The sequence below is a fragment of the Macrotis lagotis genome, chromosome 1 (genome assembly GCF_037893015.1).
Source record: "Macrotis lagotis isolate mMagLag1 chromosome 1, bilby.v1.9.chrom.fasta, whole genome shotgun sequence".
In the NCBI taxonomy this organism is placed as follows: Eukaryota; Metazoa; Chordata; class Mammalia; order Peramelemorphia; family Peramelidae; genus Macrotis; species Macrotis lagotis.
In genome coordinates, this window is record NC_133658.1 from 640,471,477 (window position 1) to 640,954,422 (window position 482,946).

Genomic DNA, 482,946 nt, shown 5'->3' on the forward strand with positions numbered 1-482,946 from the left:
TCCACTAGCACCACCTAGCTATCCCCATCGTCTCGATCATAGTCCTTCACAATTGGTCAATATTATAATATTGCTCCTAATGTTTACTTCATTTTGCATCAGTTAATATAAGTCTTCACAGGTTTTTCTGAAATCATTCCCTTTTTCCATTTCTTATAGCAATATAGTATTCCATCACAATCATATACTGCCATTTATTCAACCATTCTCCAGTTGATGAGCATCCCCTCAATTTCCAATTCTTTGCCAGCATAAAAAGTTACTATAAATATTTTTATACATATTGGTCCTTTTTTAGGCTATTGAATAGAGAGTATCTGTTTAATTTTAAAACTACTCTAAACACAGAAATTAGAAAATTCCCCTTTTGTGTTGCAACATTCTAGTGTCAGGAAATTCTTAAGCATGATTTAAATCCCACTTCAGTAATTTTTTCCATATCCTACATTTGTATAAAGATAAAGAGGAAACTGCTTCATACTGTGAAGCTGACAGATGACTAGGAAAGAAAAATAAGGTTTGCTTTCCACTATGTAGATTTCTAAATGCTTGTGAAAGACTTAGTTATTGTCCTCACAGCTATAAGAATATTCAGAGGGACCTATTGCAATAGCAATAAACCAGACTAGTTTATACAACTAATAGATGCTCTTTTTTATTTTATTATTTTGACTTGCCCAAGGTCACACAGCTAGGTAATTATTAAGTGTCTGAGGCCACATTTGAACTCCTGACTCCACGGTTGGTGCAGTATCAACTGCACCACCTAGCTGTCCCTTTAGTAGATGTTCTTAAAGGCTCCATCCTATGCTCATAATAACTCATACAGACAGGGTGGTATGGTAAATAGAGTTGAATTTGGAATATAGAAGATCTGGATTCAAATTCTGCCTCAGATAACTACTAGCTGGCTGACCTTGAGTAATTCACCTAGTCTTTCAATTTCCTCATTGGTAAAATGGGTACTATTGAACCAAAGTATCAAATAATAAATGTATTATTATTATTGTTGTTGTTGTTATTGTTATTATTAGTAGTAGTAGCACAGTGCCTTTTAATTTCATAAAATTCTTCAAAGGAATAAATTACTTTGAAAAGTAATATTCAAAAATCCTTCTTCCACATCCACCAGCCTTTACCTGTTGACCATTTTTGATGTTCTGTTTAAAATACCAGTAGTGTATAAGTCAGTATATTTGCCTCTGCAAAATATCTGTAAAACTACCTGAATTTCTTACACACAAAATGGTATAAAATTCCAGAGAACTTTGAAATAATTATAAAAATGCTATTATTATTATTATTAGAGTTGAAGATCTTGGGAGATTATAGTCTGGAACCAAGGAGAGAGCCTAAAGAAAGTTAGACCAGTTCTTAAGCTGTGTTTTACAATTCTTACCTTGCTAGTTAGGTTATTTAGCTGTCTACAATGGTAATTAATTTTTAGCATGACAAGTTTACACCCTTGCTGAGTATTATTGAGTTTATTTTACTAGAACCAGAAGCATGCTAAAAAAATTACTTAATGACAGCAGTAATTAACCTGACTTACATATCAGATAGCTCATGTTTTGACATCCCTGAAAAAGAAAAACTATTTAAAAAGATCAAACCTGTAGCAAATATGCCTAATTTATACAAAGCTTTTCCTTGAAAGTCCCCTTAGAACATGAATCTTAAGAAGGGAATTGTTTGTTTTTGTTTTATTTATGAATTAAATGTTTTCTCTTTTTAACATAAAGCTATGACTGTTTATGGGTTAATTACACTAACATATACATTTATTCATGAGCTAATAATCACATGTGTATATGTGCACATGTAATTAGTCCCTGAATATATATGTGTATAAATGCATACATAAATCTTAGGTCTTTTTTTTCTTCTTCCTTTGGTTTGTTTAACCCAAGCATCACTATCTTCTCCCTGACCAGCTGTCTCCCTCAGTCACTATCCATCCACCAGTAATTACAGCTACACAGTCTGTGCCCTGGAGCAATTGCTCCAATTCACTGTACCCTAGGGATGACTGTCTACAGGAAATACACATTTCAAGAAGAAAACTTTTCATGCGAGATTGTTTCCATTTGTGCAATAGTGATCTCTCTTCTGTGTGGTCCCCTTGGATACTGGTCATTGCCATTGCATTGAATCCTCTTCTGTATTCTCAAATGATTCCTAAGGAGTTTTATGTATTCAGTATTTTGCAGCTACTTAATAATTGCTTATTAGATTTTGTAGATGCATAGAAGAAAAAAGAAACAATTCTTCCATTCAAGATATTTGTCATTAGAAGACAAATAGGAATGGGGTGGGACAGGAAATAACATGTACATATATATAAGTTAAAACAATATATATGGAAAAATAACTGTTAGTAATTTTATAAAGAGTATAATAGTAAACGATGTAATATGTCATCCCCAAAGTCTTAGTGCACTGTGCACTATGATTTTTGGGAAGTGTGTGTGTGTGTGTGTGTGTGTAATGAGGGAAGTGTTTTGTTTTTAGTCTGACACTGATATGTAAGGTTGTATTGAAAAGAGGAAAGTTTCAAGGCTAGAAGAAAGACCAATAATCCAGGCATAAAGTTGATAAGGACCTTGATGATGTGGGGGTATGGAGGAAAGAAAACATCTGAGAGTCATTTTGAAAGAAAAATGAGTAGGGCTGACAACTGCTTAGATGTGGGAGGCAATGTACAAGAAGGAGTTACAGATTACTTCAAAGATCTAAGTCTGGGAAAATAGTGGTGTCATTTATACTAGTATTCAATGCAAAGGAGACAATATTTGGAAGCTGAGTGAAATATGTTGGGGGAGGGAATTTTTATAATAAAATATTTTCTCAAATTAGAGACTTTTAAAATAAAACATGGGAAGTCTGGGCTAAGTTACAATGGTGCTTAGGAATTATTCATAAGTTTTGTGCTTTTTTTAGAGCCAAGACTATCAAAAATACAGTCTCTGTGAACCTAGAACTAACTGCTGAAGAATGGAAAAAGAAGTATGAGAAAGAAAAAGACAAAAACAAGAGCTTGAAGAATGTTATCCAGCATCTGGAAATGGAACTGAACAGATGGAGAAATGGTAAGAACAGTAATCCAGCAGTTGATGATGCTGGAGGGTAGGGGGTGGGGGGGGGGAAGAGGGAGATCAGTGAGTCACTTACCTGTGAGCTTTGGCAACCTGAGAGATACCTGAACAAAGGAGTGGATGTACTTAGCTGAATCTGATAAAAAGTTAAACCATAAGAAGAATTTCCTGAATTTCCCCCTGTTCTCTTGGTAGGCCTATAATAATTAAGCATTAATAAGTGTTTATAATGTGCTAAGCACACTGTGTTAGGGACCAGGACTTCAAAGTTAAAACAAAATAATCCTTGCCTGCAAAAGAAGTTTACATTCTGCTGGTAGAAATAACATACATTCATATACGGAGATTTAAAAAAATCTAAACCAAACATAAATTAGGGTGTGATGGACAGGATGAGGAAGGGCCTCAAGTATGAAATGATGCTCAATTTGAGCTTTGAAGAAGGCTAGGGATTCTAAGAGGGAGAGGTGAAGAGGTTATGCATTCCCAGTAGAGGAAATAAACTATGGTAAGGGACTGCCTTTTATGTGGGAAGGACAACAAAGCTGACAATTTCATTTGATCATAGAGTGGATGAAGGATCCTGGTAGGATGAGATGGAGCCAGATCATATTGGACTTTGAATGGCTTATTTGTTTGTTTTTTGATCTCAGAAGCACCAGGATTAATGTACTTCTTGAACAGGTGAGGGGCATGGTTAAAATTTGTCCTCTAGGAATATCACTTTGGCAATTGAGTGGAATATAACCGCTGTGGAGAAAAGGGAGTGACTGGATGCAGAGAGAAATAATAGGGTACTCCTTCAAAAGTCCAGGTACTAATTGTTGAGGGACTGAACTAGTTTAGTGGTCAACTGTAGAAAACGTAATGGCTATAAGAGCTCTTTTGGAAGTAGGATTGCTAAATTTTGGCAGCTTCTTGGAGTTGGTAAGGTGGTGCAATAAATAGAGCTCTCGCCTTAGAATCAGGAAGACCTTAAGTTCAAATCCAACCCTAGACATTTACTATCTGAATGATCCTCACTTGATCTCTGTTTCCTCATCTATAAAATGGGAATAATAGCAGTACCTATTTCCCAGGGTGGTTGTGAGGATCAAATGAGATAATCATTGTAAATCACTTAATACAAATATTTGCTGCTATTATTATTATTATTATCATTATCATTATCATTATTATTATTTAGAGTGGTGAGGGAGAGAAAGACACTTGAACCCCGGATCTTCCCAATTTGGGATTATTGTATCTATTTCATCATAATCATACTTTATTCTCTATTTCTCAGAGAATTCAGAAAGCATGAGAATTGGAAAAGACCATTGTATTTAGCAATTAAGTGTTCACTGGAAACTTTGGTGAGAATTATTTAACCTTATCTTAAAATAATAACAATAAGAATAATGATGATGATGCTTATTATTATATTTATTATTCCTTAGCACTTTATTAAGTACCAGACACTGTGCTAAGCACTTTACACATATCTCATTTGATTCTGGGAGGAAAGTGCTATTATTAGCACCATATTACAGTTGAGAAAACTGAGGCTAATAGAGATTAAATGTCCAAAGTCACACAGCTAGGAAATATCTGAGACAGAATTTGACTTCAGGTTGAACTGACTCCAAGCCCAGCACTCCTCCTCTACCACCTTGCCATCTCAAGGTCCAGTCTGGAATTACTTTCTGTGAAGGCTTCTTCCATCATTCTCAGTTGATCCTGTACTTTCTTTCCCTCCTCACATATTACCAGAGCATCTTTTTTGGACCCCTTCTTTACCCTTCCTATCTCCTATTTGTCACATGTCACATCTTCCAGTAGAAAATAATCTCTTCGAGAAGAGGGACTTTTTTTCTTGATAACTTGATTTAAAAAAGTACAGAGCCATTTATATTATATTATCTTGTTATATCCTCACAATATGAGATACAAATTTTACCTCCATTTCAAAGATGTTGAGACTAAAACTTGGTGATTTTGCACATATTCACTTAGCTAATAAAAGAATGGGCAAATATTTTCAATGAATAAAGTGTTCTTGAATTAACACTGAAATTTTAGGAAAGTTTGATGGTATAGAGATTAGTAAGAAATGTCATGGCTACTTAAAAATAATTGTTCAGATACTACCAGATTAGAGTGTGGTTATAGTATTCATTGCCAATTTTAGCTAGCAGACTGAGAATAAATAAACTACTGTTTAATTGTGACAAACCAACACAGAAATAAAAACAAAAAAATGGTTCAAAAATGAAAGTAGCTCAAAATTTTCTAGATTACATAATTTATTGAAGCACAAATTTTCCTATTGGGGATCACCATCCTAGAATAATTGAGATAATACAACACCTGGGGTTAATGGATGATGATAAAAGTTGTCAGGAGTAGGAGGGAATAGGAAGACATTTGGCATGACCAACAAGAATTACACAATGCTTTATTTTAGTTCTGGAAACTAAGATGGTTTCAACACAGTAATTGAACTCTCTGTACACAACATTGATAGCATTTGGTTGTAGTTGTGGTAGTGTTGTAGTAGTAGTAATCTACTACTTTGATCCCACTATAAAGTAAGCTGTTTTGATAATTTCTTATCTTTTACTTCCTTCCTAGATTCTAATCTCATTATAAGCTTCTTTTTAAGCAGCTCCTTTGGATGACCCATTTTTTTGGACTAGTGTCTTCCCTGTTGTTTAGGCTCTCCTGGGGGTACTGGTGTGCCCAATCCAAGTGTAGTGTCCCCATATGTCAACTCTGGGTACCCAGAACTTGTTGCTCTATTGATATCCAGTCCCCTTTATAATGTCTATTCACCGTTATCCTTATGTTCTCTATAGTGCTCAGACTGTTGACTAGCATTGCCACATAGACAAAAAAGAAAGTAAAAGCCAAGTCCTTGCTCTCAAGCAACTCACATTTTGATGAGGGAGATAATATACAAACAGTTATATGCAGACAAGATGGAGATAATCCATAGAGGGAAGGGTTTAGCATTAATAAGGAAAATTAGAAGAGGCTTCCTGTTGCAGATGGTTTTATTCAAGACTTGAAAGAAGTCAGGGAAACTGAGAGGTTGAGATGAGGAAGGAGAGCAATCCATGCTTGGGGACAGCTAGTGAAAATGGCAGGAGATCACTTTTCCTGGATTGTAGAATATGCTAGGGAGATAGTATATGTAAAGTGCAAGAACACTAGAAAGGTAAAAAGAGGCCAAGTTATGGAGGACTGTAAATGCTAAATATAATTTTCTATTGGATCCTGAAGAGGGAGCCACCAGAGTTGATTGACTAGGGGCAATGACATGACTAGATGCACTTTGGAAAGATCAGTTGGGAGTGGAGGATGAGCTGGAGTGGGGAGAGACCTTGAAGAAGGAAGACCTCAGGTTCTCTACCTGCCAATGTGAAATTGCAGACTCCATAAACTAATCTGTGCAATTGGTGGCAATTAAAAGGAAGCTTCTAGACTCTCCTTCCTCCTAGGGTCATGTGTACAATTTTACAGGGGTTTTCTTAAGACAATGGTCCTGTCTTTGCTAACCAACCTAAATCCCAGTTTTTAATGATAGGCAAGATGGAATGGCAATACCTTGTCATCAAACTTAGGGTGGAAGGAAAAAGACATTTTTGGACAGGTGAAGTTTTCCAGTGTCCCTCAGTCACAAGAATTTGTTTAGTCTACTCAATATAGGCAACAAAATCAAATTTAAGATTTTTACTGAACAAAGATAAAACACCATAGCATTTCCAGAGATCTTAGCATAATCCCTTACAGATAGTAGATACTTAATAATTCCTTTTTGTTGAGAAGTGGAATTTTTTTTAACCATCTGTGTCAGTTGCTTTTTAAAAGACATTTTTTTAATAAAACATATCTTATGCATGAAATTGAACTGGACAAACCCAGGGAAGATGAACTATAGTTTCAAGCATAGAGGTTTTTGTTTGTTTTATTCAGTCATCAGAGCTTTAGAAAATGTTTAGGTATCAAGAAATCACTCTAAAATCCCTTTGGGCATAGTTTACAGTGATCTTTGGTTATAATTCCCTTGTAAATCTTCTAGTTGACTTATTTTCTTCAATGACTCTTTGTATCATGGATTAAAAAATAGTGTGCTAAGTAAAGCCAGAGACTTGGAATTTTTCTTTCTTTCTTTTTTATTTTTTGCCACCCCATTCACAGGCACTTGGGTCAAAATTTGTCAAGGACCTAGCAACCAGTGGGAAGGAGACACTGTGTAACAGACAGTGAATCTTCAGGGCCCTATAAATAATTCAAGTTTTATGTTGAGCAACAGGCCAGCCACAAATTTAGCCCCATCTGTTGCTGCCTTGCAAAGAAGTGATTCCATTACAAATGACAAAAGCCAGCAAAACCAGGAAGGTACTGGAGTAGGCTAATTATTGATTTTAGAAGTCATTTGAAAGCTGCTAGAACATAGGTGCTAGATAAATCCATTAGATGGTTTCAGATCTGGGGATTTGTAGATGTGCTGTCTTTCCTAATCCAAAAGAGGATTGCTATTTTAACATTAAACCCAGAGAGATTTGGTAGCTCTTCCTTCTGATTCATGCTGAGAAATGACACTGGGAAATTAGCATTGTAGTGGGTGATTGTTAGAATTTCAGGATCCCTTCCTGCTGTGCAGAGAATAGCTAAGAATGTGACATTCAGAATGGACATTTGGATAGCTATCCAGTCTTTTTAAAGAGGTTGGGAATTAAAAAAAAAGATGTTGTAATATAAAGTATGGTAATACCAGTTCATAAAAAAGTAATTTTAAAAAATTACAATTGACTTATTAGGTACAATAAGCACATTGGGGAAAAGATGATATATATGTGCAAAATGATTAGTATAAGGGAATAGATATTTTCATTTTCCATTTATGCATATAGTAACTCATAGAATAAATACTGTCTCATATGACTATATAGAGATTTCTTTTTCACTTCTTTGATGTGGAAATTGTGTGCCATTATTACTACCTTTGTGTCTATTTAATTGATATTAAGAGAAAATACTTAATTTGCCTGTTGTATTATGGTTTTTAGATTGAAATAATGAGATGACCAGTAAGTCTATCCTGCCTGAGTTGCAGAGGAGATGAAATTAGTATTCTACTTTCTCTAGTTCCCTAGGGATCAGGATCATGAAAGGGATGACTAGGTGGTTGCTATTTCATGTGTGAAATTTTAATGAATTACTGACAAGCTAATGATTTCTTTTTAAAAATATGTTTTAGAATTTTAATTAATATTTCTGTGAGAATTCCTGATTAGTCTCTCATTATTGTCTGCTGAAATGTATGGGATTTTTTTCCTATTTGTTCATAGAATTGTCATTTCTTCATTCTGGAATTTTAAATTTTATAATTAAAACCTCCCTGCAAACCTTATATGTGTGATTTAAGTGAATGCTCCAGTGTGTATACACACAGACAAAGACACAGACACAGACACAGACACAGACACAGACACAGACACAATCATAGAGGCACACATACAATTTTTTTAGCCCTTAAAAGGTAATTGCACCTGTCAACTGTAAAGCGCAGGATGCTTATTTAAAACAGTGAACATTTCCTATCAGGTGAAAGCCTCTCATTCTAGCCAGTTTAGATACTTATCAGTCTAACAGCTCTTTTCCCTATAGACAGCAGGTAGAAGGTCCTGGGGCATGAGAAACCTGCTTTTAAGGAGTGAGCAGGAAGTGCACATTTATCTTAATTTGATCCTCCTTTTTCCCTACTCCCCTACTCCACATCTTTCAATGCTTGTATTTCTCAGTCTGTTTGTAGCTGTCGTCTATGTTGCAATCAGTTATTCAGTAATCGCCTTGTGGGGCCTTCTCCAGAGACTCAGTCCACTGCAGTGCAGGGAATATTTCTCGATTAACGGGTGAGATTGCCATGGAGACAGATTGCCTGGTGTCAGCTCTTGCATAGTTCTGGGAATTTACAATCCCCAAATGTGTTTGTGAGCTGGACAGTTTATTTACCAAGGGTAGCTCTGGAAATCATTCCATGGCTCTTCTGGAGGGCAACTGGTCTCAGAATAGCCAGTCTCTTTGCTGATGTCTAGGCAATACGGCTAGGCTCTGGTCATCCTCTCTGTTGCTTTTGTTCCTATGGGACTTAGCTTTGTTCTTTCCTGTCTGATGGGGTACAACAAAGAATAATCCTGATTGTATGACCTTCTGAATAGTAGCGCCAAAGAACTCTTTATTAAAAGGTACCTTTGTGGGGGAGAAACTACTGTTTTGATTCAGAGGTAGTATTGTTTAAGACAAGCTAGAAAGTGACTGTACACCTCAAATTTTTATTTTTTATGGCACAAAAAATAGCTAAAAGGGGATTTAGTAATAATCCTGTATTCATTTAGTTACACAGTTCTGACCACAAAGATGTGATGCTCTGCCCTCTAAGCCCCCTGCCCAGAAATTAACTCTATAAATATGAAGAAATGGTCAGCATGTTATATAGTAGTAGTGTCAAACTCAATTTAAAAATGGACCACTAGATTACACATAGGGAATCCCTATAAATGCTTGCTTATTTACTTAGAAAACCACATATTAACATTATCTATATAGTATTATATTTTTATTTTGTTAAATTTTTCCCAATTACATTTTTCTTTAGGTTTTTGCAAGGCAAACAAGGTTAAGTGGCTTGCTCAAGGCCACACAGCTAGGTAATTATTAAGTGTCTGAGGCTGGATTTGAACTTAGGTACTCCTGACTCCAAGGCCAGTGCTCTATCCATTGTGCCACCTAGTCATCCCTCCCAATTACATTTTAAAACTTTGAGATGGTTGTGGGCTGCATGTGGCCTGCATTTGGTATTTGTGATGTAGGAGGGTAAAGAGCTGACCTTGAAACCATGAAGATCTGGGTTCAAATCCTATCTCTTTTTTTTTGTTTGTTTTTAGGTTTTTGCAAGGCAAATGGGGTTAAGTGGCTTGCCCAAGGCCACACAGCTAGGTAATTATTAAGTGTCTGAGACCAGATTTGAACCCAGGTACTCCTGACTCCAAGGCCGGTACTTTATCCACTACGCCACCTAGCCACCCCTCAAATCCTATCTCTGACATTTATTTACTGGCTGGAGAAGACACTTAATCATCAGTGCTCTGGGTCAAAGGAGTCAAACTAATCAGACCCCTTGCCTAGCAAAACTTCCACAGTTTTCTTGGAATCAGGTTGAAATGTAATTGGGAAATATTTAACAAAATAAATAAAAATACATTAAAATAAAGGTGTTAATTTGTGGCTTTCTAAGTCAAAATGTGGACAAAGGAGGATCTGTTTCTATTTGAGTTTGACACTACTGCAATTGCAGCAAAGATGTTGAATCTAACAAATAAGAGGAAATTTCTTTACTGGAGAGTTTTCTAAATGACGTGATTATTCAGCCTTACATAGAATACTACCTTTAGAACTATTTAGGATGAAAAGAAGCAGAGTTGCATGTTCCTTCCATATTTCTTGCCTGTATTGTCCATAGGGTTAAAGTGAACTGGCGCAGAATTGACTGAGTTCATTTTTTCTAGTTGTTTTATTCAGATGTGGAGATCAGTAGTCTTTTCTCAAACTAGAAATGAACATTGACCCTGAATGATATGGCACATTCATTAGCTAGAATAATAATCTGGGTTCCAGAAACTTGAATTGAAGGACTAGATTACTGTTTCACTGGTGCATGAGTGTGTCTGGCTCTAGAGAGATATTTTGAACAAAAGTATAGTTCTGTATCTCTTCTCTCTTACCTGGGTTATCTATTAGAAAGCAATCTCAGGGGACCAAACGTTATTCATCCCTCAGGACTGGAAATGGTGATTTATACAAAATTTAATTCTACTGTAGTGGAGAGGGTTCTGGGCTTGTTGGAAGATTTAGCTTCAGATATCCCTTCAGATACTTACCACCTATGTTATTATGGGAAAATTACTCAAACTCTCTGTGCCTTAATTTCCTCATCTGTAAAATTAGTAGGTTGAACTCTATGGCCTTTCTAGCTCCACATTTATATGAGCCTAATAAATAGTGGCTAAATGAAATGGGCAGGCTCACATCTGTGAACTGAGTTTGCTGGTGATTACTTTAAATTAAGCATTTGACCTAAATGAAATATTGATTCAGACCAGATTCAGTTTGAAAGACTTTTCTAGTTATAATGGGGTCAATAATTTGAGAAAATCTATATATGTTATAATTCAAGATGGCTCAGTAGATACTATTGAAAAAATGTTGTTTCAGTGTTAATTGTTCATTCTAGTTTGGGTTCAAACACTGAACTAAAAATGAAAGCCAACTCATTAAAAATTAAGTCATTATACTGATTTAAAAAAAAGAAAATGTGAATATTGGAAAGTCTCATTGACATTTAGTAATTATTGTACCATCTTGCAATTTAGCAAGGAAGAGAGAAATATTAAGCACCGAGGTCAAGTCATCATACTGTTTTGTGTATATTGACATGTATGAGTGCAGAATTCTAATGTTTTTTTCAAAGCATAAACAGTATTATTAATGAGATCTTGGGCTTGGGAAATCACTTATTCATTTTGTCTGAGAAATGCTTCCTGGAAGAGGGAGTACACCTTAGATTCTATAAATAGTTGCTTAAGTGGGTTTTGATATGGCACATTATGAAGGCATATGCATTTTATCAAAATGATAATTAATGGTTTAATGGTAAATAACAGAATGGAAATATCAGATATATGTGTCTGTGTATGTGTATTTGATTCTTTTTCAACCACTAGGAAAACATCTTTCAAAGACAAGTCTGGGCAAAGAGATTTAATTAGAGTTTCTTTTGTGTGTTCTTTACAATGTGTGACTGCTGTTAGCCATTGGACAAGTTGAGAATTCCACTTTTAATATTCTTCAATTTATATCTACCTTTGTGAAATCCCTAAGCAATTATCATTTTCTCTCTTCCTCAACCATAGCAACAAATATTCTTAGCATTCTGGGAAGCAGTACTAAAGCTCTGTCTACAATTAAACCACACATGTACACACATGTATAAATATTATTGGTTATTTTAAAAAATTATTTTTGTTGTAAAATTAAATATCAGATAAGATTGTCATTTCTATATACATAGATCTGAAAAGGGGTGAGAAAGGGAGAAGCATACATGAAGTTATTATTTATTATGTAAAGCTATCTTTCTCAGTCATTCACATACACACACAGAGTGTAACTTTCAAGCTATCCTTCTTGTTTGTGCTTTCTGGACTTTCTTTGCATTAAAAAAAGAAAAAAGAGGTCTCAATAACCTTCCTTACTTTTTCCCCTTCTTTCCTTCCTTTCTCTCTCTCCTCTCTCTCTCTCTCTCCTCTCTCTCTCTCTCTCTCTCTCTCTCTCTCTCTCTCTCTCCCTCCCTCCCTCCCTCCCTCCCTCCCTCCCTCATTCTTTTCCCTCTTATACCATAATTTGTTTATTGGTTGGTTCATTAATTCTTTATTTATAGGCAAATGTCATGCCTGAACTCTGTTTCTGCTGCAAGAAAAGCTACATTTCCTAAGGGTGGTGGGACATATTTGAGTATCAAGTGATGAATTGGCTATGGAGCATTTAGGGTCTGGAAGAAATGAAACTGCTCCAGACTTCAGGATAGTGAAAATCAGGAGGTTCACATTCTATAGTCTTCTGATAATCATAGATCTTCCTTGGTCCTTGATTTGGGTGTTTCTTTTAATGAAGAACTCACACAATTAGCAATTAGCATGCCTCCACAGTTTACTTTGAATCCTGCTATATACTGAGTAGAGAAATAGTGAGGTGTCTGTTGAAACTCTTTAAACAAGAAAAGATGTAGATAAAAAATTCACTTGTCAAATTGTCTAGGGATGAAGTGATCTATATATAGCAGGATTGATGTCATTTAGTCTTTTTGTCTCCAGACTTGTTTTGTACAATTAGCTGCATCCTCTCTAGCTAAATGGAAAAAATTATAAATAACTCATTGAAACCAGGAACTGTTTAATTTTTGTGGTGTATCCTTACAGCCAAAGCAATGCCAAGCACTTAATAGGAGTGTAATATTGAAGCTGACTGATTGATAATGTTCTTAATTAAATGATAATTTTTGGGAATTGATGTTTGTTACCTTGTCCTCATCCTCTACCCTAAATGACAATTTTCAAAACCAGATTTTACATTTTAACCTTGAGTGCCAAGTTTCCTTTAACACACTATAATCCTTTGTGCTGTGGTTTTGGATTTCTTTCTTAAACAGGGGAAGCTGTGCCTGAAGATGAACAGATCAGCGCTAAGGACCAGAAAAATCTGGAACCCTGTGACAATACACCCATCATAGATAACATGGCCCCTGTTGTCTCTAGCATCTCCACAGAGGAGAAACAGAAGTATGATGAGGAGATAACCTGCTTGTACAGACAGTTGGATGATAAGGTTTGGCCCTTTAAATTTCTTTGGGGAGGAGGTACATGTTTATAATTATGACAAGCAAGAAGTCGAGATCATTAGCATGCAAACATTTTCAATGGTTTCTCTGTTATACCAAAGAAACATATTATCTGGGGTTAATTCAGCTTAAAAAGCAGTCCTGGGGGGCGGCTAGGTGGTGTAGGGGTGGCTAGGTGGCATAGTGGATAGAGCACTGGCCCTGGAGTCAGGAGTACCTGAGTTCAAATCCAGCCTCAGACACTTAATAATTACCTAGCCGTATGGCCTTGGGCAAGCCACTTGACCCCATTGCCTTGCAAAAAAATCTAAAAAAAAGAAAAGCAGTCCTGGGGAGGGGGGCAGCTAAGTGGCTAAGTGGATAGAGCACTGGCCCTGGAGTCAGGTGTACTTGAGTTCAAATCTGGCCTCAGACACTTATAATAACCTGGCTGTGTGGCCTTGGGCAAGCCACTTAACCCCATTGCCCTGGAAAAAAAAATAAAAAAAAGTATTCCCTTCCTTTAGATATGAATAGGGTTTTCCAAAAGAATTCTTAGAAGTTGGTAAATGGATTTTAATGTCCATCTTGCCTCCCCGCCCCATCACTCTCAGTCTATAACTCTAGGAGATACAAAAATAATATCAGTGAATTTCTAAGCTGGAATGAAATTTAATTGAATTGTTAAGACTAACCAGTGTGATACTTGATGATTGTTTCATAAAGATAGAACAGGGAGAATTAGGGAAGGGAGCCAATGCACACTCCCACTAGACCTAATTTTGAGATAAAGAGTAACTTTTCCCAAAGGCAAAATGTGTTCTTGAATTCTGCAGGAAGTTGGCCATCCCACTTCATCTTTAGTTCCCCATCTAAAGGATATTTGACCATTTCATTTTGGGTATGCTAAAACTTGGGAAGCCCAAAATGTTTGGCACTTGGAAAACTGTTTTTTCAGTGCATGTAATATTGAAAGTATTTAAACATGTAGAGTTGGGAGACTTATATTTTAATGCCCATTCATATGATACATGTTTTGATGTACTTGCTGGAGAGAGAGTAGAAAAGACCTTGAAAAAAATGATGTCTATACATGCCCAATGAAGGAAAGGGTAGGGATCCTAAAAGTAATAGATATTATATGGATGATTTATACCATGCTGATATTTGTCTTTGGTATATTCTAAATTTTTTTCAGTTCACCTTTTAAAAGGTTACTTATATTTTTGGTGCAATTTAATTCTACTGAATCTCTTCCTAAATGGCTCTGGGGATTCCCGAGATTCACATTGAGCAATTTTGTAATGTGAATACAGCCATTTCCTACATGTCCTCTGATTGGAATAAATGCTCAGCATCCAATATCTGATTAGGGAGTTGTCTGCAGTCTGTTGTATTAAGGGATCTTTTTGTGTTCACTATTTCTGAATTTATTTTATACATCCAGTGGTTAAATTGGGGGTAATCTGGCCCTTATGAATTTGTCTGTAATGCACTTTCATTTCCATGAGAGCTTTGTTAATTGATCTTTTAACTACAAGAGATGGTATTGCTTTTTCTTTGCTATACAAAATTTTTGTGCAGAAACCATTTATGAAGAGTTGAAAGAATTGTTATCACATGTGAAAATGTCTTGATGTCCTCAAGGACATGGACATGACTCTTAAAATGTGTAATATTTCCTTGGTTTAGTATTTCTCTTTGATTCCAACAATAGCAGAGAGAGTTCATGAGATGCTTTGGTCAAAATCAGTGAGCAGGATGTTAACATTTTAGTGATAAACCTCTCTGACCATTTTTGGGTTAGTCCTCAGTAGGCCCATACTTAAAGACTTTCAGCCCTGTTAGATTCTTCCAAAGCTCTTCTTGGAGAGCCTTTGAGGCAGCCATGATGAGACATCAGAATAGGACTTGAATGAAAGACGATATTTTCTTTGCATATTAATAGGAAAGAAATTTTCAGGATTATAGGGCAGAGCTAATCTGAAATTGTTACTTGTGTTTCACTTCTTTTTTTGGAATTAATAATTGAATTTTCAGAAATCACAAAGATATGCAGCAAAATCACGTGTTTCGTAGTAAGTGGAATAGTTCTGGTTCTTTGACACTATGGTAAGAGAAAGAGCTGATTCCAACTTGATTTTGTCTTCACCTGTTACTCATCATGGTCACTTCTAGGTCCCAGGAGAAGAGTTGGCAATCACTGCGTAGTCTTCTCTTTTACTTTATTTGGATGTTTATGCAACACCTGCAGAGTGCCAAAGAACATTAACAAAAACATCCTCTTCTCCAGTTACCTACATTCTAAATTTAGAAAACAAGACACTGACAGTGCCAGATTCTTATAACAAAAGCACCATTTTGGGAGGTTTTCTTTTGGTACACTTACTCATGACAGAAATCTAATTTGGATTTGGAATTGGGTAATAGAACTCCTCTGTATAGTTTGTTCAATAATTGAAGATTTATTGGTATAAAAAAGCCTATAGAGAAATTATTTCAAAGGCAACCATACAAGAGAAAAGAGAAGTTAGAAATAATACTGTCGGCAGGGAATGGAAGGCATAGGTAGCCAAACACTGGCTTTAGAATATTATTTCTACATCAAAAGCTGTAGCTTGTTAGTTGACAGCTTTGAAGGTCAGTCTCTTAGAGGGAACCCCCCAGGAGAACAACAAGCCCCTTCTGCTTCATCCTATCCATTTTTAGAAAAAGGCTGCATGTTACTGCATGTCAAATTCCTAGCCCTCCTCTGTTGTAGATTGATATTAGATGACTGTTCAGTTAGGTACTAGAACTTTATTTTTATGTTCTTAACTCTTCCTTTTTCCCCAGAGAAAGACAATGTGTGAATAAGGATTGTTTTGTGTAGCATTTTGAAGTCTATACTTCCAAATTTTATTTGAAACGATGAAAATGATAGCGGAGCATGCAGAGTTAATCTTCTGCTGCTAGGCAGCTCATGCCTGCTGTTCCGCCCACATCTGGGGGTGGGTAGCTTATCAGGTGAAAGCCAAGGGAACAAATTTACACTCCAGTTACAAAGGGCTTAAAGAGCCAACATCCAGGCTTTGACAGCAGCAACATCTAGTGGCAGAAAATTAGAACGAAAAAGATGAATTTGCCCAGGAAGAAGATCCCTTACCACCGAATCAATAGTTGCCCCTTTCTCATCACTCTCCCCACCTCTTCAGCCAAGCATTAACTTCTGCTTTCCTGCTCCTTCAGAATTTTTTTTCCTTATTTACAAATGGAATTCATCTCTCTACTGGAATGTTTCATTGCCAAAGATAAATACTTTCCCATAACTATAAAATTGCTGCTATTTCTCATTTCTCAGCCAAAATACAAATCATATCTGTACGTTATTCATACCGGGTCAATTGAGACTTCTGTTTCTAGAGTTTTGCTGAGTTAGGCATTTTCTAAATTGACCAGTTTTTTCGACCCAAGTATCTCTTTTCCATGGTTCCTCCATCCCTCCCAGTTTCTGAAATAGTGAGTTTTCCAATCAACTGAAAAGTAAAGGGGTTTCAGCAGACATCCTGGTAGAACCGCTACAGATAATTTGTAGCAGCTCTTCCTATCTTTGAAATGTTCATAATTTGGGATCTTTGTAAAATAGACAAGATGGTCTAAGTACTTGTTTTTTCCTTTTACAATAAGTCATAGAAAAGGCATCACATGAAGGTCCCCCTAAGGTTACTTTCAGTTATACTGTCTTGGTATTTTTGTAATTTCCAGGTGAGTAGGATTAGGGTTGTGTAGCATATTACACCTCAGAGAACATTTAGCTGTTTATCCATTATGAAAAGTGGATTTATAGATATTTTATGTTAATCAGATAAAAACATGGAACCAATTATTTATCTTCTGAAATTAGTAGGAGAGAAGAGTTATAATTTTCTCTTTAATCAATTATTAAATTTATATCTGATGTCTTAGTGGCAATTTTCTGGAAACTTAGGTGCCAAAAGTGGAATCACTTGTAAAAAAAATTAAATGTGCTGTTTCATTTCAGGATGATGAAATTAACCAGCAGAGCCAGCTGGCTGAAAAATTAAAGCAGCAGATGCTGGATCAGGATGAGGTAAAGACACAAACAAAAAACACAGAATTATTGGAATTTCTGTTTAATTCTGCAAATTGCAACTTTTCCAAGAGATTTAAAAATCACCTTTGCTTAACCCCATGAAACTTTTTAGTTGAGTTTTCTGCTTGAGTGCAATTTATAAAATGAGGCATCACTCAGTCTATGACTTTCTTAGCACCTTGAGGATTTCCATCCAGTCTGCCTGCCTTCCTTCCCTCCTTCCCTCCTTCCTTCCTTCCTTCCTTCCTTCCTTCCTCCCTCCTTCATTTAGTGAGGTCTCCATTCATCTTGAGCTGTAAAATGTCTTAACTTTGTCTATCTCTTTGAGATGGAACATGAATTTGTCACTACTTTAACAATTCAATCTAATCTCTGCTCTTACTTCTGATTCCCTATTTATTAATGATTACCATATAACAATTTCCTTCCCCCAAATCAGTTTAACAGACATTTCTGTGTTCAAAGCACTTATTGAATATTTAGATAATAAATAGTCCCTGCCCCAGTGAAATTTGACTTAATCATCCCATCTGCAAAATGGGGATAATAGAATAATCTGCTTTGAAAGACTTCTGATTCCCTCTCTTGTATTTATTGTATTTATGTATTTTTGGCTTTCAGCACTCCACATTTTATGAAACTTATAAAAGTTTATTCAGTCTTCTGCAGTTGCATGAAGTTACTAATCACATACAATAAACATACAATTAAATGTAAAACAGTATTATTATTTCAATTCACTACTCCCATTAGTTTTGTTCTGTTTTGTAGCTTTGTCCTTACTTTGACTAAAACTTAAAAAAAAATTTTTTTAAAGCTTTTAGCATCCACACGAAGAGACTATGAGAAGATTCAGGAGGAGCTGACTCGTCTCCAGATTGAGAATGAGGCTGCCAAGGATGAGGTGAAAGAAGTTCTTCAGGCTCTGGAGGAGCTAGCTGTCAATTATGACCAGAAGTCACAGGAAGTAGAGGACAAGACCCGAGCCAATGAACAGCTGACTGATGAGCTAGCCCAGAAAACGGTTGGGACATTTTCTAATGAGGGTGGGGATGGGGGAGGTTCTCTAGTTTACTTATCTGTTTTGGTGTTCTTCTGCATTTCTACTAAAAGGTGTTAAATATTTTGGGGATTGATGTCACAATTGACAAAAAAGCATGGAATGGATTTCTTTGTTTTGAGAACAAGTTTTCCTGGTAGACATTTAAAACTACTCCCAAAGTTAGTTAGATGTTCCTCAGCTTGCTGAACCATTTCCTTGAAATATCTATTCTGGAATCTGGTGTCTCAGGATTAAACCCTGGAATATTGTGGGAGATCAACCTCCATTTTAGGTAGCTAGGTGGTATAGTGGATAGAGTGTCAGACCTAGAGTCAGGAAGATTCATCTTCCCATGTTCAAATCTGGCCTCAGACACAGTTGATCCTGACCAAGTCACTTAACTCTGTTTCTCTCAATTTCTCATCTGTAAAATGAGCGGGAGAGGGAAATGGCAAACCACCACTCCATTATCTTTTGCCAAGAAAACCCCAGATGGGATTATGAAGAGTTGGACAACTGAACTGAAAAACAATTGAACAACAAACATCCTCCATTTTATTCTGTGTAATGTCAGAATGGATCATGTCTTGACTAATTGTATATGGTAATGCAATTGGAGACATGAATGTATGGCTGAATAGTGGAATATTTTGATTCATTTCCTTAAGTTCTTTTCAATGAGGAAAATAACTTGTAGTTGTAACCTTATGAAACTTATAAAAGTTGCCCACACTTACAAGGTATGTAAGGTATTTCCTCACAAAATTTTGTAAGGTATTTCCTCACAGAAATCTAACAGATACAAAATTTTGAACTCTAATGACAGAGTTGAGAAGTTGTAGTTACTTTTATCTTCCAAGGTCTTTCTATTTCCTCAAACCTACTGCTCCCCACATCTTGCCTTATCCTTTATTTTGATTTCTCTAAGATTCTACTTAACTTGATTTGTCTTGTTTTAAACTGACCTTTCCATTGCCCCTCTACTTGGCCTCCCCCTGCCCCTGCCACCTTCTTATTACATCTTGGAAAAGGTGGTGTTGGTTCTATGTAATTTGTGATGAGGTCAGTCTACTCTAGGTTCCAACAAGGCTTAATAGTTAGCTGTCTGGGGAGTAAGTTGCTGCTTTTTGCCCTTTACCATTTGGCAAATGTGTTTGCAGGGGAGAGAAGGAAACAAGGTTCAGTAGTGGACTGCTTCTCTGGGAACCTCTGAATAATAGCTTGGCATCATGAGAATTTGTCCAGTCTGTGTTATGGAAGTCATCCAAACTGGATTGGCAAAGGGTGTTAGCAGATGGTGCTGTGAAACTTAATCTACTCACCATAGGGGATGCAAGAGATGTCATTGACTTCATAAACTCAGCTAGGTAGCAGAGACATTTCTAATAATTTCTCAAGATAGGGGAGATAAATTTTGGAAATTTTGAAATTAAAGAAGTATTGGAAATACTGTAAAGACATTCATGAATTCCTTTTTTAAGGAATCTTGTGTTTAAAGTCCTATTATGTTTTTAACTAGTGAGAAGTCATTGAGAATGCTTTTTTCCTACTCAGTATCAATGAGTGATTTTTTTTTTATAGTACAATTTTGTTCACTCCCTTATCACTCATATACTATGTGCTACTAGCTAGTTCTCAAGTCATTTTCATAGTCTAATCAGTAAAATGTGTTATATTGTAAGAGATATATTTGGAAGAATTATGTAAATTGCTTTGTATTAACTTATGTGTCTTTGTTGCTGGAAGGACTTGCTTTCTTTGTAGGTTCAGTTAACTAGAAAAATACCAAGAAATCAAAGATAACTATTTTGTTGTTTCATGGAGTTAGTTAATAAGAATTTAAAGCATCTACTATGTACCAGACACAGTGATAACTTATATATAAACATAAAAAATTGAGAAAATCGCTGCCCTCAAGAAGGAATTCTTTTTTTGATGATTAAATATTAGGAATGGATAAGAAACTGGTTTGTTTATTGCTTTGGTAAGAAAATTAAGCTTTTTAAAATAAAAAGAATCTCTCCCTTTGATTTTTTGTTTGTGACAAAGATGATCTGCATTCAATTTATTTTTCTAAATAGAAGAATAGAAAAAAATGGACAACTATTTTTAAATTGATTCTTCTCAGAATATTGTTTCTGTGGATTTATTACATGAGCAAAATGTTTTAGAAAAATTTAATAGTGATTATTGTTAAGAGACTTATCAATTCTATAAGTCCATCTTCCAAGTGAGGAAAAAATCTGAGAGAATGGATTCACTTAGAAGACAAAGGCTAGGGATGTGATTGGGCTCTTAATAGAATGTAGGGGGTGGCTAGGTGGTGCAGTCGATAGATAGAGCACCTGCCCTGGAGTCAGGAGTACCTGAGTTCAAATGTGACCTCAGACACTTAGCAATTACCTAGCTGTGTAGCCTTGGGCAAGCCACTTAACCCCATTGCCTTGCAAAAACTAAAAAAAAAAAAGTAGAATGTGGGTTGAAATAGAAATCACATTTATTGCATTTTTAACAATTGAAATGTTCTGAATCAAAACAATCTGAATTTAACCCCTTTCCTTCCCTTTCTACTTTTACTTCCTTTTTCTCTTCTATTTTTTCATTTTTCTCCTCTAATTCTTTTTTCTTTCTTCTCTGTTCTCTTCCTTCACAGAATAAGTTGAGAAATATATATTTATAACATAAATGATGCCAATATTTGGTTTTAAAAGTAGCAAACATCTTTCTGAATTTTTTATAACTAATACTAATAAAAGAACTCTTTTCTGGGTAATGCTTTATAATATTCCTTAAAGTCATGTACTTTATACATGAGGTCCTTTTTTTTTTAAAAAAAAATAATATACTATTGGTGAATTCTTTCTAGACTACCTTGACTACTACACAAAGAGAACTGAATCAGTTGCAGGAGTTGAGCAATCACCAGAAAAAACGAGCCACGGAGATACTGAATTTACTGCTGAAGGATCTGGGGGAGATTGGTGGAATTATTGGCACCAATGATGTGAAGACGGTAAGCCATCTCAAGCTTTATTTTGGTGTCCATTCTTATAAAGTCAGCACATCATAGGGAAAAGGACTTATTAATTTGTAATCAGAGATGTTGGATTCATATTCCAGCTCTGCCACTGACTATCTGTGTGATCTTAGACAATCATTTGGTTTTTTTGGCTTCATTTATCTTGGTAAAATGAATCAGTGAGGTTATATAGTTTATACACTAGATTTAGAGTTAGAGAAACTGAGTTTTAATCCCAGCTATGCTATTTATTATGTATTTGACACTGGAAATCCTCTTTGGTCCCCAGTTTCTTATCTTTGAAATGAAAGAGTTTGGATTAAGGGGGTTCTAATATACCTTTCAATCCTAAATCTTTGATTTAGTGATCCCCAAGATCCCTGCCAGGTTAAACAATCAATCCATTGATAGATAAGCACATTTGAAATGCCTGCCATAAGCCAAGCACTTTCTGAGTGCTGGGGATGCAAAAGACAAAAATGAAACAGTCCTTGCCCTCAAGGAGCTTACATGCTATGAAAGCTAATCCTGTGAAGTTGGGAATATGTTGGGAGAAGAAGGTGACATTTGATTTTCAATTCTAGGAACCAGTCAGTCAATAAATATTTATTGACCATTTCCTGTTTACTCGATAGCAGGCACTTTTTTTCAGCACTGGAAATATAAAGAGAGGCAAAAGACAGTATCTTTTTTCAGAGGGCTTACAATTTAATGGATTGTGCTCACATTCAGATCTTGATTAGGTGACATTTAGGGAGAATGTATAGGGAGTTAGGAAAAAAAAAACCTTGGTGGATATGAAAGTTAACAGTTATTTACAGAGGGATTTATTTTCCTTTCAAAATATGGTGGGATAAAATTTGTCTTACTGCTCTGTTGTGTATCTTTAACTTTTAAGAAATTATTCCAGGCATGGCAGCTAGGTTGTGAAGTGGTTAGAGCACTAGCCCTGGAGTCAGGAGAACCTGAGTTCAAATCCGGCCTCATATACTTACTAATTACCTAGCTGTGTGATCTTGGGCAAGTCACTTAACCGCATTGACTTACAAAAAGAAAAAAAAATTATTCTATACTTGACAAAGACCAACTAAATAGCAACATTTCTGTATGTTGCATATCTTTACAAATACAAAACTGAAAAAGGCACCATCAAATAATAGTGGCATTTAATTCTGCATTTAAATGCTGTTACTCTTGATTTTTCCCATTTTAGAGTGGTGATATGGTAAAGAAGTTTGTTTAACTTATTACATTGGAAATAATGCACATGTAGGGAAATGTCCAAAAGACCAACTATGGAGAATGGAATGGAGAGGGTTGGTTATTGACTTTCATTCTCAAAGAGGACTAAAATGTCATCACTACATTAGAGTCAAGTTACAGTGTGTCTGACTGATTGATCAGGTCACTACAAGCTTGGAATGCTCTACCACAGGTCTTCACAAGTAATCCATATGAACATTTGGGGTAGATTCTCTAAATTTGCATATCTCATGTTTCTTTTCAGCAACTGAAGGGGTGGGAGAGTAGAAGAAGACTGGAAGGTGGGGATCAGAAGAGGAAGATAAGCTAAGAAACAGTTTCAATAAAGGACTTTTCTTCTAATGTAAACTGTCTGAAGTAAAGTTGCATTTATAGACAAAGAACAGAGTACAGCTAACTAGCTTACATGAGGATATAGCAATACCATCTTTAACTTCAGCAACACTGTGTTGTAGAAGTCTGATCTAACCTAACAGCTCAAATAATTTTTAATTATGGAAATGGAGAATGATCATAGAATGAATAATGGAAGTGCAGAAATACTAATCTTCTCCCCTGTAAAACCTATTTCAAGAACTGGTGAGTGATAGATTTGAGCTATCCTTCATGACAAGCCTAGTTTTTAGGAGGCATGCTAACAAGTAACAAAATGTCATAACTTAGGCAAGGAGAAACAAGGAGGCTCTACAGATAATCAGCCTTCTAAGAATTAAGGGCTTAGAATTAACTATATTGCTATAGTTATATAGGAAAAATGTATCTCACTCTTGAATTCCAGACTTTTAAGAAAGAATCAGAGATTAAATTTTAAAAGGGAGATAGTTTTAAGACACAGAAGACATACATGAGACTTTTGTCTGCATAATATTCAAATAACTATTTGAAAAGTGAAAATTCACTGTTATTTGAGGTTGACCAATCCTTAAATCCAATCCCATCCCTTCCTCTCTCTCTTATCTATCTTTAATTTATTTATTGATTTATACCAATGTTTTTATGATTTTTTAAAAAATAAACACTATTTTTATGATACTTGCCTGCTTTTTAGGTAGACAGTTTATGAGTAAGGAATTGTATAGGTTGAGAAGGAAAGACCATTGGACTTGTAGTCAAAAGGGGGAGCTGAATCTGAGTTCTGGCTCTGCTATTTAGTTGTTGTATCTTTCAGTGATGAACTTTATGGATAGTGAGGAAAAATTCAATTTGAGTATTTTTAAAGCTTAGTTTTCTGGGAAAGGAGATGTTGAACTAGGTGACATATCTTCAACTCTGGTTTTTTTTTTATGGAATAAATGCTTGTGAATGATTCTGAAACCTTAATGCAGAGTATTCAGATATCATGGAGTTTAATTCCATTTCATTGGAGTTTGGTTATTTAAGGTTTGATTTAATTTTTGGAAGAACTTATTGGTTCAGACAAACAAAATCCTAACATTTTGCTGATTACCAAGGCCTTTTAAAATTAAAGGCAAAGTTGATTTATGGAATGTTGGCTCCTTTTTCTGTCAATGAAAAAGGACATTATGTTAAGCTACAAAATAGAGCTGATGTAAAATGCAAATGAAATCAAGGAGTGCCTGGGTGTTGGAGCATTAAAACACTGCCTTAGGGAATTTGAAGCAGGAATAAAATAATTTAAAATACTCAACTGGATACTATTAGGAAGTTGCTCTTTTCCCTCCCTCCACCCTACTTGCAATTAGTTGTCGATTTAGTTGCCACATTCTGCTGATTCTGTGTATATATTCCTTGTGTCTATCCCCTTCTTTCCTTCCTCATTGCTATTTGCTTACTTCATAATAGATTTGAAATTAATGTGCCTAAAATAATATGTCCATCCTATAGTTTTGCCATGATATTCTTCCTCATACCGAGTCAGATCTGAATCTATCATTTCTTTCTTCAAAAGCCCATATTTACTCCCCATTGCTTTTCTGATAGTCCAGGCTCCTTATCCTAACAATCAAAGTTGCCCTTCTAAATATAGTTCCCATCTAGTTTTTCTGTCTTCTCTGTTATCCTTGTTTTGTACTCTTAAGTTTCCAACCAAACTGATAGTCTCTATCCCTTTATGTTGTCTAGTTCTACCTAGAAAATTTGCCTCTTCTTCCCATCCCAGCTCTCTCTTTCTGCCTGTAGATATCATGATATTCCCATTTGGGGCACTTAATTAAAATGCAATCTACTCCATTAAGTTTTCCCTAATCTCTCCCTGACCCCATCCCAATATGCTCTACCCTTCCCTCTGAACCTCTAGTATCTCTGACATTGCACTTATCATATCTTATCTAATATTATAATTATGTGTTTGCTTGTCTTTACCCTCTGAAATAGCATAAACTCTTTGAGGGCAGAAATTATGTCTGATGTATATTTGAATCATACCCTGCATACTGACATAGTACAGATAAACATAGTATGTAAACATAGTTTGTGCCATTAGAATAGGATTCAAAGTAGATTCTAGGATTTTCAGCTTTAGTTTATTTCATTGACAAGCATTAATAATTTTAATTCTTAGTGACTGTGTTTTTTTAAAGAAGTAGTATTCCTTGGAGAGAAAGTTTATCATTTCTTCAGATTCACTTGCTGAGTAGAAACTTTTCTTATTTGATCAGGGATATTTGATTGGAGCAGGTAGGTGGCAGATAGAATGCAAAGCCTAGAACAAGAAGACTCATCTTCCTGAGTTCAAATCTGGCCTCATACACTTACGAACATTGAGACACTGGACAAACCCCTTAATTCTTTTTGCCTCAGTTCCTTGTTTGTAAAATGAGCTATAAAAGGAATGGCCAACTACTCCAGTAGTGACTTACTCCAGTCACTCACCATGACTAAACTGGATTGATGAGGCAGTACAATATGTAGATTTTTTTAAGCCAGAAGGTAATAGATTAGAGACTTTTTTCTGTGTCTTGTATTTCTGATATGCTACTCAAATCCAAGGCATCTGGTGAAGCTATGAGGAACAGTCTGTTACCAAACAAAAAGAAAACAAAAATGATGTGAGTTGGAATCTTCATTAAAAAAAAAGAGAAAAGACTGATTTTTCTCTAAAATCAGTGGTACCTACCTTGAAAATTATTTTGTCATCTACCAAAATTAAAAGGAAAATATTTCCAAGAAAAGTAAATCAAAAGAGTATAGAAACTTAGTTTTTCCTGCTTCTTGCCTTTTTTCTTTTTAATCCTGCCTTGATTTCTTTTAGGTTCTGAAACAGGGAATCCCCTATGCCATGTCTTCATTTTGGACTAGAAAAGGCAATAACTCATCTACTTTTAATTCCTTACAATTCTATACCTTTGGAAGGTGGCAGAGGGGAAAGGATGTTGGGGGCAGAATCTTGTCTTTCCTGTTTTCATGGTATCAGAGAGATAAGTCAAGTTGGAAAAGGCCATTTCCCCCAATTATTTCCCCACTTGCTGATGAATTTGAAAATGATGTAAGAATATAGTCAGTATATATTCTCTAACTTTTTCTCTGTGTTGGCCTTATGCTAGTAAACAAGAGATCTAATCTGATTGTAGATCCTTCTAGTTTCTTATTTAAGACAGACAGACAGTGTGGTGTGGAGGAAAAGCTCTGTCTTACCCAAGTTAATATCCAGAATGTGTTACTTGTTACTCATATGACTGTGGACAAATCACATGTTAGTAATAACACTTTTACTGCTTGCCTTGAAGGGTTATGATGAGAAAAGAGCTTTACTCAAGTATTATATCAATGTGAACTATTCTTACATTTAAAAGGAAGGACACTGTGAGGAATGTTTTATGGGCAAGGACACTTTAATCAGAAATGTAACTAGCTTAAGTAAAATGATCCATTACTCTGGGAGTCAGAAAGCTCTGGTCTATAGCTTTCAGCTTTGAAAATGGAATTCTAGGCAATGCTAAACACAGAGAAGATATGCAACTTAATATTTGCTAAATTCTGAAAGCTGGACTTTAGGTCATTCCTGATGATTAATTTACTTCATATTTGTTGCAGATCCTTCAGAGCTCATCTAACTCTACATTCTCAGTCCTAAAAGGTCACTTAAAAACCTGCCAATACAAAATGAATTATGATAGTAGCTACGATAAACTAACACACCTTATTCACAACTATTAGGAACTCTATAGTATTGAAAAACCAGGTTCTAGCCCAAATAGCAAATCTTAATCTGTATTCACATACTAGTGTAACCATAGCAATAAATGCCTATTTGCTGAAATGCTGTGATACCCTCTGGTGGTTGAACAAAAAATATAAATCACTTAACTAATATTTGTATAGTGAATTGTTTAATCTACTTATATAGTTAGTTCTTCGTGACTACGTTTACCTGGGGGATTGTGAACTTTTATTTTGTGTGCCTTGCTTTAACTTCTCTCTTGTCCAATAGGGATCTAAGTAAAGAGCTGAAATGCTAGACTGTAACTTGACTAAGAGATAACATGATAATTTTGGTTTGCTGTTAAATACTAGAACTTAACTGAAGGAGATGGTGGATCTTTAAAAACACAAAAGCTCTGAAGAATTTGCAAACCAATATGAAATAAATTACTCAAGAAGGACTTAAAAAAGACTCCTCTCCACTCCTCTCCAGGAGAACAGTTCAAACTAGGAATGAAGGGATATATAATACATTACATTAATAATCAGGAAAAATAACAAAACCATAAATCCTCTAGATACTAGGAGGCTATGGGAATCTTATGTTTTTAGTCATTGGATTCTCTTAACTACAAATAAAGAAGAAAATTCTTTTTTGTTTGACTTCTTACTTTTGGAAATTTTTTCAACATATATGATTCCATTATATTTTTTGGTTGTATTTTTCTTTTAGGGAAAAAGAACTCAAAAGAGAAACGATTTTAGTAAAAAAAAAAACCCAGTCTTAAATAGTACTTCTAGATCAGATTTACATGGGAGATTATAGACTTTTAAACTTAAGTCAACATAGCACAGAAAGTCCAATTCATTATCTCTTTTATGACTCAAGATTTTGCTAGTTTGAGGTCTTTGGATTCTACTTTTAGGACTTCAGGGAAATTTATTCAAAAGTCATTTTACAAATGAGATAACTGAGGATTGAACAGGGGAATAAACTTGCCCAAATTAGTAATAGGCAGAGCAAAATTCTTAGTCCAACAATTTTTCTTTGTTACCTTGTGAATGGCAATTATCATTTCAAAGGCTGTAAATAGAGAAGAATGAATTTAATGGGTGCTGACTGCAATGTATCTCTTGAAGGTGTCTCTGTGTGGTTGTTTCTTTTTTTACTAAAATAATTTCTTTTTTTGTGTTAACCTCTTTATCCTAAAAGAATAGAAAGGCCAAAAATCTTGTTAGGAGAGTTAAAGAAGTTCACTAGAGTTAACTAAGTGGCACAGTGGATAAAGATTTGATTTCTCCTAAAAAATATACATGAGATTCAATGTTCAAGTTCTTTATAAATAGGTATTATTATTATAATATTATTAATTAGCATATATAGCTTTGACTTTGAGAAGATAGCCAATGAATGTGGGGTAGGAGTTGCTGAGAAATGTCAAGCTAGGAAAGCCAAAACCTAATGCAGCTCCATTTCAAAATAATTTGGTCCTGTGATTTCAGAACTTTTCTAATTTCTTCTTAAACATGTCTCAGATTTTTTCTTGGCCCTAATAACTCTAGGTAATAACTATGGATGTTTTGTTTGAATATAGGGTTGTAGATGATTAAATGAATGACATTGGTAACTGACTCAGAAAGATCATTTCTTAATTTCAAAGTTCTCTTATCTCTTGACCCCTTGATCACTTGTCCCCTTGATCACCCACCTCCATGAAGTATTTGATTAAAATGCAAATTATCAACCTGATGAATGTCTTTATCAAAATTCTTCCTTAAAGTTTACAATAATGGAAACTTTTTAACACTGCTTTTGATGCCTAAGGGGATCCAGAGAGGAAGGGTCAATCTGAAGTTTTGATTTCTACCCAGTGGACCAAAAGTAAGTAGTGGCATCCTCTTATGTACTCAGTTAGCAGATGTGAATGGAGTGATTGAGGAAGAGTTTACTATGGCCCGGCTGTACATCAGTAAGATGAAGTCTGAGGTGAAGTCTCTGGTGAACCGGAGTAAACAGCTGGAAAGTGCACAGATTGATTCCAACCGGAAGATGAATGCCAGTGAGCGGGAGCTTGCAGCCTGCCAGCTGCTAATCTCACAGGTATGTCATTCTGTTCTTCCCCATCTGTTATCTTTTCCTTTTTGAAATAACTTTGTCCTTTGTGAAGCTAGTTAGGATGGTCAGATATAGTTAACATATTTGTTCACATTCCTATTTTACATAAGAATCACTTAGAATAACCATGGGCAATAGAAATTTCCTGTGAGACAAGATAGCTAGCACAAGTTTAAACTTGAAGTAAATTATTTTTATTTTTTGTCATTTGAACTTCCTGAATCATCTAGATTTCCTTGGTAAGAGTCTTATACTTAAGCTATTTTTTGATAAATGGAGAAATGCAACAAAATCTAGAATTTTTAAATAATTAATATGTTAGAAGAAAATCTGTTATTGCAGGATTCTTTTTGAAACTATCTTTTCAGTGGATATTCATTTTTTTCTCCTATGTGTTTAGTTTAATATAGGAAAATCAGAATTGCTCTTCCTAGGGCAATTACCAAGCCTCTCTATTAATTTCCCTGCCATCAAGTAAGGCTAACACTTTTTCTATTATAGGAAAAAAATTGAAAACACCACTCTTTGTTACATTGATATTTTCATTTGTTTTCTTATGAGTAATTCAATGTGTTTTTGAATAATTCATGTCATACATCTATAGCAATGAAATTGGTTAGATAGAAAAAATAAACTCATTTTTAGATAATAATTTGAAATGGAGGGGAAAACCATGTCCTGAAACATATTTTACTACCCTAATCCTAAAATATTAAAGAATATTTGGTGTTAGACACATATCTTGCCATAATTATTTTACCATCCTATTCCAGTAAACAGCATTGTACCTTGTGGCATAACAAAGTTGTTATTTGGATACCAGGGTTCATTTTCCTGAAGCAGTATTTTGAAAGAAAGGATTCCATAAAACTGACTCTTCTGTGTGGCAGGAGAATCTTCTTTGTAGTGTCTTCTTCTGAGCAGAAGCTGAAGGTTCATGAAACAGAATCTTCCAGATGTTTGGAAGGAACTGGAATGATGGATTAAGTCCATCATTCAAACATTGTTTTAAAAGAAAAAATTAAGAATTTAATTGAATTTTTCTTTTAAAATAGTTATTAAAGTAATAGCGGTCCCTTATTCATTTAATATTTTTTGTTAAGCATGAAGCAAAAATCAAGTCTCTGACAGATTACATGCAAAACATGGAGCAAAAGAGGAGACAGTTGGAAGAGTCCCAGGACTCACTGAGTGAAGAGCTGGCTAAACTCCGTGCTCAAGGTAACTTTTATAATTTTTCCTTATTGCTCTCTTGGTCAAATACACACACACACACACACACACACACACACACACACACAAAACATAGCCTTGCTACATGAACTATAACCTGAGATATTAATTTATGTTCCATTGATAACATTTCCCCTTTCCTTCATCTACTGCTGATCATTTATTGATGATTTGAATAATAATTAGGGAAATCTTAAGGTGGTAGTATGGGTGTGCTTTGGAAAGAGCATTCAGAATTATAAGACCTAGATTTGAATGCCTTTTTACTTACTAGTTTACAAGCCCTCATTGAGATTCTTTTTTCATATCTTTAAGAGGAGGACAGGCAGTGGTATATTGGAGATAGTTTCATAATTGGAGATTAGCCTTCCAAGAGCCAATTGTTAAATTTTTCAAGGTGAGCATCACATTTTGGAAAGTGGTGAGCATTACACACCAGGGTGGTTTATTGTTTTGATGATTGTCTAGATATAAGAAATTGGTGGAGAAAATGTCAATAATGCAGATTAAACTTAAAAGCATTTTCTGTGTATTTTATTTGAAGAGCCAATTATTAATTATTAAAGCCTTAAATATTATTATCCTATGAGGTATATAGAGGACTAGAAACATAGAAAATAATATAGAAAGGCTAGAATAAAGGTTAGTATGCTTAATTTATAAGAATGAATGGGTATCCATTATAATTTGAGAAAGAATAGCATTTTTCTTAGCTAGTGATAGGAATAAAAGGAGGAATAAAAGTGAAGATTGTAGTTCAGAAACAAAGAAAAATATGAAAGATTTTTTCTTAGAAATTTGAATCACTGAATTGTTAAAAATTAAATTATTTTAGAATCATTGAATATTAGTATTGGAAAAGATATTTGAGAATTATCATAAATAATCCAGCTTAATTTTTCAGCTGTGTAAATTGAGACTTAGAGAGATTAAGTGATTTGTCAAAATAGGGATAAAACTCAGGTCTTCTGATTCTTTGTCCAATGCTTTTCCTAGAACCCTAGGCTAAAGTTATTTCCTAGAATAACATGAGATAAATTAAAATCAAATGCTCCATTTCCTAACCCCAAGACAAAAAGAATCCCTTTATCTTTAATATGGCAAGAATTTTATTCTAAATTGCATCAAATTAGGTATTATTTTGAAGGCTATCTGATTTTTGTTGCTAAATTAGGAACTTGAGGAACAAGCAGATTACTTATGGAAGATAAAATTACTTTTTATGAAAGGCAAATTACCTTTTTCTAGACCCCATAATTGCAACCATGTGACTTAAAGAGTTGTTATCACCAAGGTGTTGCTTATTTCTAAAGATGTAGGAATGGACTATTAAGTCTCTGGTATAGTTGCTAACAGCTAATGTTGCTATGTTATTAATTTTTTTCTATATCCTACATTTTCTCTTTTGAATATGAATTAAATGGAAAACAGAAAAAATGCATGAAGTCAGCTTCCAGGATAAAGAAAAAGAACACTTGACCCGACTTCAGGATGCAGAGGAAATGAAGGTATAATCATTCTACCTACTGAAAGTCATGAAAAATTGGACTTAATTTCTTCTCTTTTCTTTTTCATGGTCTTCTGTCAGAGTCAGAGATGTATATTAGACTGTGGTATATGAAGTAGACAGACTGTTGTGATTTGAAAGTACATCTTAGCTAGAAAAGATCTGGCTGAATTTTGTTAAAAATATGAATCAAATGGATCTAGTGTATAGTACATAACAGAGAAGATAATGATTGTTGTCTTAGTATAATTTCTTCTTCATCTCAGATGAAGGGAGAAGATGTAAATAAAGTATCCCCTCAAGTCATTGCATCAGCAATTTTGTGGGTGCCTTCTGAAGTATTGCCATTGTGAGCTGATTTCTAGGGTTAGAGCTCTTTTTTCCCCCCTCCTTTCGTAAATTTGAATTTTTGTCTAAACAGAGTACTTTCATCTTGTCATATTTTACACAGAAAGTGTAGTAACTAATTTATTAGATAACATAAGGACCATATTTTTTTAACCAAGTTACACTTGAGTTCAAGAAATCCCACAAAAGAACCTTCTTGACCATAAGTAGTATATCGATGTTTCTCCTTGTTCCTGTCATGGGAAATTCTCAATAAATTTGATGATAATATAGAAGGTCAAATAAAATTGAAGTTCCCAATCTAAAAAACAAAAGATAAACAATTCACTCTCCCCAATTCTCTTTCACTTTGAAATAGTGCAGGGTTGGGCATGATGATGCTCACATGTAACCCCTGATGCTGGAAAACTTGAGAGTGGTAGATCTCTTGAGTTCTGAGCTGTAGTAGAGCTAAGGTCAATAGGGGATAGACACCATGTCTGGTAGCAGTATGGTGGGTCCTGGGCAGTTGAGCACTACCATTCAATGTCACCTATGGAAAGTGAGCCTGCCTAAATTGGACAATCAGAAGAGGTTAAAGCTTCTGATTGATGTTGAGATCAGACCTGTTGAGTGGTTACTGCATATCCAGCCTAGATAAGGCCAGGAGTTGCTGTTGAGGTGTGTTTGAGTCTTTATGACCCCACTTGAGTTTTTCCTTGGCAAAGATCCAGAAGTAATTTGTCATTTCTTTGTCCAGCTTGTGAGGCAAGCAAGATCAAGTGACCTGCTCAGGGTCTAGAAAATGTCTGAGACTGAATTTGAAATCAGGAAGATGAGTCTTTCTGACTTCAGGTCTGGCACTTTATGCATTGTGCCATATATTTGCCCAGGAGAAGGAGACTCATTCCCAAAAATTTTTTTTAAAAAAGAGAAGTTAAAAGGAAAAAGAACATGAGATTTTTTTCTAAACCAGTTGATAAAAAATATAATGGAATTGGGTGAACCACATAGAAGGTTCCCAGAATTTTAATAAAGGTTTAGTAATTTGTTATTTCCCTGGTGAGGTATGGTGAGAAAACCTCTTAAACATGATCAGAGAGAGTTAAAAATGCATCTATCTTTGTCTTTTCCTTCCTTTGAAGAAGGAAGACTCAAACCTAAGTTAAACATGGGGTAGTTAAGTGGAAAAATAAGAGATTTCTTGGAAATGAGTAGAGCATTCCTTGTTTTTGATTTGTTTGTTATAGGTTTGCTATTTGACCACAGTTTTCCTGTGCATACCTAAAAATAATAGTATATATATATATATATATATATATATATATATATATATATATATATAATTCTAAAACATTCCATTTTTCAATTTTTTAAACTTTCTAAAATAAGCACTATTAAAATCGTTTACAGATATGATAAATAAAACATACTTCCTATAGTAACATTTTGATTGTTTTAGGGCAGGAAAGGAAAAGATCAAAGAGGAGAAGTGAAAGAGCAAAAATAAAAGAGGGGGCAGGAGGATTCTGAAGACCTTTTTGTAACACAAAGTCAAGCATTGGGGCAAGGGGAAGATAAACAGTTTGCCACAGCTCTTGACCAGAAAAAAAAAATGGGAACTTAGAAATTAGTACTTCAGAAAGGGAATAAAACCTTAGTGAAGCTTATGTATCATGCTAATGAATTTCTCAGAGAAATAATTTGAGTAATCCACTAACTCTATAATTTGAGACTCTTTTTGCATAATTGGCTCCTCCAGTTCTGTTTATTCACTTTTGAGTTAACTTAATATAGGAGATAGGGACTGGGTCTGTTATTTCTTTGTGAATAGGAAGTGTTGGGTTGGAAAATTTCAATCAAAGCAATTAGGGACTTTCTTTGCAAGAGACACTGAGGGATTTGCATTGAGTCAGGAAACCAAAATGGGGCAGGGGTAGAACACTCCTATTATTTCTACACTGTGTTGCCCACTGGACTCCAGAATCAGAACACCAGATTTTCTAGACTTCCCTGCAAGATCTGAACCTTTAGATAAATTTCTTTCTACCAACTACACTACAGTACAAGAAATCCCATAAAAGAAGCCTTCTTGATCCTGGGTGGCATGCTGAGGTTTCTTCTTTTTCCTGTTTCATGTATTAAGCCCATGGGAAATATTAAATTGCTGATGATATAATGAAGGGCCTTAGTTTTCATATAACTTATATCCTACCTGCCTCATGAGATTGTTAGAATCAAATGGAATAATGGATGTAAATAAAATTTACAATAAAATTATTATTGTTTTTGCCTCTTGTGGAAAAACATGTGTGCACAGCTGTTAGGTAAGTGGATTAGCTAAACTGGGCTGACAGCTGCTAGTTCTGGTCAAATCAGGGCCTGATGTAGACAGATAAGTTTTTCTGGTAAGCTCTGTCCCCATTTGAACATGTTGTCAAGTTAATGAAGCTGTTGTATTTTGCTCATGAAACAGTCATGGCTGCTACATGCATTTGTACATGACTTTCTCAGAGCAACTTCACACATTTTATGTTATTTGACCTTTACAGTCACCTTGTGTAAGGCAAATAGGGTAGATTTCATTATTCCCATTTTACAAAAGAGGTAATTGAGCCTTCAGAGTTATGCAGTAAATAAAGTATGAAACCAGGACCAAAACTTGAGTTCTTTCTAATTATTGTGATAATGGTGGAATTTTTTATAGACTACACTGTGCTGTCTTTGTGTCCTTCTTTCACACTATGACTGTATAGGTAGTGAGCTACCATAGGTTGGTAAGCTTCAGGGAGATTCTAAAACCATAGATGTAGAGCTAGAAGAGACACACACACACACACACACACACACACACACACACAAATATAGTTTCTTCCAAAGGGGAAAACTGGTGCTTAGAAAATATGGTGACTTGTTTAGAGTCATATCTGGCAGCTAGGTGGTGCAGTGGATAAAGAGTCAGGTCTGATGTAAGAAAGATCTTCCTGAGTTCAAATCTAGCCTCAAACACTTACTAGATGTGTGACACTGGAGAAGTTACTTAACCTGTTTGCTTCAGTTTTCCCATCTGCAAGATAAGACAGAGAAGGGAAATGACAAACCACTCCAGTATATTTGCCAAGAAAACCCCAAGGGGATCAACAAAGAACCAGACACAATTTAAATAATTGAACAACAGCAATGATAGAGTCATACAAATAGTAGTAAAGGGTTCAAATCCAAGTCTTCTGATTCGCAATATTGTACATTTTCTGTGATGACACACAACTGTTCAAAGGGAAAACATTTTTATATTTATCAGTGAATGTTCCCTTCCCCCCACCTCAAGGGATGCATTATTTTCTGATCTATTCACACAATTCCATTACCAATAATTTGTGTTTGATGAGACCCAGAAGAAGGGAAAGAGGTTCTGGCAAATTAGATTTAGGCTTATGAAATACTTAAAAAATCTCAAAAATGTAAATTCATTTCTCTTTGTATGATCTACAGAAAGCATTGGAGCAACAGATGGAGAGCCATAGGGAAGCCCACCAGAAGCAGCTGTCCAGACTTCGAGATGAGATTGAAGAGAAGCAGAAAATCATTGATGAGATTCGGGAGTAAGTTGATTTGGTGGTTCCATGGAACTAGGGGTAGCCAAAATGTAGATACTTATTCTTCAGCCAGGAGGAAACCAAAGACATTTATTTTCCTTTGAATCCTTGCAGGATTTGTGCTCTTTTCTTGTTTTCTTTTTCCTGCTGTGATAACAAGGTAGAGTTATAGTTCTTTTTTTCAAGGTATGTTCTCCCACTGTGACTGCTATTCTCAAAGGCTCCAAGGAGAATAGTAGGGTGTAATCATAACAAACTGCCATTCTTAGTATCCACAGGGCAGGGTGGACATTGGAAACTTTGATGGACAGAAGCTCTAATCCAGCAATTTTGAATTCCAATAGTTATTCTTTGATTCTGAATGATGGGGTCCTATGAGGTAAATATGTTTGTGCAAATATTTTTGGGTGAATTTATGATAATCACTTATGTGAATAGCCCCTCTACTGTTACAGGCTGCAACCCACCTATATCTTTACATCCTGCTCAATTCTTGAGAATACTTATCCAGAAATCTTTCTCAGAGATCTACCCAATATATTGAAGTACTTCCTTTTATTCTTTGATTATTTCATGGGTACCACTGAAGTAATTTACTATCTGCTTGTTTTCCGTTGCTTCTAATTACATTCAGGGTCCCTCCTCTCATGGTCATAAATACCCTTGATGAAGTACAGTAATTTGCTATGGCCTACTTGCATTCACTATGCATTTTCCCTTTCTTTTCTTTTTCTTTTTTTTCTTTTTTTACTTTTGTTAGGTTTTTTTTGCAAGGCAAATTGGGTTAAGTGGCTTGACTTGCCCAAGGCCACACAGCTAGGCAATAAGTGTCTGAGGCCAGATTTGAACTCAGGTACTCCTGACTCCAGGGCCAGTGCTCTATCCACTGTGCCACCTAGCAGCCCTCCTTTCTTTTCTTTTTATTGTTTTATTGATTCTTTTTTTTATGTCACTAGCATTTCCTAGTTACCCACCTTCAATTTTCCCTTTCAGCCAAAAAAAAAATCCAATTAAGGCAGGGGAGAAAACGTTAACAGATTGGTCACACCTGAGAGCATATGCCTCATTCTACATTTGTAGTTCACCCTCCTTGGCAAAAAGTAAATGGGATTCATCATTAGATATGCTGGTCTACTCATTGATATGAATTATATTTTAGTACTGTTTTTCTTAATTTTTTTTGGTCATTGTGTTTGGTGCTTCCGTTTAGTGGACTATGAATTTAGTTGGAAGTAGATCTAAATTTCTTTAAATTCATAGCCATTATTTCATATGACATTATGTTCCATGATTTTCACTTAACAGAATTTTTTAGTCATTCTCCCATTGTCACCTACTTTGTATCTTTCTGCCACAAAAAAGATCATTTTATATATATTTTGTTACATATGGGGCATTTTTTTATGTCTTTGGATCTACTCAGATAAATGCCCAACAGTGTTTTTACTGGGACAATAGATATGAAGTGTTTAGAGATTTTTCTAGCATAGTTCCATATTGTTTTCTGGAATGCTTCGACCAATGCAACTCTACCAACATTGTTTTGTTATTTATCAAGCGTCTTTCCATAGTCTTTGAGCCACCTGAAATTTAGATTTTTCTATAGATTATGGTATTCCAGACTATTGGTATGGAAAGAATGTATCACATCTTTGAATCTGAAATTTCTCAAATGTGATGAAGCCTAACCTAATCCCCCATATAATTACTTACATAAAATAAATTCCTCTTGACTCAGGGCTTTTGATAATTTAATTCCAGAGAGTATATAGTATATATTCATTTCATGAATTCATGATTGATTTATATATTCACCCTTTTTCCATTAACACAGTAAAATGCTTCATGCTTAGAGACAGCACTGGATTTGAAATCAGGAAGCTCTGGGTTCAAATCCCAGCTCTGACACCAAGTAAATCACTTAAACTTTGTGTCTCAGATTTTTTTTTTTTAGGTTTTTGCAAGGCAAACAGGGTTAAGTGGCTTGCCCAAGGCCACACAGCTAGGTAATTATTAAATGTCTGAGACCAGATTTGAACCCAGGTACTCCTAACTCCAAGACCAGTGCTTTATCCACTATGCCACCTAGCCGCCCCTTCAGATATTTTCTTAAATCTTATCTACTAAGGCATAGATCTGTTTTAATTTTCTTGAGGAAGGAATTCCTATGCTGAAAGCTCCCTATACTGACAAGATCACAAACCCTTTAAATATTTATTATGTATGCTTCAGAGTTGTGCAGTTTTCCCAGGATCACTGTCTTACAGGAACATGAGGAAGGGATCTGATGAATTAATTACATTATCCTATAGGCAGTTGCTGTTTCTGTGACTTTTGCCAGAATTACAAAGTAAGAAATAGTAGGAATGTTTCATTCCTTATCATCTTTTCTTATTTTCCAGTTGTTTACTGATATTCCAATGGGTTTAAATGATCCTCCTAAAGTGTCACAGAAGTTTAAGGTAGAATTGAGACCAGGAAGTGGCAACAGTAGAAGTCTTGTCTCTTGATTCAATTTTCACTGTGCTTCACCACTTCAACCATCTGTTCCAGGTGGTTATTCACATTTTTAGAAATAATCTTGTTAGCCCAAATTGAATCTTATTAGAATAAATGGGATAAAAAGATATTTCCCTTTTGTTCTCCCACTGCAGGGCAGAAATCTGGGCTAGGGTGTTCCCCTAATACTTAACTCTCTTTTAGTGAAGGGAAGAAATCTTTCTTCCTCTCTGGTCTCTGAAAGGAAAGGGGCAAGACTGATTAGTACCTTTGCTAGATAGCCAAGCTAGTTTTTGTCTTTTTTTCTTCTTTCTCTCTAAGCCACATAGTAATCTGGAACCAGATCCTCACTACCCGATACTTAAGGAGAAGTCCTTATCTTCAGTGAAATGTTACAGGCATATCCAAAAAGAAATCTTCGAAATTTTTCCAAGGGATAAGTCCATACTATTCCCCTCAAAGGAGCAAAGTTTCTTAGAACTATGGACTAATTAGTTTTGAATAGAACATTTCCCTGATCAACCTTTTATATGAATTTTTTTTAAATTAGGGAATTATGTTTTATGTAATTGAGTTTAATTGATGATAAAACTTTTTTCAACTAATGGGAAATCTAAGAAGGGCTTTCCTTACAGCATTTACCCTTTAGGAGAAGAAAGTGAAACATAAAGAAGTGAGTGACAAATGACCTTGTGAGGTAGATCCAACACATGAAGAAAATGAGTCTCAGAAAGACTAAATTACTTGTCCCCAAAGCTAGTCAATGTTAGAGATAGGATTGTTAGTTGAAATTTGCCACATTTGATTCAGCTACTGTGCCTACTGTGTACAAGGTATTCAACTAGGTAATAATAAAACAAAGAGAATTGAAATAATGCTTGTTCTCAAGGAGCTTATATTTGAAATCTTGAATATTGGAAAGTGAGAAAAGGTATAGCAACAAAAGATGTAGGGTAGGAGTGGGGAACATCTGACCTAAAAGCCATACACAATCTACAAAATCAATTGGTCTGGCACTGCCACGGCAACTGCTGGTGAGGAGCATTTTAGGGGTGAATTAATTAAATATTTGATCAAGTATAATAGGCTTAATTTTTAAGTTGATAATTCTGTATGTCCTATGAATGATGTTATAAATATCCAAATGGCCCTTGGTAGGAAAAAAAGTTTCCCATTCCTGATTTGAAAATGATTGGAGAGTGTCCAGAATGGTTATATTAGATATTTTTTTGGAGATTTTTTTTTAGATTCAGTTAGGAACAGTTCTTCAGTCCCTGAAGATCAATTTTCTTTAGTGGCTTTTCAGAAATGTTTTTATGTGCTAGTGTATGTGATACATGAATTTACATTCCTTTGTATTTATATCATAAATATATTTGATTTATTAATGGGAAATATCCCCCCAACTAATTTAGAAGAAATCAGGAGTCCTGAATTTGGAGTCAGAAAATTTTGGGTGTGAATTCTGACTGCTTCTTTCTTACTCCCTTTGGTCCCACCAGTTTCATCTCCCAGCTCTATTCTAGCTCTGCCTATGATCTTGTAATTTTGATAATCTCTTAACTGTGCCTTAACTCTCAGTACAAAATAGCATTTAAAAAGGGTAATTGATTAGATAAAGTTGGCAATTCTTTGGTGACCAGACTGGACTCCAACTAATGAAGTACAGAGTTGAAATTCTCTGAGTACTTAGAATATAGAAAACATTTCTCAAAATAGAACCAGAAAATTAGATCAAGGAAAGAAAAATTATAGGAAAGAAAGGTTGGGAGCACTAACTATAGTTTCCTGAGCTAGGCTCAGGAAAGTGGAAGTGAAAAGAGGAAGGATTTTTTAAATATTCTTTTTCTATTTCAAAATATCACCTCATTAAAAATTTTTTTTTTGCCCCTTTCAGAACACAATGTTCTTTTCCTTCATTCTTTATCTGTCTCCTGACTTCATGCTTGTTGGAGCTTCTCAAGGTAGTTTTCACTTTGGCAAATGGGAGAGTCCTTCATTGCTATTTCATGATTCATACCAGATCTCAAAATTTTCAGTTCTCAAACCAAACATGTTTTTAGTTGACATGTTCACTATTCCTGATTAATTTGTTATCTGTTCCTAATGGAGATCAAGTATGGTAACAGAATGTTGTAATTATTCCCCATCAGGCCTTATATATTTCTTCTTTCCCCTAAGAATTTTTGTTTTTTTGGGTAAGGCAATGGGGTTAAGTGGCTTGCCCAAGGCCACACAGCTAGGTAATTATTAAATGTTTGAGGCTGGCTTTGAACTCAGGTCCTCCTGACTCCAGGGCCAGTGCTCTATCCACTGCACCACCTAGCTGCCCCTCCCCTGAGCATTTTTATAGAACTCTGTGCATGAAAATAAGTGCTTTGAAAGTCATTCTCTTATGGAATCACTCATGTCAGTTACTTGTATCAAACCATTAGAAATTATTTCCAATTGTAGTCAGAGATCAGACAGGATACTTACTGGTTGCAAATAGTTCCCCTTCACCTAATGGCCTAGAGGCAATATGGCAAGGGGATAGAGCACTGAACTTGGGGTCAGAAATACCTCTGCTCCTATCCCATCTCTTACTACTTATGAGACCCTGGGAAATTCACTTAATTTGTCTGAGTCTTTATTCCTCATCTATAATATGAGCAGGTTTGATTAAATGTCCCTTTAGGCTCATAAAACTCTACACCATGATCCTATGAAAAAGGATTGGTTCTGCTTCTCTACAAAAAGTCATGACCAATGCAAAGGGATAAGTTTTCTTGATTGAAGGGATAACAAAACCCAGAAACTTCATATATTGATTAGGTGTGATGTATTGTTTGGCAAAGATGAGTATGGCAGGTGTGAAGGAAGACTCTCCCAAGAAGTCAGTGCTGACCCCCTTCTACCATGGCCTGAAGATCAGCACATCCAAGGCTGTAGTGACTGACCCTTCTGATGACTCCTTTTGTCATCCTTTGCCCTGAGTCCATTGTTCTTCACTTATTTTTCCCTATGTACCCTGGGTATCATTCTAGGTCATGGCTGCAGTTAAGGTGTGCCATTAAAAACGTCTATTTTTTAAAGGTCTATTGTTTTATGCATTTCTGGCTTATTTGATTATTTATGAAAACTTTCTAGTCCTAAAGGCAACTAGGACAATTGTTTTTGTCTCTTATTCAGTTTGAATCAGAAGCTGCAACTGGAACAAGAGAAACTGAGTTGTGATTATGACAAACTGAAAATAGAGGACCAGGAGAGAGAGATGAAATTGGAAAAGTTAATGTAAGTTGATATTTATGAGCCATTAAACTTTGCTTCCCCCCACCTGTCCTTCATCTGAAAAGAGGTGTCCCTGATAGTTTTTCCAGAGTACTTTTGAGATTAGTGTAAGTTAAATATCCTTTGTTAAATTATGAAAACATATGAAAGTTCTTTGGTATTCTGAATTATATGGTTTTGGAAGACTTAGCTGTAAACAAAATAGTTCATTATTTGCTTGGGATTATTGAAAATTCTTGAATCTGTGACTCATTAACCCATTGTGTTTTGTTTTGTTTATTTTTAAAGACTGCTCAATGATAAAAGGGAACAAGCAAGAGAAGACCTTAAAGGACTAGAGGAAACTGTGGTATGTAAACAATAAATTTGCTTCTAAGCTCTTGTAATTCATTTTTAAAAATGAACATGTTGTAAATTCTTACTTTTTTACTGATATATATGTAAATCTATTTTTAGTGGCTTATTGCCTTGCAAAATTCATTTCATAAAGCATAGGAACATGAACTGAAAGGCACTTTAGAGACTACTGATACTAAATCCCTTATTTTATACAAGAGAATACTGGCTCAGAGAGGTAAGGTAATTTTCACAGATCCTCATTCCAAACTAATGGAAGAACCATGAATAAATTATTTGTTCATAGACTACTAATTTGATTTCATCAGGATTTTAATTTTGTATTTTCCAGATTTTTCTAGAATGCTCTGCTGCAAAGTGTTGACCCTCATTCTAGTTGCCTTATGGCCCTCTTTTAATTGTCACTTGTCCTGGCCATCATCCTGAGCCAAGGAAAAGTCTTCAGTGCTCCCAGGCACTCCTTGGATGTTCATGTGAAATCAGAATGTTGTTGGTTTATGTGTTTGATCCTTCAGTAACTTTTGTGGTTCATCTTTTCTTCATGCTATTCCCAGATAAGAAAATATATTTCCAGGATGTAGTCTAAGATATTGGAAGAGAGCATATCTGGGATGGATAGATAGTGCCAGAAGGCAAGCTAGGAGACTGCTTACTTCCAGGTAGTATTTTTTTAAAAGAAGGAAGAAAAGTAGAAAAGAGTGAGGGAAATGTGGAAGAAAAGAGTAAAGAAAACATTCAGGGAAGAATGATTTTAGAAGGTACTCATAGAGAAGGTAGAGGGAAAGTACATTTAAATGAGAAGTGTAAATATGAGTAAACAACTTTTAAGTTTAAAAAAAAACTTCCCAACATGGTCTGATATTTTCATTTCTCACAAATGTTCATTTTTTTTTGATAAGGGAGGCTAGCACCAAGCAAACAAGGCAAATTAAAGAAACCAATAGAAACAAGTCCCAGTAGAATTTTGTCCAATGTCAGGTCTAGTCAAAGTGTCTGGTTCTCACCAACACCCAAGGAAAGTTTTTACTCGATAGTTATTCATTTTCCCCTCCGTTAATCTGTTAGGTATGGATGTATCCTTCTGAGGGAAATTTCAACTGACTTTAAATTTTTCAAAGTAAATGAGAGGATTATCTAATCAAATAATATTCATTCAACATCAGGAAATTGAGCTGCTTTCTGAAAAGTGTGTTGTTTAGTGTGTGACTATCATATATTTAACTGGAAGTAAAAAAAACTGCATTGAAAGCATCTAGTTTAGAAGACATAAGCTTTGCATGTGAACTGTATGACATATTATTCTTAATAAGAGAATTCTGGCTGACTTCAAAAAAGCATTTAAACCCTATTAAGGAAGGATTTCACTTCAAGTTGAGTAAGGATATTTTACTCCTCACATTCCAATGGAGAACTAGCTCCAGCAAGAATACATTAATTTAATATAGCACCGTCTTCCAAATCACTGAGTGTTTTAGCAGTTCCCAGATTCCTTTGCTTCAAGAAGAGTGCAAAATTTATTGGTGTTATGCTCCTGAATCATCTGCATCTCCTATCTTGTTAAATTGGGTTTAGTCAACCCAGACAAATTGAAATTTGAGTAGGCAGTGTCTTCTTTCTCAGAGAACATTCTGCAAACTCTCTCCTGTGTCATGATGCATGTGGCATAATATATATTTTTGCCAAAAACTTGAACTGAAAGAAATAGGGAAAGGTTTTAATGTTGTGGCATTGCTCCAGTTCAGTAGCATTTGAAAATCTTTAAATTCTTTTCTGAATCAAATTAATTGATTCATTTGACAACTTTCTACATGTAAAGCATTGGACTATTTACTAGGACATTTACTTAGATAATTAAAAGAGTGTCCCTGCTTTTGTTGTGCATATAGTCCAATAAACTGTAAAATGCTAAATTTTTTGGTTCAATTTGCTTTGCTGAAAATATTAATATTTGACTTTGATTTGATCATTCACAAGATTAGTATTTTTTGACCTAGCCTTTAGCTCAAGATGATAGTTTCTTTATTTTGGAAAAAATCCTGAGTGTAAGTAGATGATGGACATTACTTAGTGAATAATATGTGACTGTTTTAGGCATGAACTCTGATCTCATTATTAACTGCTACTTCTGAACTCTGTGATTTTACATATATATATGCTCTCTCAGCCATCATGTACTCATCCATTAAAATATATATACTTATCAATGGGGGAATAATATTATGTATTCTTCCTATTTCATGAAGTTATAAAAATCACATCAAATTAATATGAAAATATTTTGTGATCTATAGAGTGCCTTGCCAAAATAAACTATTTATTAATAATTATGATGATTACTATTATTTCAGAGTTTAGCCACTTTGATAATGGAGTCTAAAATGTTTAAGAAATCCTTATTTTATTAATGATCCTTATTATTATTGTTATTATTATCAGTTCTTATTAGTATTAAGAAATTCAAATTTTCATCTTCATTCAAAATTCTAGACTTTTGACTCAATTTAGAATATCATAGCTTGCTTTTGTTAATAATTTTGGCTGGATAGGCATGCATTTTTCTTTACTCTTTGTTATCTTTTGATGGAGGCAGAGTAATAGATTAGAATTCAGGAGACCTGGATTTCAATCCCCTCTCTCCTTGTTGCCTCCAGGAAGTTCCTTCTCTCTGGGCATCATTTTCCTTGCCTTTAAAATAATATCTTGTCTCTAAGTTCTTTTCTAACTTTAAGCTTATGATTAATAGTTATATATGAGGAGTGTGCTAAAGGTGTCCCATATTTTGTGTATATTAATGCATTTTTCACAGATTTAACATGTTCATTTGATTTAGCTTTCAGTGTGATTTTCAAAATTTTATTTTCCAGTCCAGAGAATTACAGACTCTTCATAATCTTCGTAAACTCTTCGTCCAGGATCTCACCACAAGAGTTAAAAAAGTAAGCACTAGTATGCCTGTATCAGAGGTAAAGATGTAAGTGCATTTATAGATGCAGCATGGATTCAAGAACAGATTGTCATGTTTAAATATTTCAATTTTTGATGGTATTAACTAAAGTGGTAAGTCAAGCAATGTTGTTGCTCTTTTTAAAAAAAACTTATTTTTGAGCAAAGAAGTCAGGATAATTTCTTATTTTATGGAAAAGTAATAAAAGGACAATTCCTAGAATTCAGATTGAATGGTCAAATCCATTCAAATGATCAAATAAAGAATAGTTATTAAGGGTTCAAAAACCAATTTGGGAAAAGGGTACCCAGTGAGTAACTCAATGATATATGATTGAACCATGTGATGTTGATTTGGATAAAACTATATATTGCATGTTTATTAGACCTGGAAATGACTTAAAGCTAGAAGCTAGAAGTAAGACACTGAATGACAGAGATAAAATTATAGTATATTTTGACCAATGAAAGAGTTAATAAATTTATAGAGTGGGGGTATTTTTCTGAACCTGAGAGCCTTTAAAAATTTCTTCTAATTTTCATGGAATTGGGCATCATCTAGTTTTTAGAAAGCACTATTAATCTGTAAAAAGTTGTCCTTTTTTTTTAGTATCTCTAATTAAGATTACTATATTCATCTAAGTATTACTATAGTGGGTTCAATTTAGTCAGGCATATTTTTAGTTTGTGGATTCTGGAATGTACCATATAAAAAAGAATGTCTCCTTATATTTGTTTGAAAGGGGAGAGTTATTTTAGCCAAATTGATGTGATCTATGATTTTTATGACTGATTAAAATCATTACAAAAAACCCCTAAACTTCAATCTTAGCAAAACTGGGGAAACTGGTCAAAAGGCAGACTTAACATTTTAGTGTTTTTCTTATATTTGCAGATTAATCTATTTCGAGGGGAAGGGGATGGTACTGGTGGTAATTGTGTGTGTGTGTGTGTGTGTGTGTATAGAAATTTTTTTGGATAAAGTAGTTAGATATGTCCTTATTTCTCTGGTGAACAGTGGTATAAGAAAACTAGAATGAGTTGTTTATTTAAATAGACATTCTATTTTAAAACCCAACCCTATATTTCTGAATGTGGTATCAGAAGTTTCTCTAATTATCATCTGATATTTATTCAGAGTGTTGAATTGGACAGTGATGATGGAGGGGGAAGTGCTGCCCAGAAGCAGAAAATTTCCTTTCTTGAGAACAACTTGGAACAACTCACTAAGGTTCATAAACAGGTAGGACCCTTATCTCAACTTTCCCTTTCATCATTAACTCAAGATAGAGTCCCAGTTAAAATTAGAAGGAAGGTTTAGAAACAATTTTATCCTTCATTTTATAGATTTGAAACTGAGGTCCTAAGCCTAAAATGTCTTCATTCTAAGTAGAATTAGTAATAATTTAGATAAATACCCAGGCTAAAACAAGGTCCATGAAGTAACATGAAAAATATATAATAAAACCCAAAAGGTACTTTATAATGTCAGCTGGCACCTGAACAGTAAGGTTTGCAAAGCACTATACCTGGTGTCTTATTTCATCCTCACAACAATCCTGTGAAGTAACTATTATACTGATGCTCTCCTCCCATTCTCTTGTAATTCTTATAACTCTTTTCTTCTCTTCATTATTTGACATAATTCAATATAAATCATATTGGACTTATTTCAATGTATCAACTTGGCTGGCAAAATGATTGAAAGAATAAATATCATTTCCCTTTAGGTTACTAACATACTCAATTCATTATTGCCAGTGATCTTTCTCTTGTGAGAATGCGATAGATAAAACATGATTAAGGTTTTGTTAGTTTTTGTTCCTATAATTTTATCAATGTAAAGAATTCTAGATATAACAGCCCTTTCTCCAATGTAGACTGGCTTTTCTGTACACAAGTGAAAGCAAGAGGGTCACAAGGTTAAACTTAGTTCTATTTTGAAATAATATCTTTTTTATCTATATAATATCCTACTAACTTCACAAAATTTAAACTTTTGTCATTTTTTCTGAGTTTTATGGCAACCATAAAAAGGGAAGGTAGGTTTTTTCCTTTCCATTTTACAGAACTGAAAATGGAGAAGAGAGATTATGCTTTACTATAGGTAATACAAATAAGTCCTCTGACTTCTTGCCCATTGTGCAAAAATCACATTTTTGTGGGGTGGTGGAAATTTTAGGTCCTAGATATATAGTGGCAGCAAACAGTGGCCAAGTTTCATCATGACAATGAGAAGTCTATCTCACCATTTTCTCCTTGTTATCATTTAGATAATCTAAAAGAATTAATTGTAACTTAGAGACACAAAGACATTCATACCATAGTAAGCAAAGAGTTTAGGGTTAAGAAATATACAACTTTCCTTTCTGTGACCCATTTATTGTAGACCTATTCAAACAATTTTAATTCACTTTCAATTCCCAAGCAATGTATTTTACTTCCTGCAAAAGTTCCACAATTTTCTTTTCCAAAACAAGAGGCAAACTGTTAAGCACTTAAGGCCCAAAGAGAAAAGGGCAGGGGTTCAATTTCCACCCACATCCCATCACTGATTGAGAAACGCCATTTGAAAAATTTAACATTTCACCAAAAAATGAAAAGGGGAAAAAATCCTCAGTATTACCTCCAGGTATTGTACCTGGTTTAGGTTCCTGTTTTCAAAGTTTTTTTTTCTGATATATATTTTGGTTATATAATATGGAAAACATTTTTAAATTAGAAGAATGTGCCACAAAAGAAAATACATTAAATAGGAAGCACTCTCTTAACTCCCATTTTTCCCCAAACAAAATACCTCCTTACCCCTGGAAAGGAAAGATATGAACTTCAGCTCATGCTGAAGCTATAATATCTGTTACCTAATCTGAAGAGGCAGGAAACAGTGGGTCAGCACCTTGCGCATTGGATGATCATGCTACTTGGGTTGCCATTCTATTGGCAAATTGGTATGGATGGAATAATGCTTGCAAGAATTGATGAGACATGAAAACATAAAAGTCTAAATTTTGGTTCGAAAAAAAGTATCAATTATCTAACACAGTCTGGTCATATTAATACCCAAAAGTTTGACTGTAGCAAGAGGGGAAAGGCTCAATGTCTGCAAACCCTTGTGGGATGAGATGTGGCCCAGTAAGTAAGTCCTTAACTCCAGGGGAGCTTTTTCTTTTCTACGTTATTTTCTCCTCCACTTACCTTCAGGATTTGTATTCTTTTATATTTTTTTCTTATATAAGTTTATTCTGGAAATGTGACTATCTAATATCACTCTGGGTGATACAGACATGCATAGTTCCTTCTGGGAAAAGGAAGTTTGAAGACTTTTCTCCCAATAAACAAAATCACTTAATGCTTCTTAGGAAAGCATAGTATCTATATCTACTCAGACATAAGTCCCTTGCTTAAATTAGGGAATTGCCTAGAAAAGGTGATAAATTATAATTACTGCTGCACCCCAGGTAGCTATGCTATCCTGTATGCATGACATTTGAGTCTCAGATAACTTCAATATGGTAGATTAGTCTCCCTTCAAGATAGGATGTGATACATTTATGAGCAACCCAGAAAGATAATCTACCATGGTTATATTCCTATTTGTCTAGGTTAAGAGGAGAATACTTGCTGAATCATTTTACTAGCTCACCTGTTTCTCTGATTACTAACCTCAGCCTAAAGATACAAAAATCTTACTTCTGGGCAGATCCATATAGATGGAGGATAGGCTTCTACCATCAGATACCAAGAAGACCCTCCCACCCAATTTGAAGGGGGTATCTGACTTTTCCAAATGATGAAACTCACAACCTGATCAAATCCTTGAGGAGCCATTAGGCAGTGAAGACTTTTTTCTTTACACTTCCCAGAGGCATACTTGAGTAGGAGATAGCTCCTGTCCTTTGTACCAAGTAACAAAGCCTAAGTAATTCCAAGACTGCCTTCTCTCATCCTGCTGAAAATAATTTATTCAGCCCTATTCCTACAATTCATTTTGTTCCAAAAGCCTTAGGCAGGAGCTGAAATATTTTAGTGTTCGATGTAGCCCCATTTTACTCTCCAAAGTATGGTAAAGATGATTGAGTCCCCCTTTCCAGAAACCTACCTCATTCCTAGACAATCTTGGATCCTACCCTGAGTTCTCTATTTCACTAGACCAGGAAGTCTAAAAAAAAGTATTGGAGGCCATCCGCTTTGATTCTTTTCAAAGTCTCCTGATCATGGAAGTTCAAGAAAAGTCTTCCTGAGAAGAGAGTTATAGAACAATAGGTAAAATTTTATGGAGTTTCATGGGCTTTTCTTTTTCCAAATTCAGTCTTTACCAGAAACTGCTAATCAAATAAATTCCTTAAAGTAAGTATAATGATGACAACAGAAAAAAATGTTTTCTTTTAGAAGAGATGGTGGTGACAGACAAGTTATGCATTAATGAATGTTACAGCTAAGCAAAAAAGGCTAGGATATGTTCCACTGTGTTTTTTCAGTGTCCCTTGGAGATAACAGTATTTTTATTCCTTCCTAGCCTAAATAACATTTAGAGTGATTGTGACATTCGCAGACAGATTGCTTGCTAATTCTTACTGGAATAAAATAGCAAGAAGTATCCTAGCTAATCCTGTGTACTTTCTACTATGAACCAGATATAAAGTGGAGGAATTTTTTTTAAAAAGCAGCATTTCTAGAAGCTGAAGATATTTGTGACATGCTAGCCTTCTTATCCCCTCCTGATATATCATCTAAATCTTAAAATGTTCATAGAAGAGATTCTAGCAAATAGGTTCCCCTTTTAGATTGTTGGCAAAACTTGAAATTTTAGGGGTTGAGTGGGAAGAAGATAGAGACCCCAAGAAGTATTTGACATAGCCCAGCATTAGAACATGAGACAGATGAACTGATGAAAATAGATGATAGGAAGTATCAGTTAATTTTGTGGAAGAAATTATTTTTAAAAACATTATTTCAAATATTGACTACTTAAAAAAAATTACTATTTTTTTCCAAGTGTTGCTAATTTACCCTGAGGCATGAAAATTTAGAATTATTTTCCCTGGAGAAAAATAGCAATGTGCTACCTTTGTTTTTCATTTTTAATTCTTGCAAGGCAATGAGGTTAAGTGTCTTGTTCAAGATCACACATCTAGGTAATTATTAAATATCTAAAGACAAATTTAAATTCAGGCTCTTTTGGCTCCAGGGTTAGTACTATGTCCACTGTGTCACCTAGCTGCCCCCTCTACCTTTGTTTTTTTTTTTCATCTCTATATCCAGCCATTTTGCAGTGTCATTATTCCAATCAGATAGTTTTTAAGGAAGATTTTTTAGTAAGTGATTAGATGTTTCTGATGATTTTAGGTAGACAAAACCTACAATTGGAAAGATGCAGTGATGGTTTTCCTTTTTAATTTCTTTAGGTTGCAGTTGTAGTTTGATAAGTACCTCCAACATTTAAGTACATACACATGTGGAAATTCTGGGAAAACTAAAATTAAGTTAAAGGGATAGTCACTCTAAATATTTAAATAAACATACCAATACCACAAAAAAGGATAAACAGAGAAATTTCTGAAAAACATAGATTTAGATTTGTATTTGTCTTTAGATATTAATAATTACCTAGATGTGTGATCTTGAGTAAGACACTTAACCTCATTGCCTTGCAAAAAACAAAAATAAACAACAAAGTTAGCACATTGCTATTTTTCTCCAGGGAAAATAATTCTAAATTATCCATTTATGAAAGCAGCAAACTAATATAGAAAGTTCTAAACACAGTCTAAGGTAGAGCATTTAATGCTGCTAGAAATGGTATTTGGCTCCTTCCTCCCTTCAACCAGCCATCTGTGTTTAGCAAATCAGGGTCACATATCTTATGATTTTTATTCCCTTGGAGTCATTTAACAGGGTTTATGGTGATTTGGATTTTCAAAGAAGACAAAACAGGTGGCTAGTCAGCTACTGTCTGTTTCTAATGACCCTAATTTAAAAGTTCTTCTCTTCCACTGAATGGAATATTTCTCTATTAGATAAAATATTTCTGAAAGCTTTGCTTCCTTTCCAGTAACTCACAGCCTTTTTCCTTATCACCCTCCTCCACCCTAGCTGGTTCGTGATAATGCAGATCTTCGTTGTGAGCTTCCTAAGCTGGAGAAAAGACTTCGTGCTACAGCGGAGCGAGTCAAGGCACTGGAGAGTGCACTGAAGGAAGCTAAGGAGAATGCCATGCGTGATCGCAAACGGTACCAACAGGAAGTAGATCGCATCAAAGAGGCTGTGAGAGCCAAGAACATGGCAAGAAGGGCACATTCTGCTCAGATTGGTATGTATTCACGAAGGTTCAAATTCTATGACCTCTACCTTTGCATTTAGAGAAGGATGAAATCACCACAGAAAAGCAAAAAGTCCTGATGCTTCATCTTATTTTCTCCATGTAAGGGCAGGTGTTTTGTCACTGTACCTTAATAGAAATGTTCCTAAAAAGCTGTGTGTCAGTGGATTCATTCTTTAAATACAATAGCAGAGGACCCTACTACTTAAAGGATACCTAGAGGGAATCAAAGGAGAATCTTTTTGAAAAGTAGATATTTAGCCCTTGAACTTATTAATCTGAATTTTCTATGTAACTGGTTTGCTCACAAGTGTGGAATCCTATTGAAGGCTCTGCTAAATCAGAGCTTGTCTGGGCTGCATATTTCAATCTCTAGGTATTAATATGAGAATAACCCTTTCAACTAACATGTTTATATAACTATCTTGTACAGAAGTGCTGTATCCCTGGGTCAGGGGTTGACACCCAGCTTAGGTCCTATGTTCTAGGTGCTTGGAACTGATGTGATGAGGGGAAATGGGAACCCAAAATGTCAAGGCTCTCTCTTTTTTTTTTTTCATTCTTTTAAAAGGTCGTTGCTTACTTTTTTATGTTACAAATATGTTCTTTTCTCTTCCTTTACCCAGAGAACCATCCCTTATAGAAAAGAATTCTTTAAAAGGAAAAGAGAGAGAACATAGTTCAATGATACTATCCAAAATATCAACTGAGTCTGACAACATATACAATATTTATTATCCATAGTCCATATAATGAAAAGAGGGAAGTGCATTTTCTCATCTCATTTCTAGGACCAAGTTCAGTCTTCATACATACAGCAAGTTCATATTTTTTTAATTGTTTGTATCTGTATATGTGTGTGTGTGCTATGTATTATTTGTGTGTGTGTGTATGTGTGTGTGTGTGTGTGTGTGTGTGTGTGTGTGTGTGTGTGTGTGTGCTCCCTGTGGGTTACTCCCCCAACTTGTACTCACAATAGGGGTTTGAGTTCCAGACAACTGCTTCTTTGGAATTTAAGGATACCCTGTGGGTTACATATTTCTACTCAGAAACCATCTACCACTGAGCTTCCCTTTACTAATCAACTACTGGACACAATTAAATCAAGGGAAAGGTAGGAAATATTTATAATTTGTACAGTAAGAATGATAGCTTCAAAATATCCCTCCATAAAATTGTGGGCCCACCTTTCTTCACATAACACATTGTCTGGGAGAAGAGTAGATTCAAACTTAAAGTACAATGATATTATGGCACATATGAGTAACATAGCCAGGGCAACTCATGTCTCCTTTTGGAGTTATATAGTTCCCCTGTTTCTTCACTGAGTGGATTGTTAATTGAGTTCCCAGGTTCTGTTCTACATAGATTGATATTTGATTGCTAGAACTAGTTCTTCTTTGAAACCATGATCAGTTTTCATCTCTGCTTCCAGTGGTCATAGTTCTTTAAACTGCTTCTTCCTTATAGACACTACCTCTGTGGGTCAATGTTGGACTGGAGATTGTGTGCCTCTTTATCCTCCTTATTAACCAAACATATTCATTTTCTCCTACTGTGTCAGAAGCTCTGTTTTGTAAAACTATGACTGTGATGGGGGTGAAAAGAGAGGAAAAATCCACTTTTTTGTAGCTGCCCTCTAATGCAGGTGTATGCAGTAGATTATGTTTAATAAAGCTACTCCTTATTCTGGACTGGCTGAAGAACTATTAAACTCAGTATGCAATGACAGCATCCCTCTCAATTCAATTACACTTTAATACTTCATAAAATAAAAATGCTACAGGAACATTTCTACACTTAAGCACTTTATTATTTGGACATTTTGGTCTAGGGAAAGGGATTTTCAGAAGCTAATTCCTTCCCTTATGTTTGTTATTTGTTTCTTCCATTTACATTGTTATAGTCATTGTGTATATTATTTCTAGGGAAATACTTCATTCTGTATCAGTTCATATAATTCTTCCCATGTTTCTCTGTAATCTTTATATTGTTTCTAAGATACAGTATCATCATTTATTTACCATAATTTGTTTAGCCTATACTTTGTTTTTAGTTTTTTACTACCAGAAAAATGCTGCTATAAATATTTAGTGTATATAAGGTCTTTCTATTTTTGCCCTCCTTGGACTATATGCCTAACAGTGAAATCTTTGGGTCAAAAGGTATGGATATTTAGTTAATTTCTTAAGTATAATTTCAAATTGCTTTCCAGAATCACACACACACACATATACAAAGAAAACACATATATATCTTCTCTTTAAATAACATTTTTTATATAGCCACAATGTAATATGTCATACCAGATGTACTGATTAAGGTGATATTCCTTTCCTTTAAAACATGGTTATTTTTTATCTTTAGATGGAGACATTCCCCCCTTGTAACCACCTCCAGATTGAAGTCTTACTTTTTTACAAAGAACAACATTAAGCAAAACATCTGATTCAGAAAGCTTGTATAATTGGATATTCTTTTATAAACCCATTCAATATCATAAATTGATACCTTTAATTTTCTTTTACTTTTCTTTTGATATCCACATTTAAAGTCATATCTCACATTTTAATGGAAAATTCTTAGTTATTTCTTTGATATTTCATTTTACTTACAATTTACGTACAATTCTTAAATTAAACATTTCAGTTTACTACTAAAGTTCCTTTTAGCTTTTAGATTCTATAAGATAAATCTTTCACGTGATATATGAAGTATCCCACATCCATAAACATTTTGCAAATCAGAGAAATCTAACTTTACTATTTAGAAAAAAGGACCCTGGTGGTTGCTAGGCATGGTGATTGTCACTGGAAGCCATGCTTTCATTTTAACATTCATCAAAAAAGGCAGATTGGACTTGTTGTATAACATAATTTTGAGCATATCTTCCCCTCCTTTCCCTTTTCGTTTTATTTTTGTTCTTTGATATAGCCAAGCCAATCCGTCCAGGCCATTACCCTGCATCCTCTCCAACAGCTGTACATGCCATCCGAGGAGGAGGAGGATCTGCCTATTACCAGAAATAAATAAGAAGTAAGTCTCTACTAAGACTGATGGTTTACTGGCACAACTCTGGGTCATATTCCTTGGACAGGTCTAAATCCACTGTTCAAGGATCTGGATCTCTAACAGAAGAGGCCTAGAATGAAACCATATCATTATTTGAACTTCTTCCTGGAGATCATATCTGCTTTAGGCAGATATTAAAGATCCCAAGCTATCAGAATCCCTAGGCCATTCTCAACCACTTCTAAATCATGTGAATCTTCTGAACCTTGGGAATTATCAGACTTAGACTTAAATAATCTGAAGGAAAGGGTGGAAAGGGTATGGAGAACTATTTACCAGGTATTAACCTGGCTTCAGGATTCTCAGCAAAAGGATATTTCATGTTTTTAGATGGTTTTTGATGAGACTTGACTGGCTGCCTGATGTATACAAGATGGATGTGAAACAAAAAACCAAGCAAAAGAAGGCAAAGTTATATAATTATTATTAAGTCATCAGTTTAGGTTAAATGATTGTATATTATTTATTTAAAAGTCACTTTTTTTCCTTTGAGGTTGTAGTGTTTGTACATTTCTTAAGCTTACAAACCACATGTCTTAATTATCACCCTTATATTATAATTTTTCCTTCAGTGCTCTTTAGGAGAATAAAATTGAAATGAAAACTAAGGAAAGATGTTACAAACACAGAAAAGAAAATGGGAAAATTAGGGATCTAGCAACACTCTGATTTTTTCAGTGAATGAGTCCTCACTGTTTAAATATGAACGTGAGTTGGAAATTTACTGGTTTTGGTTTTTGTATGTTCTTATTGTGAAATACTTGCAGAGAAAGCAAACTTTTAAGGTGAGAAGAAAAGATAAATAAGTCAAAAAAAGGTACAGTACTTCCTTTGGGAAAATTAATTTCCTAACTTGCCCTTTTTACATTAAGTCAAAGGTTAAAATATATATGAGAATAAGGATATATCAAATGGAATTGGATAGAATTACTAATGTGTGAAGTGATGTGACTTAAACCTTTGGTCACTTTTAGAATGGCTACATGCAAGCAATATTCAGAGAAACTAACTTGTGCCATGGCGCAGGACATATGGAATGGACAAAATGAGAAGGAAAGTCAAAGCTCTTGAGGACAACTTATCCTCTTTTAGTTATTACTCTTCCCTAGTAGTTAGGCTGGGACATGACTTTGACTGTTTGAATTTAGCACTTCAATATCATATTGCTTTGAAGATCATAATCTCTTTAGTGGTAATCTAGCAACAAAGAAAATTATTATGTTTACTTGATTCATTGACCAATAGTTATTTATCTGGAATGTTGTAAGTAAAAGTTTGGTGCTCAATGGGTATAAATTTATTTTGCCAATCCTACCAAATAATTGTCTGATTCTTTTTTAGAATCAGGTTTCCTCTAAGTGATTTATTTATGACATTTTATTGTTGCTTGTCTTAAAAATTCCTAGCAATTATTTAATTTATATACCCAAAAAATATGGAGATCAGAGAACTACATAGAAACTTGGGGATCATCTCAATATCTTCCAAAGGAAGATTTTCATCTAGGCCAATGTGGCTTCTTAACTGAAAGTATTTTAATGAACAAGAGATTTGTTTCTTTTTAAATTTCCTTTTCTCTTCCTAGCAAACAATTCCCATATCTTATTACACTTAAAACCTCCTAAAACACTTGCATCCTAATTTGCAAAGAATACAAATACTCTGTTGCTTTGTGTTATATATCTTTAATTCTGTCCACATTAGCTTTGATTAGTTTAAGTTATGGGTTCCTAAAATTCAGGTTCAGTTTCTGACTTCCTTCTTTATTTTAGGTTCCTATGCAAAGAAAGGATTTTGAGAAACTCTTCCATTATTCTTGAGGACGAAAGAAACACTACCCTAGAGGAGTAGATGTGTGTTGCAAGGACATGTGATGAAAAGAGGATCCTTTTAAATAGAGCTGATGAAGTCAAGTTTTTGTTTTAAGGAATCTCATAGTGAGCATCATCTCTTGGTAGTTAAGAAGCTATTAGAATCTCAATCCAATTTCCAGTTTGTCATTTATCCTTTTCTCTTCTCTGTTCAAGACTTTAACCTAGGTATTATTGTGTCCATGGCACGTTTGTGCACATTAGCCTCCAGTCTCAGTTGCCACTTAATATCAGAGAGGGTAACAAAGGACACTATTATTGTTTAACACCAATTGGTGGCTCATTGACATGTTCTCATGAAATGCAATTCTGTTTTCTCTTTTTTTCTCCTTTCTTTCCTGTTCTTTCTCTACCTTATCCTTCCCCTTTTCCTTTTTCTATTTTTCTTTTTTCCTTCTTTTACTTAGCTTTGTCAGCATTATAAATACTATGTAGACTTAGACTGGATAATAAGAATTAAAAAGCTCACTGATTGATGATAAAATATTTATCTGGCAAGTAATATTTATTCCCCTAGTAAACTTTGAAGGCACAGACAAAACATTTGGTTGGAGAATATGGGAAAGCCATAGGACATTTGAAAAAATGCATCCATTCAATGCATAGTTTTTCCTTAGTTTTTATAGATTAAAAGTTATTTTGTTAGGTTGGGAGCATAAAAGTATGATATGAATATATTGGTTTGCTCAGAAATCGAGCACATTAAGCATATAAAGAATTAAGAGATGAAACAGAAACACTTTTTTGGGAGGGAGAAGGCAATAGGCTTTCTTTTGACTGAAAAAAAAATGTTCTGAGGGAGAAAAACTTCTAGCAAAAATCCTCCTACTCCCAATCCTTCTGAATTTTTCTATTTCTGGAGGATTTAGTTTTCAGCAAACTTTAGCATAATATTTGGCAAGAATATTAAACTGATTTAGGTATAATGGATAGTTGTCATAGAGACTGAAACTTTACTTCTCTCCACTTCCCTACCTATTGAGAATCCTAAACATTTTTTTCGATTTCCCTGATGATTTTTGCCTTGATAGAAAAATAACGGCTTGAGTGCATAGTTATATGCTTCCACTAGATGGAGCTGGTGGGATATTTCTGAAATCTTGTTTCTACAAAGGTTTGAAGGAATTTTGAGTGCAATTTGACTATATTAAAGTAACCTTTATTTGATCTCTCCTTCTAAGAACCCAAAAGAATTCTTGTCTCCCTAACTCTGTTGATACAGAATATTGGTCTGTATTTAATTAAGGGGGAATAGCCAATCTATACATTAGGCATAGTATTATTATCTGTGTAGAAACAGAGGACTGACTGAAGTATTCTCCCATCCATCTCAGCATTTAGCTAATTTCCTTTATTGGTAATGTTGAAATCATTCTTGACCAGGTCAATCAAATGTTATCCTCTACATTTGAATTCTTTGTTTCTATCCTATCACTTTGCCCAAACCTAACCTGAAATTATGATATACTGCTGAAATACTGCTTGAGAAATTCTTATAACCATGTCTTCTGAATATACTTTAAAATTTCTTAAATTTGTTTATTTGTATAACGGCATATAAAGAAAATTTTCAACAATAATTTTTTGTGAAGTTTTGAGTTCCACATTTTTCTCCCTTCCCCCTGAAAGAGCAATCATTTAATATAAAGTTAATGCTTATCTTTGTTAAATATATTTCCATATTAATCATGTGTGAAAAAAGAATAACAAAGGGGAAAGACATGAGAGAGAAAAGACTATAAAGCATAAAATAAATTTTAAAAGCTGAAAATAGTGATCTTTGGACTGCATTCAGCTTCCATAATTCCTTCTCTGGATGTGGATGGTATTTTCCATCACAAATCCTTTAGAATTCTCTTTGATTGATTGCTGAGATGACCAGGTTCATCTTAGCTGATCATCATCACACAATGTTTCTTTTAAATAACAATCTCCTGGGGCGGCTAGGTGGCATAGTGGATAAAGCACTGGCCCTGGAGTCAGGAGTACCTGGGTTCAAATCCGGTCTCAGACACTTAATAATTACCTAGCCGTGTGGCCTTGGGCAAGCCACTTAACCCTATTTGCCTTGCAAAAACCTAAAAAAAAAATAAATAGCAATCTCCTTTAACTAGGGTAGCATGAACCATGAACTAGGTTCTCTGTTATCTCAGTTCCAGTGGGTTGAATTATTATATTATGTAGATGATTTCCAAATAAACATCCAATCCTAACTCATTTTCTGAAGTTCAGAATTAAATGAAGGATGAATTACTTCTCTTGGGTATCTTATGGATTCTTCAGATATAACATATTAAAAGTAGAATTCAGTGGCTGCTTATTACCTCTAGAACAGAATACAGAATTCTCAATCATTTAAAGCCCTCAAAAAATCACATTCTCACCCTTATTTCTAGTGTTTGTCATATTTATCCCCCTTCACAGAATCTCTGTTCCAGTCACATTGATCTGCTTAATATTCCATCTTCTGCCTTTATGTCTTTGTAGAGATGTTCCTTTCTGTATAGAGTGCTCATTTACTCAGTTACATCTCTTAGTACACCTAGTTTTCTTTAAAGGACAATTCAGGTGCTTTCTCCTATGTGAGATATTTCTTGATCCACCCACATAGTAACCAATTGCAATCCCATTTGAAATTATTTTTTAATATCACTTTATACTGTAATATTGTATTAATACTAAATATTGCATTCTTGCTTTTTCTCCTCATCACCCTCCCCCCAATAAAATAAAAGTTGCTTGGGGGCAGAGGATTGTTTTTTTTATCTCTATCATCTAGCATAGGGTCTTTTTTGCATGTATTAAGAAATTTCTTTATTTTCCACATCATATATAGTTTTTAGCAATCATTTTTTGGTAAGATTTTTAGTTCACATTTTCTCTTTTCTCTCCTTCTCCCCTTCTCCTCTAATATAGGTTATATATAATCTAATATAGTTTATTTGATTCAGGTTAAACATATTTCCATATTAATCATGTTTTGAATTAAGAATCAGAACAAAAAGGAAATAGCATTGGGTCTTACATATAACTAGTACTTTTTGAATTAATTTTTTTAATTGCATCTGTATATTAAGTTTCTGGGTCAGCTCTTGCCTACTTTTGGTAGCTTTGACAGTCCATTTCAAGAATGGGAAACAGTATGATAAAAAGAACAAGGAAATTAGGGTTTAGAAAGAAAATATGGAATAGTAAATAGTCTGGTTTAGCTAGAGAGAGAGAGAGAGAGAGAGAGAGAGAGAGAGAGAGAGAGAGAGAGAGAGAAGACTAAGGAGAAAGTAGACCAGGGTAAGAAAAATGGAAGGAGGAGTTTTGGAAGATGGCCCAAATTTTTTCAGTAAAAGTAAATGTAAGACCAATTCTTGCAAGTAAGAAGAGAGCTTTCTTGGGGGCATGAGGATAAAAATAATTTATATGCATTCTCTAGGAATTGTGACAACCAATAAAAAATGAATAAAAAGCTAACTATACAGCAATGAAGGTCCATTTGAAATGATCATAAATTTGTAGTGTACTTCAAAAAGTATAAGTGAAGAGGAGATGATTGGAGTTATCAATAGTCAGAAGTAGGAACATTGTAAAGTCAAAGGAGCAAGAAATTAAAAGATGGATTAGAATATAATCATTAAAAAGGCCCATCAAGGGGCGGCTAGGTGGCGTAGTGGATAAAGCACCAGCCCTGGAGTCAGGAGTACCTGAGTTCAAATCTGGTCTCAGACACTTAATAATTACCTAGCTGTGTGGCCTTGGGCAAGCCACTTAACCCCATTTGCCTTGCAAAAACCTAAAAAAAGGCCCATCATCAGATTGGGATTGGATAAAAAGAAATAAATCTAGAATAGTAATAATAATTTATTCTTTGATCTGATGAACTAGGGAAGGATAACATAAAAGAAAATCATGATGAGAATGATAAACTGGTTTCAGAGAAATGAGAGAATGGAAAAAATGAAAGGCTATTTAGATAACTATGGCCAGTCTAGACAGGAATGGGGGTTGGGTAAGTAAGGACAGGGACTAGAGTTGGAAAAGGAACATCCAAGTCTGATTGAAGAAGCTGCTAGAGACATGCAATGTTTTGAAAAAAGAATAAAAGGAAGAAATTAAAGATGAAGCAGTGTTTGTAACCATGAAATAGAAGTTGCAAAAGGCTTAATGAAAAAAGCAGATAAAGATAAAATAAGTAGGAAGAGAGGGACCAGCAGAACATGGCTATATTAAAGCCCATTACTTTCATTTCCTTCTAATAAAAGTAATAGAAGTTTGTTCTTATGTGATGTAATGAAATGAAATGATACAACAAGAACAACATGGTATTGTCATGCTCCCTTTCCACTGCCATTATTAGAGTATAAGACTTCTTTCTTATTCTGTAATCATATTTCAGAGACTGAAATCTTTGGTTTTTATTTCTTCTATATCTTTGCCCAGTATTGAATTCACAGTCACATTGTATTTCCACCAGACAGAACACACAAAGTACTTTATTGCACTGTGCAATTTCTTGAGGCACACTTGTCATGTATAGATGAACACAATATAGAATAGTTGTGGAGATTAACCCCATTCATTTTAAGAACAAGTCTTTGATGATTTCTTCTTTGGTTCTGGATTTCTCTGTCTAGTTCTCTAAACTTAGTATTCCATTTCCCAAATTATTTCTTCATGGTTCCCTGAGAAGCATAGTTTTTAACCTCTACCTGAGAAAAGAGTTTCTCAGTTTCTATTTAGTTCTAGAGATCTTAAACTTAGTTTTAAATTAAATTTCAAACAAATTTGGTTTGGTGAGACAGTGAAAAAGCAAAATGTAAGTAAAGAATACTGTGGTAATAAGAAGACCTCCCGGCAGAAAGTAGTTGAGAGTAGTTGCTTTTTGTATTGTTGGAAATCTGGTTTCATTTCACATACATCACATACACAGAAAATATGATGCCATATAAGAACTGGGTGAAGAACCTGGAGATGTTTAGCTTGGAGAAAACTTAAGAGTGTATATGTTGGAGGTCTAAGTACTTGAAGGACTGTCATGTCAAAAAAAAAAAAGCATTAAATTTGTTTTACTTTGCCCCAGAGGGTAAAATTAGCAGTAATAGGTTTAGATTTTAGAGAGAGATTTTCCTTGACATAATGAAAACTTTTAAACAGAGCTATTCAAAAGCAAGGGTCCAAAAATCTTGCCTAAGGACCTAGAGATTTACCCAGTCCTGGAAGATCCTCATCTGGAGGTTGAATGATCACTTACTTTTTGAGGGGGAACTTATCAAGGGAACCTCTGCTTAGGGCTGTATTAGACTCTCTGAACTTCCTTCAAAGGATAGAATTCATTAAGACTGATCCAGATGGGTTCCCAATGCTGAAAAGAGAAAACCTTCAGAAAAAAAGGGAAGTCCCCTCCAGCTATTCCAGCATCTCATATGCTCAACTTCAATCTATAGTCCTTTATTATTCATCTGCTATTGTCTTTCTTCCTCTTTCCTTTATTTATCTTTCTCTCAAGGATATCTGGGTTCAAACTCTCTTTTACCTTTTGTACTTCATTCTGTGAGTTTGGTAGTTATAGGTTTTTCATCACAAACATTTAAAGTACCTTTATTTGCATAGAATATATACAATGTGACTTTTCTAAGTAGATTAATATAAACTTTCTGCAGTGTGGAAGGGGCTTAGAATGGATTAATATAAACTATTTCTGCAATGGGGAAGGTACTTTTATTCCAAGTACCACTTTCTATTCATGCATATGAGAAATTTAAAGATAATTCTTCTGTTTTATTTCATTAAATGACAAGGAACTAAGGATAATAGGGTTCAGGGGTAGAAGAGAATTTTATTTATTAGTTAGCACTTATATAGCACTTTAAGGTTTGCAAAGTACTTTACATATATTAATCATTTGATCTGCACAACAACCCCATGAGTTGTAGGTACTATTATTAGTTCCATTTTACAGTAGAGGAAACTAAGATTGAGAGGGGTTAAATGACCTCTCTGGGATCATACAGCTAGTCCATCAATCAGTCAAAAAGCATTTATTAAGTTCTTACTACTTGTCAGACATTGTGCCAAGGATTGGGGATACAAAGAAGGGCAAAAGACAGTTTGTGCCCTTGAGGAGCTCAAAATACAATGGGGGAGAAAACATGCAAATAGCTATGTACCAGTAAACTATATACAGAATAAATAGCAATAATCAGCAGAAGGAAGATTCTAAAATTAAGGGATTAGGAAAATCTTATAGGAGGTAAGATTTTTGCAGGGACTTTAAAGAGTAATCTGACACAGAATATGAAGCCAGGTCTTCCTGAAACCATGTCCAATACTGTATCTATTATGCTATCATACCTCCCTTTAGTTCTCTTAACTAGTTCATCTTTCAAACTTCTCATTTTACAGATAATGAAATTGAGGCCCAAAGTAGTTAGGTTACTTGTCTAAAGTCAGAGAGTGCTATGACTTAGCAGTGTCACGGTCTTTTAATTCTAAAAACAATGGTATTTCTGTTGGACTAGGCTATGTATAGTCAGTTCTATGTACAGTAAGTGCTAAATAAATACTTTTAATTTGTGATTTTAAAAAATAACCCTTCTGAAAGATTTTCAAATTTCCCCATATAGCCAATAATATTGACTTTTATGGAACTATTCAAAACCAGGAGGGAAGGGGCCTAGATGAAGTGAAGGAGTCTAGTCAAATTCAAACAGATATGCATTGAATTTAAGTTCATGGATCCCCAAGCTATAACAATCTCTGAAAAAATACATAGTGTTAATGTCTAGACCTATAAAGATTTTGAATAAACCAAAGTTTCAGAAATCAAAAAACTTAAAATGTAGTTGGGAAGAAAAACAGAAATAACTTTTATTAATCTGACAAAACAGGTCAAATATTATTTTAAAAACTTTGAAATATTCATACTGTACAGATAGTATTGCTGTAGGTCTTCCTAGGATGGAAAAGTGAATTAAGAAAATATTTCTATAGTGGAAGAAGGTTATGGGTAGATTCAGGGATCCGTTATATGTCTGGAAGGGACCTTGGAGAGGATATCTAGTCAGTGAAGCACATATCAAGAGATAGACTGAACCCCTAAGGCTATCTGTTCTCTTCTTATTGAATCTTTCTCTCTCTTTTGGTGACATTAATATTGCTCCCTTTCCCTCATCATTTTAGGGATGAGGAAACTGAGACCCAGGAAGCTTAATTGACCTATCCATGGTCACACAGGTAATATACATCAGAGATGAAATTTGGATCCAGGTTCTCCTACTTAAGAACTCCTTACACTTTACTGTATAATTTCTTCCAAATATAGAACTTCTTAAATAAGTATATAATTAAATAATTAATATTCAGTTCTCATGATCACTCTGAGAATATATACTATGTCAGAATATTTAAAATGATCATGTTACTGAAATTAATTTAAGATTTAGTGTTATATCAATTAAATTACAAAGGTTATACCTTACAGAGTGTAACAAAATAATGACAAAATTTATTTAGAGGACAGAAATGCTAAAACATCAAGGGAACAATAAAAAAGTAAGAATAAAGAGTGAATAGTACTTAGAGACCTCATAATGCATTATAAAGCAGCAATAAAGTGTTTGATCCTGGTTAAAAAATAGATAAGTTATCTCAGTGAAACAATCAACAAGAAAGAATTAGAAACTGTTGATTTCAAAAATTCTACAACACAAATTATCTAGGCAGAAAATGTCCAGTTTGACAAGAATTGCTGTTTAAACAGTAAAGCTATCTGACAAAAATGAAATTTAAAACAGTGGCTTGCATCAATCATCTACTATGGTAAAATCAAATGGATACCTGATTTGAATACTAAGGCCATACCATTAAAAATTACAGAAGAAAATTAAGTAAGTCAACCTTTATAACTATGACTAAGGAGTAAATTCTTAGCTAAACAAGGGGTAAATGTGATCATAAAAACATAAAATAGATGATTTCAGTGGCATAAAAAGATTTTGAATTAAATTAACATAATCATTTTATTTTTTAAATACTCTTTTTTATTATTATGAGATTGACAAACAATAACAAATATGCTCACTTCCATGTATGAAGAATAGGGGAAAAGGATTGTATATGAAACCACAAATCTTTGTTATATACAACTTAGAATTTTTAAAGTATGTAATGAATTTAACAGTGGTTCAAAAATTTTACTGCTTGTCAGTGTCTTTTCCGAATTTCCTTGTGTTCTCTTCTCACTGATTTTTTTTGATGAGATAATATTGCTCCCCTTCCCTCATATAAATGTCATCCCCTAAAATAAAAACCCTCTTGTATAACAAATAAGTTTAGACTAGAAAAACAATTCAACATATTGGGCCAAATCTGAAAACATATGTCTTGTTCTGCACCTCTAGACCTTAACCACTGTCAAGAGGTGGGAAGCATGATTCATCATCGGTCTTCTGGAGTCGTGGTCTACACCCTCAGTTTACAGATAAGGAAACTCAGGCCCAGAGAGGTTAAATGTCCATGGTCAAACAGGTAGTATCAGAGTGGGTATTTGAACCCAGGTTTGTCCTCTAGCCAGTGCTCTTTCCACTATACCATGCTGATTCTTTAAGGGAAGAAAGTTAATTCCTAACCTTGTCCACAGTGTGGTAGGCCAGTGCACTTCCATTTTAACATGTATTTATTTAGAAATTCTTCATGTTTCTCACAGTCATAAATATAAAATGAATAAAATTATTCCTCCAGAGAAGATAACCCTGACAGATGAGTTACAATTGCTCCAATGGGATAAATACCCTTAAATTCAACAGTGGGGGAAGTAAAACCCAATTGGTGACTCTTAAAAAGTGAGTAGTGCATTAGGGTGGAGTGAAAGAAAAGATAAAATTCATACTGTTTGTACTAAGATTAAATCTATAGTAAGTATAGAAACCAAAGTCTGGGTAAAATCTTTCACAAGTTTTTCTTGCATAACATGTATAAAATTACTGTCTTTCTTCACCTTTCCCACCATTTTAAAAGAAAAATCTTTTTCATCTCCTTTCAAATCTGTGACAATATCATCATGACATATTGTTCCATAAGGGCACGCTATGTATTGGCTGGGAATCAGAGAAATGAAGAGATGCTATAACAAATTCTCTAGTCCAGCTCCCTACCTCCAGGCAGATATTCTTTTGCTCTGGACTATGTAGGAAAGAGGAGGTATTGATCCTGTTTATAAAAATGTCTAGCAATAGAGATTGCAACATCTCTCTCTGTATCTTGTCCCAGTCCTGGTCAAAAATGGCTCTTAGTTTCCCTTCACAGAGGGCTTTTAAGATGGTTGATTAAGCAACTACCATACTTCAGGAATTTCAAGTTGGAAGGGTCCTTAGAAGTCATCTGATTCAATCCCTTATTTTACAGAGGAGGAAAAATGAGATTCAGTAATGTGCAGTGACTTCCCCAAGGTTACCCAGATAATAAGTGGTAAGGCTGGGATTTGAATCCAATTAACAGCTCTCCTAAAAGAATTGTAGAATTTTTACTTTTAGTCCCCTATCACAATTTGGGGTTCTCTTTTCTCCTCCCTCTCCCCAAGAGGACCCTGAACCCATTCACTAGTAGCCAGTTTAGATATCTGTTCCTCCTCTATGGTGCTTGGTTACAATTCCAAAAAAATAGCTAAAACTTGTTGAATCTTGCAGGTTGGTTTTCTTGGTATGGATAAGTGGGGAAGGAGTGGGGTAGAGAGGGATTCAAATGAAAGGACCTTCACAGTGAAAATAATGCCTCTTCATGGTCTGCTGAAGTTATTGAAGCAACTTGTATTGGGGTTGTGTGTCTAATACCTGCTGTGTAAACACAGGCTGGTCATGTATTATTGTGTGGGCCTGTAATCCTGAAATTTATGGTATGTTCCCAACACCTCCCCACCCTTAAGCAAGCAGGAAAATGGCTTTATTTAGCCAGTATGATGTAGAATTGATGGTGATAGTTTGATGGGAAGGATGAACTTGTAAAGAAAAGGAAAATAGGGGCCCAATTCAAAAATTCATTCTTGGTTCTATTGAGTCTCAGCTCAAAAAGGATGTTACATGATAACTATTGCCACTCTGCTCATCTTATTTGTTTGCTATTGTTTGACTGAATTTTGCTCTATAAGGAACAAGTTTTCCCAAAAATTATGCATTACAATCATCTATGAAAAAGACTGAATTCTGTTTTTTTGCATCAGGTCTTTGATTTCATCAGTTAAGATTTTTTTAATGCTGCCAGAGGCATTGCAATGTTAAGTGATATTTTTCAAAGTCATGCAGCCAGTTTGTGGGAGAGTAAAGACTTGAACCTAGGACTTCTTGATTACAGGACCAGTTGTTTTTCCATTATATAGTACTACCCATCTTGTTTTTTGCCTTTTTTTTCCCAGCAGTGTTCGATTTACAACCATGCAATGATCATGTCTTTAGAAAATGTTTTAAACCAAACAGTTATGTGGCTATGACATATCTGTACTATGTGAAAGAAAGTATGTAGCTACCAAAGAGAAAAGCAATTTTTTTTCATGATTTGGGAAGCTATGCTTATGTGGATGCTTCCTCTTATACATAAGTGTTAATAAACTGTTTTTTCCTCTCTCACAACCTTGGGTTTCTTGATAGTGAACTTTGTGATCTAGTATGCTAGTGTTATGGGCTGCATTGAATTATCTGGTTTTTGTAACTCTGAGGCATCTTGGATGAACAGGCATCCACCTGGGGAATTCTGTCAAGTTCTTTCAATTTCTTCTGGGACACAAATCTCATATCCTACTCAGGCATGGGAGATGATGGGGTGATTGAGGGCAGCTAACAGTCCTTTAATGGTTATTTACTTCTAGTACAAGTTATTTAGGCAAATTATTCAAAAGAAAGTTATAGCTAAAAAGCAAAAGCAAAAGAATTTTTAGGAAAAAGATGAGTCAAGTATTTTTTTCTGTCCCAGTTGTGTTGGAGGGTGGGAAAAGGTGCCTAAACATAAGATATAGAATTTAGAGGATTTAAAAAATATCTTCTTTCATCATGTTTACTTACTCCTCTTTTCTTTTTTGCTTCTTCCTTGCAGATGTGACTCTACTTAGCATGTCAAAGACTTCATTTATTCACCAATTCCTTTTTTTTCCTCCTACACAATCTCCATTTTCTTTTATATATACTTCCTCCAGCCATCTGCAGTACATCAGTTTCAGGTATTTTGAACTGTGTAGAATCTCCACGTGTACAGAAGTGTGTTTGGACTCACCCTTCCCTCAGAAACCTGAACAATGTATTTACCATCTCCACCTAGATGATGGCAGAAGGTTCACCATTTAGAATCTCTACCACTGACTCTTGGCACTGGCTACCTTATTATGGGCTTCTCCACTGGCACCAAGGCTTTCAGCAGTACTCTCATGCCTGTGAATCCCACTTCTCTGTATCTGAGGTAACACTGCAGTAGCCAAGCACCAGATAAGGCAGGTAATCATTTTCCATCATGACTCTCTGGTTTCCTGTATAATAAACATATTACTTTATATTTTTAGGGGATGAAAAATGTGCTGCTATATGGCTTAAAATTTTAATTCTGAACACTTTTCGGAAATGAATTTCCCCAAGAAGCATTTTTAATATCCCAGTGAAATCTTTGAATCTGTATAAATAAACCCTTTAGTATGCTACTTGTTAAAAGATGAAACCAATTTATTCAAAATCCAGAAAAATAACCATCTGTTAGTAGAAATCTAGATTTTGGTCACACAAACACATCTATATAAATTGAAGGTCATAGCATTCATGTCTGATCTGCTTGCAATTGTACCTGAAGAGATTGGTCCTCTAATGGGATGGCCAACTTGGTTCACCTGCCAGTCCATCAAAAGTATTTAAAATGCTACAAATCTAACCAATGGAAATGGAGAATTTTGTTCCCCAGCTCCTAGCCCTTTTCCTGCAATCTCTTCTGCTAGGAAGTGGATAAAAGATACCTGCTTTCTTTGAGGAAAATTTTGCGAAGATGTTCTTGGACAAATTCAGGAATATCCCAGAAGTTGGAAAGGAAGATTAAAATATAAAATTGTCATACCTGACTATAAATGTATAATTCTGTATAGGGATTCTGTTGTCCTAATTCATGTAATCCAGGACTCTTTTTTGTTGGTATTCTCTTTTGGCACCAGATAGATATGACACTCCTATTTTAGTAGGTGACAGTGGAAGGAATTGGAATAAATGGGGTTTAGAGAAGGCAAAGTGCTTGATACTGATTTGACTTCACACCCATAAATCCTTAACTCCAGATGTGTAGATTAAGATGTGACTTGTCAAAGTTTGATTAACTTGTTCTGCTCTTCCCCCTAACACACACACACACACACACACACACACACACACACACACACACACACACACACACACACACACTGACAAATTTCTTTTTCAAATTTGCAGTTTTCTTTGACAAATTTGCTACTTAAACTAACAATTAGTTGCTGAGTTTTGTATGTGGTCCATTTTAGGGCATGTCTCTACCAGCCAATAATGGTTCCAAATGGACCTGGAACAAGTATTGTATCTATGCTATCTGGCACAAGCTTGCAAATCAACCTTGTCATCTCTGGCTATGACCACCAATGGAATGAGGTTGATGCCAACAGTGCTGTTTTGTGTAGGCAAATGGTTAGGAATAGCTAGGCATGCATTTCTGCACATATCTACCTGTAGGCATTTGTGTATAACCATCTAAAGAGCAAGCTAAAAGACTGTTAATTGGTTTCAAATCTTGTATTTAAAACAAACAACTATTTAGCCTAGATCTACCTAGATTTTTTCCCTTAAAGACTGTATAACCTAGTAACTTCTATAACTTTTGGTTTATTGGCTAAATTGATTGCACATTTTTTATGGGGACAAAGGGAGTGAGAGGAGTGAGTGGGAGATAGATATTTCTGTTATTTATTTAATAAAGTTCATCACTTTGCATTGGTTCATTTCCCCCATTTCCTGTATGTGTTTATGAAGATATGCACTGCAGAAAAAAAGGAACTATCAGACAGACATTTACAGCCTGCTAAAGGGGCCAACCTTGGGTAAATGCTATTGCCTTATCACTTAATTGCATATGGCTGAAATGTGTATTAGCAACAATGCACCAAGTTGCCTCTGATTTTTCCCTTTAGGAACATCAGTTCTAGCGAAGAATGCCAATTAATGAATTGCCATATTATCATTGTACATGATGTAAGTTGTATTATTTTTAATGCACTAATTTTGTATAAATGGGCAGAGGTCAGTAATTTGCAGTTTCAGTTATTTATTGGTATACATTATTAATCAATTTAAAATTTTTTTCATTTGCAAAAATGCAGACCTAGGAAAGTGATGAATCTACTTCCATTTTAAAAAATGTTTCTTTCATTAATGCGAGTGAATGCAGTGATTGCTTGATATTAAAAGGTTACACACAGAGCTATTTTCCTCACAAGGAAAGTTAGTTTGGACATCTCATAAAGATAATCATGCTAGCTGCTGATCAGCCAGTCAGTTCACCTAGCTTACATTTTTATGGGCCCTCCAACCTAATTTTTATATTGTGATTGTAATGTAACTTTGTGTTTCTGAAATCCTTGAATGGTCACTTAAATTTCATATTTAAATCTAGGTCTTATACATTAAACTTCATTTTGTGTAATAAGTCATTTGTTGTCTTAGTGATATCCTGCAAAGTTTTATTTCCTTCTTATTGGAGGAAGCATCTTAATTTTAAATTTCAAAATTTGCTTGAATTGTTTGTATTTTGCTGCTTTAAATTTGTACACAAATGTAAACCATATCTAGGTTCTTTGGATTTTATAGTTGTATTTTGAATTTTTATACAGTTTTATGCTAATATGCTGCTCCTCCTCTTTCCTATGATAATTTTATAATTCATACCATTTCTTGAGAGTTTTTTGGTGTTGTAAGGGGATAGCCAGGTAGTTTAAATAAATGCAACCTACTTTCAAATGAAAAAAACTTTACAAGTACAGGAAGAATGTAGTTTTAGACTTCAAGATTTATTGTTGGGGGGAAGAAATCTTGATGATGCCAAATGTGTTTAGCTGCTCAGATACTGAAGAATTCTGTACAAATGTATTTCTTCAAATTACTATTTATTATTTTAGTTTTGCTGAATGAAGGAATGCTTAGTAGCCTGAGAAAAAAGGACTGTTAAAAGCTTCTAAAAGTAAATGTGTGTGTGTGTGTGTGTGTGTGTGTGTGTGTGTGTGTGTGTGTGTGTACATGTAGGGGGATCCACTAAAATTCATGGAAATTTTGGGGGGACAAGTGAAGAGATGAAGTTTCCTAGAATAGACTCAAGTGCTATTGGACTTTCTTCTCGTTCGAAAACCTAAAGATCACTGGATGTAGTCTCTGTCCAAGGATACAATAAAGAAAGATAGTATGGAGATGAGGATGTAACTCTTTTTTTGCTAGTAGGAAAATGAAAATAAATGAAAACTCAGATTGCTATCTTTGTATTCCATTTGTGTGAAGGGAATAGATATACAAAGGACTTGCTTCATGGCATTTTGGAAAGCTTTTTGATAGAAAGGGAGGTAAAGGATTACATTTTATATTCTTAATCTGAGCATTTCAATCATCCTGTGAAGAGTCTTTTTAATCTCCAATTACTTCTTGTAATGTAAACAATTTGGATTTTAACAATGTATTGGATAGGGACCAGTTCATCACAGAAGGTAACCACGCTCCGTGAAGTTTCTCTCTTACTCATGAAAAAATTGTGTATCAATTTTAAATACTTTTCAATGTGGGCAGATAAAAGGGGAATGTGGCATTCTGTAGAATTATACATGTCTAGTTTGTAAAGTGTGTAATGTGTACTGCAGATGTGTATTCTCTGGGCTCTATGTCTCTGTACAATAGCTTTCATTTTAGGGAAAAAAGTGTAGAAAGACTCTTTTTGGTAGTACAAGGGGGAAAATGATCATCTGCATCAAGTAATGATGCTCTAATGTATAAAATCTAACAGAAGATCAGAAAATAACCCTTCCCTGCCTTATGGATGAGTTTTGTTTATCTTTTAGGTCCTAAGATGTTATTTAAGATGTATGGATACACTGGCAGACTGCATGATGTATAATTTGAAAAATGTTAAAAGTGGAAAATAAAATTGAATTAAACTTTATCTTGTCTGATTCTCTAGATTTGTGTTATTTAAGGAGAGCTGTCACAAGATTTTAATGCTAGTGTTGTGTCTTTGTAATAGAAAAAATATTTTGCTATTATCAAATGAGCTCATTTTCTTGGAAATCCAGGACTGTATGACATCATCAATTTGATAGTGGTAGATAACAAAAATTTTAGAACACCTCCTTCTCCTCTCCCCATACTTCCAAACATCAGGTAATGCATGGCACCACAACATAGCAGAATAACCCATATATTCAGTATTCACTTATGTTATTGAAACAAAACACTTATGATCCCTTCAACTCTGAGCTCTGCTTGGGCTCTTTCTTGGAAGCAACACTCCAAAGTTAGAATACCCATAGGAAAAGTGGGACTGGACCAGTCATCAGCAAAGATAATTATGAGCGATGTTTGCATTGGCACTGGATAAGTGGCAGGTTTAATTCTATTATTCATGTCAGGTCAAGTCTTGCAATTTGTCTTATATATACCATAAATCACAGAGAAGTAGGATGTAGCGCCAGAGTGACACATCAGATTGAAATGTGCTCTACAAAGGCATCCTGAACCATGAGATTCTGACTTCCCTCTGGCACTTTCTTCTTCCTAAGATTTACAAAGAAGACTCTCTAATAGAAACAACTGACTTCCCACATTTTTCCTATGCTGAAAAGTTTGGTAGGGCCAGGACATAACCATTTACTTACAAAGGGTTCCTGATTTTTTCTTGATTGTAAGTTTTCTGTTAGGAATATTTCTCAGCAAGGTACCACACTCCCTGTCTCAATATTTAGACTGTCTTGGGGCAGCTAGGTGGCACAGTGGATAGAGCACGGGCCCTGGAGTCAGGAGGATCTGAGTTCAAATCTGGTCTCAGACAATTAATAATTACCTAGCTGTGTGTCCTTGGACAAGTCACTTAACCCCATTGCCTTGCAAAAAACTATTTAGACTGTCATCCATCGTCCATTTAAAAAAATATTCATGATGAATTCTACATCCTTTAGAATCTCTACCCTTCACCAGTAGGACAGTAGCATAGCTCCCCCCACCCCAGCTAGTTAGGAGATGACAAAAAGTAGGGGCAGCTAGGATGCTCAGGAGGTAGTGCCATTCTCCTGGAATCAGAAAGGCTCATCTTTCTTCAAGTCTCAGACATGTACGTGGGGTATGGGCAAGTCACTTGCCTCAATTTGTTTCTTTGTAAAATGAGCTGGAGAAGGAAATGGCAAACTACTTTTATGTTTCTGCCAAGAAAACTCCAAAGAGGGTCACAAAGAATTGGACACAACTGGAAACAACTGAACAATAACAAAAGGAGTTGGAAAGGTGGTAGAAGTAGATACATGTGGACTAGGCTGGTATGAGATGATATTCTAGTCCTTTAATATAAATATCACACAGTACCCTTAGTAAGTCATGACTTTTATTTAATATAATAATTTGAACATTTTAGTTTGGAAGAAGAATAAAACAAAAACATTAATAAGCATAAATATTTTACATTTTCCATTTTAGCCACTTTGAAAATTGTAAAAACAAAAAAAATAGATTTTCTACCTTTGTAACACAAACACAAATTATTGTAGGCACTTAATAATGTTCATTGAGTTGAGCTTTTTCCTTTTATTAGAACCAAATTTGTTGCTGGAATCAATTTAAAGCAATTAGGCAATAACCAAATGTAAGCAATATAGGAAAATTTATCTCATTGCAAAAAACCATGTTTATTAAAAGTGTGGCATTGACTCAAAAATAAGGTCCTTAATATTGTCTTGCTTTTCAAGGTATTTATGTTAATACGTGGTATGACTTTTTTCAGACATATGTCTGTGCAAATTTATTTATGCTCATATGAAGAATAGTAGAGTATATTGGTACACTGGTATAATGAATTGCAAGTGGATCTGAGAGTTAAGATCCACACTGGTTGTTTGACCTTGGGCAATAGTATTTCAGATAATTCTCTTAAGACTGAAAGCTGCAAAGAATTTCCTGTTTTGCATTGGTAGAAGGAATCTCCATACCAGAAGTTTTCTACACAGAGAAAATCATAAGACTGTGCATAAGTGTAACCTTAGATAAATTACCTGACTTCTGGGCTGACCTTAGTTGTTGATCTGTAAAATGAAGAAATTGAACTGAACGACATCTAATATCTTCCAGTTCTATTTTCTTATTTTAAAGTGGTCTAATAGACTTCCTTTCCGAACTTATTAAAAATTGTCACTTTCAGAGTTCCTCTGCTTTAAAGAAATCAATGTTTTTCTTAACTTTTGATCATAGGATCATAGATGAATGGTTTATTCTTTGTAGGGGTGTGGTGGTCTCAGAGGTCATCTTGTCCAAGCCCTTCATGTTGTCAATGGAAGAACCAACTGACTTGTTTCTTCCTCTGTCTATTATGCTACCCTGGGGTGAAAATGTCTTAGGAATAGAATAGACTGCAATATAAAAAAGTCTGAGATCCTGGGTACTAGTTTTTATTCATATGATTAGCTAATTATGAGACATGGGAAAAGTTTCTAGAGTTCTCTGATAATAGTCACCCCCATTTTCAACCTAATAACAATAACTGCTGCCTCCTGTCTAACCTCTTAGCTCTGACATGATGATGAATCCGATCACATCCCATTTTGCTTCTGACTTTTGGTAAAATAATCATACCAATCATATCACACACAAACACATTCAATTAAGAAAAAAAGACTGAAAGCCAATGATGAATTCCACCAGCCCGTTGTCCTACTTCAGGAATGAATATCTAGAGGATTTCTGAGAAGAGATAGAGAATCAATGAATACTGAGTTTATAGATTTCTGTAGGTGGCATTAGGTTGTCAGCTTCTATAGACAATATGAACATCAGCATCCATGTTTGTCTTCACAGTAGTGATCAGATACATGTTTAAGAAAACACTTTGGGGGAGATGGGGAGAGAATGCACCTGTGACATTTTTAGGTTATAGCTTAATTTTCATTATTAACCTTTTCTCTATCATTTTATATGTTTAGACAATGAACAAAACAATAAAGCATGCCCTGATTTGTATGTTTGTCAATTATCAAAGTATAACTGCGTACACTGAAAATTCTCATGAGGCAATTTGAACTGGATCCAGCTCACCTCTGTCTATACCCGTTCCTTGAGAAGTGTCTATGCCCACTCTCACCTTAGAACAGGACTTGCATGTGGGACTAACCAAGACACTGGACATGATGGCTCCACTTGTAATTTGCTGTATAGGCAACATGGCTGACTCCAAGAAAGATCTTAGTGAGTGGGACAGTGGGAAATGTTGGACTTGCAATCAGCAGATACCTCTGTTTGAATTCCTATTTTCTGATCCTTTACTACATAACAATGTGTTTAGACTCTTTGAGCTTCAGTTTCCTCCTCTGTAAACTTATTTTGATACTTGAACGGATCTGTGAAATAGGGATACTTTTATCTTCCCAGGGGCAGCTGGATGGTACAGTAGAAGGAGCGCTGGACCTGGAGTCAGGAAGACTCATCTTCCTGAGTTCAAATCTCTCCTCAGACAGTTATTAGCTGGGGGACCCTGGGCAAGTTGCTTACTTTATTTGTCTCAGTTCCTCATCTCTAAAATGGACAAAAGAAAGAATGGCAAATCCCTCCAGTATCTCTGCTAAGAAAAATCCCAAATGGGGTCCTAAAGAATGCTACACAATTGATATGATTGAATACCTGTCATAACTCATTGGGGTAGCTAGGTGGGGCAGTGGATAGAGTAGTGGTCCTGGAGTCAGGAGGGCTTGAACAAATTTGACCTCAGTTACTTATCAGTTGTGAGACCCTGGGCAAGTCACTTATCCTTGATTGCCTGAAAAGAAAAACATAACTTTTTGGGTTTTTGTAAGGATCAAATGAAGTTACTTAAGAAATGAACTTTGTAAATTTTTGAGTTTTATGTGTTTGGTTTTTTTTATCATTTTGGTTTTTAGTCATTAAATCAACAGGGCATTTATTAAAATTCCTACTATGTTCTAGATACTATCCTTAGGCTTGGGATTATAAAAACAAAATAGTCCTTATTCTCAGGCAGCTGTGTTCTACTGGGACATGAGGAATAGGGAATAATATGTCCAGCAAAGTAAATACAAAAATATATATACAAAGTAGAAATAATTTTGCTGGGAGGGTACTAACAATAGGGGATCATAATAGGCTTCCTATAGAAAGGAGGTTTTGAAAGACTCTAGGGAGTCTAAGAGGCAGAGAGGAAGAGAAAGATATTGTATTCTACATAGGGGTTTAACCTATGCAAAGGCATGGAGATAAGCCAGAGAGTATCCAGAGCAGAGCATCCAGGTTAGTGAAGGCCCTTGAGTCCACATCACATGAGGATCCATTGAAAAAAGTGGGCAGATTTAGCAAGGGACAATAATAGCTGTCTCCAAGTATTTGAAAAGTTATTATATGAAAGGATGATTCCCTGGTACTGCTGGACTTAAGTGTTAGAGGAGGAAACTGGACATGATACTTATCTTGAGGGCTTTCTGGAAGGTTAAGGAACCCCCTCCAGGGGTCCTGGGTTCTCAGGAGTCTTCAAGCAGAGGCTGAAAAACCATTGTCTGGCATGCTAGTGAGAAATTCTTTCATGTATGCATTAGACTATATGGCAGCCAAGGCTCCTTCCTGCTCTCAGATTTTTTTGTTTAGAGGAAGGCAAAAAAGCAAGTCAGGCAAGAATGTAGAATGTGTAATGAATAATTTGTGAATACCAATCCAGTAAAGTTTTTGTTTTATCCTAGAGGCAAGAGGAAAGCATTGGAGTATTTAAAAAAAAAACTTTTATTGGTGTCTCTTGTTCTTGCTATCAGTCATTTTTCATACCCATACTCTTCAGTTTGAACCTTTCTTGTGACAAAGACAATTAATGAAAAAGAGAATCCACTACAGAGATAGTATCTGAAAATGCATATAATATCTGGGCTATTATTCTCCCATTTCTCTGTAAGAAGGGTGTTTCAGTATTTTTTTAGAAATTTTTTTCATTGGTTTTTCTGTTAGTCAACTTTGTTTTTTCTTTATGGTGTGTACTATTTTATTTGGCCACTAGGTGGCACAGTGGTAGAGCAGACCTGGAATCAGAAAGCAACATCTTCCTGAGTTCAAATCCTGCCTCAGTTATTAGTTGTTGACCCTGAGAAAGTCACTTAATCCTGTTGGTTTCCATTTCCTCATCTGTAAAATGAATTGGAGAAGGACATGGCAAACCACTCCATTATTTTTGCTAAGAAAACCTTAAATGGGGTCACAATTTCAGATGTGAGTGAATAACATTCTTTTGGTTCTGATTATTTTACTCTTCTTCATACAAGTTTTCCCATTTATCTGTGAAATAAATGACAATCGTTACTCTTTCTGGAGTATTAATTATTGGCATTCCTCTGATACTTCTTGGACAAGAGAGGGAATGATAATAGACTAGGGGTTCTGGACTAATCTAAAATTTCTTTTTAATAATTATTTTGCAATAAAAAACTTTTACAGATTAAATTGGAGGTGTTGCATATGGCCACACCCTCAGAATCACTGTAGCAAAAAGAATTTCAAACTGATTTGCATATCTTGCCCATAATAGCCTCTTATTCTAATTTAAAGTTTACATTTAGCCTTCCTTTGGTGTGCTTTCAAAGTCCTGTGAGTATTTCATTATGTAAGATCAGTCATTTTCCCATATATGAAATCAGAGACACAATAATCACACTTAACGCTGAGAATAATTCCTAAAAGAAGTGTTATACCTGTTTAACAAGTTCCCAACACTAGGGCATAGTAAATCAGAGTCATTTAGCCATTTATGCCAAAAAAAAAAAAACCCCATTGCTTTTGGGGCAGCTAGGTGGGGCAGTGGATAGAGTATGGCCCTTGGAGTAGGGAGGATTTGAACTCGGACAATAATTACCTAGCTATGTGATCTTGGGCAAGTCACCTTACGCCACTACCTTGCAAAAACCTAAAAAAACTGCTTTGAATAATATTGGAAAGCAAAGTATATTCCCTTTTTCCTCAAGAGGCAAAAAGTGCTAAAAAACTTGATACTTTAACCTTTTAGTTTAAGAAAAGCAAAAAAGCACACATAATCAACTCTGTCCAAGTGGAAGTTGTGTATAGTACATGACATTCCCTAAATACATAGCAGGCAAGTAAATGTACAAGTTCCTCACCAAAGATTTATTTTAATGAAAACTTAAAAAGAAAAAAATATCAATCTACATTTCTTGGAAAACTGTCTTTTTGAATTTTTTGTTAAGCATCCAGAATGTGGAATCAAACTATCAAAGCTGGAAGACACCTTTTAAGGATTATCTAGTTCAGTCCCCTTCTTTTTAACAAAGAAGAAAACTGAGACCTGAAGAAGGGAAGTCATTTGTTCAAAGTAGCACAGTCAAAAAACTGATAGCAGAACTGAGATCTCCCAACTCTGTATAATTCATTTTTTTAGTATATTTGTATCTTTGTTGGAATTCAAATGACAAATCTTGTTATATCAAACATTATTAAAACCACTCTTTCAGAAAATATTTCCAAATGTTCATAGACCATCCATTTATTTCTAAAAATGCTTGACATAAAATCCTAGTACAAAAAAGGGGGTACCATTCCTTGAGGTTTACTTTTTTTTAGGTTTTTGCAAGGCAAATGGGGTTAAGTGGCTTGCTCAAGGCCACACAGCCAGGTAATTATTAAGTGTCTGAGACCAGATTTGAACCCAGGTATTCCTGACTCCAAGGCCAGTGCTTTATCCACTACACCACCTAGCTGCCCCAAGTTTCCTTGGGGTTTATTTAAAGAAGTTTATTCTATGAAAAGGGGAAATAGTAAATGAAATCTCTAAATAGTTGGAGTACCTTGTTGCAAATTCTACACAAGCAGAGAATGGTTACTATTTTCTTAAAGAAAACATTTTTTAAAAATAAAATAAAAATCCTTTAGTTCTTTTTTAGGCTCCACCTTAGGAAAAGTACTTTGGCAACTGTATGAAAGATGATATGCACATAAACAATTACCTACTGGTTTTCACTTGTTCTTCCTATGGAATGAGTTCACTTCCTTTTCTGGTCATTCATTTCTATGATGACATCTTTGATGCTGGTTTTCCTATATGATTCTTCAATAAAAATAGTTTGCATCCTACTCATATCTACCATTAACCTTATCATTGTCTTTTGAATAACTTGTAGCTTAAATTCTTCAGAAATTAAGATAGTATTCTTTGATTAGAAGTCATATAATATTATTTGAAAAATATTTTGATTAATATATGTAAACTAATTTTCATATTAGTCTAAGCAAAACACAAGGTAGTTGTTTCCTCAAAATAACTTAATGGTTCAATGTTTCCTCAAAATAATTCAGTGTAATCAAATACATGTGATTTTTTTTTTTTGGTGGTGTGGCGACCCAAATGACAGCTTCCATTTATTTGAGACTAATGAAGGCAGAAAGGGGGAAAAATTAAGGGTGCCAAAAGAAGATTTTGTAGTTTTGTAGGCAGAGGATTAATGCTGAATGAATAAAGTATAGTAATGAATAAAATGACTTCCTGGAATTAATGAATTTGCAAAATATCCTGGTGAAGCAGATCACTGTTTTCTATCAGGTCCTCCTTCCCACTCTTAGCTTGGCACTGTGTTTACAAACTTACTCAGTATATACCTAAAGAAGGAATCAGAAAAAAGATGGCAGAGTAAATAGTAAATCACCATTACTCTCCCATATTCACCTCCAACAACTATAAAATAGCTCTCCAAAACAAATTTTGGAGCATCAGAAGTAGCATAAGCTATCTCTTAACCCAAGAAACTTGGAAGATCAAGAAAGGTCTATCTCACTTGGGTAAAAGGAAAGCACAGTCTAAGACAGGAAGTGTCCAGCAAACTAGCAGCAAGCACCACCTCAGTAAACCAGGGGATACCCTGAGCCCCACTTTGATGGAGCAGGCAAACACCAATATTAGGCACCAGTATGTGCCTCAGTATAGCTAGGAGAATGGGCAAACTACAGTTCTGAGAAACACCACAACATAGCCCTGGACAAAGAGGCAGCTTCCAGTAGCCAGACCACTTCAGCGTGGCCCCCAGGAAATGCAGAAACACCCCACTGGCCTCAGCACATGTCAAACACAAGCACTAGGCCCCTAGCTCGGGGAATTTGACAGAGCCCCTCCAGCAGAGCCAGTAACTCCCCACCCCACCCCCTCAGCACAGTACCAGACACAAGGGTACCCATAGGTCTCAGAGTAACATCAGTGTTGCACAGATAAGACCTGAAACCCCAAACATAGAAGGCCTGAGATAGTTCGCTTTCCACCTAGGGAACTGAGTTCAAATTTAAAAGAAAGTTTAAAAAGTCAAAAAAAGATGAGCAAAAAAAAAAAAAACCCCAACCAACAAAAAAGAATCTGACCATAAAAGTTACTATGGTGACAGGGAAGATCAAGACACAAGCTCAGAAGAGGACAACAATGTCAAAATACCAAGAGGTGAAACACCAAAAATTGGGATGTTGTTTCAAGTCCAGAAAGAACTCATGGGTGAGCTCAAAAAGAAGTTTAAAAATCATACAAGAGAAGCAGAAGATAAATTGAGAAAAGAAATGAAAATGATGCAAGAGAATTATGGGGAAAAAGTCAACAGAGTAGGAAAAAGAAAACTACTTAAAAAGTAGACTTGACCAAATGGAATCGGAGATTCAAAAATTCGCTGAACAACTCCTTATAAAGTATAATTGATGCAGTGGATACAGGACCAGCCCTGGAGTCAGGAGTACCTGAGTTCAAAAGTGACCTCAGATAATAATTACCTAGTTGTGTGGCCTTGGGCAAGCCACTTAAATCCATTTGCCTTGCAAAAAACCCTAAAACAAAAGTACAATTGACCAAAGGTAAAAGGAGGTACAAAACCTGAGGAAAACAACTCCTTAAAAATTAGAATTAGACAAGTGAAAGCTAATAATAGCTAGAATCCATCAAAGAAATTTTTTTTTAAAAATGAAAAAATAAAAGAAAATGTAAAAAAAAAACCTCATTGGAAAAACAACTGACCTGGAAAACAGATCCAGAAGAGACAATGTCAGAATCATTGGACTACCTAAAAATCATAATCAAAAGGAAAACCTGGACAGCCTCCAAGGAAACCTGTCCCAATAATCTGGAACCAGAGGGAAAAGTAGGCATTGAAAGAATCCATAGATCACCTCAGGAAAGAGATCCCAAAATAAGAACTCCAAATGTAGCCAAATTACAGAATTATCAGATGAAAAAAAAATTATTGCAAGTGGCCAGGAAGAAACAATTCAAATAGCAGGGAGTCACAATCAGGATTATACAGGATTTAGTAGCTACAACATTAAATGACTGAAAGTCATGGAACATGGTATTACAGAAAACAAAAAAATTAGGAATATAATCAAGAAATTACTTGCCCAGTGAAATCAAGTATGATATTCCAAGTTAAAAAAAAGTCATTCAATGAAATAGAAGATTTCAACTTTTCAGAAGGAGAGTTGAATAAAAATTTGACCTCCAATATCAAGACAAAAGAGAAGCTTAAAAAAGGGAAAAAGAGAAAAGAAAACATAAGAAATTTAATGAATATGAACTATCTATATCCCTTCATGGAAAGATGATACTTGTAATTCTTTAAAATTGCACCACTAATAGTACAGCTAGAAGAAATATACATAGACAGAGGATATATGTATATGTGTGTGTGTGTATAAAGTAAATTTCAGGGAATGACATTAAAAATAATTAGGTGATGAGAAAGATGGGTACAGAAGGAAGAGAGAGGTAGAGGGGAAGCTAGGTGGCACAGTGAATAGAGCACTAGCCTTGGAGTCAGGAGTACCTGGGTTCAAATCCGACCTCAGACACTTAATAATTACCTAGCCGTGTTGCCTTGGGCAAGCCACTTAAGCCTATTACCTTGGAAAATCTAAAAAAAAAGAGAGAGAGGTAGAATGGGGTAAATTATTTCACACGATGAGACATGAAAAGCTTATCACAGCAGCATGAAAAATCAAAGGGTTGGTGATGGACATTGTTGAACTCTCATCAATATTAGCTCAAGGAAGGAATAATATACACAATAAATTGAATATAGAAATCTATCTTACCCAGAAGGGAAGTAGGAGGGTTATACATGTGCTATCATGGGCAGGGTAAGGACTGAGAGAAGAGCAGACAGATCACAGGAGGTGGTAGACAGAAACAAAATACTGTTGAGGATTAAAAGAGTAAAAGGAGAGAGAGAAACAAATAGGAAGAAAAATAGAATGAAGGGAAATATAAAGTTAATAATCATAACTAGAAATGTGAAGGGGATGACCTCTCCCACAATGAAAGATGATAGTAGAGTGGATCAAAACCCAGAATCCTACAACTTGATGTTTTCAAGAAACACACTTGAAACAGAGAGACAAATACAGAGTAAAGGTAAGGGACTGGAGCAGTATCCATTATGCCTCAAGTAAAAAAAACAAAGGGAGTAGCAATCTTAATCTCAGATAAAATAAAATTAAAAATAGACCCAATTAAAAAAAAGATAAGGAAGGAAATCACATCTTGTTAAAAGGTACCATAGACAATGAAGGAATATCAATGCAAAATATTTATATTTATATATATGCACCAAGAGGTATAACATTCAAATTCTTTTTTATTTTTAATATTTTTAAATTTGTTTAAGGCAATGGGGTTAAGTGAGTTGCTCAAAATCACACAGCTAGGCAATTATTAAGTGTCTGAGGACAGATTTGAACTCAGGTACACCTGACTCTAGGGCAGGTACTCTATCCACTGTACCACCTAGCTGCTCCAACATCCAAATTCTTAGAGAACTTAAGTGAGGTACAGGTTCATGAACAAACAAGAGATAGAGAGCATTACAAATTATAAAATAGATAATTTTACTTGTATTAAATTAAAAAAGCTTTTGCACAAACAAAACCAATGCAATCAAATTAGAAGAAAGCAGAAAGCTGGGAAATAAACTTTTATGTATTTAATTATTTTGTTTTATTTTCCCAGATTACATGCAAAAACAAGTTTCAAAATTTATTTTTAAAACCTTGAGTTCCAAATTCTTTCCCTTCCTCACATCCCAGTTCCCCTTATTGAGAAAACAAGTTATCTTATATAGAAATGTGTGGTCATGATAAAACATTACCATAACAGTCATGTTTCTTTTTTTAATGTTTAAAATAAATTTATTTACTTTTGAATTTTATAATTTTCCCCCAAATCTTGCTGCCCTCCTCCCACCCCCTACAGAAGGCAGTCTGTTAGTCTTTACATTGTTTCCATGCTATACATTGATCTAAATTGAATGTATTGAGAGAGAAATCATATCCTAAAGAAAAAATATGATTAATAACAGGGTTTTTTAAAAATTAAAGGTAATATAGTCTTTGTTCAAACTCCACAATTTTTTCTCTGGATACAGATATATATTCTCCATCTTCAATATCCCCAATTGTCCCTGATTGTTGCACTTATGAAATGAGCAAGTCCATTAAGGTTGATCATCAAGTCCATATTCTTCTAGTTCTATTCATCTTGCTCGGCATCAGTTCATGCAAATCCCTCCAGGCTTCTCTGAATTCCCATCCCTCCTGGTTTCTAATAAAACCATAGTGTTCCATGACATATACCACAATTTGTTCAGCCATTCCCCAGTTGATGGACATTCACTCAATTTCCAATTCTTTGATACCACAAATAGAGCTGCTATGAATATTTTTTGTACAAGTGATGTTTTTACCCTTTTTCATGATCTCTTCAAGGTATAGACCTGGTAGTGGTATTGCTGGATCAGAGGGTATGCACATTTTTATTGCCCTTTGGGCATAATTTCAAATTGGTCTCCAGAAAGGTTGGATGAGTTCACAGCTCCACCAGCAATGCATTAGTGTCCCAGATTTCCCACATCCCTTCCAACATTGATCATTGTCCTTTCTGGTCACATTGGCCAGTCTGAGATGTGTGAGGTGTTACCACAGAGATGCTTTAATTTGCATTTTTCTAATAAGTCATGATTTTTCATATGTCTATGGATAGCTTTTATTTCCTCATCTGTAAATTGCCTTTGCATATCCTTTGACAATTTGTCAAATAGTCATGTTTCAAGAGTAAACATAATCCCTTACCCCACCCCAAGAAAAGGGAAACCTCAAGAAAAATAAAAATAAAAAATATGTATCAATCTGTAGTCATACAACATCAGCTCATGTGTCCTTCAGAGTTGTCTTGGATCACAGCAATGCTGAGAAAAGGTAAATTATTTACAGCTACATCAAACATTGCTATTACTTTGGTTATAGTACATTTCCCATTTGCTCATGTAAGGTTTTCTTTTTTAATTGAGAGCATCCTGTTCATCATTTCTTATAACAGAACAACATTTCATCACAATCAAATAACTGGGAAAATTGGAAGACTAATGCACTTTTTGTGGAGTTGTGAACTGATCCAAACACTCTGGAGATCAATTTGGAACTATGGTCAAAGGACAATAAAACTGTGCATACCCTTTGATCCATTAATACCACTACTAGCTCTGTATCCCAAAGAGATCATAAAGAAGGGAAAGGACCAAAACAAAGAAAAATATGTATAGCAGCCCTTTTCATGGTGGCAAAATATCAGAAATTGAAGGAATTCCCATCAATTGGGGAATGGCTGAATACGCTGTGGTTTGTGAATATAATGGAAAACTATTGTTCAATAAGAAATGATGAACAGGCAGATTTCAGAAAAACCTGGAAAGACTTATATTGATACAAAGTGAAATGAGCAGAACTAGGAAAACCTTGTATCAGCAACATTTTGGACTGATGTAGTTCTCAGCAACACAATGATCCAAGACAAGTACAAAACATTCAAGAAGAAAAATGCTATCCACATCTAGATAAAGCACTGATGGATTCTGAATGAAGATTGAAGCATTCTTTTTTATTTCTTTCCATGTTTCCTCTTTTATAGGTGACTAACATGGAAATATGGCTTATATGATAGCACATGTATAATCTCTATCAAATTGCCTACTATTTTTCAGAAAGGGGAAGGGGAGTGAGAAAAATTTGGTTTTCAAAATCTTGTAAAAATGACTGCTAAAATTGTTTTGACATGCAATTGGGAAAAAAATAAAGTACTATTAAAAACAAAGAGAGAATCTCCAAGTGAAAAAAAAAAGAAGGAATCATATCTGAGAGGAAAGATCTAGATTTGAGATTCTGAGAGTTTCTTGTTGGGGATAAAGTAAAATGAAGAAACATGCCCAACCAAGGGCTGGGAGGAGAACTTGTGCAATCCTGACCAATTCTCAGTCCTATTTGGGTGGCATTCACACTTAGCAGGCACTTCCATTGCTGCCAAGATCATGGGCAGCAAAAAGATTGTCTCAGCACAAGCAGTTACAAGATTGTAAGTAAGTAACAGAAAGCAACAAATACTAAGGATGGGCTGATTCATTGCAAATGATCCCCTAAGTGCCTGCCCCGCATGTTGTTTTACCAATTGTTAGCAGTTTGCTATTTCTATTCCTTCTCTCTCTATTGCAATAATACAGCAGAGCAATTCACTTCTCAGGTTCTTTCCCATCTACCAGTCAGAGACCTGTCCAATGAAATCAGCAAGATGAGGCATACTAGGTGAATTGGGGGTAGCCCAATCTCATTTGGTTATACAGCCCATAAACAAAGGGCTTGAATTAAGGAGGCATAGGGAATATGTAGAATTGTGAAAAGAGCAGAGAATCAAGAGCGTGGACTTAATTGTATGACATTGGACAATCCCTAAATCTCTCTATTGTTGAGTCATTTCAGTGATACCCAACTCTTTGTGACCTAATTTGGGGTTTTCTTGGTAGAGATACCAGACTGGTTTGCAGTGTTAAGTGACTTGCTCAGGGTCACACAACTAGTAAGGATCTGATGCCAAATTTGAATTCAAAAAGATGAGTTTTCCTAATTTTTGATTTAATACTATATCCACTGTTGTCTTTTGATTTCTCTGTGTCTTGTTTATTAATCTCTACAATAACTGAATTATTGAATGGTAAACTTGAAATGTCCCTTAATTTATTAATATCTTTCTATTTTACTTAAAAGTTTCTCATTAGAATTGACTGAACTGTTTGTGAAAGTACACTGAAAAATTGAACATGTTATTTGAATGCAAGATACTGTTTTGGTGACAGGGATTAGTCTATATTTTCATACATAGATTAGTATGTTGTGTGAGGGTGAGGAATACTAAGGAAAGATAAAATTTGATCCTTGCCCTTGTTGCTCAGTTGTGTCTAACTCTTTCTAATCCCATATGGGGCTTTATTGGCAAAGATAAGGGACTGGTTTTCTTTCTCTAGTTCATTTTACAGATAAGGAAACTGAGGCAAACAGCATGAAGTGATTTGTCTAGGGTCCCACAGTTAGTAAATGTCTGAGATCACATTTCAAGTCAGGTCTTTCTGACTCCAGTCCCCCAGCTGCCTTCTGAGTTTAAAATCTAGGACTTTAAGTTAAAGGTTTAAAAACTTTAGTAAATGTCACTGGACTAAAGGAAGAAGGTGTGGTCTAATAGAAGAATTAGGAGTGAGCAAATCTAGATTACTCTGGAATTAAGTAGTTTTGCTAAATTTCCAGTAAAATGTAACTAGTTTAGAATGACAATAAATTCTAGGATTTGCTTTAACCCCCCCCCCCCCATTGACCTATGATTTCATTGGTAAAAGGAACTCTGAGAAAATTCCTTCAACAATGCAGTCATTTGTTCTGCAATTTATAATTTTAAAAGAATTGTCTGGGATATATAATTAAGAGGAAAGGGACTTGCCCAAGGTCACATAACTAATAGTATCAGAAGAAGAACTTGAATCCAGGTCTTTCCAATTCTTAGGACAGTTCTCTCCATCCAGCAGGCTATTTTAAAACATTTATACATTAAATTTATATGATGCTAAAAAAATTTACAGAGCACTGTTGACATATTATGTACATAACCTTAGAATATGAGTTCCTTGAAAGTTGGCGTTCTGGTTTTTTTTTTTTTTTGTTTGTTTCCCCCCAGGCTATTTTGCTGGTACACAGTAAGTGATTAATAAGTGGTTGCTGACTGACTGGATATATCTCACACCCGTCCTGTGCGATCCATTATAGGAGTGTGACTGTCTCCACTTCATAGGTGGAGAAAGGGAGACACAGAAAGTTAAGTCACTTGAACAAAGTCACAGACCGAGAGCTGGTCCCTGGGTCAAAACCCGGATTCAGGCTTCTAGGACTAAGAATCCACCAGCCCCACCTCTCACGTTCACGTACTGCCCTTGCAAAGGTCCGGGAAAGCACTCTTGGTCCCCGAATGCCCACGGAATTGAAAAATCTCAGGACTCAAAACGAAGACCTTCCCACTGGCTGTGCAGAGCCCACAGCCTCTCCGCCGCGGTTGCCCTTTGCCAAAGGGCAGCTCCAAGTGAGGAGCCAAAGGAGACGGATTCCCTTAGGGGCAGTTTGGGGTTTACCTGCCTCCGCCTCCTTCCTCTCGCCTTCCCGTCTCCTCCCTTACCCTCCCTGGGCTCCAGGCCCAGCCCGCCCCAGGTGAGGCAAGGTGCCCCCCAGCCCCGCCCCGCCTTGCCCTCCCCCTGCCCCGCCCGCCCCACTCTTGCTCTCTGCAGCCCAGACCGCGTCCTGTCCTGGGGCGCGCTGGGGAGCCCCGAGAGCGAGCTGGGAGCGGCCCGGAGGGGGCCCGAGGAGCCGCCGCGGGGGGCTCAGGTGAGCGACCCGGGGAGCTACAGGAGGTGGGGCTGCTCGGCTCGGGGAGCGAGGAAAGCGCCCCTTCTTTCGGGCCTCGCGGTCAGCCGCTGGTTCAGCTTCCTCCGGCCGGGCCCCGGCCCCGCGCTCCTCCACCCGCGCGCTCCGGGTCTGAGCCACCGGCTGTGGAGCAGACCAGGTTGGAAAGGTGTGCGGGGCTGTGCGGGCTCCCCGGGCTCCCCGGAGGCCCGGGCCGGCTGCCTGAAGGAAGACCCGGGCTGAGGCTGCGGAGGAGGCTCGGGCTGCACCGCCGGAGCCGGGCGCAGCGGGGACAGCGAGGCCGCTGTGGCTCGCCCCGGCAGGCGGGGCATGGCTGGCTGCGGGCTGGGCAGCACCAGTGGAGCCGAACCGAACTTTTGGAAAGGGATGGATGGACCCCCGGGGGTGGGGGTGGGGAAGAGGGACTCCCCGGCCGCGCCTCTGGAGGGTAGCGGAGGGTGGGGGGTGAGGGGAGATGGTTCTGAGTTGGAGCTGAGAGAGTTTCTGGAGCTCCTGCAGGGCCCTCTGTGAAATGTAAATTGGCCTCCCAGTGGGGTTTCATTCTTTGTGGTCCTTCACTTGCTTTGGTCATTTTATTGTAGATGGAGACTGTGGTAGAGCAAGTGATTACTTTAACATTTTTTTTAGATTAAATGTACTTTATAGCATAGAACTGAAGGACCCTTAAGATCATTCGAAATCTTGGGGGGGGGGGCGGGGAGGGCAACAGGTAGAGGGATCCCAGATTTCAAATCCTGACTTTTCCATTGTCTAATGACCTGGATAACCTTTGACAAATCGGTTAACCTTTCTGGGTCTCAGTTTCCTCTTATATAAAATCAGGGAGTTGAATTAAATGATTTCCGATTCAACAAACTATTAGTATTGTGCTTCCTTCTCTCCTAGACCCAGGCCCCGGGGGGTAAAATATCAACTCCAAATAAATGATCTTTTTATCTTAAATTCTTTGCCTGAAAATTGAAGGGGTTTTTTTTGTTTATTTTTTTGAGACTTGTGGTATTCTGGGAACACCATATTCATCAGTGATCCTCCATGACTAGTTCCTCATCCCCACCTGCCAATGCCCATATTGCTTGCTCAGGAAGGAAAAAAACCTGGGTGGTTGGGTGGGTGGTACAATTGGTAACTACTTTGGAAGGGCAGGTTTTTTTTTCTTTTGGGGGAAGATTTGAAGCCACTCCAGGGTATTAAAGGGCATGAATCTGGATGAAGGAGATAGATAAGTCTTTAAGTGCCTACTTTCCCCCCAAATCCTTGACCACCACCTTGCGACTCATAAGTAACATGAGATCAAAAAGTACTGTCATACTGTCTTTCTTGGACAAATGACTTTTTTTTTTGGCATTACTTTCATTGCTTGACCATGCAAAAGAAACACTTGATGTCAAGCTGCTGTTTGAAGGACTTCCATATCTAAAAAATACTATCAGGATAAAGACTGGACCGGTGTTTTTGTTTGAAAAGTGATTTCCTCTGTCATTGCAAGTTGGCATCTTTTTGTAACAGACCAGAGGTCCTTAATTTGATGTCTGTGAGCTAGTTTTGAAAAAAATTTTTAGTAACAATATTTCAATATTGTTGATATAACAATATTTCTTATGTGTATGTAATTTTTCCCATTTAAATACATTCTTCTCAGAAGGGGTTGCCTCAGAAGGAATCCATGACACAAAAGAGTTAAGAACCATTGACTAAGACAGTTGCCTAAAATAGGTTAAATGACTTACTCAGTGTCACACAACCAGATTGTGTCAGAGACAGGACTTGAACACATGTCTTCCTGATTTTGAGATCAACACTCTAATGAGTATCTCTTTACTACTAATGCCTCTCATCAGTTCATTAACAAGTGTTTATTTAAAGTTTATTAAAGTCCTGTCTCTGCCAACATTCACATCCTCACTTGATGCTTCCTTCTGGTATGGAGGTTCCTGAACTTGGATTTGCAGAGGCTGTGTCAGCAGAACACAAGCTCTGGCTGGTCCTATGAAGCTGGAAAGGCCTTGAGCAAAGTTCCTAGTGATGGACTGTGCATCTCTCATCTGAGGACAAGGCTAGTAGAGTGACTAATCACCAGAAGGTTAGCCATAGAGCAAAGGATTATTTCAAAATACCAGGACAACTAGTAAAGACTGGCTTGTCAGATGGTGGACTTATGCTACGGAGAGACTACCCATACTCACCAAATTACTGATCCTTTCAGTTGAATAAGGGAGTATTATATTCTTCTTGGCTGGGGAAAGTGGGAATAGTGGTTAAGTGCTTCTATGCCTTCACACACCCCCCTCCCCAAAGCCCAACATATACCTTATATACAAAGAACCTATAAACTATATATTTCAAGGCCGTGTTTTTTTATTTTTTGAATTCTTAATTTTTCTCAACCTGATAAGTAGGTCAAAGAATGGAAGGGTTAAATGACTTAATTTAACTAATATTTATTAAGCATTTACTATTTGCCAAGTATTGCTTTTGTGTGCCAGGAATTCAAAGACAAAAAATGAAGTCATTTCTGCCCTCAGAGAACTTATATTTTTTGGGGGGTATGGGAGAAAATACACAGATAGACATAGTATCTCTCTGTCTCTCTCTCTCTACAGATGATTCTCAGATCACTTTACCCATCCCTAATGTCTTGATTACCAATTCCAAATCTCCAATTGCCTCTTGGATATCTCAAACCTGGAATCCTGCGCACATCAGACACTCAGTATATCGAAACTAAACTCATCTTTTTCCCCCCAAGACTTGCCTTACAGTTGAGGACATTACTCTCCTCCTTGGTTCCATGCTTGAAATTTAAGTATTCTCTCTCTGTTGTCTGTCTCTGACTCTGTCTCTCTGTCTTTCTTTTAAACAGCTCCCCTCTGACATCTAATCAGTTGCCAAGTCATGATAATTCTAGGCAGGTAGCTGATTCAGTGAATAGAGCACAGAACCTAGAGGGAGAAAGACTTATCTTCTTGAGTTCAAATCTAGCCTCAGGAATATACTAGTTGTATGACCCTGGCTGAGTCATTTAACTTTACTTCAAGTCTTCATTTCTAAAATAAGCTAGAGAAGGAGAGGCAAACCACTCTACTATTCCTGCCAAGAAAATCCAGAATGGTATCATGAAGAATCAGACATGACTGAGCTATAACAGCAATTGATTCTACCTTCCAGATATCTTTTTTGTAAAAATCTTTTTCTTTCCTCTGACACTACCACCACTCTGATGAGGGTCCTTCTTATTACCTAGAATTGGGCTGGTCTCAATACCTCAATTCTCTCCCCATTTCAGTTCTTCTTTCATTTAGTTGTCAAATTGAGCTTCCCAAAGTTCATATCTGATCATCCCCCATTTCAAACAACTCCTGTGGCTCCCTATAATATTCAAGCTCAAGGGGCAGCAGGTGGCTCAGTGGATAGAGCACCAGCCCTGGAGTCAGGAGTACCTGAGTTCAAATCTGGCCTCAGACACTTAATAATTACCTATCTGTGTGGCCTTGGGCAAGCCACTTAACCCCATTTGCCTTGCAAAAACTTGAAAGAAAAAAAGAATATTCAAGCTCAAATATAAAATCCTCTTTTTTGGCTTTTAAAAAACCTTCATAATCTGCCTTTTTTCTACATTTCCAGTCTTTTTTTATACCTTTTTCTTCTCCTTATATCCTACAACCAGGGGAATTGACTTCCTATTGTTCCTCAAACACAAGAATAACACTCCACCTCTAGAATCCAGTAATTTTCAATGGCTGTTTCGCACATCTGGAATTTTTTCCCATTTAATTTCCATTTCTTAGCTTCTCTGGATTCCTTGTCTTCTTTCAAACAAGTCCCAGCTAAAGTCTTATCTCCTACAAGAAGTCTTTCTGAATCCCACTTCATTCTAGTGTCTTCCCTATATAGTGAGTCTACTGGGCCTAGAGTAAAGAAGACCTGAATTCAAATCCAGACTTCAGAAACTTCCTAGCTATATGATCTTGGTCAAGTCACTTAATTTTGGTGTTCCTCAGTTTCCTCAACTGTAAAATTTGGGCAGTACTTTGTAGGGTCTTATGTAAATGCTTCTTCTTCTTTCTCTTTCCTTCCTCCTATGTTTTCCTTTTATCTTTTATCTAATACATAACTTGTTCATTCATAGTTTTTTTTGCATGTTGTCCCCCATATTAGACTGTAAACTTCTTGTTTCTTATCTTTCTTTGTATCCCCAGTCCTTGGCACAGTGCCTGGTATATAGTAGATGCTTAATAAATTCTGAGGGATTAAAGTGAGAAAGGAATCTATAGGAGGTGCTTAAGAAATACTGGTTGATTTTCTGATGAATTGAAGTGAGAAAGGAGTATTTAGAAGATGCTTAATAAATACTGAGGGATTAAAGTGAGAAAGGAATATATATAGTAGGTACTTAGTAAACATTGGTTTTCTGGTGAATTGAAGTGAGAAAGGAGTGTATAGTGGGTGCTTAGTAAAGACTGGCTGGTTTTCTGCTAAATTGAAATGAGAAAGGAGTGTATAGTGGGTGCTTAGTAAACACTGGCTGTTTTTCTGATGAATTGAAGTCAGAAAGGTATGTAATCCATGTATTGGGGTGGGGAGGCAGAGTGTTCAAAGCCACAGATGTGAGACATGGAATGTCCTGTGTGAAGAACATCAAAAAAGCCAATTTAGCAGGGAGTGTGTTCAAGCCAGGATAATGGTAGATCTGTAATGACTTTCACCTCTGATATATAGAACATCTTCCCTTTGGGTCAGGTCTGACTCTGACACCATTATGGACCCTTTTGGCAAGGATGCTAGAGTGGCTTGTCATTTCCTTCTCCGGTATATTAAGGCAAAATAAATTAAGTGACTTGCCCAGGGTTACCCAGCTAGTAAGTGTCTGAAATCTGATTTGAACTCAGGTTATCTTTACTCCCAGTGATTTATTCACTGAGCTACCTAGCTGTCTCAAAGGAGAAGAAGAAAGAGAAAGGGGGACCTAGGTGTTGCAGTGGGTAGAGCAAAAGTCTTGGAGTCAGGAGGGACCTGAGTTCAAATCTGGATTCAGATATAATAGTTACTTGGCTCTTTGAACTTGGGTAAGTCACTTAACCCCATTGCCTTGCAAACAAAGAAAAAAAAAGAGATAGAATGAATAGCTTATTGAATGGACAAATGTCTTGGTCAATTTATTTGGAGCAGATCATCTAGAGGAATTTCCAATTTGATGCTTGATTCCTTTCTAGCTTTCCCCCAAGTTAAGCTGAACTATGTGATATGATCCATGGTCCTTTAATCTATTCCTCTAGAAGATGAGGGGATAAAGGATACATACAGTCTAATCTCTTCACTGGGTTTGTATTTGACCTTCTAAGATTACTCTGCCTTCCAGAAGGTTAAAAAAATTCTGTGTACATCTTTGATGTACTTCCATGTCCTGCATTTCTATGAAGTCTCCAGTGCATTGAGCTGTCATTGCAATAATCAGTGATTTAGTATAGTTCCTGAAGAATGTGATAAGGGGAGAGGTAAGTTGGCATAAGGTTCTAAATGACTTTAAATGCCAAACAGGATTTTGTATAGTGGCCATCAGGAGCCCATGGAGTTTTTTGAATACTGGAATGCATGCTAAGGCTTGTGTTTAAGGAATATCCCTCTGGCAGCTGGGGAGGGGATAGATTGGGGAAGGAAGAGATTGGAGAGAGTCAGGGAGACCCAGTTTCTATTGTTACTGTTTTTGCAAGAGATGATAACTTGAACTAGGCTGATAGTTCTGTGAGTGGAGAAGCAGAGGCAGACATAAGAAATATTGTGAAGAGAGAATCAGCATTACAACTGACTGTATATGGGGCTGGGTGATAGTGAAGCATCTAGTCTTAGATGACTGAGGGTTCCAACCTGGGTGACAGAAGGAATGGTTCTAAAAAAAAGTGCTCTTGAAAGAAATAGGAAATTAGATTTAAGTGTCCATCCACAAAGCATTCACTGGAAGAAATCAGTTCTTAGGCCTGGCTTCATACTAATAGCTTAGGTTTAATTTAGTGACAAAAATAAGTATCTTTAAGTTCCTTCCATATAAAAGACTCCTTGTTGACCTTTGCGCCAGAAGAGGACCAAATGACAGCATGATGTTAGGGTCAATGCACTGTGTGTCTGCCACTGAAGATATAGATGTATAAAATGATACAGAACCTTCTGTCAAGATGATAATGTTCTTTTGAGAGTAAGATAAAAATTTATGCAGATAAAATATAGGTAAAGAGTAATGAGCACAAAGGAAAGAGACAAAGGGAATGATAACTCAAAGATAGCAATGATGGCCATGAAAATGTAAGGCGAATACTTGCTCTCTGGGGGGGATCAAGGAAGTTATTAAGGAGGATGGAGTATCTGAACTTGGTCCTGAAGGGAGAGAAGAAGGTTTTTGAAAGTCTCAGATATAAGGAAGTGTGTTCCAGGTTTAGTCAATGGCTTGTGTGAATGTATGGGGCTGGAGACAGAATGCTGAGTTTGGGGAACAAGCCAGCAGTCCATTTGGCTGATCAGTAGAGTGTATCAAAGGGAGTGATATAAAATAAGGCCAGAAGGGCAAGTCTGAGCCCTTTCCAAACTCTCAAGATACATTTGGGAGGAGGAAAAATATAATCACCAGCTGCTAGCATTAAATAGGTCATCCTAAGGAATGTCTTTCTTTTAATGTGAATCTAGGATGGGAACTGGGCTCTGAGATTCTCTCTATCAGTTTATATTGGCACTTTTTATTCCTCTCATAATTTTAGAGAATTGTCTAGAGTTCTGAGAGGTTAGAGATTGAGTGACTCCCCAGTGACTCCAATAGTTGTCAGAGATGTAACTTGCTCCGCAGGATAGGGGTTAGGGATAGAATCAGAAATGAGTATGGTGTACAGATTAAAAAGCATCAATTTTGAAAAAAGACAAGAATAGTGTTCAGAAAGTTTATTTCATGTGGAATTTCTTTCAACTTCTTGTACCAAAGTTGATTAGAGGTGGAAAAGAATGCTTTAATTTTTTTTAAGTCCCCAGAAAAGAATTGAAGGAGATTTAGAAGAAAGAAATAGAGAAATGGAATAACTTTGGAACACTCATTCCATCATTTCTTTCCTAATAGATAGAGAGCTGCTATGGATATTTTCTTGTATTTGGGACCTTTCTTTTTCCCCTTTTTAAAAATCTCCTTGAAGTATATATCTAGCAAGATCTGAGTCATTTTAGTCACTTTTACTACAAATTCAAATTGCTTTTTTGAATAGTTTTATCTTCATAGCACCATCAAGAATATGTTGATTTGTCTACCTGATGATACTGGTAAAGCAACAGGTTACTCTTCTGCATTTATTCTCACTTTCCTATCTGTGATTTTCATTGTTTTCTATTTGTTCTTTTATATTTAATGTGCTCTCCATGAGCTCCAAATGTAGTCAAGATAGGATCACTAATGACTGTGTGTGGACCATCTGAAAATTTTTAAGATTCACCCTAAAATTCTTTAGCTGGGAATCAACATTTCTGTCACTAAGAATAATTTGGGTTCCTGAGATCCAAGAGGAACTTTATGTTGAAAGGAAGAGATATAGAAAGGAGAACCAATCCCAGTTACCACTGTAGGCTCTGGAACTATTTTCTTCTGCCTGTGGAGTATTTGAGGGACACAGAATAGCCACTGACTTAACTGTGAGATGAGGTCTCATTTACTGGGATTAATATTGAACGTGGAGTCAGAGATGTAAGTCTGAGTCCCAGCTCTTCCACTTAAGTGTGTGACTTTGGTAATTTATCCCACACTTCTGGACCTCAGTTTCTTCATCTGTAAAAATGGGTGGATTGGAATAGATGACCTCTAAGGTCTCTGACAGTTTTAAATCTTAAGAGATTTTTTCCTTGTACTTTCCTTCCCAGTGGATTTTTAAGAAGAGATTCTCTGTGGAATATGTATGGATCACAGGGAATCCAGGGGACAGGTATTTAGGATAACAAAACAATGACTTTAAAGTTCTAAGGAGGATTCTAATCACAAGTAAAAGTATGGGAAGAAGAAATAGGGGGAGAGAGAGAAAGAGAGAGAGAGAAGAAGAAGAAGAAGAAGAAGAAGAAGAAGAAGAAGAAGAAGAAGAAGAAGAAGAAGAAGAAGAAGAAGGAGGAGGAGGAGGAGGAGGAGGAGGAGGAGGAGGAGGAGGGGAGGAGGAGGAGGAAGAAGAAGAGGAGGTAGAGGAAAAGAGAGATAGTGACACAGAGAGGGAGAGGGAGAGGAATGACTCAAAGGAGAAATGGGTAAGGAAATTTCAAAGCATTTAAAAACTTTAAGCTTCTCTGTCTTGCTAATTGCATATTCTTTTCTTAAAATGTAACTTTTCTTATGGCTTGTGCAGTTAAATCTCTCAAGCTTCTGTGTAAAGGGAAACATCTTAGAACAAGGAATAAAAATGTACAGATGAAATATTTGGAGAATTTCAAGATTTTTTCTCTTTGTCTCTGTCTCCTCTCTCTGTCTACTCCTCTGTCTCCTACTCTGTCTGTCTCTCTCCCCACCTCTCCCTGTCTCTCTTCCCTCTGTCTTTGTGTTTCTGTTAGATTCTTCTCCCCAACCCCATCCCCACCTTCCAACCTTTCTTTGCCTGTTTCAGTCTGTGTGTCTGTCTTACTCAGTTACTGTCTGTCTATCTCTGTCTTTCTCTTCATGTTTCATTCTGAGAAAAGTTCAATAAGTTTACTGTCAAGGAGAGAGACAGACCCAGAACTTTGTTAATAGCAAGTATATTATTCAAGAGAGAAAGGAATGGATTCCTAAGAAGGGAGCAGATCGGTGATAACTTGACAGAGTAGAAAAGGCTGATTTAACAAGAGCAAGCAAACCTCTCCCAAGAGAGGCTGAGCTCTCAGAATCCAGCCACCAATCGACAGGCAGTTATTATTACCTTAACCTCAGTGACATCCCATTAAGGGTTCAGTACTCAGGCAGATCCAGGCAACTGTCAGCAAGCACATAATAAGCAACCAGGTATCCCATGCCAAGATGGGGAAAGGAGTAGGAATTACCAAGAGAGTGAATTGGGACTGTCTTGGTAAAAGTGCACCTCTCTGAGGGATGAAGGATGCTTGCTACAAGACCCTCCCTCCATCCACCTTTTTAAGTGAAAATAGGAAGCCCTACTCAGAAGGCTGAAGATGGTATCTACCCTATGTTTTTGATGCTCAATTAATTGCTGAATTTATTACCACCACAAAAGAATCAGTTAAGAAGTAGGTATATGAAAATCATAAGCTCACTGATTTAGAATTGGGAAGAACCTTACATACTATCTAATCCAATTCCTTCCTTTTTTAGATGGAGAACTCAGCCTCAGGGACATTACCAAAGTCACACAGGAGGTACTTCAAATTAGAGTCTGAAGTTGAACACAGACCTTTTGATTCCAAATATAATGATCTCATAGTACTAAATGAATGACTTCTGAATCTCTGGAAACCTTTCTCTTCTGATATGTTCATTATTATTAAATAATTAAGATTCTACCAGACAGGTGGCACAATGGACAAAGCACTGAGTCTGGAATCAAGAAGACCTGAGTTCAAATCTGGAAGCCTGGGCAAGTCACTTAACCCTGTTTGCTTTATTTTCCTCATCCGTAAAATCAACTGGAGAAGGAAATGGCAAACCACTGCAGTATCTCTGACAAAAAACTCCAAATGGGATCATAAAGACTGGATGTGATTGAAACTACTCAAGAAGATGATTCTGTCATTCAAAGCATTGGTTGCTGCACCTGATTTTCAATAATAGTATCCAATTTGCATATACAATTGGGAATATTCTATTACCCTTATAGCCTTTATACAGTTATAAGGAAAGGTCTTAAAATTGCTTCTTGTAACTTAGTGATTGAAGACTCATAGACCATTAGACCTGGAAGGAACCCTATATTCATTTACTATTTTATAGATGAAGTACTTGAGGTCTGTGGTCTCCCTCTTATCCCACCCCAATTATGGCAGTGGGGAGTTTAGAAACTAGAATTGCTCAGCTCTAGATCAGTGTTTCTACCTTTATTCCAAATTGGCTCCAATACTGGCCAACCTATATGTCCCAAGTTGCCCCAACTTTTGGGGAGTCCCTCTTAGTAAACTGATAGCCACATACTTCACTAATCAGTTCAGCAGACAGAAAAAGAGAAGTTAATTTTTTCTCAATCTAATCATTCATCATTAAATTTTACTTCTTTCCAAATTTTGACCTATTTTTGTATCCCCCAGAGCTTGACTACATCTCAAACTTCCCCACCTTTCTCCTGCACAGCATCTCTTACATCAGAAAAACAAATGGCCCCTGCAAGATTCCTTTTTTCCAATTCCTTGCATGCATAACTTCCTCTGAACTTGATCTTGGTTTGAAAATGTTGTTTATACCTCTATGTAATATCATTTTAGGAGATGCCAGCATTTGATTGCAGGAATCTGGAAAGGATTTTATAAATAGCTTACTGTGCACAAATACAGTGGGCACTTTCCTATTCCCCCTTTGATTGAATTGGCTGCAATATCATAAGCAGTAAACAGCTAAAAAAAAAATCTCTCTCCTTATCTCACCCACTCATACAAAAGGGAGAAATAGATTGTAATAAAAAAACAAATAAAAGGAAAATAGAACTTTGAATCTAAAGGTTAATTAAATTTGAGGGACTTGCAGAGACAGTTCACTTTCCTATAATAACATGTAAGATCATAAAGTTTGTTTTCTATGTTGCCAATAGAATCATAAAAAGTAATTTGATGTGATTTCTAATAATAATAAATAATATATAATAAAGCTGGCCTATACAAAGACCAGACTGAGTAGAACTAGTGAGTTACAAGCTCAATTGAGTTGAATTATTTTTTAGATTAACATGGATATTTTAAAAAGAAGGTATACATTTAAATGAATTTATCATTATTTTTATTACTATTATGAAAAGATTGCTTTAAAATAACCATGAAGTCATGACCTAAGTCCCATCCCACTTCATCTTGTGGAATTTTGGCAGGTATGAAATTGACACAGTAGCTGCTTTGCAGAGAAAATTAAATGTAAAATAAAACAGAAAGATAGGAAGTATTCCCAGAACCTTCTGGGTAACTTAGATTTGGAGTTGGATAACATTCCCTTCCCTGTCATGTTTATGTCATAAGCTTCTGTTTGGAGGAAAATACCATGCAGTCTATGCAACTGAGGAGTGGTAGGAACACTAGACAAGTCATATTCAAGATGAACATGGGGATGGGTGTTACATTACCCAAAGCAGACACAACAGATGGAACCAGAGAAGGGAATAATGTGAATAGTGTGCTGAGAGCAAGATTCATTGCCTGGGGGGAAAAAGAACCCAAACTAAAATCTAACAATATATTTCAGAAGAAGAAGGGAAGATTGATGATGGATTAGAAATTGAAGCCTGTACATGAGAAAATTCCCCATTCATCAAATTGAAGAGTTGGAAGAGATGGTCTTTAAAGTCCCTTCCAAAATGCTCTGATTTTAAGTCCTAAGGCATAGGAAGTTGAAGGAAGTTATCAGCATCCCAGATATTCTGGATTGCCATCTGTCCCTGGTTACTACTTCTTTCTGATTGCTCAACTTTTGCTCATGAGCTGATTTAACCTGTTCCTGCTTACATTGGCACTGATTTCTGAGTCCATTTCAATTTATAGGATCCTATATTTCTATGGTGTACCTCTTGGGGTATATACTATACAGGCAGATAGCAGAGAGTAGCTGCTTTAACTAAGATGATTTCACTTCAGTGAAATCAGCATCCTCAGTTGCTTTGAGAACTTTAGAGAAAAATACCAGACAGTGACTGTCAGTCAGTTAGTAAATATTTATTAAATTCCTGTCAAGTGCCAGAAGAGGCAAAAGATAATCCAAGTTCCCAAGGAGCTCATGTTTTAGTAAGGAAGACAATAAGCAAACAAATAAAAACAAACAAGTTATATTTGGAATAAACAGGAATTATATGAGAGGGAAAATACTAGAATTAAGAGAGATGGGAAAGATTTCCTAGAGAAGGTGGGATTTTAAATTGGTCTTGAAGCCAGGAAGGTAGTAGACAGAGTGGAGGAGGAAGAACATTCTATCACTACTGGGGAAAAACAAAGGAAAATGCCCAGAAATGAAAGATGGAATGTTTGTTCCAGGAACAGCATGGAGGTCAGTACTATGGAATGAAAGAATATGAGGTGTGGAGTAAGATGTAAGGAGATTAAAAGTGTGAGGGTGAGGACTAGGTTATGAAGAGTTTTGAATGTCAAGAGATTTTGTATTTGCCTCTGGAGGCAGTTATGGAGCCACTGGAATTTATTGAGTAGGGAGGTGACATAGCTGGATCTTCAATTTGGGAAAATCATTTTAGTGGCTGAATGGAGAATGGATTTGAGTAGGGAGAGTTCTGAGGTAGGCAGATTTAGCAGCATGGTATTGCAGTAGTCCAAGTGTGAGGTGATCAGGGCCCAACCTAGAGTGGTAGCAGTGTCAAAGGACAGAAGGGAGCATAATAGAAAGAAACTGGAAAGGTAAAATCAAGTTGGGAAGGAGGCAGTGAGAGATAGGGAAGAGCTGGGGATGACACTGGGTTGTGAGCCTGAGGGTTGGGGAGGATGATAATAAGGAAGGTAGGAGGAGGGGAGAATTTAGGGGGAAAGATAATTAGTTTGGTTTAGGACATTTTGGGTTTAAGGTGTATACTGAACATACAGTTTGAGATATCTGGTTATTGTCTTTTTTGGGGGGATTGCAAAACAATGGACTTAAGTGACTTATCCAAGGCCACACAGTTAAATAATTATTAAGTGTCTGAGGTTGGAGTTGAACTCAGGTCCTACTGACTCCAGGGCCAGTGTTCTATCCACTATGCCACCTGACTGCCCCTAGTTATTGTCTTTTGATTTTTTTTTGAGGTTTTTGCAAGGCAATGGGGTTAAGTGGCTAGCCCAAGGCCACCCAACTAGGTAATTATTAAGTGTCTGAGGCTGGATTTGAACTCAGGTATTCCTGACTCCAGGTCCAGTGCTCTATCCACTTCGCCACCTAGCCGGCCCCATCTTTTGATTTTTGAAGAGGAAAATGAAATCACTATGTTAGACTCTTGTTATTAGTATGTCTGACTATAGCTGATCAGCCCAATGTAAGCTCAGAACCCCTGAGAGTACAACTTCTTTGATGCAGACACACTATTCTGGATGTGATTTAGAGTATGACCAGGTAGAGATGGTGCTGGAGACAAATGCAGCTTGAAATGGAGGGAATGTGGTTGGATGACCAGATGAAAGGCCTCATTTCACGGTTCTTTTTCCCTCTCTTCCCTTTGAAGGATGTACATTAGAAAGGAAAGACCACCTCAGGAGATAGATGACCTACCTGCACAGAAAGTGCCATTCTCTACCCACTTTCTTTTTCCTCTTTCCTTAAGTGTCTAGCACAAGAGGTGCAAAGTCTGAGGTCAAAGGGTAAATCAGTCCTTTTTGCCCTGGAGGTTTACATCACAATTGAGAGATCAGGTTGACCCCATGAAGTGAGAGTTGCCTTGCGCCAAGACAGTATGACTTGGTCTGACTCTGTTGCCTCAGGGAACAGATGGGGAGCAAGAGGTGGATTGTGAATAGTCAGAGGAAGGTTTGGCTCCTCTTCTCATCTGAGACTGGAGATCATTCTCAACAGAAGTAGTAGACTTCCCCAGGGGAAAAATCTCTTTGGACCAGATGGAAGTTTCTTAGCCTGATCCCTTTTCCACCTTCTCTCAGGAGATACAAACAACAGGTGATGGAAAGAGTAGGATCAGAAGAAGGTCTGAATCCTTGTGGACTTTTGTATTGTTTAAATCAAAGTATCTGATGGTGGCACTGAAGAATATGCATCATGGAATAGAACATGCTCTCCCCATTCCCAGCCTGAGAATCTCATAGATTACAATTTGCTTCAGAGTGGTAAGGTTTACTTCTTCCAGAGTTTGGGTGTGGGCTATGTGAGATGTTAACCAGACCTTGCTGATACCTTGGTGAGGCTAGGGTAAGGAAATAAGGTAATGAGAGATGCAGTAGGTGATTCTAAAGGGTAAGAAAGACATTGTCATTTAAGTAGCAACTAGTGCACATGAATGGGCAGTCTTCTTTATCGAATCCCCTTAAAGGTTGTTCAGAATGACAGCACTTGCATATTACTTTTTCCTTTCCAAATATCAGTATAGAAAATTAAAAAGTAAAATGGCACCAAAATGAGTGGGAGATATGGTGATATTCATGCTGAAACATTGTTGAGATAAAATCTGATTTTTTACTAATTAATGTAAATTATCCACTCATGTAGGAAAAAACAGAAGCAGCTTATATCTCACATAGTCCATAGATATCATGCCATCCCCTTGGAAAGGAATCCTTCTCTCACCCATTCTTTATAGACTGCAACTTTTCACTTTTCTGGAATAAAGGAGAGGGAAGGTAGGGCATTTTGGAAGTTTGGCTCTGATCAGTGTGACACCTTCCCCAACTTAGTATTTTTCCCCAAACTACATGACTACTTATCATACCTACAATGCAAAGATCTCCCCTTTTTTCCACTGGTTGGTGTCTTAGGGCAATGGTATTTTCCATGCATATTTGGTTAGTGCAGTAACAGGAATTAATGAATATCAAGATGTTTGTCCTTTGTTATCAAAGCAGATCATGACCTCAGGGTGATGGCATGACATACATGTGAATTGGATTTGAGTGAGGGGGGGGCGCTGTGTTAAGTCACCAGCCTTATTTTCTCCTCTGGAGTCATCTGGATCCAGTGGCCAGATATGAATCAGGTTGACTGGAGATGGCCCTGGATAAGAGGCAACCAGGACTATGTGACTTGCCCAAGTTAATAAGTGTTTGAACTCAAATTTGAACTCAGATCCTCCTGACTTCATGGCCAGTGCTCTGCACACTGTACCATTGTGAATAATATAGGATAGAGATTGAAAGCGTTAAGGTAGTCATGTTAATCTCAAATAGAAAGGAGGGCCATTAAACCATAATAAGGATCCTTGGGGACCATTTGTCAACTTAGAAAAATCACATATTAACATCTAGGTTCTATTGTATTTTATTTATTTTGTTAAATATTTCTGCATTATATTTTAGTGTCATTTTGGCTGTACTTGCTCTGTTTTAAGAGACCTTAAAGATCATCATTCAAACCTTTCTTTTCATGATGAAGAAATTGAATTCCAGAGAGTATTTAAGTGATTTGAAATTAAGAAAGAAATGAGATTTATGTTTCTAATGTATTCATATACCATATACTTATTCCAACTTCCTCATCCAACTATAAACTCTTAAATAACTTATGAGAAGCAAGTCACCACCTAAGATCACATAGGTATTCAGAATTGAGCTAGAGTCTCTGAAGCAATTTTTTAATCAAATGAGGTCAAACTGTTAATAATAATAATAATAATAATAATAATAATAATATATGGGTTAAGTCTGGTGATCCCTCCAGACCAATCTTCAGAATCCATAAAATAAAATACAAAGGAAACCAATTATATTGAAATATAATGTTCATATATATATATATGTGTGTGTGTATATTTACATACATATATATATATATATATTTTAACAAATGCAAGTTCACTGACCCCAAGTTAAGAAAGAACTCCAATTCTATAGGAAGTTGTCTCAAGTCTTTACTTTCCTTCTGAGAAAACTAATACCAAAACAATTCCAGAAATAGACTTGCTTGTAAAAATCTACCCCAAGTATATGTCTTCCAAGTAAAGCCTCTTTTTTTTTTTAATTTTTGAAGGGGTTACTTTTAGAAACCAAAATTCAAAACCATCTCTTCAGGAATGGACATACTAAAATCAGAATGGAGCAACACAGTTTTCATCTTTAAAAAATTTTTTTTATTAAAGATATTATTTGAGTTTTACAATTTCCCCCCCAATCTTACTTCCCTCCCCCCCTCCCACAGAAAGCAATCTGTCAGTCTTTATTTTGTTTCCATGTTGTATATTGATCCAAATTGAGTGTGATGAGAGAGAAATCATATCCTTAAGGAAGAGACAAGAAGTCTAAGAGGTAACAAGGTCAGAAAATAAGATATCTGTTTTTTTCCCCTAAATTAAAGGGAATAGTCCTTGAACTTTGTTCAGACTCCACAGCTCCTTATCTGGATACAGATGGCACTCTCCTTTGCAGACAGCCCAAAATTGTTTCCAATTGTTGCACTGATGGAATGAGCGAGTCCTTCAAGGTTTAACATCATCCCCATGTTGCTGTTAGGGTGTACAGTGTTTTTCTGGTTCTGCTCATCTCACTCAGCATCAATTCATGCAAATCCCTCCAGGCTTCCCTCTAATCCCATCCCTCCTGGTTTCTAATAGAACAATAGTGTTCCATGACATACATATACCACAGTTTGCTAAACCATTCCCCAAATGAAGGACATTTACTTGATTTCCAATTCTTTGCCACCACAAACAGGGCTGCTATAAATATTTTTGTACAAGTGATGTTTTTACCCTTTTTCATCATCTCTTCAGGGTATAGACCCAGTATTGGTATTGCTGGGTCAAAGGGTATGCACATTTTTGTTGCCCTTTGGGTATAGTTCCAAATAACTCTCCAGAAAGGCTGGATGAGTTCACAGCTCCACCAAGAGTGTAATAGTGTCCCAGATTTCCCACAACCCTTCCAACAATGATCATTATCCTTTCTGGTCATATTGGCCAATTTGAGAGGTGTGAGGTGGTACCTCAGAGAAGCTTTAATTTGCATTTCTCTAATAATTAATGATTTAGAGCAATTTTTCATATGGCTATAGATTGCTTTGATCTCCTCATCTGTAAATTACCTTTGCATATCCTTTGACCATTTGTCAATTGGGGAATGGCTTTTTGTTTTAAAAATATGACTCAGTTCTCTGTATATTTTAGAAATGAGTCCTTTGTCAGAATCATTAGTTGTAAAGATTGTTTCCCAATTTACTACATTTAAAAGCTTTTTAATTTAATGTAATCGAAATCATCTAGTTGGTTTTTGGTGATGTTCTCCAACTCTTCCTTAGTCATAAACTGCTCCCCTTTCCATAGATCTGACAGGTAAACTAGTCCTTGATCTTCCAATTTGCTTATAGTACTGGTTTTATGTCTAAGTCCTGTAACCATTTGGATCTTATCTTGATAAAGGGTTGTTAGGTGTTGGTCTAATCTAAGTTTCTTCCATACTAACTTCCAATTATTCCAGAAGTTTTTTTTTTTTATCAAAGAGGGAGTTTTTATCCCAATAGCTGGACTCTTTGGGTTTTTCAAACAGCAGATTACTATAATCATCTCCTGCTTTTGCACCTAGTCTACTCCACTGGTCCACCACTCTATTTCTTAGCCAGTACCAAACCGTTTTGATGACTGATGCTTTATAATATAATTTTAGGTCAGGTAGGGCTAAGCCACCTTCTTTTGTACTTTTTTTCATTAAGCTCCTGGAAATTCTTGACTTTTTATTTCTCCATATGAATTTACTTACAATTTTTTCTAACCTATTAAAGTAATTTTTTTGTAATTTTGTTTGGTAGGGCACTAAACAGGTAGTTTAGTTTTGGTAGAATTGTCATTTTTATTATATTAGCTCTACCTATTCATGAGCAGTTGATATTTAAATCTGATTTAATTTGTGTGAGAAGTGTTTTATAATTGTTTTCAAAAAGTTTCTGAGTCTGTCTTGGCAAATAGACTCCCAGGTATTTTACATTGTCTGAGGATACTTTGAATGGGATTTCTCTTTCTAGCTCTTCCTGCTGTATCTTGCTAGACATATATAGAAAAGTTGAAGATTTATGAGGGTTTATTTTATAACGTGCAACTTTGCTAAAATTGCTAATTGTTTCCAGTAGTTTTTTTGGATGATTTCTTGGGATTCTCTCAGTAGACCATCATGTCATCTGCAAAGAGTGAAAGTTTTGTCTCTTCCTTCCCAATTCTAATTCCTTCAATTTCTTTTTCTTCTCTAATTGCTGAAGCTAACACTTCTAATACAATATTGAATAGTAGCGGTGATAATGGGCACCCTTCTTTCACCCCCGATCTTACTGGGAATGCCTCTAGCCTCTCCCCATTGAATATAATGCTTATTGATGGTTTCAGATAGATACTGCTAATTATTCTAAGGAACAGTCCATTTATTCCTACACTCTCTAGTGTTTTTAGTAGGAATGGATGCTGTATTTTGTCAAAAGCTTTTTCAGCATCTATTGATATGATCATATAATTTCTGATAGGTTTGTTGTTGATATGATTGAATATACTAACAGTTTTCCTAATATTGAACCAACCTTGAGTTCCTGGGATAAATCCTACTTGATCAGAATGTATTATTCTAGTGATAACTTGTTGTAATCATTTTGCTAAGATTTTATTTAAGATTTTTGCATCTATATTCATCAGGGAGATAGGTCTATAATTTTCTTTCTATGTTTTAACTCTTCCTGGTTTAGGTAACAGCACCATATTGGTTTCATAGAAAGAGTTAAGCAGGGTTCCATCTTTCCCTATTTTCCCAAAGAGTTTATATAGAATTGGAACCAATTGTTCCTTAAATGTTTGGTATAATTCACTTGTGAATCCATCAGGCCCTGGAGATTTTTTGAGGGGGGAGTTCAATGATGGCTTGTTGAATTTCTCTTTTTAAGATAGCATTTGTTTAGGTATTTAATCTCTTCTTCATTTAACCTGGGCAACTTATATTTTTGTAAATATTCATCCATTTCACTTAGATTATCAAATTTATTGGCATAGAGTTGGGCAAAATAATTTCAGATTATTAATTTAATTTCCTCCTCATTGGTGGTGAGTTCATTTTTTTCATTTATGATACTAGCAATTTGGTTTTCTTCTTTCTTTTTTTTTAATCAAATTGACCAGGGGTTTATCAATTTTATTGATTTTTTTCATAATACTAATTTTTGGCTTCATTTATTAATTCAATAGTTTTTTGCTTTTGCTTTTATTAATTTCTCCTTTAATTTTTAGAATTTCTAATTTGGTATTTGATTGGAGATTTTTAATTTGTTCTTTCTCTAATTTTTTTAGTTGTATGTTTAGTTCATTGATTTCCTCTTTCTCCAATTTATTCATGTAAGCATTTAAAGCTATAATATATCCCCTGAGAGCCGCTTTGAGTGAATCCCATAGGTTTTGGTATGTTGTTTCATTATTATCATTATCTAGGATAAAATGGTTAATTCTTTCTATAATTTGTTTTTTGGTCCCCTCATTCTTTAAAATGTGGTTATTCAGTTTCCAATTGGTTCTGGGTCTATATCTCCTTGGCCCAGTAATGCATATGACTTTTATTGCATTGTGATCTGAGAAAGATGTATTCACTATTTCTGCCTTTCTGCAGTTGATCATTAGGTTTTTATATCCTAGTACATGGCCAGTTTTTGTATAAGTTCCATGTACTGCAGAGAAAATGGTATATTTCTTTCTATCCCCATTCAGTTTCCTCCATAAGTCTACCATATCTAGTTTTTCTAACAATTTATTTACCTCCTTAACTTCTTTCTTGTTTGTAACACAGTTTTCTTAAGTCCAATACAGGACTGGAAAGTGACAAATCATAGATATTCAAATAAGAAGGAAAAATCATCAAGTTTCCTGCTTTAGGGTATAAATTTATGGCAAAATCTGTTGATGTTACTCAACCAAGGAGGGAGTGTCAGAGGAAAGCTTATTGTGATGGTTTTTGTTCCTGCCGTTTGACAGACCTTGAACTGATTCACATACAGCATGTTAAGAGCTGACAAGGACCTGAGAGGTGGTCTAGTCTTACTCTTTTGTGTTACAGATTTATTTCATAATTCAAGCAAAAAGCATTTTTAAAAGTACCTTCTTTGTTAAGGTACAGTATTAGGGAATACACATGAAGATCCTCAGATGGTTGGTCCATTGTTGCATAAACTATTTGTGAAGGAATATCAATCTAGTTCCTAGGAAGCAAGAGAGATGACATATAAGAAATAAACAGTCCCTCCACAGAGTTGAAGTCAAATGAGGGAAACAAAGCAAAGATGCCAAAATCTGACTTACACTCGAGTGCCAATTAATATACAAATATATGGGAAAACTACATGACATGTTTATGTGATATCAGAAAGGGAAATCATTATGAGAATGCTGAATTTAAATTTTAGCTCAGTTATTGAATAACAAATTATTATGCTTTACCCCATCCCATTTTAAAGTCATGGAGGGAAATATATTTATCAAGATGGTTGGCATAACACTGTCACCCAAGAAGTGATGGCCTCCCCCCCCAAAAATCATAATGTTCAGATAATGGTTAGTGACTCAACTACAATTAAGTTGTCAAAGCTGTTTTTCTGTACAGAGAGAGAGAGAGAGAGAGAGAGAGAGAGAGAGAGAGCGAGCTTATTATTTACAGAATTTAATACCTAACAAGGTAATGCTTGACTGAAGCAGCGATAGCTTAAGAGATTAAGGTTTTGATTTACCCAGCATCTTTTGGGGATCTTTTCCAAGACTCACAGTTTGATGCTGTAGGAGGACTGGGAATGAGAGTTAAGAGACCTAGGTTTGAAAGATGCTCAATTTGAATTGATTAGTTTGAGCAAATCATTTAACTTTTTTGAATCTCAAATTCTGCATCTGAAGCTGTTAGATTATGAGTTATTCGTTTATTTAATATTTTTGGTTTTTTCAAGTCAGTGGGTTTATGTGACTTGCCCAAGATCACATAGCTAGGTAATTATTAAGTGTCTGAGGCCAGATTTGACTTCAGGTCCTCCAGACTCCAGGGCTGGTGCTCTATCTACTCTACCACCTCATTGCCCCGATCATGAATTATTTAAGAGTCTATAGTAAGGATGAGAAAGTTGGAGTATGTATGTATTCAATGGATATGTCAAAAACTTGTGAGACTAATTTCTTTCTTAATATAATTAGATTTGGGTTTAGGCAACTAGGGGAATCAAGTGGACAGAGTTCTGGACTTATAGTTTAAATCCTGCCTCAAACCCTTTGTGACCTAGGGCAAGTCACTTAATCTTTTTTGATTTTGGTTTCATCATCTGTGGAATGAGGTAATTGAACATGATGGTCTCAGTATTCCCTTCCAGCTCCAAATATATGATCCTGTGATGTTGTACTTTTAAGAGGAAAAAAGGGGTCTAGTATTTCCTAATGTCTTGTGAGTCACTTTAACTTTAGGAAGGATGAATTTAAAAAGAACCTAACTGAAAGTGAATTTCATGTCATTCTTCTTGCTTCTTTGGAAGATATGGAGGTGGAAAAGTTCATTTCATTGATTAGAACTGAATAATTCATAAGTTTTTTTTTAAAGCACTGTTCTCATCTGTTTTGTAGATAGCAGTTGGCATTAACACTTATTTGAAGAAAAGAGGAAACATCATTCAGATCTTGGGATTTTCAAAATATGTCATCACTTATCTGTAAAAGGCTCCTCAGTGATATGTATACATTCATTTTTATCTTGATGTGAATCTTTGCAGTACCCATTACTATAGGTCTATATTATGCTACTTAGGCAAACATGTAATCTCATTATCTTGATTTTTATGAGCAAAGGAAATGGAGCCTCTGTGAGGTAAAATTCTTGGGGTCCCACAGCAAGGCTGAAGCAGGTGAGCTTTTGAACCTGTAGTTCCTGAATTTTTCTTCTGTTAATTATTTAGCCTACTCATTCTGCTGCTTCTGCCATCTAGGAATGGCCATGTTGGGAGATATTGGCAGATACAGGACTTGGCAACTAAGGGATTGGTGAGAATTTTGGAAGTACTTAACATAGTGATTAGTTAGATTTTCTTCTTGACAGATGTTGGAGACAGATGATTTTTAGGGCAGAAAGGAAATTGTCAGAGCAGGTGACCTGTAGTCTCTGCCTGGTGTGGTGAGGCGGGCGTGAGAGCCATTCTTTGGTGGAGGCTGACTCTTGGTGAGGATGGAAGGCTGTATATGAATGCTGAGTTTACTTCTTCAGCATCCAGTTCATACAATGATGAAGACAAGGGCAAGCAGGGTATATGATTGTGTGAATATAGCTATTTAAAGGCACAGATACTGACTGTTGGTGCCTAAGTGTTTGTTAGGGGCATCCAGGTAGCACATCCAGTGCTGGGTCTAGAGTCAGGAAGGTTCATCTGGCCTCACTCTTGCTGGCTGGGTGACCCTGGAAAAGCCACTTATCCCACCTTGCTCAGTTTCCTCATCTATAAAATTAATTGAGGAAGGAAATGACTAATCTCCAATATCTTTGCCAAGAAAACCCCAAATGGGATCAGGAAGAGTCAGATACAACTGATAAATGACTGAAAAAACAAGTTCTTGTTAAGGGAATAATAGAATGTGTACCCATCCCAGGGTATCTTGCCTAGAAAATTCAATTAATATTTATTAAAATATCAACTCTATGTAATATACTTTGCTCTCCTTGTTTTTCCATTGACAAACCCAGACTCTATAAATCACATAGTAGGGTTGGGAATTTCCTTTTTGTTTTTTGGGAGACAGTGGGGTTAAGTGACTTGCCCAAGGTCACACAACTAGGTAATTAAGTGTCTGGGGATGCATTTGAACTCAGGTCCTCCTGACTCCAGGACCAGTGCTTTAGTCACTATGTCACCTAGCTGCCCCTAGAGTTGGGAATTTGATGGATTGATGTTACTGACAATTGTCAAAAATTATTTCTTGAGAAATTCATATCTTGAATTAACCCATAAAACATGGTTCTGACCATATCACTTCTTTGCTCAAGAGCCTGCCTTAGCTACCTTAGGATAAAACTGTTTGCATTCTGGCTCTAGGCTACCTTTGCAGCTTTTTTATATATCAAACATTTTGACAAACTCTAATTTATAGCTAAACTGCTATTCTTTCTATCTTTGTGCTTGAGGTTTACCTTTTAGAAGACTTAGGTTTTCTTAAAGCTCAGCAAGTCCTACCTTTTACAAGTTGCTCCTCCTCATTTTTCTAAAGGCTAATGCCCTCTCCTCAAATTATATTTCTACACTTTGTACGTATTTCATTTTTGCTTTTCTTTATACATGTTGTTGCTCCCCAATAAAAATAAGGTACTTAGAAGGAAGGGACTGTTTGATGTTTGTTTTTATTTCCCAAGTATAGTGCCTTATACATAATAATTGTTTGATGAAGGCTTGTTTAATAAATATGCCAACCTGAAGCTAGAGGCATAGAGGGAACCACATTATTTACAGTAAAGGAATATGGCACGCAGGAACCCAAAGATATCTTCTTTTGATGCTATAGCAAGGTCAATAGGTCATGGAAGACTCATTGATCCACCTTAAAGCTGGTCCCTCTAATAGCATATGTGTTGGAGCCAAGAGGGGATTTAAGGATTATCTAATCCAATCCTCTCATTACAGTAGATCCATAATCTCCTTCGTGTGAGTACTCGCTTTGTCAGTATGTATTACAGCCTGTCCATGCCTTCCATTCTATGTAATACTCGACTATGTCCTACTCAATCTTCCAGAAAGGATCCGCCCAATGAGCTGGAGGCCTTTCTCTGGGTCTTGTATTAACGTTTTGTGGGTGCCAAGGCAGCATTTGGGAAACCATTATTCTCATTCCAAGACAGGCCTCCCTTCTCTTCTAATCATGGCTTTCTTATGCAATCATGTTTATACACTTCTTCCTCAAAAGGGAGCTCTTTGGGATAGTGAGGTGGTGCAGTGGGTAGAGCACTGACCCTGGAGTCAAGAGAACCTTAGTTCAAATTTGGCCTCAGATACTTAATAATTAGCTAGCTGTGTGACTTTGGGCAAGTCACTTAACCCCATTGCCTTAAAAAAAAGAAAAAGAAAAAGAAAGAAAATTAGAGCTACAAGTAGGGTGGATTGCTTAGGGCACCAGAAACTTACACTTCTTTTGAAGACTAGAAACAACATAATTTAGCACCTACTTATCAAGAAGGATTGGTTAAGAAGAAGGTACGTGATGTTTGTCTCCTCTCCTTCCCATCATACATGGCCCCCATGTTCAAAAATTGATTTGAATCATTTTGTCTATTTTACTCTTAGTACAATTTATGCACTTGCCTCATGGAAAAATATTTGATTAGAGCCCTGCCCAAAAGAAACGGAGAGATGAATGGTAAGCATAAATCAGCCATAGCATATCACCAATGACTAATGTAATAAGATATTAATAGGCATTAAATGATGAGAAAAGAGTTAGCATCTTTGGAGGTTTTTTTTAAGGAACCTGAAGTCTTTTCATTTACCCTCTTTCTCTTTTTTGTTTTGTTTTGATTTTTTACAAGGCAGTGAGGTTAAGTGACTTGCCCACGGTCACACAGCTAAGTAATTATTAAGTGTCTGAGGTCAAATTTGAACTCAGGTTCTCCTGGCTCCAGGGCCGGTACTTTATCCACTGCATCACCTAGCTGCCTCTACCCTCTTTCTCTTGACTGAAAGTCAGCTTCCATGACAGAAGTAGGTGGTTTAGTGAATAGAGCACTATGGTCAGGAGGACCTGAGTTCAGATATGGCCTCAGACACTTGATACTCGCCATGTGACCTTGGGCAAGTCATATAAACCTGATTACCTCTCATCCAGACCCATCTTCATTTGTCCTGATTCATATCTACCATTAGACTCAAATGGCCCTGGAGGAGAAAATGAGGCTGGTGACTTTGCCCCACACCCTCTCACTCAAATCCATATATGTCATGGCATCACCTCTCTGATGTCATGGTCATCTACAAGAGCGAAGGATAAAAAACAAAACAATTTAAGGATGATTACTTAGCAACTCTAGAATTTCAGAGCTAAAAGGGACCTCAGAGATCATTTCATTCACCTTCTTTCCTCCTCTTTTTCCATTTTACAGATGAGAAAACTGAGGTCCAGAGAGGTATATTAGCTTGTTCTAAGCCAATTGGTGACAGATATGGCTTCCTAGTCATATGTATTGTTTGGGAAGTAGTAAGAAACATGCTTCAGGGAAATTCAGTAGTGCCTTCTCCTTAATTGTCTTTATTTTGCAACTCCTTAATCTTCACTTTGATTCTTGGCCTTCCTCTTTATATTTTATATTGGTTCCTGTCTTTGAGTTGTTGTTTACATCTCCTTGTATTTCAAGTGATTGATTTTAGACTTATCTTCAATATTTTGTATCTCAAACAATGTTAATTTGCTTGCATAGTCAAGATATTTTATTTCCCCAAATTAAAATGAACAGATTTGCCAGCAGAGTATATTGTATTTTACATTTGTATCTTTTCTAATCAGAAACTATAAAGAGTTTTTAGATTGCTTTTCTTTTTTGCAGGTGCCTAGTTATTTTCTTAGCTTTATTTCATTGGATGCATTTTGAGAAGTTTGAGTAGAGATGTTTAGTAAAGTCCAAATTTAGATTCTTCTCAACTCCAAAAGAAATAGGAAAACCCTGATCAGTTTTTTGACAAGAAGAAATTTGGGGAGAGGGAAGGGCTGTGAATGTTATTCTTTGATCAAATTGCTCAATATTTTTCCATATGCTTGAGAAGGTCCAAGTTTTTCTATGATAGCTTCTCATCTTGCTCTTGTAGGATCATTTAAGGGACTTGTCTCTGAAAGACTGTTCTATGTATAAATCAGATAATCTGACTGAAATACTTATGCCCTGTAAATTTATAATGAACAAGAATATATTACTTTTGCCCTTTTCCCTCAACTCCCGATAAATACACCTCGGATCCCCCTCTGGACATTAATTCTGGATTTTTATCTGCTTTGGGAGAGATTCCTGGCTTTCAGTCTATTTTTATTAACTTCCTGACTACTAGAATACAGATCCTTGGCTTCTCCTGAACCTTTTGGACACTTTCTTGGCTTCCTACCCCTTTGTGGGGCAGATTTTAGACCTTCTCTGTTTCTTCCCTTCCATTTATTTTAGTGACGTATTCTTGGCTCCCCTGTCTATTCCTTGGAAATCTTCTTAACTTCTGTCCACATGGGGACAGTTTTCTTGATCTTCAGCTTTCCATGTTTTATTCATATATTCAGTAGCTTATATATAGTATATATATATATATATATATATATATTAAAACCTTTATTAAATCACCTGATAAAATAACAATAATCCAAGTTAAACAAACTGAGAGAAAGATATAGCATAAAGTGTGTCATGATAACCTTGTTGACAAGGTAAAACCCTAGACTCCTGTCTATGCCTGTCTTATTCTCAAACAACTCTATAAATAAGACATATACAGGAGATAATCAACAGAAGAGGGACTTTGAGAAGGACTTGAGAAAGTCTTCTTGAAGAAGATAGAATTTTAGCTGAGACTTGAAGGAAGGAAGCCAGGAACTTATAGAAGTTACTATTCTTAATTCCTATCATTTTATAATAATTCTTGTCATTGACTTCTAGACTTCATCCAGATCTACAGACCCTAATAATTCTAAAGTTTCTCCCTATTCTATAGACCCAGCCTCCCTACTCTACTTCCCCCCCACTTTATCATCATTGTCATCACCATTACCATCACCATAATCATAGCTATCTTCATTGTCGTTGTCGTCGTCATCATAATTGATGCTATTGTTTTATTCTTAAGAACAAATTGATAGGGTATAAGATGGTAAATCTAGATCATGATGCTTCTGCTATCTGCCATACCTTTATTTTGGCCTAAGATACAGGAATTGTACATAATGTGAAATATGTGAAGTGAAGTTGTGATTACAGTGTCAGTTCAGAAGGACTTTGTCCAGAAAGTCATAGTTCTAGAACATCAGTAACAGAAAGAACTTTGGAGATCATCTAATCCAGCTAGGTGAAACAGGAAATAGGGCACTGAACCTGGAATAGTCAGGAAAATCTGAATCCAAATACAACTTTAGACCCTTAATATGTGAATCCAGACAAATTAGTTATTCTCTATACGCCTCAGTTTTTTCAACTGTAGAATGGTGATAAAAATGGTACATACCTCCCTGAATTGCTGTCAGGCTCAAATTAGATAATATTTATGGAACACTACTGAATGTTTATTAAAGATCCTCATTTTTACATGGTGGGGAAACAAACAGTGCCACTAGTATGACTGACAGCTTGTGACACAGAGTCCTGATTTGTTAAAATTCTTCCTCTTGGAGAACAATTCCAATATCCTCAAAGTTCAAACCTCAGGATGAAAACACCCTCTCTGCCCTCACCTTACCATCACTCCATTGGAATTACTATTTTTGTCTTGCATGATATCCATGATGATAACCAAGATAAGTCTGATGCAGATGAAACTAATTGCAGTTCAGTCTAATTTGGGTGCTTGGTGAGCATTGAACTAGATGGTTTGTAATCTGGAAAAAAGTGTTTATATTGTGCATAGGACTTAAAAGGGATTGGTAGATACCAGATAATAAAATAACCAACCCTAAACCCCAATCATGTTCAAGATCCTATATGATAACTGATGATTTAAGCTGAGAAACTAGTTAGGCAAGAATGATGTCTGGGACATAATCTGAATTTGTGCATGACCAGTATGACAGTTAAATTATTAATCTTTAAAATGTTACAACATTTTTGTTGTTGCAATGTTTCTTTGGCAAATGGTATCATGTTGATATGTAATCCATCAGTATAATATTATAGTATAGTTCAACAGTAATCCTCACCATTAAATTATAAATTACACACAGTACACTGTGGGATCCTCAATGGAAACATTCAAAGAGAAATTTATACCATCAGCTTAAAAAATTTTCATTTTAGGAATATGAGTCCTCAGATTTCCCTTCATAAATTTCTTGTGTAATCATGGAAGTTTTGTTTGTTTGGTTGCTGTTTGCTTGGAAGATGGTTATACACGTTCTTGGGAAATTATCTATCAAGCATTTCTGAGCAAACAAAGGGTAACATGATGGTTTTTTTTTTTTTTTTTTTTTTTGCTTCCATGATGGGCAAAAGTCCTTAGAGGAGGAGGCCTTCTGACTTGCAATCAATAGTTGACTTCTCCCTAAAATTGACATTGCCCATTTGACTTTTCAATGGATGCTAAACTGACATGTTAGAGAAGTCTTTGATTTTTGAGGGGAATTGTTTGGCAGGCTTCATGGGCTGTATCTGTAGGAAATAAACTTTTGTCTATAGCTTGTAGAAAGATGTACATTCAAAGAATGTAGATTCAGAGTATTTCTTTCTGTACATTTTGACTGTTTCATGTACTTCCTAGAAGTTAACAGATGGTAACAGAGGCAGCTAGATTGATTTCTGGGAGGGCAGACTCTGAGCATATTTGATTTGATAGAGGTAAATGGTATCTTTGACACTGAAATTCCATTATCTTTTGTTCAAGGATAAGAGGTGTGTGACTTGCTTATCACTTAATCCCACAAATGGCATTAGCAGCACAAATTTTGAAGGGAATCTGATGAGTTGAGTTGGTATGTTGTTTTGTGAATGTATATGTTAAAGATGCGAGGATATTTAAATCCCAATTTTGCAGAATTGGCCCTGGATTTTGCTGAGCCCATGTTAGTGCCTAATTAACTGTGCAAACATTAGACCTGAGATAAGATTATAACTGTTGCCTCCGGAAAAATTCTTTGAGTCAATATTTGGTTTACCTTATTTTTTCTGGTATTATAAAAGTTCTGTTCAGCTACAGTACAGATCCTATTATGAATGTTCTATTTTAGGGATTTGTTCTGTTTAAACAATAGGTCCACCCTGGAGGGAGAAAGAGGTTATTGTAATTGCTCTTTCAAGATGTGGTTGGTGAAGAGTGCTTCTTTTGATTTTCTGCATAAATTGGTTTTTAAAAGTTTAAATCCTTTTGCTTGTCTCTGTCAACTTTGTGTACATTATCTGCCTTGCACTTAGCATTGTGCTAAATACTAAATAGAAAACAAAAGATATATAAAGGATGGTTTTTGTTCTCAAGGGAGTTACTTGGGACAGTCTTGCTTAGGGAACAATAAATGGGAAACAATAAAGACAAGACAGTGTATAATTGAGTATGCAAGTATATAAAATAAACTGCTGAAGGAGTTCAGAAAGAGAAATAGACACTCATTTGTTAAGTATCAACTATGTGCTAGGTATTCTAATGCTAGAAATACAAGCCAAAAGTGAGGACAGTCCCTGTCCTCAAAGAGCTTACATTCTTTTTTTTTTTTTGGAAATAAAACAAAAAGTTATTAAAAGAAGTTACAGCACATAAGAAAATGTAGGTAAAGAAAGACATAGAAAAAGCAGCAGTCAATCTGACTGGACCAGGGAGTCAGAGAAGCCTTGCTCAGAGAAGACTGGCCCTAAGCAGAGGTCCCACCCAGATTTTTATAGGCTTGTCCTTATCCTGAGGGTAAAAGATGAATTCCCTCCCCCTTACTGGATCTGGAATTAGGTAGAGGGTGAAGCCTAAGGAGATCAGGATACAAATTTTACATTAAACAGTGAATCATTGCTAGTCGATTTATATCAAGAATGGAGATGCCCATCCAATTTGACAAGATTAGCAGCCTTTAAGATTACAAATTTTGGTTCTGTCACAATCATAATTCTCTATATCTTTTCTGTGGTAGTCAATTTACATCTCTACCCAATTTCTATATTCATAATTTTCAACATCTTTTCTCTGCATCATTCCCCCCTTAAAATTATCTGGGACCCAGATTCTTCTGGGTCTTTCAGAGTCCAAATTGAGATGAATGCATTACAGCAAGGACTTCATGGAGGCAGGGTCCAGAGAATGTCTGGCTGTCACAACTGGTTGCCATAATGCAGAGGCTGGTCTTGGAGATATATGGCTAGAGAAACTAAACTCAAGGAAAAAAATTGAGCAAGTAAAAATCAGAGATATTGTAATAGAGAATGCTATTTAACAGTGGTCCAATAATTAGGGGGAAGAAACCTAGGTCGTCTATAAGGGGCAAGAATTATACTTTATGATCCTAAACTAGTATCAAAATGCCTTTTTATAAGAACGTGGGTTCCAATATAACACAGATTCATTGATGGATGCCACATAAATAATAAATAAAAGCTCAAAAATAGTATAAACAAATGTAATGAAAAAAAGCTGCTCATGTTCAAAAAGTAATTTGCAACAAAATTTTCAATTTTAGCTTTGGCCATGTTTAGAATGAACAAAATTCCAGTTGAAGAATGGATCTCTCTTTTAGCAGTTTTAAAAAATAGACCAATAAGGCATTATCCTGATATAAACAGCCATATTGATATTTCTTTTACTAAAGGGAACTTGTGGTTAAAAAAAACCCCAACAATACATCCTATGGTAAAAGACCAAGACAAAAATACTTGCCAATTATTTAAAATTTAGAAGATAGAGTTTCAGTGGCTTACTCTCACATTTAATTATGAACCACCTGGAATGATCATGGCAATTTGCTATTGCAGAACCAAGTGGGACATGAGGACATGTTCCCTTAGGAACATACAGACAGTCCTTTTCAATGAGCCAGGTGAGGGATTTCTTTAAGAGAATCCTACCCCAGTTGAGACTAGGGCCATTCTTTCAAAGGTCACTTACTCCATCTGTAGCATTTAACATCATACCCCATAGGGTTAAATTGTCTTTCTATTTTATTATACCTGATGTCAGGAAGATCAATTATCAATATGTTGCAATATAGCCATGACCTATAACCAGAGCTTCAGGTAGCTTGAATACTAAGGAGAACCAAGAATGTGCCAGGCTGTAATTGAGTAAGAGATCCAGGGAAAACATTATAATTCAATTGCTGCAAATGAAATGCAATAAACAGATTTATGCAATAATCCTAATTCATATTTTTATTATATCAACTTTTTTGCAATGAACTCATTTAGTTATTAACTATGTTTAAAATAACTAAACATTTCTTTCTAGCTAGAAGGCTGGCCATTAACTTCAGACTTTTCATATGACAATTAGCTAGAGATTGCCACAGAGAAATCTCAAATTATCAGCACTATTATATCTTCCTTATGTTATATAGGTGCTTTTCCTCAAAGCAAATAACCACAGTTTAATCCTAGTTTGCATATATAGCTAGAAACTTCTATACATAAACTTTTAACTACTAACAATCTTCAAAATACAAATTATTACTTTCAGAATTCTTTAAAAACCATTAGAACATCTTAGGTAACCTTAAATTTCTAATTCTAATTGATTCCAATGCAACAAAACAATAGTAAAAACAACCAAGTATTCAAGTCAATTAACACATTAATCATTAAATTTAAGAAAATAATATTTCCATCATTATACTATGCATGAATCCACAGATTTATCCCAGAAGGGGTTATAATTTGTGATATTTCCCCTACCATGCCTTCAAAGCAATCACAGTTAATTCCAGGCTTTAACATTACAGCATTCAAAGGTTTATATACTCACAAAAGATACCAAAGCAATGTTAATATGATTTCTTTGAAGTTACAAAAGAATATTATATAACTGATAAATATATTTTATTCATCAATAATTGCTATGTTCAGTCAGAGCTGCCTGCAGTTACCTTGAGAAAGTCCATATTCTTGACTTCTTTAAAAGTAAGCATACCTTATTAATTTTACATTGAACATAAGATTCTTATTTAAACATCTCATTCCCCTTAGAACCAAAGCAAAATACTATAATTGCTAGACAATGTTAATATAGTTTGTAATTTTCAAATAACAGATGTTAAGTAGATTTTACTTTTAGTCATATATATCTATATGTGTGTGTGTGTGTGTGTGTGTGTATACCCTTCCATAAACATGTGATAAGAGGCAAAGGCATTACAAACTTTCTTTTGTTACCAAAAGACCTTGTGAGATTGTTGACAATGCATTATCAGTATCAATTTAACATCAAAACAAATCAGATCACAAAATGTAGTACAATTTTTCTCTTTCCCAAAAGAAATCAGTAAATATATTATATATGATTCAGTATTCCCAAATTCCATGACATATAATTTATCCCAATTATATTTTTATTCTTAATAACACACACAAATTCTCAAGATGTGTTTACAGAACCTTCAAAGGGGAATAAATTACTCTCATTTAGCTCTTTAGGTAGTTTCTTTTTTAAACACAAAGTGGTGACCTTTTCCTTTCAAAGGCCTTCCCTCCCTTTTCAAAACCTCTTGAATACAGAAAACTTAAAAACTTTCAAATGGTCTAAGGGGATGGGCTTAGATCACAACTTCATTAATTACTTAATTTTAAATTAGACCTTTTTTAAGAGGTTAAATTCAAAACCCAAACTAAAAGGAGTAACATTTAATTCAGATAACTGTAACTATTTCAGATCTGAATTATACACACACAGACACAACTCTTTTATATAAAGATTTCAAATTTACTAAGGTGAGATTGAATACCCTGGCTGGCACCCAATCTCCAGGCCAGTGGAGTAATGTGAAAATGTCCCACTGAAGTTTACACACACACACACACACACACACACACACACATTTCTATCATATATTTTATTGAATGTACCAATTAAGACCAGTCAAAAATAATTTTTAGAATCAATCAGAATTTCTTGAGGAACCTCTTATATATTCATTAAGATTTTGAAATAGCCAATCAATAGTTAAAAAATGAATGCATTCTTAAGTAACTTTATAAAGTTCAAATCCAGTTACAGAGATATTAGTTATTAGTACAGGTTTAATTAAAAGATGAAATCTGAATTTCCTAGTCCCAGAAAAAGTTATCTTCCTCCTTTTTTTCTTTAACTAATTGACCATGAGGTTTCTCAATCAATCTACCTATTTCCCCTTCCCCCTCCCAATGGTGGAACTTTCTCAGCTCAGCTAATGTCTTTAGGGAATGTGACTTGCAATTGAAAACATTGTCATTGCCCAACACCCCCTCCCCAAACCAGGAATATGGCGTGGGTCCCCTATTCCAAAATAAGGTTTTTTGGGGGGTCTTACCCTTCCTGCAATGAAGCATGCATTGCATCTGAGACATAAGTTTGTTTCTAAGTTTTAAAAAAGAAGATGTCCTCCTCTTCCCCCCCCCCCACAGAGGGTTGGGGCTACAGAGAACGACAGAGAGCATTTCAAGGAGAAAGAGAGAAAGAGAATTCCCCCAAAGATAATTTCCAGGAGCTTAAGGTGTTTTGCTTTTGTCAAATCTAGTATCTTTCAAGGAACAAGCACACAGCTGGGTGGAGGGTCTTTGGTACCAAGTTTTCCCCGTGTTTTAATTCTTCATCACTTTATAGGTAGGCAAACATGTCAACTGGATATATGCCAAATGTCCTTGCTAACAACCCTCACTCTGCAAAGGGATATAAACTAAACACACCTTAGAACTGCCAAGACTGATCATTCTGAACAACAGGCCAGACCCACAAGGGCTACTTTGAAACACCACATGGGATCGATGTAGCTGACTCCTCCCAAAACTCAACCTTTTCTTGTTTTCTGGAAAAGAAAACATTGAAGGAGGCCTAGAGGTCCAGCTACTTGAGTCTGTTATGTCTATGAGGAATCATTATTCAGACTCGGGAAAGCAAGGTTGGAAAGAAAATAAAAATTTGTTAAAAGAAAGTTACAACCCTTAAGAAATTGATAGGTAAAGTTAAGAAGAGTTAAGGAAAATCCAGAGAGTGCAGGAGAGAGAGAGAGAGAGAGAGAGAGAGAGAGAGAGAGAGAGAGAGAGAGAGAGAGAGAGAGAGAGAGAGAGAAGGAGATAGAGAGGAGAAGAAGAAGAAGAAGAAGAAGAAGAAGAAGAAGAAGAAGAAGGAAAGAGCTTACATTCTAATGGAAGAGACAATATTCAAATAAACACACACATATGGGAGTGATGGGTGAAGAAGGGAGCTTTTGTCTGGCAAATAGAAATAATAAAAAGAACTGAATATTGTCCATTGTCCTGCTTTTTCTTGAGATAGTTCAAATTCAGGGCTTTGAATTCTTTATATAAAGGGGGCAGGAAATAGATGGGTAGCAGTGAGATAGCTGGAAAATTGTCCCACAGTGTCCAGGGACAGGGATTTGAATCATGGTCTGAAGCCAGCAAGGTATTGTACTTTGGGTGAACTGGTACTTACTCACTGGTCAATCAAACTTAACCTCAGGGGGAAACTTCAGTTTAGGTAAGTAGATTAATTTATCTAGATGTAGATGTGGTCTCTGTTCCAGATGGGACTATTCCAGGAGGGGTGACTGATAATGGCAAGGCAGATGACAAAATAAGTAAGTCTTAGCTTCATCAGAGATATCATTATAGAAGTGACATTTAGGCTTGTGTACCAAAAGATCATAAAATTAAAGAACTGTTGATTCGAAGCTGAAAATAATCCTAAGAGATGATGACTCTAATTTAGTCCTCTCACTTTACAGGTGAAGACAAAAGTTCCAGAGAGTTTGAAATGATTGGTCCATCATCACACTAGTGACTAATGACTGAGGTGGGATTTAAAACCAAGGCTTTTTTAAAATTCTAAATTCAGTTTTCTTTCTGCTGTACCACAGAAATAAGCATTTTAGGGGATAGGAAAAAATACAAGTGAAGAAATGCTTTTGAACCTGAGTTCAGATCTGATTTCAAGCACTTGACTAGTTGTGTGTTACTGAATGAATCACTTAATGTCTGATTGCCTCAGTTTTTTTTATCTGTAAAGTGGAGATAATAATATTGCTGAACTTCCAGGATTATTGTGAGAATAGAATATAATATCTGAAAGTGTTTCGCAAACTATAATACTTTGCATAAATGGTTGTGATGATGATGATGATGACGGAACAACATCTTGTTCTCTGAAGAGTCAAAATTATGAGTGATCCAAAATGTAATGCAGAGGCACATGGATTATTATATTACCAAGTGATTTGTCCAAAGGAAATGCATAAAATGTTATCCAGGGACTGCATGATTGGGAGGAAAAGACAAGGCAGGTATTATTAATAATAATGGAAAATCTGATTATATGATATCTATGAAATATTAAAATATCTATACTATCTTCTTCATCCTTATATGGTCTGGAATAATATGTGAGGCACTGGGAATAACATTTTCCACAATCCCTTGAGCCCTATCTTTCCTAGTTGTTCTTGAGTATGATGACTTCCACAAAAACAGGACAGACAGTAATGGTCCACCACCACTAAAGTAGTGCTGAGAATGGATTTGGAAATTGAGGGTATGACCATTGATTGGTAAATGGCTGATATATGAATATGATGAAATATATAAGAAATCATGAGCAGGCATATTTAAGAAAAACCTGGAAAGATTTGGATGAACTGATGCTGAGTGAAGTGAGTAGAACCAAGAGACATTGCACAAATTAGTGGTATTATTGTGTGATGATTAACTATGATAGAGTTAGCTCTTCTCAACAATACAGAGATTTAACACAATTCTTAAAGACTTGTGAAGGAAAATGTCATCCACATTCAGAAAAAGAACTAAAGTTTGAATGTAGACCAAAGCTTTTTTATTTTTTTAATTAATTTTTGTTTTTCTTTCTCATGATTTTCCCTTTTGTTCTGATTTTTCTTTTACACATGATTAATATATAAATATGTTTACTATGATTGCATATATATGTATCTGAATCCTTTTTGTCTTAGGCGGGGGAGGAAAAGGGGGAAGGAGAAAAATATGGAACTCAAAATCTTACAAAAATGAATGTTGAAAACTCCCTTTGCATGTAATTAAAAATAAAATACAAAAAAGAAATTAAAAAAATAAAGTCTTGCCTAGATAATATACTATCATCATTGAGAAATGGATCCATGCAGTGAACTTCCAGAAGCAGGCTTCCCAGGTTCTTGAGGAAATCTGTAAATTTGTCATTAAAAGAAATTGAAAACTCTAGATTTACTCATTTACAACAGTCTTACAAAATCTGTTTAGACTAAAGGAATAGCAATGTCTCATACCATATCTGGGTGAGTTTGTCCAAGAAATGGGTAATGATGAAGATTCACCAAACATGGTTATACATTGGTTACCTAATCTGCCACCCCTTTCAAAAACTCAAGGTAGATGAAAACAAAATTGAATTTCATTTATAAAATGTCTTAAGATGGCTTAAAATCTATAGTAAGACCTACTAAACATTGTAAAAATTCCCTATGAAATGTTTATGAGAAAACTTGAGCAAGAATGCATAAGTCATGACTGTGTTGTCATAGGCACCCTTTGAGATCATACCTGTTATTAAGATTGTAGAGCCATCAAAGTAATAATTTACTCAAGTTGGTATGGAAGTAGGCAGCTTGTAAGGATAGTTTTCAACAATAATTTTGTAAGGTTTTGAGTTTAACATTTTTCTCCTTTCTTCCTCCACCAACAAAGAATCTAATATAGTTTATACATGTATAACTATGTTAAACATATTTCCATATTAATCATGTTGTAAAAAAAGAATCAGAAAAAAGAAAAAAACATGAGAGGGAAAAACAATAAAACATAAAACACAGTTTAAAATATTAAGAAAACAGTAAACTTTTGGTTTACCTTTAGTCTCCATACTTCCTTCTCTGGATGTGGAGGGTATCTTTGGTTATTTTCCTGCTGATGTGAACAAGTCTATCACAGTTGATCATCACACAATGTTAATGCAGTTAATGTGTACAATATTCTTCTGGTTCTACTTACTTGACTCAACCTCAGTTCAAGCTTTTCTGAATTTCTTACAGAACAATAATACTCCATCATATTCATATACTATAATCTATTCAGTCATTCTCTGTTTGATGGGCATCCCCTCAATTTCCAGTTCCTTGCCACTACAAAAAGAGCTGCTGTAAATATTTTTGTATAATGGTATTGCTGGATCAAAAAATATACACAGTTTTTACCCTCCAGGGAGGTTGGATCAGTTCACAACTCCACCAACAATGCATTAGAGTCTCAGTTTTCCCACATCCCCTCCAACATTTGTCATTTTCTTTTTTTTTTGTCTTATTGGCTATTCAGAGTTCTTTTAATTTGCATTTCTCTAATCGCTAATGGTTTAGAGCAGTTTTTGTATGTGTACAGATAGCTTTAATTTATTCATCTGAGAACTGCCATTCATATTCTTTGATCATTTATCATTTGGAGCAGGACATATAGTCTTATAAATTTTACTCACTTCTCCATACATTTTAAAAATGAGTCCTTTATCAGAAATACTAGTTGTAAAAATTGTTTCCCAACTTACTGCATTCCTTTTCATCTTGATTGCATTAGTTTTATTTGTGCCAGATCTTTTTAATTTACTATATCAAAATTATACATTTTACATTTTATAATGTTCTCTATTATTTCTTTGGTCATATAATCCTCCTCTTTCCAAAGGTCTGACATAAACTAATCCCTGTTCTTCTTACTGGTTCACCTTTCATGAATCTTGTACCCATTTTGACCTTATCTTGGTATAGGGTATGAGACGTTGTTCCATGCCTAGATTATACTAAGCTATTTTCAGTTTTCCTAGCAGTTTTTGTTAAAGAGTGAGTTCCTATCCCAGAAGTTGAAATCTTTGGGTTTTTCAAAGTGCAGATTACTATAGTCATCTCTTACTGATTCTTTTGTACCTAATGACTTGTTATATTTCTGAATAAGGTATGTATAATCAGATCACTGACTATTTAGAGGGGAAAAAAACTACCAAATTAGAAGAAAAGATAAAGATGAGAAAAATATAGAGCCTGTAAGCCTAACAACTACACTGTGACCTATTTAAAAATTTGAGGAATCTGAGAAATGGAAGTGGATAAAATTAAAGATTTCTATTATCATCATTTCTTAGACAAGTTTAGCTAATGTCAAACAATCACTATAATGACGAGTGTGAAAGAGCCAAGAAAATACCATGCTTCTTGATGACCCAAGTGACAGAAAAGGGCAAAAGTACTTTAGAACATATGTTTATTTGCAAAACATTCAAAAAGTGGATGAGGAAAGATTAAAAGGTATTGCTTCATAAAACAGTGAAAAGCAGTGCAATGGTGAAGGATTCTGGGCTTGAGATCAACTAAGCCAGTTAATCTCAGAATTTAAAGATGAAAATGGAAGGAGGACAACAAATAAATGTGAAGCTGGTCTTTAATAGCTCAGTATCCTCTGAAATATGAGGAAAGAGAAATATTATTCATGAAAACAAGACTGGAAAAAACAGCTGAATCTGACTAAAAACAATCAGAGGAATTTGTATTGAAGGTAATACAATTTAAAAAACAAATTTGAATTCATTTTCAGGATATCCAAAAGAAAGGAAGATTACAAAAGAAGCATGGAAGGAAGGAAGCAAACATTTATTAAGCATTATTGTCTACCAGGAAAAAAAGCATTTCTTAAGCCCTTATTGTGTACCAAGACATAAGCACTTATTACATACCAGGCATAATAGTAATATGAGTATAAATACAGTAAAAAAGAATGGCATTCTTTTCTTTCAAGGAGCTTACTTTCTAATGGGAGAAGGCAGCACATACTAAGGAAGGAAAAAGACAGAGCCAGCCTGAGTCTGGAGCCAAAATGGAGGCTCCAGAGTGGAAGAAAGAAGCAGATCTTATAGTGAATGAGTGGGTTGTGGATGTGTTGGGTTGTTCCAGTGTGAATTGACCTCAGATGCTAAGGGACAATCTAGGAGGAGCCAGAAGGAGTGGGTCATGGTTTTGAATCCAGAGGACCTAAGATTATTATTACCAAGAAAATACAAATTAAACACATCAGTACTTACCCATTTGTCTACTTTCACCTCTTTATAAAGTCTTTTTAATCAAAATGACCCATTCATATATCAAGTGCATCCTTAATGAAAATATGAGAAATGAATAAGCTTTCATAGATGATTCTCCTTAGCAGACCAGTTCTTCCCAGTAACACAATTGATTAAGTTATTGAGAATATAAAATTCTTCTGGGTTCAGTGTTTATTTATTTTAAAAAAGCAATTGACTCAGAATTACAGAGGACAGTCTTTCAAAGATTTCATTCAATGGTATTGTCTCCCATGCTCACATGGAGTGATCATATAAGAGTTTCTAATACATACAATTATAGGGCTAACTCCTTAATAGTATTCTACTATTAATATTGATTAAGTTATAAAACTGGCAAACTAACCACATGGAGGATATGTGTCATGGAGGATATCCTGTACAAAATTCAAATGGAAGAGACGTTCCTATTACTTGTTGAGATTGCTGGAAAAAAATTTCTGGGTGATATCATGAAAATTACCCTGAGTCTGATAACAAAATAGGGCTCCTTGGATGAGGATCCAGGAAGATCTAATGCCACTCAAGAGAGATTTCCTAGTAATTCTTGGTGATCCTTAGTTCACTCAGCTAGAGACCTTTCAATATAGTCTCTTAATTTTACATGTAAGTAGCACCCAGGAAAGTTTAAGTGAATTGCCCAAGGTCATATAAAAATTAAAGAAAAATCAAGTGAATGATGGCTAACCTATTGAGTTAGAATTTCATGCATTTATTTATGACAGTAGAGATTGACAGTCAACTGAGCCCAGATTTGAATGAGAAGAAATTAGATTATATCACATTGGATAGTTGCCCAACACTTTGAATTATCCTTTATTTTCCTTCAAAGTCCGCTTTTTAATAGTATTGTTCTCCTAGGGATTCTATATGAGTGAAGATCATGGACCACAGCATCTTCAAAAAAATGAAAATTGTACATGACTCAAGGATCAGTTGAAAGATGGTTAGACAAAGAATATTGCTAACACTTTTGAGCAATTGTGTGAGCAAGAAGTAGCATAAAAGGTATCATCAAAGATAAAGGATTGGAAAAGATGAACTTACTATTAACTTTAGTAAGTTATTTAATAGAATGTTATCCCTGGTGTTAAACTTGTATTCACAAAATTTTACAAGACTCATTGGTTGCCCCTAGAGCTCTGTGACAGATTTATAAAAGATATGAGTAATATTTGAACAAAATCAGGCCTAAGTGAGTCTTGTCCAGTAACTCAGGCTTGTGGTTTAAAATGAAATAAGACAATTTTGCATCATTAGATGCAATGAGAATCAACTTTACTGATAAAATCTTGAAATAATAAAGCCTCTTAAAAATCAGAAGGATATAAAACTACTCCCTTATTCTTTTTGCACAATAACAGCTCAAAATAAATGAGGAAGACATTTCTCACAAGCAAATGGAGTCCAAGTGAAATCTCCAACAACCATTTCTCCTATGCTGAATGTTTTTATATTTCAAGGATCCTAAGTAACCAAATTTCCTTCAAGAACTTGCTGAGCCTGCATGCTACTGAAGCAAGTTACAAGTTTTTAGATCTTAGGGTAGTAAATCAAGGATAATGGGGAAGGGAAAACAGGGAGGAAAGGATGTAAGGAAAATGAGGAAGACTTCCAAACCTTGAATTTGTACTGGGCAACAATCCTACTAGCAGTCAGGTTGTTCTTCCCCAACTGTAGTCCCCAGCACCCCCCCACTCAAGGTCCAAACAAAGTCAGTTTATCTCCTATATTAAGGCAGAATAGTCATGTCTAGGGATTTCTGAGTCATAGAATCAGAGAACCTCAAAGCTATCTCAATGAGAAAGTAGCTCTTATGTAAGCAACAATCCCTTCAACATTGACATCATGGAGCCATCATAGTATTGGAGTAGGTGTTGAAGGTGGATCTGCAATTGTGTTGAATAGTTAGAGAAAGCTGATTTTAAGGTGAGAGATTACTAGCAATAGAATTTTTTGTTAATTGAAAGGCCCATTTCATGTTGCTTATTGGTGGTAGAGAGACTAAAAACAAATGGTGGCATCAACTCAAAGGGACAAAAGGGGCATGTTATAGGTGGGTGGTTGGGAGAGGAAGGTGTTTGACAATGTAGAATTTCCAGATTGGATATAAGGCTTAAAAAATAGGAGAGTTGAAGGTGATCATTGTTGGTTAGATAACATAACTAATGAGAGGATTAATTATATGGCGATTTTTGCTATCAAAATGAATTCGTGAACTCCTCAACAGTGCCATATCAGAAATGAAATATGATGATAGGAGGGGAAAAAACATTTTTATCCTAGAAAGAAGTAAGAAAACTTGTTAACTAGAATCATGGTTTATGACCATCCCAATACATTCATTGCATCTTTAATTTGTAGTTAGGATAATCTGTGCCACCAGCTGTAACCAATTCTCCCAACCACCATAATGCCTTTCCATGGCTGACTTAGTGATTAGTAGCCTGTAAAATTCTATGGAACAACCTAGCCTTTCATTTTATATCTTCAAAAACCAGTTAGCAACTTTGAAGAGATAAAATTGGAGTTAAATGAGTTATACATCTCTGCTGTAAGCAGGCAGGAGTAATTTCTTTGAAGGAAATTCTCAAGAGTTTAGGAAAAGATGATTTCTTGTGTTTTCAGAGTCCTTTAAATATGATGCCTTCAGGTTCTAACTTGGTTTAAGAACCTATCTTCATGAAATAAAGCTAAACCTGAAAATGGGGGCTCTTGTATATTTAAAACTTATTTTCATAGGAGCTAAATCTAACACATGGCAGTAGAAAGCAGCATAGCCTATAACAGAAAAATATTATTAAAGTCTACTAAGTTTCACTAGGATTCTTTAGTTGTGTAACTCTTCAAATAGTTTGAGTGCTTTTTAATGTTAATTTGAAGTTTGTGACTTTGAAGAGTTTTTCCTCCAAATTCTTCTGTTGTCAACTAGGTTTTTTTTTCCTCCCTCTTCCTTCATATTAATGGGTAAAGCCAGTCCAGATGAAACTAGATGCATTAACTCCATTCTCCCAAACTAACTTAGCAAACCCTTTAATGCTATATCTGCTTGCTTTCAGAATCTCAGTCCTTTATGGTCCAACATCTGTCTTAATCCATTCTAATACAGAACTTTTAATGGACAAGTTCTATATTAATAAATTAAAACAACTCGGGTTAGTCACATTGTTATCTGCATGGATTTTGAGTTGTCATTTAACTCATATGTTTCAGATGTCACTGAGAAAAAAGGCAAATATTAAATACTTTCTAGTCATAGAGTAACTTTGGGAAGTCAGATTGCTTTCCAGACATATATTTACGTATTTCAGGAAAGATAAGAAGCTATTTCTGAAGGCTCAGGCAGAGAAGTAGAAGGGGGGGGACTATTAGGAATTTTATTTCCATTCTCCCCTGCTTACCATATCTTCTAGTTTACTTGTGTTCAGAAGGTTGACCTCATAATGCTAAGTTAGGTCTTCTATGGGGGGAGCTTCTAGGCTAGGGATTATTGAAGTCCTTTGTTGAAAGCAGGACTGCACAGCAGTTTGTTGTTTTGTTCTTTTTTCATATATGTATAATCTACTTAGACCATCAATTTATCTGATTGACTTCTGGGTCTAAGCAGATTCCAGTTTGTGTTCATTTGGCCTTAAATGACCTATCATGTTCTTCTTTGGTTAGAGGATGTTATACCTAGATCCCAGGCAACACTCAGAATGTTGTAGATATTCTATATTTGCGTCTATGTTTATACATTAGATCATGAGCTTTTGGGGGCAGGGACTGCATTGTTCTTCTTTTTGTATTTCCGATACTTACTATGGTTCCTGGTTTATATAGCAGCCTCTTAATAAATGCTTATTAACGGTTAAGGACATATCCTTATGTAGAACCCCCCCCCCAAATTATTTTCCTGACTTCTACTTGCACTGGCATATTGGGTTCCTAGAGATAACTATTTCTTACATTATATTTTAGAGGGGTAACCATGAGAGAGTTTTCTAGTATACAGATTATATTCCCCATTGATCATCCAACTAATTATACTGGTCAACTAGAGTTAATTAGCTTTTAATTAGGCATATATTTTAAGGCAGAGATGGGATCATGAGAACAGTTGGCACAAAAGGCCAGATACATAAATATATAGAGTCCAAGGAAAGTCAGGTGCAAGCTTAAAGAACACAGATAGCAAAAGGCTTAACACAGCTCCTAGTTGAATGGAAATCTTTACTTTCCTTTGAAGAGTCCTTATGAAGTTTCTCTTGGAAAGTGTGGGATAAAAGAGGTATTAGACTGACTACCAAACAGTCTTTCTGCTGACTTCATTGCTGTAGGCCTGTGAAACCTGTACAGTCTACTGGCACCATGTCAGGACACTGAATCAATTCCATTTGTATTGTCTTAGGAAGATTCTAAAGATCACCTTCACCTGATAGAATAAGGTGTCAGACACAAAGAAGCTTTCTTGAGCTAAACTGCCAAGTATTCAAACTCTGCTGCAGAGAGCAAAACTAATGAACTGTGCTGTTTGCATGCCAAGTGTATATTTGCCTATATTCTATGGAGAATTCACCAAGGCAAACTGTTCATGATGAGATCAGAAGTAATTCAAAGACATCTTCAAGATTCCTCTAGGGGCAGTTAGGTGGTGCAGTGGCTAGAGCACTGGCCCTGGAGTCAGGAGTACCTGAGTTCAAATCCATCCTAAGACACTTAATAATTACCTAGCTGTGTGGCCTTGGGCAAGCCACTTAACCCCATTTGCTTTTCAAAAACCTAAAAAAAATTTAAAAAAGATTCCTCTAAAGAACTTTGGAATTAGTATGTGACAAGGGAGACACTGGCAGGGTGGAGTGTCCCTCCTTTGCTCTATCAGCAAAGCAGAACTGCAATAATTCAAAAGAAAATGTGAGGTGTGTAAATTTAGACATTCTCTCTCCAAATTATTGATCTGATCAACCACAGCTGTACACAATGAATCTTGGCTGACATGGTGATGTCATTTTGGCTTCTTTGGGAATGAAGGAAAACAACCTACTAAGCAACATTTCTGTTATCAACTCTTTATTACTCCATCTTGGCAAAGATCCTGGAGTTGTTTGCCTTTCCTTCTTCAACTCATTTTACAGATGAGGAAACTGAGGCAAACAGGGTGATGTGACTTACCCAGGATCACACAGCTAATAAGTGTCTGAGGTCATATTAGAACTCAGGTCTTCCTGATTGCAAGCCCAGTACCCTTTTAGCTTTCTGCTGAACTCTAAAGGTTGGTCCTTGTAAAGTCTTAAATACCACTCTTCCCTGCCCAGAAGAATTCATTTGCTCTGAAGCCTCCTTCCCTCAGTGGGTTTAAATTTGTTTTCTCTCTCAAGTCCCTGCGGAGTACCCTTAGAGAATCAGAGAGTGTATCACTAGTGTAGGTACAAGCAATTTGATTAACTCCAATTTCTGGTTCTTCATATCATATCATACACAGACCCAGAGGTGTGTCTAATTCTTTCAGCCAATCCCAATTCATTCTATTGTCTGGTTTCTTCCAACAGATCTTTCTTAACTTGATCAGCTAGGTAATTAGCACCCACTTTATACCATGCAAGGACTAATGCTATAGAGGTACCTCTATTATTTACTTATTAAATTATTTATATCTATTTTATACTTTTTATTAATTGATTCAGCATTTCAGTCAAGAAGTTATGAATAGCCTATTTTCTCAGTTACATTAATTAGAATTGGGGGTGGAATTTAAAACTTTTTGGCTTTTACTTTTTTTAAAAAATTTATTTATTTTCATCCATATGCATAGGTATATTTTTAAGTTACAAAATTTCCCTCAACCCTTTTTTCTCACTCCCCTCCCCTCAGTGTGGAACAGTCAGATTAGCATTATACATACGTATTTTGATAAATATATTTACAGAGTCGTAATTTTCAGTATTGAAGAATTAGGATTAAGGGAAAGAGATACATAAGAGATAATTTTTATATAGTGTTCATCAGATTCTGAAGGGTTGTGTGTGTGTGTGTGTGTGTGTGTTTGTGATTTGTTTTGTTTTGCTTTTCTTCCTCTGGATGGGGATAATATAGTCTATAGCCTGTTAAATAATGGTTATCCTAGCTCTCTGGACTGCTGAGAGGAGCTGCTTCCATCAAGGTTGTTCATTTTGTAATGTTGTTGTTGATGTGTGCATTGTTCTCTTGGTTCTACTCTCTTCACTCAGCATCCGATTCCCGGAAGTCATTCCATTCTTTTCTAGAGTCTGACCATTTATGGTTTCTTATAGACCAATAATATTCCATAGTATTCATGTACCATAGCTTGTTTAGCCATTCCCCAATTGATGGGCATCCCCTCAATTTCCAATTCTTTGCCACTTCAAAAAAGAGCTGCTATGAATATTTTAGAACATTATAGAATTTTCCCCTTTTTTAATAATGTCTTATGGATAAAGGCCTAGAATTGGAATTGCTGGGTCAAAGGGTATGAACAATTTTATTGCTCTTTGGGCACAGTTCCAGATTGCTCTCCAGAAAGGTTGGATCTGTTCACAACTCTACCAGCAATGAATCATTGCCTCAATCTTCCCATAACCTCTTCAACATTGATCATTTTCCCTTTTTTCTCATCTTGGTCAATCTGATAGGTTTTTTGTTTTAATTTGAATTTCTCTAATCATAGTGATTGGAGCTTTTTTATATGATTATATATAGCTTTAATTTCTTCATTTGAAAACTGTTTTCATATCTTCTGACCATTTATCAATTGGGGAATGACTTATGACCTTATGAATTTGATTCAATTCTCTATATATTTTAGAAAGGAGACCTTTATTAGAACTCCTAGTTGTGAAGATTGTTTCCCAGATTTCTGCTTTCCTTCTAATTTTGGCAGCATTGATTTTATTAGTGCAAAACCTTTTTAATTGAATATAGTCAAAATAATTCATTTTGTAGTTTATAATGTGCTCTAATTCTTGTTTGTTCATAAATTTATCCCTTTCCATAGTGTTTATAGTATAGTTATAGTATAGTATGTTATGGTATGGTATGGTATGGTATGGTATGGTATGATATAGTATAGTATAGTATAGTATAGTACAGTATAGTACAGTATAGTATAGTATAGTATAGTATAGTATAGTATAGTATAGTATAGTATAGTATAGTATAGTATAGTATAGTACAGTATATAGTATAGATGCTTTAGATCTGGTAGAATTAGGCCACATTCCTTTATACTTTCTCATCAGTTCTCTTGCTATTCTTGCCCTTTTGTTGCTCCAGATGAATTTTGTTACTATTTTTCTAGCTTAGTAAACTTTTCTTATTAGCTGACAGATCTTTAAACATTTGTAGTTTACAATACAGGACACATAACAGGGTCCCTCTTCTTCTCTAGATTATATTCTGATCATCAAATAGTGTTCTTCATGTATGAGTCATTAAATATTAGAGTTTTAAGGGACCGCAGAGGTCATTTAATACATGTACAAATGTTGAATCCCTTCTACAACATCACTGATAATCAAGAGACCACCCACTTCAATTTGGAGACTTCCAACAATAGGAATGTGCTACTTGGTGGTTCAGGAGATGGAATGCCAGTTGTGTAGTCAGGAAGACTCTTCTTTCTGAGTTCAAATTTGCCATAGATACTAGCTATGGGACCCTGGGCAAATCACTTAATTCTGCTTGCCTCAGTTTCCTCATTTATAAAATGAGCTGGAGAAAGAAATGACAAACCACTCTAATGTCTTTACCAAGAAAACCCCCATATGGGATCATAAAAAGTTGGAAACTACTGAAAATGACTAAAAGTAATAGGAGTCTTATTGCCTCCCCTTGAAGGAAATGCTTTCATTCTATTTTTGGAAAACTCAATTGTCAGGAAGGTTTCCACATGTTAAGATGAAATCTGTTTCCCCATAATTTTCACCCCAATACTCACTGCTAGTCCTGCCCTCCAGGGCCAAGTCAAACAAATCTAATCCCTCTTTCACATAATAACCTTTCAAACATTTGAAAAGATCTGTCATGTCTCTTTTAAATCTCTTTTCTCTGATCCTCACATGTCAGGACCATGAGTATCTTCATTATCCTGGTCCCTCTTCCCTGAATTTGCCTCATTTTATCAATACAGTTTCTAAAATATATCTCAAAAGTGGACATCATAAATCCAATGTCTCTTACTAGGGTAGAATATAGTAAAATACTGTTTTTTCACATTTTAAAATTTTTATTTATTTTTAATTTATGGAATAAAACAAACATTTTCATAATACAGTATAATAAAAAGGATGTTTGTACATGGAACTGAAAATATAATTTTCTATTTCTTTTAAATATATAATAAAGTTATCAGATACACTTTCTCCCTTTTTCCTATCCCCTTTTCACCTCAGAGATGGCTGCCATTAGATACAAATATGTATATATGTGTAAAATCGTTCTATACATACTTTCATTTATCAGTTCTTTCTCTTAATGCAGATCATATCTTTCATCTTATGTCTTTTGTGGTTGATTTGGGTATTCATACTATTCAGAATCACCCATTTGCTTATATATAGGGCATGTTTCTTCCCCCTCCTGCCCAGCATTGTTGGGGTCTTAGGAAAGACACAAAATCTCATTCATTCCCTCTTATGAACTAGTGCAGTTGACCAGGATTAGGGGTTAAAGTCTTCAATTGTGAAGTTAATTGGCCCAAAGATTGGACAGAACCAGTGACTAGATGTCACTAAGGCCATGATCTGATAACTGAGCAATAACTGAAGTTATTGTCTAAATAAAAATATACTTCAACCATACAGCAGATGCTTTTGTGCAGAATGGTGTTCATGCCACTCATAGAAGGAGAAGGCCTTCAGGTGGGAGGTAGCATTGATCCTGGACCCTGAGACATAGCAGTTAGTGATGATGGTGTTTAAAAAATAGAGGCATTCTTCAGAATGGAGGAAATAGACATAGCTATATGAACCAGCTAAGGAACCAAATCAGTGCTAAATAGCTATCCTTACTAATAGAGCATCTTTAGTATTCTAGATATTATTTCAGAGCCTTGCAGGTCTGAGAGTATTGAATACAATTCAAAAAATATTTATTATGTACATTTGAGTACCATGTACTATTGATGCTGAGAATCTAAAGGTTTTTTAATTGATATTTTATTTTTCAAATACATGTTATGAAAGGTTTTCAACATTCATCCATATGCATATGTATATTTTTAAGTTACAAAATTTCCTTCCTACCTTCCTTCCATTCCCATCCCCCCAGCAGCAAATAGTCAGGTTAATATTATATATATGCATTTGTGTTAACTATATTTACAGATTAGTCATTTTTGGTATGAGGAATTAGGATTAAGGGAAAGAAATACATCAGATTTTTTTTTAAAAAGTGAATAAAGTGTTCATCAGATTCTGAAGGTTTTTTTTATTTCATTTTATTTTGTTTTTCTTCCTGTGTATGGAGATGGCATTGTCCATAGCCACTCTTAATAGGGTTGTCCTACCTCTCTGAACTGCTGTATCCATTAAGGTTGATCATCCCAAAATGTTGCTGATGTGTACATTTTTTCTCTTGGTTCTGCTCCCTTCACTCAGCATTAGATCCTGTATTTAATCCCATGCTTCTCCAGAGTCTGACCATTTATGGTTTCATATAGAAAAGAATATTCTATAATATTCATATACTATAACTTGTTTAGCCATTCCCCAGTTGATGGGAATTCCCTCAACTTCCAATTCTTTGTCACTACAAAAAGAACTACAATTAATATTTTGGAACATGTGGAGACTTTTTCCATTTTTATGATTTCTTCTGGATATGGGTCTAGAATTGGATTTGCTGGGTCAAAGGGTATAAATAGTTTTGTTGCTTTTGGGGCATAGTTCCATATTGCTCTCCAGAGTGGTTGGATAAGTTCACAACTCCACTAGCAATGCATTAATGTCCTAATCCTCTCACAACCTCTCCAACGTTATTTTCCCTTTTAGTCATCCTAGCCAATCAGATAGATGTGAAGTGATACATCTCATATTTTTTGAATTTGCATTTCTTTAATCAATAATGATTTGGAGCATTTTTCCATATGATTATATATAGCTTTAATTTCTTCATTTGAAAACTGTCTATTCATATCTTGAATACAAAGATTAAAAAAAAGAAACATTTTACTGGTGAATGGGGATCATGTAGGCAGATAAAAATATCATAAATATACAAAGTAAATTTGGGGTGATGAAGAACATTAGCAAATGGGGAGATCCAGAGATCATGACCCCTCAAAAGTGACCGAGAAGTAGTATTTCTGTTGGAGACAAAGGAGAGAACAGAGTCACAAAACCCCAGAGAATCCAGGATAAGAATAGAGTCAAAGTGATTCCAGAGAGGTTAGTAAGGTGAATGTCTGAGAAAAAGTTATTGAATTGAACAAATAAGAAATTGTTGCTATCCCTGAGAAGAGCAATGGAGTAATGGAATTTGAAGCTAGATTGCAAAGGAGTATAGATAGATTTTTTTAAGAGTTTCATGCAGAGGGTTTGAAGATATTACTGAGTGAAGTGAAGAGTTTGCTTGTTTGTTTGCTTTTTAAGGATGGGGGGAGTCCTGGTTGTATTTGTAGGTGGCAAGATAATAGTCAGTAAAGAAATATTGACTATTGGGACTGAGAGAAGGGGTAAATTTCTGGAGTAGAGGTTAGGGGGATAGGATCAAAAGTAGTCTTGGAGAAGTCAATTATTTTTCTAAGACTGGAACACAAGAGATAATGAGGAATGAGACTGAAGGGGTTTGAGATGATAAATTGAAGAGGAAACTCAAGATAGATGACTTCAAGAGATAAGATCTTTTGCTGAGGGCAGGGGAAGGTGGAAATAGGTGGTTTGGGGAGAGAGAAAATTTGTAACAGATGCTAGAGGAAGTACAATAAAGTTAATTGGAGTAGAGTAAAAGTGATATTGCAATCATGAGAGACCCTAAGAGATGAAATAATGTATATTTGTAGAATGTAGCATGATTGTGTGACATCTTCCATTGACATTTAGCAGCATTTAAGTTAGAGTGAGTAGAGATGGAGACTAATAAATGGTGGTAATAATCCAGGTTTGGAGTGTGAAAAGGTAAGAGGGTCTATAGGTAAATGGGCACAGGATTAAAGGAGAGAGAACAGTAGAACTGAAGTGGCTAAGATTGCAAAGGGACAGAAATGAAACAAACATGGAGTGATGAACTATGAGAATAAGAAGGGGTGATGGAGTTACTGGAGATTGTGGTGAGACACAAAGAATTTCAGATTCTTGGACTACAGAGGTAGAATCTTTGTGAGTGATGGTAAGATCAACTTGTATGACTTTTTTGTGCATGTGACTAAGATGGGGGAAAAAGGATGTGGCTGTTGAGGATTGGAACTGGAATTAGAAGATCAGTTTGTTTGAGAAGCTATAAGCTTGTATATTGAGATCCTTAAATTGGAGATTGAGATGATGAGGAATAGAGTTAGGCAGGTACTGAACTCATGAGGCATATCTTGAGGCTGGTGTGTATCTTCAAGATCTATTTAAAGTAGTATAGTTGGATGGAATGAAGAAGCTGATGGATGATGAGTATGTGGCCTGGAAGTGATAATAAGGAGCATGCCTGCTTCTCCTTCTCACCTTTTGCCTGTATATGTGAGTTGGGGTAGGTGAAGAAGAGAGAAATTTTTTAGTGCTGGAAAAGAGTCCCCCTGGGGGGAGTCACATTTCCATGACCGCCAAAAGACAGAAAGTGTGCAAAATAATAAGGGCAGTTTATTAACAATAGAATGGAGTCCCAGAGAACATAATGGAAAGAGAGGGGACAGTGGGATAAGGGCAATGGGAGGAATGAAGCTGAAGTGAACAGGGATGATGGAGTAGGGAATGATAGCCAAATATGAAAGTTTTCCTCTAGTCAGTCTTTGACTCAATCACTGGGATTCAGAGAGGAAGAGGAGAATGTTTACTAGCCACATGACAGTAGTCTGTTACGCCCTTCCCTTTCTATTTAAGGAGGATGCTTTGTTCCAGAGACCAGTTCAGACATTCTGTTATCACCCCTGAGATGGGGCGGGAGCCATCTCTGTTGGGGTTCGTGACCGGTGGTCAGGTGGCAAGACATCTGTTACTATGGCAAGAGCCTTATATGTGGGCCTCAGGAGTTATGAAGGACTAAGGTTGGGGTAGAGGCTTTAATCACCATCCCAAGGCACCAAAGGCAGCCCTATTCTGTGCCCTTCTGCAAGAGTAGATTACTGGAGCATTTAGTTCTTAAGCAATCTATGCAGCATCTGTTATTTCCTTCAGTGTCATGACTCACAGAGTGAGGTAAGTTATGTAAGTTAGGTAAGCATCATAATCTTATATTATAAATATAAATTATTATCCTGATTGTTGTTTTTATATTTGGAAGAACCATAAATATCTAATATAAAACCATCATTTACAAATGAGAAAATGGGCTTAGCAAGAAGTAACAATCAGTAAGTGAGAAAACTTGGATTGAATCCACTCTCTTCTACTTCCATAGAATGCTGGACCTGGAGACAGGAAGTTGTGAGATCAAATTCAGCCTCAGACCCTACCTGTATGATCATTGACACATCACTCTACCCTGTATGCCTTAGTTTCTTCATCTGTAAAATGAACTGAAGAAAGAATAAGCTAACCACTCCAGGATCTTTGCTAAAGAAACCCCAAATTGGGTATGAAGAACTGGAGATGATGGAAAAATGACTGAATAATGATGCCAATTTCTCTTTAGAGTTATTTCTCATGGGCACTGAAGTTGTAACCTCTGAGCAAGGTTATTTTGAAAGGCAGTCACTTCTGAGAGCACAGGTTACATTCTTATCTTTCAGTAGAGTAAAGTTATGCTTTGTGTATCCTCATCAGTGCATCGAGTATAATGCAGTTTCTTGGTAGATTCAAGACCTTGAATCCCATGATTTGGTGGGAATTTTTATTATTAATTCATTGTTTGTGTTTTAGAATCACAGAATTGGAAGAGACTTAAAGAGATCAATTAACCCAACCCTCAGCCTTCAGGCAGAAACATCTCTAATCCTTTCTAGAAAGGTTCAAATCATCCTGAGAAGGAAGAGACCTTCTATTTATAATGATTAATCCCCCAAAACTTTCTCAACAATTTTCCATTTTTTTAAGAGCAGTGGAACAGGAATCAGGAGACCTATATTCCTGTCCTAGTTTTCTTGTTAATTATGTGATTACTGATTAGTCACAACTCTGGGCCTCAGTTTTATCATTTGTAAAATGGTCATAATAATTCTTTTCTATATTAAATAATATACATTTAAAAAGTAAGACAGTGAAGTGAAATCACTTAATAATGCTTCTTTATGAATTTTCAGGTTTGATTTTTTTCCCTTTGGAAAATTACATGAGAGAAAGAGAGACCCTGAAGATTTGTTTAGGGATCAGGCTCATTTCAAAAATGTTTTGTTTTGTTTTGATTTAAACAGCTCAACTTTAACTAGTGGAAAACTTTGTTCAGATCCTGGGGTCATTTATGTCTTAAGCATATAACATAAAGATTTCTATTTTCTTTTATAATTGTGATCATATGAATAGCCATTGTCAAACTATATAAAGTGTTAAGTCAATAAATGGATTCTGGGTATTTCTTAAAGATTTAAAAGATATTTGAGTATGAGTTGACTACAGTTGACTATGATATACAATAACAATTACAAATAATAAAGTCCACAATTTTACAGTACTTTGCTATAGCTCATTTGATTATTCCAACAATTCTTCTGAGGGAGGTAGGCTGAGATAAGAACTAAACCTGTATTTTTTTATTCAATAGGAATTGCCCAAGTGAGGAAAATCCCTTTACCAGGGTAGAGTTTTACCAGTTTTGGTCAGAGAATTTCCTCAAGCATGAATAGGTTAGGTGACTTGCCCAAAGCCATTTAACCATCAATGATAATGGAAATATAAGATATAATAGATCACTATTCATATATACTATATAGATGCATACACACACACACACACATATATATATGCATACACACAAACATACATATATATATTATATATATATATATATATAGAGAGAGAGAGAGAGAGAGAGAGAGAGAGAGAGAGAGATAGTCTTTCTTCAAAACTATGTGGCATTTCCTGTATGATACTTCATTTGATTCTTACAGCAATCTTGTTGTGAAGATACATTTTATTGGACAAATATTATTCTCATTTTATCCATAGGGAAACAGGTTCAAAAAACTCAAGTGTTCTTTGTCACTTAAAAATCAATGTATGTTCTTTTTTTGTTATTCATTACTATCAGTCCTGTCTGACTCTTTGTGATCCCATTTAGAATGTTCTTGGCAAGTTTACTAGAGTGGTTTATTATTTACAGATGAAGAAACTGAGGCAAACAGGGTTAAGAGACATGCCTAGGGTCACACACCTAAGTATTTGAAGCTGGATTCAAACTCTTCCTGATTCCAGACTCAAGACTGTATCCACTGTGCTACTTCAATGCATGTTCAACAGTTTCAGAAACTTACTTTATTTTTAATTTGCTTATATATTTATTTATAAGGTATGTTTTTTTATTTAAAAGGACTATTCCTAACTTATGTTACATATAGTGCTTGCAACATTGTTGACATTCCAATAGTATCTGCTAATTGTCTTGAGATCTTCATATGCCTTAAGTAGAATGTTTAATATTTAACACCATCATTTCTGAGGTTGCATAAAAAAAGTTGTAGGTCTCTTGGTGCAGAATTAGTAAAATGCTTCATTAATAAAAGAATAGCAGCTATCTATGTATAGCTATCTTAAATTCTGGGGTCACTTTCATAAATCTTTGCCATGCTTATAAATTAATGTATTCAAGCTGTAATTCAACTGGGATCTCTCAAAGCACTGAATGCCTGCCTAACGTGTTTAATTTATGAATGTCTTTTCTCCCTTTATGCCAGCCCCATGGGTTTTTTAGAGGCCTAAGTTGTTTTTTTTTTTTACTTAATAATTCTCTATAATAACTTTGAAGAGGGAAACATCTGGTTCTGTCTTTTTGAATTTTAACACATAAACAAAGTTTATGTGTTAAAAGAGAAAATGTGAGTGATGGGAAAATGGTAGATTAAGAATGCCCTAGGAGTAAAAACTGGTCAACCCTACACTTCATTTCTTTTTTTTGATGACTGTTTTAGACAATGTCAGGAAAAAAAACTGTGACCTGTGTTGTAGATATATTCCTTCATATCATAAGGACTAGGAATATTTCTCTGAGATAGACTTGGGGGTTATTTAGGAATAACAGTTTTTATACTGGGTATAACTGGATAAAAACATATGCATCATTTTTCTCCTTTAAAATTATTAACTTAAGCAGCTTCTATATGTAAATATGATTATAAGAAATAATTGGGGCAGCTAGGTGACGCAGTGGATAGAGCACTGGCCCTGGAGTCAGGAGTGCCTGAGTTCAAATCCGGTCTCAGACACTTAATAATTACCTAGCTGTGTGGCCACGGGCAAGCCACTTAACCCCATTTGCCTTGAAAAGAAAACCTAAAAAAAATATTTATAGTATAATTTATAAATATTATCTTAATTGATCATTACTGTGACCTGATGAGATAGATGCTATTATTCTTCCCATTTTATAGACTAATATTTAGAGCCTGTGTGTATGGATAAACATTTCAAAACATAAAGATTGGGCAGTTTTAGAAAATGAAATTACTTAAGACTCAAGAGAATTGAGGACGCTTTCAGTGGTACCAAGGGTCCTTTCTTCCAATGGAGAGACCAAATTGGGAAGTTATTCTCAAGTTAGTTAATAATCACCATGTAATCAGGCCATTGGAAAGCCTTGTCATATGAGTCAGGTTGGATGTGGCCATAATTCAGATCTAACTTTCCACCTCATTGCCCATAGGAAATAAGAGATTCAGTGTGCGGAACAGTCTCATACTTAACTGCTTGACTGTATTTAGAAGTGCTTCTGTGAAGAAATTGTTGAACTGGTGTGCAGAACAGATGCTGGTAGGTGCCAAGTAGCCAACTCTTAAGGTCTGGGAGGCAGCTTTAAAAAGACCAACCCTGTAAAGGAATCCCACAATCTACCTTCCATTTATTCAGAGTTTTATGGTTATGTTGTAAATTAAGATTATAGATTTAAAACTAGAAGAGACTTTAGAGGTTGTTATGTGAGACCTGAAAGGTTAAATGACTTGTCCAGGGTCATACATCTAAGAAATATCTGAGGGAAAATATGAACCTTAGTATTCCTGCACCAAGTCCAGTACTCTTGACCCTCACAATGACCTATGGAAAATATATGATGGATGATAGTTTTCTTAAATGACAGATGAAACAAAAATAGGATAGAGATAGAGGTTCAAAGCCTTGCCTTGTCTAGTGTTATATATGGTGAGAAGTATCATGAGAGCACTATACTATGGTTTTATTTTCCCCTGCAATTACATATACAAACAAATTTTTAACATTCACTTAAAAATTCTTGAGTTTCAAATTCTTTTCCTCCTTCCTTTCCCTTTCCTACAATAATAAGCAGTTTAATATAAGTTATTCATGTACAGTCATGGAAAACCTATTTCTATATTAGCCATATTGTGGAAAAACATAAAAAAATAAAGTAAAAAGTGGTATTCTTCAATATAAATTCAGACTTCATCAGTTCTTTCTCTGGATAGCATTTTTCATCATCAGTCCTTTGAAATCATCTTAAATCATTGTATTGCTGAGAATCACTTTGTCATTAACATTGATCATCATCCAAAATTGCCATGACAGTATACAATGTTCTCCTGGTTATGTTCATTTCACTTTTCATAAGTTCATTTAAATCTTTATGAAATCATCCTGTTTATCATTCCTTATAGTACAATAATATACTTTTACATTCATATACCATGACTTGTTCAGTCATTCTACAATTAATGGACATCCCCTCAATTTCCAATTCTCTGCAACTACAAAAAAAAAGTTGCTCTAAATTTTTTTTGAACAAATAGGTCCTTTCCCTGTTTTTGGATCTCTTTGGGATACAAACTGAATAATGATATTATTAGATCAAAGGATATACATTTTTTTTAGGTTTTTTTGCAAGGCAAATGGGGTTAAGTGGCTTGCCCAAGGCCACACGGCTAGGTAATTATTAAATGTCTGAGACTGTATTTGAACCCAGGTACTCCTGGCTCCAGGGCTGGTGCTTTATCCACTGAGCCACCTAGCCACCCCAGCATATACATATTTTTATAACTTTTTGTACATAGTTCAAAATTGTTCTCCATAGTTATGGATTAGTTCACAACTCCAACTGCAGTGCATTAGTGTTCCAATTTTCCCTTCCAACATTTATCATTTTCTTTTTGTGTAATAATATCCAGTCTGATAGATGTACAGTATTTGCTTAGAGTTGCTTAAATTTACCTTTCTCAAATCAATAGTGATTTAGATTTTTTACTTTAGAGAGTTTTGGTTAAGCAATGACTTGTATTCTTATAAATTCAGTATTCCATATATTTGAGAAATGAGGTCTTTATTAGAGATACTTGCTATTAATTTTTTCTACAGTTTTCTTCTTTTCTTCTAATTTTGGTTGCATTAGTTTGTTTTATGCAAAATCTCTTAAATTTAATATATCCCACATTATTATTTTATATCTTTTAATGTTTTTGAATTCTTCTTTGGTTATAAATTGTTCACTTATGCATAGATCTGACAGATAATCTATTCCAAATTCCCCTAATTTGATTGATATCACTCATTATTTCTAAATCATGTCCCTATTTTGACTTTATCTTGGTATATAGTTTAAGATGTTAGTTTATTATACTATACTTTCAAAAGTAACAGAAAGTAAGAAAGTTTTTGGTCACTAGGATAACATTCTATTTGGTAGCATTTTATTTTCTCAAGTTTGAGCCTATAAGAGAAATGTTCAGATTTACTAAAATCTTCCACTTTTTTTTTTTGCTGTTAACATATTCCTGCCTCCTTTGTTTTATCCTTATCCTGATTCTCTCCCACATCATCTGTTTATATTTGTTTTTGCTTTGTTTGGTCCTCCAGAGATCAACAAACCATTTCTTTGGCAACTAATAATGATATCTCTCTTGAAGAACAATAGCTAAGAGAGGTAAGGGATCCAAAATGAGAGGTCAGATGGAAACCAGGAGAGAAGAAACTAACACATCTATCCTAATCGGTCTTTCCATTGTGGTTCCCTAAGTATTTTGGGGTTTTGACACATAGTTTTTACACATATGTCTTGTAATTGACTCTTTTAGGGATTGGTAATAATTTTTCACTGGGGTAAAAAGGTTTAAGTAACTGAATCAATGTTTAGTTGTTTTTGTTTCCTTAAGAATTGGGGAGGGTGTGTGTGTGTGTGTTTGTGTGTGTGTGTGTGTGTTTGTGTGTGTGTGTTTGTGTGTGTGTGTTTGTGTAGAAATCAGGAATGATAATGACTGGAATTTGGGTCAGCTAACTGTTTAATCTGATTTATGTGTTAGTCTATTTGTTTAACCTGATGGGTGCTTCTAATGATGAAAGCACAATAATAACTTTTTTTTACAACCATGCTGTATGTTTATATACAAACACATATTTAAAATGGATCATGTGGAGACAAAATGGTTGTCCCCTTTAAGAACGAGGTTGGTTTGTTTTCAAGTAACACTTATTTTCATTCTTATTCCCCTATCTATTAAAAAAGAAAGAAAAACAGCAGCAATTGTAAAAAGCCTGTATCAAATATTTGCATAGTCAAGTAGAACAAATTCCGATTAGCCTTGTCCAAAAATGTATGTTCCAGTGCGCATATTGGTTCTCATGAAGAAATAAATACCAAGTTTCATTTCCTTCTTAAATTTTTCTATAATAGCTGAATTCTTTCAGTCTCTCTCTCTCTCTCTCTCTCTCTCTCTCTCTCTCTCTCTCTCTCTCTCTCTCTCTCTCTCTCTCTCTCTCTTTTGCTTTCCTTCATCTGACTCTCAGAATGGAACCAAGCTACCTCCAGGTCCTCAGATTTTCTTATTCAACTTCATCATAATCTTTGGTCACTTTGTAGTTGTGAAGGGATTTTTGTTTATTCTCCATTAGAATATTAGGACCATGTCATCATAAATTTACCTTTCTACGCTCCTCTTGGCTCTTATGTTGTCATTTCAAAGTTCCTTCTCAAATCTGAGCCTTTTTATCAGAAATATTTAGAAGTCCTCTATTTTAACTAAGGGTCCTTTATTTTTCCTTTACTGGGGAATTATAATTCAACTTGTGTAATTGTAAGTTATTCTTTGTTATAAACTTAAACCTTTTGCCTTTAGGAATACTGTTTTGAATCCTAAGTAGAATCTGTTAACTCTTTTATATGATCCTGATTGAAGTTTGTTAGCACTTTATGTGTTCTAGAGCTTTTGCAATATATTTGTTCTACTTGTGACTTGTGGATTTCAGTAACTCACTCTTTTGAGTCTCTTTTTTTGGGGTTTTTTTCAGATGAGATTTTTTTTATATCTTTATTTTGCTCCCTAGCATTGTGATTTTCATTGTGATTTTTTTGAAATATGTTGAAATATATTGAGGGTTTTTTTAATTTTGGTTTTTCAGTGAGTCTTATGTTTCTTAAATAATTGCTCTTTAATTTGTTTTCCAGGTCAGTTATCTTTTATATCTTATATCTTAGATTTTCTTTTTTCACTTGATTTTTTTAAAGAAATATATTTTGTGCTTTATTTTTCTATATATGGTTTTCTATATGATTTCTATATGGTCCATTATGTTTTTCAGAGAGTCTATTATTTAGGCAAGTTTTTCCTTTTCTTCTGAGATATTTATTCTCCTTAAAGTTCTTATCTCTAGAAATGTTCTTTAATTTTGAAACTTTCCTTTTCCTTTTCCTTAATATTTATGTACCATTTGTGGAAGATTCCCCCCTGCAAGCCTTTATCTCATTGTTATATTTACTCCTTTTTTTATAGATCTCTAGATCTATAATTTTTTTTAGTGGGTGGTGGTTTCTTTAATTTACTCATATCTCCAGCTTTAATTCCTGTATTTTTTGTATTGGGGCTTTGCCAGAGTTAAACTCTAGATCATACTCCTTAGTGAAGTTAGCCCTGTTTGGTCATACTACGGGTACCTTCAGGCTTCTAGGTTTCTTGGCTGCTACATCCTGTGGTTAGACATCCCTGGATCTTTGAGCTTCTGAGTACTAGATCTTCAGGACTGAGCATGGAATCTCAAGGCACAGTACCAGGGACTTTGGAATCCCCAGAAAGGCATCTCACTCTGAGATAGTGGTCTGTAGGGCTTGCAGTGTTCCTACTCAGAAGCTTTCTGACTTCTCTGGGGCTCTTTCTAAGGTGAAGGGAAGGGGTGGGAGGGCTTCTGTTAAATTTAGACAGAGCCTTGCAGGCTACAACATGTTGGTCTCATTGGGAGACTGGACTTATTTGCCTATTCTTGCCTTGACTTTGTTCTCAGCATCTTTTCCTTTTGTCTATGGTCTTTTGGCTGATGTTTTTGTATAGTTTTCTGTTATTTAGCAATTATTTTATTGATCTTTATTTAGTCTGATATGAATTTCAGGAATTTGGTGGTTGGAAGCTAGGTAGCCTACCCTTTGACTGGAAGTCTCCCGGATTCATTCTTTATAGGGACTGGGATAAAACGATAAGCTTAATCCATAATAGCAATATTTCTGTTTACCTTTGACACATTTTTTTTCGGAGAATTAGAATAAAGACTTCTGTGGAAAATATTCTTAACTCCATACAGTCTTTCCTTAATGTTCATTATTTTAAACCCAGTTCGTTTGGAGTTGTGATGGCATTGGAGAATTATTTATTAATATAAAAATTTCCCTTCTGTCACTTAGGTTTTCTGCCATCTTTAATCTCTCCATTTAGTTAAACAATCATTGTTTTATCTTCTTGACTTGGTTAATGCTGCCTAGGATAGATAATTATCAGAGTGGTGTAGGAGCCAAATATAAAATCCAAGTGATGCAAACAACGTCTTTACTCCTTCTTATGATGGCTCCTGCTCATCTAAGCAATATGAAAATACTCACATTGACCTGTGATTGTATATGAATGACTTCCCTACTAATATTTGTCTTCTTGTGTGATGGAATCTAAATGAAGTGATTTCCCTAAGCAGTCTGCCAACTCTGAATGTTATACATAAGAGCATATTATACCACTTAATTTGAACATTGGAGGTTTAGTAAATCTCTTGAGTAATGAAGGGATTAAGCAACAACAAACTAAAGTGCTATAGGGCTGTTAACCAAAAGAAGTCCCAGTCTTTGGGGTTTTCTAGCAGATTTTTGTAAGTAGTCACAAGTATCAGTTTTTATCTTATAAGCCTTGTGCATTCTTATTATTTGGTCTTTTCAGTTGTGTTGTGTTCTATTCTATGTGATCCCATTTAGTGTTTTCTTGGAAGTGATAATGAAGTAGTTTGCTATTCTCTTCTCCAGTTTATTTTACAGATGAGAAAACTGAGACAAACAGGATTAAGTGACTTGCCAGCCAATAAGTGTCTGAGACTGAATTTGAACTCAGGAAGATGAGTCTTCCTGACACTAGGCCCAGCATTCTCTTTAGTGCAACACTTAGCGGCCTCTTTGTGCATTCTAGACATTTAATAAATTGAATTGGAGATGAAAAATAGTTAAGTAAAGGAAATTCCCCAAACAGGCATTATTAGTGTTGAATTTAGGAGAATAAAATGACCAGTATGAAATGACACAGTTCTCATTTCTATAACATTTTATTTCTTTGGGGTAGATTGCTAAGCTGATCCCTTTTTTTTGTGTAATTTTTTTAAAATTTTAAACTTAAATACAACATGAGAAAAAAAATGCCACGTACAGCAGATCCTTGAGCTTCCAAGTACTAGATCTTCAGGACTGAGCATGGAATCTCAAGGCACAGTGTCAGGGACTTTGAAATCCCCAGAAAGAAATATCACTCTGAGATTGTGGTCTGTAGGGCTTGCAGTGTTCTTACTGTGAAACTTTCTGACTTCTCTGGGGCTCTTTCTAAGGTGAGGGGTGGGGTGGGGTTTTATTTATGTTAACTTAACAGAGAAGATTCTGTTTGAAACAATAAATTTCCTTTTAAAGAACGCATATAGATATTACATGTTGTTTTCAAAGTAGCCCAGGTTTTCTTAGCTTCCTTATTGGTTCTCTTTGCTCTCTGTTGTGCATGTTTTACTTTATTTCCCCTCCCTCCCTCTAGCACCCCAAAGAAGGTTACAGTTAAATGTGGCTACACATACACACACACACTTGTATATTCTGAAAGAATGCAAAGGGGTTCCAGTTTTAGAAAATAAAGAAAAAGATGGTAGAGTATTCAAACTATAGGCCAGTGAACTTAATTTGGATTCCTGGAAAATTTTAGAATACATTTTAAAGGGCAAGTCTTTAAAAAAGGCAAATCTGACTTTATCAAGAATTGTTTGATGTTGGGGGAAAAAACTCAAAAATCTTTTTTTTTAGATATCCCAGTATTTTAATTTGTTTTAAAGCTCAGAAAGCTTTTAAAGCTGTTGTAAAATAAAATGGGCAGCCTCAGGGTGATGGGTTTCCTATCTGGAAGTCTTCAAGCAGAGACTGAATGGTTACTTTGGGGCAATTTGGAGGAATGATTCCTATTCAATTGTATATTGGTTGGAACACAGACCTCCAACTTCCCTTCCAGGTGTGTGAAATTGTAATCATTAAACCAAATTGACTAGAGTAATCTTTTTAAAGTCGTCTAAAGGAAGATCATGCTAGCCACTTGTTAATTGTGAAAGAATATCCTGTTCCTTAACAGTGGATTTCTTAAAGGGGACCAGAGGATATAGCTGATAAAATGTTAATATCATAGCTTAAGTATTTTAAAAATTGGAGTGGAAGTAAAGAGAGCAATCTTTAAAATTCTGGTTTATATGGTGAATGGGAATCAGAAAACCCAGGTCCCTGTTCCTGATCTAACACTGGTTACTTCTGTGACACTGAATAGGTGATGTCATTGCTCTTCATTTCAGTTTCCTTATCTCTAAAATGAAGAGAATAGGGCAGCTAGGTGATACAGTGGATGGAGGGCCAGGTCTGAATTTAGGAAGATGAGGAAGACTCATCTTCATGGGTTTAAATTCAGTCTCAGACACTAATTAGCTATATGACCTTGGGAAAGTCACTTAACTTTGCCTCAGTTTTCTCCTCTATAAAATGGAGAAGGAAATGGCAAACAACTCCAATATCTTTGCCAAGAAAACCCAGAGTCTTGAAGAGTCAAATGTGACTGAAAAAAAAAAAACAAGGAACACTAATATCAACAAAATTAGGGATTGGATTATATGCTGTCTGGGGTCCATCTGAATCCTACGATTCATCCTCAGTTGAGATAGAAGTAGGGAATCTTCATCTTTGTTAGTTATGGGCAGTGATGTCCTTAACAGGTTGTGAAAGAATTAGAAAGGAAGAATACTAGTTTGAGGATTCGAAGTCTAAAATGGGTTAGGGTTGGGGAATGAAGCTGGATGGTGGAGGGGGTAGTGATGGCAAAGCCTAAGATAAGGAAATATCCCAGATAGGTCACTAAAGGTTGTATGTTCTAGGCCAAAGGAAACTCCACACAATTTTACAGAATTCAAGAGTTAGAAGGGACAATCTAGTCCTGATTTGATGCATCACATCTTAGCCAAGTGATTATCCAGCCTCTGCTTGAGTAGTGAGGGGGTAGCCACCATCTCGGGAGGAAGCCTAATTTACTTTTATTGTCTGTACAATGCTTTGAGGAGGGTGGCTCTACTGTGGGAGAAAAAGGAGTAGGATGGGTGAAAATCTTTTAGGACATACACCATCATGTGATTTCCTCAGTATACACGCAAGAATGCAACAGTAAGGGCGGCTAGGTGGCACGGTAGATCGAGCACCGGTCCTGGAGTCAGGGGTACCTGAGTTCATATCCACCTCAAACACTTAATAATTGCCTAGCTGTGTGACCTTGGGCAAGTCACTTAACCCCATTGCCTTGCAAAAAACAAACAAGCAAACAAAAAAGAATGCAACAGTAGCATAGAAAGAACATACCACATATATCTTTAATTTAAAAAGAGGCAATTTAGGAAACCAAGTCCCAAGATATCATTGTCTAGTTTAAGATTATTTTAGGAGTGTTTCTTTTCCCAAATGGAGAAAGGGAAATAAAAAGATATTACTTGATGATAAGAGAAAACCTCATTTCTTTTTCTTCCTTTGAGGATTCAAAACTTTACTTAAAAATTGTCTTTACTTGAAATTGGAAAAATAAATGACTATTTAAAAGGAAAAAAAAAACCAAGTTATTCTTTATCCCACTTCGCCTCAGAGAGGAGCATTAATTCCTAGAGGGCATTGACACTTTTCTGTGTTATTGGATCACTCAGATTCCAGCCCTCATATAGTCATGTGCACATAGGAAATTTATTGAATTGGAAGATCTGTTCTACTAGAATTTAGGGAGCATCAACTTTTCTCAGAGTACATCTGTGCCTGATGCTGGAGACAAGATTGCAATTTTAAGGAATGTACTTTTCTTGTCCTTAGCTTATAGAAGGGATATAGTTCAGATCCATATAAACAGTTTTCTGATGTCATCCAATTTAACAGAATTCAAAGACCAGTGAGATGTTTCATTACAATATTTTTGTGACTGTCCATTCTATACTTTTATTACCTCTCTCATGGACTGTTACAATAGCCTTCCCATTTCCAATTTCTCCCTCTTCCAATTCATCTTTCACAGTACAGCCAGTTTAATTATACTTCTTGTTGTTATTCAGTGGTGTCTTACTCTGTGACCTCATTTGAGGTTTTTTTGGCAAAGATGCTGGAGCGGTCTACTGTTTCCTTCTCTAGCTCATTTTAGAGGTGGGGAACTGAGACAAACAGTTAAATGACTTGCCCAAGGTGGCACACCTATTAAATGTCTGAGGCCAGATTGGAACTCAGGTTTTCCTGAATCCAGGCTAGGAGCTCTATCTGCCACACTGCCTAGCTGCCCCATACACAGATCTGTCTGTTCTCTGTTTGAAATCTTTCAATCTCTCAATGACTCTTTTTGGCTTTGCATTGCTTTGCAAAGAGTCAGTTAATAAGTATTTATTAAACTCTTACATGAGCCATGCTGATAATACAAAGATAAAAAAAAACAGTCAAGCAGTGGAGGCAACAACACAGAAACATCTGTGGACAAAAAAGATACATGGTCATCTGAAATAGGAAGGCATTAACATCTGGAAAGATTCAGGAAAACCCTCTTGTAGAAGGTGGAATTTGAGTTGAGTTCTGAAGGAAGCCAGGGAAAGCAAAAGACAGAGGGGAAGGGGCAGAGCTCCCCAGCAAAGAGAGTCAGACACAGAAATGATGATGATGATGATGATGTCTATGTTGTCTCTTCTAGACTCCAAGTCCAGTCCCTCTATCCATTACTACTTATTTCCCTTGGACTTGTGAGGTATATCCCCCTTTTCACTCTTTATACCTCTACCACACTGTCTAGAATTCTATCTCACATATTCATGCCTTAGCCTTGGTTTGTCTGTCCCCATATCTGGAATCCAAATCCTTTGATAACTCCCTTTCAACTTCAACCCAATATTAGCTCATGGAAAAACTGAGAGATGAAAAGATGGTAGGGCAGCCTGAGATTGGAAGGTAAAAATAAAATTAACTAGTTGGAAAGGCTATATCCCTAGAGGTCAGGGTCTGGTACAGAGTGTGTTGGTAAGGTTCATTTGGTGTTTTAAAAACTATGGAACTGGAAGCTCTAGGCCTCAGTTAAGTTTGTAGGGAGAATGAGTTAATGGGGTGGCTAGGTGGTGCAGTGAATAGAGCACTGGCCCTGGAGTGTCAGGAGTTCAAATCTGGCCTCAGACACTTAATAATTACCTAGCTGTGTGGCCTTGGGCAAGCCACTTAACCCCATTTGCCTTGCCAAAAAAACCCTAACAAAACCCCAACTCAGCTGGAGAAGACTGAGTTAACAGGGACAACTTTCAGTGGGAGAAAATTATGGTAACTTTAAGGAAGGGGGGATCATTTGAGATGAGACAGGGACCTGAACCTGATTTATTTTCATAGTCCATTATTATGCCTTAAGATGAATAGTAATCAATCAGTGGGCTCTTAAGCCCAAATGGACTCTGTCATGCATCAATATAAAGGCCTATTTCATTTGCTCCCATCTTTGTTGGGAATGAAGGATTGCTTGCCTGATTCTCTATAATAACTGAAACCTGAAAAATCTGTGATTTCACTGTTCTGAGTAAGGCCTTCATGGACTGTTGTGACTCCCCACCGTACCAAAATGACCACATCTGTAGCCAAATTTCTTATGACAGGCCTCTTACAATGAATCTTCTCATGAAGAGATAGATATTCAGGCAACAAAGAATCTATCATCAGGTCTATATTCAAAGAGGACATGTCACAATTTATACATCTTTGACCTAGCTTTTGAGAAGCACAGGAATAAGACTTTGGTGGGATGCCTCTATATAATATTTTAGCATACCCTAAGACTTTTATCAATGACTTTTAAAATTTATGCTCTGTAGGCAGATTATTCTCAGTTCTTATAATTTTGGCAATTTTTAATGCTTTATTCTAGTCATTTTAGTCAATAATTCTTATTTGTACTTTTCCCTAGAACCTCTTCTAAATTCATTCTAACTTATCTCCTGAAGTCTTGGGCAATGAAAAACAGTAATTCATTCATATAATCTTTAAGGTTTACTCAAAAGTACTTTTCTTCCAACAGGCTTGTGATGTAGGATCTTAGTCTAAATATTATTCCTGTTATACAGCAGAGGAAAATGAAGCTGAGAGTTATACAAGATCACAGAGCTCAGATCTTTCTTGGGTCCAAGGCCTATGGACTTTCTACTATACACTGTTGTATCACTTGGATATAGCAGGAAGGGAGTAGGATTTGTAGTCAGGGCAAAGAAGGAAGCTATTCTTTTGAACATTTCTCTATTTCATATTTCTATTTATGCATTTGGTTGCCATCTGTTGTCCTTTCAGAGCTCTTAACAGCTTGTGGTCCTCTGTGGTCTTTCAGAGTTTTCTTTTTCCCCCCCAGAGGAGAGTTTTGCTTATCTTATGATACTCTAGTTTATGTTTCATCTCCATGCATACTTTCTTGTTTTGGGCCTTGTTGAACTCGATTGTTTTCTTTTTTTTTTTTCTGTTTCTCCACTTTAGGAAAATCATTTTGCATTCCAAGGCCATTTCCTCGACATCAGCAATACTTAGATTGGTGTCATTTTACTAAACTGGTTTCCTTATCCTTCAGTGGATTCTACCACATTGAGGATTGATTGAATGCTTGTACTACAACAGCACCTTCATCACTCCATTTACTAAAAGAGTCAGGTTTTTCTTGATTGTTCTTTTGTTCTTTGTGTATTTTAATGGAGAATCAATTTGCTTCATCAGCCCAATGGTATTTCTCAAACCATTGTCAAATGATGTGAAGGTGTGCTATCTGAGAGACTCATATCTACAGAAAATAGGAAAATAATGATCTGCTTAATTTTAATAGTGACTTTTTTTGCCCTTGAAATATGCATATGAATGAGTAGACATAATGAATGGCGCAAAGAGCAAAGTGTGTTTTACTGCCTAACATGGATTGGAATGCCAGCCAGCATGTGTGCTTTTAATAAAAGAAAGCTGAGTTGGGTTTTGATATAGGGAATCAACTGGTTATGGTGCCCATAAGAAGAAATTGAATAGAGTCTTGTCATTGGACTCCTAGAATGCCAGAGAAATGATGTCATCCTTGAAAAATGTTTGCCTGTAAAGATTACAGATCCTAAATTCCTATTGAACTGACTGCAAAAGACTGGAAAGAGGACCACTTTGCTAGGCAAGTAGACTCCTTTTCCCTGTGGTTAACCACTTGGGGATTATGTGCTGCATTTGAGGCCTATTTACAGCCAGGGAACAATGAGTACATTTCACAATCGGGTTTAATTCCCATGAAATTGATATTTTTTCTGTGACTGTTCCTAGCTTTCAAAGGAGTGCTTAAGAGATGGAGGGATTGTATTAACCAAATATTCCAAAATAACTTATTGTAACAATAGGAACATAGTCACTTAATCTTCTCTTCTTATCCTGGTCTTTGCTGTGGGTTTTTCTTTTTAAATTTCCAAGTATATTTGTTTCAGGGGGTACTGACTTGGAGATCACAGCCAATGTGACAAAAAGAAAATGAAAGAAAAGAAAAGAAAGGAAAAGAAAAGAAAATGAAAGCACTGTACTTTTAAAATCATAGCCGACCGACCAGTATGACCAAGTAGGTTGAGATACATCTGGCTGGAGACTGACATTCTACTCACCAAAAACCAGGCATGATTCTTAGTGTTTTGATGTTACTGAGCTTACTTCTCTAGAGGAGTGTTTATTCTAGTACATAGTAGTTATCAGTGGTGATTTGTATAGATTTGGGTGGTCTTAATGGAAACTGTTTACTCAGCTGGCTAATTATTGTTCCACATTAAGTGGAATTTGGACTGGTTGGACTCTGCATGCATGTTCAGTGGGGTTGGGGAGTGAAGGACCACAAGGAGATCTAGGCCTTTTTGTGACCCCTCAGGTAGCCACCAGATTTTCTTGTTAAGGATACCATGCTACAGTTTGAAATTTTATCAGCTATTGGTTAATGAGTTGGAAAATCATTTGAGATACAGAGAGAAAATTTAGCCCCTTGGGTTAAATATTGCCTTGTTTCTAATTCAGGTCATGATTTTGAATCCTGAGCTAGAGTCCTGAGCTGCAGTAATCATTACTTAATATTAATATGGAAATGAGTTTGCCCTGTTACAAGTCCCAGAATCAATCAGTAAGTAATTATGATAATCAGTCCTAAAGATGCTTTGAAAGTATGGTACTTTCTAGGTGGTAATTAAACTTCCCAGTATCCCTGGGTGGTTGATTTGGGGCAAGGGGGTGGGCATGGTAAAAAAATATTTCCTTCTTCCATCTTTCAGGTGGCAAAATGCAGACAGCAAATCACTAACAAGGATTCTTTGGCAAAAGTAGAAATGGAGGGTGACTAGGTGGCACAGTGGATAAAGCACCAGCCCTGGAGTCAGGAGTACCTGGGTTCAAATCCGGTCTCAGACACTTAATAATGTCTTAGCTGTGTGGCCTTGGGCAAGCCACTTAACCCTGTTTGCCTTGCAAAAACCTAAAAAAAAAGTAGAAATGGAATCCAGAGGAACAAGTTTCCTTTCTGAAGTGGGGATGGCCAAGGTGAATATCTTTATGAAGAGGATGTCAAAAAAGAAAAGATATCTCAGTGACTCCTCTATTTTATTCCCAAAAAGAAATATATTTCCTATGAATTTTAATGGACCCCAAAGATTTGGGTGTGATGCAGTAAAGCCCAGGAGATCTGGGTTTTAAGTTCTGAGACTGAAACTTAATAGTTATTTGGCCTTTGAAAATCACTGAGCCTTAAAATCTCATCTGTAAAATGGGCTAATAATATGTGCAGTGACTACCCTATAATCTTGTGTGAGGAAAGCACTTTGTGAACTTTAATATTTTATGTATACATAAGCTATCATTAACCTTTCACAGGTGTCACTACTCTACAGCCTGAACAGGAAACAGCCATTCCTACATACCAGTTTCCATGATGCCAGTCTTTTTCAGGACATTTCCAGAAAGAGTTAGTTGGTTAGTTGTATAACATTAGGTAGTTAGTAGCTCCCTAGATAATAATCCCATTGCTCCAATCTTGTTGTGCTTCTATTTTTTTTTCTTAAAAGAGTGTCATTCAGTATTTAGGGCCAGAATAAAGGGAAAACTTCCAAGAGGGAAATTATTTCAACATGAGAAACTGGAGCATGTGGCCCTATGGAGTTTTTAATATATTTGATGAAGTTGAAGGCAATTTCTTTGATCACAGCATTGAAATTTACTCTGCGATTCCCAGCAGGATCATAAATGGACATTCTGGACCTTTAACTATATATTTTTCTTTTGGCAAAGGGATTCCTCTTTCTGACTACTGCAGTTATGGTCTCTCCTTCCTGATGTCATGGTCCTCTTTGAGAACAAAGCACCACCACCACCTACAATCCAGAAATATACTCCTTGCACATCACTTTGGCCAACTTCTTATCTGCTACTTTCGTCTTTGGAATCTCTCTCTTTGCACTCTATCCCCAACTGGCATGCTTCACTTTATACTCAAGTCATCCATCTTGTCTACTTCTTTGAGGATTCTCCCTACCCCCCCCCCAATTTTGAATGATTATCAATGAGTACTGTCATTGCTTTTCAAAAGAATATGACAGATATTCTCCTCTGGCACCACTCACCATCTCTGTGCCTTTCCAAACCAAAATTCAGTTATCTATGTTGTCTTCCCCATTAGAATATGTTTCTTTAGGGCAGGGTCTGTCCCACTTTTTATTTATATCCCCATCAGTTAAAACAGTACTAGACCACATAGTAAGTACTTATATACTTTTGAATTCACTCATTCATTCATTGGAAAGGATATCTCTTTATAATAATTTTCTAAGGATCCATTTCCTTTGTGGGTAGTTTGGAAACCAGTTAATTCAAAGTAAAAAGAATAATGTCATTCATTAGAGTAATTCAGCCATTCAGTTCAATGATGGTTTTATTTAAAGCACCAACTGCATGCAAAAGCATTGTGCTTATGTACTGGGGATAAGAAGAAAAAAAATAAGACTCAGAAGAATATGCCTTCAAATAGTTCCCTAATACTAAGTGTGTACTATATGTGCACGAGGGATAGTGAGGTGTGCAATGAATAAAGAGTCAAATCTGAGTTCAAATTTGACCTTAGTACTTAGTGGTTATTTGACTCTGGATAAGTCACTTAACCATGTTTGTCTTGGTTTCCTTATCTGTAAAATGAACTGAAGAAAGAAATGACCAACTACCCCAGTATCTCTGGCAAGAAAATCCCAAATGGGATCAATGGACATAACTGAAAAAAAAACATACACAGAAGTGATAAGGTCAGAGGAGAAGTCAGACAAAATGCTCAAGTAATTATTTGGAGACTTCAGAACTTAGAGAAGGTTTTATTCAGGAATTGGCATTTGAGATGAGCCTTTAAGGACAACAATAGAAGAAAGCATTGTGTCTGATACATATATATTTTTAATATGTTTGCTGATTGCTCTTTTGAAAAGTGAGGATGATGATGTACAATTTAGGTATGGGGGATAGCCAGTGCAGCTAAAGGAGGCAGAGTATTGCATATAAGGAGCAGCAAGATGGCCAGTTGATTTGGACTGTAGAGTAGACATTATCTAAGGCTAGGTATTTAGGAATGCAGTTTTTCTCCATCTATGGACCTGGATCCTCTGAGGTTAAGAAATACTGATGTAGGGTTTTCAAAATGCATGTTTGGCTTCTAGTATTTGTTTTCTCCCTGGTGAGATGAATTTCAGTGTGTGGTATGAGCAATGGTCTTTTAACCTGTTTCTCTGGAAGGTTAAGGAGAAAGGGTAGATACTGTGATTTCTTCAAGGGGATCTATATGTTATCTTTTGGAATTGCTCTGCTTTCCAGGGGGAGATTGAAAAAAATTACATGTGATTTAATTTGAATGCATTTCTGTGTCCTGGAATTTTTGTACAACCTTTTCCATTTAGTGAGCAATGATTAGTGGCTTAGAATTCTTCCAGAATCCCTAACCTTCTGCTAAAACAATTGTTAAAGTATGTTTCCTGTAGTATGACTGTTAACAGAACTGAGACTTTCAAGTTATGCTTTAATCTTATCTGAAATAATATAAATTACCTTCAGGAAATATAGTTTATAAATACAGCAATACAGGTTAACTCGAATCATAAAAGGAAAGGAAAACTAATAATAGTGGTAGTTTCCAACATCATTCCCTCTCTATCCATTAATTCATATATTTCTGCAGAGAAGACCTTTATACATCACACTGTTCTTATAGGAGATGAATGTAAAAGATGAAATTGGAATTCCAGGACCTGAGTCCGAATCTCCTTTCTCTTATAACCTATCTTGTTCTCAGTTTTCCTCATATATATAACAAAGACCTGGGACTAGCTGACTTCATGTTGTGGTTTAGTTGCTTTCCATTGTGTCTGACTCTGTGACCTCATTTGGAATATTCTTGGCAGAGATAACTGGAGTGATTTGCTGTTTCATTTCTCCAGTTCATTTTAGAAATGAGGAAGCTGAGGCAAACAGAATTAAGTGACTTGCCCAGTTGTGAGTGTGACATAGCAGGTAAGTGTCTGAGGCCAGATTTGAACTCAGGAAGATGATTTTTCTTTATTCCAGATGTATTACTCTATGCACCTTATTACTTAGTAGCCCTAGATGGCCTTCATAGATGTACTCAATTCATTCTTCATCATTCTTCATCAACTTCATCAAAGTTGTTCATTTTATAATATTGATATTAAAATATGAGAATGGAAAGAGAGGAGTTAAATTTAACTTCAAAAATTCAAGTGTGGTAAAGAGTTTGTTTTGAGATAGGTTGTATTTGAACTGTGAGTGGAGTGCTTTGTTACTGTACTGTCTTATTGACAACTAGAAATGTAGATCTGGAGTGTGGAAGAAATATCAGAGCTAGAGAAATAGATTTTGGAGTTATCTGCAGAAAATAGTGTAATTCAATTTATAAGACTTAAGAAACATCTGTTAAGTACCTGCTGTATGAAAGGACAGGCAGGTAGGTGGAACTGTTGATAGAGCACTTGGGAGGGGATCAGGAAGACTCCTCTTCTTCAGTTCAAATCTGATCTCAGACACTTATTAGCTCCAACGCTGGGCAAGTCAATTACCCCTACTTGCCTCATTTTCCTTATCTGCTAAATTAATTTGAGAAGAAAATGGCTAATCCCTCCAGATTTTTGACCCCAAATGGGGTCATGAAGAGTTAGACACAAATGAAAGAAGAATGACTGTATTCAAGGGTAGTATGCTAGCTCCCAGTGTGAAAAATACCAAAAAAAAAAAAAGGCAAGAGTTTCAATCTTTAAAGTGCTTGCATTCTCTTTGATGGATGGAGCATTTACACAGACAAGCAATTACATAGTGATTTTTGGAGAGGAAGTCAGGATCAGGGAAGAATGGGGAAGATGGGATAGTTGAGCTGAAGGAAGGACTGTGGAAAAATGAGAAATCTAGTGTCTTGGGTCATGAGAGTTCTCTTTAACTAGAGAGCACTAGAATTGATTGTGACCAGATTTCCTTTATACAAAAACCCAAAGAGGACATTGTTGTAATAGTCTTTTTTATATATGTTTCAGAACATAGGAGTCAACAAAATCACCAATCTTAACACTAATCTGTTTAAAGTAGGTCCCAGTGGGAATTAAGCATTGGAAACGTGACCAAACTTGAGTAAGCATGAATATTTGGCCAGTCACACCAGAGCAAACATGAAGTGGGTAGAAAGATTATCATTAATGTGAAATAGGGTTCCTTATCTATGATTGAAAGAAAGGAGGAGAAAAGGTTGGATGGTGTTAATGCTGGAATAGCTTGAAAATGGAAAAGGGCAAAGTTGAGGGGTGTCCAAGTTGAATGGTCAGTATCTTCTTGGCCATATATTAGTCTCAGTAAAGGGGGAGAAATAGAATAGTCATAAAATAGTCCCTATGGAGAATGAAATTAGCAGGTTGATAAGAAATTCCCCTTTTGCTTTCATCTTAGTCTCCTTTCTCCTTCTCTTTCCATACTTCTCTGTAGTCATCATAGTTATTATTTCCTACAGCACAATAACATTCCATTATGTTCATATACTACAATTTTTGTTAATAAAAAATGACAAGTAGTTAAATTTAAATTTTTGTTTTTAAAAGTTTGTCTTATAAATAAAATATCTCTATAATAAAAAGAGAAAAAAGTTTCTTTGTAGACTTTTTATTTAACTATTTAATATAATAAACTTTCCCCTCTTTTCATATTACAGATATGACAGATTTGCTTCACTTACTAGTAAAACAAAATAAGTTCAATTTCTGCCGTTCTTAATTCTGACCCCCTCCAGAAGATTTTTTGCAACATTAAAATAATGATAATAATAATGATGAAAAGCCCAATGATGTATAGCCACCTTCTCCCTTAAATGCTTTCTTGTCGATATTTTAATCTTGAGCAGGTCAGAACTATCTCCTCTGACAGTCAAAGCCCATTTAGTTAAACAATAGACCTTCTTGTGGTCAGCTCTGCTGCAGCTAATAATTTATCTTGGCCTGATGTTCATTAGTAGGAGCCTTTGGCAGAGGCATATCTCTGGTTGTGGTTAATTATCTAGTGGGTCAATAACAAGGCTGCATAAAGTCACCCTGTCATTCGAGGAAAGGTTTGTTTCTCCTGCAGTCAACTCTTGATTATCCCTGGTGGGAGGTGGAGTGAACAGGAAATGAATTGGTAAGCAAAATCAGCTGATCGTCTCTAACCCTCTAGAGAACCATTAACACCTTCGGTCCCCCAACCCCTCACCTCACTCACCCAAAGGAAGATATGCAATGGAGCAATGAAATAGCTAAAAGCCTGGGAACTGCAGGAAACATTGAATGACCTGGACTATCCAAAAAAAACCAAGCTATCCTTCCTTCATGGATTCATTATGTCATCATTGTTGGTATCCTTCCTACAGGTGCAGATAAAAATCCACCCTTTCTTGTTTCAGTCACATGTAAATCTCCTGTAGAGGACTGTCCTGATATGTGGAGACTGTTTTTCTTTCTCCTTTCCTTTTCATTCTCCTTTCATTTTTCTTCCTTTTCCCTTGTCCCCTTTTTCTTTTTTCCCCCCTTTTTCCTTTCCTTTTCCAAGGGATGCTGCCTTGCCATAGTGCAGAGTGAAGAGTCTATCGTGATGAGGAGCTGAGTCAAGATTCCCAACTCTCAGGATGACTTCATTATTTTTCTAGAGATTATATTCTGAGGATGTTAGCAGAGTTCAGAGATTCAAATGCAACAACAAAAGACCATTCCACAGTTAAAAGCAAAACAAACACAAACCAGCTTTTACCCAGCACAGATAAGGACCACACATTGATAGAATGAAGTTCCAGTTTTTAGGATTGTGGTTCCATCTGCATACCCTTCCATTTCAGCATGAGCCCCCATAATTCAAGAGATGTGTGGGAGGTGATACAAAAGGTCTGTGAGCTTCTCTTTCTCAGGAGAGAATAGAATGAATAAAAGCAGAGGAGAAAGAGCAATAGAGATTTGAAGGAGCATAATTTTTATCTCTACTACAAAGGCAATATAGGGACTTAAGTTACAATGGAAAAGTTTAGGTTTCAATGCCTTTCTATATAATGGAAGGAGTATGAAACTCAAACACTATTATTGTGAAGAACAAATGAGATAATATTCATAAAACACTTAGCACAATCTTGCCACAACCTAGATTTAATAAATACTTGTTTCCTTCTCCTTATTGCCTTACATGAAAATGAGCTGGGAGGACCCTATGAAGAAAAATTACTAACAGCTAGCATTTATGTAGTGCTCTACATTTCTAAGATCCTCACAACAACTTTGAGAGGCAGGTGATATTATTATCTACATTTTACAGATAGGGAACCTGAGGCAGACAGCCCTGAAGTGTTTTGCCCAGGACTATACAACTAGTAAGTGTCAGCATGTGTATTTGAATTTGTTTTCCTAACTCAAGGTCCAGTAGGTCCATTAGGTCACATCACTGCCTATTTCTTAATACTTTATTCTCCATCTAGTCTCTTTACAACTCTTTTATTCTCTTGGTGTGCTACATTTACACACGAATTGTCCTGACAATTTAATTTCATGGTATGTAGTAACTGCTTTTCTCCCTCTGTGTAGAAAGTGTATAATGTGATTATAAGATTTTGAACTAAATGGAACCTTTTAATATAATTTTGTAATTAATTGTAATTCTGTGTAATATATAATTTTACAGATGATACTTGTCCAGAAGTGGTTTGCTTAGGATTTTATATATACATATATATATATGTATGTAAGTAATATTTAGGATTTGAACCCAGCATCTCTGATTCCAAGTCCTGTGATCTTTCCATTTCATTGACATATTGTAGAAACAAGAGGCTATATGTGTTGGATGATAATGACATTATTTTTCAGACTTTCTCATACAAAATGATACTAGATGCTATGCAGGTCCCCTGTAGGCATGGTTCTGGTTGAGAATACAGCAATAAAAACATCAATGCAACCTAATGTTTATGCAAAGAAAAAAGTATCATCTGATATGATCTCAGAAATCTGCTGCCATGGGCTTTTGAAACAATTAGTTTAGACTATTTCACAGAGCATTAAGCTGAACAATGTCAGTCTGTTCCCAGGTGCTCTTCAAGCATATTTCTACAGTGAGGCCAAAATTTAAGCTGAAGAGAAAACAACATTCATTTCTCGCTTGGAAGGTTACAAAGAGAACACACTGACTTTTTTCCCCTAGATTCTCTTGATTCTGGTGCTTTCTCTCTAAAATTTCCTTTCATTTATCCTGTCGACATCTTGTTTGTTTAAAGTTGTTTTCCCAATAAAATGTGACTCCTTTAGGGAAAAGACCATTGACAATCTCCATGAGTTTTACCTTAAAATAATAATTAACTTACACATTTTAACCTTTAGAGTCTGTCCCAACAAGGAACAATCATTGAACACCAAAGTTTGACCTCAAGAGAGAGGAAAACAGAATTAGGTTGACATAAATATTTATTAATATTTCTCTAAGCTAGTTGATTATACAGGGGTACATGGAGGAATTGGCATCCCCAAAATGGAATTTTTCAAAAGGATCTTTATACGTTTTTCACTATCAGAAGGCAGGATCTGAAAAGCTATTTCTGGCATTGTCCGTTAAGGGAGTGGCCTTCAACTGAGGATGGAGCTGAATATCAGATACACCTCTTAGGAGGTATGTCCAGGAGGATATACCAAGGGGGATGATTCCTCCCAAACCCAGGTTCTTTTTGCTTCTCAGTTATACTAAGACTGGGCAGCCAGGTAGTACAGTGGATGGAGCACTGGCCTTGAAGTCAGGAGAATGAGAGTTTGAATCCGGTCTCAGACACCCGACACTAACTAACTGTGTGACCCTGGACAAGTCACTTAACCCAACTACCTCCCATCCAGGGTCATCCAATCGTCTTGATTCATATCTTGCCACTGGATTCAGATGACTGGAGGAGTAAGTGAGACTGGTGACTTAGCACAGCACCTCTCACTCAAATGCAATTCATATGCTTTTCATGGCATCACTTCCCTGATGTCATGGTCCTCTTCTAGAATGAAAGAAAAACATTTTTTATTAAAGATATTATTTGAGTTTTACAATTTTCCCCCCAATCTTACTTCCCCCCCCCAGAAAGCAATCTGTCAGTCTTTACTTTGTTTCCATGTTGTACATTGATCCAAATTGAGTGTGATGAGAGAGAAATCATATCCTTAAGGAAGAGACAAGAAGTCTAAGAGGTAACAAGATCAGACAATAAGATATCTGTTTTTTTCCCCCTAAATTAAAGGGAATAGTCCTTGAACTTTGTTCAAACCCCATGGCTCTTTATCTGGATACAGATGGCACTCTCCTTTGCAGACAGCCCAAAATTGTTCCCAATTGTTGCACTGATGGAATGAGCTGGTCCTTCCAGGTTGAACATCACCCCCATGTTGCTGTTAGGGTATACAGTGGAAAAACATTTTTTTAATACTAAGACCTCCACAAAACAAATGTGAGCTATGCTAAGGTCTCTGCAACATAATGTGAATTTTCCCACTTCAGGATGTTGGTATCACACAGTGACCATTACTGGGTATTAGAGATCCTCATCATGTTTTTGCCTTTGTTTATATGCCCTGCAATTAGTCTAATATCTGTAACATAGTAAGCACTTAAGGCTTTTTGAATTTTCAGCTATTACTAATGCTGGTTGTCTTCTTTTGGAATATTCCAGATAAATTTGATATCAATTTCACTTCCCACCTAATTGAAATATGAATTTTAAGATGAAAATAATTCAGAAAATTAGCATGTCTTCACTTAAGAATGTTAGGAAGTATTTATTTACTTAGAGACAAGTAACCTGCTGTACTCTCCTAAAACTGCCTGTTCCCCGCCCCCCCCGCCAAAGCTCTATCTGCATCAGAAAAGTACCTCACATCTTACTTTTATTAAGAAAACTGAGTTCATTCAACCTGTTTTCCTACCTCCCTTCTATAATTTTACATTTCTCTAATTTCTACTGTTTTTCCTTATTCCCTTGTGTCTTAGATGGTAGTCATATGCTTTTCCAAAAAGCAACTCCTCTGCCTTTGGACTTTTTTTTCCCCCAATTGTTATTTTATTTTATTTTTCCAATTACATGTTATGAAAGTTTTTCAAGAATCACCCATGTGTATATGCATTTTTCTAAGCTATATAATTTCCTTCCACCCTTCCTTCCCACCCTCCTCCCCTCAGTGGCAAACAATCTGGTGAACATTATACATAATACATTTTTCTGAATGAGGAATTAGGACTAACAGAAAAGTAAGAAAATATAAGTAGGAAGTAAAAAATAAGAGAAATTTTTAAAAGTGAACGTAAAGGTCCTTCAGAGTCTACAGTTATTATTTTATTTTGTTTTTCTTCCTCTGGACATGGAAAGCATTGTCCATAACAGGTCTCGCTGGGTTGTCCTAGATTTCTGAACTGTATCATCAAGGTTGATCAAAATCAATGTTGTTCTTAATGGGTACAATGTTCTCTTGGTTCTGCTCCCTTCCATTCAGCATTTGTGTAATTCTTTCCATGCATCTCAAAAGTCTGACCATTCATGGTTTCTTATAGATCAATAGTACTCTATAGCATGTATATACCATAACGTGTTCAACCAATCCCCAGTTGATGAGCATTCCCTCAATTTCCAATTCTTTGCCACTACAAAAAAGGGCTGCTATGAATATTTTGCAACATGTGGGACTTTACTCATTTTTTGTGATTTCTTCTGAATATAGACCTAGTATTGGTATTGCTGGATCACAGGGTATGATCAGTTTTATTGCTCTTTTGATAATAGTTCCATATTGCTCAAGGTTGGACAAATTCACAACTCCCTACAGTGTATTAATGTACCAACCTCTCCAACCTTGATCATTTTTCCCTTTTTGTCATTTTAACCAATCTGATAGGTATGAGGTAGTATCTCATAATTATTTTCAATTGTATTTCTCTAATCAGTAGTGATTTGGAACATGTTTTCAAATGATTATTTATAACTTTAATTTTTTCATTTGAAAACTGCCTATTCTTATCCTTTGACCATTTCTCAATTGGGGAATGACTTGTATTTATAAATTTGATTCAATTCTCTATATATTTTAAAAATGAGACCTTTATCAGAACCCTTGCTGTGAAAAAATTGTTTCCCAGCTTTCTGTTGTCCTTCTAATATTGGAAGCATTGGTTTTATTATTGCGAAATTTTTTAAATTTAATATAGTCAAAAATCATCTATTTTGCAGTTTATAATGTACTCTGTACTAAAATTTCTTGTTTGGTCATAAATTTCTCCCTTTTCCTTAGATCTGACAGATAGAGTATTTCTTGATCTGTTAACTGGTCTATGGTATTGACTTTCATATCTAAATTCTGTACCCATTTTGACATTACTTTGGTGTAGGGTATGAGATGTGAGTCTATGCCTAGTTTTTGCCATATTATTTTTCAGTTTTCCCAGTTTTTGCCAAATAGTGAGTTCTTATTCTAGAAACTAATATCTTTGGGTTTGTCAAACAGATTGCTGTAATCATTTACTACTGTTTGTTTTGAACCTATCCTAATCTATTGGTCCATTACTCTATTACTTAACCAGTACTAGGCAGTTTTGATGACTGCCACTTTATAGTACAATTTTAGATCTGTAGAGCAAGGCCACCTTCCTTATAATTTTTTTCATCAGTTCCCTTGATATTCTTAACCTTTCGTTGTTTCAGATATATTTTGTTACTATTCTTTCTGAATTACTGAGAATTTGTGAATTCTTATCATTTCACATACAGCTTCATCTCCAAATCTTCTTTACCCTCGTAAAAGCTCTCTGACCCACCAAAAACTCTATCTGCATCAGATAATAACCTCACATTTTACTTTTATTAAGAAAACTACATCCATTCAACCTGAGATTTTGTACCTCCCTTCTATAATTTTAGATTTCCCTGATTTCTACTGTTTTTTCTTATTCCCTTGTGTCATAGATGTGAATAATTTCCTTACTTCTTTTGTCTTCTCCAAAAAAACAATTCTTTCTACCTTTAGAATTTATCCTATTTTTTTCTTTTACCTATTCCTAGACTTTGATCCATGGGTATACCTTCTCTCACATCCTCAGACATACTGAGTCAGGAAGATTAGTTATAGTCTTTACTCATCACTATCCCTTGTAGAAGTGATACTTCTCTGATACTATCATTTCTCAATTTCTCCTCCTTTGTGGTGTTCTCCATCTGTCTTTATTACTCTACTGTAGAGTTCTTGACCTTTAGGAAGAAGTCTATGAACTTGGTGGGAAAAATATTTTAAATGGAAACCTTTTTGTTTTTGTTTTTGCAAGGCAATAGGGTTACACAGCTAGTTAATTATTAAGTGTCTGAATCTAGATTTGAACTCAGGTTCTCTTGTCTCCATGGCTGGTGCTCTATCCACTGCACCACTTAGCCACTCTCAGGAAAAAATATTTTAACCAGAAACTGAATTAAAAAAATAGTAATTCTTAGAAAGGATTCATAGGTTTCACTAGCCTGCCAGACAGGTCCATCCAAAAGAGATAAAGAATTCCTGTTCTAAGGAAATCTTCTTTACAATTATCTGCTGTTCTCCCTCCTCCATAATTTTTCTTTGTTTCTTGAAGGAATTCATACCTTGACCATGGTCTTCTCCATCCTAACTTTCATACTGCCACACTTCATATATTGTCTTCAGTATAAACATTGATGTATCCTCAGATATCTTCTTTTTTAGTTCATCATTCTCAATTCCCATGACCTAACCTCTTATTCTATGTAGATCCATTCTTAGGTGTGGTCATCACCTCATTATCTATAACTCTTTTACCTTCATGATCCTGATATTCCCCTTTCTGATTACAATTTCCTATCTTTCTATCTTTCCTTCTGCCTCATCTCTTAAATCTATTGTGTCTTTATCTCTGACTCCCAGTCATTCCACTCCAGATATACCTGTTCTAGTGTATCAACCTTGCTTTGGCCCTACTTTGCTTCCTTGGCAATCTTAACCCTATAGTTAATCAGTTTAATTGACTTTTAATGGCTTCTTTTAAGTGTCAACATAAACCCTACTTTCTGCAGAAAGTTTTTTTTGATTTCTGTTAATGCTAAGGCCTTTCCTCTAAGATTGTATATGGTATATGTATCTTGTTTATAGAGTTGTGTGTGTGTGTGTGTGTGTGTGTGTGTGTGTGTGTGTGTGTGTATGTGTGTGTATGTATTGTCTCTTCTATTAGGTTGTGAACTTCTTGAGGGCAGGGACTGATCTTGCATATTTTTTTGTATGACAAACACTTAGCACAAAGCTTGCATACAAAAAAAAATGCATGTTGGCATGGTTTGAATTTGCTCTTATCTTTGAAAAAGTGATGGCTGCTCTTGCCAAAGCCAATCCCTTTACTTGTGTCCTGAATGATATTTCCTCTGTTCTTTTCTAGGAACTTGACTCTCCAATTATCACCTTTCATCTTTCTCATGTATAATGAGAAGTCTTCCTTATCTTTAGGCTCCTCCCATGTTGCCTATAGTATACATTGTTCCTCCATCATTGAAAAGTCTCCATCTGACCTTGCCTCTCCTCAAGTTACTGTCCTAGATTTCTTTTCCCTTTAAACCCCGGGTGAGATTATAGCCTTCATTTCCTCAATTCCCACTAATTCCTGAGTAATTGCAATCCAATTTTCAAGCCTATTGTTTGACTGAAACTGCTATATATGCACAATTATCAATGATCTATTTGTTATTTATACCTTTTGAGTTGGTTAGTTGGTTACAATGTTTCCAAGTCCTGGAAATAGAAAGATCTGAGTTCAGATCTAGCCTCAGGCACTTACTAGTTATGTGAGCCCAGACAAATCACTTAACTTTTATCTGCCTCAGTTTCCTTAACTATACAATGGGGATAATAGCACCTACATCCCAGGGTTGTTGTGAAAATCAAGCAAGATAATAACTGTAAAATATATTAAACACTACATAAATGTCAGCTATTATTCTTAAAATTACATTAGCTGTGGTCTTTCTGATTCTAATCTTTTCTCTCTTCTACGCATCTTCTATGTAGCTGTCAAAATTATCTTCCCAAAGGCATTGATGTCTGATCACATCACTCTTGTTCATTCATCTTCAGTGGCTCCCTATTGCTTCTAAGAAAAAAGCAACCTGCTCAGTTTGGCATTTTTATCCTTTCCCAATCTGACTCCTTTACCTTTCCAGGGTTCCACATTACTTTCCAGACATATTGACTTACTTATCCTATGAACTGTTTTATATTTACCATCCATTTGTATACATTATCTTCAGTATTCAATTTGTACCTCCTCACCTCTTGTTGTCCTTAGTTCCATCAAGGCTCAGTTCAGGTTACAAATCAAAAAGTCTTTCCTGATTCCCCTAATTGTCAGAGTGCTCTTCTCACAATATCTTGTACTGTATTTACTAATGTGAATATATGTTATATTCTCCTTTCCTACTTAAGTAAATTGTAAGATTTTTGAAGGCAAGGTCTGTTCTTGGTTTTGCTGTTTTACCACAGTGTTTAATATAGTGCCTTGTCCATAAACCATGGAACTAATGTTACATTAAATTGAAATGACTTGAAGTGTAATCTCCAGTCTTTCTGTTTGATATCAAACCTGTTCATAAATGCTTCTTTTGTCTTTTAATTTTATCACCTTATTTTAGAAGTCTCTATATAATGAATAGTTGAACAGTATTTCTTAGGTCTATGACTTTATGGAAAAAAGGATAGGCTTAAGGGGAGAAAGACTTATATCTGAAATCATTTCAGTTGGGTTCACTAGAGTGATCCACATATATTCATTACATAAGATGTCATCACTACATAAGGAATCTAATAGAACTATTTGAATTTTTTAGTGCATATTTTTGTACCATTGTGGGAGTGGTGACCTCGTGTTTGTTTTGTTTGAAGGATTTAAGAAGGAATGTGAGCCATCCATCTGCTCAGTCATAATTCCATTGCTTTCTCTGAGGCAGTCAGATGAAGCAGAGGCCAAAAAGCAGTAAATTGGAAATGGTTTAAGGCCTTTGAGGATTATACCTGAGATTAGGTTAGATCCCTGACTAGTATTAGTGATTTACAAATTAAGTCTTTAGAGAAAATTGGAGCATACAGCTAAATTATTTTTTCTACCTCATGTTCCTGCTTCATGAATTCTTTAGAGGAAAACCTTGTCATTTTAAATAATGATTTCTTCTTAAAGCCAAATGAAATTTCATTTGGATTTGGGTATTCTGAGCTTTGACTTTGAATGCTTTTTAAAAAATGATTTGGGTTGGTTTATACTGTTGTGTTCAGTTATTACTGAAAAGAGAAAAGCCTCTGGTGAAGTTTTTCTTCTCATGTTTGGAAACTAAATCTCTACCCCATTGTAACTGAAAGGAGGAAATTGTGCTGGGAGCTTTAACACTGAACTCATAAATAGTGGCCTTATGTTAATATGGTGCTGTCAGCAGTCTGCAAATTAGAGCTTTGGATAATGTTGAAGGCTTAAACTTAACCTTTGACACCAGAGCAGTCCGTAGATTATCGTTCTGAGGGCTAATCTTTAGTGACAGATGCAGAGGGAGAAAAGTTTCTTAATGTAAGTAGCAAACTCCAAATGCTCTGTCAGGAGCCTTGGAGGTTTTTTCTTTTAGGTGTCAGACATGTAATAATGCCAGTAGCGCCTTCAAAGAAGGCTAATTTGAGCCTTATAAAGGGTTCTTTCTGTGGACAATTTATAGAGTGAGTCACAGTGATGGGCAAATACAGAATTACTAAAACAGTCTTAGAAGGTTATCTTGTTAAACCTGTTGCTCACCAAGATTCTTCAAATCCAACAGTTGGTCAACCAGGTTCTCCTTGAAGATTTACAGGGGAGGGAACCCTATTTTACTTCTGAAAAACTGTAAAAGAAGAAAGTTTTTCCTTTATTGATCCATATTGGTCCTTGCTACTTCCACCCATTGCTTCCTCTGGGGTCAAGCAAAAGAAATTTAATCTGTGGGTTTTTTTTTTTTTTTTTTTTGCAGATGCCCCTTCATATAGTAAGACTGGTATGTCTCCTTTGAGGATTCATTCCTCCTTGCAAAATGTCTAAATTCATTTATCAGATCTTCCCTTGATTCTTTTCTCAAAGTCTACAAACATGGAGTGGCCATTGGTTAGTATTCTTTTGGAGGGGAATCCTGGTCAGGTTGGACTGGTAAATCCTTGTGGTCCCTTCCAACTCTGAGATTGTATGAGCCTTGGGGTACAAGGATCAATGATATTTTTAAAATCATCTGATGCCAGGATGCTTTTGTACAAGGAGAATCAAACTGGGAGTCAGTAGTGTGACTTGGTAAATGAAGCCCTGGATTTGGAATCAGAGAACCTGAATTAGAATCCAGGATGAGCCTTGGGAAAGTCATTTTACCCCTCTCGTACTTTTACCTTAATTGTAAAATAAAGATGAATAAATTAGAGAAGGAAGTGTCATGGATCAGACAGTATACAGCAAGTAGTTATACATGGAATTGATTGAAAGGCAAGATTTTAAGGAAGTAATTTTTTTTAAAAAATAGGCTATTTTATAATATTACATATATGTAATATGCTATATCACATTATTATTATTTTGCTCATCACTTAGATGTCCCTATTTCACTCCTCCCTTCCCCCTGAAAATTATTTTTACCCAAAAATTTTTTTAAAAAGGAAAAAGGAACAAATCAGCAAAAATGACCAATATTTTCAAAAAAGTTTTACATTTATCATTTCATATCTATTGGCCTCCAATTTCCTCACTTCTGCAAAGGAGAGAAGGGAAGATTTTCCCCTCACTTCTTCTCTTTGGGATTTTTTGTTAATATAATTTTGCCTCATTTGCTTTTTTAATTTTTTGTTGTTTATTTTCTCCATTTAAGTTGTTGAAGTTGTGCCTATTATCTTCTCTTTGCATTAGTGTACTTGTATTTCCAGGCTTCTCAATAATCACCATCATATTAATTATTTCTTGCTTTATAGTAACAGTTGATTATATTAACATATCACAGTTTGTGTAGCCATTTCCCAGTGAATGGATAACTACTTTTTTCCATTTATTTGCACAAAAAAGTGCTGCTTATAAGTATATTGGTATATATGGAGTTTTATTTGTCATTTACCTTTTGGGATATTGGTCTAACAATAGGATCCCTGTGTAAAATTGTATGGACATTTTAGTTATTTTTTTCATAATTTCAAGTTTCTTTCCAGAATAATTGTGCTAATTTATATCCCCAATAACAGTGCATTAATGTGTCCTTCTTTCTACTACCCTACCATCTTCTTCCTAACTTTTGTCATTTTTGCCTAATTGTTGGATGAGGTGAAACCTCAGGATTGTTTTGATTTTCATTTTCACATCATTAGTGATTTGGAGCATTCTTTCATCTTATTGCTAACAGTTTACAGTTCTTCTTTTGGGAGCTATTTGTTCATATCACTTGTCTGTTGGAAAAGGATTTTGTATTACATATTTATGTTATCTATATTTCTTAGATACCAATCTCTTTTGCAGAGATATTTGAAATAAAGATTCCCCCCCCCCTCAGGCACTAGCTTACCTTTGTATTCTAGATGCATGAATTTTGTTTGTGCAAAAACTTTTCAATTTCTTATAATAAAATGTTTTTTCTTATCACCATTATTCCTTGTTTGGTGAAGAATTATCTCCTTACCTGCAGCTTTGTAAAGAACATGATCTGCTTTTCTTTTTCTTTTTAAATGGTGTGATCTTTAATATTCAGGTTAAGTAATACATTTTAAATTTCTTGTGGAATATGGTGAAAGATGTTAGTCTAAGATCAAATTTAGTTTTTACCAAATACAAAGTTCTTTTCTAAGAAATTTATGTTTTATGAATTTATTGAACTCTCTGGGGTATTGAGCTCCATTATTTCTCATTCTTTCTTATCCATTAATCTACTTTTCCTTCTTTTTTAACTAATACAAATTTTTTTTATAATGACTACTTTATAATACCATTTCTCCTTCATTCTTACCTTTTCATTATTTCTCTTGATATTTTGTTCTTTCAAATGAATTTTCTTGCTAGCTTACCCTTAAGGTAATTTGATTAGAATAACATTAAATACATTAAATTGCTTTGTTAGTATTTTCTTTTATTGGCATGGATCAGCCATGGCCACTGAATATTTGTAAGGAGTAGTCATTTTCAATCTCATTTGAGAAGGAAGTTGCTAATAAAGTGATCAAATAATTTGAGCTTGAGCCAATTCCATTCAGTATTTTTATTAATGACTTAAATAATGTATAGATGTCATTATTGAATAACAGATATTATTACAAAGCTAGGGGGATAAGCTAACACATCAGATGAAAGACATACAGCTCAAACACCATCATCTGAACCCCCAACAATTGATGTCATTTCTCCAAATTACTTTTATTTAACTACTTTGTATATATTTATTTTTATTCATTTTATTTTATGCTAAATATATTTACATATGTATTATGTTGTTACCTCCCCTTTCTTTAGAATTTATGCTTCATTTGAGAAGAGATTGTTTCAGTTGTTAGTTGTTATGCTTAAGACTGGACCTTTTTGGTCTCCTTGTTGTGGAGATTGATTTATGCCAGTTGAAGATTTTTTTCTCTGTCACAAGGGTTCACTATAATGGCAAGCAAAAGTATCAATAAAACTTTAAAAAATAAATTAAAAGATACTGGATTGTAAATTGAGAACTGGATCTTTTCATTTTTCAGATAAGGATAACCCCTAGAGTGGTTAGGTGATTTGGCCAGAACCTTGTGATTTGGTAGTGCCTGAGGCACAATGCGATCCTAGGTCCTCCTAACACTAAATCTCTTCTATGATATCTTGTGAATGATTCCATTCCTTCTGTTCACTCATCAGATCAAGATGTCAGGAAAGAGTTCTTCCCCCTTTCTAAAAATCTATCCCTATAAAAAGGAGTCTATAATCAGACTAAGGGTAATTTTTTTTTATTTTTAAATTGTTTTATGGGGTACTAAAGTAAAAGCATTCATCTCCCATTGGTCATTCTCACGGCAGCAATCTTCTTTGCATTTGGCAGGTTCTTGGAAAGCAGGACTGCACTCAAAGACTTTTTCAGATGGTAGAATTTGTGTTTCCCTGGCCTAGATTTCAAGAACTGAGGTTTTGTCTGTTCTTTAAGGAGACATCAGAATAGGACTTAGTGAACCAGGTATGACAGCAATTTATTCTGTGTCATAATTAAGAAGTATGGATAATATAGAGAGGCAGTCCAATGTAGTAGCTGCAAATGAGAAATGTTTAATAAATACAGATCCAGTATAACATAGAGAAAGCAGATTTATGATTTTTTAAATCAATATGTGGCATGCAAGAATTTATTTGTAATTGGATCACTGGTGTAGTTTATAGAGAGCTGATTTCAAAGTCAAGAAAAACTGGTTTCAAGTCTTACCTCAAATACCTATTGGTGTTAACTGATGAAAATAGTGGTTCATTCAGGTTGAATCATAGATAAAGAGTTGAAAGGGGACCTTACAAATAATCTTGTTGTAATATTACAAAGATCCCCTTCAGATCTTTAAAGTTTAAAACTGTAAATACCTTATAGATGATTGAATCCAACACCCTAATTTTATAGATGGAAGAAACTGAGGCCCAGAGGGGTTAAGTGACTTGGCCAGCATTGCACAGCTATCTGAAGTAAGATTTAAATCCATATCTTCTTAACTCTCAAGTCCAGCACTCTGTCCACTAATATGCTGCTTCCATCTCATTTTACAAATGTGGAAACTGAGGGCAAAAGTGATTATATGACTTTTCCAAGGTCATACAGCTTTTTTAAACATTGAAGCGAAAATTTGAACCCTTGGTCTTATAAGGATAGAATTTTTATCTATTCTGCCTTTTAGAATACTTTATCATTAATTCAAACCCTCTTTTTAAAATTATAATATATGTGTATGCATCTATATCTATATATGTTCTATCATAACCAGCAATATATCTGAATTAATATACTATTAAAGAAAATTATCACCCACTTTGCTATAGAATGAAATAAGCAATATTTCAAGATAATAGATATTCTGGACCAGTTGATGATTTAGATCAGGAAACTTTGCTGAAATGAACAATTTAGTAAGACATCAAGTCATCAGTTTAATTTTCGAGGATGAAAAAGTGTTTTCCCTCTAAAGATTTTTTGGTTTAAAGTGTTGAAATGGTATAACACTTGCCAGCAAAACCAGGACAGAACTTCTCTGGGAAATACAGCTTAAAGAAAATCAGAAAAACTTTACATGGGGTGGAGAAACTCATTTTCTCCTTAGATTTTCCCCCCTACCATTCTAACCTACATTTTATGGAGTTAGCACATTAAGGATGAACCAGAATGATGGTCTTGAGGTTGAAGGATGATAAGTAGACCTCATTACATTGCTTGGCATAGAGCCCATCGAAAGTGAGCAGCAACAGCCTTGATTTCATTTTAAAAGGAGTTGGAAGAATGTGAAGAAGGTCATTGCCATCAATCTGTTATTGCCCTGATAGATAGCATCTCTGTAAGGAGACATAGGAAATACTTTTTATTTTTTTAAAAATCAAATAAAGGCCCCCGAAGGAAGGTGTTCATCTTAACAGCTTTTTAATGAAAGTGTTAGGTTTCCATAATGGAGTTCATAAGCCTTTAGATGTATAAACTGTTTTAAGAAAATGCTTTTAGCATCAGGGTGTGCCAGCTGCATTCAACTCTGCTGGTACAGGTGATACTTTTGCCTTATATTTCCTTCTGAAAAGCTAGGAAGCCTAAAAATAGTTGATGATAATACTTTGTTATCACAAAACCATTGGGATAAACACTTTACATGATATTGTTGTATTAGTAGTTCAGTTTTGAGTCCATTTCATAGGTAAAGAAATGGAAACGGAGTCTGGATAGCTTGTTTGCACCTGCATTTTTAATAGATGGGGAAAAGTGAGGGGACTGGGAATGTATAGCTATTATTTACATAGAGCTTAATTATTTACAAACTTTGTAGATATTATATTATGTGATGATTGGAGAACCTTCTTCCTTGATCTGTGGCTGTTGTTTGTTTGTGATGTGTGTGTATGTGTGCATGCACATGTGTATTCTCTAAAAAGTCCAATTCTGATGCTTTGTCATGCAGTGCAAGTGTAGTACTCTGGCTTCTTGAAGATTCTGCCCGCAGCACATAACCCTGGCAGGTCCAAAGATTTGGGGTAATGAATTGCACCCCTGATTAGAGGACTAGTCTAACTAAGTTCAGAGAATCATTTCACCTGGTTCAGTGATGGATTTGGTGAGAAAAACGGAGAAATTCACCCATAAAAATCATTTTTTGAGTCATAGTGGAAATGTAGCCTGTCTGTGGAAAGAAGGCTCACAATAGCAAAATAATTAGCCAGAGGAACACCTTTGCCTACCCATGTGCATGGATGTATTGTTTTCAGTTACCATGTATATCTGTTATTGTTGTCACTCACCATGTACACCCATGTATTGTTGTCAATTATGTGATCATATGCAGACATTCATTATTAATAGTTATAAAATTGATCTTTTCTATTTTATTGCACATTTTGGAATTCTGAATCTATGCATAATGAATCCTGAATGTTCTCTGCCTTGCTTACTCACAAATGCTCTCTATGATGATTACCTCTGGGCTAAGAAGGAGACCACTTGGCTGTGCTGTGTACATGAATAGCAGAACAAGCCCTGACTTTTGAATCAGAAGTTCTGCTCTTTATTAGGTGTGTGACCATGAGCAAGTCTTGCTGAGTCCTAATTTTTACTTCTGTGAAATAGGAATAATATTTGAACTATATACATCAGAAGTAAGGTGTGTTGTTTTGAGATCCAGATGAAATAATGTATAAGAAAACATTTTTTAATCAATGAAGTCCTGGTTAAAAAGAGTTTTCTCAAACTTCATTCATTGTAGCTCTTAATTTTCTCTTATCTATGACCAGTGTCTGACTTGAGAATTCTGTCTTCTAAGAAGGAGTTCTTAACTTGGGATTCAAGGACCCTAAAGACAGATTTCAGAGCATTGGGAAACTGGATTAGGAAAAGTTACTTCTTTATTTTCCTAATATTTATTTTCTTTGTAATCCTACAAAGATTTATTTTTTGCTTTAAAAAAATTTTACAATGAGGAGGGTCCATGAAATTCATCAGATTACTAAAAGGCCTCATGATACCCAAAAAGCTAAGAACCCTTCTTAAGAGATGATGATGATAATGATGATAAATAACTGATCTGTTCTTTAAGAATTTCCATATACAAAGAAAACCTTTGACTTTGACAAGTAACATCTTCCCTTCTGTGTTATGAAGATAGATTTATATTAAGAGAACCAGAGGGACTTTACAGGAAAATTTTTGAGGATTGAATCTTTTTTGTTTGTTTTTTTTTTCTGGACATCTAGATTTGATAAGTTGTTGTTTGCCTTTTGTTCTCAAAGCAGACAATGACATCAGGGAGGTGATGCTATCAGATGCAAGTGAGTTGGATTTAAGTGAGGGGATGCAGTGTAAAGTCATCAACCTCATTTTCTCCTCCAGAACCAAGTGGGTCCAATGGCCAGTTATGGATCAGGATGACTAGGGATGGCTCTGGATGCAGAATAAGACATTGGGACTCTCAACAGGGAATTTCCTTCTGCCACTATAGATCAGCATCTGTTTTATAACCTGTGATCTTAGTGAGATGATTGGTTAAATGAATTATATAGCCAACACGAGTCAGAAGTGGAAACCTGATTCAGACTGGTCCAAGGACATGTGAGTCACCTCAGTTTTCACATGTAACTAGACTGTAAACCCCTTAAGGGTAGGGATCAATAAATTTCATATAGGATCTTGTAGATAGAAGGGAATGTTTGTGGAATTGGAGTGAATTCTTGGGCTCTGATGAAGTGGTGCTAAAAAGGGATTCTTGAAAGTTCCCTAAAAAGTCTTCATAAATGGAACCTGAAAATGAAATCTGAAAAGACTAAAAAACAGTTGGAAGAGCAGATATCATCACTTTACTAATTACAAAGTTCAATCTTGGTAGACAAAGGAGGGTGAGATTGTGACTGCTGCCGATAGAAACATTAAGGTGTGTTTTCCTAAGAGATATTGAAGAACTTGAGATTGCTTGCAATGCTCAGAGAATATTTTGCAGCCCTGCTCTACATCATTCAGATGAGTATCACATGAACAAACCTTTGAAAAGCAAAACAGAAATTTAAGGAGTAATGGTGCAAATAGATCAGAGCTATAAACTTTGAACAAACTTGTAATGTGAGTCTGATTCTCCTGATCCAAGGAACTAAGGAGCTTTTGAATTCTAATCACTGGACTGGAATGGTTTTCCTCAGAGACTGGATTACTTAAAGGGCATTTCTTTTATTTCTCTACCTTTATGTAACAATATGATGGGAGGTAGGTCCTGAAGGTCACTTGGCCTGGAAAGTCAGCAAGATAAACCACTGCTTATGCAACTGAGATTCCTCTACGCAGCCCCCTGGAAATATGGGAAGAAGGGAGTAGGGGTGTGGTGGGAAGTAAAGCACATTCTAGTTCACTGATCTAGAAGTTTTTGTCTCTCTGTGGGTGCCATTGCTGTACCTAGAAGGTGAAGCTGCTAATGGGAATGACCTTGTGGGGCATCATCATTCCCTCTCAGACTTCAAAACTTCAAACTTCTTCAGGAAGAAGTGGTTTGGATCACCTTTTGGTTTCTTTTCTGATATCCTCTTCTTTATGATATCTTTCTTCAATACTTTCTTCAATTCTTGAAGGTAACCAGTTGGTAGAGCTCTGGACTTGTACCTAAGAAGCCCTGAATTTGAATCTGGCTCAGATATTACTAGCTTTGTGAACCTGGGCAAGTCACTTACCTCCTCGCAACCTCAGCTTTCTTCTCTGTAAGATAGTGATGATAAATAACACCTAATGCAGAGGGTGACTGAAAGGATTGAGTCAACAAATGTAAATAAATATAACATATATGAAATTCTTTGTAAACTTTACATAGTTTGCTAATATTTTTATAATGATTGTATAATGATTTTATAATGGATACATTATAAAATCATGTATTTTTGAAGTACTGATTCATAGGGAGTCAGGAGATACATGAGAGGAAGGAATCAAAAGGGAAGAAGAATTTATGGTGTCTTGAATGATTTAGAAACAATTAGTAAATAAACAGATGTGGTAGGCCAATGAGATCAGACCAACATAAATGGTACACATTTGGATTCCTGTAAGAAAACACTCCCCTATTTTTCTTCATAGTCTAGGAACATGAGTCCCACACAATTGATTATTTTTTTCTTTTTCTTTTTTGTTGGACCTGTGGTTTATTTCATCAGTATAAGGAATCTCTGGTGAAGAACTTTCTTTTACCAATGCAGAGCTGAAAATTCTCTAAATTACAGTCTTAAGAGAAAGGCCTAAGTCACTAACCAGTGAGTGACTTGCTTTGTTTCTTACAAAAAAAGTCTGACAGAAGTGAAATTTGAACTCAAATTTTCCAGTTTTTAAGAACAGTATTCTACCACACAACATTGATATTCTTATTTAAATTAAGTGAATAGTGTTGATTTAGTAGACATATTAGTGAATGTGTCTTTTTGCCCTCTCCCATGCAAAAATGTGGATTCTTAACATAACACATTCTTGGGCGATACTAAGCCTTGGGCCTTCTCAGATTCATGATTGGTGGGAAACTACTCCATGATTATCAATGACAATTCCAAAAACCTTGCACATATACATTAAACATTAAATCAACTCCCATGTCAATCATATGCAGGTGAGAAAGCCAGAGAGTGAAATAATTACTATTGAATATGATGCAATTTTTCCTCCAGCAGGTGTTATAAAACCTAGTTATAAAAGCATTGGGATCACATGGTATCAGGAAAAACTGTTTGTGTATGAATTCATTCTCTCACTTAGGTAACATTTTATCCTTGACAACCTTTAGGAAGACAATCCCTTATATCACCTGGAGTAGCTAAGGGTTAAAGGGGGCCTCTATGATCTGCAACTTTTAATCTATGGAGTTGATTTGCTGATAATAGAGGTGAGTTAATGTATAAATAATCTCAAATAGGAGATAATGGAAAAATAATTTAGAATAGGATTGGTATATAAGTGTTATGTAATTTTCCCCCCTCTGTACATTTACCTAATTTTCTGGCTTAAAGTTACATTTTAATGAATTTGCCCTTCAGAAATCTAGCTACTATGCTGTTCTCTGCCTCCTTTCTCCTGTCATTCAGATCATTAACATGAAAAAGTTCCAGGAAGAAGTTCTAAGTTCCATTAAATTTTACTTGATTGCAGAAAACTTGTTTCTTGGATCCATATATATAGTCACAGGAGCATACCAAAGGCACCAGGAGAAAGGATCATTATTGTGATTTCTTCTAAGAAATAAGAGATGGAGAGCTGCAATAGACATTCAGTAAAAGGATGTATCCTGGGGAAGTTGTTTGTCTTGTTGACTCTTGTTATGATGTTTTAGACAAGTTATGTGGAGAAGTGAATGTGTGTTGTGTGCTTTCTTTGAAAATCATCACTTGATTTTCTATATTTGAATCTTTCCTGACTCTCTGTAACCTTTCCTTAATTGTGAACTAAAGTTGCAAAAGAGAAGTGGATAAAAGTTGTTAAACCTACAACAGTGAAGCAAATGTTAGCTGATCTTAGGAACTGTGAGCCTTCTTCCATGAAAAATAAATTCATGACTGGATGAAATAGAATGTTGATTCTGGCCTGTTTTGATTTGAGTGAATGGCAAATGGCATGCCTTCTGGGCAAGCAGATTTCTACTTGAAGTTGTTTAATCAGAGGAAATCTCAAACACAAATCAGAAATTTGTATCTGGAAGAAATTGAATCCTTTGAAAAGCAAAAATACTGAGGTTTGGGGAAGATCTAAATTAATAAATTCTCATCTCAACAGAAAGCTGAGGCAATATATTTATGCCATTTAAAATTATGTCAATTTCGTTTTTTTTTTACGTCACCTGCATTCCCAGAGGAGCCTTCCCTTGATGCTTCTACAAGATCTATTCTTATAAGAGGGATTCTTGACTTTTCTTGTATGCAGGGCCCCTTTGGCAATCTGGTGACACCTATGGATCTCATCTCAGAAATACATTTTTAAATGAATAAGATAAAATATTTAGGATTATGAAAGACTCAACTGTTAAAATAGTTATCCAAATAGTATTTTAAAAAAAGTTCATAGACCAACATTCAAAGAATAGAACAACTGCTGTAGAACAAAGAATAAAAAAGAAAAAAGAAAACAGTTGAGTAAAACTAAGGAAATGGCAAATCACTCCAGTACCCTTGCCAAGAATACCCCAAATGAGGTCACAAAGAGTCAGACAAGACTGTCAAGACTTCCTCACATTCTGTCACCATAGCACAAAGGCACCCAGAGTAACTATTGAGAGATAACTAGGGACTTGGAGCACATGAACTTGCTGCAGTCAGCCAGCTGTGTACAGGGTATATTCCTCATTGGTGCCAGAACATTTGTTCAATTTTTATTTCTCTTTTCTAATTTTTCAAACTCATTACTCCCACTACCTCACTTTCCTTTACTTTTCAAACATATCCCAGACTGCTCATATTATTGTTAAATTAATGTCTTTCCCAAGTTATGGAGTTAATTTCAACCCAGGGGATTCTCTTTATTAATCTGCATATGGGGGGGGGGGGTTGGCTAGGTGGTGCAGTGGATAGAGCACCGGCCCTGAGGTCAGGAGTACCTGAGTTCAAATCTGGCCTCAAACACTTAATTATTACCTAGCTGTGTGGCCTTGGGCAAGCCACTTAACCCCATTGCCTAGCAAAAAAAAAAACAACAAAAAAACTTAAAAAATCTGCATATCACAAACTTTAGGTGTTTTCTAGGAGATTAAAGATTTCCAAACATCTCATTCTCTCCAAAAGAAAGAGAAACTCATACTATCTATTCATAGGCTCCCTATAGGAAGAAGTCTGTGTGACAAATCCTTTAGAAAATCCATTTAGATGTTTTTAAAGATTACAAAACCTTTTAGGAAACATGCAGTGACTTTAATGTTCCTATTGAAACACAAGAATAGGATTCTGGCTATTTCCAAACCCCAGTAACAAATTACAAAAGGCATGACTGCCTACTTAATATAGTTTTTTAAATTAAAAATCATACTCATCCTCCTTTTTTGTCCTGCTTCTCTTCACCTTTTAGAATCGTGAGTTAACATTTAATAATTTACAAATCAAGAAAGCTGCATTTCTCTTACAATATTAATATACATTTTAAATAAATCACTGAAATCCTAAAGTAATTACATTAAAAAATTATGATATAAAAACCCAATCACAGTATCTTAAAAGACAAAAACTTATTTTTGCAGTTTATATATTGCCCTGATGACAGCTATGTTGGCAGAGTGGGGGATGGCAAAGACAGTTCTTTAGATTTAATTTAAACCTCATCTACAAACGTTAACTTTGAGATTGAGCCTGAATTCATCTAACTTTAGAGTGACCAAAAAATTGAGACTTTCTCTCCTCAGCTCTTGCTATCTGTGCACTGCTCAGGTTTAGATCTTTATCAGTATAAAACTACTGCTAAGGCTTCATCCAAAGGGGGAAAAAACAAAAACAAAAAAAGCTTAGCTTTTTTTTCCTCAAAGAGAAAAGATCCTTTCTTTGATTCCACTTCTGCAACTAACTCCTGCCATAGTCTTACCCTGCTTTTTCAGTTCCCTTAATGAGCTACTCTTAGAAAACTTCTCACCAATGGACACAGAGACAATTGGAACAGAGCTTTAGTGACCCACAAAGTGAAAAGTTGAGATTAAAACTACTTTCCTTGCTTTAATATCTCCCTTAGCTTACTCACTTTACCTGACAGCAAGAATCTTTTTGACACACCTTTGCCTGAAAAGGCTAACAATAGAACCTTTCAAGGCTCTCTTGGGCAGTTTTACATACTTTTATTTACTTCCCAGATTTATTTTATTTTATTTTTTGTCTAGGTACAAGAGGTCATTCTTTGCCTCATTTCTTACCTAGGCTTAATCAATGAATGAGCCTTTTATCAGTCAAACTGAGATGTGGGAGAGACTTTAACTTAAAAAGGTCAAAGTCTCCCATTGCATCCATGGCCATCTCCAGTTCTAATCCATATCTGGCCACTGGACCCAGAGAATGAGGCTGGTGACTTTGGAAAGTCCTCTCTCCCTTAACTATAATTCATTTGCAAGTCATGGCACTACCTTCCCAATGTGATAGTCTTTAAGAACAAAGGACAAACAACACCAACCTTTCATACTCACACACAAAACTTAATTTATATGTAACTCCAAAAACTTGAAAGCACAGATCATAGCTTTATAGATTCTCTCACAAGAGTATTGGCATGCTGGATCTCCCTTTTTGAAAGTATAGTCCTGCAAGAAATTCGGAATATATTGTGGATACTTGGGAGCTTGCCAAGCAATTGATTTCTAAAGTTGAATATCCATAATACTCTGAATTTCCCAAGTGGCCCTTTACTGTGTACATAGGTTTCCTCTCTCTCACCCCCTTATGGCTTACTTCAGAAGATCTTTTCCAAGTAGATGCATCTATCTGATTTTCTTGCTGTGAGAGTAAAAATTAGGGGATAAAACTGCAGCAGAAACACAGACATATAGACATGTATATGCTTATCCAAATAAAATTAACTTACTGATAAAAGGGAAAATCATATCACGGCCAGGATCTTAACAGAAAACTTTCCTTGTGGAGAAACTCTATATGGATTCTATTGTTGAGAATTTAGAGTGGAAAGGTAACTGTGACATTTAAAAAGGTTCAAGAGACATAGTTTCTGGTTATTTTAATCATTTTATGAATAATACTAGCAGGTTATTAATAAAAGGATGGTCATTTGACCATCTCTCTTTGGTCAAAGATAAATCAGGATGGTGGGCTCATAGTTTATATGCCCTTCCAAAAGGGGCTGATGTTATCCTTTGATAGAGAAAATATCTCTATCCCAGACTATTCCCAGACTTGAGATATCTAGACAGAATCATCTCTTGCTACCCAAACTTGAGTAGAGCTTAAAGGATTTTCTCACCTTAGATTAAATTCCTTGTAAGTTTGGGTAAAGTCTGACCAAGATCAAGGAGTCAATGCAATCCTTTCAGTAATCTTCTTTAAAAAAACAAAACTGAATTTAAAGGCAGTATTTTTTTTAATTTATTTAAGACAATGGGGTTAAGTGACTTGCCCAAGGTCACACAGCTAGGCAATTATTAGTGGCAGAGGCTAGATTTTAACTCAGGTCCTCCTGATTCCAGGGCCAATGCTGTAGCCATTGCACCACCTAACTGTCCCCTAAAGGCAGTATTTTGGAAGAAGTGGGGAAGGCATTTTGAATCTCCCCAAAATACTGTTTATTAGTAATCTTTCCTCACATTTGGGTTCCTTGGAACTTAAGATAAAGCTCCTTACTACTCAACCTAGGTCTAAACCTTTCTTTCCCTTTTGCCCTAACCAGGAGGCCACCAGACAAAGATCTTGGTCATATATATTTGATGTCATTCTTTTGCCTCTTTCACATTCCTCTTCCTCCCTAACAGAAATGGCAAATTTCTAGAAATCATGTGAGTGTATTGTTCTTCAAACAAGCTTCAGCATACTCTTTGAAGGCAAAGAAGAGGAAAGGGCTTTTTTCTAGTTTTAATTTTTGTCATTGGGGTGGTTTGACTTCTGTCCTATAGTCTTGTAGCTGTACTGTCATGAGTCTTTATTTAGGCAAATGTCCATGGAACAATTAATCAATTAGAGAAGAATGTTGGTCATTGATCTTAAGCATACTGGCAGGCTCTGTTTTTATGGAAAGGATTTTGCTAGCTTCAGATCATGAAATTCTAGATGCTTGTTCAAAAATTGATCTTAAACTCCATCTTCTCTCCCTACTCAGTTAAAGGGGAGTGGGGAGAAAAATGTTAGGTTTTGCCTTTATTTGGATTGGGATCTAATTCAAGTGATTACAAATGTCTGAGAGAGGGAAACTGCCCAAATTTTTGTCAGCTACTGTGTAGTTTCCTTTAACTCCATTCATAATGTCAACTGGACTGAAACAACCTCTAACCTGTAGGTTGGCTGGGGCTGAACAGAGCTGGTGAGAGATGGGAGAGTCAGGAATCAAGCAGAAGTTTAATTTCAAAGTGAAGTAAATGGCTTGCAAGCAAGGACTCATGTGCCAGGCTGTTGCCCTGACAATGAGACAAGTTTGATTCATACCAGGGCTTCATGACCATAGCATGGATACTTCATGGACTTGCCCAAGCTCAGAGAAAGGACTCTTATTATAGTGAGCCCAGGGCACAGCCTGGAAAATAGGATGCTTTCTAATATCTTGACATTACTAACTAGCTGTGTTATTGCTATCTTACTGATGATCTCCAAAGGCTGAGGAAGCCCAAACAGCTGTAGTTACCTGGATAGGGCATTTATTCTGGAAGTCAGAATTTCTGGATTCTATCCCTAGACTTTGCCACTAAGTATCTGTGTGATCTTTTTTGTTTCTTATCTTACCTACCTGTTAATGAGTTAAAGGTTCTACTCCAAAGACCTGTAATTCTAAATATATTCATTTATTTGCCCCTTTAGTGAACTTAATTGAACAAGAAAGCATAACATAGTTTTATTTTTTAGATCAGTGAATGAATATTTATTAAGCATCTACCTACCTTGCTTTTTGTTGTTGTTTAATCCTTTCAGTCATATCCAACTCTATGTCATTCTATTTTGAAGTTTTCTTGAATACTGGATACTTGAGTTCTATTTCTTTCACCAGCTCATTTTACAGATGAAGAAACTGAGGCAAGATGACTTGTCCAGGGTCATACAGATAGTATGTGTCAGAGGTCAGATTTGTGCTCAGGAAGATGAATTTTGCTGACTCTGGCAGCCCATACACTATGCTGCCATTGAACTGCCCAGTGTTCTAGGCATCCTCAGATAACTGGGGTTTGAGATTCTGGATTGGTACCAATTTTAAGAATTTTGTAAAGATGTGTTCCAATCATAGAACCATAAATTTAGAGTTGGAAATGACCTTAGAGGCCATTGATTCCAATCCTTTCATTTTACAGATAAGGAAAATGGAGATAAGGAAAGGCTAAGTGAGTTATTTGCCCAGGGTCATAAAACTACTATTTGAGGCAGGATTTGAACTCTGATCTTTTACATTCTAAGTTCAAGGTTCTTCTGTACTATTAGAATGAACACACACACACATACACATCTGGGGTATGGATATATAGATATATGCATATGTATATAATGATTATATATACATGGAATTGCTTTGGAAAAAGAAATCCTAGGTATAATAGTGTCAAAGCATGAAATGGTTATTTATTTACCTGTTAGGTGATGCAGAAGAAGGGTAGGGTCTCCGGTCTCAAATTCCATTTTTAAGAAATCTATTTAAAAATTCTGTTTTCCAATTAACTTTTTTTTCTTGTAGATTCAGTTTTTAGCCTAGGATGACAAGTCAGAGTACTAGATTTAGCTTCAAGAGGATTTGTATTCAAATTCCATTTCTGTTATTAAACCTGTTTGAATTATTTAGGGTGGTTATTTTATCTCTCTGAGTTTCTGTTTCCTTATTGGTTAGAAAAAATAAGGGACCTAGTCTCAACTTGGTGTCCTGAAAAGATGAGAAAAGTGAATCTTATCACAGCTTGTCTTAAAATCCCAGTATAATATGAAGTGTAATCTAATAATGCTGAGAATTGTATCTCCAAAACTTATGACACAAATTTGAGTTAGTTTTCATGAGATGATGACCCAGTTCTTTCTCTCTCTAGTCTACTAGAATTCAACCCATATAGGTTCACAACCCTCCACTCTTAGCTTAATCTTGGACATTTGTTAATTTTCCTTTTCTTAGTTTTTTGATTTGGGGATTGAACATTTCTAGGTGTTCAGAGTAGTCTGTGACTTAAAACTACATTGCAAATAAGGATAAAATATTACTAGTTCATTAATTTTTGTTTACATCATTCTATTTTTCCACTCCATTACAAATATTATATAGGAAGTAAAAATAAAAGCATAGTTTAATGTGGTTCTGGAGTTTATATGGGGGGAGGTTCCATTTTTTAGGAAAGATCAATATTTTGTTTATAACAGTAAGGATAACTATAGAAATAACTCTTTAGTTGGAAAGAAGATGGAGTCAATTTTAAAAATATATTCAGAGATCCTTAATGTATAAGTGTTAGAGACAGGAAGTGTGAATTCTTGTCTTTGGTCCATCATACTTTAAGTTAATGATCTTAAATTAATAAATGAATTTTTCTGGATCTCAATTTCTTTATCTTTAAAATTATGCAATTCCACCAGGAGTTTGTAACTCTTTATGTGTGCGTGTGTGTGTGTGTGTATCTGTGTCTGGGTATCTGGGTATCCTGAAGCCTGTGATTCCCTTTCTAGAATGTTTTTAAATGCATAAAGTAAAATATGATTACAAATAAAATTAATTACATTGAAATGCAGTTATCAAAATATTAAACAAAAAATTTCATTCCCCTCCCCCAGGTTAAGAATTTCCAAAATAGATAATTTCTAAGGTTGCTTTTGGTTTTAGTTGAGATGATAACCACTCCAATAGGAATTCAATAACTTGTTTGTGTGATTGACTATATAAACAAAAAGTTCAAGGATTGAATCCAGGAATTTCCCCAGGATTATTTCTGCCTCACTTGGAGGAGAGTAGTCCGTGGAAAGGATTACCTGTGGCCATAGTGTATCTTTTCTTTGGCTCATGAAGAACACTCTATCTGAAGAGCTACTTCAGACCTGCCCAGGCAGAAAATCCTTCACTTATCCTGAAGCCTTCCATCCTCAAAGTCTACTATGTCTGTTTTAATGATATGTTGCCATGTTGGTTTGTTTAGATATGCCACACTTCTGTCTGTCTTTGGCAACCATCCTGGACTAGCTTGCTTTTGTTAATCACATGGATGTATGGTATTATGTTCCCAAGTGGATGCAGAAAATATATTTTGATTGAAGTGCAAATCCTCAACCACATGAGTTACTTAGTTTTAACAAAGTGTATTAGACCATTGCAATTTGGAAAGTCCTAAATCTTAGGGTTCATTCTGCTTATTCCTTTTTTAAAATTCTCTAGTCCCTACCTTTTCTTAATTGTGTTGACTTTTATCAATATCTATTTCTTTGGATGTGATCTCAAATTGTGATCCTGAACTTGTGCCATCTTACATTTCTTTATATCTTCTTGTTGGAATTGAAAATGTTTCCACTTCTTTGGATGCTGGTATTGTCTGTAATGGCTGGAATGATGGATAGACAGAAATCCTAATCTCAGAGGTTTTGCTTTCTGAAAACTGCTAATAGAGCAGAAGACAGTCAGTATCATCATCATAAGAATTATCAATAAAACCAACATCCTCTTTATTTAAGAGTAAAAAAATCTTTACCAAACTTCACAAAATAGATAGAGCAGGTACTATTATTCCCGTTACATGAACAAGGAACCTAAGGCTCATAAAAGAGCCCAAATACACACAGCTAAGGAAATGTTAGAGCTAGGACTTGAACCCAGGTTTTCTGACTCAAAGAGTGGTACTTCTTCCACTATGCCTAGTTGCCTCTTAGAAATGTATAGTCTGAGAACTGCAAAGAATCTTAGAAGTTATCTAATCCTTCAGCCTTTCTTCTATAATATCCCTGGCAAGTGATCATTCAACTTCTGCCTCCAAGTGTGTAATGATAGGGAAATCTCTACTTAATGAAGCACTCATTTTTTTTTCAGCCAACTCTAATTTTGAGGAAACTCTTCATGATTTTGAGTGAATATTTGTTTCTATATAATGTTTATCCATTGGTTCTACCTTTAGATCCACAGAGTATAAATATACATTTCTTTCCAAACCTTTTTAATTGAATACTCCTTTAACTAAACCATTTTAATAACATATCCCCCATATACATATATATGTGTGTGCGACCTATACATTTATATATATGTATTTATGTGTATGTTTATATATGCATACACCTATGAGTGTAATATGTGCACACACATACAATTTATCACATATTTTATTATATACATGAATGTATGTGTATCACATGAATTATACATGAATTGCATGTGTGATGTATGGATATTTGTGTGCATGCATGTGTGTTGTATATATACATACCTATCATACCTGTGTGTGGACAGATAGTGCAGTATATAGGGCCCCAGTCCTGAAATCAGGAGGACCTGAGTTTGAAAATGGTCTCAGACATGTGACACTAGCTGTGTGACCTTGGGCAAGTCACTTAACCCTGATTGCTTTGCATACAGGTCCATCTCCAGTCATCCTGTTTCATATCTGGCCACTGGACCCAGATGACTCTGGAGGAAAAAAATAAGGCTGGAGACTTAGCACAGTTCCCTTTCATTCAAATTCAATTCATTTGCTTGTCATGGCATCACCTTCCTGATGTCTTATCTTCTTCGAGAAGGAAGGACAAACATCATCACCTGTGTGTACACATATCCACACCCACGTATGTGTATGGTGAATATAAACACACATGTATCTATATCCATGCAACATAGGTATGTGTAGGTATACATACATATATACATATATATATATAAATATATATAGTGACATTTGTGTAAGCTTATACAGATAAGTATAAACTTGTATAAGTATATATAGGTTTATATGTGTATGCATATATAAATATACATGTTATATTTGAATAAATATTTACACACATATACCTATACACATAATGAAGCTATTCCTAGATTTCTAATGCACTGGAAAAGGGAACTTTCTTTCTTCTTTCAAATGTGTTAGTCTTAGAAAGTCGCCTAGAGCACTGAAAGGTTCAGTGACTTGTCCAGAGTCATACAGCCAAAATGTGTCAGAGACTGCACTTGAGCCTGAGTCTTTCTAATTTTTAAGACCAGCCCTCCCTTCTCTGCCAGCAACATTACTATCACCTCTTCTCCCTCCTCTGTTAGCTTCAGTTTTCTTATCTATAAAATGGAGACAATAATTCCTCATAGGATAATTGTGAGCATCAAATGAAATAATATTTGAAAAATACTTTGCAAATTCCAAAGTACTCTATAAATATTGACTGTCCTTATTATTACTTCTATATCACATGCACCATCTTACTAATATATACATTGTAAAACTTGTACAAAAATAGAAATTAAAAGCATGAGCTAAAGATAAAGTTTGGAAAATCATATTTTATTAATGATACAGAATTTCCTTCCCTTGCTATTATTGTTAAGCATATTTTAGTGAGAGCTAGTGATCTAATTTGCTCCCTTATTTTTGAAAATATTGCTTCAATACTTTGTGATACAGCAATTCAAAGGTCTGGTTCCAAGTTCTGTTTATTTTGATCCTTGATTTTAATGGCTGTCAAAACTGAAATATATTTCTTACAAAGATCCATAAATCCAAATGGAAGAAGCATAGCATTAGTTGCACTTATAAATCTTGAAACTAATTTTTTGATTCCGTTCATCCATTATTGTGCTGAGCTTTCCTTACAAGCAAGCCTCAGTCAATTCTGGGATTTAGTGTTCCTGATGCTCTTTATAGCTCCATGCCATGATTTTGCATTCTCTCTTGTCTTTGCCCTTGCTTCCTTCCATATTTTGTATATATCTTTATTAAATCTAAGTTCCCTGAACACTAACATTGGCCTCTTCAGGCAATTCTTCTTTTCTTCCTATTCTTTGTAATTGTTTTTCTTTGTATTTCCTGAATTTCATTTTTGAGAGCCTCATATTCCTCCTGTGCTAACTTTCCCCTGTGGAAGAAAAATTCAATACTCTGCACAAGTCTGTCAGAAACAGATTTGTTAATTATCTAAATTCAAGCATCTCTGCTGAGAGAGAGAGAGAGAGAGAGAGAGAGAGAGAGAGAGAGAGAGAGAGAGAGAGAGAGAGAGAGAGAGAGATCCAAGGGGATAGGGCTTCATCCTGCTTTTGAAAATCTTTCTGACCCAAACCATTTCCTTCTGCTAATTCACAGAGTTCAAGAATAAAGACCAGATTTTACAGAAAGATTAGATTAGAGTACAAAGGTAAGGTAGTAGTTTTGGATTTGTCAAAACAAACAATGCTAACACTACCTGGAGAATTGTTTCCTTGAACTCATTCAGGGAAGGAGAGAAAAGAAGTATTGTTTTTAATTGAATTAATCAAAGGACCTCATGTTTTTGTCTACTCATCATCCTAATTCTAACATCACAGAATTATGATTTTTAGGCACTGGTTAGACTTTTGTTAAAAAGATTTAAGACTAGGACAATGATAAGGCCTGTTAAGGCCTATTTTATTCTGATTAGCCACAAAAAGATTTGAAATTGAAATAATTTTATTTGTAAATATTTTCCTATAGAGAGAATTAGAAGGTCTGGGGTGGGGGTGGGGGGAGATAGCAGACTTCTAAATATCATTCTTTTGTTCCAAGAACGAATTAAACAAAAACATAATCTATTTTTATTAATTCTAAATGACAATTAAAAATACTTTTTCTTTAGGCTCTATGTAATCAATATATATTCTGATATATATAATTAATGTTGTAGATGGTTTGTTGTAAATATAGAGCTCATTGCATTTTGCTTTATGAGAAGAACAGTAAGTTGAAGAGAAATATTATTCCATGTGATACAATAGTAATCAGAGTAAAGGCACTGCCTTGAATATCATAGGTTGCTTTGTTTGGGATATGAAAAGCTGTATAGGAGGTAGAGACAAAAGTCCAGGGGATCTTTGAGATGCCCAATTACAGAGAACTGAACCAAACTCTCAGCCACTAAGAGGGAAGGCCTGGGCCAGCTTGAGACTGGATTCTAAAGACTGATTCACTGCAGTGCCTGGAGTCAGACCACTGGATTTTCTGTATATTTTTTTTTTAGGTTTTTGCAAGGCAATGGGGTTAAGTGGCTTGCCCAAGGCCACACAGCTAAGTAATTATTAAGTGTCTGGGGTCAGATTTGAACTCAGCTACTCCTGACTCCAGGGCTGGTGCTTTATCCACTGTGCCACCTAGCCTAGTATTTTTAAGGCATGGTGTACCTTAGGGCCATCAGTTAAGTGCTTGAAAACCTCTATATTTCATAAGAAAAAGGATTACATATGGGTACCATGTAACTAATAGTTTGAGTATAATTTTGACCAATATAATTATTTTCAATAATAATTGTTAATAATCAATATAATTAAACTAAATAGTTTGAAAATAAGTAAATTCCAAAAGGACTCATGAATAAAAATGCTATCTGCTCCAGAGAGAGAACTGATCAACTCTGAGTTCAGATTGAAGCATGCTTTTTCCACTTTATTTTTCTTGATTTTTTTGCAACATAACTAATATGAAACCATATTTTGCATTTCTTTACACATATAATTAATATCATTTTGTTACCTCAATAGGTGAAGGAGAGTCTAAAGGGAAGAAGAGAATTAGGAACTCAAAAAATTTTAAATGAATATTGAATAAGGTGTAATTTATAGTTTCACTATCAGGATTTCTAGGTTTCCAGCAGCAGCTGGTGGATATAGTGAATAGAAATAATGGAGACAAAAAAAGACCAATTTCAGATCTGGCCTCAGATGACCAATGTTCTGGGCAAGTCACTTAACCTCTTTTTACCTCAGTTTTCTCTGCTGTAAAATGGAGATCATAGCACCTTCCTCAAAGGATCAGTTGAAGTAACATTTGCAGAAAGCACTTAGAACAGTACCAGCACACAATAGGTGCTCTATAAATGCTTATTCCCTTCCCTCCCTCCCCCTACCCGCAAGCTTGTTGGAAGTAGAGTGATCCCTTGTTATCTCCCCTTTGTAGAGGTATACACATGGAACGGCTTAACTTGTTGGTGTCAGGCTTGGAAGCTGAAACAGAAAGTGTTCCTGGACTTCTTTAGAGATCCTTAGAGAGGAGACTTACTGCTAATGATTCGGGACAACTCATTTTCCTCTTACAGATGTGCAGCTTGTTAACTGCACTTGGCCTTGCCCCATTAAATTAGCCTTCCATTCTCCCCAGCTTGTGAGAGAATTGCCAGTGCTCGGCTTCACTGCTCCTTGGCAGGACGTTTAGAAAAGAGTACTGTGGTAGTGAACTCCAAGACAGAATACCAGTGCTTATAATTAAGGTCTGCCAGCAGTTATCTGATCCTGGGCACCAAAGCTGTTTCTTTTTCATTTGGGTAAGATATAATACTGTTAAACCAATAGAAGTTATAGATCTGAAAGCCTGCTGTTTATTTATGTTTAACACATCTCTTTGTGTTGACTTGGACAATCAATACAGTAACACATGGGTCCTACTGATGTAAATTTCAAAGTACATATGCCTAGAAGGGAAACTCAAGATCATTTTTTCCTAAGATCCTAAGAGTTTTAGAATTAAAACCCTCTAGTTCAACCTCCCTCTCTCATATAGAAGAAGAAATAGAAGTCCATGAGGCTAAGTGGTTTGCCTAAGATCAGGTAAGTAATAATCAACAGTTATCATTTGAACCCAGATCCTCTGGAAATTGAAGTAAACATGGGATGAATTCATGTGTAAAATCTGACATCTAATTAAGGGTACATTAGAAACTAGATCTCTTGTTTTCTGAGGGCAAGCTAAGGCTACTTCCAAAGTACCATGCCTTGTCTACTGAGGAACGTTTCATGTCCCATATAAAGGTGTATTTCTGGCTAATTACAGTGAAATGCAAAATGATTGTGATCATTTGGAATTCTTCAAGGAGAAGATACATTTTCCTTTACAGAATCCATGTTATGGAATTCTGCTAGTCTTTTCAATTGGGAAGAGATTAGCTCCAAAGCTCCCTCTCCCAGGAATTTAGAATAGTGTAGATTGATAACAAGAGCAAGGGCAAAGATGAGGTGGTTAGGTTTTAAAAATTTTTTATTTTTAGGCCACTGAAATAATAGAGATTAAAATAGTCTCTCAGTAAAGTTGTGTGGTAATAAATGAGCTATTTCTGTAAAAATCCATGTGAGTAGATTTCTCCCCCTCAATATGAATTGGATAAAAATATCTTTTATTGTAACATTGAACAAAGTTCCATGTAATTGTGTTTATTGTGCACTACTATAGCTACAGATGCTTTGTCTTAAAAAAAAGATATAGTATCTGAGTCTGTTGGGTACAAGTTAATTGCTAAAGATTAATTACCACTTCTAAAGCAGATAGCCTAGATTTATGTTGACTAGGACTGAGTTACAGCCTCTACTTGCTCTGGAGGAAGTAGTTGGGCAGAATAGGGAATTTGGTAAGGATAATTTTTTTTAAGCTATAGAATTTTATTTTTTTCCAATTACATGCAAAGATAGATTAAACATTAATTTTTATAAGATTTTGAGTTCCAAATTTTACTCTCCCCTCCCCAAGACAGCAAGTAATTTGATTTAGGTTATATATGTACAACCATGTTAAACATATTTCCTTATTAGCCATGTTGTAAAAGAAGAATCAGAACAGAAAGGGAAAAAAACATGAGAAAGAAAAAAAAACCCTAAATTTTTTTTAGTTTTTTTTCAAAGCAGATGGGGTTAAGGGGCTTGCCCAAGGCCACACAGCTAGGTAATTATTAAGTGTCTGAGGTCTGATTTGAACTCAGGTACTCCTGACTCCAGGGCTGGTGCTCTATACATTGTGCCACCTAGCTGCCCCCCTAAATTTTAACAAATGAAAATAATATGATTTGGTCCTCATCCAGACTCCATTGTTCTTTCTCTGGATGTGGATGGCATTTTCCATCACTAGTCTTTTGGAATTGTCTTTGATTACTATATTACTGAAAAGAGCTGGGTTCATCAGAGTTGATCATCATACAATGTTACTTAGTGTTCTCCTGATTCTGCTCATTTTACTCAACATCAATTCATGTAAATGTATGGAGAATGTTCTTTTCAGCATATTACAATAAGTAGTAGGCCACATGTTGGGATTGGGGAAAGACTTCAGGGTTGAGTTAATAGATGATGACTAGTTATCTAATTAGTTGAGAAAATTGACTTACTTCCTTATTTCTTTTATAGATGCATGATCTTTTCTAATGTTATTCATTGAATACTGACATTTTTTGAAAGAGGAAAAAGGCACCAATTGTCAATACCCAAGTTTTCTTAGATATTTATAATCAGAAGAAGGAATTCAGAAGGGAACAGGTAGAAAGGAGAGAGTACATAACTGAAGACTAGAATTTTACCTAGAATTCTCACATTGGATAGTGTGATTTTGAAATAAAAGACTTTGTTGGAGATTAGATTTGAAACAGTGACATCTCTTGATATTGTCTCCATCCCTCCACTTCCTGAAATATTCAGAATATGTATGGAATGGACATGTCAAAAGTTGGTTTTGGGTATCAAATACGTTGACATCAGCCAGTTCTGGCAGTGGGTTCCATTACATGTGTGTCCCTTTATCTTACTCCAATAGTCAGCTTATTTATAGAGCCCTATTATGGGTTCTTCTCCAGAGATCAAAAGTTGTTCTTTAATTCTAGTGCCTTTGCTCTATTATTTTCATTATATCCTGTATACATCTTGATTGTTTACAGTTGTTTATCATGTTGCATCCCCCTTTAGATTGTGAGCTTCTTGAAGGCAGGGACTGTCTTTTACCTGTCTTTGTATCTCCAGTGCCTAACACATTACCTAATGCCTAGTGAGCAATTAGTAATTTTTTATGTATTAATAATTGAGTAGAGTCATTTTTTACCAGTATAATTGTTTTGAAGAAACGGGCTTTCTCATTTTTATCTTTGGGGCTTCAGACTTAATAAATGTTTATTAACTCCAGTTGATCTTTTAGTCATATCTTGTTATTTGATTACACTATTCAGGAAAAAGTTACACCTGCATCTTAATTTCTTTAAACCTAAGTTCCATTGACCATGGTCCTTGTTGGCATTCAAAATGGAGAAATTACATGACAAAAATGGATCTTATAATTAATAATGACATTTATCTAGTATGTTAAAATTTGAAATTCACTTTATAAATATGATCTCATTTTGACTTCACAACAATATAATGGGAATTAACAGGCATGATCATCCCTTTTTTACAAATTAGCACTACAGTCTGGAATCCTGTCCATGACCACATATTTAATAAGTGCCAAATTTGGGATTTGAATCCTAATCTTCCTGATCTGATGGGGCATCTAAGTGAAACAGTGAATAGAGCACTGGACTTGGAGTTAGGAATACTCATCTTTCTGAGTTAAGATCCAGCTATGGACACAAACTGGCTGTGTGACCCTGGACAAGTCACTTAATCCTATTTGCCTTAGTTAATCATCTATGAAAGGAGCTGAAGAAGGAATTGCAGAAATAAGTAGCTCTGCCTCAAAACCCCCAAAATAGGATCAAGAAGATTTAGACACTACTTAACATGACTCAGCAACTTTCTGATCTGTAATCCAACACTCTTCCCATGACTGTAGAATGAGGCAGAACAACTGCGCTCTTGATTTGTAAATTAGACACACTTGTGAGCTAGATTAACTCTTAAATGCCACTAGGTCACTATATAAGTTACTGCTGCACTTGCATGATGGACAGAGTTTCCCAGAGCCACTTTAACTTAAAACTGTAGAGAATCTTAGGCACAGAGGGATTCTGGGACATTAATAGTTTATTTGCTGATTAACTTTAAGAACATCACTTTTCCAGATGGAAATGATTACATGAGCTATCCCATTTTATGCTACTGGGCTTTATTTTCATTATTGCTGCTATCTAATAGATATTTTAATGAAAGATTTTATTGTGTTTGCAAGCCAGAACATTAAGTGAAGACTGAATTAGGGGGGAAAAAATCTGGTAGAAAACAAACACTGAGAAAGTAACAGTAAATTTTGAAATTGTTGCATGCCCAATTTTTTTTGAACTGAGCTCCTGGTTCCCTCTGGATTCTGTAAAACAAATTTTCCCCACCAGGCTTGAGAGCTTGATGAGAAAAACTTTTTTAAATAGGAATTGGAAATAAGACTGAGATAAAAATGGCTGAAAATAAACCAAGAGAGATCTCTTTATCTAACTCCTTTTGGTTCAAAAAAAGAGAAAGTCCAGTTATATGTGGACTGCTTCCCACATTGGAATATATGGGGTCTCTGAGAGAAGTACTGTTTGACGTAAATTTTTTTTTAAATTTTATTGATATATTTTGTTTTTTACATTGTAAACATTTACAGTTTATTCCCACTGTGAGAATTTTCTTTTAACAACAGTTAAGTAAAACTAATAATACAGTGACTTCCCCTGAAAGTATATGAAATATCTGTAGTAAACCCACAAACTCTATTTTAAAGAAATAACAGAAATGTATTTTTTCTACCTACTACCCCATCCTATTTTTAAAAAAGAGAGAAAAAAATAGATTTCTTTTCTCAAATATATATAATCAGGCAAACCAGATTCCCTCAGTTCCATGTACAGTACAAATATGTCTCAATCTGCACTCTGAACCCATCCCCACCCTACAATGAATAACCTGTTTTATCATTGCCCTTCTAAAATCATGAATGGTCGTATTTATTACTCATAGTTTTTATAGCATTTAAAGTCTTTTGTTTTTTATTTTATAGCATTTTTGTCATAAATTGTTCTCTTGGTTCTGCTCATTTCAGTCTTAATCAGTATATCAAAGTAATCAAAATTGCTCATTTTTATATTTTTTGTTAGTCCAAATTATTCTTCAGGTTCTGCTCAGTTCACTCTGATCAGTTCTTTTAAGTCTTTCCAAGTTTTTGTGAAATCATCCTTTTTGACCCTTCTTGAAGCATAATAATTCTCCATTACATTCGTATACCACAATTTATTCAACATTCCTTAATTCCTAGACTTCCTGATAGTTTCCAGTTTTTTTTGTCATCACAGAAAGAGCTTTGTTAAATGTTTTCCCCCAATCTCAATTGCTTAATACATTACCTATCACATAGTAAGCAAGTTTGTTGATTTGATTTGATGTGAACTGCTCATGACTTTTTGTTTTGTTCTTATTAAATAGTAAATCTTTTAAAGTCATCAAAATGATCATAAAGGAACAAAATATTACTTTGGCTACTCATCTTAGGAGAAAACAAATACACCTTATATTTTAAACCATTGGAAGTAAGTAGTGGATGGTCAAGTTTTCTGACAGGGGATCAAGAGACTTGGGTTCTAGATCCAGGTCCATGACTTTCTGCTGTTTCACTTTGGACAAGTCACTTAATCACCTTGATTCTGTTGCTTCATCTTTAAGGTCAAAATGTGGCTATTATTTAATGCTTTTCCTACCTACCCTGAGAGGACCGAAAAAGATTATTTGCATGAAAGTTAATTAGAAGTTAAAGAACACTTTAAATTATGAGTTATTAACCTTTGTTTGTACCATGGACCCCTTTGCCAATCTGGTGAAGTCCATTGGCATTTCTTTCTTAGAATATTTTTAAATGTATAAAATAAGTTGCATGCAATTACAAAGGAAATAAATTATATTGAAATATGATTATCAAGATATGTAATTTTTGAAAGTTCATGGATGCACCCCATGAACTTTCTATATATAAATATAAGGTACTGGTGTTTCCCTTAAATCTAGGTAGGATGTTCCTTCAGACACTAGGTTATTTTTTAACATTATTAGGAATACAATATGCAGATAGCTAGGAGGCATAATGGATTGAGTTCTGGACCTGGAGTTAGAAGACCTGAATTCCAATCTAGACTTAGACACCAGTTATCTACCAGGCAAGTCATTTGACCTAAGCCTGTCTCAGTTTCTCTATTTGTAAAATGAACATAGTAGTAACACCTACCTTCCAGGGTTGTTGTGAGGATAAAATTAGATAATACTTGCAAAGTGTTTTGCAAACCTTAAAATGTTAGCTGTTTTTAATATAGTGATTCTGAGACACTGATGTGTGCATCATGTATGATTAATTTCTTATTATACAGGATTGAATAATCACACAGAATTTTATTTTTAATTCATATTTGTGATGATATTTTTCACATTATAATAATTTCTTTTCATATGCTTGCTCTTCTTCTCTAACTCACAGCCCCAGATATTCCTTTGTAACAAAGAAAACAGCCTAGCAAAACTAACCAAGTATTTACATGTCTTTGTTCATGTTACTTAGGATTATAGTGGTCATTGCATTTATTCTGAATTCCAATGTCTTTATGAGTTGTTTTCATTTACATTCTTGTATTCCTTATTGAACAGGCTTCTTCTGATTTTTTGGATTTTTCCTGCTTCATGTTTTCTGTCTTCCACTAGACATTGATAAATGTTTCCCTCCCATTTACTTTATATTTGCATTTCTAATTTGTCATTTCTTATGGCACAGTTATATTCTGCTACATTCATAGACTACAATTTGTTCAACTATTCCACAACTGAAAGGTACCCACTTCATTCCAATGCTTTTTACTACCCTAAAATTGCTTCTATGAATATTTTTATACATATGCGGACTTTCTTTTTTGCATTCCATTTCCTTGGAGTGAGATGAGTTCAAAGGGGACAAACAGTTTAGAAACTTTTGTCTTACAATTCTAAAATATTCCAGAATGGTTGGGCCTATTCCCAGCTCTACTAACAGTGTAATATATTAGTCTCATTGGCTTCCCTGCAACCCTTTCAGCATTGACAGATTCTTTTCTTTATCATTTTTTGCCAATTTCTTTCAGAGTTGTTTTATTTTACTTTTCTTATTATTGATCAGTAGAATTTTTCTATATGGTGACATAGTTTGTATTTCTTTTGGAAATTTTGTTCATGTTTTTCATGGCATTTGGACATTTGATTTTAATTAATCAACAAACATTTAGGGAATGTTGTTTTGATTTGATGTGAATTGGTTTGGGCCTACTATTTTGTTTCAAAGAGTATATCTTTAAAGTCACCAAGAATGATCATAAATGAACAGAATATTACTTTGCCTACTCATCTTAGAAGGAAATAAATATGCTAATATTTTAAACTATTAGAGGTAAGTGTTCTAGGAACTGTGCTAGGAAACCAAAGACAAAAAATTCTCTGTCCTTAAGGAGCTTATATTGTATATGAGCAAATCACAAGTACAGGATGTAAATTCATGGTGATGAGTGGGTAGTGATAGCTCAGAGGTGGCTGAGGAAGAGGCAAAATTGAGGAGTAAATGTGCTCCAGGTATGTTCAACAGTAAGGAGCTGGAAATTGCAGTGTCATATGAGGAATAATAAGAGGGTCTATTTGCCTGAACTAAAGAATGCATGAAAAAAGAGTAATGAAGGTTGGATCAAGGTTTTCAAAGGACTTCGTATACCAAACAGAGACATTTACATTTGACTCTCAAGATACTTAGGAACCAGGGATGTCAAGCAGGAGAGTAGTCAAATCTGTACTTGAAGCATATCATTTTGGGAGTGTCTTAATGCAGGCTTAGGAAGGTTTGGAGTACTAAAGTCCCATACAAAGAACATGGAAAACACAAGACCCTAAAGCAAGACAACTTTATTGTTTCTATCAGTAAATCTTTATGGAGTGACTAGGGATACCAAAATAAAAACTCCCAAAACCCAAAGGATAGTTCTTTTCCTTATAGAATTTAAAATCAAATAAAGGAGATAGGCTTATTTGACTTAGTGACATTCAATCAAAATTCCATAAGTCGAAGGTGTGAACTCCTTTGGTTCTTCATCCAAGTAGGTAAGTACAATGTATGGGTCCTCTTGTACTTGTAGATGAATGTTCACCAGTAGGGTTAAATTGACCTAACCTGTCTTGTGATGTCTATTCTAGTTAGCTCTGCAACCATGTTTCCCAAAGCCTAAAGACTGGTTTCCCAGAAGCTGCCTGGTAGATCATGGGAATAACATTGCCAGTCATTTATGGTTGTAACTACGACTTCAGTGATATGGGAAAGACCACATCTAAAAGACCAGGGTCTCCAGACCAACACCAGGTGCTCTGTTTCTACTCTATCAGGCCATTGGGTTCAGATGGTTCTGGAAGAGATAGTGAGAATACAATTAAGAAGAGTTGGGAAAGGCTTTCTGTAAAAGTTGAAACTTTAGTTGGGACTTAAAGGACACCAAGGAATCCAGCAGGTGATAATGAGGAGGGAGAGCATTCCAGACAGGGGTCAATCAGAGAAAATGTCCACAGTTGAGATATGGAGAATTTTGTTTGTGGATTAGCATGGTGGCTAGTGTCACTGGATTGAAGAGTTCATGGAAAGGAGTAAAGTGTAAGAAGACAAACTTGAGGGAATCAACTTAGGGTATGTTGAACTTTCAGGAAAGATTTGGTCCATTAAAATCCTGGAGAAAATGAGGTACTCTCAGACCAGTGAAGTTTGGTGGTTTTATAGTGTTCCTATATGGATCTAGGTGGACATAGCATTGGGAGAAGTGAGGAGAATTATAGGGATGGGCCACTGGTGTTGATTCATGCTAGTGGAAGGGAAGGAAGACTCCTAGGTAATTGGAGGGGAGCTGATTCTTAAACTCCTTGCTGGAAGGAAAAGTGACTTTGTGATATTACCTTTACTTAACAAGGAGTTTTGAACTTTCCCAGGATTTCTTCTTTTAGAAGGTTGGGGAGGCTACTACTGTAGTTTTTTTTTACAGTGAGCTATATGGAAGATGGCTTGAAACAGGGAGTCCAATTAGGTAGATTTTACAACTCTAGGTGAAATTTGATGAGGGCCTGAACCTGTGTGATGGATGAATTCAGGAGATGCTGTGGAGGTGGAATCAATAAAACTTAGCAGCAACTGATTGGATATGCAGGATGAGAGAAAATGAAGAGTCAGCAATGACTAGAGAGTGGATAGTATCCTCAGAGGGAAAAAAAGGAGTCTAGAAGAGGGATGACTTTGAGGGGAAAGATAATAAGTTCAGTTTTTAAGTTTAGTTAAAGATGCTTATGTTAAAAACTGATGTGAGAGAGTAACTTGGCAGGAAGACTAGGGATTTAAAGATCTGGTAATTATTTGAATGGAAATGGTCATTAAAATTGTGAGGGCTGATGAAGTCATCAAGAAAGAATAAAGATAGAAGAGGACCCCAGCCAGAGCCTTGGGGTATTTACCACAATTCTTTTAACTCTGCTACTGAATACAGGCTGACAATTGTGAAAAGGACAAAATTCAGAATTTGTCAATATTGGAGGAACTATGAGAAGATAGGTATACTAACACATTATTGATAGAGCTGTGAATTGGTTTAACTGGCTGGGTGTTCAAGGAAGATAACAATGTTTAAGGAATAGTTTAAATCAAAAATGTTTAGACCAGTGACCTTGTCACAGAATTTATGGAATGCTTTCCAAAGGCAAAGATGAATAATTTGGGAATGATCTGCTATTTGGGATAGTCTGCCCTCCTCTTTGCTAAATAAAGGGAATGACTGAAACCTGACTAGATTCATAAATTTGTTCATATAGGATAAGAATGCTCATACTGGTGACTGTTTTTTGTCTGTAGGTGTGAATGGAAAGACTAACGTGTGACCAACTGCCCTGCCCCTGGTATCTCCATAAGGAATGTTGGCTGCTTAGTTTGTGAATTCTTCAACATCCTCTACCAAAAGCCTTTCCAGAAGCAAAAGTGTTCACCATTTTCGAAAGCTGCCACACTCTCTGGTAAGTGGCCTTGAATTCTCAAAGGAGAGAGAGAGAGAGAGAGAGAGAGAGAGAGAGAGAGAGAGAGAGAGAGAGAGAGAGAGAGAGAGAGAGGTGGCAGCTAAGCCATGGTGATCTGGTGATCTGCTCTCCCTTCCTTTGGATGATTGCCACTGGGAGTTAAGAGGTAGGCTTTTCCCATGGAATGTAACCAGTTTTATTCCTATGGGTTTTCTGTTGGGCTTATTAGCACTAGAAAGGAAGCAGCTCTCTTTCAGTCAGGTGCACACAAAGGCTGTAGTTGTCTGATGCAAAGAGAGGAAGGGTCAACTCTGTGCTTCTGTGCTGTACTAATTTTCAGATGGAGACCATCAGATGTAATCTTCCATCTCATTAAGGTGACCCAGGGCCCACCTCTTCTTGTAATAATGTTACAAGAACACTTGACAGACTGGTGACTGCTGTAAGAAGGGTAGCTGAAGAGATTCAGGCTAAGTGGGAACAGATGCCATAAAAAGCAAAAGTGCGTTGAGTGTGTGTATACACAAATACTCTGTTCAAAATGTAACACATGGAGGATACAGTAATCATGTACAAGGTAAAATAGCAGAGATACAGATCTCCCCACAATCTAATTGCTTTTATTTGTGATTTGAACTTAAGTTGCATCTTTTGAGATTAAATGGGAATTGAAATAAATTGGGCAGAATAGCAGAGACTAAAAGAATTAGGTTTATAAAGTGAGATCTTAAGACTTCAAGAGATATTCCATATGGATGATGGTGAGCCCCTGTTCTTTACTTCCAAAGAAATCGAGAAAATATTAAATGAGCTAAACTGCTTCAAAAGGAATTTAAAGGTAAACATTAAGGAGAACTGTCTGCTTGTAAGTAAAAGACTATCTGGGAAGGCTGTTACCTAGTCAATTCTAGTTTTGGGAGGAGTTTGTTTAAATAACCAGCAAGCATCTTTTTTAAAGTACTTTGCATGTGGCAGATACTGTCCTAGGTTCTTGGGGAATATAAAGTAAATGATTCCTGCCCTCAAAGATCTTGCATTCTATTGAGAGAGAGAGATAGTATTTATATATGTAAGTAAATACAAAATAGAATCTTTTAATAGAAAATCTAAGTCACTTTTTAGCTCCAAACCTGTGGCCTTCTTTTAAAAAAGTTTTATTGTTGCCATTTGTTTCAATATTACAATCTTGATTGGAAATACTCCTAAATCACTCTGTAGAACGAACCTTCATTCATAACAAAAAAGTAAAAAATATTCACTAATTGATAAACTTATACCTTACAGTAGTCTTTCTCTTCTCTGACATCAGAAGGAAGGTGTATTTAATCATCTAATCTCTGAGAACATTTTTGATTGTTTTTTTAATTATTCAGCATCCTACTCTTTTTTTGAATAATCTCTTTCCTTATATTGTAGTCACTTCTTATTTTCTGATTCTGCTTATCTTTGCAAAAATTCATAAAAATCATATTGCTCAGAATTTCTTATATTCATCATTATTTTATTTTATTATTTTTCCAACTACATGCAACAATAGTTTTCAAGTCATTTTTTTTTAATTTTGAGTTTCACATTTCTTTCCCTTCCTCCCCAGAAAGTAATATAATATGGTTATACATGTATAACCGTGATCATCATTTCTCATTGCAGAATAAAATTAAATTAAATTCCATGACCACAGTTATTTCGATACTCTCCAAATGATGGGCACTCACTTTATTTTAAATCATTTTTTGCTATCACAAAGAGCACTACTATATATATATATATATATATATATATATATATATATATATATATATATATATACATATATATATGTATATATATATATATATACATATATATATATATATATATATATATTATCTACTGGACCATTGTTTACTAGAGTTAAATGACCAATAGTGGGATGGATGCATCAAAGGGTATGAATAATTTAGTCTCTTTTCCTGCATGATTTCAAAATAATATACTGAAGAATTGGACTAGTTCACAGCTTTAACAGTATGTTAATGTGCCTATCTTGCTGCAGTCCCTCTAACACTGACTTTTTGCATTTTTTTTGGCTTTGACAATTTTCAGATATGAATTTTGTTGCTCCAAAATTTCTTGTATTTACTTTGTATATATTTCATATATGCTTGTAATAGATTGTTTTCCTCGAATGGAATATAAGCTATTGGAGTACATGGACTGTTTCATTTTTGGCTTTGTATTTCCAGTGCATGGCATAATTAAGCACTTAATAAAAGTTTGTTGATTTGGGGCTGAAATCTCAATTGTTGTAATTTGCATAGAGCAATCAGGTATGCAGTGGATATAGTGCCAGGCCATGTTCCTAAATTCAAATCTGACCTCAAACACTTACTAGCTCTGTGACCCTGGACAAGTCACTTAACCATGTTTGGTTAGTTTTCTCATATGTAAAATGAACTGGAGAAGGAAATAACAAACTATTCCAGTATCTTTTCCAAGAATGTCTAAAATGGGATCAAAAGAGTTGAACATGAATGAAAAATGACTGAACAACATAATTTGCATGTCACACACTATTTAAGATTTGAGGTTATGTTTTTATTTGGTTGTTTGAAATTTGTAATTGTTTCTATGAAAATGGCATATATCCTTTTATCATTTGTACATTTATCATTTGAGGAATGATTCTGTATTATATTTATGTTTTCTTTCTATAGATCTTAGATTTCAGCATTTTATTGTGGATATTTGATTCAAATATTTTTCCCATTATACTTTTTATGTTAGTCAATTATTTCCATTCATTTTGTTTATACAAATATGATTTTGTTGTATGTAATCAAAATTATTTCTTTTGTGTTTTATGATCACCTCTATCCTTTGAGGAGAAATTTTCCCTATAGCCCTACTTGTAAGGTTAAGTTGGTGGGGATTTCAAAGCAGGGTAGGTCTGGACTTAGTTCCTTCATCTTGCCCTGTGTGCTTAAGTACTAGCTCTTCAGGATCTTACATATTAATGTAAATAAATGTATACACCCAAATACTGGGTGCGTACAAGAAAAGTTTGTGTGTAGAGAATAGAAGAAAGGTTACCATAAGGTCAGCTTAAATAGTAAGACTTAAATCTGGGATGGGGAACCTTTTTTTCTGCTAAGAGCTTTTTGAATATTTATAACATCATTTGAGGGCCACACAAAATTATGAACTTTAAAATTAGCCTGCTATAAATTTGGTCAAACTTTCAATTAATTAACTCCTTAAAAAGCTCCTATTTATTGAATTTTGAGTTCCACCTGTGTTTCCTTTGGCAAATGAATGTAGTTGCTGTAGCAAACCAAATGATTTCAAAGACCTTATATGGCCCACAAGCCAGACATTTCCTGCCCATGTCTTAAATGGATGAGGGGACCAGAAGAGGCTTCTTGTAGTAGGTGAGTGCAGTGGATAGTTTGTGGTATATGTAGTCAGGAAGACTTGAGTTCAAATTTTTATACCCTTAGCACTATATATATATATATATATATATATATCCTTGCAAATCTTAAAGCACTTTAAAATAACTATTATTTTGGAAAAACTATCTCTTTTTTTCTCATTATCTCTATGTTGCCTCATAGAATAGGATTTTATCTTTTGTTATAGGGTGAGACATCAAGGGAACAAATTAGTTTTTTTTTGAACAAATTACTTTTATGAGGTCATAATAGATTAATGGTGAGCCAAGAATGAAATCTAGGACTCTCTCCTTTCTCTAATTAAAAATCTGCTTTTTTCTCTGGAAAAGAATGCTTCTCCATCTGCCCCATCTAGGATCATTAGCCATGTGTGAAGGATTGTTTTAAAGTGTAGGGATTTTTGTCTTTAAAAAAATCCTAGAGTGATCAAAATGAAAGAATAACCATATTGGAGGCCTCACTTTGGTGAAAGATATTTGAAGCTGGTTTGCAGTGTAAAGGAAGCAAGTTTCCACTTGGGCATGTTTGTGGTGACCCTGCTGTTTGTTTCCTAGCAGCTCTGACATGCAGCCAGATAAATACCCTCTTGAAAATCTTGTTAAACATTTCTGTTCCATTCACTGTGCAAATCTGCCAGCCATCATGCTTTGTAAATAAAGAATGTAAAGAGAGCAAGGAAAGGAATTTGGAATTTCTGCAGTTTATCAGGCCAGGGTAGGTCAAGGATGCCCAGCTAGCCATTCAACTTTCTCACTTTATGTCATCAAACAGAAATGTCAAAAGTGGAAACCCATAGGCAACACTCTTGAGATTAGCTGAATATAATTGGGAAATATGTATATTTTAAATACAACAAAACACTTAATAAGCAAATTCATCTTTATCAATTATGAAATTGTTATGGGGAGGGAGAAAGGCAGGAAATGGTGAGGGATAGAGAGAAACAATATCTCTACTATATAGGGAACCTTCATGGAAAGAGGGATCGAAGTTACAGGAATGGGGACAGGGTAGGAATAAGGACTTTATGATCCTGGGGGGGGGGGGACATCAGGAAATCAAGATTGAAAAAAGTTTTGGTTGTAAATTAAACCCCCCCTGTTGTTAGTAATTGGGTAATAATTAACAAAATAAATAAAAATACAACAAAACATTACTTTTAAAAATTGTCTGTGTGTGGCTCAGTTAACCTTACATATGGATTCATGACCCACTGTGGCGGAAGATATTCAGAATTAATCAATCACCAAGCATTTATTTATTAAATCCTTTTCATGGATCAAGTCAGTGGTAATACAAAGAAATGCAAAAATCTTAGAACAATTCCTATCTTCAGGGATCTTACATACTAATGGGGGTGATAGTGGATAATTACATACAGGATACAGACAGAGTAAAAGGGGGCTTAAACTTAGATGGAAAGACTCCAGTGGATGGAGGTAAGAGGGGCCAGAAAAGACTTCTTGCAGCATATTGTGCTTGAACTAAGACTTTTGAAGGATGTTAAGGCAGAGGTGCGAAAGTTCAGGATTCAATGTATCAAAGCAACCAGTATTAAGACAGTGTCATGTGGAAGATAATAAGCCATGGTCATTGGATTATAGAACGTGTGGAGGAGAATAAAGTTTAAGAAGACTGGAAAAGTAGGAATAGGCAAGGATATGAAAATCTTCATGTGACAAGCAAGATTTTATGTTTGAACATAAAGTTCATAGTTGATCTGCTATATTTTTTTAAGCAGACAGATGACATAATTGGACCTGTGCTTTAGGAAATCACTTTGACAGATACCACTTTTGGAGGATGGATTATAGTTGGAAGAGACTTGAAGTAGGGTGACCAGTTAGAAGGATATTGCAATTGTTCAGAAGAGAGGTGATAAAGACATGATTAGAGTTATGGCTGCATGAGTGTAGAGAAGGGGACATTTGGAGAGAAGTTGCAAAGTTGAAAACATAGGAAAGAGCAGGATTTGACCAGTGGTTGAATTGATAGAATGGGATGGTAGGTAGGGAGCTAAGTGTCAAGGATTACATCAAGACTATGATCTGTCAAGACAGTGAACCTAAGCATCTAAAAGGATGATAGTGCCCTTAATCATAAGAGGGAACTTTGGAGGGGGCAACAGAGGCAAGGAAAATGAATTCTGTTTTAGTTAAGGGAATTTTGAAAAGTCTATGGGGCATCCTATTAGCAATGTCCAATAGGCAGTTAGAGATACCAGATTGGAGTTCCAAAAAAGAATTATGTCTTGATATGTAGATCAGGGAGTCATTGGCATAGAAATCGTAATTTGAAAATAGTAGATTTCATTAGTCGATATTTTACTAGAATTTAAAATACCATACCCCTTCTTCCCCATAAAGAATATATCCACAATGAACAAATGACAAATTATAACTTCCTGTTGGCCTGGATTACATATTTTGTGCTTCCAAATAGAAAAGTACCTCTCATATGTATCATCAATCCTCTCTTCTTATTTGGTTTTAAAGATCCTCATACCCAAGACTAGGGCCCCATGTTTCTTATTCCCTTCAGAGATCTAATTGAGGTTTTGTCTTTTTTTTTTTAATAATGATCTCTGTATTCTTGCTTCCTTTTCCTCTTTCTTGTCCCTAGATAATTGTTTTCCTTCTTCAAGGTAAAATATACCCCTCCCCCCAAAAAAAGTAATTACTAATTACTCGTTTGCTTCTTCTGTGGACACTTCCAAGTCCCAGGAGAGCAGCAGCAACAAACTGTGTTAGACCTACTATAATGTTCTCATATTTGGGATTGAGCAAATGCTTGAAAATGACTGTGATGATTGCATTACTTAGTCCTTATTTTAAAATAGCTTCTGTTTTGAAACAGATTTTATGTGTAAATGGGCCTACAGAAGGAAGCAGTACAAGAATTAAGTGCTAAACTGCATTTTAGAAATGGCATGAAGAAAGGATCCCAAACTGCTTACTAGTACAGAGAACCATCTTTTCAATACAAATGTTCTTCTGATGGTGCCGGATGATTGAGAAACATGGAACTTCACAATTACCAAGGAGTTTCTGGTAACTGGAAGGGAGCAATATTGTGGGTAAAAATAGACTGGAGTACAGTTCTAGTGATTGTGCAAAGGATATACCAATAAGTAATAATAATAGAAAGCGTAAGAGTACTTTAAATAAATAGTACTTTAAGGTTTGTAAACTGCTTTACATATAGTATCTTATTTGATCTTTCCAAAAACTCAGGAAAGGAAAATAGAGCACAGGGCTGGGAATGAGCTAGACTCCTCTTCCTGAATTCAAATCCTACCACAGATACTTACTAGCTATGTGATCCTTGGCAAGTCATTTAACCTTGCTTACTTGAAATGGAAAAGGAAATAGCAAACCACTGTAATATCTCTGCAAAGAAAATCCCAGATGGGATCATGAAGAGTTGGATATGACTGAAAATAACTGAAATTATTATCCCCAGGAAACTGAATCAGAGAGATTAAATGACTTTCCTAGGATCAAATAGCTAGTAAGTCTCTGAGGCAGTACTCTGAACTCAGGTCCTCTTTTCACCAAGCCCAGCCCTATGCACTGTATTACCTAACTGGCCAGTTAAGGAATGAAGGGCTGGAAAAGGAAGTGGAGAAGTCAGCTAATAACAGCGTGGCTCGAAACACATAAACAGCAGAGTTCTCCACTGGTACTTGCAATATCCCTAACCCTATTGCAGTGCCTCCAGTGCTTTGTATAGATCCTCTGTGGAGCATCTATGAAAGAACATAGACAAGTATCAATAGTATAAGAAGCTGAGCAAGGGATGAAATCACAGATCTGTTGGAAAGTCTATAGGATCATGGATTTAGAACAGGAAGACTGTAAGCTCCTTGATTGCAGGCATTATTGACTGTTTGACTATATATATATATATATATATATATATATATATATATATATATATATGTATATAATCTTATTCTGTCATTTTACAATTGAGGAAACTAAGACACAGCAGAGAGTTGTGACTTGCTCCAGGTCATCTGGGTAGTACATGACTGAGATGGGTTTTGAACCACAGACTCAGTCCGATTGCAAACTGAATTGGTTTCTTTTCTTTTCATAAGAAACCCTTAGGTAGAAGGAGGAATCTAATATTAGTACATGAAGACTTACCTCTTGGTATTTGTTTTTGAATTGATTGGAGACAATATTTTTTGTAATGCCCTTTGATGGAAACTCACAGTATATTTCTGCTTCCTTTTGTATGAAATCCATAGAATCTGAGAACCAGGAGCTCATTTTCCAAAAACCAACCACTCGAAATAATTTGCTTGGTAGGATCTGAAGATTAAAAAGGTGAAAAAGGGGAGGGGGCTGCACTAGCCAAGGCTTGCTCATGTTGAGCTCCTTCCCAAGTGCTTTTTGTTTCATGTGGTCTTGGAGAACTAACATCAGAGGGAATTTGCTTTCTCTTAGAGAATCAAATTATTGTCTCAGTCCTTAGCTAGTCAAATGTGAAATGTCCTTTAATAATAAATGGTCCACAGGCTGTTGTACCCAGGACCAAGCAATTCATCTGTCTTCCTCCCACATGTTTAGCTTCTTAACTGCTGAGCCAAAGTACTTTCTTCATTCTGGTTCTTTAGATCAAGCATTTTCTTCTCATCAGTGAAACAGCAGCTGTTAGAAAGACTAAGTTTGCTGTTTAATCATCTAACACCTGAAACCTTCTCACTGATCTCAGCTACTTTCTCATCACCACTGCAATAAATTCTGCCATGGAATACCTTGTCCATTTTCCTAAAACAATGCTTTTATCTGTTCAATACTTTCTAAGGTTCCACACTGACTACAGGATAAAATCTGATCTTCTGATCTATCATTCAAATCCCTCCTCCCACCAACATTTCCTGAATATATTCTTAATTCTGATCACATACCTTTTGCTCACGGTATCCTCCCCTCCCCAGAATACTTCCTGTTCATTTATCTTACTCTTATCTAGTTTTATACCAGGTACAAATTATATTAAGGAACCCCCCTAAACTTTGCATGCTTTTTGACCCCCAAAAGTAAGTAATTCCCATGTCAAAGGAGCTTAAATTTTATAAGAAGGAAGTCCTGCTTGATCACTAATAATTTCTTTCTTCTTTGACTTTCAAAGTTTTATTTCACTTGGGGTTGAGGGACAGGTCAGGAGCCAGTGTAGGAATGAAGTCATGGGGAGAATTCAAGAATTTTATAGGGCTTTTGGGAATTTGGGCTTCCAGGTAAAAATTAAGACGTGAAGTCAAAAATGTAAGATTGTGGGCCATTACAATACCTTGTAAACAAAGTTGAAAGTTGAAAAGTTTTAAGCTGGTGCCTGTACTACTAATGTGGATAATGGATTGTAAACTGCATCTGCTGTTTGAAGGTGGTTTGTAAAGACAAGCTCCCTCTGGGAAACCAGGAGGACAAACCAATGGAAGATCAAAGTGGAGATTTCTAGGGTAAGATAGATAAGAAATAATTTTCTTTGACTGGAGCACAGCTGATCTTCATCTAGACTAGAGAGTGAGGGACTGGTGGGGCTTGCCATTCTTCCAAATACTTGCTAGCTATATGATCTCATTCACCTCTTATATTATGGGTTTATGACATTCAATTGGCCAATTATCACTTAAGACTTTTGACCTTATAATTAGGTATTTATTGTTCTTATCTCTAAGGCTAACTTTCAAACATTTTGAGGAAAGAAACTGTTTTACTTATTTCTTTTCTTATTATATAATAGTTTTCATATAGGTTTGTAGAGTGAATATTGAAAGTATTTAGGTAGTTAACTTTTCATATGCCTTATCTCCCAAACTGGATTGGGAACACTTTGAAGACACTACATGTCTTCATATCTCCTCATAGCACTTAGTGATATCTTGAACATTTTTGGTGCTAAATATATAAATTATATATAAATACATAATTTTGATGGAATCCTTTTGGTATGTGATATAAACAGAAACAAGTTGTAAGGATGAAAAGTGCTTGAAAAGAGCAACATAATTATAAAGTTTTTGGGAAAATATTTTAGCCCTTTAAAATAAATTTCTATTTCCACAAGGTGGAATAGGAGTACCAAGAAATTTGCAGTTTGAATTAGTACATTCTTGTAATTCTAAGGGGATATGCTTCTATACTTTTTTTCAAAGTTCTATCCAAACCTTTTGATTTTACACCATATTTTCTCATATAGAGCCTTACCTCCCCAATGTACTTTCCTTTGTAAATAAAGAAAAGTTAAGCAAAGTAAATTAACATAACAACCATATCTGACAACATCTGTAATATTCTGGATTTCTTTACAGAGAAGAGGGTTGTGTATTCTCATTATCTATTCTCCTGGACCAAGAATTATCATTGTAATTAATCAGAGTTGAGCTTATTTTCAGTTTTCATTTACATTCCTGTAGTGATTGCTTGTATTGTTCTGATTCTGATTACTCTTTACTAGTTCATACCATTTTTCTCTACTTCTCTTCATACATCATATTTTTTTATTTATTATGGTGTCTTATTCCATTCAGATACTATACTTTGTTCAGCAGTTCTCCAATTGATGGACAGTTACTTTTTTCTGATTCTTTTTTGCAACTAGAAAAATTCTTTCTATGGATATTAATAATAGCTAGCATTTATATTATTCTACATGCCTGTTCTAGGCTAGGCTCTGTAGTAAACACTTTACAAATATTATTTTATTAGGTCCTCACAATAACTCTGGGAAGTAGGGCTATTGTTATCCATATTTTGCTGTTGAGGAAACTGAATCAGATTAACTGATTTTTCCAGGGTCATACACATCTGTAGTCACACAGGTCTTTGACTTGATCAAGACATTTGTTTAGTAGTAGCATTGAAAAGAGACAAGTAAATTCAAATCACTTTTCAGAATGTTGGATCAACCTACAGCTCCATCAGTATTATAGCAAAGATGCCTTTCTTTTCTTTATTTCCTCCAATATTAACTACTTTGGTCATTTTTGCCATTTTGATAAGCATGAGGTTTTTATGTCAGAAATTGTATTTATTTTCCTTTTTCTTTTTAGTGATTTTTTTAATTCATCTCTTTTTGTGCTAAAGATATGAAATAACGTAAACATGTTTCCATATAAACAATTTAGGGATGTCGGTTTTGAAAACCAAAGGGAAACACTTTCAGAAATATAAAAATGTGTTTTGCAGAATCATTCAAAGGAAAATTATAGAAAAAGAAAAAAAGCAACTTCCTCACCCCCACCCCAGCATTTTCTAGACACTAAAGCCCAAGAATACCTCTATATGACATTTTTATTTTGATGCATGAGAGTCCAGAATGTTCATGAGATCCTCTAAATGCTACCCACAGAGTTTAATTGGTTTTTAAAATTGCAATTATTTTTAATGACATTAAAGGCAAAGAAATGAACAGCTGCACAAGAATTTTTAATACAGTTTTTGAAGTTACCCCCACTTCTGTTATTACTATAAATTTTCATGAGATAGCAATTTTATAGTATCCATTATTTTACCTTCTGTAATAGAGATTTTAAAAACTAACTTAGTATATCAAGACTAAGAGAGTATGAGATCTCTCTCTTAGGTTAGAACCCTAGAGCAAGTCACTCTTTGAGCCTCAGTTTCCTCATTTGTAAGATTACAAGTAATGTGAATTATTATTGTCACTATCCACTCGTCATTGTTATAAGGTTCATAGAAAATAATAGATAGATGTTTTGAAGCTTAAAGCTCAATATATAAGACCCAAAATTATTTAGCACTTTGAAGTTCACAGAACATTTCCCTCACAATAATCCTGTGAGATAGGTGATGTCAGTATTATTCTCTCCAATTTACAGATTGGAGAAAAAAACCAGAAAGTAGGAGAGGTGAATTTCTTTTCCAACATCATTCATCTAGAGAATTTCTTAGAAAGATTTGAATTCCTGACTATGTGTCCATAGTTCTGTTCACTGTTCCATGTTCCTTTTTTATAATATTGTAAAAAAATAGTGTTATTGCTGGGTCAAAAAGCATGCAAGGTTTAGAAACTTTTTAGATAAAATTCTTAGCTTTCTTCTTGAATAGCCATTCCAATTCATGGCTCCACCAGCAGTGCATTAAAATGCTTATTTTCCTGTAGTGACTCCTCTTTGTTAATTTCCTTTGTTTTTTCCTTTGGTCAGCTTTGCTAGTTTGATAGATATGAGGTGAAACTTCAAAGTTACTAAAATTTTTATGAATTGGAATTGTTTTTCCTATTGAGGGCTTGGATTTCTTCCTTTGAAAGTCAATTGTGTATCCTTTTATCATTTAACATTTATAGAATGGTTTTTAATCTTAAACATTTGAATCTATTCCCTATATATCTTGAATATTCTCCAAAGAGATCAAAGAAAGAAGAAAAGATTTTAATATGCATACATGCATAAAAATGCACATATATATCTGTAGTCACACATAAATGTGTTTATATATATGTCTATAGATATCGATATTTCTATAATTCTGTATCTTTATAGAACCATTCTGTTGTTTAGTCATTTTTAGTTGTGTCTGACTCTTCATGAGTCCATTTGGGGTTTTCTTGGCAGACATCCTGAAATGGTTTGCCATTCATTCTCCAACTCAGAAACTAAAGTAATGAGGGTTAATTTGACTTTCCCCAGGATCACACAGCTAGTAAGTGCCTGAGGCTAGATTTGAACTTATGAAGATGAGTCTTCTGATTCCAGGTCTGGCATTCTATTCACTATACCACCTAGGTGCCCCTGTAGAATTATAGATATAGATGTATAAAATATGGAGCTCTTTTTTGTGGTGAAAAAGAACTGGAAACAGAAAGGGTACTCCCCAATTGGGGAATGGTTGAACAACCTATGGTATATGAAAATGCTATTATGCCATAAGAAATGATGAAAAAGAATAATTTCAGAGAAACCTGGTGTGTTGAAATTGTATCTTGTAAATAACCTGTGTAAGGAAACAATTAATAATAAATAGGAACTAAGAGTATAAAGAGGAACATAGAAACCACTTGTCAAAACTGCCTCCTAAATTAATTGAGACCATATATGTACTAAATTAGGAGAAGCCAGCTAGGTTCCAGCAAAGGTCCTCTGTCTGCAAGTTACAAATAAACGCTAACCATATGCAGTAAAATTAGAGAAATATTAGGTTAATGAGTTGTAGGATATAAAATAAACTCAGATAAATCATGAACAATTCTATATATTACCAACAAGACACAGCAACAAGGTATAGAAAGAGAAATTCCATTTGAAGTAACTGTGGACAACATAAAATACTTGGGAGTCCACCTGCCAAGGCAAATTCAGAAATTATATGAAACTAATCATAAACACTTCTAACATAAATAAAATCAGGTCTAAATAACTGAACAAATGTCAATTGCTCATGGGTAGATTGAACTACAATTCTACCTAAATTAAATTATTTCTTCAGTGCCATACCACTCAAAAAATTACTTTGAACTAGAAAAAACATTTAACTAAATTCATATGGGGGAACAAAAGGTCAAGAATATCAACAGAATTATTTTAAAAAATGCAAAGGAAGTTGATCTAGCCATATCAGATCTAAAATTATATTGTAAAGTATGTCATCAAAACTTTGTTACTGGGAAAGAAATAGAGTAGTGTATTAGTGTAATAGATTAGGTACAAAAGAAGGAGTAAATGAGTATCATAATCTACTGTTTGATAAACCCCCAAATTCCGGGTTCAGGGATAAGAACTTATTCTTGAACAAAAATTGCTGGGAAAACTGGAAGACAGCATGGCAGAAACTAGGCATAGACCAATATCTCACACCCAATACCAAGATAAAGTGGTAATGGATGTAGGATTTAGGCATTAAAAAGTGATCCCATAAGCCAATTAGGAGAACAAGGGATAGTTCATCTGTCAGATTTATAAAAAGGGAAGCAGTTTATGACCAAAGAAAAAATAGAGAACATTATAAAATGCAAAACGGATACTTTTGATTACATTAAATTGAAATAAAATCAATAAACAAATAAAACCAATGCAGCCAAGATTAAAAGGAATGCAGTAGTTGAGAAACAGTTTTTATAACTATTATTCTGATAAAAGACCCATTTCTAAAATATATAGAAAACTGAATCAAATTTATAAGAATATAAATTATTCCTTGATTGATAAATGGTCAAAACATATACAGAGACAATTTTCAGATGAAGAAATTAAAACTATCTATAACCATATGAAAAAATACTCTAAATCATTATTGATTAGAGAAATAAATATTAAAACATTTCTGAGGCACCACCTTATACCTCTCAGATTGACCAATATGACTATGAAGGAAAATGATCGATGTTGGCGGCTTTGTGGGAATAGTGGGACACAAATGCATTGTTATTGCAGCTGTGAACTGATCCGACCTTTTTGGAGAGCAATTTGGAATTACACCCAAGGGCAATAAACCTGTACGATACCCTTTGATTCAGTAATACCACTACTAGGTCTGTATCCCAAAGAAATCATCAAAAAGGGTAAATACCCCACATACATAAAAACATTTATAGCAGCTCTTTTCTTGGTGGCAAAAAATTGGAAATTAAGAGAATACCCATCAATTGGGAATGGGTGAACAAATTGTGGTATATGAATGTGATAGGACACAATTGTTCCATAAGAAATCATGAAGAATGGATCTTCAGAAAAGCCTGGAAAGAATTGCATGAACTGATGCTGAAACAGAAGAGTAGTGTATACACTAACAGCAACATTGAGTGATGATCAATTATGATGGACTTGTTCATTTTAGCAGTATAATAATCAAAGACAATTCAAAAAGACTTTTGATGGAAAATACTACCAATATCCAGAGAAGGAACCATGGAGTTTAAATGCAGACCAAAGGTTACTATTTACATTTTTTAAAAGTTGTTTTACTCACAAATGTTTATTTTCCCATTTTGATTTGATTCTTCTTTCACAACATGATTAATATGGATTTATGTTTAACATAGTTATACATGTATAACCTATATTAGATTACTTTCTGTCAGGGGGAGGAAGGAGGAAGGAGAGGGAGGGGGAAAATGTGAAACTCAAAACCTTGCAAAAATGATTGTTGAAAACTAACTTTACATGTGGTTGGAAAAATAAATAAATAAAATATTGTTTAAAAAGAGACATGTTAATGAGGCTGCGAGAAGATGGCACTGATAACTTTGAGGTGACTAATATACTAATGAGTGAATCCTAAGGTCATACAGGTGCCACCATTTCTTTCCACACTGGACCTATATAAGGAAGGAAACCCTCCTCTTTGAGTACTTTTCCAGTTGCTCCAGGTCTATGCCACCTGAATGCTCCCAGCTCCAATCCATAACTACATAAATGATGCTTGGTGACTCTCTTCCCTCCTTTCCTGCTGTCTGTCTCATTCTCCAACTCCATCCCCCCCCATTGCCCACAGTCTCCCTCTGGATTCCCTGTATCTTATTAAAGTGTGTTTGATGAATATCAATTTGCTTCCAGTGTGATCTTTTCTGTTGCCTATCCAAAGATCTGGGCTTTTTCATCCTGACCCAACTGGGATCCCATTATGTCTTTTCTTTTAAAGGCCTAATTTGGATATCTGGACTGGGTAAGCATGCTACTGGTTAGAAAGTAAGGACTGATAAAGAAACCTACCCCTCTGGATGGGAACCTCCTGTGAGGTTGGGGTTAAAAGAACTTCTAGGAGAGTTCTGCTGCTTAGGAAAAAAAGTCTAATTCTTCTTCCATATGGTAAATATTTGAAGGTAGTGTCTCCTAAGTTTACATCCCCAGGATAAATATCTCCTTTCAAATAATCCTTAAATGCTTTGATTTTTAAAATGTCCTCACCAATTTACCTTTCTTTACATAAAGATAAACTCTAGAAATGGAAGTTAGACTAGAATTCATCTAGTCTAACTCTCATTTTACAGATGAGGAAACTGAGCCCCAGAGAGTTTAAACAAGTTGTCCAAGGTCACACAGATAAGTACTATCAAGGTTAAAACCAAAACTTAGGCCTTATGTTGAAGTCTTACTATACAGAATATAGCAAACCTGTCTCCCTAGAACTCAGTTTCTCATTAAGCTACTATACCAAAAAACTATAGAATCTAAATAACTGTCCAGAATGTGCTTTTGGGTATAAGGGCTCTTTGCCATCTGAGCCTCCCCATCTCCTGGTCACTAATAAGTTAATTAGCAGACATTTGTTGAACTCCTACTATGTCTGAGATACTATACAAGGTTAATTATTGCCTTGAAGAAACTTAGAATCTTTTCAAAGTTCAATATAATTTAACTATATTCAGACTGATGATGAAGGAGTAATAACTGACTAGTTAATAGATAGATGAAAAAACTGAGTTAAAGGGTTAAAGTAATTTGCCCAGACTTACAACTATTAAGAGACTGATCAGGATTTGAACTCAGGTCTTTCTGACTCTCTCTCACCCTCTTAACTATTGTGTTACCTAGCTGTCTCTAGGAAATAGAAGAATCAGGTTTTGTATTCTGGTCTTTTGGATCCTGAATCCAGCCTTTTCTTGAAGAGAGACATCTATAGGTGTATGTTTATTTATACTACATAATACTATAATATGTTGAATGTTATATTAATATATTATTATAAAATAATATATAATATGTAGATATATTATATAATATATAGATGTATTCAAGGTTTCTGCCTTAAAGGCATTCATAGTCTTTCAATATAATTCAACCAGGATAGGTACTAATGGCATAGATAAGTGTTGAATGCGGTTCTGATTGGATATTTAAAGGTAGAACTGTAGAGAGCAATAAGAATCTAAGATTAAAGTTCTGGAGGAGAATTTGGTGGTAGAAATAATATTTGACTGTGATCTGCATATAAGTGATCATTGAATTCATGAATTGAAAATAATATTAGAGAAGAGAGGAGAACTTTGGAAAATACCTAATTTAAAGGTCAGAGAAAAGAAGATATATAAGAAGAGTAGTTAGAGAGGGAAGAAGTGAACTGTGAGAGGGAAAAGTCTGAGAAGCTAAGAGAGAGGAGAGGTAATTAAGAAGGAAGGAGTTATCAGATGAAGCCCAGGAGTCTAGGAGAATGAAGATTTAGGGGGGGAAAAGTCTTTAATGACTTTAGATAGAATTTCTTTAGAAAAGAGGCTTGTAGCTAAGCAAGGACTTGAGCTAATACCTAATAAGAAAGTAGGAATAACAAATTCACAAACTATGTGATTTGACTCACAAGAGTCTCAGATTTAGAAGGAACCTCAGAGACCATTTAGTCCAACCCATACCTGAATAAGAACCTGTTAGACCACATACCCCAAAACTGGTTATCCAGCTTTTGCTTGAAGGCTTCCAATGAAAGGGAACCTCCCAGTGCTGTCAATTTTGGATCATGTTAATTGTTAGGAAGCTTTAGCTTATATTGAGCTTATATATGCCTCTCTGCAAGTTCCATCCATCAACCCTAGTTCTGCCTTCTGGAACCTAGGAGAATAAATTTCTACCCACTTACTTGGGAAAGCTATTCAAAATATTTGAAGACAGCTCTCATTCTTCTTAAAGTCTTTGTTTTTGTTTTCAAGCTAAAATGTCCCTCTTTGCATCAATGTTTCATTGTATTATATGAATTTAGGGGCACTGGTTGCCTTCTTTTGGATAGTCTTCTTCATACCATTGCCCTTCTTAAAGTCTAGATCTGAACACAACACTTATAAAGTGGTCCAGAAGTGTGTGAGTAAACAAGAAGAGAGACCAAAGGGAGAAGGAGGTGGGAGAGAGACAGGAAGAAAGAGATTGAGAATTAGAAAGAGACAGAGAATCTATGTTCTTCCCAAGGCAAAAATCCAAGATGTGAGAGATTCCTAAAACTAATCTAACTAGATAACTACTGTTTATTTGTTTTTTGGTGGACACAAATTGTAGTACTAGAAGAAACACAGAAAGTACTGTTAGATAAAGTCTTGAACAAGAAGCTAAAACATTAGGGCATAGGTGGTGCTTTCATTGTAGCTGACAAATTAAAGGGTTCAAAAGAAAAAAGACTGATTTGGAAATCGAAGAGCTGATTAAGAAGACAATGCCTAGGAATAAGATGTGGATTTTTGGATAATGGCATAATATGGAAATGACAGGTTCCTGGCTATCTATATGCTACATCTAGCAAAAGCTGATCAGAATGTAATCTGTTGTTTGTTGTTGTTCAATTACTCAATCATGTCTGACTTTTCATGATCCCATGGACCATAGCATGTTAAGTTCTACTCTCAAAGTCTATCCAAATCCATGTTTATTGTTTCTATGAATGCTTTGATCACAACACTTATTACTCTGATGTAAGGAAAGGTTGAAGGCAAGAGGAGAAAGGGATGTCAAAAGTTGAGATGGATAAAGTATCAGTTTTGGTACTTGACCTTCCAGTTAATAGCCTGAATTAATTTATTTAAATATTGATTGATTTGATCTTTTTGCTATTCAAGAGATTCTCAAAAGTCTGCTTTGGCACCACGATTTGAAAATATCAATTGTGCAGCACTCAGCTTTACTTTCACAGCCATAATTGCTACTGGAAAAATTATAGCTTTGACTATTCAAATCTTTGTTGGCGAGGTTATATCTCTGCTTTTAAGGATCCTGTCCAGATTTACCATAACTCCCCTTCCAAGGAGAAAGCATCTTTTAATTTCATCACTGGAGTCACCATCTGTAATGATCTTTGAGCCCAAGAATATAAAATTGAACACTGCTTTCATTTATTTTCCCTCTATTTTCCAGGAATTGATGAGATCAGTTGCTAAGATCTTATTTTTTTTTACATTTTTAAACTTCAAGCCAACATTGATACTCTTCTTTCAAGAGGCTTCTTAATTCATCTTCTCTTTGTGCCATGGAATAATATTGTCTACATATTTGAGATTGTTGATATTTCTCACAGTAACTTAAATTCCAACTTTGGATTCATTTGTCCTACCATTTGTCATGTTATATGCTGCATATAAGCATTCTTCCCCTGAAGTATATCTGACACTTTCTGAGCTGAGAGATTCAACTTCTTTTATTATCTCTTTATCATTTTAATACCATCCATGAGGCTTTCTCTGTAAAGATTTTGGAGTGTCATTTTTTTCCCCTAAAGTGGATCTCCTCTTGTCAGCACTCTCCATAAAGGACAGCCAGTCTTGGGTAACTCTGAACATCATAGCTCATAGCTTCATTGAGTTATGCAGGTATCTCTGCCATGACAAGTCAGTGATGCAGGAGGAGAAGATAGCCTAAAATCTTCCAGTTCAAACAGAAGGTTAATTGGAAAGGGGAAAACCACATAGTGGGTAGCTTCAATAGAAGAAGAATGGTAGTTGAAGCCCTGAGAAGATGTCAGAAGAGAAAAATCTAAGAAAGAAGTTAGCATATCTGGTTTCAGATGTGTGTCTGTCTGTCTGTCTCTCTATATATACATATGTATGAGATGTTTGGATAATTATCAAGATAAACTAAAGATCATGATGCAAAGATTCAAGTTTGACCTCACAGGACTGAGACAATGCAATGAGTCGCATGACTTCAATTTGACTTTGTAAGTAGACATCTTTATTCAAAAGAATCAGGGTAAATAATATGGCTTGATGCTGTAGAAATATAGCATTATATTCTATGATGTACTTATATTAAAAAATAATGAGGGGCATGTAAATAAAGATCATAGCAGGTGGAAACATAAGCATTTTTTGTTTGATTTTTTTTTCAGTCTACTTTAGACCAACCAGACAGAAAGGAGTTAGGAGATTGGGAAGCATATCACAAGCCTGGTACAGAGGTATGATATATTAATGATGGAAGCTTCTTGAGGTGAGGGACAGTTTTGCTTTTGTCTTTGAACTCAGTGTCTAGCCCAATGCCAGGATAGTTCTTAATAAATGGTTGTTGCTCTAAAATTCTAAAATTATAGATTTAGAAAAGGTAAAGGAACTTAATGCCATTTAATTAAATCTTTCTTTTTACAGATGATGAAGCTGAGGCCTGTAAAGGTTAAATATATGCTCAAGGTTACACTGGTAATAAGAGTCAGAGGTAGAATTGGAACTCTGATCTCTAATGATAACACAGAATATTTAAAGCACTGGAACTATTAAAATGATAAATGAAGCATTCAAGCTTTGGAAATCTTACTTGAATCTTTGCAAAGGCAAAGGAGTAAAAGTAGTTCTGAGTAGAGTTAATAGTCCTAATGATTTGGATGAACCTTAAGTAACTCTGAGTATGGGTAGGGCAGATTTGGCACTTGCATATTTATACATATGGACCAACCATGTACAATTAAATCAGGTTAGGTCTTGTTTAACCAGGGAGTCTGATGTACTCAAGATGATTGGCTGTTCTTTACACTCTGCCTTGTCTTCAGGGTGTTTCAATCTGGTCACAGAATGAATATCAAGATTCTACTTTGTTTTGTTTCTCTTAACTACAGTCCACAAGAGGAGTTTGAGTGAAATATCTAAGTTTGACAAGCAGTTGCATGTGAAGAACGAATTAATTCTGTTCTCCCTTAAGCATTCCTTTTAAGAACTTTCAAGTATCCCATCTCTTGTAATTCCAATTGGTGTCAAACCTTATGGCAGGAGAGGGATGAGGAACTCTTTTTTGGCTTTTGACAAATTAGAAGAATTTGGAGAAGAACCATAAAAATGATAAAAGGGCTGGAGGGCATGACTGAGAAATATAAGTAGTGAAATATGCATTTTTGTTAAATTTCAGATATAGGAGGGGCAAAGGATAAAACTTTTAGAAGATTATTAACTGTGGAGAAGGGAAGAGGAGCTGTTTCAAAATTATCCAAAGAACAAAGTATAGGAAATGGGAAAGATATTTAATATTTTTTAATATTTCCTGATATATTTAACAATATCCAGTTATCTAGGTCTGTGGAGGAAAGATTGGAAGGAGTCAGTTGGAGGGACTTGAAGGAAGCTATTAATTATCATTCAAAATCTCTACAGCCTAGCAAGTGATATGTATTAACATAATTTCATAATTTTCAAGTATTTCTTGTGTGTGTGTGTGTGTGTGTGTGTGTGTGTGTGTGTGTGTGTGTGTGTGTAGTGGGGAACTGTTTTACTTTCTTCTATCATACATACTTCTAATAGTATAACTATCCTCTCTCCCAGAATATTCTATAAGAGAATTTAACATCTTAGATCTGAGAGGGGAACCTTAGAGATAAACTAATCTATTCAAGAGCAGCTAAGTGGCATGGTAGATAGAGCATCTGACCTGGAGTCAGGAAGGCTCATCTTCCTGAATTCAAATTTCACCTCAGACTCTTTCTAGCTAGGCAAATCACTTAATCTTATTTGCCTCACTTCTTTTTCTGGAAAATGAGTTGGAGAAGGAAATAGCAAACCTCTCCTGTATCTTTGCCAAGAAAAACCCCAAGTAGAGTCACAAAGAGCAGGACAAGACTAAAATAAACAACACCCAACAAAATCTTACTGATTACCTCATTTTATGCTTTAGAGCTATTTGGCCAGGGAAGACTCCGGTTCAAGTCTTGTTTCTAACCTATTCCTTGCATGACTCTGATCTAATCCTAGTACTCTCTTAATGCTTCAAGTAAATGTTTTAAGATTATAAATTAAAGATTAGATACTTTTCTGAATTGGTGAAGAAAGTTTCTGCCCTGGGATTCCCATAACCAATAAAATCACAGGTCTGGTCAGAAAAAAATAAGATAAAAAGGTATCCTTTAGATTTCAAAGGAAAAGGGACCACAAGATCTAGAGGTAATATCATAATAGTTTGCTTAGTTCTTTTGGTCCTTGAGAACAAGACCTGATGAGTCAATATATCCAACCCCCATGGTTGACTACAGTAAAATTACAAGATATAGTTACTGCTTACAGTTCTTTGTGGTAATCCTATGGAGCAGTTTGACCAAATAGTATGTAATGAAGGCCTGAATACTTTAGTGTCCATTAAACAGTCAAGACAAGTTTAGGGTTTGGTTTATCCATTTTATTTTACTTTAGAAAACTAGAACTTTGAGGACCCGAAATTCTCCATGTTTGAGAATCAGAAACTCTCATGTGTCAAAACTGGGTTTATGTGGGGAAAGCAGGTTTTGGTGATTTTCTTCCTTTGATTCTCATTAAGATCAAATTACATTTTGGCTTGAGGCAAGCATCCCCTGAAAAATATGACTTTAACAACAGAACCCACTGATTTAGTGATATAGCACTGCAATTTCTAGCTTAAAAAATCATCCATTCCTTTCTTTCTTGCTTAGAAAACACTTTGTGTCTACCAGATCAGCAGGGGATGGAAGCTCATTCTGCCCTCTGGTAATGGGAATTGAATAAATTCAAGTACTGTTTTATCTAAATGGTTTGACAAGTTCCCATTTGCCAGGCTAATTACATCAGTCTGTTCTCTCTCTCTCTCTCTCTCTCTCTCTCTCTCTCTCTCTCTCTCTCTCTCTCTCTCTCAGCTCCCTCCACCTCCCAACATTGGGGACTTGGCAGGTGTTAGCATTCTGACGCTGCTGTAATACACAGTTGAACTATGAAGTCTATTACTGTAGACTGGATGAAGCCAAGAGAGGGAGGTATTTGCTGACCTAGGAGGTCCTCAGAGCTGTGTAACTTTTTTTTAGGTTTTTTTTTTCTTTTTGCAAGGCAAACAGGGTTAAGTGGCTTGCCCAGGGCCGCACGGCTAGGTAATTATTAAATGTCTGAGACCGAATTTGAACCCAGGTACTCCTGACTCCAGGGCCGGTGCTTTATCCACTACGCCACTATGCCACCCTGCCACCTAGTCGCCCCTTAACTTCTAATAAAATAAAAGAAATGTTCACATTTATTTCTAAGTAAATTCTTGTAACAGAATAACAAGGCTAGTGCAATTTTATTAAGAGTTCCAAATAAGAGCCTCCAGCTTTGGGGAGAAACTTTGAAGTGTTGGGAACTGGAAAGAGATTTCTTCCATGGTCTCTGGATATCTCCTATTTGATAGCTTCTCTTTTCAATACTCCACCTCAATATTTTCACTCTCCAAATACAGAGATACCCTTTTATAAACACAGTATCAACGAGACTTTAATCCTTGGCATATTTGAATACTTGCAATAATGAGCTATGTAAGCACAAGAGTCTTAAGAATTGATGTGTCTAAATACATTGAGGTATCCTAAACTGTGGAGGAAATGTTGGAACGAGTTAGATGGAGAGGCTTGAAGAAAACTGTATAATCCTCTTGCAAAACCTCTACAAACTAGTACTTGATTATATGTATTGGCATAGAATTGTCAAGTGTTTTCTGTGCATGTGTGTGTGTCTGTGTGTTTGTGTGTAGTAGAGAAATGTTTCGCTTTCTTCTATCGTACATACCTAGTCTTTTCATAAACCTACCCTCTACGCTAGAACAGAGTTTAACAACCTACATCTGAGAGGTCATCTTAGAGATCATCTAATATAATCAATTTTTGAGTAAAGGGAAATTTTTAAAAATTGTGAGTATATTTTAGAATGACTGTCTTGAAGCATCAGAGAAAATCCTGAAATGACAAACCACTTTCCACACAGTTTGTTTACCTGGACAGTAAATTTTAATGTTCAGGAGGGGAGGGAAGAGGTAGAGTTAAAAATACTAAAGTGTTTGATTCTCCACTGGTAATGGTAGAGATGAGAAAGAAAACACAGCCCTCTGTACCTCCAGGATCAAATATAAAATCCCATGTTTGGCTTTTACAGCTCATCACAAGGTCACCTCTTCCTACTGTTCTAGTCTTCTTATGTTTACTTCTCACATACTATACAGTCCAGTGACTTTGATCTATGACTCTTCCATCTCTCGACTCTAGCCTTTCACTGGCTATACCCCATGCCTGGAATGATGTCCCTTTTTACCTCTGTATCCTGACTACCCTGGCTTCCTCCAAGATGATTAAGATCCCATTTTCTACAAGAACTTCAAATTTATGATTAAAAGAAAGTCAGCATTGGAGAGAGCATGCTAAGTTAGAAAGGGCACAGAATTGAACAGTAGATTTAGAATGAAAGAATCTGGGTCAGATATCACGTCAGCCACTTGTTAGCTAGGTAGCCTCAGGCAGGTTCCTCGAACCTCATTAGACTTTATTTTCCTCATCAGTAAAATAGAGAGGTTGGCCTAGATGATGTATCTGTCATCATCCCATATGGATAAGCTGAATGATGGTGGTATTAAGCCAGTTATTATTGTTCTCCTCCTCCTTCTTTTCTTTTTCCTGCTTCTCCTTTCCTTTTATGCCAATCTCAGTACAGTTTGCTCACAACAAAATACTTTTGGTATTTGCTCTCTTTGGAGATGCTCTCTTTAGAGTGGAGGCTGCTTAAGATCTGGAAACTAAAAATCTGAATGATGCCTAAATCTTAACATTTCTAGATTGCTATGAATTCATCCTTGTCTTTGTAAGGGAAATTTCTATTATTGCTGTCCTCATAACAGATTCTGATAGTGCCATATCTTTCTGGCACAAAAATATTTAAATAATAAAATAACTTTGGAAAGTGGAGCAGGGCCTAATTCATCATATAATAGCTAATGAGAAGTAGTGGAAGCCTTTAGTATCAAAACTTTGGAGCATGCAGCTCAAAGCATAATGTATTTGACTTTCCTTAGATAACATCTTTGTGTCGACTCCCAAGAATGGTTAACTAAATTTTATTAACTGAAATACTAGGAACTTGTGGTATTAAATGTTCCCAAGAGGGAAATTTGTGTTCAACAAGTTTTCTGAATTCTTATGACTCTTAGATTTATTTGTAGTTTTCTTGTCAGTTTGCAGTTTTCCCATAATACCTCCAAGAAGTGAGTTGATAAATGTAAATGGTAAAATCAGGTGGTGCAGTATTCTTTCCTCTTGTATGAAGAGGAGAGCTGTCAAACTTTAATCCTAGAAACCTCATCCTAGCCATCTTCTGGGGAATGTGTTTTCCCATGGACAGTTATTTACATGCATTGTAAATTAAAAGTTGTAATGATCATGCAGTTGAGTGGAGTTAGTATCTTTTGAATAGATTTATCATTATAATTTATCTGTAAATCAGGAAAAAAAAATCAATGTCCTCCAGTGGGATGATCCCCTGCCCTTTTAATATCAGTAGCAACTCTTACAGAATCTAATTATTACTGGTGGCAGGGAACAAGAATGAGAGGGCTATACATTAGTGTAGGATTTGAGTCACAATCCAAGTAAAGTTGAGAAAATTTTCATCAGTGTTTACTGTTTACAATAGGTAAACATTTAATCTAACAACTTTAAATAAGAAGAGTTTTTATTTAGGTTTACTTTTCCCAGAACCTTAGAAGAAATCATCCCTGGATTCCAGAATCATAATAATCAATCATAAACCAAAAATATGACAAAGATTGTCATAATGGTTCATCCCTTTCTGAATTGCTTTTCTTATAATTCTTTATTTTTCTTCCTCATTATTTGTTCCCAAGTATGGGCTATATCATAATATCATAATATTTTTCTAAGACATGTTGGGTTCTTGGTTGCTCTCACCCACCCACCCCAACCAGTGATAACTTCATAGTCCCTCGAATCTGTATGTCAGTCTAGATATAATTATAACACCAGGACTATTAATAGTAAGTCCCTAGAACTATTAACACTAAAACTATTAATGGTGTGAAATCTGTTGAATATGCTGCATACAATCTTCCTAAATCTTAATAATTATAATTGCTTCTGAAGTTGTGAATATTGTAGAAATGTTGTATAATATAATAATATATCATTTATATATCTTATTATATTATAAAATAATAATATAATAATAAAAGTGGATAATAATATGGTATATGAGTTGGGTTTTTTTCCCCCAGGGAGTTTAATATTATAATGGGTAGTTATGACATTCATAACATTTTTAGGAAGTTGATTTGAATTATCAGTATATTGAGGAAGTTACCAAACTTCTGTCCATCATTTAGTAGTTGTTTGTGGACAAAGTCTCTGCAAACCTTAGTTTCTTCATCTGTGAAATGGAAATGATATTTTTGCTACTCTATAGGTTTGTCATGAGAATGAAATGAGATGGAAAATACTTTTCAAACATTAAAACACTATATAAAGGTGAATTATTATTGAATACCTTAAGGATAGCAATTGTGTTGTCATAACTTCAGTTAGTACATAACAACAGTTAGTACAAGTGCTGAGCATATTAGGAGAACTATTTAAATATAAATACTCACTGAATGATTTGAAATTGACTCCAGTGCTAAAAACTGGAAAACTTTAGAAATGTAAGAATGGACATTCTCATTTCTTTGCTCTTGAGCATAGAATGTCTTCCCCTTTTAGCTTTAAATCTTAGTACTGAGTACTTTTCATCCTGGGTTTCAATTCTAATAGGAGATACAGGTGAATGTTGTGACTTCTATCCAACTTCCCCCTCCTTTCCAGTCCCCACCCCCAAGCTTCATGGCTCATATTGCAACCCCAGGTTTGATTTTTATACTTTTTGATTGGGGTTGTTTCCAGATGTCAAGTGGAAGAGATGTACAATGTATTAAGTTATTATTCTGCCAGGATATGCTAGCATATAAATATAGAGAGTTCTGCCAGCAGCTTGGTATGTGAAAGTCTTTGTCCCTCCTGAAAATTCACCCACAACTAGGAGGTAGAAAATCGAGACATGGAGGATGAGAGAACGTGTTTGCATCATGTAATACCATTCTCCATTCTCAATTATATTAAACCCAGGTGTGTGTTAATAAAAGCCTTATTTATTAACTTACTGTTTCTTGTCTTCTAACATTAATGTTTCCAATGTGAGTTGGGTCCAGGGATTCTATCTATTTTATAGTGTTAAATCAATTACCTTGTAGCTGTTTTATTTTTACACCAAAGGTCTTGGAACCTTTCAGTTACCTGCCTTTTGTTCTAAGGCATTTAAGTGGTTTAAGGTATGTAATTTATCAAGTTCTTCCCTTATCTATTTTAATCTTTGATAGACTGGTTGCTTTGTGAGCAAACTTCTTCACTTTTCTTGGGAGTAAGTTAACAATTGCTCATTCTGAAGTGCTGACCTGCTACTCAGAAAACATGCTTTTTAATTGGGATTGAGTTATCTTGTGTAAGATTGTAAACTGTCTAGTATTGACCTAGACAGACTCAACATTTCACAATGACAAAAGATTTAATAAAGGTCAACTGAATGCAAGCCACTGAATAATAAAAATGAAAAAAAAATGACGTTTATAGCATGTATACAAATATGCATGGAATGATGGGGGTTATTAGGAGTCCAAAAAGAAAGAACAAAGTACTCAAGGGTATTTGAGCAAGTTCAAAGTACACTTTCAGCTTGGTAGATTATGGAAAAACTCTTATAGAAGTTGCCTTGAGTTGCCTTGAAGGAAAAAGAAGGATTTTCACAGGCTTGGATGGGAAAGAAATACATTTCTGGCACGAGGGATAAACTACATGAATATATAAAGCTAGGTGGATGTTTGTTTGTCTTGAGGAACAGTAGCCCTATTTGGCAGAAAGAGATTGTCAAATCAACAGTCATTTACTTGACCTGAATGTGTGAAAGGACATGATATATAAACTAACTCTGACAAGGTAGCTTGAAGCCAAATCATGGAAAGACCTTAGATGACAGCCTTGGAGTTTCATATAAATAAACAATTGGGAATCAAAAAATATTTTTGAACAGGAGAGTGGCATAGCCAGGTCAGTATATTAAAGTCTTCCACAAATTTGGGAAGTCATTTTTGGCTTCCATATGTATTTCTAAAGTATGTAAGTGCCTACCATGCACTAGGTGCTATGGAGGTATGAAGGTGAGACTATTTCTACTCTAAAAATTTTTACATTCAACTAGAAGTGTGGTTATGTAAATATTTAAGTAAATATGAGACACACATACACACACACACACACACACACACATATTTAAAATAGTAGTTTAGCAGGGACACTAACTAACTAACTTCTATGGGAAGGGTTCTAGGTAAATTTAATCCTGAAGGCTCTGGAGTCAGAAGGACCTGAGTTCAAATATAGCCTCAGACACTTAACATTTTACTATCTATATGACCCCGGTCAAGTCACTTATTCCTGATTGCCTTGAATCCTGGGCCATCTCCGGTCATCCTGATCCACATCTGGCCATTGGATTGGATGGATCTGGAGGATTCATTTGCTCCTTCCTTACTCAAATCCAATTTATTGCTTGCCTTGGCATCACCTCCTGATATCATGGTCTTCTTTGAAAACAACAACCACCTTAAAGGAAGTCAAGACTCCAAAAGACAGAGGTGAAAAGAAGAGTGTCTAGGTATGGGAGCTGGACAGTATGTACAAAGTCATGATGGAGGGTTATGGAATGTTTCATATAGAGAATGGCAAGTAAGTCAGTTTGCTTTGAATGACTAAGTAATTTTTATAAACAACCAAATTAGAGCATATTAAAAAAAACACTATTTGCATCCAGAGAAAGAACTGATAAATAGAAATATGTTTAGAATCATTTTACATCTATTTGCATATATATATACATATGTGTGTCCAGTGGTAGCCATCTCTGATGTGATGGGGGAAGGGGAAAAAGAAATTTACATGATAACTTTATTGCATATTTAAAAGTAATAGCAAGTACATAATAGAACTGTAGTTTCATATGCAATCATCTTTTTTTTATTATACTGTTATGGAAATGCTTGTTTTATTCCATAAATTAGAAATAAAATAAGTTTTAAAAAATTAGTCAGTTTGGTTGGAATATAGAATGGGTAGGGGAGGAATAATATATAATCAGCCTAGAAGGGTAGACTTGAACCATTTTTTAAAGGCTTTAAATCACAGGTTTCATTTTACCCTAGATGCAATAAGAAGTCACTTAAAGTTCTAAAGCAAAGGAGTAACAATAGGGAGGATATGGAGAGGTCAGAGGTACCATTTAGGAGACTGGTATAATATATAAGCCTCTGTTATAATAAAAAGAACATAATAGTCAGAATGCCTAGATTTGAATTCTGAAATTTCTTTTTATTATCTTGAGAAAATAATTTAACATTTCTGAGACCCAATTTCTTCATTTGTAAAGTGAGGTCATGGAATTTGATAACCCATGAGTTTGCCCATTTCTCATAAGTACTATGAGCATCTGTAATTGGATTTTGCTGACCTAGAACCTGTTAATGCACATGAGCAGCTGCCCTGCCAGTTTTGACATACTTTGTTTGGATGTTCCATTTCTTTGAGAATCCAAACAAAGATCAGAACAAGCTAGAAGTTCTCAGAAGGTCAAGAGATTTGTCTTTCTGTTTCTTACTAAAAATGTTTAAAGATGAAGTAAAATGTTGGTTTAGTCAGAAATGTTTTCAAAATAAATAGGATGCCTACTTTAAGATGAAATGGTTGGGGAGGCTAGGTGGCACAGTGGATAGAGCACTGGCCCTAGAGTCAGGAGTACCTGAGTTCAAATCCAGCCTCAGACACTTAATAATAATGACCTAGCTGTGTGGCCTTGGGCAAGCCACTTAACCCTATTTGCCTTGCAAAAAACAAAACAAAACAAAAAGATGAAATGGTTGACCCTCAATGACAGGAGAAAGAAAAGTATATTAAGTGGGGTACAGTTGTTAACTGTATTTTTAGCTTGCATATGTTCATAATTCTGTATTTATAATGTTATGTCATTTTGCATTTTGAACTCAAAACTATTTAGTGAATCAGAATGGTGATAGACTAAATATTATAAATCCCTTCAGGGCAGTGATTGTTTCATTTTTGGTCTGTGTCTCCAAAGTTCCTGGCCAATAGAAAGTGCTTAATAAATTCTTGTTTTAATTGAATTAATTTTTTAAAATCTGATTCCACTCAATCAAATTCAGAGAGCATTAAATTAAAATAGAATATATTCATTTCTTGTGATCTGACTTCCCTTAATTGAAATTATCCTCTCCAAGGTTAGCAGTGATTTAAGTTCTAGTTTCCATGTCCTTTTGTTAGTTATTTATCCTTCTTGGCCTCTCTGAAGTATTTGATCCTATTGTTCATCTGTCTCAGGAGACTCTTTTGGTATTAGGGAAACTTTTCTTCAGAGTATCTAGGTGGCACAGTGGATAAGGCCTTTTCACAGCATCTGTGGGCAACCTCATCAGTTTCAACCAGATTAATTTTTGTCTCTCTGCAGATGGCTTCCAGATCTAAAAATTCAGCGGTAATCTTTCTCCTTAACACGTGTCTTGTTCCATCAATTAGATGTTTTGATAGTAAGATATCTCAAACTTGAAATGTCTAAAATGAAATTTATCCTTAACTTCTCATTGACCATCTTGAACTGGATATTCCATAGATATCTTAAATTTGATATATCTTAAAATGAACTAATTATTTTTCTTCTTAAACCTTCTCCTCTTCCTACCTTCCTGTTACTTCATATTCTCAGTCTCCCAGACCTGCAAACCTAGGTAGATGCCATCCTGGACTATTCACCCTCACTCACTCCCATATTCAATGTTTCTAAGGTCTGTCATTGTTTCCTTTGAAATATCACTTTTACAGTCCTTTGCACTTCTGACACTACTAGTACCCTGATTTTGGCTCTCATCAGTGATGTTTGCATGATTATAGTAATCTTCTGTTTGGTCTTGTTCTCATTCCACCCCATCTTCTATTCAGCTATCAAAGTGGCCTTTCTAAAGAGCAAGCCTGACCAGGGTTCCCCATCCCCATTCCCCTATTCTATAAACTGCAGTGGTCAAGATTATATCCAGGAAAAGCTATAAAATCTTGCAGCATTTAGAACTTTTTTATGACCTGGTTCCTTACCTTTCCAAACTTTTCATCCACTATCCCCTTCCATGTTATCTATGATCTAGTGACACTGATCTCCATCTCACAGCTCTAATGAGTTTTATCTGTTGGCCTGCATGCCTGGAATTCTTTCAGCTTTTTTTCCCCTGGTTTTCTTATGGTCCTTCAAGTTCCAGCCAATCACTTTCAAGGTGTCTTTGCTGATCCTCCTAAAGGTCAGTGTTTTCCCTCTGAGATTCTTCGATTTATCCTCTATGTTCTTGGTATATAGCTCCTTGCATGTTGTTCTTCCCATCAGGCTGGGAACTCCTAAAGTAGGAAGTATTTTTTGTTTGTTTTTACCATTTTTTAAAAAATCTTCAGCCCTTAGCATCATGTATGGCACATGATAGATATTTAATAAATGTATATTGATTTGACTTGTTAAATTCACTTCCTCCTCCCTCCCCATTTCCTCTCCTCTCCTTCCTAATATTTTCTTTTCTATCAAGAACCCCTATCCTTCCATCCTCAAGAATGTCTTTAAATTCTCATGCTTTCACTAATAATAGTAATAACTATGAGGATGATGATTTATATAACATTTTTAAGATCTACAGAGTGCTATGATAATTGTAACAGCCTCTGCTTTTTAAAATCTTTAGTTTCCTTCAGAGTTCAGATCAAGTGCTACTGTCTAAAGGATATCTTGCTTATTTTATTCCATAAACTAAAAATATTTTTAAAAGAAGATCCTCCCTTTAGGTGCTAATGCCTTCCCTGAAATTATCTTTTTTTAAACTTTATTTTATTTTATTTATATGCATGCATGTTGTTTATCCCAAATAAAGTGCAAGCTTCCTGAGGGCAGGGACTATTTCATTTTTGTCTTTGTATCCCTATCACCTTTCACTGTGCCTAATACCTAATAGATATTTAATGCATACTTGTGGAATTATTGATTGAAGACCAAAGTAGAGATATGAAGATACATACTGTGCTATCAATAAATATTTTTGTTTCCACTTATTTTGCTTTTTTAAGAAGTTGCAGGCTACTTGTATTTGTCCATTCAATTAGTTAGTGGTATCTCTACTTTTTAGGTGAGAAAAGGAGTCACAGAGGATTAGTTTTTCTGCATTTAGTCTCTAGGACAGGAATTCTTAACTATTTTGATCAAGGAACCCCTTTGGTAGTTTGGTGAAGGCTGTAGACCCCTCAGATTTTTAAAAAAATTCATAATGGAAGGAAATGCTAAATTTTAGTGAAATAAAGATATAATTTTTCTCCCAACTGTTCATAGTTTCCTCTGAAATTTATGCATAGACCTCTGAAGAAGAACCTAGGTTAAGAATTCCTGTTCACTTAGAAATAAGATTAGTTGATAGGACTTTGATATGTGTATTTGATCATCCTGAGTTTGTGATTTTTTTTCTAAAGCCAGCAGAATCATTCCACATTTTGATTATACCTTTCCATCCAGCTCTCTGCCTTGTAAATAGACCCCCCCCCCCACTTTGAATCTGAGGGACCAGGGAACAAACAGCAAGAACAAATTATCTCATTGTGAATTGCTTAGGTAGGACCATGTCTAAGTTCCCATTCTCACTGAGCAGAATACATTTTTGGCAGTCAAATATTTGTTAATGATAATTATATGTCTCTAGTGCATTACAGAATTCATTAGAATGTCTGCTTAGATATTCTTCTCTCCCATTTAATAATGTCTTGCTGCAGACTTATTAAAAGGACTAGATCTCTTGCACTGATTAGGCTCAAGTGCATGGAGCAGTCGATTGGGATCTATTTCTTATCAGCAGATTTTTCCTTTTGACTTTTGCTTGGGCATTAGTGCCTTCACTTTAAGAATCCTGCTTGTAAGGAGTGTATTTCACCTGTAATGAGGTTTTTCTTAATAAGCAAAGAGAATATGAAGATCTGGAGAATAATTATCAAAAGAACCTTCGAGAATTTTAGGTAGTTTTCACAAGCAAAGAGATTTCATTTCTTTTTAGCCCCAGTGTGAGGCCTAGGAGGAATAAAATATTGCTGTTATTCATTGGTATTCAACTCAACCTGTACTTTTGTCCTTCCTCCCTCCATCTTTCCCTCACTACTTATCACCCTCCTGACTGATACTTTTATCATCACCTGAAATTGAATATCATCTCCTCTGTGGTGAGGTATTGTTTCTTAGTTTCTTATAGTTAGTGTGATAAGATGGCTTAAAGCAGTGTCACAAAAAAAACCATATTCTCTGAGTAGATATCCTTTGGCAGGTGGTAGTATCCTCTGAAATCCATCCATTTTGCTCATTCATTTAAAAAAAAATTAAAACACCTACTGTGTGCTAGGAGTGACATTAGACACTAGCAATACAAAGACAAAAATGAAACAGCATAGAAAAATGTTCTTTGAGGGCAGGAACTATTTCTTTTTACTTAATAAAAGTTTTTGGATTGATTGGGAAAATATTTGCACAAATAAATGTATACTAAGCAATTGGGACCAGGAGGGCAGGTACTAGCATATGGGGAGATAAGGAAAAAATCTAATTTAGGAAGTGATACTGAAGTCAAACTTTGAAGGAGTCTTAGGGATTATAGGAAACAGAAATGAAGAAGAATTATATTTCAGGAGTGGAGGGAGTGAAGTGGAGATGAAAGGTCCAAGATGGGGAACATTAAGCACTTCACAGAAAGCCAAATGTTATATACTTGAGACAGTAGGCTAGAATTTGATTTGGAATTATGTCCATAAAGTTACTAAATTGTGCATACCTTTTGAACCAGTGATATGATTGCTACAATTATTCCCCAAAAAGATCAAAGAAAAAGGACCAATAAATCCTAAAACATTTATATGATCTCCTTTAATAGCAGCAAAGAAATAGAAACTAAGTGGGTACCATTAACTGGGGAAATGGCTGAACAAGTGATAGTATATGAAAGTTACAAAATGCTATTTTGCTGAAAGAAATGATAAAGGAAATTTTTTTTCAAATAATTTCATTGCACATCCCTTATTGACATTTCTGGGAATTCTTTTAAATAACGGATAAAATATCCAAATCCTCATCCAATATAGTATGTTTAATGATGGGGAAAGAACATCTGAGCTCCACCTGATTCTTTCCTTCCTGCCATGATAGGAATTAACCCATATTCTACTTTGCTTTGTTTAATTCTTTGTAAGTTTTCCAACATTTTAATGCTTGAAGATATCAAATGATGTGAACAAAGTTTATATGATAGATTAAAAAACTCACTCTATTATTCATTTAACAAAAACTATTAAAATAGTTGCATTTTCCCTTCTATTTTTCTAGTCATTTGATGGAAAAATTAGGAAAGGTAGAAAATGTGTTTTGTAATAAAACATTCTTATCAGCTAAAAATGATGTGACTAATATGTCACATTATATATGTAAAATTTATCACATTATTTTCTGCCTTGGGGAGGGGGAAGGTAAGAGAATCAAGGAGAAAAAATGTGAAGCTCAAAATCTTTCAAAAATGAATATTGAAAGTTGTCTTTACATGTAATTGGAAAAAAATTAAATAAAAAATAAAAATGAAAATTTTGGTGAAGTGGAAGATTTCAGAGAAACCTAGGAGCATTTGTATGAACTTGTACAGCATGAAGTGAACAGAATCAGAACAATTTACATAATAACAACACTGTAAGGATTCAAACTCTAGGCACAGTATCTGCTGAGCCACTTACTAGCATACATTTTGTTTATGCCTGCTTATTTCCTCTAAGAATTTACATTTCTTGAAAAAAAGATGCTGTTTTGATTTTTTTCTTTGTAATACCAATCTTTGGTATAGTGCCAAGAATATAGCATCAAGTGAAAGGATATATTTAAATTGGTTTGTAAACCTTAAAGTACTATAAAAGAAAAATATTGCATAGTAATTGTAGTAGTGGTGGTGGTTGTGGTAGTATGTTAGCTTAAAAAAAGGCTTGTTGAATGAATGAATAAATCAGTACTCACTGAAGCCTTCCTCCAGATTCAAATTCAGTCAGTGCTGACATGATATAATCTTTTGATTTTGCATCAATAAATAAGTTTTTCACTTTATATATTGTATAAATAGAACAGTAAGCTCTGTGAAGTTGGGGATTTCATCTTTTTTATCCCTTACAATGCCTTGCATCTTGTAAGCAAAAAACAAAAACAAAAACAAAACAAAAAGCAGCTTAAATGATTGACTGAGTGAAGTTTCTCAGTCTTCTTTGGGTGTAACTCAGTCTCTTCCTCTCTTCAGCCCATTTTAAAAACAAATAACCTTTTAGAAACAAAGAGGTGAGATTGCTACATAGATATGTAGATTCTGGTTTCTTTTATATGGAAACTGGATGTGCTATGTGCAAAAGATTTGGGTAGTTTGTTTCATGTTGCTTTCCCTACAATGTAGCATCTATCAAAGCTTCCCTCTTGTTGATTTGATAACTTCCAGAGGAGTTAAGTGATTTTTCCCAAAGTAAGGTGGATTGGTCTCCAATTTGCATTCTGTGTGTGAGTCAATGGAAAGAACACTAATGTCAGAGGATCAAGTTTTGAGAACCTGCTCTGGTATACCCAGGCATCTGGGTATTTAATCACTCTGATCTTCAGTTCACTCAAATATAAATTGGGGGGAATATAAGTACTAACAACTTCATAAGGGGATTAATAAAACCCTTAGGATTTCTCAGATCTGACTCTTAAATTGTGGAGTTACTTTGTGGAACCTTATATTACCCAAATCTAATTATAACAATGTCCAGTTTAGAGCAGAGTCCTGATGTTTTTTTTTTGTCTTAGTTTCTAATCTGCTCCTGCATCTCTTACATGGTACTATACTGAAATAACTTAGAGTATGCCCACTGCCACATCTGAAGCAATTGACATTTGCCCAACAGGTGATATGATGCCTGGATCCCGTGAGGTGAGGCAGCTCATTCATTTTACACAACTCTTTATACCTGACTGATTATCCCTTCTGTGGGTCAAAATGAATAAAGTGGTGGATGACATTTTGTTTTTAACTTCCTCCTCACCCTCTGCCCCCATCTCCCAGGACCTCACATGGTGCAAATTTTTCAGTTCTCAACAATAGGAAATTGGTTAGGTTGGCCTTATTTTTTGCTTTTTTTTTCTATGTAGAAAGATGACTGCAGTGCCCTTGTTGGCTTCAGCAAAATGGGAGTAGAACTTGGCAGTACTTGGTGGCATTTGGCTAATCTTCAAACTTGAGCTGAGTCACTGAGTTTAAAAAAACTATATTATAAAATTCATTTCAATTCAATAAAGTTTTTTTAAGAGACTACTTTATGTAAAGTTTATGCTTGGTATTGTGATTACAAAGAGCAACTTCCCTCTCATTCCCAGGAAAGAATAAAAAAAAAGAAACCCCACAACCCCAGTAAAATAATAAAGCAATAAAAGCAAAAGAAGAACAACAAAAAGTGACAGGACTTTGCAAGTATGCAGTAAAGAGACTAGGGTTCAGTGAGTAAACAGGGAAAGTAAGATAAAACTGTTATTCTTTTATCACAGTGTATATAGTTTGAATTGTAAAATTTTCATTTTTGTTTATTTGCTTCTGTTTTTTGAGATTTTCATGAAGTTTATGGTAAACTTTTTTTAAAAAAACATTAATGGGGGCAGGTAGATAGCACAATGGATAAAGCACAGGTCCAGGAGTCAGGAGGACATGAGTTCAAATATGTCCTCAAAAAGTTGACATTCACTATCTGTGATCCTTGGCAAGTTCCTTAATCCCAATTGCCTTGGAAGGAAGGAAGGAAAGAAAGAAAGAAAGAAAGAAAGAAAGAAAGAAAGAAAGAAAGAAAGAAAGAAAGAAAGAAAACTGAAAGAACAAAACCCAAAACAAACAAAAGAATTAGTGGAAAGACTAGTATAATCTTGTACTTATTTAATACTCTTAATTTTCCAAGTGCTTTAATATTTATTATTTCATTTAATACTTTAAAAACTCCTGTGGAATAGACAGAGCAAAGATTATCAACATTTAACAGCTGAGGAAACTGGTGGGCACACAGTAATTTAGATCACATAGCTATATGAGGTCATATAGATAATATATGAAAGAACCAGGACTAGACACCCAAGTCTCCTTGTTTCCCCCCAGCCGGGTCTATGTCCATAAGATCACTCATTGTTGCTTTGATAAAAGAGGAATTTTCTTGTATACTTAACTCTAATGATAGGCGTTTATGAAAATCCTTTGGGCAATAATGTGGTGACTGGTTTGTTAGAAAAGGTCACTATAATACTAATACTAATTATAATTGATATAATGATTTAAGATTTGGAGAATATTTTAGATACATAATCACATTTGATCCTTATAACAGTTGTTCCAGGTATGTCACAAGGACATCCTTTATAGGTGAAGAGACTGAGGCACAACTGATGACCATTGTCCATGGTCATACTTATTAGATCCATTTTACATGAAAGAGAATGGGAATTGAGATCCAAGTTTTTTCTGACTCCAAGCCTAACCTTATCCTATGTTCCATTGTAGCCTTCTGCTTCTCAATTCAGGATCAAGTGCTTCTGTCTGGGATCTTCAGAACATTGTAGGAGATTCTCCTTCAACTTTGGGGATGATAGGGAAATTCAGGGTCGACCCATACTGATTGAGTTTCTTGTCATTTGCTAAGTGGGAGGAAGAGTTTATCTGGTCAGTGTTGAACAATGAAAATAATAATGTTCCAGTTTCAGATAGCCACTCATTCCTAATTTCAGGCAAGCAGACAACTGGTGTCAGTCCAAGAGGAAAGAATGTTGATTTCATATGGCTAATTGTCTATAAACTGCCCCTGGGCCAGGGTGAGGTGACAACTCTTTCTTTTTTTAAACCTTGTCTCAGTTCAGGACAATGCACATATAGTGTTTATCTCATCCAAGAAACATACTGTATATCATTGACATTCATGATCTCACACCCACAGCAGCTGTGATGCCTGTAGCATCATTTCTACTTCACTGATAGATTATGAGTTTGGAGATTAGTCCAAATGGAATTGGTCAGCTGCCTTGTCACTTAATCTGAGATTGCTTAGTGGAGTCATAAACCACTGGACCTGAATTCAGGAAGAAGTGAGTTGAAATTCATTCATACTCAGACATTTACTATGTTAACAAAGATAAGTCATTTAATCTCTGCCTATGTCACTTTCCTCATTTGAAAATGGAGATTTTATCCTCAAAATTGCTAAGACAATAAAATGAGAAAAATATTTGTAAAGTGCAATGTTAATCTCTCTGAGCCTTATTCTCCATATCTTTAAAATGAAGGTGTTACCTTAGGTATCAACCTTATAGGGTTGTTTTGAAGGAAAAATTCTTCTCAAACTTTAAAGGACCATATAGGGATAGAGACAGTCAGTCAATAAACATTTATTAAACCCCTACTATGATGACATTAATATAGGGAAATCCCTGTTGGAGAAACTCCCCTTCCAGTATAGGTTGGTACCTTGTTTACATCTGGTGCACCAATAGGTCAGGTCTCAGTGTCTCAGACGGGACTTGAACTTAGGTATTCTTGATTTTGACACTGGTTCTTTATCATTTCTGACACATGGTATCTAAAATACCTCATAAAGGTGATAAATGAATGTTGCTGTTATCTTTAGTGGGTGGTATGTAGTAGGGTTGGGCTATTGGCAGATTCATATTGAAGAGCCTGGGGCATATTTTGTCACAAGGTAGAAGTGTCTTCTCTATTCTTAAACTTTCATTTTTAAGCAGATTCATGATTTCATCAAATTTGGAAGCCCCAGATGAAGATCACTATGGATGGGCAATTTCTTTAAGCTTAGAATGTAGAGAGAAGCTAAGGGCATTGCCCAGGATTACACAGCTAGCAGGTAGCAGAAGTGAGACTCTTAGACCACACTGCCTCTTTCTTCAATAGTTGGAAAGTAGGGGATGGTGGGATGGAACTTGACTTCTGTTCCAATGCCAGCTGGGAATCAATCATCCTGCTTTTTCTTTTTCTTTTTCTTTTTCTTTCTCTTTCCCTTTTCTTTTTCATGCTCAATGGGTTTGGTTTCCTTCCCCCCAAAATTCATCATGCCTCCTTGTCCTGTTGCCTTCCACCTTTCCTTTTGTCCACTGCTCTGGATGCCAAGGCAGCTGCTGCCCTTTTAGTAGAGCTGTTTATGCTTTGGGGGCTCAAATTGTTGAACCATCTAAGTATCCTTTACATAGCCTTACCTCTCTATCACCAGTTGCCCTGAGCTGAAAAACAATTATTTAGGACTCCTACATCTAATCAGGAGTCAGAAGACATAAGGTGGCTGGAAGGCAGTGGCAGAGCTGAGTCTCTGACTTCCGTTGGCCTTCATTACTTAGTTCAACTTCTCCAACTTATTGACTTCTGGTTAAGTAGAGGAATTCATGAATTTAATTTTTTAAATAATTATCTTTCAATATTATTGTTTCCTTTTTACTCTATTTTTATTTTATATATTAAAACATTATTTTGAGAAAGGATCTGTATTGTGTTGCTTTGGTACAACCAAGGTTAGGAGTCTCTGAATTGAGAAGTATTTGCCCGCAGACAGGTTTCTGATTGCTTGGAGCAAAAGCTTTTTTCCTCAGAGCTGTGGGCAGCCATTTCACTCCACACCAGGGGAATCCATTTAAATACTGAAATTTGTACATTCTAGCCAGGTTCAAGGGTGGTAGAAGTCCTGCCTTCCTGCTCTAAGTCTCTTCATGTGTATAGATTTTCTTCTTTTCTTTCTCTCAACTGAGACAGCCATCTATCCCCTGGCATAGAAATTCAAACCTGATAGGCAAGTCTGAGGAGAGAGAACCAATGTTATCTTTGATTTGAACAGTGCTTTTACTGTTCCATTGTTGCCAATGAATCATTCAGCCTTCTTTATGACAGAATAACTGAGACCCGAGAGAGGGCAGGGAGTCTTTCTTTTATTTCAGATGGCCTTTGGGTTCCTCTTTTCCTGTTATAAACTTAATTGCTTCCTATGTTTATCTGGCAAATAAGACCTTGTTACCTTCCACCTGCTTCAATCCAGGACACAACTCCTTCAGTTTTGTTTTATAGACTAGAGGAAAGTTTTGATTGATATAGCTCATTTTTGCTTTTTATCTCTGGCTTCATCAGAAAAAGTATACATTGGACATGAAACTGGGAGGAAATTTGTGAAGAAGGAAAGGAACATGATGGGTTAAAACTGGACTTTTCAAAGGACTGAGGTACAACTGAATGTGCCTGGAAGTTTTCATTTATTAAGTGTTGTCTGGTGAACAGAAAGTTCTCATATGGCCCAAAGGGGGAGCACAGATTCATGGTCTTATCCCTAGGCTGTAAAATATAGGCCCAATGTTTTCATGACCTTTTCGCAATTTTAAAGGAACTAGTTCATCCTGGACTTGTTGCTTTGTATTGTGTTGCTTTTATCTTGTTACTTTAATAACCCAGGCTTCAGGAAGGCAGTAAATTGAGAGTTTATGAAAACCCCTCCCTGTTTTCAGACTATTGCTTAATGATGACTAGGATACTTTGCTTTGGGCTCTTTCTTGGCAAAGATGATCTGAACCTGGGAATGTTTTTTTAAATGATTAGAATATATATTTACTCACAGTATTTTTTAGAATTTGATCCTTTGGTGTGTGGCAACTTCAGAAACTTTGTGGTCTTGAGCCTTTTTTTAAAATTTAGATTACCTTTCAAAGGCCTCAAAGAGAAAAGAGTCATTTCTCTTTATGAGCTTAATAGCTGCTGTAAAGATGACTTCTAAAGCCTCACCTCAGACAATCAATAAACATTTTCAGGTTCCTACTGTGTGTTGGGAATATTGCTATGCTCTGAGAATGCAGGTGAAAATAAAATTGTCCTCACTTTCAAGAAGCTTGAATCTGACTGGGAAATAGAATGCACATAATAAAATATACAAGCCATACATGGAGAGGGATAGGGGCTGAATCGCTGATTTCATTAATGTAGGGAAAATCGCTCACTGTAGATCTGCACCTTGTCTGAAATTTAAGTATTAGTCATTTAGAGAACTGATTGGTTAAATGACTTGCCTAGGGTCACAAGATGCTATACAACAAAGGTGGATTTAAATAAAAGACTTTCTGAGTGCAATTTCTGTCTTTCTTTGTCTCTCTCCCTCCTCTGTTTCTGTTTCTCTCCTCCCTTTCTCTCTCTCTCTCTCTCTCTCTCTCTCTCTCTCTCTCTCTCTCTCTCTCAATCTCTCTCTCTCTCTCTCCCTCCCCCTCCCTCCCTCCCTTTTTTCCTCCTTTTCTCTGTCTCTGTTTCTCTTTTTGTCTCTTTTTCTTTCTGTCTGTCTCATCTCTGTCTCTCTCTCTCTCTCCCCCCCTCCCTCTGTGTGTGTGTCTATCTCTTTTCTTTCTCTATTCCTGTCTCTCTTTTTTTTTTAGGGATTTTTTTGCAATGCAAATGGGGTTAAGTGGCTTGCCCAAGGCCACGCAGCTAGGTAATTATTAAGTGTCTGAGGCTGGATTTGAACTCAGGTACTCCTGACTCCAGGGCTAGTGCTCTACCTACTTGGCCACCTAGCTGCCCTATTCCTATCTCTTTTACACACACACACACACACACACACACACACACACACACACACACAAACAATCTCTCTCTCTCTCTCTCTCTCTCTCTCTCTCTCTCTCTCTCTCTCTCTCTCTCTCTCTCTCTCTCTCACACACACACACACACACACACACACGCTGAGGAAATTATGAAAAGTTTAATATTGAAGGTGATACTTGAGCTAAATTTTGAAAGAAGCTACAGATCCTAAAAGGCAAGGGTGAAGAGGGAGTGCATTCCAGGAATCAGAGACAGCTTGTTACAAAGGCATGGAGATGGAAGATATGAGGTGTCTTGTGAGAGGAGCAAGAAGAGCAATGAAGTTATTTAAGCTGGACCAGAGGTGTCAAGCTCAAGGGCAGGAACCAGGTTAAAATATATTTGGGAAAAGTTTTAACAACATAAATAAATAACATAATACAACATTAATAATGTTAATTTGTGATTTTCTTAGTTAATTTGATATTTACAGGGATCCTTTCTGAGTTTAATACTAGGGCTAAACTATTGTCTATAGGAGATGTCTATAAGAATGGAATAGTAGGTTGGAGCTAGATTGTAGAGACCTTTCAACAGTGAAATTTCTACTTGATTCTAGAGGTAATAGCCATGGGATTTTATTGAAAGGGGAGTGACATTGTCAGATGTGATTTGGGGAGGAGGGTAGGAAATCCTCCACAGAAAGCCTTCATTGAAAACCTTCCCCTACATATAAATAAAAAATATTTTCATGAGTTTCTCATATTCATTGTCATCAATGGTACATCAAACCTCATGTTATTACATAGCATCTTGTGACCCTAGGCAAGTCATTTAACCAATCAGTTCTCTAAATTTGTCCATTCACAATTGTTACAATGCAGAAAGCACTGGGTTTGGAGTCAAAATCTCAACTGGATGAAATCCTCAGTCTCCTGCTTACTCCCTTTTGTATCCTCTTTGGGCCTTAGTCTCCTCATTTGTAAAATAAGTAAATTGGATTAAATAATCCTAAAGTTCATATCTTCTTTCTGTGTTCCCTTTATCATTATTGTTCTGTATAAATGTTAGCTCCTAGAGGGTCTGGAATATTACAAAGTATAGTATCCATCCTGAAGATGAACTTTGGTGATAGCCATAGCTACAACATGGATTTGAATCACAGCTTCCTATACTTCTATGGGTGTCTGATTTCATCAGTCTCCAACTCTGCCCTCTCATTTTGTGTGTTGTTTCTCCTTAATTCTCAAAGAGGACCCTGATATCAGGGAGATGGTGTCATGACATGCAAGTGAACTGGATTTCAGTGAAGGGGAGGGGGCTTTGCAATATCTTCAGACTCACTTTCTCCTCTGGAGCCATCTTGGTTCAGTGACCAGATATGGATAAGGATGACTGGAGATAGCCCTGGATGGTTGAACTTTTTAAGCTAGGATCTTTAACAGACTCTCTTCTGTGTCCTTCCATTAATCTGCCATAGAAGAGTCTATTGTGTAAGCTAGGATCTTTCTTCTGGATCCTTGATTATATCCTAGCTACCATTGCAACTTCCTTGATTGTCCTTCACTCTTGTTCCAGTGACTGGTAAGCTTCCTTTCCCATAATATTTCTCTTAGAAAGTATCTTTCATGTCATTTCTTGCACATCAGTTGCAGATTATTGTAATAATAAGAATAGACTGGGGGCAGCTAGGTGGTGTAGTGGATAAAGCACCGGCCTTGGAGTCAGGAGTACCTGGGTTCAAATCCGGTCTCAGACACTTACTAATTACCTAGCTGTGTGGCCTTGGGCAAGCCACTTAACCCCATTTGCCTTGCAAAAAAAACCTAAAAAAAATAAGAATAGACTGTATATTTTTTCATAATCACAAAGTACTTCTTAGGCATTTTCTCATTTGATCTTTATATAGACTCAGTGAGGTAGGTAGTGAAAATATAATTATCCCCATTTTTCAGATGAGATAACTGAGACTCAGAAAGGTTAAGTGATTTGCACAGTGTCCTATAGTTGGGATCTGATGACTTTTTCTGTGCTTAAACTCTTTTTTGATATAAGGATAAAAATGTGTTGCATTTGAATTTCCAGTGTGTTTTATACAACTATGGTCATATATTTTTATTTAAACTTACTTTGGTAAGTATATGTATACAACAGCAACAACATCTCCAACCCCTAAAGTTAGTTGTCTTCAAGCCTGAGGCCAACACAGTGTGCCTAGTGTGTGTGCCTTGCTTGCTAAGCTTTCTCTGTAAGGCCTGTATCTATAACTTTGTGTGTGTGTGTGTGTGTGTGTGTGTGTGTGTGTGAGAGAGAGAGAGAGAGAGAGACAGACAGACAGACAGACAGACAGACAGACAGACAGACAGACAGAGAAACAGAGACAGAGACAGAGACAGAGTGTGAGAGTGTAGGGCTGGTGGGGTTGCTTGACTTTTTTTGAAATTATCAGTGAGAGTTTAGGGCTTATCTCTAAGCTATTGTACTGGGGGGGGGGGCAGGGACAGTAAGCCATTTGGCAGATGATCTGAAATGTATCATAAAGCTGCCCAGCAGTGCAGGACTTGAGGTGATAGTTACCTACCTCTGAAGGAGGTCCTGTGAATGACTCATTTTAATACATTTAATTTAGCTAGTCTGTTAACACTTTAATTTGAGAACTTTTGGCAGCACCCAGACTCCTCTCATTTATGAGATGATGGGGTGATGTTTGGGTTTTGTTTTTTTTTTTGGTAGTCACCTACATCTAAAATTTACTCGGTCAGTCAGCAAGTATTTTATTAAGGGCTTATAATGTGCTAGGGACTCTGCTAAGTATAGGCAATACAGTGAAGGGTAAAGGAAGGGATTTTACTGATTGGTTACAGGGTTTAGAGCCCTTGTACAGAGGTGGACTGATATAATTGCAAAATTGGTGCTGAATTGTGAAATAGGCTTTTGCTCTAGGAATCCTAGGTTTGAGTGGTCCCAAAATTCTGTTATTATGCCTTCTTATAGAAGGGGACCCACATTATTACTGTCTTGTTCTAGGGTCCTATATGGTCTTAGTCTGACTAGAATTGGAAAGTTTCAGTGATTGAGCTATACCAAGGTACTGCCCTATAGGAGGAAATGTCTAGAAATAAGACAAGGGAAATACAGATTGTTGGAAAATCACTACAAAATTCTCCCCTACAGCAGGAATTTCCATATAAATATTCAAGCATCTCTTTTCAGGGATCATTTGCCTAAAGCAATATTTGACTAATATTGAAGTACATGGCCATAATTTGGATGGTTGCTATGACATTCTATTACTAATAAAGAAATTTAATAGGATGTATATGTTCAATGTCTTTAATAGGATATATAGTACATATATATATATGTATATACACACATGTATATATGAAACACAGATACTTATTAAATACAAGGCATTGGATATTTATAGAGAGATATGGCAGGCCCTGCCTGCAGTGAATTTACAGTTCAGTGGAGGAGGGAATCTCATTTACATAAATAACAATTCCAGGGTGGGAGGGAGTCTAGTCCATGAACCCAGAGAAATTTGCAGATTGGAAGATAAATTTCATTTGAATGAAAAAGGGTTCTTAAGTAGGAGTGGTACCTTGGACTTTAATGGAAGGGGAAGGTTTGCAACCCATGGAGCCCAGAGGAGGAACCCATTCCAGGCACAAGATCCCTTTATATCAAAAATGAGATTAGAGTATTGGATTTGGAGAATGAAAAGACATTATTCAGCAAAGACATCCTTAAAAATGGATTTTGAAGTGAAAAATCTATAAAATGGAAATTTTTAAAAAATTTCCAGTAGTGGAATTGATTCAGATGAAGAATGAATGATTTCAGTTCCCATGACCTTAACATAAACCACTATCTCTCACAGTTATTACCCACATTAGTCAATAATATTTATTTATCCAATTGACACTAAGATACTGGATTATGAAAGTGATGCTCAAAGTGAATGAAATAACAGATCAAAATTGAAAGAAGAAAGCCTCTTTATTCAATATTTATTGAACTCCTATATAGTATAATATAACCTCTTAAATCAAGTATTTCTTCTGTAAAATGTTCTTCTTAACTTAAAAGTGTATTTGGTTGCCAGAGGTGTAATAGCTACTCTTTGGTACTTAGGTGAGATTGGTAGCTAGGTGGAGCCCTAGGTTTAGAATCTCGGAGACCTGAGTTCAAATGTGACTCCAGACACTTAATAACTATGGTTCCATGAGCAAATCATTTATTCTTTTCCTGCCTCTATTTCCTCATTGGTAAAATGGCTATAATAACGACAATAGCACTTATCTCTCATCGTTGTTGTGAGGATAATATTTATAAAGCATTTTTTTTAGTTCTTAAAGTTCTACATAAAATGCTAGCTAATATTATTTTTAACCTCTTTTTTTCTAATACTTAACCTCAGACTATCTCTTTCATCACTACATCCAAAATGTATTGCTATCTCTATCTCTGTCTTCTTTGAAATGAAAGTTTGAACGCAACTTTAAATATAGGGTTTGGGGATGTTAGGCTGGAAAATAACAATGATTTATTTGTCTTGCTTTCTGCCAGCCTGAGAAACCTGTTTCATCAGGTAATGAACTACTATTCTCCTCACAACCAGTAACTTCCAGCTTGAGATTACTCATCCTATCATTAAAATTCCTGCACATCATCTCTTCTTCTTCACATTGGATTAAAGTTTATGTCTTTGACCAGTAGTCAGCCACTAAAGGTCAGAATTTTGGTTTGGTCATTTTTCTGTGAACATATTTTCCAGATTGCAAGTTTGCCTTTCTGATGTTAAGGATGGCTTATTCTGGGGACATTCTTTCTTTAAGAAGTTCAATTTGGGGGGGGGGACAGCTAGGTGGCACAATGGATAGAGCACCAGCCCTGGAATCAGGAGGACCTGAGTTCAAATCCATCCTCAGACATTTAATAATTACCTAGCTATTTGACTTTGGGTAGATCACCTATTGTCTTTCAATCCCCACCTCAGTTCAATTTTTCTATGTTAAATGAGGGCATTAGGTGGGACAATCTCTAGAGCTTTTCAGCTCTAAACTATGTATGATTCTAGTGTATGAATTTTTATCAGCTACCTCTATATGACATGTAGACAAAAGTAAGAAATTGGTTAAAGAATTTCTGAATAATTAGTCTGGCATGCTATATGACTAGGAAGGCTTCCAGTGCTGACTGGTATTGCATTATAGAGTATAACAATAGGTATTAAAATATATTGGGGCAGCTAAGTGGCACAGTGGATAGAGTGCTGTACCTGGAGTCAGGAAGATTCATTTTCCTGAGTTCAAATCTTACCTCAGATACTTATTAGTTATGTGACTTTGGGCAAGTCACTTAACCTTACTTGAATTGGTTTCCTCCTTTGTAAAATGAGCTGGAGAAAGAATTATCACACCACTTTAGCATCTTTGCCAAGAAAACCCCAAATGGGAATACTCTTTCACAAATATATACAACATTCATGGGAAAAATGAGCACAAATTTAAAAGTACACTGCTAGTGAGGCAGACATATAAAGTCACTAAAGAGACTCACACCTTCAAGCTTTAGGGCCCCTAGGCCCCCTGTCTTTTCATGGTGCCTCCCCTGTCTAGCTGCTTTTCCTAGTTGTCTTCACAACTTTTCCTAGTTTCCTTGTTTCATCACAACTGCCATTCCTAGTTATCTCTTGAATTCTTACACTACTCTCTTCTCTGTCTTCTGCTGAGTGACTCCACTGAGAGATTCCTATGATGTATGGGGGGAGGGAAGGGTACTGACCTCTGGTAAAGGCTCAGGGCCAACATTGAATTCCTGTTCTGAATGCTCTTTTGGGCTAGCTGGCTTAGTTTTCTTAAAGGCCATTAGGGAATGATCAATCTTTTGCTAGCCAATTGACCAATAGCCCTTCTAATTCTATTGAAAGAATTTCATATTTCATATAGCATGGCAAGCCTTTGCACACAATGCAAGTAAATTATCATCTAATTGTTAGAGTTTTCAGCGTGGACATTTATATTTCAGGAATCAGAAAATGCTATAAATCAGGACTTAATGTATTTTGTTTTTATTGTCTAGACTTAAGAAAGTATTGAAGAAATTGGGAATGGGGGGTGGCTAGGTGGTACAGTGGATAGAGCACCAGCCCTGAAGTCAGGAGGACCTAAGTTCAAATGAGGTCTCTGACACTAAATAATTACCTAGCTGTGTGGCCTTGTGCAAGCCACTTAACCCCATTGCTTTGCCAAAAAAAAAAAACCCTAAAAAAAAAGAAATTGGGATTTTTGCAGATTAAACTTAAAAGCATGTCAGAGTCAGTAGTTAAATGTTAACCTAGTACTTGATATCTTTAGAATGGTAACTATTGTTATTTTCTGTGATTCCAAGAGAGGAAGGAGAGAAAAGGATAGACTAATTCCCTTCCACTTCACGATTAACCATATCTACTGTTAAAAAAAAAAAACTTGATTCTATGTATTGACTTTGCTCCCTTTTCTTTATATATGGGAAGATTTGGGGAGTTTTTTTTGTGTATCTTCTTAGCTCTGTGTGTGAAAGGGTTAGTTGTATGAGTGAGGACATACATAGGAAATGAATAGATCTAGAAATCTCTAATTCTTTGTGGCTTACATGGCAGGTTCTTTCATCAATGACAGGATCCTTCCCTTAGGGAAAGGGAGTAGTCTTAGAAGACTAGATTAGTTGTGTAACAACAGTGAGAAACTAAACCCAAAATGCTACTGTCTAACATGCTATTAGTTCTAAGTACGGAGGCCTCTGGGGACTCTTTGTTGTGGACACAAACACATGAGACATAATTGGGGGACACTTATCTTTGTTTGAGGAGAGACCAAGAAAACAGAAAGACACAGGAGAAAAAGTTCTTGTGGAGTTCAGAATATGATGACTTTTCTGTCTCAATGTGGAAAAAGTTTGCTCTTTCTTTTTTACTTATTTATTCTGTGTTAGCACAATTATTATGAAGGAAAACACCAAGAAAACCCAGCCATTCCCAAGAGCTGAAGTACATGATTGATTATCCATGCACTTCCACTCCAGAGTCTCAGCTCTGCTGGTTTTTCTGAACTGATAACCATATCCTGGAGGCTGACTTTTAGGTTGTAAACTTCTTCAGGGCAAGGGGCATTTGTTCTGGGCTGCCCCAATCTAGGGGAAGGTAGTGCTGTACACAGAGCGCCTTAATAGATGCCCTTTGACTGACTTTATTTTTATGAGGTCCATGATTTCTGGATTGAAATATATGGGCTGCACGATAACAAATGCAGGAGAAACACACCAGGTCTTTAATCCTGGTCATGGCCGAGCCCAATAAGAAAGATGGTGCCTTCAACCTTAAGGCATTCAGATAGTATTTTTTTCTGATTTATTTTCTTTTTCACAACCAAGAAGCAAATAAAATATTTTATCACCTTTTGGGTAGACTTGGTGTCTTTTTCTTCATTTCATTGCTTTCTGGGTCTATAAAAACCCCTTCTCTTTCTGTTTTTAATAATTTAAGCATAGGCATCTGCTAGTTCTTTCACATTTAAACTCAGGTCTCTTTTTCATTCAAAGTATTTCAAGCTTCAGGAAAAACGGATCTTTTCTGTGTGCTGAAAATATGCACATGTCTGAGATGACATGCAACAGAGAGGGAGAGGCTTTGAATAATAACTATAAAAACATGTCTTTGTCATCCTTGGTGAAGCAAATATTTAAGAAGATGCTAGACTTCTAGGTATTGGGAAAGAAAAGGAGAGTAGCTTTTATGTATTGGTTTAGAGGAAAAAGGACTAATATAATAATAATTCACATTTATATAGTCCTTTAAAATCCATAAAGGGCTTTCGAACCATAAATCCATGAGATAGGTAATACAGGTTATTATTATCCTCATTTTCCAAATGAAGAAACTAAGGCCAAGAGAGGGGAGTGGGGTGACAGCAAAGTCACACCATTATTGTCAGGGCCAGGACTCAAAACCCAGAATCCCAAGACTCATGGTCTTTCTAATTTCACCATCTTTTTTTTACTGAAATGAGCTGAATGATTGATAGCAACCTATCATGAAGAACATTGTTTGTTGTGAGGGTTGTATTTAGAAATAAATTAGAAATCTCAAATCTTTGACTTAATTGATTCAAGAATTCTAAGAAATAGAGATAAGGAATGAGTACCTTTCAATGCATGCTAATATCTTTGTTTTAGCAGCTAGCTATATCTTGGAAAAAGAACTTACCCTTTGTTTTCAGTATCCTGGTGTGTAGTGAGTTATCAATAACAAAATGTTCTCAGGGTAATCATCCTTATTGCAACAATAACTACTTTTGTTGCACATATTAATAATAGAATATTAGTGAAATAGTAATGGTAGAAGTGTCTACTGGTAGGCAGCTGTGAGTGCATAGAGTACAGTTTTATTCAATACAGGAGAAAAACCTTTGTTGAATTTGTAGCTGAAAAAAATAGTAATTGCAGGCATTTTTGTGGAACTTTAAGGTTTTCAAAGCCCTTTGTGAATATTATCAGAACCTTATCATAGATAAGAAACTGAAAGGGACCTTATAAGAGGTCATCTAGTCTAACTCCTCCATTTTACAGTTTAAGAAACTGAGGCATCTAAATGGTTGCCCAAGATCAGATTGGTAGAAAACATCAGAGCTGAGATTTAGACCCCAGTCCTTCCTCAGTCTCCAAATGCAACAGTCTCTCCTGTAACACCTTGTTTCATTTGGTGATTCTCAGTACCCTTAGTAATTCTACCTAAAGCTCTACCCGTTCCTGCCCAGTTTCTTCTCTTGCTGTCCCCACCTGAACCATAGAACCTGAGAGTTGGATGATGGTGATCCAACAAATGATATTGAGAAGGGAAAATAGGTAGGAGAAGCACCAAGAGAGAGCAGTGTCAGTGAAACTCAGAAAGACAAGGACATCCAGAAGGCATGGATTGGTCAATAGGTCCGGAAAAAATCAAGAAGTCAATCTGTTCCATTTCTGGTCAAGTTCAGGTCTTAAGTGTTGCTTCTACCTATTGGTTTTCATTCTACTGCTAGGAAAGAAGAAATTTCTACTATTTTCATATGACAGTCTCAGATTTTTTTTGAAGATCATAGTCAAGTTCCTTCTAAGTTTCTTCTCCAAGAAAAATATTTTCAGTTACCTCAACTCTGTTCTATGATATAGTTCCCAGACTCTTCACCATTGTGGTAGTTGTTCTCAATAAACAGTTATTAATTGCAGTATCCTGGGACCACAGATATTAAAAAACAACACAGTCCCTGTCCTTAAGGGGAAACCCGCTCAGATATAGGTAAGTATGATAAAAAGTAGCATGCCATGAGAACAAAGGAGAGTAATCTAGGAACATTTGAGGAAAGGGAGTATGATTCTTCCTGGGAGAATCAGGAAAGAGAGGAAAAAGGAGGATCTTCAGGACTAAAGAGGAGGAAAGAAAATAGATATTTATATAGTACCTCATATCTGCCTGGTACTTAATAAATATCTCATTTGATCCTCATAACAATCTTGTGAGGGAGGAGCTATTTTACCTCCATTTTAAGTTTGTGGAAACTGAGGTAAGTTAACAGGTTAAGTGACTTGCCAGGACCACAAATCTCATGTCTGAGTCTGGATTTGAACTCAGGTCTTTGTGCCTCTATGTCCAGTATTCTATGTAATGCTTCACATAGTTACTTAGCAAAATAAGAATTCTTTTCCTTAGGTAGAGATGAGTAAGACATGAGGGTGATCTGTTCAAATGAAAGGAGGAAAGAGGTGACATCTGGGGTTCAAGCCAGTCCCAGATCAGTTTAGCTGAAATGTAGGCAAGCAGGCAGGAAAACAACCATCATTTATTAAACACTTGTCATATGCCAGACACTGGAGACATAAATACAAACAAAAAACAGAAAAAAAATGTAGAGCAAGGCTGAGAAAAAGTAGGTTAAAGTCAGATTGTCAAAGCTCTGAAAAGCCAGACTTTTGCTATGTGTTTTCCCATGTGCACCAAAAGTTTTTTGAGAAAGGGTCAAATATAGTTGTATTATGAACATATGCTGTCTGTCAGGAGGTGGGGGGGGAGAGAAAATGTGAAACTTAAAACCTCACAAAAATGATAGTTTGAAACTATCTTTGCATATTATTGGAAAATAAATAAAAATATTTTTAAAATAGAAAACAAATCTCAGTAAGCAGTAGTTAGTAGTAGTTAGAAGCCTGGTCACAAACTATTAATTAGAAAGATCAAGTCACTTTGAATTTAAGAAAATGGTTATATTAGTATATTAAGGGAAAAAATTTGGTATCTAGACAGATGGATTAAAGAAGCATGAGATCAGATTCAGGGAGACCAATTTGGGGGTAATTTGTAATGGTACAGGAGAGAGGTGACAGCTATTTGTATCAATACGGTAGCATTATTGGTGGAGAGCAGTTCACTGTCTTTATAATAACAAGCTCACAACTGGTCATAACACTTCAAACTTTTTCTGACCAGATTTATATTATGGCTGTTAAATTCCCTGTTCTGTATGCTACACTTCCAGTTATCTAGCCTAAAATAGCATGAATATTTTTAGTAGACATACCATTCCTTTGGTTCATATTCAGTTTGTGATCAAATAAACACCTGGTGGTATTTTCACCAGCAAGGTCACAGAATCAGTCTTAGAGCTGAAAGAGACCTAGAGGTTCTCCAACACCCTCATTTTATGGATGAGAAAACTCAGGCCAAGAGAAGTTAGGTGATTTGCCCAAGGCTACGTAGGCAATAAATGGAAATGTCAGATTTTGAATTTGGGTTCTCCAATTTCAAATATAGTTGCTCTTTTTGTTGTTCCCTTCAGTGCCATATTGACCCAGTTGATTTGGAAGAATCAAAATGTGTAACTTTAGGTCAGTCTTTGTTAAATGTACTCCCCCCTCCAGTTTACTGAGATGACCTTAGAACTTACTTAATCCATTTTTATCATATGGGGCATTAGTTTACTTCCCAGGTGACATTTGAATTTTTGATAAAATACACCATCTTTATCTTCAAACAAATCAAAGATAAAAAAATATTGAATGGAAGGGGGCTAAAAGCAAAGCAGTATGGCATCCCACTTAAAGACTTTCCTCTATCAACATACTTTGCATGTGCTGACCAACTAGCTCGGACACCCATTTTTGTATATATTCCAGTCCACATTTCTCTATTCTGTCCAGAAGAATTTCATGAGAAACTTAGTGTGAAATGCCATGCTAAAATAGATAAGTATCTGTGGCATTTCTCTTATCAGACCAGAGGAACAGAGAACTAAACCTGTGAATTCATTGATCTAGGGAACCTAAGGCAGGATTATACCTTCTCCAAGACTTTTGATCTTAGAGGGTTGCCTAAAACACTGAGAAGCTAAATAACTTGCCCACTGTCACACAGCCAATAGAGATAGAACTTCATGAAAATCAGATCTTCCTGATATCAAGACAAACTCTCTAACTACCATACAATATTGCCTCATATCTGACGATAACTCTATTTAAAGAGCAAATGAAGCTCACTGTGCATGACTCTTTCACACTCAACTTATATTGACTCTTCATAATCAACTGTCAAATGCTCCCAAGACATCTATGTAGTCATCTATTCCAGAATTTCTAGACATTAGTTTTCAAAAACTGTTTTGCTTCTGTTTTGAAACTGCCATTTGCATCACCTTTAAGTGTCATGATTTCTCAGAGATGATCAGCCATAATTCTTCAGTTGTGTCAGCAAGTTCTTTCAGTAGCTGGACTATGATTCATTTTAGGCTGGAGACGAGTTCATTTGAAGCAGAGAGACAGGTGCTCTATTATTAACTCCTTGACTGTCTTGGACTTCAATTAATGATGTGTCTTCTGTCCTTTTCAGCATGAACTCTTTTTGTTCCTTCAGATTTTACCTTGTTTCCATCCCCAGTCAATGTTGAGTTTTCCCTAGGTTTCCTTGAGCATTAAGGGAGCAGTTATTTTCACTGGCATCTCTAAATTCCTATTGGTTTAATTTGACTGAAAGGAATGCATTTTAGGAGATGCCAGAGCAGAGATTCTCAAACTGGATCCCTAGACAGCAAGGGGTGCATGGATTTCAAAGAGGAAAAAGTATACATCTTTATTTACACTGACCTCTAACTGAATCTGAACATTTTCTTTAATTATAAATGTAGGCAACAAACCACAGTAAGAGCTGGTAGTACTTGTGAAACTTTGTCTCCATTAGAAGTCATTGAAGTTTTCATATCACATTACAGTTTTTGCAGATACCCTGCAATATCATTCATTCTCATCACAACTTTGAAATTACTGTAGTTATTAGGGAGACCACAAATTTATTTTTGAAATACTGATAATTATTTTACTATACTTTTTTGTAATCCTATATATTTCATATTATGCATTTAAAAATATTCTAAGAAAGGACCAATAGACTTCACCAGACTCAAAGGGGTTTATGACACAAAAATGATTACAAATCCAACACTCAAGATGTTTTTTATAACTTAGTTTCTTAACATTTAACCCTGGCATTAATCTATATAAATAGTAACTATAAGAAGATACAAGTAACTTCAATTCTCTTACTCCATGAGCACAGAGTGTATCTATAGACACAGTTTTCCTTAAGTCAGATACCTCTTACACTCTAGTAATCCAGATGAAAAACAACATCATAGCCTTCATCAAAGGAATAGCTCATACAACCATATATGTATAATAGTAGAAGTCTTTTTCCCTCCAATAAAAACCTATTCTAATACCTGTCTATTGCTATTACATTAGAATTCAGATGATATTTTCTAAATTTATGGCTAAAACTTCACCCTTCTCTTTATCCTTACCTACCCCTCCCCCCCCAAAAAAATACCCTCCACAAAAAAAGCACAAAACACTTTGTGTTGAAATGTCTCATTTGTTTTCATCCTCGGTAGAATTATTTTTGAAGGTTTGAAGTGAATCAGTTCAGCTGTGTTTGTATTTTCTGGAGCATGAAAAATGGCGTTTCATTTATTAGTTGGGGAAGAGATGGGAACCAGATGCACAGTCTGGCTTTTCATAGTGCAGGTGGAGTTGGCAGCATTGGCAGTTAGAGAAATGATCCCTAAGCTTGTGAGCTGAGTAAATTGGATCAGCATTACAGAGAGGAGCAAACTTGGAATATGGTGGCACCATCTTTATGGTTGCATTTTTAATTGTCCTACATTTGTCAGAAAATGACTTTTTTCATTGTTGAACTTTTCCTCCCTTCTTCTTTTATTCAAGTTCTCTGCCAGTTGGCTGGGATGGGCAGGAACTCTTTAAACTGGTGGGTGTTCTGCCTTTAGTTTCATGGCAGGCAAGAGATGTATTTATGATATTTAGTCACCTTGCTCTTGCATTTTTCCATCTGGCTATTTCCTGCTGTCTCCTATTCCCCTTCACTTTGCTTCTTTGAGAGCCAGAGGTGTAATTTTTTTGGACAGGAAAATATATGTAAATTATTTTTAAGTGGCACTGAAACAACCCATGAATTGCTTTTTTGGCTTAAATCTGGGAGAACTTTCAAAGTTAGCAGTAGGACACTTTCCTCTGTAATGTCAAAGGGACTGGAATTACTAATAGCTGTGAACAAATTTTGTGCCTTTTGGGTATATCATTATCCATTTGCTGCACTGAATTGCATGAGTAGGCATATTTGTAAAGCCCTATTTAGAGAATTCATAGAATTTTATCCAGACCTACCAACTAAAAGATGATAAAGCAAAACAAGTAATTCTAGTGTTCTACTTTATTGCCCTATAGAATGGTTATGTTTTCATAATAAAGGATCAAATTTACTTTCTAGTTAAACTCAGCAGATACTAATATCACAGTATCATACATTTAGATCCCAAAGGGACTTTAGAAGTTTAGTAAGAATCATTTCATTTTATAAAAGAATAAACAGACCTGGTAATATGAAGTGATTTGCCCAAAGGCATTCAGGAAGTACGTTGCAGGGATGGAAATTGAGCTCAGATTCTCTACTCTCCAAATCCAACTGTCTTTCTACTGAACTGCATTGACTCCCCAAATACTGTCCCCATTTTAAAGATGGCAAACTGAGGCTCATAAAGATTAAATTCAGTTGCCTATGGCCATAAAAACAATAAATGTCAGAGGTGGGATTACAACCTTGATCTTCCAGATGCTAAATTCAGGAATGTTAAATCCATCTACCATACCACAGTGTCTTACTGGGTTTCCAAGATTATTTGTGCAAAATTTATTGTTTTATGTGTTATAGGATAAACAATTACTTTCTCAGGAACAATAAGAAATATTTTTGGTCCTAACATAACCTATACAATTTTTTTAAAAAAGGTTGATTGAAGTCTTTTTTAGTACTTCATTAAGTTTATTATTTGTACCTTCCTATCCCTCATAGAAGTCAGAACTTCAATATTCTTCATATTCTGGAAATAAAACATATTTCAAAGATGACTTCTTATTTATCAATCCTCATATTGCAGCATCTTTTTGCTGCCAATCAACAACTTAAAACATTCTCTCTTATTGGTACTTTTCAAAAGATTCAAAACACTGTATTCTCTTTATCACTCACAACTAATCAAAAGACAAATCAGAGGCAGAAAATTTTCAGGATGTTGGTTCCAAAGAAGAAAGGTTTAGAGTTAGAGGTCATGTGGGGTATATGCATAGAATTATAACCAGCAATAGGTCACTTTATTTTAAATACTTTTTTTAACTTGGGACATTTTTCCACTTGTACAAAAATACTACAGATAGAATCTTTGAAGCTGGAAGAATGTTTTCTGAGATATTAGGAACCAGCATACCTTCTTTTTCAACCTAGCAAATATTGTCCTAAATGCTGTTACTAGTGTGAACTGTCAAGGAGTTCATCAGTTGATAGACTTACCTTCCTGAAATGTGCTTTTAGTCTTCAGAAACAGGATGAAACCTATCTCCTTTAAAGCTGTATACAATAGGAATTGCTTTTTAACTAGTACATATATATATGACAGTACATCCTCTCAACTTTCATATCCTGACCTACCACAGTGACAAGGGGAGCAACATTTCTCATCATTTTTTTTTCATGACGCTATCCCCTTTAGCCCCTTTATCATTCTACAATTCTTTAACATTCCCTCAAGCTATGATTTTATGAAGTATTTAGAAGCTTGCTTTCCTTTCAGTTTTTGTATCTTCTCTAACCTCCAAGTGCTGGTTTTTCAGGAAATGGAGAAAGGAAAACTTATGCATTAGGTTACAAGAAAGGATTAGAGGAAGTCTCAATTTCTGGAAACATAATTATGGGTCTTCAGTAGGGATTAGTATGTTCTACAATTATGTCGATGTCTTTCCACAGCAATATAAGATACTTCTCTCAAGTGAAATCCATAGATATGTTCAATGTAGTACTGTCTGATGATGTTACTATGATTGCCAAAATTTGAAACTTTGGTCTGCAAATGAAAGATAAAAAGGCTTATTATAAAGGCATGTTAGATTGATATGGTTTAGCTGCTTCAATATAATCATAATCCCATATCTGTGCCTAGTACATCCTTAGTTGGAAGGTAAATGAATACTTACAAAGCATTACCCTGGAGTTCATCATGAAATTATGGGTAAGAGAAAGTTATAGGAACTATCAGTCTCCATAGAAGAGAAATTATATGATGGGAGTAAATAAAATGTGATATATTACTATTGGTTGGGAGAGGGGAGGAGTCAATCCTTCTGAATCAATCAGAGCATCACTGATCAACTGATTTTCCTCCTAGCCCAGTTTCAGACATCATAGAAGTAACCAATACACCAATAAATCAATATTTTACATCAGAGATTGCTAACTTTTTTATGTCAGAGACTTCTGTCAGTCTAGTGAAGCCCATGAAGCCCCTTCCCAGAATAATGGTTCATTACTTAAATTCATAATTGAGGAAAATAATAAAGTTCAGTTAGTAAAAATAAAAAAATATTTTTTTACCCATCTAAATGCTTCACCTAACACCTGTCCATAAATTTGGGTTAAGAACTCCTCTTGAATGTTTTTGCTCTTTAATAAGTGTGATGAAGTTTTTATTCAAGATTGAGGAAATTTGTCTTTGAAGTATCAGCACTATTCTTGATGGCCCTTTTAAAAAAAAGTTCACTCTAGTCAGGGAATCCTGGTTAATTAAAAAATTGAGGTAATTCCAAGGGATAAGACAGAGCTCTGTCAAAAAAAATAGAACTAGATTTAGAGAAGGGTCCAGCCCTTGAGAAGAGTTAGTTCCTATGGTTTAGATGAGGAGAGGATTTTCCTCTCCTTTCCCTCATCCATCATATCTTGAACTTGGTAATAGTTTTCTCCCATTACTATGCCAACTATATGTGTCATTTTTGGTCAAGTTGCTGTTTAACTACCTCTATGCCTCAGTTTATTCATCTGTAAAATGAAGAGATTGAACTAAATGATGTGTGTCAGTCTTTCTAGTTCCAGAATTTTGTGGTTCTAAAATTCTGGGGACAGTTTTGGCAAAATGCACAAAAAGGCAAACAGTTGAACACAGCACTTAACTAGTTGCAAAGTTAATAAAGCATACATTTATTGCAGCTCATGTCCCCAATCCAGCTAATCTATATATTAACCAGATGCCAATGTTAACTTTTGAAATAACATGTTCAGAGTATAGTGTTTAAAATTTCTCATTGCCTTTTTCCTTTTTCCTTTAGTATCATTTTTATACCTGCTTCTCTTCTTCCATTAAAATGCAAGTTCTTTGAAAGAAAGCATTCTTTGTTGCATTCATCTGTTGTATCCTAGCACCTGAACCTATAGAAGTAGGAACTTTGTATTTGTTGAATTGAAGTGGAGACAAATAAGCAACAGTATTTGCAATGAGTCAGATTTCCTTCTGAAACTGCTTTCCTGAAAAGCAGGTTGTGATGCACTAGTAAGGATGAAAAACCCAGCTTTGCATTGCTGTTTTCTATGTCACTGCTGCTTTCCCTAGTATTTCCATTTGGCCAAAAGGACCATCAAAAAGGTTTGGATATTCCAACAAAAGAGGTCTGGTTTTAGAGTCAGAAGTACTTGAGTTCAGATCTTATCTCACATACTACATGAATTCACCATATGTAATGGCTCAACTCTTTCAAACTTCAGTTTTCTTATCTCTCTAATGGAGATAATGACTACCTAATTCACAGTGCTTTTGTAATTCTTAAAGCCCCATATAGAGACAACTAGGTGGTGTATGGATAGAGCATTGGCCCCTGGAGTCAGGAGGACCTGAGTTCAAATTTGACTTCAGACACTTAATAATTGCCTGTATGACCTTGGGCAAGTCTTAATTCCTTTGCCTTAAATAAATAAAAAAAATTTAAAAGCCCTACATATCTGTTAGTTATTATATCAAGCAAGTTAATTCAGATTCCTAAGGAAAAATTTCTTTGAGAAAATATGCCCATAAGACATTATTACACTTTTATTAATGATGGTGAGAAAAGAATTCTAGAAACCTGGAGTTTCTGGATACTATCCCTTTTGTAACTTGCAAATAAGTGGATTTTGAGTTGCCTTACTTTGCTTTTGAAGATTTAATCAGCATTTTCTGTCAAACAAGAGAAATGCCCTAGTTTCTGAGAAGACACCTTGTCAGTCTTGATAAATACAGTTAAGGTGATGTTAGTCCCATATGAAGAAGTGAGGTGAATTTTTTTTTTTATGATTGGAATACAAAAAGACAGATTTACTCCAGGCTTTGCAGTTATTTTCCCTCCATGATTCAGCAAGGTATCATGGTCGTAGATACAGGGTTATATGCAGGTACACAAGGGAAACCAACCTGATTTAATGCCTCTTTGCTTCTGGGCAGTAATTCATCTGAAGCAGTCAGAGTTACCATTTTAAGAATGGAGAAAGTATAAACTTAAAATCCTTTCCTGCTTCCTTCTCTCCCAATATTTATGTATGCTTTCTCTTGGTTTTTTAATTCTACCTGAAAAAAAGATAAAAAAAACTATTTTCAGATTATCTCCTGATTGTTTAATATTTGGGGGGGGGGTCTACTTGGTTTAACCCCAAGGAATTCCAAATCTGAAGGCAGAAAGGCAACTAAAATTAAAAAAAATTATAATTGGGAGGATTTTGAGAAACAGATGAATCAGAGGAAAATATTATCTAACACTTACAGTTGTTAAGAAACTCCATATTTTTTTTCTTTCTTGGAATGAAGGTCAAAATTGTAAAGAGCCAGCACACTTTTTTCAATTTTTCAATTTCTTCTTAATTTATGGAATAAAATAAGCATTTCTATGTCATAGAAGAATAAAAAGGATGATTCTATATGAAACTGCAAATCTATTATGTAAATCTTGCCATTCCTTTTAGATATATAGTCAGGTTATCATGTAAATTTATTTTTCCCTTTTTGTCTTCCCTCTTCACCCTAAAGAAAGCTCTATTAGATATAAATATGTATATATGTAAAATTATTCTATACATACTTCTATTTATCAGTTCTTTCTCTGGATATAGATATATCCTTTGTAGTTAATTTGGGTATTTACAATAAGCAAAATAACTTAGTCACTCAGAGTTGTTCTTAAAACAGTATTGCTGTTACTGTATGCAGTGTTTTCTTGCTTCCACTCATTTTGCTTTTCTTTATTCCATGCAGGAATATCTGTTTTTTTAAATCATCAAGCTCTTAATTTCTTAGAGCACAGTAGTTTTTCATTACAATTATTTACTACAACTTGTTTAGCCATTCCCCAATTGATGAGCATTCCTACAATTTCCAGTTCTTTGCCACTACAAAGAAAGTTGCTATAAACACTTTAGATCATATCATTTAAGAAGCAATTGCCAAATGAATGCATTTTGAGTCTCTTTCAAAATGAAGCTATACTGATCAATTTAGCATACTGGTCTCAGGACCCATTTACATTATTATGAATCACTGGGGACCCCTAAAAGAGTTTTTGTGAGTAATATCTATTCCCATTTACCATATTAGAAATGAAGATATTTTAGTATATCCATGAAAATAGGTTTGACTTCATGGGTCCCAGAATGTATCTCAGAGACCTCTAATAGTATTTGGATCAAACTTTGAGAACTGCTTCCCTAGACAATACATAATGATAAACTGCTGTTCTGTTCTCTAAGTCTGGGGAGCTCTTGGAGGTTGGAGATTGCATCATATTTTGTAATCTCCACAATGTCTAGTAGTATGCTAACCCAACAATAGATCTTCAGTAAGTACTCTGATCTCTGATACCCTCTAAGCGACCCACTGTAATGATATTCCAGAAACAGAGAGAGTTTAATTATCAGGAGACAGTCCTAAATTCTGGCTCCCTACCAAAAGAAGATTAAAATTCTAGCTATTTCAAATGGTTATGGAACACCTTTGGAGACAAGGCAAATAGGTTCTTAGTTGTTATGCTCTTTTCCTAATGAATTCAAGGTCGAATTTGCTTCCAAGACAATTAGGCATAGCCTAGAAATCAATCCACAGAGCTAAAGTTAGGGGAAATGCATAGAGCAACCATACAAGTCAGGGTTAAGATTCATCCAAAGAGATAAAAAAATAATAGAAACTTCTTGTAGGAAACTCACAGTTGCTGCAGAAAGTGAGTCTACAATCATGAAGATTGTTGCTCCAAGTCACAAAATGCCCTTCAATGACAGGGATGATATATTTTAGGATTCCTTATGACTTTTCCATTATTTACTGAGGTACCAAGTGTGAGCAAAGCAACTTAGAACCTCTGTGCAGTGTATTCATTTATTCAATATAGCTAGCATTTATAAATCACTTTATGGTTTGCAAAAAACTGCATATTTTCTTATTTTATCCTCATAACAATTTTATGAAGTAGATACTATTATTATTAGTTTGCATATAAGGAAACTGAGGCAAAGAGAGGTTAAATGACTTGCCCTGGGTCACATGGTCTGAGGCTAGTTTTAAACTCAAGTCTTCTTGATTACAAATCTTGCATTCTAAACACTGCTATTTATCTGACTTATTTTAGTAAAAAGCAAATGCCTAGATAGATTTTTAAATGTAAATTTCAAAATATATTTGCTTTTTTTTACCATATAGAAAGGGTAAACATTTTTAGACAACAAGAATATTAAGAAGTAAAAAAGATGGAGAAATTTTGGATCTGTCAACTGAAATTGGTGCAGGGTAGAATATCATATAGTGGGCTGACTGAGGAATCAGGAAAGCTTAGATATTTAGGTTGTTGAGTTCTGTGATATTTGTAGATAGAAGGAGTTTCTATACCTAGAAGATTTCCCAGACTAAAGATATCACAGTTTTGGCAAAAAAAGAAAAATTATCTGGAAAAGTGATTGTGACCTTGAAAAATCTTTGACATATCTAAAGGGGAAGTGTGTACCTTGCTGCCTTCTTAGAAAGAATAGGTAAACGAATTTTAAACCAAAAAAGGGGAAACAATGTGGACATCCTTAAAACAAGAGTTTTCTCTGCTCCTTATTCCAGATGTTTTCAATATCTCTTACAAGATTAAACAGCAGTTGCAGGAGATACTCTTAAACATTTCTCTCCACAATTTCCCTTTCCCAAAATCTGTGGAATTCTCTTCTGATATCAAGTAGGGATTCTACTATGTGTTAATCTTCTTTGTTAATACCTCTTATTGAGGTTGTTTTTCTAGTCTCTAATTGAGGTTGTTTTTCTACCTTAACACAAATCTCAAAAACTTAACTATTCACTGTGATTTCTATAAATCACACAACTAATTTTATTGCCATCTTTCTTTGGAATTCAATAATTTAAATTGTGCAGACTTTTCTTGACCCCATTTGATTTTTTTTTTTTTTGGTAGAGATACTAGAGTGGTTTGCAACTCATTTTGCAGCTTGAAGAATTGAGGATTAAGAGATTTGTCCAGGGTCACAAAACTAGTAAGTATTGGAGGCCAGATGTGAACTCAGAATGAGTCTTCCTGACTCCATGTCTGTCATTCTATCCTCTCTGCCACCTAGCCATCTGTCCTTCACATAGTAGATTCTTGTTGTTGTTTTCAACTATATTTGGATCAAAGGCCTAGTTTACATTGAAGCTCTATTCATTAGACAGAAGGCCCCTCCCAGTGAATGGATAGGATACCTATGTATAATGAATACAGAGAACTTCAACATAAATAATATACTTTCCCACAGCACCTTTATGCTCACCTGGAGTAGGTTATTCATATGAATTCTTAGTAATTTTGGAAACAGTCAGTATAAAGGTTTTTTTAAGGTGTGCATCATAATAAATTTTCATTTTCACAGGATATTTTGATTAATGCTTCCCTGGCTATGAAAAGCTCCAGAGATAAATTTGGTTTGATGCTGCCAAAGCGTGACACTTATAATCTAATGCTGGATGTAATTACCTAGACTAAAGGAAGCCAAAAACATGGAATACATTTATAAAAGTGGAAGTGGGCTGCTGCTTATTGCAAAATTTGGCCAAGTTTCCTCAATTTTGTCCTTTCTCCAAGGTCTCTCTGAATCCTAACTGTTCTGTATGTAGTTCAAGTGATAGACACTTCACAAGAATAGCTTGTGAAAATTAACCTTGGATGAGTGATTAAAGAGGAAAGTTTATTCTCAAAGCTTGACTGACAGGTCTAATCATACCCTCTTCCAACACAGTAGAATGGGCTGAGCCTATCTCTACACATTGCTTGTTGGTACTCAACAAGATAAAACTGAGTCAGATAAAACTGGTGCAGAGAAGTATATAAAGCCTTATTGTGCTTCTTTTAGAAGAGAGAAGCCAAGAGGACACTAGAATATCTCCAGATACTCTCTCTCTTTTGACTCATTGTCAAAATGCGCTTTATCTCCTTATTTATCTTTCATACTGTATCTGGGACACAATAGAGCAAAGTGACCAGGAGTCAGGGAGACTCCTCTTCCTGAGTTCAAATTTGACACTTCAGACACTTACTAGCTGTGTGACCCTGAGCAAATCACTTAACTCTGCCTCAGTTTCTTTATCTATAAAGTGAGCTGGAGAAGGAAATGACAAAAATCACTTCAGTATCTTTGCCAAGAAAACTCCAATGAGGTTACAAAGAGTCAGACAATACTAAAAACCAACTCAATAACAACTACTGGATATGGTCCCTTCCCTTTTATAGAGATCATTTTTGATAACATTTATAATATTTTAAACTCTCTGAAGAAACAAAGAAGTCACAAAAGTTAAGGAAGGAAAAGAAAAAAAGAGGGATGTAACTACTTTTCACGAAAAGCAAAAAACAGGGGTGACTAGGTGGCACATTCGATAAAGCACCGGCCCTGGAGTCAGGAGTACCTGGGTTCAAACCTGGTCTCAGACATTTAATAATTACCTAGCTGTGTGTCCTTAGGCAAGCCACTTAACCACATTTGCCTTTCAAAAACCTAAAAAAAAAAAAGCAAAAAACAATTGTGTGTCTTAAAGAGTAGGATTCAGTAATATAGATGATAGGTCATATTTATACTTTATAATTTTAAAAGTGCTGTACATGAAACCACCCTGAAGAGTCAAGGGACGTGACTGATATCAGACAACAATGAAGGGGCAGAACCAGAAATTTAATATCAGTCTTGTAACTATATACTGTTTTTTCTACTTACCATCATTACTATTTTATTAGAATTTCTATTGGATCTGGTTGACATATGGCATGAGTTCAGTTTATAAGAGAAGAAATAATCTGCTGATAAGAAGGAAGTCTTTTTCCCTCTCCTGGAATACACCTTTCCCTCTTTGCCAAGCAGTGTATCTTTCTCAGAATATATACACAGATTTCCTTCTACTAGGAGATTTTTCCATAATATAACTCTACCCCATCCCACCCCATTTTGACTTTTAATAAACAACTCCATGACTAAAGCCAATGCATATTCCCTTCTTGTTAATTAGATTTTGAACCACTGAACCATGACCATTCTCACATTTGATAGAAGGAAGACATTTTGAAGAGACTTTGAGTGAGGCGCACTCATTGGGAGTATCAGAAACCATCCATGATAAATACATTTGAACTATAAATATGGTCCTTTGGCAGAGATTCCAAGGACAGAACTATAGTAAGGTTTTCTGTGCATTAATGAATTGAGGATTTTTGGTACATTTTAAAAAATCTGTTCTTTTCTCTTTATTGGGTGAATATATGAATCAAAGAAATTTTTAAATTGGCAAGGATTTTATCCAGATTTCAAAGTCTTTGATAATAGCAATTATAGCTGCTATTTTTTGCCCTCCATTCTTCCTAATTGCTAATATGTTATACACTCAGAGAAAGCTTTTTGCTTATGTAGTATTCTAAAATAATTCTCTTCTTCAATCAGACTTTCCTTGGAGTCTCTAAGCTTAATTTTGATTCACTAATCTCCTAGAAGAGACCTGCTTTATCAACACCTATTGGCCATGCAGGATATGACTTTTGAATGTCCAACAGAAATTTTTATTACCCAATTGTCTTTGTTGGGATACTTTTTCTGGTGCAAGGTGAACCCACAAGCCATGATTATCCTATTTATTCTTTTTCTTCCTTATTTCTCTTTGTCTATTAGCTAGAGTCTGTTTAGCTCTTCTCATTTACACAGATGTATTTCCACCCTTTCATTTGTAGGTGCTGAGAATGCAGAGGTAAACTGGGGGTGGGGGGACTACAAAGACCCTGATCCTAAGAGTCTTCCATTTTAATATCTAAGATTCAGAGTAGAATGAAATAAGTACAGAGGTGTGATTGAGGTAAAAAGGGGCTATAATGAGGATGGAAGAAAGAACTTTTTTCACTTAGAGGGTGGGGAGAGAATCAGGAAAGTATGAATAATATCAAATCAGCGTTGGACGTTGAGAAAAAGAAATACTTCAAAAACTAGAGACTGGATAAGGAGTCAACTCTAGATATATAACTGAGGTTTGTTTATATACTTTTGAAAATGGTTCTAAAGGAAAGAAAGTTATGAAAGTACTTTGTGGAGTTTTGGGAGAGGAAGGAGCTATTATTTCTTCCATACATATATTTTTTTCTGGGAGTAATGGACAGAAACATTTGACAAGATAATTCTGTTGTATGCCTCCTAAGACTTACCCTGAGGAGTATTGACCCTTGCACTCTTTGAAGTGAAAGCCAGTGAACCCTGCCTTTGTGAGTTTGAGGACTAGGACTAAAGCTTCTATCATTGAACTAATGGTGGAATAATCTAGGAGAGTCTTTGGAGGTTGTAGCTTGAACTGTGAAAGAAATTTTCACCTTTACAATCTTACATTGACCTGGTTGAAAAAAAAATGCCAGCTGTGATTGCTGTCTCTAAAAGCTTAATGCAAGAACAAGCCCAGAGTGTGTTTGGTATGAAGCACTGGCCAGCCTGACCTGCCTCCTGTTAGTACAAGTGAAGTTTATCCATGGGGTCAAAGCAATTAGAAGCAGGCTCTCTGAGCCAGTTTGTAATTTGCTTAATCACTCTCTGAACTGAACCTCAGTTTTTGAGTCAGGAGCTTTTAGAAGAGAGCCGTGTAGGAAGAAAGGAGAGGAAGAAATTAGATGGAGGGACTCAAGTTGATTTCTCCAGTTCCAGTAAAAACTGAATCAGCTTCTGGATGGCAAGAAAGAAGGCAAATGAGCTCAGTGACCTGGTGTAAATAAAAGGAGGTTGGTGTAAAGATTGATTCTTTGTGTTTTGGTTGAAAGGGAAATCCTTCAGGTCTAGAAAGAAAGGGGTTGGTAAGTTCTGGAAATCTGTGGTTTTATGGCCAGGGCCTGAATAAGACAATTAAAAGGGAGTGTGGTTAAGCATATTTAAAAGATAATATTCATGAGATTGCAGCCAACCTTTACTTCCTAATTTGATATTCCATTGCTTGTGACTTGGTAGAAAATACCATATTACAGGTTAACTTCAGAAGCTAGTTTTTTATTTTTTTAAATCGTGTTGTTATCTAGATTTAGGTGTTAATATTTTCTTTTGAGACAAAGACATGAGTGCTGTCCTCCATTTCATTGTGGAAAGCTCAGTTTAAATGTTAAGCTAGTTTAACTGAAGGTTCTTTTATCAATGCCACACAGCTCATTAATTGGTTTTTTGTTGAATTCATGTTAGGGGTTAAAATACAATTATGCTATAAGTTCATGAAAATAAGAAGCATAAAGAAGGAAGTGAAAAGTCCTGATTTTTGTAATGAGTAAACTTTAGTTTTCAGACTTATTAAGAGGAAAGGACTTTTTTCTTGTTTTCCGATTAGGGAGACAGAAATTCAACTACATTGTTTTTCATCTGTTTGTTAATTTTAAATATGCAGACATATAATCAGTTAACTACCCCCCTTTCTTCGCAAGCGGAAATGTAGCTCCCAGCAGGCTGTTCTCTCCTGGGGAACACATTCCTGTTGTCTCTCCTGCTCTCATTTAGATGGAATAGGGAAGAGACTTTGTATGAGAAAAAGACTAGGCTATAAATTTTTAAGATGCTGATTGTGGAACAATGTTTCTTTAAAGGTGGCTTCTGTCACCTTTACTTCTAGAGCTGACAGTTTAATGTTCTTTTGTGATAGAAAAAAGATAACTCCAGAGGTGATAAAATTGCAGTCTTATTAGAGTAGGTGCTTTCCTGTTTGCATGTTCCCAATCTCTGTCTTCACCCTGGCTCACTTATTTTTTATCCAGCAATGGACTCTGTGTGTGTGTGTGTGTGTGTGTGTGTGTGTGTAAGACACAGAAAGACCAAAAAAATAAACATAGAGTAACAGAGATAGGGAGACATACTTGGAGAGACAAGAAGCATAAAATGAGATGAGAGGAAGAAGAGGAGATAGGGAGAAGAAGTAGTAGTAAGGGATCAAGATTGATTTAACCTCTCCAAAACCCAGAGATGTCAAAGATTGGAGATCAAAAAAAATCTTAGATGAGAAAATTAAGACTTTGAGACATGAAGTAAATAGGCATCTAGCTACTTCATGTCTCAAAGTCTTAATTTTCTCATCTAAGATTTTTTTGATCTCTGAGAACAGAACTCAGATCTCACCCTCCCAGGTCAGTGGTCTTTCCATTACAACCCCTTCAATTGCCATGGTCCACTAGGCTAGAATCATTGCTTAGACAAGAGGGAAAGGCTTTTCATAGGTGAGATGAGTAAATATTGGCTCTGGTAGAGGCAGCACAGATTTTGCATCCAATTAAGTGGAGTGGAAATGTATGGGACATGGAAAAGGAATGCAGTCCTAACTTTCTGGGACCTCCTTGGCTCCATCAATATGCAAATCATTCAGCAGTGGTAAAATTGAAATTACTAGAGTAAGTAATTTCCATTTCCATCACTACTAATTAGTGTAAAGAAAGTGGTGAGGGAAGATGATTCTGTAACCATTTATGAATTAATCCTGAGAGGCGGATCCTTGAGAGGGTTAAAAACTTAATCATAGAATGCCAAATGTGGAAATAAGTGTAGCAATTATCATTTCAAACCAATTACCCCCCCCCTTTTTATAGAAAAACAAGTCAGGAAACCCATGGCTAGAAAAGCAAAATGATATGCCTAAGGTCACATAAGTCACTTATCTAGTTTGTTAAGCTAACAGATTTCTCTTTTACGCATAAATATATGAAAAAACATTTTGTCTATGTGTGTTTATGTATATGTTTATATATGTGTGCATGTATCCATATATTATATATGCATATTATAACTTATTTATACAAATATATTTCCCCAGTCATGATTAGAAATATGTGGGATATCAAAATCCTTCCCACTACCACCCTGGTATACTTTGGGGTTTAAAGGCATAAATAAATTAGAAGGGAACTGGTTTATGTGAAATTCTCTTATACCCTTGTCATGGCCTTTGGAGTAAACCAGGTAGTAATGATGTCACCAGAAGCTCATAATGTATGTTTGTCATTATAATCACTATTTCTGAGAAAGACTTTCACTTTGACTCAGTCTGAGGCTGCCTATGTATGAAATAACAGCTGAATAATGTATTCACAAAGTTCTAATAGAATTTAAATATCATCATTAACAAAATATAATTAGGATTATTAGCACATCTCTCTCTCTCTCTACCTCCCCCAATATAATAAATTTCAAATCCAAATAAAAATTATTTTTTTGCATTTTCCATTGTTTTAAATTCTTCATGCCATTAGTTCATTAGTAAAAAGTAATCACATGTTGACTCTATAAACTATTGGGCCCCTAGTTGATGTGTATATAACATATAAATAGTCTTGAAACCTGTCACCTAATCCAGTTTTCTATGTCTAAAAATACTTATTTTAGATGATTTTAAGAACATGGAATATATGAATATGAAATAGTTATTTATATCATTCTTTGGGTGACAGAAAATTAATATTAGAGAATCCTCAACATAGAAATGATAGTTGAAATGGAATGTAGATGAGATTGGTAAGGCTGAATTGAACCAAAAAGGCTACAAACCTTGGACCATTCCTATTCAGGAGGAGGAAAGGAAAGGAGAAAAGGAAGAGAAAGAAAACCAAGGTAAGGATATTTCCATGTTAGCCAAAATAGGATAAAATTTTAAGAGGGGTGGAGTGGAGTTGTGGAACAGTGGGATTAAGGCTTTAGGAAGAATAGAACAGGTTTGGAACTGCTACTCTAAGGAATGAACTTGGGGAACCAACAAGAAATGAATAGAAGGAGCCAAGGAGCTGGTTGACATGTTTCATAGAGGAAATTCAGAGAGAACCATCCTTGCTGCCCAGGGCACCCTGCACGCTCAGACAGGTATAAACCATAAATTCTAAACCTACCTTCACACTGCTAAGGGCACAAGAGGGGAATTCTGCAGATGGATAAATTAAATGCAGATTCACTGGCAGATGGATAAAGAAGACAGTGTGAAGAATCATCCCAGCAACTTTTTTCAGTGAACAAAGCCTGGGTGAGGTAACTAAAGATTGAGAATTACTGTGGGAAAAAAGTCTGAAGTATTTTGTAAGTGGCAAATAGCAAACCTTTTAGTTCTCACTGTAATGTGGACTAAATAGCATTTTTATCTTCTTGTGTTGGCACAGATGGTGGGAAAATAATATGGTCAAGGTGTGGTAAAATGGTCTGAACCAAGAAATCGGCATTGTAACAGCCCTTGTGTTTTAATTTCCCCTCCCATGCAGATCCCCTTAATGATCTTTGGCATGGCCTATAACCTCTTTGTCTCCAGTTTCCTCCTCCATAAATTGGAGATAATCATTGTGATTATCTCTAATTTATAGAGGAAATGTATGAAGATTATTTAAAGCCCCAAAAGAGCTTTGAAGATGAAAAGTATGGCATAAGTGGTAACAGACTAATTAGTGACCCTATTGTCGAAGGTTAGGGGTGCCTCCAAATTCATGAACCCAGTTCCCTCTGAGATGAATAGAAATAGAAATTGGGTTTGCTCAGAACCAGGGCAATGTGGCTTCCATATTGTTTGAATAAAGGTGATTTTTGCTTTTCTTTATGGTGGATACCACAGAATTGAAAGAAGGGAAGAGAGAAAAAAAGGAAGGAAGGAAAGAAGAAAGAAAAAGAATGAAAGAAGCATTTAAGTACCTATGTGACACTTACAATGCTAAGAGCTTTAAAAATATCATCTCATTTGCTCCTCAGAGCAAACCTGGGTAATAGAGGAAACTGAGTCATAAGATTCAGTGCCATGTTTCAATTTGCAAATGTCAGAGACAGATTTGAATTCAAGTCGAAGTCCAAGCCTTACATTGTCCACTGTTCCAGTATCTTCCAGTAGCAAAAAAAAAAATTGCTAGGCATCTACTTCAGAAGTTTACAAAATGATCTGGCAGCTGCATGTTATCCCACAAATATTTCTAGTGATCTATGCTGATTCCTTCATCATCTTTTCCCATACCCTGAGTTTTCTGCTGAATGCTTCCATTCAGGGAGAATATAGTCTATCATTGTTCATAGATGATCATTTCTATATTTCTCTAACATATGTTAGATGAAGTGATAAGGTTTCATTCCTTTCCATAAATTATAATAGACATATCCATTAGGGCCTGCTATCTCATATAGAGTCTATACGAGATTATTTTCACTAATGAACCAGTGCTGGAAAGAATCAAAAACAGAGTAAAATGCAAGGAAATAAAGAAGTCACATAGCTGGAAATTCTTATATGGGCTGTGAGAAGTTTCATATTACAAAACATTGCTCTTACCATATGGGAGGGACAGCAAAGTAAGTCGTACAATGGATAGAGTACCAGATCTGAGTCAGAAGACATTCTTCCTAAGGTCAAATCCAGTCTCAGACCTTTATTAGCTGTGTGATCCTGGATAAGTCACTTAATCCCATTTGCCTCAGTTTCATCAACTGTAAGATAAGCTGGAGCAAGAAATGGCAAAATAGTCCAGTCTCTTCCAACAAAACCCAAAATGGGATCATGAAAAATAAGATACAACTGAAATGACTGAGCAGCAATGACAAAAATCATATGGGGGAGATATACCCCAAAAAGTTAAAAGAAAAAGGGAAAAAATACATATTGCACAAAAATTTTCATAGAAGCACTTTGTGTTAAAGGACATAGAAATTGAAGAGGTACTAATTGGTCCATGCAAATTATAGAAAAGGAGCAGAATTGAATATAATTAATAAATGATCAAAGTGACAAATTTAATAGACCACTTAAAAAAATTCTTACTGTTGACATTCGCTATGCTAATTCTTGAGGATAAAAATAGAAAGTAGGGTGGCTAGGTGGTGCAGTGAATAGAGCACTGCCCCAGGAGTCAGGAGTACCCGAGTTCAAATCCGACCTCAGGCACCTAATAATTACCTAGCTGTGTGACTTTGGGAAAGCCACTTAACCCCATTTGCCTTGCAAAAACCTAAAAAAAAAAAAAATACAAAGTAGTTCCTGTCCCCAAAGATCTTACATTCTAATGATGAGAGAGAGAGAGAAGACACAAAGCAAGTGTGGGAGGAAGGGTGCTCATAATAGGGCAAGGTAGTTGGCAAAGTCATGGTGGAGCCCAGAGTGTGACTTGAGTGAGGAGTGAAGAGAACCATGTCTGGGGTACCTCTGGAAATGATGGGGCCATGGAGGGAGTCACCAACCAAAAGTGGAAAATTCAGGATAGAAGTGTCTCTAGTCTGAAGAGTTCTTCAGAATGGAAAGGAAACCAGCTGGTAAGGAGATGAAGTATGAGACAATGTATATAACCTGATACAAACAAAAGTGGACAGAACCAGAAAAATAACTCATCCAATGACAGTTTAAATAAACAAACAAATGGAACAAGGTGCCTGGTTTGTTTCAAGAACCAGTACTTTGAAAGGGCTATTCCACCAGGATTTTAAGTATTTATAAAAATTGCCCTCTGAAGATTTTGTAGACCTGAAAACTAATACAAAGTCATTAGCAGCAAACTTTTATTGGTCTTGAACCACAATATTTAAGCAAAAGGTGGATGAGATTTATGTGTCCTTGTCTAATTTTTCTTAGGTTCTTTTCTTTCAGGTGTCCTTTTGGGGGAGAGGGGTACAAAAGCTGGAATTGGGGGGAGGGGGAGGAGTGATGTGAAAGTCTCAACATCAAATAAGGCTGCCTGGAACATTTTCCTGGAGGGAAACATAAAACATAAAAACATAAGTATGGTATAATGGAAGGAGCTCAAGAATTGTCTTGAGAATTCAAGTCAAGAAAATTCAAAAACATATATAATTAAATGTGAAATATACAGATGGGTTTGAAGATGATCTACCAGAAACCATCCTAGGTTCAAGGAACTCTGTGAATCAACAGACACTCAAATCCACAATTGAATTTATTTTTTATAAAGTCAACCAGAAATGATAAGAAAAACCAGTTTGATGCAAAAGAAAGAAGTCAGAAGCCAGATGTCAGAGTTAAGAGAGTGAGAGGAAAGGAAGTAGAGACATTGAATGTACTTGGACTTTTCAAGTTTAGCCACAATAGGGAGGAATGATATGGAGACAAGGGTGTTGTTGTAGGCAGTAGGGAAGCAATGAGTAGATAGGGAGAGATTGAAGATATGTGAAGGAGTTATAGATGATGATGGGGACAATTGGTTGAAGAAGATAATATGGAATTGGGATCACCTTGGATATAGAGGGATTTGTGTTGGCAAAAGAAAGGCCATCTCTTCATGGTAGAGGGATGAAGGAGGAGACAATAGCATAAGGAAGGGAAGTTCTTTGTGAATGACCTCAATATTTTTCAGTGAAATGTGAATCAAGATTTTTGGTTGATAGGGTTGAGAGGAAGAGAAGTAATGAGAAGTATGAATAAAGATAAAATCATTTGGGAAAGTCCCTAGAATGAATGGAATGGTGAATTGACTAGGGTGATATTATAGGATTGCCTTTTTTGCAGGGAGGATCCAGTTGCGTTTATGAACCATAGATTTACAATTGATTCAGTCAGTGTAGTGAAGAAATCAGAGAAGACATAAGCCAAACCTTAAAAGATGAGGTAGTTTGGAAGGAAAATGAAGGACATGCCAGGGTAAGTAGACACTGTGAGTGAGGGGTGACAGATGGGACCATGACAACTTTGATATATGAAGTCTTTATTTCTTGGTGTTTTTAATCCTTTTTCTGCCCCATCTATCTCAAGGAAAAATATTATAATGAGGCTCAAATTTTATTCTCTCATATACCCTTGTTATGTTTTGCAAAGATTTAAAATTCTTCAGGTGGAACCTCTCCTTCCTCTGTTATCTATAAAGTGTTTCAAATAGTGGTACACTAAGAAACAGACTTGAGCATCACAAAAATTAATGATGATTGGCCAGTTCAAGTGACTCAGGAGGAAGGAAATGATAAACAGCTAGTTTTAAACTTTTAAATTGGTGTTTAAAATTGAACTCTGCACCTGCATTTTTTCTTTACTTTGTGTTAAGTCAACTCAAACAACTATTTTAAAAAGTAGAGTTTCATGCTGCAATTAAAATACTATTTAATGCATATAATTTTTCAAGTCCCTGTGGGAGTTTCAAGCTGTCATTATTTGCATATCTTTATATATATGGACTTCCTTCTGCTATAAGAGGTAATAGTTGTGATTTGTAGACCAAATAATTGTGCTGTGATTTTGTTATCCATGCAGAATGCTGGAATTTTTTATTAAGGGGATGCCCTTACAAGGTTATCAACTTCTGGTTCTTTGGCTTTGCAAAAATGTAGTTAGCATGGTAGTCTTTCATAGGAGAATGACATTCATCCTATACTTCTATATCTCTGGGTAGATTGGTGCAAATCTGCTTGAAATGATAAGAAATCCCTTATTTTATCTGATCTTCATTTTCTGGTTTTTTTTTTTTTAATTGAAAAACCATGGCTCTAGAAACAAAGCAGAGAGGGAAATGAGCACTAACAATTAATTCTATGTCTTAAGGCAAAAATGGACACCATTGGTTCTAAAGTACAACTAGATGTGTTTTCCTTGGAGCAGCTGAAGTATCAATCTCTTTGCTAGTTAGTTACTTTTATAGATTGGTCCAGTGTTCCAGAAGCACCACCACATTTTAATACAATTTTTAGTCCCAAATGAATTAATTTCCTCAAAACTGTTGATTAAATATAGACCCCTATTATACCAAAGCAATAAAGAGTGGTAGAGAAAATGTTCCAGTGCCTAGAAGATTGTTGGGTACAGAAAGGTTTTCTTTGAGGTCAATTATAAATATCAAAGGTATGATATTATTACCTTTATTTCAGCACTTATGTATGTGTTTATTTTGAGCATTCATTTTTTAAAACTTTTGAGTTCCAAATTTTCTCCCATTCACCCCTCTTCTACTCAATGAGAATGCAATACTATCATATCCAAAAGAACTTATACATGTGAAATCAGCAAAACATATTAATCATATTGTAAAAATAAAAAGAAAGTTAAAAAGTATGTTTCAGTCTTTATTGAGAATTCATCTGTTCTCAGGGCAGCTAGTTATTGCAGTGGATTGAGCAACAGCCCTGGAGTCAGGAGGTCCTGAATTCAAATTTGGCCTCAGCTTTGTGTCCTTGGGCAAGTCATTTAACCCATAGCCTTGCAAAAATTTCTTTAAAAAGAGGAGGTGGATGACATTGTTCATCTTAGATCCTTTGGAATTGTTTTGGATTATTGTCTTGATCAGAGTAGCTAAGTTTTTCACAGTTGATCATCCTTATAATATTGCTATTAAACATAAAATTCTGGTTTTGGTCACTTCAGTATATATCAGTTTATTTATCTTCCCAAGTCATTATGAAACCATCCTGTTTGTCATTTCTTACAGCAAAATAATATATAATATCCCATCATAGTGATATATTTCTACAACTTGTTCAGCCATTCTTTAATTGATAGGCATAACCTCAATTTCTAATTCTTTACCATGCCAAAAATACTTTTCCTTTTCTTTGGTCTCTTATAGACCCAATAGTGGTATTGCTAGGTCAAAGAATTTTATAGAAATTTGAGCATAGTTTCATATTTTTCTCCAGAATGGTTTACAATTCCAACAACAAACACTATCATATTCAAAAGTCCTTAAGTACTATATATTGAAATGCTCTTTATTACAATGATACTTCTTTTTTTTAGAAATATTTTATTTATTTTGAGTTTTACAATCCCCCCCCATTGCTTCCCTCCCCCAACCCCCATAGAAGGCATTCTGTTAGTCTTTACATTGTTTCCATGGTATACATTGATCTCAGTTGAATGTGATGAGAGAGAAATCACAACCTTCAGGAAGAAAAATACAGTATAAGAGAGAGCAAAATTGCAGAATAAGATAATTTTTTTTCCTAATTTGAAGGCAATAGTCTTTGGTCTTTGTTCAAACTTCACAATTCTTTCTCTGGATTCAGATAGTATTCTCCATTGCAGATAGCCCCAAATTGTCACTGGTTGTTGCACTGATGGAATGAGCAAGTCCATCAAAGTTGATCATCACCCCCATGCTGCTGTTAGGGTGTACAGTGTTCTTCTGGTTCTGCTCATCTCACTCAGCATCAGTTCATGCAAATCCCTCCAGGCTTCCCTGAAATCCCATCCCTCCTGGTTTCTAATAGAACACTAGTGTTCCATGACATACATATACCACAGTTTGTTAGGCCATTCCCCAACTGAAGGATATTCACTTAATTTCCAATTCTTTGCCACCACAAACAGGGCTGCTATGAATATTTTTTGTACAAGTTATGTTTTTACCCTTTTTCATAATTTCTTCAGGGTATAGACCCAGTAGAGGTATTGCTGGTCAAAGGGTATGCACATTTTTGTTGCCATTTGGGCATAATTCCAAATTGCTCTCCAGAAAGATTGGATGAGTTTACAGCTCCACCAACAATGTATTAGTATCCCAGATTGCCCACATCCCTTCCAACATTGAACATTGTCCTTTCTGGTTATATTGGCCAGCCTGAGAGGTGTGAGGTGTTATCTCAGAGATGTTTTAATTTGCATTTCTCTAATAAGTAATGATCTGGAGCAATTTTTCATATGACTATGAATTGCTTTGATTTCCTCAGCTGTAAATTGCCTTTGCATATCCTTTGACCATTTGTCAATTGGGGAATGGCTTTTTTTTTTGTAAATTTGACTCAATTCTCTGTATATTTAAGAAATGAGTCATTTTTCAGAAATTTTAGTTGCAAAAATTGTTTCCCAATTTACTACATTCCTTTTGATCTTGGTTACAGTGGTTTTATCTGTGCAAAAGCCTTTTAATTTAATGTAATCAAAATCATCTAGTTTGTTTTTAGTGATGTTCTTCATCTCTTCCTTAGTCAAAAGCTGCTTCCCTTTCCATAGATCTGATAGGTAAACTACTCATTGTTCTTCTAGTTTGCTTATAATATTGTTTTTTTATGTTTAATCGTGTATCCATTTTGATCTTATCTTGGTATAGTGTGTGAAGTGTTGATCTAATCTAAGTTTTTTCTTCCATACTAACTTGCAATTTTCCCAACAGTTTTTATCAAAGAGAGAGTTTTTATCCCAATAGCTGGACTCTTTGGGTTTAACAAGCAGCAGATTACTATAATCATTTCCTGCTATTGCACCTAGTCTATTCCACTGTTGCATCACTGTTTCTTAGCCAATACCAGACAGTTTTGATGACTGATGCTTTATAATATAATTTTAGATCTGGTAGGGCTAAACCACCTTCTTTTGTGCTTTTTTTTATTGAATCCCTGGAAATTCTTGACTTTTTATTTCTTCATATAAAATTACAAGTAATTTTTTGGAATTTTCATTGGTAGGGCACTAAACAGGTAGTTTAATTTTGTTAGAACTGTCATTTTTTGCTATATTAGCTTGACCTGTCCATGAGCAGTTGATGTTTGCCCAGTTATTTAAATCTGATTTTATTTGTGTGAGAAGTGTTTTGTAATTGTCTTCATAAAGTTTCTGAATCTGCCTCAGCAGGTAGACTCCCAGGTATTTGATATTGCCTGAGGTTACTTTGAATGGGATTTCTCTTTCTAGCTCTTTCTGCTGTATCTTGCTAGTCATATATAGAAATGTTGAGGATTTATGAGGGTTTATTTTATATCCTGCTACTTTCCTAAAGTTGCTGATTATTTCTTGTAGTTTTTTAGATGATTTTTTGCGATTCTCTAGGTATACCATCATGTCATCTGCAAAGAGCAAGAATTTGTCTCTTCCTTCTCAATTCTAAGTCCTTCAATTTCTTTTTCTTCTCTTATTTCTGAAGCTAACATTTTTGATACAATATTGAATAGTAGTGGTGATAATGGGCATCCTTGTTTCATCCGTGATCTTATTGGGAATGCCTCTAGGCTCTCCCTGTTGCATATAATGCTTGTTGATGGTTTCAGATTGATACTGCTTATTGTTCCAAGGAACAATCCATTTGTTCCTACACTCTCTAGTGTTTTTAGTAGGAATGGGTGGTGTATTTTGTCAAAACCTTTTTCAGCATCTATTGATATGATCATATGATTTCTGATAGGTTTTTTATTGATATAATTAATTATACTAACAGTTTTCCTAATATTGAACCAAACCTGCATTCCTGGGCTAAATCCTGCTTCATTATAACATATTATCCTAGTGTTAACTTGTTGCTAAGTCATCATTTTGCTAAGTTTTTATTTAAGATTTTTGCATCTATATTCATGAGGGAATAGGCCTATAATTTTATTTCTCTCTTTTAAGTCTTCCAGTTTAGGTATCAGCACCATATTGGTGTCATAGAAAGAGTTAGAGTTCCATCTTCCCCTTTTTTTCAAAGGGTTTATATAGAATTAGAATCAATTATTCTTTAAATGTTTGATAGAATTCATTTGTGAATTCATCTGGCCCTGGAGATTTTTTCCTTAGGAAGTTCAATAATGATGTTGAATTTCTTTTTCTGAGATAGGGTTATTTGGGTTTTAATTTCCTCTTCATTTAATCTGGGCAATTTATATTTTTTTAAATATTTGTCCATTTCACTTAAGTTATCAAATTTATTGGCATAGAGTTGGGCAAAATAATTCCAAATTATTACTTTAATTTCCTCCTCATTGGTGGTGAGTTGACCTTTTTCATTTATGATACTAGCAATTTGGTTTTCTTCTTTCTCTTTTTTAAATAAAATTGACCCGAGGTTTATCAATTTTATTGGTTTTTTCATAAAACCAGCTCTTGGATTTATTTATTCAATAGTTTTCTTGCTTTTGATTTTATTAATTTCTCTTTTAAGTTTTAGAATTTCTAATCTAATTTTTTCAATCTTTTGGCTTTATTTAATAGAATTGTTGTCTCATGAAGTCATTAGTTTCCACTGATGTCATTTTTTTAGAGAAGAATTTTCTTCATTTACCTTTTGTAACTCCTTTTCCATTTGGTCAATTCTATTTTTGAAGGAGTTTTTCATTTACCCAAGTAGTTTTGGGAGAATCATTTTCTTGTACTGTAGGATTCTGGTTTTTAATCCAGTTTGCTATTTGCTTATATTTTAAGGGAGAATTTATCCCATTGACATTCAAAGTTATAATTACTAATTCTTTATTCCCCTCCATGCTATCTTCCTTCTGTTTGTATTTTTTCCCCTTTATCCATATTCCCCAGTGTTTTGTTTCCTTAATAATACCAGCTTCAGTGTGTTTGCCCTCCTATATCAACCCCCTCCCCTTTCTTTCCCCTTCCCTTTTTCCCCTTCTTCCCTTCCTTCTATTAGTTCCCCTTTCCCCCCCTCCCTGTTCCCCCCTCCCCTTTTCCTCTTTTAGTGCTTGAAAGGTAAGATAAGTTTCTAAACTGAGTGTGTCTAAGTTAACTTTAAGCCAGGTCTGATGAAAGGAAGATTCAGGTGGTTCTCATCTGCTCCCTTCTTCCCCTCTATTACAATAGGTCTTTTGTACCTCTTGATGTAATGAGATTTACCCCATTCAGTCTCTTCCATCCTCCAATCTCCTTCCTGTCTCCCTTTTTAAGGAGGAACTGTTTTTAAATCATTACAGCTGAGTCACAGAAAAGTTATGAGTGTCCATCATTTCTGGCTAAGTATATTCTCTCTAATAGAGTTACAATTCTCAAGAGTTATGAGACTCTTTCTCCCAAGTGTGTATATAGCCAGTTTCATCTTATTGGATAGCAGTTTTTTTCTTTACCCCTTTTTTAAACCTTTTTATATGTCTCTTGAGCCTCCTTTTTGGTGTCCAAATTTTTTATTTAGCTCTGGTATTTTCATCAGGAAATATTTATTGGAAGTCTCCCATTTCATTTAATATTCATCTTTTCCCCTGGAAGAGAAGGCTCAGCTTTTCTGGGTAGTGGATTCTTGGCTGAATTCCAAGCTCCCTTGCTCTTCAGCATATCTTATTCCAGCCCCTCTGATCCTTTAATGTTGATGCGGTCAGGTCCTTACTGTGGTTCCTTGGTTTTTAAATTTTTTTTGCTGGCTGCTTGCAGTATTTTTTCTTTTATCTGATAGTTCTGTAATTTGGCTACAACATTCCTTGGTGTTTTCATTTTAGGATCTCTTTCCAGAGGAGATCGATGTATTCTTTTTTTTTTTTTTAGGTTTTTTTGCAAAGCAGATGGGGTTAAGTGGCTTGCCCAAGGCCACACATCTAGGTAATTAAGTGTCTGAGACCAGATTTGAACCCAGGTACTCCTGACTCCAGGGCCACTCCACTGCACCACCTAGCCACCCCCAATTGATGTATTCTTTCAGTGACTATTTTGCCCTTTGGTTCCATGATATCAGGGCAGTTTTCTATCACTAAATCCTGGAATATTAAGTCCAGGCTTTTTTTCTCTTCAGTGTTTTCAGTGAGGCCTATAATTGGCGAGTTGTCCCTTCTTGATATGTTCTCAAGGTCAGTGGTTTTGCTCATGAGGTATTTTACATTTTCTTCTATTTTTTTTATCTTTTGGTTTTATTTAATAGAATCTTGTTGTCTCATGAAGTCATTAGTTTCCAGCGATTCCATTCTTTTTTTTAGGGAAGAATTTTCTTCATTTACCTTTTATAACTCCTTTTCCAGTTGGTCAATTCTATTTTGAAGGAGTTTTCCATTTGCCCAAGTGTAGTTTTGAGAGAATCATTTTCTTTCTGCATTTGCCCAATTGAAGATCTAGAGAGTTATTCTTATTTTGTATTTGTCCAATTGTATTTTTTTTTAGGTTTTTGCAAGGCAAATGGGGTTAAGTGGCTTGCTCATGGCCACACAGCTAGGTAATTATTAAGTGTCTGAGACCTGTTTTGAACCCAGGTACTCCTGACTCCAGGGCCAGTGCTTTATCCACTGTGCCACCTAGCTGCCCCTATCCAATTGTATTTTCAAAGTATTTGTTTCCTTTTTGCAAGGTGTTAATTTTCTCTTGAGTTTCTTTTCCTAATTCTTCCAATTGATTTTTAAATTCCTTTCTGATTTCTTCAAGGAAGTCTTTCTAGACTGGAGAACAATTCATATTCTCCTCGAAGTGCTAGATCTCTCTGGGTTAGAATCTATTTCTTCTAAGTATTTCTCCATGCCCCCCCCCCCCTTTTCCCTGGCCTTTCTTCATATTTCTAGTATCTTGGGTTGGGGGGTGGGGTGGGACTGGCTCTCAGAGCTTTGCTTTTGAAGATCCTAGAGGCTTTGTTTCTACCTTGATATTTCTAAAAGAAAGAAGAGGAAAGGAATTTCATTTCTCTTTTGTCTCTGGTACTGGCATAATGAACTACACTAGTTGCCCTTAACCTGCAGTGACTACATTTCAGTCTCAGAAATTAATTATATTTGTGCCTTGATCAGTTATTAAAAGAAATAAACTTGATGAAATAAGGTAAGGATAGTGAACAGTATACTGAACAGCATCAGAGGCTAGACATGCAAGAAATTGGGTTTGTCAAATCAATGGTAGTGAAGTGTATTATTTATTAGCAGCATGGTGCTGCCAGGTATACCATAAATACTTGTTGATGGATTGATCTTTGTATACTCAAGTGTTTACACCAACAACATTTATCAAACAAATCCATATTTTTAGTTGGGGCTTAATTCACTTTCAAAAGTCTATTATTTTTCTAGCAGAAAACTGAACTTTTTTGATTTTTATTTACTTGTGAGCTTCTTAGCTTCCTTTTTCTCTGGAGTCGTTAGAAATCCAAAAGGTTCTAAGTCTTTGTTTAATAGAGACCTGGAAAGAGATTCCTGGGACTGTGGTCTAATTTTTAAAATTTAATTCAATAAAAAAGCATATAATATGCACCTACTATTTGCCATCACAGAAATGAAAATCAGCTGGGCATAGGGATCAAACCTGTGATTTCACTGGTTTAGGGAACCTCCCAGATTCCCTTTTCAAATTCTGATCAACATCTCTGCAATCTCTTGCAAGGTTTAGAGAGTTGCAACATGGTTGTGGAATCACGGGGAGATCATTTCTACACCAAGGAGCTCCCCCCACATAGTAAAATAAAATCATATTTAGGGTAAAGCTTGGAGGAGTTTAGATTAAAATATGGTCAAGGATCACAGATTTTGAGTCTGTTTTTGAGTCCAGACTATGACATGTAAAGAGTGAGAGAAGTTATTTTACTCTTGTATTTATTTTATTTTATATCAGAGAAATTATTTTTATTAATACAATTATTATATTTTGTTTTTATTATTTACATTAGAGAAATCATTTTAATACATTTAAAACCACTTATTAAATTGGGATCCAGGCTTTCCCTCCTCAATTTCCTTATTAAAGCCCAGCTCTGGTTAATGAGAGTCTGTGAAGGACATGACTTTTTGAGCAGATTGGGGATGAGGGGATCCCATTCAACTAGGAGTCCTAATTTCTATTTAGAGTATGAACAGAATCTAGCCTGGGACTGAATCTCTATCCTGGAGAAGGGAGCCTTTGTCCTTGTACCCCTCCATTAGACTTCAGGGTGACCCAATTCATGAAGAAGAGCCAGGATGGTTCAGAAGGAGATGGATTCTCCTGTCCAGATTACTGGAGGCAACTAGTCTCATGATGAAGCCACATTTTTAGTAAGTGAAGCCTAAGACTTTTAACCATTTCCTCATTAAAGGTGGAAGGGGAAGGGTCAGTGTGAGTGAGTGAGTCTTACTCATGAGAATTGACTGAAAGAGGGAATAATATACACATTCAATTGGGCATAAAAACCTATCTTATCTTACAGGAAAGTAGTAGAGGAGGGGGATAAGAGAACAGAGAGGGGGTGATAGAAGGTGGACAGATTGGGGATGGGGCTAACTTGAGGAAGCAAAATACTTGAGGCAGGACAGGGTTAAAGGAGAGAGAATAGAATAAACAAGAGTGGGGGGAACAGGATGGTGAGAAATACAATTAGTAGAAATAACTGGGAAAAAATATTGAAACAGTTTTCTCTGATAAAGGCTTTATTTATTAAACATAAAGAACTGAGTCAAATTTAAAAAAATAAGTCATTCCCCAATTTATAAATGGTTAAAAGAAACAGTTTTCTAGTGAGGTATCAATGCTATCTATAGCCACATTTTAAAAAAAATTTCTAGCTCACTATTGATTGGAGAAATGCAAATTTAAAAAATTCTGAGTTAAAAAAATTGGAATGGCTAAGCAAGTTTTGGTATGTAACTGTGATAGAATACTATTCTGTGGGAAATTATGATCAGGATGCTCTCAGAAAAAATCTGGAAAGACTTACATGAGCTGATGCAAAGTATACAAAGTAACAGCAATATAGTAAGATGATCAGCTATGAGTGATTTAGTTATTCTCAGTAATGCACGATCCAGGACAACTTCAAAGGACTTAGAATGAAAAAATGCTTTCTATCTCAGAGAAAGAATGGATGATGTCTGAATGCTGATTGAAGCATACTTTTTAAACTTTATTTTTCTTGAGTATTTTTTAAATCTATTTTCTTTCATAATTTGACTATCATGGAATTGTTTTGCTTGACTGCACATGTAAAACCCATTTCAACTTGTGAGCCTGCTCAATGGGTTTAGAGGGTGGGAAGGGAGGAGGGGAGAAAATTTGGAACTCAAAGTTTTAAAAGTGATTGATAAAAAATTGTTTTTACATGTACCTGAGGAAAAATAAAATGCTAAATTAAAAATCTAAATAAAAAATAAAGAGAAATCACTGACAATCAATTTATTGAATCTTGGGTCTAATTAATAAATTGAATATAAATTACCCAGAAACTCTGTCTCTCAGGGATTTCCATTCATTTCAAGAATGTAGAATAGGGGGTGGCTAGGTGATGCAGTGGATAGAACACTGGCCCTGGAGTCAGGAGTACCTGAGTTCAAATCCGGCCTCAAACACTTAATAATAATTATGTAGCTGTGCAGCCTTGGGCTAGCTACTTAACCCCATTGCCTTGCAAAAAACCTAAAAAGAACCCAAAACCTAAAAAAAAATAAAGAAAAATAAAGAATGTAGAATAAGTTTAAGGTCTATGCGGGTATGCTGGTAATCTCTGAAAAATCTTTTATATTACTTGTAATTTGAATCCAAGATCATGTCAAAATCATTTTATAAAGCTAACCAGTATAGTTACAAGTCCTACTAAAAAGTTTGTAAGCTCTCAATCTATGGAGCAAAGTATTGTAGGGCATTTCTGATTCTTGTGTCCATGGACTTCTTTCCTTCGTTTATGGATAACCATGGAGGTTTTGATTTGGAAATATCACCACAAGGGGTCTGTCTACAAGGGGTCTGTCTAGCAGTTGCCTGAACTTGACATTCCAAATGTTTCCTCTGCAAGGTTTTTCCGCTTCCTTAGTATCTATTTGTTAGTACTATGTCCCTCCTTAAGTTATCCTGTATTAATTTATCTAAGCAATTGTTTGCTTCCACCCCAAGCAAAATGTAAGTTTCTTGATGAAGGGGGTTTTTTGGTTTTATTTTTGAATCCACAGTGTTCTGTATAAAAAGAGAACAGATAAAAATATGTTAAATTTTAAAAAAAGGCTCCTTGAAGTCAAAACAGTCTAATCCTACCTCAGATACATAATTCTTACTTAGCTATATGACCTTACAAAATTTTTTTAAAAAACATTAGCATTCCCAAACTGGAGATAATGATTTTATTTTTTTATTTAGTATTTAACTTCCATAATTACATATAAAACAATTTTTAACATTCATTTTTAAAATTTTGAGTTCCAAATTCTCTCCCTCTTTCCCCATTCCCCTTATTGATATGGCAAGCAAATTATGGAGTGATATAAATAACTTTCTATATTAATCATGTAAAAGAAAACATAGACTTCTCCAAAAATAATCCCAAAATAAAGTAAAAAAAAGTAAGTTCCAATCTGTATTCACACTTCATCAGTTATATCTCTGAGGATGGATAGCATTTTTCATCATAAGTCCTTGAAAGTTGTCTTGAATCATGATATTGCTGAGAATAGTGAAGTTATATTCAGAGGTCATCATCTTTTTTGGTTTTGTTTTTAATTAAAGATTTTATTAATTTTGAGTTTTACAATCCCCCCCCCAATCTTACTTCCTCCCACCCACAGAAAGCAATTTGTCAGTCTTTACATTGTTTCCATGTTGTACATTGATCCAAATTGAGTGTGATGAGAGAGAAATCATATCCTTAAGATAGAAAGATAAAGTATAAGAGATATCAAGATCAGACAATAGTATATCAGTTTTTTCCCTAAATTAAAAGGAATAGTCCTTGAACTTTGTTCAAACTGGCTACAGATGGTATTCTCCATAGCCTCATATTGTCCCTGATTATTGCACCGATGGAATGAGCAAGTCCTTCAAGGTTGATCATCACTCCCATGTTGCTTTTAGGGTATACAGTGTTTTTCTGGTTCTGCTCATCTCACTCAGCATCAGTTCATGCACATCCCTCCAGGCTTCCCTGAAATCCCATCCCTCCTCGTTTCTAACAGAACAATAGTATTCCATGACATACATATACCACAGTTTGCTAAGCCATTCCCCAATTGAAGGACATTTACTTGATTTCCAATTCTTTGCCACCACAAATAGGGCTGCTATGAATATTTATATACCAGTGATGTTTTTACCCTTTTTCATCATCCCTTCAGGGTATAGATCTAGTAGTGGTATTGCTAGATCAAAGGATATGCACATTTTTGTTGCCCTTTGGGCAAAGATCCAAATTTCTCTCCAGAAAAGTTGGATGAGTTCACAGCTATTACACTATTACACAACAGTGTAATAGTGACCCAGATTTCCCACAACCCTTCCAACATTGATCATTGTCCTTTCTGGTCATATTGGCCAGTCTGAGAGGTGTGAGGTGGTACTTCAGAGAAGCTTTAATTTGCAATTCAGAGGTCATCATCTTACAATGTTGTTATTACCATGTGCAACATTTTCCTGCTTCTACTCATTTCACTTTGCTTCAGATCACGTAAATCTTTCCAGCTTTTTCTGAGAGTCTCTTGCTCATCATTTCTTTTGTTAATATATAAATATTTTATTTGTTTTCCAATTATTTACAATAGTAGTTTCTACCTATCATTTTTGTAATGTTTTGAATTTTACAATCCCCCCCCCCACTCTTCCATCCCTCCCCCCCCACAGAAGGCAGTCTGATAATCTTTACTTTGTTTCCATGCTATACATTGATCAAAAAATAAAATATTTAGAGATAGCAAAATTATGTAGACAACTTTTTTTTTAATTGAAGGCAATAGTCTTTGGTCTTTGTTTAAACTCCACAGTTATTTCTTTGGATACAGATGCAGATACCCTAAAATTAATCCTGATTAGTACACTGATGGAATGAGCAAGTCCATTATGGTTGGGGGGTGATGTTGCTAACAGCATATTGCTGTTACAGTGTACAATTGCTCTTCATGTCTGATAGCATGAGTATTCCTTCATAATCATGGTCTACAACTTCAGCTACTTTCCATTTAATGGGCTCAGTTTCCCTCAATTTCCAATTCTTTGCCACCAGAAAAGAGCTGAAGGCATGACTTTAGATGTTGCCCTAAGACAATATCTGGCATCTTGTAGGTACTAATAAATGTTTATTGATGGAATTTTTAAATTTTTCTAACCTGTATGAAGTAAAGTAGGGTCTTTTATTATACTTGGATACTGTATTGAAATGACTTTTATATAGTACTTTATAAAATTTGAAAAGTATTTACAATAAAGTCTCTTATTTGAGTCTTTGAGTCTCAGTGCTGTTCTTCCCAATTCATAGATGGGACAACCAAAGTTAAGATGAGTCAGTCATAGACACATCTTTCTGATTCCATTCCTACTGGCTCTCTGTTGTTGACAAAGCCTAAAGTGACTGCATTTGCTTATATACAATTTCTAATAATAACCCACATTAACATAGTGCTTTATAGCTTACAAAATTCCTTCTTCATACCAACCTTGTGAGGTAGATGTGCAAGTATTGCTATCATCTTGATTTGTAGATGAGGAAAATGAAATTCTGAGATGCTAATTAATTTGGCTAAAATCCCAAAGTTAGGAAATGTCAGATCTTCAACATTAAACCAAGTCTTCTGACTCCCAAACCATGGTCTTATATTATGTACCAGGAACTTTTGTAAACACTGATCAGGTGAAGAAATTATTCCTATTTCAAGAAGAACATGTCTTGAGTGGGCACTTTAAATACTGCTTCCATTTAGTCTTTAAGTTGACAATGAAGCTATAACATACTTTGAAGATCCTTTAAGTCATCCTCATTTCTTCTTGAAGACATCCTAAATCTATTTTGCTTTTAAAAACTTGCTGAAGAGTATATCCATAATATCCCTTGGAAACCTTTTCAGGGGTTTAACAGCCCCTCACTGCTAAAAATGTATTCCATAAAACCAATTCAAAATCTTCATGCTGCAGTTTTCCTTAAAAAAATTAAATAAAATAAAAACTCATAGCATGGAACAAGAACAGTCATCACTAGTTTCAGTATGATAACAACATAATCAATGCTTGTTAAATCACTCTTTAGCCTTCTTATCTTAAGGCTAAATAGACTGATTTCCTTTTACTTTTACTCATAGATCTTATTTCCCAATCTTTTCTCCTTAAAGTCTCCTATTGATTGCTGAAGTCCAGAAGTAATATAATGCCTTGTTAACATCCAATTATCCTCAGTAGGATGAGAAAATTCCTTCCCAGTGATCTTGTAGAATACACACATAAATATATGTTATATATACTTATGTATGTGTATATATATATATATATATATAAAATATCTGACCTATAGAATATATTCATGTTACAAATGTATCTAGGTACAAATGTGTATATGTGGAGAGAGCAGAGAAAGGGAGAATTGAAATTATGCTTTTGACACCTATTAAGTGTATGATCTGGATCAAATTGCTTTGATCCATGGTTATTTCAGGCATTTCACTAAAACTACAAGTGTCAGAACAGTTTCTGATATGTTTTAGTAAAGGATTCTCCCTCACCAAGAAATCCCCACATTTAAGAAATCACAGGTCTGGGGGAAAAAAGTTATTCCACAGCTCATGTTTACAAACATTCTAGTCATGGGATTCACTCCATAGGATACTTTAATTATTATGCTAAGTAACATCTCAGTGAGTAGAGTTCATCTACTTGGACAGGGTGAGTAGTTTAGTCTTCATCATAAGAAACATCTCAAACCTACTCATACAGGCTTCATTCGCAACATGATAGATAATATGCAACTATTTGGCAAACCATAATAGCATGTGGTTTCATAAGCCCATGAAATATGCTTACTTATATTTCTTGGTGATTTGGATGGAGAATTTTAGAAATAGAATGATTTTTGTCCTGACTGTATTATTTTGGGACTCCTCTGACTTCTCCCTTATGATCCTAGATGCTTTTATTGGGAAAACTTCATACAAGATCTCAACAGTCTTGGTCTCCTCCTCCTCCTCCTCACTACCTTCTGCCCCTCTTTTTGGAAAGTGAGGCTATGAACTTTAGAACTTCTATTTAAGGAGGGACCTCATGTCATACCTCTTTGTACATGGTGTTGCATAGCCCAGTGTGATTAAGAAAGCATTTGTTGCCAAGTGATACTTCACTGGAATCTATACATCCACTGGAATATTATATACATAGCCTCCTCAAATATAAAACTTGGTTTAATATAATTCAATCTCAAAGGAAGTATCAGTGAGACTAAATTATGACTATCTCACTTCCCTGTCTTGTTCTATGGAAGAGATGGCTTAGAATAGTCCTACAAATATAGTAAGACTAATTGATGTAATTGAATTGTATTTGGAATCAGAAAGACCAAATTGAAAGCCTACTGCAGACAATTACTAGCTATGTGATACTCAGCAAGTCACTAACTTTTCTCTACCTCAGTTTCCTCATTTGTAAAATGGCAGTAATAATAGAACCTATCACCCAGGTTTGTTGTGACAATAAAAGGAGATATTTGTAAGGTGCTTAGCAGAGTACCTGCACAAAGTAGAAGATATGTGAATTCTAGCTTATATACTTATATATTTGCCATATAAAAAAGTGCTACATAAAGCCTAGTTAGAAGGGTATAGTCTATCTAATCAAGACTAAATGCAAAATAATTTTCAAGTGCCACAGCAATTCATCCAACTTGAGTGTCATTAATATGACTCTTTAATTTCACTAAGCATTCTCATTGTGGCAAGTGAAACAATAGACCCCCCTAATCAGGTCTGTGCACTAAGGAGCAAGCTCATAAATTCACAGGGACCAGGAAAGAAGAGGCATGATATGATGATAAATGAGTTGCTCAGTTAACATTCTCCAAAGTTGAAAATGCTATCTTGGTAAACCAAAGCTAGACATCTTTGTGTAGCAATAAACTTTTTTCCTCTCATAGCATAATTTTTAGTTTGGAAGGATAGAATGTTCTGTTTGCTTCTCCACATGTTTGCTTGTGGTATACATGCAGATTTTGATGGAACCATGGATGAAAAATTGGAAAGGACTTTAGAAGTCATCTGTGCATCCCTCTCATTTTACAGGTTTTATAAGATGGCACATCATTTTTGGCAAAAATTATTTTTTAAATATTAGTAATTGTGGTGGTTTGTCATTAGCTAATAATTCAAGGTACATTCTATACTTGGGACAAATATGACTAATGATACTGGTCATAAATCTATGATTGAAATAATGTTGGAGGCCATCTAATCCAACCCCCTCATTTTATAGATGATTAAGATGAGGTCCAGAGATGAGAGATAACTTGACCAAGTCATGCAGGTCACAAGAAAGGGGCAGAGGTAGGCTGGTGACTTAGTACAGCACCCTATCACTCAAATCCAATTCACTTGCTTGTTAATGATATCACTAATGAAAGGACAAACTGATAATTTGACTTGATCATGAGATGCAGCCACCTCCAACAAACTGGAAAGGTAATTCATCTCCATCCAGACCTCTCTGGTTGGTTTCTTCTTCATGAGCTGGGTCACTCTAAATTCTAATGGAGGGGTGCAAAGCCAAGGACTGCTCTCCTTAAGGCAAGAACTCACCCAGACTGGATTCTGTTTATGCTCTAAATAGAACTGAAGACTCCTAGTTGGATGAGATCAGGCTCAAGGGCCAAGGCCCTAAGATTGAAAAGCATGTGTCCCAAGGGTTACAGCAACCTCATTAATCTTTTTTTTAGTGGGGCCTGGGCTTTAAAATGAGGAAATAAAAGGAGAAAATCCCAGATCCTAATTTAATAATTGATTATAAATATAATGGCAAAATATAATTTTTCTGTGTCAATCTCAAATAGAAATAGAGTCACATGGGGGGGTCACATAGTGACTTAGTTTTAAAATGTAATATTAATCTCTTATTGTATTTAATTTATTTTTAAAAAATATTTCCCATTTTAATCTGATTCAGGCCACAGTTGGGATGTTGTGGGCTGCATATGACCATTTGATTTTATGTTTGACCCCTCTGCTGGAAGACATTTTAAACTCAACATATCCAAAATTTAACTTGGTTTCCCTCCTAACTTGCCTATTGCTGTTAAGCACACCACAATATTTCCAATTACCCAAGCTTGCAATCTGGGTGTCATCTCTGACTCCTCCCTCCTTCTCCCTACCCATTCATTAATATTCCAGGGGCTTCAGATGGCATCCAGGATCAAATATAAAATATTCCAGCACTTAACAGCCTTTTATAACCTGGTCCCTTCCCAGTTACACTTTACTCTCTGATGCAGCAACACTGGCCTCTTTGCTGTGTTTCACATACTTCTATGTCTAGAACACCCCCACCCCCACTCATGTCCACCTAGTGGCTTCTCAGGATTCTTTCATGTCACAGCTAAAATTTGAACTTGTGCAAGAAACCTTCCTTTAAATGCTAGTGCCTTACTTATAAGATTATTTTGTTTGTACATTTTTTGGCATATTGTCTCCCCCTTTTAGAGTGTGAACTCCTTAAGGATAAGGAATATTGTTGCCTTTCTTTGCATCCCCAAAATTTGACACATCAAGATATTTAACAAATGTTTGTTGACTTGACTTCTAAGAATGGGTCTACAGTTTTCACTGAACAGCCAAATGAGTAGATAAAACTTACAAAAATTAGAAAACTTCAAGTCTGGATTATTTCTGTGGAAGGTCTACTCCTATAATTACTATGATTCTAGAAAACAACTTTTTCCTCCTCTAATAAAGCTTGTCCAAAATTCCATAGTAATCTAGGAATGAGAATAGAAAATTACCTGTCCTAAGGCAGTATTGGCACAGTGGGCAGAACACGGGTTCTGGAATCAGAGGACCAGGAGAACTCCATTTAGATCTTACCTTTTGCTCAGTATCTTTTAGACTTTAGGCAAATAGCTTCTACTTTATGTGCCTTTGTTCAACTGAGGGGCGTAAAATGAAAGATTTTGGCTAGCTAGCATTACTTGGCTAGTATCACTTAACAGACTCTGCTTCAATTTCCTCAGCTGTAAAATTGGGATAATAACAGCACATACCTCAAAGACTTGAGAATTACATAAATGAGATCATCTTTGTAAAATGTTTAGCACAGTGCTTAACACTCCCCTTCCCTAGATGACCTATATTTATGATCCTATGAAATTCAAGCCATCACATTTGCTTATTGACTTAACTTTTTAAATTTAGTGAAAAATTTAGAGTATACATGAAACATTTACCTAGAAACCTTGATGTGACATGTTGACACTTAAATTATGTCCCCATTAACTTGAAGCTTCAGTGGAGCAGATTTAAGCTTAATATAAAAGAAAATTTATAATTTCCTGAGACAGGCATGCTATCTGAAGTGTCAGTGCTGGAATTTGAGCCTAGAACTTTTGACTGCACTTCCTGAGAAGTCAGTTGAAGCTTCTCAGGGATGTTCAAGTAAGTCAATGGTAGACTCAGTCCTGGAACTGTCTCTTATCCAAGGCTAACATATACATTCTCTTCACCCATAACTTCCTCACTCCCACTGCTTTCTACAAATTATTATACAGGACTTCCTTTCAATCATTTAAGAATCAACCTAGAATCTCTAGAACAAATTAATGAAGTGTGTGGAGCTATAATCTTTCCTTTTCCTTTGAGCCCTACTTTCAAAGTAGGAAGGATGTTGAGTAGAGGGGTTAGTGTGGGAGTTCCTTGAAGAATCTGAGGATGTTAAACGTTTTTTTCTCTTGTTCTTTAGGGCAAGTTTAGCCCTTAGGAAAAAATTGTGAAATAGCTTGATCTTTTTCTTTGCTGCCCTACCACTTCCATTTTAGCTTCTTTTCCTAAATGCTGACAATAATTCTCAAACTTGTACAGACTACACAACACCTCCTTCTTTATTGACAATTAACATCAGTCAACTAACAAATAATATTTATTAAGCATCTACCATATGTCAGATGTTAGGGATTGTTGTTGTTGAGTCATATCGGTCATGTCCAACTCTTTGTAACCCCCCCCTTTTTTTTGCAAAGATACTGAAATGGTTTACCATTTCCTTCTCTGGCTCATTTTACCAATAAAGAACTGAGGCAAACAGAGATAAAGGACTTGCTCCCAGGGTCACACAAGTACTATGTATCTGAGACTGGATACAAAGACAAAAATAAAAATTCCTTTGCCCTCACAGAGCTTATGATCTGGAAGATGAGTGAGAGTGATACATACTAGTATAAGAAGACATAAAATTTACTTAAGATCATTTTGAGGGGCGGCTAGGTGGCTTAGTAGATAAAGCACCAGCCTTGGAGTCAGGAGTACCTGGGTTCAAATCTGGTCTCAGACACTTAATAATTACCTAGCTGTGTGGCCTTGGGCAAGCCACTTAACCCCATTTGCCTTGCAAAAACCTAAAAAAAATTTTAAAAAAAAGATCATTTTGAGAGGAAGGCACTAGCAGCTGAGGAGACCAGAATGGATTAGGGATTATGTTCAATTTAATGGACCAATGAGTTTCTTAGTAATTAAATATGGTATTGTTGGGCAGTGTGTGTATGTGATAATTTCATACATGTACCTACTGGCTTTCCTTTGTGAACAAAAGAACATATTGTGCACCCTTCAGAAACCAAGAGTTTAGGCTTGTGTCTATGCCTGACCAGTAGAAGGCAGTAATTACTTAACTTTCTTCAGATCAGGATTGATTGCAGTATATTCCCAGGTTATAACAAGAAAAACATTTGCTACCTTTCAATAAATGAGCTCTAAACAAATAATTAATGTATTTCTCCCACTTTTCTTTTGTGTTCTCCATGTGATGTGACTTAATTTTTCCTTTCTAGGTTTATGAGGTTGGGATTTTTCAGTGCATCAAGACAGGATGTTACCCCTTGGACCTGGGTTAGCTGTAGCTTATCTTCAGATCTTCATCTTCTCTGAAAATTGGGCTTTGGCCAAGAACATCAACTTCTACAGTGTGAGACCCCCTCTTGATCGTAAGTAGGTGGTTGCTAGCCAGGTGCATCTGCCTTGTCAGTGATCCCCCTTGACATCTGTTTTGACAGTTCACAGCTTTATCTTCTTCTGAGTATGTTTGGGTCTTGAAGTGCTTTGGTTGTCTCGGGATCTCCTTCCTTGTTCATTTTCAAATATATTTAATCATTGCCCCTTTAACTCATTCTTTGATTCTCCTATTCTTCCATGGTTTAGATGAGAAATATTGCAGGGCTCTTATTGACCTCTGCATTGCAGAAGTGTCTTCCATAAAGGTTCATAAAGTATAGGAGAAAAAGAGAGAGAGAGAGAGAGAGAGAGAAAAATCCTAGCTTGCAAAAGTTTCTGCATAATTGATATCATAGTAATTTCCCCAAATGGCCAGATTAGCATTTTTGAAAATGAATAACTACTTGGGAATTTTGGAGGCTTATATTTTCTACATCTGCATTAATACTATAGCAAATCATCGCCAGCAGTAGACACCATTAATATTCAGCTTCCAAATAAGTAAATGACAATTTGTTTTGGGGCTTGTTCTGGGGGAAATGGTGGTGGTGGTGGTGGTGGTGGTGCTGGTGGTGGTGCTGGTGGTGGTGCTGGTGGTGGTGTGTGTGCACCTGTGTGTAGTTTTCCCTTAGCCATTCATAAGTACTTGGTCTAAATATGGAACAGCATACAGAATGCTTTTTTTTTAACTTCTTTAAAGGCCAAAGTCTGATCATGGCTATAAACTCAGGTTATATTGAAGAAGATAACTTGAATGGATCTAAAGAGTCATTTAGACTTCAAATCCATATTTGTGATGTTGTATTTATCAGAAAAGAGAATTCTAAACAACTACTTCATCATGTGGAACCAATGAGAGATGTCTGATCTCATGCCCAAAAGCTTTGGAGGTCATTTCTTTGTCCTAGCTTTGATTTCCTTTCCTTAAGTTCTTGTGAAATAGCAAGTGCATATCTCTATGCATAAACTCAAGAGTGTTATTAATGGCCAATTTAAAATGTGATAACTCCAGTGTTCTGGGAGCTTAATTACATAAGGCAATGTCAAAGTATAACTTTTGTCCTGAAGGTTTATTCTAGGATGGAAAAGCCTTGAAATGCTAAAAGTACAGATTCTCAAAAACATTGCTCTTTGGCAAATTAAACTGGATGCACTTTTAAATCCTAGCAAAGCTCAAAATGTATCATCTATGTTGTTTTATTTTTTACCCTTTGAACTTTAAACATTTGGTCACAAGTTTTTTTTTCTTTTATTAACCTAGAGAGCTGTCATCTTTTATGGAAGAAGCTGGTGAGAGAACTCACTGCCTCTGACATTTTCTATGTGTGAGACCTTGGAGAAGTTATCTTCCTGGGCTTCAGTTTCCTCATGGTTAAAATGAGGGGATTGGATCAGATGACCTCTGAGCTTCTTTCTAGCTCAAATTAAGTAAATGGCCCATGGTCACATAGCCTGGCAGAGTCCATAATAATCACTTAATAAATGCTTGTTGACTTAATGTTGTATGTCAAGAGACCAGACTTGAACCCAAGTGTTTCAGATCACAAGATTTACGCTCTATTTACGCTTCTATGCTGCCTCTCTATTTCATAATGCTGCATATACAATTCCTAGCCAGAGTGTAATGCTATCACCATAAGCATAAGCAAATAAAATTACTTTTAATGCATATATAAGAACAGCTAGGATTGGATTTTATGGTCTTTGGCTCACAAAATAAATAGGTTTGGTCAAATAATGTACCATCAAATTTAACAACTACAAAGTATTATGATTATAAAGCAATAAGCCTGACTTCCATAGGTGGCTTGAAGCACCAGGCATTTTGCTTTATAATCATGAAAAGGCCTGATAGTTAACAGCAAGGAAGTATAATCTTGTTTCCTAATGTCCAATTACGAAGGTTTTCAACTATGGCTATATCTGACTCTCATTTGAGTTAAAGAAGCCTCCTGTCTTGTCTAATGCTTAAAATATTTTTTTGTCAGCCTGATCTAACTTTTCAAATTTCTTTAAAGCCACACCGTTTCCGAACAGCTTCAAATGTTTTACCTGTGAAAATGCCGGGGATAATTATAACTGTAACAGATGGGCAGAAGATAAATGGTGTCCACAAAGTAAGTGTGATGGAGTTTGGAAGATGCATTTTGATGATCTCACTTCATTTAGATTTTTCTTGACTCATCCATGGCAAAGACTTTGAGCTTAATGGGATTAGCATACCAACAGGCTGATGTCCTGTAGGTATTCAGTGCAAGAACAATGTAACCTGTGATCTTGCAAATTGGCTTAGACCCAGTTTCCAGCTACTGTTCTTAATGAAGACATTTTTACTAAGGGTACGTGTTTGAAGAGAACACATACAAAACTGAAACTTATATGGTTTAGTAACTTCTAAAAGTTTTGGTGCTAACTCTACCATATCAGACATACCTACTTCCTAAATAAATTATAGGGATTTCTCTACCTTTTAGATAGGGCAGTTAGGTGGCACAATGGATAGAATTCCAGGCCTAGAGTCAGGAAGACTTGAGTTCAAATCCATCCTCAAACATTTATTAACAATTGAACTTTGGGCAAGTCACTTAAGTCTGTGTGCCTCAGTTTATACTTAAGGTCAACTGTAAAATGAACTAGAGAAGGACATAGCGAACCACTCCAGCCAGTATCTTTGCCAAGAAAACCCCTAGTGGGGTCATGGAGAGTCAGACAACTGAAAAAAAAAAGACTCAACAACAGTAACAAAAGTATGAAATAAGCCTGGAAAGGAAGGTGGCACCAAATATGAAGGGTTTTCTATAGCAATTAGAAGAGTTTCATTTTAATACTAGAGACAATAAGAAGTCACCACAACTTCTTGAGTAGGGGAAGAAAATGGTCCTAATAGCTTAGGAATAGAATTTTTTATTAGAAATGTAAAGAATGCAGGATTAATTAATTATTCATAGGTTTCCAAAACTAGAGAAAGGGACAAAATGTATTCAAGGAATTAGAATTTTTTTCCTTTATTACTTCAGCACATTAAAGCACACTTTTTTTTCTGGTTTCATTGATGACTTTTCCCCTTACAAAAGTTATACTTACAAAAGGAGCTTATTTAGCTATAGCAGGTGAAGACTATTCAGAGCAAGGAAAGTATATTCAGCAAGCTGACATCATTGGCTCTGCTGGTCATAGCTTCCCTGCCTCTGGGTTGTCTATAATGTCAGAAGCCTAGGAAGCATCTCTTTGTACATTTGTTTTCTGGGATCCAGCCCATCAGGAAACTATGTCAACAACCTGAACTTTCCCTGCATAGAATAAAGCTTTAGAAAAAGCTAGTACAATCTGTGGAAATACTGCTTCTATCACAGATTGCAACTCAAATACCAGTGAAATTGAAAAAAAATTACTAATGTCTAACATATTGAATCAGTGTAAAAGTTCTTGTTTTTAAGCAGTGACCCCATTTCCATTGTTGTTTTTAGTCCTTCCTTCCCACAGAGGAGCAATAACCTTAGGAAAGTGGTGTCCTAACTTATAAATGAATTGGATTTAAGTGAGAGAGAGCTATATAAAATCATCAGCCCTCACACTCTCTTCTCCAGAGTCATCTGGATCCAGCGGCAAAACATAGGCTAGGATGATAGCCCAGGCGTGGCAGACCTTGGCCTTTTTTAAGCTGTGGTCTTTCCCAGATCTCAGTTTGTCTGAAGCCAAACTCATTTAGTCATTAAAGGTTAGCTAAGAATTGAGTTAAAAGATGACCTTGTTTGCCTTCACAAAAGAATCAATTAGGAGGAGAAGAGTCTCAACATATCCTCTAATCTATTTAAGATTTTATTTGTTTTCTAGCCAACTTTGATTTCCACTGCTGTTTGATTCCTAGCTTTTCTGATTCATGTCATGGATTTATGTCATCTTTTGAGCAATATATTTTAGATATCCCCTCTTAACCTTGAACATGCTTTAGGGAAGGAGAAAAGTGGGAACATCAATGTTTCACTTCATATTTGCTTTTCTTATTGACTATTTCTTTTCACCTTTTGGAATTAATCCAGGAATTGCTTCTTGCTTGGTCTATGAATTTTTAATCCATTTTTGTCATATATTAAGTGAAGTTATTTTTAATTTGTATGTTCTTTGCTATTTCTAAATTTTAAAATGGCATCCCACATTCAACAAGTTCTCTTGGATGATCAAAAGGGAAAATGTGGCTTTCATTTTGGTTGATGATACTAGTATTGGGAAATTTTAATATTTATAGGATTGAGGTAGATGGAAAAGTTGAGTGATATACCCAAATTCTAATGATGCTAATAATCTGTATTTATTATTAATGATATAATTTCTTACCTATTTTTACATTTGTAAAAATAGTTCTTTAACCATTGTTCTTGATCATTACTGTATCTTATATGATAATTATTCCCTTTTAGCAGTTACGCTTCTCTTGTTTGTGTACTTTGTTAATAATAGGACTAGATGTAACAGGATATGACTTGGATGATATTTAGTGTTTCATATAAGTGAACTTTATGAATTTTTTTAGCTGACTTTAGTATGCGCATTATTTTGTATAAGCATGCAGCATGCATTGTTACTAATTTTCAATCTTTTTTTCTTCTTTTTTTATGAGGAAATACTTAGTTGTTTCATCAAGTTGATCTCCCTTTGGAAATAGTGATTTTAAAATATGTTAAATACCTTTGAACTTCAAAATAAGTAGTAGTCTAGCCTTGTTGCAATGATACAAGGTCCTCTGGTTCTATCTCTGCCCCCTTGGTATCTCTAGACAGGGAAAGCATCTTGGAGTACATGAGAGAATGTTTTAAGAAAGAGCCCCTGAGGGGCAGCTAGGTGGTGCAGAGGATAGAACACTGGCCCTTGAGTCAGGAGTACCTGAGTTCAAATTCAGCCTCAGACACCTAGCTGTAAGGCCTTGGGCAAGCCACTTAATCCCATTGCCTTGCAAAAAAAAACAAACCTAAAAAAAAAGAAAGATCCCCTAAAAGGGTGAAAGGAGGATTCTGGGTAGAAAAAGTCTAGAACAAAGCAAATAAATATGAGAAGAAAAGTAGAGAGAGAGGTGAGAGCTGCCTGAGAGGAAAAAAGGAAAATTCAGGGAAGAAGAATAATCAAAGAAAGATAGAGGCATCTATACATACAGGAAAATTTAGAATAAACATTTGATGAATGAATCAGTCACACAATGGTATTATATTGGTGTACAATCTGAAGTGATTGAATTTCTGTCCTGCTAATAAGAAGCCAGATTGTTTTGTTTTAGTCAAAATGTTAATCAATCTAAACCTAGTTAATTCAAAATCCAATTTTCTCTCTGAAGTATTTTTATACTTAGGGTATCTCTGCGCTCAATCTCTCTCTCTCTCTCTCTCTCTCTCTCTCTCCCCCCTCTCTCCCCCCTCCCCTCTCCCTCCGCCTCCTCCCCCCCCTTTTCTTTTTTCCTCTGTCCTTCCCTCCCTCCCTCCTCTCTCTCTCTTTTTCTCCTCAGTCTCTTATGAACTTCTTTTGTTTTTTTCTGAATAGATACACAGTACTGTTTAACAGTTCATCACTTCACCAATCATGGAAGGAGTACATCTATAACCAAAAAATGTGCTTCAAAGAACGAATGTCATTTTGTGGGTTGTCATCACCACCAAGATGGAGGACAAACAGTAAGAACTCTGTGTGTTTGTGTGTGTGTGTGTGTATTTGTATCTGTTGTTAGTTAAATTTATCTCTGACCATTCAGAATTTTTTTTTTTATAGAGAGGGCACTTTAACTACCAGATGAGAGTTGCCATATTAGGTATCAGGAACACTTGAGTTCAAATGCTGTCTTAGATACTTACTGACTCTGTGACCAAGGACTAATTAATTAAACTCCCTAAGGCTCAGTTTTCTCATCTATTAAATGATTAATAATAGCACTTACAATATTATGGTGAGGATCAAATGGCATATTTATAAAATGCTTTATAAACTTTAAAGAACTATAGAAATATTCACCATTATTCTGATGTATTATAAGACATTCTTGCAATTTTTGTCTAGTCAAAAGAAACTTGGGAGCAGGTGATATATTTGATTACATTTATAATTTGGAAGAAAATGCCTTTGAGACACTTGAATGAAGGAACACTAGTGATGAAATGAAACTTCCCTTTCACATTTCATGTTAATGGAGAAAAAGACAATTTCCACAAATCGTTTTTATTTCTGTGACCCAAAACTCCTAAGATAATTGTTGGAGTCTCACATGATTCTTGAGTCATCCATTGAGAGAATTATATTACAAATTCCAGCTCTGGAATTCTATTCTTGGCCCATAATTGTTGAATGAACTGGCTTAGAAAACAAGAGAGGAGAGGGTAGAGATGTCTGTTACGATGCTTTTTTTTCCAGAAGAAACCTTATTTTACTTGTGAGAGAAATTAATAAAAGAAAAATCTCAAAAGCAGTTGGTAAGTCTGAAGTACTTCATTATAGACATCTTAAAGATGTGCCTAAATGATTGATTTGTTTTCTATTTATGGGATAGAAAAGGCATTATAGTATTGTAAAAACCAGAATAACAACCTACTTATTTTGAAATTAAGGTTCTAGTTCTGGTTTTGACATTAAATAACTTTAATTATACAGTAGAAAAGACCACTAGTCCTGTAGATAGCAGACTTGATTTTAGGAAAATTGATTGTACAATCAAAAGAAAAGAAGTTGTGTTAGAGAATCTGAGCTGCAACTTGCCCAACCCTTACCTGAACAAGGATTCATGGCAAGTAGTCTTCTAGCTTACACTTGAACTCTAGTTAGAAGACAACCCAAGGAAGAACATTTTACTTTGAGATAGTTCTAATTGTTAGGAAGTTTTTTCCTTACATTGAGTCAAAATAAATCTCTTTCCAATCCATTGCCTCTATTTCTGTCCAATGGAGCAAAGAACAACCAGTTGAGCCCCTCTTCCATAAGGTGGTGCTACAGTTTCTTAAAAAGTGTGTCATGACTTCCCTAACTCTTCTACAAAACTACAACCTACATTCCTTTACCTCATTGTTTTAACGTATGATCTCAGTTCTTCCTAAAATATGGCCAGTGGCAATGGGACACATTTGACCTGCCTAAGGAAGAGGACAGTGGGATAAGTACCTCTCTCACTCTGGTCTTTATGACTCCTTGATGTAACTCCAAATCACATATATACCTTTTGTCTATACTATCACATTTTAAACTTACATTGAACTTGAAGTCTACTAAAACCCCTAGCTCTTTTTTTTTAGAATAACGTTCTAGAGCCACAAAGATCAATTCTTTCCCTCCTCCATACAATGGCCCCACTATCATTTGAAGATAGTTAACCAGACTCTAATGAATGGGGCAGCTAGGTGATAGTGCAGTGGATAGAACATTGGTCCTGGAGTCAGGAGGACCTGGGTTCAAATTTGGCCTCAGACACTGGATACTAACTGTGTGACCTTGGACAGGTCATTTAAACTCATTGTACCACCAAAATAAAAAGAAAGGAAAAAGAAAAACATGACCCCCCTACCAAGTCCTATTTATTCCTCACAGCATCTCCAATTCCTTCAATGAATCCTCTCTGTGAATTATCTCAGGAGGCTGAAAAGGGACTTTGCAGGAAGGTAGAGGTTGGATCCTTTCCAACTCATATCTAATCACTCCTTCCCAGTTTTCCTTTTTAATGCTTTATCTTTTTTTAGAATCAATAATCTATTAAAATATCAGCTTAGTAGATTCAGCCCACTCTTCTAACATGTCGAAATCATGAAATTCTCACTTTCCAAAAAAACAAACAAAAATAAAAGAAATTCTCATTCTCATCCACTGAGTTAGTTGTGGCTACAAGAATTGTGCCATCTGCAGCTCTGAAAAAGGATACTACATATGACTTTATCCAAGTTATTGATTTAAAAAATTATATAGCACAAGACCAAATATGGATCCCTTCATTACAACAGGGCAGTGCAGAATGCTAGTATTGAAATTGGTAACACACTTTCCTAGTATTGGAATTGATAAACTTGATTCCAATCTTGAACCTCACTATAATTTATGTGACCATAGGCAAGTCAGTTAACCTCTCTGGATCTTATTTTCCTTTGCTGTCATGAGTTCAAATCCACTTAATAGCCTTGTGACCCTCAGTAAATCACTTAACCCTGCTTGTCTTGACTGATCTATAAAATGAGCCAGAGAAGAAAATGGCATACCATTCTAGTACCTTTGCCAAGAAAATCCCAAATTGAGTTATGATGAGTGGGACTCAACTGGAACAACTGAACAAAAAATGGAGTTAGATTAGATTTCAGACTCCCATCCCTATATCTATAACCATAATAAATCATCTAAAAGAGTAGTGCTAACCTCCAAGTGTCTGAAAGTGACAGTGATTCTTATTTTTACTAACAAGTAAAATCTCAGCAAGTCAACAGATAAAAAGTCCCTCTCATTGGTTTCAAGGCCTCATTTTTCAAATATTAATCTTATGACTGTGAACACACCTTGAATGTAAGGGTGCTTATTTACTTGTTGGTACCTTCCTAAACTTTCCCTTGCTCAGGCTCCTTCCAGTTTTGATTAAATCTGGGATATAATAACAAAAATGACAGCAGGAATAATATAGGAAATGATTGATTAATAGGCTAGACAATCAGTTTTGAATTTTGGGGAGAGGGAGGGGGATCACCTTCTTTTATTTTTGTTTTTCTCCTTTTTTCCCTTTCTTATTCTCCTCTGTGTTGTTCTTTTTGTTTGTTGTTTGTTTTGTTATGGTTATTTGTTGGCCCTTTCCTTTATACTTCTTTTCCCTGTACTCTGAATCTTCATTCACAGGAATGCAGATCATGCTGTGAAGGGATGATTTGCAATGTGGAAGTCCCCACAAATCACACAAATGCAGTGTTTGCTGTAATACAAGCTAGGCGATCATCAGGCTCCATCCCTTGGACATTCAGTTTACCAATGCTTGCTTGTGTTTTCACAGTTCATTTACTATGATGCTATTGTTCCCAGGAGGATTAGAGACAATCCTTCTAAGCTCAAACTTGAAACTGTGAGCTATGAACATTCTGGCTGGAGATGAACTTTGTTCATCATGAAGAATTCCATAAGCATGTTAGACCACAACACAGAGGTTTGTGATGTATGGAGCCAACTGTTTGCTATGCTGAAGTGCCCATTGAAAGGGCCTGCAGTATTGGGACACCAGGAATAAGGCAAGGATGGAGAACCCAGAGGCAAGAGCTAGAGGGGATCAATCTATCGTTTTCCTTACCACAGCTGGCTGCATTGTTCAGTACTTGAGGCAGAAGGAAAAAACCCTCTGAGCCAGACCCTTAACAAGAAGACTATCTGGTCTTCCTTCACCACAAGGAGGTTGCTGAGTCAGACACCCTCACCATTTTGACTTGCTAAAACTACAGTTCTTAAAAGTATGAAAGTGATATTTTCATCAAAGAACAACAGTGAAGAAAAAAGAAGACAGCTTTAGGAAAGTTTTCTAGTTTAACTTCTGAAGTTTGGTCACTAAATGTGGGAGAAATTAAAGCTTTTAAATTATGTAATTATGGTGTATGTGCCTTTTTTGTCATTTATATAATATTATCGTCCAAAATCTAAAATATATGTTACAGTGGTTTCTATAGCAAAGAGCAGTTTCTTCTTTATTGCTAGATTTCCAAATCAAGTGTACAATTCTTTGATATGGTGATTTTTTTTAAAGTACTCCCCTTCACCCAAGACTGGGAAATTTTAGGGCACTGGTCCTTTAAAAAAAATCCTAATGTAGACATAAATCTATTTTGGAGTCCTGAACCCAAAGGAACTATTTGCCTTGGGAAAATTCTTGATGAAGATACATTCTGAGAAAAAGAAGGAAAAATTAAGGAATCTCCAAGATCCCACCAACAAAGCAGGATAAAAAGTTCCTTCTCCCTCATGAGGAGTATACCACAGAAGAAGTATTTCCTGCAAACAAACCCATGAGAATGTTTTTTCCCTCACTTCTTTGTTAACTCCCCTTCTCAGAACTCCAAGTGAGCCATCTCTTCATGTTCAGAAGCTTGTTTGTTCTCATTATCATTTAGGATATGTAATGGTATGATCTCTAAACTTTGTTTATGCCTGCAATGCCAGCTGATTGGTTGATTGAACTTTATATTAAACTGGAGCCATTTAAAAATGCAGTGGATGGGCAAACTGCCTCACCTGTTTTTGTACAAAACGGAGTTTTTACAGATATATGTTTCCCCCTAAATAAAAGTTAACTTATATTTTTAAAAAAAAAAAATCTAAACTTGTGAGCTGTAAGGAAACAGACCACAGGCCAAACTCACTCCTCTTACTCCTAAATTAAAAAAAAAACACTTTAAGATATCTTTCTTTTGTTTTTTTTTTAAACTAAACTTGTGAGGTAGAAAGAAACAGGTAAGGCTGTATTTGTCCCTCAGGATAGTTTGCCAGCCCATGGTTTAGAGACTTTATCAGCAAGCACATACCTTGTGGTAAGCACTAGAAATACAAACATGAAGGAAAAAAAGTTTCCAAACTTTAAGGAGTTTGCATTCCAATGGGGGAGACATCATGTATATATAAAAGTATATTAAGTGTCTGAGACCGGATATGAACCCAAGTACTCCTGACTCCAGGGCCAGTGCTTTATCCACTGCACCACCTAGCCACCCCGAGCATTTTATAAGAAATAAACAAAGTGGATACAAAATCACCTTAAGGCAGCAGTAGCAGCAGACAGAACCAGGGAAGGTTTCCTGTAGGGGGTAACCCTTGAGCTGAGTCTTAAAGGAAAACAGGAATTCCAGGAGGCAATGGTGAGGAATGAGAGCATTCCAGGCATAGAGGGAAAAAGGCTCAGAGACAGGAGATAAGATTTCATGTGAAAGGGCCATCAGATAGTATACGTTTGGACCAGGGACAGCATAGAGTAGAGTTAAAATGTAATTCAAAGGAAAAACAGGAAGTACCTAGGTTATAAAGATCTTTAAATACTAGAAGAGTTGTATTTGATCCTTAAGATAATATAAAACAGCTGGAGTTTATTGAGTCCTGAGATTGGGAAAATCACTTGTGACTAAGTAAAGGATAGCTTAGAGTGAGCAGAGGCTCAATTCAAGAAGATCAAAAGGCTATTAGAATAATCTACTGAGAGGTGATGAGGGCTTAAATTAGGGTAGTGACTGTAATTGGAGAGAAGAGGTATTATCCAAGAGATGTTCTGGAGAGGAAAACAAAATTTGATTACTGATTGGATGGAAGCTGTGTTATAAGAAGGAACTGAGGAGTGGGTTGCCAACCTGGGCAGCTGGAAAGATGATAGTGCCCTCAACAATGAAAAAGAAGTTCAGAAAAGGGATGTTTGAGCATAAAGATATGTATTCTCTTTTGAACATTGTGAATTTGAGATTACTATAGGACAGTCAAAGAGAATAGACAATTTATGATGGAGGACTTGAACTCAGGAGAAAAAACTAGGGCTATATAGATCTCAGGGGAGGATATCATTTAGATAGAAATGATCATTGAATTCACTGGAGCTTATGAGATTACCAAATGATAGTTCATGGAAAGAGAAAAGAAGAGGTACAGAGCATGGTATGACATGGATTATGAACCAGAAAAGGGAACTGAGGAATGGCTAGACAGGAGAGAACAGAGAACAAGAATATAAAAACTTGGAGAAAAGAAAGTTTCTAAGAGAAGATAATCAATAGTATCAGAAGTTGTATATAAGTCGAATTAAGAAAAAAGCCATAAGATTTGACAATTGAAAAATCAATGGAGACCTTGGAGAGAGCCATTTTAGTAAAGTAATGAAGGCAGATTGCAGCAAAGTCACTAATGGAAATCTTTCTGCTCTTCAGTAACTTACTTCTGGCAGGATAAAACTTACTTCTATGTTTGTGATTCTCTTATAAAGTGATTTGCCCAAGGTCACAGGTAATAAGTGAACCCCATGTCCTCTCCAAATGATTTCAGCACTCTGACTCCTCAAGATATAAAATCATAAACTTGAAGTTAGAAGGAACGTTGAAGGTCATCTATTTCAATCCCCCCCAAGTACAGATAAGAAAACTGAAGCAAAGAAAAGCAAAAGGAGCTTTGAAATGATGAGTTTGAGATGCCTACAGGATGACCAAAAAGAAACATCTAGTAAACAGTTGGTGATAAGACTGAAACTCAGGAGACTAGAGAGACTGGGCAGTTCTTTTCAGTGGTAAGAGATAGATTTGAGATCTGAATCTAAGCTCCCTCACTCCAAATGTAAATTGCAGTCCTTCTAAATTGGTTGTTGTAGTTGAGGAAGTTAACTTCCTGAAGGCCAACATCTAGTGAAGAACCTTTAAAACTTTAGCTTTGATGTCAAGTCCATCATCTGGCCTATACCCATGGCATTTCCTTCTCAGAATTTGTGTTCTTCTGGGATGACCTCTAAGAACCCATTGTAACCCATTGTGAAAAGGCATCTCAGGAGGATTCCTGTGAAGGTAGAAAACAGAAAAATGGCAACTAGTAAACTGTCTTCCCCATTAGCACATTTATCTTCTTAGTCCTGATAGTTTATGCCATGAAGCTCATTCAGTACTTTAAACATTATGGGCTAGTTTCAGGAGCTGATGACAGAAATAATGTAAATTCATATTTATGCTGCATCTCTTTTTAAATGTTCTGAGTTCTTGACATCCTTATTCTCCCAACCTTTCTATAAAACAGGGAAGAAGGAGGCATCATCATTCCCAAGTCTCACCAATCCAGTCTTGGTATTACCTGGGAGCATCAGTTTTGAAGAATGAAATAGATTTATCCCACCTTTTACTCATCAGCTTGAAGAATATGAGTTTTCAAAGTTCATACTTGTTTGAAATTAATTACATATGGTTTTGCTTGGAGACACTTTAATAGCATCTTTGTTTTCTTTTTATTCTTCAGGGTTTCTTTTGAGTACTAAAAGGATGAATTGTATAATGATAAAACAGCTGATGATCTTCCCCTTCCTCCCTGGTTCTGTCTCAGTTCTAGGTAAATGGAAATTCTTATGCTTCATTCTCCCCACTCTCACCCCACTCCAGCAAATTAATTTTGCCCCAACCAATAGATAATGAATGGATATTTCCTACCATCCCTCACCAATGTTTTTTTTCCTTGTTTGAGCCAAGCAACTCCTTTTAAGAACATGAAGGGATTCCATGATTGACATGTGTAGCTTGCCAAATATGTATTTTTGTAATCCATCCCTGATTATGCCAGAAGCAGATTATCCAGGGTTTTGCTTTTTCTGTTGGCCACCATCTCTTGGCATGTTTAATTGTCACTTCAATTAGCAGACAACAGGGCCTAGAGAGGGGAGCTAGTCTAGAAAAAGATAAAGGAGATCAATGGCATTGCTTCATAATTTTAGGTCCTTTACATACACATTATAACACTAAGTGACTAATAATTTATTTTTTTAATTTTTAAACATTTTGTTTTCCAATTATATACAATAGTAAATTGTACCCATCATTTTTTTCAAGGCCCTGAATTGTACAATTTCCCCCCCTCCTCCCTCCCCCCCAGGCTGTCTGACAGTGTCTACATTGTTTCCATGCCATACATTGATGTAAATTGAATGTTATAAGTGTAAACATAAGAATAAACATAAAACCCCCTACCCCCCAAGAAGATGGGAAACCTCAAGAATAGGGAGAGAGAAAAAAATTGTACTTCAGTCTGTATTCAGATTCCAACTCTGTCTCTGGGGTGAGTTCCTTTCTTTATCATAAATCCACCAGAGAAGTTGCTTCAATATTTTTTCCCTCAGTTGCTATCACTAGCTGTACCTCCACTCTATTCCTCCCCACTCTTATTTATTCTATGTTCTCTCTCTCTTCTTTCATCCTGGCCCTGTCCAAAAGTGTATTGTATCTGAGTACCCTCTCCCTTGATCTTTCCTCTCTTCTGTCACCTAGGGACCCTTCCCTCCCCCCATTTCCCCTCATCCTGTCCCTTTCCTCCCATCCTTCTCCAGGGCAAGACAGATTTCCTCACCCTATTAAGTGTGTATGCCATTTCCTCCCTGAGCCATTTCCAATGAGAATGAAGGCTCACTCATTCCCCCTTTACTTGCCTCCTCCCCTCCATTGAAAAAGCTTTTTTTGACTCTTATGTGAAATCTCTCAGCTTCTTCATCATCATCTCCTTTTCCTTCCTTCCAGTACTTTCCCCATCACCCTTTCACTCCATCCCTTTATCACATCATACCATTATATTCCACTCCTTCCTATGTCCTGTCTGTATATGCTCCTTCTAGCCGCTCTTATAAATGAGAAGGTTCATATGAGTTATCAATATCTTTTTCCTGTGCAAGAATACAAACAGTTCAACATCATCAAGTTCCTCATAGTTAGTCCCTCTCTTCCACTCCCTCTATGGTTCACCAGAGTCCTGTACTTGGAGATCAAACTTTCTGTTCAGCTCTGGTCATCTCGTTAGGAAAGTTTGCAAGTCCCATTTCATTGAAAATCCATCTTTTCCCCTGAAAGAGGATGTTTAGTTTTCCTGGGTAATTGATTCTCAGTTGTAAACCAAGATATTTTGCCCTCTGGAATATCATATTCCAATCCCTATGAGCCCTTAATGTAGATGCTGCCAGATCCTGTGTAATCCTGACTATGGAGCCTCGGTAGTTGAATTGTCTGTTTCTGGCAGCTTTTAGAATTTTCTCTTTGATTTGGGAGTTTTGGAATTTGGCTATAATATTCCTGGAAGTTTTTCTTTTGGGATCCCTTTCAGGGGTGACCGGTGAATTCTCTCAATTTCTATTTTACCCTCAGCTTCTAGGATCTCAGGGCAATTTTGCTGTATTATTTCTTGAAAAATGAAGTTTAGGCTCTTTTCCTGGCCGTGGCTTTCAGATAGTCCAATAATTTTCAAATTATTTCTTCTGGATCTGTTTTCAAGGTCAGTTGTTTTTCCAATGAGATATTTCACATTTTCTTCTAATTTTTGGCTTTTTTGGAAACGTTTTATTTCTTCCTGATTTCTTGCAAAGTCATCAGCTTCCTTTAGTTTCATTTTGCATTTGAAGGAGTTATTTTCTTCAGAGAGCTTTTTTATCTCCTTTTCCAGCCGGCCAATTCTGCTTTTTAAGGCATTCTTCTACTCATTTGCCTTTTGTTTTGCTTTTTGCATTAGGCCTAAACTGGTTTTTAACATATTATTTTCTTCAGTATTTTTTTTTATTTCTTTCACCAAGCTTTTGATTTGGTTTTCATGATTTTTCCACATTGCTCTCATTTCTCCTCCCAATTTTTCCTCCACCTCCCTGAATTGCTTTTCAAAGTCTTTTTTGAGCTCATCCAGAGTCTGAGCCCATTTTCTATTTCTCTTGGAGGTTTTGGATACAGAAGCTTTGATTTTTATCATCATCAGAGTATGTGTTTTGCTCTTCCATAGGACTGAAGTAATTCTCTAATGACTAATAATTTATTATTGTAATTCATATAGTACCTCATTTTCGTTGTTTGTTGCTCATTACAAAATGAGTAGAGTACTAGATCTAGGGGAAGGTTAGGTTTCAAATCTCACCTCTTCAACTTGATGACCTCAGGCAACTTATTTAACTTCTTGGAGCTTCAGACAACTCTCTAAGGCTTAGACATCAAGTTATGAAAGTTTTCCATCAGCATTGGTTGATGAAATTGCCATATTCATCTGAGTATGTGTTTTGATCTTCCATATGACTAAAGTAATTCTCTATGGTCATATTCTTCTTCTTTTTCAGTTGTTTACTCATTTCTTCAGCCTAATTTACAGCATTTCCAAGGCTTTGGGGTTTTTTTGGGGGGCACACCCCACTGGGACCTTTATTCCTCCAAGGTCTTATGCTCTCTTACCTGTGCTTTGATATGTAGATGAGGCACTGCCCTCTGCCCTGGAGCTTTGAGGAGGATCCCTTTTATCTTAGTATGGAAGACCAAACTGCAACCTGGATCTGAGTGTTGGTAAACAGCAGAGTCCTGCTCCAGGGAAAGCAGAGAAATTTCTGCAGTCTTCCCTGACCCCCTTACCATCTGTGGGCTGTGCTCTGGGGGGTGCAGGCTTGTTTCTCCAGATTCTTGCTGCAGGTTCTGTGGCTGGTGCTCCCTCACTCGACACTCATTTTGGTGTAGCGGAATTCTCTCCCCACCCCTTCAAGCTGTTTCAGGACTGTGCTGCTACAGGGGCTTTTTCCAACTCCTGGTCCTAGTGAAACATACCTTTTCTTTGGAACTTCTAAGTTGTCTTGGACTGGGAAAGTGTATCACTCAGTCTCTCTGTGGGTTCTGCCTCTCTAAATTTTGGCTAGAGTCATAGTTTGTTGGCTTTTAGAATTTGGGAGGAAGGAGTTCCCAGGGAAATACTGCCTTCATGCTGCCATCTTGGCTCTGCCCCTGAAGTTGCCTTATTTACAGATCTTTAGCCCATAGGTGTTGCCCTTTATAAGATAAGCAACAGAGTATCTTTTCTGGTAGGAAAATTGTTTCATGTAGCTCTGGTAAGCAATGAGAGAAAACCCAGACCAATCATTATTGCTACATGTTAATATTTCTGGTGGGAGATTTGCAAACAGAAGATATGGAGAAGGTAAAAGAGTAAAACTTTTGACAAAATATAAGTCCATAAATTATTCAGTTAATATACTTTTTAAGGCATGATGGCAGACACTGAGGAAGATACAAAGATCAGATTTATAGAGCTGACAATTTAGAAGAGGAAGTAAGTTATGCATACAAATGACACATTCAAAATAAACAATGATACAAATGGAATTCATTCTGTCCTTGTCTCCCTTTACTAGGATCAGTTGTCATATACTCTTTTCATGTATTTTATATAAGTCTACTTCCTCGAATAAGTGGTTACTATGTTTTTATTCCAAGTTCAACCAGAATAAAGTCATTTCTCAGAAGAGAAACCATGCATGTGTGGTCAGATGGGAATTAATAAAACTAAGCTAGTTTTAATTAATTTTATTAAACTAATAAAATAAACAAAAACATTCAGAAAACTGAAAGAGTTTAGAATCTAGAAAAATGGGCAATTCGTCTACTTTCTACAAAGTCTGAACACTGTCAAGTCACCTACTTAGACCAAAGAATAATCCGCTTTTATGATTAGATGCTGACTCTTAATTTAACCTTTAACAAAATGTGGAGTTTGCCAACGTTTAAAAATCTTTGCTTTGATTTTTGGACCTTCTACATATCATTTGTCATCTTATTCTATGACCTCAGATGCTCTGATTTCTGTACAACTAGATACACTTACTCACTCTTGCAATTTTAGAATTAAGGGGGAAAATTGCCCAGATAGAAATCACTGACATAATCATACTGCTTTCAATCATTTTTTTAGGCATATTTCCTGTTACATTAAGGCCAGGATGAGTGTCCAGACTGAAGGTGATTGAAAGTTGACTAGTTGGACTTGCTTTCAGAGCATCACCTATGAAACCTGACTGTTCTTTTATTATTACTTATTTTCTTCCATATTATTCCAATTACAGGAAAAGATAATTTTTGACATTCATTTTTGTATGATTTTTGAGTTCCCTCCATTTTCTCCCTCCCTCTATTCCCTCTCTCTCTCCTCACCGACACAGCAAGTGATCTGCTATGGCATATACATATATATATATATATATATATATATATGTATATATATATACATATATATATATATATATGTACAATCGGGTTAAATGTATTTCAACTATGATTCTTCTTACCCTCATTCCTCTTGCCCCTTCCTTCACCAACTTTAGTCATGGAGAAAAAATCAAGTAGAAAATAATTTGTCTTTCTCAAACTTCTTTTACTATTAAAAAAATCCCTTTTATATTTTTATTCTCATTCATAGTAGGGGGTTTTGTTGTTGTGGGGTTTTTTTTTGCATGTTGTACCCATTTTAACGGACTAAATTAAATTAAATTTTTAGATCCATTTTGGAAACAAAGAACAAATCACAGAAATTCAATGTGAATTGTGGAAAGAGCACTGGCCCTGGGATAAAATTTTAGCTCTGACCCTGCATGCATACATGTATACTTATACATATATATCTTTATACATATTTTATTATATAAAAAAAGCTCCTTTTGGCCTGTTTTCCTTTTTGCAAACTGAGATTGGATGAGATAGTCTGTGAAATTCCTTGTAACATTAAATTTATGATTTTATGATCCTGAATATAACAGAATAAATTTGCACCTGAACAAGAAAGTCATCTACAACCTACCTGACAAGTGATCTGAATTTGGCTTAAAATCCCCCTCCCTCTTTGGATTGTTTTGTTGTAAGGAAGCTCTTCCTAATATCAAACTGAACATGTTTTTCACATCTTTCTTCCATTGATCCTATTTCTGCCATTTGAAAGCAAGCAAGACAAGTCTGTTCTCTTGTCCTACTTTTTAATGCTTGAAGATAGCTATCATTTTCTAGATTCTTCTCTAGGCTCAGCATCCCCAGTTCCTTCAACTCATCTCCCCATGACCCCGAAGTCTTTCATTAACCTAACTGTCCTTGTTAAAGTGCTTTCTAGTTTATTAGTGTCTTTTCTAAAAGGCAGCATCCATAACTGAGCACTTCATATAAGGTCTGATGAGAGATTATGACAGGTCCAATTGCTCCTGTAGTTCTGATGGCTATACCCCTCAAAGCAGTCCAAGAAACTTTACACTTCTTGGCTATCATACTGTTGAAACTTATGACCCTGCAGTTCACTGACATTCCAAAACCCTTTTCAGATTGCTGCCTAGCCAAGTCTCCCTCATTTTGTATTGAAGTTGATTTTATTTTTTAAAACCCAAGCATAAAACTATATATTCATCCTTGTTATGTTTCATCTTATTGGATGTGGCCCAAGATTCTAGCCTGTCAAGATCTTTTTGAATCATCAGTATCATCTAGTGTGTTATCAACTCCTGTTAACTTGAAACTTTCTCTACTTCTCTATGTCATTTGAAAGTATGATATTGGACTTCCGACCAAGATGGTGGAGAGAAGACAGGCACAGTTTTAAAATCTGATCTCTTCCCCATCTATCACATGAAACAAACCTCTTAAAAGAAACCTGAACCAGGAAACCCAGAAAGAAAAGCCAGCAGAGGAAAATCTAGCTCAGGATTTGTCTCCTGCAGTAGCCTTGGCTGAGTACCAGCAGGTGAGTCTGAGCTCCCAGGGAAGATCAGCCCAGGATCAGCCAGATCAACAGCTGAATTGGAACCTGGAGTCTGAGGGCCCGAGAGCCGGACCTACTGGATCAGCGGTGGGGCTGGATGAAGGGGGCTTGGGTCCACGGGGAAGCAGAGGCGCTGGTGTTGGTGCTGTCCCCCTGGAGCTTGGGGAAGGGGCTGCGGGGAGAGGTCTCCTGCAGGAGAGCTGTGGATGCCATCCCTGGGGTCCTCAGGTCTGAGAAACTCTGAGCCCAGGCCTCCATTGCACTGAGGCCTCTTCTCAAACAAATGCAAATTACTTCTGCCTCAGGCCCAGGTGTGTGAGCAAAAGAACCAGCCCAGCTGAGGAATGACCTCAGGCCAGGGTAAAGCCCACCACTGATTAAAGGCAAAAGAATTCAATAGTTCCTATTCCCTCCCTCAAGCAAAGGGAGGAGGCCTCACAACCAAGGTCACAGACACCCCAGAGAGGGCAACCAGCACCTCCTACTGGCCAGCCAGAGAAACTGCACTCAGTAAAGCCTTTAGAGATCCCAAGCCCAGGTGAACCAGCCCCACCCAACTCAAGGTCTTAGCATAATGAAGAAGGGTCAGCAGAAAGGTGGATCCATAGAAAAATTCCTGGAAGGCAAAGACCCCAACCCAGAGAGACCTGGAACATCTGAGGAGAATACAATCTGGTCTCCAGCACAGAAAGACTTCCTTGAAGAAATAAGGAAGGAGTTTAAAAATCAACTGGAAAATTTGGGGGAGACAATTAATACCTTGCAACAAGAAAACAAAACCTTAGAAAGTAGAATTGGACAAACTCAAAAGGAGAATAAATCTCTCAGATCATCAATTGGACAATTACAAAATGAGAATAATTCTCTCAGATCCTCAAATGAGCAAATGTAAAAAGAAATTAATTCTCTCAAAACCTCAATTGGTCAAATGGAAAACTCTTTCAAAAGTAGAATTGACCAATTGGAAAAGGTTAATGAAGAAAACTCCTCCCCCCCCCCCCAAAAAATAATGGAGTCTACAGAAACTAATGACTCCACGAGACAGCAAGAGTCAGTTAAACAAAATCAAAAAATAGAAAAAATGGAAGCAAATGTGAAATACCTCATCAACAAAACCACTGACCTGAAGAATAGATCGAGGAGGGGCAACCTGAAAATTATAGGACTTCCTGAAAACATTGAAGAGAAAAAAAGCCTGGACTTAATATTACAGGATCTAGTGATGGAAAACTGCCCTGACATTATGGAATCGGAGGGCAAAGTAGTTATTGAAAGGGTACATCGATCCCCACCAGAAAAAAATCCTAAAATAAAAACACCAAGGAATGTTGTGGCCAAACTCCAGAACTATCAGATAAAAGAGAAAATCCTGCAAGCAGCCAGAAAGAAACAATTTAAATATCAAGGAGCCACAGTAAGGATCAAGCAGGACCTGGCTCCATCAACTTTAAGGGATCAAAGGGCCTGGAACAAGATATTTTGAAGAACACGGGAGCTTGGAATGCAGCCAAGAATCTACTTTCCTGCGAAGCTGAGCCTTCTCTTCCAGGGAAAAAGATGGACATTTAATGAAATGGAAGAATTCCAAAAATTTCTGATGAAAAGACCAGAGCTAAACAGAAAATTTGGACATCAAACAGGAGGTTCAAGAGACACATGAAAAGGTAAAAAAAAAAGGGGGGGGACAGTAAAAGGAAAAAAAAATACAATCCAGTAAGTTGAAACTGGCTATATCCCAGCATGGGGGCGGGGGGGAGAGACTCTCATAAATCCTGAGAAATGTAACTCTAACAGAGAGAATATACCTAGCCAGAAATGATGGACATCCATGACCTGTCCATGAGACTGATATCTAATGGGATGTAACTGGCTTTAACTCCACTGGGGAGAAAGACTCTAATAACTCTCAGGAATTTGGACTCTATTCAACAGAATATACCGAACTAGAAGGGACAGACACTCAGAATTTTCTATGACTTAGATATAATGATCTAAAAAAAATACACTACCTCCCTAAAAAGGGGGACAGGAAAGAGAAGGGAGGAGGGAGGGGACTGAATGGGACAAATCTCATTACACTAAGAGGTACAAAAAACCTATGGTAATAGAGGGGAAGAAGGGAGTAGAGGAGAAACACCTGAATCTTCTCCTCATCATACTTGGCTTAAAGTCAACCTACACATACTCAGTTAAATTATAAAACATCTAACCTTCCAAGTATTAAAAGGGGAAAAGGGCAGGGGGGATGGAGAAAGGGAAGGGGAGTGGAGGAAAAAAGGGGAAATAACAAAAGGAAGGGAAGGGAAAAGGGAAAAGGGAAAAGGGAAAGGGGAAAGAAAGGGGAGGGTGTGATTTAGGAGGGCAAACACACTGAAGGGGGTGGTATTCAAAAACAAAATACTGGGGAATATGGATAAAAGGGGGGGAAAGGGGGAAAATACAAATAGAGGGAAGATAGCACAGAGGGCAATAAAGAATTAGTAATCATAACCTTGAATGTGAATGGGATGAACTCTCCCTTAAAATGTAAGCAAATAGCAGAGTGGATTAAAAACTAGAATCCTACAATATGCTGCTTACAAGAAACTCATTTGAAGCAGAGAGATACATATAGAGTAAAGGTAAAAGGTTGGAGCAAAATATATTTTTGCTTCAGCTGAAGTAAAAAAAGCAGGAGTAGCAATCCTTATCTCAGACAAAGCAGCAGCAAAAATAGATAGCTTTAAAAGAGATAAGTAAGGAAACTTTATCCTCCTAAAAGGTACTTAGACAATAAAGTCATTTCAATATTGAATATATATGCACCCAGTGGGACAGCAACCAAATTCTTAGAGGAGAAGCTGAAAGAATTACAGGAAGACATAGACAGCAAAACTCTACTAGTAGGAGACCTCAACCTTCTGCTATCAGATCTAGATAAATCAAATCATAAAACAAGAAAGAAATTAGGGAAGTAAATAGATTGTTAGAAAAATTAGATATGATAGACATATGGAGGAAACTGGATGGGGATAGAAAGGAATATACCTTTTCCTCTGCAGTACATGGAACTTATACAAAAATTGACCATGTACTAGGACATAAAAACCTAATGATCAACTGCAGAAAGGCAGAAATAGTGAATACATATTTCTCAGATCACAATGCAATAAAAGTCATATGCAATACTGGGCCAAGGAGATATAGACCCAGAGCAAATTGGAAACTGAATAAGCTCATCTTAAAAAATGAGTGGACCAAAAAACAAATTATAGAAATAATTAACCATTTTATCCTAGATAATGATAATAATGAAACAACATACCAAAACCTATGGGATTCATTCAAAGCAACTCTCAGGGGATATATTATAGCTCTAAATGCTTATATGAATAAATTGGAGAAAGAGGAAATCAATGAATTAAACATGCAACTAAAAAAATTAGAGAAAGAACAAATAAAAAATCCCCAATCAAATACCAAATTAGAAATTTTAAAAATTAAAGGAGAAATTAATAAAATTGAAAGCAAAAAACTATTGAATTAATAAATAAAACCAAAAGTTGGTATTATGAAAAAACAAATAAAATTGATAAACCTCTCGTCAATTTGATTAAAAAAAAAAGAAAGAAGAAAACCAAATTGCTAGTATTATAAGTGAAAAAGGTGAACTCTATCTGAAACCATCAACAAGCATTATACTCAATGGGGAGAGGCTAGAGGCATTCCCAATAAGATCAGGGGTTAAACAAGGGTGCCCATTATCACCACTACTATTCAATATTGTATTAGAAATGTTAGCATCAGCAATTAGAGAAGAAAAAGAAATTAAAGGAATTAGAATTGGGAAGGAAGAGACAAAACTCTCACTATTCACAGATGACATGATGGTCTACCTAGAGAATCCCAAGACATCATCTAAAAAACTACTGGAAACAATTAGCAATTTTAGCAAAGTTGCAGGTTATAAAATAAACCCCCATATATCCTCAACTTTCCTATATATGTCTAGCAAGAAACAGCATGAAGAGCTAGAAAGAGAAATCCCATTCAAAGTAACCTCAGACAGTGTAAAATATTTGGGAGTCTATTTGCCAAGACAGACTCAGAATCTTTTTGAAAACAATTATAAAACACTTCTCACACAAATTAAAGCAGATTTAAATAACTGGGCAAATATCAACAGCTCATGGATAGGGAGAGCTAATACAATAAAAATGACAATTCTACCAAAACTAAACTATCTGTTTAGTGCCTTACCAATCAAAATTCCAAAAAATTACTTTAATGAGTTAGAAAAAATTGTAAGTAAATTCATATGGAGAAATAAAAAGTCAAGAATTGCCAGGAGCTTAATGAAAAAAAATGCAAACGAAGGTGGCTTAGCACTATCTGATCTAAAATTATAAAGCATCAGTCATCAAAACTGTTTGGTATTGGCTAAGAAATAGAGTGGTGGACCAGTGGAATAGACTAGGTGTAAAAACAGGAGAGGATTATAGTAATCTGCTGTTTGATAAACCCAAAGAGTCCAGCCACTGGGATAAAAACTTCCTCTTTGATAAAAACTGCTGGGATAATTGGAAGTTAGTATGGAAGAAACTTAGATTAGACCAACACCTCACACCCTTTACCAAGGTAAGATCCAAATGGTTACAGGACATAGACATAAAAAAACAATACTATAAATAAATTAGAAGATCAAGGACTAGTCTACCTGTCAGATCTATGGAAAGGGGAACAGTTTATGACTAAGGAAGAGTTGGAGAACATCACTAAAAACCAATTACATCATTTCAATTACATTAAATTAAAAAGTTTTTGCACAGATAAAACCAATGTAATCAAGATCAAAAGAAAAGTAGTAAACTGGGAAACAATCTTTACAACTAATGATTCTGACAAAGGACTCATTTCTAAAATATACAGAGAACTAAGTCGTATTTTTAAAACAAAAAGCCATTCCCAATTGACAAATGGTCAAAGGATATACAAAGGCAATTTACAGATGAGGAGATCAAAGCAATCCATAGCCATATGAAAAAATGCTCTAAATCATTAATTATTAGAGAAATGCAAATTAAAGCTTCACTGAGGTACCACCTCACACCTCTCAGATTGGCCAGTATGACCAGGAAGGATAATGATCATTGTTGGAAGGGATGTGGGAAATCTGGGACACTATTACACTGTTGGTGGATCTGTGAACTCATCCAACCCTTCTGGAGAGTTATTTGGAACTACACCCAAAGGGCAACAAAAATGTGCATACCCTTTGACCCAGCAATACCACTACTGGGTCTATACCCTGAAGAGATGAGGAAAAAGGGTAAAAACATCACTTGAACAAAAATATTTATAGCAGCCCTGTTTGTGGTGGCAAAGAATTGGAAATCAAGTAAATTTCCTTCATTTGGGGAATGGTTTAGCAAACTGTGGTATACATATGTCATGGAACACTATTTTTCTATTAGAAACCAGGAGGGATGGGATTTCAGGGAAACCTGGAGGGATTTGCATGAACTGATGCTGAGTGAGATGAGCAGAACCAGAAAAACACTGTACACCCTAACAGCAACATGGGAGTGATGTTCAACCTTGAAGGACTTGCTCATTCCATCAGCGCAACAATTGGGAACAATTTTTGGCTGTCTGCAAAGAAGAGTACCATCTGTATCCAGATAAGGAGCTGTGGAGTTTGAACAAAGTACAAGGACTATTGCCTTTAATTCGGAAAAAACAAACAAACAAACCCAGATGTCTTATTGTCTGATCTGGTTACCTCTGAGAATTCTGTTCTCTTTAAGGATATGATTTCTCTCTCATCACACCCAATTTGGATCAAGGTACAACATGGAAACAAAGTAAAGACTGATGGAGTGCTATCTGTGGGGTGGGGGTGGGGGGAGGGAAGCAAGATTGGGGGAAAATTGTAAAACTCAAATAATATCTTTAATAAAAATTTAAAAAAAAGAAGAAAGTTTGATATTCATGTCAGATCTGCTTTCTATCCAAGTCATTTGATTAAAAAAATGTTAAACAATAAAGGATGAAATACAGATACCTGAAGCACTCCCCTGGAGACCTCTTTTCACATTGGATGGATGGAATAAGTACTTATTTATTATTTGTCAGGCACTGTGCTAATTCCTTTATAAATATTTCACTTGAACCTGACCAAAAAAACAGAGATAGGTGCTGCATTTTACAGATGAGAAATCAAGGCAGAGTTGAAGTCCCAGAGTCACATAGGGGTCAAATTTTAGTTTGGGTCTTCCTGACTACAGGCCCATCATTCAATCCATTGCATCTCTCAGCCACCTAGGTTATCTCAAACCATTAATGACTATTTGTTCACTCAAGCAGTTGCATATCAAAGTAACTATGCTTTCATTTTTTAAAATAAAATAGCATTAGAGATATTGTCAAATATCTTCCTTTGTGTAATATCCTCCTTTATCATTTTAACGCTAATGGCATGATGGATAGACTCTGGGACTGGAGTCAGGAAGTCCTGAGTTCAAATCCATTTTCAGACATGTGTTAGCTCTGTGATTCTGTAAAATAATAATACGGTCCCTATGTATGAGACCAATTTAATTTTGGGACCCAAAATTTGAAAAAAATATGTATTACATAGAGTTATTGAACTCCAGTTTTATTCATCATAAAATTCATACAACCCCTCATCACTATTAAAACTCCCATCCATTAGCTTGTTCTCATCTTTGTTTGATGATGAAACACTGTATTAGGAGAGGCTCTGACTGATCTCCTGTCTGTGCTCTGGACTGGGGTTGACCACAAGCACTCCCTGGGCAAGTCTGGTGTGTGGACTCATGCTTAGTCTATTTTGTTTCATGAACCTGAAGCACCAATTTTGTCCTTTGAAATCAGTAAGTCTTGTTCATCACCAGTTCTTGTGATTGAACAATCTTTGTGGACACAGTTAATCCAATTGCCCTTTGTTCTTCAATCCATATCTTCAGTTCCCTCTCTATATCAGGCCTGACTTGCCTCCCATGGCCTTCTGCTAGAGTGTTTTCAGGAGGGTTTCTTCTTCCCATAGCCAGGCTCAGATTGTTTTCTCAGTTGGAGGAGGACCAATTTGACATTCAGTAGCACGATTTCCATTCATTTTTTGTAAACTGAATTACTTTGAACTTGAATTCAACACAAAAAAAAATCTTTTCTGAGCCATTTCTGGGCAGAACTTGGCAAAATGTAGCCTAATATACCAGTAACGAATGCAAAACAATGAGCCAAAAGACAAGTGGGGGAAAGTGGGAAATGCAAGTAAAAAATTCTACAACCACTGTACAAGGCACTCCCAGTCTTTAGACTCCAAATTTTCCAGAAAAGGGTGTGTCTAATACATGGGGCAATAAGGTACCTTATGGGGCTGTTGTGAACATCAAATAAGATAACTATAAAAGGAACTGAGCATGATGGCACATAGTTATGAGGAAAGTGAAATAAGAAGTGACTTGTCTAATATCCCATACATAAATAGATTAGCATCAGAACCAGGTCTTCTAAATCTTCCTACTCTTCTTTCCATGGTACTTTTAATGCCTCTGATAATACAAAGAATTCAATATTTTCCACTGTCCAGCTCTCATATGCACTTCCCTTCAGAGGTAAATGAGCACTGAATACAAAGCATTTTGATTAGATTTTAGGGGCGGAGCCAAGATGTGACAAGAACAGATCCTGTCTTAGGTGCTCTCTCATTAAACTTATAATCTAAGGACTCTAACTAAATTTTTGAGAGACAGAACCCACAGAGGGACCCAATGAGGCAGTTCTCTTACTCAAAGTAATCTGGAAAAGAGCAGAAAGGCTCTGCTCCCGGGGTTGGAGGGGCGGCCCGCCAGAGGGGTGGCCCGACAGAGGGAAAGAACTTCAGCCTCCTGTAGGCAGTCCCAGGGCTCTGGGAGCTGCAGCTCACAGCAGCAGGGGAGTTTCCTGAGCTACACCCCGGGGAGCATGAGGCACAAATTGGGGGAACAGCAGGGGACCTCTGTCAGAGCGAACACATGAAGCCCAGCCCTCAGGGCATACACAGAGAGCAGCTTGGCCAGCACAGCTGAGTTCCAGGAAACAGAAGCAGGCAGAGCCTGTAAGCAGGAGCCCCCAGGGCATGAGCCTATTGAGCTGAGGGAGGGGAGGGAAGAGAGATGGAGCTCTGTCCCTGGAACAGGACTCTGGGGCTCTGACCACATTCAGATCCTGAATGCAGTCTAGCCCTACCCATAGAAAAGCAGGAGACCCCTCCACCTCAGCCCCATAGCAGAGGGGGCCTCATATGGTCATTCACAAACCAGGAGGGAGGACAGAGCCTCACACACACTGAGAGCCTTGTGGGAGTGTCCCAAAAGCTCAGGAAGCACCCCAAAACCAGGCTCAGGCTGGGAAAATGAGCAAGCAGAGAAAGAAGAGGAACACCATTGAGAAATATTTTGCATATGAGCACAAGAAGGATCAAAATACTCAGTCTGAAGATGAGGAAGCATAAGCTCCTGCATCTAAAGACTCCAAGAAAAACAGAAATTAGGCTCAGGCTATGACAGAGCTCAAAAAAGACTTTGAATATCAAATGAGGGAGTTAGAAGAAAAACTGGAAAAAGAAATGAGAGAGATGCAGGAAAAACATGAAAATGAAGTCAGCAGCCTAGTCAAGGAAATCCAAAAAATTGCTGAAGAAAATAGTATGCTAAAAACCAGCTTAGGTCAAATGGATAAAACAGTTCAAAAAAGTTATTGAGCAGAAGTATGCTTTAAAAGGCAGAATTGGCCAGATGGAAAAAGAGATAAGAAAACTCTCTGAGGAGAACAAATCCTTTAGACAAGGAATAGAACTCAGGGAGATTGATGAATTAAAAGAAACCAGGACTCAATACTTCAAAACCAAAAAAATTGAAAAATTAGAAGAAAAGGTGAAATACCTCATTGAAAAAACAACTGATATGGAAAACAGACTTAGGAAAGACAATTTAAAAATTATTGGAATACCTGAAAGTCATGATCAGGAAAAGAGCCTTGACATCATTTTCAAAGAAATACTACAGGAAAATTGCCCTGATATTCTAGAAGCAGAGGACAAAATAGAAATGGAGAGAATCCACCAATCCCCTGGAGAAAGAGATCCCAAAAAACCAACCCCTAGGAATATTATAGCCAAATTCCAGAACTCCCAAGTCAAAAAGAAAACATTACAAGCAGCCAGAAGGACACAGTTCAAATATCGTGGAGCTGAAGTCAGGATCACACAGGACCTAGCAGCAACTACATTGGAAGCTCGTAGGGCTTAGAATATAATATACCGCAAGGCAAAAGAGCTTAGAATGCAGCCAAGCATCAACTACCCAGCAAGGCTGAATGTCCTCTTCCAGGGAAAAAGATGGACTTTCAATGAACCAGGGGAATTTCAAATGTTCCTGTTGGAATGGCCAGAGCTGAACAGAAGGTTTGATCTTCAGATACAGGACTCAGGTGAAGCATGGAGATTGGAGGAGGGGGGAAAATATGAGGGATTTGATGAACTGCATGTATTCCTGCATAGAAAAATGACATTGATGATACTCATATGAACCTTTTCAGTTAATAGAGCAGGTAGAGGGAGCTTTTATAGTTGAAGCACAGGAGAAAGCTGAATTTGAAGATAAAATATGGTGTAAAATGGAGTCAATAGAAAAAAGGGAAATGTAATGGAAGGAAAAAAAGGAGAGGGGGAATAGGCCAAGATATTTCATATAATAAGATTTTTCTTTAGTACAATGAGCTATTGCAATGATATGGAAGGGGGGAAGGCAAGGGGGAATGAGGGAATCTTCACTCTCATCAGAGGTGGTTAGGAGAGGAAATAGCATATATACTCAATGGAGTATAGGCATCTGGAGTAAGAAGGGGGGGAGACAGGGAGAAGGGGGGTGGATGTGAGTGATGGAGGAGAGGATGGACCATGGGGGAAGAATGGTCAGATATAACACATTTTCTTTTTTTACTTCTTGCAAGGAGCTGGGATTGGAAGGCCTGTCTGGGACCATAGGGCCAGGTGGATGCTGGGCCTAAGGGGTGGTATGGGGGCTCAGGGCCTCTGGGTCCCAGAGCCAGGGTGAAAGGAGAGAGAAAATATAGTACATGGTAGTGGAGAAATATGAAAGGAGGGAGTTGTGATCAGCAATGGCAAATATGGAAGCAACTTTTGTGATGGACTTATCATAAAGAATGTGATCCACCTGCAACAGAGTTCTTGGTGTTGGAACAAAGACTCAAGCACATTTATTATTATTATTATTATTATTATTTGGGAGGGGGGTGCAGGGCAAATGGGGCTGTGTGGCCTGCCTGGGGCCACATAGCAGGGTGATTGTTGTGTGTCTGAGGCCGGATTTGGACCCAGGTGCTCCTGGCTCAAGGGCCAATGCTCTGTCCGCCACTCAGCCACACCTACTATTATTACTATTTTATTTAATTTGGGTCTTTTATTTTTCTTTTTGTGGTTTTTGCAGGGCAGTGGGGTTCAGGTGGCTTGCATGTCACATGGCTGGGTGATTGTTGGGTGGACAGGGCCAGATGTGGGATTGGGTGCTCATGGCTCCAGGGCTGGTGCTCCGTCCATTGCGCCACCTGGCCATACCTACAATTATTACTATTATTATTTTTTAAATTTTAATTTTTTCTCTCCCCTTTACTTTATCGCTCAACTGAGTCTATATTTATGGACGGGTATTTGGTTTACTCTTAAACAAGAATATTTTATTAATGTATAAAAAGAACATTATTTGTACAAAATGAGAATAAATATTAAATAAAAAAATAAAAAATCAATGGGAAAAACCCCCCAAAGAATTTTGATTAGTGATTTTAGAGGAGAATTCTACATTATGGAGAATTTTAAAGGGCAATCAGTAGAATATAGGTACAGTAAGTTACATATATGGACATATGTCTATACATGAATTTATACATATATACACACTATATACACATACTATGCACACATATTTCAGAGATTTTTAAAAATCTTTTTTTAGGGGGGGTTTGCAAGGCAAACAGGGTTAAGTGGCTTGCCCAGGGCCACACAGTTAGGTAATTATTTTAGTGTCTGAGATGGGATTTGAACCCAGGTACTGCTGACTCCACAGCCAGTGCTTTATCCACTGTGCCACCTAGCCACCCCTGATTTTTTTAAATCTTAAGCAAAATTTTTGTACTTAATTTTATTAGTAAAATATGATTTTTGGTCAAATAGTGTTTGAATTTTTTAAAGCTATGTTAAACATGCTTAATAAATGTATGTTAATTTTTATGTTAAAAAGAGACATTTTCTAAGATGTTTAGGCTTCTTCCTGGAAGGATTTGCATGAACTGATGCAGAGTGAGATAGGCAGAACCAGAACATTGTACACCATAACAGCAACATGGAGGTGATGATCAATCTTAATGGACTTGCTCATTCCATCAGTGCAACAATCAGGGACAACTTTGGAGTATCTGCAGTGTTGAATACCATCTGTATCCAGAGAAAGACCTGTGGAGTTTGAACAAAGACTACTACCTTGAATTTAAAAAAAAAACAAACTAATCTTATTATGTAATTTTTCTATCTCTTATATTTTTTTCCTTTAAGGATATGATTTCTCTCTCAACACATTCAACTTTGATCAATGTAGACCATGGATACAATGTAAAGACTAACAGACTGCCTTCTGTGGGGAGTGGGGGGGGAGGGAAGTGAGATTAGAGGGAAAATTGTGAAATTCAAAAATAAATAAATAAATTTTAAAAATATATGTTTAGGCTTCTTGAACAAGTTTGATGCTGCAAGTTCTTTACCCAGTTGTTTCAGGGATTTGATTTCTATTTGATTAACCTATATACTCCTACTCCAAAACTGAAGGAATTTAAAAACAGACAGGTGAGAGATTTTAATTAGCGCTCCAAACAATACTTGGTCTTCAACCATTTGGAGGCAAAGAACAATTATGTGATTGATATAATAGATTAGTAAAATCATTCTACATGACATCTGCATTTTTCTTTTAAATGCAGAGGTTCAGTTTGAGAAGCAAGTTTAATTAAGTGGAAAGATAATTCATGATTAAATGAGATAATGAAATGCATGTTGGAAACAGGGTAGCAATTTGGCTAAAAATAAAATAACAGTCACAGTTTAGGTTTAATGGTGATAGAGAGAGCAGCCAAGAAGTAAAGTCAAAACTTTTCCTTTTCTATTTATGAAAAACAACAAACAACATGAGAACTTCTCTACTTTTTGTAAAAAAAAATGAAGGGCAACATCAGGTTTTCCCACATTTCTTTATCAGCTTCTCCAGAATTGTAGGCACCTGAGATATTTTGATGTCCATTATTAGATTTAGATTAAATGTTTGTTCTAACAGGACAAGCTAGCACTAGAGCATGTGGGATGTAGATTCTTTTGAATGCACCCACAGAATCCTAATGAACACAATTCTTCTGTCGGCAGAAATCTCTAGGATTGTAATCTGAGATTTACACAGAAGGAAAGAGACAAACCACACTTGTCTGACAGCTTAAAATCTTTCTTCCACCACTTTCTCCTCCTCCTCCTCTTCTTCTTCCTCCTTCTTCTTCTCCTTCCATTTTCTTTTTTCTTCTCCTCCTTCCTTCTCCTATTCTTCCTCCTCCTTCTTCTTCTCCTTCCATTTTCTTTTTTCTTCTCCTCCTCCATCCTCATCCTCCTCCTTCCTCCTCTTCCTCTTCCTCCTTCCTTTTCTTCTACTTCTTCTTCTTCTTCTCCTTCCATTTTCTTTTTTCTTCTCCATCCTCCTCCTCCTCTTCTCCTTCCTCTTTCTTTCTTTCTTTCTTTCTTTCTTTCTTTCTTCTTTTTTTTGGAATTGTTCAGTCATTTCAGGTATTTCAGGTTTTTGACTCTTTGTAACATCATCTGGGTTTTTCTTAGCAAGGATACTGGAGGGATTTGCTATTTCCTTCTCCAGCTCATTTTACAGATGAGGAAACTGAGACAGAGTTAAGTGACTTGCCCAGAATCACAAAGCTAGTAAGTATTCCAAGACCAAATGTGAATTTACAGAGAAGATACTCTCTCCATTATACCACCTAAATATCCTAGAGTTTTCTTTAGTATTCTGCAATTGCCTTATCTTTGCATCAAGTGTGAGATATTGGTCTAATCTAGGTTTCTTCCATACTAACCTCCAATTTTCCTAGCAGTTTTTATCAAAGAGAGAGTTTTTATCCCAATAGATGGACTCTTTGGGTTTGTCAAACAGCAGGTTACTATAATCATTTCCTGCTATTGCACTTAGTCTATTCCACTGGTCCACCACTCTATTTCTTAGCCAATACCAGACAGTTTTGATGACTGATGCTTTATAATATAATTTTAGATCTGGTAAGGCTAAGTCACCTTCTTTTGCACTTTTTATCGTTGAATCCCTGGAAATTCTTGACTTTTTATTTCTCTATATGAATTTACTTACAACTTTTTCTAACTCATTAAAGTAATTTGTTGGAATTTTAATTGGTAGGGCACTAAACAGGTAGTTCGGTTTTGGTAGAATTGAAATTTTTGTTATATTAGCTTGACCTATCCATGAGCAGTTGATGTTTGCCCAGTTATTTAAATCTGATTTTATTTGTGTGAGAAGTGTTTTGTAATTGTTTTCAAAAAGTTTCTGAGTCTGCCTTGGCAGGTAGACTCCCAGGTATTTTATATTGTCTGAGGTTACTTTGAGTGGGATTTCTCTTTCTAGCTCTTTCTGCTGTATCTTGCTAGTCATATATAGAAATGTTGAAGATTTATAAAGATTTATTTTATATACTGCTACTTTCCTAAAGTTGCTAATTATTTCCAGTAGTTTTTTGGATGATTTCTTGGGATTCTCTAGGTATACTATCATGTCATCTGCAGAGTGAGAGTTTTGTCTCTTCCTTCCCAATTCTAAGTCCTTTAATTTCTTTTTCTTCTCTTATTGCTGATGCTAACATTTCTAATATAATATTGAATAGTAGTGATGATAATGGACATCTTTGTTTCACCCCTGATCTTATTAGGAATGCCTCTAGGCTCTCCCTGTTGAATATAATGCTTGTTGATGGTTTCAGATATATACTGCTTATTATTCTAAGGAAGAGTCAATTTATTCCTACACTCTCTAGGGTTTTTAGTAGGAATGGGTGCTGTATTTTGTCAAAAACTTTTTTTCAGCATCTATTGATATAATCATATAATTTCTGATAGTTTTGTTGTTGATATAATTAATTATACTAATAGTTTTCCTAATAACCAACCCTGCATTTCTAGGATAAATCCTACCTGATCATAATGTATTATCCTAGTGATAACTTGTAGTAATCATTTTGCTCAGATTTTATTTAAGAGTTTTGCATCTATATTCATCAGGGAGAGAGGTCTATAATTTTCTTCCTCTGTTTTAACTCTTCTTGTTTAGGTATCAGTACCATATTGGTGTCATAGAAAGAGTTAGGCAGAGTTCCATCTTCCCCTATTTTTTCAATAGTTTATAGAGAATTGGAACCAATTGTTCCTTAAATGTTTGGTAGAAATCACTTGTGAATCCATCAAGCACTGGAGATTTTTTTCTTAGGGAGTTCAATGATGGGTTCTTGAATTTCTTTTTCTGAGATAGGGTTGTTTAGGTATTTAATCTCCTCTTCATTTAGCCCAGGCAATTTATATTTTTGTAAATATTCATCCACTTCACTTAGATTGTCAAATTTATTGGCATAGAGTTGGACAAAATAATTCTGAATTATTACTTTAATTTCCTCCTCATTGGTGGTGAGTTCACCTTTTTCATTTATGATACTAGCAATTTGGCTTTCTTCTTTCTTTTTTTTAAAATCAAATTGACCAGAGGTTTACCAATTTTATTTGTTTTTTTATAAAACCAACTCTTGGTTTTATTTATTAATTCAATAATTTTTGCTTTTGTTTTGTATTAATTTCTCCTTTAATTTTTAGTATTTCTAATTTGTTATTTAATTGGGGGGTTTTAATTTGTTCTTTCTCTATTTTTTAGTTGCATATTTAGTTCATTCATTTCCTCTTTCTCTAACTCATTCATATAATAAGATACAATATATCCCCTGACAGCCACTTTGTATGAATCCCATAGATTTTGGTATGCTGTTTCATTACTGTCATTATCTAGGATAAAATAATTAATTCTTTCTATAATTTGTTGTTTGATCCACTCATTCTTTAAAATGATGTTATCCAGTTTCCAATTAATTTTGGTTCTTTATCTCCCTGGCCCAATATTGCATATGATTTTTATTGCACTGTGATCTGAGAAAGATGTATTCACTATTTCTGCCATTCTGCAATTGATTATTATGTTTTTATGCTCTGATACATGGTCAATTTTTGTGTAAGTGCCATGTACTTCAGAAAAAAGGTATATTACTTTCTATCCCCATTCAATTTCCTCCATAAGTCTATCATATCTAGGTTTTCTAACAATCTATTTACTTCCTTAACTTCTTTCTTGTTTATTTTATTATTTGATTTATCTAAATCTGAGAGTGGGAGGTTGATATCTCCCACTAATAGAGTTTTGCTGTCTATGTCTTCCTGCCGTTCTTTCAACTTCTCCTCTAAGAATTTGGATGCTATCCCATTGGGTGCATACCTATTCAGTATTGAAATCACTTTATTGTCTATGGTACCTTTTAGGATAATATAGTTTCCTTCCTTATCTCTTTTAATGTGATCTATTTTTTGCAACTGCTTTGTCTGAGATAAGGATTGCTATCCCTGCTTTTTTTCACTTCAATTGAAGCTAAATATATTTTGCTCCAACCTTTTACCTTTACTTCATGTGTATCTCTGTGCTTTAAATGAGTTTGTTGTAAGCAGCATATTGTAGGATTCTGATTTTTAATCCAGTTTGCTATTCACTTATGTTTTAAGGGAGAGTTCATCCCATTTAAATTCAAAATTATAATTACTAACTCTTTATTGCCTTCTATGCTATCCTCCCTCTGTTTGTATTTTTCCCCTTTTCCCCTTTATCCATATTTCCCAGTATTTTGTTTCCGAATACCACCACCTTCAATGTGTTTGTCCTCCTATACCCACCTTGCTCCTTTCTTTTCTCTTTCCCTGTTTCCCCTTTTTCCTTCCCTTCTGTCTGTTAGTTCCCCTTTATCTTCCCCCCATCTCCATCACCCCTCCTCTTTTCCCCTTTTAATACTTGAAAGGAAAGATATTTTTTAAGTTAACTGAGTGTGTTTAAGTTAACTTTAAGCCAGGTTTGATGAGAGGAAGATTCAGGTGTTTCTCAACTCTTCCCTTCTTCCCCTCTATTACAATAGGTCTTTTGTACCTCTTAATGTAATGAGATTTACCCCATTCAATTCCCTCCATCCTCCTGTCTCCTTCCTGTCCACCTTTTTAAGGAGGAAGTGTTTTTAAATCATTCTATCTGAATTCTAGAAAATCCTGAGTATCTATCATTTCTGGCTAAGTATATTCTCTCTAATAGAGTTACAATTCTTAAGAATTATTAGAGTCTTTCTTCCAAGTAGGGTTATAGTGAGTTTCATCCCAATGGATAGAAGTCTCATGGATAAGTCACAAGTGTCCGTCACTTGTGTCTAGGTATATTGTCTCTATTAGAATTACAATTCTCAAGAGTTATGAGAATCTTTTTTCCTATGCTGGGATATAGCCATTTTCTACTTATTGGATAGCAGTTTTTTTCCTTTACCCCCCCGCCTTTTTTTAACCTTTTCATGTGTTTCTTGAACCTCCTGTTTGATGTCCAAATTTTCTATTTAGCTCCGCTCTTTTCATCAGGAATTTTTGGAATTCTTCCATTTCATTAAATGTCCATCTTTTCCCCTGAAAAAGAAGGCTCAGCTTTGCGGGATAGTGGATTTTTGGCTGTATTCCAAGCTCTTTTTCCCATGCTGGGATATAGCCAGTGCTACCACCAATGCCTTTGCTCCCTAGTTGACCTAAGATCTGCAGTTGACCAGGCTCTAGCCCTGCCCCTGATCAAGCCCATTCTGGTTCTCAGGCCCTCAGGCTCCCAGACTCCAGCCCCATCTCTAATCAGGCTAATCTGTGGCCAAATCAGGCTCCCAAACTCTCATGGATCCTGTGCTCCTGGCAGTCTGCCCTCTGCACCCAGACTCACCCATGATCTTGGAAGACAAATCCTGAGGTAGATGTTCTTCTCCTGGCTTTTCTTTCTGGGTTTTGTCAATTGAGTTTCTGTTAAGAGGTTTGTTTTATATTATTGATGAGGGAAGATCAGGAGACTTTAGAACTGTGCCTGTCTTTTCTCTGCCATCTTGGCTGGAAGTCCTTAAGCCAATACTCTTAACAAATGGTAACAAATTTTAATTATCCACTATGGTAATGCACATGTATATGCAAAAGACCATAGACAATCTCAAAAGCAATTTTAACTTTCCCCCTCCCCCTACTTTTAAAAGTATTTTTTTGTTCTTCTCTCCCAAATATAATCTTTTCCCTTCTCTCCCCAGCATGTCATCCTCCCTCCTCTCCCTCCCCATGAATTAAAAAGAAAGAGGGACAGGGGAAAGTTTAGCAAAACCAATCAAAACATCAACTAAATCTGACTATAGGCAAGAATCCACATTCATAATTCGTAGTTTTTTTCCCATGTCACTCCATCCCCACCTCTACAAAAAAGAAAGGTATATTTTTGTATCATTTAAGAGAAACTAGAAGGTGACTACATTTATAGGTTTTGAGATATGGTATATTATAGTCTTTTTTGTTTTCTTATCATCGTTTATAAATGACAATAATTATTTTTATTGCCTCCTCAGTTTCCTTTTAATAGCATTAAGATAGAAATAATCCTGGGACAAGTCACTATCCTATATTATTTTATATTTGATGTTGTGTGAACTATTGCTGAGGTGGTTAAAATAATTGCTTTTTGTAGTTGGATAAATATTAGGATATAAGTTTCTCCTCTGGAGGCTTGCTGAAAGCATCCTCAATTCGATTTCAGTTGCAGACAGAATTACTAGGTTGAAATATACTTTCTCTTGTTCCCACAAGATTTTTATTTCCTCTGCAGTCTATATGTTCACAGCATTTTGCTTCACACACATGGAGAGAGTATTAAAATCATTGTTTTTAAGTTTTTATGGATAAATATTATGTCTGGATAATTGTGGGCAATAGTTCAATCAATAATGATGCAGTTCAGTAGTCTTTTCATTGCATTATCCAGGATATTTTCATATTTATATTTATCATATGCTAACTTGTCCCATTTGTCCATGAAACATGATAGGAACTTCTGATGTAGTCAATCAATGCTAAATTTTTATGGACTTCAGTAATGTGTCAGAAAGTTTCCTTGTTTTAATAACTTTACTAAGTCCTTAAGGACAACTTTACAGTCTTTCTTTATTGGCAATGACCTTATCCTGAATCTCCATCTTCATATCTCTCTGTTTCTACAAACAGTACCACATGACACAATGATTTGTTCAGTGTAACTTTGGCGACATATTTTTGGCCAAGTTGACAAATTGAATTCATGTAGATGTCATTCAAGGAAAGTCTTTTCAGTCTATGATTGGATCTTAACTGTCACATGCTTAATGTCCAGACAGTTACATTTGACAAGTTCAGTATTTACATATCAACAGTCTTTCATAGTTAAGTAATACCTGCTCATTCCAGGTTCTTGTCTCTTCCTTCAACTCCTTTTCTTCCTCTTCTTCCTTTCTTCTTCTTCTTCTTCATCATAATAATTAATCATAACAATAATAATCCAAAACTCCCCAAAGAAAAGGAGAAACATTGAGGGGAACACAGAGTCTCCATGGTACTCAGGTAGATGATCATCTTTTGATTAATTGGTGCTGTTGAGAGATCTCAGAAGAGATGTGATTCTAAATAAAGGACTGACAGCAGTAGGAATAGACAACTACCATGAATTATCTTTCAATCACAGAAATTTTATAGCTTTTTTAGAATCTTAAAACTAGAAGGAATTCTAGAAGTTGTCTAATCCAACCCCCTGACCATATTGAGGGAGGTGAATTAATATCCTCAAGATCATATGGATATCCAGAAACAGAATTGGTAGTAGGGCCTGATGGCTTAATTCTCATGCTAATGTGTTTTCCACAGCCAGTTGAAGATTGCTTCTTTTCCCTCTCTATGAACCATGAGCAACTCTGTTTTGTTCCTGTGTATAGATTGTTATTCTACTTCCCAATGACCCCACTTAACATCTTTGTAATCTTTAGGACCAAAGTGCTCCTTCCTGGTTACATCTCTCCCTCCTGTTTAAACTTTCCTCATTAGAATGTAAACTCTTTAAATGAAAAAAAAGTTATCTTTGCTTATATACTTTTATGTCCAGTATTTAGTAAAGCATTTGACACATAAAATCTTAACGAATAATATTTTTTCATTCTCTTGATCATACTCTTGCCTTTTTTTTTTTAGGTTTTTGCAAGGCAAATGGGGTTAAGTGGCTTGCTCAAGGCCACACAGCTAGGTAATTATTAAGTGTCTGAGACTGAATTTGAACCCAGGTCTTCCTGACTCCAAGGCCGGTGCTTTATCCACTACACCACCTAGCCGCCCTCTCTTGCCTTTCTAAGGATGTCTTCTCTAACAATTGTCTTGTGTATGATTTATTGTTAGAAGCTAAGTTAAAGCTAAATTCATAATGCTAGGTAGTTGTTTGGGTTATTATTATTGATATATGATAATTTATCTAATTGTCTATGACTCCATTTACTCCACCATAACCCAAAATATTTTAATGCTTTATAGTTAATAAATATATATTCCTATTTTCTTTTTTAATTTTAAAAATATGTTTTATTGATGCCTTTTGTCATCACGGTCATTTCTGGAGGCCAAAAACCCTCCTCTGTTTTGGGATTAGAACTTCCTTTGTAACAAAGAAAATATTTGATCAAAAACATCTGACATAATGACTGACTCTAACAATATGAACAACATTCTGCCCTGCTTCTCTGAGAAGAATAGATTTCAATTTTTGTTCTCTGGGACCTTTTCAAAAAATCTTTTTGATGCCTTTTGCTTTTATTTATTTCCAAATGTATTCTTTTCCCTGAAATCTAGTGATCTTTCTCTTATAACAAAGATTTTTTAAAAGTAGAAAACCAACTGTAAGAAGAGTGATGTGGTCCCAACCTTTTCCCTCTCAGTGTAGAATGCAATCAAGGTGTTAAAATCCAGTCAACATTTGTCTCTGAGAAATTAGATTGAAGCCTGACCATTGAATTGGGGGGGGGGGGGGGATGACCTACCCTTGGAACTTTAACTAAGGCAAGAAACTATCAAAATCTTCACTTGGAAGAATAATTTGTAGAGGAGATCCCTGCAGGGGGAGAAGGAGGGGATTTTTTTTTCTCCTTATTGCCCCTCTTCTCTTCAGCCACTATAGAGATGGCAGTTTTCTCATTTTGAGACTATTCAAGGCATGGTTAACAGTATATTGATTCATATTTCAGATAGACACAGATACAGAGAAGCAAGTATAGAACATATTTTCTAGAAGCCAAGAACAGAAGTTATTTCCAGTATCAGGACCTCTGACTACAAAGGAGAGAACTCAAGGGAATTGGACTCAAGAGAATTATCCCTGATAATCAAGAGTTAGGGTCCAGAAAGGATCTCATGAGTAAAAACACCAAGGAATTCCTGGAGTTACCCTGTGAGTTACCCTGATCATGTATAGTCCCTATGTATATAATCTCTACCATGATACTCTAAATTTAAACACAGTCTTCCTACAGAAGCTGTATTTTTGTGAGTTTATGGCAGAGATGTTTTAGTTCTTAATGTACCATCTTATTCAGTGCTTTTATTAAGAGTTAATTATGCCTACTGGCTAACACTAATTAGGAAACCCACTGAGGTTGGGGTGGGGGGTGTTCCATGAGCTAATTTTGAAAGAGTAGCCCCAGAGTGTGCTTTTAAATTTCAATATGGGGCAGCTAGGTGGCACAGTGGATAAAGCACTGGCCCTGGAGTCAGGAGTACCTGGGTTCAAATCTGGTCTCAGACACTTAATAATTATCTAGCTGCTGGCCTTGGGCAAGCCACTTAACCCCATTTTCCTTGCCAAAAAACCTAAAAGTGGAGTATGCTAAAGGCAGTGCTACACTACCCATCCATATTCATAATTGTTCATTTCTTTAAAGAAGGGAGGGAAGTACATTTTCTCTTCTTCAGGGCTAAATGTTTTCCTTATAAATGATAAAATATAAAATTTTGTTTTATAATTCTTTGTTTACATTGTTGCTGTCATTGTGTTATTGATTTTGCTTCACTTTGCATCAGTTCATTTGTCTTCCCATGTTTCTTTGTATTCCTCATATTTACTGTTTCTTGCTTCACTAACATTTTCAAAGAAAAATTTTATGGTATGACTGTCACATATATGGGTAATAACTGTCAAGAAACCCTTATTGTCAAAGTTTAGAAGTCTCAAGTTCAGAAGATTTAGAATAAGTGTAAGAGGAGCTTATGACCATTACCATCAAAGCATTCTACACAAATTACTTAACTTTGCTGCTATTTTCTTGTGTATCGTGGAAATATTGATACATGGAGAGAGAATTAGAAATTTAGGAAATATCCTTGATTTGGAGTTAGGTTTATATTCCAGTGTTTTCCTCCTCTGTGATCTTGGGCCAAGTTTCCTCATCTAAGAGTTTACTCATTTGTAAAATGGATATAATAGTGCTGTGGTTTTATCTCTGTGAAAGATTTCCAGCACATTTTATGAAACTAATCTTAGAGAGTGGCCAAGAACAGTAGTGTCAAACCCAACCAGGAATGGAGTCTCTAAACCATACCTAAGAATCCTTGCTGACCCATCTGGACTTGGAAAACAACATATTTCAATTATCTGTTTTATTTATTTTTTATTTACTTTGTTTTATATTTCTAAATACATTTTAGTCTGGTTCCAGAATCATTGGATACTATGCTGGGCCTCATGTGACATATTTGCCATCTCTAGTCTAGGGCACTGGGAACTTGACTGTTTTTCTCAGGTTTGAACTAATACTTCTACAATATCTGTTTTCACAGGGTTGTTGTAAGAAAAACATTTGATGAGTTTTCAAGTACTATAGAAATGGATTATTATTCATTACTCATCTACTTCAGAGAAGAAATTCAGGAAGATGAATTAATGATGGTTTTGAAGTAGTAGGCAGCAGCAATTACTACAAACATACATACTGAAACTTGAGATGATAGTCTACATTGTCCCCTTGGTTTTTAAAATGCATTGCTCCTTTCCCCACCCAATTTGACTACATTTTAATGACAACTGTAGAGGTTCTTGTAGAATTTGCACAAGCAGATTTGACTTCTACAAGTGGGAAGGTTTCATTTTCTAAGGTAGCCCCTCTATTCTCTATATGCAGTATGCTTATATTTAATGAGTTGTCAGGTTAATTTCCATTTAAGTAAACAAATTAATTTGCATGAACTATTAATACCAATTATTAACACTTTTTATTTTGCTTGTTTCAGCAGTCTCTGCATGACACCCCAACTGAATGAAAATTGATTTTACCAGGTTTGGCAACACTGCAGCATTTTGTAACCTTTGTAAGGAGACTTATTTGGAAGATTGTGTTTAATTATGCTTTGCTTGTTTTCATCCCTATACACTGATGGGTGGCAGATATATTGCAATTGACAGTTTGATGTATATTAATCTCCTGGTCTCCAATGCTGCCCTTGATGTTTGTCATTTAAGGAGACCTTAATAGATCTGTCATAATACATTGGTACCTACTCTATAATTTTCGACTTTGTATAGTTAGAGCTAGAAGGGATGAAAAGCATAAACCTAACTATGGAGTGTTGTCTGACACTTTTTCCTTAGGATAAAAATATATATAGGATCTTGTATGGTTTCAATCATTTTCAACTCTTTTTTTCCAGCCTATGTTATAGTTGCATAACTGAGGTAAACAAGATTAAGTAACTTGCCCAGGATCACACAACTTTGTCTGAGACCAGATTTGAACTCAGAAAGTTCAGTCTTCCTGACTGGAGACCAGTAGACTATTAACTCTGCCACCTAGTTGCACTATGTAGAATATGATGAAAATTTAAGGTGCTTTGGGTTTTTTTTTCTTTAGCTTTTGCAAGGCATTGGGGTTAAGTTACTTGCCCAAGGTCACACAACTAGGTAATTATTATGTATATGAGGCTGGATTTGAACTCAGGTCCTCCTGACTCAGGGCCTGGACTCTGTCCACTACACTACCTAACTGCCCCAAAAGTATTTCTTTAAAAATTGGTTGGGTTTAAAATTTGTTACATTTAGATAATATTTAAAGTACTTCAGCACTATAGAAACTGGTTAACAAAAATAATTAGTTCAACAAAGAAGTTACCTAATGGTATACTTCTCACCTTGCTCTTCTTTCACCAAATACATTCCTCCTAGCCCCAGCTTGTTTTTTCTTGCCTGACCAGAAGTTCTTTCAAAGTACCCTAAGGTCTCTAGCTCTCTCTCTCATGGGATATATCTAAGGTCTTTCTGCCATAGATTTGTGGAAATATTTCAACAAGGGGCTGGTGATAGTGTTTATTTGAAATTATATTTAGTATCATTTGCCCACAGTACCTTACTATATTCCTTTAAGCCCAAATTGCTAGCTCTGAAACAGCCAGAGAACCAACATAAATAGCCCAAAGTGACATAGTTAATTTTTCCCAAGATCATACAGTGAATTTGCAGTAGATCCAGGAATAAAACTCAGGCATTCTAACTTTCCAATACAACACTATACTGATAATTAAAGAGTTTGGGATTCAAAATATTCTTGTAATGAGACAATCACAGCTAGATTCAAATTTGTTGTGGGAAAGTCCAACTGACTTCAAGTTTATTACTTTTTAACAGTTGACCAGGACTTTTTAATACTAATTAAAGCATTAAAAAAATCCTCTTTCTGCTTAGTTCCTCACCATGAGGGATATTTGTGAAAACCTGCTTCAGTTTCCTTTAAAGGTATAGATAGTACTTCTACAATAGAGATTGGGGATCACAGGTCTGCAAATAAAACATAGAAGGTAAGCTTTTAAAAATATGTTGCTCCCCCCCTTTTTATTATAAAAGATTGTTTCCCAAAGGGAGGGAGGAAAGAATAGAATTGGGCATGCAATTGAATGAAAGCAAAATATAAAAAAGTATATTTTTTAAATAAAATAAATTAAAACTTTAAATGGCAATGGCTATGTTGGAGATCTTTCTGCAGTTTTTTTTTAAATTACATCAGTTTTATCCTGTCATTATTTGAGTTTCCACCAATAAATAATGACTTGGCATCATTCTCCCTTTCATTGGTGTGAGACTTTGAAGTTAAGTGTTGGTAGGAAATATTTTGTGTTTTCACATTTTTTACTATGGGATATTTTGTGAGAAAACAAAGTGAATAGACATAAAGAAAGAGGTTAGAGAGGTGGCAGCACAGCATGCCTATGCTTTTCCTCTGGGCTTAGGCCTTTTCTGAACTTAGATTTCAAAACATTACCTATTAATATGCAGTTCTAAGTGGATCTTTTGGCTCAGGTATGGAAACATCTGTGAATAAAAATGTTTTTGCGTATGTTAATGTTATTTAATCAAATCTTAAGAAACTAAAATCTTCCACCTATGATAAAGGATGATAAAATTCAATGCTGGCACAATTGTGGAAAAACAGCCATTCACAGCTTTTGGAACTGTAAATTTGTTCAATCTTTTTTCAAAAGCAATACTTTTTAATTCAGTGTTTCCCATTCCTAGTTTTATACCAAGGGTGGAGAACCTTTTTTTTCTGCCAAAGGCCATTTGGTTATTTATAGCATCATTTGCAAGGCTATACAAAATTATCTGCTTAAAATTTAGCCTTACTTGATATTTGGTCAAATATTTAATTAATTCATCCATAAAAAGTTCCTAGATTCATTGAATTTTGAGTCCTGCCTGCGATTGCCATTGCAGTGCCAGAGCAAATGACTGCAAAGATCTGCTGGCCAGATGTTCTAGCCCCTGGTTTATACCTAAGGAAGTCATATGGGGGAGGGGTAGAGAAAGCAATTTATATAGACAAAAATATCCCTAGAAGCACTGTTTAGTAATAGCATAGAATAATAATAGCATAAACTGAAAAATAAACCTAGCCCCTTCCTACCTTTCCAATCTTTGGACAACACATATTCTTTAATACTGTGACACTGGTCTCTTCTGTTCCACAAATAAGACATTCCATCTTTCAATTCCAAACATTTTCTTTAACTGTCCCCAATGCCAAAAATGCTCTCATCCTTGGCTTTTTTTTAATGTAACACCAAAAATAAAACTTGAAGACTTTCCCAGCCCCTTCCTAATTCTAGAGCTTTTCCTTGACTGATTATCTCCCATTTTATCCTATATACAGATTGCTTTTGTACTTATTTATTTGCATATTGTCTCCCTCATTAGATTGTGAGCTCCTTGAGGGCAGTTACTTTCTTTTGCCTCTTTGTACCCACTGTTTAGATGTTTAATACTTATTGAATGATTAAGACATAACTAAAAAATAATATGAATATGATAAAAATACCATTGTATACTAAAAATTAATTCACAAAAAGAGTAGAAGAAGCTGGTAGAATCAAAAAGAATATCATACATAATGATTACATATACACATATACATATAAGAATAATACTACTAATAGGAAAACCCAGTCAAGTATACAAAGAAATTGATGAGACCCATAAACAAGCAGGATGACTTTATTCTAAAGCTATTGTGCTTGCCTTTTGCTTTATTGTCCTGTTTTTCTACTAAGTAATTTATAGAAAACAGGAGTTATCTCTATGCATAATCACTTTTTTGTTTTGTTTTGTTGTCTTTCTTTTTATTTACTTTTGAATTCTTCTACTTAACTAAATTCATTTAAATAAAATATATTTGGGGTGGAAAAGATCCTCTTTTAATTCCTCTTCATGGCATGGAATCTGGGTTCTTGTAGCCTAGGGCAGTGGAACACAAACTTGGTAATATTCATTAAGCTAGAAGAGTTCTGAGTTCAGGATGGTCCATTTGTCATCTAAAGACCAGTCTATTTAATTTTGGGGACTATCATCAGAAGGTTGACCTCCAGATAAAGGGGGCTTCTGAGGGAAGAAGGGGAAGGGATGACAACAACTTAGAAAGATTGTGATATGTATCTGTGGAGGAAATATTATCCATCAATCAAATCATAGATCCTTGAAAGAAATATAGTTAAGGTGCTAAAGGCAGAACCCATTCAAACCATACCTATTAAATATTTATTATTTTTATTTAAAGTAGCATTCATTGTTATCCTTGATCATCTAAGACTGAACTTATCTGAACACCTAACAGTTATAGTCCTTGCCTAAGAAATTTAATACTTATACCCTGTCGAGAGATAGTTCTAACTTACAGCTAATCTTCCTGAAAGGTTTTCCTGATCCAAAGGAGATGCAATTGCTTATTCTAAGTTTTAGAGAGAATATTAAAGTAAGAAATAAACAGGATAGCTTTTATTTGGCAAATATTCAATTGGACTTTTTCCCTTGAGTTTTTCTTATTGTGATGCTTGCATAGCCATTTCTTTTTTTTATTGTTTTCAGATAGGATTTATTTTCTCTCGGGACAAATCTCAACACAATCTTGGTCACTCAATGATAACAATAGTAATAATGATAAGGGCAAAAGTGTTTAGTAGCATGATAGAGATGATACAAACCAAAAGCTGGTTTAAAACTTAAAAATTTTCCAAGAGCCTTTGCAACTCTTACAGTTTACGGTTCATTATGGTTTTTAAGATATTTCAAGCTAAGGTCCTAAGGGCAAGACAGTAATAATCTTCAAGCATAAGCTAGAAATCCAAATGTTCCTTCTAGTTTATGAGGATATCTTTTATTTTGTAAACTTACTATCTTGTGGTTAATAAGACTTTTTTCTGATCAATGCAAGGTCCATTGTATGTTTGGCTGGTCTCCAAATCTCCCCTTCCATGCAGTGAGATAACATGTCTGCTCTTTTTTATTCTGAAATGGATGTGAGGTTTCAAGTAGTGGTTATGTGGGAGGTGGCAATTCAATTGAGGTTCCATGTAAGACCAGTGACTTATTTACCATTTTTGATTTATTGAAATGCACAAATTGCCAGGGCTTTTGGGCTCTCATCCAATCAAACAACTTATGTTTCTATAAATAATATCAACTCTGGGACTCTTAAGTGAATTAGGCCATGGACTGATTAAAGTGCCCTATATTCTGAAAGTCAATAGCTTCAAGCAATTTGGTATTTAATTTTATGTGAAACATTAATACCGACAAAGTCAAATTAAATAAATATTTATTAAGAACCTACTATGTGCAAATCTACAGTTATCTTATTCAAATTTTGACTTCAGATTCCCTAGAATTATAGATGAGCACTTATTTTCAATTGATCATAGAGTATAGTCCTCCACTGACTGATGTAAAGTATTTAATATCAATCTTATAAGCTTTTAACTATGGTATAGTGCTCCCTTGTGTATATTATCTGTGTGCTTTATGGTAAAGACCAAAAGATTAGTGTTCACAGCATGGTAGAATAATTAGCAAATTTATGATAAAAGGATCTAGAATGTGGGGACTGAGGCATTCAGATACTTTATCATTCAATTGAGGGCACCAATGACTAATTGAAAACAAATATTTTTATCTTATTTTATTTTATTTCTTTATTAAACAAAGAAAGGCAGTATAATGGGAAGAGGAGCCAGTCTTGGAGTTTAGAATATCTTAGTTCAGGTCTTGTCCCTTGCACATACTAGCTGTGTGACCAGCTATCAATTAACTTTTCAATCCCCAGAAAGCTCTCTAAGACTATAAACTGCAGATCTGAATCACTGGAGGGAATTCCTATGCTGGGAGTTCTTTATCCCTATGAAGTCACAGATCAACATTTTTTGAAAAATTTTTAAAATTTTGATAAAAGTAAGACTTAGAATAACATCTAGGTTATTAATTTGAATGTACTGCAATTAGGACCATATCTATATAGAGAAGATATATGTATATATATATATATATATATATATATATATATATATTTAAACTAATAATGCTAGTCATTAAAAGGTAAGTTTATCATTAAATTAGGGATTAGACAATTTGTACTGTAAAAATTCTGCTTTGAATTCAGGGAAGATCATCATGAAGGATGCAAGAGAAGAGGAGGCAAAGCAGGGTATCCTGAATCAGAAATCTATAGCCACTATACAGATACACACACACACACACACACACACACACACACACACACACACACACACATATATATATATATATATATATATATGCATGAGTATATGTGTATTGTGTATTGGTACACATATATTTTTTTTCTAAAAAGATATCAGGCAGTTGCAAACCAGAAAACCTGCTTTACTGCTCAGGAAAGTACCCTTGCATTTGTAATAATTGTGGGCATTCAAACAATCTGAGATTTCATATAAAACAGAGATGTCAAACATATGGTCCTTGTAGTCAACAAGACTCCTAAGTGTTCCACTCCCTGAACCTGATTAAAATGTAATTGGGAAACAATTAAATAAAAATATAATAAACATAGATAATATTACATTTTAAAACTAATATGAGGTCTTCAGAGATCTTTTATACAAATGAATGACTCTTGTTTCTATTTGATAGATGGCTGTAATGTGAACACAACCATTCACTAACTCCGTAGGTCAATCTCAGGGAATTAAGTGAAGCCCTAGGAGTGACTTGCCCAGGGTACAATCTAGGTGGCATAGTGGATAAAACACCAGCCCGGGAGTCAGGAGTACCTGGGTTCAAATCAGGTCTCAGACACTTAATAATTACCTAGCTGTGTGGCCTTGGGCAAGCCACTTAACCCTGTTTGCCTTGCAAAAACCTAATAAATAAACAAACAAACAAATAAACAAACAAATGAATAAATGAATACATGAATGAATGAATATATAAATGAACAAGCAAACAAATAGATAAATAGATAAATAAACAAACAAATAAATAAATGAACAAATAAATGAATGAATGAATAAATAAATTAATTAATTAATAGACAAATAAATAAATGATTAAAGGGTCTTTCTGACTCTAAGCCCAGAAATCTTCTCACTGGGCAACACTGTTAAAGTAGGAGGTGCTTAATGAATGTCTGATTGATCATCCTGCTATATCTGGAAGGGACATCAAAGTCTATTTTGTAGGGGCGGCTAGGTGGCATAGTGGATAAAGGACCAGCCTTGGAGTCAGGAGTACCTGGGTTCAAATCAGGTCTCAGACACTTAATAATTACCTAGCTGTGTGGCCTTGGGCAAGCCACTTAACTCTATTTGCCTTGCAAAAACCTAAAAAATAAAAAGTTGATTTGGTCCAGTCTTTCAATTTTACAAATAAAAAAACTGAGTCATAAGCAGGTGATGTGACTGTCCATAGTCACACAGGTAGTATGTATCAGTGTAGATTTTAAACTGAGGTCCTGTGACTCTCCAATAAAGGCCTTTTCCAAAATACCATGCTGCAAAATGTATCACAGAATGCCAATCACAATGCATAATTTATGATCTCTATCAATAATCTCTTTTGGCAGGGGCAGCTAGGTGGCACAGTGGATAGAGCACTGGCCCTAGAGTCAAAAGGACCTGAGTTCAAATGTGACCTCAGAGACTTAATAATTGCCTAGCTGTGTGACCCTGGGCAAGTCACTTAACTCTGTTGCCTTAAATAAATAAAAATTTTTAAAAAGAATATCTTTTGGAAATAGCATTGTGAGTTGATCAACTCTAATGGATGCACTCCTCTCAGCAGTTCATAGAGCTAGAATAACCGTGGGAGACTTGTTATGGACAATGCTATTTACATCCAGAGGAAGAAAAACAAAACAAAACTAAAACAGCAACAGCAAAAAATACTTATAGAATCTGAATGGACACTATGTTCACTTTTTAAAAATTTCTCTTACAATTTCCCCCCCAACTCACAGTTTTCTTTCTTTTCCTTTCTCCCAATTCCTCATACAGAAAATGACTAATCTGTAAACATGTTAAATACCAGTGTTTATGTACAATACTAAGGGAAGGAGGATGGAAAGGGAAGGTGGAAGGATATTATGTAACTTATAAATATGCATATACATGTGGATGAATGTTGAAAAACTTTCATAACATGTAATTGGAAAAATAAAATAAAATATCAATTAAAAAAAAACAAAAACAAACAAACAAAAAAGAACGTCTATTGGATGCTCTTACAGATTCAGAGCTTGGCAAATGGCACAACTCCCTTTCTGTATTTCTGTCATTGGTTTCATAAAACATTAACTGCTTCCAAGCCTGCCCAGTTAGGCAGCAGTTGCCCAGATGCAACTCTTCTTTTCCTCAGTTCTTTCCATCTTGGGAGTAGTGGAGGAGGGAAGTGGGGAGATGACTCAGATTTGGGGATTATATTTCAGTAGTAGGCCTTAGTTGTCTCTGCAGACAGGTTGCTGCTTCCCCAATTACCTTTATGGGCCCTTGAGCTGCCAGGTTGTGAAATGTTGAAACACTCCCCAAATTTAAAATAGCTTGTGTTTTGCCTTCCCTGAGCAAGCTTGGTTTTGTTTTGTTTTCAGTCCAAAGCATGCACTTACTTGGCTTGAGCTGTTCTGTTTTCCTCTGCATCCTGAGTAGTTTCAGTGGGGCCTCTTTGGTTGCAGGGTGGATGATTAATGCCAGTCTTTCCTCAATGAACCCTTGGTATGCCTAGACTGTGAGGTAATTGTTACTTCTCATTATGCTTTTAAGCCAAATGAAAATTTTGTTTAAAAAAGAAATTGCTCCTTTTCATGTCTACTGAGACAGTACTGAGTTTGTTTTCTTGACCTCCAAATGATGAAGTTCACAATTAGATAGTTCAGTAACTTTGAAAAACTTTGTAAGTACCATTCTTTGCATATAATGAGGAGATCTAAGAAGTATGAGCTGAAAGAACTGAGTATGTATTAAATGTATTAAAGTGAGAGGGTGTGTGTGTGTGTGTGTGTGTGTGTGTGTGTGTGTGTGTGTGTGTAGAATGAAACTTTTTTTAAAGTTTCCACGAATATTCCATATTCATGATGCTTAAAACAGCTCTGATTTCACACATGGGGTTAGGGATATAGCATCATCTCTACCAGTATAGACTAGAACCTGTCACCTTAGTAGGTGAGTGCTAGGTCAAGTATAATGTCTTGGATCCACAGTAGATTATAAATTCCTTGAGGGCAGGGACTGCTTCCTTGATATCCTTTGTCTTCCTGTCTCTCTATCATCTAACACAGTACCTGTCTAAGTAGTTACTTGTGAAATATTTTAGCATTGAATCAAATAACCTAACATAGCTCCTGGAAGACCAAAAGGAGAACCAGGAATAATCCCATAAAAACTGGCTCTTCAAAAGTAGTCCCATAACATCATGTGGTAGAAGTAAACAAGTTGGTTTGTTATCAAGAGAGCTGGATCAATTCAGTTAGGAAGGCAAGAGAGGTGACAAATTCTTGTAGGGATCTGTGAGACAGTGCAAATCTACTAAGCCCAATATAATTCTATAAATCATGATTGAAGTCCTACAATATACAAAGGAGGCAACTAGAAGATATAGTAGATAGAGTACAGGGTCTGAAGTTAGGAAGACCTAAGTTCAAATCCAACTTCATACACTTACTGTGCAAGTTACTTAACCCTATTTACTTCAGTTTTTTTTTACCTTATGGTGATGAATTTACCTCATCTATCCACAGAATATAAGAGGAGATTGTTAGTTTATGTATGTATATATATATATATATATATATATATATATATATATATATAAGAATTGACCCCAACCTGATCAAACCTGAAATTAGATCTGGCTTGTTCCATCTGGTCAAGAGTTGACCTAGAGTATGACCTCTGCAAATGCACCTGCTCGATGAAGTATAATTAAGTATAATTAGTATAATGACCAAGATGGAAAAGCATAATAGAGAGAGTAGTATGGGGGTGAGTGTATTGATTAGATTGTAACCCTCACCAATGACTAACTTGAAGGGGAGGAGTGAGTCTCCCCCTTTTTTTGACATAACTCTTTCTATGGTTTATTTATTGCATTTTATTACAATAATCTTGTTCTGAAAGTACAAGAAACCAATGAGATGAGAGGGGAAAAAGTGTGCTTTAGTCTGTGTTTAGAGTCCAGTGGATAGAGCACTGGCCCTGTCTCTGGGGTGAGTTGTCTTCTTTATCATAAGTCCATCAGAGAAGTTGCTCCAATATCTTTTCCCACAGTTGTTATTACTAGCTGTATTTCCCTCCATTCTATTCCTCCCCACTCTCATTCTATTCTCCCTCTCTCCTTTCATCCTATCTCTGCTCAGAAGTGTGTTGTATCTGAGTACCCTCTCCCATGATCTTCTCTTTTTTTATCACCTACTCCCCATTCCCCTCCCTATCTCCCTTATCCCATCCCTTTCCTGTCATTTTTCTCTAGGGTAAAATAAATTTCTATACTCTATTAAGTGTGTGTGTTATTTCTGATAAGAATGAAGATTACTCATTCCCCCTTGCCTTCCCCCTTTCTACTCCACTGCAAAAGCTTTTTCTTGACTCTTTTATGTAAAACATCTAAGCCAATTCTACCTCTCCTTTCCCTTCCTCCCAGTACTTTCCTTTATGACCCATTGATATGGGTCATATATATATATTATTATTATTATACCATTATACCATTATTATACCATTATTATACCATTATATTCAACTCCCTCCTTGCCTATTCTCTTTCTAATTGCTCTTAAAATGAGATTGATGAGTTATCAGTATCTTCTTCCTATGCAGTAATACACACAGTTCAGTATCATTAAGTTCCTCATAATTAGTCCTCTATGCTTCACCTGAGTCCTGTACTTGAAGATTAGTTCTGGTCATTTCAACAGGAAAGTTTGAAAGTCCCCTGTTTCATTGAAAGTCCATCTTTTCCCTGAAAGAGGATGTTCAATTTTGCTGGTAGTTGATTCCTGGTCATAAACTAAACTCTTTTGCCTTCTAGAATATCATATTCCAAGTTCTATGAGTCCTTAATGTAGGCACTGTCAAATCCTGTGTAATCTTGACTGTAGAGTCATGGTAATTGAATTGTTTCATTTTGGCTGCTTGTAATATTTTTTTTCCATGACTTGGGAGTTTTGGAATTTGTCCTAATATTCTGGGGAGTTTTTCTTTTGGTCTCTTTCAGGAGGTGATCAGTGGATTCCCTCAATTTCTATTTTACCCTCTGCTTCCAGTATCTCGGAGAAATTTTGCAGCATTATTTCTTGAAAAATGAAGTCAAGGCCCTCTTCCTGGTCAAGACTTTCAGGTAACCCAATAATTTTTAAATTATCTCTTCTAGATCTGTTTTCTAGGTCAGTTGTTTTTCCAATGAAATATTCCACATTTTCTTCTAATTTTTTGTTCTTTTGGTATTGTTTCAATTGTCTCTTGATTTCTCACAGTCGTCACCTTCCTTTAGCTCCATTTTATATTTGAAGAAGTTAATTTTCTTCAGAGAACTTTTTTTATCTCCTTTTCCAGCTGGTCAATTATGCCTTTTAAGGCATTCTTCTCCTCATTTGCCTTTTGGGTTACTTTTTCCAATTGCCCTAAACTGGTTTTTAATATGTTATTTTTTCAGTATTTTTTGTATTTCTTTCACTAAACTGCTGACTTGTTCTCATGCATTGCTTTCATGTCTCTTCCCAAATTTTTCCTCTATCTCCCTTACTTGTTTTCAAAGTCTTTTCTGAGCCCATTCATAGCCTGATCCCATTTCCTATTTCTCTTAGAGGCTTTGGATACAGAAACTTTTCATCTTCTGAGTGTATATTTTGATCCAAAGTAATTTTCTATGGCCAGGTTCTTCTTTTTCTGTTGTTTGCTCATTTCCTCAGCCTAGGACTGATTTACCATACTTCCAAGGCTTTGGAGGGTTTGGGGGATACCCCACAGGGATTAATTCCTTCCAAGTCTTATGAGAGACTCTGACTGCTCTCTTGTGCTCTGGTCTGTGGATGACTACAAACCCTCCCCTCTGCCCTGAAGCTGTGAAAAGGATTCCTGCTCCTCTGGGATAGTATGAGGACCCAGATTGAGACCTGAATCTGAGTATGGGCAAACAGCAGAGTCCTGCTCCAAGAATAGCAGAGAAACTTCTGCAATCTCTCCCCACCCCCTTACTTTCTGAGGGCTGAGTGCTCTAGAAGTGTTGGGTGGCTCCATAGGTTCCCGCCACAGATTCCCACCACAGGATTGCTCTGAGGTTGGTGTTGGCTGGTGCTCCATGCTCACTCTGTCGCAACAGAGTACTTTCACCACCTCTTCAAGTTGTCACTGACATTTCCTGGGCCAAGAGGTCTGGAAACCTCCTGCTCTGCTACTGACTAAAGCATCCCCAGGGACCCGGGTGCCCTGCAGGCTGTTCCTGGAAGGCTGGAGCTGATTTATTTTAATAACTCTGGACTAAGTATTTATAATTATGAGTCACTAATAACAGGTCATAAAGAGTTAGACACAACTGAACAATTAACACAAAATATGTGTGTGTGTGTGTATATGTTATGTGTGTGTGTGTATGTGATAGAAAATTGGTTTTGAAGCCTAGAAGACCTGAGTTCAAATCTTGACTTTGTCACATATAGCCTGTGTGACTCTGGGCAAGTTATAGCCTCTCAATTCTATAAGTTTTCTGCAGTGGTAGAGGTAATTTCTTTACCTGAGAGTTACCTATACCAACAAAATCACAGATCAAACTCATATCCCCACAGATATACATATATGTATTATATATGTAAACACACATGCTAACTGTCCTACGATATGTCTCTTTTACAGAACCTTCTCCCCAGGCAGAGATACAGGAACTTTCCTCAACACAGGGGAAGTAACAAGGAAGAAGAGGGATTTTCTATATTTATGGAGCTTATAGTTTTGTTAGAGAGATAATGGGAGAGTTGCAGCTGATGAACTAGCATCTCAGGTTAAGGGAACTAAGTGAACAGATGTGGAAGCAGGAAATCTCAGGCTGAGTTCAGGTAACAACAAATATCCCAGCTTGACTGGAACATAGCATGCTTTTTAAAGCAAGTCAAGTCATGGGAGATAGAGTGGGTTGGGAATAAGTGATTGAAGGCCTTATTTACAAGTTTGGAATATATGACAGTTTGGAATATATGCCAGAAGTAATGGATAGTCGATGAAGGTTTTTGAATAAAGGGTTTACATTACCCAAGCTATACTTTAGGAAGATTAATCTGGCAGCTTGTAAGACTGATTGAAGTGGGAAGAGGATGGATGTTGAGGACTCTTGATATATGATTTAGGCCACATGAGAGGTAACCAGGGTAAAGAATTGAAGTGGACTAAATTTAAAACTGGTGACATGGGCAAACTCTAATAATGTCCAAGGTGAATCTGTGAAAACTGGTTTGACTGGTACAGCTTCAGCCTCCCAGATGCATTAGGGTGAGGCTAATAAATCTATAGAGTGGGCATTATCCTACCCACCCTCTCACCCCCCAGCCTCTTTCTGGATGGCAGCTGGAAAATTAAATTCCCTGGTACCCTTGCCCCTCATTCCTCACTTCTTTATCTCGCAGCTTAGAAAATGCCTTCATTATATTGACATACTCCCCTATGGATATGTAATGAATAAAAAGGTTCGAGAGAGATAGTTTTTGGATAATTTAATCATTTTTATTAATAAGGTCAGTAGATAATAAAAGTATAATCATTTGGCCGGGTCTCTCAGTCTAAAGACCCCTAATGGTAATGGGGTCACAGTTTAAATGCCTTTCAAAGAGGAAGTGCTCCTGAGGGAAGTGGGCTGCTTTTGGTTACAAATTTAGGTAACTTAAATCATAGTCAGAGATGTCAATTTCCTTATCACTTGCCCTAATAATGGAGAGAATCAACATTTTCCTAGTCCTGTCTGAGAAAATACATCCATTAACCCAAACTTAGAATTTCTTTTACAGTCTGATTAGATCTGGGTCTGGGTAAATCTTTAAGAGAGATTTCCCACACTGGTTGGTTTTTGGATGAGAAAATAGGAAAGGAGAAAAACCTTGGCCCTAATACAATAATTAATTATTAAATATAAAAGAGAAATAATCATATTTCAGAGGAAAAATAAGGCAGAGCTCTATTGGTAGCAATACATGTGGGAACGCTGAGGGATTCTGGGCCTTACACTATATTGTGAAAATCTTCACAGGTTCCACATCTATAAACCATATTGAAAGTCAAATCTTATGACTTGGGCAAACTCCAGTCATTTTCTTTTCTTTTCTTTTTATTATCATTTTATTTTATTTCTTCAATTACATGCAAAGATGGCTTTGAATCTTTTTGGAAGCTTTCTGAGTTTCACATTTTTATTTCTCCCTCCCTTCCTTCCCTCCTCCCCATGCAGCAAGAAATCTGAGATAGGTTATATACATGAACAATCATGTTCAAAACATTTCAATATTAATCATATTGTAAAAGAAGTTTCAAAATTAAAGGGGGAAAACCATAAGAAAAAGAAAAAAGCATAAGACAAATTATAAAAGTAAAAATAGTATGCTCTGGTCTGCATTCAGACTCCATAGTTTTATCTCTGCATGTGGACAGCATTTTCTAATACAAGTCTTTTAGAATTGCCCTTGATTGGGGCTGCTAGGTGGCCCAGGGGATAGAATATCAGTCCTGGATTCAGGAGTACCTGAGTTCAAATATGACCTCAGACACTTAATAATTAACTTAGCTGTGGTCTTGGACAATCCACTTAACCCCATTGACTTGCAAAAACCATAAAAAGAAAAAGAAAGGGAAAAAAAGAATTGCCCTTGATCACTGAATTGGTAAGAGGAACTATCATAGTTGATCATCTTTGATTATTTTGTGAAAATGTTGTCCAGGCCTTGTAACATGGCTTCCAAGTACTCCAATAACCCTATATTATTTCTCCTGAATCTATTTTTCTTGGTCAGTTGTTTTTCCAATGAGAGATTTTATATTTTCTTCTTTTTTTTTTACTTTTTGCTTTGATCATATTGTGATGCCTCAAAGTCATTTGTTTCTACTTGTCAATTCTAATTTTTAAGGAATCATTTTCTTTAGTAGACTTTTGTACTTCCTTTTCCATTTGCCCAGTTCTGCTTTGAGGGGAGTTATTTTCTTTTAAATCTTTTCCCATGCTATTGACTTTTTCCCCATGATTCCCTTGCATTCCTAATTGTTCTACTTATCTAGTTTGCTTGTTTTTGTTTTTGTTTTATTTTAACAAGGCAATAGGGTTAAGTGACTTGCCCAAGGTCACACAGCTAGGTAATTATTAAGTGTCTGAGGCTGTATTTGAACTCAGATCCTCCTGACTAGCCCCCACCCCCATTTTTTGTTTTGTTTTTTTCTAGTTAGCTTTTTAACATTCTTTTAAAGCTTTTCCAGGAATTTTTTGGGGATTGAGACCAAATTACATTTTTCTCTGAGGCTTCACATGTTGCCATTTTGACACTATTGTCCACTTCTATCATCATAGTAACATTCTATAGTAAAACTCTTTTTTTAATTTGTTTTTTGCTTGTTTTTCTGCCTCTTTTTGTAACAATTTCTTTTTTTTTCAGTTCTGGTCCTGAACTGTGTGCCAAGTTTTTGTCCTGGGACTCTCAGCCTTACTTCTGGCTTTCACTGACTTCAGGGCTTAGCTGCTTGCATTCTCTGGAAGGCGGGTTTCCCTTCTGGCTTGTGCTGGGGGGGTGGGGGTGGGCTCTTATTTGGCCTCCTCTGGGGTTTAATTGTTTGCCTACTAGGGTAAGTTTCTTCTTGGTGACTAGCCCTGGAGGAGAGATCTTGTTGGTCTACTCTAGGCCCTGCTGCCAGATTATTTTAGAAACAGATTCTGTTGGTAAACCCCAGGGACAGGGTCTCACATATTGCCCCAACCTAAGGCAAAGCTGAACTACTAGTCAACAATGGGATCCAGGTCTTGCTGGGAGCTTGTGCTGGAGGTAGGGTCCCTGGGGTGGGCATTTATTGTGCTGCACAGACTACTCACTTTCCTGGGGGGTTATTGGTTGACAGGAGGGCAAGGTCTCACTTGTGAATTGCCATAGGTTTGATGCCTTGCTTTGAGTTCCTGATGTGAAACTGGCTGCTGCTACTGCTCTTGAATCTCACGCACTTCTCACCCCAATGAGATAGACTTTTCCTGCCATACTGGTAAATTACTTTGCTGCTACAGGATCAATTCTGAGGTGATTTTATCCTTGTTTTGAGGAGAACTTGGAAAGGTGACAGAGGGTTGTTTCTTCACTCTGTCACCTGAATCCTGAAAGTCTTACTCTTAATCTAAATTCAAGGACCTTTCCTCAATCCTCCTAATACTGTGGAAATGTTCCTTCTTGTTCCTGAAATAGGATACTCCATCTCTTGGCTTTGGCATTTTCTTCAGCTGTCCCCTTTGTATGAAATGTTTTAACTTCCTCACTTATCAAATCCAGTCATTTTCAAAGTGAACCAGTGAAAACTGGCACAACTTCAGTTCTGAAAAATACATGGAGGCTCTGCTCTGCTCTTGGCAGGGGGGGACAGGAGCTATGACATTATTCTTCATTGGTATTACTCTCTCTTCCTTGTTTTCTTCCTCTTGTTGTGAGAAGAAATAAAGTTTTGTTAATTGCTATCTCTCTGTGATTCTGCTGTTCATTGGACTTCTCTAAGTTACAATCAACATGAAGAATCTATTAGGTTGTTCTCCATTATTCTATTTTAAGAATATACTGTAAAAAAGTACCATGTGGGATAAGAACAATATTCTGCCTCTAACAGCAGAATCAAAGGAGTTTTGGCAGAATATTCTTCAACTTTATATATATATATATATATATATATATATATATATATATATATATATATAGATAGATAGATAGATATCCTCTACCCTCTTTCAAAATAGCCTTCTTTCTCTCTTTTATACCAATTCATCCCAGTCTTGTTCTTTTTAACCATAGAAAAGTGATTCATAGATTGTTAGCTCTGCAAGATACCTTAAATGTTATATTGTCTAATGTATCTTTTTATGGATAAGAAAATTGGGACCTTGGAACAGTTAGGTGGCACAAGTGTTCAAATCTGGCATGTATTATTTGCCTCAGTTTCCTTATCTGTGAAATGAACTAAAGAAGGAAATGGCAAACCACTCCAGTATCTTTGCCAAGAAAACCTCAAATGGGATCATAAAGAGTTGGACACAAGCGAAACAATTTAACAACAAATGGAAACCTATGAAATTGAAGTAACTTTCCAAGGTTACCCATCTGAGACTAGACCTCAGATCTAAAGACTCTTCAGTCTTGGCATGATGAAAAAATTTTGATTTCTGCATTTAGTCAGAAGGGCTTATTGACAGATTCTCATTTGCAGTTAGGCACCATGAAAAGCATGATGAATTTGGAGTCAGAGTTCCAGGGTATGAACCATATTGGGGCTGCAAGGTATCTATGAGTTTGGTTAAGTCACTGTATTCTGCTGGGTCTCCATTTCCTTATATTTAAAACAAGGAGACTCAACTAGATGACCTCTAAGGTCCATTCTCATTCTCAGTCTATGGTCCTATGTTGTTAGTGTTGGTATTTTCCCCAGGAAAAAATTAGGGTGTTTCTAGACAGATTGGAGGAGCTCAAGTAAAAGCTGATGAGGCTGAAAATCTGGGGTTTGATGATCCTAACACTCTTCTTTTTTGACCTATAAATTAGCACCTGAAATCTTAGATCCTGAAAAAACCTTAAAGATTATTTCACTTGTTTTATAGATGAGAAAGTAATACACACAAGTAAAGTGATTTGTTCAAGATCTATTGAGAAGCCTATTTTATATCCCTATAAGGGCCGGGGTGGGGGGGAAGAGAGGACACATCTCTTGAACTTGATTAGTTTATATTATAATAGAAGAAGCAAGACTCATTTTTTAAAATGTCATAACCTTTTATAAAGGAAAAACAGAAGCAAATTCAAACTAAAGTAGTTCTATGAAGCTATGTAAATGAGAGTTGAAGGGAAGGGGGATGCTGGAATGATTGGCGTAATTAGAGGTAGTAGGTGTATAGAGAAGACATTACTCTTTCTGAGGCATTGTTGGCAGTCTCCCTACTATCAGCTTCCATCAATTTTGGTTATTAAATCAAAGACTGACAGATAGAGAGAGAAAGAGACCAAGAGAGAAAGACAGACAGACAGACAGACAGAGACATACAAACACATACAAATATAAACATATGAATTAGTTAAGCTGTATTTTACTATGATTTTACTCATATTTTTTACAAAAACAATCTTATAACATTAAAAGATGTTAAAGTATGGATTTAAAATACATGAATATAAATTACATGTATATATAGTATATAATAAAATATGATCCATTATTTTTTCATAGTTTACATATGATATATTTAAGATAGATATCTCAATTATGTTTATATATATACATATGCAATATAATGTGTGTTTATAAAGAGTATTCCATTAATTTTAGCAGCTTCTTGGCTTATCCTTCATAATCATTATTGATTATAGCATCATGTCCATGCCAGATAAGTGTAAAATTGGGCCAACATTTCCTTTCCAAATTACAAGGTTATAAAAAACAGTTGCTTTCTTCACTTGTGCATTTGAAGGAATGAGTTGATTTCCAAATACCTGTGCTTCTTGACAGATTCTTCTTTATTACACACACATACACACATGTGTGTAACTTTACATAAATACATATAAGTGTACACAGTACATATATTTATGCATTTTAGCCACTCCAGAAAACAAAAACCAATTTTTGTTTTCTGTAGTGACTATATTGACAAATATTGGTGATGTTATCAGTAAGACTAGTAACTCCCAAATATAGAGATACTATCCAGTATAGCACATAAATTTTGGTCATATTAATACCAATAAAGGCAAAGCAATGAATGCTGAAGTGAATGGATATAGACAATATTATGTTTTGGGGAACAAAACATCTGTTAGCTTAGAAAACATGCACTGATTCTTGAATTTAGTCAACCACTTAGTCTATTTTGCTGTCTTGACGAATCTCTGTTCTTTTTTCTCTTGGCCCAAAGCATTATTTAGGCTATCTTGTCCTTACACTGTCATTTAGAACTCAGCTTAGAGTTTTGCCCTGAAGTTCTTTTGGTCCCTCCACTTTCTCTCAACATTAAACAAGGCTCTGATTCAACTTAACAATATCCTATAGTTTGTATTTGAGGTCATTTCTGTAGTTCTTTGTCTTCATTCAGCAGGCTGTGTATTTGATCTCAATTCTTTTATCTCCTGTTTGTGAGACTATAGACATACTTCTGTTGTTTCACAGCAACATTGATGATACAATATAACCCAACCACACCATGATGTCCTGAAGCCTCCTTGCAGTAACAACAGTCAGCCTATTGCTCATCTATAATGTTTCTATGGAAACTCCCTGCCTCTATCTCAATGCTTTGTCTAATGTTCTGTCTTCAGGATGACTCCCAATGATAGATTCAGAAAGACTGAATATCCTAAGTTTATTTTGTTTTTGCTTTTATCTTCCCCATCATGATATAGAGTATTTGAGTAACAGCGTGGTTTGATGCATTCTTGAAGAAATAGTATCCCAGGTGGTACTTGGGAAGGAGAAAGAGGGGTCACCTGCATAGAAATATTACTGCATGATTCTACTAAATCCAACTTCATTAGCCTGAACCAATTTTCTACCACGTTTCAGTCTGTACAGTCTTGTTTCTTGAAGGATGAAAGCATAATAAGTTGTGCTGCTGGCTGGTGACGCTGTGTTTGGCACGTATAGTTCAAGTTCTAACATAGATGTTCTTCTGCAAAATGACTTCATTTGGACTAAAATATGAAGCGTCAGAAAACTACTCCAGACTCTGTCATTCACACTGGAGTGTGATAATCCCATTCCAAAAGGGCCTCTGGGTAGATGCTGCAGCTTTATTTACAGGCAAACGGATGAATATGGAATAATAAAAATTATTTCCAAGAACTGGATTTTATTCATCCCTTCACATTAGGAAAACATAAAGACAATGTTGATTATTATCAATATAAGTTTTTTCTTTTTTTCTTAACTTCCAGATCTAGGGGGTAGTCAGGGATCTTACCCTACAATGATATTCACAATAAATCTGATTGGGGGAAATGTCAGACACTATCTTTGTAGTGATGACCAATCTAAATAAGCCTGCCATGACAGAGAACATCTGAAGCTGTGCTAATAGTTTTCATAAATTTTATTCTATTGTCAGAATTCTGTTAGCCCTGAAAAAAATTTTAGTTGGCAGAATTCACATTTAGTATCATTCCTTAAAATCCTGGCTATGTTTTCCTCTTCCTTTCCTGTTGGAAAGGCCACAAAAAATTTATCTTTATTTATTTATACTTATTAATGATTTAGAAAACCAGAGTGTCTGAGACAAGATGCACAGTTCCATACACAGAGCTGATGGTTAGAGAAAGCTGATATTGAATGCTTGGAAATTGCAAAGTACTGATCCCAAAATTCCATGAAAGCTAGTCTCCTCTTTTCAGTAAAAACATTTTACCCAAGATGCAGTATGTCAACACCATTACCTCAAAAGTAGTAAAGATGAAAGTCACAGAGAAGGTAATGGAGAGGCATAAGATGGGTGTGGACAAGCTAAAACACATGGCCAGTAAAAAAAAAACATCTCAGGATTTGTGAGACTATAGACATACTTGACTATAGGAGTAAAGGAAATCTTCAAGGAATTGAATGAGGAAAAGAGAAGCTGGTTGTTCATGTAGCAAGAGAAAGAAGTAACAGGTAACAGGTAGATAGTCAGAATTCTTTGCTGGTATCCTGGTAATGTTGAGAGAAAGCAAGAAAACACTCCAGCATATTCGTTAGAGCCTCTCTGATGAATTTTTAAAAGAAAATGGGCAAGAACCACAAGAGGAATAGGAATGAATGGGATGTAATCTGCATCTTTGGAAGGAACTCTTTAATTAAAGAGAACATGGATCTGATTGAATATTTGAGTGACATCTTGGTTTTATAGATTAAGAAGCTAAGTTAGTGATCCCAGAGTCCTATTATAAAAACCAGAGATTGAATGGTAGGTGACAAATAGTAAATAACCTATTGGTATTCGAAGATATTCCCCTAAAAAACTTAATTCTCTATCTCATCCTTCAATGAAGGTAACCCTGAGTTTTCAAAAGTTAGTAGCTCTGGCAAACTCTTCTGAGTTGAAATATCTTTGAGAAGGGATCCAATTATTGGGGATTTTGTCTGTGGTCTGAGGAGAAGCCTAGTTAAGTCTGGAGAGGCATGTTACCATTTTTTGACTTATGGTTGTGAAAATTTAAGCCGTGGCGACCTGAAGACCATTTACTAACTTGTAAAAGATATGTGATCAGGATAAGCAAAGTGAATGTCCACACTGATGAAGTTAAAAGATCCTCAATATATGGTATATATAAGTAATATTTTAAGACAAGTGGAGGAATTTTTTTCTCTTGTGATGAGTTTGCAATTTGAAAGAAAAGCAAGAAATCCTGAAAGAGGGAAAATGTAGGGAGAGTTCAGAGATAAAGCAAAATTTAGAGAATAGGAGCAAGATTTAAATTTGGAAAATTTAGATTTTGAATTATGTTAAAGGGAATTCACTTTTCAAGATAAAGTCCTTTTCTGAAACTTGTTCAGTAATTCAGGGATTGGAAAATGACTATGTATAAAGGTTGACAGAAATGAGTTAGTTTGGGAAATAAATAATTAATCAATAGCTTGGTTTCTGAGTATATGAAAGGTATATGGAGTATATATTTCCATGGAGAATAGAAAAGGAAGAAGTTAAATTACTAAAGGAGAGAAAGATGGATAGAAAGAGAGTGAGAGTCAGAGACAGAGAGACAGTCAGAGATGAAGGGACAGAGAATCATTTTTAATTAACTGTTCAAAAACTAGTTTGACTACCAATTTTTAGGAACATTCTCATTTTTTTTTCTAGGTTTGGGTGTTTACAATCCAATCTAATCCAATTTATAAGTTGTAAATTCCTACTTAAGATATACACAATACTGAGGATCCTATTAAGATGAAACAAAAAAGAGTACCTGCTTTCAGCTAGCTTCTATTGGAGAAAAGGACAAGGAGGAAATATAATATATACACAAACAAATAGATATAAAATTATTTGAGGAGGGAAAGAAAACTGATAACTAGGGAAATCACATGGATTTCTGTGAAGGGAGGCAGTCCATTGCAAAATAGATGATAGCAAGTAAACTAGTCTGGGTGGGTGGGATACACACAGTTTCTGAAGAGAAATCATGAGAAAAGAACCAAGAAATACAGAATAGAAATGCCTCTGTCATCAAAATTCAAGTGAAAAATAACATAAGGAAAGGTGAATGGCAGAGATATGAACACTGGAGAGTTAGTTGTTAGAATATGAAAAAGTCAAATCATTTTCTCTTAGAATGTTATATAATATTAAAATACAATATAAAAAGCATCTATTTTTCTTTTTAGGCTAATCAATTGATAAGAATTTATTAAGTACCTACTTTGTGCTAGGAACAATTCTAGGGGCTAGAATACAATGTCTCCTAAGGGTTCTCACAAAGAACCTATTCTCTATCAGGAAAAGAAAAATGTGTGTGTATATATAAGTAAATTCTAGGTAATTTCAGATGGGGGTTGGTAAAAGGTGGAAAGAGGCTTCATGTAGGAGATGACATGAGATGAGCTTTGAAAATGAGGGACTCTGAAGTTAGAATGGAGGAAGGATTCCATTTCAAGCATGGAGAACAAGATGTGCAAAAGCCATGAAGACTGAAAGATGAAATATCAAGGACAGCAACTAGGAAATAAATAAATTTGGGTTTTTTTTAATAGCTTGCATGAGAAAGTAATGTGTAATGTAAATTTGCAAGGCAGACTGGAGGCTGCTTTTAAAGGACTCTGAATGTCAAATAGAGGGGTTTATTTTTGATCTGCAAGTCAATAAGGAAGCACTAAAGCTTTATGAGGAGAGAAAGGACACTGTGCTTTAAGAACAATTTCATTCGGGGCAGTTAGGTGGCACAGGACAAAGAGCACCAGGCCTAGAGTTAGGAAGAACTGAGTTCAAATTTGATCTCAGAATCTTTTTACTTAAAAACTTGTGGGATCCTGGGAAAGTCACTTAACCCCATTACTTTGCAAAAGGAAAAAAGGAAAAAAAGAATCAATCCATCAGACACAAGAGTTAAAATGAAGAACTGGAGCAAAATTGAATATGCATTAGCTGAAGTAAAAAAAAAAGCAGGAGTACCAATTACGATCTCAAAGTAAAAGCAAAGATAGACCTGATAAAAAGGCACAGTTGTAGCAACTGATGATTTTGTCTTTTATTCTCTTTAATTCATTTATTTTCATCCATATGCATGTATATTTTTTAAATTAAAAAATTTCCCTCAACCCTCCCTTCACCCCCTCCCCTCAGCAGTGAACTGTCAGGTTAACATTGTATATACATATTTTGATAAACATGCTTACAGATTAGTTATTTTTGGTATGAGAAATTAAGATTAAGGCAAAAGAACTATATAAGAGATAAATTTTATAAAGTTTTCATCAGATTCTGAAGGATTGTATGGTTTTTGTGTGTTCTGTTTGGTTTTGCTTTGTTTTTCTTCCTCTGTATGGGGATAATAGTCCATAGCAGGTCTAATATAGATGTCCTAGCTTTCTAAACTGCTGAGAGGAGCTGCTTCCATCAAGGTTGTTCATCTCTCAATGTTGTTTTTGATGTGTGCATTGTTCTCTTGGTTCTCTTCCCCCCCACCTTGTTTTTACATTTTGCAAGGCAGTGGGGTTAAGTAGCTTGCCCAAGGCCATACAGCTAGGTAATAAGTGTCTGAGGCTGAATTTGAACTCAGGTATTCCCGACTCCAGGGCTGCTACTCTATCCATTGTGCCACCTAGCCACCCTGGTTCTATTCCCTTTACTCAGCATCAGATCCCATAAACCATTCCATGCTTCTCTAGAGTTCAACCATTTATGATTTCTTATAGAACACTAGTATTCCATAATATTCATGTAGCATAACTTATTCAACCATTCCCCAGTTGATGGGCATCCCCTCCATTTCCAATTCTTTACTACTACAAAATGAGCTGCTATGAATATTTTGGAACATGTGGGACTTTTCCCTTTTTATTAATGTCTTCTGGATCTAGACCTTGAATTGGAATTGATGGGTCAAAGGGAATGAGTATTTTTCCCTGACAGTATATGCTGAATTTTGATGGGTAGTACATGCTGGGTTGTGATCCCAGGTCCTTTGCTCTCTGATATATGCTATTCCAGGTCTTCCAATCCTTTAGTGTTGAGGCTGATAGGTACTGTGTGAATCTGATTGTGTTTCTTTTGTATTTGTATTGCTTTCTTTTTTTGCTGCTTGCAATATTTTCTCCTTTATTTGAGAGTTCTGGAATTTGACCATTATAGACCTTGGAGTTTTTATCTTGGGGTCTCTTTCTGGAGGGGTTCTGTGGATTCTTCCAATAGTTATATTGTTATCTTGATCTAGTCAATTTGGATGGTTTTCCCTTATAATTTCCTGTATGATGTTTTCCAGATTCTTTTTTTTGATCTAGGCTTTCTAGTAGTCCAATGATTCATTATATTGTCTCTTGGATCTATTTTCCAGGTCATTTGTTTTCCCTAAGAGGTACTTTACATTTTTTCTTTCAGTCTTTTTATTTTGTTTGTTGAAATCTTGTAGTTTTGTAGATTCATTATATTTGCTCAATTCTGATTTGGGGGGGGGGTTATTTTCTTCAATTAGCTTTTGTGTTTCCTTTTCCAGTTGGTTATTTTTACTTTTAACAGAGTTGATTTCTTTGGTTATTTTTTTCATAATTTTCCTGCATGACTCTCATTTCTTTTTTCCATTTTTCTTCTTCTATTCAATGGATTTTAGATTCTTTTTAAGCTCTTCCATAAGCTTGTGTATTTGAGTCCAATTTAAAGACTGTTTTGGTACTTTCCCTGTGAGTGATTTTTCACTGATTTCTTCTTCTGACATGGCATTGTTATCATCTTTATCTGTAAAGTAGTTTTGTATAGTGAGCATTCTTTTAACTTTTTGGCTCATCTTTGTTGTTTTAGCTCTGTTCCTGGAGTATAGGGAGTATACATCCAAGTCTTATTTTTGTTTGTTTTTTGCTGGGACTGGGGTCTGATTCCTGGCTTGTCATTGGCCAAGATGTTGCCTATACCCAGGCCTTTTCTTTGCAGAGATTTGTTTCCTCCTTTATATCTAGGTTCTGACTTAACAGTGATTTGTTCCCAACCCAATCATGTCTATTACCCTGGTGTTCTCAGGGTTCAGACTTTGTTTAGGGCTGGAATCCTCCCTGTTGGCTTCCCTATCTAGCTGCCAGGACCTCTGTTATTAAGCTGTTGGGACCTGGATTGCACTGTGGCTAAAAGCCTCCTCCTGGCTTTCCTGCTCTCCCAACCTCTGGACTTTACTTCTCCCCCCAAAAAAAAGACAGACAGACCTTCATTGAAGATCCTCCATGATGTCCATGGCTTAAAACTTCTTTGAATCCTCACTTTTTCTTGGTGAGATTTGTAGTTTGAATGTCAGAGTAGAGGCTTCATTTATCTTTGGTAAGGGAAAGCTCCAGGAGCTTGTTAGCTTGGCTCTGCCCTGGAAGTCCCTGTCCTTCATTCTCAAAGCAGACCATAACATCAAGGAGGTTATGTCATGACAAGTACATGAATTGGATTTGAATGAAGGGGTACTGTGATAAGCTACCAGATTCATTTTCTCCTCCAGAGCCATCTGGGTCCAGTGGCCTGATATGGAGCAAGATGAGGAGATGGTCCCAGATGTGAAGCAATGAGGTTTAAATGATTTGTCCAGGGTCACCCAGCTAGTAAGTGACAAGTACCTGAAACTGGATTTAAACTCCCATCCTCCTGACTCCAAGGTCAATGTTCTTATTGACTGTGCCACCTAGCTGCACTCAACTATATTTTATAAAAGGTACCATAGACAATGAAGTAACATCAAACATTTTTACAGCTAGTTTCTCTGAAAAGAGCTCATTTCTCAAAAATTTATTGAATTCAGAATTTAAAAATGAAAAATATTCTCCAACTGGTAAATTGTTAGAGATAAAACAAGCAGTTTTCAGAAGAAGAAATCAAAGCTATCTATATCATATAAAATGCTCTAATACACTATTGATTAGAGAAATGAAAATTAAAATAACTCTTAGGTACCATCCCACACCTCTCAGTCTGACTGATGACTTGTCTTTATTAGAGAAGAGATACTTGAGGGAGAGAGAACAATTAGGAAGCTAATTGAAATAGGCCATGTGACAGGTAATGAGGGTGATCTAGGATGGGGCAGGATTAGTGGAGCTGAATGGAAGGGAGACATATTGTTGAACTAGAATCCGTAAGACTTGACATTTGATCAGATATGTTGATTTAAAAGACGGGGACTGGAGGACTGGACACAGGTTGTGGACCTGAGTGACTAGAAGTATGGTGGTGCCATTAATATAAACAGGGGAGAAAAGGAAAATGGGTGGGTTCACTGGAAATAGATAATAAGTCCTGTTTTGATCATTTTGAATTTGAAATCCTTCATTTGCCAGTTGGTGATAAAGTACTGGAGCTCAGGAGAGAGGCTAACATCAGACACACACACACATATACATACATAATGTAGATGTTTACATGTGTATTATATGCATATGTGTATGTGTCTGGAAATAATCTGTATAGATGTGATTACTGAATCTATGGGAACTGTTGAAACCAGAATGTAGAGAGGGAAAAAAAAAGAAGAGAGAGACCAGGAAAGATCCTTATAATTATTACATATTTGGAAGTTAGGTGATGTAGGAAATAGATGATGATTCAGCAAAATAGTCTGCGAAGGAGCAGCCAAACTGGTAGAAGGAGGGGCTTGGAAGGGAATAAACATTTATGGAATGCTGCTATATGCCTGACAGGAGAACTGAGAGAGTATTGTCACAAAACCCAGGGAAATAGAATGCAAGTAGAAGGGGCTAGGACATCCATCAATGGATGCTGAAGTCCTTCAGTATAATATAGAGCAGACTTTGGGAATAGAATTAAAGAGGTTTTTAACCTGATATTCATCAATTTATTTTTTTAAATTCATAACTGCTTTTCAAGACAATTAGTTTATTTTGCAATCCTATGTATTTTGTTTTATACATTTAAAGACATTATTCTATGAAGTAGCCCATAGTCTTCACCAGACTTCCAATGCAAAAAAAAAAGGGTTAAGAACAAAGAAAAGAAAAAGAGGAGCCAGTCCCGAACTCCTTTTAAATAGGAGGGAAAATACTGTAGGGGTCATTAGAGAATTACTTTGAATCTGACTATTCCTCCTAGCCCAGGTCATGGAGAAAGGTGCCTCCAGTACTAGAAAGGATGATCAGGAAAATGATATCTTCTGGAGCATGGAAGTGAGTGCCAGAGATTGGAAAGAGCACAAAAAGGAGTAAGAGTATTGGCATATAACATCTACAGAAGGAGATGCCAGTGGAGAAATCTGAAGTTTTCTAAAGAGCAAATTTAATTTTACATAGCAGGGTGTGTTCAACCTTGGTCCTTAGAGGGAGAATACCTTAGAGACTAATATATTGACATAATCTGGCAAGCACTGAGTTGTCCATCTTATATTTCACATTGACATTAAGTTTATTTTTTAAAAGTTATTGCCAGAAAATGTTTTATAATAAACATTTTCCACTGTAACATCAAATTTTTATTATAATATGAAAAATGATCCATAGGAGTGGTCATTGGAAAGTAGATTTTCTATATATGAAGGATATTTTTTAAAAAAGTCCAACAGAATGACTCATAACAGTTGGTTCAAATGTCTATGATTCCTATAAATAGTTTTAGAGCTCTCTCTCTTCCTTTCCCTCTCATCTCTCTTCTCTCATCTCTTCTTCTTCTTTTTCCTTCTTCTTCTTCTTCTTCTTCTGGAAGGGAAGAGAGAGAGACAGAAACAGAAGCAGAGACAGACAGAAATGGGGGGAGGGAGGGAGGGAAGGCAGGAAGGCAGGAAGGCAGGAAGGCAGGAAGGAAGGAAGGAAGGAAGGAAGGAAGGAAGGAAGGAAGGAAGGAAGGAAGGAAGGAAGGAAGGAAGGAGCTGAAGATCTGTGTTGCCAACTGCTCAGCTATGGGGCAGCTCCTACTTGACCAGAAACCCTTAGAGTCTTCTCGTCCCATCCTGATTTCTGATTCTTTCCTTCCTTCCTTCCTTCCTTCCTTCCTTCCTTCCTTCCTTCCTTCCTTCCTTCCTTCCTTCCTTCCTTCCTTCCTTCCTTCCTTCCTTTCTTCCTTCCTTCCTTCCTTCCTTCCTTCCTTCCTTCCTTCCTTCCTTCTTTCCTTCCTCCCTCCCTCCCTCCCACCCTCCCTCCCCTTCCTTCCTTCCCTTCTTTCTTACCTTCCTTAATCACTGTATCACTTAATTACTGCCTCTGCAGACATGTTAAAGACCTTAGCATAAAAATTCTCCAGTTGTATTCTGGTCCATCTTTAGTCATCCTGATCCATAACTGGCCACTGAATCATTGGACTTCAGAGGAGAAAATGAGGCTGGTGACTCCCCCCCCCCCCCCATTTAAGTTCAGTTCACTTGCATTTCATGGCATTACATAGTAGTAGGCACTTTAGAATTTTTTTTAGGGCACTAGGCTCTTAATTTGCTTAGGCTTCCATAGCTAGTATGCAGAGGTGAATCTTGACTTCAGATTTTGGTGCTAAAGCTTGAAGAGGGATGAGCTATTTGCTATCAGGCATTTGGAATCCTCTCAGTAAAGAGAGTTATGGAAGCCTGAGAATTATCCTAAAGCCTAGTTTATCAACTTCAGATAGATCCAGTATTCTAAATAAAATGATATATTACTCACTTTTAAAAAATTAACATTTTAATATTTATAAGTTTTTAACATTTTTTTCAGAAAGGCATAATGACATAGTCAGTGGGATGCAAAGATAGTTTTCAACATTCATTTTTTTGTAATCTTTTGAGTTCTACATTTTTTCTGCTGCCTTCCCTTTCCTCCCCCTCTGCATGTCAGGGAGTAATTTGATAAAGATCATACATGTGTAATCATGTTTAATATATTTCCATATTACTCATGTAGTGAAAGAAGAATTGGATCTAAAGGAAAATAAAAACATTAGAAAAAGAAAAATATAAAACATGTTTTATGAAAATAGTATGGTTTGACCTATATTCAGACTCCATAGTCCTTTCTCTGTATGTGAGTGGCATTTTCTATCACAAGTCTTTTAGAATTGTCTTTGATGATGGGGCAGCTAGGTGGCACAGTGGATAGAGCATCATTCCTGGACTTAGGAGTACCTGAGTTCAAATCCGGCCTCAGACACTTATTAATTTCCTAGCTGTGTGGCCTTGGCAAAACACTTAACCCCATTGACTTGCAAAAACCTAAAAAAAAAAAAAAAGAATTGTCTTTGATGGCTGAACTGCCTGGAAGAACTAACTCTATCATAGTTGAACATCACACAATGCTTAATTAATGTGTACAATGTTCTGGTTCAGCTCACTTCAATCAGCATCAGTTCTTGTATACCATCAGATTGACTAAAATGGCAAAAAAGGAAAATGCTCAATATTGGAGGGGATGTGGAAAAACTGTGACATTAATGCACTGCTAATGGAGTTGTGAACTAATCTAACCATTCTGGAAAACAATTTGGAACTATGCCCAAAAGGCAATAAAACTGGACATACCCTTTGATCCAGCAAGATCCCAAAGAGATAAAAATGGGGAAAACCCCTAGGTACAAAAATATTTATAGCATCTCTTTTTTGTAGTGGCAAAGAATTGGAAAATAAGGGGATGCCCATTAATTGAGGAATGGCTAAACAAATTATATTTTATGGATATGATGGAGTGCTATTGTTTGGTAAGAAATCATGAGTAGGCAGACTTCAGAAAAGTCAGTAACTTTTTTCTAAAAGATTTAGGAAGGGCACACAGAATAGTTGTTGTTGAATTTCCCCAATTCTAGTAGGAATAACAAACCTCTGTCAACAAATAACTCTCAAAACTGAATCCCACCACAGTATGATTAGACTACAGGTTTTATAAAAACTAAAACTAACACTTCTTAATAGAAAAAAAAAGTTTTGAGCTGCTTTCTCTTTAATGACAATTTTAGCTAGGTAATGATAGAAATTTAGCAATAGATATGAAATTATATTAGTATGATGATAATAATAATACTTTATGTCATATTAAAATAATATATGATATAAATATCTGGCATTCATGTAATACTTGAAAGTTGCAAAGTTATTTACATATTATTATATTACCATTTAATATTAAGTAAATTAAATGAATTTAATTATTAATTTAAAATATAACTTGGTCAGTATTCACTTCCTTTTAAAAGTCCCTCTTTTTTCTTTTTACAATATATTGTATATATCATTTGAAGTTTCATCCTACAATGAAATTGGCCTAATGAAGTTTCCCCATCTTTTTTGGTCTTTACTTCTAATAAGACTTTTTTTTTAGGATTTTACAAGGCAAATGGGGTTAAGTGGCTTGCCCAAAGCCACACAGCTAGGTAATTATTGTCTGAGGCTGGATTTGAACCCAGGTACTCCTGACTCCAGGGCCAGTACTCTATTCACTGCGCCACCTAGCTGCCCCCTCTAATAAGACTTTTAAAAGCATATTGCTTAGTTATTTCTTTCTATTTAAAGAAAACTGCTGGTTTTAAAAAAGGAATACTAATTCTCTGTAGATCGGTACTTAAATAGATTTTTTATGATAGTTATGAGATTTTACCTGCTCATCTATTTGAATGAATGCCAGCCCTCAAAAGTACCTTTTAAAACTTAAAGGATTTTATGTTGATAAGTCATATCAAATTATTATTATTATTAATTATTATTATTATTATTATTATTATTATTCATTACTAAATGAAGGGGTTGAGGAACCCTAAAATAGGAGACTATTTATTGTTACTTCTTGTATAAAATGAGATATTCAGAACAGTTAATGTAGTGGATAGAATGCTGACCCTGAAGTAAGGAAGACTCATTTTCTTGAGTTCAAATCTGGCTTCAGACACTTCACTAGTTGCTTCAATTTCATCATCTCTAAAATGAGTTGGAAAAGGAAAGGGCAAACCACTCCAATATACTTGCCAAGAGTTGGACATGAAGAGTTGGACACAAGTTCTAAGATATTTCCTCTGAAATCCTTTACTTTAGGGAAATAAATGTAATTCAATATAGGCTAATTTGTCTTTGACCACTATATAAAACTGTATATGCCTGTGTTCTTGTATAACTGGGCCAGGTCAAAGCTTATCATTCACACATCCCATTCTGCTATAGGAATACAAAGTTTCACATGGCACAAGAAGGAAGGAAATAGCTTTCTGGACAGAGAACTTATTATTTATCATTGTTCAGGCCTGAAATTTCTAGGTGAGTGTGCAATGGCCTCTTCACACCCAAATATTTTTTTTTCTATTTGTAATCACAGATCTTAATTCATTGGTCCTCTCTTTTAGGTTTCCCTGTTAGGATTTTTGTGAATTTAGCTTTAAAAAAATTAGATTAAATATATATATTAACCTTCAGAATTTGACCTTAAGAAAGAGCAAAACAGAATTAGGTCAACATACACATTTATTGACATTTCTCTAAGCTTGCTGAGTACATAGGCATGCCTGGGGATTTGACTAGAGAACCAAACCCCCAAGGTGGAGTCTTGAACTGGAGTTTTTATATCCTTTGACTATCAGAAGGTGAGATCTGAAAAGTTGTTTGTCCATCAAAATAAGCCAACAGCCCAATTTAGGATGGGCTTGTGGCAACTCAGATTTGGGGTATCAAAAATTCCATTTAATGGAATTAATGTCTTATCGGTTATACTAAAGAAATGTGAATCTGCCCCTTCACATCCAGATACAATGGGATTTTTTTTAAATTAGGGGGCCAACACCTGATATCATCTTCATACCTTAATATGTTTCTGTTGGTAACTATTTAGTTACCAAAGACTGAGCAAAGCTCTGAGCAAATGATTGTAAATTACACTTTGAAGACCAAAAGTCTGATTCAAAACAGAAGCATTGCTTATAAATTTGGAAAAGGTCTATATCCCATTTTCTTCATCCCTTTAGCCAATTTGAAGTACCTTCTTTGACCTCACTTTTGAATACTATATTTTCTAACTTTAAGGCATCCAAAGTCCTAAGGGATTTCCCCTTAGAGCCCTGGTTAATTATTTTGATTGTGTTTGTGTTTCAGTCCATGAGTTATTCTCCTTCCTCCTCCACCCCTCAAAACACCTTTAAAATTTTTTATCTCTAGTTGTGGAATGAAAGACTTGGTTAACATTTAAAGAATTATATTGGTGGTTGTCTTTTGGTCTGGAGGGGTGATGGTAGTAGGAAAGAACTGGGTATTTATGTGTGGTGTTTTCCCATAGTCCCTTAAAGTATAATAAACTTAATTGTAGAGTCCTTCCTGAAGGGGAAGGAAAGGGAATAAACATTTATATGTGTTGTTGTTCAGTCCAACTCTTCATGACTTCCTAAGGAATTTTCTTGGTAAAGATACTTTCTTGGCAAAGATATTGGAGTAGTGCTTTGCGATTTTTCCAGATATACATTTTTCGCATATCTCTAGGTTGAGTGACTTGCCCAGGGTCATTGTTGTTTGTCCTTTGTTTTCCAAGAGGACCAACTATATCACCAGGATTGATAACTTGACTTGTGCATGAATTAGATCTAAGTGAGGAAGAGTCACAAAAAATCTTCAAAATCCAATGGTTAGATAAAAGACAAGACAACTACCAATGACCCAGCTATCAGGTTTTTTGTTTTATTAGCTATCAAGTGTAGTTTCAGACAAAGTGAGACCTGGGAAAGACCTTAGCTTAAAAAGGTCAAGTTCTCCCATTGCACCGGGTTATCTCTCATTATCCTGGATCCAGATGGCTTTGGGGGAGAGAGTTAGGCGAGTGACTTTACACAGCTTTGGCTCACTTAAATCCGATTCACTTACAAGTTAAGATGGATGTCATTGGTCCCCTTAGAAAACAAAAGACAAAAAAAATAACTCTCTATGAGTAAACAGGACTGCTGATCTTGAGTCAGGTGGAAGAGGGAAAGAACCCAGACAAGATGTCCAGGAGTACATGATTGTGATGTCTCCTGTCAGTGTTTTCCTGATCTTAGCTTCATATTCCAATCTTCAATTAGCCAAACTATTGTAATAGTTTTTTTAATTAGTCTCTCTGCTTCTAGTCTCTACTCTCTCCTCTATCTTCTACATTGCTGACAAAGTAATCTCCCTAAAGCCTGGTCTAACCATATAATTTCTCTGCTCACAAAACAAACAAAAACATCTTTCAGTGCCTCTATGTTGTTTCTAGGATCAATAGAACATCTCTGGATTTATGCTTAAGAACTTCACAATCTGACTTTTACCTAGTCAAACTTATTTTATATTCCAATCCTATTTTCTAATGAAAGTGAACTGTTATTTACTATATGGAATAGGTTTTAAGAAAAAAATTTCTTGCTCAAAATAACCACCATAATTAAAAAAAAAAATAAGGATCACAGAAATTAATCAATGGGAAGGGGAGAAATTGGAAGCCAGGAAGACTGATGAAGATCAAAGAAGAATCATGATTCCTACTAAAAAGTTTCTGACAACACTTACCCACCAAAATCTTGATCTGGATTCTGTGAGGAGGTTGTGTTCACATTTATCTTCAAGGATTAGCACTACCAGGGCCTGCCCTGTGAACAGTTCAGAAAGAGATTGCCAGAAGGGTCATTCCAACTTCCTAAAGGGGTTTGTTGGAAGTAAGAGTAGATGAGAAGGGGTCATCTCTTGAGACTTTTGTAGTTCAGTCATGGAGACTGTGATTTCATTTGGAATTTTCTTGGCAAAGATATTGGAGTAGTTTGTCATTTTCTTCTCCAGCTCATTTTGCAGATGAAGAAACTGAGGCAAGCAGGGCTTAGTGACTTGTCAGAGTCACATAGTAGGTTCTGAGGCCAGATTTGAACTCACAGGTAAAAGTCTTCCTGGCTCCAAACAGCACTATCTGCTGTACCATCTAGTTGCTCTTGGGAGCTATAGCTTGACAATTTTTCTCTCCTTTAGAATAACTTGGAATTCATGCTTTTCTCCACTGGTACCCCCTGGACTTAATTCTTCTCTTTCCATCCCTTTCTCAGTGACCCACTAATTTTTCCTTTTTTTTCCCCTCCATGTCATTAGGTCTTGTATCCTTCTTTCTAGTTCCAAGGATTCTCTACTATATGATCACTGATCTCTCACCACCTTGAGATGAGTTGGATTGGGCTGATTCAACTAACTAGGTATTTAGTTAGGCTCCACCTCTGTATGCTTTGTGATCCTTAATGACCCCTGTTTCTTGCTCTTTCTAGAACTGGAAACACATTTGAGTTCTGGAAATGAATTGCCCAATTTTGTTGTGAAGAGTATATGAAATAAGGGGAGACCTAAAAGCCTAGACCAAAACCCCAAGAGAAGGGACCACAGTGAATTTTTTTCTTTGTAACCTATAGGCTAGATTCCACAGAATGAAGAGAATCTCTAAATCTTTTTGTTTAAAAACATTAATCACAATAGGTTACAATAATCACAGGATAAGGCTGATTGAGCTAGGAGAGTCATAGGTCTGGTCTATAAGGAAAATGTATGCTTGGTTGGCCCTGAGGACATCATTCAATGTTGGTGAAAATGATTTATATTTGAAAATGAACCAATATCTTTGAGGCTCAGTCAGTACCCTTTTCTTTATTTGTTACCAAGTCCCAAAGTAATTGAAGTTTGCCTGAAAGTATTATATGACCCCAATGCTTTTGCATTAACATGCTCAGCTAATGAATTTTGCACTATTCTTTGTTTATTGGCTTATCTCCATTTTTGAATAGATGTGTAATTAATTTTCAAGAGTTTTACTTGATTTAGTCATGGAGCTAATGATGCCAAGGATAAAAATATTTCTTCTAAAATGAGCTCTCTGCCAGTTAAGTTCTCAGTATTGTAGCTCATTTAAAATGTAGGCTTTTATTTTATGTTACTCCTCTGAGTTAATTTGGGGAGGGGGCATCTATGAAATAATAGTCTATTTTATAATGGTCTTTATTTTTCCTTTCACTTTGGTCAAAGACCCCAATTCAGCATAACAAATTGCTTTTGTTGTATTTTCATATTTATGTGTTTACCTATAACCAAGTGTGTATGTTTCTGACATACTTATAACTGTGTAGGTATATTTCAATCAATAATTTACTGAGATTGGAAGACTACTGGATCTATAGTCATGTAATAGTAGAACTCATTACCAAACACAGGTACTAGAAATAGAATTAACTTTCAAAATAGAAATATTGGCCTTTGTGTAACCCAAGTGGCCCTCAAACCCTACTATGCTTTTACTCATTGGGATGGTATTAAGGGAAAGGACTAAGGTGAAGGATGCATCAATAAACAACAGGTCTTCATGACAAGATGTTTCCATAGTAATAATATCTAAAGGAAGTGGTTTTATTAGCCCACCAACCTATTTAATGGTCAAACATTGGCCCTTATATCCTAGTAACAGAAGGAATTTGTCTCCTCCTTTTTCCATGTTAACTCCAGGGTTCAGACTTTTCTGTCATCAATACTTTAATTCAATTAATAACTGAATAACTAGTGTTAATAGATGGGAGCAGCATCTGTGTTCACTGAAGACAGAAAGAAGCTAATTGAAAAGAAAATTTATTTTTACTTTTGTCATATGGCTTGGTACTTATATTTGAAAATGGGTGTGTCTGGTATTCTAAAGATTCTTAACACTTCAAAAAGAATAGTGAATCGAATAGATTTCTTTCAAGAATTCAAATAAGTATGAGACTATGTGGCAAACTGTAAATAATTCATTTAGGGTTTCTAAAGGTCTTAGACAAGGTTTTTATGTCAATGACTATTAAATCATCATGAAATTGAGATAAATGTTTGCCATGAATACAGGACTGTTATAATGAAAATAAACAACATGTAGGGATAAATGCATATTCCTACAAATGGAAAGTTTACAGATGAATCTAGAAAGAGACATTAGAATCACAGAATCATTAAATGTTAGAATTGGAAAGGACCTTGAAGTTACTTATTCTCATTCAATCAAATAAAATTTATTAAGTATATACTGTGTAGTGGAGATAAAACATTTAGATAACATCTGATTCTTATCCTTGTGGAGCTTATAATTTTGTGGGAAGGATAAAAATAGACACATAATACACAGTATTGGCCAGCTAGTTGAGACAGTGGAGGAAACACCAGGATAGAGTACAGTGGATAGACTCATCTTCCTAAAATTCAAATCTGGCTTCAGATATTTGATAGCCATTTGACCTTGGGAAAATCACTTAACCTGTTTGCCTCAGTTTCCTCATCTGTAAAATGATCAGAGAAGGAAATGGCAAATCCTATGAGTATAGGTGCCAAGAAAATCCCAAATGGGGTTCAAGAGTCAGATACAATTGAAAAAGAACTTAACATATTATGTGATAAGTAATAGTAACAATAAGTTATGTTTCTATACTACTTTACAGGTTTGCCAAGCACTTTTCTCATAATCACTCTATGCTGAAGACATTACCATCTTCATTTTATGGAGTAATTGTGACTGAGAGGGTAATGTGACTTGCCTAGGAAGTATCTGTAGGGTGATTTGAAGCTAGGTCTCCTTGTTCCAGTTCTAGATATCTTTCTATCATACTGCACTACTTCTTTAGTACTTTGGAGAGGATGAAAACAAAGCGAAATGCATTGGGAAGTTCAGAAAAGGCATCAGTTAAGAATTTGACTTGGATTTTAGGGAATAGTATGAACTCAACAGGTGAACAGAGGGAAGTAGTTCATTCTAGGGAAAAGAAATAGAGTTGGCAAAGACATGGTAGTACAAGAGCATATAGCATATTTTGGTGCAGAGAGCAGACAAATTTTGTTGAAGCATAAAGTGAATAAAAAGAAACTATGTAGAGGCAGGTAGGTGGTGCAGTCAGGAGTTCAAATCTGACCTCAGGCACTTAATAATTGCCTAGCTGTGTGATCTTGGTCAAGTCACTTAACCCCCATTACCTAAAATAAATAATTTAAAAAAACTATTTTAAAAAAAGAAACCATGTAATAAAGTTGTAAAGGGAGAAATCTAGACAAAAGAGTTTGAATGTTACACATTCTTCATTGTATTGTATGGGTGACCTGGAGTTCTTGAAGGCTATACCAATACAACAAAAGCTCTGACAGATTCTACCAAACTGGAAAGGTTTTGGTAGGGTTTGTGATAGGCTGCCATACGTCTACTGCTAAAGGATCAATGTCAACTTGAAGACAGATCTCCAGTAGTGTGCCACAAAGCTCTATCCCTGGTTGTCTTCTGTTCAAAATTTTTCAAACTGATAGCTAGAATGAAGACATAATTGGTATGCTTAGCATATTTGTAGATGGCACAAAAATTAGGAGAATATCTAATATTTTACATAATAACAGTTAAGAACAAGTTGTTGAAGATTTATGAACAGAGTTGTGATATGGCCAATTTTCATGCATATAAAAAGCTAATATTGAATAAAAGATGAAACTATAAATGAGCACTATTGTTTAGTCATTTTCAGTCATGTTTGACTCTTTGTGTCTACAACTGGGATTTTCTTGGCAAAGATTCTAGAGTGGTTTGCTATTTCCTTCTCCAGCTCATTTGACAGATGAGGGAACTAAGGCAAGCAAAGTTAAGTGACTTGCCCAGGGTCACCCAGCTAGTAAGTGTCTGAAGTCAGATGTGAACTGATGAAGAAGACTTTTCCTGACTCCAGGCCCAATACTATCCACTATGCCATCTGGCTGCTTTAAATTTAAGACACCATCAAATTGGTCCAGATAGTTAATAACAAGAACTTGTATTAACATAATGGCAACAGGAATAGAGTAGGGGATGTAGATGGGTGAGATGCACCAGTGGAATTGACCAGACTTGATAACTAACTGGATCTGATAGGTGAGGGAGACATGACAAAGATAATCACAGGATTTCAAACCTGGGTGATATAAGATTGAAAATTGATTTTAAGTCTATTTTTAAGGTTTAGTTAAACTAAATTTAATATTCCCTTTCTCAGATCCTTTTCCTTTTAAACTTCACCTACCACCTACATCTTGGAAGGTCAAGCTTTTGCCTTGTAATTATGACCACCTTTGTAACCCCATGCAGTATCCACTTTCCAGAGAAACTTGATTAACCTAAAAGGTCAAATCTCATCAATTTAACCTCCTATCTCTTCGGAACCTTTATCTTGTGACTTAATAACATGTCTTGGCTACCCTTAAGGGGGTTTCAGAAAGGAAGGTCCAAATGATATAATCTCAATTCTGTCTATGGCATTAAAAACCAATCAAAAAATGCCTGTGCTATTCAAGATTTTTCCTCTGTCCTCTTGCTAATTGTTAAAAAAGATCTCTTCTATACCCTGAAGAGATCATGAAAAAAGGCTAAAAACATCACTTGTACAAAAATATTCATAGCATCCCTGTTTGTGGTGGCAAAGAATTGGAAATTGAATGAATGTCCATCAATTGGGGAATGGATGAACAAATTATGGTATATTATGGAAATATATGTAGTATATTATGTTATGGAAAGTTGTTGTTCTACTAGAAACCAGGAGGGATGGGAATTCTCCTGGAAGGATTTGCATGAACTGATGCTGAGTGAGATGAGCAGAACCAGAAGAACATTGTACACCCTATGGGGGTGGGAATGGGGGCGGAATCAATCTTAATGGGCTTACTTATTTCATCAGTGCAACAATCAGGACAATTTTAGGGTATCTGCATTGGAGAAGACTATCTGTATGCAAGGAAAGCATTGTGGAGTTTAAACAAAGACTAAAGATTATTACCTTTAATTTTTTTTAAAAAAAGGTATCTTATATAATTTTGCTATCTCTTATCTTTTATTTTTACCCTTAAGGATATGATTTTATCTCAAACATTCAATTTTGATCAATGTATAGCATGGGAACAATGAAAAAGAGTATCAGATTGCCTTCTGTGGGGGATGGGGGGAGAGAAGTGAGTTTGGGGGGAAAATTGTAAAATTCCAAAAACAATTTTAAAAAAAGACCCTAACTGCCCTTACTCAGTGTCTTTGGTTATTTAAAGAGGCCTTTGACCCAATTTATTGATTACTGCTAGCCTAACTAATAAATTGATCATACTCAGAACCTTGTCTCTCAGTTTACCTTAAGTTCAAATGCAACAATAACTAGTGGAACTTCCATAACTAGAGTGAAATCAAAATGGGGAACAGATTTAGGAGGAAAGGTAAAAAGCTCAATTTTGAATATCCTGAGTATGAAATATATGAAATCTTTCTATAATTTACAGATAGCAGTCCCAGTTTTTTCCTTTGGGACCAAATAGAAAAGGCTTAATACCTCTCTAATATGACAACTCGTCATATATTTGAAGACAACTGTGATGTTTCTTTAAGTCTTCCCTTTTTTTTTTTTTTAGCTTTTTCAAGGCAATGAGGTTAAGGGGCTTTCCCAAGGCCACAGGGGTAGGTAATTATTAAGTGTCTGAGGTCGGATTTGAACCCAGGTACTCCTGACTCCAAGGCCGGTGCTCTATTATCCACTGCGCCACCTAGCCACCCCCCAAGTCTTCCCTTCTTGAGGTTAAATATCTTCAGCTTCTTTGATGGATGTTTTTATGACATATTTTTGAACCTCTTCACTATCCCAGTTCCCCTCCTCTGGATACATTCTAAGTGACTGACCAATGTTCTTACCAATACAGAGAACAGTTTGACCATTATTACATTTTTCTGGACATTTTATTTTTTATTAATATAACCTAAGGTCATATTCATTGAGTTTTTGACAACTATATTACATTGTTGAATTATATTGAACTTACATTTTAAACATTAAAACACCAGTCTTTGCCACATGAACTGCCAGCTAGTAATATCCCACCTAACTTGTAACTGTGCAGATTATTTTTTGAACATAAAAAGATAACTTTCCATTCTATCTCTTATTATTATATTCAACCCATTGATCCAAATATTTGAAGTAATCTTAGATCTCAATAATTATTATTGTTGACAACAATAATAATATTTCACACACAGATACATGCACAAAGTTAATTTCAGGATTTACAAAGTACTTTCTGTCATATAGTACAATAGTTTTCATCTAATATATTAGCTATGTCTTCTCAGTTTTATATCACTTGCAAGTCTGATACATATACCATTTCTATCTTTATACAAGTCATAAAATATTGATTGTGGATAGAGCACTGTTGCATATAGCTTGAGACCTTTCATCAATTTGAAATTCATATTCCAGCAATAGACATCTAGGTCCATCATTAGACTCTATCCAAAGCCTTTATAGCTTAGTAGAATCTGTCAGAACTTTGGCCCTGCTGGCTTAGTTCTCAAGAACATGGAATTCCTCAAAGAGGAATCAGAACAGGACATTAGGGAAAGATAATTATCCTAACTTTGTTCAAAACCCTCTTTGAGAATTTGCTTTTGTTAGGCCCTAATTGACAGAAACGACTCCATGTTTGACCACAATTGTCCCATCTATAAACCTAGAAGTTCATATCTACTCAACAGCTGATTTAGTTGTATTTATTTACAAAATGAATACCAGACATTCCCAATCACAGTTTAACAAACTTTTTTCTAAAGCAAATACATAATATTAGCAGACTTTTCTACTCCCAATGCCTCTGCTGTTGATAAAGTGTATGTATGACAATTTGAATCACCCACTAATTGACTTTCCCTAAGAGTCTGTCTCTCACTGAATCCCTGTGAATCTGACCAATAAGATATAAAGGCAGAGATGCAGAGTTCTGGGCCCTTTCTCTTTTTTTTCTTTTTAAAAATTAATTAATTTATTTTCATCCATATATACATGCATATTTCCAAGTTACAATATTTCCCTCCACCCTCCCTTCCCACCCCCCTATCCTCAGCAGGGAATAGTCAGGTTAGCATTTTACATACATATTTGATAAACATGTTTACAGATGAGTAATTTTCGGCATGAGAAATTAGGATTAAGGTAAAAAGATACATAAGAAATAATTTTTATAAAGTGTTCATCAGATTTGGAAGGGTTGGTTTTTTTTCTGTGTTTTGTTTTTCTTCCTCTGGATGGAGATAATATAGTTTTTAGCCGATCCAATACAGTTGTCCTAGCTCTCTGGACTGTCAAGAGGAGCTGCTTCAAGGTTTTTCATTTCAAAATGTTGCTGATGTGTACATTATTCTCTTGGTTCTGCTCTTTGCTCAGCATCAGATCCTAAAGTCATTCCATGTTTCTCTAGAGTCTGACCATTTATGGTTTCTTATAGAACATAGTATAGTACCATAACTTGTTTAGCCATTCCCCAATTGATGGGCATTCCCTCAATTTTCAGTTCTTTGCCACTACAAAAAAAGCTGCTATGAATGTTTTGGAACATGTGGGACTTTTCCCATTTTTTTATGATTTCTTATGGATATAAACCTAGAATTGGAATTGCTGGGTCAAAGAGTATGGACAGTTTTATTGCTCTTTGGGCATAGTTCCAGACTGCTCTCCAGAAAGATTGGATTCCTTCACAATGCCACCAGCAATGCACCAATGTCCCAATCCTCCCACAACCTCTCCAATATTGATCATCATCCCTTTTTCTCATCTTGGTTAATCTAATAGGTGTGAGATGAGACCTCATTGTTGTTTTAATTTGCATTTCTCTAATCAATAGTGATTTGAAGCATTTTTCATATGATTATATATAGCTTTAATTTCTTCATTTAAAAACTATCTATTCATATCCTTTGACCATTTATCAGTTGGGGAATGACTTGTGATTTTATAAATTGAGGCAATTCTCTATATATTTTAGAAGTGAGACCTTTATCAGAACTCCTAGTTGTGAAGATTGTTTCCCAGCTTTCTGTTTTCCTTCCAATTTTGGCAGCATTGATTATTTTAGTGCAAAACCTTTTTAATTTAATATATTCAAAATCATTCATTTTGCAGTTTATAATATGCTCTAATTCTTGTTTGGTCATAAATTTATCCCCTTTTCCATAGATCTGATAGAATATTTCTTGGTCTATTAATTTATCTGTTTCACTCTTTATGTCTAAATCCTGTACCCATTTTGACCTTATTTTGATATATGATGTGAGATGTGGATCTATGCCTAGTTTTTACCATACTACAGTTTTCCCAATACAGTTTTCCCAATAATTTTTGTCAAATAGTGAATTCTTATCCCAGAAGCTGATGTCTTTGGGTTTGTCAAATAGTAGATTGCTGTAGTCATTTACTGCAGTTTCTTTTGAACCTATACTAATGCACTGATCCATTACTCTGTTTCTTAACCAGTACCAGGCAGTTTTGATGACTGCTTCTTTATAGTATAGTTTTAGATCTAGTAGAGCTAGGCCACCTTCCTTTACATTTTTTTTCATCAGTTCCCTTGCTATTTTTTCCCTTTTGTTGCTCCAGATGAATTCTGTTACTATTTTTTCTAGTTTGGTAAAGTAGTTATTTGGTAATTTGATTGGTATGGCACTAAGTAATTTAATTTGGGTAAAACTGTCATTTTTGTTATATTAATTAGACCTAACCATGAGTATTTGACACTTTTCCAAATATTTAGATCTGACTTTATTTGGGTGAGGAGTGATTTATAATTGTGCTCATACAGGTTCTGGGTTTGTTTTGGGAGGTAGTTTTCCAAGTATTTAATGTTGTCTACAGTTATTTTAAATGGAATTTCTCTTTCTATCTCTTGCTCTTGGGTTTTGTTGTTCATATATAGAAAGGTTGATGATTTGTGTGGGTTTATTTTATATCCTGCTACTTTGCTGAATTTGTTAATTGTTTCAAGGCATTTTAGATGATTTTCTCAGGCTCTCTAGGTGTACCATCATATCATCTGCAAAGAGTGAGTTTTGCTTCCTCATTGCCAATTCTGATTCCTTCGATTTATTTTTCTTTTCTTATTTCTACTGCTAGCATCTCTAATACTATATTGAATAGTAATGGTGATAATGGGCATCTTTGTTTCACCCCTGATTTTATTGGAAATGCTCTGAGTTTATTCCCATTACATATAATATTTCTTGATGGTTTTAGTTAGATACTATTTATTAATCTGAGGAACACTCTTCTCATTGGCTGACTTTCTGCTCTGTGCCATTATGGAACTCATTTGATGAACTGAATTAAATATAAAATCTCTGCCTAGGAGAGTCTATGATATTACTTGAAGAATTCTTTGTATAAAGTTTTTAATCTTTAGATCCCAAAAGGGCTTCTCTGAGATTCTAGGGTGACAACTTTGATAACCCTATTCTACATTTTTCACTCATTCAACCATGATAAGGCTAGTCAGGCTCCTTGTTTAATAACATGGCAGTATTTACTCTCTCTTTCCTAGAAACTACTTTTCTCACATTCATCATTCATTATGTCTGTCTCCCCTGTGTGATTACTTAAAGTCCCCCCAACCAGAAATGCTGAAGCAGTCTGACTACCAAACCAATCAAGTATCATTCTGTCACATGCATAACTGAGCATCTCCAGGAGACTCATTCTTGAATCTCTGGTTTTAAGGAGAGGATCAGTTGTTAAAGTGGTACAGAAATGGTAGGATATAGTGAAGCAATTTCCATAAAGGTGAATTACTTGCATTGATAAAGAAAGTATTAATAAGTACCCAATTTCTCATTTTCCACCTAGCATATAGAGGTTCTAGCAGAAGATAAACAACAAGGAGGCTAACTGTATAAATTCATCTAGCTAACTATCTGTTCTACATCTCAAAGAGTATGTGTAAATTGCTAAACCCACTTGTCCAAAAGTAAAATGAAATAAAAAGCAATTCCACATTTTGCTTAAATGTTTTTTTAAACATCTGCTTTTTGTTAGGCACTATCTTAGGTGTTAAGGATACAAAGACAAAATGAAAATAATGTTTTATACTTTAGGAGATTTCATTCTTCTGGAAGGATACAATGTATATATAAGATGAATAAATGGAAATTTTGGGCAGGGAGACTAGTGAAGATTAGTTATAGTAATCAATCTCAAACTTTTCTTTATTTTTTTCCCCAAAAAAATAGAATGCTGAAGTTGAAAACAGAGAAGAGATTGCTTGGTAGTCTGACTTTCAAACCCCATTTCCTGGATCTTGGGATTACTTCCCCTTTTTTTCCAATGTAGAAGACTCCCAGAAGAGGAAACCACTGTGGACTTTACAAACCTGGGATTATCAGCTTCTCATTGGTCACCTTGAAGACAGCAGACAAGAAACAAAAGCTGAGGAATTTGGAATTATTTTAGCATACCTAGTTGAAGCTTGACTCATTTGGTATATAGAGCTTAGGTTTTAGGAACCACTTTATTAGGAGAAAACAAGACTTCATGTAGGAGTTGGATAGTAATAGACCAAGCCTTGAATGAAGATAAGAGAAGTCAGGAAAAAATTAGAATGGAATATTCTTGGTGGGTGGGAAAGACTGTTGTTATTGTTTATCCTCCATTCTTAAAGAAGACCAATCACATCTGAGGATGATAATTTAACTTGCAATTTGAATTTAAGTAAAGCAGGACTATATAAAATTACTAGCCTTTACTCTTTCCTCCAGAGCCATCTGGGTTCAGTGTCAAGAAATAGTGTGGGATGACTGGAGATGGTCCAGATACAGTGGGAGATCTTTCTATTTTCACTCACTGTGAAAATCTTTAAAGAAAGGATATGGAATTCCCACATATAAAATTTTTTGTACAAAGGTCTCCATTACTATTTAGCACAAACAACAGCAACAGCAATATTATCCAGTCATTTTTAAAAGAAATGTGAATCACTAAAAGGCTTGTGATGGAAAACCATATGAGCGGGAACTGTGGAATCTGAATGCAGATCAAAATATACTATCTTCACTTTTTTTTTAGGATTTTGCAAGGCAAACGGGGTTAAGTGGCTTGCCCAAGGCCACACAGCTAAGTAATTATTAAGTGTCTAAGGCCGGATTTGAACGCAGGTACTCCTGATTCCAGGGCCCATGCTCTATCCACTGCCCCACATAGCCGCCCCAATTTCATTTTTTAAAACTTGTTTTGTATTTATTTTTTCTCATGGTTTTTCCCTCTTTAGTTCTGATTCTTCTTTCACAACATGATTATTATGGAAATATGTTAAACAAGATTGTACCTATATCAGATTACCCACTGTTTTGGGGAGGGGGAAGAAGGGAAAGAAGTAGAAAAATGTAAAACTCAAATCTTACAAAAAGATGAGTGGTGAAAACTCTCTTTGCATGTAATTGGAAAAATAAAATAGCATTTTAAAAATATAAATTATCTATGAACAGCTTTGAAATTCTAAAAAGAATCTTATAAACCTTTTGGAAAATGTGTCTGCTTCAGTATTGAGGATTTTAGAGAAGGTTGTGCATAAAAATTGGATGAGATGAAAAGTCATGTAGTCCACACCATCGAAGTTATGGATTTGTCAGCCAAATACCTAGGCCAGCTTTTACTTTGAGGACATTAAAAAAAAAAATCTTGACTTCAGAGTTAACTTAATTGAGCCCCAACTGATCATATTGCCTCGGCCTGTTCCAGACCTGGACCAGAGTATATATGTCTCCTGCCATGTTTTTAGTTCTGACCCTTCTCCTGTGCTTTGTCAAGAGATGAAAGTTCAGTCTTCGGTTCCTGCAGTAGCCTGACCTCCACTACAGTGTTACAAAACAGGTTGAGTTGCCCAGTAAGGGAGGGATTCTGCAAGGGGTGTGTCCGTTCCTAGGAAGGGTTGCAATAGCTGAGCTACATGTAAGACAAGCAAAAACTGCTTTCTTTTTTCCTCTAGGGTCCTGGGGGCTATTTTTATTCATTTCCTCTTCTAGGCATGGCAGTGTACTTCTAAAGCTCCTGATGGGTCTGTTGTGGAGCAGGCTGCTATCAACTGGCAAAAAATGCTGTTTGTCATTCTTAGGATAACCCCAGAAACTGAAGATTTAGACCAGGGACTGAGAATATGAGTGAAGGGATGGTATCCATTACTCAGGACCACTGCTAAGCAATGGTGTCTTATGGGAATAAGATGGGCATCTTTGTGTGGAATGAACACTCAAGGGCAGTGTGCCCTCTGCCAGTTGCATTTTAAAAATGAATCTGCAAGTTGTAGTTATGGGGGTGGGGGGAACAGGTTCTCATGAGCTGAATAGGAATGGAGCTTAGTTTTCTCTGTAATTTATTATGTATGGATTTTCATAGACCTTGACAAGATCCACGATTTCATTAGTGTAGTACTTACTCCACTGAAGCAGTTTGCAATCTTCCCATGCCTTATTAAGCAGTCAATCAATCAATCAATCAATCAGTCAACAAGAGGTTTCTGTGACCAGAACAATTTATCACCCGATAACCAACTTTTGGGGAATAAGTCTCTCAACTTAGCTGGGCTGGTTCTTAGTCAGCACATTCCATTCACTAGACCTCTACTTTTGTAACATTTTCCCTGGCTCCTTGCACAATGCCTGGAAAATACTTGACATTTAATAAACATTGATTGATTAATTGATTTCCTACTTAGTAGCATTCCCCAGAGCTTGCACTCCAATAGCATGATTTAAAGATCCTAGTTATTACAGGAAGAAGGATTCCTATAAGCAAATATATCTTATATGTATATATCAGGAGTGCCCTGGACTAAGAGGGAAGAGAAATTGCTTTCTTATTTAATAAAATTAACTTGAATAAGCTCCAATCTTTCTCATTCTTAGTTATCTCATTGGTAGAATATAGGCTATCATCTCTATAATCACCAACATTCCTTCTGACATTAATATTCTCTCTTTCTACATGTAAATGCAGGGTTCCCTCTGGCTCCCTATCCCAAACCTTCACTTGTACTTAACAGATTGGATTCCCAAGAGGGAAGTTGACTGCAGCTCCCATAAAAATCTAGCATTATCTTAAAGAGTTGTTGCTCCAAACTCTATTGCTTATGAGTCTTATTTCACTATATACCCAATATTGATCAACTAGTTGCTAATGATTAACTTTTTACAGGAATATTCACTGAATGACAGAAGTTAAAAAATATTCCCCTCACTGGGGGTACATTCTCTCCACCAAAGACACTCAAAAAACTGGAAGAGTGGACTCAACAGGGCACAAAGGTAATACTATCCCTATGTAGTGAAGATGTTGGGCAGAGAAATATATTTGAAGTATATTTGAAACACTGCTGCTAGAGGTCCTTTAATCTCCCCACAAAATTTACTTAAGAGCATTGTGTCAGTGATGTACTAGGTGCTCTCTTGCTCAGCTTCCTTGTTATGTGAAGTGACTTGTTTGACAGGTCAGTTCACTGCAGGGGGTCAGTTAGTTAATTTTTTTTTGACTGCTGAATTGCCCTCAGATTTGTCAGCTTCTACTGAATCTGGTGGTCCCTATTACCAACTCTTGCTGCTGAAGAGACCCCTAGTGATTTTTCTAACTTTGAAACTTACCAAGGTATAGCCAGGTCACTTCAGTCTCTCAAAATCCATTCACCTAAGCTCAAAAAAGAATAAACACAAAAGAAATAAAATAGACACCATATATTCATGGGCATAAAATAATCAGTAGAAAAACAAAAGCATTTCATATCAATTTTTCTCACTTGAAAACTTCCAGTGAAGAATGCTAAAAGGCCCAAAGTAAGGACATATTGATCCTTTTGTAAGCAAATTCACTTCTGGACTATAGGTCATTAGTCTTTCCATTTCCAAAGCAAATCATAATGCTTTGTTTTGGTCACTCAGCCGTTTTCAGCCATAAATAGATTCACCAAGCCTTCACATGTTGGATTGGAAGCAAGCAGGGAATCTTATACACTCTTTGCATTACTTATCAAGACATGGCAATTCTAGGCATGCTACAAGCACAAGTGCTTATGGGCCAATGTTCCCATTATACGTGTTTACAATAGTGTTGGAGAACTTTTTTTCTTGTTAAAGGAGTTCAGCCCAATATGTTTAAGTTACACACAATACCTATTTAATATGGCATCCATGAACACTGCAGCCTACTAAGGCATCTGTTGATAAATTTGAAATAGTCCATGAAGTTGAACATCTTTATTTTTGCTTACCTCTAATTGGACAGTGGTTAACATAGCAGATAGAGTGTTGGACCTGGAGTCAGAAAAACTCATCTTCATGAGTTCAAATCTGACTTCAGACACTTAGGAACTGTATGACCCTGGGAAAATCATTTAACCATGTTTACCTCAGTTTCCTTATTTGTAAAATGAACAGGAGAAGGAAATGGCAAACCACTCTAGCATATTTGTCAAACCCCAAAGAAGATCCCAAAGAGTCAGCAATTACTGAAAAGACTGAATAAAAACAATTGAAATTTAGTAACTTCTTCGATTATGAATATAGGCAACAAAACATTTTTTGAAAGGGGTCCCATAAGTTTTACCAGACTGCCAAAGAGGTCCATGACACAAAGAAAATGACTACTTATTTAAAGGTGTTCAAGAATAAATAGGAAGGAAAGATATGATTAAAAAAAATAATGCAGATAAAAAGAATTAACAGAGGATTTTCAAGGAGGAAGGGGAAAGAAAAGAAAAGATGGAGACAGGCATATATAGAATTTAAAAAGTAGTGATGGAGAAAAGGGATCAAAGAATTCAATTTGGAAGAAGTACTAGAAATCATTGAGTTTATTCTCTTCATTTTATGATAAGAAAAGTGACTTGCTCTTGGGATTTCCTGCTTATAGATCATAATAGTTCAGTAGTTGTTGGTCTACTTGTCTGAAGACATGCTTATTAATAAGATCAAAGTAAAGCAAAGATGATTATTATCACCATTACTATTTAACATAATCCTAGCTGTAGCAATAAAAAAAAATAGGAAAAAAGTAAAAAGGTTAGGCAAAAAGGAGACAAAATGATTGATTTTTACAAATGATAGGATGATTCACTTAGAAAACCCTAAAGAGTCAACCAAAAATTTGATTTAAATAATTAAATTAATAAATTGAGAAACTTTACAGGATATAAAATGAATTCACATAAATCATCAATATTCTTATATGTTACAATAACTCTTTCAGGAAGAACTAGGAAAATAATTCCATTTCAAATAACTACAAAAGAAATAAAATTTTGGAGAGCATCCACTAAGGTATACTTAAGAACAATATGAGTTCAACTATGAACTCTATAAAAATAAAGAATGATATATTAATCTTTATAATTAAAGGAATATTAATTGTTTATGGATAGGTCAGGTCAACATAATAAAAATGAAAATGCTATGTAAATTATAATTACTATAGTGGCATGCCAATCAAACTACCAAAGAGGTTTTTTTAATATAACTAGGAAAATAATAATGAAATTCATATGTATAAATAAAAGGTCAAGATTTTCAAAGGTAATAATGAAAAAGGGAAGAAAGAAAGACTATCAGAGTTTAAATTATACAAGAAAGTAGTAATCAAGAAAATGATTCAGTACTGATTCTGGGCACTGTCCCAAATATCTGGAGCTGTCTCCCTCATATCTGTCTTCTGACTCTGTCTTACCTTAAATCTTATGTCTTCTAGAAGTTCTTTACTGTTCCTACTTCTTTCCTTCTGATATTATTTCCAACTTATCCTGTGTATATCTTGATTATCCATAATCAAATGCAAAATGAAATCTATTTGAGAGTAGGGAATATCTTTTGACTTTCTTTATATTTTCAACAGTTAATTCAATTCCTGGCATATAGAGGGTAATTAACAAATGCTTTATGGTTTAACTTTGCTAAAAAATAGTGAGGTTAATCCCTATAACTGATTGGGTATACAGCATACAGAGACAAGAGAACATAATAGTGTAGTGTTGAATAAACCCAAAGACCCACAATCACAATTTGACAAAAATTGCTGGAAAGACTGCAAAATAATTTGGCAAAAATTATATATACAACAATATCTTATATCATATGCCAAGATAAAGTCCAATCAAAAACAAACATTACAGATTTTAAAAGTAACATCATATGCAAATTAGAAGAAAAAAAGAAAAAATTCCCTTGAGGTCTATGGATAGGGAAAGAGTTCATGACTGAACAAAATATAAAAAGGATCATATGATAAAATAGATAATTTATACAGATAATATATAAAATAAAAAAGATTTTGTATAAATAAAACACATGCAGATAAAATTAGAAGGGTAAAAACTATCTGGAAAATCTTTGTTGCAAATTTCTCTGATAATGGTCTTATATCTAAATATGTAAAATAATAATTAAAATTTATAAGATTAAATGCTATTTTCCAATAGATAAATGACTAAAGAATATGAACAAACAATCTTTGAAGGAAGAAACACAAGCTATCAACAGCTTTATGAATAATACTACAAATGACTATTAGGGAAATTTAATTAAAGCAACACTTCAAATTCTACCTTGCACCCATTTTTCTACCAGTTATACTTCATTGACCTTTTCTATCATATCTTCTTTTTTTTTGAATGCCATCTTATTTTTTCAGTTACATGTAAATCTAGTTTTCAACATATATCCTTTTGTATACTTTTGAAATCCACATTCTTCTACATCCCTTTCTTCCTTCCCCATTTGTTATACATGCGCAATCATGTTTAACATATTTCCTCATTAGTCAAATTGTAAAAGAAGAATAAGAATTAAAGGAGAAAAACATAAGAAAAAGAAAAAAATGTAAAACAAAATTTAAAAAAGTGAAAATAGTAGTTTTGGTCTGCATTCAGACTCCATAAATTTTTCTTTGGATGTAGATGGTATTTTCCATCACAAATCTTTTAGAAGTATGCTTGATCACTAAACTACTGAGAGGAACTAAGTCCATCAAAGTTGATCATCATCCAGTGTTGACTGGAGGGGCTTATTTTAAATAAAAAAAAATGTCAATCTGAATTCAGAAACCATTGACTCTCTCTCTCTCTCTCTCTCTCTGGGAATGAGATTCTTTATTTTTATTTATTTATTTATTTATTTGTTTGTTTGTTTGTTTTTTAGGTTTTTGTGAGGCAAATGGGGTTAAGTGGCTTGCCCAAGGCCATACAACTAGGTAATTATGAAGTGTCTGAGACTGGATTTGAACCCAGGTACTCCTGACTCCAAGGCCGGTGCTTTATCCACTACGCCACCTAGCTGCCCATGATATCCTTTAGAATTGTCTTGGGTCACAGCACTGCTGAGAAAGTTAGTCATTCGAAGCAAATCCTACAATATTATGGTAACTTTTACACAGTACATTTCACATTGCATCTGCTCATGTAAATCTTTCCAGGTTTTACTGAGAACATCCTACTCAACATTTCTTATTGCACAATAGCAATCTATCATAATCACATACCACAACTTGTTCAACCATTTCCAAACTGATGATTATCCTCTCAATTTCTAATTTCTTGCCACCAGAAAAGAGCTGTTTATAAATATCTTTATACATACAGGTCTTTTTCCATTCCATTTTTTTCAACTCCTCAGAAATACAGACCTAGCAGTGGTCCAAAATGGCTTCTTTGTTTGCTTGTTTGTTTTTGCAAGGCAATGGAGTTAAGCCACTTGTCCACAACTAGGTAATTATTCAGTGTTTGAGGCTGGATTTGAAATCAGGTCCTCCTGCTTCCAGGACTGGTGCACTATCCAATGTGACACCTAACTGTCTCACTATCATACCTTCTTGTTCTAGGAAACTCACCTTTGAGAAATCTTATCATCCTGCATCTACTTTTTTCCCTTATTTAATATTTCATTTTTAATTTGGAATCAATGGAAATTTTATTTTTATTTTTTTTAGGAAAATAATTAGTCTATGTATGGGCAAGGCAGTGCCAAACTCTCATCTAAGCATGCTTTGTTATCTCTTTCTATCCAGTTGTCTAAGTATATTTACAATCTGTGGGCTGAGAGATCCCCAAAGTAGCAGCAACTCCTAAGAGCAGAACCTCCTGAATTGTCTTAGGTGGGGAAAATCTCACTCTTTTTTGTTTTGTTAAGCTGCTCCAGAATTCAATTTGACATGTTATTGTTTTTTGGAGGGGAATGTTAGGAGAATTTGACTAGGTTGCTGCCTTTACTCCACCATCTTAGCTCTACCCCTTGTGAAGGTCATGGATTTTTTTTTTTGTTTATATTCTTATAACTTTATTTCAAATATAATTGATTTCATTTGTAATCTTGTGTATTTCACTTTATGCATTTAAGAACACTTCTCAGAGAAGGAATCCAGAAGCTTCAACAGACTGCCAAAGAGGTTCAAAACACCAAAAAGAGGAAGAATTCTACTTTAGCGTCATGGGAAAATGTATGGTGGGGATGAAGAGGACTGGTGGAACAAGGGGACAGAGGGCACAGTGTTTTTTATTGCCTCTAGTCTTTCCCTTCTCCTATACGTTCTCCACATGACCACCCAAATAATCTTTCAGAAGCAACAACCTGACCATGTTGTTACTCAGTGAAGAACCTTTTATGTTTCCCTTCGTGCTTTCAGGATAAAATGCAAATGAAGCAGATGTTTCCTGAATGACCTTTGAAAAAGTAGTACTTTAGAGTAGGAATTTTTAATTTGGAGTCCATGGAAATTTATTTATTTTTTTTTTAGGAAAAACATTATTCTGTGTATGGGCAATGAGCTACCAAACAGCATCCAGGGTCATCTTAAGCATCTAATCTCTTTCTGTCCAGTTGTTTAATTGTATTACAGTCTTTGTGCTGAGAGATCCCAGGTTGGCATTTAAAACTTTTTTGTAAGCTGTTTCAGTCATCTTTCCAGGCTTATTCCACATTACCTCCTCTATGTACTCTCCATTAAAGGAAGTTGGCCTCCTTTCAGCTCCCAAGTTTGACATTCAGTTTCCATCCTCTGCACTTTTACACAGGCTGGTCCTTTACACAAAATGCAATTTCTCTTCACCTCATCCCTGATCCTTAAAGATTCAACTTAAACAGTATTTCTCATTTCTCACCTGGCTACACTACCTTGAGACTTTTCTGTCATCTCCCTCATGCCCCAGGAAGCTCATAATTAGGATAAACCCATCATCTGTTAAGATCTCATCAGTCTTGGTACTCAACATCATAACTAACCTCTGTCTCTGAATGGAGGGTGGGGACAAGCACTCCAAATTGCCATTTAAGGAAAGACCTCAGCTCAGATACTTCATTTACTTGAATGCTCTATTTTGGAACTCTGCCTCCTTGCCTGAGAGTACCTTCCCCAGTGCCTCCCCTTTACAGTTTCCTTTGGTGTTTTGTCTTCCCCTATTAAATTGGAAACTCCTGCAGGGCAGGGACTGTCTTACTTTTTAAGTATTTTAACCTCAAGTTTATCACAGAACTTGGCACATTTTTTCAATCTTGTCCAACTTTTCATGACCTCATTTGGGGTTTTCTTGACAAAGATACTGGAGTGGTTTTCCATTTCCTTCTTTAGAAAGCTCAGTTTACAGATGAGAAACTAAGGAAAATTCGATTAAATGACTCCCAGGGTCACATAGCTAGTAAGTGTCTGAGAGCAGATTTGACTCAGGAAGATGAATCTCTCCACTGAGCTCATAAATGGGTTTTGTATGTTTAGAATAAATTGATAAGAAAGAGGTCATTTTGTTGTCCAATCTCTTAAAGAAGACCCTCTCTTTCAAGAGTTTTCCTTTGCCATTCTTTTAAATATTTTCCCAGGTACTAGTCTGATCTCTTCTATTTGAGGCCAGATCATGAAGGACTGATGACAGATGAATAATGATTCCTCATTAGGAACTTAATTTTCCCAGGGCCAGGACAAGTCTCAGTGTGGCTGCTGCCACCATTTCCTTCAAAGTTCTAGTCCAGAGGGGGGGAAAAAACCAAAATAGAAGTATGTATGTTATATATCAAATATATAATATAAATTTGCTTTTTCCTTATTGAATGAAAATATGGTGGCTTTCCTCTAGTGCAAGGTGGGGAGGAAGGGAGGAGAAAAAAGTTCACAGTAGAGAACAAAAGAAAACTCAGAAGGAAGAACAGAAGACAGTAACTTTGAAAATGATAGGTAGTATTTATAATGTAGTTTTTTAAAAAAAATTAAACTGAAATGGAGATTCATGGCTTCATATTGAATCCTCTTTTTTTAGTGTGCAATGTACATAGAAACTTTTTTCTGTCTTTTTGTATTTAAACTCAAAATGAATAAAAAATTAAGAATAAAAAGAACTGAGACAGAAAATTGTAGAAAACAGGGAAAGTCACAAGGAGTAAAAGAAATGACTTTGGTCATTATTATACAAATGAGTTCTAAGATTTGGGGATTTTGACTGTCAGAATTTCCCTCAGAGGCACCCCCAACCCCCATTGAGATGGCATCTGAGGTTTCCCCTCTAGATAGAAAGCAAGCTGGTTTAGGTTAAGGTTTCAGAGAACCATTGAATAGCAATTCAATGATCAGAGCCTTACTTTCATTCACAGAGCTCAAAAGAGCTCCTTGGAGATTACTTACATAAGGTATTGTTTTCAAACTTTGGTTAAACTATGAGGAAGGGATAGATGCCTTATTTAAAAGTTTTCATTCCAACTCAAACCCTACAGACTCATATCTTGCATATTGCATGGTCAATGTTCAATGAATCCCAATTTTTTTGTTTGTTTGGGCTACATTTGTGCTTTCATTGGTATGGGAAAGCCTCAGTGAAGAAACCATGCAAATCAGCAACTATTCTTTAATTTATTTTCTTAGATAATTGCCTGGAGATCTAGGATCATATAGGCAATATGTGTCAGAAGCAGGACTTGAAATCAAGTCTTTCTGTTTCAGAGGTCAGATTACCATTCCCTAAGCCAGGATGGGATCTAACAGTCAACATGGGAGCAGCATTCACACATGTTTTTCTAACATCTGTAATAATTTTCTTTTGTTTTAAAAAAATAAAACAATAGTTTAAGGAAAATAAGCAGAGAATGAATGCTGACTATGGAATTAAGGAGACTTAGGTTCAACTTTCAGTTCTGACATTACTAGTTGTGTGGCTATGGGCAATTCCCTTAGCAGCCCCGGAGGTCTAGATATTCCATCTGTAGACTGGGATCATAACATTTATGATCCCTAACTCACTGGTTTCTTCTGATGAAAGTGCCATATAAACATGAACAATTTTTATTCTGCTCAGCAAGCAAGATTTGTGTTTGTGTGTGTGTGTGTGTGTGTGTGTGTGTGTGTGATAATTGTTAAGACATTTTCTTCACATCAGCTTGCATTTTCAAACTTTTATATCCCACTAGAAGCACTATAAGCCATATGTCTTAGTTTGTAAACACTATAACAAAATCTGACTCCATATGAAATATTAGATATGTCTTTGGAAAAGGTTCCTCTCATTTTTCTGAAAAACTGGATTTGATGATATTATGCCAAAGAATTTCTAAGGACAGCATGGAGAAGGTTGAGTGAGGTTCAGATTCATTTTATAGGAGAAAATACAGAAGAATTTAATTTTCTCTTAACCCTGCTGCTAGAAGCAGGTAATGACAGGGGGTGATTAACTTTTATGTTTCTGAAGTATTTCACATGAAAGTCATTTTCAAAGAAACAGCAAGTAATCCTGGTAATTTAGAGTTTGTTTGAGTGTGTTTGAGATGCTTTTAAAGTAGCCTCAGTATTCTTTGGGAGATTAGGACAATACCCCTGGGGGCGGAGCTAGGATGTATAATTGGTTTCCAACTGGGAGAGATTTAGCTGTAAATCCACCTTGAACCCTTTTGGCCAACAAACAAAACCCCAAAGTGTGGCCAATCTTGACTTCCTTTCCCTTTCGCTGTTGGCAGGTTGTATTTGAAGATCAAAAGGGACACTCCTGAAAAGAGAGGGACACAGGTCCTTGGTGGGGTTCTGGGTCATTTGACATCTACTTGCTAACATTCAATTCTCTATGGTTCAGATACTTACAGTGCCTTTTTCTTAGTAGAGCATCAATAAATATTTGGTGAATTGATGAGAGCATAGACCTTGGCATTCTAAATAAAATAAACTCATATTTTTTTGTTAGGAATGCATTATGTGATTTTTATACATTTGTCTTCTTAATTTATTAAAATACACATTCTTAATTTTTTTGTTCAGATACACATTAAAATCAGTTGATGTTTTTTGTTACATTCACCAAGTAGGTGGAGGACCATAAGAGTGCTGAAGGGCAAGGAGAGGCAAAATTTCAATGAGCAAAATTTGTTCCTGGTGACCCATAAAGTAGAAAATCTGCTTATGATTAATCAAAACACAACTATGCTATTTGTGTGTTCCTGCTCCTTAAAATGGAAGCAAGACATAAGGAAAAACATCACAAGGCTTCTCACCACATTACCCAGTCTGTTGAATTAAACTATAATAACAGCAATGTTGCCTGAAGGAAGATTTGAATTCCAAATGTGATCAGACTTTGTTGAAAGAATAAAGGAGGAGGCTAGAGAATTGTTGAGAGTCCTGAATGTTGTGAATGTGTGAATCATGTGTGAGTCATTTATAACTACTTGGCAGGATCACACAATCAAGACAGAGCATAATATCCTATGAGTTTATGGATAGGGTCATCATGCCATTCTGTGTGGAAATTAATGGCATTGGGGATAATGTCAGTGGTACTAAGCCCAAGTTTATATTAATATGTAATGATATAAGTGGATGTAGCTTTGGGAAGCTGGGTGGTACAGTGGATAGAGTTCATCTTCCTGAGTTCCATTCTGGCCCCAAACACTTACTAGTTGTGTGACCCTGGGCAAGTCACTTAATACTATTTGCTTCAGCTCATCTATAAAATGAACAGAAGAAGGAATTGGCATAGCACTCCAATATCTTTGTTAAGGAAACCCCAAATAGGATACCAAAGAGTTGGACACAGCTGAAATGACTGAACAACAATAAAAGAGGTATGTATCATGGAGGGAGAGCAGTTGATCTAAGGGACAAGAAGGTTATAAGTTTGGTCAAAAAGTCAATCAATCAACTCAATTATATAATAAGAATTTATACAGAATCTACTCCTTGGCAAATCCTACTGTCCCAAGTACTTAGAATAGGAGGGCAAAAAACTGATCTTGGCTCCAATAGAGCTCTCAATATAATAGGAAAGATAATTTGCACATACACTCATACAATGTGTATGTAGATATATGTGTGTATGTATTTATCTATGTATATACTTATTTATATATGATAATGTTTATCCTTCATTCTGGAAGGACATCTCAAAAGTGATGCCATGACAAGCACATATATTGGATTTGAATGAGGAGTGCTGTGCTAAGTCACCAGCCTCATTTTTTCCTTCAGAGCCATTTGGGTCCAGTGGCCAGATTTGAATCAGGGTTGACTAGGAGATGATCTTAAATGCAAGGAAATTAGGGTTAATTGGCTTGCCTAAGGTCACTCACACAGCCAGTACATGTCAAATGTCTAAGATGGATTCAAACTCCCATCCTCCTGACTCCAAGACAAGTGCTCTATTCACTGAACCATCTAACCGCCCTGTTCTTATTTAAATAAATATGTAAGTATATGTATATATATATATGCATATTTATTATATAATAAATAAAGGTAAATTGAGGTGGGATAGGGATGACATTTACCAGTGGAGGAAGCCAGAAAGATCTCTGGAAGTAGATGAGGATTGAGCTGAGTCTTGAATGAATCTAGGAATTCCAAGAGACAGAGGTGAGGAGGAAATGTGTTCTATGCATGTGTCAGAGCAAAGACACAAAGATGAGTATCATATGTGGAAAAAAAAGCAAAACGGTCAGTTTTATTGGGCCATTGAGTGTATAGGAATGTATAGAATTAATGTAAAATAAGACTAGAAGGGTAAGGTGGGGCCAGGGTGTGAAAGCTTAATGAGAACATTAGTGTGTATTCCACTCAGAGGCTTTCTTTGGGGAACAGATAAAATCAGGGAGAGCCTAAATTTCTATACTGCTCTTCCCAAACTGGTCCTTCTACTGTAGTTGTAGAGCTAAGGGTGTTCGAAGAAAGGTGAGTAGGAGGAATCAGGAAGACCTCCTCATGGTTAAGCAGTGTGGCTCTGGGGAGACTGGTTACCATGTTAACCTTGCCTTACTATTTTTGTTTTCATTTCCTCCTCTGGTGTATCCATACATTGGGTTGTACTATAAGTTGCTGAATTTTTAGGCCCAGAGAATCTCCAACAGTTTGATAATGATGGCTCTTAGTTACAGAGTTAATGACAGATGCATCCTTGGCATCATGTCTTGAGTCTTTCCCTAATCTTTCAGATGTGTTAAAGATCACTGGGCCCTGAGAGTCACACTATCAAGATCCTGACAATTCTGCCTGATGTCCGTCCAATATTCATTCATATATATATATATATATATATATATATATATATATACACACAATTCTGGTAGGACAAGTAGGCTGATTTTTTTTTAGGTTTTTTTCCCAAGGCAAATGAGGTTAAGTGGGTTGTCCAAGGCCACACACTTAGGTAATTATTAAGTGTCTGAGGCTGGATTTGAACTTAGGTACTCCTGACTCCAGGGCCGGTGCTCTATCCACTACGCCACCTAGCTGCCCCATAGGCTGATATTAAAGTCAAATTTAAATATCTCTTTTTATTTAAATTTGCCACTTAGCTGTTATATATCCTTACCAGAATTATTCTCAAGGGTTTTAGTTTCTAGTCTGAAAAGTGAGAATACTGAACCAGATGATCTTGAAGGACTCTTTCCTCTCTGATATTCTGGGAATATGTGATTCTAGCTTTTATGAAGAGAATGGTTAATTAAATCTTTTTAATTCTCATTCTCAGAAATAATGACACTGTATGAGTAGCTGGTTACTTCAGTTGTTTAGAGGGTCGTTTTTAAAATTATGAACCAAATCACAGATTCCTTTCCTCCAAGAGTCACTTAGCTTTTCTTTGTTTTATAACCATAGACCAAATCCTATCCTAAGACAGTTGTCATGAATGCACCTTGCCAGTTGTAGAAGTACCATGTAGGTGAGAGGATGGATAGATCAAAGTATATCTATTCCCACTATGGGGGGGAAATTCATTGAGTATACTTTACTGGTGATAAATCTCTTGTTTTGATATTTGTGTATCTAGTGTATAGTAAGTCACTATTTATCTTGTAGTTAGGCTTTAGGTAACATCAGCCATAAAGGAACTAGGGGAAAAGAGTGAAGTTTTTTGAATGTCCTAAGCAGGTGACAAAACCCAAGAACTTTATTCTGTAGGGAAGTTACTCATATCCCATCTGAATATATTTATACTTATCTTAACATGTAATTTTTACTAGCTTCTTCAACTTGTTTCCCAACCTATATCAGATTAGAAGCGTAATATTATAAGGGTGGAGAAGAATTATGGGGGGTAGTTATTTTGATATCGGTGAAAAGTGACAGATAAAAGGAAGGAAGATTATAAAAGTTACAATAACTCAAAATATCCATCATCTGGGGACCACTTAATAGCAAGGCAGACAATTGTACCTATCCCAGTTGCCCTTCAGGGCATTGTTGCAATAATAATTGAAGTTCATTATCCTGAGTCTTCAAAGAAAGGTTAAATTATGTTCAGTATGCCCCATTTAAAAATGTGTACTTCATTTTAGAAAGATCCTATCTGAAATATATTAGGTATTGTCATAGATATAAAAGAAGGACAAGATAAGGCATGAACCTTACAGTGAGGTAAGCTTAACATACATGAAGTAATTAGAAAGTAATGACCCATAGTGTGGAATTATGTTCTGAGTTGGTGGGGCCAACATGAAACAATAAGATTTTGAGAGAAAGAGAGAGAGAGAGAGAGAGAGAGAGAGAGAGAGAGAGAGAGAGAGAGAGAGAGAGAGAAAGCAGGCAGATAGAGTTAGATGGAAAGGTAGAGAGATAGAAAAAAGAGACAGACAGACAGACAGATAGAGACAGATATAGGGGCAGAGTCAGGCTCATCGGATCTCAAAATAATCAGGGAAGGCTTCATAGAAAGTATATTTGAGTTAATCTGTAGGAAGGGTGTACATAAAACTTTACCTTTATACAATGCTTTAAATTTTATAAAGTACTTCCTTCATAGCAAGTATGTGACAGAACAGCAACGTGGGAATGGATCATGACTCCTGGGATGGCCTGGGTCACAGTCCTTCCTCTGACACATACTGATCCAGTAATCTTTGACAAATCACTTAACTTTTTTTGGAGGCCCAGGCAACTATAAAGTGTAGGATTTTATTAACTGTGATTGTCATTGTTGAGTCTTGTCTGATGCAGTGACCCTATTTGGGATTTTCTTGGCAAAGATACTGAAGTGGTGTGCCAGTTCCTTCTCTAGATTATTTTAAGATGAGGAAACTGGGGCAAAAAGGGTTAAATGACTTGCCCAGAATCACATAGCTAGTAAGTGTCTGAGGCTAGATTTGAATGCAAGTCTCCCTGACTTCAAGCCCAACTCTCTTTCTACCAATTTGCACTGGTGGTTGCAGTTCCTCAGTGGGGGCTTTCTCTACCAATAAAATCATAAATCCAGTAAAAAAAAAAACAAAAGAAACCCCCTCAAAAATACCCTGAAAGATAGGGAATTCAGATGTTATTTCTCTTTTACAGATGGAGAAACTGAAATGCAGTAAGGTTAAGTGAATTGCCCAGCTAGTAATTTCTAGGTTGTGTTGTGGATTGAAAATCAGAGGATTAGGATTAGATTCCTAGTTCTGCTAAATATCACTCAGATAACCCTGGGCAAGTCATTTAATCTCTCTAGGATTCAGGTTCCTCATTTATAAAATTATAAGATTAGTCTAGATTGGGGATCTGTAACCTATGGGCTACAACTGAGTCCTATCTGCTTTTTGTACAGTCAACAACAAAAAATGATTTTTACATTTTTAAATATAATAAAATTTTATTTTAATTATGTTAAACTATATTTTACAATCTTAAAAACTATTCTTAGCTTCACAGGTGGTATAAAATCAGGAAGCAGCCAGGTTTTGACCCTAGGCCACAGGTTGTTTACTCACTCCTAGACTTTCGTTAGCCTTGCTGCTTGTCCAAACCACACTACTCCAAAGTCAGCTTCATTGGCATTTTACTGAGGACTTGATCTCAAAATTCTCTTGATCCTTATCCTTAGTATAATTCAAGACTTGAATTTAGGTTTTTTTTTTTCCTAACCAAGACTATGTCATTATACAATGGATACAATTTAGATAGATTAGGGAATGGAGAGGAAGGAAGTAGTGAAGCCTCTCCAAGCTCAGAAAAAAACAAAAACAAAACAAAAACAAATAACCATGAGCAAAGGCAAAGGGATAAGAATGGCAGAGCCATAACAAGGGAGATGCAAAAGAAATATTGGCAGCAGACTAAAGAGAAAAAAACGGTACATAAATGTACCTAAAACACCAAGAAGGTAGAGTTGATAGTATGGGGATGCACAATGTTAACTGCCTTAGATAAAAAATTAACTAGTTATGGTACTGGGAACTGGCAGTATATACATATATATATGTATGTATATATATATATATATATACACATATATATATATGTATATATATATATTTATATATGTGGGCAGGGTTGTCAGACCTTGTTTGACCAGTTTGACTCGTCTTTTATCACAAAAACTGGTTACATCTTACTGTTGTGCTCTGTTATGGCTTGTAATTTTTGTTTATCCACAGCCTTAAAGGTTCTCCTCCTGTAAGAGGTCTACATATCATAAAAGATTTCTTGTAGGATGTAACATCAGAGGAAAATTTGTTCAATGATTTTCTGGTTATTCATATCTATAGTAGTCAATATTATGTTGGGAAATGTTTAGCAACTGGCTTTCTGAGGAAGCAAAACTCTGTATGGCAAAGTTTTAAGTTTGATTGTCTCATGAACATTTTCTCCAGCACTTTATTAAGACTAGACAATCAATGAAACAATAAATCACGTCTTTATTTGTAGCATTTGTTATTTTCTGAGATATAAATGCTCACAATGAAAATTTAACAATCTCCTCTATGTTCTGGTTTCAGGTGAAGCATAAACTCCTTAGTGAAGCATAAAACAGTGATGTGTGCTCACCCAAGGAGTTTACCTCTGTTATATATTATGCCTAATGCAGAGTCTGAAGTGTAATTCCTTATAAAGGCCAAGAGAGTCTCTTGATACTCCTGTTTATTGCTAATGCAAGAAGACCAAGTCCTGGAACCTCCAAAAGAGAGCCATAATCATTTTAATAATGGATAGAGCACTGGTCTTAAAGCCAAAAGATGGGGAATTCAAATCTGGTTTCAGAAATCTACTACCTTGGGCAAGTCACTTAACCCTGATTGCTTCATATGCAGAGGCATCTCCAGCCATCCTGATCCATATCGGGCCACTGGACCCACATGGCTCTGGAGTAGGAAGTAAGGCTGGTGACTCAGCACAGCTCCCCCTCACTCAAAGCCAATTCATGTACCTGATGTCATGGTCTTCTTTGAGACTGAAGGACAATCATTATTACTCTTTGGGACCAAGTGAAACAAATTTAGTCTCTTCCCTTTTCATAGACAGTCCTTCAAATACTTGAAGACAGCTATATTGTCCCTTCTGAGACTTTTTTCCTCTAAGGTATTTCCTCCAACTGATCCTCATATATGTGGATGCAAGTATGTTTCTCCATCCTGATAATTCTCTTTTGTACACTATAGCTTCTTAATAAAATTTTGCACAATATGGCTTCTTAAACCATGACACCTGGAACTTACTACAAATACTCCAGTGTGAAGTCTGCAGTGGGCAGTGTATAGTGAGACCATCATCACCCTAGTCCTGGAAGCTACTTTTCTATTGATGTAACCAACAATACATTAAATTTTTTGGATGCCATATCACATGACTGACATGATATACTTGGGATTCATTAAAACCTTTAGATCTTTTTCAGATCTAGAGACTGCTACCTTTCCATGCCTCCCCCATTTTTTACTTAGGAAGTTGAATTTTTTTTTACACAAGTACAAAATTTTGCCTTCTCCGTATTGAATTTCATTTTTATTAGATTCAGTCCAAATGTTTTAGCCTACCACTGTTATCCAATGCCATATTTCTCTCAGCTTTGTGACTGTAAATTGAATGAGCATTCATACAAATCTGTAAATTATATGGGCATTCCATCTTTTCTCTCACTCAAGTTATTGTTAAAAAGAACACAAAAAGTCAAATATGTCTTCTTGGGGATATTACACTGGAGAAATCCTGACCATTTAACAAATATTCTTTGAAGCTGTTTCTTATTTTGTATCCAACTAATTGTATTATTATTTAATCCTTATTTCTGCATCTTCTGCACAAGAAAAATATGAGGAGCTTTTTTTATGACAAACTTTTTTTTTGTAGGTTAAACTACATTCACAGGATTCCCATCACCTATTAGTTTAGTAATTAAGAAAAAGAAATCAGATTAATCTGATATGACTTGCTATCGATGACATTAAACTCTTTTTATATTCCCTTTCTAGACCTTACTATTCTCTTTAATGATCGCTATTAGAATTTTCTCAGGAATAAACTAATATTCTTCCATTGATAATGGCTACAAACCATGGAACACCATAAAGAACCACACAATTCTGTTGACCAATGGAGAGATCCATGATAGACAAATATACTTCAACAATTACCAGTGATGAAAATGTTCAAGAAGCAATGGAAAAGATATAATGAAAGAGATAAATGTCTGGAGATGGATGTGGGCTAGTCATGTAGAAAAAGTAAAAAGTAATTGATGAATAGATCATATTCCATATTGCTACTCCAAGGCCAGTTTTCTACTTTGTGACATGGCCTCTCTATCACTCATATTAAATATGGATTTAATTAAACTTTTGTGAAGTTTTATAAGCATGAACATTCAAATAATTTCTGTCTCACTGGCCACTAAAAATAACTTATGGATGACCATAGTAAATGAAACAATTTTTACTTATATGTTTCTATTTGATTTGTAATTTTTAAGAATTTCATTTTTTAGAATATTTAGAATTTTTTTGAATTTGCTATATTGTTACTTATAAAAACTTTAAAAATGATCAGATAGTTTAATCCAGACACATTTTAAAATTCAACTTTAGAAAATAAATGGAGAATATACTAAACTTGGGGATTAAATATGTATAAAACATATGAGTGAACTGATATCAAATTACCATTGGGTTTTGATTGTTCATAAATGCACCAACAACTAATGACATATATATGATGTGCAAAGTCATCTTCAGCTTTAAAAAAAGTGAGAAACTAACCAGTGAGTGTCAACCAAAGGAATAAATTTTAACTCCATCTCTAGTATGGGCAGATTTATTTCCATTTTTGAGGGAAAGCAATTGTATCTATGAAAAGATGGAAGGGTCAACTACAAAAATATGAGGGATGGGATCAAATCATATTAATGGAGCAATAAATCCAGAGCATCTGAAGAAGCCAAAAAATAATATCAACAAAAGTAATATTTCTGAGTTTGTTTTTATAAGGCAGATGCTATTGTAGATAGATGGCAAATGCTCTGCAGAATGTGAGCAATCGTGACATTCACTGAACGGGAAATTCTGATTTAGTATTTGGGAGAGGTTTCTGAGAAATTTAATCTGAGGAAGGAGGAAAACAAGGACAAGGTTTAATAATCAGACTGAAGGAAGAAAGAGATAAAAAACAAGTTTGAATAAAAGGAGAAAAATGAGACATAAACTTATTGGAGAGGCATTGTCGCATGGTCAAAAGAGAATAGGCCTTGGCATCAGGAATATGTAGATTCAAGTTCCACTATGAGACACTATGATCTCTCAATGACTCCAGGTAATTCTCAGAGACTTTAATAAGCTGAACATTTGTGATTTGTGTTGGTACAGAGAGTTCTTCATTGCAATATCCTTGTTCCAGTGAAATCATAGGACCAAATAAACCCACCAAAAAAAAAAACCAACCTCATCACAACTATATTTTTAAAATCCCTTCATCAAGTTTAATTCTTTTCCATTTTGGGACATTTTTTTCATTATTAGAAAACCTAAAATCCATATTTAAATGATTAAATTATACTTCTCAAGTTGCTTAAGCAACTCAAAGCAAAGAAGGAAAATGACTTCATGTTTTGAAAACTGAGAATGTTTTATTTTACATTAAGTCTGTTGTTGGTTGGTTAGTTGTTTTTATGTCATGTCCAACTCTTTGTGACCCCATTTGGGGTTTTCTTATCAAAGATACTGGAGTGGTTTGCTATGCCCTTCTGCAATTCATTTTATAGATAAGAAAACAGATACAAACAAGTGACTTTAAGTGACTTGACCAGAGTCACACCAGCTAGGAAGTGTCTGAGGTCAGATCTGAATTCAGGAAGAAGAGCCTTTTTGACTATAGGCCTTACAAACTGTCCACTGCCAGCTGCCCAGGTGCACCCTTCATTGTATGTTTTAAGTACCGATTCATGCATATAAACAAAAAGTGAGAAAACTAATAAAGTGGCAAAAATAACTTCAACTGCTCACAAATATACATTTTTATGTCTATGAATATGAATGTGAAGATACAGTTATAAAAGATGTGAGATTTCCAAATTAGATGGTCAAGGAATGAATTACATTAAGAATGTAGGTAGTTAAAACAAACCAGATGAGAGATTTTATATGGGAATGGGGCAAATAGATTCCTAGAATACTTAGGAGACCCCTTCAACCTAAGGTTGTAATTTAATGCGGATTAAGAAAAGAAGTTAAATTGATATGGGAGATTTTTTAAAATTCTGAACTACATGGGAATCCTCCCTTAAGAATATTTCTATATACAAAGTACAGTAAAAAGTCAGGATTATATGGGAAACCATGACTCATTATCTGAATTGTTAAATGAAAGCTTGAAAAACAAGGGAAAGGAAACCAGTGCTCAGCCTCTTGAAAAGGAGTAACATGTTTACTGTTCCAAGTATATTGTATAATGAAGAGGTCCTCTGGGGAAACTCGGTCAGTGTTTAGTGAGATACTGACTAGATTCTCATTCTAATCATGCTACAGAAGTTAAGGTCGGAAACTAATAAAGAACTAAAATGAAGAGTTTTATCTAAATGATTTTTTTTACTTGACTTCCCAAAGAGGAGCTTTCATTTACAAATAGATTAGCACCTTTTTATCTTATAAGGAGTCTCTTAGAGTGCTGAGAGATTGAATCTGAATATGTACCTGTGTGTATCACATAGAAGGGATGTGAAACTAGATCTTATGACTCCTAAGGAATTTTTTCTATAAACTGTCACCTACCTTTTATCCAAATGATAGGAAAAAATATCCCAGAATTCAAATTCTAAAACATATCTATAAGATGTAGGGAATTCAAAATATTGTTTGCAGTCTCTAGCTTATTTTTTTAAGCTTTTGTCTAATTCATACTGAAGTCTTTACAAGGAAGGTCATTGTCTAATGTTTCTCTGCCAATGTCTTCCCTTATATTTTGAGGCTAATTATTGTGTTGATGGAATATATAATATACAATATTGGAATATTGGAATAATATGGAATATAATAATATGTGTTGATGGAATATAGTAATAATCTGAATAATTTTGCAGGATGGGTGTCCAGATCAGTGAAGACTGTTGGCAGATGGGAATGGATGCCAATCATGGGGTTCTTTATTTTTTTTTCCTGATTCTTCACTTCTTTTTTAAAATTTATTTTTATTAAATATATTATTTGAGGGGCGGCTAGGTGGCGTAGTGGATAAAGCACTGGCCTTGGAGTCAGGAGTACCTGGGTTCAAATCCGGTTTCAGACACTTAATAATTACCTAGCTGTGTGGCCTTGAGCAAGCCACTTAACCCCAATTTGCCTTGCAAAAACCTAAAAATAAATAAATAAATAGACAGAAAAATAAATAAATAAATAAATAAACAAACAAATAAATAAATATATTGTTTGAGTTTTACAATTTCCCCCCCAATCTTACTTCCCTCCCCCCCCGAAAGCAATTTGTCAGTCTTGACTTTCTTTCCATAGTGTACATTGATCCAAATTGAATGTGATGAGAGAGAAATCATATCCTTAAAGAAGAGACAAGAAGTCTAAGAGGTAACAAGATCAGACAATAAGATACCTGTTTTTTTTTTCTAAATTAAAGGGAATAGTCCTTGAACTTTGTTCAAACTCCATGGCTCTTTATCTGGATACAGATGGCACTCTCCTTTGCAGACAGCCCAAAATTGTTCCCAATTGTTGCACTGATGGAATGAGCGAGTTCTTCAAGGTTGATCATCACTCCCATGTTGCTGTTAGGGTGTACAGTGTTTTTCTGGTTCTGCTCATCTCGCTCAGCATCAGTTCATGCAAATCCCTCCAGCCTTCCCTGAAATCCTGTCCCTTCTGGTTTCTAATAGAACAATAGTGTTCCATGACATACATATACCACAGTTTGCTAAGCCATTCCCCAAATGAAGGAAATTTACTTGATTTCCAATTTTTTGCCACCACAAACAGGGCTGCTATAAATATTTTTGTTCAAGTGATGTTTTTACCCTTTTTCATCATCTCTTCAGGGTATAGACCCAGTAATGGTATTGCTGGGTCAAAAGGGTATGCACATTTTTGTTGCTCTTTGGGCATAGTTCCAAATAGCTCTCCAGAAAGGTTGTATGAGTTCGCAGCTCCACCAACAGTGTTACAGTGTATCATGGGGTTCTTTAAAAGCCCCAGAAAAATTCTCATGATTGAATCAGCAGAGAGGCTGGGCAAATCACAGGGATGGGTAATGGCCATTGTGACCTGGAGCAGAGGGGATTAAAAGGACTCTGGAAGCCCTTTCCTTTAAATATGCTGCAGATACATACAAATATGCTGGAAATACACTTCCAGCTGACAAAGTTTATGTATGTTAACCTTATTGCTGGATTAAACCCTAAAAAAAGATTTAGTTGAAATTAAGATATAAGTCTTTTCATGCAAGTTAGAAAGTTGGCCACAGAGAAGTTTTCTAATAATAAAAAATGTCTAAAAATGGAAAAGAGTTAAACTTGATGAAGGGATTTTAAAAATCCAAAAAACCAAACAAACAATCCACAAAGCCAAACCTCCTTTGGATATAATTTTAGAGGAACTTAAGGTGCCTTGCAGAATTATTCTAAGCTGCAAGTTATTTCATTTCAAATTGAGTGTCACAAAAAGAATTTTCTTTAGTGGAGATCCAAACTTCCCTGCCATTAAAAGTAGTTTGCCTGTCATCGTTTGACTCAAACCAGTCATTAAGTCAGTGGACTGCTGGAATTATTTAGGAATCCACTGTCCCCAGGCAGAGAGTCTGGGAGCTTTTCAGCTGACCTTCAATGCTTCTGCTATTACACTCAGTAAATCTTTCTTGAAGGCAGACAGCAGCACTGGGATAATTTTAGAGGAGGTAGGAGACCAAAATTACAGGTTGTCTGAAAAAGGGTTGAAAGATTAGACCTTGGAAAAAATAATATGAATCACATTGAAGGACGACTACCACATGAGGTCAAAGTTTAAATGTCTGGAACCCTGTGCATGAGTTTGACAAGTTGTAGAGGTTGTAATTAATCCTCTCAGATATTTGAATGAATGAATGGTGAGGGAAGTATTACTTTTTTTTAGAGTTAGTCATGTTCATTTCAAATATTATGAAACAAATTCATAAAATCCAGTTATACTTTGGGAGGGATAACAAATAGAGAGAAATGCAAATATATTATTTTCTGGAATATATTAATTTCCTTTTTAAATGCCTGTAAAATAATACAAAGGTTCCCCCCCGCCATAAGATATTATAATGGTACTTGGGCAGCTAGGTGGAACAATGGATAGATGCCTGTCCTGGAGTCAAGAAAACTCAATTCCTTGAACTCAAATTTGATCTCAGATATACACTAACCTGACCCTGGGCAAGTCACATTGCCAAAAAACAAAATCCCAAATGGAGTCACAAAGTGACTATAATGATTCTAGATGAATATACTAAGATTTTTTCCCCCCTTAAAGACCTATATCTGGCTTAAAGAATGTAATCTTTATTTTAGTCTTTCAATTCAGAAACTCCAGAAGCTTGATAGAAGAATTGGGAGAAGGAGGAAAAAAAACTTCAAATACTACAGCCCAGGTAGTGGAGTTGCACATGGGCTTCAGGCAATCTACCAGGAATGTATGCTGTATAATTAGTGTTCTTATGCAGACAGAGCTTAACTAGCTGAGGTATCTGCTAAAATTATTCTTCTCCAGAGTCAAATATGCTGGTACTATACATTTAAAAATTTGCTTAAACAAACACTAAATGTGTTTAGCCTTTTAGGAATAAACATGACACTTGAGAGACATAGACCGGGGGGATTGGAATATGGAAGTTTCTTAGAACACAAGGTGTTTTGGGTGATTACAATCCAAGTGGGTGGGTTTACATCATCCTTAACCTGCCTACCTCTTCTCCACCTCTCCCCTCCCCTTTACTCACCATGAGTCTGAATGAGTTTGGTTGGCTCTAGTTGGCTAGATGTACTTGCCATCAAAACAGTTGGATGATAGGTAACAAATTCAATCATTGTAATACTGACTCTCTATGATGCCAACCACCCAGATGTTTCCTGATATTTGGAGACATTTTTGGCAGTCTCTATATGAAATATCCATATGGTTGATGGTATTTTTCACTTTCCATCTGGAGGTTTTGAGACTATGAAGATATAGCCACACTCTGACAGTTTTATGATCGACTTGCTTAATGCACATGACAAAGGAAAATCCAGGGCATAGTCTAGAGAGCTGAACCAAAACCAGGTCATGATTGCCAAAGTGAGATAGAAAACTGAAACAACAAACATTTGTGGAGTTGTCTCTTATGTGAATGGTCTATTTGAGCCACTACTCTCCACAAGTCTGTTATATGACTATAATCTACTCAATCATTGCCTCTTCAGCTCTTTTCCTTTTATCAGGTCCAGAAGGTCCCTAGTGAGACTATAGGGAACAGTGTACTATATTGGAGAAAAGACATAGCCCAACTTTGGAGTCAGGATGCCTTATTATTCCAAATCTGCTACTAATTGGACCATGAAACTTTGTACAACTTACTTAACTCCTTTCATTTCATTTGAAAAGCTGGGATAATAATAGCTACCTACCTTGATTATGAAGATCCAAAGAGAATGCATGCAAAAATATCTTGAAAAGAACAAAAGGCTATTCAAATGGAAGACATTATAATCATCCTTGAGTTTCTAATATTAATAATAATGGTGGAAATAAGAATGATTATCATAATTATAGGTCATCAAGGCCAAATGAATTATCATCTATTAACTGACTTTCTGATTTGTCATAAATCTCTCAGTATTTAATATGGTGGGTCTAGTCAGAAAGACTTCAGTTCAAATCTCACTTCAAATACTTGCTAGTTATGTGACCTTGAGTAAATCACTTAATCTCTGACTCTGTTTCCTCATCCATAAAATAGGAATTGTTGTAAAATGTTGCAAAAATGAAATAATAATGATAAAGCACTCAGCACAGTACTTGGAGCATAAAAAATACTATATAAATGTTGATGGTTGTTGTAATATTGGCATGACCATTGAGAAAAACAAAGTCAGATCTCTTCTTCTTATCATGATAGATCTTTTATGTAGGAATAAAAATATCTGACATTTCTATAGGGCTTCTAAAATATTTTTTCCTAATTATATGTAAAGATAATTTTCAACATTCATTTTTGTTAATTTGTTAATCCTAGAATAGCAAATAATCTGATATAGATCATATTTGTACAATCATGTTACACATATTTCCATATTAGTCAGCTGTGAAAGAAGAATCAGAACAAAATTGGAAAAACAATGAGAAAGAAAAAACAAAAACAAATTTTAAAAGGTGAAGATAGTGTGCTTTGATCTGCATTCAGATTATAACATTTTTTTCCTCTGGATGCAATTTCCATTGCAGGTCTTTTAGAATTATCACTTATGGCTGTTTTGCTGAGAAGAGCTAAGTCTATCGTAGTTGATCATCTCACTATGTTCTTGTTAAGATAAGCAGTTCTCCTGGTTCTGCTCATTTCACTCTGCATCAGTTCATGTCAATCTTTCCAGATTTTTCTGAAATCTGCTTGCTCATCATTTCTTACAAAGCAATAATATCCCATTATATTTATATCTGACAATTTGTCCGGTCATTCCCTATTTTATGGGCATCTCCTCTCCTGCTATAAATATTCCTGTACAAGAACATTTTGTTTGTCTTTTTTTTTTTATGATCTCTTTGGGATACAGACCTAGTAGTGGTAATGCCGGATCAAAGGTTCTACATAGTTTTATAGCACTTTGGACATAGTTCCAAATTGCTTTCCAGGATGGTTGGATCAATTCATAACTCCATGAAGAGTGCATTAGTGTACCTAAAAAAAACCCAACAAAGAGTGCATTAGTGGCTAAAGGGGTTTTACATGCATTCTCTCCTATGATCTTCACAGCAACCATGTAAAGAACAGATATTCTGATTCTAAGTCCTCTACTCATTCATTTGTACCATGCTCAGAAAATCTAAGAAGTCAATCTTGATATAATAGATAGTGAGTAGTTGGCCTCACAATCAGGAACACCTGGATTTAAATTTTCCCTTTGCTACATAAAGGCTATATGATCCCGGTAAGTCAAAATCACTTAACCTCTTAGAGCTCTAAGCAAACCATGTAATGGGAGAAGTTTTCTTAACTGGAAGTTCTCTATATTAATGAAACCATAGGTACATTCCTTATTCTCTATCCTCCTGTAGTAGCTATAAACATGGCTGACATTCAAAAGCTCCTTCTGGGCAATAATGAGGGAGAGAGTCCTAGATATAATTTGTTAGGACCACAGCAAACAGAATTTTAGGCCATGCTTTATATATTGTCCCAAACTTATTTCTATCTGCTAATTTCACCAGATACTTTCGGGAGAGGAAAAGATTAGAAAAAAAGAAATAAGAATTATGTTGATAATTACAAAACAGATCTCTGCCCTTCTTCACTTTGACTTTCACATTGTCTTGACTCAACTTATTGAATTTTCTTGGCTGTATAATAGGATCCAGTGGCCAAGATGGTGTTGTCAAGATACCACGGAAGGGAGCTTTCAGGACCTGTGGACTCTGAACTAAGTGATAGTACATTAGACTAAAGATGCTCACACAGAATGAGGCTAGAATGATAATATCTGACATTTATATAGCACTTTAAGGTTTATGGAGTATTTTATGCAAGTTGCCAGAATCGCAGAACTTCAATATTAGATGACTTGAATGATCTAATTAAATCCTTACTTGAAAGAATGCCCTCTACAACATACCTGACATGTATTCATCCAGTTTTTTTCTCAAGGCCTCCAGTCTGGGAGCTTGCTTCCCTCAGGGCAATCCACTGTATTTTCAGACAGTATTAATTGTTAGGAAGAATTTTTTTTACATAGAACCAAAATTTATCTTGTATAACTTCCATTTCCTTTCTCTTGGCCCAAGCAAAAAATAAGAATAATTTTTCCACTTGATAGTCTTTCAAATAATAACAACAGTCTTCATACAATGGTCTAAGGTTTGCAAATCATCTTATTTTAGGCTCACAGCAAGCCTGATAGGTAGATGCTATCATAATCCTGGTTTTACAGATAAGGAAACTGAGACAGAGATTAAGTGACTTGCCATAGCCACATATTTAATCAGTATCTGCATCAAAACTTGAACTCATCATTTGAACTGATTTCAGATTCAGCACTCTATCCATTCACCAACTAGCTGCCAATATTTGAAAACAACTCTTATTCTCCAGTGCCATCACCACCTTTTTCTATATTTTCCTTTTTTCTTGCTAAACAGTCCCAGGTGCTTCAACTAATATGTATCTCTCCATCCTAGTCATTCTTTTCTGAGCACCATCCTGTTTATTTTCCTACCAAACTGGTGGTGACCAAGACTAAACTCAATATTCCAATTACAATCTGACAAAAACAGTGTCATGGACTATCATATCTTTATTTTAACACACCATGCTCTTTCAATTCAGTCTAGGATCATGTTAGTTTTCTTAGTTGCCATATAACACTGTTGATTTTTATAATATTCTTATGACGCATGTGCTGTAGATAGGTGTTAGCTCTCTTTTAAAGATGAAAATGAGACAGGGCAGTATTGTGCATAGAGAACTAATCTTGAAGTCAAAGAGATCAGAATTCAAGTCCTGCTATAATGGCTATGAGACCATAGGTCAATCACTGACCTTCTTGGTATTCTAGGCAAATCTTTAAAACTCTAAGTTTTCTGGGCATAGTGGTGTCTGTCTATAATCTCTGAAGCTGGAAGAGGCAGAGGTTGTAGATGACTTGAGTTTCATTAGGGCTAAATCTCCTAAAGTGTCCTCACAAATTCTGGCACCAATTTGGTGACTTCCTGGGGATGGTGGGTCAGTAGGCTGCCAAAGCTGGCCTATATGGAAGTTGAAGAGAAGTAATCAGCTTTCAGCAGTTTCTTCAATAGGAGAGTTTCTTTATTGGAGCATTCTCTATATTAGTGGTATCACAGGTTCAGTTGCTATCCCCCTATAAATGAAGAAACTGTCACTCAGAGAGCCTAAGTGTTTTGCATGGCATCACACAACTTTCTTTCTCATCAAATTTGGAAGAAATGATTCAAAGCCAGTTCTGTCTTGACTCCATGACTCCACTGCCACATCAACATCATGCCAACCACATGATGATTTGGAATATCTCCAGGAGACTGAATTTGTCACTTTTCATCCATTTAGTCAGCAGAGAATAATGAGAGTCAGCATGAGCCAAATTGGCAGAGCTTGGCAGTGAGATTTCTTTGTAGACTGGAATTACATGTGGTACTTCTTGCTAAACTTCAAGACTGACTTCATTTAGTAATGAATTAGCCATCCAAGGATGGTTATACCTTTCTAAGAATCTAGTTGTGAGATCTATGGATCTGAGTGACTTGATCAGCTTTCAAGTCATGTTTCTGGGTGCTTTCAAAGGTTTCTCCAGTTCTTCTCTGAATGCTCATTAGGGCTAATTGTATGCCGATATCTTCTGCATGTATTGCCTGAAGCCCAGAGCCAGAAATGAGATGTTATTTAAATCCTTTGATACATGTGGTTATTGGGGATTAAAAAGCAATTATAATTACTGCCCACAGCAATCAGTTCATCAGCAATACTGAGTGAAGTTTTCCTCCTTAAAAGGAATTTAATTGTAGCTCAAGAACAACTTCAAACTTCCCAATGTTTACCGCAAGATTTGTTAGATTCTGTAAACACGCCTCTGCTTCAAGCATGACAAACTATGGCGTTCTGTTGCTCCACGTGGGTCTCTAATTATCTCTCTGGCTCCTCATTCTTCCCCAATAACCGGGTTGCCCGTTCTTTCACATTAACTTTGAAATTGTATCCCAACCCAAGAGATGCTTTGCTTTGACCTTTGAGGTCACTTTTGTTTCACATTTGGGCAAGTAAATAAATTCGATATATAATTTCCCTTAGGAATTTTGGAGAGCAGAGCAATTACCCAAATGTCACTTGGCTCTTTCATGTAGCCTCTGAAATCCAAGTGTAGAAGACATTAGAATTGATAGTGGCCAAGATATGCCTGAGCACCTCAATAGCTCTGTGTTTGTTCCTTGGACCTCATCAATATTCCCATTGTTACTTTAACTTCATAAATTCAAGGAGATAATGCAAACTGGGGATGCTTTTTTTAGGTCACAAGGAAGATACTGTTTCACATTTGTTTCTTTAATAGCTGAAACTATATTTCTACTAGATGTATAGAAACCCAAACTCATGATTTTCTGAGCAGATAAGTAAGTTTTGCACACATATATATGGGATTTGAAGAAAATTCATTGATATTTTTAAAAGTAAACTATGATGTAATTGGATAAGGAGACGGCTTGCATTTGGAAACCAAATTAAATAAAAGTGTAATGTCTGAGTTTCAATGTAGAACAGCACTTTCTTTTGTACTGGGCATTAGAGAAGGTAGTAAAGAGGCACTGCTCCCCCTCCCCCCCAACTGAGTATTTTGTGCATCAGACATGATCATACTAAAGCAAATGATGGTTATTAATGTAATGGAGCCACAAGTCAATATTTTTAACAAGTGGAAAAGAATGTTAATTGGTATGTTAACATTAGAGGACCTTAGGATAGGGGGGGCGGGGGTAAAAGACCCTTGTCCACTCCTAACTACCATGATTTTCTCTTCTACCTACCTCTATCCACCCCTCCTGTTTTGAGAAAGAGGAGGGGGGGAAAAGGAGAGCAACAAATAAGTGAATGTAGAGAAAGTATAAAGGAAGAATAAGAGAGACACAAGAATGAGAAAATTAGGAGGAACATTATGAGGAGCAAAGATCTGAGATCCTTTCTGATTTTAGATGAAAGACCTCTGAGGTTAAGTGACTTTCTCATGGTCAAAATTCAAATTTGAAGCCAGCTCTTACTGATTCTTTGGTTAATTATATACAGGCTGTCTCTTAGGAGAGACCATATCCTTTGTGAAATTCTAGTTAAGTTAGCAAGCATTTATTAAGTACCTAGGTCATTGCAAGGCAGTGTGTTAAGTGATAGTGACACAAAGGAAAATAAAACCTGATTTTGCCCTTGAGGAGTTTACAGTCTAATAGGGAAGATAACATGTAAGTAGCCCCATACAGGATTGCATATAATAATGCTTTTCTTTGTGTTTATTTTTTTTTTAAATCATTGGGAGGCCCCTAGCAAATGCAAAAGACCAGAAACCTTGAGATCAGTAATATTTCAATAGACTAGGACAGCTCTGAGACTTTCACAGAAGCCAAAACCACACCATGGAATGCCTTTCACTTGAAATAATTTCAGCGGAGAAATTAAGCTGCAGGTCATAGATTTTCCTATAAAACATATGAACAATTCTAACAGGATGTTAGAGATGTGTATTTTTGTGAAGAAAGACTCTAAGCTCATTTTCATCTTCTCTTTTTGGTAGTGCCATTTGGAACTTCAATTTTAGATCATTTATTTTAGATCAAATATATTGACCAACTTAGATGAAATACATTTACCTATTATTTTTATTCATATATATATGTATATATACTTGCTCAAACAACTCTACTATCAGCCCTCTCATCTATAAAATGAGGGAGTTGGACTAGGTGACCTCTCTCTCTCTGATCTATTTGTGCTCCTATGATTCTTTGTCTTATATTGAATTCCTTTTATTTTTAAATTAAATGAGTAACAATTAATTAATAGTTATTAGATTAATTAGTAATAAATTAATGTATATTTTCCAATTACATGTAAAAAAATTAACCTAATTTTTAAAAATTTTGAGTTCCAAAAATTCTCTCCCTTCCTGTCTCGCTAATCCCCTCATTTTAAAGGCAAGCAATTTAATATAGGTTATACATGTGGAGTCATGCAAAACATTTCCATAATACCAAAGCAAAGAAAGAAAACAGATCATAAAAAGTAAGAAAAATACATGTTTAAAAATATGCTTTGATCCATATTCAGATTCAATCAGTTCTTTCATGGGAGGTGAACAGCATTTTTTTAATCATAAATCCTTCATAATTATCTTGGATCAACTGAGAGTAGCTGAGTAATTTATAGTTGATAATGGTACAATATTGCTGTTACTGGTATAATATTCTCCAGTTCTGCTTACTTCACTTTTCGTCAATTCATGTGAGTTTTTCCAGTTTTTTTCTGAAAATATCTTGTTCATCATTTCTTATGTCACAATAGTATTCTATTGCAATTATATAACACAACTTGTTCAGCTATTCCCCAACTGATGGGTATCCCCTCAATTTCCAATTCTTTGCAACACATAAAAAGCTATTATAAGTATTTTTGTACATATAGATCTTTTTCTTTTTTTAAAAAATTCTTTTGATATAAACCTAGTAATAGCATAGCTGGGTCAAAGTGTATGCATAGTTTTGTCACCCTTGGGCATAGTTAACCAGAAAGATTGGATCAGTTCACAGATCTACCAATAATGCTTTAGTGTTTCAATTTTCCCACATCCCTTCCAACATTTTTCATTTTGTTTTTCTGTTTTATGAACCAATATAGGTGTGGGGCAGTACCTCAGAGTTGTCTTAATTTGCACTTCTTTAATCAATGGTGATTTAGAGAATTTTTTCATGTGATTGTAAGATAACTTTTATTTCTTGGTCTGAAAACAACCTGTTCATGTTTTATGACTATTTATCAATTGGAGAATGACTTGTATTCTTATAAATTTGACTCATCTCTCTATATAGTTGAAAGATGAAGTCTTATCTTGCTGTAATTTTTTCACAATTACAATTACTAACTGCATATTTCTCTCCATTTTATTTCCCCACTGTCTCTGTCTGCCTCTATCTCTTTTCTCCTTTCACTCTTTCCCCTCTCAAAGTATTTTTTTTTCTGACCACTGCCACCCTCAATCCACCTTCTCTTCTATCAGTCTGCCCCTTTTTGTTATCCCTTCCCCCCTACTTCCCTGTAGGATAAAATAAATCTATGCACAACAGAATGTATATGTTATTCTAAGGTGGATGTTCTAAGACACTGCTCATGGAAAATACAAAATTGACTTAATTATTTTAAAACCCCAAATTATAAATTAGAGAAGACATTTTCAAAGTGCTTAATGAATTAATGATAGAACCCATTTATCCAGTCTTCATGAATATTTTTGAATTTGTGATGTTGAAGTGATTTAAAAATCAGAATTAAGAAGCAGTAGAATTTTAGTCATACCTGGAAGGGGAAACCAAAGAGGTCTGTTTGTTTGTCTGCTATTTATTAATTCATTTGTTTAGACTTTGCTAAATACTTAGAGAATATATAAAATTTTACTCCTTATTTTGAAAGTATATTTGCTTTTTTTTGTGGGGAGGAATGAAACCTATGATTTTCTTGGAGTAGTAAACTCCAAGAGAAGTAATTCCTTCTACCAATCAATACAGGTCAATATTTATTCTGAAACTTTTAGCCTTGGACAGCTTTGTCAGGTATTGAGTGTTTAAATGACTTCCCATATGTGTGAGAGGTGGGCCTTAAACCCAGTTCTTCCTGCTTTTAAGGAGAGTTCTCTCTATATAACATATTGCTTCTTTTGATGATTTTTAAGTTTGTATTTATTTATTAAAATTTATTAAAAATCAGGATCTTTAGGGTGAAGATTTGAATTTTAAAAAATTTAGAAGTGGTATTTATTCTTTAGTTAACAAATAAGCAAGAAAGAGAGGAGAGAGTGGCCCAGTTTAGACTGGCGTTTTACATTAGCTCAGAAGTCAATTCTATCTTTAACCTGAATTGTATTGTGTTAAGTAGAAGAGCAGGATGGGAAAGCTGGATAGATTCCCAGCTGAGTCTGCAGTAGACAAAGTGGTTTCATTATTTTGACTGAGATGTTGTGAATTCCCAGAACATCAGACACACCTATATTTATTCATCCAGGTCCAAAAGTAATACATTCCTATGCCAAATGTAAATGATTTTTTTGATAATATGCCATTTTAGATTATCATACTTCTGGGTCCTAATATTGATTCAAATAGTTGAAAGTTGTCTATGTATTGCACACACATACACAGAATCAAGTTTAGTCATCAAGTATTGATTAGGCAGCTACCTATATGGAATTGTGCTAAGTTCTACGTAGACAAGACAAAAAAAATAGCCTTCATTCAAGGAAGTCACAGTCTATTAGTAGCAGTGTTATGTAAACAACTATATACAAACTATATACATACAGGATAAATGAAGGGTATCTCAGAGGGACTTGGGATTATCAAAAACCTCTTCCAGAAAGTAGGAATTTAGGTGAAACTTGAATAGAGCCAGGGAATGCAAGAGATGGAGATGGAGATGAAGAAGAAAGAATTCCAGACTGGAAAGGGGATTGGATTAAAGAATATGTAGGTGGTAGTGTCAAGAGGAAGGATGGAAGGTGTAAGAAAAAAGAAAAGATAGGAAAGGGGCTAGGATATGCAAAACTTTGGGAACCAATAGAGAATTTTATATTTAATGCTGGAGGAGATAGGGAGGAGATTTAGTGCTGAAGTTGATCCATCAGACCAGTGCGTTGTATAGCTTCCTTTGACATTTGAATAGAGGATGTATTGGAGTGGGAGAGACTTGATATTTTTCATATTGATCAATGCAATAATATTACAGTAGCCCAGACATGGGGTGATGGAACCTAACACTAGTGTGGCAGCAGTTTCATAGGAAAAGCAGACTGATATATATGGGAGATGCCATGAATGCAGAATTGACAGAATTTGTTAACAGATTGGGTATAGGGTTAAGTGAGAGTAAAAAAAAAGAACAACACCTAAACTGAGAACCTTGCTGATCAGGTTCTAATAGTAATAGGGCAGTTAGGAAGAGAAGAGGCTTTGAGGGAAAAAAGGAGTTCCCTTATGGATCTCTATTTAAGATACCTATGAGATGTCCAATTCCAGATGTTCATAACAAATATATTGTACTGACTTTGGAGCCCGAGGACCATGATTGAAATCTTATCTTTAACTTGGGTAATCTTGGATATATCATTTTAACTCAGTGTCCTCATCTGTAAAATGATGAGGTTAGACCAGATGACCTCTGACATTCCTTTCATTGCTTGTCTTGATTTAAATTATATGCTTCTGGGGGCAGCTTGGTGGCACAGTGGATAGAACACTGGTCCTGGAGTCAGGAGTACCTGAGTTCAAATCTGGCCTTAGATACTTAATAATTACCTAGCTGTTTATCAAGCTGTTTACCAAGGTAATTTACCAATTACCAAGCCACTTATCCCCATTTGCCTTGCAAAAAAAAATAAATAAATAAATTATATGCTTCTCAGACATCAGAAACTACATTGTGCTGTGGCATCATTGCTAGTTTTTACTATTTTGATAAGTGCTCATTAAATGGTTATTCCATTTAAATATAATTCAGAAAATGGCACAAACTGCTGAATGGAGATAAACTGGAGACACCATCCATCCATCAAGTTTCTAAGGAGTGACTTCTATTAGCACTATGAATGAAAAAATAGAGAATTCCATCTAATGAAAAAACCAATCAAATCATCAGGCATGATTTTTGTCTGCTTTTTCTGTGGCAGGAGTTTTGACTACTAGCATTTGATATTTTTATACCTAAGGAATTTGGATTAATTTAGATCTTCTCCATGAAAAGTCTGTATTAAAAATTCCTTGTGACTGAGTATATTTCCTCAAAAAAATTAGTTTATTTATCACTTGTATGAAAATATTTATAGCAGCCCTGTTTGTGGTGGCAAAAACCTGGAAATTAAGTGAATATCCTTCAGTTGGGGAATGATTTAACAAACTATGATATATATATATATATATATATATATATATATATATATATATATATATATATGTCATGGAAATCTATTGTTCTATTAGAAACCAGAAGGGATGGGAATTCAGGGAAGCCTGGAAGAATTTGCATGAACTGATGCTGAGTGAGATGAGCAGAATCAGAAAAACACTGTGCACCCTAACAGCAACATGGGGGTGATGATCAACCTTTATGGACTTGCTCATTCAATCATTACAACAAACAGGGATAATTTTGGTCTATCTGCAATGGAGAATACCATCTGTATCCAGAGAAAGAATTGTGGAGATTGAACAAAGATCAAAGATTATTACCTTCAAATTAGAAAAAAAAACCTTTATCTTATTATATAATTTTACTATTTCATACTTTTTTTCTTCCTTAAGGATATGATTTCTCTCTCATCACATTCAACTGAGATCAATATATAACATGGAACCAATGTAAAGACTAACAGAATGCCTTCTGTGGGGGGGGGGGGAGAAGGAAGCAAGAATGGGGGGAAAATTGTAAAACAAGATAAATAAAATCTTTCAAAAAAAAGAAAAATGGGTTTATTTCTTACCAATGAGTTAAATACAGGTTCCTTTAAAAAAAATTTTTAAGGCAATGGGATTAAGAGTGATTTGCCTAAAGTCACACAGCTAGGCAATTATTAAGTGTCTGGGGTCAAAGTTGAACTCAGGTCCTGCTGATTCCAAGGGCCAGTGCTCTATCCACTGGCTACCTAGCTGCCCCTTAAATACAGGTTTCTGAAGAAGTTTCTCTAAAAGTTTATTTTGTTTAGTAAAATGAATAAAATTGCTACATAGAACATGAAGTGATTTTCTATTGTTGGTCATTCATGTCTGATGTTTTGTGATTCTGTGGGCCATTATGTCCATGGTGTTTTGATGGCAAAGATACTGGAGAGGTTTGCCATTCCCTTCTCTTTTTTAGTTTTTTTTTTTGTAAGGCAAAGGGGGTTAAGTGGCTTGCCCAAGGCCACACAGCTAGGTAATTATTAAGTTTCTGAGATCGGATTTGAACCCAGGTACTCCTGACTCCAAGGCTGGTGCTTTATCCACTATGCCACCTAGCCGCCCCCCCATTCCCTTCTCTCTTAATAAAAATAGAAGTTAAGTGACTTGCCAAGGATCACAAAGCTTGTAAGTATATGAAGCAAGATTTGAATTCTTCTTCCTGACTTCAGACCAGGCACTCTATCCATTGAGTCATCTAGCTGACCCTGAAGTGATTTTCTAAACTAGGTCAAATAAGTAACCTTCTTTATATGGAGAAATAATCACACATATCTAGTTGATTATGCTAACATACTGTTGTTTTGTCTGGGGTACCCACTGAACCATTATAAGAGAAAAGTGATATCATTAGTCAGAAGAGTGAGCAGTAGCCAAAATATCTGACTTGGGCAGGTATCAGATAGCCTAGAATTATAAGAAAATTTTGAAATTATGAGATCTACAGGTCACCAGAGTTTGAATTGTCTGTGATCTCTCTACATTCCAGTCTATTCCATCTGTTTACTTTGTGAAAAACTCTGGATGGTGCCTAGAGTTCTCCCTTGAATTCTTATGTTTATTAACTTGGAATTATGCTTTCAATTCATCCCCTCCCCCTCCATCCTATGATTTTTTCTCGATCTTGTCTGTTTTTCTCAATAACACCTGACTCTGACTGGCCTCGGATGCCTTTTACTGGTTCTAGACACACCAATTCCTCAACTGCCTTAAGTTAAAACATGGTCCTAGTATGATTATACAACTGGTGTCTTAGAGCCTAGGGAAGATACTGGATAGTAAGTGCTTATCAGGATTGACATTGAGGACTCATTTTGGCCATCAATCCTTAGGGAAGGGAGTGGGGATGGGTGGGAAGTATAAATTGGTGAAATATTTGGTTCCTGGAGATTTGGAGGACTGTAGGAGTTGTCTTCTTAGCCTTAAGTCCTCACTCTAGTCCATCTTCAGATATCAAAGTGATCTTCCAACGGTATAGTCAGACTACCACTTCCTAATTTAAGAAACTCCAATCATTTCCTATCACCTACAGGGACAAAAAAAATCCCCAACTTGACTTTTAAAACCTTCCATATTGTGGTCTATTCCAACCTTTCCAGTCTTTTAATGCCTTACACACCCATTCCACATATTCTGGGGTTCAGTAACACTAGCCTCCATTGTTCCTTGAAATAGATACTCCTTTTCCTGATTCTGGACATTTTTACATGCTGTTCTCCATGCCTGAAATTTTCTTCCTTCTCACTTCATCTCCTATTTTCCCCTGGCTTCCTTCAAGTCTCAGTTAAAACTTCACCATCTGCAAGAAGCTTCTCCTTATGTCCCTCTGAGCTATTCCCTATTTATCCTGTGCATAGCAAGTCTACACATATTTACTCCTATATTGTTTTCCCTGCTAGATTGTGAACTCCTTGGGGATAGAGTCTGTCTTTTGCCTCTTTTTTATCACCTGCATTTAGCATAGTACTGGGTTACAGCAGATATTTAATAAGTGCTTACTGACTTGACTAGTTAATGCCCTAAGAAGTTCTAAGCTTATGATCAATAGTGAAATTTAAAAACCATTCTCTTCTGCCCTTAAAGAACTCTCCAAAAAAACAAAACCAAATCAACCCAACCCAGCTAAGACTAACTTATAAACTGTAGAGTTCTTATTAAATGCTTTTATACTTCAAGAATTTATGATTTTATAAATGTGGGCATTCCATTCACTATTGTGGAGTACAACATTTTTACACAATTTTAGATGACCTTTAAGAGTTGAAATGAAAAAAAAAATATCAACCTGAAGTGAACTTGATGATAAGCCTTTCCTGATTTAGCCAAGATATTTGTCAGATAACAGACAAAACATCTTTGAGCCTGTACTTGAAATTTCCTGGGAAGAACTTCATAGAGCTTGTGCTCAACTGCATATTCTTTGAGAAGGGAAGAAAAGGACAAGAGAAGAAACATGTATTAAGTGCCTGCTGCATGCCAGGTCCTGGGTTGAGTACTTTACAAATTTTATAAATTTTATCCCATTAGCTCATATTATCTCATTTGAAAGTCAAAGTCATGTATGTATCATAATATTGTGTTGTTTGTTGTTCATTTTTGGACAGGATCAATGACCTTCCTGATGATGTCTTGACTCATGGGTGAATTGAATTTAAATGAGGCAGAGTTGCAAAAAATCATCAGTTTTACTCTCTCTTCCAGAGTCATCAAAGTGGCAAGACAAAAGTCAAGATGACTAGGGATGGACAGGATGCAAACTTGGTGTCTGTCTACTCTGTCTGACCAAGCTAAGAGGTGGACAAGCAATTCTATAAAGGTCTCAGCAAGCCCTCACATTAGAGATATTAGTCCTTCTGAAATCTGGTTGGAGAAAAACTTTAGTGAAGATTCTTTTTTCAATTTTAACATTTAATTTTTTTTGAATTTTGCAATTTTCCCCCAATCTTGCTTCCCTCCCCCCAACTCCCCACAGAAGGCAATCTGATAGTCTTTACATTGTTTCCATTCTATACACTGATAAAAATTGAATGTGTTGAGAGAGAAATCATATCTCTAAGGAAAAATAAAATATAAGAGATAGAAAATTTATAGAATAACTTTTAAAAAAAATAAGGGTAATAGTCTTTGGTCTTTGTTTAAACTCCACAATTCTTTGTTTTGATATAGATGATCTTCTCTAATGCAAATACCCTAAAATTGTCCCTGATTGTTGTACTGATGAAAAGAGCAAGTCAGTTAAGACTGATCATCAACCTCATTTTGCTGTTAGGATGTACAATGTTCTTCTGGTTCTGCTCACCTCACTCTACATCAGTTCATGCAAACCCTTTCAGGCCTCTCTGAATTCCCATCCCTCAATTTCCGGACATTCACTCAATTTCCAATTCTTTGCCACCACAAACAGAGCTGCTATGGATATATAATGGAGATTCTTAAGAGAATAAACCTAAGAATCAATCTATATTTTGCATCCTCTTATTCCCCTCCTCACAACCCTTATTCCTTTTTAACGTTGTCCAAAGTTGATGTTATCTCATAAATCATTTTACAGGGTAAGCATGTTACTTTCTAAATATGTGAGTCATTTATATGGGTAGTACATTTCCTCTCTGTGAAGTAGATTTCCATTATTTTAGGCTACACTGGCAAGATTGGCTGCTGGTATTGTGATAAGAGGAGTCATCAACCCAGTTCCCCTATTCCAACACTGCAGGATTTAGCACACCTTCCAAAGTCACCCAGGGAGAGAATGTTTCCCTGACTATTTCTCTGAATGTAGTAGAAACAGAATCCCTCCAATGCCCTTGAAAACTAATAGGGAGCTTCCCAATACTGGTTCATATTGTCACACTGACCTCTGATCAATGGGATGGGGAACTGTATTTTGGGTTCAGGAGTAAGTGGAGGGTGAGGAAGGAGGCAGGAGAATATATTACTCTTACATTTCTAGAGTCTTTTATATATCACTCCTCTCTCACACATAATACAATGCAGAAAAATTAGTCTCCCTTTTTTCTTCCTTTCTCCCTTTCTTCATAGTTCATAGAGTCATGGCACTCCATCTATAAAATCTCTTCTCCCCTACTGCCTATACACTGTCTATTCCTTATTCTTGGGGCACACTCCTTTCTCATTTTCACTTCTTAGAATCTCTAGTTTCCTACAAAGCATAGCATAGGTGCCATCTTCCTTGAGAAAATTTTGAGTGTATCCCATCTCCTGTATCTATTTTGCCTATAATTACATATGTAAAAGTTGTCTACCACAACTAAGGTTCTTGAGAGCAAGGACTGTTTCCTTTTGTTCTTGTAGCCTTAATACTTAGAAAAATGCTTGACACAGTATGTTAATAAATATTTGTTGATTAATTGATAATTTTTTGATTCAGAAATTGATAAATTATTTTCCAAAGTTTTTAATCTATACTAGCTCTCTATTCACACAACATTCTCATTCTATAGATGGAAATTCACTCATTTATTCAACAAATATTTCATTTCATGCAATTTTATTCCATGTACTGTTCATACAGTAACATATCATTGTTTTAAAAACCTTATTCTAGGTGCTAAAGAATAACAGTTCAAATAAATTATAATCCTTGTTCTTATATGTGTATAATATTATTATTTGTCCCTTATTTTCTAGGAGGACCAATGACATGACAGGATGATATCTTGACTTGATCATGAATTTTATTTAAGCAAGGCACAGTTACACAAAATAGTCAACCTATATTTTTTCAGAATCATTGATGTCTAGTAGCCTGGGATGCAGTGGATGACCTTGACCCATGGTCACTGGAACAAATTATTCTCATTCAATCATTCTACCAGTGGAAACCTTCACATGCTTTGGGTAAATATATTCCTAACTCACAAACAATTTTCAAGTCTGTTGGTTATCCTCAATCTAGTTTAGCCTCTCTACTGAGTTTTTTTTTTATCTTTTTTTGCTCTGTTACAGTTTTTTTTTTGTGTGTATGGGCTGGTCAGGGAGGACTAGAATATCTGGTGTGAAGGCTTGTCCAGTCCTTTTCAGGACTGCTTTTGATATTCACCTGCCACCCAACTCTCACCAGAGGCTCCAAGAATCTGGAGCATCATCTTATATTACAGTAGGAAAATAAAACACAAATAATCTAAATGCAAAATATATTTTAACCTCTTTAGAGAATAGAGTGAAGTGAGAAGTATTAGAGAATGTTACTGATAAGAAAAACGAAAGAAGTTTGAATTGGACTTTCAAGGATGCTTAAGAATTTGATAATTGAATAGAGTGAAGGAAGATATTCCAGGATTTGGAGCCGATGAGAACAACAAAAGGGGTGTTTGGAAGATAGAGAATAGTCCATTTTAGAGTGTGTGGAAAAAGTAATGCATCATTATTTTCTTTTAATAGACTGGCAAACTTAGACCCATAGAGTTTACAAAATTTTCCTAAATTAGGAGACACAGGTGTAGAGCAGAGATTAGAATTGGTTTCTCCTCAATCATCATTATCATCAACACACACTTATTGAGCACCTGCTATATGCAAGACTCTTTGGGGGATACTGGGGCATGTCCCAGGCTTTAGCTTTTGGGTTTTGCCATATGATTAGGAAGGCAGGATAAAGAAATAAAAATACATGATAGCATACACTGAGAACTAGATGAGTGATAATCCTTCAGGTAACCAGAGGTAGGGAGATCACTAAACACTGGTAAGTTTAAATTCTATAATTTTGTGAAATGATTTTCACCCATTCCTTCTCCTGCTTAACAGATTCCAATGGGTGATTCTGTTTTACCCACTATTAAATTGAATTCCTCCTATATCTTCCAAATCCTCTATCAACATTCCTGGCACTAACTCAGCAACCTCAATTCTTGTGAATCCCCATCATGGGATCTCTGTTTCAATTACATAGATCTTTTCATTCTCTTCACTTGCCTTATTCTCTCCCATCCCTGGGCTGTTTTCAGTGTTTCTTCTGCCTTTAATTACTTGATTCTCTCTTTTTTATCTAATTCATATTTTTCTGCCCCTTCAGAATTCAACACTAAACTGATCTCCAGGAAGTTTTCATTAATTATTTATGTCCAAGAGGCCATCCTTTCTTCTATCCTCCTCCCTCAGGATAACATAAGCTTTCTTGAGGATAGGGATTGTGTCACAAAAAATAAAAACAAAATCCTCAGTGCCTTGCCATGTCGCAGGTACTTAGCAAATATGTAGCTGAAATGATGGGGAAAACCTTGTGAAAGATTGAATAGTTTGTATTTATATAACATTCATACCTATATAAACACCTGAATTAGTCCTGCGGAAAAAAAATCTTGGGGGATAGGAGAATCTGAAATAAGAATGGAATGAGCAAAAAAGAGAAGATGGGAAAGTGCATGGTTTGAGTGGAGAATTCATGTATGGGAAAAGTGGGAAGTCAAATAATAAAAGTAGGAAGAGGACAAATGACAGGATCTTGAATGCTAAGACAAGAGATTTGGACTTTATTCTCTAGATGGTAAGGAGCTGTTGAATATGCAACTCTGCTCTAGAAATACTAATCTGTTAGTACTGTGTTAGAAGAATTGGTGTCAGGGAAAACTAGAAGCAGGGGTATCAGTCTAGACTGAGGCAAGAAGATCATAGGTTTTGGTGGTGGCAGTGAAAATAGAAAGGAAGGGAGAGAGGTAGTAAAGAGAGTAGGACTAGGAGGTGAAGAAACTCTTGAAATGTATGATACTATTTCTCTGTCCCTTAAAATGTTGAATAGATCACTGAGAGGTTAATTGACTTGCTGAGGGTCTCACAAGCTTGAATCTAGGTCCTCCTGGCTTCAAGGCTGTCTTTCTAGCCATGTCACTATGGTGTATTTCATAAGTAAGATTACAGAGGAGAAATTGATGATTCATGATGGCTAGCTGAATGTGGAGGAAATAGTTAAGAATGACTAGGTTTTCAAGCCCATCTACAATGCAGAATGATAATGATGGCAGAAAAGGAGCAATCTGGTGGGCTGGAGGAACAGCTGAATTTTATTGAGAAAGATAATAAGTAGGGGCAGCTAGGTGACACAGTGGATAGAGCACCAACCCTGGAGTCAGGAGGACGTGAGTTCAAATTCAGCCTCAGATGCTTAATAATTGCCTAGTTGTGTGACTTGGGCAAGTCACTCAACCCCATTGCCTTATATAAATAAAATTTAAAAATTTTTTAAAAAGATGAGTTCTGTTTTAAACATGGTGGTCTTGAGATGATTGAACATCAGTGGATAAGAGAAATAGAAGATTAGGACTGAAGTTCAGGAGTTAGGAAATTTTGAAGTTAGGAAGATTTGAGATTCTTTTGAGAAGTATTCATTGATAACTTGAGAATGGGTATAATCTCGGTGATGGTAAGATCTAAAAGTTAAGGAATGATCACTGAGGTAATATACATTTGGAGAATTGGAGGAAGAAATTGTTTCATTAAAAAAGAAGAGAGGGGGCAGCTAGGTGGCATAGTGGATAAAGCACTGGCCCTGGAGTCAGGAGTACCTGGGTTCAAATCCAGTCTCAGACACTTAATAATTACCTAGCTGTGTGGCCTTGGGCAAGCCACTTAACCCTGTTTGCCTTGCAAAAAAAAAAAAAAAAGAAGAGAGGCATAGGAGGTCAGAGGACTACAGAAAAAGAGTCCAATGTCATGGCAGCTATGGGATGGGGATGTTTCAAGAAAGAGGGGCCTGTCAAAAAGAGACATGTGAAAGATTATGATTGACCTTTGTTTTAACAATGAAGATATCAATGAATATAGAGATCCATTTAATTAATATTGAAGATGTAAATTAGATTTGGAGGGATCCAAAAATGAGTTATGGCAAGGAAACAAAGGCAGGGAGTGAAGCCTCTTCTAGTATTGTTTCTACTCTTCATCTAGCTGAAATTCAGACTTTTATTATAGTTTACTTCTAACATAAATATAGCTGATATGATTTATGATGTTGAATCTTTGAGAGGAAAATAGAGAAGCTCTGCCCTATGATTATCAATATGTTATGCAAGCATAAACACCAGCACTATGAAGATTGATCAACATATTTTATTCAAATAGAAAAAGTAGGAGGGGAGCAGATGATTAAATTTACTTCTTTTCTGGGAAAATGATAAAGTCTATTCATTTTTTATTCCCTCACTTTTAATCATTGGCATATGGGGTCAACCTATAAAGTGACAATAAAATAGTCTGCTTCTCTCCCCTCACCCCTTACCTGGTATTCTCCTTGCTAGTAAATGTTTAACCAGCTCTCTAGGGGAAAAAAAATGAATCTATGACATATATTTACATTTATTTACACTATTAACATATTCTTTATAATTTTATTAAATTTAGAAATCAACAAAATAATAAATTAGGCTCTGATTTTTAATGTTTGGTGATTACTGGAATGTAAATGTTCACAACGAAGATTTAACAATTTAGTCTACTCTGATGACTTCAGTACACTCTCTCTAGCTCTACATTATCTGATTGAGGCTGGTAATTCTACCATTTAATGATTCATTCTTTTGGGTTAAATATTATCATTTCCTGTAAAATGTAGATTTTTGGGAGCAATTAATACATTGTCACTAAACCCCCTTGTCTACATTTACTCCCCAAGGACTAGGTGGCCTGGGAGGATGCAGGTATTTGAGAATTGGGGTGGGGAGAAGGTAAGATTGAAATTGGGATAGGAATGTGAAAAGAGTAAGAAAGTTCAGAAAGTGATACCAGATGGTCATCAAACACCAATGTTACAACTCAGTGTCTAAGGTCAACACTATTGACACATGTGGACAGTAATTTAAAGTCTCTCATTAATTCTCTAAATCACATTGTTAAGCAACTAGTCAAATATATTTGGTTTTAGTTTTTTTGGATGCCACATATCTTAAGAGGGAGGGATGTTGAAACAGGTTACAAATCCTTTTGAGCTCTTGCCTTGTGCCATCTATACTCTGGATATTATTTAGCAGAGGGGAACCCATACTTAGCAACCCTGCTCTAATTTGCTTTCTTCTTGAAGAATATTATTTTCACAACAGTGAAGGGTGGAGATAGTCTAAATTTGGAATTTCCCAGCAAGTCTGGATAAATCAGAGCTTTAATGTTCTTAAATATAGTGTTTAGGCATTTAATTATATTATGCAAAATTAGTAAACAGCTATTTCAAGCCATAGGCCTGCTTAAAATGAAACTGGAAGATTTGGCCTTCACCAATATCTTATTTTTAAAGTCAAGTGGTACAGAATCATAGCTCTTGAAGTTCAAAGATGAGTGGCGCCTTGGAAATAATATAACAAGGATAATGTCTAGCATTTTAAGTTTCAATGAAATGATAGTTATAGGGATTTCTTAGTCCACTGATTCGTACCTGGAAGGACTTAGGTTGAGACAAATGAGTTTACTTTCCTCCGCGCCATTTCCATCTTCTTCCTCAACACTCCCTTTTCCATATTGGAAAAGGTCAGGTCAACCATGCTTAAGAGCATGATGTTTTGAAGGGGTCTTCATGGAAGGAGGAAAAAAGACTGGGGGATGTTGGGTTGAGTGAGTGGTACAGCAAAGGAGAGAAAAGAAGAGATAAATTACTGAATGACATTCTCTTTAGAGTAAAGGTAATCATAGTTTTTGGCTCCGGAGCTACATTTACAATCATAAAAAGAAACAAATGAACCTGATCTGCCTTGTAGAGCCTAGCATTAAATATTATCTGGTTTCTAAATGGGTTTCATGGGAAAGAACAATATAAAGTTCAAGAGAATGTCTGAGTTGTCATGTTCTAGAGTCAATTCCTCATGGGGGCAACATGATGGAATAGAAGTGGCTGTGTTGATTTGGAATAGAAAATACATAGAGGAAAATCACAGAATCACAGGGTTAAAAGGGACTCCAGAGATTCTCCAGTCAGATCTATGCCTTAAGAAAAAGAATCTTTTCTGTTCAAACTACAGGAAATGGTCCTCCAGTTTTTGCTTAGATACCTCTTGCTATTAGGGTACCTTTAAGTAAATATATTTTGGAGAACTGTGTTAGCAAGTTTTTTTCCCCTTTTTTGTTAAGCTCTTCAGTCTCTACCCACAGCAAGTGTAGTAGTCTATTTCATCTTTCATGCCTTATCTCAGACTTCGCTTCTCTAAGCTAAGCTTCCCTAGTTTAGTTGTTCAGATGATTTTCATGTGACATGAACTTGAAGCCCATCACCATCTGGGTTGTCTTACTTTAGATACCCTACAACTTACCAATGTCCTTTCTAATCTGTTAAACCCAAACAGAACAACACTCTGGTACACGGCAAAGTTGAGCAGGACCAGCATCTCTTTTATTCTCTTATGCCCTTTTAATTTTGTTGTCTAAGATCATATGAGGATTCTTTGTTTCCCTTTTTTTGTCTATTGACTCATTTAAAACCAAAACTCCTATTATTTTTAAAATTGCTATCTAGCTAACTTCATCAAACCATTATTAGTAAAATAAAATTTTTGAGACTTTATATATATCCCCATCAAATTTCATCTTCTTATATTTGACTTAGTGATCTTTTCTGTCAAAATCTTTCTAGATCCTTAGACCATCATCTAATGTACTAGCTAATTCTTACTTTTTATCACTTGAAAGTTTTATAAACATAGTTTTATGTTTATTAATAATCAAAATATTAAATATACTAAAGTCTAGCACAACTCACTGGGATATATCATTGGAAAATTTCTTCTAAAATTTTGCCAAATCACAAATGAATATTTTAGGGGTTTAATCATTCAACTAGTTTCAAGTCCTCTAATTAATGTATCATGTGATCAAGTGTTCAAACTCAAATAGAAACAAATTCCTGCTGGTAGCATATTGACTTAGAAAACCACAAATTAGCATAATCTATGTTATATTATATTTTTAATTTGTTTTCTCAGTCATTTTTCAATTATATTTTAAACTTATTGCAACTGCAAGTTTGACACCTCTAATCTAGTCATATCTCCATATTGTCCAAAAGCACAGAATAAGAAATTTTGTTGAGATAAATTATATCACACAGTTCCCTTGGTCTACTGGTCTAATAGTCCCATTATTTGAAGAGTTTATTCCCATTTATGGTTAAATGGGGAACCCCTCTACATTATTACTGAACATCACCAGGAAGGTAGACTACTTCACTGCTGGACAGTCTTATTGTCAAGAAGTTTTTCCTTACTTCAGATTCAATTCTTATATGTATCTTCTACCCATTGTTTCTAGTTATGCCCTCTTTGGCCAAGTAGACAAATGTATTTCCCTTTTCAGATGACAGCATTTCATGTACTAGAAGGCATCTATTATGTTCACCTCTGTCTTTTTTTTTCTTTTAGACTAAATGTCCCCTGTTCCTTCCAATCCCCCTATGATATGACCTTCAAATTCTTAGTCCTAGTGACTCTGCCCTGTATCAACTTTATTTTGTTAATATTCCACCTAAAATGTGCTATCAAGAATGAAATCTAATAGTCCGACATGGTCTGAACTTCCAGCATTCTGGATCTTATGTCTCTCTTAATGCAGCTTAATATCCCATTAAGTATGATACTGGTGAATCATATAAAGCTTACTAGTGAAAAAAACTCCACTAAAGATCATTTTTCACAAAAAAAAAGCAACTGATTAGCCACAACTTGCATGAACAACTCTTGCTTGTTGGTTTTTTCCCCTATTACTCCTCAGATCATTGCATTTGGTCCATCATTCAAGTATGTGAAGTTCTTTCTGGGTCTGGATTTAGTCTTACAAGGTGTTTAATAGCATCCTCTCCACTTACCTATCATTAACTGCAAATCCAATAATTGAATCATGCTTGCTTTCATCTAAGTCATTGATAAAGATGTTGGAAAGTATAGGACCAAGGAGAAGTTGTAGTACAGATTGGCATTTGAATCTATGATTCTGTCACTTGGTGTCTCAGAGATCTTGGGCAGGTCCTATAACTTCATTTATTAGTTTCTTCATCTATAAAATTCAGGGTTTGAAGAGATAATCTCTAGGATCATTCCAACTACTGCCTTTCGATTTCTATGATCAACAGTTAAAGATTGTTATACCTATACTGTGTTTTAATTATTATCCTAGCTGTTATATGGGGGGGGGGGGGTTGCTGCTAAAGTGAAGGAGTAAGGCCAGAAGGAAATCAAGGAGAATTCCTTAGACTCATTTTAATTGAGTTCAAAGTCAAATATAAATGAGTTTTTTGGAGGATTTTTGATGTTTCATATTGTTTATTATAGACTTCTTTTTATCATGGAAAATTTTGAGTCATTTTTTTCCAGCCTCCATCACCTCATATTTGAATTATTGGAAAGACTTATATTATACCACTGAAGAAAATGAATACATAATCCAAGGCCAAGTATAAGGAAGGTTTGGAGAAATGATCAAATTCAAATGGCTGCTTCCTTCTTTACTCTAGGATCTGATAAATTAACAAAAAATGTCATATCTACACTAAAGAAGAATTATCAAAGATAAATTGTTGCATTTTTTAGCCACCTGTGCAATATTATTATTCTAGATTCTTAGTTGGGAATTTTCCTCTAATAGTACTGATTGACACCTGGTCTGCAATTTATAGGTATGGAGAGTTTGAGACACTTAGAAATTGAATCAATTGCCTAGTCACATGGAGTCTAGACCTTTTTTTTTAGGTTTTTTTTTTTTTGCAAGGCAAATGGGTTTAAGTGGCTTGCCCAAGGCCACACAGCTAGGTAATTATTAAGTGTCTGAGACCGGATTTGAACCCAGGTACTCCTGACTCCAAGGCCGGTGCTTTATCCACCTAGCTGCCCCTGGACTTTCTTTATGCTAAAGTCAGCTCCACAGATATGCTTTTCTAGTGAAAATTATTGATAATGATAGGATTTATAGATGGATAGGATTTTACAGATCAGTTGGTCTAACCTTTTTTACTTTTCAGATGAGGAAACTGAGGCACAGAGAGGTTAAGTGACTTGTTTGACGTCACACAGATCCAAGAGAAGTGAATGGCATTGTGGATAGAACAGTAGATTTGAAATCCTTCCTCAGAGGCTTATTAGCTTTGTGATCTTGAAAAACAATCACTTAAACTTCTAATTCAGATTCCTTTTCTATAAAAGGAGGATAATAATAGTACCTACCTTCCAAGGTTGCTGTGAGGATCAAAAGAGATAATTTGTAGAAAGCCCTTTGCATGTCTTAAAATGCTAGCTACTATAACTACTACTGCTGCTACTATTGCTGCTGCTGCTACTCCCAAATAGCAGAGCTTGGATTAAGACCATAATCCTAACACTCTTTCAATATTACTACATTGTCCCTTAGGAAGCCAATGGAGAATAATGAGTGAGGAAGGTACATGGCTAAAATTGCACAATAGGAAACTCTATTTTGAATATAAACCTCAAGGAGACTGATCATTTGGCAGCTGGTTGAATATGAGAGGAGAGGGAAAGGAAAGAGTGAACAAAATCACTTCAAGGTGTTGAGCCTGAGTTATTAGAAGAATATTTAATCTATTAACACTGTTTTGAGCTGTGAACCCTGAAAGTTTCCTCTACAACCCCCTTCAAGTATCTCCTCCCTGACTTGTTTTCAAAGGCCTAAATTTTCTACATTACTTATTCATTTGGTTTTAAAAAAAAGGATGTGTTATTTGGTCAAGATAATACATTAAGCCATCATTAGTCATAATATTTCCTTCTACATTAATTTGTCAGATTAACCTTAGTCACTTAGTAAAGTGCTAAGGTAATGGGACACAAGATAAGTATAATTTGTTGAGGGAGAGGTGTTTGGAAAAGGTTTGAACAATGAGTATGAGATTAGTAGTAAAAAGTGCTAAAATGTTTCTGAGTGCATGATGATACTGTGCAGAAAGAGATTGTTAATGACATTGAAATAAACTGAAAACCAACTTTGACTTCACAATTTTGCCTAAGGCAGGACATGAGTGACAGAGTAAGGGATCTGAACTAATTAATTAAAATGTCCAAGTGATTTTTATTTTAGATTTTTCAAAGCAATGGGGTTAAGTGACTTGCCCAAGGCCACATGGCTAGACAATTATTAAGTGTCTGAGGCCGGATTTGAACTCAGGTACTCCTGACTCCAAGGCTGGTGCTCTATCCACTGTACCACCTAGCCGCGACCCCCCCAAGTGATTCTTGATCTTCAATACATGAAAATTTCTGATTGTATGATTCTATGATCTTGTGCTGAGACCTATTCTGATCTCAGTAGGAACTATTGCCCTTTCTCCAGATCATTACATTTATGCATGTGTAATCATGCAAGATATATTTCCATATTAGTTATATTGTGAAAAAACACAGACTCTCACGCCCTTAAAGAAACAGTAAGAAAAAGTTTTTTAAAAGTTTTAAAGTTTTAAACAAATTTTAAAAAAGAATGCCTTCAGACACATTCTTTCACTGGGGATAAATAGCAGTTTTTATGACATTTTCATAATTGTCATTATTTTTTATTTTATTGTATTTTTTTTTTTTTGGTTTTTGCAAGGCAATGGATTTAAGTGACTTGCCCAAGATCACATAGCTAGGTAATTATTAAGTGTCTGAGGCCAGATTTGAGCTCAGGTCCTCCTGACTCCAGGGTCAGTGCTGTATCCACTGCACCACCTAACTGCCCCCCATAATTGTCTTTAGATCATTGAATTTCTGGGAATGAACAATTCATTCATAGTTGATCATCATATAATATTTTTGTTATTTTGTACAATGTTCTGGTTTTGGTGATTTTACTTTCAATAAGTTCATGTAAATCTTTCTAATTTTTTTGAGAGCATCCGGCTTGTCATTTCTTATGGCATAATAGTATTCCATCAAAATCATATACCACAATTTATTCAGCCAATCCCCAATCTATGAGCATGTCTGGAACATTACTTTGATTTATCTACATAATTAAAAAAATAACCTGTGTTTAACTTGGTTTCCTCTAATAGGATGGAAATTTCTGGAGGAAAGGCACTTTTAAAAAAATTTTGTCAGAAATCCTTAGTATAGTGCTTAACATTGCCCCCAGTTTAGCATTTATTTTTTAATATATATTTTATTTTTACCCCAATCCCATATTGAAACTATTTTTATTTTTTTTGAGGTTTTGATTTCCAAATTCTATCCTTGCCTCCCTACCCCCCACCCAGATAGTAAGTAGTCAGGTATGGGATAGACATGTGAAATCATGGGTAATCATAATTACATTTCCATATTAGTTGTTTTGTATAAAAAGACAAAATGACATTTTATAAATAAAAGGAAGTGAATAATAGCATGCTTCAGTCTGTATTCAAATAATATCAGTTCTTTTTCTAGAGGTGGATGATATACTTCTTCATTAGTCTTTTGAGAATTGTCTTGGATAATTGTATATCTGAGAAGAGAATACTATATTGCTACTACTGTAAACAATGTTCAACTGCTTTTATCATTTCACTTTGCATCAGTTTGTTTAAGTTTTCCAGGGTTTTCTGAAATCATGTTGCTTATCACACACACACACACACACATATTATATATTTGTTATATATATTGAATTTGTAGGTAACTATACATAGTATGTATACAATATATATTTATAAATACACATATACCTGTATACTTATACACACTCCCCTCATTTAGGTGGTGTTTAAATATATGTGTGTGTGTATATATAAATATATATATATGGTTGATATATGGCATGTATAGATTGTGCATATGGTTATAGAAATGCACACATCTATGTATATATTGTATGCAAATATACATAATACATGCATATATCTTAAGGCACTAGATATATGCTTGTTATTATTATCATTAGATGTATTAGTCTATGAATCCTGAACACTGTAAAGAATAAGGGAGACTACCAAATGAAAGAATGGAATCATATATATATATATATATACATATATATATGAAAATATATAATAGAGCCATAAATTTAATAAGTATAATCGATTATTTATTTATTTGTTATACTTTTTACATTTTATATATCTACATGTTATATTTATCTATTATATTTTATATGTTATATATGCTTTTAATAATGAACTAGCATTTATATGGCACCTTAAGGTTTTGCAAAGCTCTCTCTCTCTGTATATATATATATATATATATATATATATATATATATATATACACATACACATATATGTATGTATATAGATACATGTGTGATTTGATACCTGCAATGAACCTATCAGGTAATTGCTATGATCATTTCTATTTTACAGATAAAAAACACCTAAGTCTTAGAGAAGTTAGATGACTTTCCAGAGTCACACACACACACACACACACAACACACCCCCACACACACACACACACACACCCCCACACACACACACACAGATCTTTGCAAAATCTTATCTGGACCCACTAACTATGTGACTCTGGGCAAGTCACTTAATTTTTCTATATCTCAGTTTCCTCATCTGTAGAATGGGTGATAACATTACCTATATCACAGGGTTATTGTGAGGAGAAAATTGAGTTCACATATGAGTGTTTTTCAAATCCTATGGTACTATATAAATACTAGTTTGCTGTTGTTGATATCATCATCACCATTATTATTCATCTAAAATGGAATTTAAATTCAGGTCTTCTTAACTTCATTCTTCCTCAGTGGACTGAAGAGCCACCTGAAGATTAAAAAATTTCAAGAGGCTTAGTTTCTAAGTAATTTAATCCTTTTATTAATAAGGACAGCACAGTGATTAATAAAAGGATGATCATCTGGCCATTTCTCTCATATCAAGGACCCATCATGGTGGTGAACTCACAGTTATTTTGTCCTTCAAAGAGGTTTCTGAGGGGGTACCAATTAACTCTTGGGAAGGGGGCTTCATTGAAATGAGGGTCTTGGGTTTTGAGTCACCCAAATCTTGATCAAAGAGACTCAGTTTCCATATCATCTGTCTTGTCAAAAGAGAGAATTAACATTTTCCCAGACCTGTATGAACAAACACAATGAACATGAATTTATCCATTAGCCCAAACTTAGAATTACTTATATTGTCTGATTAGATCTTGGTCTGAGTAAACCTTTAAGAGAGATTTCCAGCACTGTTTATTTTCTGAATGAGGAAGTGGAAAGGGGAAAAAATCTTGGTCCTGATTCAATAACTAATTTTTAAAAATGAGAAATATATTCATTTCTCACAGAAGAAACTTTGAGGTCATCAATTCTAACTTCCTCATTTTATAGGTGAGGAAACTGAGGCCCAGACAGGTTTCCACAGGAGTCAAACAAATAATAAATGGGAAAGAAAGGATTTTAAATCCCTGTTGCCTGACTCTAAATCCAAAGACAAATGTATTTGGTCAGAAGAAGGACAAACATCATAGCTACAATGTATAGCCAGGAAAAAAATCTACTAATAAAACATATCCTATCTCCCTGTGTCAGATGTCCCATGAAGCTGTCCTTTAAACTAAGTCTCAGCTCTTCCATTTCAGTTGACAGATGGGATGGATAGCTAAAAAAGAGGACACATTCTCTCTGCCTTTTTTTCTGTTTCCTATTGCTGTATCAGATGATACATCTGGGCCCCCACAATTGTTCTGTGAAGGAGGCTGCATTCTATTTCCTCAAGATGTGGAATTTGCATGTCAGATGAAGAATGGTGGTGGTAGCAGTCTCTCCCACAGAAAGAAAAGAGGAATTTATTTGTGAAACAAATGAGGTCAGGAACAGAGAGAATCCCTGCTTAATGGCAAAGGAATCTAACGCAATGAAAAGCAAACCTGACAGTGTCACTCAGCACCCAGGGTCATCTTTTGCCCCTTACTTTAATGATGCTTTTGCCAATCACAGGCAAGCTATGTGTCCCATATTTGCAGTACAATAGTGTACTTTAAAAGCACTATCAGATACAAAGTATTTCAACAGCACATGCTGAAGGATTTCCCTTCCACTGATATTCTTGGACTTGCGTCTTGTTATTTGTGTCTCCAATTTTTGTATTCAATATTCTTAACTCTTTCTCAGATTAGTGTAGAACCAGAGTTCTTAACTTGGGGTCCATGCATAGATTTCATGGCATTTGTGAACTTGGATGGATAAAAATAATGTCTTTAGTTTCTTTAACATCCAACTAAATTTTAACATTTCCTTCAATTATGAATTTAATAAAAATATTTGAGAAGAGATTCATAACTTCAATCAGGCTGCTGAAGGTGCCCGACATACACACACACACACACACACACACACACACACACACACACACACACAGCCAAGAATTTCTAATGTAGAAAATGAGGTGATAGATTTAAGGAATAAAAGTAATTTTACAGAAACATGGTATAGTTGTTCTAGTGATAGGAAACCCCAAATTCTTAAGTTCAAGTCCTATTTCTGACATTTTCTGGCTCTGGTCCCTGGGCAAGTCACCTTTAAGATTAAGGTGTAAAGCTGCATTGGTGGAAGGAATTTTTTCACTAATGAAATCACTAAATTAATTAAATCATAGGTCCAGGGACTATCTCTATCTACAGAAAAGAGGATAAAATAAGTATGCAGCTACTAGGAAGCTATGGAATGCTTAATTGTTGTTGGATTTATTGTCCCTACTAGAACAAAAAGATAATAAAAGTAACATAAGAGTAATAATACAGTCAACACTTCACTATCCATTATGTATGACAATATTTGTAAAGTGCTAAACAAAGTAGTGACATAGATGATTATATATGATTCTCATGCCTTTCTTATTTAGATTATTATTCCCATTCAGTGGAGGAGTCCATAAACATAAATAGAATTTAAAGGACTTGCCCAAAATCACATGGCTCATATATTAGAAACCAGGAACTCACATCAGATTTTCCTGATTTCATATTGTTACACTATATCACTTTTCTCATATTTTAACAATTATTTATATCGCTGCTCCTAATCTTTCTGTTGTTGTTGTTGTTCAGTTTTTCAGACTCTTTATAATCTCATTTGGGGTTTTGTTAGCAAAGACACTGACATTGTTTGCCTTTTCCTTCTCTAGTTCATTTTACAAATGAGGAAATTGAGGTAAACAGGGTAAAGTGACTTGTCCAGAATCACACAGATAGTACGTGTCTGAGACCATATCTGAACTCAGATTCTTCTGAGTCCAGATCTCATACTCTATCATTTGGATTACATAGAAATCCAATCTTTTTCTAGATCTCATTTTTTTTACTTACTCCTTATGAATCCAAATGTATCATAATAACCTTCTAAATTTGAATCCATATACTCTACTGGACTCATAACTACCAAAAAGAGTCATTGAAGTAAATTTAATTACTTCTCCCCCTTCTATATACTAAATTCAAAATGAGATGTTTAATAGAGGACCAGAATGAGTAAAGTATCTTGAATTTCAGCCTTTGCTATTAAAACGATGGGCTAGATTGAGATATCATTAAGGAGACTATTGGGACTCTTCTCCCAAACCATATCCTGACCCTAATTTAGCTTGAGTTAGCATCCTAGTTGATACAGTGGATAGAGTATTGGGCCTGGAGTGAGGAAGATTCAGCTCTCCCAGTTCAAGTCTGATCTCAGACACTTAGCTGTGTGATCCTGGGCAAGTCATTTAACCTCTTGCCTACATTTACTCATCTGTAAAATGAGCTGGAAGACATAAAAATCTCACAATCACATGCAGAAATATTAAAAGCATACTTTTCAGATCATGATGAAATAAAAATTACATGTAATAAAAGGTCATGGAAAGATAAGAAAATTAATTGGAAACTAAATAACCTAAAATTAAAGAATGAGTTGACCAAATTAACAAATTATAGAATTTCATCCAAGACAATGAATGATGATAAGACATCATACTAAAACTTGTGGGATGCAGCCAAAGTAATTATTAGGGAAAATTTTATATCTCTAAATGTTTACATGAATAAATTAGAGAAAGAAAAGATCGTTGAATTGGGCATGCAACTAAAAAACTAGAAAAAAGAAAAAATAAAAAAAACAGTTAAATACTAAATTAAAATTCTGAAAATCAAAGGAGAAATTGATAAAATTGAAAGAAAACTATTGAACAAATAAATAGTTAATTTAATGAAAAAACCATTAAAATAGATAAACCTTTGGTTAAGAAGAAAAATCACATTACCAGTGTCAAAAATGAGTAGGAAAATTAAAGTATTAAAGTAATATTTTGGAGCTCTTTTGCCCAACTGTATGCCAACAAATTGGATACTCCAAATAAAATAGATGAATATTTATAAAAATAAAAAAATTACTCAGGTTAATAGGAGGGGAAATGAAATATCTAAATAACCCCATTTCAGAAAAAGAAATTGAATAAGCCATCAATTAATTTGCTAAGAAAAAAATCTCCAGGGCCAGAGAACATTTAAAGAATAATTAACTCCTATGCTATATAAACTATTTTTAAAAAATAGATGAAGAAGGAGTCCTGCCAAATTCCTTTTATGGTACTAACATGGTTGCAAATGCCTAAACCAGGAGCAGCATAACAAAGAAAATTATAGACCAACCTTCCTATTGAATATTGATGCAAAAAATTTAAATAAAATTTTAGCAAAGACATTATAACAAGCTGTCACTAAGATAAATATGCTATGATCAGATAGGATTTATACCAGGTATATAGGGATGGTTCAATATTAGGAAAACAATTAGCACAATTGATCATATCAATAACAAAATTATCAGAAACTATGTGATTATCTCAATAGATGCTGCAATAGCCTTTGACAAAATACAGCACCCATTCCTGTTGAAAACAATAGAGATTATAGTAATAAATGGAGTTTTCCTTTAAATGATCAGCAATATCTATTTAAAACAATCAACAAACATTATATGAAAGGGGATCAAGTACAGGCATTCCCAGGGGTGTTTGATCAGGGATGAAACAAAGATACCCATTATCACCACTATTATTTAATATTATATTAGAAATGTTAGATTTAATAATAAGAAAAGAAATAAAAATTGAAGGAATTCAAATAGACATTAAGGAAACAAAATTCCAACTGTATACAGATGATATACTTAGAGAACCATAGAAAATCAACTTAAAAAAACCACTTGAAACAGCAACTTTAGCAAAGTTGCAGTATATAAAATAAACCGACATAAATCATCAACATTTCTATGTATTGTCAACAAAGCCTAACAGCAAGAAATAGAGGAATTCCATTTAAAATAACTATAGACAATAAAATACTTGAGAATCTACCTCTCAAGACAAACCCAAAAACATACGTATGAACACAATTACAAAACACTTTTCACACAAATAAAATCAGACCTAAACAACTGAAAAAAATGTCAAATGTTCACGGTTAGGCTGTGCTAATATAATTAAAATGATAATTCTACCTAAATTGAATTACTTATTCAATGCCATACCAGTCAAACTTACTAAAATTTTATTTTAAAGAGCTAGAAAAAATAATAACAAAATTAATCTGGAGAAACAAAAGGTAAAAAATATCAAGGAAATTAATAAAAAAATACAAAAAACAGGTGGCCTATCCTACCATATCTAAAACTATATTATAAAAGGGCAGTCTTCAAAACTGTCTGTACTGGCTAAGAAATAGAAAAGTGGATTAGTGGAATAGATTAGGTACAAAAGAAGCAGTAATAAATGATGAAAATCTACTGTTTGATAAACCCAAAGTCTCCAGCTTCTGGGAAAAGAACTCAATTTGACAAAAACTGCTGGGGAAAATGGAAAATAGTATGACACAAACTCGGCATAGACCAGCATCTCATACCCTAAACCAAGATAAGGTCGAAATACATACAGTATCTAGATATAAATGGTGATACCATAAGTCAATTAGGAGAGCAAGGAATAGTCTTATCAGTCATATTTATGGAATGAGGAGAAGTTTATGATCAAAGGAGAGATAGAAAATATACAAAATAGCAAAATGAACCATTTCTACCACATTAAGTTAAAAATATTTTGCACAAATATAACCAAGTCAACCAAAATTGGAAAGAATGCAGAAAGATGGGAAATAAATTTTAGTTAGTATGTTTGATAAAGGACTCATTTCTTATTTTTCTATATTATATTTTATTTTGAATTTTTTTTAGAATTTTCCCCCAATCTTTCTTCTCTCCCCCCACCCCCCCTCAGAAGGCAGATTGTTAGTCTTTACATTGTTTCCATGGTATACATTGATCTAAGTTGAATATGATGAGAGAGAAATCATATCCTTAAGTAAGATAAAGTATTGTGCCTGATTGCTGCACTAATGGAATGAGCAAGTACATCAAGTTTGGTCATCTTGCTGCAAGGGTCCACAATGTTCCTCTGGTTCTGTTCATTTTGCTCAGCATCAGTCCATGCAAATCTCTCTGGGCTTCCCTGAATTCCCATTCCTCTTGGCTTCTAATTGAACAATAGTGTTCCATCACATAAATATACTACATTTTGTTAAGCCATTCCCCAATTGAAGGACATTTACATTAATTTCCAATTATTTGCCACCACAAACAGAGCTGCTATGAATATTTTTGTGCAAGTGATTTTTGTTATATATTACTAAAATATTCTTGTTTAAGAGGTAACATAATACCCCCCAAAAAATATATAGAACCTCATGAGAAATAAAGTAAAGGAAATAGAAAAAAACACGTTTCAGTCGGTATTTTGATACCATCAGTTCTGTCTTGGGTGGATCACATTCTTTTTTTTTTTTTTTTAGGTTTTTCCCCTGACTGCAGCTCCATGATATTTTAATTTGCAAGGCAAATGGGGTTAAGTGTCTTGTCCAAGGCCACACAGCTAGGTAACTATTAAGTGTCTGAGACCGGATTTGAACCCAGGTACTCCTGACTCCAGGGCCGGTGCTTTATCCATTATGCCACCTAGCTGCCCCTGGTGGATCACATTCTTTATGATAAGTCCATCATAAAAGTTACTTCCATATTTTTCCACTGTTGCTGTTGCTATTGTTGATTCCAATTCCCTCTATCCATTCCTCCCCACTACCATATATTATATTTTCTCTCTCCTTTCACTCTGTTCCTCTTCTAAAATATGCTGTAGGGTAACTGAGTGGCACAGTGGATTGATCACCAGCCAGGGGCCAAGAGGCCGCAAGCCCACATACCACCCCTGAGACCCAGCAACCACCCAGACCTGTTGTCCTGGACAGGCCACCCAATCTCTGCCCCTTGCTAGAAGTAAAAAAGAAAATGTGTTATATCTGACCATTCTCTCCTATGATCTACCCTCTTCTCTATCATCCACATCCTTCCCTTCACACTTTCCTCCTTCTCTTCTTTTTACTCTAGATGTCTATACCCTATGGAGTGTGTATGCTGTTTCTTCTCTGAGCCATTTCATTGCAAAAGCTCATTGTAAAAAAATTTCTTTTATATGAAATATCTTATCCTATTCTACCTCTCCTTTCTCTTACGCCCAGTGCATTTCCCTTTTATCCATTGACTCCATTTTTACATATATATATAATGTCTTCAAATTCAGCTCTCTCTTGTGCTTCATCTATGAAAGCTCCTTCTACATGCTCTATTAAATGAGGAGTTTTATATGAGTATTATCAGTATCATTTTTCTATGCAGGAATACATACAGTTCATCATCATTAAGGCCCTCATATTTTACCCTTCTCTACTTTCAATGCTTCACCTGAAGCATTCACCTGAAGATCATACTTTCTGTTCAGCTCGGGTCATTTCAAAAGGAATATTTGAAATTCCCCTAGTTCATTGAAAGTCCATCTTTTCCCCTGGAAGAGGATGTTCAGTTTTTCTGGGTAGTTGATTCTTGGTTGTATTCCAAGCTCTTTTGCTTTCTGGAATATTGTATTCCAAGTTCTATGAGTCCTTTATGTTGTTGTTGCTAAGTCCTGCATGATCCTGACTGCAGCTCCATGATATTTTAATTGTGTCCTTCTGGCTGCTTGTAATTTTCTCTTTGACTTGGGAGTTCTGGAACTTGGCTATAATATTCCTGGGGGGTTGTATTTTTTGGATCTCTTTCTGAGGGAGATCAGTGGATTCTCTCAATTTCTATTTTGCCCTCTGCTTCTAGGATATCAGGGAAATTTTTCTGTAGGAATTCTTTAAAAATGAGGTCAAGGCTCTTTTCCTGATCATGACTTTCAGATATTCCAATAATTTTTAAATGATTTTTCCTGAATCTGTTTTCCAGATCAGTTGTTTATTCAATGAGATGTTTCACATTTTCTTCTAATTTTTCATTCTTTTGGTGTTGAAGTATTGTGTCTTGACTCCTTGCAAAATCATTAGCTTCCTTTAGCTCTATTCTACATCTGAAGGATTTGTTTTCCTCAGAGAGCTTTCTTATTTTCTTTTCCATCTGACTAATTCTGCTTTTTTAAAGCATTCTTCTCCTCAATAACTTTTTGAACTATTTTAACCACTTGACCTATGCTGGTTTTTAACATGTTATTTTCTTCAGCATTTTTTTGGATCTCCTTGACTAAGCTGCGGACTTCTTTGTCATGTTTTTCTTGCATCTCTCTCTCATTTCTTTTCCCAATTTTTCTTCTATCTCCCTTACTTGATTTTCAAAATCTTTTTTGAGCTCTATCATAGCCTGAGCCCAACTTCCATTTTTTGTGGCATCTAGATGGAGGAGCTTGTACTTCCTCATCTTCAGATTGAGTATGTTGATCCTTCTTGGGATCACAGACAAATAATTTCTCAGTGGTGTTCCTCTTTTTTCTCTGTTTACTCATTTCTTCTGTCTGTGCCTGGTTTTGGGGTGCTTCCTGAGCTCTGGAATATTATTGGGACACCTGCTTTGGGTTTTTTTTTTTTTGGTACATCACACTTGGACCTTTATTCCTCCAAGGGCATATGCTCTTTTGCCTGTGCTTTGATATGTAGATGACCACAGGCACTCACCTCTGACCTGGAGCTGTGAGGAGAATCCCTGCTATCTTAGTATGGAAGGCCAAACTGAAACCTGGATTTGGGTGTGGGCAAACAGCAGAGTTATGCCCCAGGGAGAGCAGAGAGATTTCTGCAGTCTCCCCTGACCCCCTTACTGTCTGTGGGCTGTGCTCTGGAGGTACAGGCTGATTTCTCCTGATTCTCACTGCAAGTTCTTCTGCCAGTTTTCCTCACTCCACATTCATTCTGATGTAGCAGAGTTCTCTCACAGCCCCTGTGGTGATCCTTGGGCTGGGCTGGGATAGACTGACCTGGAGCCCGGGGCTTTTTTCCAATCCCTGGTCCTGGTGAAACACACCTTTCCTGTGCAACTTCTAAGTTATCTTGGACTGGGAAAATGTGTTACTTTCTGTGGGTTCTGCCACTCTAAATTTTGGCTAGTCATAATTTGTTGGCTTTTGGAGTTTTGAGGGGAAGGAGTTTCTGAAAAATGCTGCCTTCATGCCGCCATCTTGGCTCCACCCCCAAAGGATTCATTTCTAAATTATTTAGAGAACTGAGTCAAATTTATAAGAATACAAGTCATTATCCAACTGAAATATGGTCAAAGAACATGAAGAGGCAGTTTTCAGATGAAGCAATTAAAACTCTATAGTCATAAGAAAATTATTCCAAATCATTATTGATTAGAGAAATAAAAATTAAACTAACTCTGAGGTACCACTTCATACCTATCAGATTGCCTATACTGATGACAAAGAAAAATGATCAGTGTTGGAGAGACTGTGGAAAAAAACAGGACACTAATGAATTGTTGATATAGTTGTGAATTGATGCAACCATTCTGGAGGACAATTTGGAATTGATCCAACCATTCTGGAGAACAATTTGGAACTATGACCAAAGGGCAATAAAGCTGTGCATAACCTTTGATCTAGCAATACTCTCTACTAGATCCATATCCTAAAGAGATCTTAAAAAAGTGGAAAAGACCTACATATACAATAATATTTTTGTAGGCAAAGAATTGAAAATTGAGGGGTTACCCATCAACTGACTAAGCTATGGTATCTGAAAGCTGTGAAGTACTATTGTTCTATAAGAAATCATAAGTGGTCTGACTTTAGAACAGCATCAAAAGACTTGCAAGAACTGATGCAGAATGAAGTGAGCAGAACCAGCAACATTGTGAGAGTATCAACTATGATTGACAGTTCTCCCCTTAGCAGTTCAGTGATCAAAGGCAATCTTGAGCGAGACCTATTAAGGAAAATAACATCCACATCTGAAGAAAAACTATGGATTCCAAATGCAGAGTAAAGCATACTGTATTCACTTTTTAAAACTTTTATGTTTATTTCTTTCTTTCTCATGTTTTTCCCCCATAGTTCTAGTTTTTCATTCACAGCTTGACTAGTATAGAAATATGTTGAATGAGGATTCTATATATTTAAACTATATAAGACTTCTTACTGACATAGGGAGGAGAGTGGGAAGGAAGTTAGTGGAAAAATGTGGAACTCAAAAGCTTGCAAAAAGAATGAATGCTGAAACTCTGCATGTAATTGGAAAATAAAAAAATAAATGAGGAGAAAATAAAATTAAAATATAATGTAAAAAATTGAGCTGGAGAAAGAAATGGCAAACCACTCCAGTGTTTTTGCCAAGAAAATACTAAATGGGCTCACAAACAGTCAGATACAACTTAAAAAATGAAACATTATCACATCAACATGTCAAAGGCTTTATGCTTCCCTTGAGAACACTTGACTTAGATTTTGCCAGGTTGAACTTGGGAATGGACAGCCACTAAGAATTAAGCAACCAAAGAAAAAATTTCAAAATGACTTCCTGTTCCATATTCTGGAGAAACAAAACATTCAACATTTATTATTCTACTTTCCTGGAGTCCTGTCTCTTTCCATGCCAAGTGGGTGTTTTTTGTTTTTGAAGCTAATTTTATAGTAGTAAACACCTGTAAGTCAGATTCAATTCTAAACAGCCCAGATGGATTGATCTGCTGTCTGTTAATCGTTTAGAACTGAGTGTTTGAGTTTCTCACCATTTCGGATGAGAAAGCAGATTTTTGCACAGAACAAACGATCCTAAGCTATATTATCATGCACAACTTCTCTCAGTTGCTGCAAGCTTTGCATTTTACTTTCCTGGAGAGGGATTTTAAAAATCAAGGATTTCATGCCTGCAGATAACCTCGTCTTTGTAGTATCATTGGGGAAATGTTTGGCATTCTGCAAGGTATAGATGAAAACTCTAGTATTGTGTATGTCTAAAACCACCATTAAACAATGAAAAAAAAATCACCCAATCACTAGAGTATCTAAGAAAACCTATTTCCTACCTAATAGTGCTGAGCTCAAAAGAAATTTAAGCCAAGGTACATGCCTATTAACATCTTATGGTTTTGTTCAGTGGTCTTTAAAGGGAGTGGGGCAGTTAGGAATTCGGATGGAACATAATTTGACCCTCAGGAGTACATGATCAAAAGTAGAAGGTAGGAAGATGGATCATATCCCTCCTTCCAAGCAATAGACAATCACGCTACTTGTCTACCACACAGCTACATCTATTCATCATCCATTATAATCTAAAGTTGTATCAAGCTCAGATAGATATGGGGTCACTAAATTATTCATAATGAGCCCTACCAGCCATGTATTGATTTAGAAAAACCACATTTTTTTTATTATTGTCCATGCTTTATTTTAGTTTATTTTGTCAAAATTATGTAATTACATTTTAATCTGGTTCAGGCCATACTTGGGAGTGTTGTAGGTCAGGGTGTTTGGCACCCTGGTTCTAATACTCTCCGATTCCAGTATCTCCCACAACAGTGCCAGTTTTCAAACCTCTCTCTTCTGAAGGAGATAGAGGAGTCAGCCCTTAAGGAAAGCTACAACTTAATCATCACTGGCACAACTACAAGTGTTGCTACACAAGTTTCATTGGGAAAATCATCAATGTTGCCCAGGAATTTTTAAGAATTATTATAGGAGTGAGTGATCAAAAAAGTTTAGAGATCATTGGTTTAGTTGGAAAAAATAAAGCAGCTATAGCACTATTTGTCAATAAGATAAATTAGATATTATGAAAAATAGAGCTAAGATAGAATTTGATATGATGGTCATTGTAAGGTACAAAGAAATGTAAAAGATCTCATAAATGAAATTTAGACTAAGTTGGAAAGGCCTCATAAAAGAAATGTCTTTATAGAGTAGTCTTGAATGATAAATATATAGAAAGATCTGCCACCTGAGGGAAACAGTTTTTTTCTCATTTGTTTTCTGTTGTGATTGCATTGGTTTGAGAATAATTAATAATTCCTGATTTCATTAACAACCATATATCAGGAAAAAAGCACATTCTAGCAAAACTATTTTATTTTATATCAGCTGTGAATTACCTGGAATATTTCCCCAAGAACAAAGTGTGTGTGTGTGTGTGTGTGTGTGTCTCCAACCAAATGTCATAACCATCTAAAACTCATCATATTCAAAATGGAACTCATTCTCTTTCTCTTGGAACCCAAACCTTTTCCTTCTTCCTTACAAAGGCCTCAGTCTAGCATTTAAAGTCCTTTATAATTTAGAAAAACCTACTTTTTCAATTTTTAATTCAATGTGATTTTTACTCATGCACCCTCCCTTCCAGCTAAATTTCTGGAACTTGACTGTCTCTCTCCTACCTCAGTGCTTTTGTCCTGGTTAATCCTCAAACCTCATATATATTGTCTCTTCTCTCCAGCCTCTGAGAATTGCTGACTTCCTTCAAAGCTCTGCTCAAGTGCCAATATAACACTTGGACCTTTTTTATTCCTGCCTAGTTATTAGTCCCCCAACTTCCCCAAATGTATATAATATTATAAAATTATAAATGATACAGATTTGAACACACATATATAGAAACACACATAGACACACTGACAGACATACATGTATCCAAACATGGTACAGTGGATAAAGAGCTCACCTTAAATTCAGAAAGATCTTGTTTCTGACAAATACTGACATTGGAACTCTAGTCAAATCATTCCCTTCTTAGGGTCTAGGCAAGTCCCTAACATTATAAGCTGCAGAAGAGTAAAAATGGGAGTGCCTCACACTAGCTATAACAGTGGAATCACAGATTAGAATCAAACAAAATTTTTTGGGGGAGAAGGGTATAAACTTATCCATGCACATGTTCCTTTCATTCATTAGACTGTTATCTCTTTGAGGGTAGGAATATTTTTGTAACTCAGTGCCTAGCATTATGCTTGATACAGAGCAGACACTGAATAAATACTTATTGAATAAATAAATGAAACTGAATGAATTATTCTTGTGGGCTATCTCTGGGTATATCATTAGATTAGTAAACTCCTTGAAGGCAGGTACTATCTTTGGTCTCATGTAGTAAGTTTAATAAATGTTTATTGATTGATTGATGAAATTTTAAGGAACTCTTTTTGCTCTTCCCAAAGAGGTTTTCAGATTTATCAGGGAAATCTCTAGAATTGTGCATGAAGACTGGTAGCTGACTGCTTATATAGCATTTGCATACACTTTCTCACTTTACTACCAACCCAATTCCTGCCTTAAGTGGAGTAAAGCCAGGCTCTTCATCTCTAAAGCTGAAAGCCCTGAGGTCTATTAGTATTTCCTCTTATGTAATAAGAAATCTCTTTTTAGCTATTAAAGATAAGACTTAAGGGAGAAACTGAAGAAAACAAAGATAGTAATCTGAGTGACATCTCTTAACAAAACCTCTTTAACCTATCCAAAGTTTTCACAGAAGCTAACACCACATACCACAATCACCTGGGGATTATCTCTTTTAATACTGTTTTTTGGATATATTTTTCCTCATTTTCTTTTGGCCTTTATACTAGTTGTGGTTCTTTGTTAGGTGTAAATTGATGGGATGAAATAATAATGTAAGGAAAAAAAGAGAAAGAGAGAGGAAGTGAGAGGTGGAGAGAAGAAGAAAGGGAAAGGGAAGGGGGAAGGGGAAATAGGGAGAGAGACAGATGGGAGGAGAAAGAGGAAGGCAGAAAGCAGGAGAGAGAGGTTTGAGGGAGCAGAGGAAAACAGATAAAGAGACAGAGAGATGGGGAAGAAGTGAGTCAGAGAGGGAAGGGAGAAAGGGTGGGATGAGCAAATCTTTAATACTTTCCTATAAGTAGCATATAAGCTGAGTCTTGAAGGAAACTAAGGATTCTGAGAGGCAGAATAGGGAGTATTTTAAAGGAATAGTAAAGCAGCAGATGAAGGGTTAGTATCAGGAATCCACACAAAGTCCTATTTGACTAAAATGTAATGTATGTAAAGGGAAGCAATGTGAAATTAGCCTGGAAAGGTAGACTGGAACCTAATTGTGAAAGACATTCAATGTCTAACTGAGCAATTTGTATTTTATCCTAGAGAGGTCATTAAGAGGGGAAGTGGCTTTGGCAAGACTTCAGATTCAGGTAACCTCATAAATACTGTATGAAATTGTTAAGAAGGTTTTGCTTTTTACATATTTGGACAGATATTTTTCCTTTTCCTTAACTTATGATCCATTTTAGAAACTCCTGCTTAATTCCTCCCATATCTTTTTCTCCTCTCACCTCAGGCATTATTTATTTACAGATCAGTAGACAGTGTCAATATTTTTCAGGCACTAAGAAAAATATCTGAGATATCTCTGGGACCTCTAAATGAACTCAATTAATAATTGGTTTTAAAAGCAGCAAACAACTCCTGGCAAACACATTTAGGTTGAGGCTATATTAAATCATGGGTGTTGAATTGATATTTTTCAAGAGAGTCAATATTTTTTGACTTCTTTAAACAGCATAACTGATAGGATTGTCCAGACTATGAACTGCATTGGGTTGATGAGTTTGGAAAGAAAGAAAGAAGGAAAATGGTAACTACAGAGAAAAATATAAACCTTACATTACTTCCTGAATCTTCTGATCCCTAATGAACAACAAACCTAATAAAAATCACTTCCTCTGCCACAAACTAAAGGCTGGCCACCAACCTTACACAATACTCTGGGGGAGAACTGCAAATTCAGTCAGTCAACTAGTGGCACCTGGATTCGACTTCACTGGCTGTCCTGACACTTTTAAAAGTCACAAATTATTCAGAGATTTGCATTTTCATCTAGGTGTCCTTCAATATTGATAATGTTGTACTGTTCCTTTTTTTTTGGCAAATTAAATGTTCAATTCATCACCATCACTTACCCTGATACTCCATTATGGCAGAGTATTGTTGGTATGATTGTACTAGTAATTATTTAACAAGTAGCTCTCCAGAAAAAAAAGTTCATATCACACACTTTTAAGTTTAATAAGTATTAACATTTTCCCCAATATTTTCTTAAATCTAGAGAAATACTACAACATTAAATCAAACTCTGATTTGTAGAGTTTGTTGGTTTCCTAGATGTGAATGAAAATTTACCAATGGACTTTCATGAGTTCTTATAAATTGACTAGCACACCTCTCTGAGGTAACAATGTTCTTAAGGAATCATAGGTCTACAGCTGGAATAGACCTTAGGGATAAAGTCCAGTTCTAAACCTTTTCTGTGTGTCATGGACCCCTTAGTCAGTCTGGGAGCCTTCCTCAGAATGTTTTTAAATGCATAAGACAAAAATACATGGATTGTAAAGGAAACTAATTAAAATGAAAAAAGTTATCAAAATATTAGGAAAAATAATTTAATTAACTCCAGTTTAAGAATCCCTGATAGACTAGCTGCCATATTTTACAAGTAAAGGAACTGAGTTTGAATAATGACCTAAGGTAAAATAGTTAAGCATCAGAGATTGCATTTGGTCCTCTGAGTTGAGGGTAAGGTTTTTTTTTAACTGTACCAGTTGTTCTTCTCCTTAAAGGCTATGCCAGTAAATGGCAAGTTCAAGCAGGTCCTACCTGACCAGAAAGACTTTAAGAAAAAATCTACATGTTTTTGGTTTCAGGACCAGCCCAGATAACTTTGGGGAGGTTCATCATCAGTGTGTGAGGCATATGAAGATGAATTTTCTGGCCCCAGCAGTGCATGGGGATATTTGAATGAGACATCAGGGGAAGGTGTACCTGTCCTGATAACACAGCCTAAAAGCACACTTTTTAGAAGGGCAGTAGACCTAAGATTCAATGATTTAAAAAAAATACAAATAAAAGCATTGCAAAAGCAGTAATAATCAAAATCTACCCAGTAAATTGTTTTGTCACGTTATATTTTGAAATACAAAAGAATTACGTGAATCACCTAGAATTTCAATAGACATAAATGAAAATCACTTTTTAAGTCATAAAGAACTTGGTAATTTTCTGACTATTAAAATTTTTTTAATGGATTACGTTATAATAAAAAATTTAAGTATACTTTTCATCTGTTATATTATTAGTCAAACTGAACTTAAAAGAATGGAAGGATCATAAGTTTGCATTTATGTCAAGCTAAGGTTCAAGAGAATAGCCATTTACCCAAAAATTTAGGAACTTGAATAGAATTACTTTTGATACTGAAGAGAAGGCACTAAACAGTCAACCTATTTAGAAGAAATCCATAGCATTTCTCAGTATGTGAAATTTCTCTGACCCTATTTAAGGATTGAGTTAAATGACAAAAGAAAATATAACAAAAACAACAGCATATATACAAATTGACAGGGGATTACCTCAGTACTCTGGACAATTTAAGAAAAGAACTTCAGTCTTAAGCCTTTTATAAACATTTGTCTATTAAAATTACTCACACTATTAGGTTATAATACTGACCTACAAAATTACAAAAACCCCATTGATTAAAAATGGAATTGTAGTGGTCAGACTTTTCCTTTCAATGGCAGTTAACTTGCTTCTACCTGTTCCTAATAAAAGTACATACTTTCAGGGGTGAGATAACTTTATGCAAATGTCAGATTCTATCTTCTGATGAAATTTAGATGTTTTCAGTTGCAGGATAGGCTTACCTAGCATTAAAAAGAGAAATGTTAACTATTTGGTTCCAAGACAATGGACAATGAGGGTGTTTTTTTTAATTAACTAGGGATAGTGAAATGTTTGTAGTTTATTTTTTTTTTTAGAATTTTTATTTAAAGGGCAATGAGGTTAAGTGGCTTGCCCAAGGCCACACAGCTAGGCAATTATTAAGTGATTGAGGTAGGATTTGAACTCAGGTACTCTTAACTCCAGGAACATTGCGCCACCTAGCTGCCCCCAAAATGTCTGTAGTTTATTGAAAAAGCTATGTTCCTTTGTGCCTTTTCTCTCTACTGTGCTACCAACACCATAGAATCACAAGACTGCCACACAGGATTGAGGATTTATTTTATTTTTCTTTGTTTCATGGGTTTCTAAGACCAAAAACATTCCAGCATCTAGCAGTCAATCTTCTATGGTCTGCTTATTCTATTCATCTCTCATTTAGTATATACATTCTATTTATTGTGTATATATATATATATATATATATATATATATATATATATTGTGTGTGTGTATATGTACATATATGCATATACACATATACCTACATTTATACATCCAAATATAGATACAGATATAGAGATAAAGAGAAATGGACAGAGAGAAACAATGAATCAAAACAAAACAAGCAAATAGTAGAAATCAAGGGAGGCTTTCCAGAGAAAGTGATGCAACCAAGCTGAACCTAAAAGGAAATTAAGGATTGTGAAATGCAGAGCAGAGAGGAGAATGCATTCCATTTATAGGGAGGTATAGGGATGGTTTTTGTAAATTCAGAGCTGGGAGACAGTAAGTTCAGTTGAGGATAGCTAATTGTTTGGAAGGCAGAGTTCCTAAAGAGAAGCAATGTGGAAGGAATAGACTGGAATGCAAAGTAAGATACAGATTGTCTTAAGACTTTTAATAATGACCTAAGGAGGAGCAACTAGGTGGTGCAGTGGATAAGGCACAAGCCCTGGAGTCAGGTTCAAATCTGACCTCAGACACTTCATAATTACCTAACTGTGTGGCCTTGGGCAAGCCACTTAACCTCATTTGCCTTGCAAAAACCTTAAAAAAAATAATGACCTAAGGAGTTTGTATTGTATTTCAACAAGGAATTATCAAAGATTTTTGAGCAAGGTTGTGGCAGGGTCATTTAGGAAGATTATTTTTAGCACCCTGAGAGGACATTGAATTGAAGAAAGACAAAACTGAAGACAAACATACCAATTAGTATACCAGGACAGTAATCCAGGTAAAAACTAGTGAGGGACCTAAACTAGAGAGATGGTTTTGTGAGTGGTTTTAGGATTGTTTTAAAAGAGAACAAATGCAAAGGACTTTGTGGGAGTAAGAATTTGACATCACAAAGAAAGAGAGAGGAGGAAAAACTGACTCTAGATAGCCACCAAGGTAGTTATAGAGGCAACCTAGTAGTCAGGAAACAGGATCAAAGAAAGAAAATAGTAATAAAATCACTAGTTTCAGCTGTCTATACAAAAAAGGGTCTATAATAATGGGTAACAAGCAAGCTGGAGTTCTCTTTCTACAGCAGCTAAAAATCCCTCAACTTTCCCTAACATAAATTCATCCTTAAAAAGGTAGAAGAATTAATAAGGAGAATTTTACTTTGAACTTAATCCCCCCCAACAAAAAAGATCTCATTTTAGGTTGGAAATAATTAGAACCCCCAGATATGACTATTCTATCTTAGAAGTTTTTTATTAATTAGAGGAAAAGAAGACACCATCTGATATTCAAACTTGATCTGGGGATAGTAGATTACAGAAATATCAAAGAAAGGATAGGTTGGCTTCCATGGATTAAAATGCTTTTTTAAAAAATAATTTTGTAGGGCTTTATTCAAAGTTAGATCTAGTTCTCAATCATCTAAGAATACCAAAAGCTTGGTGATTCGATATAAATAACCATATATTTTGAAAGGTGAACCCCTTTAGCACACTATGTGTTATGAGACAACTTTGACACAGTAAAATAATCTGTGGAAAGCAATCACAGACAGAATAGAAAGCAGATTGCCCCCTTTTAGCATGTAGCAAATACTTCAAAGTAACTAGGCAGCATGATCTTAGGCACTGAACTCTCTGGCCAAAGTTTGGAGAAGATGCTCCAATAGACTAAAATTCTACAGAAGTTAGCCCAAGAAGAATTTTAAGTGCTCAAGAATGAAGTTTCAAAACCCCAAAGAAATAATTCTGCTGAGTAAAATAATGGAGAGTTGTTTACGGAGATCAGTATGGAAGTATAAGATACTCACCAATCCGACTTTGATTTTAAAAAGAGAGGCATTGAAGAAACAAGCCCAAGGAATCAAGATAGTTACAAATCTGTGGGATAATTGCCATTACAAACTTATATCTGCTATCCAAAGACAGTGGAGAGGTTCATCACTAAAGATTGACTGCTAGATGCTGGAATGTTTTTGGTCTTAGAAACCCATGAAACAAAGAAAAATAAAATAGTCTTTATTTTATATAGCTTATATCCTTTCTATTCTCTGTTTATTTCCTAAATTTTCTATGTTTTTTCCCTTGTCCCCTCCCCAGGACAGCTACTTGAAGATAGAGATTATTCACATTTTTCTTTATCTCTTCAGTGTCCAACATAATGCCTGGAATAAAATGTTTTCTAAATAATTGTTCTGTTCAATGTAATGGAAAAGCTCAATCTAGAAAAAAAAATTCCCAATTTTGGATGACCCAAAGGACCAAAGGAAGGAGGCCCATTGGGCAGATGTAGGATGTAGTACATCACCATGGTCATTTGCATGTGAGTAACAAATTGAAATACATTAGCGGTATGTAGAGTTTGAAAAGGATCTGGAGCACTCATGTTGGACAATGGTTAACAGATACCTGATCATTGGACCAGCATCTGTGCTGTATCTTAAAAACCACAGGAAGGCCAGGGAGTCTAGGTATAGGAACTCATCAGGATGGTAAGTGGAATTATAGTTATATCCTTTCTAGAAGCAATGATAGTAGTGATTTCACTGATGATCCCAGAGCAAAAAGTAGAAAATGTAGGGATTAGAGTTGTGGGGAGGGGCTCATTCAATATAATAATAATTTGTCTGGAATGGATAAAACAATAGACTTCTTGTGGATTGTTTTAAATAAAGAAAGGCTAAGGCCCAATGAGGTAACCAGGAACAGGGGACCAGGCTATAAGTGAACAGAGGCAAGGGAAAAAGAGTTTTATTGCAAAGGATTTTAAGATTATAGAATCAAGACTGGAAGGGACCTTAGAGATAATGTAATCCAACTTCTTCACTTTACAGATGAGACTTCCAGAGATGAAATGACTTATTCAAGGGGATCCAAGGCAGTAAGTGACAGAGCTGATATTTGGACTTAGGTACCCTGGTATCAAATCCAATGGATTTTCCTTTGTATATCACTGCTTTTATTACTTCATCTCAGTTACTAGATAGAAATGATAAAAATTTTCTGTCCCCAGAGTGGTCAGGAATTAGAGAGTAAGTTATAATGCATTTTCAGGCCCTTACTAGAGAAAGAAGAGAGGAAGGTAATGATAGTTATTGATGAATTTTCCAATGAACTTGCCATATTTGGCTTTACCAAATGCTGTATCATTCTTCCTAAATGAAGTGTGAGTCATCTAGGTTTCATTACTTCCAAAAATATGGCAGCTCTGCTCCTTTGAGTCAAAGACTACTATGGACCTAAATAGACCAATATGTATATGGTTCATCTTTCTATCTTTATAAGCAGAAAATCATTTCCAATAGTAATACAAATAGCTGGTAGGGATGATTACAAGAAAAAAGTAAAAACATATAGGAATCTTCATTATAGGCCAATATTTGCATCATTCTATCAGAAGAAATCCACCTCTGCGTTTTTTTATGTACTCATCAGATTTCTTTAATTGTTCAGTGTATTCTAAAAATCCTTATAAACATTCATATATATTCTTGGTTCATATATTTTACTTGTATATATCTGTTAACTTATAGGATCATAATTGTGAAGATGGAAAGGACATTGGAGACCATTTAGTTTAACCCTCTCATTTTACCAATAAGGAAACTCAGTCCCAGAGGAATTACTGTGATTTGCCCAAGATTAAAGCTGTAGTGTAATCATCAGAAACAATATTTAAACTAGGTCCTCTGTTTCCAATCTCAATGATGTATAACAATTTTTTAGAAGCAGATAGTGAATTGCTTACAATCATACAACTAATATAGGCTGTATTGTAGGTAGAATTTAAAACTAGGTTGTTTTAATGCAAAGGTCATTGTGCCTGATTTTGAAGTTCTGTCTCTGATAATTACTAGTTGTATGATCCTGAGCAAATAACTTGACTTTTCAGTCTAAATCTTTAAGTCACAAAAGAGTTATTAGGGAGTGAAGGAAATTCCCACACTTTGGAGCTTCCTGCAATGGTAAAATGAACAAGAACAAAGAACAAGAACAAAAAAGTACACATATCCATCCATTGAGACCTTGGCAAATTTCAGTTTCTTTATCTGTAACATGGAGATTATTATGTTTGTAATATATTTGAATATAGTGCTGGATAAGGAATAAGTAGAAAGGCAAAGAATGTACAAGTTATCAAACAATTGCATTTATTTCACACACCAGTAAGATTGTGTTCAAGATTCAGTGAATTGGCTTTAGCAATATATGAACTGAGAATTACCATAAATGCAGGCTTGTTTTCAGATAAGCAGAGGAACTAGAGACCAAATTGCTAAAATTTTCTTGGTTATAGAAAAAGTAAAGAATTCCAGAAAAAAAGATATACTTCTGTGTCATATACTGCACTAAAACCTTTGACAGACACAAAAAAATGTGGCGAGTCCTCAAAGAGATAGGATTACCAAATCATCATACTTGTCTTCTGAAAAACCTAAATATGGGTCAAGAAGCAACAGTTAGAATCAAACAAGTAACAACCAATTAGTTTAAGTTTGGAAAAGGAATATTAAAAGAATGTAATTGTCATTTTCCTCATTTAACTTATTTACAGATTACAACATGCAAAATGCCAAACAGAATGATTAAAAATTAAGGTTGCAAGAGAAATATCAAGATATGCAGACTGATATTACTCTAATGACAGAAAGAATTCAGAAACCTTTTGATGAGAGAGAGTAAAAGAGGAGAGTGTAGAAAACTGACTTGAAGTTTAACATCAAATAACTAAGGTTTTAAGAACTGATCCCATCACCTTTTAGAAAATAGAAGAAATGGAAGTAGCGTCAAATTTTATGTTTTGGGGCTTAAAGTTCTTTGTAGATGGTGACTAGCTATGAAATGAAAAAACTCCTGCTCCTTAGAATAAAAATTATATTCTATTATAATGATTTGTTTAGCTTCTTTATTTCTGTTTGCTATCAGTTTGACTTTATTTGCTATTCAATAATTGTTATGGTCTTTTTATTATCAGTTATTGATGGAAAGGGAAAGTAATCAGGAAAACAATATAAACCTAAAAATAATTTCCCCTGGATAAGCAATATTTAGGGAAAGAATAAATAAATATCATTCTAATCCAATATGCCTTCTCTGAAGAGGACAGATCAAGCCAATCCCATTGCCCCAAACTTCTCCCCTCCAAGAAGGATTCTGACTCTGTCTTTGAAAGGGGTGTTGGAGATTGCAACATGTCTCCCTACAAGAACCGTGTTTGGGTAGTCTCATGTTGATATACACATGGTCTACATAAGCAACACATACACTCTCCACATGGAGTTAGAGCTGAAAGAGACTTTAAAAGTATAACGTCCAACCCCTTAATTTTACAGATGAAGAAAATAAATTTTAACTTCCCTGAGCCTCTAAGGCAAAACTCTAAGACTTATGTACCAAGTTATACATGAATTGCTGATATTTATTGTGCCTGACAGAATCTGGATCCTCAGAATTGAAGAATACTTTTACCACCTATTTTACAAGGTTGTTGTAAAGGAAAGTATAACACATACTATAAAACATTCTTATAAAATGTGAGAGGTTAATATTATTAAGTAACTGCTATTTCATAGAGGTATCTCTGCCTGCCTCCCTTCTTCTTTTTTTGTCTCTCTTTTATTCTATTTTTCTTTTTTCCTCTCATTCTGTGTCTCTTTCTCTAGCTTTCTCTCTTCACTTGCTTGTCTTTCTCCCAGATTTTCTTTCTTTCTTTAGTTTACCCCTCTCTTTTTTCTTTTTCCTTTTCTCTAAATTCCCTTCTTTACTTTATCTTTTGTGTAGAGAATGAGAAGTTCAAGGATACTTTCCACTTTTAAGACATTTTTCAAAATTCTAAATCTTTCAATTACTGTGGATGTAAAAAAGAGAAAAATTCACTGACTGTGTTGGTCCACTTGACAGCCATCTGTGACCAATGGGACTTGTGCACATTCCTTCTTAGAACAGGTGTTAATCTGCCCCTAGCTTGTTAACATCCTGTGTGGGGCCCCTGACATGAGTGAAATGAGGAGGGAGCCTTGTGTGGGGTCTCTATTTCTCCTTGACAAAACCATTTATTACTGGGGATGAACCACCTCCTGGAATCATTCAAAGCTGTCCAAAAACCAGAGCTTACAAAGTTTAAAACCATGACACAAAGACAGGGTCTGCATTGCCCAAGGCTAAGGCTTAATAAGCCTAGAAAATGAGGGCTGGGCAGAGATTTTTCTATGGTGTCTATAGAAATACCTCTGTATTCCTTAACTAAATCTCTCATTATTCAATCTTTTCATTTTCACTCCAGTAAATTAATTCATGGGCACTAATAGTTTTTAATAATTAGGTGACCAGAATCATCTCCGGCTCTTTCTCTTCTCTTTAATAAGAAGGAGCTTGTGGAAAAAAAATGGAAAACTTTTTTTTTAAATCTTCAGCCTTTCAAGTCCTTTACCTCAGGGAAGAATGCTCTCTGTGGTACTCATTGATCCAGAAATGGACTTTGTGTAAAGCATGTTACATCCTGCAGGAAGGCCTTCTGGAGGGTCTCATTTACTTAGGGAGAACATATGCCTACAGGGTGTTCTCACTGCAATGGAGGTGTCTACTGACAAAAACTGATGTCTGGGGAAGAAATATAGTCAAACACTTTGGCAACACTCTCTTTGAATAGCACAAGGGATATTTCTGGACCGTTGGAAACACATTTCATTCATTTCTTAAAGACTGCATTTACTCACATAATTTCCTCTATTACCCTCCCCGCCCTGTATGTAAAGCCTTCTCCAGACATGAAGGTGGTTGAAGTAGGCCTGTGGAACACTTAGAAATTGGTCAGATGTCAGAGTCATGAAGACTAGAATTCACTTCCCGCCTCACACATGACTAGATAACTGGGACCCAGAGCAAGTCATTGAATGTACCAATGTTCTGTAACTTTTAAAGACTCTATAATGTAGGGAAGGTCCCAATCTGAATTGAAAGAGGGAGTTTCCTATAATTGAGAAGCTATTTATCTGGCTGGTTCTTATCTCTAGAGATGAGGAAAATGAATCTCAGACACATCTAAGTCACCAAGTATTACATCCAGGTCTTAGGCTCAGACCTTTTAAATTCAGTATTTTTTCTATGACTACATATGTTTCTTGAGTTCTTGATCTGGAATCTGGGAAGTTTAAAAAAAAAGGTTGAACTTGGTGACAGTTTTCCAATATAATTGATTTCCTTTGAAATACTATGCATTTTATTTTATATAGTAATGCAGCTAAGTGGCACTAGGCCTAGAGTCATGAAGACCTGATATCTAAATTGGCTTCAGACACTTATTAGCTGTGTAAGCCTAGGTGACCAACTTAACCTCACTTAGTTCCCTCATCTGTAAAAAAGGATAATGATATATCAACCTCCAGGATTGTTATAAGGATAAAGTGAATTAATGTTTATATAGAGCTTTGCAAAATTTAAAGCACTACATAAAAGTAGTTATTATTGCTACTATAATTGGTTTTTATTATTTATATATTTAAAAACATTAAAAAATTCTTTGAGAAGATGATTGCACCAGATTGTCAAAGGGGCCAGTGACAAATGAAAGGTTAAGAATAGCTGCTCCAGTTAATATTTTATCTAGCTGATATTTTCATTTTAAAGAAGAGGGGAATAAATAGAACATTTAAAAAATTGTAAAAATAAGACAGGTTAAGAGGAAGAAGGAGAGTGTCAGATAAGAAAGAGATGGGAAGGAGTGGGATGGAATAGTCAGAGAAAGTAAAAAAAAAGAATGAGATAAATCAATGGAACTTATATTGTTGTCCCTGACCATACTGTTTTCCTTAATATCCAGAACCTTATCAAGCTTCCACCACCCACCTTGGGGTCTTTTTCCTCCCTAACCCAGTACCTCCCACTCCCTGAAGCCAACTGTATGACCCTCACCCCACAAAAGTTCCAATCCCCATCCCTAAGGACAGCTTTCTTTGTCACCATGCCTGGGACTAGGCTGCTTCTTAAATGTAGCCTGGCCTTTGTCAGTAGCTGATGTCCAGGTGTCAGCACTTTCTTGGTAGAACAAAAGAATGTGGACTATGACTTGTGAGGAAGTGTTCAACTTGTGTTCTATCTTTAGTTCTGGTTTTCTATAAATCTCAAGATTTGTTGAAGGGTGGTTGTCAATGAAAAGGATAATAAAGTGATTTCCTTCACACTTTCTGAGTATCAAAGGAAAGATATTTTAGCTGGGGTTTTGAATCTATCCTTTTGAAGCGTTTGTAAATAAAGCAACAGAGGAAGTTGGACTCAGAGATGAGAAGATTGTCTTGTAGGAAATTTCATATTTATGTAGAGAGATATACAAAGACACTGAGAGACAAAGGCAAGTATACACAGTCAAAGACAAGACAGATGCATCTTCCTAGTAATATTGATGTAAACCCTTAATATGATTTTGCCTTTATTTCCCCTAAAGAGACCATGGCATTTCTAATTCAGGATGGTAGAGTAGAAATGGATTGGAGGTTGCAAGTTCTGAGTTCAAATCTTAATTTTTTCACTTCTTATTTGCAAGTCACTTGAATATGTCATTTAAGCATTGTTGGCATCAATTTCCTTATTCCTAAAGCGAGGGTATTGGACTAGGGGGTCTCTATCTTTTCCAGCTTTATGATTGTGAAAGTCAGCCATCTATTTACAGAATTAGCTGGTATTTGATTTATATCTGGCTGGCTATAGTTTCCTATCTTCATAATTATTATCATTACCTAGGCTGGGAGTTCTTTTTTTTTTGTGGTTGTGGCTAAATTCAGCTAATTCAAAGTCAATTTTTCTATCCCTTATCTTCCCACTTATTTTCTCTCTTCTTCTTTCTCTTCCCTCTCTCAATTTTTATGTTTCTGTTTCTCACTTTTTCCTCTGTTTCTCTCTCACAGACATGTACATATTCCCAAGCACACATTTATCTGATATCTGGTGTTATAGTAGAATGAATACAGGATATGAAATTATAGGAACTGACTTTGAAATCCCAGGTCTGCTTCCTACTCTCTGGATGAATTACCTTACTTTTCTGGACTTCAGTTTCCATCTTCTGAAAAATTATAAGTTTAGATTTGATAATCTTCAAATTCCCTTTTATTTCTATATGCAATTACTAGACTGTCTGATCCCCTAAATTCAAGAATTTTTTACTAGGATTCTTTTTCTTAATGCACTAAGAAGTTTTCTGTCTTTTTACCTATTACCTATGTTGAGAGTTCTTTTTCCTGTATAGTGCCTATTCCTGTATAATCTGTCTTGTCCTGTTCAAATATTCTCGTACTAATTTACCTATTTTTTTACTATCATTTTGTCCACTCCCAGACCTTCTGTTCCTGTTGTTTTCTGAATCCAAGATATCTCCCAAAGGTAGAGAGACATCATTTATTTATCTATAATTATTCTCCTCCTGACTGTGCTTCTGATTTTCCTGATGGGCATCCATTTGTCTCTGAGGTCTTTTCAACCTGGAACATGTCTCACCTTGCCAACTTCTTCTCCTATTGATTAATTCCTCCTGGGAACAATATTTGGAGTCACTCCCAGGATGGTCAATCTTTATTTCCCTTCTAGTGGTGCTTCTGACTTTCTAGACGTCAAAATCATGGGGAGAGGTAGAATAGTTTCATTGTTACACCCCTTTTTGGCTCCCTTTTATGGTTCCCCCCCCCCCCCCGCTCTCTTTAGAATGTAAGCTCCTTGGGGGCAGGGACTATTTTGGGGGGGGGCATGTTTGTATCACCATTACTTAGTAGACTGCCTGGCACATAAGAGTTTAAAAATACTTATTGCTTTTCTCTTGCCTTGAGGGGATTTAAATCCAGGTCTTCTGACTCTAAATCCAATTTTGTTTCACCACATCTAAATTGCCTCCCAATCTTGCTTGCTTATAGTTATTGTTTGTCCAAGACATTGGTTGTTGGGAAAATTTCAAGGTTATTATAGCTTACAACTTCTTAACATCCTGTGAACTAAGTTTTAACGTCTCGCCATCACAGTCTAGTATATCCAACATGGAGCATAAAAGATAACTTCAAGTCAATTGTAATAAACATAACATACTTTCAAGTATATAGAATAGAAAGAATTTGCCACAATAATTATGTAATGAAAGGAATTATTTTCTATAAGCTTGGGTATTTCAATTCAAGACATTATAGCTTAAAAGATAGTAATCATAATAGTTTATATTTAGAAAATTAATTTCTTCACAACAATACTGTGGAGCAGATAATATTATTATTAGCTCTACTTCTTAGATGAGAAAACTGAGGCTTAGAATGGTTTTGGTTCTCAGGCATGTGACAATAGAAACTACAACCATCATTTCTGAGTCCCATATTCATTGCTTAGGGAGGAAGTAGTTACATTCCTTTTCCAAGGTTGGCCCAAGGTTGGTATCTACTACATCATGCTTTCTTGCAAAGTATTAGTCTATGTTTCATATCCTTCCAAAATAAAATATGAGATGTGAAACAGAGAAGCAGTGTGGTTTAATGGATAGAAATGGGAGCCAGAAGATTGGAAATAGAAATACTTCAGTTTATGTCCTCCCTTTGACACATACTACCTGTGACCATGAGCAGATAACTTAATCTTTCAGGGAACATGGAATGATACTCTAAGAATATAAGTTATAGACAAATTACAGAACTGCAGAGGATGAAGGAATCTCTACATTAAGAAATATTCATAAATGAAAGGACAAATCTGGACCAAACCAAACCAAACCAACAAATAAAAAAGATCCTGTTAATTTTAAAACTCCTATTGCAGTGATAAAGGTCTAAACAATGAAGTACTTTGTATAGGAGTTTAAATTATGTGTATGTGTGAGTGTGTGCATGTGTGTGTGTGCGTGTGTGTACCATTTCATCTCAACATAGGTATAAGTTGATTTAAAAGGAGGTAGGATTTTGTGCCTTTTGAACTAGAAAGCAAATTCCTGAATTTATTACCATCTTTTAACTAAGAGTCAATAAATACTTAACGCTAATGCTTTTTTGATGAATTGTTAATTATTTTATTATGAATCCTTTCTGCCTGAATGCTATAAAATAGGTTTGGTGTATAATTTACAGATGTCAACACTATTTTGTGGAGGGGTTTGTCAATACCATTATAATTTCATTATTCTGTATAAACCTCTAGGTGGAGGATTCTTTCACCTTGTAGTGAATGAGCAAGGAAGAATATGGGATTGGGTCTGGAGGAAGATCAGTTTTGTAATAGGCACCATGATAAGGAAGGAGTTCAGAGTCTTAAACATTGAAGTTGATGCCATATTGGATGCTTAGTTGCAACAATGTCAGGGTGCCCAGTTGGGACCAGATCTATACAAGTTGGTGAAGTTAATTTGTGCTGTTTCCAACCAGGTTGTAATGTGTGCCCTTTTTAGCCCCAGTTTTGTCTTAGTTCTCTCTTCATTTTCCCAAACACCTTCCTTGTTCTTTTCTATAAAAAATGGTCTCAGAGGGGGCAGCTAGGTGCCATAGTAGATAGGGCACCAGTCTTGGAGTCAGGAGAACTTGAGTTCAAATTGACCTCGAACAACATAATAATTACCTAGCTGTGTGACCTTAGGCAAGTCCCTTAACACCATTGCCTTACAAAAACAAAAACAAATAGTCTCAGATCACTTATTCATTGGATTATATTATATTATGGGATTTAGATGTGAAAGGAACCTCAGAGATCATTCAGCTCAATCTTCTTGTTTTATAGATTACCATTGTTATTATTGCTAATAGAAACTATCATTTACATACCTACTTTGTTTCAAGCACTGTGTTAAGCACTTTAGAAATATCATCTCATAATAACCCTAGAAAGTAGGTTCTATCATTATCCTCATTTTTAATTGTGGAAACTGAGGCAGATAGAGGTTAAGTGATTTACCCCAGGTCAAAGAGCTCCAAAGATGGATTTGAACTCAGTGTTCCTGGCTCCAGGTCCAGTGCTCTATGCACTGTATCAGCTAGTTGTTTTATATCCATCTATATAAATATATATATGTATATATATATATACGTACATATATATATATATATATATATATATATATATATGGAGAGAGACAGAGACAGAGAGACAGAGAGAGAAAGACAGAGACAGAGATAGAGAATGACTTTTTCAAAATCCCAGGTGCAGAGCTCTCTCATTTTTTTTAATCTGGATCTCTGATTATAATATTTCCTGATTGAGAAAGTTGTTCCTACTGCTCTTCATTTAAAAAAAAAATTACCCTCCAGTCTCCTTTGCAAAGCCTTCCCTGTCTTCCTTGAATACCTTAACTAGAAGTGATTTTTTCCTTCCTGAGATCTATGGTGGAGATGAGGATATTATCTATCCATTCATTTTGAACTTATTACCTACTAGAATAGTTTGGTCTGTCTTATTTCCTTCACAGAAGGAGAATAAGGGAGGTTAACTGACTTGCCCATTGTCATACAAATAGCAATGTTTAGAGGCATTGGTTGGATCTAATGATTTATTATAGTTATGAAAGTGACCCTTGATTCTTGTAGAGCACATATTCTGATAGGTTGTAACAAATAGGAAAATTTCTGAGTTCCTTGCAGTGACAGAATGTGTTTATTGTACAAGGTCCCGTCTAGTTGAGCACAGATATTCATCACCAGTTGACTGGTTGCTAGATGATGAATTCTTTGGAAGCTCATGGGAAGAAATAAAAAGAAAAAATGCAAAATGTCCCCCAGCCTTTTGTTGTTTCCTTTTGTTACTGAAGTGTTGGGGGCAGATGGCTGAAAAAAAAAAACAGGTCATAAGAAAATTTAAGTTTTTAGACCACCTAAATATTGATATCACTGCTGTTATTTTGAATGTAAGATCATCATTCAATGATCAACAAGTCAATATATTGCTAGAGAAATTGAATTACATAAATATTGACATTCTTGGTGTATTGAAATCTGAAAATAGAAGAAAGTTACAATTAAATGGAAAGATGGCTCATTGGTTCTCCTTGGAGAAACAAAAAGAAGAGCTAGTGAAATAGGTTTATTATATACTCAAATGCAACAAATATTCTATCACTTCGTAGGACACATTTATCTTGTCTTTCATTGCTCATGATGAGAATAAGCAAAAAGCCTATGAAATAAATGTTTTTGTGCCAATATCTATTGCAGAACATAAAAATGGGAGGAAAATTCCATGAAAAACTTGATCTCTAAACCAAGATTCTCAAACCAAGTTAAGAAAAAGATAGATATAAAAGATTTTTTGATATAAATATGGACATGAAGTATTAAAATACAAAAATAAATGTTGGAATATATGTTTTTAGATTAAGAAAGGAGAGATGATTGAAGTAAGCATAACAAGAAAGTAATTATACTATAATACTAATATAAGGATGAAATGTTTTGAAGACTTTTACAAACTGATGAAGAACAAAATGATCAAAGAGAAGAACAATTTATACTCAGCAGCACTATTAAGACAAACAACTTTAAAAATTGTAAGAACTATGATCATTTGATGATCATCTGTGATTTCAGAGGGTTAGTGATGAAAAATACTCTCTACTTCCTGACAGAGAGGTGATAGTTTTAGGGTATAGAAAGAGACAGTGTATATGTGTGTGTTCTTATTTAGTTTTCTTTTGCTTAACTACTTTTTATAAAGATTTTTTCCTCTTTTTTAATGGGCTGGGGTATGGAAGAAAAATAAAATGAATTTCTATTACTTAAAAAACCATTTTTTTTTCAAAAATAGAGAGGTGAGTCTGCTATGGATGTCGAATGTTTCATACATTTTCAAATGAGAGTTTTATTAATTTTACTTAATGTTTATTTTATATATATATTTGGTATATATATATAAATTATATACATATCTATCTACTTGTTTTTCCTCATTACAGGAAATTGCTTATGTAGTGAGGATAATTAATAAATATATATGTGATAAAAGTAAATTGAATCAATAAAATATTTTATTTTCAAAATATATCAAATGCTTATCAACCTCTCAGAAATCTCATAACTATATATTGAATAGTTTCCTTAAAAAAGTTCTGCTGATTTCTTTTGATTTACATCACAATCACTAAGCCATATACTTTCCCTTGAACATTTCTTGCAACAAAGAAAACATTCCATCTCACTGACTCTCCACATTTCTGCATTGTTTTCCAATGTTTTCATTTATTTTGTTGTAGTAATATGAATAATTCTTCAAGAAAAAAAAGTTGAAATGTGTAAGACACTCTGAGTACCGAATTAAATCACAAATGATAAAAATCAACTGGATATAATGAAGTCATTGACAAGTTAGAAAAAAAGGAGAATTTCAAGAATAAGACACTGTAATAGTTCTAATCTGACCTGTTAATATTAATTATTGATGATGCAAAAGAGGAAAGAGGTAAAGGGAAAGACATTGATATTAATTATCAGTATCTTCTGTAGAAGTTTGACCACCATAACTGAGCCAGGAATTGGCTAGGTAAGGTTTGAATCCTGCTTCCAACACTTAAATCTGCAAGATCATGACCTTCAGGGAAACTTTAAATGTTCTCAGGATATAAATTCATAGCTATGTTATCAAACCTATTTCAAAAGAAATCAGTAGCCATCTGTTGAAATCAGACCACATAATAAGATATTCAAAGAAACTTCAAGACATACAGCCTGTTATATCATGTGGTCCTATGATCTTATTATGTGTGATTTTCATAAAATATTTGCATTATTTTGCTATTTAAGTATTAATGACTTGTTAATCGTCCTCCCAAATTTTGACTTTGTAGTCTTTTAAGAGATGCCCAGACAATATTCTGAGTTGTGTAATGTCATTTTTAAATGGTCCTTCTTTATCCATGAAGAACCTGGTTCTGGAATGTGACTGCTCTTTCAAATACAGGAATCATCTGATTAAAGACAAGTTATGATTAGTTATAATTGTCTCTACCACTGATAGGAAACATATTCTTGTTTTATCTTCTGAAATATTTTTCTATAAAATGGAATTAGTGATATCTGAGTTATCCACTTTATTGGGTTATGTCGAGGATATTAGATAATAAATGACATAATTAGTGCATTGCAAACTTTAAAGTGCTGTATAAAATATGAGCTATATTTACTATCATAGAGAATAATAATTCAAAAAGAAGAAAGATTACTTTATAAATGGTAACCTCTTTTAGATATTCTTATTTGTGGATGACAATTTGCTTACTGCTTTAAGACCTTAGAGTAATTCAAGGCCAACCTTATCACCACTCAATCAACCTAACAATCCACATTGGAAAACCAAATGGATGAAGAATGCCTAATGTTTAGACTCTATATAAAGTTAAATGGTCAGCCTATGGAATTAGGCAAACAGTATATGCATATATGAGATAAGGTCTGTGATTGAGCTTTGAACTGGTCCCAGAACTGAACTGGAAGAAAATAAAAGACTGGATTGTGTTTTTGAAATTGTCTAACACCAATTCCAAATTATAAACTGACACAAAACTTCAACTATGACTAAGAATTATGAAAACCCACAATCAAATTTTTGGATATCCCAAAGGAAAATGGAATAGCAGGGAGTGGAAGTAAGTAGGATAAAACTGAATATTAAATTTTCAGTATGAAAGTTTATATCTCAAAAATTAGAAAATCCTAGAAATCAAGGATTGATTTATTGTTTTGTTGATTGTCTATACTTTAAAAAGTGAAGGAGAATATGTTTACAATGCAGATTAAACTGAAAATGTCTCATGTATATGAGTTCTTTTTTTGAGAGCCAGATGTTAAACATTTACCAACCCACCCCCAGGATGCAATGTGTTCTTAATAATGCAGGTTATTTAACAAAGCATGCAGAAAATATAATAAAAGATATCATCTATTTAATACATGGTAAATAAAGGAGATGACCAGTCATGTAGTAAGACCAAAATATAAGACACAATCACTACATTGTTTGCTTTAGTGGTCCCAGAATGCTAAAAGTCAAATGAAGACAAGTCATAATGCATATATTAAGCCCTTGCCATTTCAGGTATAGTGGTAATAACTGGGAATATAAATACAAACAAAAATAAAGACAGTCCATGACCTTAAAGACTTCTAATGGAGAAAAGCACATTAGGTACTTCACCGAGGAGGTGGGGAATAGTGGAGAAAGTCTAGAAAATGAAAAGAAGAGTCTAGAGAGGAAGGAAAGTATGGCTGACTCAGGGACTCTCCTTAAATTGGAAATTCTGGAATTGTATGAACTGAGCTCATAGGAGGAGTCAGAGTTGGAGTTGGAGAGGTGAGCACTCAATATACTTTCAAGTGTGATAAAGACAGAGGCACATGAACTTTTATGGTTAGGTAGCTGCTATGGTCCTGTGAGTCAGGAAATTAAATGAGGAGAGGAACAAAACAATGAAAGACCTGGAAGAAGAACTCCGACCTGCCAATATATTTTCCAGGGATATTTTATGAAAAGGCATGAACTGGAATTGACCAGTATAAGATGACAAAGGTTTGAGAACAACCAAACCCAGCTACCTCAATAGATCACACATCTATAATATTCCTAGTGCAACTTTTAGGTCAGAGAAACTGACTTTTGTCCTATGTCCTAGTTTTGGGTACCAGATCAGAAGCAGTGTTGTGGAATTGTGAAAAGAAAATTCAGTTTAATCAGAATAATTTATCCTATCTCAGAGTGCATATAAGAAGGAGTTGTTGATATGCAAATGTTGTCCATCTAATGTAGGAAATGTGTGTCTCTACAAGAAATGTGTAGAGCAGTAAGTCTTATGTGAATTAGATGAACTGGGAACCAATAATAGGCCTCTGTCATATAATGACAATAATCAAATTGGTTGATTGAAATGTTTTCTTTCTTTTTTTAACTGCACCAAATGTCATGTTAGTGGGTTTAATGATAAAGAAAAGCCCTTTACAGATGTAAACTTGTGACATTAAGGTCATTTTCTCATTATAAACATACACATATACATGCCTATACATATATATAAATATACATATATATATGTATGCACACAGACACACAAATACACACACATACACACACACACTCATTTATAGCTGGTAGAAGGTCTTTGGTTTTTGGACTTGAAGGTATATGTAGTACTGGAATTTTGGTCTATCTATATATCGTTTGTTAGCTGTTTGTAAAGCTGATTTGATTTCATATGCTAAAGTAGATTTTATATTTTCTTTGCCTGAGAAAAAAGACTGATGAGACTTTGGAGTGTGTCATAAAATCACAGAATCATAGGACCCCAAGCAGGACAACATAGTCTGCTCTGCTTTAAAATCAGATTTTATTGTAAGTTAAAATCTTTACACATTCTGTCAAGAAAATTCACCCCTACCCCCCATTTTGGACAAATAGTTTATATTTCTGACCTCCTAAGAAAATCTACATTTGGGTGAAAGCACCCCCTTCTGGTATCTCTTGGGAAAATTTTAAAAATGATCTTGAATCTTCTGATAAGGTTAACTGCCAAATTAGGGCAATGAAAACTTTCTTTTTTGCTTTTGATTATAAATTTATTTTCACCTGATAAAGCATTAATAATAATTATCAGAAGCATTTTATGTTATTAAAATTTGAAAAGTACTTTACATGTTAAATCATTTCAACACAAAAATTCTGAGTTAAATGTTATTATATTCAATTTATATATGAGGAAATTGAACAGAAAGAGTTACTTTTTCAAAGTCATACAACTAATAAGTTCTTGAAATGAGTCTCCATGACCCTAGGACCTATACCAAATCCACTGTGCCATCTAACTTTCTTGAATACTACTTTCTATGTCAGCTTATCAAATTACTTTTAATTTTGAAAATTAGTTCTGAATCATAGAATAGAAAATTGGCTAGGAAAAGTGTAGACCTTATTTTTTGAGTTGAAAATAGAATCCACAACCAATACTCTACCTTTATGACACTGGTAAGAACTAGGGAGATAAAAGATGAATCTAAAGTTTGCTGAAATCTTTTATGGGGCTGAAAATTTTCTAGAACTTCTATTCAAATTTTCTACTGAATAAATGGAAAGATCCATTAGCCATTAGCACAGTGCCTGGAACATAGAAGTTGTTTAATAAATATTAGGCTGCTGTCTAACTTTACCTAGTAAACTAGCAAGTAAAGTTACATTTTTACAGGTTGTCCCAATTTACAGGCTGTCTTAGAGCAATTTTAAGCTTTATTATTTCAGACTTTTGGGATAACTTGTATGGTGTTTTAAATTTTGTCAAGGACTTTACATCCAGTATCTCATTTCAATTTCACAAAAACCCTTTGAGGTAGATGTAAGGGTTAAAATATAATTCACATTTTACAAATGAGAAAACTGAGTCTCTGAGAAGTTAAATGACTTCTCTCTTAGGGTGGCTAGGTGGCACTGTAGATAGAGCACTGACCCTGGAGTCAGGAGTCCCTGAGTTCAAATCTGACCTCAGACACTTAATAATTGCTTAGCTGGGTGGCATTGGGTAAGCCACTTAACCCCATTGCCTTGCAAAAACTAAAAAAAAAAAAGACCTCTCTGTTACAAAGTTATGAATCTTTGAAATCGGGGTTGCAATCCAGGTTTTTATAATTTCAAGCCATTTCTTCTATCCACTCTTCCATACAGGTCTGTGACTGACGAGTGTTTTGTATAAAATGTAATAGTGATCATTAACTGAACTGCTTTTAGTTGTGTGATACACTCCCCCAATGAAGTATTTTAGAGAAACCCCTTGTATTCCTCCCCCAAGTAGCACATAAAATCACATACATAATATTGTGCAATATAAATCAAAATGGAAGACAGATTTAAAAAACATACATATTGCTGAACTTATTGCCCATGAAACATACTCCTCTTAGGAAATTACCTTCACAGCGAGTTTATAAGCCACACAGAAAATCAGTTTTGTTTTATAGTCATACCTCATTGTTGACCCAAATGATATTACTTGGTCTGCTTATCTATCCTTATTCACTAGATTTGACTCTAAAAGACATTTTGCCTGTTTCCAAATAGTAAATCCACTCTCAAAGCCTCCAGATTTGCTATCAATGAGCATTTTTGAGAGAAAAATAGCAAAAATATTTTTGGAGAGGTCAGTATTATTGAAATAAGTATATTGTCTCCCAGTGTGATTATTTTTAAGGGGATAACATGCATTTGATTGTATAAATTTGGTATATATGCTAAAAACCAATCTTAATACTTTATAGTAGATCCTTTATTTTTATGCTCTAAAATTTAAACTTGTTAAGCCACACATATATATTGTGTATGCATCTGTATGAGAGGGAAAAAATATTTCATGGAATGATAGAATTTCATAGCTGAGAAAGACCTTTGGTTATGTGAGAAAGATCATTGGTTTTTAATCATGACCAATCTTTCAAGACCTAATTTGGGGTTTTCTTGGCAAATATCCTAGAGTATTTTGATATTTCCTTTTGCAATTCATTTGAAAGATGAGAAAAAAGAGGCAAATGGGGTTAAGTGACTTACCCGAGTTACATAATTAGCAAGTGTCTGAGGTCAGATTTGAATTCAGGAAGATGACTCCACACCTGTCACTTTAGAAAATCCCAGGGTGGAGCCAAGATGGGGACAGAAGAAGAGCTTCTCTTAGGTGCTCTCTCTTTCTAATATTTCAAAACTTATAAAATAAGGACTCTAACTAAATTTTTAAGAGACGGAACCCACAGAGTGATACAGTGAGGCAATTTTCCATCCCAAGGTAACCTGGAAAATAGGGGAAAGGCTCCACTCCATGGAGTTAGAGGGGCAGTGAAGGAACTTAGCCTCCTGGAGGCAGCCCCAGGGTGCTGAGAGCTGTGTCTCATGGCAGCGGGGGAAGTTTCCTGACTTACTCCCTGGGGAGCACTGGGCACAACTTGGAAGATCAGTGTGGGGGCCTCTGCCAGAGCTGGCCTGTGAAATCTAGCCCTCAGGGCACTCAGCATGGCCAACCAGCCCAGATACAGGGAATGGAAGCAGGTGAAGCTAGTAAGCATGAGCCCCCAGGCAATGGAGCCTTGAGTACTCAGCCTAAGGAAGGGAGAGGAGAGAGACTTCCGAGATCTGTCCTCTGTCCCTGGAACAGGACTCTGGGGCTCTGACCACATTCAGATCCTAAGCACAGTCTAGGCCCCCCATAGAACAGCAGGCCCCCCCCCCACCTCAGCCCTGTGGCACAGGGGTGCCCTTGTGATGATTCACAGTCCAGGAGGGAAGACAGAGCTTCACACACTGAGATCCTTCTGGGAGGTGTCCCAATGATACTCAAAAACCCAGGAAACACCCCTAAAACCAGGTACAGGCTGGGGAAATGAGTAAACAGAGAAAAAAGAGGAACACCATTGAGAAATACAATGTCAAAGGTGGAGCCAAGATGGAGGTGTGAAGGTAGCATTTTCCGAGAACTCTGATCCCCCCCCACCAAAGGATGGATCTAGCCAAAATTTAGAGGGGGCAGAACCCACAGAAAGACTGAGTGATACATTTTCCCAGTCCAAGATAACTTAGAAGTTCTGCAGGAAAGGTGTGTTTCACCAGGACTGGGGGTTGGAAAAAAAGCCTCGGCGTAGCCCAGCTCTGCCCAGCTCAGCCCAGCACAGCCCAGAGATCACCAACAACAGCTTGAAGGGGTGGTGAGAGAAGTCTGCTGCACCTGGGTGAGGGTGGAATGAGGAGCATCAGCCTCAGAATCTGCAGTGAGGATCTGAAGAAAACAGCTTGCACCCCCAGAGATGGTAAGGGAAGTCTGCAGAGATTTCTCTGCTCTCCCTGAGATAGGACTCTGCTGCTAGCCTACACTCACATATTGCAGTTTGGGCTTCCATACTAAGATGGCTGGATCCCACCTTATAGTCCCAGGGCAGAGAGAAGTACTGGGCCATCTACATATCAAAGCATAGGCTAGAGAGCATAAGACATTGGAGGAATAAAGGTCCCAGTGGGGTGTCCCCCCACCCCAGAAAAAACCCCAAAGCCTTGGAAGTGCTGTAAATTAATCTTGGGCTGATAGAGAATTCCTTTAGTCCTATGGAAGATCAAAACACATACTCAAATGATGACAAAATCGAAGCTTCTATATCCAAAACCTCCAAGAGAAACAGAAAATGGGCTCAGACTATGGATGCACTCAAAAAAGACTTTGAAAAGTAATTAAGGGAAGTGGAGTAAAAATTGGGAGGAGAAATGAGAGGGATGCAGAAAAATCAAGAAAAGATATACAAAAAAATACTGAAGAAAATATTATGTTAAAAACCAGTTTAGGCCTAATGGAAAAAGCAAAACAAAAGGCAAATGAAGAGAAGAATACCTTAAAAAGCAGAATTGGCCTTGGAAAAGGAGATAAAAAAAGCTCTCTCAAGAAAATAACTCCTTCAAATGCAAAATGGAACTAAAGGAAACTGATGACTGTAAGAAATCAGGAAGAAATAAAACTTCCAAAAAAGCCAAAAATTAGAAGAAAATGTGAAATATCTCATTGGAAAAACAACTGACCTTGAAAACAGATCCAGAAGAAATAATTAAAAAATTATTGAACTATCAGAAAGTCACGACCAGGAGAAGAGCATAGACTTCATTTTTCAAGAAATAATACAGCGAAATTGCCCTGAGATCCTAGAAGCTGAGGGTAAAATAGAAATCGAGAGAATTCACTGGTCACTCTCTGAAAGGGATACCAAAAGAAAAACTTCCAGGAATATTATAGCCAAATTCCAAAACTCCCAAATTAAGGGAAATATTCTAAAAGCTGCCAGAAACAGACAATTCAACTACTGAGATTCCATAGTCAGGATAACACAGGATCTGGCAGCATCTACATTAAGGGCTTGTAGGGATTGGAATATGATATTCCAGAAGGCAAAAAATCTTGGTTTACAAGCGAGGATCAACTACCCAGAAAAACTGAACATCCTCTTTTGGGAAAAAAAGATGGATTTTCAATGAAACAGGGAACTTTCAAACTTTCCTATCGAGATGACCACAGCTGAACAAAGTTTGCTCTCCACGTACAGAACTCTGGTGAACCATAGAGGGAGTGGAAGAGAGGGACTAACTATGAGGAACTTGATGATGTTGAACTATTTGTATTCCTGCATGGGAAGAAGATATTGATAACTCATGTGAACTTTCTCATTTATAAGAGCTGTTAGAAGGAGCATATATATAGACAGGACATAGGAAGGAGTGGAATATAATGCTATGATGTGGTAAAGGGATGGAGTCAATGGGCGATGGGGAAAAGTACTGGGAGGAAGGCAAAGGAGATGAAAAAGAAGCTGAGAGATTTCACATAAGAGTCAAGAAAGCTTTTTCAGTGGAGTGGAGGTGGGGGAAGGGAAAGAGAAATGAGTGAGCCTTCATTATATCAAAAATGGCTCAGGGAGGAAATGACATACACACTTAATAGGGTGAGGAAATCTGTCTTGACCTGGAGAAGGATGGGATGAAAGGGACAAGATGAGGGGGAATGGGGGGGGGGACGGGAAGGGGGGAATAAGTGATAGAAGAAAGGGAAGATCAAAGGAGAGGGTACACAGATGCAACACACTTTTGAACAGGGCCAAGATGAAAGGAGAGAGAGAATAGAATAAATGAGAGTTGGGAGAAATAGAGTGGAGGTACAGCTAGTAATAGTAACTGAGGGAAAAATATTGAAGCAGGGGCAGCTAGGTGGCGTAGTGGATAAAGCACCGGCCCTGGAGTCAGGAGTACCTGGGTTCAAATCCAGTCTCAGACACTTAATAATTACCTAGCTGTGTGGCCTTGGGCAAGTCACTTAACCCCATTTGCCTTACAAAAAAACTAAAAAAAATATTGAAGCAACTTCTCTTGTGGACTTATGATAAAGAAAGCAACTCACCCCTAAAGACAGAGTCATTGAAATCTGAACACAGACTGAAGTACATTTTCTTCTTTCTCTCTATTCTTGGGGTTTCCCACCTTCTTGGGGGGAGGGAGTTTATGTTTACTCTTATGTTTACTCGTATAACATTCAATTTACAACAATGTGTAGCATGGAACCAATATAGAGATTGTCAGACAGCCTTCTGTGGGAGGGAGGGGAGGGAGGAGAGAGAAAAATTGTAGAATTCAGAGCCTTGCAAAAAAAATATAATGGGTACATATTACTGTTGTATATAATTGGAAAAAAAATGTTGAAATGTTTTAAAAAAGAGAGAGAAATACATTGTCTATGATCCCAAGATGGATCAAAATACTCAATATGAAGATGAGGAAGTACAAGCTCCTCCATCTAAAGACTGCAAGAAAAATGGAAATGGGGCTCAGGCTATGTAGAGCTCAAAAAAGATTTTGAAAATCAAGTAAGGGAGATAGAAGAAAAATTGGGAAAAGAAATGAGAGAGATTCAGGAAAAACATGACCAAGAAGTCAGCAACTTAGTCAGGGAGATCCAAAAAATTGCTGAAGAAAATAACATTAAAAACCAGCATAGGTCAAATGGATAAAGCTGTTCAAAAAGTTATTGAAGAGAAGAATGCTTTCAAAAGCAGAATTGGCCAGATGGAAAAAGAAATAAGAAAGCTCTCTGAGGAAAACAAATCCTTCAGATGTAGAATAGAGCTAAAGGAAGCTGATGATTTTGCAAGAAGTCAAGACACAATACTTCAAAACCAAAAAAAAAAAAAATGAAAAATTAGAAGAAAATGTAAAACATCTCATTGAAAAAACAACTGATCTGGAAAACAGATTCAATAAAGATAATTTAAAAATTATTGGAATACCTGAAAGTCATGATCAGAAAAAGAGCCTTGACCTCATTTTTAAAGAATTCCTACAGGAAAATTTCCCTGACATCCTAGAAGCAGAGGGCAAAATAGAAATAGAATCCACCGATCTCCCTCAGAAAGAGATTCAAAGGGGTGGCTAGGTGGCACAGTGGATAAAGCACCGGCCCTGGAGTCAGGAGTACCTGGGTTCAAATCCAGTCTCAGACACTTAATAATTACCTAGCTGTGTGGCCTTGGGCAAGCCACTCAACCCCATTGCCTTGCAAAAAAAAAAAAAACTAAAAAAAGGGGGAAAAAAGAGATTCAAAAAATACAACCCCCAGGAATATTATAGCCAAGTTCCAGAACTCCCAAGTCAAAGAGAAAATATTACAAGCAGCCAGAAGGACACAATTAAAATATCATGGAGCTGCAGTCAGGATCACACAGGACTTAGTAGCAACTACATTAAAGGCTTCAAGGACTTGGAATATAATATTCCAGAAGGCAAAAGAGCTCGGAATGCAACCAAGAATCAACTACCCAGCAAAACTGAATGTCCTCTTCCAGGGAAAAAGATGGACTTTCAATGAACCAGGGGAATTTCAAATGTTCCTGCTGAAATGGCCAGAGCTGAACAGAAAGTTTGATCTTCAAATACAGGACTCAGGTGAAGCATAGAGATTGGAGGAGAAGGGTAAAGTATGAAGGACTTAATGATAATGAACTACATGTATTACTGCATAGAAAAATGATACTGATAATACTCATGAGAAACTTCTCATTTAATAGAGCAGGTAGAATGTACTTTTATAGATGTTATCACGGGAGAGAGCTGAATTTGAAGATATAATATATTGTAAAAATGGAGTCAATGGCTAAAGGGAAAATGTAATAGGAGTAAGAGATAGGAGAAGTGAAATAGGCTAAGATATTTCATATAATAAGAATATTTTTATTTCAATGAGCTATTGCAAGGATATGGAAGGGGGAAGGCAAGGGGGAATGGGGGAACTTTGGCTCTCATCAGAAGTGTCTGGGAGAGGAAACAGCATAACTGCTCAATGGGGTATAGACATCTAGAGTAAGAAGGAGAGAAGGGGGAAGGGGGAATGGAGGGGGGTGTGAATGATGGAGGAGAGGGTGGACCATGGGGGAAAGTGGTCAGATATAACATATTTTCTTTTTTACTTCTTGCAAGGGCCTGGGATTTGATGGCTGGGCTAGGATCGGATGGCCTGTCTGGAACCACAGGGCCAGGTGGTTGCTGGGCCTTAGGGGTGGTATCTGGGCTTCGGGCCTCTTGGCCCCAGGGTCAGTGATCAGTCTGCTGCACCGCTCAGCTACCCTACAGCACATTTAAGAAGAGGGACAGAGTGAAAAAGGAGAGAGAAAATATAGTATATGGTAGTGGGGAAGTATGATTGGAGGGAGTTGTGATCAGCGATGGCAACGGTAGAAAAATATGGAAGTAACTTTTGTGATGGACTTATCCTAAAGAATGTGATCCATCCATGACAGAGCTGGTGGTGTTGGAACGCAGACTAAAGCACATATTTTAATTATTATTTTGCGGGGGTTGGCAGGGCAAAGGAGGTTGGGTGGCTTGCCCTGGGCCACACACTTGGGTGATTGTTGGGTGTCTGGGGCCAGATTTGGACCCGGGTACTCCTGACTCCAGGGCTGATACACTGTCCACTGCACCACCTGGCCACCCCATCATCATTATTATTATTATTATTATTATTATTATTATTATTATTATTATTTATTACTGTTATTACTATTATCATTATTTTATCTTATTTTGGGTTTTTGGGGTTTTTGCAGGGCAATGGGGTTGGGGTGGCTTGCCCAGGGTCACACAGCTGGGTGATTGTTGGGTGTCTGGGACTGGATTTGGGCTTGGGTGCTCCTGGTTCCAGGGCTGGTCCTCATTCCACTGCACCACCTGGCTATCCCTATCATCATCATCAGCAGCAGCAGCATCATTGTTATTATTATTATTTTTAATTTTAATTTAAAATTTTTCCTCTTTACTTTATTGCTCATGTGGGTCTATATTTTGGGGGGGAGGGGTATTATGTTTACTCTTAAACAAGAATATTTTAGTAAATGTATAAAAAACATCATCTGTACCAAAATATAAATAAATAAATAAATAATGAAGGAAAAAATAAATAGATAGATAGATAGATAGATAGATAGATAGATAGATAGATAGATGATAGATAGATAGATAGATAGATAGATAGATAGATAGATAGATAAATGGATGGGGGAAAAAAAAGAAAATCCTAAGGTCACCTCTTCCAAAACATCCCTAATGTAAATAATTAACTTCATATAAAATATTTTCAGTGTTGGGAAACTCACTCACAAAGATTCCAATTCTAGTTTTAGACCTTTCTAACTATTAGAAAATTGTTCCTTATATTGAATCCAGAACTATCTCCTAGTTTTATCTTGACCCACTGAAGGCAAAAGAGTATAAATCCACTTCCCCTTCTAAATAACAACCATGTAAGTATTTGTAGACAGTTGCCACTTTCCTATTTTCTCTTCTAGGTTAAATATTCCAAGTTTCTTTATTGTTTAGATTTGCTTAGAGTTCTTCATTGTTTAGAGCTCATATTGAGTTCATAGAGAATTCTGGTTGCCTTTCTCTGGAAGTATTTACCAATGTGTTTGTCAAAGTGGTGTGCCCTGACACTTAAGATGTAGTCTTTAGTCTAACCAGTGCAGAATGATGTGATAATACTCAACAAGTCAGTAAGTCAACAATCATTGATTAAGGCCTTACTATGTATTGGACACTATGCTAAGTCTGGGTGATGCAAATGAAGGCAAAATCCATGGACTGTGCCCTTAAGGAGCTCACATTCAAATGAGACTTTTTTTTATTCCTTTATTTTATTTTTCCTATGACATGCAAAGGTAGTTTTCAACATTCATTCATTTACAAGTTTATGAGTTTCACATTTTTCTACCACTCTCCCTTCCTCCCCCCTCCTCATGGTGGTTAACAATCCGGTAAAAGCTGTACATGTACAATTGTGTTTAGCATATTTCCATATTATCCATGTTGTGAAAGATGAATTAGAATTAAGGGGAAAATCATGAAAAAGAAAGAAAAAATATATAAAAAAAATAAATAAATATTGTATGCTTTTCTCAGCATTCAGATTCCAGAGAGTTTTCTCTGGATATGAATGACATTTTCCATAATAGGTCTCTCAGGATTGATCTTGAGCTTGCTCACTGAACTGCTGTGAGGAGCTGTATATGAGAAGACAATATTAAAGGGCACACACATAATATATATGTTCCAAATTGTAATCTCAGAAGCAAGGAAGGGAATGCGCAGGGAAAAGATTGTGAGAACCCTCTGTAGATGTGAAATTTGAGTTGAGTTTAGAGAAGTGGAAAGGCAGAGGTGATATTGGAGAACACTTTAGGCATTAGTTTTAGCCAGTGAGAAGGAATGGAATTGCAACATAGAGTATCCTATATGAAGAACAAGAAGAAGATAAATGTTTCTGAGTCACAGAGTATATGAATGAGAATAAAGTGTGCAAAACCTAGGAAGGTAAGAAGGCACTGTGTTCTGAAATACTTTAAAAGAGGATATTATATTTGATGTTAAGATTTAATAGGGGGGAGGCTAGGTGGTGCAGTGGATAAAGCCCTGGAATCAGGAGTATCTGGGTTCAAATCCAGTCTCAGATACTTAATAATTACTTAGCTGTGTGGCCTTGGGCAAACCACTTAACCCCATTTGCCTTGCAAAAAACCTAAAAAAAAAAAGTTAATAGGGATACCTAGCTTTGTGGCCTCCCATTGCCTAGCAAAAACCAAGAAAACCAAAACAAAACAAAAAGAGTTGGAGTTTAAGTAGGAAAATGACATGGTCAGATCATTACTACTCTTGTTTTGGGGCATTATTTTCCTAATAATGATACTGAGGATGAGCTTGTTATGAAATTGCACCAGTTTCTTTTTGAATCTAAGGCTTATCGTTTTTTTTTTCTTAAATTTGTTTATTTAATTTTTAGCACTAAATTCTCTTTCTCACACCTCCCCCATCCCAATGCATTGAGAATCAGCAGAAAAAACAAAAACAGCTACACATATGTATAATTAAACAAAACAAGACCTCACATTAGATATATAGAAAAAGAAAATATTTCAGCCTGAATTACCTCTCTCTGTGAAGGTACATTAATTTAATGCTTCATCATGAGTCTTCTGGAACAATGGTTGAGAATTATGTTGATTAGTACTAAGTCTTTCAAAGTTGTCTTTACAATATTGTTGCAATTGTATAAATTTTTCTCTTGGTTCCACTCACTTTACTTTGTATCAGTTCATATAAATCTTCTCTGGTTTCTCTGAAACCATCTCCTTCATCATTCCATTATTTCTTACAGCACATTGAACATGACATACAAAACACATACAGACAATATATTTCATCACACACACACGCACACATACACACACACACACACACACACACACATATATGTATATATACACACACACATGCATAGACACCTGCCATAACTTGTTCATTCTTCAACTGATGGGTACCCACCTCAATTTCCTATTTTTTAAATCATCACAAAGAATTTCTATACATATTTTTGTACATATGAATATTTTCCCCCTTTTGATTTCTTTTAGGGTATAGACCCAATAATAAGTATGAAATTTAATAGGTATTTTTTGGGGGGAGTGCATAGCTCTGAATTGTTTTCCAAAATGTTTTCTTGTTCATAGTTCTACCAGTGAATTAATGAACCAATTTTCCCAAAGTCCTACAAGCATTTGTCATTTTCCCTTTTTTCAGCTTAGCTAATTTAATGGATATGAAGAGGTACCTTAGAGTTATTTTAATTTGAATTTAGTAAATTGGTAATTTAGAGTATTTATTTTCATATGACTGTTTTTCATTGATTGTTGGATTTCTTCCTCCATAAACTGCCTATTTAGATATTTTGATCATTTATCAATTTGGGATGGCTCTTATAAATTTGACTTAACTTGCTATATAAACTTAGCAATGAGGACTTTATCAGAGAAATTTATAGTAATTTCCACCCCCCCCCCCTCCAATTTTCCACTTCCCTTCTAATTTTAGGTGTGTTGATTTTGGTTGTGTGCAAACTTTTCTAATTCTCTATAATGAAAACTGTTCACTTCTTGTAAACCTTTCATCTCATTTGATCATAATTTTACTCTTATTTATAGATCTGATAGGTAATTGCTTTGTGCTCTTCTAGTTTATTTAGAATATCACCCTTTATAACTAAATTATGTACCTTTTTGGAGCTTATCTTGGTATATAATGTGATTTATTAAACTATATAGCTAGTTTCTGCCAGATATCTTTCTAGTTTTCCCAATAGTATTTTGTTAAATCCTCAGTAGTGGGAATGGTCTGTCTTTTCTTTTTTTAAAAGAAATAGTTTACTTATTTGTTTTTTCAACTACATGCAATGGTTGGTTTTAAGCATTTTTCTTGCAAGGTTTTTAATTTTGTATTTTTCTCCCTCTCCCCTCCCTTTTCCCTCCCCCCTTCCCCCTTTCCCTGACAGAAAGCATTCTGATATAGGTTCTACATTTATAACCATGCCAAATATAGATCTGTATTGATGATGTTGTGAGAAAAGCATCAGATCCAAATGGAAGAAAGAAAAATTAGAGAGACAAAAAATTACATAATACATAAGACAACTTTTAAAAATATTAAGCTGTAGTCTTCATTTAAACTCCACAGTTTCTTCTCTGAATATGGATAGTATTTTCCATCACAAGTCTTTTAAAATTGTCTTTGATTATTTTACTGCTGAAATGTGCAAGTCCATCATGGGCTATTCATCACCCCATTTTGTGTGCATAATTTTCTTCTGTTCTGCTCATTTCACTTTGCATCAATTCATGCAAGGTTTTCCAAGGTTTTTTTTGAAATCCCATCACTCATGATTTCTTATAGAACAATAGGGTTCCATCACATTCATATATATCACAATTTGTTCAGCCATTCCTCAATTGATGGGTATCCCTTCAGTTTCCAATTCTTTGCCACTACAAAAGCAGCTGCTATGAATATTTTTGTACATGTGGTCTTTTTGCCCTTTTTCAGGATCTCTTCAGGATACAGACCTAGTGGTTATATTGTTGGATAAAAGGGTATGCATATTTTTATCACCCTTTGAACATAATTCCAAATTGCTCTCCAGAAAGGTTGGATCAGTGATGGTCCATCTTTTTAACAAAGATATTTCTTTCTGTGATTTTTCATGGCTCTATAGTTTTCCAATGATCTTATATGGTGCTATATTCCATATAGATAGAATAATACAGTCTCTTAAGACTTAAAGTTGTAAGTCATTCAAATATCAACAAAAAGATTTATTTGTGAATATGAGAATGTTGAATCAAATGAGCAACAAAAATTATATAGGAGAAAGAGCATGAAAGCTGTCATCATAGAGGTATGCAACCAGAAAAAGATAGGGGAAGGTTATATTGTAAAAGTGGGAGAAGACTGAAGGAAAAACCCATGAAATATAAATAAATAATAAATAGAGGAAGAAGTTCTCTAACACAATTTGTGACCCTTTTGTGAAATATATATATATAAAGATATATTTGGTGTCCTCAAAATTATGGTACAATTTTATGCTTTAGTAGCTTAAAACTACTCTAAGATTTTTGGGACACCCTGTAAAGTGATCTACAACAATAGTGCTTGAATTATAGTTTGTACTGTTGTAAAAAGAACCTATCTTGATTGACCATGGATGTATCAATATCCTAAAGCAATTCTGTGAAAAATTGAATCAGTTTTTCTAGGTATAGCTCCATTGCAACATTATCTCATATTGATCTTGAACGCCATTAAAACCTCTAATTCTTTTTCATATTATCTGCTGCTACTCCAGACTGTCCCTTTCTTCAGAGATACAGTTAGTCTAAGATCCTGGAGAGATGATCTTTGTATCTACCCCCAAAGTCTAGTATAGTGTCTTATATATGGTAGTATCCAATAAATGTTTTGGCATGAATGAATAAATACCAAAAAAAATTTTTTTAAATCATTATCTTGTTTAATTTCTTTTGCTAAGTCTTACCTCATTTTGGTTTTTAGTTGTCCAACTGTATTCTTATTTGTACCATCCTTTTTATATTTGTTTTGGTGAAGTATTCTTCCTCTTGCTTTTGTTCAAGTTCTTTAAAAATCTGAGCTCTTAGGAAAGACCTCTATGCAACCATATTGTTCTCTTTGTATCCAATCTTGGAATTCTATTGTCCTCTAATCTGTAAACCTGTTTAACAAAATATGTATGTAAAATGCTAACCTGACTATTCCTTGCTGAGGGGAGGGGATGGGAAGGGAGGATGGATTAACTTGGAAATATGTAGATACAAAGGAATGAAAATATATAAATAAATTTTTTTAAAAAAGAAATTGTATTGTCAGCAATTAGATTTTTAGAACCTTAAATCATTTTCTTTTTAGGTTTCTGTCCATTGGCTCATGTTTATATTTTCTCTGAAAATTTTGAAATTTCCTGTCCTAAGATACATAGCTATTCTCAGTATCCCCTTTGTTAGTCAATGCAAATTTTGAGTTGTCAAGCTTCCTTTCCCCCAAGCTGTCCAACACTTACAAATCATTTTTTCCTTTCTAGTTAGAATTAACTCCAGAGTACTAATTCCCTTTATGACTTCTTCAATTTTCTGAATGATGAAATTATTGACAGGTTGAATCAAGATTTTATCAAATGTTCTGCTTTTAGTGGAATGAGACTTCCAGCATATGCCCAAATTTCTTAGATTTCCTTTCAGATTTGTATAAAGGAAAAAACATTATCCATTATCCATTCCCCCCCCCCGCCAAGACTATAGTGTAATTCCACAACAATATCACTTTTCTCCTTTTTTTCCTCTTCTAAATGTTCTCTGACATCCTTCTTCCCTCAGTTTTATATTTTATATTTATACCAATTATACTATATTGCAGTATATATTGGTGTATAGATGCAGTGTATATATATCTATTGGTATTTCAATTAGCAACCACTTGATCTCCTTTTTGAGTTGAGGGAATGTAGAAACACTAGTCTAGAGAATAAACTCTTTTGAAAAATTTTATGAAAGAGGATGTTGGAGTACTAAAATATGCTAAGAGAAGTGGAAGGAAAATAGGTTATTAAGAAATTTTATTTTAACTTCCATGGCCATACTCAAGAATTTAATATATGAATGAAGACTATATAAGCTCAGTGTCATCAGTATTAAGCAAGAGCAAAATAACATAATATCAAGCAAAATCAAAGAGGAGAAGAGGAAAGAAACAAATTTGTAGAAAGCTTTGTGAGGAATCTGATCATTTCAGATTATTGTAAGAACATTTAAAGATGAAGCAGAATAACAGATAGAAAACAGAACAATATTCCAGCTTTCTATAACAAACTAACTTGTTCATCAGGACAATGCATCCACCACATGTGAATTCATAAATCTCAGCTCCTGATGGGTTATATAAAGAAACAGAAAAGGTACTAAAGACCATGAAGGTATGTGGAGCATCTTGACCAGGTCATTTTCACTGGTAATCTAAAATGGAGGTTTTTTTCCCCAATTTTGAGAGTGCTGAAGGATTGAAGATAGGAAAATGCCAACTGACTGGTAAAACTTAGAGAGTATGACTATAGAAAGAAGTCAGTCAAGAGAACACCACCAGTACTTACTTTCTCATCTCTATAAAATCTCTATTTGGATGATTTATGAATATGTATCAAATGAGTCCTTCATAAAAAATAGAAATGAATGGACAAGTTTTTTTTTGAAAACAAAATTCTTTAGTGGATAACATTGTTAGAGTCTACAATAGACTGCAAGATATAAAAAAAGAGAGACACCATTAAGCTTTTTTGTTTGCTGCTGCTGCACCTTTATTCTCAAAGAGGACCAATGACATAATGAGGTTAATGTTTGTGAATTGCATTTAAGTGTGTCAGAGCTTCCTTGCTCTTTCCTTCAAGGTCATCAAAGTCTTTTGGCCAGAGAAAAGTCAAGACTGATGATATTTGTTAAAAAAAAAAAAAAGAGGGGCAGCTAGGTGGTACAAGTTGGGATGGCTAGGTGGTGCAGTGGATAAAGCACCATCTCTGGAGTCAGGAGTACCTGGGTTCAAATCTGACCTCAGACACTTAATAATTACCTAGCTGTGTG

At 35.6% G+C, this 482,946-nt stretch overlaps 2 protein-coding genes across 14 annotated transcripts in view; both read left to right on the forward strand.

Moving 5' to 3' along the window:
- The window catches only part of KIF5C (kinesin family member 5C), a 228,390-nt gene extending 156,768 nt beyond the window's left edge, over positions 1-71,622 (forward strand). For 2 of the 8 annotated variants that reach the window (XM_074215135.1, XM_074215138.1), the window contains 15 exons: positions 2,941-3,089; positions 13,348-13,523; positions 17,537-17,605; positions 18,426-18,632; positions 21,517-21,663; positions 28,946-29,134; positions 30,253-30,370; positions 31,814-31,890; positions 35,709-35,818; positions 41,483-41,584; positions 41,870-41,930; positions 44,803-44,874; positions 46,020-46,124; positions 50,975-51,191; positions 54,135-71,622. In XM_074215135.1, coding sequence (XP_074071236.1) covers positions 2,941-3,089; positions 13,348-13,523; positions 17,537-17,605; positions 18,426-18,632; positions 21,517-21,663; positions 28,946-29,134; positions 30,253-30,370; positions 31,814-31,890; positions 35,709-35,818; positions 41,483-41,584; positions 41,870-41,930; positions 44,803-44,874; positions 46,020-46,124; positions 50,975-51,191; positions 54,135-54,229 — 1,894 coding nt within the window. In that variant the 3' untranslated portion in view covers positions 54,230-71,622. The remainder of the gene's footprint in view (positions 1-2,940; positions 3,090-13,347; positions 13,524-17,536; positions 17,606-18,425; positions 18,633-21,516; positions 21,664-28,945; positions 29,135-30,252; positions 30,371-31,813; positions 31,891-35,708; positions 35,819-41,482; positions 41,585-41,869; positions 41,931-44,802; positions 44,875-46,019; positions 46,125-50,974; positions 51,192-54,134) is intronic. The other 6 variants (XR_012474161.1, XR_012474162.1, XR_012474159.1 and 3 more) reach the window with 6 other exon arrangements.
- Positions 71,623-87,050: 15,428 nt separating this feature from the next.
- On the forward strand, positions 87,051-309,172 carry LYPD6B (LY6/PLAUR domain containing 6B). 6 transcript variants are annotated; one of them, XM_074215143.1, is made up of 8 exons: positions 95,361-101,091; positions 121,494-121,561; positions 201,808-201,965; positions 221,167-221,235; positions 294,000-294,152; positions 296,178-296,276; positions 299,689-299,819; positions 302,995-309,172. In XM_074215143.1, exons 5-8 carry the CDS (start codon positions 294,038-294,040, stop codon positions 303,157-303,159), a joined length of 510 nt encoding a protein of 169 aa, XP_074071244.1. In that variant the 5' UTR covers positions 95,361-101,091; positions 121,494-121,561; positions 201,808-201,965; positions 221,167-221,235; positions 294,000-294,037; the 3' UTR covers positions 303,160-309,172. The 6 variants fall into 6 exon arrangements, with proteins under 6 accessions (XP_074071242.1, XP_074071241.1, XP_074071244.1 ...); XM_074215140.1 differs by lacking the exons at positions 95,361-101,091; positions 221,167-221,235 and adding an exon at positions 87,079-87,114 and having other exon boundaries at positions 302,995-309,171; XM_074215144.1 differs by lacking the exon at positions 201,808-201,965.
- The last annotated feature ends 173,774 nt before the right edge of the window (positions 309,173-482,946 follow it).

What these genes read in the sequence shown, in the direction of transcription:
- LYPD6B (XM_074215141.1), top strand. Translation starts at nt 294,038, where the DNA reads ATGTTACCCCTTGGACCTGGGTTAGCTGTAGCTTATCTTCAGATCTTC. An exon ending in TGTGAGACCCCCTCTTGATC is followed by an intron (nt 294,153 to 296,177) that starts GTAAGTAGGTGG and finishes ATTTCTTTAAAG; the next exon opens with CCACACCGTTTCCGAACAGC. An exon ending in AGATAAATGGTGTCCACAAA is followed by an intron (nt 296,277 to 299,688) that starts GTAAGTGTGATG and finishes TTTTCTGAATAG; the next exon opens with ATACACAGTACTGTTTAACA.